The sequence below is a fragment of the Canis lupus genome, chromosome 13 (genome assembly GCF_003254725.2).
Source record: "Canis lupus dingo isolate Sandy chromosome 13, ASM325472v2, whole genome shotgun sequence".
In the NCBI taxonomy this organism is placed as follows: domain Eukaryota; kingdom Metazoa; phylum Chordata; class Mammalia; order Carnivora; family Canidae; genus Canis; species Canis lupus.
The window spans coordinates 45,943,769-46,420,501 of record NC_064255.1 but is presented as its reverse complement, the minus strand read 5'-3'; the positions used below and the strand labels follow the sequence as shown (position 1 = coordinate 46,420,501).

The 476,733-nt window shown below is 42.6% G+C and overlaps 2 protein-coding genes and 2 long non-coding RNA genes across 8 annotated transcripts; 1 reads left to right on the top strand and 3 right to left on the bottom strand.

Annotated features, from left to right (window-relative positions):
- The first annotated feature begins 9,232 nt into the window (after positions 1 to 9,232).
- On the top strand, positions 9,233 to 429,112 carry SCFD2 (sec1 family domain containing 2). Of its 5 annotated transcripts, XR_003131334.3 has the most exons (11): positions 9,233 to 10,168; positions 27,567 to 27,735; positions 76,965 to 77,092; positions 96,096 to 96,271; positions 196,209 to 196,458; positions 394,039 to 394,184; positions 406,317 to 406,451; positions 417,766 to 417,885; positions 418,175 to 418,276; positions 418,581 to 418,697; positions 427,693 to 427,835. XR_003131334.3 is itself a non-coding variant. In XM_025435788.3 (9 exons), the coding sequence occupies exons 1-9, from the start codon at positions 9,334 to 9,336 to the stop codon at positions 427,783 to 427,785; spliced, it is 2,052 nt and encodes a 683-aa protein (XP_025291573.3). In that variant the 5' UTR covers positions 9,233 to 9,333; the 3' UTR covers positions 427,786 to 429,112. The 5 variants fall into 5 exon arrangements, 2 of the variants coding, with proteins under 2 accessions (XP_025291573.3, XP_025291574.3); XR_004814632.2 differs by lacking the exons at positions 418,175 to 418,276; positions 418,581 to 418,697 and adding an exon at positions 428,946 to 429,112 and having other exon boundaries at positions 427,693 to 428,737; XR_003131333.3 differs by lacking the exon at positions 418,581 to 418,697 and having other exon boundaries at positions 427,693 to 427,833.
- On the bottom strand, positions 287,022 to 316,407 carry LOC112652285 (uncharacterized). Its single transcript, XR_003131337.3, has 2 exons — positions 316,147 to 316,407; positions 287,022 to 287,623 (listed from the first exon to the last, which is right to left on the bottom strand). It is a non-coding gene; the product is annotated as an uncharacterized LOC112652285 (long non-coding RNA).
- On the bottom strand, positions 330,997 to 341,993 carry LOC125752358 (uncharacterized). Its single transcript, XR_007401706.1, has 3 exons — positions 341,860 to 341,993; positions 338,877 to 339,021; positions 330,997 to 335,864 (listed from the first exon to the last, which is right to left on the bottom strand). It is a non-coding gene; the product is annotated as an uncharacterized LOC125752358 (long non-coding RNA).
- A 5,654-nt stretch (positions 429,113 to 434,766) lies between the features above and the next one.
- RASL11B (RAS like family 11 member B) lies at positions 434,767 to 439,130 on the bottom strand. Its single transcript, XM_025435754.3, has 4 exons — positions 438,918 to 439,130; positions 438,299 to 438,355; positions 437,081 to 437,157; positions 434,767 to 436,257 (listed from the first exon to the last, which is right to left on the bottom strand). The coding sequence occupies exons 1-4, from the start codon at positions 439,069 to 439,071 to the stop codon at positions 435,787 to 435,789; spliced, it is 759 nt and encodes a 252-aa protein (XP_025291539.1). The 5' UTR covers positions 439,072 to 439,130; the 3' UTR covers positions 434,767 to 435,786.
- Positions 439,131 to 476,733: the final 37,603 nt, after the last annotated feature.

Sequence of the window (476,733 nt, the reverse complement as noted above, 5' to 3'; positions counted from 1 at the left end):
TAATATTTTTTTTTAAAGCGAGACTTTGAAGTTAAGGTCGAAAACCCGCTCACCCACTACCCCTCCCCCCCGTTTGCTGTTTGCTGTGAATCCTCAAATAGTCTAAATTCACGTGTATATGGTGCTGTCTGGGGGGAGGAAGCTGAGGTTTGCGAGTCCTAAAGGGTACGATACTCTATCGTTCGGCGGATTGCTTTTCTTTTTTTTTTTTTTTCTTTAATAACAGTGTCTTGGAGATCCTTTCCATTTTAGTATATACCAGACTATATCTTTTTTTTTTAAGATTTTATTTATTTATTCATGAAAGAGAGAGAGGCAGAGACAGGCAGAGGGAGAAGCAGGCTCCAAGCAGGGAGCCTATCAGACTGTATCCATTTTTTTTGTTTTTTTTACTATATCCATTTTTAAGTGCTTCCCAATATTCCACAGCGTGGCTTTCGCCAAAGAAATATGGTTATTTCCCTAGTGATGTACATTTAGACGTACATCCACCCAGGGACCCCCAGTGAAGAGCCTTGGAAATGATTTCCTGCAGATGTGTTACAAGTATTTCTCCAAGATCCCATAAAGTCTGTGCGGTTTTGATTTTAGTAGATGATGCCACATTTTCAGGCTACTTTTGAACACCTCTTTCTGGGAGAAGAGGATAGATGGGTCAAAATCGGTGTTCGGGTTCTTTACCTACCTGGTTGCGTGACCTCAGGTGGTTAACGTCTCTGCTTCAGTTTTCTCACCTGTGAAACGGGAAAGCGGAGTCTGATGATGTGAGAAATCTCTTTTGGGCCCAACGTTCTTGGACAGGACACTGGCTTTTCAACAGAAAGAAATTCATTCTAGTTTACAAATCAGTCGATGGGTTTACAGGTTTGTTCACTACATATTGTTCTTTATTGAACAATTATTAACCATCTTTAAGAACTTGGAAAACCAAGGTATGAGTAAAGCATAGTCCTTGCCCCCTGAAGAGCCCTCGAATTATTGAGGACATCAGAAGGGTCTTAGCTAACTAGCCTACAAGGGAAAAAGATGTTAAAGATGTGCTTTAACAGAAACACAAAGGTGGGTGGCCCTGGTGGCCCAGCGGTTTAGCACCACCTCCCGCCCAGGGCATGATCCTGGAGACCTAGGATCGAGTTCCACGTCTGGTTCCCTGCATGGAGCCTGCTTCTCCCTCTGCCTGTGTCTCTGTGTCTCTCAAGAATAAATAAATAAAATATTAAAAAAAAATAGAAACACAGAGGAAACTTTTACATCCCAACAATGCCACACCATCTCCCATTATTTAAACAAATGCTATGGTTTTAATCTCCCCTTACTTTTGAAAACTCCATTGCTATTCTCCAGTTCTCTTATCTGTTTAGGATAATCCCTTGCATCGTTCTAAACTCCATTAAGGTGTAGCCAACAAAAAGTCTTTCCTGAATCTCACCTTGCCTCCTTCCATTTCTTTGTAGACCCTATTATGAAGGGCCTACCAAGTGCCAGAGGCTCTGTAGATTCAGCGGTGAGTAGAACAAAGTCCTTCTTGTGAAGCTTTCATTCTGATGAAGACAGACAATAACCATATTAATGTACAGCACGGAAGCTGTACAAGAGTAAGCAGGATAGGGGGACCTAGGGCGGAGTGATGAAGAGGGATTAGGGGCAGTTTTATTTCAAGAGGTCAAGGGAAGGGACACTTGGGTGGCTCAGCAGTTAAAGCTCCTGCCTTTGGCTCAGGGCGTGATCCTGGAGACCCAGGACTGAGTCCCGCATGGGACTCCCTGCATGGAGCCTGCTTTTTCCTCTGCCTGTGCCTGTGCCTCTCTCTCTCTCTCTGTGTGTGTGTGTGTGTGTCTCTCATGAATAAATAAATAAAATCTTTAAAAAAAGCGGGGGGGGGGGGAGGGGCAGCCTAGGTGGCTCAGCGATTTAGCGCCGCCTTCAGCCCAGGGCCTGATCCTGAAGACCTTGGGATCCAGTCCCACGTCGGGCTCCCTGCATGGAGCCTGCTTCTCCCTCTGCCTGTGTCTCTGCCTCTCTCTCTCTCTCTCTGTGTCTCTCATGAATAAATAAATAAAATCTTAAAAAAAAAAAGGGGTCAGGGAAAGAAAGTTATTCTAATAAGGTGACATAAGAGTAAAGAGCTGAATAGAAAAAAAGAAGTAAGCCCTTGTGGATTTCTGGGTAAAGCCCTATCAGAACAGGAAGTGCAAAGACCCTGAGGCAGAAGCATACCCTGTGCATTCAAGGAACCCATAATGAGCTGGAGTGGAGGGAGTGAGATAGAGGATATAGAAGAGATCAGAGTTATTGGAGGGTGGGTAGAGCAGGGCTAATCACACAATTTTAGACTCCGCTGCCTCTATGGCATGTGTCTATCACATCCTATAGTAATTATTTGACTACATATGTGTTTCCCTAGCACTCTTCCCTAGGTGGAGTTCTTCCTCAAAGCATCTCCTTACATGTCACTTATTGGTAATATGGTGCCTAACACTCAGTAGGTCTTGACCTCTCCCGACAGTAATGGAATGTAGAGTTTACGTTCTGCTTAGGAGTATCATGCAGCAATCACATAGTCCTGTCTCTTTGTTTTTCTATGAGTCTATAATGAAATTTGGTGGTTTCATGGAAGAACCAACTGCCTTCTGCCGAGAATCATCTTTCTCCTTTCAGCTGCTTAAAATAAGCTTCTCTTTCAAGACACTACTTACACTGAAGACTTGATGAATATTTGCTGAGGCATCAGAATTGCCTTTATGGTGGTGGGAGCATTGCAGCTAAGCTTTGAAAATAAAGATTGTCACAAGCAGGGAAGCCTATAAATCACTAATAACCACTCTGAAAAGGCCTCTTCCTTCCTTGCTTTTAAACTGAGTTCCTTGCCTGGATGAGCTTCCTTATTAAAGATGTCTTTATCTCCCTATTCACCATGGAAGAGTTTAAAGATAGGTAGTTCAAAGATATTGTGTAAACTTACGAACTTATCAAATTACAGTACTCCATATATTCTGATTATATTTATTTGTTTTCTGTTTTATGTGTGTGTGTATGTGTGTGTGGTTTGTTGGTTCTCAGCACACAACAACCACAACAAAACAACAAACATCAGTTTTAATGTATCCATTTCTGGAAGTACTAAATAGATGCCCAATAGATGGTGATTAAAATGATGGCAAGGGGTAAAGATCAAACAAAAGTGCCTTGCTCAATATCTAGTAGTGAGTACTCATAATTGTGTTTTGGATGAATGTGGCACTTAGATCCAACTGTTTTATTTACTGCCAACTTTAGTTATGTCACTTAAATTTCAGTGTTCTTCAGTTTCTTCATCAGTAAATTGATATATTAAAACAACATATTACCCTTGCTTCCTAGAAGGATAACAAAGCTAAAAATGAAGTTTCAATGTCAAAGCACTTGACGAGTTAGAGGCAAAATGGTGGCATGCTATGGTAAGCAAAATGGTTTAGGTTTGTCCTTGAATGACCTCAATAACTATATATATAGAGAGAGAGAGTTTCCTTCCTTTCTAGATATCTCAATGGGGAATTAAGCCCCAATTATCCATCTTCCTCTGCATTCTGACATATTTTAATATGAAATTTTATATTGCTAGTTGTTTCTGGAAAATTGTGTCATCTCCTTTTCACATCTGTACTGTTACATGAACTGCACATGCTTTAAAGGTTAAAACAAATTTATTTCTGTATTCACCAGATTAACTGGTATTCACCAGTTAAGTGCTTAGTAAATCCTTAAGCTAAATATTGATTGTGCACATGGAGGACTTAGAAATGAGGCAAAGGGAGATATGCTTGATTTTATGAGAAATAGGAAATAATTGCTAGTTATTTTGAGCAAAGAAGTACAAATTACATTGAAATAAGGTAAATATGATTATTGTAAGCATGCAATTTCAGCAGAAATCCATTTGACTCCACCATAATACCTAAAAGCAAGATTCCTGGATTCTCTTCTGTTTTCTGTCTACCCTGTCTTCTAAGGTCATTTTATCCAGTCCCATGACTTAAAAAAAAAAAATTTATGTATTCATTTAAGAGAGAGAGAATCCGTGAGCAGGGGGAGAGGGAGAGGGAAAAGGAGAGAATCTCAAGCAGACTCCCCACAGAGCATGGAGCCAGACACGGGCTCCTCATGGGGCTCGATCTAAGACCCTGAGATCACAACCTGAGCTGAAACCAAGAGTCAGATGCTTAATAGACTGTGCCACCCGGGTGCCCCTAGTCCCATGACTTTTAATACTATCTATGTGATATGTGTCATTGACAGCCAATGACTCCCAATTTTCCATTTGCAGTCTCAACTTTTCCTTAAGCTCTCTCCAATGCTTCACTCATACCTTCCTTAGATATTTAATAGATATGTGAAATTCATGCCTCAAACAGAACTTATGAACTGCCCTCCCAAACCTATTCTATCCCACTTCCATAATCCCTCTTAGGGTCGATAACCATTATCCAGCATTGTTCCAGCCAAAACTCAAAGAATGACCCTTGATACCTCTCTTTCCCCTATGAGTCCCTCTCACACCCTGGAAAGCCCATTAGCAAGATCCATTAGTTCTTCCTACAAAATATATCCCAAATCTGTCTAATTCCTTCCATCTCTACTGCCATACTGCATTTCAAGTAACACAAACCTTTCCGTGGCTTCCTGTTACACAGAGTAAAATCCAAATATCCTACCACATGACCTACAAGTCCCATCACGATCTGGGGTTGCATGTGGCCATATAGATCATGCATTGCACAACTTTAGAGGCCCCTCCACACCTCCTCATTCTTCAGTTACTTTTTGTCAACTCTTACAGTGTCATTCCCTCACGTTTTCTGTGCTTATCTCCGCCCCCCCCCCCCCATTTCTTCAGTCCTGCATCTCAACTCTGTATTTGCCTCTGGGCCCCCACCTTTGTTCAATTATATATATAGATGTGTGTGTGTCTAGTATTATCACTATTCTAGCAGAAGGATGTCTTTATTCATTCACTGAAACTGAAATTTAACTTCCCTCCAAGGACAGCACTTTTCCTGCTCTTTCCATACCAGATGCCTACCATTTCTTTTCACCCTATTGTACTGTAGAACCTGAAAATAATGTTGCCTTTTCCCTGGATTTTGGGGGTCACCACTGGACCATTACAGTTGAAGGATTTTCCATAAAAATCATCCTCTTTGCCAGCTCTTAGCAACCTCATTTACTACCTCTACCTTTCTCTTTTCACATCCCCTCATTCACAGATACAATGTTGGGGTCTGATTCACAGTCTTCCTTTTCTCTACCACTTGACAACATGATGAGTGACTTGCACATCCTGCTTGTCTCATATTTTTTGACCTCCTAGAATCTAATTATTTGGCAAACCCCATTTACTCTACTTCATCAGTCCACATTCAAGGCCATGCTCTGGATCTTATAGTATCACAAAACTATTCCTTCCTTGCACTTTAGGGGCCAACTTACTTTCTTTGACTTTAATTTCATATTATTCCCCACCTTTTTTTTTTTTTTTTTAGATTCAATACCATTTTTCCCTTTTCTGGCACTTGCCACTGCTGTACTCTGTTCTCTTTGAAACTTGTTTTCCCCATAAGCCTACTCACTGGTTTCAATTCTTCTGCAGACCCGGAAATGTTGCTCAGAGATCTATCCATCACTCTTATTGTCTTTCTTTCTTGTGCTCTCTTTAAGCAATCTCAATCACATGCATTTGCAGATGATTCCCAAATACCAGAGTTCTCTTCTGTAATCCATAATCATACATCCAACTGCTTACTAGATGTTTCCACCTGGATGTCCCACAGTACCTTCAAAATGATGAGTCCCCACACCAATTAAAACAGCTAACAGAAAACAACAAATGTTGGTGAGAATGTAGAGAAATTAGAACCCTTGTGCCCCATTGGTGGAAATCTAAAATGATACAGGACCTATGGAAAACAGAGGGTCCTCAAGAAAATTAAAAAATAGAATTACTAGATGATCTAGCAATTCCACTTCTGGGTACACGTAGAAAAGAACTGAAATCATGATCTCAAAGAATTATTTGTATAGCCATGTAACTAGCAGCACTATTCACAATAGCCAAAATGTGAAAGCAATCCAGAAGTCCACTGACAGATGAATGGATAAAGAAAATGTGGTATACACAATGATATATACCATGGAATATAATTCAGCCTTAAAAAAGGAAGAAAATTCTGACATATGTTAGATGAACCTTGACGATATTATGCTAAATGAAACAAGCTAGCCAGTGGGAAGGGGAAATGGTGAGTTGTTGTTAAATGGATATAAAGTTTCAGTTTCACAACATGAAAATTCTGGAGATTGGTTGTACAACACTATACAAATACTTAATTTTGCTGACCCGTCCACTTAAAGATGGCCAAGATGGTAAATTTTATGTGTTATGCTACAATTAAAAAAAGACAAAAACATGTCCCAAAACAGTATAGAGGTTCCTCAAAAAGTTGAAAATAGAGCTACCCTATGATCCAGCAATTGCACTACTGGGTATTTACCCCAAAGATGCAAATGTAGTGATCCAAAGGGGCACTTTCACCCCAATGTTTATAGCAGTAATGTCCATGATAGTCAACCTATGGAAAAAGCCCAAATGTCCATCGACAGATGAATGGATAAAGAAGATATGGTACAGATATACAACGGAATATTACTCAGCCATCAAAAAATGAAATCTTGCCATTTGCCACGACATGGATAGAACTGGAGGGCATTATGCTTAGTGAGATAAGTCAATCAAAGAAAGACAATTATCATATGATCTCATTTATATGCGGAATTTAAGAAACAAAACAGGATTTTAAGGGAAGAGAGGAAAAAATAAAACAAGATGAAATCAGGGAGACAAACCATAAGAGACTCTTCTTAATCATAGGAAACAAACTGAGGGTTGCTGGAGGGCAGGGGATGGGGGGATGGCGTAACTGGGTGATAGACATTACGGAGGGTCTGTGATGTAAGGATCACTGGATATTGCATAAGACTGATGAATCACTGACCTCTACCTCTGAAACCAATAACACATTATATGTTAATTTAATGGATTTAAATTTTTAAAAATGTCCTAACTGAACTCAGTACATTTATTCCCAATCCACTTTTCTTCCAGTTTTCTGAATCTCAAGGACAGCCACTTACCAGTCATCCAGGCAGAAAACTGGGTATGAATCAGAAATTCTCTCTCTGCCTCATTCTTTTTGTCAATCCAGTCATCAGGCTTTTGGGCTCCATCTACTTAACATCTCTTTATATACCCCAAGCTCTCCAGCCCCTCTGTGGGTATCCTTATCTGTTCTCACTCCGAGTTGTTGATGTGACTGCTTTCTAAATACTCTCCCTCTCCTAAATCTTACTCATTTAAGCCATTTTTCCATTTTAATATGTTTTCCCCTAAAACTCCTAATATGAACAAATTATATTCACTCCTAACAATACTTTAACTATACTCCATTGGCTGCTACTTTAGAATAAAAAGTTAGACTCACTCTGATCTGGTCCCTATTTTCTAGTTACTAGCTTGTCTCAGTTTGGGCCTCTCTTTTTGTACAATACACTCCAGCTATACTAAACTGTAGTTCCAGAGAACATGTTGTATGTCTCTACACCTTTGTCCATGCTGCACTCTCTGCTTGAGCTGCCAGGAATGCTCCTCCTCATCCTGTCCACCTGGTGAACACCTGGTTTTCTTTGAAGACTACTCAAAACTCATGTCTCATATGAAACTTCTTCTGACCACTTCCCTTTTTCCTTCACTCAGTTGCTTCTGTAACGTTGTATTACACTTGCTTTCTTTACATGTGTGGGTCCCTTATCTCAGATCCCTTTGAAGGCAAGACTGCGCCTTATTTCTATTTATATTCTTAATGCCAAACACCATGTCTGCAGTATTGTACGTGTTCATTAAAAGTCAGTTAAGTATATCATTTATTATATGGATATAAGTTGAAGATTTATTAAAAAAATAAATTGAAGGGATCCCTGGGTGGCTCAGCGGTTTAGCGCCGCCATCAGCCGGGGGTGTGATCCTGGAGTCGCAGGATCGAGTCCCATGTCGGGCTCCCTGCATGGAGCCTGCTTCTCCCTCTGCTTCTCTCTGCCTCTCTCTGCCTCTCTCTGTGTGTCTCTCATGAATAAATAAATAAAATCTTAAAAAAATAAATTGACCATTTATTGATCATTTAGTCAACAAACATTTATTGAATACTTGTGTATTTTCTAGTGTTGGAGTGACTAGGCCTCTAGTGCACAATCTTGTCGGAAAAAAGGTATGTTAAAACTTACCTCATGATATGGCAAGTACTTAGCAGAGGTGAAAATTCTTCCTGGATCAGGGAACTTATTAACCATTGTGTCCTTGGAGCCTAGGTCAGGGATTATACTTAATAAGTGCTTAATAAGTAGTGGTTGAATTGAATTCAACCTGTGAAACATTCTGGGCTCAACCTGTTGACTTAATTGTGCAGGTATATAATGTTCCAGGCAGGGAGTAGGTGTAGAGAAATTGAGAAATCATGAAAGATTTTGGTGCTATTATAAGGAATCTGGCTGTATCCTGTAGGCAACTGGGCCAGGAGAGGCTTTTAAGCAGGAAAATGGTAGGGCCCCGTTAGTTCATTAGGAAGAAAACTGAATTGGAGGGAGAAGAGACGCAAAACTGGGAAATGTTGGGGGGGGGGGGGCGGTAGGTCATTGCTATTGTCCAGTTGAGTGATGATGGTGGATTAAGCCAGTGATGGGCAAGGATGGATGGGCCCAAGGGGCTGGATTCCAGGATTTTTGATTCAGATCAAGATTTAGTGCCAGTAAGACGAGGGAAGGAGGATGGGGATGGAGAAAGTGAAAACGAGGCCATTAGGTTTTTCATGAGGCTCGAGCTCTATAACATACATAGGAGACCACAATCCAGAAACTACAAAACACCACACTTGTTTTTTTTTCATCCTCTCTGGTGTCTCTTAGTTTAGATGGGCAAAGCGACTTTTAGGGTGCAAGGAAAATGCCAAACTTCGCGTTAGCCTTTTTTTTTTTTTTCTGAGATTTCCCAAGACACGGGGAGGGCCAACCAGAGCCTGGAGGGACGGGAAAGGAAGGAGAGCAGCGGGCGGGCGGTTCACAGACCTCTCCCCACGACCCGGAGCCCCGCCCACCGCCTCTCTTCGCCGGCCAATCACGCTCCGCCGCGTCATCAGCGCGCGCCCACCCGGGCCGAGCCCGAGCCGCACCACGTGTACGGTGTTGACTGTCAAGGCGTCCAGGAGCCCGGTTCCCGGAAGCGGTGAGTCCCGACGCTGCGAACCCCGAACCATGAGCGCCCCGGGCGTGCTGTCGTTCACCCAGCAAGGCTGGGAGCAGGTGCTGGCCAAAGTGAAACGCGCGCTCGTCTACCTGGACGCCGCCTGCGCCGAGAGCCTGCACTGGGGCTGCGGAGCGTCGCGGCTGCTGGAGGCGGTGGGAGGCCCGGCGTGTCACCTGCGGGAGTTCGAGCCCGCGGCCGTGGGCGGGGGCGCCGAGCAGCCCAAGGCCGTGTTCGTGCTGAGCTGCCTGCTGAAGGGCCGGACCGTGGAGACCCTCCGGGAGATCATCGGCCGCAGTCGCTTCCAGTACTGCGTGGTGGTCACCGCCGTGAGCCACGCTGCCCACCTCACCGCTAATCACGTGCCGGCGGCTGCAGCGGCGGAGCTGGAGGGGCAGCCGGTGTTCGAGCAGCTGGAGGAGAAGCTGTGTGAGTGGATGGGCAACATGAACTACACGGCCGAGGTGCTGCACGTCCCGCTGTGGCTCGCCCCCGTGGCGCCCCACCTTGCCTTGACCCCGGCCTTTGCTTCCCTCTTCCCGCTACTGCCCCGGGATGTGCATCTCCTCAACAGGGCTCGTCCAGACAAGAGGAGGCTAGGAAGCCTGAGCGAGGTGGATGCCGCCGCCCTGCCCCCCGAGCTGCTTCTGCAGATCAGGTGCCTGGTGTCAGGCCTCAGTTCTCTGTGTGAACATTTGGGGGTGCGGGAGGAGTGTTTTGCTGTAGGTTCCCTCAGCCGGATCATCGCTGCAGATCTGGCTAGTTACGCCCCTGCCAAGAACAGGAGGAAGACCGCCGCGGGCAGGGCCTCAGTGGTCTTTGTGGACAGGACTCTGGATCTCACGGGTAAGTGGGGCTGCTGTAGGTCTTCCGAACCTCTCCCCAGGGTGCTGGCACTTTCACTGATTCAGCATTTATTCTGTCTTTTAAAATATTTTTTTATTTTTTATTTATTCATGATAGACGACAGAGAGAGAGAGAGAGAGAGAGAGAGAGAGGCAGAGACACAGGCAGAGGAAGAAGCAGGCTCTATGCAAGGAGCCCAACGCAGGACTCCATCCCGAGACTCCAGGATCACAGCCCAGGCCAAAGGCAGGCGCTAAACCGCTGAGCCACCCAGGGATCCCTTCAGCATTTATTCTATTGACCTCTTACTCTATGTCAGGCTGAGGATACAGAGATGAACTAGACGGACACAATCCAGGTCTCACAGAGTTTTCCATCTAGGGGGGAATACAGGCGAGCAAATCAGCAATTACAGTCAAATTGTTAAATGCATCTTTAACATGCACTGTTTTGTTTCACAACTACATCTAACCAAAGATACTGGGGGAAATTATGCTGACATTGAGGAGAACTGTACACCTGGGAACCTTTTAGAAATGTGCAGTCGCCAAGACTCACAGCAATCCTCCATAAGAATGCTCTGATTTGTTGGAGAGAGTTGTTGACAGGTGAACCAGTGGAAGGAAAACCGTGCAACAATACATGAAATTATCATAGGTAGTTTAGTTTTAGGTTTCTTTATTTTAATTTTATTTACTTATTCATGAGAGACAGAGAGAGAGAGAGGCAGAGACACAGGCAGAGGGAGAAGCAGGCTCCATGCAGGGAGCCGGACGTGGGACTCGATCCCGGGTCTCCAGGATCATGCCCTGGGCCGACGGCAGGTGCTAAACCACTGAGCCACCCGGGCTGCCCAGTTATAGGTTTCTTTAAGTGAGTGTTAATAAGTAAACTTGAAGTATTACCAGAAATTGAGATTAAATCCAATCGTAGAAAATATTTTCAAATGTTCATTGATTTATTCTTAGCTGTTACTCTATTGAGGATTGGATAGGTGATGTCAAATTTTAATAGCGATCAGTTATTTATGTGCATAGAAAACAAGGGTAACCTGAAAATAGGTGAACAGAAAACACTTTCTGATAGTGACATGTGCATATTTTCAAAGGTCACATTTATTGTTCCCTGATTAGGTAGATGCGTGTTGCTAGCAGTATGGTTTGGCCACACCCATATTCAGGGGTCATGGTCAGGAAACTGATCTTAGTAAATATTCTTCTTAGTAGGTCAGGAAAAAAGTGGAATGAAGTCACAAAAACCACAATAGCTGTATTTGAGTTTTTGACTTTATAAGACTAAGTTTTAGATCATAAAATAGAAACTAAGCTAAGTGGTAATACAGTGATGTAAGCTTAATGATGTGACCATAAAAATAGTCCGTCATTGTGATTTAAGTACAAGTAAAAATCATAACATCTCAGAACTCTTAGAGGACTAAAAAGCACCCGAGGAGTTTATGCTTGCTGAATTTTTGAGTGTGCGGCATATACTGTTTCTACTTCTTTCTTAGGCCCCAAATATGACATTGTTTCATAATTAATCAAGGTCACATAGTGTTGTGCCTCTCCTCCACCCCTATGATTTCGGCTGGGCAGACTTTAACGTCCCTGCCCTCCAGCATCATGGTAACAGCTCTTGTAAGTCTTAGGCATGCTTTCCTTGTATAGGACTCTTGAAAATATAAGCCATCAGAAAACTTTCATATCTTCCTATCACCAAATTACCCAGCCTTTGTACATCTGTACCCACATATTTTCCTTTCCTTCCTTTGTATTAAGAAGAGATGTACTGTCCCTGCTACTATCAAATGCCAACTTCTTCACTTTTGCAGACAAGGTCCTCTCCCTTTTCACTTGTCTCATAGATTTACTTTTGTCACATACCCTCCCTTGTTTCTAGATCTTCATTGGAAAAAATCTTTTTTACTGGATTTTCCTGGTCAGCATACAAACAGAATGTAACATCTCCTCTCTTAACACCTCATGCTCCTCCAACTTGTTCTATTTTTTCTTTTTTTTTTTTGCTCCATTTTACAACAAACTTGAAAGAGTCGTCCATACATGCTCTCTGTACAGCAATTTCTTCTTTCAGGATCACGAATGGCCTCCATGTTGCCACATCCAATGTTCAGTTATCAGGATTCATTTTACTCAATCTCAAAGCAGCATTTGATACAGCAGAGTAGAGGATGCAAAGAATTAAAAATAATAAAAAATATTAAAAGATGCACAAAAGATACACGGATAAATCCAGTTTCTTGTGTAACCCCATCAGAATGTAAATCTGACATGTCATTTGCTTGCTCACAGTCCTCCCACAGCCTTCCAACGTACCTACTGTCAAATCCAAATTCCTTACCATTGTTTTCAAGGCCATACATGACCTGCCTATGTGTACCTTTCCTACCTCATCTTCCACTAATCTCCCCTCACATGTTATTTTCCCACCACACTGGCCACCTCACCAAGTATGTCCCAGCCTCAGAGCCTTTGGTGTTCTGCAGCTCAGCTTGGAACGTTCTTCCTTCAGGTATCTACATGGCTTTCTTGTTCACTTCCTTTAAATCTGTGCTCAGATTTTTGCTTCTCAGACAAGCCTTCCGGGACCTCCTTTAGCTACTCTGTAACCCTCAATGGGAATCGTTTGTTCCTGGGGTCCAAGTAATTTATAAGTTGAAGTCTTTTTAATGGATACCTTTTGAATAATCACTCAAACTATATTCCAGATGAGCAGATTAATGATTCATTTGTGTCACAGTTGTTTCAACATAGTGCCATGTTAGTAATATTCAGGGCTGATTTGGTACATAGCTGTGTTGTAGAACCTACTTTTTAATCATTAAAATTCTTCTGTACTAATGAGTAAAAGGAAATTACTTATTGGGCCCACAAGCCACTGAATACTGTTGCTTAGTGGAGAAGAGGAGAGTGCTGGTGTGGACACAGCTGGTCCTCCAGAGTTGCTAAAGGTACTGAGGCAGCGAGGGAGGTTGTGATGATTGTAGAGATGTGGCATTTGTTCTCTCCTCCAAGGTGGTAGGGAGGTAGGTGTGTTGGTAGCCTTATTATTGTCTTGGGTGCTCTCTGTCTTTGGTCCAGACTCTGGTGACCAGGAACATACCTGATCAAAAACAAAAACAAAAACAAAAAAAACCTCACTGTTTTTTCTGATATGTCTTGAATGTAACAAGCATAAGGAGCTGTGAGTCATAACAATAAGTTTTTTTTTTTTTTTAAATTTTATTTATTTATGATAGTCACAGAGAGAGAGAGAGAGAGGCAGAGACACAGGCAGAGGGAGAAGCAGGCTCCATGCACCGGGAGCCCGACGTGGGATTCGATCCTGGGTCTCCAGGATCGTGCCCTGGGCCAAAGGCAGGCGCCAAACCGCTGCGCCACCCAGGGATCCCTCATAACAATAAGTTTGATGGAGAAATTGTTACAAGAGTTTGGTGTGGAGTCTTATGACAAACTGTGACTGGTATTGTTTAGCCAGTGATACTGCAGCATACAAAAGATTACACCAACAATTTCTAAAAATTAAAAGCTGATTTGAAAATTATTGGAAAGACTTGAATGGTTTGAATTTCAATTTAAATTACTTGACAGCAGTTTTAATATAGAGATCAAAGGGAAATACATTTTTTAGATTTTGATTTAGGTGTTCATTTCCATAAACATATATTAACTTTTACTATTAGTTGTTAAGTATTTTGGAAAACATCCTTGGTATTTACCACTAGAAGGTTTGTAGGCTTATATGTCTTCTAGATGTAAAATTAGCACTACCAAAAATAACCTCCAATAATTCGTAGATATCCAACATTCTTAACATCCTGCTTATAGTACAGACAAGTTTCTTTCTCATATTTTTGTCATTATCTTTGCTGAAAGTAACATTAATTTGTCTAATAAGTTGGTTTATTATTTTCAGTAAATATTTATTGAAAGCCTACTGTGTGCCAAGCATTGATACAGGTTTAGGGAAACAGTGATGAACAAGATAGGCTATTTCCTTGCTCTCCTGAAACAGTTGATAAGCTCTCAACACCTAAAAATATAGGAAGTTTGTTGTAATTATGTGAGAAGTAAATAGTCGCTGATGTCTGTTTGCAGTGATGTTGGTTTACGTGTCCCAACCACTCAGAAGCTTGTGTCTCTGCAGAGTGCATCAGGCATGTTTGCACAGGAGATTTAAGTACAACATTCTTTTTTTTTTTTTTTTTTTTTTTAGATTTTATTTATTTATTCATGAGAGACACAGGCAGAGAGAGAAGTAGGCTCCATGCAGGGAGCCCAATGGGGGACTTGATCCCGGGACTCCAGGATTACGTCCCGGGCCAAAGGCAGGCACTAAATCGTTGAGCCACCCAGGGATCCCCTAAGTACAACATTCTATGGACTGTTCTGGCTGCTGATTTGTTTCAGGGGAGAATTAAAAAGGTAGATGTGATTTATTAATCTTTCAAAGGTTTGAGTCTGGTTTCCTTTCCATTCTTTTTTGGCTCTTAGGATTGACTAGAATGCTTCAAGTTCAAAATCAAAAGATAGGGGGATGTCTGGGTGGGTCAATGATTGAGCGTCTGCCTTCAGCTCAGTGCGCGATCCTGGAGTCCTGGGATCGAGTTCTGAATTGGTCTCCCCATAGGGAGCCTGGTTCTCCCTCTGCCTATATCTCTGCCTCTCTCTGTGTCTCTCATGAATAAATATATAAAAATTTAAAAAAATTCAAAAGATAGAAGGTGGCAGTAACTCTGGGAATTTAATTTCCTCCCCTGGTTCCATTCTGAATTTTAGTTTCATGTAAACTTTTAAGTCAAATCCATTCAATTAAAGATTAACTTTCAGTGCAAAGGGTAATTCGTATTCCTGAGATTATGATACACTGATGCATTTATATTTGCTTTAAGGTATGTATATGATTTGTTAAAGTACTGAAATTCGAGACTATTAATAGCTAATATATGAGAGCATATTACTTTTCTTAGCCATCAACATATCTAAGCTTTTTTAATTTTCAAAATTGTTCTGTGAGGTAGTATGCTTATCCCCATTTTACAGATGAGGAAACAGAGAAATTGAGGAATTAAGTAACTTGTCCAAAATCATGCAGCTCGTAAATGGTAGTCAGGATTTGAATGTTGGCAGCTTACTCCAAAGCCTATGTTCATGACCCATCTCATATATGTTACTATAGAAAAATGTTTGAGAAGCCTTGTCCTGGACAGTATAGATGCTGCTGCTAGGTTGTCCAGAAGCTAGCAGCTTTAAAGACTAAACACACTTGTTGGGCCCTGGTGCTGCTCTAGTGTTCAGAAAAGTGACTTATTCTTCCCTCAATCTGATTTTCCACCCCCAAAAAATTATCAACTACTATCTTCATCTTAGTGTTCAGTGGATACTGTTTAAAATAAACGTAAGTGTGAGAAATGATTGAGAAGCCTTTCAAGGCTCTGATTAGATGGCTAGTGTTAGATCCAGGCTAGTATAGTTTCAAGTCCTGGCTTAATTACTTAAGGATCACGACCTGAGCCAAAGGCAGACGCTCATGCACTGAGCCACCCAAAGGTAGATGCCTTTGCATTGAGCCTTTTGAGGGTTTTCTCATTTGTGAACAGGGTTAGATAATGACCTTAAATTACTGTTGGAAGGATACAAAATCATTCATTCATTCATTGAATATATAACTAATACAGTGGGTAAGATTAAAGAGTGACAGGGTTTCCATTTTAGTTGGGGAAGGCCTTTCTGAGGATGTGACATTTTAGCAGAGATGGAAAGAAGAGAGGAAGCAGGCCATAAAGCTGTCTTGGTGTAGAACATACAGTCCGAGCGGCAGGTGCAAAGGATTTGAGGTGGGAATATGTTTGACAGGTTCGAGGAACAGTAGGAGGCCGGTGTGGGTCCCTTCAGCTTGCCTTGGGAGGAGATGAAGTTGCAGAGATAGGCAGAGGCCATGTACCGTAGGGCAAAGTAAGGACTATATAAAAGCCAAAGTATGATCAGAACCTTGGGGAGTTCTGAGCTGTGATGTTACATGATCAGACTTGTGTTACATGGAATCCTACATGGAAGGAGGCAGAGGATTGAGGTAGATCCTCAATGTATGGGAGCTGCAACTACTATCTAGGTTGGGTAACAAGCATGACTGGTTAGTTACGAAGTCTTAGCTCTGCCTCTTTCTAGTCATAAGTCCTTGAGCCACTGTCTAACATATAGGTCTCAGTCTCGTGATCTATAAAATAAAGATACCCAACAGGGTTGTTGAGAAGATAATATAAGTTAACACAGCTAGCTCCTAAAACAGTGCCTGGTATATAGTGGGCACCGGAAAATAAATGTTTCTTAATTTTATTAATCAATGGTATGCATTTGAAATTACTTAAGTTTTAGGGCAGCCCCTGTGGCTCAGCGGTTTAGGGCTGCCTTCCGGGCGTGATTCTGGGCGTGATCCTGGAGACCTGGGATCAAGTCCCACATCGGGCTCCCTGCATGGAGCCTGCTTCTCCCTCTGCCTGTGTCTCTGCCTCTTTCTCTCTCTGTCTGTCATGAATAAATAAATAAAATCTTAAAAAAAAAGAAATTACTTAAGTTTTATTACTTCAAATATGTTTTCTCTCTAAGATTAAGAGTGTACATACGAGAGTGATTTGCCGTACACATAACCCAGAAGAATCCTTTTACCTGACCTCTCACCTGCCACTAAAGGAAATGAGAGTTGGTTAGAATTGACCATTTGTCAGGAACTCTGTTCTGTCATACTTGAAAAAAAAATAAGAAGCAGCAGAATAAGTGAGATTCCTCCTAACTGGTCCTGCAAGATAGCTCCATGTTTTGGTTACCTGGGGAAGGTGTGAAGAATGATGCAGATGATACCTATAATCGATAAATGTTTCTTGAGCGACTTTCACATGCAGGTTCTGTGCTAGGTGATAGTGACATAAAGCTTCCCTACTCATGTCCTGGGGACGGGAAGCCTTGGCTCAGCTGAAGCTGATTAAAAATGTAGACTCTCAGGCCTCTTTGCAGACTTAAAATCAGAACCTGTACTTTAACAACATCTCTAGGTGATTTAAATGAATAATAAAGTTTGAGAAGCGCTGATGTAAAGAGCAATCAAGGCTCTTGTCCATGAGGAATGAAGCAGAGTTAAATGAAGCACGAAGTTCAGCAAATTAAAGTATGAATGATAAATGCCTTCATAGGGTTTAGGTACAAAATTCTCCTTTAAGGGGTGGCCGTTACTAGACCAGTGGTTCTCAACCCGGTTTCACATTTGCACCACTCCAGAAAGCCTGGTTCTTAAAAAATGGGTCTGGGCAGAGACTAGTATCAGCATTCTTTTAAAAGGTCCCCACATGTGCAAAAATGTAAAAAGGAGCATAGGTGGTTCTGGGAATTCCTTTTAGATCATTTTTTTATTAGGGTTTAAGGTGCATAAAGGTTGGGATGAAATAGGGATTGGCAAGGGATGAGGAAGGGTGATGGAGATAATGAGGAAGGAAGTTGGGGCCATGTTTCAAAAGCCTTAAATTTCATGCTCAGTGAGGAGTCATAATAAATTTTTAGGCAGGCAAACTGCATGCATACATTTCCTGTTGAATGAGTTCTCTGGTGGGCAATGTGGTGGATAGATTTATTGATTCCAAAGTGGGAACTGAGAGATGAGTCAGACTCCGATGGGATGGGTTTGTTGCTGTTGTTTTACTTGCTTCCCCCGCCCCAGTCCAGTTTATTAAAGCATAATTTACATATAGTAACATTTATCATTTTTAGCACAAAATTTTGTCAAACAACATATAGTTGTGAAACCAAAACCCATAATCAAGACATTGTGGAGATCAATCAGAAGGCTATTATAATATCTAGGTGGGAAATGATGTGAGTTTAAAACTTTTGGTGGGAATGCAAGCTGGAACAGCCACTCTGGAAAATGGTATGGAAGTTCTTTAAGAAGTTAAAAATAGAACTACCTTATGACCCAGTAATCACACTACTAGATATTTACCACAATGGTACAAATGTAGTGATCTGAAGGGGCACCTGCACCCCAGTGTTCATAGCAACAGTGTTCACAATAGCCAAACTGTGGAAAGAGCCCAGATGTCCATCGAGAGATGAATGGATAAAGAAAATGTGGTAGATATATACAATGGAATATTACTCAGCCATCAGAAAGGATGAATACTTCGCATTTACATGGACACGGGTGGAACTGGAGGATATTATACTGAGTGAAGAATGCTGATTGTATTTTGATAGGGATTGCATTAAATTTGTGGATTGCTTTGGGTAGTACAGGTATTTTACCAATAATTGTTCTTCCAATCCATAAACATGGAATGTTTTTCCATTTCTTTGTGTCTTCTTCAATTTCCTTTGCAAGTGTCCTGTAGTTTTCAGAGTATAGATCTTTTACCTCTTTGATTAGATTTACAACTAGATATCTTATGATTTTTGGTAGAATTGTAAATGGGATTGATTTCTTGACTTCTCTTTCTGCTGCTTCATTATTAGTGTATACGAATGCAACAGGCTTCTGTACATTGATTTTGTATCCCGCAGCTTCGCCGAATTAGCAAAATTAGCAATTTTTTTTGGTGAAGTCTTTTGGGTTTTCTACAGTGTATCATATCATCTGCAGATAGTGAAGTTTGACTTCTTTCTTGGTGATTTGGATGCATTTTATTTCTTTTCTTTTTTTTTTTTTTAAATCTATGATAGTCACACACACAGAGAGGCAAAGACACAGGCAGAGGGAGAAGCAGGCTCCATGCACCGGGAGCCCGACGTGGGATTCGATCCCAGGTCTCCAGGATCGCGCCCTGGGCCAAAGGCAGGCGCCAAACCGCTGCGCCAACCAGGGATCCCATGCATTTTATTTCTTTTTGTTATCTGATTGATGAAGCTAGGACTTCCAGTACTGTGTTAAGTACTAATGAGAGTGGACATCCCTGTCTTATTCCTGATTGTAGAGAAAAAGCTCTCGGTTTTTCCTCATTGAGGATAATATTAGTATGGGTCTTTTTTATATGGCCTTTATGATGTTGAGGTATGTGCCCTCTATCCCTACTTTGTTGAGGGATTTGAATGGATGCTGTATTTTGTCAAATGCTTTTTCTGTGTCTTTTGAGAGGATCATATGGTTCTTGTCCTTTCTTTTATTAACGTGGTGCATCACATTGATTGATTTGTAAATTTTGAGCCATTCCTGCAACCCAGGAATAAATCCCACTTGATTGTGGTGAATATAACTCTTTTAATGTATTGTTGGATTCCATTTGTTACTTTGTTGAGTATTTTTGCATCCATGTTCATCAAGGCTATTGGCTTGTAATTGTCTTGTTTAGTAGGGTCTTTGTCTGGTTTTGAAATCAGGGTAATGCTGGCCTCATAGAATGAGTTTGGAAGTTTTCTTTCCATTTCTATTTTTTGGAACTGTTTGAGAAGAATAGGTATTAACTTTTCTTTAAATGTCTGATAGAATTCCCCTGGGAAGCCATCTGGGCTGGACTTTTGTTTGTTGGGAAATTTTTGATTACTGATTCAATTTTTTTGCTGGTTATGGGTAATGTTCAAATTTTCTATTTCTTCCTGTTTCAGTTTTGGCAATTTGTAAGTTTCTAAGAATTTACCTATTTTTTTCAGATGCCCAGATTATTTGTTGGCATATACTTTTTCATAATATTCTCCAGTAATTGTTTGTATTTCTGTGGTGCTGGTTGTGATTTCTCCCCTTTCATTCATGACTTTGTTTAGGTCCTTTCTCTTTTATTTTTGATAAGTCTGGTGAAGGGTTAATAAGTTTTATTAATTCTTCCAAAGAATCAGCTCTTAGTTTCATTGAGCTGTTCTATTGTTTTTTGCTTGTTTCTATTTTCTTTCTTTCTTCTTTCTTTCTTTCTTTCTTTCTTTCTTTCTTTCTTTCTTTCTTCTTTCTTTCTTTCTTTTTTTCTTTTCTTTTTTCTTTCTTTCTTTCTTTCTTTCTTTTCTTTTTTTTTTTTTAAAGATTTTGTTTATTTATTCATGATACACACACACACACACACACACACAGAGAGAGAAATAGAGAGGCAGAGACAGGCAGAGGAAGAGGCAGGTTCCGTGCTGGGAGCCCGATGTGGGACTCAATCCTGGGACTGCAGGACCCTGCCCTGGGCCAAAGGCAGGCGCTAAACTGCTGAGCCACCCAGGGATCCCCTATATCATTTATTTCTGCTGTAATCTTTATTATTTCTCTTCTTATGGTGGCGTTTGCCTTTATTTGTTGTTCCTCTTTTAGCCCTTCTTGTGTAAGATTAGGCTGTGTATTTGAGACTTTTCTTGATTCTTGAGATAGGCCTGTATTACTATACACTTCCTTCTTAGGACTGCCTTTGCTGCATTCCAAAGGTTTTGGGCTGTCATGTTTTCATTTTCATTTGCTTATGTATTTTTTAAAAATTTCTTCTTTAATTTCCTGGTTAACCCATTCATTCTTCAGTAGGATATTCTTTAACTCCATCTATTTGTGGTCTTTCCAATTTTTTCTTTTTTTTTTTTTTGTGGTTGACATCAAGTTTCATAGTGTTGTGGTCTAAGAGTACATGTGGTATAATCTCAATCTTTTCGTACTTGTTGAAGCCTGATTTGTGACCCAGTATGTGATCTACTCTGCAGATTGTTCCATGTATACTCAAAAAGAATGTATGTTCTGGTGCTTTAGAATGAAATGTTCTGTGTATATCTGTTAGATCCATTTGGTTCAGTGTGTCATTCAAAGCCATTATTTCCTTGTTGATCTTCTGCTTAGATGATCTGTCTGTTGCTGTAAGTGAAGTGCTAAAGTCTCCTACTATTGTTGTATTATTACCAAATATATATTTATATATTTGAGGTATAGATTAGTTCTTGTTGGATAGACTCTTTAATTATGATATAGTGTCCTTTTTCATCTCTTGTAACAGTCTTTGGTTTAAAATCTGTTTTTTCTGGTATGACTATGGCTACTCTGTCTTTCTTTTGATGTATGTTAGCATGATAGATGATTCTCCATCTTCTAACTTTCAATTTACAGGTGTGTTTAGGTCTAAAATGAGCCTCTTGTAGGCAGCATATTGATGGGTCTTTTTTTCTTTTTAATCCATTCTGATACCCTCTGTCTTTAGATTAGAGCATTTAGTCCATTTACATTCAGAGTGATTATTAATAGATCTGAATTTAGTGCCATTGTGTTACCTGTAAAGTTGATGATTCTGGTGTTCTTTGTTCCTTTTTCTGGTCTTTGTTGCTTTTGTTTTTTCTTTCCCATTCAAAGAGTACCCTTTGATATTTTTTACAGGGCTAGTTTAGTGGTCATGAACGCCTTTTGTTTTTGTCTGGGAAACTCTTTATTTTTCCTTCTATTCTGAATGATAGCCTTGCTGGATAGAGTATCCTTGGTTGCACATTTTTCCCATTCAGCACATTGAATATATCATGTCACTGCCTTCTGGCCTGCCAAGTTCTGTGGAAAGAACTGCTGTTAACCTGATTCATATTCCCTTGTAGGTCAAGGACATTTTTCCCTTGCTGTTTTCAGGATTTTTCTTTGTGTATTTTGTAAGTTTTAATAAGATATATCTTGGTGTTGGCTGGCCTTTGTTGATTCTTATGGGAGTTCTCTTTTGCCTCTTGGATTTTGATGTCTGTTTCCTTCCCCAAATTAGGGAAGTTTTCAGCTATAATTTGCTCAAATTAACCTTCTACCCCCTTTCCTTTGCTTCTCCTTCTGGGACTTTTATGATATGAATGTTATTATGCTTTATGGAGTCACTGAGTTCCCTAAGTCTACATTCGTGAACCAATACTTTTTCTTTTCCCTCTTGTTTTCAGCTTCATTATATTTCATAATTTTATCTTCTATAATACTGATTTGTTCCTCTACTTCATACATCCATGTGTCATTATATCTAGTCAGTTTTGCATCTTGGTTATAGCATTTTTTGTTTCAGCCTGCCTAGTTTTTCATTTTTTAAAAATCTCTACAGTAAGGGATTCTCTAGTGTCTTTTATGTTTTTTTCAAGTCCAGCTAGCATCCTTGTGATTGTTGTTTTAAAATCTGTTTTTAATTATATCTGTTTTGGTTAGATCCCTGGCCATGACCTCTTATTGTTCTTTCTTTTGGGGTGAAGTCCTCCATCTTATCATTTTTTCTGGGTCAGTGTGAGTGTGTGTGTGTGTGTGTGTGTGTGTGTGTGTTAGGAAAGCCTGTTATAATTCCTGTTCCTGAGAGTAATGGCTATATTAAGAGGAGGTCCTTTACTGTCCAGGGCCTGGTGCTTCAGGAAATTTTTAAAAAAATTTTATTTATTTATTCATGAGACACACACAGAGAGGGAGAGAGAGGCAGAGACACAGGCAGAGGGAGAAGCAGGCTCCATGCAGGGAGCCCGACAAGGGACTCGATCCCGGGTCTCCAGGATCATGCCCTGGGCTGAAGGCAGGCGCCAAACTGCTGAGCCACCCAGGGATCCCCAGGAAGTGTTTCAAATGTATACTCTGCTGTTGTGTTTTGATTGCCTTTACCCTCAGGTCAGTCCTCTGAAGAGTTTCTCCTTGCCTGCAGTGGGGAGTGTTTGGACCTTGTCCTGTGTGTGGCATTTTAGCCAGGTGTGCTTTGATCTGTTTGTTAAAATAAGCCTGATCCTATTTCTACTAGAGCTCAAGCTCTAGCACCCTGTCATCAGTGGACTTGGTTTGTGCAGGGGGTTTGTGCTGGCCTTCTGGGGATGGGCATGCTCCGCTGGTTCTCAGGCTGACTTGCCCTAGGAAAGATGCACCTGCAGAGCGCAGGAGGTGGGGGCCTGGTGTCAGTGGCTCCAGCCTCCACTGGGCACACTGTGTTGCTCACTGAGGTAAGTCAGTGCTGATGGGGGTGGAGGAGATGCACAACTCTCTCATTCCCTGAGCAGGGAGTTCATGCCCACTGCTATTCAGGAAGCCCTCACAAAAGAGCAAATAATCTCCCCTCTTATGCCCTTGGCTTCTGTCAGTTACCTGACTTTATCCTGCCTGTGTCTGGGCTGTCTGTCTGCTAGGCAGCACTCCTGTGCTTTATTTCAGGCATGTTGCTGGATTTCCAAACTCCAAATTTTAGAGACCCACTGCTGTGTGGCCCTGGGCTGATCTTCTGATCTTCTTGCCATGCTGCGGGTAGTGCTGGTTTGTCCCAGGAAAAGCAGTCACATGATCACACAGGGGCTCAGAGTTTATGGTAAAGTGCAGCAAAAAGCCTGCACTAAGCTTTGCTGCCTTCAGGAGGTGTTTCTGATTCTATGCTACTAAATGGGGCAGGTGTTTGGCACCCGCCAGCTCTTTTGTCCCCTGAGAAGTCATGCTACCTCTCCCAAATGGCTCCAAGAAGGGGAACCTTCTCTTTCAGTGCGACCCAGGGGATCCTCAAAGCACATTGTCTGCTCCCAGGTGGCCTTTGCCCTCCTTCCCCATGGGAGCACCGTGATGCCCACCAGCCTCCACTTGGCAGTGGCTCCGACTGCTTAAACCTCAGACTTTGAGCTCCACTGCTTGTAAAAACTTGTGATAATCAGTTGCTCTAGTTTTCTCAGTCAGTGGTTTTGGGGAAGTATTTCTTCAGTGCAATCTCCTGCACAATGCTTTCTATTTCTCTCTCTTGCTCTTGCTCTCTCTTCACTTCATGATCAAGGATCCCTCCTCTCCATAGCACCCATGAGTCTTTTCTCTCCGGAATCACATCTCTGTAACTCGTATCTTCTACATTGTGACTTTTCTCCCTCCAGTCCTGCAGTTTGTTCTCTCAGCATTCTGATCAATTTCTTGGGTGTTTGAATGATTTGGGTCCCCTACTGCTCTGCCATCTTAACTCCTATCCTTTTTTTCTATCATCTATCTATCTAACTAACTAACTAACTAACTAACTAACTAACTAACTAACTATACATATAATTTTAGTTCCAGTATACTTACTATATGATATTGAGGGCTCCAAGATTCTTGCTGCTCATGTTATTCTATATGAGTAGGGGCAAGTGTAGATTTTACCTGCCTTATGATAATACTAGCATATACCTTCACATATAATCCACAAAGTAATGGAGGATTGGTGTTTTTCTCATGCTGTTAACTAAACAAGTTTAGCTCTTGAAGTAATTGACTTAGGATTTCAAATCTTGAGGTTCAAAGATATTTAGGTGTCATTTGGACCAACTCTGAGTTTTAGCTTGGTAAAATAGCACCACATTTAATGAATTTATGTCAGATCACATGATGAACTAGTGGAGGACAGGACCACTAGGACCCATGTCTCCAGTTTCTTTTTCCTATACCCCTCTTGGAAAAGATGACATTGGGAAATAAACCATTCTCTGGCCATACTAGACCACATTGCTGTTGGCCAAAATAACTGAGTTCTGGTTGACTCCCACTCTTGAGTCTTCAAATAATATTTTAAAATTTCTGTAATAAAGGAAAAATTAAGCTCTCTGAAAATTTGACTGTGATACAAATTTCAGCATTTTATTCATTTCATAAAATAATCTGAAGTTATGAAATTGAGAGACCCAGAATTCTTAGTCTATGTTTGAGTCATATAAATGGCACTAATTAATTTAAAAATGAATATTAAACCCTTTACCCTTTAAAAAAACCCTCTAAAGCCAGAGATAGGAGAAACTGTATTCAGAAGAGCAAGACACTTAGTTGAAAGCCCATACCTGCTTTATCTGTCATTATCAAACATGTTAACTATACATATCCTTTTGATTAAATCTAAGAAGTTGAATAATTGTGTTCATGAAAATTTAGCATTTTGTTAATTCTTTGATATAGTAATAGAAACAGTTCCTGATGGAATGTTAAATTATTTTTCCAGTTAGGTAAGTCTCATATACTCCTTCTAGAAGATATTGGGAGAAAATGAAGTTTTTGTAGAGTTTATATCAACCAAAATATCCTACTATCCAAAGATAACCCTTGTTAAAATGTTGGGATATTTGTGTGTGTGTGTGTGTGTGTGTGTGTGTGTGTGTGTAACATTTTTTATTCCTATTACAATAGGAATGTATGTTCATCATAGAGAGTTTAGAGGCTATAAATAATTAGAAGAAAATGGAAACCACAATTTGAGAACTGCTTCAATAAATATGCCATAATGAGAAAAAAATTATTTCTCTACCTTTGAATATTTAGGTTATTAGTACATAATATTTTAAGCATATGAATAATACTTTGGATATATAGAAATAGCTCTCAGGTTTTAAACCTGATAAGAAAAAATAAGTATGCTGTGTTTTGACTTCTAATATTTGGAGAGTTTCAGGATTGGAATAATCAACAATTTGCAGAGGGTTTAATGAACTTAAGAAGGACCCCTGAGTTTGACATAGGGGTAGGAATGAGAAGCAGCCAGACTATAGGGGCTGAAGAAGTTAGGGAAGAATGGTAGCACATATAGACCACTTATGTGTACCATGTGTCAACAAATAGCAGTCGAAAAATGAGAATAGCTTGGAGCAGGGTTCCGATTTTAGGTACCAAGTTCAAAGAAACATTATTTTGGTGATGAATGTATATTTATGAAAATTTTTAGTGAGTGATGAGAGAACTGATGGAGAAATAAATTCATGATGCTATGAGGTAATCCTAGTATCTCCATTCCAGGCTTAGTTTAAGTCACTTGGGGACTTCTGACCCGCATTTGGATCATAGGACACTTATAGTCACTAGGCTTTCATTCAGCAAGTATTTAAAGAGCTGCTCGTTAAGTCTGAGTGCCGAGAAGACAACCATAAACCTTAGACAGCAGAACTAAGATGTGGTTCCTTCCAGGCCTAATAAATCAATCTTCTACTGGTGGTATGAGAACTCTTTCCTCTTTACCATTAGAAGTCATCTTGGGTCTATCTTAAGTCACTTTCATGGGCCCTGATTTTGTTGTTGTTGTTAATAGTGTGGTTTTGGTGATTTCTGCCTTTTGAGTTTGAATTCTTGCTCTGTACTTACAAGTTATGTAATCCTGAGTAAGTTACTTAAACTGAATCTTCTACTCTGTAAATAATCATAATAATACCTATTTAGAGCTGTGAGAATTACGTGGATAATAAATGTACAGTATGAACCTTAATACATGGTTTCAATAAAATGTTGGTTATTGTGGTTGTGGTGACAAGGATTCCTTGGGTGCCTGATTTGGTGCTTTCTACTTAGTTCTGTCCAGTTAATGTGATATAGCAAAAATGAGAGATAGACATCAGGAAACAAAAGGTTGATTGATTTGGAGTGGATGGGATCAGAACAAGATGCACCAAGTCCCATCCATTGTTGGAAAGAGGTCTCCCAAGCGAGTGATGGTTTTTGGAAAGATAACATGGTTTCATGGAAAAAATATTACACTGTCACTAGTCTTGAATTTCAGTTCGAGGTCCCAAGTCATTTGTTATTAAAAGAGTTAATACATGTGAAGTACCTAGAACAGTGCCTGTTATGCAGAAAGTACTCCGTTAATGTTTCTGTTGTTACAAACTGTTATTCATTCATTCATTTGTTCGTTAGTTCATTCATTCATTCATTTATTTTTCCCATAATCTAACAAATATGTAGTGAGAGCCTACTAGCTGCCAAGCTGCCTACTAGATGTGCTGAGTACAGGGGGAATTAAATGAACAGTTGCTATTTTGAAGATAAGATTCTAGCAGAGGGGAGATCTGCTATTCTTGGTCAGGTCTCTAAGCCCTTCTGGGTCTTAACGTCTTCATCAGTAAAATAAAGTTTGGCTGTAAAATCTTACAATAGGATCATCTGATGACACTATTTTGCTGACTAAATATATGCTAATTACCTATTTATATATTAAAATTTATTGATACCTACCATGTATAGGTACTGTGCTAGGTGATAGGAATATAGTAGTAACCAGAGCAGACATTGCATATGCCTTCATGGAGCATTAAGTTCAATGCACAAGGTACAGACTGGTTGACTAGGTAATCGTGATCTTGATTAGTGTTAAAGAGAGAAAAATGTGGGGATCCCTGAGTGGCTCAGGGGGCTCAGCGGTTTAGCGCTGCCTTCAGCCCAGGGCATGATCCTGGAGATCCCGGATCGTTCCACGTCGGGCTCCCTGCATGGAGCCTGCTTCTCCCTCTGCCTGTGTCTCTGCTTCTCTCTCTCTCTGTGTGTCTCTCATGAGTAAATAAATAAAATATTTAAAATATTTAAAAATATTTAAAATAAACGAGGGAAAAATGCTCAGCTTGTGTTACAGATTTATGTAATAGAAGCAATATATATATATATATAAATATATATATATTACTTTTGATAGAAGGGCCATTATAAAACATTAATCTATATTTTTTCCCTCCTATTTTGTGAATTTAAATTTTCTTGTCTGCTTAAACAGGAGCAGCTGGGCATCATGGAGACAACTTGGTAGAGAAGATTATTTCAGTGCTTCCCCAGCTTCCAGGCCACACCAACGATGTGATGGTTAACATGGTGGAACTTACGGCACTCCAGAATGAGGAGAAAAATCAAAGTATGATTGCACCAGGCTGTCTTGCACAATCCAAGTAAGATATACAGCTTTTTTCTTTTTTCTCTCTCATCCTTCTCCCTCTTCCCTTTCCTTTTTCTCTGAGGCCAACTGTTTCTGTAAGGAAGGAAATGTTGAAGAGTTGGTGTGGTTGAGAAATTCACAGTGGATAACATTTAGAAAAGAAGCATCTTTCCCTGCTAACTTTGAAATAACTATATCCGTTAAACAACAATAAGCCAAAAAAGTATGGAGGTGTCATTTATAGAAGTGTCATTTTGATGTAACATAAGTTTGTTCTGAGAATTGGATAAGTGAGTCAATTTATATGTCTCCATCCCACACATGGTTTCACATGGAATCGAGTCCAGGCTTACTCAATTTCTTTTTCCCAGTGGGCTTTTTCACATGATTAAATAATTGCCCACAAAGCTATGAAACAGTGCCATGTTTCTGCATGTAAACAATATGCTCTGGGACATCAATGAGAGAAGTTTTTATTTCTGCGTGTATGTTTCACATGCTTAGAGAAGTCAGTAAAAGAAGATGATATACTTTATGTTTATACAGAGTTTCAACAATAGAACATTTCTCCAGAGACATGACAATAAGCTAATAATAGTTACCTCCTCTACTTTGTCCTTCATCAATAATTCTTTTTTTTTTAAGATTTTATTTATTCATGAGAGATACAGAGAGAGAGGGAGAGAGAGAGAGAGAGAGAGAGAGAGAGAGGCAGAGGCACAGACAGAGGGAGAAACAGGCCCCATGCAGGGAGCCCGATGTGGGACTTGATCCCAGGACTCTGGGATCACGCCGCGGGCTGAAGGCAGGCGCTAAACCGTTGAGCCACCCAGGGATCCCCCTTTCATCAATAATTCTTATGAGAAAAAAAAGTATTGGTGAAAAAGTATCTATTTCCCTTATCTCTGTTGTTAGTTTTTAAACAGAACAGGACTTTTTGTATTATAGTTTCAAATCTAACTGGTAACAGATATATTTGGAATTTCCTATCATATCTGGAATTGATTTTCAGCTCTTAAAGTTTTCAGCTCTTTTTTTTTTTTTTAAGGTAGTTTATACCATTTATTGAGTGCCCGGAGTGTATGGGCCAGCGTGGGATGAAAATGGGAAGTTCTGTACCCTGTCTTTTCTGTATACGTATGCACACAATAAAAACATAGGCCATGAGCTCACTTTAGTAGCACATATACTAAAACATAGACCTGTGGGCTTGCAGCTATACAAATTTGAAAGTTAATTGTGACTAGAAATATTTTTAGCTCTTCAGAGGGCCATTCAAAAGTTACTTATCAAGGATTTACCATGAGTCTTCTCTGGAGTAAGTGATATGAAGGACATAGGAAAATATCAAGTATCTTTTCTGCCTTCAGCAATGACTTTTGTTTGGGCAGTGCTTTGTACACACTGTTCAATGAAAAAACAACAGAAATGACATGAACTCAAGACTCAAGTGTCTGTTACAGATTATAAATCCTACAAAGTGTCAGATCAACAAGGTCTCTGTAGATCAATGTAGTCCTTGTGGAAGTGTTGATGCTTGACTTGATTATGTCTTGAAGAGAAAGAGAAGGCCTAACATGAACATAGGTATGGAAACAAGAATGGTCAGGGCCTGATATGATGGGGTGTGAGGAAGAAAGACAGCCTCGCTGAACCACCAGTGCTATCATCACATTTCTTAGAACTTAACCACATGCCAAGCGTACTTCCAGGTACTTTATATTTGGGAAGTCATTTAAATTTTCTGATAACCTAATGTGGCAGGTGTAGTGTTTCCCCCACTTACCAGTAAGGAAACTGAGCCAAAGAGACTTTAAGTAGCATGGTTAGCAGGAGGTAGAGCTAGGACTTGAGCCCAGAACGTTAGGCTGCAGAGCTACATTCTTGATTTCCTTGCTATATATGCAAAGGCCAGATAGGAGGTAGGCTCATGAGGAAATTTAAAGAGACAGAGACAAAAAAACGAAGTTGCTTGATGATTTAATTTTGAGAGTCCTATTCATTCAACATAGCAGTTACATTGACAACATCAATCAATTTTGGCCAATTTCAGCAAAAAGGAACTTATTAAAGGAATTGGATAGCTAACACAAGGGAAGAAATTTTTTCTCTTTCTCTCTCTTTTTTTTTTGAGTAAGCACTCTGAATCTGGAACATAGTTCCAGGGGTATAGAAATTAGGAATATCTTGATATGAGAAAGGCTGAATTTTGATGGTTTTCTGTCATGAGTCATTCTGTTTAAACTTCAGATTCCAAGGGAAAATGTGAGATTGGCCTCTCTTGGGCCTCATGCCCACCCTCTGCCCAATGGGGAGTGGGAGCAGTTCCTACTGATTGAGAATTGTGCCAAGATTGTATGGGATGGTGGAGATGTCTACTCCTTAAGGAAAACAGAAACATTTATCAAAAGAAGGGGGGGAAGGGCTGCTGGACAGGCAGATGCCCTTTAATAATAATAGGAGACACTTGTAGGACTTACCTTGTAACAGGCATTGTTTTGATCATTTTATACATGGTGGCTTATTTAATTTCACCTCTCTGTGAGGTGGGTTCTAGTACCATCCCCTTTTATAGAAGAGGAAAGCGATTGACATGCCTATTGTGCCACACACACACACAAGTGAACCCCAGCAGTCTGGCTCTAATGTCAGTGCTTACCATTACTCTGTGCTGCCTCCTCAGAAGCCTAAGATAATTACCAAAAAACCAAGTGAGCACCCCAGAGAAGTTTGCAAGAAGAGAGAAGAGTTGAATCCAGCATTAATGAGCAGGGACGAAGAAAATTCCAACAAGTGTAGAAAGACAAATGTAAAGAATCTCTTAGATCTACAAGTTATATTGCGATGATGACTAATTTATTTAACCTTAATTTTTCAGCACTCATTCTACCCTAAGCTTAGTCCAAGGCTTGAATCAAACCAACCTTAGAATCTCATTTCCCTTGCCATTGGTAACTTTAGAAATGAGAAGGTGACGAGAAAGTCTTTTTAGGGCTCCTTGATCAGGTTTCTTTGCTTCTGAAGAGACTCAAGAAAGAGACATGCTTTCCCCTCTTCCTCATCCTCCTCCCCAACGTGCAGGACTCTGATGTAGGTCTTGAAACTGCCGAGGCAATCTGCTTACAACCTGAAGTTGAAGCTGACACATGGAAGGTGGCATGGCCACAGGTGCCACAGAGGAGAGCAATGATGCGATACTGTGTCTAGGCCTCATATTATGTAGGAGAGAGCAGTTCCTTATTGTTTAAGCCAAATGAAGTCTCTGTTTTCTATTACTTGCAACCAAAGACATCCTAACTTATATATTTTCTGTACCTCATTATTTCATATATAAAACAAGGGCATTTGCCTAAATGACTTCTAAGGCTCTTGTTTTTTTTTTTTAATATTTATTTATTTATTCATGATAGAGCTAGAGAGAGAGAGGCAGAGACACAGGGAGAATGCCAGGAGCCCGACGCGGGACTCAATCCTGGGACTCCAGGATCGCGCCCTGGGCCAAAAGCAGGAGCTAAACCGCTGAGCCACCCAGGGATCCCCTCTTGGTTTTTAAAATAAAAATTCTTCCTGAGTCCTTGCTGTAACTCAGCTCTGCTTCTGAGTATCTACAACTAAATTCATTCATATATATATCACATATATATACGTGTATATATATATGTATATATACATATATTATACACACACACACACACACACCAGACTTTATTTTCATCGGGTGCCTTTTTCTTTCATTTAACTGTGAATGAGTATTGTCATGGAATATGAGCTTTGAGAGCCATCCAGGTGTGAGGGTGTGGTCATAAATGTCAAAGGCAGTGATGAGTTCTAGAAGGATCTGAATAAAGAAGAAAGCTCTCATGAGAACAAGTTTGGTGACACAGGACTAGGAATCAGATTGCAGAAGGTAAAGAGATAGGTGGTGAAAAAGTGACAAGCAAATAAAGGTTTCAAGCAATAAATAGAAAAATAGGAAGTTTCTTTATAATTGCTTATAATACTGAGAGAATTGTGCTAATCAATTTCTCTGGAAAAGAGGAATTGAAATAGATTACAGCTTTTGTAGTATAAACTATACTTCCATCAAGGTAATAACCACTACTACCTCCTACACCACTCCTAAACTCCTCAGGGAAAGGAGTGTAAGAATAAAAAAGTTAGTACTAAAATGAAAACAGATGGGTGCTTGGCACTAAACAATGTGCCTGCTGGGATAATCTTTAGAAAGCAAGTCTCTAACTATGATATAATCTTTGATAACCAAAATTTACTGCTAATAGAATTTTTACAAAAGACTGTTTATAATCCTAGCAATTAAAGTTACTGCCCATGCAAATGAGAAATTGATAACTTAAATGCATCATAACTTGGCTTTCCAGGCCTTGTCCATTGGAGGCTTCCTGCGCCACCCAGGGATCCCACAAAATTATTTTTTAATTCCAGGGCACATTTCTTTTCCACTATATCACGACTCTGATCCATGCTTATTTGAATGAATGTACAAATAAACCAGTACAAACCAGTAAATTCAGAAATAGTGGGTATCCTAGTTTATAAAAAGAAACATTTAAGACCAGTTTTCTTGTTAGTTTTTATTTTGGAGGTGGGGATGTCTGTTTCCTAGACCATACAGAAATAAATGAAGTAGATCTTATAGAAAAGAGACAAATGCCACAGTGGTTTCAACCTAAACAATGATGAACTGATTTGTTGTTAACTTTTACAATGTCAGGTAACCTGATAATGATGCATATCAAAGTCACTAACTAGACCCTTAAAGTAAAAAATTGTTTAATCACCCCTTAATAGTCACACATTTTTTTCCTATTTCCTTGGTTTCTAAATACCAATTAAATATTATTATTATTAGAGACAACATTTTCAGAGGGAATAAAGGGTGATTTTTCCTAGCGCAGAGCCAGAGGTACTAGTCTGATTTTAAATTTACCTATGGGTAGAATGACTGAACTTGGGTGTGAACATTATGTAGGGAATGTTTAATGTTGAGGTTGAGGTAGAGACCTTGCTACTGATACAGGCTATGGACATTTCCTCAGCCTGTACCAAAAAATAAATGATATTAAAAAAGAACAACAATAACAACTTTTTGGGATGCCTTGCTGGCTCAGTTGTAGAACATCCAACTCTTGATCTCAGTGTTGTAAATTCAAGCCCCACACTGGCCGTAGAGCTTACTTTAAAAACGCACAAACGGGGCACCTGGGTGACTCATGGTTGAGCATCTGCCTTTGGCTCAGGGCGTGATCCCAGGGTCCTGGGATCGAGTCCCGCATTGGGCCCCCCCATAGGGCGCCTGCTTCTCCCTCTGCCTGTGTCTCTGCCTCATGAATAAATAAATAAACGCTTGAAAAAAAAGCCACATTTATTAAAAACACACATACACACACAAACAAAAAAACCCAAGAAGCTGTTCAAGTAAACGTTACCAATTGAGTAGGAGGAAGGCCTGCCTCTTTTCAGCGTACCCCTTGCTATATTTAACTTTTTTTTGGAATTCTAAAGATCAGCTTGTCTCAGTTACAGGTTTTGAAAAAAGATTTAATGAATAATTTGTGGATGGTGGGGTGAAATAAAGTAGGGTTCATTTCTGAAAATGAAGGGATAAAGGGATCTTCTAAATAGTTAAATAATTTAATATGCCAGAGATGTTTAAGTTATTTTTTTGATAAAGAATTATGTTTAATAGTTATTTTTTTAGACTTATTTTTTAAAATGTATATTAAAAAAAGAAAGTTTGAAGGTAGAAATTCATTTTCTATAATTGCTTACATATTACAACTCTGTCATGGTATTTGTTAGTGAAGGAATAGTGCAGGCATCCCCAGAGTTTTTTTCATATTGAAAAATATAAAGGGGCCTGTGGTCTCTATGTTGTGAGAACACTGAACTCTGGGTCATTGTGGCTTTGGGATCCATAATTTAAATGGAAACTATGGCCCCTTTAGAAAATAAAAATTCTCTGAGGTCAGCTAAAACAGAGAAGGAGGAATGGGAAAGACTCATTACATTTGAATGACAAGTTGATGTTTACTGCCAATCAGTCAGCAAGTCCCAACATCTAACTCCTCATGAGTTAACCAACCACAGCCTCTATTGGGGTGCTTCTAGATCTTAGGTTATGCAGACTAGAGTATATTCAGTAGCATGGCAGGACTTTCCTATACTCTGGCTACAGCTTCTCCCCTCTAGTGCCTGCTGATATTCCTGCCTGAGGGCCCCTTTCCTTTCTTTTCTTTTACTTCTGCCTTCTAATAACCATGTCACCCTGGGATAGTGACTGGTGGTAGGGTGGGTGGAATCAACAGGGTAGGAGTAGTTGCCCTTCCTCTAGGAAGAAGAAAATAAGAAGAATGAGATGGCTTTAGCAATAAAGAGGCATTTTGGGGGTTCAAGGCAGGAGAGGTCTGATATCCAGGAAGTTCATTTGGGCGAAAATTCAGGAAGCTCATCATAGATTAAAAATATGGAAGCAAACCTTCCAAGCATGTAAATGTATGTTGCAATTTATTCACAATTATTTGTTAATTGACTACTGTGTGATAGGCACTCGGTGAAGACAAGATCTCTGACATCATGGAATTTTTTTCTAACATGGGAGACAAGTGGACAAACAAGTGGATGTATAGTGTCAGGAATAAACGCTATAAAGCAAATAAAGGAAGGTAAGGGAATCAAGAGTGACTAAGGATTTCGGGTGGTGAGGGGTATGGAGGAGATAGAAAAGGTCTTTCTAAGATGTCTTTTTTTTTTTGTTAAAAGATTTTATTTATTTATTTATATTTTTTGTGGAATAACTTTTCATTTTTTATTTTATGTATTTATTTTTGTATATTTTTTTATTGGAGTTCAATTTGCCAACATATAGCATTAACACCCAGTGCTCATGCCGTCAAGAGAGACTTTATTTATTCATGAGAGACACAGGGAAATTTAATGACAGAGACACAGGCGGAGGGAGAAGCACGTCCCATGCAGGGAGCCTGATGAGGTACTCGATCCCAGGACCCCGGGATCACGACCTGAGCTGAAGGCAGATGCTCAGCCCCTGAGCCACCCAGGTGTCCCTCTAAGATGCCTTTCAAACAGAGACTTCAGGGAAGTAAATTATAAGCCTTGTGGATATCGGAGTCTAGAACATTCTATCCTAAGGAAAGGACTAGTTCACAGATAACTTGTGGTGTTAATTTGCTTTCCCCTAATGGCCAATGATGTTGAACATCTTTTCCTGTACTTAGGTTCCATCTGCATATTCTCTTTTTTTTGACAAGTGACCAAGGTACTATATTTTCATCTCTATATTTCTGTAAAGCCTATCATATTACATATAATTAATTCACAGATATAGTTTTTTTCTTTCCAAGTTTTTATTTCAATTCCAGTTAATTAACATGCAGTATTTTAGTTTCAGGTGTAAAATTTAGTGATTCATCACTTAATATAAACCACCCAGAGGTCATCGCAGTGACTACCCTCCTTATGACCCATTACCTATTTAACCATCCCCCATTCTCCTCTACAGCAACCCTCAGTTTTTTCTCTATAATTAAAAGTCTGTTTTTTGGTTTGTCTCTTTTTTCACCCCTACATTCATTTGTTTTGTTTCTTATATTCCACATATGAGTAAAATCATATGGTGTTTTGTCTTTCTCTGAATGAATTATTTTGCTTAGCATAATACTCTATAGCTCTGTCCATATCATTACAAATGGTGAGAGTTCATTCTTTTTTGATGGCTGAGTAATATTCCACTGTGTGTGAAAATATATGTGTGTGTGTGTGTGTGTGTATATATATATATACACACCACATTTTCTTTATCCATTCATCAGTCAATGGACATTTGGGCTCCTACCACAATTTGGCTATTGTTGATAATGCTGCTGTGAACATCGGGGTGCATGTATCCCTTTGAATTAGTATTTCTGTGATAATATTTGCTGCTGGTTTTTTGTATATGGCCTTTATTATGTTGAGGTATGTTCCTTCTAATCTTACTTTTTTAAGGGCTTTTATCATGAGTGGATGTTGTACTTTTTGTCAAACGTGTTTTCTGTATCTATTGAAAGGATCATATGTTTCTTATCCTTTTATTAACGAGGTGCATCATATTGATTGATTTGTGAATATTGAACTAGCTTTGCAGCTTAGGAGTAAATCCCACCTGGTTGTGGTGAATGATTTTTTCAGTGTATTGTTGGATTCGATTTGTTAGTATTTTATTGAGAGTTTTTGCATCTATGTTCATCAGGGATATTGGCCTGTAATTCTTTTTTTTTTTTTTAAGATTTTATTTATTTATTCATGAGAGACAGAGAGAGAGAGAGAGGCAGAGACATAGGAAGAGGGAGAAGCAGGCCCCATGCAGGGAGCCCGATGTGGGACTTGATCCCGGGGCTCCAGGATCATGCCCTGGGCCGAAGGCGGTGCTAAACCACTGAGCCACCAGAGCTGCCCCGTAATTCTTTTTTTTTTTTTTTTTCTTTTAGTGGAGTCTTTGGTTTTGGAATCAGAGTAATGCTGGCCTCATAGAATGAGTCAAGAAGCTTTTATTTCTATTTTTTTTTTTTGGAGCAATTTGTGAAGAATAGGTATTAACTCTTCCTTTAAATGTACAGTAGAGGGCAGCCCGGGTGGCTCAGTGGTTTAGCATCGCCTTCAGCCCAGGGCGTGCGTGATCCTGTAGACTGGGATCGAGTCCTGCGTTGGGCTCCCTGTATGGAACCTGCTGTTCCCTCTGCCTGTGTCTCTGCCTCTCTCTCTCTCTCTCTCTCTCTCTCTCTGTCTCTCAGAATAAATAAATAAAATCTTAAAAAAAAATAAATGTACAGTAGAATTCACCTGTAGCCATCTGCCCTTGGACTTTATTTATTGGGAGATTTTTGATTACTGTTTCAATTTCTTTGTTGGTTATTAGTCTGTTCAAGTTTTCTATTTCTTCCTGTTTTAGTTTTGGTGGCTTATATGTTTTCAGGAATTTACCCATTTCTCCAGGTTGTCCAATTTGTTGGTATATAGCTTTTCATAATATTCACTTATAATTGTTTGTATTATTACGGTGTTGGTTGTTATTTCTGCTCCCTCATTTGTGACTTTATATGTTTGGGTCCTTCCTCTCTTCTTTCTGAAAAGTCTGGGGAAGAGTTTATCAATTTTATTAATCTTTTCAGAAAACCAGCTCCTGGTTTCATGCATCTGTTCTATTGTTTTTTTTAGGTTCTACTTTATTTATTTCTGCTCTAATATTTATTATTTCCCTTCTTCTCCTGTCTTTAAGCTTTGTTTCTCATTCTTTTTCTAGCTCTTCTAGGTGTAAGTTGAGGTTGTTTGAGATTTTTCTTGTTTCTTAAGGAGCCTGTATTGCTATGTACTTTCCTATTAGGACTGCAAAGGTTTTGGTCTGTTGTGTTTTCATTTTCATATGTTTCCATGTATTTTTTAATTTCTTCCTTGATTTCCTGGTTGACCCATTCATTCTTTGATAACATGTTGTTTAACCTCCATGTATTTGTGATCTTTCCAAATTTTTTCTTGTGGGTGACTTTAAGTTTCATAGCATTGTGATCAGAGTATGTGTGGTATGAGCTCAATCTTTTTGTACTTGTTGAGGCCTCTCCCAGTATGTGATCTGTTCTGGAGAATGTTCCATGTGTGCTTGAAAAGAATGTGTATTCTGGTGCTTTCAGATGAAATGTTATGAATATATCTGTTAAGTCCATTTGTGTCATTCAAAGCCATTATTTCCTTGTCGATTTTCTGCTTAGATTATCTGTCCTTTGCTGTAATTGGAGTGTTAAAGTCCCTCACTGTTATTGTATTATCAATGAGTTTCTTTATGTTTGTTAGTATTTTATGTATTTAGGTATTTCCATGTTGGGAGTATAGATAGTACAATTGTTAGATATTGTTGGATAGTCCCCTTTTTATGACATAGTACCTTTTTTCATCTCTTGTTACAGTGTTTAGTTTAAAATCTAGTTTGATGTAAATATTGCTACTCTGGCTTTCTTTTGACATCCATTTGCCTGATAAATGTTTCTGCATGCCCTCACTTTCAATACGCAGGTGTCTTTAGATCTAACGTGAGTCTCTTGCAGGCATCATTAGATGGGTCTTGTTTCTTTGTAACCATTCTGACACCTTATATCTTTTGATTGGAGTGTTTAGTCCATTTACATTTAGAGTAATTATTGATAGCTATGTATTTAGTGCTATTTTATTACCTGTTTTGTCATTGTCTCTGGAGATTTTCTCTGTTCCTTTCTAGTCTTTGTTGCTTTTGATCCTTCTTTCCCATTCAAAGAATACTCTTGAATATTTCCTGCAAGGCTGGATTAGTGGTGACAAACTCCTTTAGTTTTTGTTTGTCTGGGAAACTCTTGATCTCTCCTCCTATTCTGAATGACTCTATCCCACAACCTTGTGGGATAGGGTATTTTTGGCTGTACATTTTCCCCATTCAGCGTGCTGAATATATCATGCCACTCTCTTCTGGCTTGCCAAGTTTCTGTGGATAAATCTGTAGCTAGTCTTATGGCTCTTTCCTTGTAAGTTAGGGACTTCTTTTATCTTGTTGCTTTTAGGATTTTTTTTCTTTATTATTATATTTTGGGAATTTCATTACCATATGTTTTGATGTTGGCCTTCTTTTGTTGATTTTTTAAAAAGATTTTATTTATTTATTCATGAGAGACAGAGAGAGAAGCAGGGACACAGGCAGAGGGAGAAGCAGGCTCCAATGCAGGGAGCCTGACATGGGACTCAATCCCAGGTCTCCAGGATCACACCCTGGGCTGCAGGCAGCGCTAAACTGCTGTGCCACCAGGGCTGCCCCTTTTGTTGATTTTGATGGGGGTTCTCTATGTTTCTTGGATCTGCATGTCTGTTTTCTTCCCCAAATTAGGGAAGTTTTTAACTATATATTTCCTCAAATTTTCTACCCCCTTTTCTCTCTCTTCTTCTGCAACTCCTATGATAGGAATGTTATTACATTTGATGGAGTCATTGAGTTCCCTAAGTCTATCTTGTGTTCTGTAATTCTTTATTAGTTTCCTTAATTCTTTCTTCTATATTATTTGTTAAATAATGCATTACATCCAGTCTGTTTCATTTTTTTTGTTTTTTTGTTAAAGATTTTTATTTATTTATTCATGAGAGATACAGAGAAAGAAAGAGTCAGAGACACAGGCAGAGGGAGAAGCAGGCTCCATGCAGGGAGCCTGATGCGAGACTCCATCCGGGGACTCCAGGATCACGCCCCAGGCCAAAGGCAGGCGCTAAACCGCTGAGCCACCCAGGGATCCCCTCCAGTCTGTTTTGAATCTCAGTTATTGCATTTTTCATTTCTGACTGTTTTTTTTTAACTCTTATCTCTGCAGTAAGGGCCTCCCTGAAATCTTCCATTCTTTTCTCAAGTCCAGCTATGTGCTTCTGACTATTGCTTTAAATTCTCCAACAGACATATTCCTTATATCTGTTTTGATTAGATCTCTAGCTATAACCTTATCTTGTTCTTTCATTTTGGATAAATTCCTTTGCCTTGGCTTTTTGTCTAGTCTCTGCCTTTCTCTCTGTGTTAGCAAAGCTCCTGCTCCTAAGAGTAATGGCTTTATGAAGAAGAGATTTTCTTCCTATGAAGAGTGTCCAAGGCCTGGCACTTCGAGGAGTGTCTCTGGTGTGGGTTGCATGTGCTTTCCTGTTGAATTTTGGCTACTCTATCCTTCAGGCCAGTCATCTGCAGAGCTTCTCCGTGCCTGCAGTGGGCAGTGTTTGGACTTTGACCAGAGTGTGGCGAGTTTTAACTAGGTGTGCTCTGCTCTGCTTGTTAAATGGGACCCGATTCTACTCCCACTAGAACTGAAGCCTTCAGAACTCTCTGGTCAGAAGATGTGGTGTGGGCGGAGGTTTTTGCGGTCTCCTACAGAGACCCGCTGCACTGGTTCTGAGGCACACTTGAAAAGCAGTTCCAGCAGAGTATGGGGGTTGGGTGGGGTGGGACTTAGTGTAAGCAGGTTAGGCAGCCACTATTGGTACTGCTGTTTACTGAAGTTGGTTTATGCTGAGGGATGGGGGAGGGAAATGGTGCCAGCCGGTTCCTTTTTACCCTAGAGAGGGGTCTCTGTGCTTGCTTCTTTGGGAAGCACTCCCAGAGGAGCGAATAATCTCCCTTCTTTGTGTCCCAGGTGTTTTTCAGATTGTCATTTTCTGTCTTTCTCTAGGATGTTTGCCTGCCTTCTCTCCAGGAGCAGCTCAGTGCCATCTGGACTCTGTCCCAGCCAAGCCTGCTAACTTTTAAAATTCCAAACTTCAGGGACCTGATGTGGCAGGGAGCTGTGCCAGACTTCTGGTGGAGGGTCTCACTGCACTGGGACTGAGGCAGGTTTGACTGAGGACAGTCATGCCAGAGCGCAGGGATGGGGGACTTGGAGCAAGCAGGTTAGGCAGCCAGTGTTGGGGATGAGATGTCCTCAGCAGGTGTCTCTGTGCCTATGCTGAGGGTCAGGGAAGGGAAATGGTGCCCGCCAGCTCTTTTGTCCTTGAAGAGGCATCTCTGCGAACCCTACCTCCCACAGATATGTTTCAAGAATAGCAAACCGTCTTTCCCTGTGCACTTTAGGCAATCCTCAGGTGGTGCGGTCTGTCTCCAGATTGTTGGCAAGCCTTCTCTCCAGGAGTAGGGCAGTGCCCTCAGGCTCTATCCCCGCCAAGCCTGCAGACATCTAAACTCCAGTCTTTGAGTCCCGCTGGTGGCAAAAACTCATGAAAATCAGTCCCTTTAGTTTTCTCAGCTAAAGGCTTTATGGAAACGTTCTCCTGTGTACATCCTTGTGTGCTCCACTCTCCTGCCTTCCTCCACTACCAGGACTCCCTCCCCTCTGCTGCACCCACAGTCCATTTCTCCCCCAAACCACATCTCCACACTTCCTCCCTTCCTCATTGTAGCCTCTCCTCTCCCTCTAAATGAGCAGTTTGATTTGTCCTCAAGTCAATTTCTTGGGTATTCAGAATGATTTGGTAGTTATCTAGTTGTGAGCCAGGGGTAAGACTTGCCTTCTGACCTCCTACTATGCCTCCATCTTAGCTCCCCTCCCATCTGCATATCTTCTTAAATAAAATGTCTCTTCACGTCTTTTGCCCATATGTTGTTATTGGTGTTAAGTATATGTAAGCCTTTGTCAGGTAAGTAATCTGCAAATATTTTCTTCTAGTTTGTAGCTTGTCTTTTTATCCTCTTAATAGGTCATTTCATAAAGAGAAGTTTTAAAATTTTGATGTTCAGTTTATCAATTTTTCCTGTTACAAATTGTGCTGTTGGCATGAAGTTTAAGAACTCTCCTAACCTGGGCAGCCTGGGTGCCCAGGCTTATGTCTTATAGTTAAGTCTGATTACTTTTTTAGACATTCATTATTCAAGTATAATTAACATACAGTCTTATATTAGTTTCAGATGTACAGTATAATGATTTCAACAATTCTGTAAATTATTTGGTGCTCATTATGATAAGTGTATTAATACCTTTCAGTGATTTCACCCATTCCTCTATGTACCTCTCCTGTAGCTACCACCAGTTTGTTCTCTATATTTGAATCTATTTTTTGGTTTCTCTCTCTATTTTTCTTTTTTTTTCTTAATTTTTATTTATTTATGATAGTCACAGAGAGAGAGAGAGAGAGAGAGGCAGAGACACAGGCAGACAGAGAAGCAGGCTCCATGCACCGGGAGCCCAACGTGGGATTCGATCCCGGATCTCCAGGATCGCACCCTGGGCCAAAGGCAGGCGCTAAACCGCTGCGCCACCCAGGGATCCCTATTTTTCTTTTTTTTTTTTTTAATAATAAATTTATTTTTTATTGGTGTTCAATTTGCCAACATACAGAATAACACCCAGTGCTCATCCCGTCAAGTGCCCCCCTCAGTGGGACTAACTATTTTAGTCCCAATAGTTTATTTTTGCTTTTATTTCCCTTGCCAAAGGAGATCTATCTAGAAAAATGTTTCTGTGGCTGAAGTCAAAGAGATTACTGCCTATGTTTTCTTCCAGGAATTTTATTGTGTCAGGTCTCACATTTAGGTCTTTAGTCCATTTTAGTTTATTTTTGTATATGGTGTAAAAAAGTGGTCCAGTTTTGTTCTTTTGCATGTTGCTGTCCAGTTTTCCCAGCACCATTTGTTGAAGAGACTATCTTTTTCCCATTGTATATTCTTGCTTCATTTGTCATAGATTGACCACAAAAGGAAAACAACAACAATAACAACAACAACAACACTTGACCACAAGACTGTGGGTTTATTTCTGGGTTCTCTGTTCTGTTCTGTTGATGTATATGTCTGTTTTTATGCCAGTACCATACTGTTTTGATCATTACAGCTTTGTAGTATATATTGAAATTTGGGATTGTGACATGTCTAGTTTTGTTCATTTTCTCTTTCAAGATTGCTCTGGCTATTCAGGATCTTTTGTGGTTCCATACAAATTTTAGGATTATTTGTTCTAGCTGTGTGAAAAATGCTGTTGTTATTTTGATAGGGATTACATTATATCTGTAGATTGCTTTGGGTAATATGGACGTTTTAACAATATCGGTTCTTCCAAATCCTGAACATGAGTATCTTTCCATTTGTGTTTTTAATTTCTTTTATCAGTGGTTTTTCTTTAAATAGATTTATTTATTTAATAATAACAATACTATTATTAAGAAAGTTCTGTGCCCAGTGTGGGGCTTGAACTCGTGACCCTGTGACCAAGAGTTGCATTTTCTACTGACTGAGCCAGCCAGGTACCCTTCATTCGATGTTTATAGTTTTTGGAGTACAGGTGTTTTTCCTCCTTGGTTAAGCTTATTCCCAGGTATTTTATTTTGGTGCAATTGACAATGGGATTGTTTTCTTAATTTCTTTCTGATACTTTAGTATTAGTGTGTAGAGAGGCAACTGATTTCTGTGTATTAATTTTGTATCCATGACTTTACTGAATTTATTGGTTTTAGTAATTTTTTGGTGGAGTCTTTAGGGTTTTCTATAGAGAGTATCATATCATCTGCAAATAAGGACAGTTTTACTTCCTCTGTTCCAATTTAGGTGCCTTTTATTTCTTTTAATTGTCTGACTTTTGTGGCTAAAACTTTCAGTGCCATGTTCAGTAAAAGTGCTGAGAATAGACATCCTTGTCTTGTTCTAATCTTAGGGGAAAAGCTCTCTCAGTTTTTCACCTTAGAGTACATGTTTTAGCTGTTGGTTTTTCATATAGGGCCTTTTTTATGTTGAGCTATTTTTCCTCTAAGCCTACTTTTTAAAAAATAATAAATGAATGTTGTACATTGTCAGATACTTTTTCTGTATCTATGAAATGATCATATGGTTTTTATCTTTTCCCTTGTTAGTGTGATAGTGATTGATTTGTGAATGTTGAAGAACCACCTTTGCATCCCTAGTATCAATCCCATTTGATCATGGTGAATGTTTATTATAAACATATTGTTGGATTCAGTTTGCTAATATTTTGTTGGGGATTTTTGCATCTATGTTCATCAGAAATACTGGCTTGTAGTTCTCTTTTTTTGCAGTGTCTTTATCTGGTTTTGGAATCAGTTTAATGCTGGCCTTGTAGAATAGGTTTGAAGCTTTCCGTTATATTCCTTTTTGGGAGAATAGTTTGAAAAGAATAGGTATTATCTCTTCTTTAAATGTTTGATCAACTTTATCTGTAGAGCCATCTGGTCCTTGGCTTTTAGTTTTGGGAGTTTTTTGATTATTGATTCAACATCATTGCTAATAATTGTTCTGTTCAGATTTTCTATTTCTTCCTGATTCAGTTTGGGGAAGTTACATGTTTCTAGGAATTTATCCATTTCTTCTAGTTTGTCCAGTTTATTGATCATATGATTTTTCATAGTATTCTTTTTTAATCATTTGTGTTTATGTTGTGTCAGTTGTTTTTCCTCTTCTTTCTTTTTTTGAGTCCTTTTTTTTTTTTTCTCATGAATCTGGCTAATGATTTATGAAATTTGATGATTTTCTCAAAGATCCAGTTCCTGGTTTTAATGACCTATTCTATTGTGTTTTTTTAGTCTCTAATTCATTTATTTCTATTCTTCTGTTGGCTTTGAGCTTTGTTCTTTTTCAAACTTCTTTAGGAGTCTATTTTAGGCAGCAAATAGATGGGTCTTGCATTTTTATCCATTCATTCACCCTATATCTTTTGATCGTAGTTTTTAGTCCATTTAAATTAAAAGTAATTATTGATAAGTACATACTTATTGCCATTTTGCTTTATTTTGTTTTTAATTTTAAGTAGACTTCACAACCAACATGGAACTTGTATTCATGACCCTTAGAATAAGAGTCACATGCTCTATCGACTGAGCTAGCCAGGCACCCCCTTATTACCACTTTGATACCTGTTAGATGGTTATTTTTGTAGTTCTTCTATGTTCTTCTTTTGCTGTCTTCCTTTGTGGTTTGATGACTTTCTTTAGTGATATGTTTGGATTCTTTTCTCTTTATTTTGTGCTTTTCTATTTCTGGTTTTTGATTTGTGGTTACCATCAGATTTATACATAACATCTTATACATAATAGCAGTCTACATTAGGGTGATGTTTACTTAGGTTTGAACCCATTCTAAAAGCACTAAATTTTTATTCCCCCTGCCCCACGTCTCATGTGTAAGATATTATATTTTACATCCTTTTATTTTGTAAATCCCTTGACTGATTTTTATTGATATAATTGATTTTATTACATTTGTGCTTTAACCTCTGTATTGGCTTCATAAGTGATTAATCTACTACTTTTATTATGTTCATATGGACCTGTGAGATTTTTCCCTTTCTTAATTGTCTTATTCCTGATAATGGCCTTTCTTTCTACTCAAAGAATTCTGTTTAATGTTTTTTGTAAGATTGGTTTAATGGGAATGAATTCCTTTAGCTTTTGTTTGGGAAACTCCATCTATCCTTCCATTCTGAATGATAGCCTTGCTGGATAGACTATTCTTGCTTATAAGTTTTTTTTCTTTCAGCACTTGAGTATATCATGCCACTTTCTTCTGGCCTGCAAAGTTTCTATTAAAAAATCAGCCTAAAGTCTTAATGGAGTTTTCCTCATATGTAACTATTTTCTTTTCTCTTGCTGCTTTTAAAATTCTGTCTTTGAAAAAATAAGAAAAAATAAAATCCTCTCTTTGTCACTGTGCTTTCCATTTCATTATGTGTCTTGGTGTGGACTACTCTTTCCATTTTAATTATCTGTCTTGCTGAGTTGATTTTGTTGGGATCTTTCTATGCCTGATGGAATTGGTTGTCTGTCTGGTTTGGGAAATTTTCAGCTATTATTTCTCCAAGTCAGTGTTCTGCCCCCTTTTCTTTCTCTTCTTTTTCTGAGATCCTTATAATGGAAATGTTATTATGCTTGATAATGTCACCAGATTCCCTTCCCTATTTTCATTTTGTATTATTCTTTTTTTTTCTTTTTGTTTTTCTGCTTGGTTATTTTCCATTACTTTGTCTTCTAGCTTGCTTATCCATCCATGCCTCTGCTTCCTTTAGTGTACTATTTATTCTCTCTAGTGTATTTTTAGTTATTGAATTCCTCATTTCTGATTGGTTCTTTTTTATATCTTATATTGCCTATTGAAGGTCTCACTATGATCCTCCACTCTTTTCTCAAGTCTAGTAAGTATCTTTGTAACCATTTTTTGAATTCTCTATCAGGCATATTACTTATCTCATTTCATTTAGTTCTTTTCCTGTGATTTTGTCCAGTTCTTTCATTTGGGACATATTTCCCTATTTCCTAATTTTATCTATCTCTCTGTGTTTGTTCCTATGTGTTAGGAAAGTCAGCTACATCTCCTGATTTTGAAAGTAGTGGCCTTAAGAAGAGGTCCGTAGTTCCTGTAGTGCAGTGTCCCTATTCACCAGATTCTGGTACTTCAGAGATGTCTCATATGTGTGTTTGTGTGTTGTATGCACCATACTATTGTGGTTGAACCATGTTTACCTTCAGTCCAGTGAGCTCCAATGGCCCTCTTTGCAGGATTCGGTCTCTGTACCATTAAGGGGCCAGTTTGGGGTTGCCTTGAGCTAATGTTGGGTCAGATGGCTGCCCATTTTCCAGAACTGTAGTTATACCAAACCTCAGGGTTTTCTCCTTCATTGTCCCGTGGAAGGCTTTCATTGGTAGGCAGGGCTGGAAGTCAGATAAAATGTTTGCTTCCAGTCTGTCTCCTAGGGTTGTAGTGACCCCAAACTACATGGTATTCTCTTTGTGCTACACCCTGTGAGGTTTCTTTTGGTGGGCAAGGCCAGCAGTCAGATCAAATGTCTGTCCCCAATCCACTATTGGAGCTGCAGTTGAACTGGTATCCATGGTTCTCTTCCCCTCTTCCCAGGGCAAGAGACACTTTGGAGTGGTGCTGGCCACTGCTGGGGCTGCTTGTAGAATGAGACACTCCAGGTGCTGTTTTGGAGGGACTCCAGCAGAGTGGGTTGGGTTGGCTAGAGCAGATCCACAGGAGAATGCCAGGACAAGGTGTACAGTGTGCAAGCTAAGTGTGAATGTCTACACTGGTTCCTGCAGGTGTCCAGGTCTCTAGGCCCCGGGGGCAAGGGGGAAGAATGGCATCTGCCACCTCTTTTGTTCTTGGAGAAGTCTCCTAAAGATCCCTACCCCTCCTGCATACATTCTGAAATTAGTAGATAAATCTTCCCAAATACCCCAGGTGCTTTTCAAACTGCTGCTTCTATGCTGTATCTCTGTGAGGTTGTTGTTATGCTGTCTTTTTAAGGGTTAAGACTGTTTCCTGTAGCCTTGTGGCTCTCCCAAAGCCAAGCCTGGTGATTTTGAAAGTTCTCAGTGTTAAGCACCACTGATTATAAAAACTCATGAAGTTAAGCCCCTCTGATTTTCCAAATGTTATGGGGACTCATCCTCCAACTACAGGTCCCTGGGTACTGAGTGTTTGGTTTGGTGTCTGTTCCTCTCCTTCCTTTATGCTTGTCTTCTTCCTCCCATTTGTGGTTAGTCTGGCTCTCTAGTTGGGTTCCCAAATGGGACTCTGACTTTTTTTTTTTACCATTTTTTTGATGAGGCCTTCTATGTTTAACTGTAGAGAGTCTGTTCTGCCCGTCTTTGGTTTGTTTTCTGGGTTAGTTACACCGATGTGGCTGTTATCTAGGTATATTTTTGGGATGAAGTGAGCTCGGCAATTTCCTACACTGTCTTCCTCTTATCAAGTCTGTGATTGGTTTTGAGTTAATTTTTTTAAATAAGGTATAAGGCAGATTGAGGTTCTTTCTTTTGTTATATTTTGTTTTTGCTTGTTTTGGGCCTATACATGTCCAACTGTTGTAGTATCATTTATTTTCTCTCCATTGGATCACTTTTAGCACCTTTGACAAAAATCAGTCGAGCACATCTACTTGAACCTATTTCTGTCTTCCCTATTTTGTTCCATTGATACGTATGTCTATCCTTCTACCAAAACCATAGTCTTGATAAATATAGCTATACAATGAGTCTCAAAGTCAGGTAGACCGATTCCTCTCATTTTGACTTCTTTTTCAAACTTGTTTTTGCTATTTTAGTTCCTTTGCCTTTCTGTATAAAATTTAGAATAATTTTATCTATATTATAAAAAATATTGCTTGAATTTTGATAGAAATTTCATTAAGCTAATAACAATTTGGGGAGAATTGACATCTTTGCTACACTGAGTCATGTACCCATGAACTCAGTATGTCTCTCCATTTATTTAGATTGTCTTTGATTATTTTTCATCAATCTTTTATACTTTTCAGCATAAAAGTCTTCTATGTGTTGTTAGGTTTACATATTAATTATTTCTTTTCTTGACTAATTGTAACAATATTGTAATTTTAAATCTATGTCCATGTATTTTTGACATATGTAAAAATATAATGATTTTTGTGTGTGTATCTTAAATCCTTAAACTTTGCTGAATTTACTTTTTGGTTCTAGGCATTTTTCTGTTAGATTCCTTTGAATTTTCTGGGTAGATTATCATGTCATCTGCAAATAGGGATAATTTATTCCTTCATGATTCTTTTATTTTCTTTTGAGCCTTTTTGCCCTGGCTAGTACTTCCAGCATTATTTTGAATATAATGGTGAGAACATACATCCTAGCCTTGTTCCCAATCTTAGGGGGAAGATATTCAGTCTTTCACTATTAAGTAGAATGCTCTCTGTAGATTTTTGTTTTTGTTTTTAAAGATTTTATTGGGCAGCCTGGTGGCTCAGTGGTTAAGTGCTGCCTTCAGCCCAGGGCCTGATCCTGGAGACCCGGGATCGAGTCCCTCGTCGGGCTCCCTGCGTGGAGCCTGCTTCTCCCTCTGCCTGTGTCTCTGCCCCTCTCTCTCTGTGTCTCTCATGAATAAGTAAATGAAATCTTTATTTTTTTTAAAGATTTTTTATTATTTATTTATTGATAAGAGACAGAGAGAGAGAGAGAGAGAGGCAGAGATACAGGCAGAGGGAGAAGCAGGCTCCACGAAGGGAGCCTGATGTGGGACTCATTCCCAGGACTGCAGGATCATGCCCTAGCCCAAAGGCAGGCACTCAACCGCTGATCCACCCAGGCGTCAGATTCTGTAGTTAAGAATCTGTTTCGGGGATCCCTGGGTGGCGCAGCGGTTTGGCGCCTGCCTTTGGCCCAGGGCGCGATCCTGGAGACCTGGGATCGAATCCCACGTTGGGCTCCCAGTGCATGGAGCCTGCTTCTCCCTCTGCCTGTGTCTCTGCCTCTCTCTCTCTGTGACTATCATAAATAAATAAAAATTAAAAAAAAAAATCTGTTTCTTAGTTTGCTTCTCTCTCTTCTTTCCCCTGTTTGTTTTGTTTCTTAAATTCCACATATAAGTGAAATCATATAGCATGTCTTTCTTTGACTTATTTTGCTTAGCATAATACTTTCTAGTTCCATCCACGTTGTTGCAAATGGCAAGAATTCATTCTTTTTTATGGCTTAGTAATATTCCATTGTATACATATGCCATATCTTCTTTATTTGTTCATTGGTCGATGGGCCTTTGGGCTCTTTCCATAGTTTGGCTACTGTTGACAATGCTTTGGTAAATATCAGGGTGCATGTATCTCTTCAAATTAGTAGTTTTGTATCCTTTGGGTAAATACCTAGTAGTGCAATTGCTGGATCTTAGGGTAGTATTTTTTTTTTTTTTTTTAGGGTAGTTCTATTTTAACTTTTTGAGAACCTCCATATTGTTTTTCTGCTGATGGGTTTTCAAATATTAAGCTAGTCTCACATCCCTGGAATAAACTCTACTTGGTCATGGTGTATAATTCTTTTTACTTATTGTTGAATTCTGTTTGCTAGTATTTTATGTATAGTGATCTAAAATTGCTAATATTTTGTTAGAGATTTTTGTCTCTGTATTTATGAGGGATATTGGTCAACAGCCTTTTTTTTTATATTGTCTGATTTTTTTTTTCATTAAATTATTTGAGAAGTGTTCCTTCCTATTTTAGTTTCTAGAAGAAATTTGTGTAGAAATGGTATTAATTCTTAAATCTTTGGTAGAATTCTCTAATGGAACAATCTGGACTGGAAATTTTTATTCTAATGGTTTTAAATTACAAATTTAACTTCTTTAGTAGTTATAAGACTACTCACATTATCTATTGGGTGACTTGTTATAATGTTTTTTGAGGAGTTGGTCTATTTCATCTAAACTATCAAACACATATATATATATATATATATAATTTTATATAATTATATATATTTATTCCTAGTGTTCCCTTATTATCCTTTTGATGTATGTAGATTCTGTACTGATATCTTGTTTCATTTTTGGCATTAGTAATTTATGTGTTCTCTTTTCCTTTGTAATCTTGCTAGAAACTTGTCAATTTGTTGATATTTTTCAAGGAAACCGTTTTTTCAGTGATTTATCTATTGTGTTTAATTTTCAATTTCATTGATTTATGCTCTTCACTATTTTCTTTCTTCTGCTTGTTTTGAGTTTATTTTGCTCTTCTTTCACTAGGTTATTGAGGTGGAAGCTTAGATTGTTGGCTTGAGAATTTCTTTTCTAAGCAATACATATTTCTAAACCACTAAAGGTATGCATTTAGAGCTATAAAGTTTCAGTACTGGTTTAGTTGTGTTCCACAAATTTTGGTATGTTGTATTTTCATTTTTATTGTGTTCGCTCTATTTTATGATGTATCTTGAGACTTTCTTTTTGACTGTTAGATTATTTAGAAGTATGTATTTTTTTTAAATTTCCGAATCTTTGGAGATTTTCCTATTATATTTTTATTGTAGTTTTTTTTTTTTTCCATTGAGGGTTTCAATGACTTTAATTTATTGAGGTTTGCTTTATGGGTTTTTAAAATCAGTTTCATGACCACTTGAAAATAAAGTGTATAATGCTATTGTTGAGTGGTTTATAAATGTTGATTATTTCCTCTTGGTTGGTGATGTTGAATTCTTAGTTTTTTTTTTTTTTTTCTGATTTTCTTTAGTTTTTCTATCAATTGTTCAGAGATGGATGAAGAAATATATTTAACAACTGTAATTATAAATTTATCTGTTTTTCCTTTCAGTTCTATCAGTTTTTGCTTCTCAGATTTCTCAGCTCTGTTATTTGGTGCATGTACTTTAGTACTGCTCTGTCATTGTGCATTGACCCTTTCTTCATTATATGATGTACTTCTCTGTCTCAGGTAATTTTTGCTCTGAAGTATACTTTGTCTGATATTAATATAGCTACTACTCCTGCTTTCCTTTGATTAATGTTCGCATGATATATCATTTTACTTCTTTTTACTTTCAACTTGCAATATCATTCTATTTGAAGTTATTTTGTTATAGAAAGCATATGACTGAGTCATGTTTTTAAAACTACTCTTATGAACTTCCATCTTTAATTGGTATATTTAGACCACTTACGTTTAATTGCATTATTGATATGTCAGAGCTTGAGTTTACCGTTTTCATTTTCTGTTTGTTATCTCTGTTTTTTCATTTCTTTATTTCTTTTATTCAGTCTTCCTATCAGTTATTTGAATGTTTTTTCAGAATTCCATTTGATTTATCTACATTGGTTTTTATTTTTTGTATTTTTTTCCAGTGGTTTTACTAGTTACTGCATTTTATATATACATAGCTTATCACAATGCACTGGTGTCTCATTTTCTCTTTACTTTTCCATACTTATAATCATCTTAAACATTTCCTTTATATACATTTAGAACCACATCAGACAGTGTTATTTTATATCTATCATCAAATGTAGTTTAAAAAACTCAAGACAGGAAGGAATATTTACTATATTTACCTCTATTTTTGCTTATTGTGTTCATTCTTCTTTCTTGATGTTTCAAGATTTTTTTTCTTTTTAGAGAATTTCCTTTTGCCATTCTAGTAGAATACTGGGTTTGCTGGTGATAAAATCTCTTAGTTTTCATTCATCCAATAATATTTTTATTTCCTCTCATAGCTGAATGATATTTTCACTGGATACAGTGTTCTGGGTAGACAGTTCTTTTTTTTCAATACTTGAAAAAGGTGCGACTTTCTTCTGACCTCCATGGTTCCTAATGAGAAATCCACTGTTATTTGAATTGTTTTCCCTCTGTAGCTAAGGTATCATTTCCCTTATATTGCTTTCAAAATGTTTCCTTTGTCTTTAGAAGTTTAGTTACAGTGTATCCTGATGTGGGTTTCTTTGTGATTATCTTGTTTGGAGTTCAACTCATTTTATTTATCTATGCTTTATGTCTTTGTTATTTTAGGAATTTTTCAGCCATAGTTTCTTCCAATACCTTTTCAGCCCCGTCCACTTTCTTCTCTTCTCTTTTCAGTGATAAGTGTATGAGTTTTCTATTTGCGCTGTAGCAAATTAAATTTAGTGGTTTAACCAACACAAATTTATTTTCTAGTGTTCTGGAGGTCAGGTCTAGATTCAGTCTTACACAACCCTAAAATCAAGGTCTTGGCGGGCTGGTTTATTCTGGACACTACAGGGCAGTTTCTGTTTTTTGCCTCTTCCAGCTTCTAGTGGCTGCCTATAGCGACATCATTCTAATCTTAACTTCCATTCTCACATAGCCTTTTCATCTGACCCTCACTCCTCTTATGTCCTCGTATAATGATGGTTATGATTACATTGGGTCCACCTGGATGGATTTCTGGAGCAAAATTTATAAATTGTAGAATGCACAAATGGAATCATGTAGTATGCACTCTTTTGTGTCAAGCTTCATTCATTAAGTGTAATGATTTTAAGATTTGCCACATTATTTTATCCCTTTTTAATGCTGAGTAGTAATATTTCATTGCATGAGTATATCACAATGAGTTAGCTGTTTTCCTTTTGATAGAAACCTGATCTGTTTCCCTTTTTTTACTATTATGAATAAGATTACTGTGAGCATCATCAAACAAGTGTTTTGGAGGAAGATATAGTGTCATTTTTCCTTTCAGTGGATTTTCTGGGTTATTCTTTACTCAAGTAGAATTGCTATGTCTTAGGGTTGGAATATATTTAATTTAAAAAAACCTACTAGAAGGTTTTTTAAAACCTGAAATTCTACTATCCTGAGATTTTATTACTTGATATATCAATCAAAATAGCCTAGGTTATATTGTGATAATAAATGACTCCAAAAATCCCAGTGGCTTATCACAACAAAGTTCTATTTACCACTCATATTTCAGGTTTACTAAGCTCCATTCTAGGATCCAGGCTTAACATTGCCAGCTGTTGAGACAAAGAGAAAAGAGATGTACTGTCTCTTAACACTTAATCCTTAACATTCAATCCACTTACACGTGGATTTTTTTCAATAAATATCCACATAGTACTATAAATATATTTTCTTTCTTAGGATTTTCTCAGTAACTTTCTTTTCTCCAGTTTACCTTATTGTAAGAATAAGTATATAGTATGTATAACATACAAAATATGTGTTAATCTATTGTGTATGTTATCAGGCTTCTGGTGAACAGTGGATTATTAGCTTAGGGGTAGTCACAAGTTACACACAGATTTCCAACTGTACAGGTCAGTGGTGCTAAACTCCCACCTTGCTCAAGGGTCAGTGGTTATCTAGGGATGGAATTGCTAAGTCATTTATTAGTCTATGTTTAACTTTTTGAGGAATTCCCAAAGTGTATTTCACAGATTTTATATTCCTCCCAGCAGTGCATGAGGGTTCCAGTTTCTCTACACAGTAAGTACATGAAGAAGTGCTCACTATCACTAGTCATCAGGGAAATACAAATTTATAGCACAATGAGATCCCACTTTATGCCCCTAAGAAAATTAAATTTTTCTTAAAATTTAAAACTTAAAACTAAAATTAAAATGTTGAATCAGTCTGCTCAGACTGCTATAACAAAATACCACAGTCTGTTGGTTTAAACAACAGAAATTAATTTTTTCACAGTTTTGGAGGCTGGAACTCCAAGATCACCATGTCAGCAGGTCATGTTGATTCTGAGGCCTCTGTCCTTGGCTTACAGATAGCTGCCTTCTAACTGTGTCTCCACAAGGCCTTTTCTCTGTGTCTGCTGTCTCTTGGTAAATCCTAATCTTCTCTTGTTGTAAGATGAATCGTCTTATCAGATCAAGGCCTATCCTAAGGGACTCATTTTAACTTAATTACCTATGTAAAGGCTTTATCTCTAAATACAATCACATTGTGGGGTATTAGGGATTTGAACAGAAACATATGAATTTGGGGTGGAGACACAGCTCAGTCCATAACAACAGATAATACCAAACATTAGCAAGAATGTGGATCAACCAGAACTCATATGCGTTGTTGGATCCTAGAGTGGAAATGAGGCAAAGTTTAGTAAACCTGAAATATGAGTGGTCAATAGTCTTTGTTGTTGTGAGCCACTGAGATTTTTTTTGGAGTTGTTTATTACCACAATATAACCTAGCCTATCTTGATTGATATATCAGGTAATAAAATCCCAGGATGGTAGAATTTCAGGTGACTTTTACTTCCTTTAACTTTTATGTGTTTGAATTCTTTAAAAATACATAACATTTATATATTCAGAAAAAAACAATACAATTATTTTCATTGTGGGAAAAAATATTTAAAAGGTTGAAAAATAATTGGGGACAATATTTGTTGCCAGTAATCTTCCATAAATTACCTACAGTGTTAATATCAATAACAATGAACTCATTGAGAGTAGGAATTTTATTTTGTGGATTAAATGCATTATGCTCACCACTTCTAAGTTTTTAATTATGATGATCTCTATATATAATTCCAAATTGTTTTTTTTTCATAGTAATATCACTTTAGAATATTTAGTTTTATTTTTTACGTTTATTTATTTGTTTAAGTAATCTCTAATACCTAATACAGTACTTGAACTCACAATCCTGAGATCAAGAGTCATACACTCTTTCGACTGAGCTATCCAGGTACCCCTAGAATACTGTTCTTTATAACTCAATTTATTAAGTATTTTCCAAGGATATAGCTGGGTAAGAGCTTCTGTAACAGACATTTTGCCCGTTTTCATAACTGATTACTAAATTTTTCTCGTTGACAGAAACATTGACTCCTAAATTTAGATCTATTTTTTCCCCCATAATTTAGGTATTTTGCTCTTCTTCTATGGAAGAGTAAAGAATACTTCATGACAGTTTAGTGTTCGTTAGGGGTTAGCTACTTTACTTATCCTCTTAATATAATCACCCAAGCAATCCTTAAAGTGAGTATCATTATTTTTATGTTAGAAAGGAGAAAAACTGAGGTTCATGGAAGTCAGTTACCATGTTGAAGGTTATAGAACCAATAAGAATACTGTGTCTTTTGTGGACATTGCTGCTTTATAAACATTGGGGTGCAGGTGTCTCGGTTTTTCACTGCATCTGTATCTTTGGGGTAAATACCCAGTAGTGCAATTGCTGGGTCATAGAGTAGTTCTGTTTTTAACTCTTTAAGGAACCTCCACACAGTTTTCCAGAGTGGCCGTACCAGTTCACATTCCCACCAACAGTGCAAGAGGGTTCCCCTTTCTCCACATCCTCTCCAACATTTGTTTCCTGTCTTGTTAATTTCCCCCATTCTCATTGTGTGGGGTGGTATCTCATTGTGGTTCTTTTTTTTTTTTTTTTTTCATTGTGGTTTTGATTGTATTTCCCTGATGGCCAGTGATGCAGGGCATTTTCTCATGTGCTTGTTGGCCATGTCTATGTCTCCTTTGGTGAAATTTCTGTTCATGTCTTTTGCCCATTTCATGATTGGTTTGTTTATTTCTTGGGTGTTGAGTTTGATAAGTTCTTTATAGATCTTGAATACTAGCCCTTTATCTGATATGTCATTTGCAAATATCTTCTCCCATTCTGTAGGTTGTCTTTTAGTTCTGTTGACTGTTTCTTTTGCTGTGCAGAAGCTTTTGATCTTGATTAGGTCCCAGTAGTTTTGCTTTTGCTTTTTTTTTTTTTTTTTTTTTTTGCTTTTGTTTCCCTTGCCTTCATAGACTCTGTTGCATTGATCTATGTGTCTGTTTTTGAGCCAGTACCACACTGTCTTTTTTTTTTTTTTTAATTTTTTTTATTTATGATAGTCACACACAGAGAGAGAGAGAGAGAGAGAGAGGCAGAGACACAGGCAGAGAGAGAAGCAGGCTCCATGCACCGGGAGCCTGACGTGGGATTCGATCCCGGGTCTCCAGGATCGCGCCCTGGGCCAAAGGCAGGCGCCAAACCGCTGCGCCACCCAGGGATCCCTTTTTTTTTTTTTTTTTTTTTTTAAGATTTTATTTATTTATTCATGAGAGATGCAGAGAGAAAGAGAGAAGAGAGGCAGAGACACAGGCAGAGGAAGAAGCAGGCTCCATTCAGGGAGCCTGATGGTGGGACTCGATCCCAGGTCTCCAGGATCACACCCTGGGCTGAAGGTGGCGCTAAACCACTGAGCCATCGGGGCTGCCCAGTACCACACTGTCTTGATGATCACAGCTTTGTAGTACAACTCGAAATCCAGTATTGTGATGCCCCCGGCTCTGGTTTTCTTTTTCAATATTCCCCTGGCTATTTGGGGTCTTTTCTGATTCCACACAAATCTTAAGATTATTTGTTCCAACTCTCTGAAGAAAGTCCATGATATTTTGATAGGGATTGCATTAAATGTGTGAATTGCCCTGGGTAGCATTGACATTTTCACAATATTAATTCTTCCAATCCATGAGCATGGAATATTTTTCCATCTCTTTGTGTCTTCCTCAATTTCTTTCAGAAGTGTTCTATATAGTTTTTAGGGTATAGATCCTTTACCTCTTTGGTTAGGTTTATTCCTAGGTATCCAAACTGTGGAAGGAGCCTTGGTGTCCATCAAAAGATGAATGGATAAAGAAGATGTGGTCTATATATATAATGGAATATTACTCAACCATATGAAACAATGAATACCCACCATTTACTTCAATGTGAATAGAACTGGAGGGTATTATGCTCAGTGAAGTAAGTCAATCAGAGAAGGACAAACATATGGTCTCATTCATTTGGGGAATATAAAAGATAGTGAAAGGGATTAAAAGGGAAAGGAGAGAAAATGAGTGGGAAATATCAGTGAGGGTGACAGCACATGAGAGACTCCTAACTCTGTGAAACGAACAAGGGGTAGTGGAAGGGGAGGTGGGCAGGATGAGGGGGTGACTGGGTGACGGGCACTGAGGGGGGCACTTGGCTGGATGAGCACTGGATGTTATACTATATGTTGGCAAATTGAACTCCAATAAAAAAATATACAAAAAAAAAAAAAGAATACTCTGTCTTGAGCCCAGGTTTTCATTACAGAATTAATCTTTTGTTAATTTTTATTTTTTTACATTAAATCTATCTCCATATTTGTACTTTACTTACAGAAGGCTGACACTTTCAGAGTGGGATAATATTACTTTCTTTTACTTCCAGGATTATATATACTTTTTTTTCTGGAACTTTATCACTGAGTACTATTGTGTAACTGTTCCAATAATGGCATTCCTGATATTAGAATTAAATTTGAATAATTGCTTTATGACCATATTAATGGTGGGATGAAAAATGGGATTTTTCAGAATGTAGCCAAAATCTATTCACACCCAGCACTAGTCTGTAACTAAATTTCTCCGTTACTCTGAAGAGCACAATATAGTCTCTGAGGAATTTCCCAGAGTTTGGCTTTGCATTTATAATTTAGGATTTTCTTTGTTTTAAGGATTCCCATGCTTTAAAAAAATGTTAGGCTTCACATGGAAGAAGCCACAGGTCCTCAGAGCCTACATTTGATACAAAGATTACTGTGAGTGTTTTTAATTTAATTGTTTCAGCAGCTCCCAGCATAATTTTTAACTTAGGAGAAGAGCTGTGAGCATTTAGGTACTTGGCATTATTGAGTTTTCTCCTTGCATTTACTTAGAACAGTGTTTCTAAACTTTGTTAATTGGAGAGCTACTTGACATCATTCTTTGAATTGAATGACAGTTCTTAATTTTTTTCAAATAATTTCAAGCATCCAAAAAAGTTGCAAGAATAGTATAAGAAATATTTTTCCTCCTTGAATCATTTGAAAATAATTTGCCGGGATCCCTGGGTGGCGCAGCGGTTTGGCGCCTGCCTTTGGCCGGGGGCGTGATCCTGGAGACCCGGGATCGAATCCCACATCGGGCTCCTGGTGCATGGAGCCTGCTTCTCCCTCTGCCTGTATCTCTGCCTCTCTCTCTCTCTCTGTGACTATCATAAATAAATAAATAAAAATTAAAAAAAAAATAATTTGCCTATCTCCATCACTTCCACATACTTTAGCATGTAAATCTTTCAAAGAAATATTCTCCAATGTATCACATCATGAAATTAACACTGGTACATCACTAGTATCTGATACACAAGTTTTGCCACTTAATCTCAACATCCTTTATAAAAACAAAGGGATATTGGTTAGAATCACACATTGCATTTGTTTGCTATGTCTCTTTCGTCTCTTTTAATCTATAACAGTTCCTCCATCTTTCCTTGACATTCATGACCTTAAAACTTTTGAAGAGTACAGACCAGTTATCTTGTCGAATGCCCTTCAGTTCAGATTTGCCTCATGTGTCCTCATGATTCGATTCAGATTATACATTTTTGGCAAGAATATCAAACCAGTAATGCTCTGTTCTCTTCATTGCATCCTATCAGGTAGCACACAGTTTAACCTTGTCCACTCATGGTGATAACTTTGATCACTTGATTAAAGGAGACATTTTGAGATTATGTAAATATGCTTTTCCTCATCAAACTAACCCAGTGGCTTTAGCATCTATCAGTATTTCCTGGCTGAATTATTTCCAAGATGTCCGTTCCTTTTGGAGTATGTTCCAGACACCTATACTTGTAATCCCTTCATTTTGTTTTTCTTTTTTTTTTTTTAAAGGATTTTTTATTCATGAGAGATGCAGAGAGAGAGGCAGAGACAGAGGCAGAGGGAGAAGCAGGCTCCCCATGAGGAGCTCTATGTGGGCTTGATCCTGGACCCCAGGATCACGCTCTGAGCACTCAACTGCTGAGCCCCCCAGGTGTCCCTCATTTAGGGTTTTTATTCTGAATTCCTGTTTCCTTTTCTAACAGGGTAGTTTTGGCTGCCAAAATCTAGAAGAAAACCTGAAGATTCCTTTTTACTCTATTCCTTAAGCATGGAGCTTTGTGAAGTGGTTCCCAAATTTTTGGATTTCATGGAACAGAGAAATTAAACAACAACATAGAACTTTCTACTCTTTATTAGTCAAATGAGGTCCTTTAGTTTTGTCATACATCACACACACCAATTATTTATCTTAGAATATTGGAAATACTTTAAATCAAATAATTTAGCTTTATGAGAAGTTACCTCTTCCTTGTAAGTAAAAATAATGTGTTGCTATGCAAATGCAACTTCAAAATAAATCCTCTTTTGTACCCCTAAAGAGATGGCAGCCACTAAACTCCTCTTGGGAAAATAACTAGTATTATATGTCCTGCTCTCCTCAGAGTTGCATCCCTATTAACACTTTAATGCTGTTCTGTATTTCTAAGGTGTCAAGGGAGGTAGGAATTATATGTGAATTAAGATGGTAAATAATATAAGTAACATAAATTCACATTTTACCTGAACCACAATTTAAAGCAAAACCAGTGAAGAATAAAACATAAAAAAAGAATAAAACATGACTATGCTAATATTAACAAATCGAGTTTTCCCAATTTAGTATATTTGAAGCTTCACACCTATGTATGTATAGATAAAATGGTGTCACTCATGGTGAGTAGGGTAATAAATACCAGAATCACTGTATCATAATAGAATAAAAGGTTATGCTCATTTTGATATGACCCTTCTTCATGGAGTGGTGTGAGGGAAGGGATAAAGTGACCAGATGAGTTTGCTTCTAAGAGCATCTATAAAACTGTCACTAACTCTTTATCTTAGAGTTTCTTGCCACATGAAAGAATCCTTAACTTTCCTGTTCATAGTTTAAAATCCTCATAGTGAAGGGTACCTGAGTGGCTCAGTTGCTTAAGCATTGAACTCTTGATTTCTGCTTAGGTCGTGATCTCAGGGTTATGGGATCAAACTCTGTATGGGGTTCCATGCTCAATGCAGAGTCCACTTGAAGTTCTCTCTCTCTCTCTCTTTGCCACTCCCTGTGCTCACTCTCTCTCTCTCAAAGAAATAAATTTAAAAAATTAAAAAAATTACTAAAAAAAATAAAAATAAATAAAACGCTCATGTTGAGTTCCTCTGTTTATGCATTAGAAATCCATATGAAAAACAATTGTTTCTATGGATTATTGTTTGCTATGAAGAAATTTTGAATAAGTTTGTTTTGATTATGGTATTATCAGTAATGAGCTGATAGAGATACGAATAAAAAAAGTTTATCTGTACTGAGATGAATGAAGTGCAGTTACCCCCACTTATTTTATACAATGATTAAGCAATTTATATGTTATGTTCTGGTCCATTCCTTCCTCTGCCCTTCCATTATGGTTTTTATATATTTATTTATTTTTGACATTGGTGTTTAAATACTGTTTTCCAATTTTGTGGGATTTAAAATTTTTTTTAAATTTTAATCATCTGGTGCTCATCATGACAAGTGCACTCTTAGTCCCCATCATTTCTGGTCCATTTTTTTAAGAGGTTCCACATGCCTCTTGGAGTGCTGAATGAAGGACAAAATGATGAACTAGAGTATTCCTTGGAAAGAGATGAAACTTTGATTATATATCAGTTGGAGATTGTTCTTTTATTATTCTGAACACTAGAAAGCTTGTGTGCATTGTTTATCGTGGGATTAAACAACATTTTATCTTGGATTTTATTTAATTTCCTTAACACGTGGTTGTGATTTCTGTACTATTAAAAACATTCCAGGGATGCCTGGGTGGCTCAGCTTTTGAGCGTCTGCCTTCAGCCCAGGGCATGATCCTGGAGACCCAGGATCGAGTCCCACATCAGGCTCCCTGCATGGAGCCTACTTCTCCCTCTGCCTATGTCTCTGCCTGCCTCTCTCTCTGTGTCTCTCATAAATAAATAAATAAAATCTTAAAAAAAAAAAAAGACATTCCAATACATTTATTCTCTGGAACCAATCACACAGATAGATTTTCTATTAGCTGTGGATTGATACAGAAGGACTTGGATTTTTTAGGACATTTGTTGTTTTTGAATACCAAACCAAAAGTATATAAGTCACAATAAGATTATTATGTTAGTGAAAAATTTATAAGAGATAATACATTTATTCATGCTTTTAAAATGACAGATTTTTCCTCAGAACAATGAAAACTAAATTTGTATGGTGCTATATTCTTGTTGAGCAAATCATGAAAATCACTTTTCTGTAGTATAAGAGATATATGGTATCAATGAAACTTGAGGGGTAGATACCAGTGACTTGTTCCAAGTATGAGCTGCCTTAGGGTTTGTGTTTTTTCCACTTCATCCCTTAAATGTATTTCAAGGTGATATTTGGGTTAAACATTTTTAAAATCATCTTAGTTTTTTCAATAATGTGTTTGATAGTTTTGAGAAAATTCTTTAACAAATGTTACAGCAGATACAAAAGCTCACTAAAACAGTCTCCTCCTTTCAGCTGTTAAAGCAGGAGGGACTGTTTCTGTTGCTGTGAATTTTTTTTTTTTTTTTGGTGTCCTTGAGCAGCTTCTGTGCAGTTTTTATTTTCTAGTCATTATTTTGGCATAGCTGCTTTTCCAGCAAAACCTCGGGACCTTGAACAAGGTACTTAATGGCTCATAGTCACAGTTTTCTTCTCTGTAAAAGTTAAGCACACTGGGTGATTTCTAAGAAACCTTTGATTTGAATTCCTTTTACTTTATGATTTCCATGTGCTGTGTTCAGAAAATGAAGTCCAGAACAGGAATTACATGAGGACAGTGGCTTTATGTCTGTTTTGTTCACTGTTGGATCCTCTTTACCCAAGATTAGAGCTTGTGCCTAGTGGGAACTCATACTTCTTGATAAAATGAACGAAACCCAATATAAGAAACACTAGTAAGAAGAAATAGATGAATTATATTTCTTTTTTTTTTTGATGAATTATATTTTCATTAAATTAAATTTTATCTTCATACTCTGAAAGCATTGTAGTTTTAGAGTCTAGTTGGGGTTATTTTTGTAAGACTGGCACTATATTTATATATATCTTCTTATTCAGCAGTGTAAGTAAGAGTACATCTGATTCTAACCCTTCCCTGTTAAAATTCTTTAATGGCTCTCCATTGCCCTCTGGATAAAAACTGTCACTTTTAACTTGTTTTATTTTTTTATTTTTTTTTAATTTTTAATTTATTTATGATAGTCACACACAGAGAGAGAGAAAGAGAGAGAGAGAGACATAGGCAGAGGGAGAAGCAGGCTCCATGCAGCGGGAGCCCGACGTGGGATTCGATCCCGGGTCTCCAGGATCACGCCCTGGGCCAAAGGCAGGCGCGAAACCGCTGCGCCACCCAGGGATCCCTTAACTTGTTTTAGAAAGCCTTCTCAGATCTCCTCCCTGCTAACTTTTAGACTTCAACTTCTCTATCTTTTCCTGTTACTTCCTTCCCGACCTTCCTATATATGCTCACACTCTTGGCTTCAGCTACACTAGACTTCTTTCAAATCTTCAGACTGATGCTGACTCCCTTTGGTCATTCTACATAATGCTCTTTCTTTTGCCTCACCCCCATTTTTATCTTTGCTTCCATTGATAGTACTTTTATTTCCTATACCAGCTCATAATATATTATCTTAAAATTACTAGTTTAATATCTACTTCTCCAACCAGACTTTGGAAGCTTGCTAAGAGAAGGTCTGCACCTGACTTGTTCACCCTTGTACACTGTTGTAGTTCTAGTGCCTGGCACAGTTTATGGCCCATGGGGTGTTAGTGGTCTGAGTGCACTGCCATCCATGGGCCCAGGATGCTGTCATTCTGATAAAACTAGAATGCTGCTGTTCTTAATACCCTGTGCCCACTCCCAATTCATGAAAACAAATTCTCTTTAATAAATATAATTTGATTTAGTGACAAGTGTTATAAATAGAATAAAATATGGCAAGTGGGATCTAGAATAAGAAGTGCAGGGCAGCCCGGGTGGCCCAGCACTTGAGCGCCACCTTCAGCCCAGGGCCTGCCTGGAGACCAGGGATCGAGTCCCATGTCAGGCTCCCTGCATGGAGCCTGCTTCTTCCTCTGCCTGTGTCTCTGCCTTACTCTCTGTGTCTCTCATGAATGAATAAATAAAACCTTAAAAAAAGAAAGTGCCACATTCGTAGGGTACCTGGCTGGCTCAGTTGGTGGAGCAGGTGACTCTTGATCTCAGAGTTGTGAGTTTGAGCCCCATGTTGAGCGTGAAGATTATTTAAAAATAAAATCTTAAAAAAAAAAGTGCCACATTAGCTAGAGTGAACCCTTGAGTGGTATCTAGAACAGAACCAGCATTTGGTAGTTATGCAATAAATGTTTGTTGAATGAACGAGACCTTATTAGTAAACATCTGGAAGAAGAGGGTTGTAGGCAAAGGAATAGCAAATACAAAGGCCCTGAGTTAGGAATACACTTTGACCCTTCCCTGGGTCATTATTCAAAGATTTTAGTGTAATGGTTGTGGGAAGCATGGAAAGGTTTTGAGAAGGAGAATGATATGATCTGATAGTTTTAGGAAGTCACCCTAGTCCAGCCATCCTCAGTTCTTGCCTGAATTATGTAGTAGCCTCTCATCCAGAATTCAGGTCCATTCTCTACAGTGAGTGATCTTTTCTTTTCTTTTCTTTCTTTTTTTTTTTTTTTTTAGTGAGTGATCTTTTTAATGCAATGTGATCAGGTCAGTCTGTTGCTGAAGATTCATCAATTGTCCTTGGAAGAAAGTCTGCAATCCTAATGTAGGTTATCAGGCCTTGGGTAAGATTTGACATAAACTGAGGACAGTGGCATACAAAATCTTTATACTCCATTCATATGTCTCATTTCCTCAAAAAGGTCTCAAATTCTCTTTCAGGACTCCTGACCATATGTTGCTCCTGCCTGGACTGCTCTCACTCCATTCTTTAACTGGCCAACACCTATTCCTCTTTTGGGGTTCACTGTCACATCTTCAGCCACCCCTTGACTGCCACACTTCCGCACTCAGACCACGTTAGGTGTTGCAGTCTTCCAGAGCGCCCATTCTCTGCTTTGTCACCTCTGTGGGAGCATGCTCGGTTCCAGCTTCCCTGCTAGATTGCTAGCTCCATGAGGGCAGGGCCCACTTGCAGCTGTGGTTGGCCCACAGAGAGGGCTTCTATGTGGAAAGAAGGAATGGATGAAGGACTGCTTTCCAGTACCAAGGGTCTACCTCATATATTTTTCTGTGTTTGTTTTCTCTCCTATTGAGATGAAGGTTAACGGATAATTTTGTTAAATATGAGGTAATTGTTTAAAAAAGTAGTCAAGAGGAAAGATGACTGTTGAAAGCTCTGTGAGTAATTTAATGGACAAACCTACCTTCAGAGCTCATTAAATTCACCACTGATGGAAACCATTATTCCCTGCTGTGGAGAACTGTGACTCAGATTGCTCTATGTTTAAAATTAGTTGATAATCTTTGTTGTTGTTATAGCTGTTATCATTGTATTCCTGTTAGAATACTGTGACTGTTACTGCAAATCCTGTGAGTGAGCATAACTTCCCATGCACGCCATGAAGAAGCCAATTCTCTGAGTTTAGTCACAAGATAATGATGTACATTCATATTTCACCCTTAGTCTCCTAATTGCATGCCTTCCATTTGACTGAAGTAGCACCATGATTCAACATTCAGCCATCCCTTAAAAATTAATGCTGTCCTCTTTATATTTTATTTGGTGATGACTATTTCCTGTTAGGTTCTAGCAGACTGCATTTGACATTTTGTGCATGCCAAACCGAGGCAGCTTCTAAGATTTCATTTATAGTTGAGTAATTCTGGTGAATAAAGAGCCAAGAATTGACTGAAGAGAACATATCTTCATGTACAGAACATATCTTCGTGACACTTAGAAAAGCTAAATCTAGCAGGTTATTATTATGTGTATATTGCTGGCTTCTAGTCTTCTTCAAACATCACAATTTGGCATAATAGTTTAATTTTTAAGATACTACAAGATACAAGATAATCAGCTGATCATAAAAGAACGTACATTTTGCATATATTTGACATTTTATGTAGTTACTGACAATATTGGAACTAATTAAATTTCATAGTCATAGAATGGATTTTTTTTCATAGGACAAATATCCTGCCTTGTATTGTATATTTCAAGGAATCTATTGAAAAAAATTGTTTTCTAGTAGCTATGACGAAATGAAATTAATCTTATTGGGAAACTTGACTTTAAAAACAGAGAAAAGGGTAGAAATTGTTTAATAAATTCTGCAAGCTGTTGGGAATGTTATTTCATTAACATTTTATTACTATCACTGGATTTGAGAAAAAGAAAATAATTTTAATAAAATAAATAACAGCATAGAATATTTACCCATCTTTAACTGAGTGTCACAAAGTTAGATTGATACCTGTGGGGATGCTTGGGTGGCTTAGTCTGTTAAGTGGCTGATTCTGGATTTTGGCTCATTTCATGATCTCACAGTCCTGAGATGGAGCCCTACATGGGTCTCCATGCTCAGTGGGGAGTTTGCTTGAGGATTCTCTCTCTCCCTCTAACCCCTGCTCATACTCTCCTTCTCTCTCTCAAATCAATCAATCAGTCTTTTAAAAAATCTTAAAAAAAAAAAAGTTACCTGTGAACTTGGAGAACCAGGGCTTAAAAGAAACTATATATATTTCTAGTTAGAAATCCAAGGAAACTCAGACATTAGCATTCTAGTTCAAACCTTTTATTTTACAGAATGGTGTGGAATCATGCATGGTTAGTAAATGGATTTTGGAGTTCACAGGGACCTGGGTTCAAATCTCTACTTATTGGTTATGTGATTTGGGCAAGATATTTCATCTCTTTAAGAATCAGCTTTCTCTCTCACAGAGGAAGACATAGACATGGCCAACATGCACATAAGAAAATGCTCGGCATCACTTGCCATCAGGGAAATACAAATCAAAACCACAATGAGATACCACCTCGCCCCAGTGAGAATGGGGAACATTAACAAGGCAGGAAACCACAAATGTTGGAGAGGATGCGGAGAAAAGGGAACCCTCTTACACTGTTGGTGGGAATGTGAACTGGTGCAGCCACTCTGGAAAACTGTGTGGAGGTTCCTCAAAGAGTTAAAAATAGACCTGCCCTACGACCCAGCAATTGCACTGCTGGGGATTTACCCCAAAGATACAGATGCAGTGAAACGCCGGGACACCTGCACCCCGATGTTTATAGCAGCAATGGCCACGATAGCCAAACTGTGGAAGGAGCCTCGGTGTCCATTGAAAGATGAATGGATAAAGAAGATGTGGTTTATATATACAATGGGATATTACTCAGCCATTAGAAATGACAAATACCCACCATTTGCTTCAACATGGATGGAACTGGAGGGTATTATGCTGAGTGAAGTAAGTCAGTCGGAGAAGGACAAACATTGTATGTTCTCATTCATTTGGGGAATATAAATAATAGTGAAAGGGAATATAAGAGAAGGGAGAAGAAATGTGTGGGAAATATCAGAAAGGGAGACAGAACATAAAGACTCCTAACTCTGGGAAACGAACTAGGGGTGATGGAAGGGGAGGAGGGCGGGGGGTGGGAGAGAATGGGTGATGGGCACTGAGGGGGGCACTTGACGGGATGAGCACTGGGTGTTATTCTGTATGTTGGTAAATTGAACACCAATAAAAAATAAATTTATTATTAAAAAAATGAATCAGCTTTCTCATTGATGAAATGAGGCAATGGTACTTATCCTGGAGGGTTGTTATTCAATAAGTATTGCCTATGACATAGTAAGTTCTCAACAAATGAAAAAAAAAAGAACAATTAATTGAATTACCCAAGGTCACTGAAGCAGCCCATAGCTCTTTGAGGGTATCCCCAAGCTCTAAACCTTGCTTCCTTTCTTATTGACAATGAATGTTGGGCAAGTGGCTTCCTGTTGTCTCAGTCTTATTAGTGGTCAAATAGCTAGAGGCCATTTCTTCTTCTCTCTTTCCTAAGGAGAAAGTAAATGGTAAATAAGAGCTAGATTGTAAGTAATACCTCAGGACCATTTAGACTGTAGGTATTTGTCTATCTGTTTGTTTGTTTGTTTGTTTCTTTCTTTCTGAGAAAGAGCATGGACAGGGGGAAAGGTGGAGGGAGAAGCAGACTTCCCGCTGAGCTGGGAGCCCGATGGAGGCTCCATCCCAGGACCCTGGGGTCATGATGTGAGCCAAAGGCAGACACTTAACCATCTGAGCCACCCAGGTGCCCCAGTTTTTGCCTTTTCAGTTATATAAATGATATTTATGCAGAATAATTTAAAATTCAGCAAAGTGGGAAACATAGAGGGAAACATTTAAAGAAAACGGAATAAAAGTGGAAAATGACTGGCATTGTATAGCAAAGTGACTGTCAGTGGCTATGGGTGACCTACAAGGGAAGTAATGTAATATTTTTTTTTCATTTTCTTCATTTTTAAAATTTAAATTAAATTGATTAACATATAGTGTATTATTAGTATCAGAGGTAGAGGTCAGTGATTCATCAGTTGCATATAACACCCAGTGCCCTCCTAATGTCTGTCACCCAGTTATCCCCTCACCCTCTCCCCTCCAGCAACCCTCACTTTGTTTCCTATGGTTAAGAGTCTCTCATGGTTTGTCTCCCTCTCTGATTTCATCCTTTTTATTTTTCTCTTCCTTCCCCTATGATCCTCTGTTTTGTTACTTAAATTCCACATATGAGTGAAATCATATAATTATCTTTCTCTGATTTCACTTAGCATAATACTTTCTAGTTCCATCCACTTTGTGGCAAATGGTAAGATTTCATTTCTTTGATGGCTGAGTAGTATCCCATCGTATATATACCACATCTTCTTTATTCTTTCATCTCTAGATGAACACCTGGGCTCCTCCCATAGTTTGGCTCCTGTGGACGTTATTGCTATAAACATTGGAGTGCAGGTGCCCCTTTGGATCATTATGTTTGTATCTTTTGGATAAATCCCTATTGGTACAATGCTGGGCTATAGGGTAGCTCTATTTTCAACTTTTTGAGGAACCTCCATGCTGTTCTCCAGAGTGACTACACCAGCTTGCATTCCCACCAACAGTGTAAGAGGGTTCCTCTTTCTCCACATCCTCACCAACATCTGTGATTTCCTAACTGGTTAATTTTAGCCACTCTAACCAGTGTGAGGTGGTATCTCACTGTGGTTTTGATTTGTATTTTCCTGATATGGAGTGATGTTGAACATTTTTTTTCATATGTCTGTTGGCTGTTTGTGTGTCTTCTTTGGAGAAATGTCTGTTCATGTTTTTTACCCATTTCTTGTCTGGATTTTTTGGTTTTTGAGTGTTGAGTTTGATAAGTTCGTTATAGATCTTGGATACTAACCCTTTATCTGATAAGACATTTGCAAATATCTTCTCCCATTCTGTTGGTTGTCTTTGGTTTTGCCAGCTGTTTCCTTTGCTAGTGAAAAGGTTTTTATCCTAATAGTTCATTTTTGCCTTTGTTTTCCTTGCATTTGAAGACGTGTCTAGCAGGAAGTTGCTGCAGCTGAGGACAAAGAGTTTGCTGCCTTTAGGATTCTCCTCTAGGATTTTGATGGATTCTTGTCTCACATTTAGGTCTCTCATTCATATTGAGTCTATTTTTGTGTATAGTGTAAGAAAATAGCCCAGTTTCATTCTTCTAAATGTGGCCGTCCAATTTTCCCAACACCATTTGTTGAAGAGATGGTCTTTTTTTCCATTGGATATTCTTTCCTGCTTTGTCAAAGATGAGTTAACCATAGAGTTGAGGGTCCATTTCTGGATTCTCTATTCTGTTCCACTGATCTATGTGTTTTTGTGCCAGTACCTTACTGTGTTGATGATTACAGCTTTGTAGTACACCTGGAAGTCTGGAATTGTGATGGCTCCAGGTTTCATTTTCTTTTTCAAGATTGCTTTGGCTATTTGGGGTCTTTTCTGGTTCCATACAAATTTTAGGATTGTTTGTTCCAGCTCTGTGAAAAATGTTCATGGTATTTTGATAGGGATTGCATTGAATGTACAGATTCCTCTAGGTAACACAGACATTTTTTTTGTATATTTTTTCATTGGAGTTCAATTTACCAACATATAGTATAACACCCAGTGCTCATCCTGTCAAGTGCCCCCCTCAGTGCCTGTCACCCAGTCACCCCCATCCCCCACTTTCCACTACCCCTTATTCCACTAGTCCTTTTCCACTACCCCTTATTCATTTCCCAGAGTTAGGAGTCTCTCATGTTCTGTCTCCCTCACTGATAATTCCTACTCATTTTCTCTCCTTTTCCCTTTATTCCCTTTCACTATTTTTTATATTCCCTGAATGAATGAGACCATATAATGTTTGTCCTTCTCTGATTGACTTACTTCACTCAGCATAATACCTTCCAGTTCCATCCATGTTGAAGCAAATGGTGGGTATTTGTCGTTTCTAATGGCTGAGTAATATTCCACTGTATATGTAGACCACATCTTCTTTATCCATTCATCTTTCGATGGACACTGAGGCTCCTTCCACAGTTTGGCTATTGTGGACATTGCTGCTCTGAACAGTGGGGTGCAGGTGTCCTGCCGTTTCACTGCATCTGTATCTTTGGGGTAATCCTCAGCAGTGCAGTTGCTGGGTCCTAGGGTAGCTCTATTTTTAACTCTTTGAGGAATCTCCACATGGTTTTCCAGAGTGGCTGCATCAGTTCACATTCTCACCAACAGTGCAAGAGGGTTCCCCTTTCTCCACATCCTCTCCAACTTTTATTTCCTGTCTTGTTAATTTTCACCATTCTCATTGGTGTGAGGTGGTATCTCATTGTGGTTTTGATTTGTATTTCCCTGATGGCCAGTGAAGTGGAGCATTTTCTCATGTGCTTGTTGGCCATGTCCATGTCTCCTTTGGTGAAATTTCTGTTCATGTCTTTTGACCATTTCATGATTGGATTGTTTGTTTCTTTGCTGCTGAGTTTGATAAGTTCTTTATAGATCTTGGATACTAGCCCTTTATCTGATATGTCATTTGCAAATATCTTCTCCCATTCTGTAGGTTGTCTTTTAGTTCTGTTGACTGTTTCTTTTGCTGTGCAGAAGCTTTTGATCTTGATTAGGTCCCAATAGTTCATTTTGCTTTTGTTTCCCTTGCCTTCATAGATGTATCTTGCAAGAAGTTGTTGTGGCCAAGTTCAAAAAGGGTGTTGCCTGTGTTCTCCCCTAGGATTTTGATGGATTCTTGTCTTACATTTAGATCTTTAATCCATTATGAGTGTATCTTTGTATACGGTGTAAGAGAATGGACCAGTTTCATTCTTCTGCACATGGCTGATCAGTTTTCCCAGCACCATTTATGAAGAGACTGTCTTTTTTCCAGTGGATAGTGTTTCCTGCTTTGTCGAATATTAGTTGACCATAGAGCTGAGGGCCCATTTCTGGGTTCTCTATTCTTTTGCATTGATCTATGTGTCTGTTTTTGTGCCAGTACTACACTGTCTTGACAATCACAGCTTCGTAGTACAACTTGAAATCCGGCATTATGATGCCCCCGGCTCTGGTTTTCTTTTCCAATATTCCCCTGTCTATTTGGGGTCTTTTCTGATTCTACACAGATCTTAAGATGATTTGTTCCAACTGTCTGAAGAAAGTCCATGGTATTTTGATAGGGATTGGATTAAATGTGTGAATTGCCCTGTGTGACATTGACATTTTCACAATATTAATTCTTCCAATCCATGAGCATGGAATATTTTTCCATCTCTTTGCATCTTCCTCCTGTTCTTTCAGAGAGTAACACAGACATTTTAACAGTATTTGTTCTTCCAATCCATGAGCATGGAACATTTTTCCATTTTTTTGTGTCTTCCTCAATTTCTTTCATGAGTGTTCTCTAGCTTTCAGAGTATAGATCCTTTGCCTCTTTGGTTAGGTTTATTCTTAGGTATCTTATGGTTTTTGGTGCAATTGTATATGGGATTGATTCCTTGATTTTTCTTTCTTCTGTCTCATTGTTAGTGTATAGAAATGCAACTGACTTCTGTGCATTGAGTTTATGTCCTGCCACTTTGCTGAATTACTGTATGATTTCTAGCAATTTTGGGGTGGAGTCTTTTGTATTTTCCACATAGCATATCATGTCCTTTACAAAGAGTGAGAGTTTGACCTCTTCTTTGCCAATTCATATTCCTTTTTGCTGTTATGATTGCTACTACTAGACTACTAGTAGTATGTTGACAACAGTGATGAGAGTGGACATTCCTGTTGTGTTCTTGACCTTAGAGGAAAAGCTCTCAGTTTTTCCCCATTGAGAATGATATTTATTGTGGCCTTTTCATATATGGCTTTTAGGATATTGAGGTATGTTCCCTCTATCCCTACACTCTGAAGAGTTTTAATGAAGAAAGGATGCTATATTTTGTCAAATGCTTTTTCATCATCTATTGAGAGAATCATATGGTTCTTGTCCTTTCTTTTATTAATGTGTATTGCATTGATTGATTTGCAGATGTCTTTTGATTAGAGCATTTTGCACTTTTTCATTTGAGTAACTATTGAAAGATATAAACTTAGTGCCATTGTATTACCTATAAATTCACTCTTTCTGTATATTGTTTCCTTTCTTTTATGGTCTGTTACTTTCAGGATGTCTATTCACCTAAAGTTTCTCCTTTAATAGTTCTTGCAGGTCTAGTTTAGTGATCACAAATTATTTTGTTTTCTTTTTGTCCTGGAAGCTCTTTATCTCTCCTTCTTTCTGAATGATAGCTTTCCTGGATAAAGTATTCTTGGCTACATATTTTTCTCATTTAGCACCCTGAATATATCATATGAGTCCTTTCTTGGCCTGACAAGTCTTTTGGATAGGTATGTTGCCAGTCTTATGTTTCTACCTCTATAGGTTAAGGACCTCTTCTCCCTGAGCTGCTTTCAGGATTTTCTCTTTGTTTCTGAAATTTGTAAACTTAACTATTATATGTTGAAGTGGTGATCTATTTTTATTGACTTTGAGGGGGGTTCTCTGTGCCTCCTGTTGAATGCTTGTTTACTTCTCCAAATTGGTGATATTCTCAGCTATAATTTGCTCCAGTATACCTTCTACTCTACCCCCCCACCCCTGTTTCCTCTTCTTCTGGGATCCCAATTATTCTAATATTGTTTCACTTTATGATATCACTTATCTCTTGAATTCTCCCCTTGTGATCCTGTAGTGGTTTATCTCTCTTTTTCCTCAGCTTCTTTATTCTCCATCATTTTGTTTTCTCTATCATTAATTGTCTTTTCTGTCTCATTTATCCCTAGCAGTTCGCCTCCATTAAAAAAAAATTTATTTATTTATTCATTCATTCGTGAGAGACACAGAGAGGCAGAGACATAGGCATAGGTAGAAGCAGACTCCCTGTGGGGAGCCCGATGTGGAACTTGATCCCAGGACCCTGGGATCACAACCTGAGCCAAAGGCAGATATTCAACCACTGAGTCACCCAGGTACCCAAGAGCCTCCATTTTTTATTGCATCTCATTAATAGCCTTTTTTATTTCAACCTGATTAGGTTTTAAGTTATTTCTCCGGTAAGGGATTCTCTAGTGTTCCATGCTTTTTTTCAAGCCCAAGTAGTATATAATCATTATTCTGAACTCTAGTTCCGTCATCCTACATATATCCATTCTGATTAGGTCCTTGGCAGTCAGTACTGCTTCTTGTTCTCTTTTTTCAGGGGAATTTTTCTGTCTTGTCATTCTGTCGAGGGAAGAATAGATGAATGAGAGAACAAAATACTAAAACAACAACAAGGATTCTAGAGAATTATATACTAAACAAATCAGAAGAGATAAAATCATAAAATTTTAAAAAAGAAAAGAAGAATATCAGACAGGTGAACAGAATAGAGCAATACATTTGGTTCTGGGTGTATTTTGGTCTGTTAGAAGAAACTACATCCCAAAATTGTAAAAAAAAGAAAAACACATGTATGTGTATATATACATATATATATACATACACACACATTTATGTATACACATATATGTTTCAGATATGTGAAAAACATATGTATGTATATATGATATATACACATGTATGTATATATTTACACAATATATATACAAAAATTAAATACAATGAAAGGATAGAATGTAAGTGTAAAAACAAAAATTAAAAGACTTTAAGAGTTGATAAATTAGTTGAAGAGGAAAAAGAAAAAAATTAAAATTGAAAGACTAAATAATCATGAGAAAACAATCTTGAGTTCTATATACTATTTTCGCCTAGCCCTGGAGTGAGTTTTGCAGTTCTATGTGATCATTAGACTTAGTCTTAGCAGGATCCTCTAGGTGATCCTCTGGGGGAAGGGCCTGTTGTGTAGATTCTCAAGTATCTTTGCCCCAGGCGGAACTGTACCGTCCTTGCCAGGGGGCCAGGCTAACTAATCTGGTCTGGATTGTTCTACTGTGGCTTTTGTTCCCTGAAGGTTTTCTGTGGCTGATTCTGTTTGTATCATTATGAATTCGGCATTATGTATTGTTGACCTTTTCATATTACAAAATGAAGCTCCTGGGAGTGTTTATCCACACATGTATGCAAATATTTGGAAAAGAGTAATATAGTTCCAAAACAGACTTCCTTCAATGTCTTATGAGAAAATTTTGACCTTTGATTTTTTTTCTTACTGCTGCAGCTACTGCGATGTCTATGGAGTACTTAGTATGTGCCAGGCATTGTTATAGGTGCCCTAGACATACTAGCACAGTCAATTTTCGTAGTAATTTGCTGACTATGTATGATTATCATCCCTGACTTAACAGAGTAGGAAACAAGTACAGAGAGGTTAGGTAACTCTCCTGAGCTAATGAGTACAGAACCAGACCCTTTATAGTTTGGCTCCAGAATGCATGCTTCTACAGTACTGCCTACTACTAATCCATTACACTGGCCCTGTTGCGATAGCACTCTGTATATTGCTTATTCCCTCATCAGGAAAACAGAAAATTTGCACAGTTGGAAAGGATAAATAATTGAATTAAATACACTGTTAACGATTATAGTGTGTGGATTTAAGTTAACTTCTTCTGACTTACAAACTTTTACATCAGGAATTGATTTCATGTGAAGTTTCAATAGTGTCAAATGTCTGTTGGATCACTCTTATGAACCCCACTAGAGAAAGGCAGTGATGAACTCCCACACTCAACTCAGATGCTGATATAGGGGTAAGCGTGTAAACCACCACACAACAGTAACAGTGTGATTTGGAGAAGAAATGCGTGCAGGATACAGCAGACCTGCCAGTAAGTACAGTTGGATCTTCTTTAGAGCCAGTCATTCAGAGAGCCAGAATTAGTTCATGCATGTTAACTTGGTAAACTTAAAATGATTGTGGATGATGTGTGGGTCAGTTTGATGTGTTTAGGAAACTGTGTTGTTCAGGAAGAAACATTAGGAACTGTCACACATATCTAGACAATCAGAATTGTTTATAGTCACAAAATAATTTTCAAGGAAACATGCCCTGACTCTGCATCAGTGTTAGAGATCATGGAAACCTTATGTATTTCTTGTAAAATGTTTCAACAGAAAAGAGCCAAAGAGTACAAGCCCTGAGTGATGTTAGGGAATATAAGGAAATCAGGATTGTATGAGAAAAACTGCTCAGTGTAATTAAGTGAAAGTACCTGAATATATTACAATCCTTTGAACACATTGAATTTTGAGACAATATCATTCATAGCCATGAGTCACAGCCATCACAACAAACATATCTACTTACATTTATTGTGAATCAGGAAAGTGCTTTGTATGCATTATCACAGTTAACCCTTACAACAGCCCTGTGAGGTAATCACTGCTGTTCCCTCTGTCTCACCGATGGGAAAATGGAGGAAAGCAGAGTTAGTTACATGTGCAAGGTTATACAACTAGCAAGCATTATTCATTTACTTATTCAGTATTTGTTGGGTATACTTACCAGGGCCCTGGTACTATTCTAGGGAGTCAGGACTTAGCAATGAGTAAAACAAACTTTTGTAGAAGGACCTTACCTTCTGTGAGGGAGGTAGACAACAATAGATCAACATGGAAACCTATGATCAGTCAGATGGTATTAAAGATTATGTAGAACAGTGAAGCCCAGGAAAGAGCAGAAGGTAAGGTGCGGGAATGGGCTGTTGTTACTTCTTTATACAGGATAGCAAGGGGGACCTCTCTGATAAGGCAACGTTTCAGCAGGCACTGGAAGAGAGAGAGGGATACATGTAGAGGAAGAGCATTCCTGGCAAAGGAGGGGAAGAGCTGCCTGTGCTTGGAGTGTCTGAGGAAGATCAGAGAGGCTGTTCAGTTGCTATGGGTGAAGGGGAGAATGGTCAGAATTTGAACCCAGATTTCATCTGACCCCAAAGCCCACATTTTAACCACTACAGTAATCTAATGGGGCAACCACAGTATTACATAACCCACTGTGATTTTGGAGACACTCTGTATTAGCAAAATGCCTGCTGTCACAGAAAAGAGGAGGACAGTGAAGGTCTACTCTAGAAGTTGTGTGTAGAGTCAAGAATATGTGTGAAATCCCTGTGGTTTGGGGAGAAGTGCTTTGGAGAACAAAAGTAGGGCACAATTATGGACCATAAGTTTGGAAATCTGGAAGTATACCTCCCCTGCTCAGATTACTTCAGTGGTTCTCTATTGTCTTCAGAGTTTTGGGGAAATTATATAGCTTTCCCAAAGACCCATATGAAATTGATCTAGTTTTGAGTGATGATAAAGACCGTTTTCATTACTGCTAAGCTATGCTGCTCTTTTTAGAATGAGAAAGCCATTGTGTAGTCCTTGGTTTCCTGTCACCTACAGAATGATAAGCCTTGGCAGGGAGGGCAGGGCCCTATGTAGAGTCGCTCCTTCCTTCCCCTTTGCCCTTATTTCTATTGCCTGTCTTCTTGCATCCTGGCATGGAGCAAAACAATACTCTTTAGTTCCATGTGCATGGGACTTTGTACTGAAATGACATTCTTCCTATTATTTTGTGCACAAGATTTTATATCCTCCTTGAAGATATAAAGACTGAGTTACAATTTTCCTTCCTAGACTGAGTTACAATTTTTGCCTTGGCTGCTTTCAGAGCTTACACATCTCTGTACTTGCTCATCATTTCCAGTGGAAATCATTCTTTGAGTCCCTGCCTTCCTAGCCAGGATTAGAGCCCTTGGTCTGCACTATCAGAAAAATCCAAGGAAGCATGGATCTGCCTCTTATCACATTTTGGGGCAGTTATTTTTCTGCCTCTTCTTTTGGGCTCTGTCATTGAGAGCTTATGCATCATTTTTAGCTCTATGGCAACCAACTGAGAAGAACACTTGGCATATAGTTATCAGTTCATTTCATTTAAACCTAGAATATTAGATGCTGAGTTCTAATGATGACAGTTTTGTTCAGAGCAAAATAAGTAGAACATGTTGAGCAGTGATGTTAATTCACTCAGAAAAAAATAGATGGTAATAAAAATAGTACTACTTAATGAAAGATTATTTTGTGCCAGATATTAAATTCATTGCTGAAACACATTATTCCATTATTCTAAATGAAATTCAAACTTGAAAGGTATACCTTATTAGGTATAACTTTAAAGCTAAATTAATGTCGTATTAGAACTTTTAAAACTAAACTTAAAAAAATGCATTCATTTTCAAACTCTTGCAAACTGGATAGTAGGAGGTGTTAGTGGGGCTTTAAGTGGAGGGAAAATGTCCTTAGAAAGGGACAGTTGTCATCTTTGTTTTTTTATACTCAGTTTTTAAAGCGTTACCACAAATGTGTATACTTGGCTACATGCAGAGATCTTCCGGAAGGAACACTGTACTCATTTATAATTTGAACATGGCATGGTGGGTGAGACAGAGGGCTGTTGGAAAAGTGAGCCCAGATGAAACCTTGCATAATGCAGCGCTTCGTGCTGGATCAACGGTTAATTGTAAAGGCTTCAGAAGTGCCATCCTTACAACCTAAGGCCCAAAGTGGGCTGCTTAAGGCCATGGTTGCTTTGCCTAATTCCTGACTTTCATTCAGTAGAAAACCCATTCATTAGGAATTCTATTGAGTAGTTTTGGAACAGGAATGCTTATTGCTGTTTGCTTTGTGTTTCCCAGACAAGTATGCTCTCTCAAACTGATATGCTTATAATCACTGCTAAATCATTTTTAGACATGTTTTTAATTTTGGCTTACAAACCATTTATATGTTACTCTAGCAATGTTGAATTATAGTCTGAAATATTTTTAAATGCAAATCCTCAAAGCAATTTATCATACACTTTTCTCATACTTCTCATAGTACAATGTAGCTTTTCTTCCCCGTTTCTGGGGGGAGGGCTTGATTTTCTTATCTCCTTAATTTCTCAAAAATTTGCACTGATTAAAATGGATTAGATATTCTTTATTTAATCCTAAGACTTAAAGCCTATCAGTAGGAAAGGTTACATTAGTTCTTAGAAAGGATATTTAAGAAATTGTTTTGCTTTCAACTCTTTTCGTTATCCAGTAGAAATTTATTCTAAAGCTCTTTTGTGGTTTTATTGCAGTGACACAGCTGCCAAAGCTCTGTGGGAAGCCTTACTGAGCACCAAGCATAAAGAGGCAGTGATGGAAGTCCGGAGACATCTAGTGGAAGCAGCAAGCAGAGAAAACCTGCCAATCAAAATGAGTATGGGTAAGTATATCCTCTTCTAGGACAGACAGTGATCACAGGCTCTGGGGAACTTGACTTAAGCTTCTCTAAACTATGGGCCAGTCTGGCCAGTATGTCATCTCAGTGAAAGTATTGAAGACATTTATAAGCTGTTGAGAGAGTAGGCAAGGAGTATGGACACACAGCCCTCAGGGTTCAGCAGTGACCCTCCTTTCTTAGACTCAACTTTGGGAACTCCTTGCTTACAAAGAGTAACATATTTAGTTTTTTTATTTGATCTGGAGCTATCAAAATTCGGCTGGACCACCTCCTCTTCATTCTGTTCCATTACTACTCCGCCCCTTGCCCCCACCCACTTATTGTGGATATGAAGGGTCTTTCATTAGTTTGACTTGAGTGAACTACTGTGCTGACGAAACAGTTGAGTGGACAGACATGTTCTGACCTGGCCCTTCACTCTTAGCGTAGTCTGCTAATTGTCTACTCACACAAGTGCTGTCTCTTCTCCAACCAAGGTGTTACATACTACATCTTTCTCATTTCTCAGGCTTTTTTTTTTTCACATTCACTTTTGTCTTCAGTATTAGAAGAATCTGGCTGCAATAGAATTTGAGTTTTAAATGACTTTTTTCTTTTGGCTAAAAAAAATCAGAGGACTCGTGTTTTGATTTTAGAAAAGGAATCTGATGTTTTACTTATTTTTAAAATTAAATAATTTTCTTAACATGGAAATATTTAAATATGGACTTGAATCTGGTTAATAGGTAGAATTTAATTCTGAAACTTTCAGAAGTTTATTTCTTTAAAAATAAAAATTTTCTCTTACCATCTTATTGGATGGGAAAGTTTTTCTTTGCTGAGATTTGTAGCCCAAGTTCTTGATTATTTATAAGTATAAAAATCAAACTATCAAGTTGAAATAGAAGAATGAAATTTTAAAAGTAAAAGAATGGGTGAATATAGAAAGGGAAAAAGTTATAGGATCATGATAAAAAAATATCATGACTCTGAGTGTGTAAGGTGACTATATACAAGGGCTTTAAGGAGCATAATGATGATAGAAAAGTAAAAGTAACTAGCATTTATTGAGTCAGGTTCTCATCTCTTTTCATGTGTTAATCTCATTTAATCCTTAGGGTAATTCTGCAAAATAAGGACCATTAATATCCCATTTTTCAGAGAAGGAAACTGGTATTGAGAAAAATTAAGTAGCCATTTAGCTGATAAGGGGTAGGACTACAATTCACATTCAGACATTCTGATGTGAGAGAGTATACTTTATTTATAAAATCATTCTATTTCCATATAACCAATGCCAGAAATCCTATGTGTTGTTTTGGAGTAGAAAGAAAGTGCTTCTTTGAGACTATCCTGGAGTTTAACTATTCTCCCCACTCTCCTTCCCTACCCCCTTTCTCTCTCCCTTTTTCTGTCCTCAAGTCTAGATACACATTGGTAAGTGTGTTTACTGTATAGAGTTCCTTATCCATGATCATGTTGAAACAAGAACAGGTTCATATTGTGAATCAAGAAAAGTAGGATTGCACAAAGGTTTTGGTGATAAGGTTGATTTATATTGCATTTCAATGATGTAACCTTATGATGCTATCACAGAGCCTAAGTCATTTTTGATTGCTCAATATAGGACTCTTGAAAGATCAACATACTTTACTTTTCTAAAGGACTGTATCTTTTAAATAATATCAAAGCCAAAAATAAATTTTTAAATAAGACTGGCAACCCTATGAGGAATTCAAACTTAAAGTTTGAGTTTTCGTTGACCAAAGGGGAGGAAAAAGCCTCAGATGTAATGAGTTGCATTATTCCAAAACTCCAGACATGGGGGAGAAAAAAGTAGAAAAGATACAGACAGTTGTTAGCAAACTTTGATTGTAAGAAGAACTGAAAACATTGGCCCAAATCACACTTTATCCATGTGTCAACTATAATTTGGTAAAAGCTGAACAGTGCGGCTCCCCGTTTCTGTTTCATATCACTAGTCAGAATTTCTGGTGTGTCTCATTTTCATATACTAACAGATATATAACCATGAACAGTAAGAAAAAGATCTGGAGTTTAAACATAATAAAACATTGGTATTTGAAAATTCCTTATCATATAGCTTATCATAAAAAAAAATCATACTCTGGTGTCTTAGCTGGCTGGAATGCATTTTCTAGCACCATTTAAAACTATGAAATATGCTTTAAACTATGTACCATTCTCCCAATCCCTACTGTAATTCTTCTGAAGTATAAATTTTTCTGTGACAGAGGCTTCTAGAACTTTTGAGACATTAAACAAATTTTAATTCGAGATTGAGGATTCTCTTATACCTAAATTCACTGAGATGGACCTCTAATTGAAACCTCAGATTTTAAATATAAAATTTCTCAGTACAAGGTAAACTCATATTAAAACATTTGAATACCAATAGAAATTAACATTCTGTGAAAGGAAAAAAGTTTAATTACTAAAACAAAGAAAATTCATTTTATCATTTTACGTATAAACATATGCCATCTTTCCAAGAGCTTGTTATTAAATTCTCAGTTAGCTAAATATATGTGTTCCAGAAAAGTGATTTTTTAAACGTTGTAAACTGAATTGCATTTTCCCCACTGGCTTTCAAGATGAAAAATGTATCCTGAAAGTACAAAAGAACTAGACTCTGAGAAAGCCGTTTGTTTGGATTCAAAATGTCCATTTACAAAAGAAATAAGTACAAGATGCCTGTCTGAATTCCGACATTTTACACAGATTCTGTTTCTCTGGAGTACTTCTGTGGTTGGAGGGTCTTCACCAATTTGTCCTATTGCTCTCTGCAGAGTGGACAAACTGTCCAGTGTTTAATGGGTGGCAGGAAGATCATATTGGAGCTGAAGGAAAACAGATCCCAATGACCTCATTCTTTCTTTTGTAGGCCAGATTTCTTGAGAAAGTATTCTTTGCCTGATACCTCCGTTTCTTCATTATTTCCTTACTTATTAATCTAGTGCAGTCTGACTTCTGACACTTTTTTACTGAAAAGTCTCCCAGACCACTAAATACAAGTTTTTTTTTCTCAGTCGTCATCCTTCTTGACTTTTTTGCAGCATTCACCTCTAGACTCACCACTGCCTTGTGCATGTGTGTTCTGTGATTGTGATGGGGTGCAAAGCCAGCTATGTCTGGTTCTGTCACCAAAGAGCCAAACTTCCATTTCTCTATCCACAAAAATAGGGAAAATATCTATTTCCTGGAATATGGAAGGAGAAAGAAAGCCCTGAGCAGAGTGAAGGTCCTGATGAAGCAGACTGGGATTGGTATGCTATGGGCGTCGAAGCAGAAGTCTGGGAGAATGAATCTACATGGGAAACCAGGTTGTATGAAGGTAGTTTGACAAGAGGGAAGTCAAAGCAAGTGAACCGAGTTCAGTAATGTTCCCCTTTCTTTCTGGGAAATATGCTTACTCATTTTTTTCCAATTCACTTGTCCTTTTCTAGTCTTTATGATGAGTATCTCCTTTTTGATGATGTGTTCTTCCCTTATGCAGAATTCCAAATAGTTTTCCCATTTTCAGCTTAGGTACGATCACATTGTTACCTTGTCCCTTGTACCTTGGGGGAGTCTTGTTCACCCCCACCCCCAAATCACCTTGCTTGTACTTGGGATTTCCAAGCTTCTCTCATCACTTCTATAGAAAGATCTCTTGAGCTACATTTCCAGATGATAATCTGATCCATTACATGGAGATATGTCTTACTTTCTGAGTTCTGGGCACTGTAGTGTCTGCTTCATATATGTACTATTAAATGGGATGAGTTCTTTCAACCATTTGTGAAAAGACAAGCCTTTTCCACCTTGACCATTGCAATTGCCTCTAGTTTGGAGCTACAGAGTCCTAGTCGTTAATGTCCCTCCTAAAATGTAATGTCTAGAGCTGAAGAATGCTGTCTTGGTTGTCACCTCTTTTTTGGATTCTATGCTTCTAATGAAGCTCTAAATGAGATTAGTGATTTTTTGCTTCCCACCAGTGCCACATTTACTATCATCTCCTCTTTTACCACTTCATAATACTGGCTTAAAAAAAACAGCAATAAGTCAAAACACTCTACAGTTTTACTCAATATATACTTTTCAACATCATTGAGAATACTGTGTTTCCTTTACTGGTGCTTGAGTTCATCCAACTGGATGAACTGGGTAACAACTACATTTTTATTACATTTGTAACTTATGTCTTCATTTTGGAGGATTTTTTAAAATCTGGGATTAAGGGGAGCATGTGTGTATATACAACTGTGTGTGTGTGTGAGGGAATTGTCAAACTGCGAAAAGGATAGGTTAAAACCCAATAAAATCCACATATGTGTGATATATGGTAATTTTTCAAGGATGAGAAAATCTGGATGCCTGGATGGATAGGACACATACGCTGATTATGAACTCTCACACTTCCTTGTCTCCATATAGAAGCTGTTACCACAATTTGGAGCATGGGGAAGGGAATTTGATTTTACTCTAACAGAGTTTTGCATGGTTAATTTCATGCAATCCTTTCCATGATTTTATGAATTTGGTCATTTTTAAATTTCCATTTCACAGACAAGGAGAAATGAGACCCAAGAAAAGTGAAGTTTCTTTTCCAGGATGCCTGTGTCAGTTGTGAAGTTATTGTCTCTCAGATTTAACCTCACCCTTCCACTCTGTAAGGCTACGGCTGGGACTCTGCAGACAACATTTCTGCTCTCCTGCTGCCTCCATTGCTAGAGGGAGATGGCAAGGCTGGCAGGGAAGGAGCCTCCTGTGGACTTCCCTTCTGTTTGTGGGTCAGGGCAGCACTACTGCACCCCAGCAGCGGCAGGGCCGTCCTCTCTGCACCTCTCCCACCCAGGCAGAAGCAGCTTCATGGGCTTACCTCCTCAGGGAAGCCAGCCCAGCTGAGGAGTGCTTCATTCTCAGGCTCAGGCATCTTGAGTCACAGGTTCCTAGGTTGCTGAGGCTGGGACTTCTAGTAGTAAGTTTAATAACAGCGGTGAGAGTGGACATCCCTGTTGTGTTCCTGACCTTAGAGTAAAAGGTCTCAGTTTTTCTCCATTGAGGATGATATTCACTGTGGGTTTTTTCATGTATGGCTTTTATGATAATAAGGTATGTTCTTTCTATCCCTATACTGTGAAGAGTTTTAATGAAGAAAAGATGCTGTATTTTGTCAAATGCTTTTTCATTATCTATTGAGAGGATCATATGGTTCTTGTCCTTTCTTTTATTAATGTGGTGTATTGCATTGATTGATTTGCAGACGCTGAACCACCTTTGTAGCCCAGGAATAAATCCTACTTGGTTGTGGTGAATAATCCTTTTAATGTACTATTGGATATTATTAGCTTGTATCTTGGTGAGAATTTTTGCATCTCAATCTGGAGATGTCTTTGGGTCTAAAATGAGTCTCTTGCAGAGAGCATATCAATGGGTCTTGCTTTTTTATCCAGCCTGATAGAGTGAGTTTGGAAGTTTTCCTTTCAGTTTTGTTTTTTGGAACAGTTTGAGAAGAATAGGTATTCGTTCTTGAAATATTTGGTAGAATTCTACTGAGAGGCCATCCTTGATTATCTTTCTCTTTCTGATAATTATTTTATGCCTTCTGTTCCTTAGTTCTGGTTTCCTAGAAGACTGTAGGTATTTTTGCATCTCCTGTTGTGTCTTATACATAGACATTCAGTTAATGATTGCTACTGATCTTAAAGCCTACTTCTTTTTTTTTTTTTAAGATTTTTATTTATTTATTCATGGGAGATACAGAGAAGAGAGAGAGGCAGAGACACAGGTAGAGGGAGAAGCAGGCTCCACGCAGGGGGCCCAACACGGGACTTGATTTTGGGTCTCCAGGATCACACCTTGGGCTGAAGGCGGCGCTAAACCGCTAAGGCACCAGGACTGCCCTTAAAGCCTACTTCTATCTCCCCACCCCCAAACCCCTGGAATATTCATTCAGTCTCCTGGCTTTATCTTATCTAACACTTTCTCCATCATATCTCTTATCCCCTTCCATCCTCTCTAATAGACAGTATCTTATATTCCTGTCGGTACTGTTTTTGTTCATATTGGTGTTGCAGCAGTTACTAGCAGACCCTGAGTAGTTGGGGCCAAGAACTCTTGTCTATTCTTAGTATTCTCCACACATAACACCAGACCTTGAACTTACTCCATATCCAATAAATGTTCACGAAATCAATAAGTACATTTTAAAATTAATACTGTCAGTTGGTATTTGTTATATACTTGTTTAATGAATTGTTCTTTTCTTTCACTCTGTTTTGGAATCCAAGAGTGACATTGATTTAGAACTCTAGTTCTTTAACTTTTTGGTCTTAGAACCCCTTTCAGTTCTTAAAAATTATTGAGGACCCCACAAGCTTTTGTTTATGTGGTTTATATCTATTGACTCTCCAATAGGTAGATAATATTGCATTAGAAATTCAAGCAGGGACAGTTTTTAAAAAATATTTATTAATATAAAAATACAGCAAACAGTGCATGTGAAATGAGTAACATTTTTATGAAAAATAATGTTTCTAAAACAAAATAGCATAGAATAGCACTGTTTTACTTTTTTGTGCACCTCTAATGTCTGGTTTAATAGAAGGCAGCTGTGTTCTCATATTTGCTTCTTCCTTTAATCTGTTATGATATAGCATTTTGGATGAAGTATATAAAAATAAAATGGCCTTAGAAAGATACATAGTTAGAAAATGGAGGACTATTTTAATACCTTTCCAGAAAATTAAAGATATTCTTCTTTGGTATATACCAATTTTACAAGAGGCAATTTTTTACATTTAATTACATTGTGGAATATGAAACTATATCAGTGAATTTTCCATACTGTGTTACATTAAAACCCGTTGATCTCTCTTGGGCTTTAAATGGATCTTTTATACACACATTATTTTATGCCATGTGCATTAGTCACTTGGAAAGTATTGGTTCTCTAAATTTTACAGATCTTCCATATGTTGACACTTATTCTATAATATAAAAAAAGTATCTGTTGATATCCCAATTAAATCATTAGAAAATGTCTAATTATTTGGAATATAAAGATACAGGGACAGATAGAAGTTTTCCAAAAATCATAATTTTCACATAAAACTTGACTTTTGCTATTGACAATACAAACCATTATCCTTGAAGTGACAGGCCCACTTCATTCTTTTCTTTGGGAAAATGTATAAAGAACCAGATTTTTTCATTTGTCTTTACCAATAAAAATTGTATGCCATGAAAATAGGGGCTAGTTCAGTTCACAACTCAAGTAATTGCACCAGTGCTTTTCCTCAAGCCAATCACTATACTTCAATTTGTACCAGAAGTACTCTTTGTGTATTTCCCATTTCTTTACACAGGATATTGATGTTTTCTTAAGAGTTGAGATTTGATAAAATTAACATTTACTGTTTCATCATGACCATTCTGAAGTGAAACTGACTACTTGTGTAATTCAGCACCACTGCCTGTATTGGTGGGAAGGCCCTAGCACTTTTACCCACCATTGTTTTTGTACCATTGTCAACACTACACAGTAACAAAGTCAAGTAACATCTAGTACTATTGTGAAAATAACTTTGTCTTTTTTGACTACCTGATAATGTCTCAGGAACACAGAGGTCTGTGGAACATCTTCGAGAACCATCATTTGAAAGAATTCCACATTCCCTGGGATATAAGATTGGCACAATTTCCTAGAGATCAGTGGAATCATAGTTGGGTGTCAAAATAGGAGGGAAAAAAGCTCACTGAAAGTTTTTGCCTAGATGTTATCCAGATCTACAGGTAGTAGATAATAATTTTTATTCATTTAAAAGATATTTATTATCTGCACATACTATATTTTAAGTCCTTATAGGGGATAATAAATGTATGAAGTATTATTTTATCTTCACATGAATAAGTCATTTAATTTTTCTGAATCTGTTTTCTGTTTCTGCAAAATGAGGAGTTAGCAGATTATCTGCTAATATGATAATTAGATGAAATGACTTATATGAAACAGTGTCTGTAAAATTTCAAGGCATTCTGTAAAAGTAGGGTATAGTATAATGGAATTATTTATTGTCTCCTGGGCAGGTAAGACACATTATAAACCAATGATTGTGCAACTGCATGTGAAGAGTACTCTACCACATGTAGGGTTGGAATTATTCTGTTTGAAAGATTTGTTCCTGATCATCTCGGTTGGAAAATGTGTGGCTAGAGTAATGGTTTCCAGAAGTGAAAGTAGAGATTTGGGATTTAGTTACCTAGTGATTATGTTGAAACCTAAGTAGTGAATTTCTAAAGAAAATATAAGATTGATCAACTAGAGCTAGAAGGTAGAATGGTTGACAAGAAGGGCTGAGGGCAGAGCCATAAAGAATATCTCTATTTAAGGGTATGAAATTAGAGGATCTAGAGAAACAGAAAGAGTTTTTATTGAATTAATAATTAATAATGCCAGAAATCTCTAAGGTCAGTAAAGAGATCTTCACTCTTACACTTCATCACCTAAAACAGAACTTCAATTGCCTCTGTTTCTCTGTTTTCCTCATCTGCAAAATGGGAATCTGAATTTCTAACATCCCTTCTTCAGGCATTTACCTTCTGGCTCTATATTTTTAACTTAAATTGGTACATCTTTTTTCTCTTCTTTTTTTCCTCATCTGCCTCTTCCTCTTCTTACTCATTTTTGTGTTTCTTCAACATTAGAGATCTTCAACATGAGAATATGGGCTAAGAGTTTAAAAACTCAAGAGAAGAGAAAAAAAAAACTCAAGAGAATGATATGATGAGAAGCCCGTGGCTATAGGGTGGGAGTTTCTTTACCTGGAGGCTCCCCTAAAAGCAGAAATTCCTTTCCACGTCAGAGCAGACCCACCAAGGAAATGCTCCTTCCCTGGCAGGCTGGGATACAACCCTCTAGAAAACAAGAATAATATATCTGTTCCCTTCCACGTTCTCTCTTGAGTTTATAAATGTTGATGCAATATTTAACCTCAGGAAGGCTGCATTTCCAAGGAAAACCAAACCTTAAATGTTTCTGGTGGTTTTATATTTCAGTGTTTTGTATAATTTTCAGGGAGAACTATTTATTTTCTATTTGTGACCCTTGGTCTTTCAGCAGTTACACTTTAATGCATGCTATCCTGAAAACGTTTTACAATAAACTTCTGAATTTTGGAACCATTTGATTGAGTTGATTTGTATAATTAAAATGCACTTTTCGCATTAGTTTCTTAGCCTACCTTTGTAATGCTGTAGAGCTCAAAATTTGTGTAACGAGAAACATACACAATTTAAAGGATATCCCGGGACACCTTCAGTATATATGGTGTTATAAAAATATACATCAATTCCCAGCTGGACTTTATCCAGGTTTCACTATACAGATGGCTGTGTATACTGCCCTTCAGATCCCTACGGGAGAAGATTTATAACATCTCCCTTCTTCCTCCTTTAATAACTTGTTTCAGTGTCTAATAGTCATCGCGATGGTGAAGTTTTTTTCTCATTTCTGACTTAAATCTCTCTACCTGCCCGTTAACCATATTTCTTTGCCCTTTGACCTCAATAGAAGTGGGAAGCAGGCCATTATTATTATTACTCTTCTATTTCTTTAATAATCTGTTGAAAGACAATGCTTCATCCATTGTACAAATCTGTTTATTGTACCTGAGACAGGCATGATTTTATTTCAGAATCGAGACTATTTTAAAAATAATACTAGCACATGCTTCTAGAAAATTCAAATAAATCATAATGTATATGAAATAAAAAGCAAAAGTATATCCTCCCTTCCCACCATCTTGCTCTTCAACGTAATCTTTGTTCCTAAATTAGTATGTTGCTTTCCAGGCCTTTTTCTATGTAACTAGGTCAGGAAGTAAGTAAATAAATCTGTAAAAATATTATGAGAACAATAAAATAAAGATTCATGCTAATCATATGGTAATGTGGTTTCCATTGTGATTCTTTTCTCTCATTCTTATTAGTGTTTTGGTTCCCCAACATAAAATACCAGAAGGAAACTTAGTGATACAGTAGTGTTTCATTTTAAACACTACATGTACAGTTTTTAAATTATGTTAAATTGTAAAATTTAATCAAATTCAAAATGTGTGAAAATATTGATACAATCATGGAAAACTGACAGTATCGACTAAAGCTAAGTATACACCCACCCAGCAAACGTGGGCATATAATAGAAATGAGTGCTTATGGCCACCAAAAGACATGTAATAGAATGTTCGTAGCATCATTATTTGTAATGGCCCCGAACTGTAAAATCTAAGTGTCCTTCAAAGCAGAAGAGATAAAGAAACTGGTATAGTCATATAGAGCAATAAAGCACAGTTATAAAAAATGATTGAAATTCTGGATAATGGTTTTTTTTTTTAATTCTGGATAATGTTGAGCAAAAAGCTAGACCCAAAAGAATACATATGTATAACTTCATTTATATGAAGCTCAAAAGCATGTAAAAAATGGTCTATGGTAGTAGAGATAGAAGTAATGGTCTAGGGATCCCTGGGTGGCGCAGTGGTTTAGCGCCTGCCTTTGGCCCAGGGCGCGATCCTGGAGACCCGGGATTGAATCCCACGTCGGGCTCCCGGTGTATAGAGCCTGCTTCTCCCTCTGCCTGTGTCCCTGCCTCTCTCTCTCTCTCTCTCTCTCTCTGTGTGTCACTATCATAAATAAATAAAAATTAAAAAAAAAAAAGAAGTAATGGTCTAGCTCTGTGGGATTATTGACTGGATAAGTATATGCAGGAATCTTTGAGAGTATTGGACATATTCTATATGTTGATCTGGATGGTGGTTACATGCGTAGGTACGTATTTAAAAATTAATTGATCTATGTACTTAATATTTGTCTACTTTGCTTTATGTTATATTCCTCACTTTCCACCTCCATCGTACTGAGTCTGGAGTTGCTGGTACCTTCTGGGGAGGTGGCTCCCTCTGTTGTACTACCCTTTTATGTATTCTAGGCAAAGCTTTTTTGGGTGACTGAGGGTAGGAGGTTTATTTTTATTGTCTGTTTTGCTCCATCATTTAGTACTCTTCCTTTCCTCTTTTACCTTCCAGGCATTTATACTTTAGTTACATTTTTAAAAAATATGATAAAATGATAATAGTATTATATTTAAAAGTTAGAGTTCACTTAGAGTTATAATTACTTGAATATTCTCATTTCTGCTTTTCTCATTTATAACTATAACTAAGCACAGTTATGTCTCCCAGTGAAAAATTTCATTCAGGTTATATTCCAATATAAGTGGATTATAACAGTATATCTCTTTCATAACTGAGGAAATTTGGATTTGGGTTTTTTCTTAGGTGATGAAAATGTTCTCAAATTAGGGTACCTGGGTGGCTCAATGGTTGTGCATCTATCTGCCTTTGGCTCAGGTCATGATCCCGGGGGTCCTGGGATCAAGTTCTGCATAGAGCCTGCTTCTCCCTCTGCCTACCTTTCTGCCTCTCTCTGTGTTTCTCATGAATAAATAAAAAAACCTATTTTTTTTTTAAAGAAAATGTTCTCAAATTATATGGTGGTGATAATTACACAACTCTCTAAATATACCAAAAACCACTCAATTGTATACTTTAAGGGTGAACTTTATGGTATGTAACAAAACAAACTTCAGCCAAAGTTTAAACATAAATTGAGAAACTCCCTTAAAATGTAGAAAGAACAGGGCATTAAAAAGATGACAGAAAAGATAAAAGATATAGAGAACCAATCCAGACTATCCAAGAACTATATTAGGAGTTTCAGAAAGAAAGAGAAAAGGACGCCTAGCTGACTCAGTGGTTAAGCATCCACCTTTGGCTCAGGGCATGATCCTGGAGTCCCGGGATTGAGTCCCACATCAGGCTCCCTGCATGGAACCTGCTTCTCCCTCTGCCTGTGTCTCTGCCTCACTCTCTGTGTCTCTCATGAATAAATAAATAAAATCTTAAAAAAAAAAAGAAAGCAGAGAATAAGAAATTAGCAAAGAAAGCATGTGAGAATTTCCCCAAGGTGAAGAAAGATATAATCAAATTGAATAGGCTTATTGAGAAGAAAGTGGAACGAAAAAAAGACCTCTAAACTAAACATAATCACTGTGAATCCTTAGAGTACAAGAGAATAGGATTCTAAAGGCCCAAAGATGGAAAAAAAAAAAAAAAAGCTCACCTACAATGAAACAGGAATGAGACTGGCACACATTCTTTATCAGCAACCCAGAAAACCAGAAGATTATGAACAATGCATTTTTGGCCACCTAGAATACCAGACCCTAATCAACTATCATGAAACTCTGAGGGCAAGAAAATGCCTTTTCAGGGATACAAAAACTCTGCTTTCTTCAAAGTTGTTTTTCTAAGGAAGTTACTTGAGAATGTCCAGTAAAACAAGACAGTATACCAAGAAAGAAAAACCAGGGATTTAAGGAAACCGTTCCAACAGAAGAGAGTAATAAAAGGAGTTCCAAGCTGCTGGCTGTGCAGAAAGGCCTGGAAAACAATCTGCCCATGTTGGAATGGGAGAATGAAAGGTTTGACAGTATTCAGGGAGGGAAAAAACTCCCATAGATTCCAAAGATAGGATAGTGTGTTTGAGGTTAGTATACTGTAAAACTTTGGTTAAGGCAGATAATGCAAAGAAAGAAAGAGGAAAGAGAGAAAAAAAAAAAAAAAAAAAGGAAGAAAGAAGGAAGAGGGGAGGGAGGGAGTGAAGAAAGAGGGAGGGAAGAAGGAAGAAAATATACCACAAAGCATTCTAGGAACAAAGTGTATTATATGCATAAGGAAATGTAATCATGGCACATAATTTGACTCTGTCATTAATAGTTATATAGTTTATAATGATGTAAGCACTGTTGATTGATTTCAAACTTTCCTAGAGAAACCATAGAAAAAGCACATAAGACTAAATTATGGTTACAGAACAAAATGTAAATGCCAGTCATCCTGACAAGGTAAAAATAAAAGTACAGATGATTTGCAAGATGAAAGGGGAAAATAAGAAGTAAGGGGAAGTGTAAGGGGGGCTGTTACCCTCTTAGAACATAAAATGTATGATACCATCTGTATTTGACAGAACAAAAAAGAAAGTTTTAGTGTATAATGTAGGTTACAAAGATAACCAACAGATGGGGGCAAAATGTTTGAACTCTTATATCTGCTTATAGACTATCTCACAGTCTCTTTGTTGTGTGTTCCCATCCCTTCTTATTTTTTTCTATCATTCTGATGGTGTAAGGAGAGGCTGTAAACCTGTGTGCTCAGTCTACACTGTGAGCCTTTTGTATGTTATTCACAAAGCTCCTAAACCATCTTTCATGCACAAGATTCTGGCTCTCTTCCATCAACTATTGAATGAACATTAGAAATTTTCTCTAATGGTGCTGCCTACCAATCAAATGTTTAATTTTAGTAGAGTTGCCACCTTTTATATATTTTTATATATACACACACATATATATCTCATTGTTTTTGCTATAATGTATATACATTCCTGGAAAAATTGTTTTGCACACATACTAGAAATCAGGGTTCATGATAAAAAAAAATACTATGAGTAGAGAGGCCCATTCAAAAATCTTTGCAAATTAATAACCAGTAACTAACTGAAAAAACCAGTAAAAGTCTTGATAAAATACCAGCATAGTTAAAAAGGATATGCTAAATTTCTATAAATAAATGCTACAGTATATATAGGACTTTGTGAACAAAGGAGCTGAAGGAGTTCTCACTGGAGGGGGATATAAAGAGGAGCAGAGGCTTTTAGTTGCACCAAAGATTGGGGGAGAGTCAAACAGGAAGCACTTCCTAGACAGGGCACGTGTCTAGGCAGAGCCAAGAGGAAGAGCTGGACATGCGTGGGCCCTGCATGTGGTGAATGGGCCCTCTTGTGGCTTGCCGGGTCCAGCTGTGCTTGTTTACTTTGTGTTCAGGGGCTGTTATTAGGTGGCACAAAAGTTGAGACAATGAGAAAAAAAACAACAGATGAAGAGATGTCACTATTTTGTAATATTGAAATTATTTTGTTTGCCAACTCTGTATGTGCAAATTAACCAGAGTTTTAGCAGGACATGTTATATGTAAACATTTTAATGTACTGTACTTTTATTATATTAGGAAAAATGATTGAAAAGGATACAGGGGAAATGCTCATTTCTGGGAGGACTTAAAACACCTAAGTTTGTTCATTCAAATTTTATACACTGGGTCTTCATAAAAATGAAGAATAAAAAACATGCAATGTCAGTAGTATTATTTCTCATGCCAGGAAGTTTTTTAAAAATTTGGGAGCCAAATATGCTATTTTAGGCAAAGTTTCTGTTGGTGTTTGCTTTCTACTATTAAGGCGTTGTTTTATGATTAAATCAAACCCAGCACTGACTGAATATTCTTTATTTCAAACATTTCAACAAAGAATCATATATGTGTAGATTGGTGTAGATATTTTAAATATATTTTAACAAGCCACAAGACAGGTTGAGAAAGTTATAATTTATCAAGTGTATATAGTAAATGGAAAAATAGGCTCTATGATGCATTTGAATTCAGTTGAATTCAATATTGTAAGGATCACAAACATTAAAATGTTTAAATCCTTTTATTTTCCAAATCTATCCACTTTCCCTTAAGAGATAATTATATTTTAATAAGCGTTTAAAAATAGAGAATTGATGGTTGATAAAGTTTTGTTTTTCTCTTAACTAAATAAGAAGCCTATTTCTCTTTCTTAAAAACTCTTTAAAAATAGCTTTTCTTACTTGAAAACTATTTTTCATATTTCAAATTGTTACTTTTCAAAAAGTTGCTGTGTATTTATTATGCAGTCTTGATATCAAATAACCTTTGTTTTTTATGGCTTTAAAAAGTGTGTTTGTTGCAAGGCCTTCTGAACAGATATTTTGAAATCACCGTGTTAGTCTGCCTGACAAGCTGTTGTTGTTGTTGTTGTTTTGTGATGTGAGCTGTGAATACATGTCCTGCTGTTACTTTTTTAACACCTGCTCCTGGTTGCTTGCTGTTTTAGTTGATGTGAACTGGGCAGCTTCCTCAAGTCATTAGTCTCACTGCAGCGTTTTTGGTAGTCAGTTGGTTGATTTCCATTTGTTTCTGTAAGGTCGTGATTAAGTTTAAAATTAAAAGATACCTCACTACCTATTTTAAAGCATCTGTGTGCCTTACCCTTTTTTTTTTTTTTTTTTTTTTTTTTTACTGAATTCCAATTAGCATGTTATGGAATAAAAAGAAACTGTTATCAAGATGTACCTAATAATGTTAATAGCATTTGTGTGTAAGAAAAAGCTATTTAGAGGGGAACAGAATTGGTCAGCAAAGGCGAATAATTACTAAATTCACAATGTAGTGTTTTGTTGCATTTCCAATTACCAAATTCTGTATACTCATTTGTTCCTTTGAGTCACATGCCTTATGTGGGAAGGCAGCCTTACATAAAAATGATGATTGAGTCTGTGCTAGAAAACACTAACTGGGTAAAATGGTCAACTATATTTTTGAATCAAAACCTTTTATCTTTTAAGTGACCATATGGTTATTACAATAGAAATCTAAACAGACTTTCCGATGACTTTCTCTGATAATTTCTATTTCTTGTCTCTGTAAAAGACAGTTCTATTACAAATGAGTTTTATGTATTTTGAGCTTGTTTAATTCCTCCTCCTTAGTTAAGGAGATTGGGTTGGATAGTTCGGCAGTTTTGAATCTTACAGAACCTTTCACGCTTTAAAGACATTTTGTATTTTTCTTTAGCAGTAGTACCACGATTATGATTAAGTAATTATTTGTATAGTTATTTAATGAATACCTCTCTTGATAGAATAAGCTCTATGTATCCAGAAACCAAATTACCATCACCAGCGGTACAATGTATAATCAAATACATGGAGGTCATGGCAATCTTAGTTTGAACCCATATCATGTGAACATTCTTTTCACATATTTAATGTTAATATTTAATAGGTGTTAGAAAACATCATTGTGTAAACATGTTAATCATTTGCACAAAAGGCCTCCATCCCCTAAATGAGAATGATATGTAATATGCTGAATTAATTAGGACAGCATCGAGGAGATGCCTGTCTTCTATATTTGTTCACTGTGAGGACAAGGAGTTTTATCTGATTTGTTCATGGGTTTATTTCTAGCAGCAAGAACAGTGCCTGTCACGGAAATATATGTTGAATCAATGGATTAATAAAAGTAATGACACAATTTAAGAGTAAGAAAGTAAAAAAAAACCTGATAAAAAAATGCCCAAAAGATTCAAATAGAAGTCTATTTGACTTCACAAAAAACATACAGGATGGCACATAAAAAGATGACCAACATTATTCATCATTAGAAAAATACAAATTAAACCCCCAGTGAGATGTTGCTACACACATATTAGAATGACTAAAATAAAAATAACTAGCAGTAGCAAGTGCTGGTGAGGATGTGAGGTGTTAGAGCTCTCATTGGTTGGTGGTGGAATAGGCCACTCTGGAAATCAGTTAGTCAGTTTCTTACAAAGTTAAACATACAGGGACGCCTGGGTGGCTCAGTGGTTGAGTATCTGCCTTTGGCTCAGGGGGTGATCCGCGGTCCATGGATCAAGTCCCGCATTGGGCTCCCTGTGAGGGGCCTGCTTCCCCCTCTGCCTATGTCTCTTCCTCTTTCTCTGTGTCTTTCATGAATAAATAAATAGAATCGTAAAAAAAATACAAAAAAAAAAAAAGTTCATATACATTTAGCATATGACCCAGCAACCTCAGTCCTCAATATTTACCCAAGAAAAGTGAAACCATAAGTCCACACATATACACTCACACGAAAGCCTGAACATGGGTTATTTGTGAAGGGTTTATTCATAATTTCTAAAAATTGGAAATAGTCCAAGTGATCACTAACTGGTGAATGGATAAATAAATGGCTAAATAAACTATGACACATTCATACAATGGAATATTATGCAGCAAGAAAAGGGGACAAACCACTAACACAAGCAACAACATGGATGACTATCAAGTGCATTACGCCAAAGTGAAAGAAGCCAGACTCAAAAGGCTACTGTATAATACCATTTATATAACATTCTGGAAAAGCAAAACTATGGAACAGAGATCAGATACACATGGAGAAGAGCTCACCAGGGGCTGGGGTGGAAACAGAGAATTGACTACAAAGAGGGAGAACTCTTTGGAATGATGGAAATGTTCTCCATCTTGACTGTGATGGTGCTTACCCAACTCTATACATTTGTCACAATTCATAGAGCTGGACACCAGAAAAAGGGTGCATTTTACTGCATTTAAATTAGACCTTAATAAACCTGACTCAGAACCAGACAAAGAAGAAGTTGATGAGGCTTTTCTCTGTAAGTAGGTGAGTAGATCATTAGTCTGCTGCTTTGAGAATCAGGAATGAACTCAGACTTTCCCGCCAAAGAAATGCCTGAGACTTGCCCCACTACTTATCATCCCACTATTGTTATTCTTTTTGTTGCAGGCTTTTAAGTTTCTTGTGGCAAGGTCTTTCGATTTTGTTTATCAGGATCAAGGATCAAAAACCTTTTATTAAGTGATAGCTGCCATTTAGCATTGTGTAAGACCCCGAACCCCCAGTGCCTCATCAAGTGGGTCTAGTTGATGCAGCACATGCCCTGTTTGCCACCCCACAGATTTGCTGAGAGAATCAGAAGATGGCGTGCCTGCACTGTGTAAACTGTAAAGTACTAAAGAAATATATGTGATTTCATTGCCAAATATTAAACCTAGATATAATAAGCAAACTTGGATATCAGGCATTGGAGAGCAACCCACAAACATAGTATGGATAAGATGTGTAGGAAAGATGCACCTGACTTGCTTGCTTCTGTGCTGACCCACTGCTGCCTCCTTGTCCAATAGAGTGAATCTGGTGTTCAGGGGTTTTGTCCAAAGCACCCATGAATGGCAGGAATGCAATTCCACACATTGGACAATGTGAAGTGACTTAGTCAAAGGACCGCAATTGGCAAAAGTTGAACTTAGAGGCTCTGAAGGAGTGAATCTTCAACAGGTGTTTTGTATTATTTTGTTTTTCTGTGCTATGTCTAGTCTTTTATGAGATGGGGCTCCTCTTGCTTTAGTCCAGGTGACCATCGCTATAAATGTGCTGTATCACTCATACCCAACATTTTCTTCTGATGCCTCATCTTCCAGTGTTTTTGCCACTTCAGTTCTCCATAGATTTTTATTTCATGTAATAGCCAGCTTTTATCCTCATGAGTATTCTCATGAACCCACTGGTGTCAGTGATAAGGTTTTAGCTACAGTCGTAACAGATTTCTCTTCTTTCTATACATACACACACCATTAGAAATTTTGCCTTTTTGCTTCTTAGATCCCTATGTACTCTGTCTTGTAGAGGCACTTCAGGTTGAGCTCAACAAATACTTATTTGCGTGACTTCGTGTGTTTTTTTTAATTAAAAAAATTCTTATTTATTTTTAAAAGATTTATTCATTTATTTTTAGAGAGAGAACACGAATAGGAGGGGCAGAGGGAGAGAGAATCTCAAGCAGATTCCTTGCTGAGCATGGAGGCTTGATCTCTGGGTCATGAGATCAAGACCTGAGCTGAAACCAAGAGTTGAACACGTAACTGACTGCACCATTCAGGTGCCTCAGTTCTTTTTTTTTTTTTTTTTTTTAAGTTGACTCCGTGCCCAGCATGGAGCCCCAACATGGCTTGAGCTCACGACTTTGAGATCAAGATCTAAGCTGAGGTCAAGAGTTGGATGCTTAACCAGCTGAGCTACTCAGATGCCTCCTGTTTCTTTACTTGTAAAATGCAGGCAATAGTTTCAAATTTGCTATTGCTACCATGTTGCTGTAGGAATCACTATAGCTTAGGAAAGCTGCCAGAAGCTCCAAAGTTCTGTGCCAGTATGAGGCAGTAGTATTATTAATGGCATTCTTCTCATGATTTTAACACTGATAAATTATTATGTTTCTCCAGGAAGAGTCACCCCAGGGCAGCTCATGTCCTATATTCAGCTCTTTAAGAACAATCTCAAAGCTATAGTGAATCACTGTGGGCTTCTACAGCTTGGGCTGGCCACAGTTCAAACCCTGAAACACCCGCAGACTGCCAAGTGGGACAACTTCCTGGCTTTTGAAAGACTCCTTCTCCAGGTATGTTGCTATAGGAGTTTCTTGGGATATTAAGAATTAAAATTTTTGCTTCCGGAGGAAAATTTTTGATGTTTATTATAGTCTTAGTTATAAGTCATATTATTGGCATATACTCTGTATCATGTTCTCTAAGAGCCTCTAAATTATAATTATAGTAGAAATTTTCCATACCTATGTTTTGGTTGTTGTTGTTGTTGTTGTTTTTGACAGTGACATCTTTGGTTTTTCACTCGTACCAAGAACATATTTTGAGCATTTGACTAACCTCTTTTCAATTTTATGCCATCTGGAACTTTCTTGATCTTCCTGGCATCTTTATTCAGTCTTTGCAGAATATTACTACTATTTACATTTCTCCTGATACTAATCTCTAATCCTAAGTGCTCTCCACATAGACTCAATATAATTTACTCATTTTTAATATTTATTTTATACTCTTTCATTTAACAACTAAGACTAGAAATAAAATAGAAATATCTCTGATACTTATATAACCCTTCCTTGCTCTGATTCTCCTTTGTCCTTTCCCAGAGTAATCACAAGCTTGATTTCTTGTTTCTGTATTTTTATTAAATATTTAGCCATAAATAGAGTATTGTGCTCTGAGTTTTACTTTTTATGTAAGTAATATTGTACTATAGATAGTCCTCAACAACTTGTGTTTTCCTCTCAACATTCTATTTTTAAGATCATTCAAGGTGACACATATAGATCTAGTTCATTTATTTAAACTATACCATACCATACTATTTGATTGTATGAACATACAACACTTTATTTATCCAATTCATATGGATATATAGACTATTTCATATTCGTGTGTGTGTGTGTGTGTGTGTGTGTGTGTGTGTGTGTGTAGAGGGAGGGAGAGAGAAAGAGAGTGAGAAAGAGAGAGAAGAAAGAAGAAAGAATGTAGTAAATATCCCAGAACATGTGTTTTGGGTACATGTGAAAGTTTCTCTAAGACACATATCTTAGAAAGAATGTTAGGTTGTTGACATGCATATTGTTAAATTTACTAAATATCAACAAAATAATCATTGAAGAGGTTGACCTAGTTGACCCTTCTACTAGGCATATATGATATTTTGTTTCCCTTCATAGTGTCCAGTACTCAGTATTATCAAATTATAACATTTTTTAAGAGTGGGTCAGTGCTATTTCTTTATATAAGTTTGCAATTCTCTGACTACTGATGAGGTCGAGCATCTTTTATACTATTTATTGACTCTTCAGTTTTCCTCTTCTGTCAATTGCTTGTTCTTATAACTGTGCCCATTTTTATTCATTGGTAACAGAAAAGCTGTCTTATATCATGCAAATACTTCTCCGAGGCTGTGGTTTGTCTTTCAATTCCAGCATCTTGTACAAGAGTTTAGAGTTTTAATGTAGTCTAGCTAATTAATATTATCCTTTATGATTTGTGTTTATGTTTGATATTAAAATCTATTTCTACCCCTAATTTCCAAATATATTGTTCTGTATTTTTTTGCTAAAAATTAATTTTTGGCATTTGAAATTTTAATCCACATGGAATTTGTTTTTGTTTTTGATATTATTCAGAGCTTTCTTTTCTTCCGTATGGATAGTCTAGTCTGCCACATATTTATGAAATACTACATTGTATCGTAAATTACTTACCTAAGAGTTGTTTTCCTCTTTCTCGTGTTGTCCGAAGACCAGTCAATTTTGTTCCAATGTCTACTTTTTCCCCAAATGATTCGGGCAAATCCAGATTGTTCTCAGAATACATTGGCATTCTCATTTCCCTACCTAATGATTAGTTTAGCAGTTCAAGCCAAAGATAGGCAAAGGGTGTAGATATAGATATAAGTATATAATAAAGAAACAATCTCCTTTTTCTGCTTCTTGATGTATGCTTAGGATGTGAGCATTTTGTGCTAATGAAGGGAACTCACTGTGATCCTGAGGAAGACAGACAGAACCTGGATCTTTGATGACTTTGAACTTCAGCTCAAATACCTTGTTTTGTAAGAGAATAATTCTTATTGTTTGAACCACTTAAAAAACGTTGGTTTTCAGTTATTTGGAGCCAAGAGATCTTCATCCTTTTCCTAGTGATATGTAATATACTAAAATCCCATAGAAAAGTGGGTTGATTTCTGTTTCTGGTCTGTTCCAGTGGCCAGTTTATCCATCACAGAATTAATACTACAGTGTTTTAAAATCAGTATGTCCAGTTTTATACTTTTCCTTATAAGAGGGAATTATTAGATCTGTGGGTATTTTAAAGGCTTTAATACCATTGTTAGTTGAAATTATTTAAGAAACAGTTTTCTGACTGTCCTTTGCTGCCTTATAGGGTTACTCTTGACTTTGCCCAACAACTTTGCATTTGTATTTGTGCTTGTTTCTTCCTTTCTCCACTTTCTTGATACCACTTTCTTTTTGGGTGCATGACCACATACTAGGACGCTGTTCAATAGAGGCAGTGAAAAGAGGCATCGTCATCTTACTCTTGTCGTTAAAGAAAATGTTCTAAAATTTTAAAACCATTAAATATTATGTTTGCTGAGTTCTTTTTTTTTTTTAATCAGGCTAAGAAAGTTCCTTCCTAAACCACGTTTGCTGAGTTCTTATTTTGTTGTTGTTTTTATCATGTATAAGTGTTGAATTTCAGTTCTAAATACTATGAATTTTTTTAGATGACTATGTAGGGTTTTTTTCTCCCTTAATTGTTAATGTGGTGAATTGTATTTATAATTTTTTAATGTTAAGTAATTGTTAATTGCATTCCTGGATAAGTTCAACTTGGTCCTACACACACATACACACACATACTACTGGATTTAGTTTGCTAATATTTTACTTAGCTGTTTGCATTTATGCTCATAGATGAGATTAGCATATACTTTTTCCTTATTGTGCTGCCTTTGTATGGTTTTGAAACAAAGGTTTTGGCAGTTTTTAAAAATCAGGGCGAGTTTAATTTTTCCAGAGCTGTTTGCTCAATGGTGAAATAAAAATCTCTAAGGAATCATCTCAACATAGCTCTGTTGTTGCTAGATTTAGATTTTTATTTCCGATTTAATTATGTAAATATTTCTCGATCTATTTAATCTGTTTTTTCTTGAGATTATTTTGGTAGTTTCTATTAGCTTAAGTTGGCTACTCGTTTGTACTTTCAAGTTTATTGGCATACATTTATTCATAGAATTCTGAAGAATTTAAATCTCCTCTGAATCCATAGCCATATTCCATTTTTGAATGCCTAGTATTTTTATTGTGCTCACTTTGGCCTTCTTTTGGTCAAAGTGAGCACACTTTTGTGCTCTTTTGGTTTGAGCTCTTTTGGTTTCTTTTGGTTTGAGCGGCATAATGACTCGTTCTGAAGATCCAGTGGTCTGTCCCTGCACCGGTGAGCCTCTTCTATGCCCTTGCCTGTACTTCTCTATTAAAGGCCAGGAGTTCAGAGGAATACCACAGTTCTACTAGAATACCAGGGGTTACTCTGGCATTCTCCTTTCCATATCTGAAACTCCCCCTCTCTGACAGTGAAGAACCTGTCTCTCATCACCCTCAACATATTTCATGACGTGACAAATTCTCCCCGATATGTAACGTGTTCCATTAGAGCTGCTGCCTCTCTCACTGCTGCCTCACCTGGGCTCTGTCTTCCTGCTGCAGGCCATGGCCAAGTCCACGTGGATGTTCTCTTATGCTTCACACACCGGCGCCCTGCTGAAGCCCCCATGTGGATGCCCTTCTCACATCACTTGAGGTCCAACACCTTGCACTGTGCTGCCCCTATCTCACCCTCAGGCATGGGTGCCCTCCTCACTCCACAGTCTTCAGGACCCCCCAGCAGGCTCCACGGCTGCTCCCCTGGCACAGATGTCTCCTCATTGGGCAGACTCTGGCTCCCTGCCAGTATCCTGCCGTTGCCACTCCCCTGTTGAGATGTTTATACACCTGCTCAGGCTCTAACAGGGTCTTGGGATAGTACTCTCTTCCAACCTCCAATGAATGCTTTTCTCACCTCCTTTGGTTCTGACAACCCATAGAGGCCTGCTGCTTCATTTCCCCCCACATCCCATGACCCCCATCCCACCATGCCCTCCTCACGAGCCCCAGGGGCCTTGATAGACTTCTGTATGCTTCCTTCGACCTGCCACCCTTCCCCCGACCCCCTTGCTCAGGTTCTGCTACCCTGCACTGGGCCCTCATTGCCTCTGGCCTCCACATGGATGTCCTCTCTCTCCTCCTGGGGTTCCAACAGTGCTGGGTCCTGCCACTCAGTAGGTGAAGATGCTCTCCTCACCCGCCTTTGATGGCAACAGCCTACACTGTTGCTCCCCCCACCCCATGGGTACCCCTTTCGTTCCTTTCAGCTCTGATCACCTGCTCAAGGCCTCTTCTGCAATTCTTTCCTCCTCACTGCCCTGCCGCAGAGACAGCTCCCTCACCCTCTGCTGCCTGTAGTTCCAAAATCTGACAAAAGTGTTTCAAAACAAGGCAGAGCAGTTTTCTCTCAGGAATGATCATCTCTCAGCTCACTAGAGAAGCTCCTGAAGAAACTTGATGCATATAAAGTCCAAGCTATTTTATATTTATAATTAATTTTTAGAATCCTGTTCCATATTAGACTGCCTCAGATGTGACCATGGGACTTGATGTGGTTCCTTTAGCAAGTGGCAAGGAATAAAAACACTGGGAAAAAGACGTAAGCATTTATTTATTTATTTTTTATTTTTTATTTTTTTTAAGACGTAAGCATTTAAAATGCTAAGACCCTACTTTTATCCTAATTGCACATTACCCAGGCTAGTGCGGTGTTCTCAGTCATTTCTGGGTCCTTGCAAATTAGTGTTTTAGCATAGGCGAACCTGTAGGCCAGTCATCATAATTGCTCTTTGGTTATGGACATGCTTCCTTTATATAGTGTGTACACTTATCCATCAGGGTAACAAGGCCTGATGTAAAAGGGAGCATCCCTTTTACAGACTTTGGTTTGAAAGGAGACCATCTAAGTTTATTTTGAGGATGAGGGCAACTTCTAGCTTTTCCCAAAGAGCTTGAGAGCCACCTAGATGCAGATCTCAGCCGGCATTGAGAGTTGTTTATTTCTTTGAAGACTCATTTCCACCACTCTCTACCAGGCCTCTGTCACTGAGACCTCAATGTTGACTTTATAACTAACATTACAGACAATCTTGGTTAAGAAAAAGAAATTGGTCCTGGAGATCTGTAATTAAACACAGGTTAACTGCCTTTCCTCTGCACTACCGTCTCTCAGTTCAATGGTTTTGGCAATTTTATGACAAGTCAGCAACAGATCTGAGTACAATTCATGAGACTTACGTTTGGCTCAGGCTTCTGAAAATGACAGAAAGATAATGTTACGTGCTCGAAAGAGAAACCGTTTTGAGTGTTGTTGGGAAAAATCTAATATTTATTAGCAGTGAATATGCTTTTAAAAACCAAAGGAGATAAAATATCTTCTCAATTCCTTTTCCTCTCCCTTATCTCCAAAGTTCCAAAATCAGTCTGTGTTTAAGGCGTTTGGTACATATGGGCTCATTAAGAGATAATTATTTCTGTTTCAAGTTTAAAATGTAGAAAAGAGCAAAAGTTAACTTGAACATGGATACGTTTATGATTCTATTAAGGAATGTATTCATTTGTAAGAGTAGCTTTGCTTTTTTTTTTAAATACAAATATGGATTTACTTAATTTGGATGGTAGTCTATGGAGAATTCTCTTTTTATTATATACCACGCAAGTTTGATTTAGTCACCTCATCTAATTCGGTTTAAATTGCTTATCTCATAGTGTTTGCTGTTGTTAGGACAGAATAAAATTATGTATGTGTATCACTAAGTACAGTGCTTGGCATATAGTAAGTGCTCAATAAATAGCAGTTACTTTTTTATTCTTTCAGCTGAACCAGAAATATCACATTGCCAATTTATTTTATGCGAGTAATGCCTTTTAACATACTCTCACCTAGATTTTGTTTTTTTACTTAAAATTTGTTAAGGAAAAATGAGATTGTTACTTAGAAAAATGCTACCGACTCCTTGTATTTACTGTTTGATAATGTTTCACAGCATTTTTCTTTAAATGTAGACATAAATCCCATTGTTTCTACAATGCATATCTAATGTTTTTATAATTGTCACAAAGAAAAACTTTATTGACCATAATTTATCATGGCTATGAAGCAGTCGCAAACTGTGTGTAGAGAAGGGAGCTGGGTTTATACTTCCTAAAAAACAGACCATGTTTTCTATCTCCAGTTATTTCTTTAGGCAGAATTTATATTTCTAAATTAAAATATCCAACTTGGAAAGTGATTTTTAAATAAAATATAAAGGAGTTACAAAGCTATTCAAGATAAGCCACGTGCACGTTGCTTTAGTTTTAAATTCCACCTTCCTTTGCAATGAAAAGTAGGCATACTAGTTACTAGTTGTCAAAGCAGTTTTAATGGGTAGAATGAGTTCCTTTTGTGATATACTAAATTTCAAAATATCTCTTCTATAACAAATCAGATTTCCCTAAGCTAAATAAGTGTGTCTGCTTGTGCTATAATAAATTAAGGGTTTGCCTTCCCAGTCCTCTAGAGCTTCTGTGATGTTCCCGGCCCTTTGGCTTGGTTTGGAAATGTCATGCCTCATTTCAGTTCCATACCTGACCTCACTGACAACCTGGGAGGTCCTATTTTGTTATAATTTGTCACTTACAAAAGTACTGGTGACATCATTCGAGTGAAGAGTAAGGCAAGGGGATGCCTGGGTGGCTCAGCAGTTGAGCATCTGCCTTCAGCCCAGAGTGTGATCCTGGGGTCCTGGGATCGAGTCCCCTATCGGGGTCCCTGCATGGAGCCTGCTTCTCCCTCTGCCTATGTCTCTGCCTCTCTCTCGGTGTTTCTCATGAATAAATAAATAAAATCTTAAAAAAAGTGAGGTAAGTAGAAAAAGATGATCCCCAAAGTCAGACCTGAGTGTCATTTATAGATTAAGGAGATTTTTTTTAATAGGTTTTTCCTGAAAAGGAAAATTGTGGAGCATGTTTAAAAGGAAACCTCTTACTTCTTTTATACTCCACTTTCAACAGTTCTGACACCAAACATGTAGGGCTTTTCCTATACCAACCAGTTCTCCAACTCTAAATAGCAACTAAGTGGCCCGCATTTCAGTCATGACACTAACTACCTGGATCTAGTGCAAACCCCACAGGTTACAGGCTCAGTGCCACAGGACTGCCCCCAACTCCAGACACCAACTGCAAATCTGGGCCTCTCCTACTTCTCACCAACTTCTTCTGTATTGGGTCTCCCATGACCTCTTCCTTGGGTTTGGTAATTTGCTATAATGGCTCACAAAACTCAGAGATATATTTATTTAAGTTTACCAATTTATTATAAAGGATGTTACAAGGATAAAGATAAATATTCAGATTAAGAGGTACATCGGGTGAGGTCTGGAAAGGTCTTGAGTGCAGTGGCTTCTGTCCCCATGTGGTTGGGATGTGCTACCCTCCCAGCACATGCATGAGTTTACCAACCCCAAAGCTGTATACTTTAGGGATTTTTGTGGAGGCTTCATTACATGGGCAGGATTGATTGACTCAGACTATAGCCCCTCCCCTTCCTGGAGGATGGGGATAGGGTGAAGCTGAAAGTTTCAGGCTTCTATGCATGGCTTGGTCTTTTTAGTGACCAGTTCGCAGGAACTATCTAGGAATTCACCAAGAGTAACCTTGTTAGAATGAAAGATGCTCCTATCATCCAAGAAATTCCAAAGGATTTAGAAGTTCTGTGTACCAGGAACCAGAGTCTAAGACTAAATATTAGAACAAATGATGCTCTTAGCACCCCTATTGCTCAGGAAAATACAGGAGTTTTGTGTGCCAGGAACTGGGGGCAGAGACTAAATATATATTTCTTATTATGTCACGGTGTTTTTCACAGTATTACATCAAAATGACTCACAAAGGCAAGTAGTAGAGAGGAAGAAGTTCCCTCATTCCTGATTTCCACCAGGAGGGGGTTTTTGTAGGCATGTTCCTAGTCTGTCTCTGACCCTTTACACCCTCCTCTCTTGGGAAGAGAGGTGTTTTTTTCTGGTTGGCCAATTTGGGATGATGGGACAGGCTACATACACTCTGCCTTTTTTCCTCTCGAGAGGGGCTCTGCTTGTGGAGAGCACTTCAGCTCTTCCAGGGCGAGAATCTGCCTTCTTCTTTCTCTACTCTTCTTACTCTTTAAAGCATGCTGGAAGCAGGGAGCAGGTGCTGTGGCCTGCGTCTTCGTGGGAGGGCTTCCCTGGTCAGAGCTGGCTCGCAACCTGGAGGAATAGACTGCCTGGAGCTCCATAGGGACAAGTGGCCAACAGACCTGGTACTTTTACCACCCAGGCTGGCCTTTATCATTAATAAGAGTGATGTTTAGACTCATGCCTTTACTAAGGTCTGCTTTCTCAACGTGTTCAGAACCGTGGCTGGGAAGAGGGGTGCTTTTTTTTGGTGGCTCCCTTGGAGAGCCCTACAGTCATCAGCAGTAGTTTTGAATGAAATTTCTTAAATATTTTTGGAGAAGAGTTAAATGGAGATTTGTCAGTTACCTCTTTGGACATTTGTATTAAGCAGTTGTTACAAAGAGAGGTAGGAGGGAGACTATGACATAATGCAGAGGAAAACTTTCTTTTTTGATAATTAGGTTGAAAATAGCAAAGGTAGTTTTCCATTCTGAAAACAAAGGGAGCAGATTTGGGCAGAAGAGTGCTACCATTTTTCATTGATCTTAGGATGTTCATTTTTTTGCATTTTAATATTTCTGAAATTGAGACACATCCTGAAATCCATGGTATTTCTCTGTTTAATGGCAGTGTTCTGTTTCTTACTAGAGTATATAAAATAATGGTGTGTGTTGTAATCAGTGATATCTTAAAGTCAATCACACGGGGCTTCGAAGGTAGGAAGCAGATGAAAAATCCCATCCAGACCTTAGGTCTGACTTGGTGTCTTCCTGATTGTTGCATTGCCCATTGGGTTAAAATAGTGGCAGTTTGTCTTTGTTGGCTGTGTGATAAAAGGTTTGTCACTTGGGATATTCATTTCACTTTAGCACCTTTTTAAGTTGAGGAGGTGATTTTTTTTTTTCCCCCAGCAAGTTTGTGCCCAGTGAACTATGCTGTGAATACATCAGGACTATTTAAGGGACACTGAACTTTCCCCTAATATGCTTTAGGACTAGGGATGAATGCTTTGGGGATGACCTCTTAGGCTAGCACTATGAGGTCTTAGGTTAAGATTTTTCCAATTGGATTCTTGATAGCTCAGGAATGTGTTGACTTAGCTTGGGTCCCTATAGTGAAATACAATTTGTATAATATTTTAAATACTGGGCAGCCTGGGTGGCTCAGCGGTTTAGTGCCACCTTCAGCCCAGGGCCCAATCCTGGCGACCTGGGATCGAGTCCCACGTTGGGGTCCCTGCATGGAGCCTGCTTCTCCCTCTGCCTGTGTCTCTACCTCTCTCTCTCTGTGTCTCTCATGAATAAGTGAATAAAATCTTTTAAAAAAATATTAAAACAGTGCTTGTAAATAGTTAAAAATCATTAAATTTTATTTATAAATTATTTATAATAATTTATTTATATAAATATAAATATATTATTTAAAATAAACACATGATTAGTGTTTTAAAGCAATACTAATGTGCAAAATTTACTTATTTGCTTTTTTTAATATTTTGTATGTAACTCATTTTGATTAAAAACATGCGAGACTTTTATTTGCAGCTGCTGATTACTTGTTGTCGTTTTTTTTTTAAAGATTTTATTTATTTATTCATGAGAGACAGAGAGAGAGAGAGGCAGAGGGAGAAGCAGGCTCCATGCAGGGAGCCTGAGACGGGACTCGATACCGGGACTCCAGGATCATGTGCTGGGCTGAAGACAGGTGCTAAACCGCTGAGCCCCTCAGGGATCCCTGATTACTTGCTTTGAACTAAAATTTAGTTAGAACAACAGACCTGAAGTTAGTTACTTTGATTTAAGAAATAGAACCACCAAGAAACACTACTTAGAACACTGAGAAAAGGGACGCCTGGGTGGCTCAGGGTTGAGCGTGTGCCTTTGGCCCACGATGTGTGATCCCGAGTCTGGGGATCGAGTCTCTCATCCGGCTCCCCGCAGGGAGCCTGCTTCTACCTCTGCCTATGTCTCTGCCTCTTTGTGTGTCTCTCATGATTACATAAATAAAATCTTAAAAAAAAAAAAAAAAGAACAAGTGAAAAAAATAACAAGTACAAAGGTTGGTATAGTCTCCCAACACTTCTAACCATTTGCTTTGTTTGTCTTCCTTTCTCCGTCTATAGATTGCTGCAGGGCCTCCTTTCGGAGTGTTTCACATTATTCTTAGCTCTTAAGTATTAGCTTCAGGACTGAGTTAGAGATCTCCTCTTCCCAGGCACATCCACATGCGAACACATGCATGTGTACACACACACACACACACACACACACACACTCTTCCTCTTCTGTGCATAATAGGGCTTGAGAAAAGAAAACTAGAGCTGAAACAACTTTGATTCTGATAAATAGAGAACCTTGGAGCTTTAAAATATTAGAATTTTTTTTTTCCCCAGCTTTTGTCATGGCTGGTCCAGATCAAAACGTAAACGCCAAACTTAAATGCCATCTCCTCAGGGAAGCCAAGCCTTTCTTGAGTAGCTTTGTGCATCACTTTGTTTTAATTTTGCTTCTCCTTTGCTGACATTTTTTTGTTTGCACATTCATTGTCTTCCTCACTAGACCGTAAGAGAGGTGAGACTAGGGACTCTGTTGCCCTTGTTTGCAAGGATGTTCCAGAATGTACTCTCCTCATTTTCACGATTGCACTAGCAGGCTTAATTGCCGGCCTGTGGGAATTTGAGAAGTTATCAACATGGGGTTTACTTGCCACAGGTTAGTACCTGAGTATGAATAAATACTTAAGAGTTTTATTAGAATAAAAAAATAATGTCTTATATATGGACTCAGGACAGGGACTTCTTTATGTTAACACCTATTCTGACTTCTTAGGTAGCATGTGGCCACCCAACATAATAACTGTGTTTCCCAGTCACCTTTGCAGCTAGGTTCTGGCAAGTGAGACATAAGTAGAAGTGATGTGAGCCACTTTCAGGCTGAGCACAGAAAGGGCAGGTACACGGCTTTTAATCTTTTTTCCTACATGCTGAACATGTGGCCAGGATGGCAGGTGCAGGTGTCCCACCTCAGGTCAGGAGAAGAAGCTGTGTTGGAGATAATTGAACAAATGATAGAAGGACCCTGGTTAGTTTGCTGAAAATGCAGTCAACATCGTGCTGACCCTGGACCACCTACCTGGACTTTATGTAACTGAGAAAAACGTTCCTATCTTGCCACTATAATTTTGGGTCTTTGTGATAGTAGGTAAACTACATTTTGATACACATGGACATCTTTTGCTGACATTTTCACCAGCAGTTTGTTCTGTGAGCTTTGTAATTTTTATCATTTTATGATCTCATGAGAAAGTAGTCAAAATAATGAATTGTCACGATACCTGTACTCTTAAATATCACCAGATTCTGGAATATTTGGAAATAGCACATGAGATTCAGCTCATTTTCATGCAGCCATAAATTGTTAGAGTTTTAAAATTTTCCAAATTTACTGGCAGAGTCCCAAATGAAAGACATTTGGAATTAAAGAGATCTGAATAGATTCACATGTTGGTCTCAGGGGCCCGCATGATTAGACTCTTTTATTTTTATTTTTATTTTTTTTTATTTTTTTTTTTTAATTGGTGTTCAATTTACTAACATACAGAATAACACCCAGTGCCCGTCACCCATTCACTCCCACCCCCCGCCCTCCTCCCCTTCTACCACCCCTAGTTCGTTTCCCAGAGTTAGCAGTCTTTATGTTCTGTCTCCCTTTCTGATATTTCCCACACATTTCTTCTCCCTTCCCTTATTTTCCCTTTCACTATTATTTATATTCCCCAAATGAATGAGAACATATAATGTTTGTCCTTCTCCGACTGACTTACTTCACTCAGCATAATACCCTCCAGTTCCATCCACGTTGAAGCAAATGGTGGGTATTTGTCATTTCTAATAGCTGAGTAATATTCCATTGTATACATAAACCACATCTTCTTTATCCATTCATCTTTCGTTGGACACCGAGGCTCCTTCCACAGTTTGGCTATCGTGGCCATTGCTGCTAGAAACATCGGGGTGCAGGTGTCCCAGCGTTTCATTGCATTTGTATCTTTGGGGTAAATCCCCAACAGTGCAATTGCTGGGTCGTAGGGCAGGTCTATTTTTAACTCTTTGAGGAACCTCCACACAGTTTTCCACAGTGGCTGCACCAGTTCACATTCCCACCAACAGTGTAAGAGGGTTCCCTTTTCTCCACATCCTCTCCAACATTTGTTGTTTCCTGCCTTGTTAATTTTTCCCATTCTCACTGGTGTGAGGTGGTATCTCATTGTGGTTTTGATTTGTATTTCCCTGATGGCAAGTGATGCAGAGCATTTTCTCATGTGCATGTTGGCCATGTCTATGTCTTCTTCTGTGAGATTTCTGTTCATGTCTTTTGCCCATTTCATGATTGGATTGTTTGTTTCTTTGGTGTTGAGTTTAATAAGTTCTTTATAGATCTTGGAAACTAGCCCTTTATCTGATATGTCATTTGCAAATATCTTCTCCCATTCTGTAGGTTGTCTTTGAGTTTTGTTGACTGTATCCTTTGCTGTGCAAAAGCTTCTTATCTTGATGAAGTCCCAATAGTTCATTTTTGCTTTTGTTTCTTTTGCCTTCGTGGATGTATCTTGCAAGAAGTTACTATGGCCGAGTTCAAAAAGGGTGTTGCCTGTGTTCTTCTCTAGGATTTTGATGGAATCTTGTCTCACATTTAGATCTTTCATCCATTTTGAGTTTATCTTTGTGTATGGTGAAAGAGAGTGGTCTAGTTTCATTCTTCTGCATGTGGATGTCCAATTTTCCCAGCACCATTTATTGAAGAGACTGTCTTTCTTCCAATGGATAGTCTTTCCTCCTTTATCGAATATTAGTTGCCCATAAAGTTCAGGGTCCACTTCTGGATTCTCTATTCTGTTCCACTGATCTATGCGTCTGTTTTTGTGCCAGTACCACACTGTCTTGATGACCACAGCTTTGTAGTACAACCTGAAATCTGGCATTGTGATGCCCCCAGATATGGTTTTCTTTTTTAAAATTCCCCTGGCTATTCGGGGTCTTTTCTGATTCCACACAAATCTTAAAATAATTTGTTCTAACTCTCTGAAGAAAGTCCATGGTATTTTGATAGGGATTGCATTAAACGTGTATATTGCCCTGGGTAACATTGACATTTTCACAATATTAATTCTGCCAATCCATGAGCATGGAATATTTTTCCATCTCTTTGTGTCTTCCTCAATTTCTTTCAGAAGTGTTCTATAGTTTTGAGGGTATAGATCCTTTACATCTTTGGTGAGGTTTATTCCTAGGTATCTTATGCTTTTGGGTGCAATTGTAAATGGGATTGACTCCTTAATTTCTCTTTCTTCAGTCTCATTGTTAGTGTATAGAAATGCCACTGACTTCTGGGCATTGATTTTGTATTCTGCCACGCTACCGAATTGCTGTATGAGTTCTAGCAATCTTGGGGTGGAGACTTTTGGGTTTTCTATGTAGAGTATCATGTCATCGGCGAAGAGGGAGAGTTTGACTTCTTCTTTGCCAATTTGAATGCCTTTAATGTCTTTTTGTTGTCTGATTGCTGAGGCTAGGACTTCCAGTACTATGTTGAATAGCAGTGGTGAGAGTGGACATCCCTGTCTTGTTCCTGATCTTAGGGGAAAGGCTCCCAGTGCTTCCCCATTGAGAATGATATTTGCTGTGGGCTTTTCATAGATGGCTTTTAAGATGTCGAGGAATGTTCCCTCTATCCCTACACTCTGAAGAGTTTTGATCAGGAATGGATGCTGTATTTTGTCAAATGCTTTCTCTGCATCCAATGAGAGGATCATATGGTTCTTGGTTTTTCTCTTGCTGATATGATGAATCACATTGATTGTTTTACGGGTGTTGAACCAGCCTTGTGTCCCAGGGATAAATCCTACTTGGTCATGGTGAATAATTTTCTTAATGTACTGTTGGATCCTATTGGCCAGTATCTTGTTGAGAATTTTTGCATCCATGTTCATCAGGGATATTGGTCTGTAATTCTCCTTTTTGGCGGGGTCTTTGTCTGGCTTTGGAATTAAGGTGATGCTGGCTTCATAGAACGAATTTGGAAGTACTCCATCTCTTTCTATCTTTCCAAACAGCTTTAGGAGAATAGGTATGATTTCTTCTTTAAACGTTTGATAAAATTCTCCTGGGAAGCCATCTGGCCCTGGACTCTTGTGTCTTGGGAGGTTTTTGATGACTGCTTCAATTTCCTCCCTGGTTATTGGCCTGTTCAGGTTTTCTATTTCTTCCTGTTCCAGTTTTGGTAGTTTGTGGCTTTCCAGGAATGCGTCCATTTCTTCTAGTTTGCCTAATTTATTGGCGTATAGCTGTTCATAATATGTTTTTAAAATCGTTTGTATTTCCTTGGTGTTGGTAGTGATCTCTCCTTTCTCATTCATGATTTTATTAATTTGAGTCTTCTCTCTCTTCTTTTTAATAAGGCTGGCTAATGGTTTATCTATCTTATTAATTCTTTCAAAGAACCAACTCCTGGTTCTGTTGATCTGTTCCACAGTTCTTCTGGTCTCGATTTCGTTGAGTTCTGCTCGAATCTTTATTAGCTCCCTTCTTCTCTTGGGTGTAGGATCTATTTGCTGTTTTTTCTCTAGCTCCTTTATGTGTAAGGTTAGCTTTTGTATTTGAGTTCTTTCCAGTTTTTGAATGGATGCTTGTATTGCGATGTATTTCCCCCTTAGGACTGCTTTTGCTGCATCCCAAAGATTTTGAACGGTTGTATCTTCATTCTCATTAGTTTCCATGAATCTTTTTAATTCTTCCTTAATTTCCTGGTTGACCCTTTTATCTTTTAGCAGGATGGTCCTTAACCTCCATGTGTTTGAGGTCCTTCCAAACTTCTTGTTGTGATTTAGTTCTAATTTCAAGGCATTATGGTCCGAGAATATGCAGGGGACAATCCCAATCTTTTGGTATCGGTTCAGACCCGATTTGTGACCCAATATGTGGTCTATTCTGGAGAAAGTTCCATGTGCGCTTGAGAAGAATGTGTATTCAGTTGAGTTTGGATGTAAAGTTCTGTAGATATCTGTGAAATCCATCTGGTCCAGTGTATCATTTAAAGCTCTCGTTTCTTTGGAGATGTTTTGCTTAGAAGACCTATCAAGTATAGAAAGAGCTAGATTGAAGTCACCAAGTATAAGTGTATTATTATCTAAGTATTTCTTCACTTTGGTTAATAATTGATTTATATATTTGGCAGCTCCCACATTCGGAGCATATATATTGAGGATTGTTAAGTCCTCTTGTTGAATAGATCCTTTAAGTATGATATAGTGTCCCTCTTCATCTCTCACTACAGTCTTTGGGGTAAATTTTAGTTTATCTGATATAAGGATGGCTACCCCTGCTTTCTTTTGAGGACCATTCGAATGGTAAATGGTTCTCCAACCTTTTATTTTCAGGCTGTAGGTGTCCTTCTGTCTAAAATGAGTCTCTTGTAGACAGCAAATAGATGGGTCCTGCTTTTTTATCCAGTCTGAAACCCTGCGCCTTTTGATGGGGTCATTAAGCCCGTTCACATTCAGAGTTACTATTGAGAGATATGAGTTTAGTGTCATCATGATATCTATTCAGTCTTTGTTTTTGTGGACTGTTCCACTGAACTTCTTCTTAAAGGGGAATTTTAAGAGGCCCCCTTAAAATTTCTTGCAGAGCTGGTTTGGAGGTCACATATTCTTTTAGTTGCTGCCTGTCTTGGAAGCTCTTTATCTCTCCTTCCATTTGAATGAGAGCCTTGCTGGATAAAGTATTCTTGGTTGCATGTTCTTTTCATTTAGGACCCTGAATATATCCTGCCAGCCCTTTCTGGCCTGCCAGGTCTCTGTGGAGAGGTCTGCTGTTACCCTAATACTCCTCCCCATAAAAGTCAGGGATTTCTTGTCTCTTGCTGCTTTAAGGATCTTCTCCTTATCTTTGGAATTTGCAAGCTTCACAATTAAATGTCGAGGTGTTGAACGGTTTTTATTGATTTTAGGGGGGGATCTCTCTATTTCCTGGATCTGAATGCCTGTTTCCCTTCCCAGATTAGGAAAGTTTTCAGCTAGAATTTGTTCAAATACATATTCTGGCCCTCTGTCCCTTTCGGCGCCCTCGGGAACCCCAATTAAACGTAGGTTTTTCTTCCTCAGGCTGTCGTTTATTTCCCTTAATCTATCTTCATGGTCTTTTAATTGTTTGTCTCTTTTTTCCTCAGTTTCCCTCTTTGCTGTCAACTTGTCTTCTAGGTCACTCACTCGTTCTTCCACCTCGTTAACCCTCGTCGTTAGGACTTCTAGTTTGGATTGCATCTCATTCAATTGGTTTTTAATTTCTGCCTGATTAGCTCTAAATTCTGCAGTCATGAAGTCTCTTGAGTCCTTTATACTTTTTTCTAGAGCCACCAGTAGCTGTATAATAGTGCTTCTGAATTGGCTTTCTGACATTGAATTGTAATCCAGATTTTGTAACTCTGTGGGAGAGAGGACTGTTTCTGATTCTTTCTTTTGAGGTGAGGTTTTCCTTCTAGTCATTTTGCTCAGTGCAGAGTGGCCAAAAGCAAGTTGTATTGGGAAAAAGAGAAAAAGAGAGGAGAGAAAGAAGGAAAGAAAAGAGAAAGAGAAAAAAAAAGGGAAGAAAAAGAAAAAAAAAACGAAAAAAAAAAAAAAAAGAAGAAAAAGAGAAAGAAAAAGAAAGGAGAAAAAAAGGGGGTGGGGGAAGGAAACAAATCAAAAAGCAAAACAAAACAAAAACAAAAACAAAAACAAAAACAAAAACAAACAAACAAAAAAAGAACCACCGGGGAGTATCTTCTGATTCTGTGTTCTTTAAGTCCCTTGGCTTCTCCTGGAAGTTGTCCGTCTAGCTGGTGTTCTGGGGGAGGGGCCTGTTGTGCTGATTTTCAGGTGTTAGCAGTTGGGGGAGCTGCTGTGCCCCTGCCTGGTGCAGGGCTCAGTGGGGGTTATTTACCCCGTGAGGCCGCAGGAGGAACAGCCCCAGTGGCGGGGCAGCTCTGGAAACCTGGAGTCAGCTCCGGCAGGAACTCCGTCTGCAGGGCCTGGAGGCTCCGGGGCGGGGCCGCTGATCTGCTCAGCTGGGGCAGGAGCGTCCTTGCTGTCCTGGGCCCTCCCGGCCTCTGCCTGTCCCGGGGGAGGCCGGATCCTGGGCTGTGTCCCGGCGCCCTGTGCTCCGGAGCCTGCGCTGGTGGATTCGCGCTCCCGGGCCGCGCAGCCCCCTCCGCGGAGCCGCCGCCCGAGCCCCCCGAGCTGCTCCGGGTCCCGCCGGGTCCCCCGTGCGCGCTGCAGCCCTTAGGGAGCTCGGCGCACTCTCCTGGGCGCGCAGTTGCTGTTACTGTCCTGGGGAGCCCGAGGGCATCCCCGCCCTCCTGGGTCCTGCTCCAACTCCCCGCGAGCCCCTTTCCGCCCGGGAAGGTCGGTGCAGCTCCTGCGTCTCCGGGACGGGGCTCTCCTGTCCTGGGGACCCTCGCCCCGGCCTCAGCCCGGCTCCTCGCGGGGCCCCTCCCCCTTGGAGGCCTTTGTTCCTTTATTTCTTTTTCCCCGTCTTCCTACCTTGATAGATGCGCGAACTCTTCTCACTGTAGCATTCCAGCTGGTCTCTCTTTAAATCTCAGGCCGAATTCATAGATTTTCAGGATAATTTGAAGGTTTTTAGGTAGTTTGGTGGAGACAGGTGATTTGGAGACCCTACTCCTCCGCCATCTTGCTCCTCCCCCCGACTCTTTTATTAATTGACAAGACTTCTCTACCCCTCTTTTCCCCCACAATTCAGAACACCTGGCAAGACACTGTAACTAGAATAAACTTTCCTGGTTCTCAGAAATATAAATCATCTCTTCATCACTTTCAATCTTCTCCCAGGGAAGCCGCTGCCTTCTAGTTCTCTGCCAAGAGAGTTTTCACTTCTGAAAGGTGGAAAGAAAATCAGCCCAAAAGCCTTTTTTTTTTTTTTTTTTAATATTCTCTTCATTCCATGTAATAACAATCATTGAGCACATGTTGTCTGCTGGACACAACTGAAACATTCATGGTTTCTCGGATATGCATATGGTTTATTTTGTAATGTGGATTAGCTATCAGTACACTAGTATCATTTGTGCCATTTTCAGGGATGTGGGACCAGATGGGATTTTCTGAGGAGGTCTGAGAACCTGAGTACTGCACTTACAGTGCTGCCTCTGTGAAAAAATAAGTCCTAGATTCTCATCAACCATCTCATCTCATCAATTTATAAATAAACTTTTCGAATTCCTGATTCAGGTTTGAGCACCATATAGTAGAGATTGGACAAGTTATGAATTTGACTAGGGTCTTACTGCTAGGAAGTGTTGGAGTCCAGGTAAAACCTAGTTGTGTCCAATTGAAGCCTTGCCCTTCACTACTATGTATTGCTGGAGTATTTGTCCTGGGGCAAAACGTCAGAATAACTATTGGCCACCTCTGTCTCACATTCCACTCATTCTTGTTACCAGGCATTCTGATAAAAGTTTTCAAAACATCGTAGAGTCTGCATAGCCCGTTAATTAAACATTCAATTTATATGCATTTATTTGATAACATATATTTATTTGATAACTTCATCTGTGAGTACTGAGATGATTAAAATGCTTCATTGTCCACTAATTTATTTTTTCTTGATATATCTGTAAATTTGACAACCAGACTAGATTTTCATCTTGAGTTTTACTTCCCAGCAAACCTTTTACTGAAACCTTATGAGACTTGTGCACTTCTCCATAAGGATGCATCATCTGCATTTCCCTTTTCTCTTGCAGAATATTTTATTTTAATGTCGTTCTTCTCCTTTATCACATTAAAGTATTGTATTCTTGAATAATAAAAGAGAGAAATGGAAAACAGAAAAAAAAAAAAAAAAACCACCCATGAATCTCTTGTTTCTTTGCCCAGCGAGGGCACATTGCCAGGTTTTGGAGTTAGGTGAATTTGTGCCAACCATCTGATTAGAAAGCGAGAGCCGAATATATAGGCTAAGTAAACTATTGCTTTTAAACTGGGCTTGCCTTAGAAGCAGTGATATCATATGTTATTCCAGCTGGAAGCCAGAGTTAGTAATCAGGCAAAGTAAGCTTAAGGCTAACAATTTTGGTTCTTAGCATTTTGTGGGTCTACCAAAAAAGTTTCAAATATAGATTTATGCCAGTGGCCATAGGCACATCTGGGTGGGTCTTTGTTTTGTGAAAAACAAGAAGGGCTACAACCATTCTGGTTTGCTTGACCAAAAGGGAAATAATAATGATTTGTGCTTCCCTACACTGACGGAATCTTCTGTCCTGAGCCACTCCCTCTCTCTGTTTGTACTATGCTGTCTACTCCAATGGTTGCTGGCACTTTTTTCTTTTTCTTTTTTAAACATCTGGACTCCTAAGAATTGAAGGAAAGAACACAGCTTCATTGATTTTTTTTTTTTTTTTAATGTTAGCCTTAGAGAAACCAAGTCTTGTTTATGCTCATTCACAGGAAATCTTGGGTATAACTTAAGGGCAGGTCTTTTTCTGAAGGAAACCTATGCCAAGGTTGACTGAATTATCTAGAAGATCTTACTTACCCCTTTATTTCTGACTTAAGGATTCTGAGAGTGCCAGAGGTTAGCATGATGTTAGTGGGTACCAGAGACTAGATGATAGACTTGGGTCTGGGTACGGATTTCTCTCCTTCCTTCCTTCCTTCCTTCCTTCCTTCCTTCCTTCCTTCCTTCCTTCCTTCCTTCCTTCCTTCCTTCCTTCCTTCCTTCCTTCCCTCCTCCCTCCCTCCCTCCCTCCCTCCCTCCCTTCCTTCCTTCCTTCCTTCCTTCCTTCCTTCCTTCCTTCCTTCTTCCTTCCTTCTTCTTTCACTTGCTTGCTTCCCTCCTTTTCTTTCTTTCCTTCCTTCCTTCCTTCCTTCTCTCTCCCTCTCCTCTCTTTCTTTTTCTCTTTTCTTTTCTTTCTTTCTTTCTTTCTTTCTTTCTTTCTTTCTTTCTTTCTTTCTTTCTCTTTTCCTTCCTTCCTTCCTTCCTTCCTTCCTTCCTTCCTTCCTTCCTTCCTTCCTTTTCTTTCTTTCACTTGCTTTCTTCTCTCTTTTCTTTCTTTCTTTCTTTTTCTTTCTTTCTTTCTTTCTTTCTTTCTTTCTTTCTTTCTTTCTTTCTTTCTTCTTTCTTTCTTTCTCTTTCTTTCTTTCTTTCTTTCTTTCTTTCTTTCTTTCTTTCTTTCTTTCTTTCTTTCTTCTTTCCTTCTCTCTCCCTCCCTCCCTTTCTTTCTTTCTTTCTTTCTTTCTTTCTTTCTTTCTTTCTTTTCTTTCTTCCTTTCTTTCTTCTTTCCTCCTTCCTTTTCTTTCACTTGCTTTCTTCTCTCTTTTCTTTCTTTCTTTCCTTCCTTCCTTCTCTCTCCCTCTCCCTTTCCCCCCTCTTTCTTTCTCTCTTCTTTCTTTCTTTCCTTCCTTCTTTCTTTCCCTCTTTCTTTCCTTCCTTCCTCCTTCCTTCCTTCTTTCTTTTCTTTTCTTTTCTTTCTTTTCTTTTCTTTTCTTTCTTTTCTTTTCTTTTCTTTTCTTTTCTTTTCTTTTCTTTTTTTCTTTTCTTTTCTTTTCTTTTCTTTTCTTTTCTTTTCTTTTTTTCTTTTCTTTTCTTTCTTTCTTTTCTTTCTTTCTCTCTTTTCTTTTCTTTACCTCCCTCCCTTCCTTCCTTCCTTCCTTCCTTCCTTCCTTCCTTCCTTCTCTTCCTTCTCTTCCTTCTCTTCCTTCTCTTTCTTCTCTTTCTCTTTCTTTTCTTCTTCCAGAGGCTGCTAATCCTTAAAAGTAAGAGAAATATTTGTTCAGGATCTCAGGTTTTTTTCTAGGAAGGGATACTGTGAGGTTTAGGCCAACCCGAGCACCTTGACTGAGTATCTGTGCCTTGGTGTCCTCTGTTCCTCCCATTCTTTATTTCTGAATCGAGGGACTCAAAGCAGAGGGAGATAGTGGTAAATGGAAGCCAATCAGTCTATCCCTTTTCCTCCAGAATGTGTTGGCACTGGAAGTGATGAATTTTGAATGAGGAATGTCACATGACCCAAATATCCTCCAGTCACACACATTCTTTAGGGGGGAGCACTGTATGTGGTTCTCCTCAGCACTTTCTTTCCTCAGTGTTTTCCAGTAGGGGCAGCGCTAACTTATAACTTGCAGGATAGTGTTGCAGTTTCATTTTACAACTATTATGGAAATATTTCTCCTGGAATAATTTATGTCATTATGTGTCTGTGCAGGAAAAAAAAATCTGCAGCTGGCCAATTACATACTGGTTATACCCTATGTTTTTGATGGGGAATATTTTCTGACTGCATGCAGAAACACTCTTCTTATTTTTTTCCAATATCTTGATTTTGAACTCTTAAAAAAGAAACAGTGAGCAAAACAGAATTCTGAAGAAGTCTATTTCAGGGGAAAATATGTGTTAAAAATTGATAAATTACCACCCTGCCACATGGAGCTGTTTCTATTATTATCCACTCATGTGATTTTGATTTTTAAATCTTTATTGTGGTTTGACAAGAGTACAGAAGATTCCTTTTTGTACTCAGTCCATGTAGTGTTGGTATAGTCTTTTTTTTTTCAGTGAATTATTTTGTTTTGTTTAGTGTTGCTCTTTTGTTTGTTTGATATATTACTAAGTGTTTGAAGTTTGTTTTTCTTGCACCATTTTGGATGCACAGTTTTTAAATAGAAAAAAAATGAGGAGGGGCTTCTGGGTAGCTCAGTCAGTTGACTGTCTGCCTTCGGCTTAGGTCATGATCCTGGGGTCCCGAGATCGAGCCCCACATCAGGCTTCCTGCTTATTTGGGAGTTTGCTTCTCCGTCTGACCCTCCCCCTGCTCATGCCCTTTCTTTCTCTCAAATAAATAAATAATTTTTTTTTAAACTGAGGAGATAAAAATGGGAAAAATTTGGGTTTGATATTCCTAGTCATTAACTCTAAATGAAAAATAGAGAATTTTTCTTCTACTTTTTTACTTTGTATTCTTTAACTTTAGTTTTGGTAGAAGAACATTATAAAATATAAAAATATAAAACTTACAGATGTAGAGTATATTAAGGCATTTTAGTAGTAGAAGGAAGATACTTACTTACATGTCACTGTACTATAAATGTCCTATTGTTGTTCTTGTTGGTGTTGTATTCAGGTAACTTTTGTTTGATGGATTTGTTTTCTTTTGCTCCTATAGAGATTTTTAAAAAAATCATATTCTAAATCAGAAAAAAAGAGAGAAAGGTATATTAGCCGTAATCTCATAAAAAATATGACCATTTAGAGGAAAGTGCCCATTTAAATATACTAGCCAAGGTGTATGTCATCAGCATTTTTTACTGACCAGATAGTTCCTAGTGGCACCCACTGGATTTAAATTCTTTATGAATAATTAATATACTGATTAGGAAAGGAACTGATTCAGTGTATTCCTTCTGAGCATGACAAAAAGAATAAAGTTAAAAAAAGGAAAATACAGACCAAAGTTTATAAGCAAAGATATTTCATTTTTGTAGGAGTGCTAATAAACTAATCTCTAAATGGAGATTATTTCTTACGTAGCCACAACATAAAATCCATCCTGCCAGCCAACAAATATTTATTGAGCATCTACTGGACACCACACAACATTCTTTGGCACTGAGGCTGTATTAGTAAATGAGAAAAACAAGCTCTCTGCTCTTGCAGCATTGACTATATAGTGAGTAGAGAAGCAGTAAAGAGTCAAATAATAAGGACTGTGTGGTCAGCACAAATTTTGAGCGCTTGTTGAGTGTGAAACATCCTATGAAATGTTAAAAAGGGCTTTTCAATTGATAAAGGATATGTGTCTTAACACAGGAATGATTTCTTTTTAGTGTGCCATAGTCCCCCCCCCCCCCCCCCCCACATGCATCCATAATGACACATCAGTCACAGCATGGCTGTGCGTCCCTCTCCCTCTGCCACAGCCGCACCTGCGCAGGACAGCACCTTATAATTTATTTATCTATGCTTTCCTGTCACTTGGAATATACCTGATATATAAGAAACACACAGTGCATGTTGGTTCAGTGAATGTGCAGTTCCTTCTAGTTAGTGAGGTATTTTCCTCTGATTTATCTCAAAATAACCTACACCACACCCTTAGAAGAGAATAAAAAAAGCTAAGAGTTTAAGTGACTATTTATGGTCAGGAGGAATGTATATGTCTTTTATGCACCCCTGAGAGAGCCATGGGTCATAGGTAAACCTGCTTTAAGTACATGAATTTGACCTCAGGTTTCCCTTGTTCCAAAAGGTCATAGAGGACGGTGCAGCTGATCTTGTCTATAACTTGAGTTTCATCTTGTCAAATCTATGAATCTCACCAAAAAATTCGATTATCTTTCTTTTGCCAAACGATTCCCACTTTTATCTTTCACTTTGTGAAACCACTCTGAGGTTTGTACAAGATATTAGGACTGAAGTTAAAAGAGAGTTGCTCCTCACTGCCGTGTCATCCACCACCACTGAGCTCTTGAGAGTGCCAGGAGCCAGGCTCACCTGCTTTGTGTGCGTTGTCTTCTTCAAACCTTACAATTCTGGAAACTGTTTTCCAGATGAAACAGAAGCTTGGCCGAGTTAAGTATCTGCCTCAGGTTATATATGACTGGTGGAGCTTGGCTTCCATCCTGCCTCTGCCTGACCCGAGAGTCTGTGCACTCAGTAGTTATACACTGCATTAAAAGGTGCATTTGAAAAATAAGTTCAATAAAAGTCATCATCCAGCTACATATTTAGTAGAGGAGAAGTAGCTCTGCCTATTTATAAGCAAATCATCTGTACGTCAGTTTTTTTTTAAAGATATTATTTATTTGAGAGAGAATGAGCATGAGTGAGAGAGAGAGAGAGCATGAGCCAGGGTGGGTGTGGGGGAGAAGCAGGCTCCCCATTGAGCAGGAAGCTTGACCCAAGGCTTAGTCCCAGGACCTCAGGATCATGGCCTGAGCCAAAGGCAGACACTTACTTGACTGAGCCACCCAGGCACCCCCTGTATATCAGCTTATCAGGAAATATAAAGTCAGGGTCATGAATTTTTATTTTTTGCAAAGATTCTTTACTTTTGCTTTGTGAATAGATAACACACCTTTGAATGTTTTTCAGGGAGCAGGCTTCTCCGGGACATCTAATTTATTTTATTTGCCATTTTGCAGCCAGTGATGGATCTAGGAATAGAGGATTTAGGCTCCCCAGTGCCTTAATTCCAAAGGCTGAATGTTCTAGTGGAGTGAAGTTTGATGTAAACAACAAACAGGTTTTGGGTTCTTCCAAAGAGTTTGTATTGTTATTTGCATTTTCTTCAGAAATCTTAGCCATGTTTGTACATACTAACTGTAGATTCTCATTGTTGGGAAGTGCTTTCGCAGTCATCTTTGTAAGAATCCTCTCTATAGCAAATCTTCTCTGTAGACAACTTGTGTCGGTCTATTATGGACCTACATTTCTTTCTGAATACTGGGCACACAAATGAATTTTACTGTTTGTTTGGAGGGGAAACATAATCCAGACAGTGGACTATTTGCTTTTTTTTTTTTTAAACTTCTTTATTTAAAAATTTGTATTAAAAAAATGAAATAAAATAAATAAAATAAATAAAAATTTGTATTGGTGTTCCTCACATACGGTGTTCTTTGTTTGGATCGCTTTCTTTACCAAACTTTTGTATTTATTTTTGTTATCTTTCCATAGCTGAAATTACAGTTGCTGTTCTTTTTTTTACAAAATTATTGAGTGGTGATAGGAAGGATCTTTATTATTGAGGGACAGGGGATGTTTAACAAAGAGGCCAGAGTAGGTGCTCACAGATGTCATCCATACCAGCCATAATTTTAAAATTCCAGCAGCCAGACGCTCCATCATCTTCCTTAGGAAGATAAAATGGTAAAGAAACATGAGATCCAAGACATCCTTAGCAGCTAAGAGATCTCTGAAATGTACCTCTATCAGGGCTTCTGGTTTTTCATTAGAATGATTAGAGGTAAATAACCCAGAGCAAAATGTAATCACATAACAACTACACAGAGTGTTAAAAATTATTTAGTTAGTAACAGAGAGGTTTTTGCAGTTTGGTTGGTTTCTGGTGGTGGAGGTGATGGTTCTGATGAGATATTTAGCCATAGTGACCTTAATATACAAATCTATTTCTGACTATTTCATTGTCGTCTGTGTGTGCACATTGTTGTTTTCTTTGATTGGATCGCTTTCTTTATCCAGAATGCTCTCTTCATCCTGTTCAAATTAGCTGCTTTTCCTGGATGCTTCCCATCATCTTGCAGTGATCACCCTTTGTTTTTATTGCCTGATTTAGTTGTGTCTCCTCAGCTCTCTGAATGTGGGGATCGCAGAGGTCTTGTTAATTGCTGTTTTCCACCTGACACATAGTAGATATTAAATAAAAGTTTCCTCTCAACTTATAAGTTTAATGCAATGTCAATCAGAATTCTAAAATTCTAAAACAATCATTTTTAGATGAAGTTATTTTAAAATATAGCCAATAAAACCAAAAATACCCCAATAATGTTGGCTGAAAAACTTATCCAGTTAATCCACATTGTGATATTTATCAGAATGTGATATTTATCAGTATTATATATCACCATATATCAAATATATATCAGCACTGCTTATGAATATTTTCTAGGGTTTTTTTATGGTTTTCTTTTTTCTACTTACCCTTTTTTTTTTCTACTTACCCTTTTAATTCAGTAATAACCACTATCCTTCCTATCAAAAAAAGTTATTAAGGATGTATTACTGCTACAAAATAGTTCAGAGACAGATACTAGAGTATTTTAGTAATTTATTGAATTCAGTGTATTTAGTAAAATCAGAGATAAATGGGAAGTTATGACTGTATTAAAAGGGTAAATTAAAATCCAAAAGAAATCTACTGTAAAATATTGGTAAGCATATAATTTATCCTGAAATAGGGAAAACATTCCAGACATGAAAGCCATGGAATTAATCACAAAGGGGGAAAATCACGAGATAGAGTAGCAATAGGGCTTAGAAGTTAAAAGAAATTACTTTAGGATCAGATGGTCCTGGATCTCAGTTTTGTTGCCTGATGCTTACTGAGTGATCTTATGGGAACTTATTTACTCTTTAAGTCTTAGTTTCTTCATTTGTAAATTGGAGGGGATAATAGTCATAGCAAACTCATCAAGCCCTTATAAGACAAAAACTTATGTAAAATATCTGCCCTTTGCCAATCACATAGAAAACACAATAGCCATTATTATTACCTTTAAAATTGTTACATAGGATAATAATAAATCAAAACCCCTATAAAGGGCAAACAAAATAGAAGTATTGCCCTAAAGACAATGATTGGAATATATTCATATGGATAAGAAAAACATAACTGTTCAGTAGAAATGGTTAAAAAAATGTGGTCAGCTATTTTATAGATGAAATAACAGTGGATAATAAGCTATGATAAAATGTCCATTTTCCCTAGTAATAAGAAATGTAAACTCAAACTACATTGAGAAACAGTTTACCATGAGATGAGCACTGGATATTATACTGTATGTTGGCAAATTGAACTTAAATAAGATATTTTTTTAAAAAGAGAAGCAATTTACCACTTCCAGTTAGCAAAGATTGACAAATGATAATTTAGTGTTGGCCAAAGCTTAATGGCAATGGTGATCAAGAGATATTACTCTTGGGAGAATGAATTTTGTCGTGGCACTTTGGCAGTATATGATGAGACCCTTGAAGAGGTTTATACTTTTCCTGGTAATATTTTTAATGAGGTGAGGAAATGTTAATCCTGTAATGTTAGTAGAGAAAGTTTATTTATGTAGATATGAAAAGCAAAACTGCACTTAGAGTGTGAACCCAATTCTGTTAAAGAACAACAAGAAAAAAAGATGAAAAGTAAAGGCAAGTTAGGTACTTAGACAAAATCAGGGGGGAAAAAAGTAGGAAAGATATGAAAATGATTATCATCATTTTCTCTGAGTAGTGGGTTTTCCAGTTAATTATTGCTGCACAGAAAATCACCCCAAAGCTTAGTGCCTAGGTTGTAATTTTGTGAGGCAGGAATTCAAGGAGAACTCAGCTAGGCAGTTCTTCAGTTCCACATGGGAGATGGTGAGGTGACTTGATGTCATTTAGCTGGTAGAGGGGCTGATCTAAAGAACCCTGCATGGCATCCGCTGCGTGTCTGGGCCCAGTAGGGAGTAGTTGGAACTATGGGCTCCCTTATAGTGTCTACCCATGGCCTCTCCAGCGTGGCTGTCTCAGAGGTGGAGGCTCAAATGTCCCAGAGAAACTGGTAGAAGCTTCAAGACTTCTTATCCTTAGAAACTAGCCTCAGAAGCCTGGGAACATCACTTCTTCTGACCATCTGGGAATCAAGGGGGAAAATTAGACTCCACTTCTCAAGGGCAGGAGAAGCAAATAATTTGTAGCCACCTTTAGTCTACCTCAATGACTTGGGTGATTTTTAAAAAAATTTTTAGGTGTTTCTGCAAAGTCTATAATGCAAATGTATTATTCTTTGTACGTTTGTGAGAGCTCTTTATATATAAACTTTGAATTAGTTTGCATGAGGTACTTAACGTTGTGCCTGGCATAGATAGAGCCCCATATAAATGTCAACTGCCATCAGCATTAGCTTTACTCTTTTCTCATTAGAATAGAGATGTATTGGTGGGTTTATTTGTGGGGGCTCATTCACTTGATCTTAGCCAGAAGGCTGAGAAGCGATGCGGGGGGCTCATTCACAAAGGCATTAAAGAGGCACAGTTTTGCCCGGGTAAGCCAAACAAGATTTCATGAGCAGTTGGTAACGAAACTATGTTTTGAAGGGTGAAAGGGAATTCACCAACTAAGAAAGTGCAGGGAAGGCTCTCAAAGTAGTGGGAGCTGCATATTCAAAGACGGGGAGTTCTGATAATGCATGGCATGTTGCAGGATCTTTTAGTGTGACAGGGTTCAGATAGAGAAGCCACCTTTGTGGGAAAAGGGCTGAAGCCTGGGGAGCAAGGATTAAATTCGAATGATACTCCAGAAACAGAATATAGAAATCTTAGTGACTGATTACCTATAACAATTCCTTGAGAGTTGCAGCAAATAAAATTTATCTGTTCACTAAAGCACTCATGCTATCTGCTCCTGATTCAGTTTTCTTTTAATTTCAACATGAATTGTATGTGAAAAGGACAGAATTCAGACCAAGTAATAAAATACACATGGATAAATTTCCTTTCAAACCCAAAATATAAAGAGTTGGAGAAAATGACTGGCCTTGCTGTATTTCTAGGTTTAAAACAAAGTGATTTATATGTATCCTTTTTCAAAAAGTCAACAGGACCAAACATTTGTCCATCATCTCAGAATGGTTGCTCCTGCCTGTTGAGCTTATTAGCTCCATTCTTGTTGTCCCAGGGCTCTCACGTTCATGTGCCATATGGCCTCCACATCTGGTGACCAGTCTAGGCTCTTTTGGGGGGAAAAACAAAATTTCCTTTGAGGTACTACATAAATACATTTCTGTAGAATCTGCTACTGCCCACGTCTGCAAATATCTGGGTCCCAAATTAAATGCATAACGCTGAAATTATATTACTTTTCAAAGATAACAGTAATTAAATAAGACACAATACAAATTAGAGCTTTAAACGTTTTGGCACCAGTTCTTTTCTTCCAGCATATTACTTGCAATGATATCCCTTTGATGTTTTGACATATCTCTGAAATCACGATTAAATATGGTAACCAGAGCTAGTACTGACTTCTTGTACTGGGCAAGCCATTCGGAATCAATATTATAAGGGGGAAAAATGCTATTTGGAATAGCTCTTCTACTTTTAATGAATTTAATTTGTGTTGATGTTCTAAGTCTTTTATTTTTTTCCCCTCCAGAACTGTCATTAAAGTCATTATCTCAACAAGTTATTAAACCAAATAAAAAAACCTTTAAATAAAAAAGTAAGTTCAAGCTATTATTAGCAAATGTTTATCACTTAATATTTAAAAAATTTATTTTAGACAGATTTCCGTTGTCCTCTGGATAAAAAAAGACAATTAAGCTTTTTGGCAACCACTCATTTCTTCAATCAAAGCTACCAGAAGAATGTTGGAGCATAGACATGTGCAATACTGTGTTAGTGACACAATCAGGATTCTGTGTTTCAACACCAAGGTTTTTATTCTCTTCTTAACTCATTCAGTCATTGTTGCCTCTCTCACTGTTTGAGAACATGATTAAAATTTGTACCGTTTTTCCTGTGTTAAAGAAACAAAGCAAGAAAAAAAAAAAGGAAAGACATAATCCACATAAGATGGTAGTATAGGAACAGATTTTCAAAGTGTTAACTGATGTTGTGAAAAGCTGTTTTAGTAATAAGTCTAATGGGAAAACAATGTGGTCAGGAAACTCGGTGATACTGAAATTTAACTCTTTCAAAGTAATGTCAGGTACCAGGAACAAAGCAACACAATGAGCAGAATCAGTCCCATGTGTTGTTAAACATGGGGTTTTTTTTTGTTTTGTTCCTCTGCTGCCTCTTATAGCCTTATGTGGTGTTGCTGGTGTTCACGGCCTGGACACGTTGCCAGCTGCAGTGGAGCTGCTGGGTTTTCCCTCCTCAGCTCCTAATCACCATCTTCCAGCAATATTAATCCTGTTCTGCCTTCCTCCCATTATCTGTCTCGTGGCAATGCCATTTTAATCTTAACCTAATTTTTCTTTTCCAGCTCAATAGTCTTGATATGAAGTTCACATGACTAATAAGAAGTAAGGAAAGAGTGAGCAAACAATCAATGCAGTCATAGTCTAAAAACTATAATAAAAATCTGGACAAATCCATCAGGTGGCAAATCATGAGTCACCGCTGGAGACGGAGTTAGAGATGGAGAGGCATAAACATTCCAAACTGTGGTAGCATTGTCCAGAATAGACAGCTCCTGCAAGGTCTTTTTAATTCCTAAGATTTGGATTGGGTGGGGTTTTAATTTAATTTTACAATTTTTGTTACAAGGCAACCTCTTGCCAAAACTTAGAACGCATAGGGTAATTTAGTCTCCATTGACAAAGACTCCTTTCAGTCTTTAAAAGCCTGCACTTCTCAGCTGCTTCATCAATCAAATGGGGGTATTTTCTTCTCTTCTGTTCTTTGGGAGGTTCTGTGATGCTCAGCACTCCCTTACTCTCAAGCCTCCAAGGAGAATTGCTTCATCTTTATAAGCCACCCCCCTTTTTTCTTTTTCTTTTTCTTTTTTTTTTTAAGTTTTATTTATTTATTAACGAGAGATACAGAGAGAGAGAGAGGAAGATACACAGGCAGAGGGAGAAATAGGCTCCATGCAGGGAGCCTGACGTGGGCCTCGATCCCAGGTCTCCAGGATCCCGGCCTGGGCCGAAGGCAGGTGCCAAACTGCTGAGCCACCCAGGCATCCCGCCCCCCCTTTTTTCATTTGTGTAATGGGGGTGACTTTGCTGTGGTTCTGGGTGTTAGAAATAATGTATGCATTCCCCTATGTACAGCCTGCTAGGTTATGGGTATTGGAAAGACACATTTGCCATTGTAGTTACTACTGTTACTTTTGCCATTCTGCTGCTGTTACTCATACTACGGTTACTTTATTGTTTGCCAGTACTTTATCAGTACTAATACTTTCCTACGCTTAAAATAAGCCTCATGGTACAACTGACTCATTTCTACCGCTTTTGTCATTCAAAATTTTGTTCTGTTTTATTGAAAGGAAAGACAAGTTAAGCTTTTCAAATATCACTGCATGTAATTTTAATGAGGCTTTCAAAATTTTTTATTTCAGTAAAGTGTATTTATTTTCTTAGATTTGCCCTCCCCTAGACTCTCAACAGCAGAATCAATTAGAGCTGGATGGAGTCTTTGGGGCTCTTATTATATGTGAAGCCCTGAAGCCGACCTTTGAATCATCAAAGGTATTGAGTTATGGTTAGTAAGATGTTATTACTAACTGTTTGATTGTATCTAATGCTGTAAAATTGTACATGTGTGTACATTTATATGGCCACATTTAATATAAGAAATTCTTTGCATTTCTGATGAATGATTAGAATATATTAACACATAGATACACAGAAAGTACTTGGTTACTTATGTCAACAAATAACTAGTGGCAACTGTGCTTAGTAATACTGTGTTGCATATTTGAAAGTTGCTAAGGGAATAGAGTTTAAAAGTTTTCATCATAAAAACAGAAATTTCTATAACTGTGTATGATGACAGATGTTAACTAGACTTACTGTGGTGACCATTTTTTAATACATACAAGTATCAAGTCAATCAGTATGTTGTACACCTGAAACTAACACAATGTACGTCTATTGTACTTCAATAAAAAAACCCAAATAATTATTGAATACCTACTATGTGATTAATAGTCATGTTCCATGTGGTAGGGATAGAGCAAGGAATATTACAAACTCCCTTCCCTCATAGAATTTACATTCTAGTTAAGAAGACAGTAAAGAAACACATGAAGCATGTCTGGGTAATAGCATGGATGGTAGTGAGCTTAGAAACTGATCAAGTTGTCTAGAGCATCTGTTCCATTGATCAGTGCCTTTCCTGTAGTGGTTCCTAAATAATTTGAGTATCACTGTTGGTGATAAGTGCTATGACGAAAATGAAATCTGGGTCATGGGGATAATAAACGGGGGTAGGGGTGGGAGAGCTACTATGTACAGTGTGGTCAGGGTTAGACTTTTTTTTTTTTAAGATTTTATTTGAGAGAGAGAGAGAGAGAGAGCAGGAACGTGCACCTGGGGAGGGGCAGAGGGGGAGGCAGAGAATCTTCAAGCAGACCCTGTGTTGAGCGTGGAGCTGGAGGAAGGGTTACACCATCTCACAACCCAGAGATCATGACTTGAACCAAAACCAAGAGCTGGAGGTTTAAGGGACTGAGAGGGTTGGATATTTCTAAAGATGTGACATTTGAGTGGAGACTTGAGTGAAGAGAGAGAAAGAGAGAGAGAGAGCGTTCATCTCAGGAGAGCGTGTTCTAGGCAGAGGCAGCAGGAAGGGCCGAAACCCTGCGGCAGATTGGATGCCACTGCTGGGGTGTGAGGGTCAGGTAGTAGGGAGCTGCTGCGGTGGGGACGGCAGAGGGCAGAGTTGGAGGCCTTATAAGCCCTGGCAGTAACCAATATTATCATTTGTTATTTTGATCTTAATATGTTCTATAATAATGGTAAACATTGGAAAAAACACATGGTATTTTTATTTGGACGAATGAGAAAATTTTAAGTATGCATTGAAGCAGAATTCCACTGGTACTTTTAGATGTGGCATCATTGGTTACACCTCTTAATTCTTGAATTTTCTTTTTGCTTGAACTAGCATGCAATTTTTGCGTATGAGCTCTTCTTGAGAGTTGTGACAAAAGAGGTTTTTTTTACAGGCATAACCAAGAGTGGGTAGACTCAGGAGGAGGTCCTGCTCATTCTGGTTTTAATTTCAGCCCCTCTTTGTATGAAAAAGTCAGGTCCCTAAAGAGAAATGAATTAAGTCAGAGGCTTTAAACTTTTTTTTTTTTATTCTAATCCAGTGAAGATTTTGGAGTTTTTCTTTTGGCGCAGTGCATCTCTTAGAGGAATTCTTTCCCTATACATCTGCAGCAATAAGATATAAAAGGATAGTGATCTTAAGTCCTATAGTCATTTATGCTAGAGACTGTTCTATGTTAAGTCTTAAATGCATTTGGGTTGTCTTTCGGCATTAAACTTTGTAAAAAGGTAGTGCTTTTTGCACAAAGACAAATAAATAATTCTAGTGTAATCATCATTACTAGAAAGTATTTATGCATACCATATGTGTTTACGTACACTTCATTTCTCATTATTACAGAAGTGCTTCAGTATTTTAACAACTGGAATAGTCATACTGATACATACAAGCTGAGTATTTTCTTTGGCCCACTGTCTACCCGCACCCAGTTATGTCTAGAATTTTTTTGTTTATATCAACCCTATTTGCTAACAAGGTAGAAAAAATAGAATATGCTGGCTAAAAAAAATTGGTGATGTAGTCATTGCAAATGACTAAAGGTTCACTTGTGAAGCAGAATTTGAATGGTTGAATTGGTTTCCTTTTAAAAACTGACATCATTTCAAGAGAACCAATGATCCCTTGTAGCAGTTGTATAAAAATAACTACTCTAAACCCCCATGTGCAGTATGAACCATTCTCCTTGTACCTTAATGAATGTTAGTCATTTGTACATAATTCACCTTCTCTCCCTCACTCCAACACTTTCTCTTACTCTCTCTTTCTGTCTCTCCCTTCTTCATCTCCTGAATGCTTTATTATGCTGTTCTCTACTAACGTGCAAATAGTTTTATGGTTTCTTTTGATTTTTTAAAAAAATTATTTATTTATTTATGAGAGACAGAGAGAGAGAGAGGCAGAGACACAGGCAGAGGGAGAAGCAGGCTCCATGCAGGGAGCCCGACGTGGGACTCGATCCTGGGTCTCCAGGATCACGCCCTGGGCCAAAGGCAGGCGCCAAACCGCTGTGCCACCCGGGGATCCCTGCCCCTTTCTTTTGATTTGGATACTCTCTCTAGTCTGTCTGGGACTATGTTGTCGGTTTGGAAAGTGAGATGGACAAATAACTTGCTGACAAGGGAATTGCACTATGGCTGTGTCCACTTGGGTGTACAAACACAGCAACCTAAACATTCTTCCCACATTTTGTGTTGCCTGCAGGTCGGTCCTTTTTAAGCTATGATATGATATGATAAGCTTTACCGACTTTGGGGAAAGAAAGGAGTATTTGGTTTTGAGGGAAGGAGCATGTTTCCCAGTATTAAATTCTATTAAGTTCTGGAATCTTCTTCCCCACAGAAAGAACAGAGATGCCATGTTGATTGACACTTTAACATTCAGCCAGAGGAAATTTATCTTAGGAGTATACTACCCATCCAATATTATGGAACTGAAGGAGAGCAGGAAAACTGTAGGTGAAGTAGCAATAGAAAGTAGAAAATAGCCTCGTTAAGCCTAAAATTCAAACTCCTTAGTTGGCAGTTTTGATTTTTTAGCATGTAGTTTAAACCGATGGATCTCAAATTTTCTGGTCACAGGACTCCGTTAGGTTCTTAAACATTGTTATGGACCCCAAGAAACTTTTGTGTATATGAGCTATATCTGTTGATATTAACCATCTTAGAAATTAGACCTGTGAAGTTATAAAAATACTTGTTAAAAATAACAATAATAAGTTCATTGCATGTTGATATAAATAATACATTTTTTAATGAAAAAATTCAAAGCAGAAACAGTGAGAAGAGTGGCATTGTTTTATGTTTTGGAAATCTCTTTAAAATGTCTGGCTTAATAGAAGACAGCTGGGCTCTCCTATCTGCTTCTGCATTCAATCTGTTGTCATATCACACATTACATAGCTTCTGGAAAACTTCACTGTATGCTCCTGAGAGAATGAGTGAAAAAAGGCAAATGATGTCTCACTATTATCATGAAAATACTTTTGACCTTGTGGACCTCCTGAAACAGTTCCCCAGGGGGTCTCCTGACCACAGTTTGAAAACTGTTGGCCTAAATACATCTTTCCTGTCACACTCTTGTGTCAACCCCCCATGTAGCCTCTTAGTATCAATACTTTAGCCTATTCTTCTCCCCACCCCAACCCATTTGTTTTCCTGGCTGCCCAGAATCTAAAGCATTAAGTAGAGTCTACCTACTACAGATGAATATCATAGAAGTGCTCAACTCAAGGTATTAAAATAACAAAAGGGTCAATTGAAAATGAGTGAACTCACATCCTTGAAATTAAAGCTATAGTTGAAGTCTTACCCGTGAAACAGGCCCTGATGATGGTTGAGAAGGTTAATCGAAAAAGCAATTCAAAATAAAGTCATAAGAAAAGATACACACATCAACAATTTTTCACTTATATATAGTATATCCATTTATCCAACCTTTTGATGTAATGCCAGGTCTTTTCTTGAGTAAGAATTTGCTGATTGGGTATTTCCATCTTTTATTGCATAAACCACATTCAAAATACATCATCTCCCATTTCCAATTTTGTGTTTTTAAAAAATGGAGTCAGAACTTAAAGTCGTTTGCAAGATAATCTAAGGGCTTTAAGAACACCGGTCTGCCCCTTCTCTATAGTGTAGTTTCTTAAGGAAAGAGACTGTTTTGTCATCTTTTTCCTAATCTTAATACAGTGCCTGACAATAGTAGATATTCCCTGAATGGTTGTTAGTTGAGAACATAGTGAGGGCACACATACATGAATGAATGAAGTAGTAGAGAAATGTCAGTTCATGTCCTCTGCCCATTTTTTAATTGGATTATTTGGTTTTTGGGTGTTGAGTTTTATAAATTGTTTAAATATTTTGGATACTAGCCTTTTCTCAGACATGTCATTTGCAAATATCTTTTCCCATTCCATAGATTGCCTTTTCATTTTGTTGATTATTTCCTTGGCTGTACAGAAGCTTTTTATTCTGATCTAGTCCCAACAATTCATTTTTGCATTTGTTTCCCTTAGCACACTGTAATTTAAAACATTAGAAATGTTGAGAATTAAAATGGGTTTCTTCTTATTATTTTAATAGAAAATTTATCAAGACTAAATGTTGGAACATTGCTTGCCTTTCCTTGTCTTATAACCGACCATATGGAGCAAGCACCTTTTCTATATCTTGGCGAACTGTCATACTCACATTCTTTAAGGTTCTTCTAGCGTTTTATCCTTTGCACTTTGAATGTCGTGACCATGTGGGAGTTCCCACATCCCTTTCTCTCGAACACCTTCATCTCCTCATCACAACCACTTTCCTCATTTATGTGGATAAGTTCACCATCACTAAGATCCTCTGGCTGCACAAGTAGGATCTCTTTGAACGGCAGCAGTGTCAACATTCTCACAGATAGTTTTTCTATAATGACATTCTCACTCTGTTTGAATTTCACTCCTAGTGTTACCACTTTCTATTTCCTGTTTATTTATTTATTTATTGACTGACCAATTTCCACTTTCTGTTATTCATTTTTGTAAAATGTACCTTGAATTCATCACTGAGAGGTAAGGTTACTACATACTTTGTTGTCTATGTGTGAACTGAATGACAGATACATAGTGACCAGTCACCGACAAACTTTGTAAGAAGTGACGATTGGTCACTGACTGTGATGTGCATCTATTGTTTACATAGTAATTTGTGGACTGAGGATCTAACAGTGAAATTTGTACTTTATACAATTACTCACAGTTAATTTACCAAAGTAATTGAAATTTGAGCTGTGTTTTGGGGAACTGATGTTAATAGTGTTATTAAGGCCTAGACAAATATTGTTCACAGCTGCTGAGCCTTATAATATATTATGATTATGTTTACTTTTTGTGTTCTGGAGTTAAGAGGTAATTATTTTTTTATTTGTTAAGTTTGATATGTACCTAGGACTAATTTTTACACATCTTTCAATACTTTTTTCCCTCCCCCCTTCCCTCCCTCCCTCCCTTCCTTCCTTCATTCCTTCCTTCCTTCTTTCTCTCTTTCTTTCTTTTCCATAAGATTAATCATATTACAGAGTTTTAAGCAGTGTTTTTTTTTTTTAATTTTTATTTATTTATGATAGTCACAGAGAGAGAAAGAGAGAGAGGCAGAGACATAGGCAGAGGGAGAAGCAGGCTCCATGCACCGGGAGCCTGATGTGGGATTCGATCCCGGGTCTCCAGGATCGCGCCCTGGGCCAAAGGCAGGCGCCAAACCGCTGCGCCACCCAGGGATCCCTGTTTTTTTTTTTTTTAACCTTCATTTTCAGGGTGCCTGGGTGGTTTAGTTGGTTAAGCATCTGCCTTTAGCTCAGGTCATAATCTCAGGGTCCTGGGATTGAGCCTGCTTTTCTGTCTCCCTCTGCCTGCAACTTCCCCTGCTTGGGGTCTGTCTGTCTGTCTGTCTGTCTCTCTTAACTAACTAACTAACTAACTAACTAACTAACTAACTAACCTACCTTCATTTTCTTTCTCTCTTGGTATGCCCGGTTCTCATCCTAGGCATCATCATTCTTTACTTTCCTCATTTTAATTTCATTTGCTTTTTTTCCCCTAGAATGGAGTAACTTTTTCTTGGATCTCTTGTCTTTATCTCTCCTGGTTTATTTCTTTGATTTGGTGGAGCACATCCTCCAGTATTTTGTCAGATAAGAAAGATGGTTCAGTGGCAAAGGCATGGTGATGACAGCCTTCACCATACTTGTCTCCTGAGTCATACTTCTTCAATCTGGATGGCTTGTCGTGCATGTATAATGCACAGTTCTGATCCTAAGTTCTTTCTATACCATCACAAATTCCCTTTTCTTCTTCTCTGTTTTGAATCTCCTGTCTTTTCTGTATCACATGCCTTCTTCTCTTTATTTTTCCTCATTATAGAGTACATTTCCTGAGAAAGAGGACATAAGGTAGTGTCTCTTTAGACCTCGAATAACTGAAAATGCCTGTATGCTACCCTCCTATTATATTGATAATTTGACTAGACGTAGAATTCCAGCTTAGCAGTCATTTTTATTTTGAAATTTTGAAGGTATTGCTTATTGTTTTCTTGCTGTTGATGCTGCTTTTGAGATATCTGAGCCTGTTTTAATTCCTAATTCATTGTAACTCTTTTTTTCCCCTATGGAAATGTACATGATCTTACCTTCATTATCAGTATTCTAAAATTTCACAGTTATGTGATATACTGTGGATCTGTTTTTGCCTGGTAGCTCTACCTTGCCCATTGTTCAGCTCTGTGAAATTTTCTTGTTTCTTGTTTTTGTTTTTTGTTTGTTGATGTTTTGGTGATTCCATTTCTCCATCTTTTTCCATGTTTTCTTTCTGGAATTACTGTCATTTTGATGTTAACCCTCCTTAACTAGTCTTCTTCTTTTTTTTTAAGATTTTATTTATTTATTCATGAGAGGCACAGAGAGAGAGAGAGAGAGAGAGAGAGGCAGAGACACAGGCAGAGGGAGAAGCAGGCTCCATGCAGGGAGCCCAATGTGGGACTTGATCCCTGGTCTCCGGGATCACACTCTGGGCCAAAGGCGGGCGCTAAACCGCTGGGCCACCGCGGCTGCCCTTTAACTAGTCTTCTCATTTTAAAATATTTTACCCTTGTTTTCTATTTCTTGTGTTTGCTTTCTTTTTTGCTCTTGTAAGAGATATCCTCCACGTTATCTTCCAAGCTTTTTTGTGTGTGTTTTAAAATTTTTGCTGTCATATTTTTAATTTCAAGGGTTCTTTGTGAGTGTGTTTATATGTGTACATGTGTATATTCTGTATGCTATTATTTTTTAAAAATAGTATTTTGTTCTTTGGATACAATATATTATCCCTACATGGTTTTTTCCATGATGCTTTTTTTTAAAAAGTTTTTTTTTCTCCATGTTCTATGTTAGAAGCTTTCCTCAGATGTTGGATAATTCCTGGTTATAAGGATTAAGAGAAGATGTCTAAAATGCTGATTGGATATGCTGACCCTAAGGTGGGCTTATAGATTTGAAGTTTATTATAGGTAATAGATGAGTTGTTTGCTAGGGCACCATCAGAATCAGTATTAGGTCTTTTGTCTTGAGCTAGAGGTATTCCCCCAAAGAGCACCCTTCCAGTTTCTTGCATAAAATGGAAAGGGTCTGGATGAGAGCCGTGTAAAAGAAGGGGTGGTATCCACATCTACTTGGGCTGTTTTAAATGCCACATACTGGAAAGCTTATAAACAACAAGAATTTGTTTCTCATAATGTTGAAGCCTGGAAAGTCCAAGATCAGGATGCCAGGATGGTTATATTCTGGTGAAGGCTTTCTTCCTGGTTCATAGGCAGCACCTTCTGTGTGTGTCAGGACACAGTAGAAAGGCTTAGAGATCTTTCTGGAGCACTAATCCCATATGTGAAGGCTGAGCCTCATGACTTAAGCCTCTCCCAAGGGTCTCACCTCATAATATCATTATCATTGTAGGTTAAAATTTCAACACATGAGTTTTGGGGAACACAAAAATTCAGGCCATAGCCTGTGGATAGTGTTAGCATCTAGCTTTTGGTGTACATTTACTTAATTCCCAAATTTTTGCTGGTCAGTCCCTAGACTACAACTCTCTGTTTTACTCAGTCACAGAATAAACTTCTTACCTGCTACCAAGGTAAGGGAGGGGCAGTTGCTAAGTGATATGGATGGAGTATTGGAAAGGACTTAGGGATCTAACTACTTCTCAAATAATTTCAACCCACTTATTATAAATGTACCCCAGTTTCCTCCTAACTTCAGAGGAACATTTTGGTACCATATCTTGGGCCTTTTGTGGTTCCTGTGGTGTAAACAGAATTGTGTCTCTGCTTTTCCTCCAGTTAGGATTTGGTTTTCTTAGTTTCTCCTATGTCTCTCAACACGGAAGCTTTGACTTTCAAGCTTCCAAAACTTGTTGCTGTTATTTCATCTCCAGTTTTCTTTGTATTTATGGGTTTATTTATTAAAAAACAAAATAAACTTTTTTTTTCCTGTTTTCTGGGTAGTTTTAGTAGGGTTTGGGGAGGTAGAATATTTACACATATTTGTTTTATCTGCCATCTTAACTATAAATCCCTTTAATCTTTCTAGAAATGAAAATCCTACTTACAAATCTTCAATTACAATTCCCGATCTAACTAGAGTCAAATACAAACTAAACAGAATATTTGACCATGTTTTCTTTTTTTAAAATCTGTGTTTCTATTACTTATAAATGATAATATCAACTGTATTTTCCAACAAATACTCAAACTTTACTAAATTTTTTAATTTTTGATTTTGAGAATGTATTTATATGTCTCTGATGAAGATCATGGAAATGTGCACAGAGATGGATGACTGAAGTGAATTCACTGAGTATGTGTTTGTATGTATGTGATGACATTAAGTCTATCAGAAGCCACACACATCATAATATAGATTAAATTTATTCCCTTAACACAAAATATACTTTTATCTACATTTATTCCTCACAAGTAAATACATAGTCAGAATTTGATCTGAACACATTTTGCTAAAACCAGAGAATCTATTTCGTGGAGGAAAACTTTCAGTTTTTAGCAGAACGCTTATCCTATCTTTCCAAACTTTCTCATCCCAACTTTCTAAACAGGAAGCCTCAATCTTCTTTCCACATACAGATTATTGCTTTCACCTTAAGTAGAGAAAAAATTCTGTGATTAGTCACAGAGACAGTGCTTACATTTTCCTTTCAAATATTATTATATTAGGATGCTGTGGTAATTCTTTTCATTTGTAATCCGCTTTAAGAGTTCCAAGTTTTCAAGATTCATGTTCATAACACTTCTTATGTGGGGTGGTTCAAGATGGTGGTGTAGGAAGATCCTGAACTGACCTCCTCCCATGGATACACCAAGTCCACAGCTGCCTATGGAAGAGTTCCCTCCGAAAAAGACCTGAAAACTAGCTGAACAGCTGTACTACAACAAAGGATAAAAAGGCCACGTTGAGATGAATAATAGAGGCAGAGACATAGTCTTGCCAAAAGGCCCTGGTGTGACAACCCACAATTAGAAGGAATCGCACAAATATAGAGCTCTTTCCTGAGGAGTAAGGGGTTTATGCCCCACATCAGGCACCCCAGCCCTTGGGACTTGCACAGACTTGTCCTAGAGAGATGAGCCTGCAAAATGTCTGGCTTTGAAAAACCAACAGGGTTTATATCCAAGGGACCCAAAGGGCTATAGGGAACCTAGAAATTTTCTTCTTAAAGGATTTATACAATACTCACTTGCCCTGGGATCCACTGCAAAAGCAACAGTTTAGAAAGCACTTAGACCATGAAGGAGATTAATTGGCTTATCTTAGAGTGTCTGCTGGAGAGCCAGGGGCTACTTGGGACTTTCTCAGGGAATGGAGGCACTGGTAGGTGCCAGTTTCACATGGTCCTGCCACCTTGCTAGCACTGGTAGTTATATGCAGTGACAACACTCTCCAGCTTTCCTACTACACCTGGGAAGTGTGTCCCATCTCTGTACTGTGCTCCTTTGCTGAAAACATCTGGTGCACTCTCTTACTGCCTTGCTGAGTCAGAGGGCACATCCATCCCTGCGCTCTCCCCCAACCTTGCCAAAGCTGGTAGGTGTGTGTAGTCCATTCAGAAGATACTCTTTGATCTCCTGGCTCTAGTGGCCAAAGGGTCATGTGTTTCTGGACCCGCAGGCCTGAAACAATTGGAGGAAGAGTTCTTGGCAGGCCACTGCACAGACAGAAGATTGATACATACCCTCAATCTTTCAGTTAAAAAAAAAAAAAGCCTATTTAGTTGTCCTGGAGCTTCAATCTGAGGGGCAGGCATCAGGTTTGCCACACATCTAGAGGCTAGGGAGGTACTCTCAGGTAGCATAGAATGGGAATCCTGTCTTTGTGCTCTCCCTTGGCCTTGCTACTGCTCATTGGTACTTCTCCAAAAGGAGCTTATACACTTGTCTGAAGCTCTGATTTTTGTAACTGTCACCCAGGGAATACTTCCATATCATCAGATCTGGAGGCCAGTGGAGCTTAGGACTCTGGTCCTAGAGGAGTTAAACACTTTAAAGTGGTTGCCTAAAGATCTGACTTACAGTGAGTCTGAAACCAGGTGCTGACTGAGATCGGTCCCTTTGGAACACTGATAGGTCTTGGCACACCCTCAACAACTGGGACCTGTCAAGAATGAATCAAGCTGTTTAGACCATTACAAGGTTTAAAAGACAAATCTAGAGCTAGGGCAAAGTTGAATGATAAGCTTCATCTCCTACACAGATCTTCTCCTACAGGACTGGGAGAGGTAGCTGTTACATTTAATACATAAAGAGAGAGACAAAATGAGGAAGCAGACGAATATGTTCCAAATGGAAAACAAAAACAAAAACAAGATAAAACCTCAGAAAAAAACCCTTACTAAAATGGAGATAAGTATTTTATCTAGTGAAGAGTTCAAATTAAGGGTCATAAAGATGCTCACGAGACTCAGGAAAGACATGGATGAACACAGTGAAAACTTCAATGAAGAGAAAGAAAATATTAAAAAGTGCCAGACAGGAGCCACAGAGCTGAAGAATAAAATAATTGAAATGAAAAAATTATTAGAAGGGTTCAATAGCAGACACGATGAAGCAGAAGAAAGGATCAGTGATCTGGAACACATAGTGGTAGAACTCAACATATCCACAAAAAGAAAAAGAATTTAAAAAAGTTAAGATAGATTAAGGGACCTGTGAAAAAACATCAAGCAGAATATCATTTGCATGGATCACAGAAGGAGAAGAGAGAAAGGGATAGAAAAGTTATTTGAAGAAATAGTGTCTGAAAACTTACCTAACGTGAAGAAGGAAACAGACATCCAAATCCAGGAAAACTGGAGATGTCTAAATGAGACGAATTCAAAGAGATCCATACCAAGACACATTATAATTAAAATGTCAAATGTTAAATAAAAATAGAGATTTTTTTTGAGAGAGAGAGAGAGAGAGAGAAAGTGAGCCAGTAGACATGAGGCAGAGGGAGAGGGAGAGAGAGAGCACAGAGCTCAACATGGGGCTGTGATCTTATGACTCTGAGATTGAGATCATGACCTGAGTCAAAATCAAGAGTTGGACACTTAGCTGACTGTGCCACCCAGGCACCCCCAAGAAAAAGAGAGAATCTTAAAGCAGCAAGAGAAAAACAACCTGTTACATACAAGGGAACCCCCATAAGACTTTCATTTGAGATTTTCAGCAGAAAATTTGCAGGCCACAAGAGAGTAACATGACATATTAAAAATGCTAAGAGGAAAAACGTTCCAACCAAGAATACTCTACCAAACAAAATTATCATTCAGAATTGACAGAGAAAGAGTTTTCCAGACAAATGAAAGATAAAGGGGTTTATCACCATTAAGCCAGCCTTACAAGAAATGTTAAAGAGACTTCTTTAAGCTGAAAAGAAAGGCATTAACTAGTAATAAGAAAACACATGAAAGTAAAAATCTTCACTAGTAAAGGTACATATGCAGGAAAGATAGTGGATTAATTATTTATAAGGCTAGTATGATGATTAAAAGACAAAAGTGTAAAAAGAATTATAACTACAGGGCAGCCCGGGTGGTTCAGTGGTTTGGCGCTGCCTTTGGCCCAGGGCCTGATCCTGGGAACCCGGGATCGAGTCCCACATTGGGCTCCCTGCGTGAAGCCTGCTTCTCCCTCTGCCTGTGTCTCTGCCTCTCTCTCTCTCTCTCTCTGTGTGTGTGTGTCTCTCATGAATAAATAGATAAAATCTTAAAGAAAAAAAAAACCCTGTAACTAAAATAATTAGTTAAGGGATACACACAATATGGAAAATGACATCAAAAACATAAAATCTGGGAGGGGGGAATAAAAGTGTAGAGTTTTACAATGCATTCAAACTTAACTTGCTATCAATTAAAAAAATATATATATGCACAATAAACTATACAGAGACTGGAAAAAGATGTTCCATGCAAATGGAAACTAGAAGAAAACTGGAATAGCTATACTTATATCAGACAGTAATAGAATTTTTTTTTTAAAAAGCTGTAATAAAAGACAGAGGTGGATATTATATAATGATCAAAGGGTCAGTCCAAGAAGAAAGATATAAGATTTATAATTGTGCACCCAACATAGAAGCACCTAAATATATAAACAATATTAATCAACCTAAAGAGAGAAACTGACATTAATACAACAATAGTAGGAGACTTTAATTTCCTATTTACATCAAACAATAGATTACCCAGACAGAAAATCAATAAAGAAATAACCTTAATGGAAATATTAGACCTGATCGACTTAACAGGTATACAGAGTATCTCATTCAAAAACAAATAATACACATTCTTTTCAAGTGCACATGAACATTCTCCAGGACAGATCGTATGTTAGGGCATAAAACAAGTCTCAATAAATTTAAGAAGATTGAAATTATATCAAGGATCCTTACCAACCAAAATGGTGTGACACTAGAAATCAGAAGAAAAAAACTGGATAATCACAAATATCTGGAGATTAAATGATATGCTACTGAAAAACCAATGGGTCAACAAAGAATCAAAAGAGAAATTAAAAATACCTTGAGACAAATGAAAATGGAAATACAGCAAACCAAAATCTATGGGATATGGTAAAAGCAGTTAATTAAGAAAGAAGCTCTTAGTGATACAGGCCTACCTCAACAAACAGAAAACCCTCAAATAAAACAATCTGACTTATACCTAAAGGAACTAGGAGAAAAAAAAAAAAAAAAAAAAAAAAGAACAAACGAAGCCCAAAATTGGTAGAGGGAAGGAAATAATAAAGATCAGAGTGGAAATAAATTAGGTAGAGACTAATAGGACAATAAAAAAGATCAATGAAACTAAGGGCTTGTTCTTTGTAAAGATAAACAAATTTGACAAACTTTTACTAGACTCAATAAGAAAAAAAGAGAGGAGGTTCAAGTAAATAAAGTTAGAAGTGAAAGAGTTGGTTACAGCTCATACCACAGAAATACAAAGGATCTCAAGAGACCATGATTAACAATCATACACAAAAAATTGGACAACCTAGGAGTAATGGATAAGTTCCTAGAAACAAATCATCTTCCAAGACTAAATCATGAATAGAAAATCTGAATAGACTGATTACAAGTAAGGAGATTGAATCAGTGATCAAAAACCTCCCAACAGACTGCTTCACTGGTGAATTGTACAAAACCTTCAAAGAAGATTTAATATCTATTCTCAAACTCTCCCAAAAAAAATTGAAGAGAAAGTAAGTCTTCCAAATTCAATTTATGAAGCCAGCATATCCCTGCTACCAAAAGCAGACAAGGATGCCACCAAAGAAAGAAAATTGCAGGCCAATATCCCTGGTGAACATAGATGCAAAAATACTCAACAAAATATTAGCAAACCAATTCAGCGATACACGAAGAAGTGGGATTTATTTCAGTGATGCAAGGATGGCTCAACATTCACAAGTCAGTGTGATCCACCACATTAGCAAAATGAAAGATAAAAGTCATATCATCTCAATAGATGCAGAAAAAGTATTTGACAAAATTCGATATCCATCTATTTATTCTAAAGACTCCTAAGAAATTTGAGTATTGAGGGAATGGACCTCAAATAATGAAGCCCCTATATGATGAGCCCACAGCTAACATACTCAGTGGTGAAGAGCTGAATGCTTTTCATCTACGATTGGGAACAAGGCAAGGATGCCCACTCTCATCACTTTTATTCAACATCATATTGGAAGTTCTAGCAGGAGCAGTTAGGCAAGAAAAAGCATTCAGATTGGAAAGGAAGAAGTAAAGCTGGCCTTTTTTGCAGATGGAATGATGTCATATACAGAAAACCCTGAAGACTACACCAAAGAAATTGTTAGAACTAATAAATTAATTCAGTAGAGTTCCAGGATACAAAACCAGTATATGAAAATCAGTTGCGTTCCTGTACACTAAAAGCAAACTCTTTGAAAGAGAAATTAGGGAAACAATCCTATTTACAATTGCATCCCAAAGAATAAAATTTAGGAATTTTAGATCCCAGAATTCTAAATCTAGGACTAAATTTAACCAAGGAAGTGAAAGACGTATATATACTAAAAGCTATAAGACATTGATGAAAGAAATTGAAAAATACATAAATATGGAAAAATATTCTGTGCTTATGGATTAGAATAATTAATATTGTTAAAATGATCTATTACCCAAAGCAATAGACAGATCGAATGCAATCCCTAACAGAATTCCTGTGGCACTTGTCACAGAAATAGAACCACAAAAGACTGAATAGCCAAAGGAATCTTGAGAAAGAACAAAACTGGAGGCATTAAACTTCCTGATTTCAAACTATATTATAAAGCTACAGTAGTCAAGACAGTATGTTATTGGCATAAAAACAGACACATAATCAATAGGCTCAGAAATAAGCCCACACAAATATGGTCAATTAATTCACCACAAAGGAAGAAGAAAATGCAATGGGCAAAGGGCACTCTCTTTGATAAATGATGAGAAAAACGGGACAGCTACATGCAAAATAATGAAACTAGATCACTATCTTATACTATACACAAAAATTAACTCAAAATGAATTAAAAACTTGCAGATAAGACTCGAAACCATAAAACTCTTAGAAGAAAACAGGTAGTAAGCTGCTTGACATCATCAGTCTTGGGAATGATTTTTTTTTTTTTTTTTTTTGGATCTGACTCCACAAGTAAAGGTAAAACAAGCAAAAATAAATGGGTGAGGCTACATCAAAATAAAAAGCTTTTGTTTAGCAAAGGAAATCATCAAAACTTTTTGAATAGGAGAGGATATTTGCAAATATGCCTGATAAGGGGTTGATATCTAAAATACATAAAGAACTTAGACAACTCGACACCAAAAACACCAATCTGATTATAAAATGTACAGAGGACCGGATGAGGCATTTTTCCAAAGAAGACATACAGGGCCAACCAATGCATGAAAAGAAGCTCAACATCACTAATCATCAAAATGCACATCAAAACCACAATGAGATATCACCTCACACCTGTAGTATGGCTATTCTAGAAAAGACTAGAAGTAACAAATGTTGGCAAGATTGGAAATCCTTGTATATTATAGATGGGAATGGAAATTGGTGCATCCACTCTGGAAAACAGTATGGCAGTTCCTCAAAAATTAAAAATAGAATTACCATGTGATTCAGTAATTCTACTTCTGGGTATTTATTTGAAGAAAATGAAAACACTGTGTTCTACTCTAGCGTTATTCAGAATAGTGATATTGAAGCAACCTAAGTGTCCATCAATAGATAAAGAAATGTGGTGTATATACAATGGGATATTCAAGCATATTCAGCCATAAAAAAGAATGAAATCTTGCCATTTGTGACAACATGGATGGGTCCTGAGGGTATTACGGTGAGTGAAATAAGTCAAAGATAGGTAACATACTATTTCACTTTTATGTGGAGTCTAAGAAACAAAACAAATGAACAATCAATAAAAGATATAGATAATAGAGAATTCACCAGAAGAGAGGGGGTTGGTGAGCAGCTGGCAAAATGGGTGCAGTTAAGTCAAGAGATACAAACTTCCAATTATAAAAGAAATAAATCATGGGAATGTAATGTACAACTTGGGGACTGTTGTCAATGATTGAATGTTGACAAGAGTAAATCTTGTATTTGAATGTTGCTAAGAGTAAATCTTAAAAGTTCTTATTATAAGAAAAATTTTTTTGTAACTATATGTGTGTGTGTGTATAAATACATGTGTGTGTATATGAAAATACTTCCTGCATCCTACAGTGAGTGTTTTGTTGAGAGTGAGTGTGGAATTGGAGAGGTGGAAAGAGAAACAGGAAAAATTGCTAGGTAGGAATTAGATGAACCTCTAGTACAATGAATCTAGAGTTGACTCCTTTTTTTTATATCCTGATTTAAAGATTTTACATGCAGAATAATCACCCACTCATACAAAGAAATATTCCATGACTACAAGCTGTATTTCTGATTTCTTCTATAGAACAATCTCAGTTCTATATATGGAATTATGTCCCCCTAAAGTTTATATGTGAAGGCCCTCAAACCCCCAGTGTGATGGTATTTGGAGATAGGGCATTTGGGAGATAGTTATGTTCAGATGAGATCATGAGGGTGGGGCCCTCAGGATGGTATTTGCACACTTCAAAGAGAGTAAACAGAAGGCACACTCTCTTTCTGTCTGCCACATGAGAACAAAATGAGAAGGCAGCCACATGTAAGCCAGGAAGAGCATTCTCACCAAAACCCAACTATGCTGGCACTCTGGTCTTGGACTTGTAGCCTACAGAGCTGTGGGAAAATAATTTCTATTGTTTTAACCAATCTATGATATTTTATCCTGGCAGCCCAGGCTGATAATACACTTGGAAATTTCTGTCATTAGTTATAATGGGAGATAGCCTGGCTTCAACTCATCCCTACTTTGGATATATAGCTGGTGATGTCTTCTGATACCAGCCAACTCTCCAATTCTCCGCACACCAGCTGGTTGTTCAGTAATTCAGTTAATTCTGACACTCTCTACCTGGAGTTACCAGCAGATCCCCCAAGTTATCGGATCTCAGTCCTACAGACTGCCCCCACTTCAGATGCCAGTTGCAAGTTTCAGGCCAGCTATACTGACTGACTAGCTATGAATCAGAGTTCTCATGACCCCTTTTCAGGTTCAGGGATTTGCTAGAATGGCTTGTAGACCTTAATATCAGCGTGAAAAGCATTGTGTCCCGCTCTTGGTAATAAAGAGTTAGAGATTGGCATTGAAAGTGAAAGCAGAAAGCTTTATTAAGGACAGTAGACTCTCAAGGTGGGAGACTAGGCAGGCTTGGAGGTGGCAACTCCCCTGGGGCTACAGGGGTCCTTTCCTTTTATGTGAGCAGGGTCTCATGTCATGAACAGGATGGTTTCTAAGGGTGGCTACTTACAATCATTTGGGTGATTCCTCCCACAACTTGGGAGGAGTTTTTAATCCTACATAATTGGTCCCAGAACCGTCATGGTAGTTGTTGGATCCTCCACTGGGGGTGGGGGATGGGGGAGACTATAACCACAATGCAAATGCATTATAATAAGTCTAGGGGTACACTGAGGCAGAGGTGGAACTGGAGAGCTCATGCTCTTACAGCTATGGCTCTTGGTCTCTTAGCCCCAGGGTCTTGGAAGCCACAAAATCAGGATGTTGTACCCTCAGGCTTCTAATATGTAACTTATCAAAATCCTTGCCACTTTCTTAGATCTAGCTAACTGCCCACTCAAGGACTTAGGACTCTAATCTTTCAGGTCAAGGGACAAAGTTCCAGGCAGCCGGTGGTTCAGCGGTTTGGCGCCGCCTTCAGCCCAAGATGTGATCCTGGAGACCCGGGATCGAGTCCCACGTCGGGCTCCCTGCATGGGGCCTGCTTCTCCCTCTGCCTGTGTCTCTGCCTCTGTGTGTGTGTGTCTCTCATGAATAAATAAACAAAAATCTTAAAAAAAAATAAATAAGGGAGGATAAAGTTCCAGTTCCTCAGGTGTTCTTCCCACTGCTCAGATCTACATTCTACCTAATATTACAAAAACCTTTTTTTTCACATTTACCAATTTATTATAAAGGACACAATTCAGGAACAGCCAAGTGGAAGAGCCGAGTAGGAAAAACATGGGGGGTTTGGATGGAGGACACAGAGCTTCTATGTCCTCTCTTGTGTACCACCCTTCCAGCTAGTGGATTTGTTCACCAATCCAGATAGCCAGGAAATCATCAGATCTCGTTGTTGAAGAATTTTTATAGAGCTCAATCTCCAGCCCTCTCCTCTTCCTTTAGGACTGGGAGCGGGGCAGAAAGTTCCAGCCCACTTATCCCTTGGTCTTTCTGGTGACCAGCCCCATGCTGAGCCTATCTAAGGGCCCTACCCTAGGTCACCTCCTTAATATAAACTCACATGTGATCCTGCAAAGGAGCTTATTCTGAATAGCAAAAGACACTTTTGTCATTCGGAAAATTCCTAGGGTTGCAGGAGCTCTGTGCCAGGAACCTGGGACAGAGACCAAGCACAATTCTTTATTAGGCTTTGCATTCCAAAGGTCCTACCTTGTTGTGTGTGGGTCAGCTCTTCACTCATTCATCAGATCTGATCAGCAGGAAGGGAGGCAAAAAAGCAAGTAACCCACTTACGTGGTGTGTTGGGATGCTTTTTGACTATAGGTGACAGAGAGATGACTTAAATAATAAGGAGAATATGTTATGAGGAGAAAAATGCTGTGCCCTTCTCTGCCACAAACGGCAGCATTTTTTTTTTTTAAGATTTTATTTATTTATTCATGAGGGACACACAGAGAGAGAGGCAGAGACACAGGTAGAGGGAGAAGCAGGCTCCATGCAGGGAGCCCAACGTGGGACTCAATCCCGGGACCCTGGGGTCACGCCCTGGGTGGAAGGCAGGTGCTAAACCGCTGAGCCACCCAGGGATCCCCAAAGGGCAGTATTTAGAGGTAAAAGAATGCTTGCCAAAAAAAAAAAAAAAGAATGCCTCTGGAGGAGGAACTGAGTGGTTACATCAGCTTTGCTACAGAAGAACTTTGCCCCCTGTGTACTACTTACAACAACGTTGGCAGTGATATTTTCTTGGCTGGTGAGAAACTAATTAGAAGATGGGACCATTTTACATACTCTTGAAATGACACAGAGTTTCAACAGATGTTTCAGGGAAATGCATACCTGGTGCTCTTCCATTAGCCAATTACTTTGTTGCAACTGTCACAGGCTCTTTCTTTCCTTCAGCAATTATGAAGAATTATGTCCCAACTGGCAACTCAAATGTACATCATTTAGCTCAATTGGAGGGAAATTTGGTGGTAATTATAGGTCCAGTTTTTATGTTAAGTCCTGAAAGGAAACTATCACAACAGTTGAGAAGACTTTGATGAAAAGGCATAGGCCGACCACATTCTCCAAGAAGCTTACTACATAGAAGTCTTGTAGAATCATGTGTGCTTGTGTGTACACACACACAACCCTCGCAGCTCTCTCACACACTCCCCCCCCCCACTCTCTCTCACACACACACTTACTGACAATATGAAACCAAAAAAGCCCCAACTCCAAAACAGTTGGAACAGAAATGGAGAGGTAGAGAAAGACTAAGGAATAAACTATAACATAACTTGAAGTACTGAAATTTAGACTTTATAGCATTTAAATATTGATTGCATGAGTTCTTGCTGGCCTCTTATGATTTCTCAACAATATTTTGCTTTTTAGGGTCTCTTTTTTTGTTCATTTAAAATATTAGCTTATATTACATAAAGGAATAGCTTTATTTTTTTTTAATTTTTTATTTATTTATGATAGTCACAGAGAGAGAGAGAGAGAGAGAGAGGCAGAGACACAGGCAGAGGGAGAAGCAGGCTCCATGCACTGGGAGCCTGATGTGGGATTCGATCCTGGGTCTCCAGGATCACGCCCTGGGCCAAAGGCAGGCGCTAAACCGCTGCGCCACCCAGGGATCCAAGGAATAGCTTTAAAATGGAATTTTTCATTAGAATTACTAGATTGGAAAAAAATTTATTGTTGAAATCCATAGCACCTCACACTTAAAACAAGCAAACAAACAAAACTGAGTTGAAATTAAAAACAAAGATAAGTACTTACTAAGACTGTATGAGGCTCGATTCTTTTGAAGTCAAATAATTAGTTGTTTCGTTTAGTGACTTTAAGGTTTTCAGATTTTTTTTAATCACTCAAATTTACAGAATTTAGAGTCATACGGATTATCATTATGTATGGTAAAAAATAATCCCATTATGTATCTATAGGTTTTAGTCTTGGAATCTGGCAAAGAATTTGCTTTTTTCCCTCTGCAAACTCCCAAAGCATTGTAAGTCATTGGAAGCCAAGCATTCAGTACAAACAGTTTCATTTTCCATATTTCCTATCAGTCCAGCCAAGAGCCAACCTAGGCAAAATGGAAAGAAAAAGTTTATTTCTGGAAAATGCAAATACATTCTTATACTTGTAAATATTTTCTTACCCCATATTTTTTATATTAACATCAATTAGCTTGGGTCACATTGACTTGTGTTATAAACCAGCTCTGCATTTCATTTTAGACCAAGATGAAATATTCATTTTTTTACCATCTCCCAATGTGATATTATATTTACAATAAAGAACATCTGGATATTTGCAATTGGAGAAGTCTTCAGGCTTTTGAAATATGACATTCAATAAATAGTCCTCCCTTCACTGTTAGGTAGCAATCAGCACGTCTCAGAAATTTGGGTAGGTTTTTTTATGAAAAGCATTTGCTTTTTGTATTATATAAGGCATTTTAATATTATAGGTAAGGTGGTGCAAAGGCAAGTTGGATTTCAGGGGAAAAAAATCTAGAATTTTGTAATAAATTAGGAAATTATGCCAACACGGTTAAACCGTAGTGAAGAGTAAGAGTCTTTTTTCCTTCTCTGGTCAGGCCTGGAGTGTTCAAGTGTGAGCATGACGTTACAATACTGCCCCCTACTGTAAGATTTTATCCAGCCCTCTGAGTGAACAAGAGAAAAGTGATAGAAGACTGGGACAAGTCTTTCTTATTACATCTGGCATTTTAAAAGTGTGTTCTGACGAGTAGTTCAGGCCCCTTAAGTACAGGAATCTAGAATAATAGTACATTATATACTTTTGTTTCTCAGTTTGTTTTCTTTTGAATTAACGTCGTTGCCATTCTGTTCCTTTGAGTTAAACAGAGGAGACTTCCCTCCCCTGACATACTTTGAGATGATGGATCTTATTCGGGTTTTGTGAATGTGTTTTTGTTTTAATTAGCGCTGGTTTCAAGGAATTTTGCTGCTTTGAAAAAAAAAAAAAGCACACAGGGTATCTTTGAGGCTGGATAAAGAATGATGCTTTTGTCTATCTTCAGTGTAGCTTTGGTATTTTTAATAATAGGAACAAGGCTTGTGGTAAAGTATATCAACTCAACAAATCATATCTTGGAATTCATCCAGTCTTAAATCTAACTGTCTGTAAACAACTTTGTGTTCTTTTGTGTTGAGCAAAACTACAAATTCATGTGAACAAGACTTTGGCATAAATAAGATTCAGACTGCCTCTTTTTTTTTTTTTTTTTTTTGAGTTGAAATCTTTTCCCCTTTTTTATGGGCATTGCTTTAACAAAATGATTTTGATGACATTTCTTTTGCCGATGCATATTTTCTGACATTAAAAAACAAATCAAAAACCACTTATCATATGAATCATTGTGAAAGTCAGCAGTAATCCACTGTATAAAATCTCCCTGTAAGGACGCAGAGTTTGGGGGCTTAAACCTGAAGCACATTAAATTAGTTCCAGTCTCTCGCGAATGGGCTTGGCCTGGCTTGCTTAGGCAGGCAAAACGGAAATAGGCAGTTTATAACAAGGAGTCTGCTTTAAAAACCATGGGGTTCATTGGAGAAAGATTTATATCCCCCACTTATATAAACATCACAAATGTGGACTGCAAGTAGGAGGGAAACCTTTATCGAAATCTCTCGAAGAGCTTTTCCATTGTGAGTAAAATGGACAGCTTGCACTGTTGTTTGAAGCTACGCCAGCATTTCGACAATCATCTTTTTCACTGCTTTGCCTGATTAAAATGTAGCATTGTGAAGACTAACCAGACCACCTACTTTTAATTTATTTTCATGACGAGACCATGTTGGCATCAAAAGCAGAGCCAACAAACTCTGTGCCAAAGGAGAAAATTGTCATTTTGGGATTAAGGGGGAAAAAAAAAAAGACAACATAATTAACTAAAGTGTTGGGGTAAGGGGAATCTAGACCTCAGTTTATATCATCCCCTGATTTAAAATGATTTTTATATATAAACAGTATCCTAGATATCATGTTATCTTTAGGATTATAATGGAACACAGATGAGACTTGAAATATTTGTTCCAATAAAATGAGAAAGGCTGCAAGGAAAGATTACCATTTGAGATTAGAGTAGCTATTTATTTGATATTTCGCATATGGTGATTTTAGGTCTATGAGCTAAATTTCTGTTTTCCTCTCATCTGTTTTTACCTCATTTTTAATATTTTGGAAATTGCCATAAAAATGTACTTTCCTTTGCCCCAAATATGCCAAATGCTTACTAAGACTAAATTATCTTTTTTTTTTTTTTTTCCTTTCAACTTGTTAGCCGTAGCTACGATTTGATGGGTCCTAGTCACAATCCAGGTAGTACTGATCCAGTTTTTCATAGGATTTCTTTAGTCTGGCCGAAAGATAGCACATGCGTTTTTAGCATTCTTAGCTGGTTCCAAACATAAAGTTATTTCAAATGCATCTTAAAAATCAGGACTGACTGTAAGAGGTGACATGGTGGAAGCCTTTGAAGGACATAACAAAACCGGGACCTGCAGGAGTGTGGGGGTTAACATCTCAGGGAGCCCCGCCCGGGAAGGCCAGCATGGGCTGTTTGCTCACCAGGACTATTAGCTGTGACTGCAATTAAAGATAAAGGCAGATTTCTGAAAAGGAAGAACATTCGTTTTACTTCACCAGCTGTGCAGAAATGGAAGATGTGATTAGGTCCAACATGATATTAGCTCTCTGGCTAATAATAATAGCAATAATAATAATAATAGTGATGTTAGTGGTTCTGGTTTGTTAGGCTCTTATTATATGCTATGCACCATGCAAAATGCTTTCCCTACATCATTATTTTTCATCTTTGCAACAACTTGATTTCCTGTTGTTTTCGTTTGTTTGTGTTTTGCAACAGCTTGATTTCTTAAATGAGGAACCCAGGTTGCAGAAGCTTGGGTCATATGCTTGGGACACAAAACTGGCCATTGAAACCAGGCATTCTGATCTAGAGCCATGCTCTTAGCCTTTACCATGAATTTTTCTTGTTTTTAAGGATACTTGGGATTTCCATACTACATCTCTAAGTTGTAATCCTATTAATGCCAAACCTTGTCCAGTTTAGATCCGTGGACTTTTTATCAGCACCTAAATCTGTACCCATATAAGACTCAGATCAGTGACTCTGAGCTTGATAACAGACTCTTTTGTGTTGTGAACTGGGCTGGAGGCAGAAGGGATACAGGATAATTTGTGCCCAAGGCTGTCAGATAGTGATGAAAAGAACTCTGGTCAAGGGAGCCTAGTGCTCTGTATGAAAGGATTATGTTACGGGATGCTTCTTCCTAATCTTCCTAGCCCGTCCATGATTTGTCCTTCCAAACAATTTAATTATTTTAAGTCTGTAATATTTTCTAGTGATAGCTAGAATTCTACTGTGGAAGACCCTTCATGTCAAAGATAAACTGACCTGAAGTCAAAGGCAGTGTTCATAATCATTTACAACTACTACTTCCTTGGTTGCATAAAATTTGGTTGACAAATTTGACTTCTATCTCTCTGTTATATGAAGTGTATATATATATACATATATATATATATGTGTATATATATATGCTATACAACATATATATATATATGTTGTTAGAATGGATTTCTGTAATGAATAGCAGCCAGTCTTCAAAAGTCAGGCAGAAACACACCACTAACAATGACATTTAATCTTAGGTTCTAAAGAGGTTATAAGAGATAACAGTGAATTTCTTTTGTATTTTACATTATTGGAGTAAAACATTGACCTACAGAAAGGAACACCTAGAATTCGTAGCTGACAACAGAGTGGTAGTAGTGGTGAGAGGAAGAGGAGGAGGAAAATCCTACTCTTGTTAGGATGTTTACCTGAGAGGTAAGGATATGTGGTCCATAACTGATTAAAGGAGAAACAGAATGTAAGTATTATATTTATAGTGTTTAAAATGAAGAAGGGAAAATGTTTTTGTTTAGTCTCAAAAGTTCCCTTTTTTTTTTCTTTTACAGGATATTAGAGGGATAATATGACTCATCAGGAAGAGGGATGAATGTCATTCAAAGATTCTATACTCTTTGGGGTGGGGGGGAGCTGTTTTGGGGGGTATGAGAGATAGTTGCATCATATGGACATAGCATGATTTTACTATGGTCTTTATTTGAAAATTAAATATGATTAAAAGAAGTGTGTATGGATTTGAAGTTGACAAGAGTTCGGACTGGGGTAGTTCATACTAGCAACTTACCTAAGTAGGAACTACATTTCCCAGTAAAGAAACCACAGTTGTCGTATAAATGGTTGGCATCTATATGTGTGGGGCTGCATGTGAGGGTGTAGGTAGGGATACTAGTGAGCTAAATTCTAGTCTTATCATGGTAGGAAGTCAGTAGATAATGTCAAAAAACTGATTAATGAAAGAAGTGGTGTTATTATAACTTATTAAGTCACTTCATAACCATCCCCAGTTAAACTGAAACCAAAAATCAACCCAAAATGGTTTGCTCTGAGAAGTAAGAGCTGATTTGGGGGGTGGGGGGGAGGTGAGGCGGAAGACTGTTGCTTTCTGTTACAAACGCTTCTGTACTACTTGGACCATATTCGTGGTTTACTTCCGTAAGAATCAACATGTTTTTAAGACAATAGTGAGGGGGGCACCTGGGTGGCTCAATGGTTGAGCACCTGCCTTCGGCTCAGATCATGATCCCGGGTCCTGGGATGGAGTCCCATCTCGGGCTCCCTGCATGGAGCCTGCTTCTCCCTCTGCCTGTGTCTCTTGCCTCTCTCTGTGTCTCTCATGAATAAATAAATAAAATTTAAAAAAGAGAGAGAGACAATAGTGAGAGAAACAAAATAACATTCAACGTTCTACTTTAAAACAAGAGAGAAGAAAAATCTCTTGGGTCCAGTTGTACTTTCCTTTCACCCTGGAAGCAGGGATCTGAAGAATTCAGTAGAATACAGCATATAAGTAACTTTTCTTGGTTTTTGTTTAGTCTCAAAAGTTCCCTTTGTTGGTAAGGTGAAGGGTTTCAGAGAAGACATTTTTCAAAACTGTTTGGTTAATTAGGCCAGCTTTTTTGATGACTAAATAAACCTGACCAATGACCTGTGGACCGTTTGATTAATTTTTGATCCCAAATTACCGAGGTCCATAGATTTAAGTGATGGATGTAGTGCCATGATGCCTCAAGGACTTCTTAGATTATCTTTGCCTTTTCATTACGGTCACCGGAATGTACTTGTATTCTGTAGGTCTGTTTCTTTGTAACAGATAATCACAGTAACCTTGACTGTCTGGAATCTTAAAGCTGGTTAACCGCTCACGAAATCCTCCTGTGTTCTCTTTGGAGGTGGTTGGTAATCCCAGCTCTCTACATACTTTTTCATATCAGCATTTGTCTTAGTTTCCTTTGCAGACTATTTTTGCTCATTTCTTAACAGCGTCATTCCTAGACAGACTTTTTTTGTTTATCGTATATATTGTTCCTGAAAACCTTATTTGGCTGAACTCGTTTGACCTTAAACTTATCTTTAGTTCTCAGGAGATTTAGTGATTTCCCAGTTTAGCCCTCTGACAAGTTTGATGTTAGTTATGCTTATAGGTTTTTTTAAATGAGGAGATGGTTTTCAGGATGTGTGTGTGTGTGTGTGTGTGTGTGTGTATAAATATATATGTATTTCCCAAGTGTGTAGTTTTAGGCTTAATAATTTGTTAACTATTAACCTTGAATAGAAAGTCAAGCTTTCTCAGTGTACCATCCTAAAAGATTCCCAGAAGATACTGTTGTTTTCTAATATTTTAAAAATGTACCATCCTATCCAAAGATGAACATTTACTATATGGTGACACCTTTCTTCTGCAGAGCACTTTGACATCCTTATCCTGTTTAGTTATCACAGCAACCCTGTGATGTAGGCTTGGGGAGGACTCATCATGCCCATCTCATAGACTGGGGGAGGAGTTACTTGCAGGCAGTCCCACAGTTAGAAGCAGAACAAAAGTTTGGTGCTCTGAACTTGACTTCACGTAACATTGCAAAAGGATTTAAATCTAGTGCAAGAGCCAGGGGTTTAATGAAATAAGCAGCAGGATGCAGCAATCAGCGTTCCTGCTTAAAAGCTATCAGGAGTTGTATTGGACTCTGCAGAGCAGGACTTTCAAACTCACCAGGAGCCAGGCACGTAATATAAATGCAGTGTAAGAAGACACTGAGGGATTTCCAGGACAGTAGTGACACTGACAGTAGGTGCCCAGAGTGGGCGACAGCTCTTTAGACCTTCCTTTTTGTCAGCAATTTAGCCTCAGTGTTGCTTAAACTTATAGATTTTTTTTTTTTGGATAGACTTTATTTATTTATTCAAGAGAGAGAAAGAGAAAGCACAAGCAGGGGGAGAGGCAGAAGGAGAGGGAGAAGCAGGCTCCCCACTGAGCAGGGAGCTCGATGTAGTGCTCAATCTCAGGACCCCAGGATCATGACATGAGCTGAAGGCAGATGCTTAACCCACTGAGCCACCCAGGTGCCCCTAAACTTACAGATTTTTAAGAGAAGCTGGAAGTTTGAATTTTTTAAATGCAAAATTTCCCAATATTCAAACACTCTTTTTGCTAAACAAAATATTTCACTCTCAGGGCCTTTCATTTGGGACCTCTGACATAACTGTTACCATTCCTCTGTCTGGGCAAATAAGGGGAGCCAGTGCTGAGGCCACTCCAGGGGCTGAGCTCATCTTTCCTTGCACCGTGGTGATTTTGCTTGGTGAGGAGACCATGTGCTCTCGGGACAGAAGAGGTGTCAGGCTGTGGACCTAGGAACTTGTTGCATCCACGAATGCCCTTTCTAATTGGTATTTTCTGATTTTCCTATGGAAAAACCTTTTTGGAGTGACAAAGTGTGAGCCTGTTGTTTCCTAGATATTTATGTTAAGAGGCCATATAACAATGGTAATTTTTGATGTATCTAGGAAAAAATAATTCATGCGTTATTTTCAAACTGATTTTTCTGCTAGTAAATGCTAGTCAACTTTAAATTCATTATTATTTTAGATCTAAAGCAAAGTAAATGCAAACCTTATACTTTTTGGTTACAGTATGGTTTTTCTGTGATAACATAATTTTGTTCTTAAGTAATCTTATATGTCTATTTTTGTTATACTGGGGACCTCTTTACAGCAACTCTGGTTTTAAAAATATTTATAGTAATTCTCCAATCTCAACTTCTGGAAGAGTTCACAGACATAACCTGCTATGGTTTATTGGATTGGAAAATATTCATATTTAATTTAATTTGAATCAGAGAACTTAATAATCCAGTTGTGGTTATATTGGTTCATATGTCTTCACTCATTTATTTAGCACTGATTATTTATCTGGCATTGGGGGTTGAACAGAGAACAAAAAACACAGAAATCTCTGCTCTCCTGGAGTTTATCTTCTAGCACAGAGAGAGAGAGATGATAAAGAAAATAAAGAGCTTAAATACGTAGTGCATTCAAAGGCCAAGTGCTACGGGATAGGAAGTATTAGTGATGGAGAAGTTTATAACTGTAAATAGAATGTTCAAGAAGGCCTCACTGAGAAGATGACATTTGGGCAAGGAATGAAGATAGATATGGGGTAAGCCATGTAGATCATCTGCAGGCAGAGGCTATAGCAAAAGCAAAGGTCCTTAGGTGAGAGGTGCCAGCTGTTTTCAGAGAACAAGGAGGCCTGTCTGACTAGAGCAAAGCAAGCATGGGGAGTTGATGAGGTCAGACAGATCCTGTAGGACCTTATAGGCCATGATAAGGAGACACACACACACACACAAACACACGCACAACCATCTGTCTCCACTAAAATTTCAGAGCTGTTTCCCCTGTTGATTAAATGGAAAAGGCCAGTGATTAAGGGCTATTTTCCATTATTACAGTATTCTGTTCCTGCTGAACATTGGGTTAAAGAAAAGATGAAGAAGAAATAGGTCGGCTGTATTAGGAGCGATTCAGATTAATTAAGGGTTGGAATGTGACTCCAGAATCTCTAGTTTCCCCATATAGAATTAGACCCCTGCTGTGTATTTTCATATCATGTTGCTGATACCTTTATTATAGCATTCAGTTTATTGTTTATATTGAACATAAGTCCCTGAAGGATTAGTTAATTTACATATTCATTTCCAGCAAATACTTCTTGAGTGATGTTATGTGCCAGGCACTGGACGAGGCTTTGGGATAAGAAGTGGTGTGCACTTATGGAAAAGCCTACATTCTAGTGATGGATTCTAGCATAATGAAGATTACACAGATGTGCTTGGAGGTAGCGTAGGATAGCCTCCCCCAGTCTACTTTTTGGTGCGTCCGAAACCAATTTAGGTAGCATTAAGAATAAAATATTTGTGTCCCTACTGCCTCCATTCATATGCTGAAGACCTAAAGCTTTACCCCAATGTGATAGCACTTGGAGGTGGGCGTCTTGGAGGTGATTAAGCTTGGATGAGATCATGATGGTGATACCTTCCTCTGGGATTAGTACCCTTATGATAAGAGATCTCACACCATGTGAGGACACAGCAAGAAGCCAGAAAAGTCTGCAACCCAGGAAGAAAGCCCTTACTTTTTTTTTTTTTTTTTTTTTTAAATGTCAAAATGGTGTTTATTACTATCTAGATGGAAAACCCAGCAGTGTTTTCCTACCTGACCTGGGCTGGGTTTTCCCAGCCAGGTAATGAGAGGTCAGGAACCAGGCTGGGTGTCAGGCACTTGTCAGGCCCATATCGGGCACTGAGAGCTCTGAGGCTACCCTGGGCAGTGTGAGACTGGGTAAACCTGGGCCAGCAAGGAAGGGATCCTCTCTGTCTCAACTCAGACTGAAGCCAGGAACCAGGACCAGACCTTCTAAGCATCGTTCAGCAGCCCTCCACTGCCTTGGGTCTGACCCAGGGTGTAGAAAGAGACTGCTGATTAATGGGGAGACCCTCGGTCCTGCCCTCAGCCCCCTGACCATGCTAACACCCTGACCTTAGACTTCCAGCCTCCAGAACTGTAAGAAATAAATGTCTGCCATCGAGACCAGCCGGTCCGCAGTATTTTGTTAAAGCAGCCCCAGCTAAGATAGGTAGACAGCCATCCAACCTTTCACCATATTTATTGTCTCCTTTCTGGTTTCATGTGACAAAACTCTAAATTAAATGATGATGATCAGTTTCAGGCAGGGTTGGATCTAGCTCTTAAAAATAGTTTCTGTTTCTTGGTTCTTCTCCTTTCTTTATTAATGTTTAAGTAGATTCTTCCCAAGCGATAGCAACGATGTTTCTAGCAGCAATAGGCTTATATTCTCTCAGTACGGAACTAAAGAAGAAAAACTGTGCTTCCTTCCCAGGAACTTAAGGGAAATTTTCAGAGCTGATGATCTTTTGCTCCCAAAGGACCTGACTTGGGCCATGTGGCTGCTGAATATTCATTCTGTCTGGGGGGATGTATATATTGCATGACCATTCCTGGGTTACCTTTCAGTTCCTGAAATTAGCAAATGAGGTCAACTCCACCCATATAAGCCAAAATGTGAGCAGTCGTCCCTCAAAGGAAAACTGGGTTTTATTAACCAGAGAAGGGGAGTGGATGCTGGGCAGGAAAAAACAAGTGACTCTATCTGGAGGTAGACAATGGATGGAAATTTAAGCAGTTACTCGCTTAGTCCCATTTTTTTTGTTTTTAAAATAATTTTATATTAAATATTTGTTAGATGAAATGAAGAAACTTCAGTTGCACCTATTTTCTCTTGGTTTTGAAGAGTCACAAGACAATAGGCTGCTTTCAACCCTGTAATACTGTGACTGTATGGCTGTACTGTTAACTCTTGGGATCTTTGTTCAGTAATAGTTGTGAGAATTAATCAGTGTACAGTCTAGAAACACAGTGCTGGGCCTACTCCCTTTTTCCCGTGGCAGTCGGATGGATTTGTATTCAAACTGGCTTCATTATGAGGTTGGACCTTTCTTAGACTTATTATGAAGTTGGGAAGCCATTTAAACCCACACACAACACCATTGTTGAAGCATGAGGGCTTTCTCCTTTTGCCTATTACAACCTGATTGAACAGATTTTTTCTCCCTCAACTATGACCAAGCATTTGAATTATCAGCCAAGAGGTACCTTTAAATTTGTAGAAAGCAATGAGTTATAGCATAGATAAACACACACTGGAAGTGTTTCTAGAATTATAACCATGCAGATCACTAAATCTTCCATAATTAATGTTTGTTTTTGTTTTTTCTTTCTGCTGCTGAGTAAGCATGAGATTAAGGTTTTAGCTTTATCCAGTACTGCTTAGTTTTATTCTGTTTTTGTCTCTCCATTGCTATTCAACCATTAAGCATATGATCTTCCTTTAATTTGCTTTGGTATTTAATTGAACTCCACTGAGCTGCTTGAACTGCTTGCACACCCATAGAACCCGAGGGCTGGCGCTCATTCTCCTTTGCCTCTTCTGAGAGCATGATACCACCATTGAGGACATGTTCTAGTGTTGGGGTATCTGGAGCACTGGAGCAGGACTGCGTCCTTCTGTATAATTTTTTCTTTTGGAAGAAATAATTTTTATTATTTTATTAATCACAAAAATATGTTTATCATAAAAATTAGAATATGTTGCAGCGTCCCGAAACCACGTGTAAGTTAATTATTTAGAGAGAATCAGTGTTCGTGTTTTGTACGTTTCCTTTCAGATCCTTTTTACCCTATTATTGTTGCTTTTTGTTGAAAATGGAATCATGTAATAATGTTGTTCTGTCATTTGTATTTTTCACTCATGGCACTAAATGTATTCCATGAGATGACAGTATTCACAGCATTGTAAAGGTATTGTAATTTACTAACCATTCTGTTGTTGAATCGCTGGGTTATGTCATTTTTCACTCTCATGAATGAGGCTGCAGTATTTGTGTGTATCAATATGATCATTTCCTCGGTAGAAAAATAAAAATTTCCTAGGTCAAGAGGTTTGTGCATTTTAAGGTTTTTGATGCTTCCTGACAATACCCTCTAGAAATGTGACAATTTAAACTCTCCACAAAGCTCTGTGAGCATGCCCAGTGCTCCATACCATCATCAGTATTGGTAATTTAATGTGCAACTTTTAAATTTCATTTTAACAAGCACCTTCTAATCAATGAAGGCAGATGTTTTTTCACGTTTGCTCATTTCATTGTCTGTATTCATATTTTGGGAAATGTTCAACTCTACTTTCCAGTTTTCACCTGGGATTTTCACCTTCTTGTCAATTTGTAAAAAAGTTCATCATATATTTATGATATCCATCATATACAATCAAATTATTTTTCATTCCTTGTCTCATTTTTAAACACTTATAGAAGACATAGTATCAGTATCATAAGAACCTATAGTCATTATCTAATTCAGTCTACCCCCACAAATTGTATGAGTCAAATATTGTTATTATCACCCCCATTTTACAGTGAAGAAACTGACTCCATCAATGGCGACTTGGGTACTAGACCCATGCAGTCTGACTCAGAGCTGGCTCTCTTGACCATCTATCTAATTCCTCACTTGCTTGATTTTGCTCTTGGTGTCATGTTTAGAAATGCCTCTACCTCTCAAGATTATGTAAACATTCACCTGTATTTTCTTTCAGTATAATTATAGTTTAATGTTTACCTGTTATTTAATTTATCTGTTTTTATCCCATAATCTCTGGATCTCTTTTGTTCTCTCATCTGCAGACACAGAGAATAATTGCTTATTGCTTTCTTATTCAGGACTCTCTTTGTTTTTAAAGCTACCGCTAAATTCCCTTCTCCTTTCTTCTGCTGTTAATGCCAAGGTTAGTTCAACAAACATTTGCTGGGTGTGTATTTTATGCAAGAATCTCAGTTAAGGTAGGAATACAAGAGTGAATAAGACAAAACCTATCTCTCTAGAGCCTGTGATGTAACTGTAAGAAGGAGAAACATAACAAACTTTAAGGTAAACTATGATAAGTCTTATAAAAGAGAGATACACAAGAGAGTGAGAGGGGGAGAGGTAGAAAATAATTTGAATCGGTGAAGAAGGAAGAAGTAATTAAGGAAGGGCTTGGGAGGAAGGGAAATTTAAATCAGACTTTGAAAGATGGGAACGACTCAAACTATAACACAAGGCTGATCATAGAACCATCTCATAGTGCTGTTGTAAAGATCAAATGAGTTAGTACATGTAAAGTGTGGAACAGTGTCTGGCATGCAATTAAGGCTCTAGAGTCAATGTTGAGCATAATCATCATCGTTATGACTTGAGCAAAACCTTGGAAAATGCTGACCATAGAGTAAGTCCTACCTTCTAGACGTTTATTTATATATTAGAGTATGCGTCTTGATTTTTTTGTGTGTGTGTGTGTTGTATGTTTACTGGTTTGTATGCTTCATGATCTTCTACTGTGCTTTCACAAAAGCTCTTCATGTTGCATTTGGAGGACGGCAGGCTGCCTGTAAAGAAAAATAAGTTTAATTAACTTGGAGCCAGTTTTATTAACTTTTATATATCATGCTTTTATTTTGAAACTTGTTCATTTGTTACAAATTAACCTTAGACTTCTGTTTTATTTGGAGTCTGGTGGTCTCACTTACAGATTACAATCACAGATTTGAGTATCTTCAAACAGTTCTGAGCATGTGTGTGTGTGTGTGCACGTGTGCATGTGCATGCCTGTGTGCTTTTATTACTCTTAGTAATTAAAACAATAGCTTAAAATAATATACTGGAATAATTCAAATTTAAGTCAGACAGTGAGTGGTGTTTTTAAAAAACATGTTTGATACCTTTGCTTGGGTCATTTGGGTGGTTGAGGGACTCTCCTGATTGGAGGTAGGGCTTGCCAGCAAGCAGCAGTCACCATCAGAGGTTAGGAAGCAAGAAACTGGAAGCTCAGAATGGAATCACGGGAGCAGCACCGTAGAGTCTGAACCGTGGGACCAGGACTAAATCAAATAGATGATGACTGCTAAGCTTGTCTCTGTCTTACCTTGAGAACAGAAGCCAGTCCCTATGGCTTGAGGACAGGCAACAGGCAGTAGTTCAATGTAGATGGACCAAGGCCTAGTTGCAGTATCTTTAATATTTACGGAACACTTGAGTGGGACCCAGTGAAAAACCAGACCATCTCCCTTCCTCTTTCCTTTCTACCCATGCTCTCAGAACCATCACTCCCTTCCTCACTGGGACTATTTGCCATTGTACATGTGCAGATTTGGGGAGAAAAACTTGGAACTACCAGTAGCCCATAATGGTACTTTCATAGGAATGAGAAAAGGCTGTTCTTCCTCAAGACACTCTACTGCTTCTGCTGGGAAATTGTCAGAATTAGTATACAAATCCATGATGTTTATGATTTTAGCTGTGTCCCCTTAGGTGTAGAGTGTACAACCATGTAGTACTACCCTGAAGTAAAGCCTGTTAGGAAAAAAAGGAGGAATAATTATAAAGGCCATCTTGAAGATACTTTCATCTTTGTAATCTTTTCTCTTACCACATAACTTTACCTCCTTTGTCCTCTAGTAGAGAGGCAGTTGACATTCTGGATTGCACATTCTTTGTTGGGCACAAGTGCCTTGGGCGCTGAAGGTTATTTAGTGCCCCTGGTCCCCTTTCCCACTTCCTATACTATATGCCTGCTCCCCTGTTACTGTGTCAGCCCAAAACACCCACTCCTGTTTTCAGATGCCCCCTCGAGGGACAGTATCATTCAGGTTGAGAACCTCTCCTGTGGCCTCGCAGTACTAATCCTTCATTCTTCAGGATGCCATGTATAAAAGCTTACCCTTCATGTCACCACCTCCGTGAATATTTCCAGTTTTCTGTCTAGACAGAAATGATCCCTGACTCTGTGCTCCCACAGAGCACCTTATATTGACAACTATTAGGACAAGTACCGCACTACTTTGTGGTTGGATTTGAGGGTCTAGCTCTGTCCCCCTATTAGACTTTGACCTATAAGAGGTTGGGGATAATGTTGTCATCCTAATATCCAGAGTGTCTAGCACAGTCCTTGCATCTTCTTGGGAAGCTTTTCCTCTCCTTTCTCAGTAGAAAATTTTCTCCTTTCTCAACTAAAATTTTAAAAATCTCAAAAACTTATTTTTAATTTGTTAAAACATTTTGCTTAATTAAGTGCCTCCTGAAATCAACAAAATAAAGACATAATATATTATAATTCAAAGTATTTGGGAATTGCTTATGTAATATTTCTAAAATGTTTCCTAGTCATACTAGGAATCACAAATCTTCTGGGCTGTTGGTTTGCTAGTATAAAATATTATTCTAGGTCATGGTTGCCGTGGTTCTCTACCACTTAATGGAATAAGATAAGATGTTTTCTGATATGGTTTCTGCATAAGTGGCTTGTCTTAAACTTTATATTGCAAAGGATTCTCATTTCCATTTTATCACTGTGAGTTCCATCGAGTCAGCCCCTGTGTCCTGAAGTAAGTGAAGAATATTTTCCCCTCTTATTACTCTGTGGTGTGTGAGAGTCGAACTATGGGTAAGGTTCACTGACTCCAGTTTGGAGAAGGCATTTTTATATTTCATTTGATTTGTCTTAAATGCTTTTATTTCTGGCAGGACACAGGTCAAATTCATCACAATAAATCCCTCTATAAAAAGAATGCTTGCTTATCAGGAAAGTTAACTTCGTAAGGCCACTATAAAGATTGTTTCATGGATGGCGAGGATATACTCTAGTAAGAAAAATGTTCCCCAGCTCATGCAAGAACTCATGATAACAAAGGTTGTTCTTTCTACTTAGCACTATTGCCATTTGTCAAGAAACAAATAATAAGTACACAAGTGAGGCATTGATGACTTAGGTTCTCTGCTGCCAAAGTTTGCGTAGGGGTACCACACCAGCCATCTGGAAGAGCCTTGGGACACACAGGACAGACAGCAGCTCAGGTAGTTAAGATACACCTTAGGTTGCTATAGTAAATAGACTTGAAAATATAGTAGACACAAGCAAGATAGAAATTTCATTCATTCTCATATAAAAACTCCCATCAGTGTTCAAGGGCCAGTAAAGCAGCTTCTTGATGCTGGGGGCCCAGGCACCCTCAGTTTGGTTGTTTTGCTGCCCACACTTTCATTTTGTGGTCTCATATAGTTACTTCAACTCTTGCAATCATTTCCTTATTCCACAGATCAAAGCTAGGGACAGAGAGAAAGTGATGAGTACAACATGCTCCCTTTAAAATTGTGACCCACCTGTCACCACAGCTCAACATCCTGCTTGTCAGAGTTTAGTGGGTTGCATGGCCGTACCTAGTTGAAAGGGAGGTTGGGAAACATAGTCTTTTTTCTGGGTGACTATATACCAGGCTAAAGAGTTGGTCGTGTGGCCAAATGAAGTGAGGAAATTAAATATTGAGGCATAAGAAATAAGGTCTGCTAAAATGGTTCCTCCTATTAGTTATAGTACTGAAAGTCTGTGAAATGAAATACATTATTTTGATGAAACATTTCTTTGGAATAGAAAACTTTTCCTAGCACATTTTATAATCTTTGAAAGGCATTTGTTACATTGGGTAATGCTGATGGAATTGGCCACGTCATTGTCTTTGCTGAGATCAACTATTGTGCTTGCTCAGATTAACTGTTGTATGTGTCAGTGTTGTGTGAATAAAAAACCAGAAGCACACAGCCTGTGGTACTCTCACAAATGGAAGTACGTACGACTTCTAAATGGAAGCAAGTACTTTGTTCTTAAAGGCCTTGTCGTCTACCTACTAGGTAGCCTTCCTCATCCTAATAACCAAAATGTAAGGGAGACAGATTTCATGAGTCTCAAAATTTGGGCACATTCTCCTTGTAATTCCATTAAATGTTAGCTTTCGTGTCTTAAGATTTTATTTTGTTTTGTTTTTGCTCAATTTCCTTTGACTTCCAAAAAAGAAATTCTTAATTCCCTCTCCTCTCTCTTAGTTCACTCTGTCTCTCCTACAGATTTTGTGTGGTCATCCCTTTTCCTGGGAAGCCTTACTTGATCTCCCAACTCTGGATTGAGTACCCCAAATGGATTCTACTGTAGCACCAGGAATTTATTCTCTTCAGACCAACCCTCTACATTGTAATTGTCTGCTCCTATGTTGTTATCCACCAGTAGACTCTGAGCTATGCAAAGCTTGTTGTTCATTTAGCAATGTGTCTCTTCTATCCAGCACATAGTGTCTAGACACACATTTGTTAAATGAAGGTTAAGAAGGAATGGACAAAGAAAAGAAGGTGAAGGAAGGAAAAGCTAACAAAAAGAGAAGGGGAAATAGAAGAGGAGGAAGTACATTTGATTTCCTTTGTATTGACATGTTGGAAAACAGTTTCTATCTGATCCACTCACTTGGCAGCCTCCTCACAGAGCAGTCAGACCAGTGGTCTAGAAAGCTTTGTCCGTCAGATGCCCACTCACTTAGCATGGCGCTCATTCCTTTTCCCCTAATCAGATCCCTCCTCTAAGCTTATGGTGGGGAGCAGAGACAATATAGGGTGTGGTGGGAGAGAGAGCATTTCTGTGCTGGCTCCCTGGCCTGCTGGCCAAGGTAAGGGTTCCATTTCCTCCCCAGGGCATCTCATCCATTCACTCCTGGGGGGCTCCGGAAGGCTTAAAGAGTGAGTGATTCATGGAGTATCTCAACCATGTGGTATATACCAGTTCACCAATATAAGTTTCCTTTGGCTGTTATCCGTATCTTCAAGCATTTCTAATTTAAAAATCCACCTAGTGTTCTCAGACTTAATAAAATATGTGTATTTATGGTTTAAGTTGTAGACTTCTGGAAGATTTTGTGCATTTGTTTCTAATTTGTGTAATTTAAATCTAAGCCTTCAGTGATAGTTTTATTATCGTGCATTCCACTATTATCTTCCATATTGAGAACTCTTTCCCAGTTAATATGCCTGCTCTGTAAAATAAAGGGAAAAATATAATTTGAATAGATAAGAATAATTGAATGCGGGCTATTATCTGGAGGGTAGAGAAATGCACAGAATGAAATGGGTGGAAAACCATTGCTATGGTTATGAATTCACAGCCTTGGTGATGGATTCTTGGTGAATAATTAAGGAAACTGGGGCTTTGTACTGTGGGATGGTAAAGCTGGAACCAGGAGCCCAGAAAGCCTCTTGTGCGGTGCTTCCATTTTACAGATGAGGAGAGAGAGACCAAGTTACATATTCAGGGATCCCTGGGTGGCGCAGCAATTTGGCGCCTGCCTTTGGCCCAGGGCGCGGTCCTGGAGACCCGGGATCGAATCCCACGTCGGGCATGGAGCCTGCTTCTCCCTCTGCCTGTGTCTCTGCCTCTCTCTCTCTCTCTGTGTGACTATCATAAATAATAAATAAAAATTAAAAAAAAAGTTACATATTCAAAGTCACTGGAAGTGGCCGTTGCCTTTCTTGCTTGTTATTTAAAACTATCATGGCCTGTAATCATGTGGCCTGATGAAATATTCCATGGGGGGCAAGTTTAAAGATGCCAAACTCTTCTAAGTCATTGCTCTTTTTTTTATGTTAAATCTTTTTGGGGGAAGAAAAACTCTTTTTTGAAAAAACACACTAATAGCAAATGTGAATCTGATTCGTGGTAGGATTTCAGTCAACTTTGGAGTTAATTTCAATCAACAATGAATGCTAAAGAAAATGGAAAGATTTCATAAGAACATAGTTATCATATAACTCACTGAACTACTTGCAGATTAAATCAATTATTTAGCCTCACTCCATGCGCAAATGAAAATGTAAATTTAGCAAGATTTTGGGAGGTTATATTTGAATAATTTGGAAAATATTATAAATTTGTCTCAAGTGGATTTGCACATCCAATTTCTTAGTCCCTGAAGACAGGAAACTCAAAAATTCAAACCAAGCTAAAATATATCACATTGCATGGCTTTGTTGTAAGAAATAAAACTTATTTCTATACTAATAATATTTGCTTTTTACATAAGTGGGAAATATATTAACTCTAAAAGTGATTTCAAGTTTTTACTATTTGTCAGTTACCTTGTAAGTTCCTGAATTTCAGTTCAAATTTCCTTGCAGTTCTTTGGGGATAGCTAAATATATGCAGCCATTGACAGGGAAGAAAGTTTGATCTGCAGTCAGCAGAATATGAAACCCCAAAGTAAACTGAACTGGGAGTGGAATAAGGAGACTTTTTCTAGTCATTATGGTACAATGGTCTGTCGCAAACATATGAAACAGTCACCTCTGCTGCACAGCCTGGGCAGCATCATTTGCATGATGATAGGAATCTTTATTATACACAAAATCATTCCACACCAACTATGCTGAATAAAAAGCATTTCTTTTGACTGAGAGCAGGGGTGAGACGTGGGGGTGTAGGGACTCGCTGTTTCACATTCGCAGATGTTTTCCACTTTGTGGTGAATTTATTGTTGCATTTTCCCACCCCACGATTCTGACAAAACGAAGAAATAAGCCAAGTTCAGATTTCATTACTGTGAGTCCTGTTTCATTCTTCTCAATGACTAATCATTTAATTGGAGTAGAGATGGAAAATAGAGTTGATTTATTAAACCAGCATTTTCGAAACACATTAGGAGGTACTTGGCAAAATGATAGAAGCTAAGTGCACAAAGATGACTGGTACTCAGGACTTTAACAATATTTTTTGTTCTACTATATCCAGCTTTTACTGTTACTATTGACATCTGTAGTCACTGTAATATAATTCCTGTGAATGTGATCCATTTTTCTTTGGCTGCTTTTCAGGTGTGTGTGTGTCTGTGTGTGTGTGTGTGTGTTTGCATGTACCTGTGTGTATTTTCTACAATTTCATTACAATGTTATGATGTCTAATTTCGGGTTTCTTTTCATTTTCATACAACTAACCCACCAAACACCATAGCCTACACTAGCCTATCTATGTGCTCAGAACACTTTAATTAGCCTATAGTTGGGCAAAATCTTCTAACACAAAGCCCATTTTATAATAAAGTGTTGAATATCCATGTAATTTATTGACTATTGTACTGAAAGTAAGAAACAGAATGGTTGTGTGGGTACAGAATGGCCGTAGGCGTATTGATTGTTTATCCTTGTGATAGTGTCACCGATTGAGAGCTGCAATGCCCTGTCCTTGCCCAGCATCACAAGAAAGTATTTTACTTTACATTACTAGCCCAGGAAAATGATAAAAATTGAAAGTATAGTTTCTACTGAAGGGGCATGAATTTTACAGTTTTGTAAAGTCAAAAAAATGATTAATAAGTTGAACCATTGTAAGTTGGGGACTGTCTGTGTTGTCTCTTTTCTATTTTTTTTTTTCATTCTCAGACTCCAATTAAATATATCTTAGGCTTTCTCATTTAATCTTCTTTTCATATTTTTGTCTTTTCTTTCTTTGCCGTATTTTTGACGACACCTTCAGATTTATTTTTTATTTCGTCTTTTTATCTTTAGTATTTGAAGTGAGCATTTTAGTTTTTACTTTCAAGTACTGTGTTTTTCACTTTTAAAAACAGTTTTAGTCTGTTTTTATTTTTTGTAAGAGAGGAGGGAGGTGGGGAGGGGTAGAAGGAGAGGAAGAGAGAGAATCCCCAGCAGGCTGCATGGGATGGGGTTTGATCTCATAACCCTGAGATCATGACCTGAGCCAAAATCAAGGGTTGGATGCTTTAGTAACTGAGCCACCCAGGTGCCCCTTATCCTTTTATAAAAAAAAAAAAAAAAAAAATTATTTAGATAGTTTACTATTCCCACTTTAGTATTTTCATCTTTTGTTTCTTTGAACATTTTATATATTATCAGTTTATATTCCTTAATTGATAATTCCGCTCTTGAAGTCACTGGGATCTGTACCTGTTTAAATAACATGTCTGCTGATTCATCCATTGTTTGCTTTCTTGTGTGTTTTGTAGTTTTTGGTTGTGAGCTCATATCTGGTAAATTAATCTTTTGTTACTCTCCAGGTATAATAAAGGAGGAATATGTTCTTTCAGAGATAATTTGGCTAGGCTCTTCCACTAGAGCTAGGGGTTACTAGGGATACTGCCAATCTATGACTGGTTTAGCTCACTTCAATGTCCTGAATTAATATAAAAGTTGCAAGTTTAACTCTCCCACCTTGAAGGGTTCCCAAGGCCAAATATTCAGATTCCTACACAGAAGCCAATGGTGTTGCCAAGGCAACAGCAGCTTTCTCTTGGCTTGTTATCTAGAGTCTCGTTTCAGCTCACTGGTTGATTTGTGTTTTAGTGTTGTTGTCTGTACAGGTTTTGCATACTTTCTTATAAGCCAAGAATGAATTAAAGAGAAAGTCTTTCTGTCATTTATATGTGATTGTATTGCACATATGTATTATTGTAGCAAGAGGGCCTATCATAGTATTTAGCCTAGTGTTACTCCAAGACACTATAATACACTTCTAATTTTGGCCCACCAATAATCTGTATTGTTAAGAAAATAAAACATATGAGATAATTAATCCTGAGAAATTTGAATATTGAAGCACTTTTTTTTTTAAAGATTTCATTTATTCATGAGAGACACAGAGAGAGGCAGAGGCACAGGCAGAGGGAGAAGCAGGCTCCTCGAGGGGAGCTGGATGTGGGACTCAATCCCCGGACTCCGGGATCACACCCTGAGCCAAAGGCAGATGCCCAACCATTGAGCCACCCAAGTGTCCGTATTGAGGCACTTTCACGTGGGGGAGACTTGTAAGTTACAGATTAGTCCCATATGAAGAAAGAACTCTTCTCTCCTCTTGATTTGGGTGGACAGTATAGTCAATGAAAAATCTTACCTTTTGGCATTGTCTTTATGCTAGGTTAACAGGTATTTTTACATAATTTTTAAATAAAAGAAACACTCAAATCAAGTGTCAGTTCATTTACAAGATTACAGATAGGGACTAGCTCATAAAGTAGCATTTAGAAATGCCTGGGAGCAACTGGTCAGCTGGATATCTTGAAATGAGACTGTTTCAGGGGTGGAATTTCTTGACCTGTTGTTTATACTTTGATCATATCAGTGTTCCTGCTGAATGTTTGAATGATTTTCTGTAAGTTAGTTTTGCCTTTCTCATCATTCTTCAAGTTCTGCTGGATCAGTTACCATTAAATGGTAACGTACACATACATGAAACATGGACCTTGGACATGGAAGTCAAAGAGGAAAGTTGTGTGCATGAATAATTATAGTGCAGTGGGCTGTGGGCTAAGCTCTAATGTAGAAGAGGATACAAAGTATTATGGGCAGCTGTAGGAGGGACCATCTTTGATATTACAGCATTTTCTGTTTCTTAGAATATGATCTCTGGTCCTTCCAGCATCTACAAGCCAGATCTTGATTGCTGACTGCCCTTGTTGTGAATGGGCTCCACCTTGTTCCTTGTGTTCATATGCCACTATTTGCAGCAGGAGTGGGGAAAATATGTTGCTTCACCCCAGGTTGCCATAATTCTTTTTTATTTTATTTTTAGAAGTTTTGCCTTTTTTAAGTTAAACAATGACTTTATTTTGGTCTCAGTTTATTTTCTTATGACTTGAAAAATTTTTCTCTTTCCATTATGTCCTTTAGCTTTCATACCATTCTGTGTACCTTGACATAGAATAGGCCTGTTTCAGAAGCTTGAAGGGGAAAGGTATATCAGCCATTACCAATGCAAAATTAATAGTTTCTGTTCTTAAGTAGCTTAGTTTGCTTCACAGATTTTTTTCTTTTTGCTACTAAGGCAAAAAAAGTATTGGCGTGTTGACTTCTAATTGACTTCCTCATCCTGCTTTACTTGCTAATGAAAAGTGCATCTGATACACCAGGGTTCCTAGTGGTATTATTCACACTCACCAAAAGGTGGAAGCAACTGAAATGTCTATCAACAGATGAACATATTTTTAAATGTGGTATGTACTTGCCATGGAATATTACCCAACCTCAAAGAGGAAGGAAATTCTGACACATGCTACAGCATGGACTAAGACTCTATACTAAGTGAAGTAAGACACAAAAGGACACGCATTGGATTTCAGCTCTGTGAGGTATATAAAGTAGTCAAATTCATAAAGACAAAGTAGGGCTTGGGTCAGAGGAAGGGAGAGGTATTGTTTAAAGGGTATAGTTTCAGTTTGGAAAGATGGAAAAGTTCTGGTGATGGATAGTGGTGACGGTTGCCCAACAGTGTGCATGTATTTAATGTTTTCAGCTGTACAGTTAAAAATGTTAATTTTGTGTCGTGGATATTTTGTTACAATTTTTAAAAAGTACATCTGAGAAAAGTTGAGTTGGAGAAAATCATATTGTGTCAGGAGTCATTATTTCAGAGACTTCATTGATTCAGTCATTCATCTATTCAGCAAATATTGAGTTCCTACTATGTATGACATATGTTCTAGACACTAGGGACAGAGCAATGAATAAAACAGACAACGATCCTAACCTCACTGAGCATTTTAGTGAGGTGAGACAGACAGTAAACAAAGTAAATCGATTTTAAAAAATGTAGTGAACATGTAGTGAAAAGTTCTGTTGAGAAATATAAAACTGAGAAGGATAGGGTGAGTTGGGATTAGGTGAGAACTGTTAAATTTTGTTAGGTTAGTTCTCTCTGAGAAGTAAACACCTGAAATCAGTGTGGGGTCAGCTATATGGATATCTGAGGAAAATGTGTTCCAGGCAGAAAGAACAATGAGAATAGAGACCCTGAGATGGACTTAGAGGAATAACAATAGATTTCATTTGCTGAGCACTAGTTTCATATAGTTTACTATTAATCTTTTTTTTTTTTTTTTTTTTTTTTTTATTTTATGATAGTCACAGAGAGAGAGAAAGAGGCAGAGACACAGGCAGAGGGAGAAGCAGGCTCCATGCACCGGGAGCCCGACGTGGGACTCGATCCCGGGTCTCCAGGATCGCGCCCTGGGCCAAAGGCAGGCGCCAAACAGCTGCGCCACCCAGGGATCCCCACTATTAATCTTTAAAATAATTCTGCAAGTAGGTCTTATTTTCCAGATGTGGCTGTTGTAGTTTGTGTAAGTTAACACAGCTTCTACAAGTTCACTTAGTCAGCATGTGGCAAAGCAGGAATTTGCAACCATGTCTGTGTGACTAAATATCTCTGTCTTTCTGCTTTTCCATGTAGCCTTGGATGGCACAAAGGTAACAATATTAATTGAGTATCCCCAATGAATGAGTTGCTCAGCATTTAAAAGCATTCCTTAGAGTATCATGTGGGCTCTTTTAAATTATAGTTTGCGATAAGGATAATAAAAATCACACAAACAGACTTCCAGTTTCTGTATTCATAAGTAAGAAACTGGGAAATTGCCACTCTGTCCAAACAAGTAAGAAGCTGAACAGACTGAAAAAATCAGCTCTTCTTGGATCCACAAGAGAGGAGAGAACACAGGGCAAACTGTGTCCCCAAGATTGAAGAGACAGAAAGACAAATACAAGGGGGTCCCAGCTTTTTAGAACAGAGACTCATAGTGGAAATTGCCACAAGAACCAGTCCAGGTAGGGAAACTTGAACTGTAATTGATGAATTGCTGGAGGCTCAGTGCAAACAACTCTGAGAATTAAGAACTCCAGGGGGACCCAGGCGGGGGGGCGGGGCACAGTATTGCGAGATTCACCTCCAGGTGAACTTGACTACCTTCACACAGCAAATACAGGGGGAAAACCCCCTTAGGCTTCTGAGAGGGAAAACGAACTATTTTGAAATATGCCAGAGCACTCTCTTCTCAGCAAGGCCTAACCTCAGGGGAAACTAGTTAACCAGAGCCTAACCTGCTGGGGTACGATCAGAGCCTAACTGACCTGGAGAATGAAATACATAATTCCAGCCCACTGCCGCTATCCTGTCTCAACTAAAAGAGGAGAAAAAAATCCTGAGAAACACTTGTGAAATTTACAGTTCAGACTCACAGGCTCACTGAAATCCTGAGACCTAATCATTGGATTATAGAATGCTTCTCCAAACCCCACACTGCGCTACCACGTTATTAAAGATCGATTTATAGCAGTTCTTTGTATCTAGTACTTTGTATCAGGCTATCAAAAAAATTATAAGGCATGCCAAAACACAATTTGAAGAGGTAGAGCAAGCATCAGAACCAGACATGGCAGGGATGTTGGAATTTTCAGATCAGGAATTTAAAACAACTGGGACACCTGCATGGCTCAGTGGTTGAGCATCTGCCTTTGGCTTAGGTCATGACCCCAGGGTCCTGGGACTCGGGGTCTTGGGATCGAGTCCCAAATCAGGCTCCCTTTGGGGAGCCAGCTTCTCTCTCTGCCTATGTCTCTGCCTCTCTCTGTGTCTCTCATGAATAAATAAATAAAATCTTGAAAAAAGGAAAAGGAACTTAAGACAACTATGATTAATAAGCTAAGGACTCTAATGGATAAAGTAGATAGCATTATAAGAACAGATAGGCAGTGTAAGCAGAGAGATGGAAATTCTAAAATGCCAGAGATTAAAAAATACTGTAACAAAAACAAAGAATTCTTTTGATAGGATTACTAGTAGTCCGGACATGACTGAGGAAAGAATATCTGAGCTAGAGGCTATATCAAAAGAATTCTTGAAAACTGGAAAATGAAGAGAAAAAATTAACCCCCCCCCCAAAAAAAAAAAAACCAGAAGAGAATATCGAAGGATTGTGGTATAACTACAAAGGGTAAAATATGTGCAATTGGAATATCAGAGGGAGAAGCAAAAGAGAAAAGAACAGAAGAAATATTTGAAACAGTAATGACTGAGAATTTCCCCAAATTAATGTCTGCCACCAAGCCACAGATCCAGGAAGGTCAGAGATCACCAAGCAGGATAAATGCCAAAACAAAAACAAAAATCCTGGGCGTATCATTTTAAAATTATAGAAAATTGAAGATAAAGAAATAAAATCCTGAAAAAAGCCACAGGGGGAAATACAGCTTACCTGTAGGGGAATAAAGAGAAGAATTCTATCCAAGTTTTCCTCAGAAACCACACAAACAAGAAGTGAATGGAATGAAATATTTAAAGTGTTGAGAGAAAAAGGCCCATCAACTTAGAATTCTGTAAGCCTGTGAAATTTTCCTTCAAAAGTGAAAGAGAAGTAAAGATTTTTTCAGACAAACAAAAACGAAGGGAATTTGTTGTCTGTAGACTCCCTTGCAAGAAATAATAAAAGAAGTTGTTTAGAGAGAAGGAAAATAATATAGATCAGAAAGTCAGTTCTGTAAAGGAAAGTTTAAAGAAGAAATAAGTCAAGGTAAAATAAAAACTTACATTTTTTTCTTAATTGATGTAAGAAGCAACAGTTTACTCAAAATAATGGTAACACTATATTAAATTATGTATACTTATGCATAATTATGTTTAGGTATGCTTACATATAAGTGAGATGAATAATGGCAATGATATAAGTAATGGGAGGGAAAAAAGAGAAGAATTAGGTATTTTGTTATTATAAGGTACTCATACTACTCGTGAAGTGGTATAGTGCTACTTGAAAGTGGACTTGTATTAGTTGTAAATTTATATTGCAAACTCTAAGACAATCACTAAAAAAAGTTAAAAGAGAAGAATAACTGATATGCTAATAAGAGAAAAACTGAATCCTGTAAAATGTCCAATTTTAATTGTGCTTTGGAGCACAAATGGCAGATAAAATTGGAAGATGAAATATGAACAAAGAAGAAAGACAACAAATAGAAAACAGTAATGAATATAGTATTGCTTTGAGTGTTAATGATCTTAATGCATCAATTAAGAAAAATTGTCAGAGTGAATAAAAAAATATGACTCAACTATGTGTTTTTACAAAAAGCCAAATTTAAGGATAAAGACCATATAGATTAAAATAAGTGGGCAGAAAAAATATATCATTGCTAACACTAATCAAAAGAAAGTAGCAGTAGTTATATTAATTTCAGACAGCAGAATTCAGAGTAAGGGGCATTATCAGTCATAAAGGTGATTATATCATGATAGAGGGGTCAATTCTCTAAGAAAACAACAATTCTTTTTTTTTTGAAAACAACAATTCTTAATGTGTATGTGTTAACAGTAGAGTATTAAACTACTTAAGGCAAAACTGATAGAACTGGACGGAGAAATATATGAATCCACTATCATAGTTGGAGACTTCAACACCCTTCTCTCAGAAATGGACAGATCCAGCTGGCAGGAAGTCAGTAAGAATATAGTTGAACTCTGCAATACCATCAATCAACAGGATATAATTGACATCTGTAGACTACTTTATCCAACAATAGCAAAATACACATTTTTCTTAAGCTTATATGGAAAATTCACACATGTAAGTGTTAGACCACAATCTGGGCCATAAATATATCTTAATAAATTTAAAAGAATAGAAATCATATAATGTCTACTTTCAAACCACAGTGGAGTAAAGCTCAAATTCACTAACAGAAAGATAATTGGAAAATCCCCAAATACATAGAGAGTAAAGAACATATTTCTAAATAACTCATGGGTTATTTAGAAATAATATGGTTTTCTTTTAACATGGGGTAAAGAAGAAATCTCAAGATAAAGCACAACTTATTAAAACTTGTGAGATGCAGCAAAAGCAAGGCTTAGAAGGAATTTATGGCATTTTAGGCATATACTAGAAAAGAAGAAAGATCCAAGATTAATAATCTAATTTCCATTTTAGAAAACTAGAAAAAGAAGAGCAAATTAAATCTGAAGTAAGCAGAAGAAAAGAAGTAATAATGAGAGTAAAATCCAATGAAGTTAAAAATAAGAAAGCAATAGAGAAAAATCAATGAAACCAAAGCTGGTTCCTTGAAAAGATCAATAAAAATGATAAGGCTGTAGCCAGGCTAAGCAAAAACACATCGGACACAAATTACTGATATCAGAAATGAAAGGAGAGACATCACTACAGATTCCATGGAAATTAAAAGGATGATAAAGGAATACTATAAACAACTTTGTGCGTACAAATTTGATAACCTAGATTGAAATGGACCAATTCCTTGAAAGATACAATCTACCAAAATTCATAGAAGAAAAAAATAGATGATCTGAATAGGCCTATACCTGTTAAAGAAATTGAATCAATAATTAATAACTTTCAAAACAGAAAGCACCATGCCTAGATGGTTTGATGGCTGAATTCTACCAAACCCTGAAGAAAGAAATTTTACCAATTCTCTGAAACTTATTTCAGAGAATAGAAGCAGAAAGACTGCATTTTAACTCATTCTATGAGGCCAGTAATACCCTAATAACAAAACCAGACAAAGATATTACAAGAAAACTACAGAATAATATCTCTTGTGAACATAGATACAAAAATCCTCAGCAAAATATTATTAGAAAATATAACCCAAAAATGTATAAATTACACACCATGACCAAGTTGGATTTATCCTAGATAAGCAAGACTGATACAGCATTTGAAAATCAATTATTGTAATCCATCATATCAACAGATTTTCAATTATATGATCATATCAGTAAATACAGAAAAGCCGCTGATAAAATCGAATACATATTCATGAAAAAAAAAACTCTCAGTAAACTAAGAAAAGAGGGGAACTTTCTCAACTTGATAAAGACTATTGAACAAAAATCCTATGCTAACATCATACTTAATGGTGAGAAACTTGAGGCTTTCCCGCTAAGATCAGGTACAAGGCAAAAATGCCCCTTCTCACTATTCCTTTTTAACACTGTACCAAAAGTCCTTGCTAATGCAATAAGACAAGAAAAGAAAACTAAAGGCATACAAATTGAGAAGGAAGATATAAAACTGTCATTGTTTACAGATGACATGATTATCTATGTAGAAAATCAGAAATAATTGACAAAAACACTCCTGGAACTAATAAGCAATTATAGCAAGGTTGTAGAATGCAAAGTTAGTATACAAAAGTCAGTTAATTTCCTATATAGTAAAAGTGAACAAGTGGAGTTTGAAATTAAAAATACAATACTATTTGCATCACCACCCCCCAAAATGAAATACTTAGGTATAAATCTAATAAAATATATACAAGCTGATGAATTAAATTAAGAAAGAGCTAAATGAATGAAGAGATATTGTCCTTTTATAAGAAGACTGTTAAGATGTAAGTTTTTCCCAAATTGATCCATAGATTCAATGTAATCCTAATCAAAATCCCAGGAAGTTATTTTATGGATATCAACAAATGATTCTAAAATGTATATAGAAAGACAAAAGATCCAGATTAGCCAACACAATATTGAAGGCAAAGAATGAGGTTAGAAGACTGATGCTACCTGACTTCAAGTCTTACTATAAAGCTATAATAATTAAGATGTGTGGTTTTGGTGAAAAAATAGATCAATAGAACAGAATAGAGAGACCAGAAAAAAAAAAATCCATAAATATAGTCTGCTGATCTTTGACAAAGAAACAATGACAACACAGTAAAGGTATTCTTTTCAAATAGTGATATAACAACTGGACATTCTACCCACACATACACAAATCTGGATGTAGACTTTACACCCTTCACAAAAATTAACATGAAATAGATCATAGATGTAAATATAAACTGTAAAACTATAAAACTCCTGGAAGATGAAATAGGAGAAAACCTAGATGACGTTGGGATGGTGATGACATTTTAGATACATCATCAAAGAAATGATCCATGAAAGAAATAATTGATAAGCTATATGTAATTAAAATTAAGTAATTCTCTGTGAAAGACCGTATCAAAAGAATTAACAGACAAGTCACAGACTGTGAGAAAATATTTGCAAAAGACGCATCTGATAAAGGGTTTTTAAAAAAGATTTTATTTATTTATTTATTTGAGAGACTGAGAGAGCGAGAGAGCATGAGTGGGGTGGAAGGGCAGAGGAAGAAGCAGACTCCCCACTGAGCAGGGAGCCTGACCCAGGGTTCAATCCCAGGACTCTAAGACCACAACCTGAGCTGAAGGCAGATGCTTAACTGATTAAGCCACCCAGGTGCCCTTGATAAAGGATTATTATTCAAAACACATAAAATAAAAAACCTCTTAAAATTCAGTAGTATGAAAATGGGCCAAAGACACCTCACCAAATAAGATACCCAGATGGCATATAAGCATATAAGAAAATGCTCTACATTAAATATCATCAGGGAACTGAGAATTAAAATAGTTACTGCACACCTGTTAGAATGGCCCAAATCTGGAACGATAGCACCAAATGCTGGTGAGGATGTGGGGCAATAGGAACTCTTACGTATCGTTGGTGGTAATGAAAAATGGCATAGTCATTTTGAAAAAATGTTTAGCAGTCTCTTAGAAAACTAGCCCTATTCTTGCCATACCATTCAGAAATTATGTTCCTTGGTATTTACCCAAAGAAGTTGAAAATTAATGTCCACGCAAAAATCTGCACATGAATGTTCATTGTAGTTCTATTCACAGTTGCCAAAACTTGGAAGCAACCAAGATTTCCTTCAGTAGGTGAATAGATAAATAAACCGTGGTACATCCAGACAATGGAATATTATTCAGTGCTAAAAAGAGCTATCAAACCATGAAAAACCATGAGGAATCCTAAATGCATATTCCTATGTGAAAGAAGGCAGTCTGAAAAAACTGTGTACTATATGATTCCATTTATATGACATTGTGGACAAGACTAATTATGGAGACAATAAAAAGATCACTGGTTGCCAGAGTAGGGAGTTGGGGCAGAGATGAATAGGTGGAGAACAGTGATTTTTAAGACACTGAAAATACTCTGTATATCATAATGATGGATACATATCATTATAGTTTCATCCAAACCCATAGAATGTACAACACCGTAAGTGAACCCTAAAGTAAACTATGGGCTTTGGGTGATTCTTGGTAAAAGAAAGTGCCAGACTTATAAGTGATATTGATAATGGGGGAGGCTATTCATGTGTGGGGGCAGGGAGTATATGAGAAATCTCCGTCCAATTTTATTGCAAACCTAAAACTGCTCTTAAAAAATAGTCCTTAAAAAAATCACATAAACCTTCTAAAAAATTTTTTTTTATTTATTTTTTTAAGAGAGAGAGAGAGAGAGAGAAGGAAGTGGAGGGGGAGAGGAATAGAAAGAATCTTAAGTAGGCTGTATGCCCAGTATGGAGCCCAAGTTGGGGCTCCATCTCATGACCCTGAGGTTATGACCTGAGCTGATATCAAGAGTGGAACACTTAACCCCCTGAGCCACCGAGCCGCCCCAAAAGTACTTAATTTTTTATTGTTAAATAGGCTCATTAGGAAAGTCTCATTTGATTTGGGGATAAATTTATATACTAAAATCATAATTATGATCATTATTATTGTTTTGACTATTCGTCCTGAACCATGGTTGCAATCTCATGCTCATCAGATTCTAAATCCCTGACTCTACATTGGTGATTATATTGTGTCAGTTTCCTATGGCTGCTATAGCAAATTAGCACAAAGTTAGTGGCTTTAAACAATAAAAATTGATTATCCTACAGTTCTGGAGGTTGAAAATGTGTCTTGAAGAGCCAAAATGAAGGTGTTGGCAAGGCTATGTTCTTTCTGAAGGCTCTAGGAAAGAAAACATTTCCTTACCTTTTCCAGCTTTTATTTGTTTATTCATTCATTTTAGACAGAGGCAGAGGGAGAAGCAGGCTCCCTGCAAGGAGACTGACGTGGGACTCGATCCCAGAACCCCAGAATCGCGACCTGAGCCAAAGGCAGACGCTCAACCACTGAGCCACCCAGGTGCCCCTTTTCCAGCTTTTAAAGGCTGCCTACATTCCTTGGTTCATGGCCCCTTTCTCCATCTTGAAAGCACATTACTCCAACCTCTGCTCCTCTTGTCATATGTTTTCTCTAACTTTGACCCTTTTGCCTCCCTCTTGTAAGAACCTTTGTGACTACATTGGGCCAACATGAATAATCCAGGATAATCTCCCCATCTCAAATTTCTCTTGCCATGAGGAATGACATAGTCATAAATTCTGGAGATCAGGACCTGGACATCTCATTATTCTGTGGTCTGAATGGTCTTTTCTATTCTGGGCAATTTACTCCATCTCTAAACCTTAGTTTCCTTACCAGTAAAATAGAGATAATAATATTTCGCCATTAGGAATTAAAATGAGATGTGAAAATGCATTTATATCTAATTCAGTGAGGTTTTAAACTTGGAGTTTGGTGAAATTACTAAGCCTGGAGCAGAACTATCCAACAGAAATATAATGTGAGCTACAATGTAAGCCACATATATTATCTTACATTTGTTAATAGTTAAAAGATAAAAGGGAATGAGTGAAATACTGGTAGCAAAATATTTTATTTTACCAAATATATCTAAAATATCCAAGATATTATTATTTCAATAGGATGCAAGGGGAAATGGCAGGGGAGGTGGGCGGGGGGATGGGTGACTGGGTGACAGGCACTGAGGGGGCACTTGACGAAATGAGCACTGGGTGCTATACTATATTTTGGCAAATTGAATTCCAATAAAAAATATATATAATTAAAAAGAGGAAAAAATATTTTAAGAAGATGCAATAAAAATTATCAATGAGTTATTTTTTTTGCATTATGTCTTCAAAATATTGCCTTTGTTTTACATGTAGAACACAGCTCCATTTGGACTAGTCACATTTTAAGTATTAATCAGCGATATGGGGCTAACAGGTACCGTATTGGCCAGTGCAGGTCTAGTCTAATCACTGTCATTTCTTGGGGCAACAAGTACACTTGTTGGAAGGAAGTAGTAACTGGGTAACAGGCATTAAGGAGGGCACAAGATGGCACTTGTCCAATGCTAATTCTTCCACTCACAGTGCTCACAGACGGATCTGACTCTTGAAAGGAGTTTATTCATTTACCTAACAAGCTTATTTTTATTTACCTTTGCAGTAAGTAATTAAGCAAATTTTTTAGCTAGTGATAAAAGCTGTGAATATAACATCATGGCTTAAAGAGTAACTAGCACTAAAATGGGACAGAAAGATACCACTTCAGACAGCAAAGAAAGCTCTGAGAAGTGGACAGCTGAGCTGAAACCCAAATGATGTGACATCAGCTCAGTGAACTTCCATCATGGGAAGTCCTAAAAAAAGGAACATTTGGAGCACTGGGAATAACTGCAAGTGCACAGGCCCCCGACACAGAATGGCATGGGGTGATCAGTGTGGATGGAGAGAGCCGAAGGAAGGGAGGGGGACAGGTGGGAAGGATTCCTTGATAAAACCAGAGAGGGAGGCAGGTGGTCACATAGGGCTGTGCAGGTCAGTGGAGGGTATGTAGACGTCATTGTGCTCCATAGCTCACAGGGACTAAAACTCCATCAGCCTTAGAGTAATAATTAGATTCTTTTTCTCATCACACTGCTTAGTGATTGTTTTTCATGGATTACATAAGCACAGGCAGAGATTTCCCCTTTCTTCAGAACTTTTATCCCCCCAATTTTGCAAGTGTATATACCTGTAGTAACAACACATAAACGCTCAAACAGCTGAGTGATACCAAGACCCTTCTCCTTCCCTAACTGTTCTTTGTGACCTCTTGAATAATCTTTGCTCTGTTTTCCTAGGAAACAGAGTTTAAGGCAAAATTGACCTAATTCCTTTAAAAGGGAAGGAGGTGGAATCTGAGAGCAACAAGAGTGAGGGAAAGGGAAAATGAGTCAAGGAAGGAAGTAGTAACTGGGTGACAGGGATTAAGGAAGGAAGGAAGAAAAGCAAATACCAGGGGACACATTATGAGCTGGCCATGGCCTCTTACAAAACACAGGTGGTTGCTCAGTCATGGGAGAGAACTCTGGAACGACTTTATATAACACTAATGCTACCTGGAATCGTTCCTATGGGAGAAGGTGGGCTAAGAATTTATCTACCTTCTTAACAGTCTCCCTGCCTTTCATTGGCCTTAAAGTTTATTGTAAGAGGTGATACTACCCTCGCAGGTGATGTTCTCTGGGTCCTCTAGAAGAACATGAGAAAAGTCAAGAGTCTTCGTGAGACTAGTTGGTTGGACCTAGGCATGTTGCTGGTGTGGTTTCCACTGTGGTGGATATGATGGAGGCATGTCACCATTGTCCCCAGGGACGTTGGCAGCATGGGGATGAAGCAGCGCAGCAGTGGCCTAGACCTTCATTAAGCATGTGGCCAACTCTCAGGGGCAGCTGAATCTTTGGAAGTATATAAATACATCTGGTATGCCAGGCTTTCTTCTAAATAGAAGCATAGTTTTGGAGAGGAAGGTAATAAAGTAGTAATAAATATAATAGTAGAGCAAATATAGACTACTTTATAGATTATAAAGTGGCCATCTCATTTGTTCTGAGGTATGAGCTAAAAATCTGAGGTGAGGTATGTGGTATTATCCTCCTTTTTACCAAGAACTTGAGGCCCCAAAATGGTCAAATGCCTCACTACAGTTAAGGGGTACGGTGAGGCTTAAATTATACCCTGTCATCCTGTGCCTTTCAGGAAATGAGATGTTTACTTTCTGAACTATACTAGTGCATTTTCATCCAAGTACTAACCAGGCCCGACCCTGCTTAGCTTCCGAGATCAGACGAGATCGGGTGCGTTCAGGGTGGTATGGCCGTAGACACTAGTGCATTTTCAAAAGAGGGAGAAATTAGTATTATCTTTCAGTTAATTTCTGTAAAATGGGATCAGTGGAGCTCTAGAAAGACTTTCTAAGACAAATTTCTGCTCGACTACCACTGAACCCAGAATTTAACCATTATAGAGTCATTTCACTTCCTCTAAGATTCTGTTTTTTTCTTTTAAAATGAGGGATTCTCCTGGAAGAATTTAGCCATCCAGTGATTCATTTTGCATAGGAGGAGTGCCTCATTTTACTGATGGGCAGGAGGCCAATGAGTTCTGATACAGGTGGGGCCTCCCTGCCTCAGGGAGGGGCAAAGTCAGAGAAAGGAGAGACCACTAAAGTCAGATTCGCTGCCTTCATGATGGTACCTTTGGGTCCTCACTCTGACTTTAGGCCTTCTTTGGAATTTGTCCAAACTTCTCCTCCAAGCAGAGAGCATCGTAATTGCTTCTGAATAAGATGGTCCAGCCTGCTGAGATTTTTGCTGGGATGCTTTCGAGGAGAGGGGGCTCTGGGGCCTTGTCCCAGATCCACCGAGCTTGCAGGTTTCTGCAGGCAAGTCATGGGTGTAAGCAGCGCTGCTTTGTTACTGGGATTTCCCTGTCACTGGTCACTCTCATAAAGGAGCTTGAGGCCTTGGACGGCACAGCATCTTTTTTTTTTTTTTTCTTACTTCCCATCAACTGATATGAAATATTTGGAAATAGTATTTAAGATATCTGTTCTGGTTTTTACAGACAACCTTTAAACTGACCTCTTTTACTGCTGCCTTCGCCACCTTTCTCTCCCTCCTCCTCATTCAGTAGTCTTTGCTTTGCTCTGTGGAACCTGAAAGTCAAATTCTATCACAGGCTTGGAGGTGCAGTATCACATTCTCCATTAAGATAGCTAAAATTTATATTTTCATCTTCTCATATATCTCCTAGTTTGCCAAAATGTTACTCCTTTGCTGGAGTCAGCAAAATGACATCATTTCAGTTGTCTGCTAAGAGTTGCAAAATTGTTGCTTAGCCAAATTGAAAAGAAAGCAAGCAAGCAAGGAAGGAAGAAAAGGGGGGAGGGGAGGAGAGAAAAGATGAGTTCTCAGATAATATATACATCCTATAGACTATTTTGTTATTAGAGGCAGAATTTACTGAGAGCTCCAGCAAAGAATGGACACGTTGAGTTGGTGCTGATTGGAAGAGTGCGAATATTTTTATACAAGCTTCAGAAAGCCCAGCGTTGACCTGTTTTTATTATTTTTATTGGCTCCCTTGATGATAGACAAACTGGCCTAACCTGGGGCCAACAGAGCCAGCAGGAAATTTAGGTCACGGATAGTTGCATTTTAAAAACTCCAGTTTTTAGAGGCTTCTCAATCATTGTAATTGATTGATGATAACATGGCAAAGAGAGCTCTTAAATCATGAAAGGTGGCCCAGTAAAGACAAACGGCTGGAGATTTTGTTGGATGCACAGTTCCCAACTCCCTATGGTGTTCTGTTCTGCTTTTCTGAAGAAGTAGTTTGTCCCTCATTTCTGCAACTTATGGCCCAGCTGGCCTGTTTACAGAAAACAGCCTCTTAAACTTGGCAGTTCTGTTTGAAGCACAGTGTAACATCATTTCCCAGGAGATGGGGAAGAAAACAGTACAAAAAAAAAAAAAAAAAGTTTATATCCCTCCTAAAACACATGTGTGTTTTAAACTCAACAGCCATTGAAAGTTGTTCTTTTTGTCTTTCTCTGAAATCAAGGCCTTCGCCTTTCCTGCTAGCCCAAGTGAAGTCGTAACTGAATTAGATGATTTGATAACTCCTGTAAGCTTCTTACAGGTTCCTGCTCTTGCTTTGGATAAATGCTAATCTGTAATAAGAACTCCAAGTAGATAGCTCTGTTCTTCCCAGGATACAGGAAGTGTGGCCCGGTGTAATGGCATTTTTAAAAGGTTTTATTGAAGTAAAATGTCATACACAAAAGTACAGCTCAACGAATTTTTACTAACTGAAGACATCTGTGAAATCAGCGCCCAGATCAAGAAACAGACTATTACCAGCAACCGTGGAAGCCCCCGCTTTTGCTGCCTCCCAGTGACTCCCTCCTTCCCATGGACAGGGACTTCTAAAAACATAGATTAGTTTTCCCTGGTTTTTGTATTTTACATAAATGGAATCATTCAATATGGCCTTTTTCTCTGGCCTTTTTCATCCAACATTGTATTTGTGAGAGTCAACCATTTGTTGTCTTAGGAGAATGTGGATCACTCTTTATAGTTGTGATGTAGTATTATTCCGCTGTGTGACCATGCCATGACTTTTCTGTGATGGCATTTTTAGTGGGAGAGAACGTTTGTAGGAGCTATTTCACTGCCTCCGAGGACTTCATCATTTTTCAGTGCCGAGGGGTCATTCGCCCCACAGACACAGAATGCCAGCTAGCGGCAAGTGGCCCTTACAGGGATAAATTCGGGCAAACACATTCATACTTTGAAATTAGACTCTCTGGGCTACTTTACACTGCCTATTCTTTCTATGAAGCCTTTTCGGTACACTCTCTTAACTTTTTCATGCATCACTCGTGCCATCATTTTGCTCACTCCAGAATCCTTCGTTTCATGCTGGTCCCCTTTCTCACCATCCTGAGCTTAGACATCCCCCTTTCTGAAATACTTACATCTGTCCCCTTCTTATCCTCCAATCCCACCCTCTCCGTCATCTCCTTTGAATCACCTCCTTTTACTCTGAACTTCCTTCCAAAAACATTGGAGTAATTCTACATTCATCTCTTCTCTCACACGGTGTATTCAGTCCATCAGCAAATTGTGCTGGATTTAGCTTCACAGTATTTCTGGACTCCACCAATCCACACCACCTGCAATGTGCCAACTGCAGAGCAAGCCCCATAACTTAGGTTACTGATTGCCTCCTAACCGTCTCCCTGCTTCTGTCCTGGCCCCTCACACTCTGTTCTCTTCGCCACACCCTGCATGATAGCCTCTTACAACACCTTTCTGATTTATACCATTCCTTTGCTTCATCTGGAAAGGAAAGCAGCAGTTCTAACAGCGGGCCGCGTGGCTCTGAGTCATCTGTGTTCTTCTCTGCCCCATCTTACCACCTTCCCATTTCTCTTGTGAAAGGAACTGAGCCTGTCCATACTAAGGTCTACATCATTAATCTACCACTTTCTTTCTGTTGCTCCTCATCTGAAGCCCACACTGTAGCCCTGATCTACTGTCTTTAATTCAGCAGCCCCCGGAGACCACTCCTGCCATCTTTGGTGACTTCAGCATCTGATTCATTTTGTTGCGTATCTCTCCAGTGCATCCTGTCCTTTTCTTCACGTAGTTGCAGATACATGTGGAAAGCTAGGCTGTTTGTGCAGGATACCCTGGGTTAACAGCTACACAGAACCGGAGGTCTTGCCTGGTGGTCTGCCTGCCCTGGGTGCCCCCCAGCTGTCACAGGGCTTGGAGTGGGAGGTAAACATGGCATGGTGACACCCTAAATGAGAAATACTGCCTTAACATTTGTGGCCAAAACTACATATCCCTCTACCAGAGGAATTTAAACCTGGAATGAGGTTCTGGAGCCTGTCCTGTACCTTTTTGGGAGATTCTAAGGAGTTGCAAGTCAGTAAATCACCTGTGACTTATCTCATCTGCTGGGTTCCCTTGATGATTTGTTTTAGTCAGAATCCTGGTATCATACTCGGTCTCAAGGGTCTGGATTTGCTTTCCCCATAAATTCAGGATTCCCTGTGACCAGGAAACCCTGGAGGAGGAGATGCATAGTAGCCAGATACAGGTTCTGGAGAAAGACAGTCCTGAGTTGGATCCCAATTCAGCTGTTCACTAGCTGCTGTCCTTGACAAGCAACCTTTCTCATCCTCATTTTCTGCCTCTGAAATAATCATGCCTGTGTTACAGGGTAATCAGGAAGATTAAATGAGATAATCTATAATTACATCTTTGTAAGTGTTCATTTCTCTTATTCTGGGGTCAGCTGCTTCATTATAGAGGTAATGTTCAAAGGAGTGAATTAAGTGCTGGAGATAGCTTTTGGAATAAGACGTGATTCTTGCCACCAAGGATTATTCAGTACTAGAAGGGAGCTAGACATAAATAATTCAATTCAGTGTGATAGAGCCATGGTAGAGGGAAAAAGAGGCTTCTCCAGGATCACAGTAGGCACATTTTACACATCTAGGGAAGCTCTGAGGAGATGACGCTTGAGTTGAATCATGAAACCAGGTAGAGAAGAGGGAAGAGAACATTCTAGGCAGAGAGATAAGCACAGAGGCAAATGCTAGTAGTTCAGCAAAGCTGAAGAATCACCTGTAAGGAAAGTATTCATGATGGGCGAGGCTGAACAGATATGTGGGCTATGAAGGTAAAGACAAAACAGAATTGTGCATGTCATATTAAAGGCGTGATCTTGAAGGCAGTAGAAAGCATAACATAATTTTAAAGAGATTAAATTTTTGGTTTAAAATGAGATAAATCATGGCTAGAGATAATGGTAGTTACAATTTAGGGCATCGAGGAAGGAACAGAGAAGAGGAGACGGAGATAAAAAGTCATGAGGACTTGGTGGCTGATTCGATGTGGCAGGGACAAGAGAGAGCTTCAGTAGAGCGCAGGGTTCCATCTTGGTCAAATGGAAGAAGAGTGGCACCAGAAAACAGGATAGGGAATGCAGAAGAAAGAGCAGATTTGGCAGTAAAAACCTTCATTTCAAAAAAACCCTTCATTTCACTTTTACATATGTTGAGTTAAATTTGCAGATGAGGGGCACCTGGGTGGTGCAGTCACTTAACCATCTGTCTCTTGATTTTTCACTTGAGTTGTGATCTTGGAGTCATGAGATCGAGCCAAGTCAGGCTCCACAATCAGCGAGGAGTCTGCTTAAGACTCTCTGCTCTACCTCTGCCCCTCCCATTGGTGCACTGCCTCTTTAAAATAAACAAATAAATCTTTTTAAAAAATGTGTAGATGAGATATATAAGTGGAAAAGTCCAACAGACAGTTGACTTTATGGGTAGGGAACAGAGAAGAGAGATTTGGTTGGAGATACAAGTTTATGAGCTATATTAGTATCCAGATTAAGGTGAGAAACTGAAGGAATCTAGGATTACAGTGACTCCAACAGGATATTTCATTTCCTATACACACGGCTGTCTGGAAGTTGTTAGGTGATCCTGTCCAGATGCCACTCAAATGTGGTCCACGGACCAGCAGCCTTGGTATCACCTGAGAACTTCTAGGACGTACAGAATCTTCGGGCCCTATCCCAAACCTAGTGAATCAGCATCGGTGCTCAACAGGTAATCCACAGGCACATTACATTTTTAGAAGCTCTGATTTAAAGAAGCACACTGCTCTGCTTTCCTCCAAAGAACACAGTTGAAGCAATCCTGCCACTACTTTATCTGTGTTTTAGCCACAAGGAGGGGAAAAGAGAGTAGAAAATGATGAACTTTCTTTTTAAGTTGATGATTATTGGTATTTACCATATTAGAAATTAAAACTGAGAAAATTTTAATTTATTTCTAATTCCTTTAAAAGTAACAAACCCGTTACATGCTAACATTAATATTTTTATGAAAAATAACTATACTTCCAAAACAAAAAAGAGTAAGCAAGAATGGCATTGGTTTATATTTTTGCAAATCTCTTTAATGTCTCACTGAGCAGAAAACAGCTGGATCTTCATATTTGCCTCCTCACTCAGTACGCTGCCATATGTTGTTTTGGTTGAAGGTTATGAAGAAAATCCAGCCTCGTGCAGATACATAGTTGGAAAAGGGAGGGATATTTTGATACAAACAGTGATTTCTTAAGGGTAAATTGTAATGTGGAATCTGAAACCATACCACTGAGCTTTTTGTGCTCTTTTACATTAAAATCCACTGGTCTACCATGTATTTTGGATAGATATTCTGTCTATTCTTGATTTCTTACATCATATCTTGGTCATTTGCAATATTGGCTCACTGAGTTATATAGATCTTCCAAATGTTGACACAATTCATTATGCAATTGAAAATAATCACATTTTTAATGTCACCATTGATCTCATCAGAAAAATGTTTAAGTACAGAGAATCTGCCAGTGGCCGACATAAGTTTTCCAAAATTTGAATTTTTGTTTAAAAGCCAGAATTTTATCATTGGCAATAAATATGTCAGTTGTTTTTCTTGAAGGAACAAGATTACTTTGTTCATTTTTGAGAAAATGTTTGCCAAATATCTGAGTCTTAATAATAGCAATTTCTCTGTCATTCTTTCAAGTAACAATGGTTTTACATGACAGAAATAATTAGTTCAGTTCACAACCCAAATAATTGCATAGATGTTTTTCCTTGAGTTAACCATTGTGCTTTAGGATAGCGGAGAAATGCTTTATGCATAGTTCCTACTTTGTTACACAACATATTAAAGAGACATTCATTTAAGGCTTGAGGTTTTGTAAGATTAATAATTTTTACTGGTTCATCAATGGCATTCTTACGTGAATTAGGCTTTTAAGAAATTCCATCTGTGGATACATAGTATAATGGTAAAGAGTACAGTGACTGCTAGCATAGTTTGGAGCCATTCTCTTTGTTCTGTTAAGACACCAGCAATCTTACCTACCGTTATTTTTGCGCTATTAGTGAGAATGTCAACACAGTAATGTGAAAAAGGCAAAGAATGTTCTAGTAGCGTTAAAAAAAATAGTTTTGACATCCTGAAAAGACCACCGGGATCTTGGGTCTATAGACCACATCTTGAAAACCACTGTCTTAATGATTATTCGGAGCTTGATGAATATTAGCTTATATGAGATTGCATGGTTTGGGACTAATTCTAGAAAAAAATTGTTAAGTAGCAAATTTTAAATTTGGTGTGTCTCTCTGCTCTCCCTTTTTGCAATACCCCTGAAGGCACTCCCCAGCACTGTCCCTTTGGGACAGATGGAATGAGTGCCACCGAGGTACCTATTCATGCTTGCTCTGTTTGCTTAATTAGTCCTTTGGCAAGTATTGATGGGGCCTTGCCATGTACCAGGTTCTTTGTCTGGGCTCTGGGTCCTGATGCGGAGCTTGTCATGCCCTCCCTCACAAAACCACTTGTATTCATTTCCTATTGCTGTTGTAGTGAAGCAAAACAAACCTAGAAGCTTAAAACAGCATAAGTGTACCATCTTACACTCTGTAGGTCAGAAGTCCAACACCGGTCTCACTAGACAAAAATTGAGGTGTTGAAGGGGCACCTGGGCGGCTCAGTCAGTTAAGTGTCTGCTTTTGGCTCAGGCATGATCCTGGGGTCCTGGGATGGAGCCCCATGTTGGGGGTCCCTGCTCGGTGGGGAGCCTGCTTCTCCCTCTTCCTCTGCCCCTCCCACTGCTTGTGCGAGCACACGCTCTCTCTGTCTCTCTCTCTCTCTCTCTCAAATAAATAAATAAGCAAAATCATTTTAAAAAAATCGAGGTGTTGGCAGTGCTGCATTCCTTTTTGGAGGCTCTAGGGGAACATGTATCTCCTCCCATTTTCTGGTCTAGACACCCCTGCGTTCCTTGGCTTGTGGCCCCCTTCCTCCACCTTCACAGCTGGCAGCATTGCGCTTCTCTCTGACCATAGCCAGGACAGGGTCTCTACTTTAGGGATTCTTGTGAGTAGACTGGGCCCACCAGGTCATGCAGGATAATCTCCGTCGCAAGATCTGTAACCGCAATCACATTGGCAAAGTCTGCCGTATTTGCTTATAACATATTCATATTCTGGGTGTTAGAGTGTGGGCCTTTTTCAAGGGTCATTACTCTACCTACCAAACACTCTTAGTAAGTGTATGTTAAATAGTTGCTGAAGGAATGAAAAAAGGTTCTTATCCTATTGGTCATTTCCCAGAACTTTGCTCCTCCCTGAGATGATAGTCGATGGTGTAAGACTCAGTTGAATTACCATCTCTTCCAGGACTTGGTGTCCCTCTGGTGTGTTTCCACAAGGGACAAAAACATCTAAAGGATTTACTGCATCTCCCCTACTGTTTACTCGTACCCCTGCTCACCTGTAAGCTCCTGGAATCTTGTGTCTTGCCTTGTTCTTTGTATGCCTAGAGTGTAGCCCGGTGCCTGGCCCTTAGTATGTACCCAGTAAACATTTTTTGAAGAATTCAGGAGTGCATCAGTGAATTAGCCCCACATATACCAAGGTACGTTGGTGTATTTTTGCATTTTGCCTGAGGGCATATATAGAATTTCCCCCAAAGAAGCAGAGTGGCCTTAATCCTGGGAATTTAAAGGATGACGAGGAAGGCAAGTGAGGTTTTGGGGCCAAAGAGCCTTCGACACTCCCTCCCCTCGTTGGCAGCACTCCATAAGCCTGTGAGCGGAGACTGAGCTGAACCTTGGAGGAGCTGCAGAGATGGGTTCTCCAGCAGTACGGTAGAGTGGCTTCGAGTTTCACTGAGGGCCTGCAGGCGACCCCTCAGAGGAGCAGGTGAGGAACGAGCCCTGCCTTGCTAGGCAGCCACCAGGAAGATGGCCTGTTGGCCCCTCAGGCCTGCAGACGTAGCCAGCATAGAGCCCGACTCTGACTTCACCGAGGTGCTTTAATTCAGCCAAAAAAGAAAAAGGCTTTTCTAAAGACAACATGCATTTTACAGAGAGCCTTTTGTATGGAGTTACTGGGGACTCATTCAAAAATAACATGAGCTCCAGACTGCAGAATTTAAAAAAAAAAAAAAAAAGTTTCTGTCACTGTAGACACAGCTCTAGTTTTCCACCTCCTACTGGTTGGCCCGTTTATATCAAAATGAATGAGAAATTTAATCCCTGGTACTTTATAAAGAAGTCTTTTTTTTTTTTTTTTTTTGCTTTGGTTGTGGTTTGCTCTGTGTGTGCTTTTTTCATGGCAGTGTTTAATAATGTTTATATTGCCTTTAACCTTTGACTAACTTTGCAGTTAAGTTCCCAGATGTGGTGTCACATCCACCACTCGCAGGCTGCTCCTCCCTCCTTTGAGACTATGAGCTTCTTATTCCTAGAAGGTCTCTCGATCCCTACCACTCCTCTTAATCTCTCCTACCGGCTAAGCAGGGAGTCCAGGGGGTAGTAGGCAGTAGTGGTGGTAGGCATTTAATATTTATCGGAGGCTGTGCACCAGGCAGTGTGCTTTGTGATTTACTTCTGTTATTAGCTCTCGAGAGCAACCTTCTGTTGTCTGGCCTCAAATGTAAGGTAAAGTGTTTTCCCCAAAATCAACCCTCAGAACACAGGGAGTCCTTTTACATTTGGGTCCTTACAAAGACTGCCCCATTGTGGGGACTCCTGTCTTATAAACCACGAAGTAGTTTGAGTAATTGCCCCAATATGAAAATGAGTAGAGGGGTTACTTAATACACAGACATTTGTGGTATTTTGTCCATTTTACAGGTGACGAAACTGAGTCTTGGAGAAGTTAAGTTGCCCGAGTTCACACAACTTATTAAGGGCTACAGCCAGTTCCCAGGCAGATAATTTTACTCCTATAGCCTCATTATATATCCTCCCCAGATTCTTTCAACCTTAAAAAGGTTTCAATCTAGGTCGTTTCCTTCTTCTCATTGAGGTTTCATTCTAAGAGCAGAGAGTGTTGGAAAATGGAAATGCATCCAGTCTGGAGCCATGCTTTTGTGGAGAGTACTAGGGGGGTCTAGTTGGCTTTCTAAGCCAAGGTGTGTAGGATTCCCTCCTGTTCGTCCTTGCCAGACGATCCCCCTGCCTCCCTTTGCTGTTGCCGGGAAGTTCATTGCTTCCAGTTGGTCCCTTACCTTGGCTGATGGCTCCATTTGTGAGGAGTTCTGATGCTATCAGCTGGAACCGTCTTTCCTGGAATTTTCAGTCTGACAGAAGGAGATCCCAAAGTACCTGGATTTGTCTCTTCTTATCTTCCCTTCCCTCAACTTTGCTTCCTCTCTCCTCCCCTCCCCATCTTGCCAATAAATATTTTAGTCTAGATTATTTTTAGATGTATAGAAAAGTTGTCAGGATAGTACAGGGGGTTCTGTATATCTCTCACCTTATTGTTAAAATCTTACAATACTGTCATACATTTGTCAAAATGAAGAAGCCAATATTGGTTCACTATTAACTATAGACTCCAGACTTTATTCTGATTTCACTATTCCCCTCGCCTGCCCCTCATGCTCTTCCTCTGTCCCAGGATCCCATTACATTTTGTCATTAGTCACATCTGGTGTGTGCTACTTTTTTAGTCTTCCCTTATTTTTTATGACTTGACAGTTTCAAGGAGTACTAGTTAGGCATTTTGTAGAATGTTCTTTAATTAGGATATATCTGTTATTTTTGTTGTGGGAATATGGGATTGGGAGAAACATACCACAAAAGTGAAGTGCCATTCTCATCACATCGTATCAAGGATGCATGATATCATTTGACTTATCACTGGTGATGTTAATGTTGATCTTCTAAGATAAAATTCTCCTCCCTCCTTTTTCCATACACAGTTTTTTAGAAGCAAGTCATTATGTGCAGCTCACACTCAAGAAGTGGGGGCATTAAACTCTACCTCCGTTAGGGGACAACATTTATGTAAGTTATTTGGAATTCTTCTGAAAGGAACATTTATCTCTTCTCCTACATTTATTTATTTATTTATTCATTCAATCAATCACTTATTTATATCAGTATGGGGCGAAGCACATTTGTTTGTCTTGGGGTTATAATCCGTTACTATTTTATTTTCTTACACAAATTGTTTCAGTTTTGCCCACTGGAAGGCCTTCCAGTTGTTTCCTGTGTCCTGTTGACATTACTCATCCTTTTGTTTTTTAAGGACTTACTTTCCATCACAACAAGATCTTCCAATTTCTTCTTATATTTCCCCTGTCTCATTCCTAAAATTGGCCATTTCTCTGAGAACCCTGATTCCCTTTATTTGCAAATGATATTAGAAACCAAGATCTGACTACTGGGTGTGCTCATTGCTACCAGGGTGTCATTACTTCAAGATCCTCTCGGTGGCAGAACTAGGAAATAGATGTATGTATATCAGCCCATGTCATACAAATACCTATGATATTTCCATATCTACATTTGTTTCTGCAGTAAAACTTTTCTTTTCTGAGCATTTATATTTTTCTGTGTAGCCAACAATGAAATGTGATTCACTGCTACAGTCACCAATGGTAATGGCCATCTTCTGGTCAGATCATGTCATTTTAGAGACGAAGAGATCCTGAGGAATCCTATGAAGTTAAGGAGCTAGTTAGTGGTACAGACAAGTTTGGAATCTGGGCATTTGAAATGGAGTCTTTATTTCCACAACATCTCATGCCTATTTAAGACTTATAAGTATTCTTGGCTTTGTATTCAATTCAATAATTAGCTTTTGGGAATGCTTTAAGCAGATTAGAATGTAATTTTATAAATAAATTTATAAATTTTATAAATTAGAATTAATTTTATAAAATTACAAATTTTATAAATGTGCAGAGCCATTACCTAGCTGACAGAGGTCTGCTAGAGGGTCACTAATGAGGGAGTTTGTTCTCCAGGAAAAATATTAGATCAACAACTTGAAAATGATGCTTACATGGCCAGATGTTAGTGGATGAATCTTTTCAAATGATTATGATGATCATTCTATCATATTTTACTTTTTGTGACTATCTTTTAAAAAATCCTTTTGGGGGATCCCTGGGTGGCGCAGCGGTTTGGCTCCTGCCTTTGGCCCAGGGCATGATCCTAGAGACCTGGGATCGAATCCCACGTCGGGCTCCCGGAGCATGGAGCCTGCTTCTCCCTCTGCCTATGTCTCTGCCTCTCTCTCTCTCTCTGTGTGACTATCATAAATAGATAAAAAAATAAAAATAAAAATAAAAATAAAAAATCCTTTTGGTCTTGGAAGAGAATCAATCATAGGGCTCCTATAGGATACTTGATGTACATACCTGGTTTTTAGAAATGGGATATAAAGCAATGAAGGAATCTGCTTAATGTTATCCAAAATGTTGGTGATAGGGTAAAAAGGAAAAATGAGAGCTGCAGCCCCCATGGCCTCACTTCTAACAGGCCAACCACACAGCTCCTTTATTTTAAATTGCTCTTGGCAGCTTGTAAAGCAAAGAATACTTAAATGTTTTTCTCCAGAGACTCCTGAGGCGGTAGGACAGTCCTAGGATGACTTCAAACGTTTCAGCCATTTCCTTTGAGAAGTGGGTGTGTTTACACTTGGTAAATCGTGTCTTGTCACCATGTAACAGTAAAATCTTCCTGTTCTTTTCCATCTGTACCTATTCATTCCAGAGACTTATCATTTTGTTTTTGTTTGGTGCATTGTGAACATCCAAGACTTTTAGTGGACATAAATGGTAACAGCTGTTTTTCATGTACTAAATAATATAATTGTGAACCTTAACCTTGAGATGATATATCCAAATTTTTCCAGGTGTGGAAATGACTTGACTAGAAAAGTTCGTTTTGGGGTAGTCATCCCAATAAAGAATCACATCCAGCTGCTTGCCATCAACTTCATTCAAAGAGCATTTCTATAGGCCATTTTTTTTTTTAAATTTCAACACTCCCTTCTTAACTTCGCCTTTCCTCTTTAAAATAGTATATTTTCATACACATAAACATACCCACACCCTACAGTCTCATCTTCCTTGTTTCCTGCTTTATTCCTCTCCATAGCCCTTATCACCATCTACTATATTATATATTTTGCTTCTTTAGCTTTTTAATTATCTGCTTCACCCAACTAGAATGTAAGCTCTTTGAGAGCAAGGGATTTGTTTTGTTCACTGCTGTATCCCTAGACCCAGTGTAGTACCTAGATCATAGTAGGTCCTCAACGAACCCTTCTAAATGAATGACATGAAAGTTGCAGTTATGATCATTTGGCCCCTGATTTTAATATAAATACAAATAGTCGAGTTTTATTTTATAGGATTATTTTATCTTATAAGTGAAATTAAACGCATACTTATTTTTTATTTTTAAAGATTTTATTTATTCACTCATGAGAGACACACACAGAGAGAGAGAGAGAGAGAGAGAGAGAGAGAGGGAGGTGCAGAGACACAGGCAGAGGGAGAAGCAGGCTCCATGCAGGGAGCCTGACACGGGACTTGATCCCAGGACTCCAGAATCATGCCCTGGGCCGAAGGCAGGCACTTAACTGCTGAGCCACCCAGGGATCCCCTAAAATACATATTTAAAATGAGAATTTATTCACCAAAAATCTCAGAATTTGTATGAGACATGGTATAGTTACTTAGACGTTATGCAGTTACTCCAGAAATGCAATGCTCTTATCACATGCAAGGAATTTTGAAATTAGTGGAAGAACTAAAAGGAAACATTTTTTAAGTTTTTTTTTTTTTAAATATTTTATTTATTTATTCATGAGAGACACAGGCAGAGGGAGAAGCAGGCTCCATGCAGGGAGCCCAATGTGGGACTCAATCCCAGGACCCTGGGATCACCACCTGAGCCAAAGGCCGACGCTCAACCACTGAGCCACCCAGGAGCCCCCCTTTTTAAGTTTTAAAGTAAATTACTTTCAGTTTCACCCAAAGATATCTTGAGCCCTACGTGATATTGCCCAGTTTGATCCCTTAGTCTGTTCACCAGGTTTAGCAGAAAATGATTGTTCATTGTTATAACAACAAAAAAAAACTTATGATCCAGTAATCGCACTATTGGATATTTACCCAAACAATAAAAAAGCACTAATTTGAAAGGATATATGCACCCTTATATTTATTGCAGCATTATTTACAATAGCCAAATTATGGAAGCAGCCCAAGTGTTCCTCAAAAGATGAATGGATAAAGAAGTCATGTGTATATACAACAGAATATTACTCAGCCATAAAAAAGAATGAAATTTTACCATTTGCAATGACATGGATGGAGCTAGAGAGTATTTTTATGCTAAGCAAAGTAAGTCAGTCAGAGAAAGACAAATACCATATGATTCATTCAGATGTGGACTTTAAGAAACAAAACACAGGAAAAAAAAAAGAAGAAGAAAACCGAAAAACCAGACTCTAGCTATAGAGAACAAACTGATGTTTCCTGAGGGAATGTGGGTGAAATAGGTGGTGGAGATTAAGGAGTGCATTTTTCATGATAAGCACTGAGTAATGTATAAAATTGTTGAATTACTGCTTTGTACTCCTGAAACTAACACTGTTTGTTAACTGTATTGGAATTGAAATTTAAAAATTTTTTAAATAAATTAAAATTAAAACAAACTTGATTTTAAAATAAAATCTATTCTGATATTTGCCAAAATGGAGAATATGAAAAAGAATATACTGTGAAATTGGAGGGAATTCCTCCAAAAGAATGTCAGCATTTGTTTGGATATATAGATGCTGACATGTTTTTATGTCATATCACTTTAAATATGTCATTTTTAAATCATATTGCTTAAAAATGCATTTTTAAAATGTAAAACCTCTGGTATCTGAAGTACTTCACACTTATTAAACTAGTGGGCTCTTATTTGTTTCAGCAATATGTAAGAGAATGTAAAAGTGTCTACAGCTTCATTAGTTGTGTTATAAACTAGATCACACCAGTCAACCTACTGCCAAATTTCTTGCAGCATTCTCTCCAGGACAAGAAACAGACAAATAAAAAGCAGTCTAGTCGGTGAACATCACAAACTTGTTTGCAAGCTATCTTTGGACTGGTGCAGGACATTAATCATGTCTTTGTACAAGAATGATCTATTTTCCTATTACTACCTTTAATTTCAGAGCATTGGGGAGTCGACAATGTCTGTTGTGTTAAATCAGCTGCTGCCCATGATTAAGCCTTTGAACCAGAGGACCAAGGATGACTACAGCCCTGAAGAGCTGTTGATCCTCCTGATATATGTTTACTCTGTCAGTGGAGAGTTCACAGTGGACAAAGACCTGGGAGAAGCTGATGAAAAAGTGAAGGAAGCATTGGCTCGGGTCTTTTGTGAAGAATCTGAGTTGTCACCTTTGCTACAAAAAATCACAGGTGGGTGTTTAATAAAAAATACAGGATGTAAACATCACTGATACTGAAAAGGTTTAAAAGTAAAGGCATTTTAGGAAGAGGATGTAACCATCTTCTTTGGAGTTGTTTGGAATTTTATGAGGCCTGATGAATGCTAGCCAGCCTTTAGGATTAGAGGTTTTCATTGTAGGTTTTTTTTCCCCCAGTTGTAGTGAAATTGCCTTCTAGTTGCTTGTCGAAGATCCTATTTTTAGAGCCTTGTTATAATAGCAAAAGTCTCATAGGGTGTAATATCTTTAAGAACAAATAAAATGTACAACCTATTCAAAGGGCTTTTGTTGACATATTTTCTTTGAGATTGTCATTCAAACTTAAAACACACACACACACACACACACACACAAAGCTGTTCCCTAAGATTAATGTTATGCTATGTCATAAGATTGAAAATTGCAATTTCCAAGAATACTCTCATATTTTCTACTTCTTGTATTTCATTTTGAATCTGAATTAAGTGTGGTATCCCAAATAATATCCAAACATGCCAGTAAAGTAGGCGGTACTGATTTGGGAAAAGCATCTAGTTAAATATCATAAAATCTAACCATTTTTACTTTTAGTAAGAACTGTGGTGTAACTCACAGAGACATTCATTTGTGTTTTTCTTATTGAACTCCTTATTGTTTATATTTTGGGCAAAATTTATTTCCGTTAATATGGATTGAGCCCAGATCTGTTTAAGAATGAGAAATGTAGAGCTTACATGCAAAATTTAAATACTCTGAAAACATTACCTAGCTCCGATTCATTCGTGAATGCATGTGTGTGTGTGTAGGTGTGTGTAGACCTCAGCATTCAGGAAGGCTCCACTGAGGCACGTTCCATATTTTCCAGCGTCTCCTCCTGTTGCCTGCTGTGCCTCCCTGAAGGGAGTGTCTGGATCACTGAGACAGAGGCTGCGTGGCTGGCCACCTAGGTGCCCCATGCCTGTGTGCTGGCCTTCGTGCCCACAGTGACCTTTCCTATGTTTGCTTATGGAAAATGAAACCCTGATGAGATGGAAACCGAATGAAGTTTCCACAAAAATGAAGCATTTCCTTGCTTCATCTAGAACCTATTTGCCAACTAAAAACCTGCTGAAGGAAAACTTGTGGAATTTGCTTCCATTTCATTAGGTTACAGCACTATATGCGATTGCGTGTGTTTGTTCGGCTATAAGTGGATATAGACTTCAAAAGGTTTAATATAGTTTATGCAGTGCTTCGAACAGTAATTTGATTCAAAGTAGATTCGAATGCTGGGAGAATTTAATTAGAATTATTCTTAAAATGCATAATTTCAGAAACAGACAACAAAGATGATTTGTTTTAGCCGAGGTTCTTTGGATGGCTTTTCTGTAACGCTTTGATGTTACTGTATTATTTCGGGAATTGAAGTCATGCTGGAAGAGTCTTCATTTAATACTAGCTCAAGGTGTTTATTGACCTAGCATTTCACTCTTTATTACTTTCTCTGTTTGCAGTTGCTTAGGATATTGCATTCTCTTGCTTTTAGATGTGATTTCACATTTAAAAACACTTCCGTACACTCATGTTTATATCAGGAAAATTAGTAAGTTTAGCAAACAAAGCTTAAAAAAATGAGAATTTGTGGAAAGCTTAGTGTATTTAAAAACTTGAGAGGCATCTTATTATTATTTTATAATATAAAGTATACATTCCTACCAAGATTAACTTTGGATGTATAGTTTAAACAGGGTGGACACGATGCGCTACTTAAATTTGACGTAAGTGAACCTACCAGTGGAATACATGTGCCTTGATCCACCTCCATGGACACCAAAAGAACTTTATTTCTGAAGATAGACTATTATTTGGCCATAGACATACCCCTGTTAAGTACGTTGGAAAGTCAAATGTCTCGATAAGTAGGATTTATGTTTCCAGTGAGCTGCTGACGCAACTGTTTACATCTCAGGACAGAGAGCACTAGGATGGTGTTGGGGTAGCAGTGACTCGATCTTGTAGAACAAGGGGGGATAGTCCATCATATCCTGGAAGACTTGAATCACCTTCCCAGTGCCTGGCCCATTGTGAAACTAGGTTAGCCTGGCTTTACCATGAACTTGTGCACAGTGTTGGGTTGATGTGATTCCAGTTTCTGGTCATGGCTCACCTACCTGTTCCTGAGTGGCGGAATTTGTTTCATGCCTTATACACACCTTGGGGTGGATGAAATTTGGTTTAAAAGTATTATTGAAAACAAGCAGTTAATCAGTAGAATTCCACTCATTATACTTTTACTAATCTAAATGTTCATAGAACCAAGGAGATAATACTTTTTCTGTACTGAATATTCAAGCATGTGATCATCACCCAAAAGTAAAAAAGGATCAGAATTTGAACCCAGGCGTTCTGGTCCTGGAGCCCAGATGTTTAAAACCTACCATCAGCTCACTTCCATAACGATTGCATTTAATATATTTTATGACTTAACACGTGCTTACACTTACTGTTTGTTGTATGCTGTGCATGCTCAGCCATTCCGTCATGTTTGTATTTTACAAACAGTAAATAATATTAATACTTGGGTAATATTGTAGATATCACCTGTTCTTTTTACTCTGTCTATAGTAGCTACTTATGTTTCCTCATACTTTCCTGTTTTTGTGCATGTATTCTCTTTGTTTCTGCATTGCTATTAAGAAATTAAAATATTGGGATCCCTGGGTGGCGCAGCTGTTTAGCGCCTGCCTTTGGCTCAGGGCGCGATCCTGGAGACCCGGGATCAAATCCGACGTCAGGCTCCCGGTGCATGGAGCCTGCTTCTCCCTCTGCCTATGTCTCTGCCTCTCTCTCTCTCTCTCTCTCTCTCTGTGTGTGTGTGTGACTATCGTAAATAAATAAAATTTAAAAAAAAGAAATTAAAATATTATTTCTAGTCACTGTAATCTATTGGTTGTCTGACTTTCCAAAATAGGTGTAGCAAAATTCTTTTTAAAATTATTTTTATTTCAATAATATCTCTTGACAATAATTGCCCTGTGTTTAAAATTCTTACTTCCTTTTTATTTGTTGAATATATAATTTACTTTTGGCGATTTCTTTCATTTCTCCCTATTCTTCCCTTTTATGGAAAGGACAGTGAACAATTGTAATTGGCAAAACAAACTAGAACTTAAGCATGGTCAACAGCAGCATACTATTTTCCTTTTGATAGCTAATTTTATGGAGAACGGTGGGCAAAAAAACCTCTCTTTTCTACTCATACAAAATGACAAGTGCTGGTTCTCTGGGTGTCAGGGATAGGAGTTGTAAAAAGAGAATTGGTATGACCTGAAAATGTCATTGACTGTGCTTTCTCAGTCTTGCTAAGTTCAAAGAGAGTATCGGTTTCCATATACGTTAGTGTTTGCATAGCAGTCACAAGAGAAAACCAAGGAAAGCCATTTGAACTTTCTTCAGAGAATGAAAAAAATTCTAATTTTAAAAATTTGTGTAAACTTGGAATCTCATGATACAAGGGGGTGTATATCAGATAAAGCATAAAGCTTAGAAGTAGAAATTCTTGATGCAAAAGTCCTGGCTCTGTCATTTCCTAGCAGAGTTTGTCAGTCTTCATATCATCCACCTTTAAACGTTGATAGTAAACATAAGTGCCATATTGATGACCACTCAATGACTTTACTGAAAATAAGATGATATTATCTGTGTGAGCTAAGTTCCAATCCATACACACTGTAAATCTTCTTCTATGGCTGTTGTTCTTTTGATAGCATCTAGCTGTCATGTTGGGCAGCGCTTCCCAGCTTTATTCACATCGTTACACCCATAGACAATGAGTACATTTGCATAGTATACTCAGGTAACTGGACAGAACTTTCTGGTCAGAAGCAACCAGCCCTGGGGCTTTGCCCACTCCAAGCGCTACCTACCTAACCTGTAAACTGAAGTGAAACAGCTTGGCACACATGTAACCTATTAGGAGCAAATCAGAACTCGAGGGTGTGTTGGTCAGAAGGTTCTGGAACCAGAAAACAAGGAGAACAAAACTTGCATGTAGTTTTGACACCCAAAACTATTTTGGAAAAATTTATTTTTGGTAAACAGCTTTTATATTACTCATTGATTTATGTCTCTGGATTTTTATGTCTTTAAAGAAAGGTCAGTAGGGACTAGATCTGTTGAGTTTAGTGTAAAGCTAGGGAATGAGTGATTCAAAGTATCTAAAAAAAATCTGTACTTCAAGATAGAGGCATGCTAATACCATGGAAACTATATTTATATTTATTACACTCTTATTCTTCTTCCTGTTGATAATTTGGGATTATCACTTATTGTATCATTGTATAAGGGTTACACCTGGATATAGGTAGTGGGAAATTAACCAAATTAATTTAACAAACAGGGATTTATTTTTTTCTCAGCCGGAAGTTCAGAGACAGGCAGCAAAACTCATGCTCTTTCCAATGTCTTCCTTCCTTCCTTCCTTCCTTCCTTCCTTCCTTCCTTCCTTCCTTCCTTCCTTCCTTCCTTCCTTCCTTCCTTCCTTCCTTATGGTTTTGTCACCATGGTCATGAGGTGGGTACCCCTCCTTGACTTATTATGTCCATGCTTCACACAATAAAGAAAGAAAGTTGAAAGTAAAAGGCATATACTAACAGAGTCTGCCCTTTTTTGTATTAGGAAAACAATAACATTTCTCCTGTCCTACTTTAATTGTTAGCTAGAAGTGAGTTTCATGACCACCTCTGGCTCCTAGAGAATTTAAATATTTTTAACTGGGCATATATTTATCATGAACAAAGTCAAGGTTCTGTTAGAAGACAGAAGATGAGAATGAATAGTAGGTAAAAAAACAAGAACCAAAAAACAAACTTGTATTAAACTTGCTATAATTATCATTTTAGGCTTCCCTGACAGGGAGAGTTCTAAGGCAAGATAGTATACTGTGAGGTGGAGTGATGCTCAAGGTACTTTAATTTTACAGTTATAATATTGAAGTTTCTTTTATAGGATATGCTGAAATAATGTGCTATTATGTGCTAGTATCACTGGACTTACATCACAAATATTTTCAATCGATCAATATTTATTGGAGATGTCTCCACACTTGCTGTTACTCTAGGGTCTTGAGGCATAGAACCCCTAGGGACAATGGTGGTGGAATGTAAAAGCTCTAAGCACAGGATTAGGAATTGTGTATCTGGGTTTTAGTTCTGACTCTGGATCTTAGTAGTTGTGTGATCTTGAGTAAGTCATTTAACTTCGCTGATTCACAGTTTCCTCATAAGTCAAGTAGGGATAGTAATGATAGTACCAAACTCATGAGATAAAATCTTCAGTGTGCTTGGTGCAGACCCTGGTGCATATGCTGTCAGTGTTTGTTCTCTACATCATTATCATTATTTTTATCATCATTGGTATTTTGTTGCCATGAAGCATTGGAAAAATAATAGTTAATAACATCATTATTATAGTATCTGATATTTCTGAATAATATGACAGTGTTTAAAGCACTTTCATACCCAGTATCTCCTTTGATCTGAAACAGATATGTGAGTCTGAGCCCATAGCTTACATGTCTAAAAAATATGCCCCAAACTCAAATGAAATATATATATATATATATAGTGCTGTGTTCTGAGATCATTTTTTTTAAAGATTTTATTTATTTATTTATGAGAGACACAGAAAGGCAGAGGGAGAAACAGGCTCCATGTGAGGAGCCCAAGGTGGGACTCGATTCCAGGACGGCGGGATCATGCCCTGAGCCTAAGGCAGACACTCAACTGCTGAGCCACCCAGGCACACCTGTTTGAGATAATTTATTCACATAACTTACTGCTAATGTTTCAAACATGGTTTGGGACAGAGCGTCTAACATGGTATCTAAATTTGGAAACAGTAGAGTTGTAGTTGTCACACTATGTTACCATTTTTTCCATGGTGATTCCTTTCCTAATAAACCTTTTGTCTTTAGGCAAAACCCCGGTACACTTTTGGTAGGTCCCATAGTTTCCAAGATTTTTATAAGTGTAAGGGCTCATAAGGCATACGTTATTATGTTTTATGGTTAGAAAGGCTATCAACAGTTATCCAGTCTATTCACTTTGCACATGAGAAAATCAAGGTCCTGAAATGCTGATTGACTTGCCTCAAATCACCAACCAACAGCCAGTTCGTGGATAGGACTGGAGTCTGTGTTTCCTAATTAACAGGCCAGAATTCTTTTTACCTGGCTAGTGATTCCCAACTTTTTGGCTCATGCATCCCTAGGAAAATACAGGATTTAGAGCAAAAGGTTCACAGCTCCACGTGTGCTTTATGCATCATCTATAAACTATTACTCTTCACATATAAATATGCAAGTTTCTATAGATACCATTATGATTTATAAATTGTAAATTCATTTAAAGATATTGTTGAAGTTATAAAATATTTTTCCTAGTATCTTTCAATTAAGAAATATCAAAAGCATGATTATATAGCATCCTCAGACTTTAAGTACGTTTGGAACCATGTGTTACAATAGGAGTCTCAAACTCAAGTGTTTATGGGGTCCAGCACGTAATATAAGTAAAGTGGTTCAGTTACAGAAAAACAACGTTGAAAATGTGATGACAATTAGCAAAGGATATTCAGTCTTAGTAGAGAGGGTGATAGGGCATGGGAGGGATGATGTCAAGCTGGGGATCCTCTGACTGTTGCCAGGAGATCACGAATCTGACACTCCAATCTCTCAAGAAACCAGGAATATTATTTTTTAATACAGTATGAAGAGCAGGTTTTGTGGGAGAAATGTTACATAAGTTCTCCTGTGAAGATGGTATTTTTCTTGCTAACTGTATGGTTGTGCTTCCTTTACCACATAATTCACAGGACTTTTGCATAAAATAGTGGCAGGATGCCTGTTCCTCTAACTGGAATAATCAGAAGTTCACATTGATTTGGGTAAAATTCATAAATTATCTTCATGGCAGACCATGATTTTTTTTTGGGGGGGTGACCATGATTTTTTACATTCTCTTCAACTTTGTTAGTGTTTCACTTCAAGGGATCTTGTTTCCTAAGGTTTGTTTTTGTTTTTTTTTGTTTTTGTTTTGTTTTTTTTTCTCTATCCCTTCTTATGTTCCAAGGCCCTTTTTAGGATCAATCACATAAGACAAATGAGGAAAGGCAGGTCCAGTTTGGAAAGCATTGTTCTTAAGGACACTAGGAGGATAAACATAGTCTAGTGAGCTCTTGACTAGTTCCCTTGCATCCCCTACAGGAAAACGTAATAGAGGAGAGTCTCTTCATCCATTTTGAATGAGGAGGCAGTTGAGAATTTGTTTTTCAGTGGGTTGTGGTAGGTACCTCATGGTACTGTCAGGTCCACTTTCCAAATGGAAAGCATTTTTGGGCCCTTATCCATAGAGAAACAAAGCCACATTCTACAACCAACAGTAAAAATCTAGTTGCAATGATTTATGTCAGCTTTCCTCTTTTGAAAAGCTCAGGTAAACACAGACCATATAAAATTATTATTGCCATTTGTGTCTGCCACTTTATTATAAAAACTTTCATCTCTGTTACCACAAGGCATAGATGCTTTATTATGTTAGTAGAGATATGTCTTTCAAACAAAGCATTTTTCATGGTTGGCCAAGTACTTTTCCCAGCCTTGTAGAAAGTTGGTCTTCTTAGTAAAATATGAAGTACTTCCAAACAGAAAATTGTAAAAGATGAGGATCCAATAAGAAATTCTTCTCTTATGCTTCCTTTACTGTATTACCCTGCATTCTTTCCTCATCTCACAGGTTTGCCTCAGTAATTAATCAAATTTCAGACTGTGCAGATCTGCAGATTATTGTTCCTGAGGGCACTATTCCAATTGAAAAACAGTTTTCAAAATTTTAAAACTCTTTCCCTGGAGAAGTTGTTCCTTAGACCTTAAGTATCCCTCCTAGTTTGGCAATGACAAGGCTGTTGCTGTGGTAACTGGAAGAGTGATCCTAAAAGCTTGTTACCAACCTTCATGTTACCCACACTTGAATGAAAACTTTAGCTCATTGCAATAGGTGACAGTGTACAAAACCATGATTACAGAATCCACCCACTCAGCTGGAGGAGTTCAGGAAGTACGATAAAATTTATTTTAGAAAGGATCCTACCTCATTTCTTGCTTCTAATTTATGGATTTTCAGTTATTGTGGCATTCCAATATTGGACTTTTTATTAAGGAGTACACCTTCAATTCTAGTGTTACAGATTTTTTTTTTCTTTTCTTTTTTTTTCTTTCCTTCTTTTTTTTTTTTTTTTTTTTTTTTTTTGGCTTCAGGGCTGCCAGAACAAAACAAAACAAAAAACAACTTTAAGACTGTTGTTTTCCATTATGGTTTGCAACACAGTTTGGTATAATAAGGTCTATTTTTCCTCTTGATTTCTAAGATTTCTGCTGGAAACTCTGATGAAGAACATATGTCTGCCCTAAATCTCTCCCATGAGAAATGTTGGAACTGTTACATTTAGTTTTACTGTCCAACATATTAAAATAGTTAACCACACCACATATTACAAAACAGCTATATCAAGTGAAGTTTAAAATATTTATTTCATATTTAAAATATATCACAGGCTGTGTAGAAAGATATTTAGATCTGCCTATTAAGGTAGCTAGCTAGTTAAGTAGTTTTGCTAGCATATTAAGGGTTCACTACAAATTACTTTCTCAAGTACTTAATTTTTCCATGTCACATGATAAAAATAATCATTCTTAAATAAGACACTAGAACAGATATTCTTGCGTTGGTATTTATATATGCACAACTGTGTAAGATATACTGTGCATATCACTAATTTTTGTGTCTGCACATGATGTCAATATTAATTGTTAATATGACAGATATAGATTAATTATTGCTGATTCTTATTAATTGCACATTACATGTGGTATAAATTTCTCAATCATGAAAAGAAAAAGTAGAGTGCATGGAATACAAGAATAGTTTTCTTGAACATATAGCTATGGATGAAATAGGAGAGATGGGGTGATGTAGGTGAAGAGAGTACAACTGTGGGGGGGGTGCTAATTTTTACTCCTAAATATGCCCATATCATAAAGCTAGTATGAAGGTTAAAAGACAAAAATAGTAAAAATAAGTACGATCATAGTGATTAATTAATGGATAGTCAAGATAAAAATGTTAAATATGACATTAAAAACATGAAATGGAGAGGGAGGAAAGTAAAAATGTTGAGTTTTAGAATAGGATCAAACTTAAGTTGTTATCAACTTAAGTAGACTGTTATATGTAAGTCTCATGGTAACCACAAAGCAAATCCTATAGTAAATACATAGAAGATGAAGAGAAAGGAATATAAACATACCTTTGAAGAAATTCACTAAACAACAAAGGAAGATACCAAGAGAAGATGACAGGAACAAAAAGGAGCTACAAAAATAGTCAACAAACAATGAACAAAAAAATGGCAATAAGTAATACCTATGAATTAGTACTTTAAGTGCAAATGAACTAAATTCTCCAGTTAAAAGACATAGAGTAGCTGAATGGATTAAAAAAAAAAAAAAAGACCCATCTGTAGGCTGCCTATAAGAGACTCATTTTAGATGTAAGGACATGCACAGACTGGAAATGAAAGCAATGGAAAAAGATATTCCATGCAAATGGTAGTGAAAGACAGCTGGAATAACTCTATTTATATCAAACCAAATAGACTTTAGAACAAACTTTAAAGACACAAAGATGGACTTAGATAATGATAAATAGGTCAGTCCAACAAGAGGATATAACATTTGTAAATATTTATGTACCTGACATAGATGCTCCTAAATAAACAAAGCAAATATTAACAGATCTAAATAGGGAGAAGTAAACATCAAAACATTAGTAGGGAATTTTAATACTCTACTTACATTAATAGATTATCCAGACAGAATATCAATAATATCAGCATTAAGTAACACTTTAGAACAGATGGACTTAACTGAAATATACAGAGCATTCCATCCAAAAGCAACAGAATACACATTATTCTCAAGTGCATATGGAACACTTTTCAAGGTAGATCACATGTTAAGCCACAAAACAAGTATTAATAAATTTAAGAGGATCAAAATCATATCAAGGATCTTTTCTAATCACAATGGCATGAAACAAGGTATGAAATCAATGACAGAGTACTAAAAAAATTGCAAATATGTAGAGATTAAATAACATGCTACTGAATAACTAGTGAGTCAATGAGGAAATCAAGGGAGAAATTAAAACAAAAACCCATAGGAGAAATTAAAAAAAAAAGAGAGAGACAAATGAAAATAATATATCAAAATTTGGGGGATACAGCAAAAACAGTTCTAAGGGGGAAGTTCATTGTGAAATAATTATGAAATAAGAAAAGCCTCAAACAACCTAATTTCACACCTTAAGGAGCTAGAAAAAGAAGAACAGGGACCCTTGGGTGCCTCAGTGGTTGAGCATCTGCCTGTGGCTCAGGTAATGATCCCAGAGTCCTGGGATCAAGTCCTTACACCTATGCCTCTGTGTCTCTCATGAATAAGTAAATAAAATCTTAAAAAAAAAAAAAAAAGAAGAAGAAGAATGAAGTCCAAAATTAGTTGAACAAGAGAAATTACAAAGAATAGAGTAAAAACAGATTAAAAAGACATTAGAGAAGAGCTGGTTCTTTGAAAAGCCTTTGACAAGCCTTTAGCTGGACTCACCAAGAAAAAAAAAAAAAAAGAACTCAAATAAAATCAGAAATGAGGGACACCTGGGTGTCTCAGCGGTTGAGCACTTGCCTTTGGCTCAGGGCATGATCCTAGAGTCCCGAGATCAAGTCCCACATCAGGCTCCCTGCATGGGACCTGCTTCTCCCTCTGCCTATATCTCTGTCTCTCTCTGTCTTTCATGAATAAATAAATAAAATCTTTAAAAAAAATCAGAAATGATAAAGGAGATGTTACAACCAATACTATAAAATACAAAGGAATGTAAAAGATGGCTATGAACAACTATATGCCAGAATTTGGAGAACCTAGAAGAAATGTATAAATTCCTAGAAACATACAGTTTACCAAGACTGAATCATGGTAAAGTAGAAAATTGGGACAGACCAATTATTAGTAAGGAGATTGAATCAAGGAGTAAGGAGTAAGGAGTCAAAAATCTCCCCCGAAACGAAAGTCCAGGAGCAAACAGCTTCACTGTTGATTTCTACCAAGCATTTGGAATTAATGCCAATCCTTCTCAAACTCTTCCAAAAAAACAGAAGAGGAGGGAACTCTTCAAAACTAATTTTTCAAGGCACCCTGATACCAAAAGCAGACAAGGCCACTATAAGAAAAGAAAATTAAAGGCCAATATCCCCAATAAACTTAGATATAAAAATTCTCAACAGAATGTTAGCAAACTGAATTCACAATACATTAAAAGGATTGTATACCATTCTCAAGTGGATTTATTCCAGGAATGCAAGCGTGGTTCAACATCTTCACATAGTCAAGATGATATACCACATTAACAAAAATGAAGGATAAAAATCATATCCTAGATGGAGAAAAAGTATTTGACAAAATTCAACTCCCATTTATGATAAAAATTCTCAATGAAGTGGGTGGAGAGGGAATGTATCTCAACTTAATGAAGGCCATATATGACAAGTCTACAACTAACATTATACTCAGTAGTGAAAAGCTTAAAGGTTTCCTCTAAGATCAAGAAGACAAGGATACCTACTTTCACCACTTTCATTAAACATAATATTGGAAGTCCTAGCCAGAACAAATAGGCGCACACACACGCATGTACACACATACACACACACAAGAAAGAAGGAAAAGAAAAGAAAAAGGCATCCAAATTGGAAAGGAAGAAGTAAAGCTGTCACAGATAACATATTATATATGGAAAATCCTAAAAGACTCCATCAAAAAATGTTAGAACTAATCAATAAAGTTTCAGGATACCAAATCAACACACAAAAATTTGTTATGTTTCTATAACAAACTATCAGAGAATGTAAGAAAACATTCCCATTTACAATTGCATCAAAAATAAAATATAGGAATAAATTCAAGGAGATGAAAGACATATATTGTAAACTATAAGACATTAATGAAAGATTGAAGAAGACACAAATACATGGAAAGATGCTGTGCTTATTGCTTGGGAGAATCAATATTGTTAATATTGTCCATACTACCACAATCTATAAATTCAGTGCAATCTCTAATAGAACGCCAAAGCCATTTTTCAAAGAAATAGAATAAATAATCCTAAAATATGCACAGAAACACAATAAAACCAGAATAGCCAAAGCAATCTAGAGAAAGAACAAAGCTAGAGGTATCATGCTTTCTTATATCAAACTATATTACAAGCTTTAGTAATTAAAACAGTATTGTATTGACATAAAAACAGACACATGGGTCACTGGAAGAGAATAAAGAGCCCAGAAATATACCTATGCATATATGGTCAATTAATTTACAACAGAGGAGCCAAGAACATACACTGGGTAAAGAATATATACTGGGTAAAGGACACTTTAATAAATGGTGTTGGGAAAACTGGACAGCCACATGCAAAAGAATGAAACTTGACCACTATTATATGCCATACAGAAAAATTAACTAAAAATAGATTTAAAAATTTGAATGTTAGACCTGAAACCATAAAAATCCTAGAAGAAAACCTAGGCAGAAACTTCTTGACATAGATCTTAGTGATGATTTTTTAAATCTGACACCAAATGCAACAAAAGCAAAAATAAATAAATCAATAAATAAGTAGGACTACATCATACTGAAAAGCTTCTGCCCAGCAAAAAAAATTATCAACAAAATGAAAAGATGACTTATTGAATGGGAGAAAATATTTCAAGTCATGTATATGACAAGGGGCTAATATCCAAGATATATCAGGAAATCCTACAACTCAATAGGAAAAAAAATCAGGTTAAAAAATGAGCAGACGAGTTATCCATTGACAGATGAATAGGATGAGGGAGATCAAAAGGTAAAAAAAAAAAAAAAAAAAAAAAGAAAAATAAAGAGAAGAAGAAAAGAGCATAGTAGGGAGGGGACCTAATTTTTACTCCTAAATATGCCCATAGGTATGTAACCTGAAAGTAAGTCACTTATTTGCTTTGAACTCAGGATCCTCCTCATAAAATGAGAGCCTTATTAGGTGAATCTAAGTTCTCTTCTTTCTCTACCATTCTATGGTTCTAACTTTATATGCTTTTTATTTTTATCTGAATCCGAATGCTCTCTTCCCTTTTTCTTTTTTCTTTTTTTTTTTCTTCCCTTTTTCTAAATCAGGTTCTCCTCAATACCATTTTCTCTTTTTCGGTTTACCACTCTCATCTCAGGAGGGGGGCACTGGAGTCACTGACTCAACTTCAGCCCCTATGGGAGCTGGCTACTCCCTGCAGCCCATCTCTGTTGTCTTTAAGATGCTGTTTACATCTCTCCAAAGATGCTCCCTTACCCCAGGCACATATTGGCCATGGCCTTCTCTGTATGTCTAGCCACCCAATCATTATGCCATCTGATTTCAGGCTAACATTCTTGAACTTGATTTTATATTTTAATACCTTTACTTTAAGGTTTTTTCTCCACTATTTTAATCAGACTTTCTCACCGGAGAAAATTTGGAAATGAACGGTATAGAGGCCACATATAAATTTCATGTTATTGGGTACTGATGAAAAACAGATTTTGCCATTTGCATTTACTCTTTTGTGAATTGCCTGTTCATGACCTTTCCCTTTTTTCCTACTGTATCATTCATTTTATTCTTAATGATTTAAGAATAACATTTGTTTTATTAAGGTTATTAACACTTCGTCATATATTTTACTAATATGTTTTGCTAGTTAGTATTTGCCTTTCATATTGGCTCAGCTGGGAATTCCAGAGAGTTAGGGCAAGGGCTCCAACGGTGTGATCAGAACTCTTTGCATTTTCTAAGCTATTCTTCCTTGAAAGTACTGGCCTCATTCTTTCAAATTACAACTCCTCTGTGGACCTCTCATCCCTCCCAGCCATTCCTGGCTTATGTCATTCCAGAATAGCAACCCAGGGGGGAAAAAAAGAGGACTTCTCTGATCAATCACAGGAAGCAAAGCTGACTGACTTTCCACTACTGTTGTCAGGGGAGTGGGGTTTCCTCTAGCCATGCTGAGTCATGTGGGTAACTGTGTGAGGAGGCACGAGGGAGGGAGGCAGGGACAGGGATTTGGAGAAATGGACAGCGGACTGTGATTGACCATCTATCACTGCCTCTTAGAATGGGGGTTGGAGTGATTCCACAAAGGAGGGGTTGCTGACATACAGTCCTGACGTACTGACATGCACATCTTGAGAACATTCACTAATAAATCAGTTTTACATCTTTATCATTAGAAAAATAACAACTATCTTGTCTTCCATCACTTGAGTTTGATATCTTAGCTTTAAGTGGACCAGTATGTCATGGACACCTGAATAATGGCTTTGAGAGTAAGAATTTGTATACCTAAAAATAACTGTCCAGAATTCTCACTAGTGTCTTCGAAAATAATATCAGAGCTACTGTCAAGTAAATCTTAGAACTGAAGCTGCTTTCACCCTGTGATTGCCCCTCAACACTCAAGTAGCAGTAATTGTGTCTGTCATGCATCACTGTGTAATTATTTGTAATTCTCGAATATAAGCTTTTGAAGGGTAGGGATTGTCATTCAGATGAATTGCATAGCTCCATTCATGTTATATGTTCTTAAAATATCTATAATTGGATTTATTTCTGGTTATGGAAATCATCTGTTCATAAAACACTTGAAAGAGCTTTTGCACCTTAACAAACACAGAATAAAATAAAAAATTACCCATAAACCCAGAGCAAACTACTGTTAGTATTTTGATGTGTATTTGATGATCTACTACTAAGTAGAAATTCAGGTTTCACATATGCTTCACAGGTAAAGGTATCAGGTAGGATTTGGTCTTAAATCTTTTAGACAGTTTTTCTATTAAGGTCATAGTGCCTAGAATAAGGAAGGTGCAGGTATATTGTCAACATAAGGTTTTTAAAACTAACATTGGAAAGGAAGTTGTTGAGAATTGGAGTGCTGAATCCTTGTCCCAGTCCTAGGAAACAGTGTTCCTCAAAAGTAAAATTACCTTTAACCACAGTATAAAGGAAGATCCTGTAAGCCCAAAAGGAGATTCTTGAGGACCCTGGGTAAAAATAAAAACATTTAGGTACAAGCAGTTCAGCCTAAAATTGCAGCAGAAGAAAATTAAAAAGGGGCACGACCAGCTGTAGGCTTTGACTTATATCAGTTTATTATGTGAGAATAAAAGATTAATATTTAAAAAACCAGAAGGAGAACATATGTGTACAGCCATGGTGATAGTGATTTGTATTTTGAAATTTAGTTTTAAATGTAACCAGGAATGTAATTCCCAGAGAAGCCTGACTTTTTCTGCCTTCATGTGTTGCCTGTTTATTCTGTCTTTAGCACCTGGACTGAATTGGTCCCAAAAGGAATGGTAATTTTCACTGAAGTGTTTATAAAATGAAACCCCCTTCTCCTTTTTTTTCCTTTCATTTTAAACACAAGACATATGCCTGCACCTCTTCGTCAGGCTCTTGACTTGTTGCCAACCCGACAGAGAGCCATCTGGAACAGGAAACTGATACGACTCAGCGTTCATTAACAATTTACGTTTTCTAACATGCAAATCGTTTGGGGTTTTAATTTTAGAAGCTGTGGTTTGGTCCAAACTATACTCTAATATCGTCGGACTCTTTATTTCCTTATTTGTGTTGTGGTGGTGAAGAAAAACAGTTAAATCTGGTTTGCTCTTTTCAGACCATATTGTAGGATTTGGGGTTTCTTCGCTATACAAATCACCAACTTGTGAAGAATTCAATCTTTGGCCAGGAAAGGTTTCTTTAGAGTTAAGATGTGGTTGGATACTTCCTAACTGGGAATTCAGACCCTTTCGGCCAAAGTATAGAAACAATGCATGAAGTAAACAATAACACGTTAGTTTAGTTCACAGTAGTTTGCACGTGTCTTTGATGCACAAGAAGTGAAGCATAAGCGTATGTTTTCATCTGTTAAAAAAGCTTAGAGTGCTTTCTTAGAATGCTTAGAATTTTGTTCCCAGAAACAGATTTCAAGGGCAGGAATTGATTCTGTCATCGTATCTTTGTTATTAAACTTTAACCTTCTGCTTACCATCCCCCTGCTTCCTTCCTCCCTCCTAATCTCACACTTATATAAGAGAAATCCGAAAACTAGTCACCTTGGGAGTTTGCACACTCTATTTCTGATTATTTCACGTTGTTCTCCTTGAGAATGCCGAAGCCCAGACAGAAATGACATCATCTGAGATGAGTACAGCCTTTTATTTTAGAAATGGATATTTAATGGCTTTTGACTTCAGAGAGATTATAGCATTTCAGAGCAGCAGCCCCTCCAGATATTAGAATGCGAGTGCTGAAGCTGTTCCGTATCCGGGCAGATAACTACAGGGTTTACAATAGAACAGAAGCCACCGGGTGTATTTGTGTGAACTTTTTGGTAGGATATGTGTGAATTAACATCAAAATATCAAACCCTGTTACTTCCTTAGTGATAATAATCTTTGCAGTTCTTTCTTGAGCCAGTTTATGCCTACATTTATTTTAAATTCAGATTCAGCATGAAAAATCAGTGAAAAAAAATCTGGGAGTGTGTGAGTGTGTGTGTGTGTGTGTGTGTGTGTGTGTGTGTTTGATTGGGCTTTTTTTTTTTTTTAAGGACATGGCTCATATTCGTGATTTGGCAGTGAAAAAAGTCAGTATTTTGCTTAAAATAATAGAATAGCAAAAAAATGGACATGATCGGCCTGAAAAATATCTGGGTCATTACTCTCCAGGGTAGGGAGGAGCTAGAAATGGTTACCAAATAGTGTGTTACACCCACGATGTTCTCTGTGTCTGGACCAAAGTGTGACACACCCTCTGCACTGGCCTCTCTAGAGCAGGACAATGTCATTTTTCTGTGATCACCGTCTCACTCTGGAGGCTGTTTTATTCTCTCGTGCCCTTTGTTCCAGCCACAGGCTTTACAGTTCCTTAAATACATTACAGTCCCTCTTAGACTTAAGGTCCTTGCAAGAGCGGCTCTCCACAACTGACTCCCCACCCCAAACCCAGTTAGCCCCTTTGGAGCTCGGTTCGGACTGTGGGGCCTGGGGTCGGCCTCCTGTGACTCTCCGAACTAGCCCAGCGCTCCTCACCTCTGTCCTGTGTCGAAAGCGAACTGTTGGTCATATATTTGTGCAATATTTTGATTAGTGCCTGCCTTCCCTCCCACACGATAACCTGCATCAGTTTTGCTCACCATTGTGTCTCAAGCACTGACTGTGCCTTGGCGCACGTGGAAGCCTCTTGAATGAATCAGGGAATTAGAAAGATGCCCTGACTCACCTGCAGCATCTCACCTGACACGGCATGGCAAACAGGTTGCAGCTTTACCGGAGGAACTCCGCTTTAGAGAACGGAAAGGTTGGCTGAATTGAAGAGTGGAACATTAAAAGAAGCCAAGATACAGAAATGAGAGTACTGATGTCCCGTTGTTTGAAATACAGTGAAGAAAATACTTCACGCAGTCAAAACAAGTGATATCAGCCATTAGTAAGGAGCTGTTGTTTGGTGTTTTAATATTTTTATGCTACCAGCTTTTAAAATGCAGAGGGTTTTGGTTAAATTGTTGCTTTCCCCATTTCTCCATATATATATATATATATATTTTTTTTTTTTTTTTTTACCTTGATTGCTCAACTCTTCTTCTTTTTCACCCTCTCATCTTGTTTTCCTGTGCAGCTTCTGAGCAAACCGTTCAGCTACACCTGGGATCCAAAATGTTCGTAGCCTTAACTTTTAAACCTCTGGGTCTCTGACAGCTCTCCAACCTGAACATAACAAAGATGAACGTCTGTGGCAGTTCTTGGCCTGTGCAAGGAACCATGGGGAGCAGAAAAGCTTTTTCTCCAAATGGTGAACCCCGCTTTCTCTTCCACGCAGCTCATACTCTGTAGTTAGGTGAGCAAATTACTTGTCCTGCATCATGAGGCAGCTCCAAAGGACCCATTATATGAAGGAAAGGAAATTCCATATGCACCATCATTTGAGAACCAGTAGGATGTAATCTAACCCAATCTGGCTTCTTAAATGGACAGTTCTTCCGTCTTCACTCCCTGCTCTCTTCTTTCCTTTCTTCTTTTGCCCAATTATGATGCAGGAGGGACTGTGCATCTTAGGTGGTGCTGAGTGTAGGAGGGGATGGGGTAGACAAAGTGTATGTTGTCATGGAGATCATTTTAATTGATGAGTGTCTCTCTTCTATCCACAAATATCCCTTAGTTTTGGCTTAATCTCTCCAGTTTTCTCTCAGACCCCCTCAACATGATTCCCTTCCCATTATCCTCAATAGTAGGAATACCTGTTGAGAGTTCCCAGTTGTAGTCTCTCTTAGCTAACATTTCTTAGCACCTCTCTCCTCATCTAGCTTCTGTTGGCCCTCCTGGCTGCTCTCCCAAACCCTCCCAACATGGGTGAAAACCAGAGATATTTTCTACAACTTCTTTTTGTACAGCATCTGCAACCCACCCCCGCCAGTTATCAGGCCCTAAACCACAGGAGTCAGTCATGAAATCAGCATTCCGAAATCAATATAATATACCTAATTATAGTAGGTATTCACTTATAAGGAAAAGACTTAGAGCGTATAATGTTTAATATAAAGTGGAGGAGGGAGTTTGCCCCCAGCTCCATGTATCTGTTTATCTCCTTACGTGTAGCCTGGGACCCCGTCATCAGGTGTGTATACCCATCAATAGAACCATGAACATGCATCCTGGCTTCTGAGTTTAGCTTCTCAACAGCAGGAGCCAACTAGCCTGAGTACCACCTTTGGCTATTTTCATGCATACAGTACAATATGTGATAACCTTCTGTCGCCTAGAATGAATTTGCAATATGCTATTGAGGGAGAATGAGAAAGATTTTAGATGCAGGTAGACAATGTTTAAGAACCCTTCTATTTTCTCTTCTCAGAATTTAAGCAATTTTATTTCCATCTCTACAATATTTTCCAACTGGGCTATATGTTAATACCATTTCCTGTACCTAAAATACATCCCCATGCCCCCCATTCTTTCCTGATATTTTCCACCTATTCTCTTTTTCTAAGATTTTATTTATTTATTTGAGACAGAGAGTACAAGAGAGAGCATGAGCAGGGAGGGGGCTGGCAAAGGGAGAGGGAGTAGCAGGCTCCCCGCTGAGCCGGAGTCCAGATGCAGGGTGCCATCCCAGAGTCCTGGGATAAGGACCTGAGCCGAAGGCACACATTTAACCAGCTGAATCACCCAGGTGCCCCTCCCATCTATCCTTTAAGGTGCTGCACATCATCACCTTTCACCTTTCTTATTCCTCCCCTAATCATCCCAACCCACAGTGGCCCTTGTCCATCAGTACTGGTTAGTGATGATCCTGGGATGCTTCGATTTTTATTGCCTCATATGGTTGACAGTTGTACATGTGTGTTCTTCCTACGTGGTGATTTTTGGACAAGTTCCTTCATCTCTCTTTACCTTCACTGCTCCATCTTTCAAATGGAGATATAATAACACCTATCCCATGAGATTGCCTTCGATAGCTCTTAGCTGTAGATAGCTGTTGTTGTTTGTTAGCTCTTCAATACGTTACCTCCTTGAGGGCAGCAACCAGATATTAGTCACCCTTGCATTCTAGCTCCCATTTTAAGATGGCGGTGCTGAATGAAGAAAGGGATAAATACTGGGTTTTGACATTGTCATGATGCTCTCCACTTTCTCTGAGCCTACACTTGTTTCAAACTGAATGGGGACTCTATTGCCAGCTCACCCTTTGGGATCTAGAACTGACTCTGAGGTGGTATGGGTGGTGACAGAAGTATTTCATAAGGGTTCCCATTTTTGTAGAGGTCTTTCTACTTTATAAAAAACTGTTTGCTGTATTGCAGAAAAGTTTCCCTTCTATTACTGATAAGCCAAATACTATACACAGTATATCATCATCTTGGCAGTAAATCTAAATATTCTTCCCCAAAGCCACTTTGTCTAGCAATTGACTCTCATGCTTTTTTCTCACACATACATATTTGGAACTGGATTTTTTTTTAACTTCCTAAGGAAAAAAAACCATTTAACTGATGCATAATTAAGATGAATTTACTTTTGAGGCACCTGAGTGGCTCAGTCAGTTAAGCATCTGCCTTCAGCTCAGGTCAGGATCCTGGGGTCCTGGGATTGAGCCCCATGTTGGGAATCTCTGCTGTAGGGAGCCTGCTTCTCCCCCTCCTTCTTCCTGCCTCTCCCCTTGCTTGTTCCCTCTCTTCCCCTCTCTCTAATAAATAATCTAAAAAATGATAATAAATTTGCTTTTATAAAACAAAGATGAACTACTTCTTTACACTTCTTTTCTCTGAAAAGAAACCCTTATGGTTGAGTTAAAATCACCTGACCCATCAGACACCAATGGCTTTGCCTACATGAGAGAAAGAGGACTGATAGAATTTGTCTCTCCTTCTCAAATGCTTGGCCCCATGTTCCTAGCACACTAACCAGCACTAATAGGAATCGATTTTTATTTTAAACCAAAAATGTCTAGATATTGCCCGAAACTATGTTGTGGGGTGATCTAGTTAACTGGGCTCACGGTCTAAACAATACAGTAAGATGTTGGGCCCTCTAAGAAGATAGAGCCCTACCCTAGCAATATTCTATTCCAATAGGCTTATCATTGGGCCCCACAGGCTTTGGTCTCCTGCTTTCCAGGATGGGAATTCTTAGAATGTTACCACAGATGTGCCTGTGAAGATCTATTTGAATTCTTCTCTAGAGTGGTTTCTAAGCACTATTCTGCAAACCAGTTGTGTTAGAACACCTAAGAGTATCGTTCAACATGTAGCTTTGCAGGTCCTACACCAGACCTAAGTCAGAAAGTTGCGGGGTCAGCTCTGGGGATCTGTATGGAACTAGAACAGGGTGTTCTATCTGGAACCCCTTCCATCAGGCATGGGGAGGGCTTTTTCCTTGAGATGTCATCCCGGTCAAGATATCTAAGACTTCGGCCTCTTCTCTGGAGCACTTAAACATGGTCCTAGGTCATCCAGCAGGGTGGGAGTTGCTGCTTGGAGTGGGTCGGTTGCCGTCGTCTTGGATATAAGCAAGCATCACTTCTTACAGGCACTCAGCTGGTGGTGTCTGTCAGTGCCCATCACACAGCTATTGAGTGAAAGAGCTAGAATTCAAACTAGGCCCCCTCTGGAGTCAGGGCCAGAGATCTTCAAGTCTGCACTGTGCTGCCTACCAGTTCCAGATTAGGCTGCTCCAGTCACTCCTTCCCACCTATTTATTCTGTTTATTTCTGATTGTTTACTGTGACATAGCTGTTCCATTTGATGGCTGAAGTTCTTGCCATGCCAGAGTTTTTGCTGGGAGTCTTCCTTCCTGTTTATGGTGAGTGAGCTGGGGCTTGTCAGCATGTCAAGGTTCAGAAGTCACAGTCCAGGATTCTTTTTCCTGCAGATTTTTTTATTTGGCACCAAAGTAAATGAGTCTTGGAAAGTTATTCCTTGCATGATCCCATTAGGTCAGAACCTGGTTTAAATGTATCATAAGACGTGATGATGGCAGCTAATATATTAAAAGCAACAATGCATTTTGGAAAAGAAGATAAGAAAAATGAGACCAATCTTGGTAGCTACTCATATTAGTGTTCTTGATTAATGTCTGCTTTTAAAAGAATCAAATTGCTAATGCATCTCTAATCACTGTACCAGTCATAGCCAGTTAGTTGTGTTTATGTAATACTACCCACTGCACAGGCAGGGCTGGCTGGAAGGTCACTTCCTTCCATGAAGGGAGTCAAGATTACATGCCTTGCTCCTTCTCTCTGTACCTCGTACTTGCCAGGCCACCATTCTGGTTGTGATCAGGTCTCAGCAGAGCACTCACTCAGCTCTGCCAGTTAAGTCACAGTTGATTGTTTTGTGGACTTGGAAGGGACCCCAAGCAGTTGCCCATGACAGCATTCTTCCCAGGCAGGCCGCTTCTTTCCTGCTACACCTTGGAAAGCAAACTGGATTGCAAATTCATAACCAGCAAGCCTTAGCTGTTCTGTGGCACCGTTTTGTTTGGCTTATGCAGTGTTTATGAAAACTTTCAAAGGAAAGCCAACTTAGAACCCTAGAGAGACTTCACATTGCTGGAGATAAATATGTATATTTTTTAGTCTCTCTTGGAAATGATATTTTAGTTTCTCTTTGAAAAAAAATTTAAAGAATGGCAGGAATTGGCCAGAACTGAGTCATGGCTGGCCCTTAGAAGGAGCCTGTGTTCTCCAGAATCCATCCCTTGCTTTGTTCTCTTGTATTACCTGCAGGCCCCCAGATGCAGGGCAGTTTGTGGCCTCTGCCCCCGCCTTACCATCACTGCCTTGTCTTTTCTCCATGTCCCGGTTAGGAGAATGAAAGAACAGCAGTTCTGATCCGTTTGCAGATGGTTAGCTTATCATTGTGTCACTCTTTTGTGAACAGAAGCTCAAGATGCACACATTTTTGAGTGTCCTTCGGGGCCTAGAAACACATCAAGCACAGACTGTGGCACATAGTAGCCCTTTAGTAGACATCTGTTGAATGATTGAATCTGCAACTACAAGTCACAGGTGCTTGGGGACTCAGGGTCATTTGTTTGGCTGGAAGAAGAGACATCATGGGGCAGCTTGGGATATTAATGGCACTCTTAAAGTACAAGCAAAGCTTGGATGACAGCTAGCAATTTTTCAGTTTCCATGAAATACGGGACTTTATTTTTATTTTGTGATGGAATACCTTGGCCACTTTATACTTAAGCCCTTGTGGGGACATTAAACTTTAGTGACCTTATAAAATTGCAATAAATTTTCTTTCTTCTCATCCAAGCAAAAAAGTCCTCTTGGGCTCAGTTGGGTCTGACAGTCTCCCTAACCTGATACTGTCTCTTCCTCCCAGCATGGGCTATGAAACAGGGACTGCATTCCACATCTCTCTTGTCTCTATGCTCCAGAGACTTTGGGAGTTAACTGTGAATTTTGTTTCGTTAATAACACGTAGGCTCTGCCCTAACAGGCCAAATACACGTTCTCAGTGCCACTGTAACAGTACTTTAGGATGAGGATCCCAAAAGATTGCCTGGGCTGGAATCCTAATTCTGCTGCCTATTCATTGTGCAGCCCTGCAAGATATGTGTCATTTCTGTGTCTTAATTTTCTCGCCTGCAAAATGGGTATCCTGGAAGCGCCTACATCATAGCATTGTTAGAAGAGTCCCTGGCTCATCATGAGTGCTCAGTTAAACAAGAGCTGCTGTGTTGGTGGTGGTAGGGACAGCGGCCATAACATCTGTCTTAAATTATAAGAATGTAGCCTCTAAGAACTTTTGTATGATTTACTTTTTGTCTTAAATGCATTTAATACTTCAAGAATTACAAAGTCCTTTTGTCACCAGACTGTAAAAGTATCAGATGCTTTCCCATCCCTCAGTGGATGATCAAGTTTGATTTAATAAGACGAGAACCTTTCAGCTACGCACAGGGCATCCACGGCTTTCCTGGTCATGCAAGGCAGATCAGGCCTGTGTGAGGAAAGATAATTATCTTTCTATCGTAATTACTATTCTATAGGACCCACCACTGTCTCAGCCCGGATTACTGGAGGGAAACAAGACTCTGCTTTCTCGAGGAGCTCCTGGTCATAAGGGCTGCCTTTGGAATGTGCTGTGATGTCCCTGCTGATTTGCCACAGAGATGTGGGTTTCATCTATGTTGTTGGAATGCCTCAGTTTATCTGCTTCCTACAGGAGATTACAGCACTCTTGGGGGTCCAGAAAGTTCTGGAATGAAAGCATCCTTCAGGGGTAAGAGATGCCTCTCACAAACACCGGTGGTCCTCAGAAGGTTAAGAGTGTATGTTAACCTTAAGGAACTGTCTTTTTCTTAGCCATCAAACCACAAGACTTGTAAATGGGCTTTATTTATTTATCTCTCCCTCTAGTCTGCCCCCTTACTTACTTTGGGCAAAAACTCAGTGTCAGGAGGCAATGTTGTAAAGTAAGTGTCCATGTTGGGCCTTTTTTATCCAGTTACTTAAAGATTCCTTTCAGGTCTACACGAGGAGGAAATGAATTCTATCAGTTACAGTTGGTTCCCAAAACGGCTTTTGAACCCCAGGTGCTATGGATGCCACTTTAAAAAAAAAAAAGAGGGAACAAAGTGAATGCCTTGCAGATTATGAGAGGAAATAAATGTAGTGTGGTGATTACAAGAGAGAGGAGGGAGGTGTGGAAGGGAGTCTTTGAGAGTCAGAATTGAGAATGTTTTTGCCAATTAGGCCCGTGACCTTGGCTAGTTCTTATCTGTCAGTCTCTTCCTCTGTGGAGCTGGGAATCACGAGTACCGCCCCCATACAGTGTGGGGAGCACTCAGTGAATAGGTTGTTACCATTATCATCATTACTATTATCATGACTTGCTCTAGACAACCTCAAAGAAAATTCCACTTATTCAAATTAGGAGAACTTATGTTGTCAAAACATTTCTCAACACTATTTTTTTCCTGACAGAAATATTTGAATTAACTCTCTCTTGGTGATCTTATCTCATTTCAAATTGCGTTAATCACCAAGCAAACTCCTGGTAGACCTTGAGCTGCTTGGGCCAGTCATCTCATCAGCCATCACTTGTTTGCGGAGTGCCTACTGTACGCCAGGTAGGAGTTGGTTCTGGGGCTATGGCGGTGAACAAGAGAAAGCCCATGCCCTAAAAGAGCTTGTGTTTCAGCAGCAACGTTGCTTCTTACTCATATTTGCGTCCTACTCATGCTGCCTAGTACCTGGCATACAGTAATTAGTAAATGCAGGGTTGATTGGTGAATTGGGTGTGACTTACCGAAAAGGAAGTCCAGTGTGCTCTTTCCAGAAATGTATCTTTTAAGAAAAAAAAAATCCAAGATTTTTCCATGGAAGAGCCACCTTGTCTTTATGTTATTCCATTTATTAAAAATCTCCATCAGTATAGTTAGATGGAAAAATTGATCTAGCTGATTACTATCCTCTTGCTGTTTGAAGAAGCTCTTCACCGTGATCCTATTTATGTAAAATTACCTGAGGTGTTTGTGTGTGTAAGGAAACGCATAAAGGAGGTTTAACAGGAATATAGACCACAGTGGCAGACTTGCCCTTGAATGCTCCAGACTTTGCAAAGCTTGACAAGAATGCTTTCTCGAACATACACAAAACTCCTGGTCGGCCTGCACACCGGCAGCCTCCCCTTCTACACCTACAGATAAAGAAAAAGACAGTAGGCAGTAGGGTGGGAAGAAGGCAGCAGGGGCAGGCCTCTCCGGTGCTTGGCCTTGTATAGAATGCTTTCTGCTTTCTTAAAATCACCTCTTAGCTCTGAGGTAGGTGCTCTCCCCCTCTGCCTGGTACAGATGAGGAACCCGAGGCTTATAGGCTGAAGCATTTCCAAGGACACCCATGGGGGATGCAGAGGCAGGATTTGAGCCCAGGCTCGCCTACCCCAAGGTGCTGTCTATGATAAGGCCACACCCCTTCTCTACCTGTTTGATATTCTTGGCTAAGTCTCCTGAAGTCAAGACTGTCTTCCTCAAAGCTGCTCTGGGGCAGGTGACAGGTCACAGGATGTAGTAAGTTGGGGTGTGCTTTTGTGTTCAACTTTCCTTAGGCCGGTGGGACACATGGATGGACTCAAGAAGAACCATCATGGCCTCATGGTTTTGGTGCCAGGATGGGTTTTAGTTACACAGCGTGCCACTCTCCTGTAGAAAATAAAAACTCTTCTCTCCTTGGTCTGCTTTTCAGCCTGTCAAGGTAAGATGCAGAAATTTTGTCTGGGTGCAATAAGAATTAATGAGTTTTCAACTTTTATTACACACAGAATCTGAGCTATCTCTGAAAAGGTGGTGGCACCTAGAGGCTCTGTGGTTTCTCAAAAACCTGTTGGTATTTCAGGGATAGGTTAACATCCTTCTACCTTCTACCATTATCCCTCAGAACCAAAATTACTATCTGACTGTTGTTTTTTGAGAAGTAGGTGGCTCAGGATACTTTAATTTGTCAGTTATAGAAGAAAACCCAACTGAATTAAGCAAAAAAGGGGGGTTTATTGTTTCACTATAAACTAACAGTTCAAGGCCATTCTCCTTCAGGCATAGCTAGATCCAGAAACTTCAACTGTGTCATTGGGACTCCATCTTTCCCTGCCTGTCAGTGTTTTTCACAAGCCTGGCAACTCCAAGCTTCTATCCTGAATAATTGTTAGTTGTTCACTATATATTTCTAGCTTTCCTTCATCTGGGTACATAGTAAAATTACACTTTTCTGTCCCCTGAAGTTAGATGTGACCGTGCGATTTGCTTTCACCAATAAAATGTGAACATAGGAAGCATGCGTAACTTCTGGGTAGAAGCTTTTAGAACCATTGCATTATTCACTGTGTCCCTTTCTCCTTAACCATGGTGAATACCAAAGCATGTGTCAAGATGGGGCCTCCCCACTTAGGTCCCTACGTGACTTAAGTGAGCAAGGCTCCTCTGGTAATCCATGGTGGATGTGTGGGTGAGGGAGAACTTTTGTTACATTAAGTCACTGAGGTTTTCCCATCTTCCTGTGACATAATCTAGCCTACCCTGAGCAATATATGTCCTCCTTGTCTATACTCATATACAAGGAAGGAACAAAAAGTATTTCTATCCTAGTTTCTTGAATAAGAGTCTTAGTTACTTGCTCTGAATAACTTTAGTTAGATGATGTACCCATCTCTGAATCAATTCTGTGACCTAGGAGTGCAGTGCCCTGAGTGGCCAGGCCAAGGTCCAATCTTTACCCTTAAGCTATAGAGACAGTCAGCCTACTCAGTGCTCGGGAACAGAGTGAAGGAGGTAGAGGTATCAGAAAATGGCAGATGATGATCTCAGGGTCCTGGGATCAAGCCCGAGATTGGGCTCCCTGCTCAGTGGGGAGTCTGCTTCTCCTTCTGTACACCCCCACCACCCACTTATACTCTCTCTCTCTCTCTCTCAAATAAATAGAATCTTTTACAAAAGTATATTTTTTAAAAGAGAATGGAAGATGAATGCTGGGTAGATTAAAATTAAATATGTCCTCTATGAGAAGTAATAAAAAAATTTCTGCAGCATTTTCTTTTTCATTCTGGAGAAGGCATCCCATTGTCTGATCTTTGGAAGGCTAGTGTCTCACGAGCCTGCTGAAGAGAGTTTTGCAATTTTCTTTATTTCCATACTATAAATAGATGATATATCAAGAAAATATGTAAATTAGCAAGCCTGAAGTGGAAGAACCTGTCAGCCTCATATCTAGATGTTGTAATAAAATAAAAGATTTAAATATTAATGCAATTGCCATTCCTTCCCATAAGTTCCTCCCATGGTATCACCTAACTCCAGTATTTATCCAGCTCTACTGCAAACACTACCGAAGAGGGCATGGGTCTTGGGCTCTCTCATTCTTTCTTTGGTTTCTTACAATTACTGATCTCTGTACTTCAATTGACACTCATTCATCCTGGCCTCTGGAAGTCAAGATGAAAGCAAATCTTATACCACTTCCAAGTATTTGGAAGCTCCTAGCATGGACCTGGTGTAGAATAAAGAACAGGTTCTTACTGTAGATTTCTTAAAACTTTAAAGATACCCTGTCCCAACCTTTTCTTTTTTGAGCTGCTCTTATGTGTTTTCAGTTTTTCTTTGAATGACATACTTCTAAGTCTCCTAACTACACTGTTTTCTTCTTCTTGTGTTCCAGTTTGTCATGCATCTGTTTTCCTTTCATTCTTTAATCTGTAATCTCTTTTAATTTGGTATGTTTGGACCATTTAGATTTATTGTAGGTCTTGCAATGTTTAGAGATAGTCTACCTCTTTATTATTTGTCTTCTGTTTCTCCCTTGTGTTTTTCATTCTGTTGTTTTCCCTTGCCTTCCTTTTAGGTAGTTTGAACATTTTTTAATAATCTATTTGTATAGTGTTTATAGAGGTTGCTCTAGGAATTGTAATATGTGTACTTAACTAATTACTGCTATCAATACTTTTACTACAAATGGAATGTAGAAATACTATTCATATATCTAAATATTTTTATGTTTTAGTTCTCATGTGTATTACATCTGTGTACATTAAAAACTTCATCAGATGTTATAATTTTTTATTTCAGTCACCAAATGTGTTTTAAAGAGCTCAATAAGAAAAGAATAATCTATTATATCTGCCAAGATATTTACCCTCTCCATTGTTCTTCCTTTATTTCCAATGTTCCAAGTTTCCTTCTGATTATCATTTCTTTCTGATACCAAGTTTCCTTCTGTCTGAAAACTTCCTGTAGCTGTTAAAAATAGGTCTGGCAGAAAGGAATTCTCTTAATTTTCTTTCATCTAATAATATTTATTTCACCTTCAATCCTGAAGAATATTTTCACTGAATATGGCACTTAAAAAATATTGGCACTTAAAAAATATTTTTTCATTTCTTTCTGGCCTCCGTAGTTTCTGATGAGAAATCTACAGTCATTCTAATTGAATTTCTGGGTTTGAGACTGTGTTGAGTTCAAGCTGGAGGAGAGAATATTTACCACAGTTTGATAGGATTTCAAAGTCTAGCTTCTCACATTTTGGTTTCATGAATTCTGTGGGGGGGTTTATAGTTGCATGTAGTGGGAAAGAAATAATAGAGTGTGTTTACCTCATCTAACCCAGAGCCTCTCTGTGCAGCTCTTTTGGGGAAGATTGGATATGTAGTTCAATAGGAGCTGCTAAACCCCTTTTTATATTAATAAATTATGTGTGGTTTGTAGGCATATATGCATGTATTTAACAAACACATATTACTTATTATGTACCCAAGCACTTATTACTTATTATGTACAATATTACTTATTATGTAATATAGTTCTAGCTATATTATAAGTTAATTTAATCCTTATGACAGTCCCTATGAGGTATTGTGTCATACTTTACAGACAAGGAAATTGAGGAGCACAAAGTTTAAGTTAGTTGTCCAAGGTCACATAGCCAGTAGTTGGGGGAGCCAGGATTCAGATCCCCAGGGACTTTGAAAGTTCAAATCTTAACCGTTACACTAAGCTGTCTCTAATTAAATTGTTGTAATTATATAATAAAATAATAAATAGAAACAAGAGGAAAAAAGATGAAATAATCTATCATTATTGAGCATTTTGTGTATCTTTGTTCTATACTAATGATTTTATACACATTATCTCTTGAATTTGTTCATGATTCTGATTTTTATTGAGAATTGTGTTAGATACTATGCTAGTGCTTAGGCCTCAAAAGTGAACAAGAAAACAGTCCCTGCCCTAGTGAAGATTATATTTTAGCAGGAGGAGGGTCATTAAACAAATGACTCCCACTCATATAATTATGTGATTACAGTTGTGAAAAGTGAGATTGTTAGTGGGGAGAGTATTCTAGTGGGATTTCTAACAAATCTACCAGTAAGGATAAGATAGATTATTATGAAAAAACAGACAGCCTCAAACTTTTAGTGGCAGAAAATAATGAAGATTTATTTCTTGCTTGTACTACGTGTCCATCAGGAGTGGGCTGAAGGCTCTGTTCTACATCATTATTTTTGTCTGCCTCAATCCAAGGCACAGTGAGACAACATCCACCCATAATCACATGGCCATTTTTATTAGAAGAAGAAAAAAAAAAGCATAGTAAACAGGGCTGGCTATTGAACTTTTTACCAAGAAATAACCCAATAGTTTCTGCTCATATTTCCTTGGCCAGACTTAGTCAAGGGTATGGGTGACTCTTAACTTACAGGTGCTAGGAAAAGTGCAGCCCTACCATGTACCTGGAAGAAGGAAATCCACAAATATTTGGGGAGCAGCACTAAGCTCTGCCTGGCTGGTCTTGAGGTCAGGGGAGGTTTCCTTAGGAAATGAGGTTTGGGTTGAATTCGGAGGCAAGGGATCCCTGGGTGGCTCAGTGGTTTAGCGCCTGCCTTCGGCCCGGGGCATAATCCTGGAGTCCCGGATCGAGTCCCACATCCAGCTCCCTGCATGGAGCCTGCTTCTCCCTCTCCCTGTGTCTCTGCCTCTCTCTCTCTGTGTCTCTCATGAGTAGATAAAATCTTAAAAACAAACAAACAAACAAAAACACAAAAACCTGAGGCAAAAGGCAAAGGGATTGGGATTGGGAGGTTAGATGGAAAAGCAAATGTGACCCAAGTGATGGAAGACAGTAGGATTACATAGGCCTTGAAAGCTAGTTTAAGGCCTTGGGTTTTTATCCTGAGAACCATGGGGAAGTCAATGTTTAATGTAAAGATAATAATGATATTTGCATTTTAGATGGGATCCCATGACTAGCGTGGAGAATGTATGGAATGGGAGGAGGTGAAAAATAAGGATAGGCCAGTGGAGAAGCTGCTGTCCTATGGGCTAGAGAAGATGGTAACTTGGTTTATGCAGTAACAATTGACAGAAGTGGGTGGATTGGAGAAACAGGGCTTGTCGACTGAGGGGATAATCCTCTACCATCTCCTGAGGAATCTACTATAATCTTCATTTTCTCCTGGAGGAAATTAAAGCTTGGAGAAATAGCAAAACTTTGCTAGTGAGTGGCAAACCAAGAATTCAAACCTGTCCTGATTCCAAAACTTGTACTCTTAACCACCATGTCATACTACTTCAGTGGAATACATTGACAACATTTTATGTCCCTGTCTTGGAGTAAGGATGGGAGAGCTTCCAGTGCAAATTTTCAGGTCGCCCACTTGGCCAATGGAGCTTGCAGACCCTTTGAGAGCAGATGCTAGGACTTTTATTGTTCTCTGCTCACCTTATAGATTTGGGATTCTGAGCCCTACTGTCTGCACAGTAAATCCCAGCTGGGTTTATATCTTTGTGTTGTTAAAGTCAAAGTTAAGAATCTTATGTAAATGCGTTCTTTTAAATTAATGTATGTATTAAGGCTAGAAGTGTGATGTTCTGAAGTTGGTTGAGATGCCTTAGAGATTTTATGTGTCTTAGTTCTTCCTTTCCCTGTCCCTCCTTCTTCCATTCTATGCTCCCTTTTTCTTTCTTTCATCCATTCATACGGTCATCAGTCATTTTTTGAGTGACGTTTATTGCAGGTAACACAGCAAAGTGATTCATAATGTGGATCCTAAAGTCCTTCCATGAAAACCCTTTCCTTATCTTCCACTGACATCAGAATTCTAGGCCTAGATCCAGATCCACCAGTCCATGAAACCTTTTAGCCTCTGTCAACCAGTTGTAAAGGACTTTCACTTATAGTTATTTTAAGTTATTTAAGTGCAATTTATCTTAGACTAACTCCCTAGTGCTCAATTTCCCAAATGTACTCATCATGGTGCTAAGTACATAGCTACTTCCTAATGCCCTCAAGAATAGAAGAATGAATTTTATCTTAATCTTTATATGGCATTGACTTTTAAACATGATAAACTGTGAAACACAAGTGGTCTTGAAATATAATCAGTAACAGAATTTCATATAACATAAACCAAATTAACATACTTAAATATGAAAAAATTTAAATGGTAAAATCATCATTGCCTAGTATCCTTTTTCTGTTCCAAGATCTCATCCAGGATACCATGTTACATTTAGTCATCACGTCTCCTTAGGTTTTTCTTGGATATGACAGTTTTTTAGACTTTCAATATTTTTGGTGACCTTGACAGTCTTAAATACTGCTAAGATATTTTGTGGGATGTATCTCAACTGGGATTTTTCTGATGATTACACTAGCATTATATGTTTTGAGGAGGAAGACCACAAAGATAAAGTGCCATTATCATCACATGGTATCAAGGATGCATACTATCAACATGATGTTGACCAGGTGGCTGAGATAGTATTTGTCAGGTTTCTCAACAGCAGTTACTCCTTTTCAACCCTTTACATACTGACCTTGTCAGACAGAAGTCCTATATGCAAGAGTGAGGAGTTATATTCCACCTCCTTGAGGGCAAAGTATCTACATAAATTATTTTAAATTCCCCTATACAAGACATTTTCTTTTATCCTTCATTTGTTAATTTATTCAATTATTTATTTATATTGATATATACTAATGAAACAGTTTATATGTGAAGCTATAATCCAATACTACTTTATTTTTTGTTGCTCAGATTGTTCTAGTTTGACCTTTGGGAGCTCTTTCAATTGGTTCCTTTGATAAATCCTTATGAGATTTGTCTTATTTTTCAGCTTTTCCTTACTTTCTAACGCTGCAAGATTATCCAGACTCATCTTTATATTTCATGCCTTATAGTCCTAGATGCAGCTATTTCTTCAGAGAGCCCTGGTTCTTTTCACTGGAATAATTTTAGAAATCGAGAACTTTGAATAATATTAGATAAGCTCATTGTTACTGGGATGCCATTAGTCTTCTAGACTCTTTTGGCTGATTGAATAACCAAATGTGTGTATGTATACAAATCTGTGTAATACATATATTAGTGTACACTGATGTTTCCAGCTCTAATCCATTTATCACATGGATCATTCTGTTTTCACTCCCTTTTTTATCTGTATACTTCCACACCAACAGTTAGAAACCTGGCTCCCGGAATCCATTTATTTAATTTCAGTTTACACACCTCGCCCTCCAGCCAGCAAACTACATAAATGAAGTTGTAACATTTTCAGGGTAGCATCTCTAGAGCCATCCTTCTTCGGTTGTGATGTTAGTTTTGATCATCATGTCAAGGTATTGTCTCACTTCTTCCTGTAATATAATTACTATATTATCCTTTGCAAATAATAAGCCATTTATGGTCATTTACTTTGAGACTGTACAAATATCGTACTCCACATCAACTTTCACCTGCTGATTCTTGCTCAAACCAATGTTACAATGATGGTTGTAAAGGATGATTTTCAAGGCTACTACTCATCAGTTGACATCTATTAGAAAGAAAAGCTCTCTTCTCCCATAACTGTCTATGTATAATGTTTAGTTATTATCAGTATGGACTTATGGATTCCTACTTAATTAAATGCATTGTAATTCACTGATTTTGGTGCTCAATTGACTCAGATATAGCAAGTGTTAGCCTCATCAAGCTGACTTCCATGTGCATTTGACATGCCCCATTATTTGTGGACAGTTTCCCTTCTGGCACAACAGTTGTGCCAAGCTTGTCTTATACCTTTCTTACTTCATCCCTGGAATCTGCCGTTTTTCAGAATTCCCTGGTTCCTTTCAGTGGGGAGTGCTATATAAAAACCAAGATCTAGTCACTAGATATACTCATTGTTACTGGATATCACTGCATACACACACACATACAGTGTACATGTATATGTGTGTATGTGTGTGTATATATATATATATTTATATGATATTTTATTTCACTTTTTCACAGTAAGAGCCGTGGCTCTCAGCAGTGTCTCCATATGTATTCCATTTGCTTAATCCTACAGTACACAAACAAAAAGAAAAAGTAGTTTCACAATTGCTGTAGTCATACCACTATAAAAAAGACACCTACTAAAAATAGTTCAGGATTTACTTACAGTTCTTTTTTTTCCCCTAGACCAAGGGTATTTATCAAAGCATTGTGCTCTCAAGTTACTTGGATCAGTTCTTCCCTAGCCTCTCCCCACCCCCATATGGTTCTGTTATTCAGTTGGGATCACTTATTTATTTCTGTTTGTGTTCAACTTTAGGGTTATTTCCTATGCTTATTAATTTAATTGTGTTTTTAAATATATGCAACATTAACATTCTTCCAAATTTAAAACCATACAAAAAGTTGTTTTCAGAAATGTCACTTACTCCTCCATCCCTTCCATCACTTGATCCTCATGCTTCATTTACCCTTTTCTAGGCAAACAATTTCATTGGTTTCTGATTTATTCTTCTGTGTTTCCTCTTGCAAAAGTAAGTTGGGAAATGTATGGTTTCTTATATCTCCCTTTTTCTTACTCAAAGGCAGCATATATATGTACTCTTTTGCATTGTGCTTTATTTACTTAACAATATAGCCTTGAAACTGTTACATACCAGTTCGTAGAGAGCTTTCTTGTTCTTTGTTACATTTGCCTAGTATTTCATTGTGTGCATGCACCATACTTTATCCAACCATATCCTGTCTTTGGAAATTTAGGTAGTTTCTAATATTTTGTGCTTACATCTAATAATGCAGTAGATAACCCTGTGTATATGTGTTTGAGATATATAATCAGGGTAAATTCCTAGTTGTGTCACCGTAGTCCTGGTATTGCTGGCATGGTGATAGATGCATCCAGCTCTATTAGATATTGCCAAGTTCCCCTCCTTAGGGGTAGTACGCTATTGCTTTCCCACCAGCCATGTTGCAGGAGGCCTGTGTGTCTTCAGCCTCACAACAGACTCTATTGTCAAGCTTTTGAGTTTTGCTAATCTGATGAATGAGAAATCGTATTTCAATGTTAATTTAGTACACATTTCTCTTTTAAGTGAAGTTGAACGTCTAATTCTACTTCATTGTCATTTATATGTTACATGGGAATTTTTAATTCCTATCTTTTACATATATTTCTCTATAGTATTTATGGATTCTTTTTCAACAATTTATTTAAAGTTCTTTATAAATTAGGGACATTAGTTTTTTATGGGATATTTGCCCATGTTTTATAATTTGTTCCCATTTGATTTTGCATATAGTGTTCTTGCCATGCATTTTTTTAAAGATGGTCAGATATATCAATCCTTTTATTGAGCATTTGGATTTTTGATTCAGAGTTACAAAGTCTTTTTAACTTTCAGGTTATGGAAGAATTATAGAGGACTTTACTGATTTAAAATTGTTTAAGGAGGCATCTGAAGACTCAGTGGTTGAATGTCTGCCTTTGGCTCAGGTTGTGAATCGGGGTCCTGGGACCAAGTCCCACATCAGGCTCCCTGAAAGGAGCCTGCTTCTCCCTCTGCTTATGTCTCTGCCTCATTTCTCTGTGTCTCTAATGAGTAAATCAATAAAATCTTAAATAAATAAAATTTTTTAATTTTATTTTTTAAATACCTGGTCAGTTTGGAGTTTTTGTGCTTATGATTAGCATGAAGAATGGATCAAAATTTATCATTTCTCAAGTGACTTTCCAGTTGTTCTACACCATATATTAAAAAGTCCACCTTTGCCTCCACATATTGAGAAGCACCCACATCCTATACTAATTTCCTTCTGTGGTCAGGTATCTTTCTGGACTTGTTCTTCTGTTTCATTGGCCTGTCTATTCATGTTCCACAACCACACCATTTTAGTTATAAAGACTTTGTAGTAGGTTTTAATATTTTGTTTGGCTATTCCTCTCTCATAGCACTTCCTTTTACATTGTTTTCCTTAGATAATCTTCCGTTGTTATTTTTTTTTCACATAAACTTTATTATTTAGTAAGGTCAATTTGTTTATTTTCAGGAAGAAAAAGGTTTATTGTAAGTATTTTGCGATTTCACAAAATTTAGAAATTGACTTAGCTCAGGCATCTTTAATGATACTGAGCTATTCTAATCAAGAACTGGGCATTTGTTTTTCCATTTGTTCAAACCTACAATTGTGTTTTACAGGAGCATTTTAGAACAGTGTTTTTCATACAAGCTTTAAACTTTTTAAGTTTATTTGTAAGTATTTTATCTTTTTCATTGTTATTATAAATGGGATTTTCTCTACCATCATACCTTTTAACTTCAACCAGTGTTTTTAAAAATTCTGTTTGAAAGTGCTGCTTAACACATTTTTTTTTTTTTCATTTTAAACAACTATCTCAGCACAGCCAGACTGTGTGCTATGGACCAAAGATAATTATTCCATGAGTAACTTCCTCTATGTCAGCAAAAAAGTTTAAACCTTTACACATGTACTGTGGACTAGAACCCGCTGGAACCGTCACCATCCAGAATTGAGAAGTTGTTATCAAAAGGAGCATATCATTCTGGGAGCTCTGTGAGTTGCACTTTGGATTAGTACAGCAGGAATGTTGTAACCATGGTAAAAGAAACAAAGAGAGAGAGAAAAAGAAAAAGGAAAAACAAGCAGGACCAGAGATCAACACCAGATCTTACTGAAACATCAGCATTCTGGATGTGCAGCTCTTCTCCTGGGTTTCCTTACAACAAACATAGAGGTGACTAGCGCGGCCCGTAAGTCCCTCATCCTGAATTTCTGCAAGCCAGTCCTTTTTATAATGCATGAAGGGTGATGTGTGTTAAGTATTTTACCTTGTAGAACATGTTGGCTGCATCTTGTTTGTCCATGGGAGCTGCAGTGCTTCAGTGTGAACTTGGCGCCTGACATTTTTCAGGCTCCACTGAGGCATTTGAAGTTGTGCCAGAAGTGGAGCTCTGTCTTCCCTACACTAATTCTCACAGCTGTGTGTTTTCATGATTCATACTACAACAGTTTGGGGACGGGGAAGGATGGTGGTGATTATTTATGCTGGAGTTCTGAACATTTGCATAGTCATGAGATTTTAATGGAAACTTACAAGCCATTTTTTATGAATTACTTCCAGCTCTGATATACTTTATACTCACTGGGAAACATAGATACTAGAAAATACTAAAAAAAAGAAAGCAACTTTTCAGGACCCAGAGTAATGCTGAAATAAAAGCAGGAGTTCAACTTCTGTAATCCCTTGATACTTATGGAGTTTGGGCTGAGGCCATATGTGATTCCACAGGGAACCTTGTACATTTGTTCACCTACACTATTCATGTCTCGTCCATGTCTTATTCTCACAGGATACTTTGTCAGAATGCCTGGTAAAGCATCCTTTTAATAGCAATGTGTAATGTAGTCCTAATGACCTTTCAACACCTAATTTAATGAAGCCAATTAAATTTTGGTATCTAGCAGGGATAAATAATGGCTATTATGACTAATGAAATAATCAGATTAAGAAACCATTTTCTCTTTTCACATATACACACATGCATGTGCATACATTTATTTTTATGTATCATTTATTTAGTCTCTCCTTCTTAATAGTGTGATGGAATTCCTCATCCTTAACCTCAGGGCCACGATCAGAAGTGCTTATCATTTTAGAATATAATAAATAATAATAATAGATAGTATTTATTGTACACATCTGTGCCAGGCACTATTGCAAACAGTGGATTGATTCTTCATAGGAGCCCTATTAAGGTACTGCTTTTATTATCCTGCATTGAACAAACGGGGAAACTGAGGCCAACTTACCTAGGTAGTAAGTGTTGGTAATTCTTCCTGAGCTCTCTAGGCACCATAGAAGTAAACACTTAGCAGAAGTGAAGGCTAAGAGTTCTGGGCATCAATCAGCAAAGAAGCCAAAATCCACGCAGTTTCTTACAAGACTCTTCACGGTCTGTCCTCTGTTTTCTAGACCTTCTCAACCTTTCAGCAGTACCTCTTGCCCCTCTGCCCTCCTTAATTCAGCTACACTGATTCAAATACACCAAGCACGTACCTGCCCAGGGCCTGACTCTTCCATCTTCTTGTCCTCAGATTCTCATTCGGCTCTCTCTGATTTCCTCCAGAGCAGCCTTTCTGACCATCTTACAAAAATTAGTAATAGCCCTCTCCCCAAATCAGCCCTCTGCTTTATTTTTTCCACTGCACTTACTGACATGGTATAGTTTTACTTCCACCATCTCTATCTCATACCAACCATTCATGTGTTTTCCACTTTTATACTTTTACCATTTCCAGAATGTTGTATATAAATGGAATCATACAGTAAGTGACCTTTTGAGATTGACTTTTGTGCTCAAAGGGCCTTGAGATCGAAGTTGTGATGTGTATCGATAGTTCATTGCGTTTTGTTGCTGAGAGTATTCTGTGGCAGATGTGTCTCACTTATGGATGGATGGATGGGTTGTTTCCAGTTTGGGGCTATTATAAGTAAAGCTGTTATGAACATTCATGTACAGGTTTTTCTGCACATTTTCATTTCCCTAGGCTCTATGCCTTCAAGCATAATTGCTGGGTTGTATGGTAAGTGTGTATTTAATTTTAATTTATTTATTGTGTGTGTGTGTGTATTTAGTTTTAAAATGAATTGTCAAAAAATAAAAATAAAAAAAAATAAAATGAATTGTCAAACTATTTTCCAGAGCAGCTATACCACTTTACATTTCTGCTAGCAATGTAAGGTCATTTCCTTTTTATGGTGTAGAAAATACATGGAAACTTATCATGTATTGTATTGTTATGTGTTTTATCAGACAAATCGTAGAGTAAATCCAACAAAACCTGGGACTGTGCCATTCTGTCTCTGTATACAGGCCTGTAGCACAAAGCCTGGCATATTGCACTCTGCAAATATTTGTTGAACGGAATGAAGCACAAATGTGGGCTGCAATTTACACAATACATCACATGGCAATTTCTAATTTAGCTTTTGATTCCCTAGGATTATCGCGCATTATAACATTCTGTTGTGATTTTGAGATCTCCTTTTCTGCCACACATATTAGAAGCCTGAAGTGAAGTTGACTTTGACTCAAGGATTTATATTTCTTTAATTTTGAATCATTACATCTGTTGAGACTTGATATCCCAGTAGAATATAAACTAAAACAATGCTTTTAAGAGAAAAGCTATAAATTATGAGAATTGGGGGGAAAAACATGACTTGCTGTGTCTTAGTAGTGAAGATGCAACATTGTTAAAACGGATTACGAAGTCACAGACCCCATAGTCATGTACTGCCATGTATCTTTTTCTCCCAGGAGTCCGCTGTCCACTGTGCTCTATCACAGTCTGCTGTGCTCTATCACACATCACCTAAGCAGTGTTTATGACAGCTGTGGCCACGAGCCCCTGGAAGGACTTTCAGTGTTCTAAATTTGAACCGTTGAAGGTTGAAAAACCCACAAATGACATTAGGTGGGACAATAAGTCATAATTAGCTTTCATTTAGCAATCTGATTTCTGTAGATCTTCCTGGAGGGTTGTACTAGTATGAGGTATTTTCCAGAATCTGAATTACAGAAAGACCATCAGAAATAACAAACAGTTGAATGGTTTCTCAGGTTTTTTTATACCCCCATCCTCTCATTAATAATCACTTTATGACTTCTACACCTCCCTAGCACAGAGCTTGCCAGGTTTCTTCTTTTTACCTCTTCTCCTCTTTTCCCTAGGCACTGAAGGTCAATTCTTTATCCCTCATGAGAATGGCACTTTTCTTTCTTAGAAAAACTCAGCATTACTCTCCCTTATGTGAGCATCTCTTTATATGTCCTCATTCCCTCCTTTCTCCTTTCAAGAGCCATCAGAGACACAGAGTTCCCTTTTTGAAGTCCATGGATTGAGACTTTACAAATATTGAGGTTTTCTCTCTCATCTATAAGTGACTGTAATGCTAAAATATAGGGTACGATGATATAACGCTCATTTGCATAATTGTCTTCCTGAATTAAACAATGCATAGCAACTAGAAGATTGTGGTCTTAGAGTCACATGGTGAACCTGTGATGGAGGGAAGATCAGAGGCTCAGTGCTTTTAAGTCCCTGGTTCCTGGTTCTCTGCAAGTCTCTCAAGCTAAACGTCTATTATCTCATCTGTAGGTGAGACCATTGGATTGGTGTGAAGATCCAAAGAAATAATACACACGAGCTCTGAATACAATGCTCGGCACAATTTCTGTGCCTCATAAGTATTAGCTTTTAATTATAAACTCTATCATGAAGGTGGGGATTTGTTCTGTTTTGTGTATAGCTCTTATCCCCAGCACCTCACACAGTACCCGTGGTCAGTTCTCCAGAAATAGGTGCTGAATGAGTGAAGGCATGGGCCTTAAAGACCTCACTCTAGAATTCCACTTCCACCATCAGTATTCTTCTCTACTCTCTAATTGCATGCTGTAGGTATTTTCATTCAAGCTCATTTCTTATCTGGACCATACCATCCTTTCCTATATTTTCTCTTAGCATTCTTAGCCAGCCCTGAGGTTCTAGCACTAGAGAGTGAAGAAGACGGTCTCTGCCCTCAAGGAAATACTGCCTTATTGAAGAAGCACAACTAAACAGACAAATTGCTTTCTGAAAAGTGTCCCCTCCTGTTTTCCTTCCTTTCTTCACTCTATCTCTTTTGGCACTTTTTAGTGAGTTTAATATGTGCATTTTCTAAACATTGTTGTCATGTGTGATTTGAATCCAACAGAAAATCTGTTTATGAGGAGATGTTTGTTTTGAGTTTCTTATATTTTGTTTTGTTGCCAAAATAGTTTTCACTTGTTATCCTCTTTGGACTGGCTTCCAGTAGAATATGAGATACAAAGCAACAGATGGCTGCGAAGAGGGTTTCACAATGTCCCCTAGGCCTAATGAAATCCCACTTGCCACCCAGGCATTGCAGTTTCTGACAAACCTTCAAAGTTTCTCCAACTTGTTTTCCATTACAAAACTATACAGTACTTGGAAGTCGCTATAGCATATTTTGTTATTACCCTAGTGAAGTTCTGGCTATTGCAGCTCTCTGTAGGAGAAGCAAATATATCATACATATTGGCACAGATGTCTTTAAAATTAATTTTAACGATTGAGAACATTTTGAAATGTCACAGGGGAAATATGTTTGTATAACTGCACATCTTCAGAAATGATGCCAAGCAAAGATGTGCGAATTAATAAAATTACCATTTAGTCTAGGGACAGATTCCAAAACATTTAAAAATACAGAAATTCTACAAGCAGATAGGCCATCTAGATAGAGATCATCCTAACTTCTATCCATTGTCAAAGAAATTGCTCAGATTTATTTTGATGTCTTGTCATGCAATTTTGCCCTAACTTATATAGAAAAACATTTTTTTATTTCCATGTCTCATGACAAAATGAATTTGGTGTCTTCTGACTATGCAGTCTTTGTCTACTTCATAGATACTGCCTCTTTTGTAACTATAGGATTGAATAGAAATATAAATTAAACTGGAAACCTGGTCATTGACACATCTCTTTACCTGAATAAATAAATCAGCACAATCGGACTTAGCCAAACTTAAAACCTTGTTTACTTCAAATCAAGAAAGACAGTCCACAGAATTGGAGAAAATGCTTGCAAATCATATATCTGATAATAGTATAGAATTCAGGATGTATAAAGAACTCTTACAATTCAATAATAAAAAAAGACAACCCAATCAAAAAATGAGCAAAAGTTTTAAATTAACCTTTCTACAAAGAAGATAACTAACCAATAAGCATATGAAAAGATGCTCAACTTCATTAGCCATTAAGGAAATGTAAATCAAAACCATCCTGAGACACCAGAATGACTATTAAAAAAGATACAATAACAAATATTAATGAGAAGGTGGAGAATTTGGAACCTTTATACATTGCTGGGGGGAATGTAAAATGTACAGCCACTTTGGAAAAATTAAACATAAAGTTATCATATGACCCAACAATTCGACCCCTGTACCCAGGGGATTTGAGGACATATGTTCACACAATTTGCATGTGACTTTTATTAGTAATAGCACTCAAAATTGCCCCCAAAGGAAAAACAACCCAAATGCTCATCACCTGATGATTGGTTTGGTTTAACAAAATGTGATGCATCCATATAATGAAATATTATTCAGTCCTAAAAATAGATGAAGTACTGACACACGCTACAACCAGGATAAATCCTGGAAACATTATGTTAAAAGAAAGAAAACAAACACAAAAGGCCACGTATTGTGTGATTCCATTTATAGGGAATATTTGGAATAGGCAAATCTATAGAGATAGAAAGTAGATTAGTGGTTGCCAGGGGCTTGTGGAATGGGGAGAAGGGAGGAGGGAAAGGAATAGGGAGTGACTGCTAAAGAGTCTGGATTTCTTTACGGAGTGACGAAAATGTTTTGGAATTAGACTGTGGTGACAGTTGCATAACCTTGTGAATGTACTAAAATCTCCTGGATTGCATGCTTTAAAATAGTGGATTTTGTGGCATGTGAGCTATGTCCCAACTTTTAAAAATTAGCTAAGAAAACCTGTTAAAAGATCACTTACTCAATGAAAAATCATCTTGATATGAAAATAACAGTCATCCAAAATTGTGATTTTCTCTTTGAGGTCTTATTTAAAAATTGTTTATGACAACAAATATCCCTCGCAGGATATTAAGGATAGATTTTACAGAAATCAACTAGACTTTGTTAACCCACACACTAAGACAGTTGCCTGAAATTCTGCTTTAAGTGCGGTCAAGGGTAGATTTCAGCAGCGTTTACAGAGCACTAGGAGGTAGATTGTAGTTGCAGTACTAATTGAAATAAGATAGTGGATAAGCCCTGAAGCTGGAACTATCACATACTTATTGTATTTCATCTATTCTAGGGTGTACATTTTTTTTTCAGATGTTAACATCTTTGGGATGTATCTTACAATTGATGGTGTCTTGGATTTGATGAAAGATGGCAGTTTTGTATTGTGTCTGTTTGCTTTTAATGCCTCTCTAGAGTGGTTAGCCATACAAGATTAACTTTGCTGTTCCCTAAAGGCCTATTTATATTAAAATATCATTGCCAGAGCACCCCCAGCGGTATGTTTATTTTGAGGCTTTGAAACCCAGTTGTTGACATATCTCCTAATTGCATAAAAAATAGTTCTCAGAGGTTAAATGAAAGCTTCCCACACCCCCTCCCTATCTTTTTGTATTATGAGTACTAAGAATGATTTCCCTTCTTCATTTCTTTATAAACTAGAAGGAGGTTGGCCTCTCAAGTTGTCCTCCCTTCTTATTTCCTTCTGTTACGTTGGGCCATTTAAGGAAGTGAAAACTTAAATTAAGCAGACATTTAAAAAATCCCATTTCTACATATAATATTTGGATTTAAAATCTCGAGAGTAAAGTCTTCAAAGTCTGTGCCATTGACGGTACCGTAATATTTTTTTGAAAATTGCCGTAACATATTCTAATCATACCATACCATCGTACAATAGAAGATAGTTCTACTTTTGTCCCAGTATCTCCTCTAAGGCTTTTGGGTCCAGAAGGTTTTGGATTCCTGAGTGGGGATTCAGAGGATATTGTTAATCCATAGTTTATGAAATGTTTGTTTTACCCCTAAACACAAAGAACCTGGTAATTACAAATGGTGATACTTCTTAAAAATATAAACATGAGATGAAAACTCTCAAAGTGTACTTAGCCTAAGAGGCAGTTGTCAGAGGGAGTGGAGAGAGAGGGAATATTCTCATTTTTTAGAACATTTGGTTCTATGTGATAGTATCCTTTTACAAAGGCAAACTTTGCTGGTGTTGCCTTTAAGCAGATATCATCCTAACCATCTGTTTATACGTGTTACACCACAGGAATACCTAAGTATTCCCATAGTGAAGAAAGGAATGTCTTCATGTAGATATTAAAATGTATATTTATGCATATATATCTTCATGCGTGCTTTCTATATAGCATAGATATGTATCAATGTGTGCCTCATAGCCATCAAATATCCTCTGGGGTCTTAGCTCAATGGTGATTTGTAACACAGAGAGTGACTTTCTCATGCTCTGGGTTGAGGATTTGAAATTGGATAGTTTAAGTCCAAGTTATAAAGCACAATGTGAGGGGAGGAGAAGCATTTATAAGAGCCTAATAATTGCTTTGCCAGGAACCATATTATAGTAATTACTGGGCACTTTGAACACTCTTTCGGTTTGGGTTCTTGTTAAAAAAAATCTTTTAGGTGTTTGGATGAGCAAGGTACATCTCTCCTCTCCCACTTTCCTACCAAGACTGTTCAAATCTCTCCTGGTGAAAGGGGAGTAGCTTTTAGAGGGAAAAGACAACCACAGAGGTCAATAAACTTAGTTCTAAATCTGCCTAGCTCCCTGCCTGGGCATTAGAGCCAGTCATGGCACACATGGCCTAATTGCAGGATATCTTATGAAAAACTCATTTCAGACCTAAGATAAGGCAGTGTTCTTGCCTAATTTATACCACATTCTGTATTCCATCTTTACTTAGCAAGTACAAAGAAAAGGTTGTAGCTATTTGACAGATTGTTTTATTACACTAGGCAATACAGCATTGTGGAGAAGACCATGGGTAGTGGAACCAGATCATATGGGTTCATTTTCTGATTCTGTTATTTACTACCTATGTGACTGACTTTGGGCAAGTTATTTAACCTCTCTGTACCTTAGGATTCTTTTTTTTTTTTTTTTTAAATTTTATTTATTTATTTATGATAGTCACACAGTGAGAGAGAGAGGGGCAGAGACACAGGCAGAGAGAGAAGCAGGCTCCACGCACCGGGAGCCCGATGTGGGATTCGATCCCGGGTCTCCAGGATCGCGCCCTGGGCCAAAGGCAGGCACCAAACCGCTGCGCCACCCAGGGATCCCTGTACCTTAGGATTCTTATCTGTAACATACAACTAGCAATAGCATAAGCCATATAGCAGTGTCATCATAATGAAGTGAGTTTATATGTGAAACCCCTTAGAACTTCCATTACCAGCACACAGAGTAAATTGCTTCCTGATTTCTAAAGAAAATAGGACTTCTAATTTAGATCTTATTGTTTAGAGAAGCACACAATGTGCAGCATAAAAATGGAAGCCTTGGGAATATTTCCTCGCCCAAATTTTTAAAAATGACTTGTAAAATAATAAATTGTTTCAGTTTCAAAATGGAACCTTTAAAATCAGGCTCTGCCAAAAAAAAGTTTATTAATTAACTAATTATGACTGCTCTCTTTGCATTTCTAGAACCAAAATAGATTTCTGACCAGTAAAAAAAAAAAAAAAAAAAAAAAAAAAAGATTTCTGACCAGTGAATGCTTTGGTAATTTGAATTATTTGCGATTAAATGAAGGATAAATAAAACTAAAAGCAGATTAGTATAGTAGAAAGAATAGGAGTTTGGGAGATATAAAGACCTGGTTGTAAGATTCCACTTCACCACTTATTACTTTGTGACCCCAAACACACACTTAACTTCTCTGAGCCTCAGTTTCCAGGTTGTAAAATGACACTAAGAAGTCATTTGGTCTATCATAGTACAAGGCAAAAGATGGTGCTCAGAAAAAGTCTCCTATAATTTAACCAATAACTGGTTCCTATTAACCATACAAAAGATTTTGAAAAATCAGCAGTCTTATGATATAGTTCCAGTGGGGATGATTTTTTTTAATTATTGAAGTAGAGTTGATATACAATATTATATTAGTTTCAAGTGTACAATATAGTCATTTGACAATTATTCACCTCAATAAGTGTAGTCACCATCTGTCACCATACTAAGTTTGTACAATATTATTGACTATATTCCCTATGGTGTACTTTTAATCCCTGTGACTTATTTATTTTATAATTGGAAGTTTGTACTTCTTAATTCCCTTTGCCTGTTTTACCCTTATCCCCACTCCCTCCCCTCTGACAACCACCAGTTTGTTCTCTGTATTTATGACTCCATTCCTGTTTTTGTTTTGTTTTTCAGATTCCACATATAAGTAAAAACATATGGTGTTTGTCTTTTTCTGTCTGACTTATTGCACTTAGCATAATACCCTCTAGGTCCATTCATGGTGTCACAAATGGCAAGATTCCTTTCTTTTTTATGGCTGAATAATATTTCATGGTGTGTGTGCTTGTACGTGTGTATATGTACACTACATCTTTAAAAAAAAAGATTTTATTTATTTGTTCATGAGAGACACAGAGAACTGCAGAGATAGAGGCAGAGGGAGAAGCAGGCTCCATGCAAGGAGCCTGATGTGGGACTCGATCCCGGACCCCGGGATCATGCCCTGAGCTGAAGGCAGATGCTCAACTACTAAGCCACCCAGGCGTCCTGTACACTACACCTTCTTTATCCATTCATTTATTGATGGACACTTAGGTTGCTTCCATATCTTGACTATTGTAAATAATACTGAAAAGAGCATAAGAGTGCATGTATTTTTTCAAATTTTTTGTTTTTGCTTTCTTCAGGTAAATACCCCTCAGTAGATATTTACCCAGTATTCCAGTGGTAATGATCTTGATTTTACAATGCTCCTAAACATGCTGGCACTTAACAATGATCATGGTACATCTGTCTGACCCTGATGTACACAAGCTCTCATGTAGAATTTTGGCCTGAAAAGAGAGTCAAAGCATATTACAAAGAAAATCGGTATATATTTTAGATGTAGACTAATAATGACTGCTAATTATATGAACTATGTGAGTTCTATAATTATTCTAGGCCTCATTCTTGATATGAAATGATTGGCCTAGATTTTGAGAAATAAATGTCCATGAGTTCAAGAAAGATAGAATAAGCTTTAATACCATAGAGATGACTGAGCATTTATCAAACTAGGATATAAATATTACTAGAGTTTGCCATGATTTTTTCAGCAAACTTGGGGGTATGAGGAAAGGAGGAGTGAAAATTGCATCTTAAAGCTGAATCTAAACTGTGAAACAGTCAAGCACTTAAAGGAATCCTATGAATAAGGTTTTAAAAGCACTGATCTAACATTAAAATAACTACATGTAGAAAAACTTCTATTTCTGTTATTTTTTATTATCATATCATGATCTCTTAAAATTAAATGTGATCACACTTAGTTAGGGTGATTACCTATGTACATACCACCCAATATTAGATTTCCTCAGAAGAACAAAGGAATATTCTTTCTTACAGGAAGAAAATCTGGCATAAGATCCATGATAATTCCATTGGATGCTAGAACAATATACATCTTATAGCTGAATTGTATTCTTAGACCTTTCTTGGCAAAGTTTGAGCAATATATGAAATCTCTTCTGGTGCATTTAAATTAAGGTAATTACCAAGCCTTTGTCTCCAGATTTGACTCTGCTGCTGAAGGAAGAAACAATTTGTTCTCAAAAAAAAAAAAAAAAAAAAGCAGATAGGGAAAATAAGCCCCATTGGGTAACCCCAAGTGTGCCAGCAGCAGGCTCTGGGGCTGCATAGAGAAGCATTGCTGAGGAGCCCTTGTTTGTCACCATTAGAAGGTTCATCAAATTTGATGGAGAATTATATTTAGATACTTGGAGTTGGCAGGTCCTTTTTCCTCACAGCTTTTAAAATTACTTCTTTTGCCACCGATTGGTCCATCCACCTCATTTTCCTCCTAATATTTCACTAGCACCTCTGCCTCTGACAGTTATGAGGACCCAACGCCAGCCAGATATCAGCAGGCTTGCTCAGCCCGACAGGGGCTCTGGAAGGAATCTGACCAGAGCAGGACGCAGAGGCTCTGCATGAATAATGCTGTGTTCTTGTCAGTGGCTCGGCCCTGGGAGGATGCTAACATGTTTCCATAGCAGATGGGTCAGCTCTTGCCTGCCATTCTGTCTTTTGAACTTCCTGTTCAAGGGTATGGTTTTCATCAACCTTGATGCTGTAGAGAACACCTACTTTATAAGATTGGATTTTTTTTTTTTTTTTAGCTAAAAGAAAATAACTGAATGTTTTTGAGTATAAAAAGGTTTCTTTAGAAAAGATTAAAAGGGGGTGGAGTAACCAGCCCAGATGTCCAAGTGAAAAGTTGTAACTGTGATAGAAGATTTTTTTTTTTTTTTTTTGGGTAATGCCTGAAAATTAAGACTGAGGAGAACAACCTTTTCCAGGCTCAGATTTCATTAAATGCCATTAAAAAATTAAACCTTTTGCTATAAAACTACTCTGCCTTATTTTTTTTGTAAACAATCCTTGCACGTATATGTCATTTTGCCCCACTCATGTCTACAAATCTTTTGGCAGGAAAAATAATGTCTTCACCTTTTCTTTTCAGCATCTTGATCTCATTTTCAGAGGGACTATCCAAATGTGGTGTTCATAGGGTGAGCAGAATTTGGAATGCTTGGTATGCTAGCCTCATTCAGATGGTATTTACGGCTACAGGCTAAACATGGCCCAGGTAAATTATAGAGACCGATCAACCTTATTAGACTCATAAAATGAGCTTTATCCAAGCAGTGGAAAGTAAAGAAATTTCAAAACTTTGTACATTTCCAGAGTGAAAAATAACATATTTCTGTAATTTCCATGTAGTAGAAACCCAAGTGTGTCCTACTTTTAAGGAACTCTAATATGTAAACATAGAAACAGTAAAAACATGCAAAGTAGGTGGTGATTTTATACCCTTCTACATTTACGTTCAGATTAGTATTACCTGACAATGAGAATACATGGCAAACCGTTAAAGAGTCACTAGAGACAGTTCTGGGTATAAGTGTTTAAGGAATGGCCGTATGACACAGTAAGAATGTATCACACAATCAGAAAGAAATGTCCGATGTTAGAGTGGTTTTTGACAGCAGAAGTCTCTCTCTGAGATATTAGGAACAAGTAAATCTGAGGGAAAATATAACCCTATTAATTAAAATATGGTTCTCATGTAATTTCTGAGGCAAAGATAAAAATCTCTCTCTCTACAGTGGTGCTCTGATGACCACCAGAAAATCCATCCTGATTTGCTGTACCAGACTGGCCTAAAAGGGACCGCATGGTACAGATCTGACATGAAACCATTGAGAAAGGCAACGGAAGTCCCCTCAGGGGTGAATTTTTGTTGCTCTTGTGTTAGAATATTGAGCAGAAGGGATGAGAAGCCTAAGTCCTGACCAGGTGTTCATTGAGCATGTCCTATGCTATAGATACCACACTAGGAGTACTTGGAGACAAAACAGTCATGATGGAGAGTAGTGGTAGTAGAATTACTGCTAATCAGAGAGGAAGTAAGAGCTGGCAGCAAGAAGCAAAAACCCAACCAACTAGATCACGTGAAAAGGGGATTGATTATAAGGAAAGATGGGAAAGATGGAATCCAATTGCGGAAGTACAGCCAAGCTCAAGATGATCCAAAGCATCTTTGAGCGTGCAGTCTCCTCCAAACAGCCTTGCTCCGACAGCCTCTTGTCTTGCTTCTCTGCACACCATCTTCCTGTCCTCTTCCTCACAGACCCTTATCTTGCGCTCACTCTAGGTTTCTGCTTCTCTCTAAGCTTGGTCAACACAGAGCTTTGATGTGCCCTGTAGAACTGTCTGACTGTGATCTACACACTCTTTTTTCTTTTTTTAAAGATTTTTATTTATTTATTCATGAAAGACACAGAGAGAGAGAGAGAGAGAGGCAGAGACACAGGGAGAAGCAGGTTCTGTGCAGGGAGCCCGACGTGGGACTCGATCCCCGGGCTCCAGGATCATGCCTCTGGGCTGAAGGCAGGCGCTAAACCCCTGAGCCACCCATGGATCCCTTGATCTACACAGTCTTATGCTTCACTTCCCCACAGCTAACTAACTCAATTTTTGCATCCCAATTTCAAATTCCCAAGAAAGAGAATCTTCCTGAGCCCGGCCTATCAGTTTGTTGGCCTTGGATCCACCTTAATACAAAAAAGTCACTGTATTTTGAGTTGTTTTTCTGAGCCAGGTCTTGGGTTCAACACTCCATAGGTCTGTCCTATCTTATGTAATCTTAACCATTCCATCTGCAACCTCCTGTTTAGTCCTACAAAAATATGTACCTCCCGTGGTTCTTGAAATAAAATGAGATGATGTATGACTGTACAGTACAGCTCACAGAAGGTGGCCTTCATTAATAAGGGCTTCCTTAACATTAACTAAGTGGTAAAAATGAATGAGGTCTCGCTGAATGGAAGCTCTGGGGATCGGGGTTTCTATGTGGTTTTTGCCCCAACTAAGTCGCTAACCTTCATTGGTTTGTACCAGATAAAATATAAGAAATTGTTAATTTTTTTAAGTATCCTAATGGTATTGTGATTGTGTTTTTATTTATTTATTTATTTATTTATTTATTTATTTATTTATTTATTTATGATTGTGTTTTTAAAAGTCCTTTTAAGGAAAGGTTTTGAAATATTTGCAGATAAAATCAACCCCCCCCCAAATTATTTTGAAGTAAATTCCAGATAGCATATGATTTTATCCATATATATATATATACAATAGAACATTAGGCAGCCATAAAAAAAGGAATGAAATCTTGCCATTTGCAATGACGTGCAACACAAAGAGCTAGAGGGTATTATGCTACGTGAAATAAGTCAGTCAGAGAAAGACAAATGCTGAATGATTTCACACATATGTGGAATTTAAGAAACAAAACAACTGATCATATGGAAAAGAGAGAGGGGGGTGGCAAACCAAGAAACAGACTCTTAAGTATAGAAAACAAACTGGTTAGCAGAGGGGTGGTTGGGGGCAGAGATGGGTTAAATTAGTGATGGGGATTAAGAACTGTGGTTGTTGTGACAAGCACCGGGTGGTATATGGAAGTGTGGAGTCAATAATTGCATACCTGAAACTAATATTACACTGTATGTTAACTAACTGGGATTTATTTCTTTTAAGATTTTATTTATTCATGAGAGACACACAGAGAGGCAGAGACACAGGCAGAGGGAGAAGCAGGCTCCCTGTGGAGAGCCTGATGTGGGACTCGATCCTAGGACCCCAGGATCATGACCTGCCCCGAAGACAGATGCTCAACCGCTGAGCCACGCAGGCATCCCAACTAACTGGAATTTAAATAAAAACTTTTTTTAAAAGTCAAAAAAAAAAAGTTTTAATTCAACAAGACCTCATTCATTCATACCACTCTGAATATTTAGCTCATATAACTTTGAGGGGTTTTTTTGTTTTAAGATTTTATTTATTTATTCATGAGAGAGACACAGAGAGAGGCAGAGACACAGGGAGAGGGAGAAGCAGGCTTCATGCAGGGAGCCCGATGCAGGACTCGATCCCAGGACCCCGGGATCACGCCCTGAGCTGAAGGCAGATGCTCAAGTGCTGAGCCACCCAGGCGTCCCTGTCTTTGAGTTTTATACAACTGATATTTTTAAAATTATACATGTAATGTGAGATAATTAGAAATAATAGTCCCCTCCACCATCCCCTTCCCCAAATTCCCACTCTTCCTACAGTACTCAGGTTATCTTTCCATACCTTTTTTCTTGTGGTCATATGAGCATTTATGTACAACATAGGCTTTGATGTGTTTTTGTTTGTTTTCTTTTGTTTTACAAAATTTGGGCTACTTACTTATCACATAGTTACCTAACATATCAAGGATATCTCCCAATAAATAGGCATGGATCTAACTTGTTCTTAAAAATAGCTGCAAGATATTCCATTGTCTATGTATGAATGGGGATATAAGTTTGATTTCTCTAAGACTGGCTTAAGCTATCATAGAAACTTCTCTTCCAAGTAACAGTTCAGAAGAGCAGTCAGGGTTGGACAGCAGCTGTGGCATGTTAGGGACCCAGGCATTTCTGGGTGTTATCTTCATCCTCACGCTTCAGGATGGCCCACCAGCACATCCCCTTCTAACCAGTCAGAAGGGTGACTGGAGCAGGGGAAGGCATGACCCATCCCTTTAATGGATGCAGCCAGAAATTACAGTCATTGCCTTTATTCTCCTGTGTCACAGAATTTAGTCATGTGGTCACAGCCTTCTCTTACTGACAGATATACAAATTATTTTGACTTTTTTTTTGCCATTAATTAATTTTTAATTAATTAAAAACGAATTAATTAAAATTAATTAATTAATTAATTAATTAATTAATTTTAATTAACGTTAATTCGTTAATTAAAAAATTAAAAATTTTTAATTTTTGCCAGTCAATACTATATTAACGTGCTTGTACATATATGCTACATACTTGCACTGTTATTTCAATAGGATAGGTCCCCAAGGGGATCCCTGGGTGGCGCAGCGGTTTGGCGCCTGCCTTTGGCCCAGGGCGCAATCCTGGAGACCCGGGATCGAATCCCACATCGGGCTCCCTGCATGGAGCCTGCTTCTCCCTCTGCCTGTGTCTCTGCGCCTCTCTCTCTCTCTCTCTGTGACTATCATAAATAAATAAAAATTAAAAAAAGAAAAAAAAAAAAAAAAAGATAGGTCCCCAAAAGTGAAGTTGCTATAATCTGCATTTTTATACAATGAAATAAAACCCTTAAAGAAAATTTGTAGTTGGATTCATATTTTAGTTGATAAAGATCTCTAACTCTTGATGGCATTGTCTCATTCTGAGCAATCCTGTTTTGACAATGTCACCAGATTTGTTCAGCCATGTTTTGACAATTATTTGAACATTTTATTATTTCATTATTTATAAATATTAATGAGCAATGAAAAAAATGAGAGTTTTGCTGTCAGTGAGATTGCTGCTAGAATTTAATAGAATATGAAATCCTTGAGAACTGGGGATTTTGTCTTTTTGTTCTCTGCTTTATTCCTGGCACCTAAAAGAGTATGACATATAATAGGTTCTCAGTACATATTTGTTGAATGAATGAAAACAATCAATGAATGGATTTTCACTGAGGCGAATTGGAAATGATTACAAGCCCTAAAAATAGTAAATTTTAGGCTCAATTAAATATTACCTTTAATTGATCACTTGATTTTTCATTTGTTAAAGAAAAGAAGATCTACAAAATGCTAGAAAGATGCCACTGAAGAAATGGTGGTTTGAGAGCTCTAAATTCTGGATTCATAGTGTCACTCTAGTGTTTTAATGCTGAAAGAAATTCCAGAATCATGTTATGTTGATAGGGATATGGTCCACTACAGAATCTTCTACAAAGGAAGGAAGGTAGTTCAACTTTTTCATGACAAAATTTTAGAGAAAGAGTATTTGACCTAGCATCACAAAATTCCCATCAGCAAGTCCCAAGGCTCAATATTAAAATTGTTCTCTTCTTTAGTTTGTGGCTGTTTTGTCCTTAAGACTGTTTATCTACATAAGGTCAGGCACCATGCCTATTTGGCTTCCTGTGGTATCTTTGGCTCCTAGCCCAGTGCCTGGCATATAGTGGATGCCTAATAAATGTCAAATGAGTGCAGCAATGAACACCTAGGAATTTAACTTACAATATTATATTTAATGTTTTTACTGATATCCTTTTGGTGGCAAATAACAGAAACCCAACTCAGACCAACTACATGAAGAAGATGGTCTTATTAGGAGGAGACTCAGTCCAATCAAAGACTACAGCAGCCAGGGCAGCCTGGATATCCCAGGGACTAAAATTGGTGTTTGGATTGCTGGCTGGACTCTCTGTTTCTCTCTCACTCTCCATCTCTTTCTCATTCTTTGGTCTTGGTCTCTTCTTACATGAGGTTTTTTTTTAAATATCTGAGTCCCTGGACTTAAATCCTAGCAACTTACCTACCAGAGAAGAAATTTTGTCCTACTAGCTCCACTTTTAACATTGTTTTGGGTGAGGCACCTGGGTGGCACAGTCGATTAAGCATCTGAGTTGATTTCCACTCAGGTCATGATCACAAGGTTGTGAGATCAAACCCCAAGTCAGGTTCTGCACTCAGTGGGAAGTCTGCTGGAGATTCTCTCTTTCTCCCTCTCCCTCTGTCCTTCCCCCTCCCTGTCCCTGCTTGTACACTCATGCTCACTCTCTGTATCTCTCCCTCTAAAATAAATAAATAAATCTTTTTAAAAATTTTAAAAATAAAGTTCTTACGGTAGCTAGCACTTGGATTGGTCTGCCTTGGGTTTTATACTATTGAGGAAAACATCTATCACCAGGAGAAAGGCCAGCAGCAGTGTTAGGGAAGAATTGCATTTTAAACAAAGATTTTCTTTTTTTGTTTGTTTGTTTGTTTTTTGGCTTTTTGTATTTTAAATAATTGCATGCTAATTGTATTACTATCTGGTGCTAAAAAGACGTAGAAACAATTTTAATAAAGAACTTATAGGGCAGCCCAGTTGCTCAGTGGTTTAGCGCCACCTTCAGCCCAGGGCATGATCCTGGAGACCCAAGATCAAGTCCCATGTCAGGCTCCCTGCATGGAGCCCTCTGTCTGTGTCTCTGCCTTTCTCTTTATCTCATGAATAAATAAATAAAATCTTTTTTTTAAAGAAAGAACTTTATAATGTCTAAAATATTGTTTAGTTATATGAGAAGAGAATCACCCTTTTAGAACATAACTTTTAAGATATATATATATATATATATATATATATATATATATATATATTTAACTTCCTTCTGTGTTTTTAAGAATGACCTTTTTACAAAATAGGGGATGCTTATACTTCTAATATAGTCATTGGAACAGTGATAAGGGCATGGGGTTTGGAAATAGTCTCCTTGGTTATAGTTTTTACTCCATTTAACTTTGAGCAAGAAACAGCCTGAGCCTGTTTTGTGTCTGTTTGTTCTTACTTTTAAATCAGTTTTGTGGGTTTTTGTTGTTTGTTTTTAAGTCTATACACCAATGGGATTAAAAACAGTATTTACTTCACAGGATGATTGTGGAGATCAAGAAAGATAATGGATGTGGAAAAAAGTTGTTAGTTACAGGGTAAAAACGTGAAGTGATTATCATTGTGTCATCCATGATTTTTTACTATTTATTGGCAAAAATCTTTTATGTGAATGTTTTTTTTTTTTTTGGATTCTTATAGTGAATTTAATCTTCACCAGGCGAATAGATTTGCATATACAACTAGGAATTATCAATAGTAGCTCCCTTTTAAGATAATCTGAATCAAATCACTAACATTTTCTCCATTTATTTAGGTGAGCATTGAATAATGTATAGAATTGCTGAATCTTGAAATGTTGTACAACTGAAAGTTAATTACACTTCAATAAAAAAATTAAGACTAAGCCTCCTATATCACTCTAAATAAATGGAGAAAATATTAGTGGGGAGATATATATATTTCTTAATCCCAATCCATAGAACCCTCACACCCCTAAAATTACACGCAAACTTGTATGTGTTTATACATATATCAGTTAATACTAGTTTCAGCGGTAACAGAACACCAAGTAATTGTGGCTTAATGAGATACAAGTTTCTTTCTTTCTCAAACATACAAAAACTCCAGAAATAAGCCATCCTGGACAAGTATAGCAGTTCCATAATCATTAGTGGCCCAGGATCCTTTCCTCTTGATTAGCCTCTGGTTTTACTTTGCTTTATTAAGTCCTTTCTCATAGTCTAAAATGACAGTTAAACATTTAAGCCAGCAATAAAGAAAGAGGAAGGCCACGATCCCTACCTTTAGGAATACTTCCTAGTTGAGCATGATGCTTATGCTTATATTGCATTGACCAGAACTTAGTCACATGACCACATTAGAAATGTCATCTTTATTCTGGAGGGTCCATTAATAAGCAAGAAAGGAGACTAATGAGAACTCCTGTATGTCTGTGGCAGTACGGACATACAAGTATAGGGAGAGAATCTATAGCTTTCATCAGTATCCAAGAGATCTGTTACAGTGTACAAACACTAAAAAAGAAAGCACTATTCCAAAGGGAATCAGCCACCTATAGATAAGGGTCAACTTATAGAGAAGGCTATCTTCTAGATCATCTCCTATCTGTGCTGTGAGCAGAAAAGTACAAAATAATCAGTCAATCAATAAGCATAGCTTTGGTGCTGTTGCCTACACAGTATAGATACTGTTTCGTAATGATGGTTTAGTATTTTAATTCACCCTCTTAAGTCAATCACTTTATATATCATAAAGTGACTTCTTTTTCATAAATTCTGCTTGTAATTTATTACTTAAGAGGTTTTTAAACAACTTAAAATTTTATCTACACTCTTCTCCTTTCATCATTTCAGATACTAATCAAGATTCCTTTTGAGAATTAATTGACTTTTGTTTTTCATAATTAATTTCATTTCAAATTAGTAAAGCTTTTCTTGGTTTAATTGAATTTTTACTTTTAATGCTTGTGCTTTGTACAAATCACTTCATCTTTTTATTTTTACCTCATTTTGAGTAGCACAAGTTGAGCAACACATAAAATGTTAAAAATTCTGATTTAATTCATTTCAAAAGTAAACAACTGATAAAACCAACTCTAAGAAAATAAACAGTTTTTAGACATTTTAATAGTTTTATTTTTGTTTTTATTGTGCATAGTCTTTGCTTGCGCAGTCATTTATAGCTATAAATGATTGGGTTATTTATTTTAATTAGTGTCTACTAAGAAGTTTCTCTCTTTAGAAACAAGTCAGATGTCAACATTAAACACATGACCAAAAAACATCTTACTAACTCAATCGTCAAAGTGAAAATATATCAGGATTCTTTAAAGGTTTAAAAGTAGTTGATTATACAGCTATAAAAACATCAGTCTTGATCGACACAGGAAGATGTACATTTACATTGCTAAAGTGGAGTGGATTACAAAGCAAGTATGTCTAATATGTTTTTAAAAATATTTAAGTGTCAAGGAGAAAACTACCTCTTACAATATATACCAGCTATCCAACCACTTCACAGCATATATCTTTGAATGATGGGATTAAAGGTGATTTTTACTTTCTAGAGTATTCCTTTCCATATTGTATGGATTTTTATAATATGTTGCAATATTTTTATTTCTGGGAGGAAAAAAAAAACTAGGAAGCTTTTCCAATTTTGGACAAAAGTTAGTTATAATAAAATGAGTAAACTAGTTAGCATTTTTTTCACCACAGAGCTCTATCTTTAAATGTAAAATAGGCACTTAGAAGGTAAAATTATATACCCATGACTTACTACCACAAATGTGAAGCATAGCATTTGGGACATTTCCCAGGAAATTTCATATGTTGCTACTTCTGTCCAAGAAGCTTCTTTGCATTGCCTGCGGTGGCTGATAGCTGCACTGAATTGCAATGAGATATGAAAATCTAGTCACTCAATGTGAATTAGAAATTCAGTCTCCTCGATATCCTTCCCTTCAGAGTCACTGACTCAATGTTAATGAGGATGTGTGTGTACTACTTATCTCAAGGTGTGAGATTAGCAGATGACTGCTGGGCACATGAGTAAAGCTTTTGTGCACTGTGAAAGCAAGAATAAGCCAGCTATTTTAACCCAAGCCCAGGCATTCCCTTCTCTGGATTCCCTGGCGGATCCTTCAGCTGAATCTGAGCCTTAAAAATAAAGCCACTTTCTATGCTTCTCTGTGCATACAGAGAATCTTGCCAAAGCCTTCTATGAGGTATCTGTGAATTTACCCCGGGAGAACACCACACAGTGTCCTTGGCTTCCTGTTCTAAATGATCCACTCCAATGACACACTGTAATACTACTCAAGGTGGGGAGAATGAGCTGCCAAAACCTATTTATCACTTTGCTGGCCTTGAACCGTGCACATCCGTCCAAAGCTATACAAGGGTCATAGGAAGAGCTTTTCTTCTCTCCCGCCTTGCCAACACTAGTATCTTGTATAGAGATTAAAATAACTCATCTAGTGTTTCACTGCATTGGTTTTCCCACCCTACAAAGTGCCATTCTTTAAAAATGTATAAGAGTGAATTTGGGGAAATAGATGCTGGCAATTTCACAAATAAATGTTGAATGTTCAAAACTAGGAGGCATTGGTTAAATAGATGATGGTTATTCATAAAATGGAATATTATGCTACCACTAAAAATAATGTTGAAGAATATTTTCTAAATTTTTAAAAAGATTTTATTTGTTTATTAGAGAGAGAGAGAGAATATGGGGGGAAGGGCAGAGAGAAAGGGAGAAGCCAACTCCCCGCTGAGCAGGAAGGCTGATGCAGGGCTGGATCCCAGAGCCCCAATCATGACGTGAGCCAAAGGCAGATACGTAACCGGCTGAGCCACCCAGGGACCCCAGTATTGAAGAACATTTAATAAAAATGCCAATATGGCCAGGTTATTCCATTCTATGAATGTGTTTAAATAATCATGTGTTTAACTAAAATACCATGGAAAATATTATTCCAGTTTTCTAAAAATATATACACAGGAAAAAGTATAGGAGGATATAGACCAATATATTTTTTTTAGTTACTGTTGAGTGAAAGGATTATGTTTGAACTTTTCATTTCTCTTCTTTCCTTCCTTCCTTTCTTCTTCCCTCCTTCTGTCTTTCATCAGTATTTAAATTTTCTACTGTTGAAATAAATGAAAAAGCTGTTTAAAATACATTAATTAGTGTTGATCCTTATCTAAAATAGAAAGCTTGCCAATTAACATGAAACAATGGGGACAGGTTTTAGAGCATTTTATCTCTGGCATTTAACTTTATATTTTAAAAAAGACACTTTTGAAACTGGAGGGGAGTTAGGGGTGATACAGGAGCTCTGCTTTTCTTTTCTTTTTTTTTTTATTTTCCTCTAAACCTAAAACTTATCTAAAAATAAGAAGTATTCATTAACACTCAAAAATCCCCTTTATACTTGCACTGCTTAGCCATCTTTTATTTTCTCACCTTCACAGGTTATGTTGTTTAGCACAGGTTACATTAATACTTGAGTTTTAACAAGCCATAGGGCAGTGTTTTAGAGCAAGGTGGTCCTGGCCGGAGTCTGGGAAGCACTGGTAGGACGTGATACTGTGGATTTCTCCCTCTGACTGATTCCTCTTGGCCTCTTGAACCTCAGACTCTATCAGCCTCCTGTCTATCCTTGTCATAGACCAAAGCAGACTCTTTACCCCCTGGTTTAGCGAATGAGGTGGTGATGACTCCTGTCCTTGGCCTTATCATTGGTGGCTTTACTGAGAAATCAGTCCAGTGTACACATGGATTCTAAAAGGTGCCATTACAGGTCTTTTTTTTTATTATGATCCAGCCTCCAGAAAACCTTTTTTGAAATGTAAGCATGAATACTGACCATGTTTGACCAAAAAGCAAGATGTGAGGTCCAGGATGAATAAAGCAATGTTTGAGATGAGTATAGGAGCAAGAAAGCCAAGATACGTAGGACTGAGATCTCATCCCAATCCTGTATATCTTCCTTGATGTTCCCTGTGCTTGGCTTGAAGTAGAATCCTGGTCATGATTTTTACCTAACCAACCGATAGTAACGATTTCACCAACTAATTGTAATTACTTCATCCTCTTCCCTTTCATCATTTCGTATGAGATGTCTACTCTGTGCCCAGCTCTGTGCTAGGTTCTGGGGCTAACATGGTGAGAACAAACATCTATAACCCCTTTTCCTTACGAGGCTTACAGTCTAAAGGGAGAGAACTGGTCAAATAACCACACATAAAAATGTAAAGCTGCAGCTGTGACAAGTGATATGAAAGAGAGGTGTGTTTATTGGGGTAGGGATGCGGTGAATCTAGGAAGCCAGGCAAGGCAGCCCCAGGAAGGAACACTTCAGCTGAGATCTGAAGGGTGAGTTGAACGAGCACAAGGCAGAGAGAGTGAAGGGTTTTCCAGAGAGAACGAACAGCATGTGCTCTACCTAATATTGTTGTTTGGTAGGGGTCTACTAGAGCCCTGAAAAACCTTCAATTTTTAATGTTCTGACTCCTGAACACCCCAAGGGACTCATTCAGGTGCAAGTGAATGTTCTTCTAAACCTATGATATTCATTGTTTCTGTTTTGCTTCAGCTCTAACATTTGTTTTTACAGCTGTACTTTCTGGTCCAGAATTTGAACACATATCATAAAACGGTCCCAAGGAAAGAGTACACATACTGATTGTTCAGATTCTGATTGCTAAATGGCTGCTGTCACCCAGCAGTTATTTCGTCACCTTGATAATTATAAAATAAGCATCAAAGGTCAGGCTCTCAAATTTAGGCTGTCTTCATAACGTGATTCTCATACACTTTTTAATTTTGCTTAACGTCGCAGCTTTAATTTTGGGTCCAAGCTAAATTAGATTGAGCTTTGCCTGCAAGTTGTTTTCTTTGTAATTTTTTGATAAAGAGTTTTGTCAAGCACTGTTTTCAATGCTTGAATTTAGAGAACTTCAAAGACAATTAGTCCTGGTCAGAGCACTCATCTGTGATTATTTTCATGGTGAAATGGTAGTATTAAATCTCCCTGATGTTAAGAGAATGATTTTTACTTCAAAGCACGGTTCCAGAATATTCTGTATGGTCTTGCCACAAGTTCACATTCTTTAAGGTTTTATTCTTCGAAGAGCTGTTCAAGGAATACAGTAGCAAGAAAATGGATGAAAAACAGATGGGGTTCTTGTTCCAGGGCTTGATTGGTCACTTTCTTTCTTTAAACCTTCAGCCAGTAACGTCATTCATTTCTTCCTTGTACAGAATGGTACTGTGCCCATGTTAAAACTGTTGAAAAATGACAAAACATACGGCATCGTGGTGGAGTGGCAGCAGGAAGCGTTATGTGTGTTTAAGTTTTTGAGTTAGAAAGACTCCAAACTCTGTCTTGATAAGATATGGTAACAGAAGCCAAATGGAGAGAGAGAGAAAATTATTATCAAATCATCTTTTAAGACAAAAAGAAATTGAAATAGAATGGTAATGTTTTTGAAAAATGTTGACCTAAAAGATAGTATGACATAGTTTGAAGTATGATATTATGAACATAAATGCAGAATAACAGTTAGTGTCTTTAAATATGACTAAGTGTAGCTGGAGAAAAATAATAAACTCTGTTAGATGACCCAGAGTATTATTGATGGGTTGTTAGGACAGTTTCTCAGCAGGATTGCAAAGATTTTCCGTGCTTTCTCCACATATGACATCTGACTTATTATTTGTACTGTAAAGTGTTCTTACAGTAGAAGGATTCATTTTCTTTCCAGACTTCCCTTTTGTATTTAGACCCAAGTTTGTCTCTGTTATCCTTTTCCCCAGGTTACTTCCCTGATCTATATCCTTGAATTAATTTATATACGGTATAAATAATCCCAGCTTATTAGAGCCATATTGAATTTACTGTGCTGACTGGCATTCGCAACCTATGACCACTGCTGGTTACGAGCCTGTCATTTGCATAATAATTATTCTACTGAGATGATCCGAAGCTGGAAGTTTCCCTGCCACTCTCAAGGCATCTGCTGCCAGGACTAGACTTCTCTTCTCTCCCTTTCTCTGTTTTTCTTTTCGGCTGTTTTTGCCTTCTGTAACTAATGGGACAACTAATTGGTTATTTTCTTCAAAAAAGAAACATGCTTACATAAGTAGGCTTCTAGAAGCACTCATCCTAGTGGAAAACTGTAGATGACTCCTCCCAAGAATATATTAATAATATTCTAAATTATAAATCATAGTTTATTGAGTGCTTTTTATGTGCCAGGCACTAATTAAGCTCACTACTTTATATGATTATCTAATTGAAACCCGTGGGTAGGCCTCTTTTATGTCAACTTCTCAAATGAGGAAATTGAAGCTCAAGTAAGGAAAGAAACTTGCCCAACATCTCATAAACAGGCAATGGTGAAGCTAGAATTCAAACCGCATGGGGCATATTTTAACATGGTGGTTGTTTCTTTTTCCACATAAATAAAGTCACACTTCATTGTATTAAAGTATCTTCTGAATGTGAGCTTATTCGATAATAGAGTCTTCACCCCCACCCATTATGCCCCCACTGTCTCATGCCTGCTTTCAAAGACGTTAGTGATCTAGAACTTTCTCCCGAATTGTCTTCAGAACCCCCTGAGGTTGGTATAATAATGTAGCTTGAAGATGAGGCATAAATGGGCTCTATGATGTCTTTAGGACATCTGCCCAAGTAATGAATCTCTCCCTCCATTTATAATTTCTGCAAGTTTCATTCCATTACCAGGGTATTGTTTGACATTTCTTTAATAACAGCTTTCCCATTGCATTCAAGTGTTTGATCAAGAAATGGATGTTTTGGGAGCTATTGCCAAAAGAAGGTAAACTTGGGATGACTTTGATATTTTATATAAAGAACAAATGTCTTAAGGAAAGAGGGAAAAGGGAGTATGTGATTGCAGTTTGCCTCAAAATTAGCAGCAAATGGTAGAAGATCCAGGATAGACTGCTGATGCCTTGAGCTTAAGCTAGAATAAAATTTTGATAAGCAGAGAATTTGCCACAGGCGCCCTTGTCCAAGAACTACTTATATTCATCTGGGGTGGTCATAGAGGTTAATTTAATCAAGTAATCTAATTTTAGTGATTAAGGAAGTCATTTGGGATGAAGAGACCTTGAATAAATTCTGAGCACCTTCATCAAATAGCAGTGAATCTTATTCAAGTTATGTAGGGGTCTTCCCTTGAGAGATAAGCAGGAATGTCCTAGAATCAGACAGATTTGGTTTGAATCCTAACTTCCCTGTTTATCAGGTTTGAGACTTTGGGCAAATAATTTCACCTCTCTGAACTTTACTTTTTTTAATCTGTTAAAGGATAAGGATCTTTAAGTGGATTTATGAACATGAGACCAGTCACCTCTCCTTTGTTTTCTTTTTGTCTCTTTATAAAATGGGAACTATTTTAAATGTTTGATAGCTTTTCTCTAAGAAATTATGCCTCTCTTACTAGCTCTGCAGAATTGTTACACTGGGGGAATAAGTTGCACACAGAATAATTGCTCTGGGTTTTTGTTACATTAGGGCTTCGAATATAAAGTTTGATTATGCAGTTTTATACTTTTAAAGTTGAAAGTCATAAAGTCAGTATTTATAAATTATGAATAAAGTCCAACAAAAACATTATTCCAAATACTACTTCCAATTGTCTAGAAGATGAAATCTGTCTTATTAAGTAGCATGTATTAAGCTCCTATTATGACTTGCAGGACTTTGTCTTATGGCTTTTAAGTATGAACATATATTTCTATGAACAAAGCTTCCATTTTGTCATCTCAATGTGAAAATAATTCAGAATGTTACTAGATGAATGATTCTTTTTGGTAGGCCAAGCTCATTCACATTTGTATTTGTGCTTTCATATCACCACGCATTTGTTACTTTATGTGTGTTCCATGTAACGATTAGCAGTCTTGTTACTCAAGAGACTAAATTCCTGGAATGTACTCAAAAAGTAGGTTTCCTTGTGTCTAATCACACATATGATATTACATCTCCTCTCCCTTGGAGCGAAAATACTTTCTTTTACTGTGTGTCACAGTTGAATCATATTTTATCCTGCTATTACATCTATATCATGGTAGGAGAAAAGTCAATGTGTTTGAATCAATTTTAAAAAATGTAGGTAGGGGGCCGCCAGGCTGGCTCAGTCGGTTGAGTGTCTGCCTTTAACTCAGGTCATGACCCCAGGGTCCTGGGATTAAGCCCCAAGGGGCTCCTGCACAGCAAGGAGTCTGCTTCTCCCTCTGCCCCTCCGCCCCCCATGCTCCCTCTCGCTCTCTCTCAAATAAATAAATAAAATCGAGCTCTTGATTTTGGATATCAATCAGAATACCATCCATCCCACTCCTCAATTCCCCAACTGACTAGAAATAATATTTTTGCTACTAGATATGTGTGTTAACATGCAAAACAATACCTATCATTCTTTGTTTGGTTCTCTGATAACTAGGATTTGAGTTTGAACAGAAATGAAGACGAAAATTTCCAAATCAGCTCCCGTGTACTTGGAACTAAGTAGACTGATGGAAACCCAAGATAATTCTTCCATGGGCAACAACTACTACTACTGCTACTAGTATAGTACTAGGAGTACTAATATTACTACTGCTGTCATTTCATGTATCATATTTTATAATTATAATTATACATATTTTTAAGTCGCCTAATAGCATAGCTCCCTTGACTAAAAGGCTTATGCCACATCTGGATGTAATGACATCAGGCCAGCTGGCTCCGTCACCCCTCTGTCCACCCAAACTGTGGGTTTGGCAAAAGTGACTGATCGTTTCTCTCGTACCATTGTCTACTAGTGTCGCGTTTCCTTTCCAAGGGCTGAGGAAGGACTGAGCAAAGCAATCAGATTTGCATAATGGAAATAGGGGGACATATTGCCTTTATGAGAATTTCTTGTGACACACCTCCCCAGGGAAAAAGTCCTTAAAAACTACCATCTGATCTCCCAGCCCTAGAGCACTTCGCACATAGGGTTCATTTTCCAAATGAATAAATAACACAACTGCAGTAAGCAGAAGCCTGCCCTAGAGGAGCCGCAACGAAAGGCAACAGAAGGCAGAACCGTGGACTCTCATCCACAACCCATCGTACTCTTAAAAGCCTTGCTGATGTGTATCTCCCATCTCCTCGTTTGTACCGAAAATGCCTTCTATTCTGCAAAGTAGAAGAAGGTCTCCTGAGACAGGAGTGGACTGGTATGTGCTAGTTAGTAGTGGTTTAGAGCAGGGGCTCTGGAGGCAGACGACCTGGGTCCGAATCCCAGCTGTCCCACTTACCAGAAGTCCAGCCTTGGACAGGCCTTCTGTGTAGCGTTGTTAGGACTTGCTGAGAGAACAAGCGGAAAACACTTAGCAACGGGCCTGGCAGGGAGTAAGGGCTCAGTAAATATTAGCCATCAGTATTGGCAGCAGAGTGTAGGAGTTCGCCTTTGTGTTTTCCCCACCGGTGGATGTTTGGAATTCAAGAAAGGCCCAACGTTATATAAGCTTTCAGCATATTGAAAATAGAGAAATGTCAACACAGACCTATAAAATTATAGCATGATTTAAGGATTGACATTTCTATTGTATTCTATTTATTTATTTTTTTAAAGATTCATTTATTTTTATTTATGATAGACACAGAGAGAGAGAGAGAGAAAGAGGCAGAGACACAGGAGAAGGGAGAAACAGGCTCCATGCTGGGAGCCCAACGTGGGACTCGATCCCAGGACTCCAGGATCACGCCCTGGGCCAAAGGCAGGCACCAAACCACCGAGCCACCCAGGGATCCCCTATTATATTCTATTTAAAAAGCACTTGGGTAATGCTTTTAACTGAAAATATGATGCAATGTATTTTTGCCACTCACAATATAATTCCAGGATAAATTCCGAATTCATAGTTGACTTCTAGGCACTATGGCCCAGTAAGGCAGCAGTTCTTGAACTTTATGGTCTTTTGGGACCTCTTTATATTCTTATAAATACTTCAGAAACCCCAAAAAGCTTTGTTTATGTAAGTTTTATCTGTGTGAAATTAAACCAGACAATAATAAACCCATTACCGGTTAACACATAACATATCTTTACAAAAAATAACTACACTTTCAATAACAATTTATATATATATATGCATATATATATAATGAGTAGCATTATTTTAAATTTTTGCAAATTTCTTTTGATGTCTTGCTCAATAAAAGGCAAGTGGATTCTCCTATCTCCTTTTGTGTTTAGTCTGTTGCATTATCATGTCGGGTAGCTACTGTGTATTCATTAGACAATGAAAATGAAAAAGACAAATAATGTATCATGCCACATACCCACATTTTGAGGCCCTTCGTAGGTCAGAGGCTCTACCGAGTGGCCCTCTGAGTAGCCCTGTGACAGCTTTGGATAATACAGCACACAGTAATTTTTTCACAGAGGAAGTGAAATTACCTGGGCTTCTACTTTCTTACTCTCTGATCTAACTCTGACTTTTTTTTTTTTTTAATTTAAAATATTTGTTCTTCAGTAATTCACTGAGCAGGGCATTTTGTCTTGGCTTCTGAGTATTATGGAAAAATATTAGGGGCTCATTTTTTAAAAGATCTTATTTATTTATTATTTACTTATTTATTTAAGAGAGAGAAAGAGCACATGAGAGGGGCAGAGAGTGAGGGAGAAGCAGACTCCCCACTGAGGAGGAAGCCCAACGTGGGGCTTGATCCCAGGACCCTGCAATCATGACCTGAGCCAATAGCAGACGCCTAACCAACTAGGCCACCCAGGCACCCCGGGGGCTCATCTGAAATAATTATTTTTCTGGACCTCAGTGTCGCCATTTGTAAACAAATGAGAAAATTGGACCAATTGAGCCCAAGAATCCTTTTGGTGTGATGTTGTTTTTCTCAATTAAAGTGAACAGATTATCATTAAAATGGAAGAAAGAGCTTGCTTGATGTGTCTAGTTCCTATAGATCTAAGGATCTTTTACTGCATGCAGTTTCAGCTTGCCCAATCGCAAGGAGCAATAAATTTGTTCCGAGATTTTCTGAAGGGATCGCACTCGGCCTTCTGCCCTTTCAGGGAGTCTTGAACTGAATTACATTGCACTGAATTAGTGACTGAAACTCAGCTGTATGGAAGAAGCGGCTTGCAAGATTACCCCTTCCTGGCCCGTCTGGAAAAAGAATAGATTTTACCAAAAGGCATTTGCAAACTGGAGACGCGTAAGCTGAGCTCTGCTTGTTTATGAATTAGTGTGTCAACAATCAGTCAGGCTCTGACGTCTGACACAACCAGGACCCACACAGACCCACCTGCCACCTGGCACTCACGGGACCTCTGAGATTCCCATCGCCGAGCCTCTGTTTCCTCGTCTCTAGAATGCCTACCTCATGGGGTTGCCGTGAAGATTGGACGAGACAAGATACTGTCATGCTAGGCCCACAGTGGTTCCAAATGGTGACTCTGTTCTTCACTGGGTCCCTTCGTCTGTGGGATGGCGCTGATGACACCTCCCTTTCACAGTTGTGGGAGGATTTAACCAGTACAAGGCCTAGCATATAGGAAGAGTTCAATCAATAATAATAATATATAATTTACTATTACATACTATCATATAAATTGCATAATAGTTGTCTATTTCTAGAAATAGAGTCATGTAAAATTTCTATAATTTATGTAACATACAATAGTTCATTATATTTTATTACTCTTACGCAAGTATTCCGAAACATCTGCTATACTATTGTGTACTGTACAAAAGACGTTGTATTCTTCAGTTTGTGTGTCTGTTCAGTTATTTTGGCAGGCAGATCCCCATCCTGGTGGTAGGTGAGACCCCAGATGTGGGCTAAGAGAAGAGGGAGCTATCATATGGGTCCCAGGGTGGTCTCGCGACTCTCAAAGCTGGGTAGTCTCCTCCCAGTGTCTGTTGCTACTCAGCTGCATTTCCCTGCAGGGAGTTGAGGCTGGACAGGGATTGATCGTTTGGTTGCCTTGAGTAAAAGGAATATTTGTATTCTTTCTGTGGGCCCCTCCCGCCTTCCTGTCTGCCGCTATCTACTAGGCGCTGTCTGCTCCCCACTCTTCCTCCATTCTCCTCCCACTCACCTCCAAAAGTAGCCCGAGGCTTCATTTTGCTCCATCTGCCTACCAGCTGAATGTTGAGCAAGATAACCTAGAAATTCCCTATGGTGGCAAAGGTTTTGCAGTTGTCACCGTGTGAACAGTTTATTTAACAGTAGGTGAATGATGTCAGGGGCATTGGGACTTTAGACATTTTGCCAAAGCAGTATATCCTCTCACTCTGTTCTGGAAATGCTAAAACAAATGAACAACAACAACAACAAAAAACCCCACCAATTCAATTGATTGAACAAAATCTTTCTCGAGATTGCTTAGGGAATTCTGCTTTTATCCAATAAACTCTATGGTTTCTGTGGTGACCATCTCAAGACTGGTGTCCTTCATTCTAGGAAATGTTCTTATAGTGTTTCTTTGATACTTGGCACATTTTTTGTACCTCTTTCTGTTCACATCCTGAACCCAGAATAATTCTCTAAAGGTTTTTTTCTATCCAATTTTCCACTTCATTTCCCTTTTTTTCTAGGTGTAAGATTACTTCAGCTTTATCTTTCAACACTTTTTTTGGTCTTTCAAATTATTTCTGTTATCATTTTGAACTCACGAGAGCTCTTTCTTATTCTCTGAGTGTTTTAAGGCATCCTGTTCCTATTACATGGATGCAATTCTCTTTTCTCAAGGTATCCCTTATCATTTTGGTAATCCCCTACATTATTTGTATATCCTCTGAATTTCTTGATTCTGTTTTTTTGATCCATGTCTTTATGCTGGAGGCTTATCTTAGATGTCTGGCAACTGTATTCATCTTGATTTATTTATTTTTATTGTTTTAAAGATTATTTATTTACTTATTCATGAGAGACACAGAGAGAGGCAGAGACAAAGGCAGAGGGAGAAGCAGGCTCCTCGCAGGGACCCCAATGTGGGATTCGATCCCAGGACCCCAGATCACACCCTGAGCCAAAGGCAAATGCTTAACCATTGAGCCACCCAGGTGTCCCGACCTTATTCATCTTTAAGAGTGAGGCACTAAGTGGTTCTGTGCATGGGTAGGACTGCTTTTCGGTAGGACTGCTTTTCCTACCTGGTGGGCCTCACTAAGCAAACAAGCCCCTGCACCTAAATAGAAGTATCTGTGGGCCTTTTCTCTCAGGTTGGTCCATTTCTCCAGAAAGGGCTCGTCCAACCCAAGGCTTCTTAGGTCTGTAGGCTAAGACCTACTTTTTTGTATTTATATAATTTTTTACCAATAGCAATCAAGGTATGTTGAATCATACTATTGCTGTTGCGGGTGTCTTGAGGGACTATTTATACTCACCACTAATTTGAAATACAGCAGCTTGGGACCTAACACTAGATCTTACTATTTTATATGGCAATAAAAAACTACATCTATCACAATTTTTGTCCATTTTGGGAATTGTATTTCAATATAATGAGTTTTCTTAGCAATCTTATGCATTTTATTTCATACATTCAAAAGCATCATGCTGCACATGATTCCATAAGCTTCGCCAGACTGCCGGACATGCCTGTGGCACACAGGCACACACAAAATGGTCCAGAATTCTCTTGCAGTCAAAAAAAAAAAAAAAAGAAAAGAAAGAAAAAAGAAAAAAGAGTTTCCTTTCAGTTGCCTTTCTGAAGCTTTAAGGCTTACTGCCAACATTCCCAGAACTGCTCAGGGAAAGAGGGGTGAGCTAAGAATCACCTTTAAGTGAGAGCCCCCACCTTTGCTATTTTTGGTGTCCCAGGCATGGGGAGGCCCTCTATTTCATTTTAGCCAAGATTAACCTCCTTCTCCTTGGAAGCAAGGGAGAAATCAGTCACCTAGCTGAGGTTGATCTGGGGAAGATATCTGATAGTCTGACTTTCAAACACTAACCTCCACTCTCCACCTGCAGCAGCTCCTGGTACCCCAATTCCAGAGTGTTTCTGAGGTGTCGTGGCTGAATGGCAGGTTACTCAAGGGTTTTCTCATCATGTCCTTTTTTTTTTTTTTTTAAGATTTTTCTATTTATTCATGAGAGACATGGAGAGGCAGAGACACAGGCAGAGGGAGAAGCAGGCTCCCCAAGGGGAGCCTGATGTGGGACTCGATCCCAGGACCCTGGGACCACGACCTGAGCCAAAGACAGACACCAACCACTGAGCCAACCAGTTGCCCCACCCTGTGCTTTTTGACCTTGCATCAGGTTCATCCCCTGTCCTATTTTCTTGTCCTTGTGGGTTAGTGCCTTCTTTCCTGCTTTCCTGTCAGTTTTGGAAGCTGATATAAGCTTGTATATTCAATCTTCCACATTTAACTGAAAGTTCTCAACAGTTGTTTCTTAAGCAATTGATAGAATGCAAACTCAGAGATTCAAGCCAAAAGTTCATTAAAGGCAGCCTGTGAGGGGCAATCTTGCATTCTTTTTTGACAATAGTTTTGAACTTTGGCTACAAATCAGGATCACCCGAAGAGTTTTAAAACTATTGATGTCTAAGCCCACCTTCAGAGCTTCTGATGCTGGCCTGAGGCGTGGCCTGAGAATAACAATTTTTAAAACTCTCCAGGTGACTGTAAGATACAGCCAGTCCACTGTTAATACAGTCTGTGGTCTGGAAATCCTGCATATATTTTAAAAAGCCACTTTCCCTCGGACATTAGGTGTATTTGAACTGAAGACACAGCTATCTATGTGGTTGTCTGACTTGAATATTATTAAAAACATACATTATTTTTGTTTTACTAAATATACAGGCACTTCATGTCTTTTCCTAAAATAAGTGAATCTCTTCTCCCTTCCAAAATTATGTGAAAACATACCAATAAATATTACTTATAAACAAAATAGGACTCTCTTATTTAAATAATCTATTTAATAGTACAGAACACTAAAACTACCATCTCTGTCCTAGCATTGTTATTTAAAGTAGACTTAATATTAGTCATATGTGTAATTAGACTTGTAATTAACTATAAAATCCAACTGCCTGCTGAATGGTCGGATGTCATCTGATAGTGTTCGTGACACTGCAGTTAAGCACTGAGGGTAGGGGAGAGATGTCCTTTGCTTAAATTCTGGAGATGGCCTGTAAGGAGTGCTGCGTGAGTCCCTGCCCACCCAGCTGCTCTGAATTAGTGCTGATGACTTTCTGGCTGCACACCCAATACGAGGTGTATATGACTTTATTTTTCTGCTCTACCACATTGGAAAACTACAAGAAGCCTAGTATCCTTGCTCTCAGCCTTGAATGGCACATGCCTCGTCCCTGCTCTTAGGAGCTTTCATTCTGCTCGGATTCCTCTTCCCCTTCCCTCACTGTGTTCCAATGTATGCAAGGATCTAGAACCAAAGGAGACAGAGGGATGTATAGGAATGTAAATTATTAGTGGCTAATGATAGTTCTTTATGAGAGCAATTGAACAACGAGAAACACACCGTATATTACGGGAGATCCTGTCTCTAGGAGGGAGTCCTGATAGTTCATGCTACTTGTCAGGGTTCAAATTCCCTTTCATATGTGGTTGTGTGATTTAATTGAATAATATTTAGAGAAATATTAAATATCAGCCCCTCCGTTGCGGATAAAACAGAATCAGCACTTTTCTATAAAATCTGCTCTTTTTCCTTTACTGAAGTCCAAAGCTGTCACTTCTTTGAAGGCCAAGAAATACATTTCACATTAACATTTAAGAGATGTTGATGGGGCCCAATCTAAACTGTGGCTGAAGCTGAATGCTCAGGATTTGCCATAAGAATGGACATCCCCTGGGTCCTCACCTGAGGTCATTAAATTGATTTAGTCTAGGCCCACTGGTTGTATTTTAATGCAGCTTAGCTGTAAAAATACAAGGCCCCTTTGTGTAATACAGGCAGTGCATTGTTATTTTTCTAAGCCTGTCAATGTAAAAAATGTGTCTGTTTGCCTTTCCTTATGACCTGAATTTTTTTTTTTTTTTTTTTTTTTTTTTAGCTATATTGCAGAGTAGCAGGACACCCTGGAAATGTTGGTTTTGGAAGGTACCGTGAAGAATAACATAAAAAAATTCTGGCAACATAATTTGGTAAAGGTGCCAGAGGTACACATGTTCATTTGGGGGTACTGTATTACCCTTTCTTTTTCGCTAAGTACCAGGACTAGGAGTGAACCACATTAAGAGTCTCTAAGAGGCTGGTGGTTCTTCTGATGGTGGTCTGCTGTGGCTGGAGAAGTCATTTTCATGGTAGCAGCCAAGCAAAGGGGCACATGCTCCGATACCCAGAACCCCAGGAAGCCACACTAAATACATACGGAGCCCAACACTTACCCAAAATAAAGCAGATGGCATTGGACTTGCCAGGGCGTTTGGCATAGTTTGTTGTGGATCGTTGCAGGACTCATGTGTCTGTCATAAGATTCTCTCAAGTCCTGGTGTTTTTCTTTTTGTTTTGTTTTTTTCTTTTTGGCATAGAGACATCGGTAGCCATTTCTTTAGATATGTCTTCCTGTGGGTTCTTCTAGGGTGGTTCTGTTTTATTCTTGTAGGTATTGGGATGAATACCTTACAGGAAATCGCCACCCAGCTTCATATGTGGTTTTGTAGCAGGCTTATTTTTGGGCTACTTTCCATACCCCTGGGACTCCCAGGCATTCTTTCCCAAGGGTCAGCTTCCAGCTTCGGACATTTCAGTGCTACAAGTGAACACAGGAGAGGGGCCATGGCACTTTTCTGTCAATCACCCTGCTGTGGTGTGGCCTCTGAGATGCTTTCTTCAGAGGGTCATTGATCCCAGTCCCATTGCCACAGGCTCTGGACTTTTGCAGGCGTCAGTTAGAATCAAACCCTAGCCACAATCCTGCTGTGTGGCCACCAGCAAGCTACTTAACGTCTTGGAATGTCAGCTTCCTAATATGTAAGATGGAGATTAATAGCAGATCTTTAAGGGGTTGCTTCAAAGATTAAATCAGACACTGAATGCAAAGTGCCTAGTAGATAGTAAGTGTTCAATAAATGTTAGCTACTGTAATTAGGTGTGATTACTGCTATGACTCTGAATATCCTGACCTTAACCCATGCCCTATACCTACAAACACAAACCCCTAAATTGTCATTATTGCCACCCCCTCCCCTTAATCTGTTAAATTTAACTATTTATTTATTTATTTATTTATTTATTATTTGATTTTTATTTTATTTTTTTCATGAGAGACACAGAGACAGAGAGGCAGAGGGAGAAGCAGGCTCCATGCAGGGAGCCTGACGTGGGACTCAATTCCACGTCTCTGGGATCACGACCTGAGCCAAAGGCAAACACTTAATGGCTGAGTGACCCAAGCATCCCAAGTTTAACTTTTTAATGATGGACTTAAAAGGCTTCATTTTTGATGACCACGTTGATCCTTGTGATTCATTATTCTGCCCATCTCTGGCTTCTTTTTTACTCAAGCTTTTAGTTTTCTTGAAACAGCATTGGTTAAGATGTCCTCTTGTTCTTTGCCACCGATTTTTATGGATCACCGTATATTTTTCAATTCAAGTTCAACAAATGTCCATCAGGGATCTTCTGCTTGATAGGTACTCCGCCAGGAGGTAGGAATGCAGAAGTGATGAATACTTGATTCTTGCCCTCGAGGAACCTTAAATGTAGTGGGTCAGCAGCCCTGTAAAAAGTCAACTAAGATACAACAGGCTAACTTGTCGGAAATTATAGGAGAGATGAAAAATACACAAGGGCCCAAGGAGAAGATGCTCCTGACTCAGGCCCAGAAGAGCCAGGGGGGTCTTCACCAAGGATGGTAGACGGCCAGGTAGAGAGCTGGCGGCTTCCTGTCCAGGCAGGGGGACGGCAGCTGCCGAGGCCTGGCAGTGAGCAGTAGAATGGTACATTTAGAGAGTTGCAGGAGAACCCCTGGGATCGAGACCAGGGCATATGGTAGTGGGGGAGCCTAGATCGCAGAGAGCTTTGTCTCTCCTTCCGAGGGATGCAGACTCGGGCCTGTCCACTGTGGGAGAGCCCGTGTGGGGTTTTCAGCAGTGAACTCCCTGTTTTCTTTTTCAGTCGGGTACCACTTGCATATAGTAGAGTGCAGGAACCGGAAGTCTGGGCCTAATGACTTTTGCATGTGTGCGCACCTGCGTGTGTATACAGCATTTCCAGCAGCAGCCTCGTCCGTCTTTCCCTCGGTCCCCCGAGAGGTAACCACCCTCCTGACCCCTCCCACCATCCATTAGTTTTGCTGGTGTTGAGCTTTATATAACTGGATTCACACAGTTTGTGCTCTCTTGTGTCTGGCTTCTCTTATTTAGCATTGCATCTGGGAGAGCCATCCATGCTCTTGCATAAAGCAGTTGCCTGTTCTTTCCGAATGGTGGCGCGTCGTCTGGCAGCGCCTCTGCAGTCACTCGCGATTGCTGATTTTTTTTTTTTTCAGTTGTCCTCAAACTACCTGAAACTGGACCAAGAATAAACTCCTTCCCCACTTTCTTTTCTGCCCCTTTTAATAAAATGGTCATTTACAAAAGTCTCAGTGACCATTTGGCCTTTAAGTTGGGAGCTGTCCCACTACCACCCCTGGAGGACCAAGCATCTGTCAGTAGCTGGTGCCCTTAAGACCGTGAACATCTCAAATGGCCATTGGTTGTTCTAGTTCATGATGTAAGGTCTTTATTTTCTTTTTACTCTTTATTGCCTCCCATGGTCATGGTCATGGAAGGTCTCTACTTCATCGATTAACAACTGATTATTGAGCACTATGTGCCAGACACTAGGATACCTGACCAGAAGTTTGTAATGAGCGGTTGGTTAAGATTCTGCCTTGATCTGGAGGATTGGAAAGTGCTTTCCTAACGAAATAACACTTGATCTGAGAAGGATGAGCAGGAGTTAGCTGGGAGAAGGGAGGGGAGCAGCATATGCAAAGGCCCTAAGGTGGGAAGACCCCCTCAAAGTCCCAGAATCTAAAAATAAGCTGGTGTATCTGGAATGAAGAAGAAAAGGGAAAGGGTAACAGAGTGGGAGTGGGAGACCTAGACAATGACCCAATCATGGAAGAGATTGTGATCCCTTAAGGATCTTGGATTTTATTATAAAGGCGATGTAGGTGCACCTGGGTGGTTCAGTCCGTTAAGTGTCTGCCTTTGGCTCAGCTCATGATCCCAGGGTCCTGGGGTCGAGCCCTGTGTCGGGCTCCCTGCTCAGCGGGGAGTCTCCTCCCTCTGCCTGCCACATCCTTGCTTGTTCTCTCTCTCTCTTTCTCTCTGTCAAATAAATAATTTAACTCTTTTTTAAAAAACAAAAGCAATGTAAAGCCTTTGAAAGGTTTTAAGAAGGGGAGTGATGTGATCTCTGTCTTTGCGTTTTTTAAGACATTAGAATCCCTTGGGCACTTTTATACAGAAAGGGGCACCCACTGCCAGATATCTACCTGACGTATAGGCTCAGGCCCTATGGGAAAATTAGCTGCAATGGGGGGACCAGTCACTGTTTTTTGATGGTCTCATCTCACTTCTAACATGTCTAGGTCTTTATGTTTTTTTTCTTCCTTGCAACCAAGACTTCTGGAACTGCCTTCCTTTGACCTGAATATGAATATGAAGTGCTCAGTAGCACTCATTTTAAAATCCTTACTTTCCAGGCAGCCCAAGTGGCTCAGTGGTTGAGCGTCTGCTTTCAGCCCAGGACGTGATCCTGGAGACCCGGGATCGAGTCCCGCAACGGGCTCCCTGCGTGGAGTCTGCTTCTCCCTCTGCTTGTGTCTCTGCCTCTCTCTCTCTCTGTGTCTCTCATGAATAAATAAAATAAGATAAAATAAAATGAAATAAAATAAAATAAAATAATAAAATCCTTACTTTCCTTTTCATTGAAATCTTCTTTCAAAGATGGTACCTCAGGATTTTAAGTTTAGAATGGAGAACACTCGATACATCAATAGTGTACTTCAGTATCATTAGCTTTATTCTGTGTCCAGACTGAGAAACCATTTAGTGACATAAGCAATCGTATTCAACAGACTAATTAACCGTAGCCACTGTAATTAAAAAAGAAAAAACATCGCAGCCCAGTGGCTCAGCAGTTCAGCATCTGCCTTTGGCCCAGGGTGTGATCCTGGAGTCCCGGGATCGAATCCCACGTCGGGCTCCCTGCGTGGAGCCTGCTTCTCCCTCTGCCTGTGTCTCTGCCTCTCTCTCCGTCTCTGTGTCTCTCATGAATAAATAAATAAAATATTTAAAAAAAATAAAAATAAACAATGTTAAAACCCAACTCAAAGTGGCATAATCTCCGTCAGGCCGGGCCCGTAGAGTTGTGATAACCGTCACCCAAGAAGTCGCCCCGAGCCCGGGCTCCCTCCCCAGGTGCCCCTACAGTCCCGGAGTCCTTAGCTCCCAGCCACACGGTTGGGTGGCCCAGGAGTGACCCGAGGCTGCGCGCCCGCCGCCAGGGCCCCGGGACCCAGCGGGAAGGGGGGAGGCCGACAGGTGGCCTTCCGGGCGCCGCAGTGAAGACCAGCGGTGGACACACCCAGCCGGCCCGCTGCCCTGACGTGAAGGAGCCAGAACCAGTGGCTTCCTGGCGGCGCGATTCTTCGTCCTGTCGGTCGCTGAGCGCCGGGAGCTGCCGCGGCTCTGGGGACACGCGGGCCAGGGGCGCCGGCGGGCCCTGCTCCGTGGGCCTAGCGGGGGGCCAAGAGACAGACGTGACACGTTGGCACCAATGGACATTGGCTCGTGACGTTGCACGGAGGCCGTGAGGGAGGCAGCGACGTTCCGAGGAGCAGGAACTGGGGGCCCCGGGCCGGCGACAGGAGTCGGGGGCCGCTCCCAGGGCCCGAGCGGTGGCACCTGGCAGGTGGGGTGCAGGCGGGCTCCGCACTGTTGCTGGAGCCCCCTGGCCGGGTGGCGCCCCCATCGCCCCGCAGGACCCGCACGTTCCCCGCGGTCCCCTGGTTTGTCAACCACATGTGTCCCGACACCGCACCGGCCCGGCCACTCGCCGTGTGGCCCGCGTTGTCGCGAGCAGCTGTCCCCACCCCATCCTGGGCCTCGGAAGCACCCAGAGTTGTTTTCAAGACTTAAAGAAAAAATTTTTTTTCTTCTGGTTTCTAAAGTGAACATTAGAAACCAATATTAAAGGGGGAAAAGTCCCTTAACTCCACGATAGGACAGTTTTGCTTCCGTGGATCGCAGAAGAGGGCTTGTGGGCCTGTGTGCATGGACCAGACTGTCTACTGTTGGGTTGTTTTTGTTTTCTTTTCTCTTGTTTTTGCCTCAGTACAGTGTCTTCTGGTCTACAACAGAAGTAAATAAATACTTGCTGGCTGCATCAAAGAACGTGAGTGAATAAATGCTAATTGAAGACATTTCTAGACGTGCTGAAAGGCTACAAGGAGAAACATTAGAATGACCTAAAATAAACTCAGCAACAACGGCAAACGAACCCATAATCCCTCCACTGAAATGCACAGATTTTGCGTGTGCATTTTTATGCAGTTCTAATGGACCATTTTGTATCCTGTTTTTCTAAAGGAACATTTTAATGGCCTTTCTCCTAAAATATTTTGTATAATTGTCTGACATGAGGTAGAATTGATACCATTATCAGAAATTTGACAAAGATAAACTCAGACTCCGATTAGATGGCGGGGTACAAGGGCACAGCCAGGCAAAGTCCCCTGATTCCAAAAGACGCATTCCTTCCACTCGCCGTGCCCTGCTGCCTCTCTGTTTACTCTTATATGTCATCCTGTCACTTGGGAACAAAATGAGGGGGGAGGTGGCTAATGACAGTGACACGCAGTGGTTTAGAGAACCAGGAAGCCAGACCGCCTGGATTTCAATCCCAGTTCCTCTGCGTGAACTTGCACAAGGTACTTAACAGCCTCTGGACACCTACCACTTCGGGCTGTCCTAAGGATTAAATAAATTAATACAGCATGAAAAGTGCATGGCACATGTGTGGCAAGTGATATGCACGACGTGAGTGCTTGTGGTCATTGCTGTTGTTACTCTTGCTACTGGTAATCTACATCCAGGTCACTGTTCATTCCTCTACCACCATGAAGATTATGGATGGGGGGGCGCCGGGGTGGCTCATGGCTCAGTTGGTTGAGCATCTGCCTTCAGCTGAGGTCATGATCCAGAGGTCCTGGGTTCGAGCCCTGCCTCTGGCTCCGTGCTCAGTGCAGAGTCTGCTTCTCCCTCTCCCACTGCCCTTGCTGTTGCTCGTACAATCTCTTGTACAATCTCTCTCTCTCTCTCTCTCTCTCTCTGTAATAAATATATAAATCTTTAAAGAGAAAAAAAGGATTCTACGTGTGCCAGACAGAGCTCCATGGCTTAAGATTTCTAATGGCAATTCTGGGCAGATGTTCTTGAAAGTGTGTGTTTTTGCCCTCACTGGTAAATTCCAGACTCCCAAAGGTTGAGATCTGTCCCTCTCCACATGGAAATAAACATGTGAAGTCTCCTGAGCTAAATAAACTGAACTGGGATAAAAGCAGGTACTCTACTCCTTTGGGCTCATTCTTTGGGAAATGTATTATTATGATTATTTTAAAATAAGCTCTGTGCCCAACGTGGGGCTTGAACTCACAACCCCAAGATCAGGAGTTGCATGCTCTACTGACTGAGCCAGTCCAGTGCCCCTGGGACATGTACTCTGACTTTCTCTCAGCTGTTCATCTGGTTCACTCTGCAAGCTAAAAGTGGTCCCCAAGATTGTTATGATGATTTCCTTTTTTTTTTTTTTTTTTCAGGTCAAGACAATACCACAAAGGTTAAAGTAAGCCACTAAGTTTTAATTAGGCTATTTAGTTAGAATAATTTCAAGCCACCTTGCCCCCAAAGCCCTGGGTCCTGTCCACTGGCTGCATGCCTGGCCCACATTCAGTGATCACCAGCCAGTGGGTACACTTCCTTGAATGTGGCCACTCAGAGCAGGAGGCCTGTCGGGGCTGGACAAGCTAGAGGTCACATTTTCAGAATTAGACACCTGTAAAATAGGATCAGTTTAAATCCAGGAGGTGACCCATTATGAGATGCCCATTTCAGAAAAAATTTCAACCTCATGTCTCCAAGGAAACAAAATAGCAGAATGTTCCATGAGGCCCTTGGGAAGAAATAAAAATCCCTCATGGCTTTCTTTGGTTATCAACAACCTAAGTAGAACCCCAGATCTAAAGATGGGGGAAGGCTTTAGTCTTGGTCGATTTCAGAATTGTGAGAAAGTGTAAATATCAGTTCCCTCATATGAGTGTGTACATGCATGTGTGGGTGTGCACGCACGCGCATGTGAACAAATGAGGGGATGTGGTGGGGAGCAGATGGTTAAAGAGTCGGAAGGAAACATAACCTATAAGAAAAATGCTTGAAGAGAATTATGTTCTTACTCTTTTGGGAATGACGGGGAGGAGGTGTGATGATACGTTCATATTGTGTGGGTCTTACTTTGCAGAAAGCACTGAACAGTAAGCTCCATGGGAGCAGGAAATTTGGCTTTTAAAAAAAATTCACTATCTTCAAGTCCTAGAATAATTCTCAAAATACAGTAGGCATTCAACAAATATTTGCTGAATATGAAATATGAAAAGAAAGAAAAATTTGGGGAATAGTTACCATATACATCTTTGCAGGTGCACATTACATTGCTGAAGTAGGAGTGTCAGGGGGTACCATTTAAACCAGAACTTTCTAGTTCCTTTTAATACGCTATTTTCTAAGGGTGCCTGGGTGGCTCAGTCGGTGAAATGTCTGGCTCTTGTTTCCCACTACTGTCCACTGAATTCACATGGCAGATGTGCTAGTTGAATTTTCTATTGCAGTAGTTTTGCTTAGTTTCAGTAGCGTAGTTTCATATGAGGTGGCCTCTAAGTTAATACAGCTCACTCCAGACCCCAGGCAGGTTTCCTTCTGTGGGGAATGGAATGGAGGTAGAAGTTGGTGTGGGGAGGTGGGTGAGACAATGTATGTGCTGGCAAAACCAAACCAAACCAAAAAGTGACCATAAGACATAGTCTTGCCTCCTAATGGACTCACCATGTAGGCCAGGATCGGAACTATAAAGCATTTTATGTGGTAGCTGCTCACTCTAACCCTGGCTGTGCCAGATCTCTGAAGGAGCATTGTAAATCTCAAAAGGAAGAAAGGGAAATGTAATCTAAGACCTACAAAATCTACAATTTGGCAGAGAGGGTATTTTGAACAACTCTTCTACTGAGGCTGGATGATAGGCCCCACGAGCACCATGGTGAAGGCTAAGCAGAAGCTACTTGGGGAAGAGCCCTGTGTGCCCTGCCAAGCAGAAGAGACTTCAGTGGGGAGCCAGAGAAGCTGATGATGAATGGGATCACATTTGGGTCTGGAACAAATTACTGTTCAGGGGGGTGAAACTGGAAACAAGGCCCCTGGCAGGAGGATACTGGCCTAGTGATAAATGAGCCATTGTTATGAGATGGAGAAAAGGTGACAGCTTCCAAAGGTGCTGAAGGGGAAGGTCAACAGGCTCTGCTGTGAGTGGTTAATTTAAAAAAAAAAAAAAAAAAGGTTTTTGGATTAGACAACTTGGTATCAAGATTCCCAAGTAGGTGTTAAGAAGGAAAGGGTAGGGCAGCCCGGGTGGCTCAGCGGTTTAGCGCCGCCTTCGGCCCAGGGCGTGATCCTGGAGACCCGGGATCAAGTCCCACATCAGGCTCCCTGTGTGGAGCCTGCTTCTCCCTCTGCCTGTGTCTCTGCCTCTCTCTCTCTCTCTCTCTGTGTCTCTCATGAATAAATAAATAAAATATTTAAAAAAAAAAAAGAAAGAAAGGGTAGGTAAAGTAACCCAGCGTGGGAAGGACATAGTGTTAAATGGCTTTGGAATGACTATAGAACATTTGTCTAATAGGAGTAATGGTATCTCCAAACTGGTCTCCGTGCTCCCACCTGTGCTCCTTTGTAATCTTTCCTTATCACAGCAGCCAAAATTGTCCTTTAAAAACATAATTCAGACCATGTCATTCTTCTACACAAAAAATCCTGTAACAGCTTCTCACTTTACTCAGTGAAAGCCAGTCTCCCTGTAGCCTACAGGCCCCACCTGCCACGTTGCCATGACTTCACCTTCTGTTCTTACCTTGCTCACTTCACTTTAGCTACATTGACCTCTGTATCGCCCCTCAAAAAGACCAGGAAAACTCCTGCCTCAGGGTCTTTGCTCTGGATGTTGCGCTGGATGATGTTGAAGCTAAAAACAGGAACTGGGACCTTAGTAGGTGAGAGAATGGCTCTTTGCCTACTTGTTTCAGATCTTTGCTGGAATATCTCCCACCCTATTTAAAATTACATGTGCCTTTCTCCTGGCACTCACTCTACCAAGATTTTCATATTTAAATTTCTACCTTAAATAGGTTTCTGGGGGGATCCCTGGGTGGCTCAGAGGTTTAGCACCTGCCTTTGGCCCAGGGCGTGATCCTGGAGTCCCGGGATTGAGTCCCACATTGGGCTTCCTCCATGGATCCTGCTTCTCCCTCTGCCTATGTCTCTGCCTCTCTCTCTCTCTCTCAATCTCTCTCTCTCTCTCTCTCTCTCTCTCTCTCTCTCTCTGTGTGTGTGTGTGTCTCATGAATAAATAAATAAGATCTTTAAAAAAATAGGCTTCTGAAAGACAAAACCATATTTAGAATTATATTCATTCATTATTCATTCAATGAAATATTTATTAAGGCCCCACTAAGTGCTAGGCATTGTTGTAAGCACTGGAGATGCAGCAGTGACCAAAACACAAATATCCATGCCCTGGTGGAGATACACCCTAACCTAGGGAAACAGACAATGAACAAGTAAATGTAATGCATCATATTATTGCATGGTGTTTCTATGTCAGTTGCTCAACAAACCTGATATAGGAGCAGGAGGATAGGAGAAAGGACTAACTCGAGTTCAGATTTAGTAGAAGGTAGTGACAGAGACGGGATGCTTGCAAGAAGAGTTAAAATACTGGATAATGAGGCTTGGGCTGAAGTAGGAAGAAAGCAAAGTCCCAGAAATTACAAAAAAAAATTTTTTTTTAAAAGAAAGACATGAGGAAATATTTTCATTTACTTCTAAAGACTCAAAAATATCCTTCCAGTTCTTACTTATTAATTTTTTTCAGTTCAGAAAATATCTCTTGAGCACATACCATATGCCAGACACTGTCATAGTCTCTGGAGAAACAGTGCTAGGCACATTATGGTATTACAGAGTTGGAAAGGACCTTAGAAATAAGTTAGTCTGAAAATCACTATACTTTATAAATCACAAAACCAAACTCCAGAAATGTGAAGTGGCTTGACAAGTATCACAAAACCAGTCAGCGGCGAAGCTGGAATTCAAACCTGGATCTTCAGACTCAAAATCAGTGCTCAATCTCCAACATCATGCTGTTCTCATTTCTTGGGATCAAGCCTTTTAAAGACATAAGCTTGTTATTTTATCATGAAAATGGGGAAATGGTATTTTTTTAAACACGTACTTTTCAGCTTACTTTTCAGGAACCTCCATAAAAAATAGTGCACAAGTATTCTGGAAATGAGAGACCTAGTTATTGAATATATTAGTTAAGAATTGTGGTTGTAAGTAATAGAAAGCTACTTGAGCTAGCCTACAAAGCACAAAGGAGAAACCAGGAAGACTTTGTTATAGGTTGCTATAGTGACTGGTGTAGCTTGGATTGTGTATCCTGCTCCCTGCACCCACAGTAAGCCCAGGACCAAGCTATATGGTAAAAACAAAGCTTGGCAAGGGATTATGGGGTAGGGGCAGAGAAGGCATTCTCAGAAGAAAGGAGGTCCCTGCGAAGTGTATAGAACTTCAAAAGATGTCTCTGTGGATTGGATCCCCAAGAAGTAGGTGCTGAGACTGAGTTAGAAGGGCAAGAGCTTTATGGGGTAGGAGGTAGCAGCTTTAAAAGATAAAGAGAGGAGGGAGCAGGAAAGAGCAGGAAAAGTCTCTGACTAGTATGGAGATCTGAAAACTGAAAGGAAAGAAGGAGAAGCAGGTGCAGGGAGGGAGAGCCTCATACCATGATGCAGGTCTGACAAAAGTGACGCCCACGCAAGGGGCAGTTTTAGAGCAAAGATTGCCTGTCAGAGGAGATTTCTAGAAGGAAATGGCCAGGCCCTAGATGATCACACCTGCACCATCCTCAGTCATGGGCTGGTACTGCCTGAGAGGAATGTGCTTGGCCGTCACTCAGACCAACGAGGTTGCCAGTGAGCTAACAGCTGAAGGCTGCCCATTAACTGCACTCCTTGCAGCTCAAAGGCAAGTTCTTTCTTGAAGGGAGATCACTTGATGGGATGAGCACTGGGTGTTATGCTATATGTTGGCAAATCGAACTCCAATAAAAAAATATACAAAAAAAAAAAGGGGGGGGGGGAGATCACAGTGAACTCCGGGAGGGCAGCCACAATGTCTAACATGAACTGTTTTACTCACAAAATGCAGGAAGCGCATAATCAGCATATCAATGTCAAAAAATAAGAGATTCCATACTTCAAAAATATATTGGGGAAAATTTACATTTTTATTTTATTTATTTATTAAATTTTTTTGGTGCAAAAAGCTGTTTTTATTAAAGCACATGGATAGGACCCATGGGCAGAAATCCTATTCCATAAAGTATTTATTTACAAGGGGTATGTCTTAAAAGAGGAATTTTTAAATTTAAATAATATGGAAGTACACAAATGTTCTCTCAGTTACCGCTACAGAAATCTCGCATGTCATCCTAACAAAGTTTTTTCTCTGCCATGTATGTTTATATATTTTATATATACAAAAGCGAACAATATTAAAAGTAATATTTTTTACAGATTGCTTTCTTTATTCAACAAGATCATATCTCTCGTGCCCTCTAGCATCTTTCCTCTGCCCTTACCCCTGCGTTGTTACAATTATCTAGACATTTTCTTCCAGATAATTATTATTTTTTCCACTTCATATTTCTTCGGCATAGTTCACCTTTACTTACAAATGCATGAAATTTCACACAATATGGTCAGCAATTATTTAGAGTTTAAGCACGACTGGTTTCTTTCCTTAACACTATTTCTTAGACGCCAAGTCGCTCTAATTCATTTATATTTGTTAGTTGACAGCCACCTAAGATCTCCAGCCTAATCAGATGCTTTAATTTTCTGCCATCTGTTTTTAGCCTCTTTTTGGCTTGAAGCCATCACTTCTACTTCCCTCGTCAGTGGTGTGGGCTTCATCTGATTTCCCCACAGTGCTTTTCTTGGTTCCATCTGATCTGCTCTTGGCCTCAGCAATCTGAAGCACAGCTTTACTGAGATGTTTTCCGAGCTTCCTTCCCTCTCAGCCCTTTTTCTTTAGCCGGAAGTCAGCTGATTAAGTTCTGATAAAGTTGGGTTTTTTTGTTGATAGCTAAACCCACTGCCATGGTCGGAAATGGTGAGGTGGTATTTCTTTTCAGAAGTAGCGACTGTGGTCCCTTTATGAAATCCAGGTGCTTTCTGGTTTCTCTGGTCCCAAAAAGACAGAAGAAGTGCTCGTACCTCAAGCTGTGAAGATCCAGCCCAATCTTGCTCCAAGACAAACCAGAAATAGCATTTGGGTAGCAATCGTGAGGTCCTAAGAAGACGCTGCAGGAAGCTGCTCTAAGAAAGATAGTCAGTTCAGAGTGGTTCTGAGGTTCCATTGCGTTCCTATGTTTGGAAATCTAATATCTGCAGAAACGGATGAAATTTGGATAAAATGATAACCAGCTGGAAAAAAATTGGTTAGGAAAAATTAAGAGGAAACTACTTTGAGTGTGGTTCCCCCCCCTCCCCCCAACTAAAGAATATTTTATCTTACACTAGAACTTTTCCATATATGTTTTCCTGGACACATTATTTTATTTATTTATTGTGATATTTAGGTCCTCCCTTAAAGTTCCAATCTCTAGGAAATTCAGTACATGCTGCTTTTTTTTTCCTGTTGGAATGAGAAAGGCAAAGTGTTCAGCCAAGCTGAAAAGTTTCTTTGTTTTAATTGGATATCAGTACGTAGGAAGATTAATAACAGACTTACTATGTCAACAAGATGTTTCTGGTTCCTTTTAACTATATATGTTCCAGTTGAATGTCTGTTGTTTGGAGGCCAACAAAATTCTCATGAAAATTCTCCAGTGTTTTCCTTAAAATGTGACATTTCTTGAAAAGCATGAGTAAGGTGGATGTATTTTAGGGAGACATTTCACCCCTTACTGATAAATACAGTCTGAGCAGTGTCCACTCTGCATGTTTAATGATGGATACCGCTTTCCTTTGGGATGAGAGCCATGTGGTAGCCAGCCTGCAAGGTGGTGCCCAGTGGTTCCCACTTCCTGGTGTCCACACCCTGGGTAGCCCTCTCCTATACTGAAACAGGCAGACCTTTTCAGTGACTAATGGGATATTGTAGAAATGACAGCATGTGATTTCCGAGGCTAGGTCATAAAAAATATTATGACTTCCACCTTGCTCTCCCTCGGGGAAGTGGAAGGCAGCCATCACATCATGAGGACAGTCAGTCTTCAGTGACTGTCTTCAGTCTTCAGTGAGGTCCAGGTGGAAGAGAATAGAAACCTCCTGCCACACTCAGCACCAGTTTGCCAGCCCCGTGAACATGCTGTTTGGAAGCAGACCTCGTAGGGCCGGAACTCCCCAGCTAAGCCACTCCTGAATTCTTGACTCACAGAAACTGTGAGATAAAATATTTGTTATTATTTAAGCCTCTAAATTTGGAGGTGATTTATTACTCAGAAACAGGTAACTAATACAGACGGTGTCAAAATCCTGACATGAGGAGTTGAGACGTGGAAGTGTGGCCACATGTTTTGAATCCACGTTTTAGCCTCACACGTTATTGTGAGTCCCATTATTCATATTCATTATTCATTCATTGAAAAAATGACAGGGTTCATCCATTCTTTAAGGATTTTCTGCAGCTCCTGGGAAATCTTAATCTATTATACCTGTGAAATGTAAAAATCAATGAAATAGCATGAATTTCACAGATAGGGTGCCTGCTTCTTTGGAGCTTCAAGGCAGTGGTTTTCCTTTTGTTCTCTTATGGGAAATACTGGACATGTTACTGAATTTTATTATTTTATGGAACCTTTCATATTATCTAGCCTAGTGATTTTCTAGTCTAGCACTTTTAGAAGTGGAATCCTTTTTATTCCACCCAAATTTGCATGGAGCCCTAATACCTGAAATAGAATAGATTAGTGTTTTCATTAGTTAAATATAGTTTATAACTTGAAACATGAAAATATTACAAAAAACAATTAAAATTCATTAGTTTAATATAAGCTTAATACAATGCTTGAAATGAATTAAAGCATTTTGGTGAATACAAAAAATTTGAAGTTCTGGATTGTAGATGACAGCTGCGGTCTTCTCTTGGCATTGGCAGACAATTTACTTCTCTCCCTTGTGCTAGTTCTATTAAAAAGCTAAGTTACACTGTGATAACAAGTGAATCCTGAAATTGTTGTGGCTTCCTGCAACAGCAGCTTATTTCTCCCTCACATTAAACCCTGACGTGGTCAGGCACCTTGCCCCTAATTAGGGACTTAGGAGCCCTTCTGAGGCTCTGCCGACTTCTACTCGAAGCAGGCAAATAAGGTAGAAGGCGTGGGGAGCAAGGGAGACGGAATGTCAGGATGGAACACATGCCCTTAACCATATTAGCTGAGCAATTACACAAATAACCTTCACTAATTTTGTTCAGATTAGTCAGGTGGCCAAGCTACCCCTAGGAAGGCTAGGCAACGTAAAAGAGCATGTAGATACTGTTGAAAAGCAACAATTCCTGCTAACGTTGCAAAATATTGTCAGAACACTGATAGACGTCGGCAGGCTTGCCTTATAATACCTGAATACTCTTCAGCCGAGCATTAGGACTAACTCTGTTATCTGTGTGGCACATAGTGGTTCTCCGGGGAACTCCAGTGGACATGTAGTACAGGTAAGCATGCATCTTGGTTTTTTTGGACTTCATTTTTTAATGACATAAATCAGATACTTATGGACTCCTTGGAAACTGAGGCCTAAAAATGAGACTCACAGAACCAAGACAAGGATTAGGTTTCTCAGTCAGTCTTGTGCTTTTTTTTCCTCCGCTCCATCACTATCAGCTGTCAAACACACACATTCAATGGCATCCTAAAATTAGTCATACATCTTGGTAAAAGCCAAGTTTGTTTTGATTCATACAAATACGGAAATCATATTGACTAGGCCTTATGTAATGTGTCTTAGCCTAAATTCTACAGAGATTACAGAGTCAAATGCTTGCGGGGACCAGACAGGTAGAAATGTGCTAAGGAGACCTGAATCATGCCACAGGGACTGGGCACTCCTGCTCAGCACTAGCTGATTGTGGCCATTTGGGAGTCAGAGCCACATTCTCAGATTTTGGCGGTGGGGGAGGAGGGGTGTCTCGTTTTGTTTTTTGGGGGTTTTTGTTGTTGTTTAGGAGAAGCCTTATACTACCTATGTAGAAATAAATGTCTTTAATATCGGGTTGTTGAAACCAGAGCAGTGACTTTATGCACTTCTAGATTTGGGTTGGGGAACTAACTGATGGCAGTTCTACTGCCGTGGCATATTAGACAACCAGAGAAAACCCTGTAACAGTCCAACCAAGACCAGCTTGATAAACCATGTCAAGGATATCAATTACCAAAGGACCTAGAAGCCATCAGAAGTGCTACACGGCTCTGCTGAGAAAAGCCTGTCTATAACTTCATTAGACCTAGGAGACCAGGCATTGGCTCTATGTATATTTGAGAGATATTTTATCTTTTTGACATAGTCTTTTTGTCCCTCAGCTTATCTCAGCAGAATGGAGTGTTCTGTGCTCCATGCTATTACATTGAAAGAGGACAAATATAGAAAGAAAGAAACTCTCGAGGGCAGCGCAAAACAGAAATGAGGAGCTGGGTAAGGTCAGGGAAATAGACTATGCTATGGAATACTTGACAATAAAACTCAAGTATTTTAGCATCACCAGTTCCAAATAATTTTATTGCCATTGAAACAGTGAAGCATGATTCTGAAGCAACTATTTGTGCATTTCTCAAGAGCTACGTAGAACCAACCCTTAACCACATGTACGAAGTGGCTCTTCCATTTTCAGAGCCAGAGACGGTGTCTCATTCTCTTTATCCTTCTCATCTTCACCCAATACTTACTGTTGCAAAATGAAATTCTTACACTACCCAAAGTGCTGGCCCGAGATGCACAAGTTATTCACTTAGTTGTTTACACCAGGCGTCTCCTCTCCTGACCTAAATGCCGTTTTACTGTGCACATGTGTTGTAAATAGGTAAATGTAATGTGATGTTGATATATTCTGCATAGAATTCTATGCATTAGAGTAACTTAACTCCATAGAAACTCTTGAAGTTGGGATCCCTGGGTGGCGCAGCGGTTTGGCGCCTGCCTTTGGCCCAGGGCGTGATCCTGGAGACCCGGGATCGAATCCCACGTCGGGCTCCCGGTGCATGGAGCCTGCTTCTCCCTCTGCCTATGTCTCTGCCTCTCTCTCTCTCTGTGTGTGTGTGTGTGACTATCATAAATAAATAAAGAAAAAAAATATTAAAAAAAAAGAAACTCTTGAAGTTTATCAAGTTAGGTGCAATGATTGTAAATCCCTATTAACTGTAAAACATAGCTGGGGATCCACTAGGCTCACCAACACTTTTTTCCCCATCATCATCCGTGAGAATGTCAGGCATCAGTAAACCATTAGAGACAACATAAGATGCAGCGATGCTGAGGGTTCTAGAAACAAGCCTCTACTATAGGGGATCCCACAGATGGTTGCACAAGCCCTTTTAATTAGCATATTATTGACCCAATAATAGCTTTTTCTGAGAGATGTGTTTTATATTCCAGCCCACCAGCTGGCACGGATATGCTGCTTAAGGATCACATAATAAAAGTCTTTATGAAAATGCGCGCACAGCATATGTCTAGTAGCAGATTTATAGATGAAATAGTCCCTGTGGTTCTCTCTCTTTTCACCAAAGAAGGGAAATGAATAAATATGCCAAACCTGAGCAAATATTTAGGTTCAGCAAGGGTTTTATCTCATTCACTCATTCTCATATCAACAAGTTTAACCTTAAATCTTAACCTCTGTTTTTCAAAATTAGTTATCTTCACTTTTGGTAAAGATCCTTTACAAAATCCATCAGTAAGATGAGCCATTAGAAAAGCACAGTGCGTGTTGGCAACGTTGGAAGTTCCATAAGGAACTTGCTACTAAGAGGTAATGTGCAATAAGTGTACGTTGGAAGAACTTAATGTAGCTGTGGTTTGCAGAACGGGCAGGAAACTCAAAGAACAGAGAGATTTATCATTGCACAATTTAGAGCATTTTACACTTGATCTTAGCCAAAAGGCCAAGACGCAATACAATTGAGAGCATTCTAAAGAAATTTTCAGCCAAACTAGTCAGAAAGCAAAGTATCTATACTAAACACAGCTATATGCTTTCTGTTTTTCATACTAACAAGCTTCCATAATGAAACATTTGAATCTCAAATTATTTCATCTTTATTACATTGTAGGAAATTAAATTTTGGTTTGAATGAGCCCCATAATATGAAATTGAGGTGTGGTTAGAGAATTGTGTGGATTGTTTATAAATAAAGATCCTTCAGATGATTTACTTAACTCTGTGTGTTCATTCAGTACTTCATTAATTCTAGAAAATTGGTGTTAGAGTAAACTCATCTCTTACATAGTATCCTTTATGAGTCACACTCTCTGGTAGGTACATGAGCTAAGGATAGAAAGATCTAGCAATTCATTTAATAATAGTAACTCAGCAAAGAGTGCTATTTTTTTTAATATTATTTATTTATTTTAGAGAGAGAGCACACCTGAGCGAACCTGGAGAGGCAGGAGAAGAGGGAAAGAGAGGATCTCAAGAAGACTCCCTGCTGAGCACGGAGTCTGATGTGGGGCTCAATCCCATGACTCATGAGACCACAACCAACCCCAGCCAAAACCACAAGTCAGATGCTCAACCAACTGAACTACCCCAGGTACCCCAACAAAGAGTGCCAGTGACAGAAATAGGAAGCCAGGGAAGAATCCAGTTCAAAAAGGAATATGCATGCAGGATTTCAGGCCATGCTCACCCATTGCATCCCTGTTATATGTCCACAGCACTGTGCTAGATGCTGGTGTAGGCGGTTTGTTAGTAGGGTGAGGTCATTGTCCTCTCACAGTGGAAGCCACACCAAGAAGATAAGCAAACATGAACATGTAATTAGCAACTCAAGACAGAATGAGATTAAGCATCAAGTGATTCCAAGAAAAATCTGGACAAGGTTCTGAGCAGAAGAGATAGAAGAAGGCAACATAGAGACAGAGAAAGAGAGGTGGCTCTAGGATCAGAGAGTCAAGAGAGAATCTTGTTTTCACCATTCTGTGACAGCAGCATGGTGTTAAGTCAATATCCCTGGGCTCCAGTTCCCTTGTCTAGAAAGTAAAGATCAAAATGCCTTTGGTACACATTGTGCTGATGATGAAATGACATAATATATGGGAAGTGCATGACTGGTGCAAGAGGCACCAATTACATGACAGCTATCCCTATGATTATTGTGACCCAGCAGAGGCAAGAGTGGGGCAGTCAGTCCTCATGCAAAAGATCGGCTTTACCTCAAGGATAGTGGAGGATTTGCCTAGGACCTACCATTTAAAGACAGGAATAATTAAAAAAAAAAAAAAGAAGAAGAAGAAGAAGAAGGAGTCAGTGAGAAGGCTAATCTATTAGAAATTTGTCTTAAAAATGGGCCGGAGTCAGAGTCAGATTACAGAGGGCCTTGAATACCCTCTTCCTTGAATAGGAAGAGAAATTCAGACTACGTTTTATGGGCAGTCGGGAGTCACTTGGAAAATATTGACCAAGGAAGTTGCTGGATGAGATTGATGTTTTAAGGCTCTTATTTTGATAGATCTGATCATTGGATATGCAACCTGGATTGGAAGTGAGAGAGTCAAGAGTTAAGGGTGAGCAGAGAGGGAGAATGAACGTTTATTGAACACCTATGGTATATATTTTAGACCATGGTCCGAAAACCAGTCTCTGATTCCAAATGGATTCTCCACTAAGGAAGAATCAATTTCTCTTCCTCTTTAATGAAATGGAAAGTGAAAGCACAGACGAGCTTTTCCGAATTCTTAGGGGAGTTGGTTAGAGCAACCCAACTACCGTCTATAGTGGAATGAGAGAAAACCATGGTGCTTGTGGAAGGAAACAGCAAGATGCAAATTGTTTGAAGGAATATTTTTGTATTAAAATATTAAATTAAATATTATTAAATATTTAAAATATTTAATACTATTTTAATACTATTTTATATTTAGCATTAAAATAGTATAATTTTTTTCCCCTTATAACAAGGGTGTCTTCTATGTTCTCTTCCCCTATCCTTTTATACTTAGAGTCAAAATCCTAACAGCGAAGTTTTGGGGGCTTCAGATGAAAGGCATGATTTCTCCATTCAAATCCGTATTCATTAAAACCAAACTGTTAAAATGGAAGCTATATAATACAAGCTCTTCTGTGAACATTTGGACATCTGTAAGGAAATACATAGAAGCCCATTTATCAATCTGAAAAGTATCCAAAAACAAAAAATCCAATCACCTTTATTTGAGAGTGATCCAAGAAAAGGTGACTCCATTTTGGCAGACTCCCTGGTCGATGGAATTGTCTTCAGACTCATGAAGAGATTTGCCAGCCCTGTGGGAGAGCAGGGTTGGGGGTTGGGGGGGGGCAACCACAACTATATCTATAGAGTTCTCTTAGTGGATTCCAGGGAGTCCCAATACATAGCTTGGTAAATCAGAAAGCCGGGATTTTCTAGACTTGTATTCATTTTTCTGTTCAGAAGCATCTCTTCCACATGCTGTTCTTATTAAGGAATGTTCTGGGAACTGTGTGACTCTTGAAGAGTCAATTTGTGCTTCCAATTAACGTTTTCAAAAAATATTACACTTAAAGCCTAACATTGGCCAACAGTCTTAAAAATTTTGTAGGACCGCCATTTTATTTTCCTGAATGCAATCGTAATAAAAACTTCCATATTCTGGCTTGCATTGAAGTGGTACGTTCCAAGAAAATATCCAAGATCCCAGGGTTTAGTTGAACTGTGACATTGTGTTCATTGTTGGATTGTTCTCATGTTTATCATAGATTTTTCTTGTCTTGTTTGGCTGGGGTGAGTTCTCTGGCCTGTAACAGATAGATGTGGTTTTAAAGTGATTAGACATTTTTCTGTGAAAAGACAACTTTATATCTGAGAGAACATTAAGTGTTTAAAAGTCCTAAGGTTTGGAGATGTAAAAAGCTTTGATTTTACCTGCACTAGTGCTTGTAAGATATGTCTTGTATTGGTTTGCGTTTTTCATTTAGTTATATAAAATATTCTTTTAAACCTAGCAAACAGCTGCTGATTGGGAATACAAATGCCGGCTCAAAGGGAAATTGCCAATCTCACCTTCAAATATGACTCTAACCTCAGAATAGAACTTCCATTTCAAATATTGCTAAAAACCTATTTTTAAGTGCCTGGAGGAAAACTCACTTAAATTCTGTGCTTTTATAGGAAAATACATGCATATCTTCAGCTCAAGATATCAGATTTTATAACTTTATAACTTTGCATTCTGAATAAAAATCTATTTGTCTAAAAAGTCCATACATCATTATAATATGGCAAGTATAGAATATGAAAGCCCTTTATCATCCAACCTCTCAAAATGTCTTTCTGAGACTATCTTGGAGAGTATTTCTCCATATTTTCTTTCTAGAGAGTTACTAATAAACACACGCATATATTCATTAAAATGGATTGGATTCACCCTCTGCTTACACTTCTACAACTTGTTTTTCTCTCTTACACATTTTCTTGCTATTATGTACAAACCTACTTTATTCTTTTTTAACAAATATTTCATTCCGTGGGGGAAGTGGCCCATAATTTATTTGAACAATCCTCTGTTGATGGACATTTATATGAGATATTGTTCAATTTACTTTTTAATTTACATACAGGAAAATTCACTGTATGTGAAAGTAGAGTAAAGTTCTATGAGTTTAGACAAATGAGTGCAGTCATGTAACTACCATGGCAATGGAGATGCAGAGTTCATCACTCTAACACTTTTACTATACTGTTCCTTTGTAGTCGACTCTTCCCCCACCACCAGCCCTTGGCAATCCCTATGCTATTTTCTGTTCCTATACTCTTAATCTTTCTAGAATAGCATAAAAATGGAATCATGCAGGATGTAGCCTTTTGGATACGGCTTCTTGCACTTAGCATAATGTGTCTTTATCCATCAGTGTTCCTATGTGTACCTGTAGTTCATTTATTTTTATTGTTCAATAGTCTTCCATTGTATGGAGGTGCCAGTTCCTGTGTCTGTTCACCAGCTCAAGGACATTTGGATTCTTTCCGGTTTTTAAAATTATGAATAAAACCACTATAAATATTCATGTTTAGGTTTTTGTGTTAATGTAAGCTTTAATTTCATTTGAGTACATGCCCAAAAGTGGGATTACTGGGTCACATGATAAGTATAGGTTTAACTTTCTAAGAAACTGCTAGATTGTTTCCAAAGTGCCTGTAACCATTTTTGGTTCCCACCAGCAATGTGTGAGCATTCTAGTTATGTATACTCTCGCCAGTACTTGATATTGTCAGCTTTTTTTGTTTTTTGAACCATTCTGATAGTATGTCATGGTGTCTCATTGTGGTTTAAATTTGCATTTCCCTAGTGACTCATAATATTGGGTGTCTTTTGTATACTTATTTGCCATTCATGTATCTTCTTAGGTAATGTGTCTATTCAAATCTTTTCCCATTTTCTCCTTGGATTGTTTTCTTATTGCGTTTTAAGCATCCTTTGTATTTTCTGGATACAAGTTCTTTATCAGATGTTGTTATACAAATATTTCTCCCAGATCATATTTGTCTTTGCAGACTGTGTCTTTTTGCAGATCAGAAGCTTTACATTTTGATGATGTCCAATTTATCTTTTTAAAAATGGATTATGATTTTGTTATCATCTAAAGCTTTGCCTAACCTAAAACCTCAACAATTTTCTCCTACATTTTCTTCCAAAAGTTTTATAGTTTTATTTCATACTCTCAGATCTTTGATCCATGTAGAGTTAGTTTTCATATAAAATGGAAGATATTGGGACGCTGGGTAGCTCAGTGGTTGAGCATCTGCCTGTGGCATTAAGTTGTAGTCCTAAGGTCCTGAGATTGAGTCTCACATTGGGCTTCCTGTGGGGAGCCTGCTTCTCCCTCTGCTTGTGTCTCTGCCTCTCTCTGTGCGCCTCATGAATAAATAAAAATCTTTTTTAAAAAAGAGGGAGATATTGAGGTTCATCTTTCTACTTATGAATGTCCAATTGTTTTAGCACCATTCTTTGGAGATTTATCTTTGTCCATTGAACTGCCTTGCACATTTACCAAAATCAGATGATCATATATATGTGGTTATATTTTAGACACTTTATTCAAAGTAATGAACTTTAAAGGTCTGCCATATTGCCGCTAAATCCATCCCGAGAAATGAAGCTACCAAATCCCATTTAGACTATGCATTTCTTTATAACTTAATGAAGTCCAAGAGAACACATTTCATAGTTAAACTCAGGTCATTAAACACTTGCATTGTTTAAGGCAGAGTTGGGCATGGGGGAGAACAAAGTTAATAAGAAATAATGTGTGCACCCTTTGGTTTAAATATTCTTAGTAGGAAAAAAAAAAAAAAAAAAAAAAAAAAAAAAAAAAAAATAAATATTCTTAGTAGGATTTTTCCCAAAATGAAGTTTAATGTTAAACTTTTCCAGATTCTTCCTAATAAGGAAAGTGTGAAATTCCAAAATAATTCCCTCTTACACTCAAACACACACGTGCACACACACATACACACCACACATCAGAAGGAAAAGTTTATAGCTTGAAAACATTTGATATTGGCATAAACTCAAAAATATATAACCTTTTACTACTAAAAGTTTGTCTTCTTATAACAGGACAGAGTATTAGAAATTGCCTTTTTTTTTTTTTTTTTCTGGTTTTGACCAACAGGATCCTAAAGCAAGGTACCTAACATGCCACAGGCCTTTATCAATGAAATGTTCAGAAAACAACCCCCTTCCATCTGTCTCTCCTGTTTAGATTACTAGCTTACTATATGCTGGCCTACCTAACCCTCAAAAGCCCTGAGGACTTTTCATCAAGCAAGTGAAACAACACTGTGGTAGAGAAATTTAAAAAAAAAAAAAAAAACTACTTTAGCAAACTTGAAAAGAGCCAGGCAGTCATTCCCTCTATATACTTAACCCATTGAATGCTTGACCAGGGGAAGCTCAGAACCCTGGGGAAGATCTTTCTTTTCTTCCTCTTTCCCTTCCTCTATCCTTCCCTCCCTTTTTTTCTTCCATCCATACTGAATAGGTGGCATTGAGCCATGTCAGGAAGGAATATAACAGTTACTTCCTGATAATTTAGTTGGACAAAGAACACATATCTGCAGAACACAGAAGTAATGAGTACAATTCACAAAGAATTCTACAAAACCCGAGTTTTACCACGATGCACTGATACTTCTTTTTTTTTTTTACCAATAAAATAAAAATAGTGGCAGCCTTTGTCTAATTAGCCCCTGCCAAAAAAAGTCCATCTCAGAAAAAATAATGGAATCTGAATTAGCACAAAAATGTACTTAGTTTTCATTAAATATCTGTATATTAATTACTCCTACTCTTCTACGAATTTCCAGATTTCCAGGTAAAGAATTTAAAGAACCACCAAAGTGATGAATGCAAAGAGTACTTGGAATAGACCCTGGGGGCTGAGAGGGATCTCTCTAATCACCTTGTCCAAGCCTGTCAGCAAACCAACACTGGGCAGCCTCACCCATTTTTACCAAGGTCACCACCAGGTCACTGCAGAACTGGACCAGTTCTTTCCTGGGAAGAACTGCACAAAGAGGACCTCAGACAGTCTGGAAGGAGAGTGTGGGCCTGAGGAATGATGGTGCAGGCCCCCAGAAGGAGCAGACGAAGGCAGCCAGCAAGGGTGGAGGAGCTGGCTGGGCTGGCAGTGTGTTTGCAGACCTCTGAGTTTGGAGCACTCCAGGCAGACAAGTCCATGGCTCTGGATGGGGCTGGCTCAGTTAGAGACAGGCCCACTCACTGCTGCTCTAGTCAGTAGGAACCCAAGAGCATCTATTCCGTTGGCGTATATTGATTCGGTCGGGGTATTAGAGTGACAGTTCATAATACACTGCTGTTTCCAAAGAGTAAAGCGTGCACAGCTCATTTGGTCAGAAGTTATAACTTCACACTTTTACTAGTAGGGAAAATCTGGAAGAGTTTAGTAACCATTTTCAACTTTGGAATTTGTCATTCTCCAGTCCTTGCTTTTTCCTCTTTTTCTTTTTTAATGGTTTAAGTTAGAAAGTTTGCGTTTCATTAAGCTTCTATTGCCATGGACCACACCCTATTCCAGTGACCTTGAAGAAACTTTTGTCACTGCTCTGGTTGCCTGGAAGTTCTGGAGTAGTTCAGACAATCAGAAGGATCTGGTTCCCAGAATGACTGTCTAAAAGAGGTTAGGAAAGAGCAATACGACAGTAAGCCAGTGTGGATTTGTAGGATTCTCAATACAACTTCATCCTGGTATCCACAACCAGCAGGAGATTAGTTAAGCCCCAGAGAAGCCCATCTCCAAGCATGCACTGTGTATCCCCATTTCCCTTTTGGGGCTGCAAAACTGGGCTTGTGGTTTGACCATGGTGTCCTAGAAGGACTGGTCAGGACACTCAGGGATGGCATTTTCAGCTCCTCTGAAGCCATCTGTTTATCCAGCAAGTATCTATTGAATATCTACTGTGTGCCAGGCATTGTATGAGACGCTGGAAACGCAGTGTTAGTTCCTACCCTAGTGGAGCTTAGTCACACCTTGAATTAGCAGTGGGCTTTGGGCAAGTTTTTCTCTTCTGTAGATAAAGGACCTGGACCGCATGTTCTCAAAGGTTCCTTTACAAGTAGGAAATTCTATTCCTAGAAGCAGAGCATCCCCAGTATCTCTTAAGGAGAACAGAAGCACAGCTTCAACAGTAGGGAACAAAAACTCCTAGTGTAACAACTTAACACAAAGAATTGGAGGCGGGGAGGTAGTATATTTTTTTCCTGGGATGAGAGCTTACTTTTTGGGAAAAATTTGATGGAGTTTTTCTGAGAAGAGGAAAGAAGAAAATGAAAAACCTTAGTAGTTTATATCATCCTTGTTAATTCAAGTAGGTGTTGAGAACAATTCAGTCTAAGTAAAAAGATTCTTGAAACTTAAAATATATGGAATGAATATTGTCCTTGTGCCAAAAAATATTGCATTTGTTCAAAGCAAATTCATTATATACTTGTATTTAACGAAGAGGAGATTTTGACAAACTGCTCTTTAAAAATTAGATCCATGAACTCAAGAATCATACTCCAATTAATGAATTCCGAGTCTCCTGTAGGGCAACTCAGCAGGCCACGTGGGCTATCAGAAGGAATGAGAAACAAGGTCCTTGCCTTCAAAGAGCTCACAGTGTGTAGTTTCTTCTACATGGACTAAGTACCTTTTATAAATTCCTTTTTGTTTTGTACTCGAGTCTTTAGCATTTATAATGGAAATATGATGACCTTGGCCATATCAAGGGGGCTGGGAGGTGCGATAGCACCATACAACATGCTGTGAAGGCTTTGGAAGTACAGACTTGTGCTTTGACCAAAACCCTGGAGATTGGAAGGACCTCTCTTCCTCCTGGAGGCGTGATCTCTAAATTGTACTTCCTAGGCATTTTCTATCAGCAGCACAGAGAGTATTCCATTTTCTTTGATGCATTTCTGGGTTTGGAACTATCAGTGCTGTTTGGCATCAATTAAACTGAAAAATGTTTTTTCGTGGACTAGCAAAAATGTTTGCTTTAGTGTTGATTTTCTCATTTTGTTATAAAATAGATATCCCCATCTGTGTTTCATCCAGGACAACTTGGAAATAAAGATATTTTTAAGTGTATAAATGTGATTTGAGAATTTGAAGAACTTAGTGTGGTGTTTATATGAGCAAGTGTAGATTTCTATTTCAGAGGTGGCCACCCAGAAGGCCACCTTCCCTTCTATTCCTGCCCCCCTTCTCCTTTTCATTCCATTCCTCTGATTCCTAACTATCATAATAGAAGCTTTCAGCAAACCAAACGCAGCAGGGCTATGGAGGTGCTCAAAGGATGGCTCAATCATACGTGCCCTGTTTGGCCATGAATACATGAGGACAGTATAACCAGGGGACCCAGTATACCAGATACAGAGTCTAAGTAGATATATTCTGAGAAGGGGGAAAAAACGCACAATTTTAGAAGCCGTATTAATGCCTCTGGGTTACAAGGACTGCCTTTTTCAGACTGCTTGAGCTTGGGATAATCTGACCCACTATGTGATTGTGGGAGTGGGGACAGAACAGGGACCAAGGGATACTGGACCCCTTCTGCAGTAACATAATTCCACAGGTCAGTGAAGAACCTTATTCAGAGCAGCTGCAGGAAAAGGAGACAGCTGTAGGCATCAAAAATAACCTTTTAGAGCAGCCCGGATGGCTCAGCGGTTTAGCGCCACCTTCAGCCCAGGGCGTGATCCTGGGCACCCAGGATCGAGTCCCGCGTCAGGCTCTCTGCGTGGAGCCTGCTTCTCCCTCTGCCTGTGTCTCTGCCTCTCTCTCTCTCTCTCTCTTTTTCTGTCTCTCATGAATAAATAAATATTTAAAAAATAACCTTTTAATAAAAATGCTATCAATGATTACTGGGGAGAAATAGAATATTTTATTTTTATAATAGAATTTGTAAAATTTTGGCAGAAGGTAATTGTTCCAATTTGGCATTAGATAGCCAGTCTTCAAAACAGGCCAAACTAAGAGTTTACAAAGGACTGATAGTGTCCTAGCCTACCATTTATTCATTCAAACTTTTACTCACCAAATACCTATTAATTGGCTACTCTGTCATTTTTCCTCAAACTTACTCCCCTTACATAGGGGAGGAAGTTTTTTTGTTTTCTTTTTCTTACATAGAGTCCTCCAAGTCAATCATGCCTTTTTTTTTTTTTTTTAATACAAGGCTTTAAATCCCATTACCCCATTGCCTGGAATATGCCAGGTAAAAAGTCTGGTTTTCAGTGTTAGCCTGTTTGAGTTGAACGAGAAAAGAATTGAGCCAGCCATCACCACTCTAGTGAACTCTTCTGACGCCAAAATGTAGCCCAGAATCCTTCATATTGGGGAGATTAACGAATCTTCAAGTCTTCATGTTTCCTGGGGAAGGCTAGGACTGGCCATTATGGTTTTAGAAACTCAGCCACAAGTATTTAACGAAAGCAGACGGCTTGAAAATAGGAGGTTTCCATTGGCTGTTTCCACATGCCCAGGAACAGAGTCGCTGCTGACTGTGGAGTTTACGTTCCAAGTCAGCCTCAGCTTCACTGGGAGGACCCCGTCTCTGGAACTCTAACTTGTCGCCAGCAGGGCTTCCCCTACCACCTGCAACCTCCCACCTCACTGTTGGGGATGCAGTTTTCCCTAGAGTGATTACCTTCACATGGTAAGGGTGTGCCACAGCCAGTGATGACGAGCACACCCACTACAGGTTCACACTCAACAGGTTCCACTCCAGATGGGCACTGGGAGTTGCATTTATTAACACTAGGCCGAAAGAGATCCAAAGTGTTTTCCAGAGAAACGTGGTAATGCCAGGGCAAAAAGACGAATAGAAAATAAAATGAAGCAGAATGTAAGATAATCATTGATGTAATCATAAAATATTTTTTTAAAAAGCCACGGGATCTTATATAGTTGATATTGGTCTAGATTTGGCACAGAGCTTCCTAGCAGTCAAAGAAAAGAGAGAACTCAGATTAGTCAGAATTTGGAAGGGGGGACTGATGTCACAGCCTTCTGCCCACCTGGACGCTACCTTCTCAGTAAGAGCTATGTCTGCTGAATTCCTGGAATGGCCTGTAGCCACACCATCATTTTCAGGGCCAGGTCCACAGGGGTCTGTGATTCCTTTTCCCAAAGTAGGCTTTGGAAAGCCGGTGTCGCGATGTTCCCAATGTACCGTTGAGTCAGGAGTTCCTTGAATTGGAGACACAGCTGCAGATTTCAACTTCTCATCTCAGCAGTACTCCTCTTTTGGGGAGAAAATTCTGGTCAGAAGGAAAGAATGGAAAGTAGGGAAGGGAACTAGTTGTTTAAAATTAGATGTAGTATCACAGGAAAGGGTTTTCCCTCCCTGATGGCTAATTCTACATTTAGATCCATGCACCCCTGAGTCTAAATATTTACTGGGCTCTATGCACAAAGGTCTCAAGAAGAAACAACTACCCACATGTACCATAAATCACTTGCCTGTGATGTACTGAAGAAATGCAATGTGTCTTTCTTTACCCTTCTGGGTATTAAGCACCGCTCAATCTATAGATTTACAGGCCTCATTTTTTCACTTATATAATAAGTAATTCTTGCCCTGCAACTTTGTGCCAGGCACTGGGGATAAAGCAGTGAGTAAAAATGGCAAAATCTCCACACACATACAGTTTATAATTATTTTGCTGTTGTTACTTAATGTTAAGAAGAAAAACTTTACTCTTGCATTTTTTTTGCAGCTGAGTCTCATAAGTATTATCTCTCTTCTGTTTTGATCTCTAAATTACCCTGTGAGGTAGTTTGGCAGGAATTAATCCCCCCCTTTAGAGATCAGGAAAAAGCTGAAACTTGCCAAAGTCACACAGAACTGGGGTTCCAAACCAGGTCTCTCAGCTCTAATGCCTAACCTTTCTCAAGTACACCATTCTCCCAATTAGATATTTTCCCTTTGCCTTCTGACCTCTCATTTGCTAGCTCTTTGTGGCACTCTAGAAACGGGCATGCACATTTCTCAGAAAACCAAGCAGATCGGAAGAAATAATCAGAATACAGGCTTCCTAGATTTGCTGGCTGATTTAATGTCCACTTCTAATAGCCTCAGAGGCCCCGTTCGGGTCGGCTCGGGCATGTTTTCAGGGCTGCCTTATGGAGAGAGAAGACAGAAAGATACTGTGTTCTTACTCCTTGTCACTATCAATTTCAAAAATTCAGGCCCCAGGAAGAGAAAATAGCATTCTTCAACGTTTGTGCCTTTTTATATGCATCGCCCAAGAGTTAACTTGCATTTGACATCATTTTGCTGTCCGCCCTCCTTTCCCAACCTCCCAGAGATAATATGTTTCCTACCCCCTCAAAACTTAACAAGAAATGATAGAAGTGCTTCCGACAGAACCACAAATCACTTGCTGACATCCCTAGTGGCGTTAACCATCATGCTCTATGATACATGGACCTGTAGCCCCTCCTCATTTTTCACATTGGGACGCTGGCATCCAGTCATTGGATTCGAATTGGCCCAGTAATGTTTTCCATCTGCTGGCTTGGCACCAGTCGTCACAGAGTGTCACCTGGGTTCTATCTTACGGTCTCCAGGGCCAAGGCTAGAAGCACTGCAGAAGAACAACTACCTTATTCATCTGTCAGCACTGTTTATTCTGTGTGAACAAAACAAGATTTTGCTGAAGTATATATAAAAGAAATTTACTGGAAAAGTCTCGTCAAAAGGGCCTAAAATGCGTTTCCCCACCATCTCGCTTCCTTTCCTCTCCCCCCACATCTTCAGACTCTGACAGACCTCCAGTGTCATCTTCTCCGAGGAGCGGTTCCTAACACCCTCACCACCCCCCACACATGCCCCTGGAGAACTTATTTCATCCTGCATTGTATCGCCATTATTTATTTGTATTTCTCTCTCTCACTAGACTGTAAACACTTCAAAGGAGAACAAGCACTGTGTCTTTGAAAGTTCATACCATACAGTGTGTTTCCATTCAGGGAGTGATTTGCAAGTTTAGAAAAAAAAGTAGTCATCTCTGTTAATTTTTGTTTTAAGATTTTATTTATTCATGAGACACACAGAGAGAGAAAGAGGCAGAGGCAGAGGGAGAAGGAGGCTCCCTGCGGGGAGTCTGATGCAGGACTTGATCCTGGAACCCCAGGATCATGACCTGAGCCAAAGGCAGACGCTCAACCACCGAACCACCCAGGTGCCCCCCTCTCTGTTAGTTTTAAACTGAATCTACAGAAATAAAATGATAAATAAATAAATAAATAAATAAATAAATAAATAAATAAATAAGATTGAAGTTGCCATTATAAAAAATCAACTAGGTAAAACCTTTTCCCTTTTATAAAAAGTTCAGTGTTGTGGTTTTTACTTTTTTTTGAAGATTTTATTTATTTGAGAGAAAGAGAGAGAGATAGAGACCATGAGTAGGGGAGAAGGAGCCGAGGAAGAGAGAGAAGCAGACTCCCCGCTGAGCAGGGAGCCTGACACGGGGCTCCACCCCAGGACCCTGGCATCATGAGCTGAGCCGAAGGCAGATGCTTAACCCACTGAGCCAGCCAGTTGCCCCAGATTGCCTTTTAAAGACAATTTTTAAAAAAACAACTGAAAGTTTTTGTTGTTGAAAATCGACAGGGTATTTGAAAGTGTTCGATATAATTTAAAATTGACCTTACACGCTTGACAAATGCATCATTCATCAATGATGGCCAGGTAAGTTGATGCTTGTGGCTCTAAGATGGGTTTCTGCTTTAATTGGAAATTTCACATTATTTGTGTTCCATCATCCGAGTGATAGAGATGTTAGCCATGGTAGCCTAAAGGACACCTGGGTGGCTCAGCAGTTGAGCATCTGCCTTCAGCTCAGGGTGTGACCCCGGGGTCTCGGGATCGAGTCCCACATCGGGCTCCCCGCAGGGAGCCTGCTTCTCCCTCTGCCTGTGTCTCTGCTTCTCTCTCTGTGTCTCTCATGAATAAATAAATAAAATCTTTAAAAAAAAAAAAAAAAGAAATTACTCCTAAAAGAATGGAAGGCTTTTTTAATGGATCATGTTAATGCTGGCTTCGAGTTTACAGAAAGATGATGAGGGGCTGCAAGAGCAATTCTAGAGGGAGGAATGTCTGGGACAGAATTTCGACTCGAACATAAGCCAGACCATCTACCCTGGTCTAAGACCCTCTACACCAACTTTTCATCAAAGGGCAGAGACAAGTATTCATGCTTGGCTCTCAGCTGAATAGTAATCTAGACATGCAAGTTGCATCTTCTTCAATGCCTGCTTGCGCTGGCCACGTCTGGGAGGCCTGCAGGGGCTAGGCCTGGCACACACCACTGCCCAGGAAGGTGAAGGATGGCTGCCCCCTCGGAGATCTGAATTGGTCTCTGTAAAAACATAGGCCCTGGCATCGGGTAGTGAGAAAGGACTGGGCCATCCCAACGCCAGAGCGACTTGGACGCGAATCACTGAAGAGTTGGTAACAGACTGACTGGGTGGGGAGGTAGGAAGGCGAGAACAGTACTGGCAGTTGCCTAAGTTTCCTGAGCATCTTCAGGCTCCCTAAAAACTATTTGTAAAAACTGGCTGGACGGGCTCTGGATAGTCCGTGTATTACTCAGTTCCACAGCTTTGACCCGTTAACTCACAGATGCAGAGCGTAAGCTGGCCTTGGCCTTCCCCAACCCTTCTAGACCATACATGTGAGTGTTCAGTGGGACCATACTCTGATTTGAAAGAGAGTATCATCTAATTAATGTGCACTAACATTAGCAGCTACAGCACCGTTAACAAATACATTCAACAGCTTCTCCGGTGAAGAAAAGCCGTGAGACGACAGGCTCATTCAGTGTGTGGGCACCGGGAAAGCGATTATCTATTCAGAAATACTTGTAACAGAAGAGGATCAACCAAGACAAGCTGGTCGCTAATGGTTTTGGCGTGGGAGGCAAAACTGCCTTGCAATTCTTGGCTCTGAGGTGGGGTCAGGAAGGTCAGTAGCCCAGCGTTGACCTTTGTGTTTGGAATCTTTCATATTGACTCACCAGACTCTTGTAATTTGGTCAGCCAAATGGCAGAGATGTAGACGGCGGTCTCTGTGCCTGAACTTTAAACCTCCCGAGTGGCTCGTCCTTTAGGATGATAATTAGCCTTGCTTGGGATCCAAAGCAGAGTAGCCACCTAAGACCTCCCATATTAATCTAAATTAAATCAGTGAGTGACCACCAGAGACCCCGCTAGGGAGATGGGGGTGGGCAGCTGAGGAGCAGAGCTTCGTACCTTTGTATTTGGTTTGTTTGGAAGCCCATTTGGAGGTGATTTTCTACAAAAGTGATGTATCTGCGAGAATGAGAATCAGCAACGCAGATATGCTCACGAGCTTCTCAAGCACCAGGGCCCTCCCGTCCCTTTAAGCTCAAGTGGGATTTTGGTTCCTTATTTCTTCGCCTGATGATGTCACTTGACAGTCAGTCCTGTGATATTTTTCAAAACTCAGAAATATCTGTTTATGGTAGCAAACTATGAAGCCAAATTTTTCCAATCAACTTCAAGCCCATCACCAGAGATAATCCCTGTAAATATTTCGGTGAAGTTTCTTCCGATTCATAGGCATGTGTACATATAAATAGACACCTACCTAGATAAATAAAACTTAAATACAAATTAACCTTGCTATCGGGAGTACTTATTTTCAAGTTATTTTAAAAGATTCCTCTCCAATAGTCGTGTTATGTTTTAAGAGCTACTGTTATTTATTGAAGCACTTCCTATTTTGGGACATGTCAGTTGTTTCCAGATTTTGAACATCCTTGGGCATAAATCTTTGTCCTTATCTTTGATTACTTCCTTAGGATAAAGTCAGAGAAATGGAACTACTAGGTCAAAGGGCACAATTCTTTTTAAGGCCCCTGATGAACACGAGTCACATTGCACCCCAGGAAATTTGCGACGGTTTATTCGTCTCATCTGGGTCTGAGAGAGCCTGTCTGCCTGAAACCGTGTCTGCACTGAGCAGTGTTCTCCACGCATCGAGTGAGGGTTGGAACATTCCACTGGGCCGTGCTATCTGTAGCTTGAGAGGCTGTGCTGCTTAAGAACTGGCCAGTGTGGGTACCTACTGCGACAGGCCATCACTGCAGGCCTCGCTGTGGCTGCCGTTGGGCTGGAGCCTAATAACGGACGCAGTCGGAGCCGTATCCAGCAGGGGCACATGCATTGCAGAGTTCTAATGAGCAAAGTCAGGCTGGTGTGAGTTTTGTTATATTTGTGTGTTCTCAGCATCCTGTGGGAGGGCTGCGTCTGGTCCCGGAGCCACTAGGCTGGGGCTCTTCCCCAGAAGTGACCATCTAGCAATCAAGGAGGCCGTAAGCCTGAAAACGGCACGTCACAGCCCAGTGGAGTTTTCCTGCTGACAAAGAACTGATTGACTGAATATAAATCACTCTGACTTGAGTGATTCTATCCACTCAGGATGAATTGGGGAGAAAGCACCAGAAGGAAATTAGCCTCTGAAGTGTGAGAACATTGGATTACTGCCGTCAGGAGCGATGCTTGTCAGGAGCATTGCCTCTTTGCCTTATTTTGCGTCTCATGTTCTGTGGAGCACTGTTGGGGTGCCCGTAAGGATTAGAGCAACCTTTCTGTAGGTGTACACATTCTGCTTATTTCCTTTTCCGTTTTAGTGATCTGTGAACAACAGATTGGTAACCGTTCATTTTAGTTTTTAACGCTTGGTTTATTCTGTGACAATATCAAAATTTCACCCGATTTTTTTTCTTTTTTTTTTTTTTCAAGATTTTATTTATTTATTCATGAGAAACAGAGAGAGAGATAGAGAGGCAGAGACACAGGTAGAGGGAGAACAGGCTCCGTGCAGGGAGCCAGACGTGGGACTCGATCCCGGGTCTCCAGAATCAGGCCCTGGGTGGAAGGCAGATGCTCAACCACTGAGCCCCTCATGCGTCCCTCTTTTTCTTTTTTTTTCTTAAATGCTTAACAGTGTCACATAAATCAATTAAGTCATTCAATAAATGTGACTGTCTTGCCCTCTTACTCTCCCTGGGATTTGAACAGTGAATAAATCCAGCAAATCCCTGCCATCATAGAGCTTACGTTCTGGTGTGGGAAGACAATAAACAAATACAGAGCATGTCACATGCTGATGATAGCTTTGGAGAAAAAACAGGGCAGGGAAGGGGGCCCAGGAGGGCACTGAGTAGGATCCCATTATATATGGGATGGTCAAGAGAGGCCTCCCGCAAAGGAGACATTTGAGCAGACCTAAAGAGAGCAAGGCAGGGAGGCCCTCTGATATTCTGGGGAATGCCATTCCAAGTAGGGGAACTTGCAAATGCAAAGGCCCTGAAGCAGCAGCTTGCTTGGTCTGTTCCAGACACACAGCCAGAAGGTTGGAATGAGCAAGTGGGGGGCAGGAGGACAGATGGCAGGGTGTAGAGCAAGTAGGACATAGTCAGCCTTCATGGAGACTTTGGCTTTGGGTCTGCATGAGCCAGAGGGTTCTGAGAAGAGAAGTGACATGATCTGACTTCAGTTTCTGTTGGCAACAGAGGTGGTTTATTCACGGAAGCAGGAGGAAAGCCAGAGTTCTGCGGGCACAGGTGCAGAGCTTGCAAGGTGGGAGGTGGGAACCTGTGAAAGGCCTCACTGATGGCTTCTGCTTCTTGCTGAAGCAGGAAGTCGGGCCACCGGGCAGTGGCAGGGTTGAGGGAGGAAGCCCTTGGAGGATTGAAGGAAGGAGGAGAGGGTTTGAGGTTACGGTTGGGGAGGGTGGAAGACCAAATGGAGAAAAGTCGGAGGAATAAGAATTGACATGGCCGTGAGCACCATTATTATTAGTAACTTGAGTAAAGGATCGGTTGTATAAAACTTTTTTTGAAATTGTTTTTGAATCTTCCTTCAGCCAGCTGCCCCTCCACCCTTCCATCTGTAGCTTAGGCTGATTGTTTCTGCCCATCTTGGTACATTACTCCTCTGAGAGCCTGGTTAGAAGAACCAACATCCCGAATGGAAAGAGCTAGAAAAGGTCCCAGAAATCATAGAATCTGACCACCTTCACTTTCCAGAGAAAAGAGTGAGAGAAAGCCACCCGCCCCATCCAGGGCACAGAACTCAGGCATTGTGGAGCTGACCTCAGACCCTGTCTCATGATTCCCAACCCAGGGCTTTTTAGAGGACAGCACTAGACCTCTATTTTTTTTTTTCCAAAAATTCATTTTAAAAGAACTTAATCTTACCAGTGTTGGGTATTTTCTAGTCTGGATTCTGATGGACTGTAACCGGTTTAAGTTTAAAAGATAAAGGAAAGTTAGGGCAAATCATTTATAAACATTGGGTTGAGGTCTGTGAAACCCATGCAGCACTTACTACTTCATCTTCCATATTAAATACAGACCTAAAACAGAGAGCATCGTCATCATGGTCATCATTGGGGATTTGGGCGAGTTACTTCGCTATATTATACAGCATGTTTTTATTGAGCGAGTTTTTATTCATCCTCTTTCTCCGTGTTTTTTTAGATGTGATTGAAATGTTTTCCACATTTATTTCCAGTGGGTGAAGTGTGGTCCATGTGGTACCATTGCATAACCACCGCTACCCCTGGATAATCGCCCTTCTTATTTTTAGGAAGCAGAAAATAGCCTATTGTGTTATAATTAGTCAATGGTGCCCACCCAAACACGAGTATTATGCAAGAACTTTTGCTTCTTTTCTCTTTTAGGGAGTGGGGGTGGAAGCGGGAGGGAGGATAAGATTTTGATCATTTTTTAATGTCCTGACATATCATCTTGGGAAAGATTTCGTGGTTTTTCAGGTTCCCCAGGATACTGAAAAAAAAAAGAAAAAATCCACCCAAACCCAATTTAAAACTAAATGTTTCAAAAAATAACAAGTATATGTTTTCATTCAGCGATCTTCTAATTAGAACCTCTTACTCATTTCTAACGCAGTTCGTTTATTTTGTCTAGTTCAAAGAAAATTGAGAATACCCACTCATGGCTAAAGACCTCAGGAGTTTTAGCTAGACAAAAATTTTATACAGTGAAGCACTAGAGTTTTGAAAATCTACATAAAGATTTGAATTCATGTTGTAACAGTAGACAGTTTGTCCAATATTTGTGAACCTGCTTGACCCCCAAGAAATGAAAATGTTAGGGGCATCTGGGTGGCTCATTCGGTTTAGTGTCTGCCTTTGGCTCAGGTCACGATCTCGGGGTCCTGAGATCCAGCCCCATGTCCATCCATCGTGCTCGCTGCTCAGTGGGGAGTCTGCTTATCCCTCTCCCTCTACCCACCCCCCCACTTGTGCGTGTGCTCTCTCTCTCTCTCAAATAAATAATAAATAAAATCTTAAAAATAAAAAAAGAAATGAAAATACTAGCTCAGGACAGATGGGATTGTCCTGCTTTCTGCTCCTGTGTGATCCAGGATGGTAACCAAAAAGCTAGGTTTGCAGCCTTAAATTTATTTCCATGACAACTGACTGTAATATCACAAATATTGGATTATCGAGTGGTTCAGGATGAAGGTTAATAAGGAAGATTCCTGTTTGAACAGGATCATCCAAAACCAGCACCAAAGGGAATATCATCCGAGCTGCTTCCAGCCTTGCGTCCTTTTCAAAAATGTTCTCATTATCCTGAGAGCTTGCTTTTGATTTTTTGAGGGTTTTTGTTGTCATTAACTGTTTAATGTTTTAATTTGGCTAATTATGTATTTATCCCCCTCCTCCCCTGAAGGTGATGGGGCAGGGGGAAAATGATTATTTTTAGTAACAGAAGCCCCCCCCCCCCTTAAGAAGTAGTCTCCTCCTTCATTTAATTCTTCCCGCATAAATAAGATTTATTTTGGCCCTGCAGTCAAAAACATCTGTACTCCGTGCTGGACAAACATCTGCTTTCCTACAAGGGCTGCTGGCCCTCCCGACGTTCCCTGAGCCCACGTTGCTCTCTGAAAGCCCCTCCTGGGGAAGAGAAAGAAATCAGGGTGGGAAGGGAAAGCCCCCTTATTCTTTAGCCCAGAGCGTCTCCGTGTGGCCTCCACAAGTTACTGCAGCAGGAAGATGAAAGAATCCAAACTGTTTACCACGTTGCTCTTCATTTCCCCCACCTCCCCCAAACTTAATGCCTTTTTAAAGGCAAATGTATTTTAATGAGCGTGTTGTTTGATGAAGTAGTCGGACTACAGAGCCTCTGAGAACAGCTCTACCGTCTTGGAAGACAGGCCGGTGTTAGTGAGCATTCTGACTTGAGTTATTTTTCTAATAGTGATGGAAACCATGTGCTGATCAGTTTTCAAAGTCTTATCTGAACCGCCTGATGATGGACAACGTGCTTTGAGAGATTTAGCTTCTCCTGGGAAGCCTGCCCTGACTCTCATGCAGCTTCCTCCAAAGATTGGGTTAGTTGCAATTCTTTTTAGACTTGCTTCTCTGTATCCCTTACTAGGTTAGAGATTCCCTCAAGTCGGAGTTGTTAGGGATTCCCAGGGTGTAGGACAGTGCCTGGCACATAGTAGGTCCTCAGTAAACACTCAGTGAATGATGGGTGTTTAAGGACCAACTGTTGTGGATCAGAGTCATAAAATCCATGATCTTGGTCTGTGTCCTGACCATCTGAGTATATGGTTAGTCTTTATTACTGTGTTTTTCTGTACTTAGTCTTAGAAAATTGCCTTAAATACAGTGAGTTTTTCTTAATGAAAAACTAAGGTAGCAACTAGTAGACCCTATAATAATGCTGGACATTTTGACATAGTTCCTGTTCTCCTTCCCGAATTGCTGGCTTTAGGTTTGTTTTGCTAAATCATTAGCTTGTAATGTCTACTTTTTATTCAAAACATCTGCCACCCAGTATGGCACTACACCAGTAAAATTTTCTAGTGGATACTATAAGCTTAGAGCAACAAACAGTGCCATGTACCCTAATAGCAGGGAGTGCTGAGTTATGCTAGTTTGCAGAGAACAGGGACCCCTAACCATTTTTTTGATTGTCCACTTGCCATTTGCAATGAAACATGCTATGCAAGAAACACTTTTTTTGGGGGGGGGTACCCTTAACTATTTTTTGAGAATTGAGCTAGGTCCCACCCCACACATGTATCATTCACAAGCATTTGCTGATTTCTTCCTCTGTGTTTGGCATTGTGCTAGGATTACAGAAGCACGTAGGATCAAGCCTGGGCTCCCTAAACCTCAAGGGAAGGCGGGGGAGCCCTATGAGGTGCTTGATAAATGCTGGGTAGATTGAATTCAGGGCCTTTTTAAGGTAAATGGAAACACCTTTGTGTTTTGCAAAGCTGCACAGAGAATAGTCTCTTGGGTTACAGGGAAAATAGCCAGGCAAATAATGTCACAGACCACACTTAAAAACATTTAACTTGGGCAAGGCAAGGAAGGAACACTTGGACTTTAGGTGTGGCTGGTAAAAATCAGAGACTGTAACTATAGTCCCTTTCTTCCCTCCCCATCAGTGTGGACCACTGACATTGACTCCCCCAAAACACTGAGACTTGCTTTTTCAGGCTCTTATAAAAGTTGTTCCTTCTGCCTAGAAGAGTCGCTGCCAGTCCGTCTCCAGAGCAACTCTCCCCTTCATCCTGGAGGAGCCCCCCTTCTCTCACAGTGCTCGGTGCTCCTGCATCGGAGCACCCAGCACACATTCACCCGTTTCCCTGTCTGCCTCCGCTGTACGACCCGGAGCCACGTGTGCAAGAGTTTGTGCCTTGCTTAGCTCCCACCACTCGTTTGTCACAAGGCTTAATAAAGATGTCCTGATCAAAATAGTTGATGGATGAATTCCCAGTGGCTCTCCCGTATTGGATCTCTCTGTATGTGGCTTTAGAAGACCAGGTATTTTTTTAGTCGACTCTTTTCATTTTATGCTGGAGGAAGAGACAGCCCTTCTCACATGGATGAGGGGACTATAAAATCCCTCACTGCACAGAATCCAAGCAATAATATCCTTTCCTTCAGTGGTAAACAGGGGAAGTTGCTTAAAGTATTGGAAAGTATGTTTTTCTAAATAAAAAGGATTTACTCTTGAGCCTCTTTCCTCATCCATAAACAAGGGGTTGGGCCTAATGATCTCAGAGGACCTTCCAGCAAAAGTTGTTCTAGGAAGCCACACCGTAAATACTATAAAAACCATCTCATTCTGCCAAAATTCCACATAATGTTTATTAAGATTTTGTGGAGTCCTCATGAGTAGTTTAGAAGAGACTAGCCCTCCAGTAGCTCCCATCTAGTATACAAGACCTAAGCGATTTTTGTGGACTAAATGAATGAGGGGGGAAAAATGCAATAAGTGAGATGTATACTCACTCTTGATGAGATTTTCAGGAAGGAAAGGGAAACCCGTCTGCCAGGGCACAAGTGGACATTTATTGTGAAAACATGTCATTTAAACAGTTCCATTATTAATTTACTTGGGAAATAGCCCATGAATCTACCATGGAAGACCCTTATACTAAGGGAATTCGGCTCTGCACATAGCGTAGCTGTATTCACTGGCCAGTACTTGATAAATGTCGCGAACCAATGACTTGATGGAGTGTCCTTTTTTGAAATTTAGTAACATGGAGTCCAAGGAAGGTGCTGGAAGGTGTGAAGGACCAACGGTCTCTTCTAAACAGGTTCCTTTCCTCGTGTCTCTTAGAAGGCTTTTTTTTTTTTTTTCTGGGGGCTTCTAAGAGTTTCCAAACGCGGAACTGCAAATGTGCTTGTTGTCAGCGAGGCCGCCATTTGGAATTGGTGCAGCAGCTCTGTCTGCAGATCCTTCTCCACGAAACGGCCTAAGTGTGGTGCAGTTCAGTCTAACCAGGGCCCCTTCCTGTCATAAATAAGATTACTTTCATTTCACTTGTGGAGTGTGCTATTCCTCAGAGTAATGAATTTCCTCTGTGCCTTTGAGCACATAAACATGGTTTTCATTAGCTTTCTCTCTTTAAAAAGGGGGGGGGGGGAGGCGAAGGATAGGGAGGTGGAAGGAGGAGAGAGAATCTGAGCAAAATTAATCGACGTCAATTAACTCCATAAATGCAGACGGTTATTTTGCTGACTGGCTGGAACCGTGCTTGTGAGCAGTACCAGCAAGGCGCTGGCTGGTTGGTCCCTTGTGAAAAGCTCTGAAAATGAAGTCAGCACATATTTTGTCCTCCGTGAACAAAGAAACAGAGAGAATATTCTTTTTTGAATCTTGTTTTAAGACTTGTATCAAAAAGGTGATCAGGCCTGGCCTCCAGGCCAGACAAATAGCCCTGGGTTCCTCTAGATTCACGGAGCACATCACAGAGCACAACTTCCGGGGCCAGGATGGGAGAGCTGTCTCTGCTTCTGTCTCCCCTGCCCTTGCTGTGTGTGTGTCTGTGTGTGTGTGTGTGTGTGTGTGTGTGCGCGCGCATGCACACGCGCAATTTTAGACTAATAAGATATCCCAGCCTTTCCCAATTTCAGATTTACCCCCTTGAGATTTATAAGTCATACAGTCCATAGCACTAAATATGCACTTGTTCATTTTTATGGCTTGGAACCTCTGGTCCAGGGGGGACTCATTACAACCCGGCTGAACTTCTCTCCTTGCTGAAGGTACGTACTTGAGCCCGAAAGCTGTTTAGGATCCACTGACCCTCTGACTTCGGCCAGGATTTTTTTTTTTTTTTTTACTGTTGTTTTGGGAAATTTGGGGACAGAGAGTTGAGGCATGGGGTGTACTCAAATCATCCAGGAGTTAAGTCGTTAAAGGGGAAAAAAAAAATCTAAAACTGGCTTTTTAAAATTACTTGTTCTTGATGGAAAATCCATAGGTTTATCTTTTCGGAATCTTTTCTGTCTCTCCAAATCAATGTCTATTTCAGCCCCCAGTTCATAGTCTGTTGTGTGCTTATTTATCTCTCCAGAGAGGGAGAGATAAAAGTGACCCGAAAGCATCAAGGAACTTCAGGTTGTCACTGAGAATTCACTGCAGACAAAGTGAGATAAAGAGCTGGATGCAGGGGTGCCTGGGTGGCTCAGTGGTTGAGCATCTGCCTTTGGCTCAGGTCATGATCCCAGGGTCCTGGGATCGAGTCTTGCATTGGGCTCCCCGCAGGGAGCCTGCTTCTCCCTCTGCCTGTATCTCTGCCTCTCTCTCTGTCTCTCGTGAATAAATAAGTAAAATCTTAAAAAAAAAAAAAAAAAAAAAAGCTTGATGCATTTCACAGTGAGGCGTTTTCCAGTTCAGCGTTGACCTCCTGCATAGGTGTCCTTGTAACACTTGAGAGGTACAGCTGGTTTCCATTTGAAATGGAAAGGATGGAGTCCTTGAAGGAGCCAGTGGCTCTCCTAGGTGGAGGCTGCTTCGCTGAAATGTGTACAACACACGACAAGTTTCCATTTCACTTAACTGTAGTGCAGGAAAGTGTTTCTGGCTTGTTTTTGTTATGAACAGAGAAGAGCATCGCATATTAAAAGTTCCCGTAGTTGTTTAATATTTGCTCAGTAGTGCGCGAGTCCCTAATCAGTCCTTCTCTCCCGTAAATCATGTCAGCTCTGTCACTGTTTTCATTGGAAGCATGAATTGTAACGTTGAAAATCTCCCAGGACGGTAAACCTCTGCAGCTGTGGAAGGCTGGAGCTATTTACTGGTATTATTAAAGGAACCTGAGTGACTTCTTGGGGAGGGGGGGGATAAGATGGAGTGAAATTCATAAGGTGCACAGAGATTTAGAAGGAAGGTTCTATTATGAGCACAGCTCCACAACAATATCCCCGTAGAAATAGATACAGAAGGGTTACAACTGTTCCATGAATTGGCAAACACAATATTTTGCTATCGTTGTGCCTTTTTTAGAGGGAAAAATAGAATCCAAATGTTAAGCATAAAATTTGACATATGTGCTGCTTTAGGACAGTGTTTGAACTGAATGCGTCTCTATTCTATTCTATAGACACAAATGTCGCCTTCAGTTCCTAACGGCATCTTGAAGGGTTTGCCACTGATAATTTTACGGCCTTAATTCTCCTTGGAAATTTAAAATTTTCATAATCTAAAGATGTGACTGACTAGATCTCCTCCTGCTGTGTGGGGATCTGAGGAATGTCTGTAGAGTACAAAGGATTTGTTGAAAGGGGTGGATTTCAAGGAATGAGGAAGAGAAGAAAGGACACTGAAAACTTTTGCTTGGCTGCTGAGACCAATACTGTGCCTAAGACATTCCTTTTCCAGAATATTTCTTTGTTCATTTATTCATTCCTCTATTCAGTCATTCATTCCTCTTATAAAGTGTTTATTGAGCATCTACTCTGAGCCCTAGAACTATGCCGGGTACTGGGAAGTCTAACTCAAAGGCAGCTTGCCCACAAGGACAGGGCTTTCTGCCAAGAATGTTCTGTCCTCATTGCTGAAGTCTGAGAAGCAGCTGGATTCCCCAATTCAGCCTTGACATTCAGCAGAACTCAAGTGTGTCTGCATCTAAAGGCACAAGCCTGGGTTTTTTGGGTTTTTTTTCCTAATTCAAGTATAATTAACATACAGTGTTGTGTTCGTTTCAGGTGTAAAATAGAATGATTCCACGGTTCTTTACTCCGTTAAAAGCACAAACCTGTTTGCTTGGCTGCCTTTCGATTGCCGGCATCTTTGCTATTGTGTGAAAGCCATCATTTATGTTAAAGGCTATCCTCCAACTGGACATAAATCTTTGTCATATCTAGAAGAAGCAGTGCAAGGACCTAAGAAACAGTTTATGAAAAATACTTTTTATAGAAAATATTTGTAAGTCATTTAAAGGAAGGCATTGTAATTTGGCATAATTCCAAAGTTAGCTGTCGGGGATAAACATGAAGAAGATCCTGCAAAGCTATAGACATGTAGTAAATGTGTTTTCTTTGGGACCAGGCAGAATAACAATTAGGGAAGAAACTTCTGAAATATCAACTCAGCAAAGCAAATGCAAGGTTTTTTGGGGAATCAGCAATCCTGTGGGAGACTGGACACTGGGAGATACAAGATAGGGTAGATGATCTCTAGCCTGACCTAGGGCAGGAAATGAAACGTAAGCCCTTGACTTAGATGATGTGCTTCAACCTATCACCACAGCCCTGCAAAGTCCAATGGCCACTGAGCCCCTGTAGGCCAGAGGGCCAACGGAATATTGGGTGTTTGGCAAAGTTACAGGAAACCAGGCTGAAAGCCTGTACAGAGCCATCGTGTGTTCCTCCCTGGAATGTGTATGATGTCCCTGGTCTTGTCCCTCAAGAAGGACAGTTTAGAATTGGGCAAGGTTCAGAGGAATGCACTTAACATGGTAAAGGGGAGCAAGAGGTGATGGCCAGAGAGGACGCCTGCTGTATTAGGAAAAGACAAAATGGATGAGACTTTTTTTTTTTTTTTTTTTTGTCTGGATGAGACTTTTTCGTCTAAGTGGAGGTTCGATGAGTTTTGGCTATAAAAGAAGGTTACACGTAAGGTCAACTCTGAATCTCAGTATTGCTACAACCAGGGAGCCAGTCAGTCGGGCGGGGAGCCTTGAGCATGACATTTCCCTTCTTTCCACCCCAGTCTCCTTTTTAAGCCCCATTCCAGAGCGTGTTCAGCAGCACACCTGTCCCTCCAGATGCTTGCTGAAGGAAAGGTATTCTTTGGCCAGGTAAGTCTGAACGTCTCCGCATACCATATCTTCCTCCAGTAGATTTGCTCTTTGCATTTGATATCAGAAGCCCCAGGGTATCCCTAAGGAAAGCCTGTTTACCTTTTGTAGATCTCAACCAGCATTTCCCCAAACTCGTTTGACCGTGGAATCCTTTGTTCATTGAGCACCTACAGGGACTTTTGAAAATGTTTTTGGGAAAACTGAATTCCAAAATCCTGGAGGTCCCTGGAAGGAAGTTAGTCCCAGCCACAGGAAGTGCTGCCTGGCAGGTGGAACTTGTTGCTTCTAGAGCTCCTACAGGAAGAAAGTCATGGTTTGCAAGGAATAGGGGTTTATGGCTGTTTACCGACGACAGTGGATTTATCAAAGGTGATTGGGAGGCGAGGCCACCAGGGAAAGGCACTGTAGTCCACATGTGCTCTTTGGAGCTGCTACTGAGACTCAGGTCTCCACGTCAGGGCTTAGATTGTTCCATCAGGACATAATGTGCACCACCAAATGGAAAAGGATGTAGAGAGCAGCTCATTTAGGTTTTGGCTGAATCAAGCAGATAGTTCTGCGTGTTTTGTTTTGTTTTTAAGATTTTATTTATTTATTCATGAGAAACAGAGAGAGAGAGACAGAGACAGAGACACAGGTAGAGGGAGAAGCAGGCTCCACACAGGGAGCCGGACGCGGGACTCAATCCCGGGACCCCTGGGATCATGACCTGAGCCAAAGGCAGATGCTCCACCGCTGAGCCACTCAGGCGTTCCCCCGCCACACACTTTTTTTTAATTATAGACAATTGGGAAACACTCCTCTTGGGCTCCTTGGCCACTCTCCATTATTTAAACTTCGAGGTCATGTCCATTATGTGCTTTCTATAGGTTGTCTCCAAAAACCTGGCTAAGCGTTCAAGTCTAACAGTTTTGTAGACTTGTGTGCATGTTTCTTTCCCTCTCTAGAAACCTCTCGCTGTTTCGCCTAGTGTTTTATACGCACCCCTCCCCATCCCCTGGGCCTCCTCTCTCTCACTCCCCGCCTCACCAAGCAGGTGTGTGCAGCCCCAGTGTCCTTCCAACACCGTAAAATGTTTTCCTGTTCTTTGTTGGACTTTAGGGACAGCAAATGAGTATAATAGGTAGAAAAACGAAGGCCTGAGCAGCTTTCTTACTCTCTAACCATGTCAGCCTCCGTTCCTTCTGCTAGCTGTTCTCCTCACTCTTCACTCTGCTTTGTGTAGGGCTGGGGGAGGAGGGAGGGTCACCCCCGTATCACCCGGATCCGTGGGCTCCATTGCCTCTGGCTTCTGGTTGGCACCAGCTAATGGGGAAGCATCAGCAGGAGATTTTAGGAGGCAAATGAGGCTGGGTGCTCATCGCCTCTCCTCCCGTCAGGCCAGCCTCCCACAGCGCTCCTCTCTCATGTTCTGGACACTGCTTGCTTCCTTCCCTCACCTCTCAGGTCTGGGCATGGCCTCTGTGGTCACTAGCCCTGGAGTCTTCTACGTCTCCTTGCTCATGTCCTTAAGCCCTGCCCACATCTTTGTATGGAGCCCTTTCCTTGAACTCTCCTCACATTGCCCAGCTTGAACGTGTCCCCTGTTTCCTGCGGAGTCCCTGACTGAAACACCCACCTTTCTGTGTCCTTCTCTGTCTCTGCCCGTGACACTGTCCAGAGGAGCCCAGCTTAGGTTCGCCTCCAAGAAGCCTCTCCATCCCACATGGGCCCCCTCTTGGGATGTCCTAGTTCTTACACTCTGCCCTATTTCTAAGCCCCTAAAAATGCTCTCTCCTACGTCGACTTGAGTGCACTGCGGCTGAGGCTCGCCATGCTTAGACCTGATCTCTCATGGGTGTGCAAGAAGGCTGGCTGCTCTTGGCCACTTATAAAACTTTTATAGAGTGCTTCCAGACACTGTCAAGCAGGTTATAGAGTGAGGAGTTGGGTGCTATTTTTATGTCCATTTTATAAATACTGATGCTCACCCAGAAAAGTTTGCTAGTGGGCCCAGGACACACCCATAGTGAATAATGGAGCTAGGATTTGAACCTAGGTGGTCTAGCTCAGAATCCAGGCTCTTAACACTCCACTAGGCTACCTCTCACAGTGTTAACTTTTAAAAAAATGATCATTTTTTAAAAGAATGATCAGTTATCTAAAATTCAGATTTTGGGGTGCTTGGCTGGCTCAGTTGGTAAAAAGTGTGACTCTTGATCTCAGTGTTATGAGGTTGAGCCCCATGCTGGGTGTGGAGCCTACTTAAAATAAATAATGATAATAACTAAAATAAAATTCAGATTTCACTTTAAAAATCTACATTTCTAGTGTCTCTTGAAAAAATGAACTATCTGGCTGTTAGGACCCATAGGCCATTGCAACAGTGGGCCAGAAGTAAGTAGGAGCTGACCTGTTTGGGTGCGACCTGTTTGGGTGTTGACTCACACCCAGCCTGGTCCTGCATTCATGTTCCTTCTCAATGACCACATGAGAGTAATTTTTGTGTGTGGGCTTTTGGAAACCACTTGCATGCCCTTCTTAATCATTATCCCACATGAACCCGTTTCTCTAGGTAGATAAGTTTGAGGAGGGCAGCATTTATATTTCAAGCTTCTCATATCCCCTAGCACAGAGTAGGTTATAACTTGATAAAAACCTGTGAATTTGGAAAAGACAACTTGTTTAAGTTCTCTAAGTTAGCTAAGCAAAGTAAGTCAACAAGGACATGGCAGGCATCCTTGCCCTTGGACTGGGTTTAATCCCTTAGAGCAGTCTCCCTATAAAGCCTAACAAGTCAAGTCTATCATATTCCTACAGTATAGCTGCTGATGGCAATATTGCTAGCACTGCTGACTAAAGAATATGGACCTCACGTCCAGGCCCAGTGGCGTGAAGTTTGGGGGAGAGAAAGCAGCCACTACTTGAGAGAGTTGTCAGGGAGGGGAGAGCAAGAAGGGAAAGGGAGGTTTCAAAGAAATTGAGAATATAGAGGAACTTAGTGCTAATCGACCTGAGTTCCAGAAGGCACAGAGATTTGGAAGCTGGTCAGAGGGAAATGGAGACCAAAGAGGGAGGTGCGTGCAGAGCTCTCGAGAGCAGGAGTGATGGGGAATGACAGGGAGTTTGGGTGACAGATGTGACAAGGAGTGCAGGACATGTTGGGCTTAGTCCTGATGATCTCCCAGGCAGATGTTGGGGTGAGATTGTGCATATTGAAGGAGAGACCGGGGTGGGGGGGGTGGGATTTTGTCAGCAGCACACAGAGCTTCAGGCCCGTCTTTATTTCTCTTTCCTCCCGGAGTGCGTAGTGGAGTGTGTGACACACAGAAATGCTTATTCAGAGGCGGGTGTCACTCTGGAGTACACGGCAGAAGGCCTTGTGCAGAATGATGACTTTGCCATTTGTGAGTGCACACAAAATCTGGAAGATTTCGGTGAAATTTGGATGTTACTATAAAACACGGCTAAAAAGCTTACTTTGGTCATGTTAAGAGCACGTAGTCTTATCTTTTTCAGTGTGATTCTCTCTGGGTCTCTTTGATTGCAAGTTTTATTATTACATCTTGTTATAGTTTGACCTGCCCTTGTGGGACCAACGGACTTCAAGAAATAGATGCCAATTTAGGGAAATGAATCATCTTTCCAAAAACGGGGGCTGGTGTGTTTATAACGGCGTTATCCACATACCTGCCAATAAAGGAACCCACAGAGCCTATCGTGCTTGCAGCTGTCTCTTCAGTTTAATGTACAAGGAGAGGAGGGTCTCACAAACCCTTCCTCATTAGTAAGAAAAACTGTAGGCGGTTGGGGGCCAAGAGTTGGCCAAGACTTGGGGCTCTTGGTCCTTGCTGAGTGGGGTCAGATGCCTGACCGCGGCCAGGCAAGCCAGGGACTTTCCCATCAGCAGAGGCCAACTGTGGGGGGGGGAGGGAGGTCACACTTCTTCCCTCCCCTTGGGATTTCATGGAAAAGTACCGAATTTGAAGATCTCTTCAACATCTCTTGCATTGGCCTCTATGGATTTGGGGAGTGCAGGCATGATGAAAATTAAGAGAAATCCCCATCTCTCAAGAACAGGGACCTTTTGGGGTGGTGGAGGATAGGGGTGTGGGGGGGTCAGGGAAAGATAAACCCTGAAAATACCCCCACCAGTGAGCAGTGTCTCTGACTCTCCACCCTTCTCACTTCCAGGGGTGTTCCAGGGTGTCAGGAGGAGGACTCACTTTGAAGAGTTTCTAGGATGCCCCCTAAAGTTTAAGCAAATATTGAACCTTCTCACCACCCTGCCCTCATTTTGGCCTTTCTTTGTCCAACCACACTTGGCATATGACCAGTACTCTCAAATGCCAGCTGAAGCACTTACTTGTTAGTTGTGTGACCTTAGGCACATTATATACCCTCTCTGTGCCCTAATTCCTACATCTGTCAAGAGGAATCATACTAGTACCCATCTCGTAGGGCTTAAGTGAGTGAGCACCTGGCATTTAATAAGAGCTATGCTAAGTGTTAGTTATGGGACTTATTTAAATGACAATGACAGTGGGGGTGGGGGGTCTCGCCAGCCACCCGGTCCCCTGGAAGAAAGATCTAACCAGGTTTGCCCTAATGCTTCTCTGTAAGTGGACATTGGTGATTGGAGTCGCCCCAACCTGGCCTCCGCACAGCGCCTGTTTTACATCTCCCTCCACACTCTCCAATCTTCTGGTTCTCGGGGAGCTGAGATCCCCATGGGTCGGACAGCTCCAGACCAGAGCGAGTCTGAATCCGACCCCAGAGGTCTCCATCGCTGACCGCATATCGTGTGTACGTTGTTATTCGGTTTCCTTTTGTGGCTAAGGACTGGACACCTAAGTACTGCTTCTTTTTATAGAAGGATCTGACTAGCACATTTGCTGATTAAAAGGGAGGCCTCACAGAACATTCATTTTGAAGAGCATAGTAATACTTAAGAACCAGGACTATTTCAGGCATTTACTGCAAACTGTTTATTTCCTAAAATAAGGAGGGCATGCTTTCTGTTTACTTCCTCCTAATGAGAATTCCTCAGGAGTTTGAAAGCTGTTATTGTGCCCCCTCTCCCTTCCCCCCTATATCAGCCCTCCCCGGCCAAGAAGCAGCTGACCACTGTCATCCTTCAAGTTGGCATTTACCTTTGAAAGGAATTCTCCTCCTCTCTCCCGTTAGGACTGGAGCAAGCTACCTTGGTTGACCAAATGTATATCAAAACCTTTCCTGTAGTTCAAATCCCGTCACTGATTCCTCTCTCCTCTGGGAGGTAATCCTTGCCCCCATCCGATTATGTAAAATCTTTCCTCCTGTCCGCTGTTTCTACGCTGGCTCAGGCCTTTATTGTTGGGCATATTGCTTTAACGTTGAGTGACTATTTGACAGCACCTATGCCAGGCTAAAGATCTAACCACAAACAGGATTCTAGAACCCTGCTATCTAACAGAACTTCTGGTGGTGCTGGAAATGTTCTGTATGTGTGCAACCCACTGTGGTAGCCACTGGACGCGTGTGGCTGTTGTGCACTTGATGCATGATGAGCTCAAGTGAGAAACTCCACGTGTAATCTTGTTCATTTAAATTTACATTTAAACAGTTACACGTGACTAGGGACAGCATGGCTCTAGGTCATAAGCCTCCTGAGAACAGAGGTCTTTCTCTTCCATTTATTGCCATGCTCCCAGCACCAAGAACAATGCCTGGCATGTGGTATGAAGAGAAGAGGAAAGGGAGTTGGGGTATGGGAGGGAGCGGGGGGGGGCAAGTTCTCCATCCTTGTAGAGCTCAAGATATAGCAAGAACCTACCTATTTGTTTACAGATCTTGGAGTCCGGAAGGCAGGGATTGACTTTTCTGTGCCCATACCCTGAGACCTACAGTCTAGAACCATATCAAGGCCATAGGAGGTGCTCAAGAAATGCAAGTTCAATTGAACCAGGTCCTGAAAAAATGCAAGATTGGTAATGGTGGTAATATTAATAATAGTAGCGGTTATTGTTATTAGCAGAACGGAAAGTTACACTGTCTCTTGCTCTGACAGGCAGTGGCGGTGCTGTCTGGTTCTCCAGACCTTCCAAGCCAGCAGGAGAATCTGACTTTTCTGACATGTCCTCACCTTTGGCTCCCTGCCTGACTTGGTCGTCCAGCTACATACCAATTAAACCAAATAATACTCGCCTCACTACCCTCAAGCTCCTCCTCTATCTTCCCCCATAACCATGGATTCCTTACTAATGCCCTCCCTTGGTGCCTGTCCCTGCTCTGGTGCTTCCTCTGTCATACCGTACCCTCTGGCCTTCCTCTGCCTCGCCTTCCCTTCTTGGCAGCCAGACTCGCTGGCAGATTATTCTGTGGTCACACTAACTGCAACACCACTTAATAGCATATAACGGGAAGAACAGTAACTTCAGAGTTAGCCTCTGAGATTCAAATATTAGCAGGGCACCTGGGTGGCTCAGTGGTTGAGCGTCTGCCTTCTGCTCAAGTCATGATCCCGGGGCCCTGGGATCGAGTCCCGCATCAGGTTCCCTGCAGGGAGCCTGCTTCTGCCTCTGCCTGTGTCTCTGCCTCTCTCTCTGCGTGTCTCTCATGAATAAATAAATGAAATCTTTTTTTAAAAAATGAAAAAAGAAACATCAGCTTTACAGCTTACTGCTTTATGTGAACTTGGGCTAGTTACAAAACACTTAGATCATCAGTTTCCTCATCTATAAAGTGGCAGAATAATGCCGTTCTCATAAATGTACTAAGCTTGAGACATGGTATGTAAAGCTCGTAGCACAATGCTTGGTGCTCAGCAACTGTCAGCTCTCTTCCCTCTGTGAATATACCTACATCCACCTATTCCTAAACACATCAATACAGGTGAATTTAAAGCCAATTGGGGTATTCATGTTTTAATTGCACGTCACCCTTTTGCATTCTCCTACATACCTTTTCCACTATTGAAAGATTAAATGACCAAAATAACAATCTAACTCATTTACTCTTCATCTATAAAACTGGTTTAATTATTATAATAAAGGTAAGCCTGGTCTTGGTGCAGTATTGTAGAAACCCCATTTACAAGTAAGTAAAAGGCAAATTCTCATCTCTTCTCTCCACTGCAAACCAAGCAAACCACGAAATCAAGCCAAACAGAGAAAGAGGACTAAAACAGTGGAAAACCACTCAGTAGAAGGCAGGAAAGTAGTGAATTAGGGTTAATTTCCATTCCACTGTGCATGTCTTGACTGTCTTGGGAGAAGGGGCCACAATTTACTCACAAATGATCACCGTAGAGCAGCCCCTTGAAGGAGACACCTACGGCTCTCCGTGGGCTCCCTTCCTCCGAAACAAGCATGAACTCCCTGCAGCAAACGTAGCCCTCAAGGAGGAAGCCAAACCATCCCACACAATTGCAATTAGCTTTGATTACTGTATTGCAAGATTATGTTTGAGGAGCATCAAAAATGCTAGTTGTTTTTGTTTTACAGTGAAAGCAGCCAGTGTCATGGCATTTAGTGCGACACCTGAGAATTAATGACTGCAATGCCAGAAGAATTCTAGATCCTTTCAGATCAGCGCTGGATAGGCTCAACTCTGGTCTTAGTTTTGCCATCACTTAGCTGTGTGACCTAGAGTAGGTTCTTGAGGCTGCAGTTTCCTTATCTGCCAACTGAGGAGGCGGGAGGAGGGTAGCTGTTCTATTGTATGATCTCACCTATGACACGTGTGCGATATGGTACGTGGCTACTCGGCATGTGCAGGGACAGTATAGATCACTGAGGATGCTCTGAAGCATCTTTATAACTGATCCAGAGTAGGTTATTAGACCACTTCAGCCTTTGGACTGAAATGCAGCTTAGGGATTCCAGTCCATTTACAGGCGTAGGAAATAAAGAGATGTAGAGTCTTCTTCATCTTGGGATGGAGAAGTATTTTTATGTTTCCCCTTTTTTCTTGTAGAACTTTAATGCCATTGCTAAGTTTACCCATGCAGTCAATACATGCACAATTCCCTCTGTGGCCTAAGCAAGGTGCTGAGCAGTGTAGAGTTGAAGAAGACCACAGGCCTGTCCACAGGGGCTCAAAGGCCAGAACAAGAGATCAACACAGTGCCCTGGAGCTCAGGACCGCCCACCTCTGCCCTTGGAGTGGGCAGTGGTCTCCTGGGGGGGCGGGGGTGGGGGCCTTGATGACTGGGTACGATTTTCCAGGTGGATGGAGCATGGAGGTGTTGGAGGACATGGCACGTTCGGAGCACTACATGTTGCTAAGTGGCAGCGTGGTCTTCACATGCGTGTGTGTGAGAGAGAGAGAATGAGTCAGGAGGTGTGACAGTCACAAAAGGCCTCATATGTCAAAGCAAAGGCTTTATTCTAGAATCAGTATAGAGCTGCTGAACGCTTAAATTAGAGGAGCAGCCTGATTGGATTCTCGGGGCCACATTAAAAGTAGAACTTTCCTTTTTGGAATCTGTCCACTTGGACTTTTAGTGCCCGCAGCACTAAAGAGAAGAGAAACCTGACCTCTTAAAGAGAAGCATGACCTCTCTGGGGATGGGACCTCGAATTCTTCTCTGTCACCTTGTGTGTGATTTTATTAAATCTTAGGGATCATTGCCCCAATGTTAAAAGCATCTCTCCAATATAAGAAAATCAATGAGGATAGGATTCATTGTGCATATTTTATCTATTTTAGCACTTGTGTCGAGTGATTCCCCGGCGAGAGTACTGTGCGAGGGTAATGGTCCTACGATGACTCGCTGCCCTTCCCCTGGAGAGACCAGGCCTTCTCTCTGCTGGCATGAGTCCACCAACGCTGCTTCTAGGACGCAGCGGCCAGGACTGGGTTGGCCTGGAAGACAGACCAGACTTCTGGGTGTCCTAAGGCTCGGTTCTGTATCCCGGCAACCTCAGGACTCAGGCTTCGTCTTTCAGTCCCCCTTACCCTCTGTGCACAATCCAGCTGGGCCTCTAACCTGGATGCGGTGGGACAGGGCACACTCAGATGCCTCAGGGACCACACCAAAGGGAGGGGACCGCGTCCCATCTGAAGGGGTGACCGCTGCTCGGCTCCAGCCGATTGTCGCCAAGCCTCAATTGCAAGATCTGAGTTCTTGAAAGAAGATGGAAAATCCCAATTTGTCTGTGAAATCTTTTGATTTTTTTTTCAAATATTGGAGACAAGATCTGTTTGTGACCCCTGGGGGAACTCAAGTATTTATCGCCTGACTGCCCGGTAGGCCTTCCAGGTACGCAGCTCTTCTGGCCTTTCCCATCCTGTGCTCTCCTCACACTGGGATCCCAGGGGACACCCCCTGAGAGCACTTGCATTCAGAGCTCCCACCTCCCCCAGCATTCCCAGCATTCACGGAGGCCCTGCGAGATCCCGAGCACTGTGCTGGGGCCTTGATGCTGAAGGGAAGGGCCAAGATGTGAACAGTGCAGTCCCCGGAGAGCTCCTGCTTACGCGGAACACACAGGTAAACAGACTGTGTCCCCGCTGATCTAAGTTGGGTATGGAGTGTCCCAGGAGCTCAGAGACTGTCACTGCCCGGACAGCCCAGCAAGGACCAGAGAGGACAGTGAGGAATTCATCCTTGATAGCTTTTGGGACTGTCCACAGTGACCTGACTGTCACGCTGATCCATCATCAGCAGACGGCTCTCCGATGACTTCAGAAAGGCATAGTTAACCCAAGAATTACAGAAGCGGACATGAAGTATAAAGCCCAAGGTCAAAAGGACAAGAATATGACACAGAGACTCTTCCTATCTTAGGTGGCAATAAACTGAGAGGCCTCATTTGTATTTCTGATGCCTTATGTAAAATAAATTTTTCTTTTGTTCTATGCGTGAGGGGCTTGGAGGCAAAAGCTACTGCAGTATTACTTTAAGGCTCCCCTTGATTACCCAAATGCCAGGCTCGTAACATTTCTACTGGAGGCTTTGGCTTAGGCTTCACAGCGTGAAAGCCAGATATGACAGGTGAGGGGAATCCAGCCTAACACCTGGGGTTGGGTGGAGGGTAGGGTTTGTGGGGGGCACAAACGAAACAGTACAAACAAACCAGCTATTCTCAGCTGGATCAGCTCACAAGGTGTGATTTACACTGCAGAGAGCAAAGGAGGCTTCGTAATTTTCCTGGCATCCAGGTGTGCCAGACTTTAAAAAATCAAATCCCTTTCTTCTCTCTGTTGGTTTGCATGCCCTGTGAAATGTCAGTTGCCCTCTAAAGAGAAAGCGTGGTACGTTGTTTCCCACACAGCCCTGGCACTTGGGGCTTCCCCAAGACGGAGTCAAAATCGGTGACTGGTTGTCTAGGTGGCACACCATTAATTAACAGTGTACTTACTTAGCACGAGATCTGTGGGAACAGTTGGTACAAACTCTGGTTAAGAGCTTTCCGGTGGGTTGGGCTGTATTCAAAATAAGACCTGGGGTCCATGGAAAGCTTCCTGGAAGAAGCAACATGAAAACTGAACTCGATGGGTAAGTAGGAGTTAGCCAGATGCAGAGGAGAAAGAAAAGAATGTTCGGGGTAGGGGAAATAGCGTAGCATAGGCCCTCTGGAGGGGACAAAGTTCCAAGCTGGCCAAGGCTTGAATGCAGGTTGGAGACTAGTGAGAAGTGAAGCTGGGGGTGGTGGTGGGGGGATAAGCCAGGGCCAGATGGTGAAGGGCTTCCAGAAGGCACCCGGTGTTTAACCTGAGGCCTCCCACCTTCCCTTTGAATAGGAATAGAGCACAAGTGCTACAGCACATGGCGGAGGGGGCGGGGGGCAGTAGGAGAAATGACCTCTTCCACATTAAAGTATGATGTCCCCCGCTTTCAGGGTCCAGGGGAAAAATGTTCTGTGACTGTTGGGCATGCGTCTATATATGAAGTCAGCTATGTTGAATGTGGAATATAAGCCTTAGTTCTATTTGTTTTTACAAATAATTCATCAAGGTAGAAACCAAGGCAAAGAAAAATTATTGCCCCATCTTGTGAATAGACCTCCCTCAATTCCTTCATATTGGTGTTAACCTCCCCCGACCCTGCCGTTTTATTAACACTCTGCCCTCGTCTCCTGGGCAGGAGGAATGGAGTGGAGTTATCCTGCAACTTGATGACTATTATTAAATCGAATAAAAGCGAGTTAATTCATAATCCATTGCTTTTAAAACTGTGGTAATTCTTACTAGTAATGGACTGGATTTTCCTTTGTTCTTTGAAATAAGGGATTCAAAACCGAGTAAACAGTTTTCAGGCACAGGTGATTGAGATGCTAATTCTATGTGGTCCTTGTCAACTCAGCGGATCCCTATGGATTTGATTTGCCAACATTCTCTTGTCCACATGGAAAGGTCACCTGATGTTCTTGAAAGTAATAATCGTTCAATTCTTTAGAAATCAATTCCTGATTATTATCCCTTTAATTGTTTTTTTAAGATTTTATTTATTTATTCATGAGACAGAGAAAGAGAGAGAGAGAGAGAGGCAGAGACACAGGCAGAGGGAGAAGCAGGCTCCATGCAGGGAGCCCGACGCAGGACCTGATCCCAGGTCTCCAGGATCACACCCTGGGCTGCAGGCCGTGCTAAACCGCTGCGCCACCGGGGCTGCCCTCCTTTAATTGTTCATTCAAGTTTCCATTCAAATTAAATTTCAGAGGGAAACTGTAGGAAGCATAAGCATGGTTGGGTTTACAGAAGAGGATAAGGCACTTTTTGCCCAAGAGGAGGATTTGCCCTGTAGACATCTTTTGCTCCAGCCCTATGACTCAGGGACGGTTGGAATGGGTTATGATGCCCAGAATGCATTCAGGCGGAACAATATTATTAACACTCCATGTCATTATCATCATCATCATCATCATTAACTATTATTGAAAGACATTTGAAATAGTATTTTAAAGCATTAGGTTAAGTAGTCTAATAATCAAGTACTATTTTAAAACATGTAGATTTTCAATTATTGCAGAATCAGAAGTACATGCACGGCACATTTGTGATTTTGTCATTCATGGCAGTGATGACCAAGCATCTGTTGTCTTTTTGTGGGATCCAGCCAGAAAGGGATTCTTGACTATGGAGAAGAGTGGCTCCCATCTATGGTTATTTCCTTGGCTGAGGACGGAGAGGTAGGCTCTAGGAAGGCAGAGCTAACTCTTTTGGAATTAATATTCCCTTTGATGTTTGTGAACATGGGACTATGCATTTGAGAATGAACAAAGGGGATTTAACCTCTTATGGGAGCCTCCAGAAGGCCAGTGTGACATCAGCCTGATGACTACAACTTTCTCATGATGTAAAGTGCTCAGAGGGACACCCTGCAGATAAATTAATTCTTTCTTGAAATACAAGCAGCCTTGCTGCCATTTTCCCATTGTTTGGTAACATTTTATAATGCTTTATCTTTAAAGTAATAATACTTTCTATCTCCTGTAAGGCTGGGGGTCGTGTCTGTCTGACTCCGCCCTGCAGCCCCACACAGAGGAGGCCCTGACTCAATATCTGATGAATGATTGTTAAGACTTCGCCACTTCCAAAAAAATAAAAAATAAAAAATAAAAAGACTTTGCCACTTCCATGTTAAGTGCTTTCTGATGATCCCAGCCTTCGCTAATACCCAAAACTTTCTTTGTAAACTATTCCCAGTTTCACCACTAACAGTGTGACCTGGTCAAATAATCTCTCTGGATCCTAAATCAATTTATCTCTAAAATGAAGAAATTGAGTTTCATCAACTCAAAAGTCTCTTGGATTCATACTAATATTTTACCGAGTGTTTAAAAGGATCACATCATCTAATAAGGAAAAATATAGAAAAAAATAACATTATTTATTGCTACTTTTTTTTTTTTTTTAGATTTTTATGTATTTTAGAGAGAGAGTAAAATCTGCACAAGTCAGGGGAGGGACAGAGGGAGCAAGGGAGAGAATCTCAAACAGACTCCATGCTGAATACAGAGCCCAGCATGGGGCTCAATCCCATGACCCCGAGATCATGACCTGAGCCGAAGTCAGGAGTCAGACATTCAACCGACTGAGCCACCCAGGGGTCCCATTTATTGCTACTCTTGATTAACAGTGAGACCAAGATATCATCTTGACTTTTAGTTAAGTCTCTCTTAAAAAGAGAATTTACCAGCATCCCAGATCTCAGAATCCAAGAGAGGCCAGGGATCCAGGCCTAGAAGATCCCAAAGGCAAAGGCAAACTATTTCTCCTCCTGAAATAGTTGGACTTTGGCTGCAATTTCTTATCTGACCATCTACACTGGTGACCCCGTTACACATACAGGAACCTCTGGGTCTCTTTCTGCTTACGGCCTATTTCCCAGGAAGGTGAAGGGGTGTCTTTTCCCCAGGCCTCAAACCCTGGGCTTGGCCCTTTGTACCTTTTACCATTCCCAAGGCCGAGAGGAAAACAAGAAAAAGTGATGTCAGAGAGTGTCTCCCTGAAGGCTGTAGGGCGCTTGTCTGCATGGTCCACTCCAGACCTCCTCCTCCTGGTTCTACTCCAGAGAAGGCCCCACAGAAGCAGAAGGCTTGTCCCTCCACACCTGCTCCCAGGAAAGACCAGAGCACACATGACAAAAGGCTTTTTGTCTTTTTATTTTTTGCCATGGGACGTTCCTACCACCGGGCCCACCCGTGTTTTCCCAAAGCTCTTTTATCCCTTGATCCCACTCCAGAGGGTCCCTGTCTTGAGGGTTGGGTGGGAGGAGGGGAGCCTGGAGCTCTCTTCAAAAGCTCATGTGGAGCCAACAATAACAACCTGCTATAGACAGGCAAGGGCACAAGGGAGAGATTCCAGAGCGGGCTCAGAGGGATACAGGCCTTAATGTCTCCAGTGCCGCAGCCGAGAGAGGTCCTTGGTTTGGGAAAAGAAGGTCATGGTCCCCTGAGCCAGACCTAGTTAGTACTTGGCCTGAAGTCATTATGCATGCCCCTGTAGGAAGATAAAAGTCAAACATTTGAAATGTCCCTAATGGCACTGCTATTCCGATGTTTTAGACACACACACACACACACACACACGCAACCCTACGCTCTCTTTGAAAAGAGATTTGACTGTGCTTCCAGTGAGTAGCTTTTCCAGTAGAAGCCCTGGAATGCAGCCTTATCTTCCCCTTCTCTTGGGCTGATCCTTCGTCCTGGCTGCTGACCTTTCTCCTTCCTCAACACGAGGCAGTCGCTTGATTGGGAAGAGTAACAGATGCAGACAAGCCTAATTTGTTCTTGGCAAGAACCACAATCTGCATTTCTGTGGGGTCAGGAGTATCATAAATAATTCATAGGGTTCTGGTTTTCTGAGATGTGATGGGCCAAATTAGCCAGAATTTCATTGTGTTCCCCCCAAACCCCATCCACCCCTGTAGCCGCTTCTGCCCTAAGCCAGCATCTCCCCCTCTTATTCCTTAGAAGGGGAAGGGAGGAGAGCTCTCTCCAGATGAACATAAAACACATTGAGTTGGTATGTGAAGATGCTGTGATGCAGAAACTGGGACATCTTGAAAGGCAAAACATAAAACAGCATTTTTAAAAGGGAAAATCGCTCCAATGTGTTTCCAGTATGGGCCCATAGGCCCCGGGCAGGAGGCTGCAGGCCCTCTCGGGGGAGTCCGCTCCAGCTGGATGGCTTTTCTCATCTCTCTTGTCCTCTTGTCGTCTGCGCAGCAGGGCCCCGAGATCTTTTTGCTCCAGCTCCGGAGACAGTGGGTCCTAAGGCTCAAAGAGGCTGGGAATGTCAGCGTGACCCTCTGAATGCCTGTGGCACCCTCTGTCTCTTTTGCATTTTAAAAATTCAAGTAATAAGCCCAGCCTGACTCAGAGTTGTCAACCCCGTCATCCGGAGTGACCTGTCCTTTGGGACTTAATTCCCTTTTAACCAGAGATTGAGGAAGAAAGTGACTCAAAAGGCAGACCTTGGTCTTCTGAGTAATGTCATTGAGGCACAGAGCGGTGGCTAAATGGACCAGAGTGACGCTTGGGCTCCATCTGGGGTGGACAGAGACCCCAGCTCAGAGCATCCGCTGGCATCAGCAGGGCGTCCCGGCTCACTGCCCACTGTCCTGGCCCCCCAATCCCTGGAGAGGAGGAGTGGGGGACCCCATTGGCTGGCTGTGTGTGGGAGCCAGGCCAGCAGTGGAATGCACCGGGAATCCCACTTATGTCTACCCTTTCTACCTCAGGCTTCACGTTTGTCCCTTCTCCCTCCCCTCTGGCCCTGTCTCTGCCCCTTCCCTTTGAGATGGAGTCAGGGGAGGTGTCCATCCCTCAAAGTACACAGTACTTAGCAGCTTTCAACAAGGTTTGTTGGGAAAGGCTGAAGGAGATGAAAGGTTTGGGGATTATCGATGACCTGCTATTTCTCTTCCCATTTTACTGAGACGGGGCGTGATGCTCATCAATTAAGTGCTTCTCCAACAGCAGTGACTCAATCTTGCTTCTTGCTTTTAAGAAGCATCTAGAAGGGAGACACAGTAAACACAATAATCACTCCATGGCGTCCATTTGCTTCCTCTCTTACAGTAGGTATCATTCAGGGGTGAGTTAACTTCTTCTCCAGCAACAGGCGTTGGTAAGATCATTGATGCGGGAGAGATTTGTAAAATTGTTTTTTTTTTTAAATGTTGATGACAGTGATGAATACGCTTTCTGATATTACGCAGATACCCTCATTCTTTACTAGTGTAATGAGGTGGATTCCTTTGCATCGTCAACAGTGAGAGCAGAAAGGATGTCAGTGTACATGGCTCTGTAGAGTCTCAGGGGCAGACAGGACTTCCCTGGGCGGCGGCCTGTGTGTGTGGAGAGTAGGGTGGAGGAAGGGAGAGAGCTGTGCAGACAGAGGGCAGGCCCCACCACCCGACGTTCCCGGGGCGCGCGTGGCTGATCCGTGCTTACCCGGCCTCTGGGGTGAGGCCCCTGGGTCAGATGGACCACATCATCTCTAAGTTCCTCACTGAACACTGTGCCTCCCAGCCCATCCTCCACCTTTGACAGATGAGGACACCGTGGCCAGAGCATTTAATCACCCCATCCAAGGTCAGTTCTAGCAGAGCCAGAAGTAGAACCCAGTTCTCTGGCTCTGAGTCCCCTGGGCTTCCCACTTCCCCACTACCATTTCAGGGTGGCCAGGGACAGTGTAAGATGCTAGTGAAGTGCTGGCACTTTGCAGAACAGTAAATTAGCAAGGCAATGTGAAGGAAAAGTAGGGATCCTCTGACCTTGGTCACACAGTCCATCCAAAATGTGTCCAGAACAGCCCGGCTTTCTGGTATACCCAGTGGTAACCCACAGCCCGGCGGATATTTGTCATTTCTCTCCCAGCCATTCAGGGGAGCCACCTACTAGCCTGAGGGTGCCCCCTGACCCAGGAGTGGCCTCCACGGCTGCCCCTTCCAAACCCAGTTGTCTAGAGTGGGGCCAGCCCCAGGACGGAGATGGGTGGGGGGCCGGGCAAGGCACATGGGTACCCCCAGCTCCTTCACCATGGCGCTCCCAGCAGACCCACAGTTTGGGGCACTAGTCATCTTTTTGATAACCCCAGTTCTCTCCTACACTTCCTTCTGTCCTCAGCTCTTTTGCTAAGGGTACAGCTCTTTTTCTGTCAGGTACGAAGCAGTCTATGAATAATTTTACCGTCAAGAAATATACTGTACCTGTCTTCATTAAAATGGCATAGCATTTTACTTTCACCAAACAACCACGTGTCCCAGCCCCTTGTCCCTGTCCTTGTTCCCTCAACATTCTTAAAGCAGTCATTTTGAGGAGAGAAACAGCATATGTAAGAAAATTACATGGAGCCTATGAACACACTTAAGGCCGAAACATAGAGCCGCGTTCAGACAGGCATCCTGGTGAAAGAGCCACTGAAAGGATTTTGATGATTTAGTTGCAGCATGTAAATAAAAGATCTGATTAAAGAAAAAAAAAGTATATAAGAAAAATACACACGTTTTAAGGTTGCTTGGGCAAATGTATCCACTGGACAGACCTGTCCATGTTTAAAGTTTGTACCCTACCTCTTTCCAAAAGGATTTAAGATAGCTTCGGGTCACATATCAGCAGATAGAACGATCTGAACTCAACATTTTAATGCCAGTGTGATTTCCTGCCTGCCCAAGGCTCCCATTTCCACAGTCACACTACCACCCCAGGTTCTGGAACCAGAGAGAATTAAAAGTGCTTCCCTCGCAGGGCAGTGGGGCGGATCAATGCCAAGTCCCCTTGAGGCTGGTGCTGTTCAGAGGTGAGGTGGTGGTAAGCAGGCTCTTCATCTGTCTCCAGTGACGTACTCCTTTTGCGCAGCCTTAGCCAAAGTTCTATCTCAGTGCCAGTGTTGTTTGCGTAAGCTGAGTTCTAAGTTCGCCGAAGTTGGTGGTGGGGCTCTCCCTTCAACCCCAATCCCCGAGGGCATCTCCTTGAGCCCCAGTCTCTCTTCCTAAGGTAGAAAGGCAAGAACATGAATTTTCAAAACCACAGATCTGGGAATGAATGAATCTGGAGTCTGCCTTTTGCTGCTTAAAGCCTCATTTTCCTGACTTTGAAATGGGAAGGGTCACCTACAACACACAGGACCTGACACAAGTATTAATGCACAGTTGCCATTGTTATTAACTTATGTCTCCCCGTGCACACTGGACATCGACCGTCAACCTCCTGAGCCCCCAGTATTGCCAGTAAACAAGCTCCCCTGCAGGCCAAATCTACTCAGGCCATCAGGAGGCCCTCCAGTACCCCTCACTGAACCTCCCTCCTTCCTCCAGCCCAGGTTCTCTCCCCAGTCAGTATGATGTCCTGATGCTGCACACCTGCCTTGCCTTGCTTCCTGCAGCCGCACCTGCCCCATGGCCAAGTGGGTGTGTCCAGACTCTCCCGCACTGTCCCCCACCACCTCAGCCCTGTTCTGGTGGAAGTGAAGGAGGGAGCATAGAGGGGATGCCTAAGAGTTAGAACGGTGGGCTTTTTCGTCAAGATCACCTATATCTCCTCTGTTGGAAAAACCAAGCTTTTAGGTGCTTCATGACTTGTACCCTTTATTTTTTCATTCATTCAAAAACTAGTAGCTGCAAGGGTGAGCACGGTGGACACAGAGCCTGCCCTCAATTTGTTTACAGTTTAGTAAGGGAATAGTCTACGGGTGATAGGTTATACGTTTGTCAAATTTACATGGCAAGTTGCTTAACTCATCTGAGCCTCATTTTCTTCCTCTGAAAAATAGTATCATGAGAGTCTCCACCTATGGTTTGACAAGTAGCCTCAGCTCACCCCTCTGCTGGACCCCACCAGGCGGTACACAGACTGCACACCTGCACGAAGAGCCCTGAATTAAACAATTCACTTTTCACAGCTAAAACCAGGCAGGCACCTTGCAGGTGCACGAGAGTGGGTTGGTATTAATTGTGACAGGAAAACAAGGCTAACAAAACGCACGGGGCATCCAGGGATCCCTGTCATTCAGCGCCTCGTGTCATCCTTAGACGTAAGAAGTCTGCTTCCTTACTGACTGTTGGTGGTTCTTCAGGGGCTGCTGAACCAGGTAAGATGTTTCGGTGTGGACTCCTGCTTCAGCACTCCTCTAAGGGGATAATAAATGAGCCTGGTAAATTTTCCTGCCGCCGTTAACTACTGCCTGTGAGCTGTGTCAAGAGATTATCTGAGCGTGTTGGGATAAATGATAGATTACTTGGAGGCTATTTATAAATGCAGCAATAATGAGGAAACGTGGAAGAGGCACGAAGGATGAGGGAGGGAGGGATGGGAGGTGATGCCAGAATGTTAACAGTGAGGGCAGAGGAGGAAAACACAAAGGGAGGCCAACAGCTGGGCTGGAAGCACTCAGAGAGGGCAGGAAGGGGGCACAGGGAGTCAGGTGAGAGGAGCACAGAGGGAAGGAGAGGTCATTGTCCACCAACAGAAAAGGCTGAAGTTCAGATCAGCGAAATGCCTCAGGCAAGTTGGGAAGAAGGTGGGATAAAAGAAATGGAAAAAGAAACTCAGGATGAATATAATTCAATGCAGAAATGGAAAACATAGATTAGATTATGTCTATTTTATGTAAACAAAGGAGCAAATGTTTTGCCTGATAGGAAATTACTGAGCTCCTCTGAAGTCACTACTGTGAATATTCCACTGTGGCTTTATCCCCTCCCCACATTTTTAAATTTTTTTGCATTATATTCGAAAGGGATACGCTGGGGAAACCTACAGAGTGTCTTTATTGTAAGTTGAAACTCCTAAATTATAGTATTTCAAATACAGAAATAATATGACATGATATGATAATATTACAGAGGAAATTATAGTATGGATGAAGGCAAAACGGAAGTCGTACTGTGTTACTAAGACTATTTCCATCACCTGTGCTCGGTGTGCTTGATCAATAATGGCATGTCTGTCTCGTATCATAATCCCTTACGATAAATAGATGGATGTAGTGTGGTTTTTATTTCACCAAAAAAGATTAAAGGACTAACCAAATAATCCATAAGTCATTTGCAGAACTAGATCCCTGGTCTACTCTTACAATGAACATTCTTACTGCCCATTCTGCTCATTTTTTGGAAGCAAATGGACCGAGGGATTAGACAGGCTCAGGTGAGAGTCCAGGCTCTCTGATGTGTTAACCTTATAAACTGGCCTCTCCGAGGTTCCCTTTCCTCCTTCTGCAAAATGGGGATACTGTTAGTTTTTCCCCCGGATTATGGTAACTATTGAGATAAAATATATAAAGCATTTGGAACAAGTAGATGGTCACCAAATTTTAGCCATTATCTTCATGCAACAGAAGATAGTTGAAAAGGTGGCATTGCATTAGCAAAAAAGTAGGGGGAAGAGGGCGGCAAGATTAAATCAAGGAAAAGAAAGAAAATAATTACTTGGAAAAGCATGCTGGTGTCAGTGTATTATATGGTGAAGGGAAATGTATTCCTTTATTGTCCCTGGGTCAGTGTGCTGAAATGGAAAGAAGCATAGAAGTGGAGTAAAGTCAGCCACAGACTTCATGAACTGCTATTAAAAAAAAAAGGCTTGGCATCCCTCAGAAGATATTTTAATATGTACTTGAAGATTAAGGTAGTAAGATAAGTAGAAACCAAACTATAAAAACAAGTCTTACACAGATAGAAGCCTGGTGGGTTTTTTTTAAGATTTTATTTCTTTATTCATGAGAGACACAGAGAGAGGCAGAGACACAGGCAGAGGGAGAAGCAGGCTCCATGCAGGGAACCCAATGTGGGACTCGATCCCAGGACCCCAGGATCACAACCTGACCCAAAGGCAGATGCTCAACCTTGGAGCCCCCCGGGTACCCCGAAGCCTGTTTTTTTTTGTTTTGTTTTGTTTTGTTTTTGTTTTATTTATTTTTGTTTTTGTTTTTGTTTTTGTTTTTGTTTTTGTTTTAAACCTGTGAATTAGCAGCAGCCATACCCTCCTGTACTTGATGGGCTGAATTTAAATCCCTTCTAGAGCCCCAGGACACACAGGCCTTCTACATTATGTTTGGAACTAGTGTGTTGGATAAACATGGCTCACCGAGCCCAATCATAAAGCAATCCATTTTGTTTCTCACTGTTACTTTATTCGGTAGAGGCCTAGTTCTTCCTCTATCTCTGAGTGAATATTTGGGCAAGGTCACAACTTTTCTGGTCACCCTTAGGAAACACAGCCCTTAGTTAGTAATTGGTTGGCTAACCCCATGGAATAGTCATGCCTTCCAGCTGGACTCCCAGGCATTTTCTGTCTGCTGCAGCTGAAGAAGGGACTGTGACAGGCTGCCTCTGTCTTCCCTCCTGTGAGATTCCATCCTCCTCCTCCTCCTCCTCCTCCTCCTCCTCCTCCTCCTCCTCCTCCCAGAGCTGATAAATCACACTTTCCACCCCTGCAAGGGTAGAGTTCAGAGCGACAGGAGAAGAGCAAGGGGGACACTGGTCATGGTAGAGGTCTCAACCTGCTTGTTCTCTTATATGCACTTGGGTGGGGTCTTTGGGGACACCCCCATCACTGGCGACTCTCGTCTGCAGGTTTTTCTGTGTGCGGAAATGCCATTCTAGCTATCCCGGGGGAGGGGGGGGCGGTTTGATGAGAGGAAATTGCACTGTGGTGGTTATTTTTTACTTTGATAAGAATGAGTAGTTGTGTACCATCACCTCCTCAGTTGACAGCGTAAAAACCATGAAGGTTAGTTAACTCAAGTAAATGAAAAAAAAAAAAAATGAAGGTTAAGTAAATGTGAGCAGAAATGCTCCTGCTTAGAGTTTGTTCAGTGACGAACTTCTTGCTTGTTCCAGTTCACAAGAGGCTCTGATGTTACTGGCAGGTTGCCAATCCCCAGTGTGATAGGTCCGCTCTTCTCAGATGGGATAGCTCACCTCCCCATGAGTTCCCTTAAAAGAGAAATCCTATAGAGCAGCACAGGGAACATGGTCAATGGTATTGTAATAGTGTTGTGTGATGACAGATGGAGCTACTCCTGAGGGGAGGGCGGCCTCACCGTGAATCACTCACACACCTGCAACCAGCGCCACATTGTGTGTCGACTTTGCTTCAATAAAAAAAATAAAAATAAAAACAAAGGGAAATCCTGTAAAAACGAAGGCACAGAAACGTGTGCTCTGGGGAACCTCAAGAAAAAGGAGAGTAAGATCTAGAAAAAGGGCTGTGTTGAAGAGGAGAACCTTTTTGAAGAAAGGGAAGGCCATTGAAAATGAGTTAGCTCCTCTGTGTTTTTGGAAAACAAGTTCTAGTGAAGGGAGAAAGGGAGTGGTGCCCTCATTCATTTCAAAATCATTTCAGACTTTTATGAGTTTGCAACTGAGTTATGAAGCATGATGTAGCAAGCTCTAGGTTCTCACCAAGTTCTGGGTTGAGCCATATGAAATTGCGATTTTATAGATTTTTTTTTAAAAAAGATGCTCAAATGTTGACAATTCAATCTGGTTCAGATTTTTCTTAACCTCTCATCTCTAATACTGAATTCCACCTCATAGTTGTCTCGAAATTATAAATTTAGATGAGATACTTCTGTAACCTCACGACCAGATCCTAAGCTTCTTGAGGTGGGGAACGGTGACCGACTTACTTTTGCATTCCCTGCAGTACCCAGCGCACAGGGGTTGCTGAGAGAATGCTCATGAACTCATATCACAAACTCAGAGCCATGCTTGAACTTGAACCACCAAATTATTAGCCACCAAATGGCAAAATTAGATTTTGATCATCGGTCTTTCCCTTGATACACAAAGTGGAAGGGAGAAGAAGTTTTAAAACCTTATGTGTGATCAACAATCTCAAGAAAGCTTCATGATTCCCCTCTAAACTGCCCAGGGAAAGAAGGACAGGAAAAGGGGGTTGTGTCCTCCAGGATGTGAAGAGGGTCAGCTCTGCTGGGAAGAGATGGGGCTCGCCCTCCAGCCTCAGATACCCAACCAATCCAAAGAGGCGGCCTGGACGAGCCTGTGCTCCTCCCCTGATGTCAGGCAGGGACAAGAACAGAAGCAGGAACGTCGTCGAGAGGAATCATACACCACTTCTGCCCACACAGTGTCTAAGGAGAAATTATTTCTTGGCAGGGGTTTCAGCATTTTTAAAAATCCCAGTCCCGGCCCGCTCGCTGGTGTTTTTCTGATCTGATTGGAAATTCCCAAGTGTGTTTAGAGCTTTGTTCTAGAATGGGTGAACATTGCTAGAATTGCAGAGTGTCATCTGTTGCATATCTGGAGAAACTTTTTAAAACCTAACTTGACATTAACCTGCTAACTGTGACCCCTAGAATTTCAATCAGATATTTACGTCTTCTAAAATCAGAAAGTCTTCTTAAAAAAAAAAAAAAAAATCAAAAGTCACCTGATGTTTGTGTTCCTAAATTGGTGTTCCAGTGCAAAACTATTTGCATCTGGCATTTTGGAATCTTCTAAAAGAAGTTTTTCAGACACCTCTAGGGGTGTGATTTCTTAATAGAATAAAACCACCATGGTTTCATAAAATGCTTCTATAAGGCATTAGATGCAGCTCCAAAATACCCTCAAATTTATCAACACCAAAATCCCTAAAGTCACAAAGACCGTATTAGCATTTCATTACAAATGCATTTGGGGTCCTCAGTAACTTGAAAGGCTCCTATTTTAGCATTTAGGATGAAACATAAGGCTAATTAATAAAATATGGAGCTAAGTATCATGCCAAATGAAATAAATATTTATTGGAAATAACTAAAACAACTTTGCTGCAGTAGAGAGGTCCTAAAACTGTGCTCGAAGGAATGCAGAATATGTTGCTATGTTTTCACAAACACATGCTGAATATTATGTCCAGCTCTCCAGGGCTGGGTAGGAGCAGGGCAAGGATTACCCCTAATGCCAGGGAGCAGTCACACAGTCAAACAGTATTAAATAAGCATATTATGATCAATACCCTTAAACCCCCAAGAGAAATTTTAAAGCTTCAACTGTCTGAGGTTTAGCTCTGTGGCTCCCAATTAACTGAGCGAGTTGTGTTTTTAAATACCCATGTCCTGCTGAAAATTCCCCATAGCTTTTTTTTTTTTTTTTTAAAGCTGTAAAATGTGTCTCTGGCGACAAAATTCACCTTTAATAAGTTTCAGAAGGTTTTGATAGTTCATTCACACTTTAGCCTACAAACGACGTAGGCAAGTAAGCAAAATCGTTTTCCCCATCCTCTGCATGGTTGGGAAGAGTACAAAATCCAGCTGTGTTTCATTAAAGCGGTTTTGGAAAGTCCGAGACAGCGCATGAGGAAAAGAGGACTCGAAAGTCCGTACTTGGAACCTGAGGCTACACATTGCACTTGGTTCTCTGTGCCTCTCTCCCTCTACACCAGATGCTGGGCCATTTTAAGCCTCTGCTGACCTAAGGGTTTGCCACTGATGATTCAACAGCAAGAGCTACTTAGGCCTGTTCAGCATTCACAGTTCATAAGCAATTGCCCATTCATCTGTCATATGATGGTCACTTTTAGTTCATGTGTGCCCCAGAGGACCCTGATTTCAGAGCAGCTTCAACCTTTGTAAGCTCTTTTATGAGGCCAGTCCCATTGGAAAGCATTAGATCCCAGTGACAATCACCTTGTGGCTCTTTTGTTTCCCTGATAAAGAACCCAAAGCGGCCTGGATCCTCATAGCAGTGTTTGTAGGGCACCCTTGACAATAGTGGCTTTGTGGCACAGTGCTGAGGTCATCATTTTCTAAAGCAGCACAGAAAGGTGCTCGGAGGCACAAGCCAACACTCAAATTCCTCAACTGGCCATGTCGGTGGTTTTAACTTTACACACGCTCCTTCCTTTTTGTTTCAAGATGAATATATCCAACGAGGCCCCGGCCCCTCCCAAAGTGAGAGTTTTGCAGAAAGTGCCTTTGAAGTCACTCGCCAACTGGGGTCATATTTACAAGGTACTTCACTGGCTTCCTGTTTGGGAAGCTGGCAGAGGCAGCAATGAGCAGGCCTAAGACATGCTTTCAAAGGGGCCGTGATCCCCTCCTTCATCCACCCAAGGTGCTCCAGCCGCTTGGCAAAGAAGCGTTAAGCTAATTACCCTAGCTGGGCAGTCACAGAGCTAGGTGGCATCAGGTTTGGGGAGAGCCTTTCTCTTAGGAAAGCAGATGTCCCACCAAAAGAGCTTAAATTCTCCAGGACAGATGAGATCAGATGAGGTGTCAGTCTTAAGGAATGCTTTTTTTAGCAGCAGACTCGCATACGAGGTTCGCTCCTGAAGCAAACAGGAGTGGATGTTGTTTTTCCCATGTTCTGAGCAATGGAGCCAAGCCGGAGAAAAGGAGCCGGTGTGTGACTCTGGCTCCTCCTGCGTGTTTCCAGCAGAGGTCACCACTTTCACAATGTAAGATGGGTTTCCGAGTCTGAAGCCGGTTAGTTCTATAAATTACAATCAACAAGTTATTGAAAGGAGCCCTTGGTTTCTGGAACTGAGAACAAACCCTCTACAAGCTACTTTATCCTTGTAGAGAAAGAAAAAATAGAAATTATTTAGAAAATGTAGGTCATTCGAGCAGTTTAACATAGATCTTGGTATTTGAGATAAGTCCCTACTAACCTAAACACGTCTCTCTTGAACATTTGTGTGCACAGGCGTGCAACTGTGGTCTTAAAATTACTTTGGCTGCTTTAAAATGTGGGTCTTCTCCCGTTTAGGATATTTAATATGAAAGAAGGGTCATAAATATTACTTATTACAAAGCTCTGCTGCACTGTGATTTCGGTTGTATCTACCTTTGAAACCAATTTTACAGCCATTGAAAATGATGATCGCAGATAACTAACCATTTGAATTTAGTTTTATAGGATCCGATGCCCTTAAGTGGCTAGGCAGTTATCGTGGCCTCTTGTTTCTTGTGAACTTATGTAGACACTTGTCTGGCAAGCATCCAGAACTTACAGTTAAGGCATCAAAACAATACCTCGTGTAGGTTGAACCGTAACATTCTCACAAGCCTTTATAATAAAGCAAGGGATCAAGGAGTTCACGCTGGAACTCAATAAAAATACTTTAAGAGAGAATAGGGAATAATGATCATAATAGTGCCCAATGGAAATCCTTGAAAATGGATTGTCTAAAATATGTTTGTCGCCCCCCCGTGGATCATTATTTTGACTATTTCTGTCATATAAATCTCCCTAAAATAAAGCGTAGATAGAGAGTAAAGGTTGCTACTTCTGCCCCAGTGGATTGCTTTGCGCGCAGTTCGCTGGCGGCTGGACCATTTTGAACAGTAGAGAGCAGTAGAGGAGTATCAGAGCACAGAGCTGGCCAAAAATCAAGATACTGGGGAACAAAATAAAGGCATGTTCTCTTAAAAGGATGTGCAGTTTCTACTGACAGAGTTTGAACTCTGTCATGTATGTTGTACATGTATCCATTTCAGAGAATGGATAAGGAACATCCGAACAATAAGCCATCACACAGGAATGCCAGGAATACTGATAAGCTATTCCTTGTAAAGGTAAAGCTCTTTCCTTTGGAAGAGTGGAAAAATTCAGTAACAAATTCTGTACAAGCTTCAGATCATCGTCAATAGCCATAACCGAAAGCGGGTCTCAGACTCGTCATATAGGGGAAGAACCAAAATCATATCGTATCTATGAATGCCAGTTTATACCGAACATTCACGACACTTGCATCAATTTGCTAGTAAGTGTGTCTGTCACCCACGACCTAGTCAAGGAGCCTGTGCACAAAGGACACCATAATTTACAATATAAATCTCTTTTCTCCTTGGCCTTAGTAACCCCACTGGTGTGGTGAAAATGCCTGTGATAAAAACAGCGGTATCACTGCCACCACGCCTACCCTGTGCCAGACACCATGCGGTTCACATCTATTACACTGTTTCCATTTCAATAACCTTTCTCTTTTCTAAAATTTCTTTTATTTACTCATGAGAGGCACAGAAGGAGAAGCAGAGACACAGGCAGAGGGAGAAGCAGGGTACCTGCGGGAAGCCCAATGTGGGACTCGAACCCAGGATCCCGGGATCATGACCTGAGCCGAAGGCAGATGCTCAACCACGAGTCACCCAGGTGCCCCCAATGTTTCCATTTCAAACCTGACTTGAGTTCATGTCCAAAACCCAATTCTTAGTGCCTTGTCCTTATTCCTGTCCATCTCTTAAATGGTATCCTCATCCACCCAAGTAGTCACCCTTGATCCTTCCTTCTTCCTTATCTCCCATGACAAGTTCTCTGGATTCTGATCCTAAAATATACTTCGCTCCCATTCCCTTCTTTCCAATTCCACGGTCACACCCTCACAGGGTGACAGGCATCTCACACCTTCACCACAGCTAAAGCCTGGTCTTTCTCCTTCCAGCAGAAGTTTGGTCTTTATATTAGAAAAGATGGATCAGATCCTAGCACTTCCCTGCATGAAACCCTTTGGCTGGTGCCCATTGAACTTGGAATGCAATCCAAACCCCTCATGATGGCCCACCATGCCGTGACCAACCCCGCCTCCCCCGCCAACACCCTCACACCACACCCACTCCAAGTCCTCTGACTTAGGACCTTCCCACATGATGTCTCTAGCCTGAAGGCTGTGTGATCTGGGGAAGTCACCTAACCTTCTGGGCCTTGGTTTTCTCCACCATAAAAGAGGAGCTTGGTCTTTTTCCAACAGTGACCTTCCTGTTTCCTTTGAGAAGACAAGTTCTCTTGAATTTATCTTTTAATAAATTCTACCAAGCACTGATCCTGAAATAATATGAGAAGTTAGCCACATGCCCACTGGAAAATATTTTCCAAGTATAGTACAGAATATAAAATGCTTTGAAACTGAGATGTATCTGTTAACCAGCAATGTTTTCAATTAATAGAGGGATGTTTATACCATATGAGAAGCCTTACAGCTTAAATTACAGCAGGAGAGGAGACTTAATCCTTAGAAAGTAAATTCACTGCTGTCTCACTAGGTTCTGTCTGAGTACCCCAGCTGCATGGGGGTACAGATCGAAACTGGCACTCTGGCCATCCTTTTTAAAAGTGCATTTTTGAGGTTTTCAAGGCTTATACTATTCTCATCAGCAGGACAGTATTGTCAGGTTTCCAATTTCCTATTGTCGGGCACCCAAACCAGAATTCTGGGCCAAATTTCCTATAAACAGAGCCACCCCCACGCCAAGTCAATCCAGTTCTGCAAGCTTTGTTGAGTCTCTGTTAGAGGCCAGGCACCTGCCAGCTCCAGGCTGCAACAAGGAGATCCGGGGCTTAGCCCTCAGAAGCATCCTGGAGCAGCAGGCTGACCCAGACGCAAACAGATCGCGTCGGGGGGCTGGTGAAATAGTAGAGGAGAGGCTGGGGTCTCTCGGGCAACAGAGCAATCTTCTCAGTGTGGAGGGAAAAGGCGAAGTGTGATGGGCCGATATGCAGCCTTACCTGAAATGACTCCTGCCATCCTTTGTCGCTGGGACGTGGGACATCTCTTCACCCCTGCTGGGCACCACTGTGTAGAGAAGAGGAGCCTGAAGACTGGGGGGACCCTGGGCAAATTCCTCGACACCTCTGAACTGTGCTTCACCACCTGTAAGACGGGGATGATTGGGTTGTTGCGAGAACAGACCAAGTGAAGAAATGTGGAGGGCTGGGTTAGCACCGTGCCTCGCCCGCGGTGCGCACCTGCCGTCATGAGCGTCTCCAACAGCATCATCGTGACCCATTCTTAAGGCTGGGTTCAGGAGCGGGATGGGACCGCCCAACCATATGTGCATGTGGAAGGTGTCTAACGGGGCCGAACGGCCGGATTGCCAGCTCTGGGGGACGCCGTTGACTTTGCAGCCAGGATAAATGTGTCCCTCAGACTGGGCCATGCAGCAGCTCAAGGGAAAGCAAGATGGGAAGTAATCCGGAGACAGGAAAACTGGAGTGGGGGGGAGTGGGGAGAGCAGGTGGTAGGAGGTTTGTAGTGGCAGTGACTGAGCAGGTGGGGACGGTAAGGACGTGCGGGCCCACCTGAGCAACTGTGGGTTGCTGGCTGCAGCGGGTGTGCTGAGGGCAGAGGTGCGCTGTGGGATTCAACTCAGATTAGCGTCTGCTTCTTTTCTTTTCTTTTTAAGATTTTACTTATTTATTCATGAGAGACACAGAGAGGGAGGCAGAGACCCAGGCAGAGGGAGAAGCAGGCTCCATGCAGGAACCCAATGTGGGACTCGATCCTGGGTCTCCAGGATCAGGCCCTGGGCTGAAGGCAGGTGCTAAACTGCTGAGCCACCCGGACTGCCCAGGAGGGAACTTTCATTTTATTATTTTTTAAAGATTTTACTTATTTATTCATGAGAGACACAGAGAGAGAGGCAGAGACCCAGGCAGAGGGAGAAGCAGGCTCCCTGCAGGGAGCCCGATGCAGGACTGGATCCCAGGACCCCGGGGTCACGCCCTGGGCCAAAGGCAGATGCTCAGCCACTCAGCCACCCAGGCGCCCTAGCATCTGTTTCTGAATCTGTGTCTCCAACTTCTCTCCAAAGGCAAAGTACACATGATTTTAGATGAGAGCAATTTTGTCCTACCAAGCGTGTCTCTTCCTCTTAGGAGTCTACATAACTGGGATTGACTCCATAACCTAACCCAGCGAGCTGCAGGGCCAGGACTAGTGGCGGGATCTTGTTTGGGTTTGCTGTTGCAGCAGTCTTCTGCAAGACTGACCCAGCTAATACTGCATTCATAATTTCCGTCACCGAAGGCACCATTTCAGTGTCGTCCCCTAGGAGTTGTAGGAGAGTTCTTCATTTTGCTACTGAACGTTTAAATGTGCCTCTTCATGGGAGCATGAGGAGCATGGGGTTTTAATGACACAGAAGAAGGAAAATCTGTGTATCCTTTTGTAAAGGTAACCTCGGAACCACCTGCAATGAGAGAGGCAGAGAAGAGCAGTGGTTGTGTCACCGCCTGGTCCCGGGCAAGCCTGGGTGCAGGGTCTAATCTCCACACCTGGAGGCTGGGGGAAGGCTTGGTGGCTGGAGGCCTGCAGGGAGCTTTCCTTTGCCCCTGTCGGGTCCCAGAATGTCTCTTCTAGTTCACCTATTAACTCCATTCAAAGAAAACCAGAATTAGTTTAATACCTCGCATTTAGCCAAACCACATTTCTGGAGGGGATTTCATTTTTGCCCCTGCCTTCCCCAAGGGCGATACCTCCTCAGATGTGCCACATTTGAAGTGTGGCTTCTTCACTCCAAGGGGGGCCAGAACCAGAGCGCTGTCGACGCCTTGATCATATCCCAGGTCCCCTCCGTAGAGCACACATTTGAGCTGAGACTTCATGTCACACGGTTTACCCTTTACCCGCTGCTCCTTCCTTTTTGTTTTTTTTAAAGCAAAATACTCCCTTCCATTTTTCAAAACAATTGCTCATAATGAACATCCTCTACTTAGGGGAAAAAAAAAAAAAACTAAAAACAAACGTTAAAGAAATAAACCATCATACAATTTGATAATTTTATAATAAAAATAATTAATAATAATAATAACAGTAATAGCTACTGTTTGTTGAATCCTAACCGTAGATAAGTTCACCCATACTCTGAAGAGGGTGTTTGTTGGAAATGCCTAAAAAATAAGAAATCACCCTGAATCTGGCTTTGAAATCCAACCCCATTCAATCTCATACATGACTCCAGGCTTCTGACCAACCCCACATCAAAAAACCCTTGCAGGGGCTTTCTCTCGTCTGCAGTAAGCAGTTCTCTTTCTCCTTCTCAGGCCGTCAGAACTTACCTGAGGGAGAGCCCCGGCCTCAGCGAGCCTTACTTACAAGCCTGAATCCTGGGCAAGGCTGTGTCCATCTAATTCATCCCTATCAAACTCCTTATTATATGTTCAGCCTCCCAGCTGCTGTTAGAGAAACTAGCCAGTCACTCCGTCTTTATTCCTGAGCAGAGGGTCTGCTTCAGATCTCGCCATCTTTAGCTGAGTGGAATAATCTAGAAGCAAACCTGATGCCTGGTTTTCTCGTCCTCCCTGGCCAGATGCCTGCATCTCTCCTCTGGCCTGTGGTCGGGCCCCCTGAGCCCACGTAGACCCAAAGGCAGCCCCTGCTGCTCTAGTTCTCCTCCGATGATGCCTGATTGGCAATCCTCCCGCAAAGTTCTCACCTCCTCAGCCCTGTGAAGAGGGAGAGGGTGTGAATGCCTCTCCACCTTAAGGGTGGAATATGATAGACCCTTAACATTCTTAGGAACTCGTCCTAAGCCTTTAGCCCATGCTCAGGTTCATAAATGATGCTATAATAGCACATAATTTCTCCCACAGAGTGCAGTCAAGTGTAAGTGGCCTCTCCAAAACCATGATGATGCCATAAATATTATGCAAAGATACTTGAATTTCTTCTAAGAATTGTCAGATGTACACAACTCACGCTTCTCCCCACCTCCAGCAGCAGTACACGGAGTCAGCTCCTGTGGGGCAGTTGGTGCAAGGAAGAGTTGCCACAGCAAGGGAGGTCCAGTGCCTACGGGCAGATCGAGAACAGCAGGAGGATAATAAAAACTGGCACAGTGCTCCCTGTGGGTGAGGCTCTGTGCTGAAAGCTTTACATAAATGACTCCTAATCCTCCAGCAACTTGCAAGGTAGATGCTATGATTTCCCCCATTTCTCAGAGGAGAACACTAAAGCACAGAGACACTGAATAACTCACCCAAGACTCCCCCAGCTAGCGAGGAGTGTGACGAGGATACCGATCCGGGCCGCCTGTCCCCAGCATCAATGCCACCACCTCAAGTCTGGAATCTCTCTCAACATGAGCAAATAATAAAGTTGGGATGCGCCGCAGTTCCAGAGCAGTTGGCTGGGCTCTCTGTGAGTGGAACACCCATACCTGCCACCAGTGTGTGGCATTCGAATCCATGCTTGAGGCCAGTGGCAGATTGTCACCCGTCTTAGGTGTCTGGGTCCCCGGGAATGTGAACCCCTTCAGTGCTGGGGACATGTTGGCCTTCCAAAGTCACTGGGCCCACTTCCTCTCCAGTTCATCAAGCTGTGTATTTCTAGTTTGTGGCAGCCCCCTTCCCCTCCACCAGACTTTTCCACCTTTCAGGAGGAGGCTAAGCCCTGGGAGAAAGCTCTGGGTCTGGAGACAGTATTTCTGATGTAAGAGAAGGCTGAGGGGAAGGAAGCAACTATTTCCTATGACTTAAAAGGAGCAAATAGTTTTCTACCTGCCTCTGGAAAACCAGGGAAATGCCTCCCCCTAACACCTTCCGAGCATCGAAGCTGCTAGTAGGAGTTGCTTGATTTAAATACAGCAGCACCGGGGGATCCCTGGGTGGCTCAGCGGTTTGGCGCCTGCCTTTGGCCTAGGGCGCGATCCTGGAGTCCCGGGATCAAGTCCCAGGTCAGGCTCCCGGCATGGAGCCTGCTTCTCCCTCCTCCTTTGTCTCTGCCTCTCTCTCTCTCTATGTCTACCATAAATAAATAAATAAATCTTTAAAAAAAATTTAAATACAGCAGCACCCTTCAGCTAAGTAGCTGAACTTTATTCCCACTGCTTTCTTTCACAAAGTCTTCTGCTATAAATTCAAATTTGTATGAGAATAGAATCTTAGAAACAGCCAACCATTTCCTTCGTGTTCCCTGGGCTTTCTATCCTTTTTATAAGAAAAAGCAACCACCACCACCCTGAATTAAAGAAAAGAGTCCCTTTTAGCAAAATGAGCAATTATTTCCATTTTTCGCCTGTTGTCTTCCACCCCGGGAGCAGATTATTAACATGTTTCCCTAATGTCCTTGCAGCTCATAGTAGTAGAATAACTCCAGCAACACAGTCCTGGAAACCGAGAGGCTTAAACACAGCTCGGAGTCACACCTCGCTCGCTCTGCATCTCTAACTCCTGTCCGCAGAGGGCTCTGCTTGTGGCAATCACTCAGGCCTCCGTGGGAAGGATCCAGACCCACACTTCCACCATCACGGGGACAGGGGGAGGAGAAACAGCAGATCATGGACAGGCCCTAGAAATTTGCTCTGAAAGTAACACCCAACCCCTTAGCTCCTTCCCACCAGCCGAAGAAGTCCTGTAGCCAGCGCAGCTGCAGGGAAGATGGGGTATACGTGTGCTCTCGGGAGGACAAGGAATGGGACGCGACAGAGCAGCCCTTGTCAACTCCATGACTGTATTATTATTATATTCTACATGGAACTGTTCTTTACCAAACTGCTTTTCGGCTGTTAATGGTTTCAGCCGAAGCCATGAATTTATATATGATTTTAGAACAGGTATTTGGATGTGTTCTGTGGCACCATCTCCAGGTAACACATGGCTGCCCCTATATGAGATCCCTTGTACGTGTGCACACACATCCCCCCACACACACACACACAGGCACCCAGACACACAGCAGGCTGCCGATCCCCACGCCGGCGGCTTCCTCCCCACCACTTCCCAGTTGTGTTTTGCAGCAAGAGGAGTATAAATCAGAGGTCCCGTCATACCCACTTTGCCGTAGCTGGGTTCTTGGCCGCCTCTGCACAGCCTTCCTCTTTTGTGGTAAGGAATGCATGCCAGCCAGCTGCACAAATACTGAGCACCACGCGCACGCACACACTCACATGCATACACGTGTGATCACCTGTTTGCCCTGAGGCCACAGATTGGAAGATCAGACACAAAGCTTAGCTCAGCAATACGACCAAACGGGCTTGCATGTTCTGATTTGTTCCCATTTGAACTCAGATTGTGGTCATAAGTACCTTATAGACCCTGCCCTGTCCTAAGATTGCCTTTTGGGCCTAGCATTTAAAAGGTCCAGCAGCAGCTCTCTCAGCTCTCTCTGCACAGCTGAATGACGGAGAGCTGTGCCCTTGGCCCTAGCACAGTGCCTGGCACCCAGAAGTCACATCCAAGTGAGAAGAGAGATGATTTTAGGCGTGAAGAGAGGGCACATGGAAGCTTGTGCTGCCCCTGTGAAAGTGGTGTCATTCCCCAGTCATAAAATGTCGTCTATAAATCCGGGTCATAGGACCATGGTGGCTTCTGAGTGGAATTACTGTGTATTGCCGGTCTTTCAGATTATAAAGTAAAATGTTAGTGGGATGCTAGAGCCACCTGTCCTGTAGTGGAGTACATACATTTAATTAAAAAATTAGTGACTGAGGGGCACTTGGGTGGCTCAGCGGTTCAGCGGCTGCCTTCAGCCCAGGGTGTGATCCCAGAGTCCTGGAATCAAGTCCCACATTGGGCTCCCTGCATGGAGCCTGCTTCTCCCTCTGTGTCTCTGCCTCTCTCTGTGTCTCTCATGAATAAATAAAATATTTAAGAAAAAAAAAAAAAGAACTGGAAGCAACTCAACAGCCATGTGGGTCAGATAGAGAAGGGGATGGGACAGGATGGCACAGAGCATGAGCCGAGGTGGCCCACAGGGCTAGTGGACAGAGGGCCGCTACATTACATAGGTATGTTATACACATGTAATATTATACATATTATATAATAGGTGTATATTTCTTAGAATAAGAGCTGAAGCCTCTCATAAGTGCTTTAAAATGTTAGTTCTCGCAGGGGTTCTTGTGCCCCAGATGCTAAATCGTATTTAGGACAAAGGCTCAAAAATAGAGGCAAGCTGGTGTTCCTTGAAGAAGAGGGCCAACTCTACACTAGAGAATCAGGAGATAGATAGGTGAGAGCAGAAAGTTGTAGAATGTGGGACGCCTGGGTGGCTCAGTGGTTGAGTGTCTGCCTTCAGCTCAGGGTGTGATCCCAGGGTCCCAGGATCAAGTCCCATATTGCACTCCCTGAGCGGAGCCTGCTTCTCCCTCTGCCTGTGTCTCTGCCCTCTGTGTGTCTCTCATGAATAAATAAATAAGATCTTTTGTTAAAGAAAGATGTAGAAAGTGCAGGAACATCCTTTTTTGAAGTTTGTTGAAGATGGAGATGATGGGTGACGTAGACAAGCCTTAAAGACGTTATGCTAAGTGAAATGAACCGGTCACAGAAGTACAAATACCGGATGACCGCACTTTCGTGACGTATCTAGCGTAGTCAAATTCATAGAGACAGAAAGAATGGTAATTGTCGAGGGGGCTAGTGAATGGAGAGCTATTGTTTAATGGGCACAGGGTTTCGGTTTTGCAAGATGAAGAGGGTTCTGGAGATGGCTGGTGGTGATGGTTGCTCAACAATATGAATGTACTTACTCCCACTGAACTATGCACTTTAAAAATGATTAAGATGGTAAATTATAGGTTATATGTATTTTACCACAATTGTTTAAAATCTAAAAAAGTCTATATAAAATATGGACGTGAGTAATGATAATGTATCAATTTTTGTTAATTAATAGCAGCAACCATACCATACTGATGTGAGATGTCAGTGCTAGGGGCAACTGGATTCAGGAGTAGATGAGAAATCTCTGTTCTATCTTCATGATTTTTTTGGTAAATCTAAAACTGTTCTATAAAATCAAGCTTGTTTTAAACAAAATAGCTCCGAAAGATGGGAAGAGCCAGATAAAGAGCTGCTTTGGCTCAAGTAAGAGATAACTGAGATTACTGGAATGATCACTAGGAGTCTAAAAACAGATTGTAAGTGCGGTTTTGAAGGTGATGTGGTAAGGAGGAAAAATACCTAAGATGGGAAGATTTCTTGCAGTGTCCTCTAAAGAGATGACCATGATAATGACTGGGAAGGGATTCAGGTCACCAAATGGACTTGTGCTCACCCCAATCCCACCTTGCACATATGCAGGAAAAAGCCATATAAGCACACATCTAATCAGTTGAGCATGTTTCAGATTCCAAATAAGAAAGGTCACTGAACCTGTGTTCTTGGACATTTCCTTCAAGCAGAACAACAAGTGGACAATTAGGAATGCACAGAATGGTATGGAGCAGGGCATGAGGCACCGGCCCCAGGGTCCAGGTGGCCACGTGGGTCTACATAAACTTATGTAAGCATGTCAGGACTGAACTGTCAAGGGTTGATAGTATGAATTAGATGTCATTTTAAAAATAAGATTCGCTGTTTTAAATTCTTGTCTCTAAAAGTTCCTAAAAAGTCTTTATGAATCCAATCCAAATTCAACACACTTTTAGCACCCATGAAGGTCTGTATTTGGCGTGTCTACCCATGTTGTCTCAATTCTCATAACTCGTAGTATTATTACCATAGACTATTTCGGGGAAAATCTAGAATCAAATCATCTGAATAGTAAGTGATAAAGGAAGGACTCAAACCAAGATCTCCTCACCATAGCTATGAAAGAGTGAATCGTGAGTTTCTAAGCTCCTTCTGTAACACTGTCAAACCACATGGAACCGAATTGTGTGGTGGTGAGGTGCTGGCCTCGAGGCCTGATCCAGCCAGATATCCTGGCTGCAGAAGGAGGTGCTAGAGGCGCCACAATGTCAGCAGCATTGGCATCATCTTGAATAACTGGGCAGGTTCCGATGCTGACCAGCCAACATGGGAGGAGGGTGAGGAAGCTCTAGAGGGTCCCAGAATGCGTGTCACAGTGTGGGCAGAACGATGGGGAGATGATGGGGGCCTCGTGCAACGGGGACAGAATGAAGGGACCATGCGCTCAGCAGTGGGAGGAAAATGAGCACCGGGGCAGGGCTGCCAGAAGGACCCAGAGCCTGGGGCTGAGCCAGATCAGGAATAATGTCTATGCTGTGGATGAAGACATCTTTAGAAGTCAGTACTACGCTATGAAAACCTCAACATTAGGCCTCTCGTGTTTTGGACCTTTCATAGCCCGTGCCACCTACTGGGATGCTTTTCTTTTCTTTTAAAAATTTTGTTTATTCATGAGAGAGAGAAATGGGGGGGTGGCAGAGAGAGAAGCAGGCTCCATGCAGGGGACCCGACAGGGGATTCGATCCTGGGACTCCAGAATCACGCCCTGGGCCGAAGGCAGGCGCTTAAACCGCTGAGCCACCCAGGCTGCCCATGGGATGCTTTTCATGTGGCCCCCAGGAAAGGGGAGACATGCAGCAGGAGGCAAAATAGTGCGGGAGGGTTAGCACGGAACCTAGTCTTCTCCAGCCTGGCCTCCACCACTCATGGTGGTCACGGCACATAGGAGGGTTCACTAAGTGCTTTTTGAATGGCTGTGACATGGAATAAATGTCATTGACACTTGTGTGTGTGTGTGTGTGTGTGTGTGTGTGTGTATCTGTGCAACTTTGGTTACTATGTGAGATTTTTTTTTAAATGCATCTATTTACCACCATATGTTCTCCCTTTGAAGTCGAGAACCATGTAATTAATGTCATCCTTGTAAGTATTAACAGCTTCTGTGAGGCTTTTTCCATTGTGGGATGGAGTCTAAAGTGATACAGTTTTTTAAATTACAGACTAAGTTCACATGGTGTTATTTTACTTAAAATGCTTATCTCAGACCATCTTCTTTCATGCTGGCCCATCGTTAGAAGCACTGAAGTAAAGGCTGGACGACCAACTACAGTGGCCCACCCCCCATCCCCCTTATCTGCAGTTTCACCTTCCGTGGTTCCAGTTACCCACAGGGAACTGTGGTCCAGAACCAGGTGATCCTCCTTCTGATGTATCGTCAGAAGGTCAGTAATAGCCTAACGCCATATCACGATGCCTACATTATTCACCTCGCTTCATCTCATCACATAGGCATTTTATCACCTCCCATCATCCTAAGAGGACGGATGAGTACAGTGCAAAAAGATTTTGAAAGAGAGAGAGAGAGAGACCACATTCACACGGCTCTTTTACAGTGTGTTGTTATATTGTTCTATTATTAGTTTTTGTTGTCATCTCTTACTGTGCCTAATATATAAACGAAGCTTCATCATAGGTATATATATATATATAGGAAAAAAACATAGTACATAAAGGGTTTGATACTGTTTGTGGTTTCGGGCATTGACTGGGGGTCTTGGAACAGATCCACTGTGGGTAAGGGTTATGACTGTATATTGGATGGGATCTGGGGTTAAAAGATTCAGGGGCTCCTTCTGACTCTGAGCCCTTTCTTCTATGGCCCCCCAAATCTTCCAAGGTCAACATTCTGTTTGCAATATGCAGTACTTTGAGGACCATGTCTTCTCCTTGCAAAACCAGTATTGTGTAGCCGGAACCATTCATTGGATGACATGAAAACTCAGGCCACTCCATTGGAACTCTTATAGGATGTTCCTGGGAACATGGGTGGAGATAAGCAAGGTGCTTCAGTGACCACCGGAAAAGACTTTGGCTTTAGGAAAGCGTAAGACTCCTCTTAGTGTAGTAAAATGTCTTTCTTTAATCTTTCTTTAATATTTTGAAAATGTTGGGCCTTCTTGGCTAAAGCAATTAATAGTCACTCCTAATGACCTAACACTGATCAAATCCAATCTGATGGTACATACATCTTCATCCTTCTACTAACTTCTTGTGCCTTTGACCAGTCCTGAACTTAAATAACAAAAGGCAGAAAAATTCCTGACCTAGTTTTTGAATCTTAACATGATGCATAGATAAAAATAATTTCTCTGCACTAATTAACTGAGAAGTCTTGGAACCCAACAGCTTGGAAGCTTTCCATTTCTAAATTTGGTGCCCAGAACATTGCTAAGTGGTTTGCTGTAGGGAAAGATGTGTTAGTTTTAATTAACCCATCGTGGAGCTTTTCAATGGAAATAATTCAATAAAATCTTCGTGTTATTCTTTCTCCCAATTAATCACAAGAGAATAATGTAATTTGAGAAAAACAAATGTATGACTAATTTTTCACTCCCATGTCTAATTTTTCTTAGGCAGTTTTGATTTCCATGTGTTAGATTAACCATTGGGATCATGGTATGGCACGGGACTTTGAAGTTTGTAGTTACGGCTTCTTCTCTTGTCCAAGTTATGAAATCAGAAAGCAGCATTTTCTCCTGACCACCACCTGTGCTCTCATCAGTAGCATATCTTGTGGAGGGCGGAGCTAAGCCTGGGAGAGAACCAAGACAGCTGCTCATTGGGTTTACAGAAGAGACACCGGTCTTGGAGAAGCTCCTTTCTCCTCTTCTTAAGACAACCAAAGAGATAGTCATGGCCAGAAGAGAGAGGATTTGAGTTCAGTCGATGGAGAGACTTTTGAACCCAATGGAGTCTGTAACTGAACCTTAAATGTTTGTATCTGAAGTAGTTCAACTTAGGATAAGGAACATTGCAGGGAGGAGACGGGATCACAAAAACAAAATGTCAAGTCAAGATCATGGGTGCTTTCAGAAAGAGAGAGCGCCTTTTAGAACCTGGCTCCAAGAAATGAGGAGGAGAAAGCAGTGCAAGGACCTTATAGCAAATTCTTAGTGCAAAAGAATTAAGTGTATATAAACATTTTTAAAGCATGGGAGTGAGCAACCCCAAATATTCCTGCTGCACTTCTGACCTTATGTTTGGCATCAGAAGAAAACAACAATAGCAAAAATAATGATGACGGAGAGAAATATTTTCTTTTTTCAATCCAGAAAACAGATGAGCTCATATGCTCTCAGCAATCTCACTTGGAATATTTTTTTTCTTGATTAGTGACCAGGGCATTTCTGATAATGAGTGGCAAACTGAGAAAAACACATTTGTTCTATTTAATGCAGGGTAACTAAAATGCTTCGGCAGCCAATGGAATACTTTCAGATATTTAAAGTTGGTCAAACTCGTGTTTGTTTAGTAGCCTCTTGATTTAAACAAACCCTCTGTGTCTGTGTGTGTGCGTGCGTGTGTGTGGTACTGCAGAAGGAGGAAGAAGGACATCAATGAACTTGTGTATAAACAAATCACTTGTGTGATTTTGAGGCCTGAGCCTGGCTTTTTATTCTGTCTCCTTTTGGGATTTCACCCAAGATCGAGACTTCAGCAGCTGTGGCATCCGTGGAGATAATTCATTTGGAAAAGTGAGGTTCACCATGACCATGATAGTAAAGTAGTGGATAGTCTGTTCTGAGTAAAAGGAATCAGGCTTCATTTCAGAGACAGCCCCATTGCATCCTCAGGGAAGCCAGCCTGGGGAGGGGCAAGTCTCCTACCACTGATTACAGGAGAGGGAAGAGGCGGCAAGAATATTCAACTTTTGACTCCATCCTTACTGTTTCACGGTCACGCTGGTTCCGCTAAACCGTTTTCATCAGTCTTAACACAGCCGTCATTTTAACATGTTGCTTAAAAAAAGAGGAAAGAGGCAAGAGAATGGCCACTTTTTGAGTGTGGCCAAAGAAGATGACTTCCGCCGTGCTCCTCGCCAGCCCAGTGTGTTCTTCTACACTGTGTCACCTACTGCAATGTGGATCGAATCTGTGGGGAAGTCAGCTCACTTAAAGGGATCATTTAATGTTAAAGCCACCTGGCAACGAAGTTGATGGTCTTAAACAGTTTGTAAGGTGCCAGATGTAAAAAGCGTTCCAGGCGAATGGCCATCTGTCAGAATTTGTGCACAGGAGATCTGTGCTTTGGGTCAGAGCTTATGCTGGGGACCCTCCGAGGTCACTAGGAGCTGTGAGTGCTCACTAGCACATCTGCCCTTGCAGCCCTGACCTCCCTCCTGGAATCTGCAGAATTGTCCATGACTTTGGAGGCTACCTTATCCAACCCCACACAGAGAGGTTGAGGGCCACGGCCCCCCTTGATGAGCTCTAGTCCCTCTCCTTTGAATGCTGCCCCCTTAGGTCTCAGGAGGAGAATTCATTCTCCCTTTCAAGCCAGCCCCACCCCTACTTTCCATCAGTGGAACCACCATCCTCCCAACTCAGAGGCACAGACACTCAATTGGCCTTCTCTTTCCCTTGCCACCCGCAGCTTGTCACCAAAGCGACTAATTTGAAGAAACCAGGGAACCCGTCTTGTTCTGCTGCCCATGTCATGCATGATCCATCACCGAAACGTTCCCTCTTTCCTCAGCCTTCCCTTTCTCAGAGGTCATCAGTGGCTTGCCTTGCCCATAGGACATAAAGTTCTTATGCCTTAGCTTTCTGTTCATGCCTCCCTTGCCATCTCCCACCAAGTCAGCCTGCAATTCACCCTTCCAGCTGGTCTTTGACCAGCATCAACCAGTGAGGCTGGTTTTCCCACTCTTCCACGCACACCCTTACATACTTCTACCTCCAAGTTACTAATGACAGCAAATTGACCATAATTGCTTTAAAAAACAAAACCAAGGGCAGCCCCAGTGGTGCAGCGGTTTAGTGCCGCCTGCAGCCCGAGGTGTGATCCTGGAGGCCTGGGATCGAGTCCCACATCCGGCTCCTTGCATGGAGCCTGCTTCTTCCTCTGCCTGTGTCTCTCTCTCTGTGTCATTCATGAATAAATAAATGAAATCTTTAAAAAAACAAAAAACAAAAACAAAAAAAAAACAAAATCAGCTTACCTTAAGAGTCCAGAGATAGAGCTGGTTTCCTCAATCTGCATCCTCAGGAGTCTGTTTCTACCTTGATTCCTCTTTCCTCAGTGTTGGTTTCACCCAGAAGTCACTCCCTCCATGTAGTAGCAAAATGACCTCCAGTGTCTCCAGGATATATCTTCTCAGCAAACAAAGGGAAACTCTCCTTTCCCCATAGTTCCTGCAGAAGTCCCCAAATCGGGTCCTATTGGGCTGGTCTGGATCATGTACCCATTCTGAACCGAGGCTCATGGGGACCAGGTGCATGGGGTTGCTTTGATTAGCAAGTTCACATTCAGCCCCACCTGAATCACAAGAGGTAAGGTAAATTTAAAGAAAATCAGGGTACTATTATCCCAAAATGTAGGAATGGAGACCCAAAATGCCCAGTCTCCTCGGCTTCTCCTCCACAGTCCAGCCCAGGTGCCACTGCTACCAGGAGGCTACTTTGTAACCGGCCTACACACCATGACTCCTGAACTCCTACCATACTTGCTCTTGGGAGCCATCGAAGTCTCTTAAAAGGTGCTAAGGTCCCGGAAGGCTGAGACCACATCTTATGCATCTTTATCGTGGTTTTCTTCGTTGTACTTAGGACTGTGCTTTGCACAATTGACACATAATAGATTTTTGTTGTGCTGGTGACTTTGGCTAGTGTGTGTGTGTGTGTGTGTGTGTGTGTGTGTGTGTGTAAGTGGGCTGAGGTGCATGGGAAAAGCATATGTGCATCTCCATGGAAACGTCTCAGCAGGCAGCCCCTGGGCCTGGCAGCCACATGGTCAATGCAGGGTTTTGGCCATCTTGGAAGCCAGGGTTGAGGCCTCTGCTGAGGAGATTTGCTGCATCATTACAGGAAGATGATGAAATGACAAGGTGGGCTGAATGCAGGCAGGCTGTGTTGTCACTCTGACCTCAGTTTCAGCCGGAAAGGACAAAAATAAATAGACCAAGAGGCAAATTAGAGGAAAGCATGAGGACAAAGGGATGAGAGAGACATTTAAGGGAATTAAGGACATAAATTAGGAGAAAAAGTCAAGATCATGGCCAGAGGTGACAAAACCTCCTTGTTCTCAGTGAACATAAGGCCTATTTGTTCTTACGCTCTTTGCTTACAGCCTGATTTTACCTGTTTTCTTCTGTGTATGATCCCAGTGTGTGTGTGTGTGTGTGTGTGTGTGTGTGTGTGTGTTCCAAGTTAGCAATGTCTCTCTTGGTCTCCGTCTCCTTCTCTCTTCCTCCCCTCTCTCTCATTACTGTCCGTGTTCTCTGAGCCAGTGACCCTTTCCTCAGTAACTAGTTCCATATGCTTATTGACTTGCATTTGCACAATAACTTAATTAACTAAGGTCATGTCATCTTGTCCTTGCATTCCTTCTAAATGGGAAGAATTTGTCTGGTACGGTTTAAACATTTTAGAGAATGGAAAACGTGCCCGTGTCCTATAGGAAACAAGATCTTGAGTTGTGTAGAGCTGATATCTAAAGAAGATGTTCAGGATATTTGGGGGTTAACTTTGGGTCCAGGGAAAGAGAAAAGCCTGCATTCTTGAAGGCTCTCTAGCAGAGGGAAAGCATGGGCCATTGTACCAGAGCTGGCCAGAGATTTCAGAATCCTATACCTCGGGGCTCTCAGACTTCCATATGCTTAAGAATCACCTGGGGTTCTTGTTAAAAGATAGATTCCTGGGCCTCGCGCCCAGGAATTCTGACTTCGTAGATCTGGGGTGGAGCCGGGGGTCTGCATGTGAGCAAGCACCCCAGGTGATTGTCCCGCGTGGTCCATACACCGCACTTCGGAAAACACCAGCCCAGCCTGGTCTCCTGCTTTTAGGCGTGAACAGACTTCGGCCATAGGTCGTGAGGTGACCTGCTGGGTCTCACACTGCTGTCACAGACCTGTCCCCTGTCAGTGTCAGTTCCTTACTCAGGAAAGCAAGGGGAGGAGGAGTGTCTATTTCTGAAGGCTGCTGGGAGGGTTACGTACGATCATATACGCACGGCACTTCCTATGATGCCTGATACATAGTAAGTTCAGGTCAGTGCTGAAGTGTCACGATCAGCCCATTGTGACTATTTATGCTAAATTATTGCCCTGCTGGAACTGCATCTACCAGTAGAGCTTGCCAAAAGGTGCAAGGGCCACTTGGGATGGACCCCCGAGGCATCCCTGGGGCCCAAGAGAGGCTCTCCAGAGCTACGTAGGGAACTACTTCCTCAGCTCTAGCCACGTTTCACCCCACAGTTCTGGCCTTGGGGTGACTGACCCGGGACTCGACTGTCTCCAACTCAAGGCTGCGCATCTGGGAGCTTTTCCTTTGTGCTGTGGTGGCTGTGAGGGAGCTGGTGTGTCGCAGGCCCAGGAGTTTGGATCAGATGGTGGGGCGCACAAAAGTCAGTTGTCGGGGTGGGGGTGAAACACCAATGAGAGGTCAGTAATGAGAACTTCCCAAGCACGTAAAAAACTGTACCGCGTCATAGAATGTTAGTCCTGAAAGGAGCCTCGGCAAACACCTTGCCCAGCACCCTGCCCTCCTCAATTAGTAAGTGAGAAAAGTACCCGGGTTCGAGACAGAGCTGGAGAATAAGGGCCCAGTTCATTCCCTTCCCGACCAGAAATAAACAAACACGTAGTACCTGCCTTACAATATTAACAAAAGGGCCTCACAGCCCCAGCACAGTTTAATACGTAAGCCTGAGTTCATAACCCTGCCGTCAAGGCCAGGACGAAGTGTCTACGCATGGGCGTGTTTTCTAATTGCGCCCAGAGTGTCATGGCTTTTCTTCCCCACCTTGGGAAGCAAAAACAGCCCTCTTTAGTCTGAAGGATCAATTCTGAGGCAATAGGAGAAAATGGGCCCCTTTCTCCCCTTTGTGTCTGACTTTATTCCTCTTGTACAAAGGACTTGTGTTTCCAGGAGTGCCTGGAGATGGCAATTGGGATCCTAACAATCACGTTTACTGTTCGGCTGCACAAGGGGGCCATCTGTCAGGTTTAATGGTGTGCTCTTAAAAACAGCAACGACCAGCCAGCTAATAAAAAGCAGCCCGGCCGAGTCCCGCCTGGGCCGGTTCCCTGCCAGGGATGCTAACCAGTGGGATGCGAACGCCTACCTCTCCCGGGCCTGGGGGTCCGTCTCCTCCTGGCATGCCTGGCCCAGCACCCAGCACCCAGCACCCAGCACCCAGCACCGCGCCTGGAAGCCTGTCTGTGGACGCGACCGAACAGGGCTCGAGTCCAAGAAGTCAGGCCCAGGACAGTTCTCCGCTGTGACCTCCGCCTCCAGCCTCCTCTGCCGGGGGCCCCGGGGTGCATCTGCAGCGTGAGGCCAGGGAGGAGGTGCGATCGGCCGGCCGTGGCCAGTGGAGCCACTCGGGACGCGGGCCTCGGCCCCTGGGACCAGGCGGCGGGGCCCTGCGAGAGCCCAAAACCGCCCGGTCGGGGAGAACCGCGGCCCAGCTGGGGCTGTTGTTTTTTAAACCCAGGCCCCATCCTGCTGCCATCCTGCTGATTCTTTGCGGGCCCCTCTCGGCGTGGCAGATGGTGGCGGTGCTGCAGATGTTGCAGCTCGCACACCTGTGCGATGTTTCTGCGGGGCCCGGCGTGATTTAGGTCGGTGGGGTCGCACACCCAGGCCGTGGCTCTGCGCCACACGGGTGGAGTGCTGAGCCCGGCCGGGGTCCCTTACATTTTGCAGCCCTCCAGGCCCTATGATTGCGGTGACACCCCACTCCTCTGGAAGCATGTCACTTGCCCTTGCACCCCAGACTGTCTTCTGGAACAGTGGGGGATCTCTACCCTCCCCCCACTTCCCCTGTAGGACCTCAGTCTCCCAGGCTGTGTGAGCCCCCAGAACATCAAAGGTCGGAGTTATGAACTGTTTCATTCTGACCTCTGCACCAACTGTTTTTTGTTGTTGTTTTTTTTAATACCCCTTTTAAGTAAACCCTACCCACGACACAGGGCTCAAACTCAGGAGCCTGAGATCAAGGGTCGTGTGCTCTACTGACTGAGCCAGGCGCCCCTTCTCCAAGCCAATTTTGCTGGGACTTCTGCAGCCCCATCCCCTCTGATGCTTCCCCCTTGGCCACCCCTCGGACTGTGTGCCCTGGAGCCACTCCCTGCAGTAGTGCCGAGGCCTGAGGTGGATGTGGGTGATGGCCCCGCTCTGGCCCTCCTTTTGAGAATCCTTCATGAAGAACTGCTCTTCCTCTTCCTATATTTGTGTTTAGTGGGGCCCAGTCGATCACACGGATTTACCTCTTTGGCCACGGAAGCAAGCCAGGTGGCTGTGTTGTCCGGGAGTTTACTAACTGAAATGGAAGGACGAGCGTACCTTCCTAGCCATGAAGCTGGGCAGAAGTGCTCATGACAGCTGCTCCTGTTTCCTAGGTGATGCCAGTCTGCAGGAGAGTGAAGCTCATCATCAGAGAGAAGAGACAAGAGACAGGAAGGGCATGGGGGCTCCAGGTCCTGGTTTCACTGTCCCGGGACCCAGCTGGCCGCCTTCCTTGGGCTTGGTTACCTGAGCCAGTAAACTCCCGTCTCTGCCGTACGAGATTTATGTTGGATTTCTGTCACTTGCGACCAAGAGTCCTGATTACTGTAGTCCCCTTGATCCCTCTTATAACATCACTCCACCCTCCTCTGGCTCCTCAGCAGCATTATTACTCCCAACCTACAAGGGAAGGAGGTTTTCCTTCCAGGTGTGACAGGTGTTTCTGAAGTGCGTTGGGGAGACAGCCACTGTTTCCAGGGATGACAGTTCTTCGAGCTCCTAAAGGTGGTCTTGGGCTTCTTTCAGGCTCAGAGCTCTGGCTGTGGAGAAGTATGTTTTAAGGCCCCTTATATGATGTCTCAGAGACCCCAAGGCCAGGAAGGAGATGGGGAGCCTCTATAACCTTCACTTCACCAACAAATCTACAGTCCCCATAGCATAGCTGCCCATAGCGGCGGGTATCAGCCTCTTGTGCGACCCCGGGTTGATCTACTCATTTATCTTACATCCTTGGGAAGTCTTCCCACAGCTAACGAGCTGCTTTTCCTTAAATACTGCTGCACCCCATTTGAGGCAATATAGGGATTATTTTTCTCACCCAAATCATTATGGTTGACCACTGCCTTGGTCCCAAAGTACCATCATGGAAAAAGCATACGGTTTCCTACTTGTGTGTGTGCAAGTATGTTACGTGTTCTATTCCAAGTCTTGAGGTTTGTTATGCTGCCACAGTCTTTTCATGAATATCCTACAATGGCAAAGACTGGTCTTCAAATGGTATTTAGGGTAAGGCTACAAGCAGCGACTCTGGAGTCCAAAGGCCGCCATAGACTCCCAGCTCTGCCACCTACGAGTGGCCCCATAAGCAAGTCACTGAACCCTTCTGTGCCTCAGTTCCCACATATGACAAATGACGATAATAATAGCACCTGTTGTCCAGGACCATTGTGAAGAGTAAATGTTCTAAAAGACTTAAAGGGCTTGGGGCATCTGGGTGGCTCAGTGGTTGAGCATCTGCCTTCGGCTCGGGACATGATCCCGGGTCCTGGGATCGAGTCTTTCATCGGGCTCCCTGCAGGGAGCCTGCTTCTCCTTCTGCCTGTGTCTCTGCCTCTCTCTGTGTGTCTCTCATGAATAAATAAATAAAATCTTTAAAAAAAAAGACTTAAAGGGCTTTGCATAGATTCTGTAACGTTAGAAGTCATTTAAAAATAGTAACAATAATAGTAATAGTTGGGGGTACCTGGGTGGCTCAGTCGGTTAAGCGTCTGCCTTCAGCTCAGGTCATGACCTCAAGGTCCTGGGAATGAGCTCCGTATTGGGTTCCCTGCTTCTCCCTCTCCCTCTGCCATTCCCCCACGTATGCTCTCTGGCACTCTCTCTCTCTCTTTCTTTTTTTCTCTCTCTCTCTTTATCAAATAAATAAGTAAATAAATCATCTTTTAAAAATAATAGTAACAGTTGTTTCACACAGAGCCTGTGAGAACTGGCTTCTTAAATGATGGCCCTATATTTTGTTTCTGGGAATGAACTTGGCAAAATTGGCAGAAGGAAGACCAGTGTGGGGTGTAGGAAGAGAAAGATGCTGTCGTGATCTCTTGCTTGTGTTGAAACCCACCACCCAGAGCCCTCCTGTCCAGTACAAGCGCAAAGGGAAAGTTCTTGAATGCCAGCTGCCAACTGTGGAAAGCCTGGCCATGTGTCTGCTCCCTGCTTCGTCCCCAACAGGGCTGCCTTTGTGGGAGAGAGGGGCTGGGAGGTGAGCCTCGAGGGTGGGAGGAAAGTAGCCGACAGATGGAGCAAGGAAGTCTCAAGAAGAGGGTACGGCGTGGGAGAAGGCTTGACGTCAGGAGTAGGAGGGGTGGGTGAAGAGGGTGGGCTGAGATTCTCTTTTGTGGATCAAAAGGAGCTGGGAAGAAGAGGCAGCAGATGAAAGAGGAGTGTGTGACCACGCAGATAGGAGCTGGCTCCTCAGGGGAGGAGAGAGCCCCTTCCGTGTCTCTTTTATGGCCCTAAAAAAAAAAAAAAAAAAAAAAACCCTCCTCTTCCCACTTCTTAGTCAGATATGCACATCTGCAAACCCACCGGCCCCTTGAGCTAATGTTTATGCTTAAAGGACATGATGAAATCCTGGACTTAATTTATGCCTTTCTTTGATATTGATGCAGCTGTGTAAGCCACAGTTATTTTATTTACATTTCTTCAGACTCTCCCTTTATGATTTTTGCAGGACTGCCTGTTCCCTTTTTTTCTTTCTTTTTTGCTGCTTTTCTGAGCCTTCGATCCATTTGCCCGTATGTATTAGGTTGAAATGTCCAAAACTGCTCATTTTCCCCCATATCTGACCTACAGAACAGCAGTTTCATATGGTTCAACTGAATTTTTTCAAGTGTAGGTTCCAACTGCAAGTTTCCAGAGCAGCGGGACATAGCCACGGGCACTGAGTCCCTTCACCCAAGTATAGCCTGACGTGACCCAGAGCTGGTTAACTGCCAAGATCAAAGAAGGGACGTGAGACCAGCTCACAGTAGAGAGTGACTTTCCATGGCAGGCGCTGCTCAAAGAGCTCCCATCAACCCCAGGGCATGGGTACCTGGAGCATCCTGGGTACCTGAGCATCCCCACCTGGCATCACGAGGCAGGGGCAGAGAAGTAAGAGAGCTTGCCCATGTTACACAGCCGGTAGGTGGCGGAACTGGGATTCGAACCCAGATGGCCTGGCTGGGAGTCCCTGGTCCTAACCACTATGCTCCAGAACAACTGACCAGTCAGTAAGCAACAGTGCTCATCTGGCTCGTCTACCGTTAGGATTCATCAAATTTTCCTGCCCTTTTCAGTTTTTGGAGATCCTGGTATTATTGTTGGCTCGAGTGAAGTCCTTTTTCTGCATACACTGTAATATAAATCCATTAGTAATTACCCACTTGCGGATTTTGTCTTTATTTGGGATTTTATCCCCACCCTCCCACACCCCGTTTCCCTGTCTTCGCATACGCGGCCCCTGAGACTTCACAGAGCCTTTCCATATTCATCTTCTCATTCACCCCCCGACATCCCCATCTCCCAGATGGGGAAACCCATGCCCTGATGGTGGAGAGGACCTCTCCGGGTCACACACGTGACTCCCATCTGTAGACAAGCCCTGGCCTTGAGTCCATGCGAGGCTCTCCCCAGGACTCAGTTGATCCTGTTGAAGGCATGCGAGACCCACACCCACCCCATCCACTGCTTAGGACTGTGTGAGTGTGATGAGGTGAGCTCCCCTCCCTGAGCTTCTGTTTGTTTAATTTTAGAAAGATCGGAGGTATTTATACCTGGCAGGATTGGAGTCCAACACAACCATGAATTTCTTTTTGTAGTAGACATACTAGAGTTTTCTTTCCTTCCTTTGTGCCCGCATCTGGCTGCCCCGATACTGAAGTCACAGTCTCTAAACAGACACCAGGCCTATAGGGTATAAAACAAACCCACCTACATGCACATTCTCTCCTACTCTATTGCTGTAAACTATTATTATGAAGTGACTGCTTCTAGAGCTTTTCATTTCCCAGAGGGGACAATTGTCATAGTAAGTCCCTCAGGGTTCGTCGTGAAGGGTGAAGGAGCTGGCGGGTGGAGCTCCCGGTCTGGTGTTTTCCGAGCACTCGGCTGACGTTGCTGGTGGAGCTGTTGCTGTGCCTGGTGGTGGTGGTACCCGGCCAGCAGGCCCAGAGTGTCAGCCCAGCCGGCGGGGGTACGTTGCCAGTCCTGGGGGACCCTGTAAAGTCGTGAACACTTTTCTTCTCTTCTACAGCTACCACACAGAGACTTTTACTAGACTCCAAGATGCCAGTTGTCATTTTATCATTGGTTCCCTGCTATTGGATGGCTTTCCCGGGGAATGGTTAGGTCGCATGAAGATTTCGATTCTTACCTGGGAGAAAGCCGGGGAGAGCGTGAGGAACATTGTAGGGAATGAAAGGATTATCATTTTTCTAATAGACCTGTGTCCGACATGTGTCTCCTTACCACCACCAGGTTGCAAAGCTGTAAACCTTCCTGCTCCACACTCAATCATGAGTCACAGTTCAGGAAAGGAGCCTACCTTCGGCTGTCCGCCCGGCAGCTCCCTAATGCCTGGTCCGCCTGGACGGTGCCCATATGTGGTTACTCCTTACTTCAAATGCTATTTTAAAATTAACTGTTGCAGTAATAATGGAAATATTTTAAGGTCTACGTCTAGTATTGGGGAGGGGGAGAAGATAAACATCATTCCAGAGTAAAATTAAACTGGCCTAGTGTTGCTGTTTGCTTGGTTTCTCTCGCAGGGCTGTTACCCTGCCAAGGCGCCAAGTCTGAAGCTAGGCATTCCCTGGGAGTAGACTCCAGGGGGCTGCGGGCAGGAGAGCAGCCACCTTTAGATGGCCACCCCGTCCAGAGATCCCTGACTGTGGTGTGTCACCCACCTGGGCCCCACACGGGACCACCTGGGGTAGGGGAGGTGTGAGAGGGTGGGGTAGGGAGCAGCTTTGGGCCTTCGCTCAGGGAGACAGAGAGAAGGTAGGGGTGCGGCTCCCCTGGGTTCCTCCTATCTTCTGCTCCCAGTTCAGGCTTCTTTATACCAACCTGGCACCTGAACCCATGTCCGGGTACTTTCTCTTTGTGCACACATCATGCTACTGCCTGTCACTGCACCATCCTTTTCCGGATTTTGTTCTTAAAATACTGGTCAGCTGGGAGCAGAGCATTTTGTTCTCCGAACAGCATCAGAATGCATTTTAATAACCCACCTCCCCCTTCTCATCCATCATCATGATCACCAAGTCAGGATATTGTGTTTTGTTGTTGTAGGAACGAAATAACCGCAAAGATCAGGGAGGTGGTTCAGTTAGGAACGGCCTTCTTGCTCATGCCACGTGTTCACCGGGGCTGGGTGAGGTCTCTGTTCCACACATCTTCTCAAAGACCCATGCTGTTGGAGGCTCAGACATCTTGAAGCTACGCCCCCTGGAGTAAGAGGCCTCTGCAGACGTGATGGTGACGGAGGAGAAGAGCCGAGCTGGGGAGTCACATAAGTTCTTGGAGTAGCCCTTCTTCTGGTGTAGTGACCAAAACCAGGCACATGGCCCTTCCTAATGGCAAGGGGGCTGGAAAATGAGAGGGATGGCGTGGCTATTCCATATGCAGATGATGCCACAATCCATCCCCCCACATTTTCCATACAACTGACTAGATTAGAGCTTTCTGGTCACAATTTAGTTTTTCTACAGGTACTGGTTGGACAGATAGGGAGTTATCATTTTCAGAGACATCCCAGTCTCAGATTAGCAAGCTCTCCTTGGTGCTCCTACACCACTTAGGATGCGCTTCCGTTACAGCCCTCACCACAGTGCCTTAGATTTAGTTGTCAGTGTCTCCATTTCTGTCTCTCCCTTTCCCACCCACTCCCAGCTACATGACCAAATCTTGACAGCACAAAAGAGGTATTTGGGTTGTTGTTGTTGTGTTTTTTTTTTTTAAAGCATTGCTAGTATTCAGCAGAATATCTGGCTATCTGGTGGGTCAGGGAAAGAGGGAGGAAGAGAAGGAAGGAAGGAAGGAAGGAAGGAAGGAAGGAAGGAAGGAAGGAAGGAAGGAAGGAAAGAAAGGAAAGGAAAGGAAAGGAAAGGAAAGGAAGGGAAGGGAAGGGAAGGGAAGGGAAGGGAAGGGAAGGGAAGGAAAGGAGGGAGGGAGGGAGGGAGGGAGGAAGAAGGAGGGGGAGAAGGAAGGAGGGAGAGAGGGAGGGAGGAAATGAAGTCACCTCCTAGAATGGGTGAGTCGTAAACTAGACTCATCTCTTAAAGGCTGATTTTTACCAATGTAGTGGGCACCAATCTCAGGATAAATGTTTAGGTATATAACAAATGCAACTTCAATCTTCTTTCTCTAACTTTTAATCCATGCATCGTGCTCCCTTTCTCCTAGTGGTAGAAACTTCCTGCCTGGCGGTTCCATCCAGTCTTACCCACAGCCATGTCTAAGTTCCAGGGACCAAGGCTGTGAGGACCTGGTGCCTGCTCTGTGGGTGCTGCTGCCCCTGAAGGCATCCCGGCCACATCTTTCATCCCACTGCCCCTCCACCGTCAGTCCACAAGGCCATGGCAGCTGGCCCTTTGGAAGCTTTCCGCTGTCCTTGAGCAGCAACCCAAGGAACGCAAAGTCTGTTGGAGGCTTCATCTATAGCCATGTCACTCTGAGCCACATGCTGTGCTGGGCCACAGAACGCTCTGTGACCTCATCTGACACATGACACAGCCATTTCTGTTCTGGATCTTTTGCTTTCTTGGGTTCCATTCAAGAGGTGAAACGCGGATGCCCTTTGTTCTATAAACCTGCAAATGTGTCCAAGGGTTCTCTCACTCTTTCCCGGGATATCCCTGACCCATGGACCTTTCTGTGGTCTCGGGGGCTAGAAGCCTACCTCTGCTTGTTTCAATCCCCTGAGTATTCTCAGTCCTAACTTTGAAAACTCAACACCCAGCTGACTGAGAGGAGATGAGTTACGGGTCAAGTGAACTATGATTGTATGCATATATATGAAATACATGAATACTTTAAAATATTATTTTGCCATGCTAATGTCACGCTCAGGGTAACTCACTTGTCTTGTCCCCATGTGGTCTAGAGGCATCTTCAATCTCGTTCCATACCCTGTCCACTGGCGTCTGTTGGGTACACAGATGTGTTGGTTGAGGCCATCAGCTCACCATTTTGACCCAGAGCGGACTCACAGTCAGCTTTACATAGTGCATCTGAGATGCATGCTGCAGTGCCAAGCGTGACCTGCTCAGCGAGAGACTGTCTCCCCAGAAGCTAGACTTCCCTCTGCTCTCCCGGACTCTGCACCAAGACATCTTTGCCCATTCTTACATTTTGGCGCAGACCTGGCCTACTTAGGCCCTAAACCAAAGGACGAAAGAGTGGTACTTTCATTGTTTCGGTGGAACATTGATGGTTTGCCCACGTATCTCTGCATCTTCTAAGAAGTAGGAAATGTGAGGACGTCAGAGTGGTCACAGCAGACTGCAGTTCCGACAGTGGATCAGGGGAAATATATTTCTCTGTGTTCCTCAGTAATCTTTTAGGAAAAACTCCATCTGCCTGGAACCCCGAGGGAAGACAGCCCATCATGAGAAGAGTCTGAGAACACCTGTTGGTTAAGTCAAAAAACGAAAGTAATGGGTCCCAGACATCAAAAGGGAAAGTGGCTGATTTGGGCAACAGCTGACGATGCAGGTGGTGGTTAGAGACGGAGACAGTGCACCCATAAAGAGCAACCCTGCGTCCTCCCAGGTTCCTTGGCTCTCACAGAGTTTCATAATGTACATATTGGAAAAGATCCCACTTGTTAAAGTATAAAGACATAAATGTAGGTGTTAAATACAAACATGTGTGTGTAGAGCAAACTAGTGTTCTGAGGGTATTTCCGTGTCTCGTAAGAACTATCATGAGAACGTGGAGCCCCAAGGAGGTCATATGGCTTTGCCTCGGGTCCCATAGGGAGTTGTTGGCTCAGGAACATGTAGCAAAATCAAAATCCTTTGGCTGCTTGTCCTGCGTTTCTCCTCCAGAAGCCTTTATGCTCAGAATTGCAACTAAGCCTGATGATGCAAGAGGATCTTTTTAAGCCGCATCTTAAAATACTTGTTTTTAATAAATTGGTATTAAAAATGCCTTGTAGAGAGAAGGAAATAGAAAACAGGATGTGGGTGAAAGAGAATATACATTACAACTCTGGAAATAGGCACGTAGAAAGAATCAGCCCGCCCATTGTTTGAAATCTAGCCTGTCCACCCCCGGGAAGGTTACACACTGGCAGGAAACAGAAAGGAGCTACCATTTTCTCCTGCTGGTTGCTTGTGCAGGTGGTGGCGTCCTGACGTCCTCCCCATAAGTAGGAGTTGAAAGGCTGATGCTATTTCCATGCGGGCACCATTGGTGACAATGAGACCTGGCCCGTGATGACCCCCCAGCAGTGGGGCATTAGTGCTGACCCCCTTTGTGGGCCTCGGTCCCCTTGAAGCTGCACCCACTAGCTCACGGGCATCAGCAAGGTCAGGTCAAGGTCACTGTAGTTACCTGTCTGCAGAAGAGGAAGCAGATGCAGAGTTGAAGAACCTGGGCGAAGGTCCACAGTGAGTCGAGGTACATGCCTCAGAGCCCCTCAATTCCTCAGTGGCTTCTGTCTTTTAGGGATGACGATGCCACATGAGAGTGCCAGGGAGGCAGGAGCCCTCGCTGCCCTTGGGGCACTGATGTCCTCTGCTCTGTCTGTCGTGCGGTCGTGTGTACAGCACTGCATAGCCTCTGTGCTGCCCTGGTGGGCCTGGCCAGGACCAGGCTTTTATGTCGCTCCTTCTTTCCCCAATTACTCGGCAAGTTGCATCCAGGTGCATGTTGTTCATGGTTCATGCAGTTGTCTTCCATGATGTGTCCTGTCTGGATTCTTGGCCTATTTTTCCACTTGGTGGTCTGCTTTTTGCCGATTGCTTTTCTTATTGATTTCTTCATTCGTCTCGGTAATCCTTTGTGGATCTTATAGGTTGCAGGTATCTTACACTAGCAGAAGGCTCATCTTTTCACCTTGTTTATAGTGTCTTTCTATTTTTCTAAAAAGGTAAAAATTTTTTTTTTCACATTTAGGTCTTTAATACCTTGGGATTTTTTTTCCCATACAGTTAATGCAAGGGATGAAATTTGATATTGATTACATCCAATCACCACTTTGGTGAAGGAACCACTTGTTCCTTCCCCACAAGATTTCAGCATCATCTTGGCTGTGTATCAAGTGTCCATAGCTGCATGGGACCCTTAGCAGCTCCCTGTTCTGTTTCACTCCTCGATCTCTCCTTGCGCCAGGACCACACTGCCTAAATCACTACGTATGTGTAATGAGCCTTATTAGTCTTCACATTTGTCTTGGTTCTCTTAACCCTTTGCTCTCCCATAGTAGCTTTAGAATCAAATTATTCAATTTCACATACACACAAACTCACTTTTATGATTCCCATTGAAAGTGTACTAAATTAATAGATTAATTTGGAGAGAAGTGATATTTTTACAGTCTTAATCCCTAATGGAACTTGAGTTTGATCTGCTGTTGGTACATGAAGGCCAGAGCTCGTTCTGAAGAATGAGATGATGCCTGGCTTCCGTCTGGCAGTTTCCCTGTGAATGGAGAGCCCTTTCCAAATGGCCCTCCTTGACTGTACTTTGGGTACATAACAACAGATATTTTTCTCCATGGTGAGCTCAGGTGGGAAATGATTATTCTAGTGCAATTTGTCAAGACTTTTTCTAGCTGAGTGATCAAATATATGTAATTAGGGAGAGGAGAACACATGAGAACGGTGCAAGGGTCCATGTGATAGCTGGACCCCCATGGTGGTTTGCAGGAGAGCGCTCACATACATCAGGGCCCAGTGAACAGGCCTCATAGGCTGGAAACTCTGCCAGCAAGACAGGGATTCAGAATAGAACGCTCAGAAATAAGAACAGTGTCCTCAAGCCTGCTGCGTTTCACATGTCCCGGCCAATTTCTTTCCAAAGATTATTACCCCTTTTCCTCTGATGAGTACTGTCCTGTTCCTCTCAGCCTTCCTGCCATAAATACCTAAGAGAGAAAGAGAAGCCATCTCTGAGTTCTGATGAGGAGTAGCACCGATCCTTTATCCTGTAGGCTCTCATACTGTTACATGGGGATTTTTTAAAAGATGAGAGACTATTTCATTTTATCTTAGGATTTTCCAAGAAAATCAGAGAAGTGTCTATATTATATTAAACTACAGAAACACATGGACTATTATTTCTAATGGAGGGAGGGGATAAAAACTGATTGCTCATGATTTGCATCCTAGTCACTGTCACAGTAAATCATTTGTAGTTCCAGATATCATGAGAATTGTAGTAATACTTTTTCTTTGTTCAAGAAGGAATAACAGATTTGAGGTTTGGACAGCCAATGTTTTTTTAGAGGTAAAGGGAGGCAGATATTCTCAGCCTTTTTATTTTATTTTATTTTTTAAATTTTTTATTGGAGTTCAATTTGCCAACATATAGCATATCACCCAGTGCTCATCCCTTCAAGTGCCCCCCTCAGTGCCCGTCACCCATTTCAGCCTTTTTAGAGTTGGAATACTATAGCCTTTGTTAATTTGAGACATGGCATTCCCTATCCTTCCTAAAGGACTCAATAGAATATATTTATTTTTAAAGATTTTAGAGAGAGAAAGCATGGTGGGGGCAGTGGGAGAGACAGAAAGAATCCCAAACAGCCTCCCCACTGAGCGTAGAGCCTGATGTGGGGCTCGACCCCAGGACCCTCAGATCATGACCTGAGCCGAAATCAAGTGTCAGATGCTTAACTGACGGAGCCACCCAGGTACCCCAGAATATATTTATTTTTTAAATGGATAATTTTTTTAATATTTTGCTCTGAGATTGTGAGGATTTTTTTGGGATCCTTCTGGGATAAGCCTGTGGTATCCCCAGGTGACCATGACTGCTTTGAAAGATGCATTTTATACCAAGATGGAAAACATACCCCACTGACCCTCAGAACCCACGGTGGCACTGAAAGTACAGATCCTCAAGGCCCACTCCAAGAGATTCTGTATGCATCTGTGACTATTTTCTATGCTTTTGAAACAGGCCTCTTATTCTCTCAACTTCTTTCAAGTAACATATTCCATTTTTCCACCGTACTTAATCTTTCCAAGTCACAGGCTTTTATTTTTTCCTTAAACTATAAGATCCGGAAGATGATTTAAAAAGATGCAGCATCTGCTTTTAAAATCCAGTTAATTCAACGATCAGGGAAGAATAAGACAAATCTTTGATGCATAAATCCCAAAGTCATTCTTCTTTCTTGAAAAGAAAGAAAAGAATATTACAATTCTCATGGGTCTTTCTGTAAGTGGAAGTTTGGAGGGGAAAAAAATGGGGAGAGAGAGAGAAGAGTTAAATTTAAAGTTAGTAAAGGAATCACTCCATATGAAACTTGTGTAGTTATATATTTCTTGAAAAGTATGTCCAGGAATATCTGGCTACTGAGGCCTGTAGGAAGGCCGTGTTCTAGTGGGAGCTGTGACTTTCTGTTGATAAAGAATTCTCTCTCCTTGGGTTTTGTTTATTGGAGATGGTGTTTTGGGATTGGACGTTTTTGCCCTTGACTTTAGCAGAAGCACAACTCATTTTCTCATGGATAAACACTAAGAACTGATGAGAAAAGAAACATTTATGAAAAGCTCAGCATTACATCCTCGTATGTATTTCCATAATAAGGATCTGGGATGATGTTGCCTGACTAAGTTCCAGATGAATGTGTTGCAGGGTGGGAAGAGGATTTAAGTAAGAAAATCTTAAGGGGGGCCTCAGGCTATAGAAATCGAGAGGCAACCAGATTTTTCTGGGCGAGGCCTTTAGTTCTCCTAAAGAAAGATAAGCTAAATGTATAATTAAATAAAATTCATAGCACTGTAATATATGCATCAATCTCACTGAATGAAAGTTTAACAGCACAGATAAAAGTACAAGTTCCTCTTAATGACCCTTTGTTCTAATTCCACTCATCTTCCATCAGAAACCCTTGTCATCAGTTGGGATATAACCTTCTACGCTCTTTTCTAAGAAGTATTCACATACAAATATATGTACAAAGGTATACCTAGAAGTATATCGGCTTTACGATATTATGGTACACATAAACTGTTCTGCGACTCTCTTTTTCCACTTAATATGTCTTAGAGTTCTTTCCAGGCCTCCACCTATAGATCTGCCTCATTCTATTTTTAATGGCTGCATAACCTTCTGTGCCAACAATTTAATCACAGCCCACAGATGTACATATCAAGTAATTGTTTCTAATTATTCTCAATTATAGTCTCATGTATAACGACCACCCTTCCACATGCCTCTTTGAACCTAAATAAGATGATTTCTAAAAAAAAAAAAAGATGATTTCTCAGGTAGATTCCCTAAAAAGTAAAGTCAGTGGGTCAAAGAGCCTGCACATCTATAATTTTAGTAGGTGCCTCTTTTTCATCCTCCAAAATAACTTTACTAATCTGCATTTCCCCCAACTCTGACCGTTACCATCAGCGCCTGAGATTATTAAGCTCTAAAATGTTTGGGATCCGTGGTGAAGGGGGAAAAAAATTATCTTGTATTTTGACTTAATGAGATTTTGTATTTAATGCTTTGTAAGTGTTGTCATATTAGTAAATATACATGCACACACAGATGAACTCCTTGCCCATATGCTCATGTTCAGCTTCACTGTAAATATGCCTTGTTATAGCCGGAAGTCAGTACTGCCTCCAGAGCCCAATTTGAAGACAGAAGAGTTCTCTACAATGGAAACCAGCTTTGCACTAGATGCCTGCAACAAGGGGTGATTATCCCACGATGAGAGGGGTGGAAACAATGGCTTCTAGAAAATATCCTTCCTGCTGATGTAAATTGATGCCTGGAAATGTCTTTAGGAAAACAAACCCCTTTTGCACTGACCCTTTGGAAAACAAAGGAGTTGGTTTATGATGGGAGAACACTGGATGGTGTCCACGGTCCCTTTCAGCTCTGAAGTTCTATGATTCTTCTCTGAGATTAGCCAGTTGCTAGGAGTAAGTGGATCCTTGAGGGAATGGGATTCAGGAGGGAGTTGGCGGTCAGCAGCATCTGCAGGTCAGGTGGACGCAAGGTTTGATGACCTTTGGGTCGCTCGAGGACACCGACTAATTGCAGGGAGAGGCATCAACAGGAGACCATCTTTCCGGGTCCACCAGTTGACCTGGAGGTTTTCTCGCCTGCCTGTAGCTCTACTCAGAAGGATGCATCTGGTCAAGCACTAGGTGACAGCACCCAGCTGATCAACGAAAATGTATCTTGAAAGAGCCGAAATAGCTCTTCTATGATGTCAGTTAAGACACATGGGAAGTGAGGCCGGCAAATTATGTCACTGAGAGCAAAATTTAGGTGAGAAATATGTCATTAGGACAACAGATAGTGGCGATCAGACTTTCCTGTACAGAACAGTCATAGCATCTATTTCTTTACGCTGTCACAGGATTCTCTGGCACGACTCTGAAAGATAAGAAGGACTCAGGGTGATGTTATTCTTTTTGCTTTATGGTCTCTTCCTTCAGAGTTTAATCCTGTTTGTCAAGGTTCTACTCTTAAATTCCAGATCTGCGGGGCATGAGAGGGAGCATGACATTTTGAAGAAGTGGTTTTTATAAAACAGTATCACTCTCAGGGCCCTCCCCACTGGCCTTCTGGGTGTTGGATTCTGTAACAGTGTTGCAGCATAGAAATCTTTTTTAAAAATGCAATAAATAGTAACACACCATGTGTATGAGTAAAGAGATAAAAGAATTCTCAGTCTCGGTCTCAACTGACAAAATAAGTCTTATGCTTAATCGCATTAATTCAGACACAACTGAAAGAGACAGAATGTGTTTAAAATGGCAAGTGTTCCCTGTCACTCAATAATGTGCTTTCAGAAGATTTTTTAGTGCGCATTATCTCTGCCAGTTTCTCAGGTTTATCTGCTGAATAACTGTCTGCATCACTGACACTTTGACATCCTGGAGCTTTTATGGTTTAAGCGCTCATTTCATTACATTGTTTAGTAAATAAAATGTTCTCAGTGGGCTAAAAATAAAGGTGTGCCATGTGTCTGAATTCACCCCTCCCTTGTGGTTCTATTTGAGGCACACTGAAGGGTTGGAAAGCTCAAGGAAGCTGAGACAGGCCACACAGAGCCATTGCATTGTGAGCCCAGCTGCCTCTTCACCCCAGCCCTGTTCCACTAGGTTGGGGTTAGTGAGTAAACCCAATGCTTCTCTTTGACAGGGAGATATATTATATATATATATATATATATATATATATATATATATATATATATTTTTTTTTTTTTTTTTTTTTTTTTAAGAAAACTGAGTGGCTAGCATGGTTTCTTTTGTTTCAGATGTTTAGAATTCAGCACATTCCATCAGGCGTACTCCACATTGCTGCCAGAGAAGCTGGGCCGCATGCTTGTCTTCTGGTGTTAGGTGCACCATCTTAAATCATTAAGCTATGCCCACACCTTTGTTTTGTTTATTATTATTTTTATTTATTTATTTATTTATTTATTTATTTATTTATTTATTTATTCATTCATTCATTCATTCATTCATTCATTTATTTTTACTATTTTAGAAGATTTTCTTGAGTAGCAGCAGGGTACTCTCACATTCAAATAATGCCAACTTCCCTCCTACTCAGTGCTTTGCTTCTTTGGCTTTTCGTTCTCATGATAGACTTACACGGGTCGTAGCTTCAGCTGTCCCTAAGCAGTGTTTTAGAAGCATATCTCATTCTGACAAGGACTGTTCTCCTATCAAAATGCTCAGGAGAGCTGCAGTATTTCCCAGGCCAAACGACTGGCCCACTTGGTTTGAGTCGTATTTAAAACAGAGCGAGGGATCCCTGGGTGGCTCAGTGGTTTGGCGCCTGCCTTCAGCCCAGGACGTGATCCTGGAGACCCAGGATTGAGTCCCATGTCAGGCTCCTTGCATGGGGCCTGCTTCTCCCTCTGCCTGTGTCTCTGCCTCTCTCTCTCTCTCTCTCTCTCTCTGTCTCTCATGAATAAACAAATAAAATCTTTAAAAATAAATAAATTAAAATAAAACAAGTGAAATGCTTTCTCCCTGGACCTCAGGCCCCTCCCGTCTGCACTACTCACCTTGCGGTACTGCCTCGAGTACTCGCTGAGTACTTCCTGATGATGTGACCAATAGCTTAGGTGCCTTTCACTGAGCATCAGGCACTATTTCAAGACCTTCAGTATTTTAACTCATTTATTCCCCTCACTGACCCTCTGAAGGAGGCACTGTGATTGCCCACGTTTGGCTGCGGGAGCCCGGAGAAGCTAGGTAATGCATCGTGGCCCACACTGCTAGTGCTTAGCAAAACCACACCGGCCTCCTTGGCTCCGGAGCCCCTGCTCCCAGTGGCCACATGATCCCACCTCTCCTAGTTCAGCACGTCTAGCCCAGATGGTCACATCTCTCCACGTCAGCTCCCAGCAACTCTCAGATAGTGTCAGCACCGGAATCAGGACTCCCAACTTCCTTCAAACTAGCATGCGCTTTCTTTCCAACTTCTCCGTCAGGCTCCACGGGCCTGTCTCTCTCCTGCCCCTTAGGGACATGGCTCAGAAGCCAGTGTTTTTTGCAAATCTTCTGCAGCATCTGCTTTTTGCTTTCCTTTTTCCTTGGCTACCAATTTTCCTCCATCTGGAATCAGTATTTTAACCCTTCACCTCCATTTTCTGTGCACGCTAGCCCTTCCACACGGACACACTAGAAAACATTTCCTGTCACATACTATGTCATCAGACTCCCACCCACCCCTGCTGAAGAACCAGCAGTAGTAGCTTCTCTTAATCTGTAGCATGAACACAGCCTCCTAGCATTCACCATCCAGCTTGTTCTCATGGCATGACTTTCTGAATTTCCCTCATTCCCCTCTAGGGCAGGTGTTCAGGTTAAGCCAGGCAGTCGGTCTTGAATGCAGCCATTTATTCAACAGGCATGTGGTGTGTGCCTTCTGCGTGCCAGATAAGTAAACCGACGCGAGTGCCTGACTTCCAGAAACTCCATGTCCATGATGGAAATAGTTGGGTTCAACACAATGGGATGACATTCCAATATAGCATTTCTGGGAGCTTTGAGCTACCGTGGGAGAGTGTCTAAGCTCCTGGGAAAGAAGCCTGAGAAGTGGAACATTTAGTTTCCCAGCCTCTACTATATGGAAAAGCCCACCAAAGGAAGCTGGAAGAGATGTCAGAAAAGCAACCTACCCTATGTGCCCTGCACGGCTTTGTTTTATTCCTAGCACCTACTCTACTCTAACATGTGTTATGAGTCTATTTGTTTATTGTCTATCTCCTTAACTAGAATGTAAGAGGACTTAACTAGAATGTAAGAACACTCCATAAAGCAAGAGTGTTGTGTTTATTCATAGATGCATCTAGAAACTGTACCAGTACATAGTAAGTTCTTGATAAATATGTGTTTGATTTTGGTCACCAGGCAAGTGGCTTTCTGGAACTGTGCTAAGAAGGGGTGTGAGGCTACTTCTTACTTCTATAGGGGGAAAAAAAGCCAGCCAGAATTTAGCAATGTCATTTATGGGCTTGGAGATCACAACCTGAGCCGAAGGCAGACGCTTAACTGAGCCACTCAGGCACCTCCCAATAACTGGATTTTTAAGTTACCCAAAGACAGAGACCATACCATTAACTTCAACAGGAGGATTTCCTCCTCTCCCTAGGTCCCACGGGCCTGGGTTGTGGCCTAGCAGTCTCCATCCTGACACATGTCCACCCAGGAGGACCATTTGTGTTTTAATTTCTAAATGGGAGAGAGCGCCTTCTGCAGCTCAGAATTCAGACCTGCATTGCTGAGATGGTCAGAAGGAGCCTGAGCCGTTCTGAGGCCCATTGTCAAGTACGTCAGACCCATTGGTGCTCAGTGGCCTCAGTTTCCTCAAAGGCCTTTTAGCCTCCACCTCTTCTGTTCATTCTCTGTCAGGTGACCAGTCAACATTGACTGGGTGACTTGCCTGTTGGGCTCGGTCTGATGAATATGACCAGGCGTCATAGATGAGCAGGCAAGACCAGAGAGAAAATTGCCCTCGGTCCTCCTGGGTTGGGCCGCCAGCCGCCCCTGGGAATGTTGTTGCCTGTTTGGGTCTGAATTCCTGAGCCAGCTGGGTGGAGGGCTGTGGTCACCAACGAGGCAGAGCTGCCCCTCTTGGCTTTCAAGGCTGCTTTGATGTCATCAGCCAGTGACCGCGTGCTGCCATAGTTGTACGTGCCAGGGTGAGGCATATGGCATATTCTTACCAAATGTGTGCAGATCTGAGCGGTACTAGAATTACGTTAATGACACTTCTTCCTTTGGCCATTAGTACTCATATGCTTTCCCTTCTCTGCTGTTTGCCTCCCCCAGTTTTCTTTCAAGTGTACCCCCCCGAACCCCACCCACCGTTACCCTAGCTAAATGGCTCTTGTTACACAGATTGAATATGATCCGTAGCCTACACTACACTGTCAACTCCTCAAGGGCAGAGGCCATATGATCCTGCACCAGTGCCTGGCACGTAGGAAGTACACATGCTGTGCATGTTTGGTGAATGACTGAATGCCTTTCCCACCTAGTGTTCCTGTGCTTGGCTTTTACTTTTTTTAATTGAAATATAATTAACATACAGAGTTTCGGGTATACGATATAATGCTCCAGCAGTTCTGTACATTACTCCGTGCTCATCAGGATAAGTGTACTCTTGGGGCCCCTGGGTGGCTCAGTTGGCTGAGGGTCTGTCTGGTTCTTGATTTCAGCTCAGGTCGAGGTCGTGATCTCAGGGGTGTGAGCTCAATTCCCACATGCCAGGCTCCATACTGGGTGTGGAGCCTGCTTTAGATTCTCTTTCTCCCTTTCCCTCTGCCCCTCCCCACCACTCTAAAAAAAAAAAAAAAAAAGAAAAGTGTACTCTTAATCCCTCTTATCTGTTTCACCCATTCCCCCACCCATCTCCCCTCTAGCAACCACCAGTTTGTTCTCTATATTTAAGAGTCTGGGTTTTTTGTTTGTCTTTTTTTTCTTTGTTCATTTGTTTCTTAAATTCCACATATGAGTGAAGTCATACAGTATTTGTCTTTTCTTGATTAAATTATTTCATCTAGCATTATGCTCTCTAGGTCTATCCATGTTGCAAATGGCAAAGTTTCGTTTTTTTTTATGGCTGAGTAATATTCCAGTGTGTGTGTGTGTGTGTGTGTGTGTGTGTGTGTATCTTCTTTACGTGTTTGTCTATGGATGGACGCCTGAGCTGCATCCATATCTTGGTGATTGGTAATAGTGCTATAGTAAATATAGGGGCATATATATCTTTTTATGCTAGCACTTTGTCTTTTTGGGTAAATACTGAATAGCGAAATTACTGTATCATATGGTAATTCTATTTTTAATTTTTTGAGGAACTCCCATACGGTTTCCCACAGTGGCTGCACTAATTTGCATTCCCACCAACAGTGCACAAGGATTCCTTTTTTCCACAACCTCTCCAACCCTTGTTATTTCTTGTATGTATGTGTGTGTGTGTGTGTGTGGTTAGCCATACTTAAAGTGATAGAGTTGTGTACACTTTTTATAGACAGCATAACATAATCAATCACAAGATTCAGACAGACTTGGCTTTGAAACTCACCTCTGTCACTTTCTAGCCATATAACCTTGGCTAAGTCCCTTCCCTCTCTGACCCTCAGCTTCCATGTCTGTAAAATGAAGATAATACCGACTTCTCTCCATTGCCAAGAGGATTGTTGTGCAACCTGTAGATATCTAAGCTCTAGTAATGGTCGGGGTTTGATTTCATTTCCCTTCCAGCTGGCTATATAGATTCTTTCTTCATTTTCCTCTTTTTCACCCCAAATTTGGAGGGCTGGTATTTGAATTGGTTAGGTTGAGCTTAAAAACAACCCCAGAAATCTCCGTGGCTTCAAACAACAATGGGTAGTTTCTTCTCTGGGCTTTGTGTCCACTTGTGTCTGTGGGGTCTCTGCCCAACAGCCAGGGACCTCCTCTCGACACCGCGGTCCCTGATCACTGAGGAAGGTCCGAGTGAAGATGGTCCCATCTCACTTAGGAAAGCGTATCATCCCCTCACACTCCAGGTTCTCCAGAGGAGAGCCGGTATGCTGTTGAACACCGATGGCTACCCCAAAAAAATATCTAAGGGGACCTGACTTTAAAGGACAAGGAAATCTTAAGTTACCTTGACCTAGTTTGAGAGTGAGGACTTTTGAGCAAATGAGTAAAATCAATAAGATTGTAATAGCAACTGGAAGGCCTTCTTGAGAAAACAAACTACTTTAAGGATATTTCATGAGGAGGAGGGCCACTGAGTTGCAGTCCAGTCTTAAATATTCATCACAGCAGGCAGGGAGCTCTCTGCTTGTTAGTAGATTGCTAATGAGGCCTGGTGTCTGTATGCACTTGCAGGTAATAAAAGCACATTTCTTTCCAGATAACCTGGAAGCTAAGCTTGTCATCATTTAAACTGACCTTTTTCCTAGTTATCTACTTAACTTTGGGCTATTTTATTGTGTTTATACCATACTTTTTATCATTATCTCTCTGTTGTTTATTGGTTGCTTGCTATGGTAAAAAGGCAACATTAAAGAGTCCAGGCTCCAGGTCCGAATTGTATGGGTTCAAACTATGGTTCTGCCATTGGCTGTGTGAGGCAGAGGCTGGCAAGTTATTCAACTCTCTGTACCTCGTTCTTCTCATCTGGGAAATGGGGACGATGATAGCACATACCTCATAGCATAGTTCTGAAGATTAAATCAATTAATACAGATAGTACCTAGAATAGTACTTGGTACCATAGTAAGTGCTCGATAGGTGTTAACTATTATCATCATTTTTAGGCGCAGTAGAAAAGTGCACAGGAAGCTTGATGCAGCCAGAAATTTCTGTTTTGTTTGCTGTTGTATCCGTGCTTCGAACAGTTACATATAAGGACTCAGTAAATATTTACTGAGTGAATCAATGAATGGGCTCCACCCTCATGAAATTTAAAAGCCAGCCTAATCCTTGATTCCTTTCTTGGACTACAAGAGAACTTCCTTCCCTCTCTCTCTCTCTCTTTTTTAAAAGACTTTATTTATTTGAGAGATAGAGAAAGAGCACAAGCAGGGAAAGTAGCAGGCAGAGGGTAGAGAAAGAAGCTGACTCCCAGCTGAGCGGAGCCTGATGCAGGGCTCGATCCCAGGACCCTGGGATCATGACCTGAGCCAAAGGCAGATGCTCAACTGATTGAGCCACCCAGGTGCCCTGAGAACTCCCTTCTCTTAAAATTCTCTTGACCAAACGTGAACTTTCTGTCGGAACCAGGCCCTGACCTCCCTGACTGATGGTTTGAATTTCCCCTTCGCCTGCTGACTCACTCCAACACATGGTGGCAGTGAAGCCAGTCTTGAGTTTTGCTGACTCCTTTTCATGCACTGTTCATTAGTGACCCTGGCATTAAATATTGAGCCCCTCAGAGCAGAGGCTGGTGATGATGAAGTCGTGCTGAGGGACCGGCTTCCTCCTATGGCAGTTTGGAGGGTTGTGATGTTCCTTAATGTAGCTCTTTGCCCCACTGACCTTCACGTGTCCTTGCTATCATGTTTGGGCATGTGTGCTCTCCCCCCAGCCAGCAGCCCTTCCAGATGACCTGCTACTCCCAGGTCCACTCATCGGCACTAGAGAGGTGTCCAGGCTTATTAGTATGTACCTTCCTTTCCAATCTTCATCGGTGTGCACCCTCTCCCCTCCCCCCTTCTGCCGTGGACTCTGGAGAAGGCCACACATGGTCTGGCTCTGCCTGCCTCTCTGACCTTTCCTTTGTCTGACTTCCTCTGCTCTCTATTTCCTCTACTCCTCTCCAGCCACTCCATCCTCTTGCTCTCCTGGAGCCCACAAAGCACACTTCTGCCTTTGGCACTGGCTGCTTCTATGCCTAGAGAGCTCTTGCCCAGGTCCCTGCAGTGCCGGCCCGCTCACTTCAGAAGGGTTCTGCTGAAATGCTTCCTCCTCCAAGAAGCCCTTCTTGATCATGTCTAAAACAGCTCCTACCTCCATTTTCTTTCTGAGCACTTAGCTCTAATGACATGTTAGGATTTGTTTACCTGCATGTTTACTTCTATATCATTTGTCTCCGCCATTGAAATGGAGGCTGTATGAGAACAGACACTGAACCTTGAGTACCTAGCAAGTAGTTAGCACTCACTAAGTATTTATTGACTGGAAGGAAGGAGGAGAGGAAAAGGAAGACAAGGGAAGGGAAATAGAAGGGAAGGGAAGGGAAGAGAGGGCAGGGAAGAGACAGGAAGGGGAAAGGAAGAGGCAGGGAAGAGGCAGGAAAAGGAAGGGAAGGGAGAAGGAAAGGAAGGGGAAGGGAAGACAAAGGGAAGGGAAGGAAAGACAAAGGGAAGGGAAATCTCTTCCTGGGATCAAAGAGAAAGAAAGGGAAGGGGAGGGAAAGGAAGGAAAGAGGAAGGGGAAGAGAAAGGGAAGAGGAAGGGAAGGGAAGGGAGGAGGAAGGGAAGAGAAGAGGAAGGGAGGAAAGGAGGGAAAAGAAGGAAATAAATGTATGTGTATTTATAAACGTTAATAAGATGCTTTAGGAGAGACTAAAAGTAAGTCTAGTAGAGATGGGGAGATCAGAAAAGCCTTCCTGGAGGAGAAGACACTGTTTAGAGCTGAGACCAGATAGAGGGTAGAGACCAGAGAATGTGCAAGGCACCAACCGCGAGGCCTGCCGGGCCACGAGAAGGCCGCAGTGGCTAGAACCCGGCAGACAAGCGAGCTGGGGGGGCTTGGCCCGATCCAGTTCTCTAACAGGGTGACAGCCCTACTGAGGCGAGTGCGGAGCAAAGCAGGTTTGAATAAAGGCGTATTCTGGGGGCCGGGCGGTCATGAAGACTTGGGGAAGGAGGCCCGTACGGCAAGGAAGGCATGTGCCTCCCTGGACTTCTGAAACCACGACCCCTTTGTGTGGGTTCCTCACTGAACAGGCCTTCCTGAAGCCATCGCAGCTTCCACTCTGTCACCTGAACAGTGAACGTGACAACACCTACTCTGGTTGTCGTTGGCACAGTCCCCGGCACCTAGGAGCCACCTCGTTACCATTGGGGCCCCTGAATTTCCCTCATGTGGTGCTCGGTACAGGTGCTGTGGTGGGGAGCAGAAGGAAGAGAGGACCTTGCCTCTGAGGAGCGCAGGAACGTCTTCAGAAAGGACGTGTGCTTCTGACACACACACACACACACACACACACTCCAAGAAGAATGTCCACCACACGGCCACCAGTGCCACCAGTCTAGCGCAGTGTATCCCAGGGCGCACACGCTCCACCCGCGGTCTGCAAGAGGAATTCAGAGGGATGCCGATGAGCATTTGTCTTCATAGTTATGTTTTCTTTCCGATGCTTGTTAAAATAAGCAAACACTCACACTTCAGATCAGCTTACATAGAACGGATAGATAAATAAGTTGATTTAAAGTTAACTCACGAGTGGGGCGCCTGGGTAGTTCAGTAAGTTAAGCTCCTGACTCTGGGTTTCAGCCCAGGTCATGATCTCCGGGTCCTGGGATCGAGCCCTGTGTCGGGCTCCACGCTCAGCAGGGAGTCTGCTTGAGGAATCTCTCTCCCTCTCCCTCGGCCCCTCCCCTGCTCACATGCTCTGTCCAAAATAGATGAATAAATCTTTTTAAAATAAGAAAATAAAGTTATACCACAAGAAAAGACAGTGAATAACAGAACAAGCAGCACCTAGAAATGTATGAGTGTGTACATATATGTGTACATGTGTATATATGTGTGTGTACATGTGTCTGTGCATGTGTGTATACGTGTGTGTATAAATATATGTGCACTTGTGCATATATGTGTGTATGTACATACATGTGTAGAGATGCATGTGTATGTACATGTGTGTATTGTGTACATGTGTATATATGTGTGTGCATGTGTATATGTATGTACAGGTGTATGTGTGCATGCGTATATATGCCTGTGTGTACATAAATGTGCTCATGTGTGTGCATGTGTATATACATGTGTGCATAAATGTGTTCGTGTGTGTGTATATATGTGTGTACAGGTGTATGTATGCATGCATGTGCAGATATGTGTGCATGTGTATGTGTGTGCGTGTGTGTACATGTGTGTGCATGTATATATACTTGTGTGTATGTATATATTCATGTGCATATATGTGTATGCATGTGTGATTATATATCATTTAATATACTTGTGTGTGTATATATACACATACGTGTATATATTTGTGTGTATACATGTGTGCATGTGTGTATATGTATGTACAGGTGTATGTGTGTGCGTATATATGCATGTGTGTACATAAATGTGCACGTGTGTATGTGTGCATACATATGTATGTGCGTGTGTGTATATGTGTGTACAGGTGTATGTATGCATGCATGTGCAGATATGTGTGCATGTGTATGTGTGTGCGTGTGTACATGTGTGTATGTATATATATACTTGTGTGTACGTATATATTCATGTGCATATATGTGTATATCTGTATGTGTATGTACGTGTGATTATATATCATATACTTGTGTGTATATATACACGTATGTGTATATATATTTGTGTGTATACATGTGTTCATGTTTGTATATGTATATAGACATATCTAGGTATATGACAGTATTGTGTGTGTGTGTGTGTATTTAATTAATTAGTTATTTATTTATTTTAGAGAGAGCGCACAAGCGGGAGGGGCAAAAGGAGAGGGAGAGAGAATCTCGAGCAGACTCTGCGGTGAGCATGGAGCCCAACACGAGGCTCAGTCTCACAACCCTGAGGTCACGACTTGAGCTGAAACCAAGAGCAGGACGCTTCGCTGAGTCACCACCCAGGGCCCCAGTGGTGGCACACATACTACATAGCACATGTGCTGTACCTCCCGTTCAGGAGCCTCCCCGGACCGCCTAGCAATCTAGTGTGGTCGAGAAGTACCAGATATCAATAGATCGATATTACTCAGTATCAGTAAGTAACGGATCAAACACAGCAGTTTTTATCCTCATATTGACGGACGTTTCGTTTCAGTCTCACTTCTATAAGCAGTATAGCTGTGACCAGCCCTGGAACTTGTATCCGTGGTCATTTCCTCAGCCCTTTCTTAGCACAAGTCCGCAAAGTGACCCGAGATGATGCGTGTGAGCTCTGGAGCACCCCGGGAGAGCCCCGGGAGAGCTCCGGGGGGCTGTGACTGTGGCAGGCCTCGCAGAAGGCCCTGGGGCTGGGCTTTCAGGGAGCTGCTGCTTCTCCCTGAGATCAGGCCCTCAGGCTTTTCACAACCAGCAGCCCAGACTGCCAGCGCTCGCCCCGGGAAACGCAGTACCCTGAAGCCACAGCCAAAACTCTCCCTAGAGTTTCAGTTTGGTTTTGTAGGTTTTGTTGTTCTCATCAAGAGAACCACACATTGTGCTTCTAGCCACATGTTGCACGTACTGACCACCTCCTGGGTACCCGGCTCCACAGGAGGCGCCAAACCCGTTGAGTTCTGAGAACCGGCTCGTTTTATGAGCTCACAATGAAACCTTTGTGGCAATGGGCCTGGTCCTGTGCTGTCCACACGGTTTGGTTTGGTTTTATGACCTGGGGAGAGGCGAGAATTGGTGTAGAAATGAAGGCAGCTGTGAGGTGGTGCACGAGAGAGAATTCAAATGTCACCAGCCTGGACCTCTGGGTCGACTGCTCTTGGTGCCCCCAGCGGAAGGCCACAAGAAACCCCAACCATTTGTGAGTTTTTGTTTCTAAACTAGCTCCCCACTCCCCTGCCGTTGCAAGGCCAGGGAGGTTGCGACCGTCTGCTGTGAAGTGTCTGTTCTGCCTTGAGATCGCAGAGCTGGCCAGAGCTCACCAGCTCTCCCATGCCTCCCCATCCCCATCAGGGGGGAGGGGCACCTGCTGGGAGCCCAGGCCCCCCCACCATACTCACCCTGCATGACACATGGTGGCCATCGAGTCACTGTGAAAACAGCTGTGAGCCCAAGAATGTCCCTGGGAAGCCGGTGAAAGCCTGGAAACCCTAAGACTTTGTGATCACTCATTTGCGTTGCCCTGCAGACGTACCCTCCACCTGAGCTCTCTCCATCGGAGGCCGGAGGGGGTGGCTGAGAGACACCACAGGAGCGAGGCTGGATTGGGCTCGGGACAGGTCCAAGCACACAGAAGGCTGCACACAGGGGCCCACTCCACCACGCGGGAAGCCTGGCCCCATCCCCAGGGCCAGCCAGGCAGGGGAAGCAGCCGCCTTCTCTCCTGCTCCCTCAGTGTGCCCTGAACACTGAGGTTGGGGGGCCGGGCATCTGCCCATCAGCTCCTCTGAGTTCTCTGCATGTGTTCCTGGGGTCCACCCTCAAGGTTTTCCTTTGCCTCCCAGAGAGATGAGGGAAATACGGTCTTCTCCCCTTCTCCCCATGACCCGGACCCACTGGCAGCCCTCTCTGGACTTTGTCCCATCTCTGAATCAGGCATGGCGAACCCACACGCTAATCCACACCGCCTCCAAAAGAAAGCACAGAGAAGTGATAGATCAGAGGCCTCATTTAGTGGGAGCTTAAATTTCAGGCGTGGGGATGCTGGCTCGGTTCAATGGAGATTTACAACAGCAGGTGCAAGGGAAGCTGAGACTGAGGCAGAGAGGGATTTTGTGTGTTGGGGGAGGGCAGAGGAGGGGGGCTCATTTGATCTGTCTGCTACTGGAAGGAAAATAAACTCCATTTGCTCTGCTATTCTTTTAAGAAACAAAAGGGATGAAAGAAACCTTAGGCCAATAAGCTTCCCTTTTATTCTTCCCTTTTTCTCAAATAGATCAGAAAATGATCCCATATTATTAACCACCTAGCCTTCTCCCAAAATATGAATTAAAAGAACACGACTGTTCCTCCGTGCTTAACAAATCTCATGATAACAAGCCCAGCAAGGCTGGAGCTCAAGAAACATAATGGAAAAGAAAAGTCTTAGGTTTGAAAAAAAAAAAAAAAAAGGGGGCAAAAAAACTCCTCGGATGACAATGAGAACAAGAAGCAAGGAAGGTCAGGCGGTAATTTGAAAAGCTTTTAAATGTGCCATGATTTCAACTTTTTTATTTCATCCTTTCTTACAAATGGACAATTAGCCCTAGCGCAGGTTGGTGTAATGCGCAGGCAAGCCAGACCCTGAGTGATTTATTCATCGTAACCTGGGTAAGAGCATTTCCCAGGGACCCATCACAGCCAGAAACGACACCGCATTATTCCCGCACCCTCGATTTTATTAGCCTTCCTAAAATAAAATACAGCCTTATCTCCTAAGGATCCTTCATGGGCAGTGGACCTTTGGTGCTGCTTTTAAAACCAGCGACAAGACTGGACCTAGGCTAAGATGCGGAAAGGAGCAGAAGGAGTGCCTTCAGCCTGGTCTCTCGCAGCTTCCTTCTTGGCCTCCACCTCCAGGGAGCCTTCCGGGTGCAGCTGTAGCTGCATCAGATAGAGCAGCCCTGTCCCCACGACACACACACTTCTCTGCACTAAAGAACAGGGGGAGGGATCCCTGGGTGGCGCAGTGGTTTGGCGCCTGCCTTTGGCCCAAGGCGCGATCCTGAAGACCCGGGATCGAATCCCACGTCAGGCTCCCGGTGCATGGAGCCTGCTTCTCCCTCTGCCTGTGTCTCTGCCTCTCTCTCTCTCTCTCTCTCTCTGTGACTATCATAAATAAATAAAAAAAATTTTTTAAAAATTTTAAAAAAAAAAAGAACAGGGGGAGACAGAGTGTGTGGGGATGGTACGGAGCTGGCTGCAGGTGTCCACCTCAGGCACGCTTCCTGGAGGACACATGAGATCTAGCGGGTCTCGGAGAGACCATCCATGGAAGGAGCATCGGGGCTTCTCTTTCCCTTTCTTTCCAAATGTCACATGGGCCTGTTGGTTCTGAAACCGTGCACTTCCCCGCTAACATAAAGTTATGGCTGCCTTCCCAATGCAAAGAAAGCTAAACTGAGCAGGTCAGATTTTTCCCATCATAGGTTTATGTCTTCGTGTTTTCTTACCTTTGGGGTTGCTTCAGCTTCGTGGCACCCAAAAAGAACAAAAAGAACAAACAAGAACCCAACAAGCAAATACCAACATAAAAACTGCCAACTGTGCTTTACCCCATGCGTAATGCTTGGACGACGCCCTTGGTGTGCGCATAATATAGGCTCGTTTTCCTCCTGGTTCAGAAGATGAGATCAGCGGTAGTCCTTTGTCACAAGTCTCCCGTGAGGTGCCACGTGGCTCCCAGGTGCTCTGACACCTGCCAGCTTTTGAAAACGACCAGATGCAGGTGATCCCTTGTCCCTTGTCTGGGAGTCCAGCGAGCCGTTTTGAGCTATTCCAAACCACCAGACGTGTCAACATTCGAAAGGGGTCATATAGTAGAAATGGCAAATTTATAATTCAGTAGAAACAGATGCAACAGAGTAAAAACTATGAGCCTGTTGGGAAAACACTCAGAGTGAGACATGCTGCTTTGAGAACATGTCTGAGATCACCGTCCGCAGCCTGCGTGCTGCCCGCCTTGGGAATGGGAAGGTTTGTGAACGCGAACTCTGGTGTGAGTGGCTCTGTGGGCACTTCCCGCGCTTGTAGCAGGTCGCATTCTTGGAAAAGTCTAAATGATACGAGAGAGATCTGATTTTCCTGTTGGTGATAAGCCTGGTCGTAGATTATATAACCCATCCAAACATCCAATCCTGCCTTTTCCAAGAAATCACCTCAAACAGGGTATGTGCTTGAGGGTCTCTTTGTTCAAGGTGATTTGGCTCGATTTAATAGGATAACATATGACCAGCAGGTGCAATTGTATTATTTAATATGATGCAGGATCGCAACAGTTTTTACAAAGTCCTTCGTGCCTCCCTTACGTAACCACAAAATCTTAAGATCAAGAAACTATGATTATAGTTAGGGCAGTCAGAAAAGCTTGCCTCAGAGAGATCTTTCAGAGGCATCTTGGAGTGTTTTGAAAGAGTAGGGGCTCTTTCCTCGTTCCAGCGATGAACCAGGGTTGTCTGATTCACCGCCTCCTTGGCACGTCCTGAAGCAGCACAGACGTTCAGCATCAAGGGCTGCTTGTCCCACGGCCTGCATCCTGCATTCTGGGCCTGGCTGCCAACTTGACCTTGCAGCCTGCCATTAAAAATGCAAGTTCCAAAGCATATTCCTGACGGGTTTTCTTCCTTCAGGTTTCCCTGCCACCCTTTTTTTTTTTTTTCCACGGAAGAGCCTCAGAGCTCAGGCTAGAATTCTGGGCAGTCACATCATCTCGTGACTATACAAGTCTTTCCCAGCCCACGACACATCCCAGACCTGCCTGATGATCAAAGATTGCAGCTGTCACTTCTTACTTTTGTCAACGGTTTTAAAAACCCGAATTTGCCGGAAGGCTTAAAAAGTGGCGTGACTGGTTTTTGTTTTGGTATATTTTTTAAGATGATAGCTGATACATTTAAAAGGTTGTCTGATATATGGTATATAGCATAATTATATAATAACACCCATGACCCCACCACCCTATCTTAGGGGGCTGCTTACGCACCTACTCCCACCACCACCCCGCCCTGCAGAGGTCACCACGTCTCTCTGAAGTCTGTATTCCTCATTCTTCTTCTTTCTAAAAGTTTGCTCTCATACGCAGGTCTCTCTAAACCATGCAGAGTTTCGTTTTGCTTGTTAAACATTCAGAATTTATGTGGTCAATTGAGGTTGCTCTTCTGAAGTAGCCTTTTTGGGAGCTGATCCACTTACGAATGTAGGCTGCAATTGCTCAAAACCATCGGGGAGCTCTTTGTTTGAAATTTCCTGCGGAGATAGTTTATTAGCTCCTCAAGAATCCGCGCTGTTGCTTTATAACACGCTTGGTCTGATTCAACTCTTCTTTCCTATCGCCTCCCTATTTCCCCCATTCATTTATTTAAGAAATATTTAGTGGGTGCTCCTGTGAACCAGGCACCGTGCTAGATAGAAACCCGTGGTAAACCAAGGAGCGCCCCTGCTCCCTCCCGAGCTTATGCCAGCCCCTCCTCCTTTCCTCCTTTGCCATGTGAGCCATCACTTAGGCCACAGGCCAGGAGATTTCAGGCCCTTGAACAGGATTCAGTGAACAAAGAGGCCATGGGATCCGTGTGGACTGGGAGCCCCAGAAGAAGCTTATAGAAGGACTTCAGGACATGGTCAGCCCCCATGTGCCCCGTCCTGGGCCCTCCGTGGCCTCACCTGTTTATTTCTGACTCCACATTTCTCTGTTAGGCCAGCCTCACCAACACACCTTTCATATTTACACCATCGGCTCCACACCTGCCGAGGTGGCTGGCCTTTGCCGTGTGGTATAGATGCAGGACTTTACAATGAAAGAGGAAAAGAAAGAAAAGAAGGAAAGAAAGAAAAGAAGAAAGAAAGAAAGAAAGAAAGAAAGAAAGAAAGAAAGAAAGAAAGAAAGAAAGAGGAAGGAAGGAAGGAAGGAAGGAAGGAAGGAAGGAAGGAAGGAAGGAAGGAAGGAAGGAAGGAAGGAAGGAATCAGCCCTGTAAGTGCTCGAGCTGACAACCCAGATTATGATTTTTTTTATAGTAAAAGAACTTAAAAGTCACATGAGGTCATCAAATGGGAGATTGATCAGTACAGTTGATACAATTGCCTGTATATAAGCATGGAACCTCAGAAATACGCTTATATATACACCTTTTTCATTTGTATATGGTATAAACATGATGACTACAAATAACATGTGTATAACTCATGTATTCTCAACCAGCTTCCACGTGACCCGTTCACCAGAATAACTGACATTCTGCGATCCCTCCGTAAAATACAATGACTGATGCCAAAACTCTGACCCCTCGTGGCTCCAGGGCCATCTCCATGTGTCGGGCACATCTGTTCTTCCCAGCTGCGTGGTGTGATTCCCAAGAGTCAAAAGCCTGCTTATGCCAGTCGTGCTTCTTATTAAGTTGCAAACTTTAATTAAATGTTCCCGCATTCGGGATGAGATACGAACTTGACAAGAAAATCGTTTCAGTAAAAACCGAACTGAAGACTTTATGAAAGACTCAGTCAAGATGAGTCACTGTAAAATCCCTTTTGGACTAGGTGTGAACAAGGTGACTGTAAAAGACTGAAGGAGAGAGTTAAATTCTAGAAGCACCCTGCTCTCAGATCATGCTACAGATGTCTCTGACTTCTTGTTCTACTTGAAATGGACTCGAGTTAGAAATTGTACATGATACCTGGTGGGTTTTTTAAAGGCAGAACTGTGTTCAACAGATAATACTCAAAGAGAGGATCTTAGCCTTTCCTCAAAGAATAGTGAATAAATGGACATTTGTGATTTAATTTTATAAATTTTTTTTAAAGATTGTATTTATTTATTCATGAGAGACACAGAGAGAGAGAGGCAGAGACACAGGCAGAGGGAGAAGCAGGCTCCATACAGGGAGCCCGACGTGGGACTCGATCCTAGGTCTCCAGGATCAGGCCCTGGGCCGAAGGCGGTGCTAAACCACTGAGCTACCCGGGCTGCCCTTGTGATTTAATTTTAAACAAAATTGATCCCCTGTTTGAAGGACTCACAATCAGGACAGCTGGGTGGCTCAGTGGTTGAGCATCTGCCTTTGGCTCAGGACGTGATATGGGGTCCTGGGATCGAGTTCTGCACGGGACTTCCCTCAGGGAGCCTGCTTCTCCCTCTGCCTGTGTCTCTGCCTCTCTCTGTATATTTCTCATGGATAAATAAATACAATCTTTAAAAAAGAAAAAAAAAAGAAATGAAGGACTCACAATCACCTATCCATCCCAACCACCTTCGAAAATTGACTTTTCTTATACTTGTACCTTTATGCTTATGAGGACTGCCCTACACGAGAGTGGTTTTATGCAGTAACCCAACCTCCCTAAAAGATCCCAGTCGCGATGGCACTTGCTATGGTTTCCTCGGCTGTTTATATTGTTTGGTTTTGTTCTCATTTGCCAAACATTTAGTGAGAGCCAGGAGAAAAGACCCTATTTTTGAAATGATGGTTTGAAGAGGGAGATAAAGGCAATGTCAGGCTGCTGGATGGATGGGGGAGGTCATGACCTCCCAGGGCTCTGTCCTTTCTGGCCAGTCACACTCGCAGCTGACCTTTTCTCTCACTGCCCCAGGAGCCCACGGAGCTGGGCCCCCTGAAGCGGCCTGATGTTCGCCAACTCGGGGCCCGCGGGAGGGTAACTATCAAGCTAGCCTTCGATAACTTGGGTCCAGATGAGAAAAGGGCCTTTCGACGAGGTTCACGTATTTTTTGACCCTAGCTCTTTCCCGATCAGATGCAAGGGACCTTTTGGCCTGGGAGGACAGTCATCCTGCTAAAGGGGAAAACATGTCAAATCCCATTATGGCCATGCCTTACCCGCCCCCACGTACCCAGCCACGCAAGTGACGAAGTGACCTGCCTCTGCTTGCGTGTGTGCGCAGGCATGCATGGGCACGTATGTGCGTGTGTGCGCTCGTGTGTGCATGTGCGCTCACGTGTGTGTTTTGGAAGGCCTCGGATGAGGGCTGCTTCAGCTCCAGGCCAGACAAAGACCTTGCACACAGCAGCCTCCTGGTCAGGAGACGCTGTATTTTCCTTAGTACCCGACGTATGGAAAGGGGGCTTATTTGAAAAGGTTCCCCGAGCGCCAGAAGGCTTCAAGCCTGCTCCCCGAGAGAGCAAACAGGAGAGAACCAGGCCGACTGGAGTGAGGGGCACAGCTTCATTTCAGCCCTCCCAGGGGGACGTCAGCTATGCAGCCTCACTTCATTTTCGCTTTGTTGTCGCGGGAAATGTGGGTTCCTGCAGCGAACAGAGCCATGGAAACCACTTCGCTCTCTCTCTTTCTCTCTTTTTCTGCTGCAGTTAAGGAACCTCAGTAAGTGGAGACGGGGGAGAGGGGACCAGCCGGAGAGGGAGGGGAGCCATGGGCACAGGAGCCCTATTTTATTGCTCCGAGGAGTAACCGGACCCCTGCCCAGGAGAGCCCCAAGCCCTCCAGAGAAAGAAATTGCAGGGGAATGAGTCATCCCCTCTTTTAGAAGAACACAGGGGTGCCCTGGGGGACCTGGGGCCTCCCTTATCAAGACGTAGGCAACTGAACTACACACACCGTGCTTGGCTAAAGGCTAGGATCAGCTTCTGGTTTATTATCTATTTAACTAAGTGGATTAAATGAGAATTGACTGGAACTGTACACTTAAGAGTTCCCTTACAAAACACTGTTATCTCCCAAGCTGGCTTAATGGAAGGGCTGTCGGGGTTATTAGAAGTAACTGAATACAGCGCCTTGCGGAGCGAAGATCCAGAGGAGGGGATACGGCCTGCCTGGGGGACCTCACACCTCGTGCGCCTGCAAAAGTCGGGCCCGGGGCATGACTGCCAAGCACCACGTCAGCAGCCACCCCGAGGGACGGGCACAGGTCTAACCGGGAAGAAAGGCATTTGCTCCTCGCTCCGTTTTAAAAGCGTTTCTTCGGTATCAAGGCTGAATGAAGAGTGTCATTGATCTTTTCTGTCTGTGGTCGCAGCGCATGGGAACGACAGCAGAGCGGAGTGGTGACCGGGACCGTCCCTGGAGTCAGACTGCAAGGGTTTGACTCTTAGCTTTGCTGCTCGTCAGTGGAGTGACCACCGTGTCGCTTACCTGCTCTGTGGCTCAGTTTCCCCATCCGCAAAGTGGGAGCGCCCCTAGTGCCTACCTCGTTGTGTCTCTCTGGAGGTTCAGTAAGCTGACAGGTGCAAACTTCTTAGCGAAGCACCAGGCACAGGTGAGGACGCAGGGAGCCTCCAGCGATTGTAGCTACGACTAATGTCACGGAAAAAAAGTCACCCTGTGTCGCAGCCTTTGTGCCCACATCACCGTTAGCTACTGATGGCAGCGTGAATCTGGGATGAGCCACGTTCACAGAGGAGATTCTGGATGGGGGAGGCAGTGGACACGGAGGAGCTCGGGTTGTGGTCAGCGGGACATGGTGAACGCTGACTTTGCCAGGGATGGCCGTGTGATCTGGCCTAAAGTCATTTATCTTCTCTGATGCGCGTTTCTAAAGTGCGTGTGTGTGTGTGTGTATGTGTGTGTGTGTGTGTTAAACTCCCATTATAGGTTTTGGGGAAGTGAGTGTAAATCCCGCTTTTGGTGAAGATTGATATAAGTACAGATAATGCTCTGAGACTGGCCTGGAGTCCCAGAAACATGTACGTTGCGGAACATAATTCAAAAGAGTTCATGCTTTGGACAGAAGTTGCTCATGTGCAGTTTGGATGAACAATGAAAATAATTGACTATTTTTCAGGAAAGTTTTATTTTATTTGTGAATTTAGGACTTTGTGTTTTCCTTCCTGATGGTGTGATAGCCTTATTCTTCAGTTGGGTTCCTTTGAGCTTAATTTACCAGTGATCTGTAAACAGTGTTTCTGTCAATCTGCTCCACAGTTGAGCTGACTCTTTGCAATTATACATTAATTTAATGCATAATCCACAATTTCCATGAGTTTGTCTATAATTTTCAGTAATCTATAATCCAGTAGATGATTCTATTCCACTCGGTTCATGGATGAACCTCATATTACTTTCCAAAAAACTTGAAACAGACCATATGAAGAATCAGGTGAATCTTTCTGTTTGATAGAAAATAATTTACTTTAAATTTAAAAAGTTAGCCCGGGGGTACCTGGGTGGCTCAGTCAAACAGCTGCCTCTCGATTTCAGCTCAAGTCATGATCTTAGGGTCTTGAGATGGAGCCCCACCTCTGGCTCCACACTCAGCAGGGAGTCTGCTTGAGATTGTCTCTCTTCCTCTCCCTTTGTCCCTCATGCTCTCTCTCTCTCTCTCTCTTTCTCTCAAATAACTAAGTAAATCTTTAAGAAAAAAAAAAAAAGATTATCTCGCCCTCTCCATCTGCCCCAGCCCCTCCTCCGTTGCTTGTGTACCCACTCTATTTCTCTCTCTCTCAAAAAAAAAAAAAAAAAAAAGATTAAGCCTATTAGCTGAATTGTGTTTTAGAAGAATTGAAACATTGTGCATGGTATTGGAACTAGTGATGCCTTCTTCTTGGTTTTATGCCTTTTTTTTTTTTTTACCTCAAAGACTAGTACAGAATGTCCACCACTTAGATATAATTGATAGGATTTCCCATGTTTTGAATGGCTCAACTAAGAGTTTAAGGAAAGAGGCTACATGAATGAGTGAGAAGCCATAACCTTCCAGGGTTTCTTCTTATTGGTTATTGACTAAAGCACACGCTGGTACATCTATCTCAGCTAGGGCTGCCATGCCGAGGGTAAGCATGGTGCGATATCCATACCTACTAGGTACCTGTGGCTCTTAACTCTTCTTGGTCATGAGCCCCTGTAACAGTCGGGAGGAAGTTATGGACATGCTCCTCAGAAAACAACACACTTGCTCCTTTCCATAAAGCTTGACATAGAATTCTGGGGAATTCACATGAGCTCCTGACTTCGCTCTATCCCTCTCCTCCCCTCACCACAGTTCACTGAACATGGAAGCTTTCTCTCACTATGCTTGACCACACTGATTTTTTTTCTAAAAAATTTTATTTATTTATTTATTTATTTATTTATTTATTTATTTATGAGACAGAGCACAAGCAAGGAAGGGAAAGAGGGAGAAGCAGACTCCCCGCTAAGGAGGGAGCCTGACTTGGAGCCTCATCCCAGGACCCTGAGATCATAACCTGAGCAGAAGGCAGCCACTTAACTGACTAAGCCGCCCAGGTGCCCCTAACTTATTTTTTTTAATGACATGAGTCGGACATTTTCTGGAAACCAAGAATTAAATACTGGTCAGAGCATTTTTAGGAACAATAAGATATAGACATATTGGTCTTGGTCCCCAGGTCCTGGCACGCAGCTATTAGAACCCTTGGAATCTCCAGAGTGATAAGAGTGTCTTGTATGCTGATGGGATGACTGGTGGTTGGGGTCCCCTAACAGCCTCAGGATGGAGGGCTGATTGCCAGAAAAACAAGGGCATGTTTAGAGAGTTGGAGTTTTCAGCCCTACCCCCCAACCTCCAGCGAAGGGAGAGGAGCTGGAAGTTGGGTGAAGCACCAATGGCCAGTGATTTAATCAATGATGCCATGTAATGAAACCTCCATACAAACCCTTAACCGACAGGCTTGGAAGAGCTTCTGGGTTAGTGAACACATGAAGGTGCTGGAAAGGTAGAGTACCTCAAGGGGGCAGGGAAGCTCTGTGCTCCTTCCGCCTTATGTTGCACTATGCATTCCTCCCTTTGACTGTTCCTGAGTCTTCTTATCCCTTGTAATGAACCGGTAATAGCACTTTCCTGAGTTCCGTGAGCTGTCCTAGCAAATTGCTGAACCTGAGGAAGGGGTCACAGGAACCCTCCATTGGTAGCCGGTCTGTCAGGAGTGGCCATCTGGCACTTGCATCTGACGTGTGGAGTGGGAACAGCCTTGAGGACCCGAGTCCCTCAACTGCAAGGTCTCCACTAACACTTTATTTAGTGTCAGATTTGAACTGAATCTTTGGACCTCAGTGGGTGCCTGGAGAATCAGAGAATCGGCAGGTGTGGGGAAAAGATCTGCACATTCCATGTCAAAAGTGTTGTTGGTAAAGACGGTTCAGAATTTGCTCTCCCTTTGAGAGTTATTATATACAGTGTGCCAGGGACTCACATGCCACCTGGCTGTGTCTGCTGTGGCCGGGTTCCTGTAGGTGATCTTTAAAGTAGGTATACTTTAGATACATTCCACCGTACATTAAGCTTGTTTGGATCTACCTCTATTCCCTAAAAACAACTTCTCCCTATCAGAATCAACAAGCGTCTCCACATCTCACACCCACTAGGATCAATCAAGAAGATAATGACAAGCATTGTTGAGGATGCAGAAAAAATTGCAACCCTCTTCCACTGCTGGTAGGAGTGTCAAATGGTGCGGTCACTTCGGACAACAGCCTGGCGATTCCTCAAAGGGTCAAACACAGAGTTGCCAACTCTCTGGCAACAGTACTACTCCCAGATATATAGTCAAGAGAAATGAAAAATGTAGGTCTACACAAAACCTTATATAGATAGAAAACCAGCAGCGTTATTCGTGATAGCCAAAACGTGAAAATACCCAAATGCCCATCAACTGATGAACGCCTGTATAAAATGTGGTGTAGCCATATGGCGAATATTAGTCAGCAATAAAAAGAAATGAAGTAGTGATGTATACTGCAACCTGGATGCACCTTGAAGCCAGTGTACTAAGTAAAAGAAGCCAGTCCCCAAAAGATCATATATTCTGTGGGTCCATTTATATGAAATGTCCAAAAATGCTAAATCCATAGACACAGAACACAGATCAGTGGTGTCAGGGCCTGGGAACAGGGTAGTAAAGGGGCGTGATGGTTCCAAGAATGGACTTTCCTCTCTTGTATTGTGCTGATGGTGGTCGTACAACTATGTGAATACACTAAGAGCTACTGGATTGTACACTTTCATTTGTATGGTACATGAACCCCCCCCCCCAAAAAAAAAAAAACAGGCTCTGGATCCAGGCTGTTTGTATTTAAGTGCCTCTGGAAGGGGCACCTGGGTGGCTCAGGGGTTGAGCATCTGTCTTTGGCTCAGGTCGTGATCCCAGGGTCCCAAATCGAGTCCCACATTGGGCTCCCCGCAGGGAGCCTGCTTCTCCCTCTGCCTGTGTCTCTGCCTCTCTCTGTGTGGCTCTCATGGATAAATAAATAAAATCTAAATAAATACATAGATGTAGATAAATGCCTCTGGAAGTTCTGGTGTCCTGTGACAGGGATTTGGGTGCAGGTACTGTATTTGGAAAGCTATTAGAGGAAGCATGGTCAAGAAGTAGGAAAGTGAGCTGGGGAAGAAAGGAAGGAAAACCAATAAAGTTGCATTAATTAGTGAGATACCATTGGGGACAAGTAGGTCTCCATCCTTCTGGGACTGAGCAAAGGCTTTGGAGATGGCAATTCAGAATTGTCCCCCCAGGGAATGAGAAGCTGGGTTGTTCCTACGAATGCCAACCTCCTAGGACTTCCAGCCTGCCCCCACACAAAGGCAAAGCATGCTTCCACAACCAGAGGAAGCCCACAGACAAGAAGAGAGATAGAGACAGAGACAGAAACACAGAGACAAACAGAGAGACATGCAGAGTCAGAGTACGCAAGAACTGTTCCCCAGACCTACGGGTGGTGCGTCCAGGGTGACGAGGGGATGTGGGCAGAGCATTGACAGCACATGCTCACAGGGGTGTTACTTAACCACTCTGAACCTTGGTTCCTGCGTCCTTAAAGTGGGGGAAATAATAGCTCCTATCTCGTAAGGGTGCCGTGAGCATTAATGAGTTAATGTATCAGAGTATTAGAGACAGCCAAAAAAAAAAAAAAACCAACTCATCTTGGATCTTGATTTTTTAAACTTCTGACTTCTCCATGATCATTTCTCTCCTGAATGGGCTTCTAACAAGATAGAGAATAAATCTGGCTATTATAAGTGTCAAAGAAAAATAGAATCGTTGCCGAGAATAGTCTTCTTATTAGGCCCTCTTTGTGTGTTATCAGCTCTGAAGGGCTGCCTTTTGAAATACACCATATGCTTTGTTGGCACATTAGGCAGATGCCCATCCCAGCAAGATCTGTTCCTGGAACAGCTCTATAACCTCCCAGTCTTGCTCTTCTATTTTATGGAAACTGCTGGTGGGATTCAAGCAAGAGAGGTTCATCACAGCACTGTCTGGGACTTTCCTTTTTGTCTCTCCCTATTTTCCCACAGCTCTGTTCTGAGGATAGTCAGACCCTAGCGAGCTTTCTTTCTGTGACGCTTCTACAGTGTGGGGCCTGAAGCCAGTGGCTGCCATCCCAGGCAATTCTGAGTTCTACTTCTGTCAAAGGCATTTACCTGTAGTACGTTTCCTTGCTCATAGATGATTAAGACGGCCCTGCTGGGGAACAGCCAGGGTAAAATAGGGTTAAAAAAAAAATCCAACTGTGTTACACGAAGCTCCAGCTGTCATGATTAAAACTTATTTTAAAGATTTGTTCACCCAAGAAAATATCTCTGGATTGTTTCAGGCTGTGACTCTTCAATTAAGCTGACATTTCACAAATCCAAAATTGCTGTGGATGAGCTCTTTGCCTCGCTTCGGGATATCGCTGGAGCTCGGAATCTCATGAAACAGTTTAAGTCTGTGTATGTTCCTGGAAACCATACCCACCAGGCAAGTACATATGTTTTAAAGTAACCATCTAATCTGTGTTGTAGTTTTAGGATTCAGAGACTGCAAAAAAAAAAGGTTTCCATTATGGCCTCTCTACAATGAGGGATTTGTTCTAGATGAACTCCAAGCCTCCTTCCAGTTGAGAGATCTGAGTTCGCCTGAGTCTGAAAGCCTCTTGATTCATTTGCACCACAGGCTTGATGCAGGGAGATGAGCACTGGACTGGGGGCCAGCCACTGCTCTGTAGCTGTCACATACTTATTCTACAATCTTAGGCAAGTCCTTTTGGGCCCTAGTTACTGTGGGTGCTGGTGAGGATCTGGCCTGTGATACCCAGGCTTCTAGATCTAAGCAGTCCCAAAACATTCTGAACAACTTGAACAAAATTACCGATAATACTGTGGCAAGAAAAAAAGAAGTATGTGACAGCAAAACCTTTCTTATTTGACATCCACCCCCACCCCCACACCCTCATACTTGCTAAGGGCAGTGGGGGAACTTTAGAAGAGTGTTTTGAACAGTGATTGGGAAGATAGTATGAGAATCCAAGATTAAAAGCTCAGTGATGGGGGAAGGGCCACAAAGACCCAAAGGGAAGCTTAAGGAATGAAGAAGAGCTGGAGTCATTGAAGCTGGGCCGTCCCTATTGGACAAGGATGGAGACAGAACTAAGGTTCCTGGTGGCCAAAGATGAGCGCTGAAGAAAAAACAGATGTTTCTGATGGGAAAGCTCATTAGTGGAGTGTGTGCAAGCATCTTCCCCTTCGTCTCCCCATGAAATCTAAGTAAAATCCACTCTATTTGCTACAACTGTTTGGGGAGCTGAGTGTGCTGTTAGTGGGGACTCTGCCGTAGTGAGGGGTTCAGCTGCAGGAAGGATGCTGGTGCTTTAAGCTGGGCATGTAGACAGGAGCTAAGGCTATCTGCTACAGCTAGCAAAATCCAGACTCTTCCTCTCATATAGTCTTACAGTAGCCGATACTTGAAGAGCGCTCCCATATTCAGCTTGTCCTTTGATCCTCACAAGAAGTAAGCCAGGGAAGCATTATTACCAAGATTCAGGAAGGCCAGGTGACATGCCACAGACACGCAGGTGGCCAGGGCCAGATGCAGGGTTTGGGCTCCCAATACGAAACCTCCTCCCCGCCGTATCATGGATTTCATGGAGGCTCTAGAAATACTGGTTGATGGTCCTGATGGGCATCTGAAATCACCCACCAACATATGAAAGACCTTGGAAACTGGCTCTCAACTTAGTAACATAAATTCCCATCCTTTGCTCAATGACCTGAGAACACCACCACCACAAAATACAGACAAAATCACTCAGATCATTCATCGTATGTAGTTTGGTCACTGAAAAAGTCTCCAGTCTTAAGTACAGCGGTATGGACTAGGTCTAGGAGACACAGAACTGATGGTTTATGATGAGATTTAGACCAAGGAATGTCAAGAAGGAAGTGGCTGCTATAGTTGATAAAGTGCAAATAAACCACTAAGGTAATAAGCTTTTTTCAGTTTTGTGACCATTGTGACTAGTTTAGCCAGATTCACATAAACATGCATTAGCTATAAATCTCGGGCATGATAAGGACGATGATAAATTTCCTAGACTTTATCTCCCTGCTGCCAACACTGTCATTTTCTGGACCCCAGAACCCTGTTCTGCGGTTATAGCCTTGGGAACCCTGTTCTGCGGTTACTCCCTTACAGTGAGTCAATGCCATCAACCCATTCACTGAAAATCCTAAATGTCAGTGAGTGGGAGATAGGGGCGAGCTGGGGAGTATGTGTGTATCTTAAGGGGATTTAGTAAATGATGATACAGACACATGCTTTGAAATGCTGTGAGACCATTAAAATGAATGAGATGACTTCAAATGTGCTTAGCAGGACTGTATGTGAATCCTTGGCTCAGGCTCCGCTTCTTGGAGAACTCAAACCAAAACAGAGGTTTATGATCTGTTCAATGAAGAAAAAAAAACATGTAGATCATTCAAGTATTTCTCTATCCTCATTTAAAAAATAAAATAAAAACTATATGGTTATGTACATTTAGTAAGTCTTTAAAAATTAAGGAAAACTGTATAATGGTTACCCTGTGGGGGATGGGAAGGGTTGGAAAGACGAGGAGGAACTCTGACCTCCTGCTTTGTATTTATGTGGATAGAGAATGAGTTTTTGATGATATCATGGGTGATTTTTACCTGTCTGGATTTTTTGATAATTTTTGAATTTAAAGTTTTTCAACCATAGACGTAAGCCCAGCGAGGACAGGAATTTTGATCTGGTCTGTTCACTGCCATATCCTCAGGGTCTAGAGTGGTATTTCCCATATAATGAATGCTTAAGGAATATTTGTTGGGGCATCTTGAATGCAGTACATATATTTTCATCATATATTGGAGGATTTGGGGGGATGCAAAGTATGTATAATGAGAAAGAAATAAATGTTGACATTAGAGTCAGAGTCCAGCTGTGTCTAGTTTTGAGGATGGGCCTTGACTGGGCAACTCTCTAGGTATTCTCCCAACTTGGTCCTCAGCCCTAAGCCTCCAGGAAAAATAAAATTAAAATTAAAAAAATAATAATAAAATAAAATAAAAATTTAAAAAGTGTGCTTTCTATCTAGCTCCATGCTATTTCTACAATGTCTAGTTGAGATGTTCTGGGCTCCCTGGGATACCAAGGAAAGCACTAGCCCTGGTCTAGCTGCAGATTCCTATTCCAGCTCTGACCAGTGCTGTGAATTCCCAGGGCCCCTACCTGCCCCACTCCCCCTTCTAGCACCCCTCTCCTCTCTCACAGCCACTCCCACTACCCCTGCTAGCACCTGAGGCACCTCTTCTTCTACCTCCGTCCCTTCGCCCTAAAATTTAGGAAAGTATGTCAGCCACAGTCACAGGCCAGAGAGCAGATCACTCTCAGCATTTCAAGGAGAACATGATTTCATATAAGAAATTAACTACATATAAAATCTCTGGAAGAGCTGGAGGAGTGGGATCTAGACTGCATGTCCAGAAATGACCCCAGAAGGGCACTACAGACCTGGCTCTCCAAGGGAACTGGTCCCACTGCTGGCTGCAGCCAGGAGAGTGGGCATGATGGGGATCACAAGGCTGCCACTGAAGCTTTCAACTTGCAGAACATTCCACCAAAGCTGGACACAGCACCCATGTTTGTCACCATGGTGTATCTGTAGGGCCTAGCTCCGTGCTTGCCACCTAGCAGGTGGGTAGGTTGGTGGATGGATGGATGGATGGATGGATGGATGGATGGATGGGTGGATGGACTGAAGGATTCTGGACTAGGAGTCTTATCCACAATGGCATTTCTTATGCTCTTAATTCTTAGTGAGACAGAGGTTAGCATGGAGGTTCACAGCCCAGCAGAGCAGCATTGAGTTCATAGGTCCATAGGCCCACCAACTCTGTGCCCTGAAGCAGGTTACTTCACCCCTCTGTGCCTAGTTCCTCGACTGAACCAAGGAGCTAATAATAGTAGTAGCGCCCTCATAAAGATGCTCAAATGATTGAATAAATGTGAAACTCTTAGGACAGGAGCTGGCGAAGACAGCACTGGGTAAGCATTAGCTGTAACAGTCGCAGTGACGACAAAATAGGCCTCTTTTTCGTCCTCTCTTGTAGCATTTCACCTTCTCCTTTGCTGGGAGATGGGCCACATCGAAGGGGAATCATTCTCAAGCTGACTGTACTGTTAGCTGCTGGGTACAGTAAGGGTTTCCAGCTGACGCCCGATGGTTTGGAAAGGTTGTGTTTGTTCCTAGACTCTAGTGAGTGGAAACCTAAGCCCCTGGTTTGGCCTGTGCAGCAAGTCTTCTTATGCTTTTGTTTCTTACTGCGAATGTTCCAGTATAACGGGAGGCTTCACCTCCTCCCCGAACGCCGCGGCGTTTGATGTGCAGCTTTCCCCGAGCCGCAGCATCAGGAGGATATTAGGCCGACGTCTCAGGGCGAAGAGCTTATGTGCCCTTTCAGACAAAATGCTGTCTGACTCTTGCATGACTTGCTTTGGCAGAAGTCTCAAAGCGCTGTGCCGTGCTGTGCTGGAGAGGACTGGCCACAGATGCGTACTGTCTCTTGTGCCTCTGGCAGGCTGAGCAAGAGCATTTAGAACCAGCGGTGCCCAGGGAGGCCCGACTCCTCTGGTGCCTGGTGAAATGTGGCTCTCCGAAGGGTCTGTAGGCCCAGGCCCTTCGTCAAAAATCCCCAGCCCTGGCTGTTCCTTCCAAGTGCTAAGCTCTCTTCTTTTTCCTCCTCCTGATTCTATCTTCCTAACTCCAGACCTGCTAGTGCCCCTTTTTTAAAAGAAGCCAACTCAAGATGGGACTACAGTGGGCGCCAGGACACTTGGCTCTTTCCTGTAGTCCACTTCTAAATGCCTAGGCAAATTCCTGCCAATTAGTTCAAGGCTTTGGACTTTGGGATTTTTTTTTTGTTTTTTGTTTTTTGTTTTTGTTTTTGTTTTTGTTTTGTTGTTGTTGTTGTTGTTTTATATTGAAGGCAAAGGGACTACACTCAAATTTTTACCAAGGAATCTGCTGGCTTGAAGGAAGGATGGATAGATGGATGGATAGATGGGTGAACAGAGAGGCAAATGAACCACTTTTTAATCTGCAGCTCAAACCATTTCCTTTAAGAAGATGAAAGGGGGAAAAAATCAGGGCTAGTATAGCAAAAAATAAAAATAAATAAGCCACGGAACAGTCAAAGCCATCAGCAGTTTTGAGCAGATGTTTTTTTCTGTACAGTCATGGATTGAGACAAAATGAATGCTCTCTCTACAAGTCTGGTTTTCCTGAGGACTTGGTTACTTAGAGTCAGTCTTGCAGAAAAGGGAGTAGCCTTTTCAGTAATCGGGCCGAGAGGGTCCGTGGCTGCCCAACACCAACCAACAAAGCCAAGGGCAGCGGCGCTGACTGATGAGATGTGGTTGTGGCAACAATTGAGATTTTCTTGGAAACTGATTATCCTGGGCCATCATGAAGGTGCGCCAAATTCAGGAAGATGTTGGAGTTAGACTAGTTTCTAGAAACTGTCGCTGACTTGCGTAGAATGTCAGAAACTGCTGCTGTACTCGATACCTCTGTTCAAGAGCTAGAATCAGGTCAATAAAAGAATCTTTTAGGCCTCCACCACAAAAAGAGTAACCAGAGACATAGACACAAATATTCTGTTCTTCATAGTTTGATTAAATATGGTTATTTTTAAAAGCCTAGTTTGTTCTGGAAGGGATACTGGCCATTTAAAGGAAAAAGAGAGTTTCTGGTAAAAGATCAATCTCTTTTTGAACTTTTTCACATATAATACCAACCAGGGACCTCGTTAGGCTCTACCAAACCTTCAGGCTATCCTCATGAGACTGTCGTAAAGGGCCACATTATGATTTTCATGGTCCTACTCATTTTGCCTTTATAGACCCCTTCCTCCATTAAAAAAAATTAAAAATTATATTGTACAATTGCATTGGTACAGACAATATTATATATCAAAACATTATCTTTGACTTAAAAGTCCATTTTTTTTTCCTTCTGATCTTAAACTAATACATTTCCGCAGGCCCCTAAGAGTCTTGTGGGCTCTAGGCACTGTGCCTTCTGTGCCTAATGGATTAGTTGGCTGTGTGGTCAAAGCCCCCACTTGGCACCAGTCTGCCTGGGACAGGAACAGAGCTAGCCACGAGCAAGCAGCAGGCATTTTCTTTCTAGTCCTCGAGACCGCTCATGGAGTAGTCCATGCAGTTACCCTGGAGTTCCTTGACTTAGGTCCCAAGCTCAGAAGTGAGAGAACTAGACTCATTCGTGGGGGAGGGTTGGGGGTGGGAGTCTCCTGGCTTAAAAACTTCATATCCTATAGGAGCCAGTTTTTCTAGAACAATTCCACGGACGTAGCTTCCAGCGTTCCTCCAAGGGACATGCCCAGCTATGCAAGAGTCATTAAAGCCCAAAGCTCTGGCTTTCTGTCCAATATTTAAAGCTCTCTCCAGTCTAATGCAATTTACTTAAGCAGGGGTCATTTTTATCATAAGCCATCTTGCCTGGCTACAGTTTGACATTCTTCTCTTATCAGGTTTCCAGGGAAACAGAGCTGGAAAGTTAACCAAAGGTCAAATTCTTACGCAGAAGAAGGGAAAAGGGTCTAATAATCCTTTGCCTATAACATGCAACTTGCCACTTAAGGAAATAATCATATTAATGTTTCAATGCAGACTCTACGGTGTGGCTGTGGCAGAGACAATCCATATGTTCCCCAGACTCCCATTTTCCTTGTCCTCCTGGGCACAGTTAGACCACAATTTCCAGATGCCTTTTTGGGCAAGTGTAGGTTTGTGACTAACTCTGGCCAATGAACAATGGGTAGAAGTGGTACAGATCGCTTTCAGGCTGAGCCCATAAAATCTCTCTGGAAATCCTCCACGCTCTCCCCCTTTCATCATCTGCGGATGAGGTGCAAAAGCTTCCGTGTGGGATTCGAGTGCCCTAGATGGTGGAGCCACCGGATAGAAGGAGCCTGGGTACTGTATGGGGGTGCGGGCCAGAGACACCCCCCCTCCCATGGTCAACACACACCGGATGTGATGTAAGCGAGGAATAAATGACCAACAAGAAAAGGAAAGAACAAATTTGCTTGTGTTTTTAATTCCTCACCTCCCTACCCCCCAAAGGTGAACTGACAGAGAACATTTGATTAGGAAAATTAAATTACTCGCCCAACTCTCTTAATGTTGGAGTAAACCACAAGCTGATCCCCCCTCCATCCCTCCCTAACACATAAGGAAAACGTTACGCAGAGCACTAGGGGGGGACATGGGCCTCCCCGATCACCACCTTCTGCGTGATCCTTTGCTGAGAAGTGGGTGGCTTTTGGCTAAATGGGAAATTCCAGGACAGTCGGAGGGTTTCCAGCTAAGAAGCCATTGCTGAAGCAGTGCATTCCAATCAGATTTCAGGGACATGATTCAGGACACAAAGCGATCCAACCAAAGTGGCTGAGAGGAAGGAGCCAAGGGTTCTCATCATTAAAAACCCTAATTGGAAAAACTAAGAAATGTGTTTGCTAAGAAGTCGTGAGGCCAGTACTACTTTTATGCCTGAGAAAGCCTTTCCCAATCTGTGCTCTTGAAATGGACGATTATTTCGTTCTGCTGTGCTTTGTTGTTTTAGTAAAGAATTAGAGGTCTTCTTCTGTATATTGAAGTGGGAAAAACCTGTCGATGTCTCTTTAATAAAATATAAGGTTTAGTGTACTTTTGATTATAAGTAAAAATAGAAAATAACAGAAAAAAGTTCAGACTGGCTTTAACGAGAAAGATAATTTATTGGATGCTATGACTTCAAAGTCAAGAGAAGGGACGGCGTCCAGTGGTGAGGAGCCAGTGCCGGGGTGATGTGGTGGGAACAAGCCGGGAAGAGCATGTTCCCCATTGGGCTTCCTGCCTCCACTATATCCCTCTAGTGGCCCCTGTCAGCAGAGTCTACAAGGTCTGGTTGGCAAAGCATGTATGGTTTGCTGAGTCCCGGCCAGCATCGCAGAACTAAGTACAGGAGACAGGGTTTGGAGTTGAGACACGATAGCTTCATCACTATCACATCTCTATAGAAAATGATTTTTTCAAAATTGCTGTCCAGTGAAAAGATAATCAGACAGAGTGCAGCCAAGCAATCTAAGAAATGAGTATCACGGAGCTGGGTCAGGCAATTAATTAATGAAAGCATTGATGTTATTGTTCTGGATTATGTGATGTGTTTGTGATCTGTTGTTTTCCGTGTCGAAGTTGTAATTTCTTTTCCCGCTCTAAATAAATGTTACCTACCTACTTGAAAATAAAATAAAATAGAAAGGGAGACAGAACATGAAGACTCCTAACTCTGGGAAATGAACTAGGGGTGGTGGAAGGGGAGGAGGGCGGGCGGTGGGGGTGACTGGGTGACGGGCACTGAGGGGGCACTTGACGGGATGAGCACTGGGTGTTATTCTGTATGTTGGCAAATTGAACACCAATAAAAAATAAATTTATTATTAAAATAAATAAATAAATAAATAAAATAAAACAAAGTTCAAGGTATTTCCAAGTTGTTTGAGCTGGATCTTATCTTAGAGGTCTAGCTCTCTGTTTTACAAATAAAATTGTAGAAAACCTCAAAAAAATAAAATAAAAAAGATTTACAACCTTCTCCAGTGGCACAATGATGATAAAATCCCAAGAATGAAGGGATTAAGGGACTGGCCCTTCCAAATCTCTGATCACCCCCAAGGGGAACCCCAGCTTGGTGGGTATTTTGTGCTGGGTGCTTCGTTGCCCAGAGCTTAGCAGAAAGTGGAGCAGGGCAGGGGGCAAGATCCCCAGTCCCTCCACACTTCCTGCTTTCCCCTGCCCGCACCGCCCTGGGGAGGACAGTCCCACCACCCCCAGCCTACTGCTCCTTGCACAGGGCAGGTACTAAGTCTAGTATTTTAGCCAGATTATAGACTTTTCCTGTGTCTGAGCTCCTACCATCACCACGCTTCTCCCTTGCAGGAAGTACATCCTACAGCCAGCAACAAACCTTGTTGTGTTTTTTGTAGGTTGGGGGACATACTCTCTGTCCTCTCTCAATCACAACAGCCTCAGTGTAATTCTGTGGGGTTCTGCTCCACATTACTCTATATAACCGCATATAGGTTAATAAAATAAATAAGTGTAAGCTCCTGGAAGGAAGGCCTGGCCATTTATTTATTTCTTTTTAATTTATTTTTATTTTTATTTATTTTAAGTGGGCCCCATGGGTAGCCAGCGTGCAGCCCATCACAGGGCATGAACTCATGACCCTGAGATCAAGACCTGAGCTGAGATCGAGAGTTAGATGCTCTAGCCACCCAGGCACCCCAAATTTCCTTATCTTCCCTTTGCACTTTGTATCAGTTAGAATTTCGTTCAGTTGCCACGTGTAACAAAGATCTGAAAAATAATGGCTTACACTTAGGAGGGTTTGTGCTGGCATGTGAAGTAGGTGGCTTTATAGTCCGTCTGTGTTGTGGTTCTGCAGCCCCACCAGCCATCGCCAGCCTGCCTTGCATCCAGTGCTCTGCTCCAGCCTCGCTAAGGAATGACCCTGTTTCCCATGGTGGCTGCTGGCACCTTGGGCCCCACTTCCATGTTCTAAGCAGTGGAACAGAGAAAGAAAAAGAGTAAACTCTTCCCTTTTGAAAAAGGAGATTTTTCAAGCTCTTTTGCTTATATCTCATTGTCCAGAACCTAGTTATGTGGCTGTACCCAGCTGCAAGGAAAGCTGGAGAGTGCAGACTTGTAGCCAGCGGGTAATGTGCCTCCCTAAAAAAAATAGATTCTATTACTAAGCAAGAAGTCGATGGATATTTGACAACAATGCTGGTAAGGTAGCAGACTATTGGCCAAAGGACTTCTCTTTGGGGAGCAGTTTAAAGGGATTAAAGTTTAAATTGAGGGTAAATGTCCAGAAAGGCTGAAATGATAGAGGGGCTCTCAAGACCGCTTACTCGGAGAAGATGATGTGCAAAAGTCAGAGGCCATTCCGCGACCTCGGTTTTCTTTAATGCCAAAAATATTTATTGGATTATTTTAGGATTCCAGAAGTACACCTGTGAACTGTAGAAAATTTGGAAAAAAAAAAAATAATGCCCCCGAGTCCCAGAACCTAGAGGTAGCCCTAATTAATGTTCTGCTGTGCTTTATTTTCAGTCTCATCCATGCATAAAAATTTAATTTTTAACAATTGTTTAAAAAAAAAAAAAAGATCATTCTTGCTGTTTGCAGTGGTGTTTTAACTGTTTTAGGCAAAGCGATATATTGAAGTCTTCCTCCCGCCGTGGTCCCTTGTCCTGCCCTCCAGTCCACGATCACTGCTCACGGCCGTCTCTGTAAACACATCACAATTTCTCTTTGGTACAGTCCAGCAGATACAGACCTCCAAATCCCCGGTGACACATGTTACACGAATGCCAGCCCAGCACACACACTGTTCCTCACCTTGCTTTTTCCGCCCACACTTTATTCCGCACCCTGCTTTTTGCCAGTTCCTGTGGTGGGATCCCAGTTATTAAACTGCTCCTACCGATGGGCCCTTGAGTTGTTTCCAGTCTTCTGCTATGACAAACACTAAAGGGCCTTTTATAGGTCTCATCTGCATAGGTTAACATATTTACAGGACAGATTCCTAGAGGTGGAATTGCCAGGCCAAATGCACTTGTCATTGTGATAGGCCTGCCACATTGCTCGCCACGCTGATTGCAACAATTTGCACTCCCACCAGCAATATATGTGAGGGTCTGTTTCCCCCACGGACTCGTCAAAAGTGCATGCTTTCAAACCTCTCCATTTTTGCCTATATGATAAATTTTAAAAATCTATCTTAGTATAGCTTTAGCATGGGGAAGGTTGAGTCATAGTATTTGCCTTTTTTTTTTTTTTTAAATTTCTGTCTTTTGAAGATTTACCTGGGAGATCTCTGGGGATGCAGTAGTCGGTTGGTCTAATAAACAAGAGGGCTGCACCTCTCAGCTGAACAGTTGCTGTTTCTCCCTGCATCTTATCCCTCATAAAGGCACATTCTAGCTAAACAATTTTTGGGGGGAGGGTGTTGAGGGTTATTTTGTCTTGTTTTTTTTTAAGATTTTATTTGAGAGAAAGGTAGAGAGCACAAGCAGGGGGAGGGACAGAGGGAGAGGAAGAAGCAGACTCCCGTCCCAAGCAGGGAGCCTGATGCAGGGCTGGATCCCAGGGCCCCGGGATCAGGACCTGAGCCGAAGGCAGATGCTTAACTGACTAAGCCACCCACTAAGCCACCAACGCACCCTTAATTGTGTTTTTCTACAGTTTTATTTTTAAGCAATCTCTAGGTGCCACATGGGGCCCGAACCTACAACCCCAAGATCAAGAGTCACCTATTCTTCCGACCAAGCCAGCCAGGCACCCTCTAAATAATTGTTTGTTATTTTGATGGTTTATATCCTGCTTTATTTCTAAAATATTTTAAATAAGCAAGTTGGAATAAAGGGGAAATAAGAGTTAAAAAAAAAAAATGACTGTAAGGAAAGCCAGATGAAGTCAGTTCACCCCATAGCCTCAACACTAGCTAGAGGCAGGTCACAGATTCAGCCAATGCAAAGAGGCAAAGAGTTGAAAACGTCTGGGCAGGACTCTTGGGACCTGGCTTTTGTGAGGCTGTGATAATCCTCAGAGGGTGTGGAGAGGAGACGTCCCTCCTTCTTTCAGCATTCGGGTTCCAAACTCGGGTGCCCCATGGGACCAGAGAGCAGAGACAGCAACGGGACTGGGAGGAGGGGTGAGTCAGCTGATGGGGAGGGAGGAAGAGCTTGGTAGGAAGGAGAACAAGGCACGAGGAGTGGGGACCATGCGCAGGAAGTACACTGGTCAGGAACAGCTGCCTCCAAATATTATCTAAACATGCATAGATGTAGCACCATTTATCAAACCGTAGGAGCTGTACCGAATCCACATCAGCTTAATTCTACTGAAATTCTTATGGTACCATGTGGCCTGCTTTTTCTAAGCCCTGACCTTGGTCAGATTCCTGTTTGGCATCTTGGCTTTGTTTTCTGGCCAAGTCATACTTGGAGTTGAGCTCTATAGAGGAAGAAGGGATTGCTTTGGGCTTGGATCGTGACAATACATCCTACGAAAACATTCCAGTTCCTAGCAGAGGGGAGCATAATTCTAAGAATGTTGAGGAAAACTGGAGACCATCTTCATGTCTGTGTCAAAAGACGATACTTTGCTTTCCAGTTTTCTTCATCTATAAAATCGTCATCTTAAACCCAGATTTTAAAAAGTGGTCCCACCAAAAAAAAAAAAAAAAAAGTAGTCCCACTAGGATTATAGCCCCGGTAAGAGACATTTGCTTACAGAAGGGGGTAAAAACAAAAAAATAGCGTTAGGGCATTAGGGTGAGATTTACTCAAAAAAAAAAAAAAAACCAATGTTGTTATAGTTGGCTTTTCATACACACAGAATCATAGCCACTGCTCAGTGTCAAAATAAACTTGTTTGGCTTCATTGGGTGCAGATAAAGCTATCGTCTCTCCAGACAAAGCAAACAAACCCTTTTACTCACAGCACAATATTTTGTCTTTCCAGGCATCCTATAAGCCATTGTTGAAGCAGGTTGTGGAAGAAATATTTAATCCTGAGAGGCCAGATCCAGTGGATATTGAACACATGTCTTCAGGCCTCACTGATCTCCTTAAAACTGGATTTAGCATGTTTATGAAGGTAAAGTAACCATGAAGAGGTAATCCTGATTGTAATGCTCTCTTTGCTGGGCATGAAAATGCTGGCACCCCGTTCACCTTGGTGAGGATCCTATAAGATAACATCGGTGTTTTGGGTCGTCTGAAATCAGGTGCAATCTATATTTAACTTTGGTTCTAAGCAGCCTGACCTTCCAGACTTATATGACTTCCTTTGACCTAAGCATCATGGTCTTTTTTTTTTTTCAATCAATATATTAGGACATAAGCAAGCCCCCTGGGATAGCACTACTGCAAACTCTTCTCCAGACCCACATTCTGGCTTCATCCACATACTATTCACAGGTCTTTTTTTTTTTTTTTTAAACTTTTATTTATTTATGATAGTGACACAGAGAGAGAGAGAGAGAGGCAGAGACACAGGCAGAGGGAGAAGCAGGCTCCATGCACCGGAAGCCCAACGTGGGATTCGATCCTGGATCCCCAGGATCGCACCCTGGGCCAAAGGGAGGCGCCAAACCGCTGCGCCACCCAGGGATCCCACTATTCACAGGTCTTAATGATGGTCTGTTGCTCTTCATTCTAGAACTTCTGTAGAATAATGAATAACTCTGCTTAGTCATATGACTAACATCACCCCCAGGTCCCTTTGGAAATGACTTTTGTTTTAGCCCGGCGGGCTCCCAGGTGACATGTGCTAGACTTTCCCCTGGCTGCTATCAAGGGTAGGTCAAAATGATGGAACAGCCTTTGCCTTGGGGATGAAAGGACGAAAAGTACACAAATGAGATCTATTTTTAACTCACTATAAAGTTTCTAAATTTAAAGGGATCTAAACAAGATTATGGACTGGCCTCCCAGTCTATGCCAGGATTTCAGTTGTAATAACTCTTGGAAATAACAGAATGTTTTGCCTACTTCAAAGCGTCTTTGAAATCATGAATTAATCTACATAGAAGATCTGGCCTTTCAGAGTTCGGTAAATGCATATGCCAGGAAAACTGGTCCCCTGGAAAAGCCAGAGGACAGAAGGCAGACAATCAAACTCGAGACAAAGCAGTAAACCGGCTTGGGTGGGGGGGAGGGGGGCGGGTCTCCTTCCTGCTGTCTCTGGTTAGCAAGTCAAGTGGCTGCTGGATGTTCCCCTTCCTTTTTTTTTTTTTTTTTTTTTTTTTTGGTAAATAATGTATTACAGATCAGCTTCTTAAAAGCGTGTGGGGGCTCCTGTGTTGAATGGAAGCCTGAGGTGTCTGGGAGCCCTTCATGGTGGCTACATTGTATAGAAACTTCCAGGCTAGACATGGTCTCCAAAGCCTTCTCCACTTGAACACCCTCTTCCTTCCTTCCCAGGCTTGGGCTTCGCCCTAGGGTGCGACTATAATAACAAGTGTGGACTTTCAGGCCCTGGCCAGCGAGGCCTGGGGTAGCCCAACAGGCCACACGTGCTTCCCCGCTCAGGCTGCTGCCTTCACCGTCAGCCAGGGGCCCGGTGAAGGCTCAGGCCTGCACTCCACTCACTGCACACGCTCCCAGGTGCAGAGAGGCACAGTCCAGGCAAGGTGAGGCCTCCGACCCGCTCCTGTCCAACCGTGTGCCACAGACACTGCTGTTTCCTAGCAAAAAAGGATCCAATGACCAAATATGTCCAGGAAACACTGGATGAAGCAACCAATGAAATTGCTTCCTTCCAAGGGGACAGTCCCCTTAACAGGCCGATGGACTTTGCAGGTGTCCAGCCAATGTGGAGCCTCCCCTGTCGGAACCCACCAGCCTGCGTTTTCCGGTACTGTTTTGTGAATCGTGACATGTCACATTTTTAAATTAATCCTTTTACACTCTGCAGAGTGTTTTCTGCAGCTCTTTCCCTGATCAGAAGCTTCGCTTCGCTGTCCTTAGGAGGGTTTTGCCCAGGATGGTGTTTGGAGCCATCCTGGGCTGCTGTGTGTCTCTGCCTTCATATCCCTGGAGTTAGAGCTTGTGAAGTAATGCCCTGGCCCCTTGAGGCAGATCTCCAAAGGAGGTTTCCAAGTAATGCATTTCAGGAAAAGGGGGGAATTTGTGTCTTCCCGGCAGCTGTCAGAATCCATCCCTCAGCCCCCAGCTGCCAGGCATCTTCTCTCAATTGCCAGAGGATGTCATCTGCCTGCAGGGGGTGGGAAGTGTCTCCGTGGGCTGGCCACAGAGCCCTCCCCACCCCAGCACCCCAGCGGAGAGTCGTTTCGGTCTCTAGCTACCTGGGCTTCCGTGGCTGGCTCTTCCTACCACACCATAGAACTTGTAAAGGAGCATTACCTCTGGCTCATGTGTTCAGGGCTTGAACAAAATAAATGGATAAATGTAAAGAGGAACAGTCAGTCGGGCTTCGAGGGATAACTGCGAGTTCCCAAGGAGCGATGTCTTTGAGCTGGAGGGAAGCCACCAGGAGAGCGTGTCTTCTATTCTTCTTTAAGGCCCATGGAGAGAAGAGGATGCAAGACACGTATCCGAGATTCTCTGCACCAAACCAAAGCTCTGTGAGAGGGAAGTCGAGGCCACTGGATTTTGCCTTTAGTAAGTGGGAACGTCACTTGCATCCTACTACTGCTTGTTATCATCTCGTTCCCACGTTGCGCTAATGGGCTTTCCTCTATAAAGACTGTCCAGAGAAGCCTTCCTTCCCCACCTGTTCTGGTTATCTCTTGCTGCGTAACAAGCCATCCCAAAACACTGACCTGACATACCGTCGATCACTGATTTTGTTTATGACTCTGCACTCTGTGCAGATCACGACAGGAAAGGATTCGCTTTCAAGGTGGCGCACTGACCATCAGCCAGCCGGTGGCCCAGCCTGGCCTGTGAGCTAAGGGACACAGTTCCTCTCCATCGGCCTGAGCTTCCTCCCAGCACGGCGGCTGCATTCAGGGGCGAGCGTCCTAGGAGGAGCCAGATGGAAGCCTCAGAGGTCATGCAGCATGCTCTCCACGGTGCTCTGTTGAAGCAGTCACATACCCACTCGGGTTTGAAGAGAGACGACTTGCTCTCTTCCTCTTGGAAAGGGAGCAAGTGCAGGAGGAGCAGAAATGTTTGTCGTGGCCACTCTTGGGAAACACAGTCTGCGCTCACTCGGCCTGAACCACGTACCTGGCTGTGCAGCCTGACAGGGCGGTGTGTGGCTAATTCTAAGAGTTTTCCCCCCAGTCTAGGGGACAGAAAATTCACTCATGCTCCTGACCTGGTTTCAAAACAAACCTCCCAGAAAGCCTTCAGTAATGAGAGACCTGCCTGTCTGCCATAATTTTTTTTTTTTTTTTTTTTTTTAGCAATATAATCTCAAAACCAACCAACCAAACAAAAACAAAACAAAGCCTTCCTGCGTGATGAGACACTGCAGGACTTTGCTCTGGCAGGCTCAGTGTGCCAGGCCCTGGAAGGTGGAGCAGACAGGCTGGGGAGAAAAGTGAGTGAGGCCACAAGACGGTTCCGGGACAGTGTTTCCATCAGCTACATGCACTCCTCACGTGGAGGATAGACTTGTGTTTAGCCACAAGCAACTGTGGGCTTCAAAGGGCAGTGCCCTTCTCGGGGGTTGGGGGTGGCTCTTGAACTGGAGAGAAACAGCTTTGGAAGAACCTGACATTCTTCAAAGAACCAAGCATTTCTCCAAGAGGCTTCTTTCTGCACAGAGCACCTTGATCTCCTTACAGGAAAGCGTGATAGTGATCTCATAAATAAATCGAAACATACCTTACCCCTTCTCGCTTCAACGTTAATTTAATTTAGAACTAGCATGTCTAATGGGCAGCACTTTTAAAATGCATCTCTGGAATGTGTGGTTTGGGTTTCGGTCTCCTGAAAATAATATATTTTATATCTACTCCATGTGTTTGGCCCCCTGCTTGTTTTGACTAAAGGACATGATTTGTCAAGATGTTTTCTCTGCTGGAATTGGCGTGAGGAGGGTGGGTTTTATCTAATGAAATTGCGTGAGGCCCTTTCACCTCCTTTTATACGTATTTTTTAAGAAGGTTTTGGTTTGTTCCTGTCCATTTCCTATGTGGCCATGCTTAATTGGGGAAAAATAAAAGATTTGTGCAAAAGACTCAAAGAAGACCAGGCTCTTGCCTCTGGACCCTTCTCTGAATTGATACGAGAGCTCCCTCACCTTGGGTGCATGAGGGGAGATGAAGCCGCTGCTCGGCAGGCCCTGAGAAGCTGGTAGTGAGAGGGGAACAGAATCGAAACTCTTTCAGTTTGCGGTAAAGGTGCCAACCAAGTGCACGACGTTATGATCTATTGTGGACCATTTATGGTGAAGACCAAGGAGGGTCTCGGGGACCTCGGGACAGCAGTATGGCGGGCAGCAAGGATTGGGACTGAGAGCTGGGAAGCCATCAGGAAACCCAGCAGTTCTTTGGGACTTGCTCTGGCCTGCACAAGATGCGCACAACAGCGGCCAGCGTAGAGCAGGTGCTCTGTAAGCGGCAGTTGAATGAGTGGCTGGGTAGTGATGCCACAGCCTTCGGTTCTTTGCCCGAACCTCATCTATCTTAGGTCAAGTCTTGACTCCCATGGAAGTGTCTCGAATTGGCCCAACCTAGGTCAGCGGCCCTGCCCCGAGCCAGTCAACTGTGGCTGAGGGGCAGGATCACATGCCCCCACATCACCGTTGGGAGCCCACCCCACAACCGTGAGTGTAAAGGAGGCCATTCACGTGCAGGTTGGACAGACAGACACAGGCATGCCTACAGCCAGGGGTGAAGGAAGCCATGGCGATGAAGGCAAAAACAACGAGCCTCAGGCAATATTTGCTGTCAGGTCCTTGGACTGTAGTAAGAGTGAGACGTGCCTGCGGATCATCTAATCCAGCTCTTCATCGTTTACGTAAGAAAACAAGCCAGAGAGGTGACTGGTTGGCCCAGGTCCCTTATACGTAATGGCATTTCTGACGAGAAGAAAGCATGTCAGCATTTGGTGTCTCTTGAGTAAATCAGCGCACGTCCTGGGATTCCTGTTTGCGACACTCTTGGAAAACACAATCTGCGCTCGGCCTGACTATGCCTTTGGCCGTCCAGGCCGACGGGGCAGGGCAGCGATGCCACAGCCACTGTTTCTATTTTCTTCTCCCTATAACTGTGCTTCATCCCGTGAGGTAAGGCTTGATGCGTGTCTAACCCCAGCTGAATACTACCCGTAAGGTCTAGTGAGGTGGATTGTCACGGCAGGATTCATTAAGCAAAGAAACTTGGTTCGGCAGCCTACGGACCTTGTCTGCCTGCGCGGGGCCGCTGAGGGCCTCTTCTGTGCGCTTGCCACGGTGGTGGGCAGGGAAGACCCAGAGACCAACGAGGTGCCCCACCTGCCACGGCTGAGCTCACCTTGTGTGGCACGCAGCTAGCTAGGGAGACGGACAGGAACACGGAGGACCGTGGGCAGGAGCCAGAAGCCGTGTGCCAGGCCAGACGGAAGGGCACGGAGGAGGGGGAGCCAGGCCGTGAGCCGGAGAGAGCTCCCAGGAGAGCGCAGTGCCGGCGGGGCAGCAGGACTTAGCAACGGGGGACCCAGGCCTGGTCCCCCGAAGGAGTTACAGGTAGTTCCCAAAGGCTGGGGCCGAGGACAAACGTAGGGAATGGAAGCATAGGAGGACAAAGAGAGAAGCAAAAGCCAGATGAGGCCGGGCTGGACGTGGAAACCTTGACCAAAACGCCGAGGTGCCCTTGAATGGTTGTTAGGAATGTATAACCGGTTTGTATGTTAGGGAGGTGGCCCTGAGAGTGGCGCGTGGGGGGGCAGCGTGGCCAGAGCGGCACCAGGCCGGTGCGGTGAGGAGATCCAGAGCTCAAGCAGGGCCCAGACGCAGTGCTGGCAGGTCCCACAGGACCGGCGGTTGCTTGGATGTGGACACCAATGAGAGGACACCGTCTGGGGTCATTCGCCTGGCGTGGGGTGACTGGGTGACCGGCGTCAACATTCTCTCGGACTGAGAAGCAGGAATGGAGAGTGAGATCACTGACTGGAGAGCTTAGCTCTGCAGCTCGGCACGGCCTGGGGGCCAGCGGCGCCATCTGGGGCAGTGGCACAAGGGAGCCGAGGGCCACGGGCAGCGGCTGGGCCACCGTCTGGAGCTCAGGAGCAGAGCAGGGCCCAGAGCCCGAGCCGTCGGGGACCCGGCGTGGGGCAGGTCAAGCAAGCCGAGCCCTCCCAGGAGAGTCCAGGGACACAGGAGAGATGCTGAGGAGGCTCTGACGCCGGAGGGGGATGTTTCCAGAAAGAGGAAGCCCTGCACCGCAGCCGATGGGGCAGGGAGGTGGAGCGGAACACAGAGCGGCGCGGGCGATTCCGTGAGGGGTCCCCCAGGGGCCTGCTAACTGCCCGGAGCTGCTAGAGAAAGAGGAGCCCGGCCAGAGGAGATGACAGCCGGCTGCGGTGGACGGGCCTGGATGTCGGGCTGGGCCCTCCAGGTAACCGACTGGGGGACTTGGGACCAGAGGCCCCTCGGCGCGCCCCGTCCCCATCTGCGGACCGAGCTGAGAGCGTCGCCTACTTGCAGAGTCGCCCTGATGCTCCCTCCTCGGGTCATGCCCGCCCCAGCCCCTGCTGCCTGTCCCCCGCGCGCTCCCTTACCTGTGTGCTCGGGGACTTTGTCATTCTCCGTGACCGTGACCGAGAGAAGCGCCACCCCAGCAGGGGGTGTCGTCCGTCCGCTGCGGCGTCCCCGACACCACTGAGGCCCAGAGCCGGCCGCCCTCAGCCGCTGCTCACTTACGTATCGTGGACGGATGAATGACTGAGTAAGAAGCGCCACGCTGGACACGCGCTGTTTGGTGGCAGTGGCCGTGCTCCTAGTTTCTTTCGGGAGAAAAGCCGTCGCGGGGCCACCTTCAGAGTCGGTACAGCTGTTCCCAGGGCCGAGGGCGCATTGAGGCCTGAGCTCCTGTTGCGCTGTCTCCGTTCTCCAGGGCTGGAGGATGGGGGCCCGGCCCTGCCTGTGCTGGGGACACAGCGCAGGAGTCACACGTGCAGCGGGATTCCCGGGACTCCTGGACGGGGCCAGAGGACACCGTGTCCGTCCGAACCAGTCAGGACATCAGGGAGCCTCGGGGCGCCCACGGCTGCACAGAAGGTTCCCACAGCCTGAGCTTCAGAGGCTGGGCTGGGCGGCGGGGGGAGAGAAGCCGCCCTCTCTGACCGGAACCCGCACCTGACATCCCAGCCAGCGAAGCCCCAGAAGGTGGAAGAGCGGGGAGTCTGACTCGCTTCATTCATCTGGGCACCTGTGATGGCACGAACAGCGCTCACCTCCTTCATCCCCAAGGTGCCTCACACTGTGAACTCGCAGACCCCCAGGTTGCAGCCGGGGGGTGGGGGCAACTACAGGGAACGTGTTACTCTGCTGGAAGAGACGTTAAGGGATTCCGCCTCCCAAGGGCCTGCCCACTTGACATGTTCTAGAAGGAAAGTCCGGTATCAAAACATAAATCTGAACAGAAACCAAAAGAGCAAATGGCAGTGTGCATGAGGGGGACCCTTTTATTTGTGCCAACCCCAACATGCCCCCAGCTCCTTGGCCCCAGGGGCCTGCTCCTTGTTGTTACTGCTCTTTGCCTCCTCTTCATCTCTCAGGACATCCTCCCAGGATCCTCGCAGTGCGCTTCAGAGCCCAGGCTCTTCCAGGAAGCACGTGTCTTTGGGAACAGACTGTACCACTTGAAGTTCTGAAGGCAGCTGTGTTTCGGTTCCAGGATTGAGGGAGAAAGTGATCTGCAGGGCTGGGAGGAACCTCGGGTTAGCGACTCAGCCAGTATAAATCACACTGGAAGCAAAGAAAGACTTTCTCAAAGATCCCTAAGGAAAGGAAGCGCATCTCCAGTTGGCCCGTGGGTCTTACTCATTTGTCCATCCATTTATTTTTATTCACACAACATTTGGACGAAGTTTACTGTAAGCAGGGTCTGTGCTCAATGCCCGAAATACCAGAATCCCAAGATAAATACGATCTGTGCTTCCCTTTCAGTAGCCCAGAGTCTAGAAGAGGAGACAGGCAGGTGTATCCGGGCAGCAGAGCAGTTTGACAAGGGCCACGGCGGAGGTGTGGTCGGCTGCGGGTCCCGAGATGGTGAGAGACACCTCTTCAGAGGAGAAGGGGGGCTTTAACTGTTGAATAACTGCAGGACCAGGGCACGGACAGAGGCCAGAGCACACTGGTGTGGTCCCAACCGGGGCCTGTGGGTCACGGATCTTTCCCACTAACATGGAGCTTCTCCAGGGTTCAGAGAGAGGGGAAAAGAGCAAAGTACAACGTCGAGTATCGGAAGTCCGGGTGGTAGTTACCCTTGGTGAGAGGTCGTGACCAGGGTGGGGCATGAGGGGCTCCAGGGTGCCAGCTTCCTGTTTCTTGATGGCTTCGTTTACTTTGTGAAAGTAAACCAAACAGAACACTGTGATAAATGCATTTTCAGTGCAAATGTTCAATAACATTCAAACACCCCACGTACCCTGCAGTCGGGCATGGCTCAAATTCTCAGGAATGGCTCCAGCTAACAGCGGGCGTAGAAGGTGGAGATAGAGACATGAAGCAAAGTCACGCTGAGACAGCCCTGGATGCCGAGGTAAGGAGTTCCAGCTTCGTTCCCAAAGACTCACGGAGGGAGCAAGCACGCAAAGGAGCTGAGGAGTGTTTCAGAGCGTGGCCTCCGGAGCTTGGCCCCTCGTGTCACAACTGAGTTATGGTGTGAAAACTTGAAACTCGCCACCTGCAAAATGCAGCCATGGTTGTGTTTGCCTCCAGAAGCTATTTTGAGGATTGAATAAGATAATGCGCAGGAATATTTAGGAGAGTGCTCACCGTAGGTGACAAGAAACGTTTGCATTTTAGAAAACCTCAACGAGGACAACGGATGGGGGACGGCCAGACCAGCACAGGGAGATAACCCAGGAGGCTGTGCCAGTCATCTGGGGAAGACAGAATGAGAGCCTGGCCGGAATAGGGACAGTGGGAGATCTCAAGGAGAGGTCCACAAATTTGGGGGAAGGGGGGTTACAATGAACAGGCTTGACCTGGGAAATGAAAGGGAGCAAAGTCCAAGGTGACTGTCAGGCGTCTGGCTCAGGGCTCTGTGAGGATGGTGATGCCGTTAGAAAGTCAACATGAGGGGCGCCTGGGTGGCTCAGGGGTTGAGCATCTGCCTGTGGCTCAGGTTGTGATCCCGGGGTCCCGGGATCGAGTCCCACATTGGGCTCCCTGCATGGAGCCTGCATCTCTCTCTGCCTGTGTCTCTGCCTCTTTCTGTGTCTCTCATGAATAAATAAATAAAATCTAGGAAGGAGGGAAGGAAGGAAGGAAGGAAGGAAGGAAGGAAGGAAGGAAGGAAGGAAGGAAGGAAGGAAGGAAGAAAGAAGAAATTCAACATGGGGAATAGTCGTGGCAAGATCATGCATCCAATTTGGAACCTGTTGAGTGTAGGGGTCCTGGGGACAGCCAGGTGGGCATGTCCATAGGAACTCAGTAGAGGTGTTGGAGCTAAAGACATAGATTTGGGAAGGATAGAAAAGATTGTTGAAGGCGAGTGAGTAGGTGAGATCCTTCGGGGATGATGTATTGAGTGAGAAGGGCCGGGGGCCAAAGATAGAGCCCCTAAGGAGCATGGACTTTTAAGGGACAGACCAAGGAAAGGAACCTGTGAAGAAATGTGAGAAGAAACAATGAGAAAGGTAGAGGGAACAACCCGCGGAGAGTGCTGCTGGAGTAGCCAGGCAGGTGTCGCCAACTGTGACAGATGCCATGGAAATAACCCGTTAAATGAAGACAAAGCAGTGTTCACTGACCCTACACAGGATGGCCGTGGTGACTTCGGTGACAGCTAGTCCGGGGGCATAGTGGGACGCAAGCAGGATTGTCCCGGGTGTGTGTCCCGTGACTTGGAAGAAAGCAGCCAACAGATGCAATCCCGGGGAAGGGGAGCTAGAGGGCAAGGAGCTGGAGGGGAATGAGGAGTCAGTCTTTTCCTAAAGATCACAGTTTCCAGGATTCACCACGACCTGTTTTGGAGAAGGTTAGATCTGGGTCTCGATCCCCCCCCCACACACACACACACACCATCTCTCTTTCCTTCTCTCCCTCTCTCCCTTCCTCCTTCCTTTTTTTCCATTCTGAGTTCCTTCTCCAGAAGCCAAAGAGTAACTTCTATAATGGGAAACACCGAATCTATTACCTTTCTAAGTATTTTAAAAATAAGATGTTGAAAATTGGGTATGCTGGGGCAAGGAAGCCAGAGGAACCCAGCTGAGCAGGGAGTTGGAGCAGGGCCAGGAGAAAGGGCTTGCCCTGGGCCCACTGCCCCCCCCCCCCGGGGTCCGTCTGTGTGGGAAGATGGTTTGGGTGTGAGTGTGACTGAGCGGACACAATCCCCGCCTTTGGGGACCCTGCCTCGGCGGCGTCACAGCCTGTTGGGCCCACCGCGTAGGGGAGCTGGCACCGCGCTCCCTGCCGTGATGCCCTGCGAGCTGTGTCCTGGCTGCGCCCCAGCCCGGTCCACCCCGCGGGCTTCCACCTGCCCCGAGAACTTGGGTTCTCGCCCACGCTGCCAGACCCGCGCCAGCTTCAGGTAGGGCTCGGAGCACACGGTCTTCAGAACCTCCCTCTGTGGCCTTCGGTTAGTCCCTGAGTGTTGGTCATTTTGCCACTTCCTGAGGGGTTCTGTGAGTCATTCTCCCGTTAGCATATAGGACATCACAGGGCCTCGGGGTGATGCTCCACGACGTCAGGTGGGCCATCCCACGCGGTGAGGCGCTCAGCTAAGGTTGGCTCGCGAGAGGGCGAGGGCGCGACATCTGCCCTGGACATGGGCTCCCCGGGCAGGTGCTCGGCTCGTGCGTGTCTTTACCCCTCCACCGCCAGCTCCCTCGGGCTCTGGCCGTCCATCCATCCCACAGACATTTACTGGGCACCTCCTGGGTGCCAGAAACTGCACGAGGTCAGCCGAGAGTTCGGCAGTGAGCCAGATCCCGGGTTCTGGAAGCGGAGACGGCCAAGGGGACAACGAACGGACGACCAAGTCCGATAACCACAGGCTGTGGCAAGCTCCCGGAAGGACGAGCTCCATAACGAATAAGGGGCCTGCTTGTGCTCCGACCTGAAGGCGGCCAGGGAGGGAATAAGCAGTTGCCCCTCGACCTCAGCGTTTCTTTCCATAAAACCATCCAAGGGGTATCATGAGGTGACGGGGTACGGGTTGTTCACGCCGGCTGCAGTAGGGGGTGGCAGCCCTGGGGGCCCCGGAGGGACGGGGACAGGACGCCCGGCCGCACGGCGCTCTCTGCCCCGACCCAGCCGCTGGAGCCCACCCCGCTTTGTTCTGCAGGTGAGCCGGCCTCATCCCAGCGACCACCCTCTGCTGATCCTCTTCGTGGTGGGCGGAGTCACTGTCTCCGAAGCCAAGATGCTCAAAGACCTCGTGCCGTCCCTGAAGCCGGGAACCCAGGTACCGGGACTGCTGGGGGCGCAGAAGCAGGAGGGTGGCCGCTGAGGGCCCTTCCTGCAGCTTCCCAGCGCCTCTCCCCATCTCCACCTACCTTCCTGCTCCCACCCCCTCCGTCTGCCCCAGGGCCAGTGTCCCCTGATGGGGAGGCCCGGGGAGAGCTGTCCCTTACGGTCCTCGCCCGCCTCTGGGCTTCCAGCTGCTGCCATCCCTAGTCCCGATTCCTGAAGGGCACGTATTCTCTAGTGGCCGGTCAGCTCTTGATCACTCAAGAGTTGCTACTGCTTTCCAGGCTCCAGATACCTGAGGGCGACTCCCAGGGACCACGTCCCCACCGTGGCACCTGGAGGGCTGGAGGAATTGGGGGAGGCACGTCATCAAGGCAGTGACACACGTAGGTAGCCTCTCTCTGTCACCTCCTGCCGGGTCCCACTCATCCCCCTCGTAAGTGGCCCGGGGTCAGGAACACAGACCCCTCGCTGGTACAGCTCTGCCGTTGAGCAGCTGGCGGATGTGGGCGAGCACAGGCTTCGGTTTTCCCACGGAGGAGCCGGGCTAGGGTGGCTGCGAGCCTTAGACGAGGGAAGGGGAGAGAAGGCACTCCCAGGTCGGTGGCGGCTGCACAGCTCTCGCTCTCCATAAAGGGGGGCCACCCTTCGCATCAGCTGCTCCTGGGTGTAACCGAGCACGCTCTGCAGGAGGAGATTCGGCTGCTGGCACGATGCTTGGGGAGCCCGGGGAGGCACCCTGGGCGCAGAGCCCCTGCCCTGCCTCCGGAAGTTCCATCTGTCTGGGGAAGCGGAGCCTGTCACGCGGTAAGACGTCAAGTCCTCGCTTGCGCAGGCTCCCCAAAGCAGACCATGGGACAGGGACATGAGAGCGGGTGGCTTACGTGGGGGATGACCCCAGGAGGGAGTCTGAAAAGACAAGACACTGGAGAAAGGAAAGCCAGGGAAGCCCAGGCTCCGTGCCCTGGGGGCCCCGAGGAACCTGGACGACACACCCCAGAACCGTCCTGCTGGAAGACGGGGGTGTCCGGAGCATCTTCCCATCGAGCCTCGCCTCCTGCTCCCCACCTGAGACTTGCCTTTGGGGGCCGGTCTCCAGCTCTGTGCCGCCTCTGCAGGCAGCTGCGTGGGCCTCCGGGGTTTGGAGAGAGCAAAAGACATGCAGGGGCCGTGCTCTGGATGGCACGAGGGCTCACACAGGGGACTGTCCATCAGAGCCGCACGGCATCCGGAGGGGGTTCTGGGCCGGGGGGCCGGGGCTTGGGCTCCCACCTGCACCCATGACAGTGCCTGTCCCCCTGGCCAGCCCAGGGAGCCTCCGTGAAGGCCCTGCCCGCCTCTGCACTTGGTGGCCCACCCCCGGCCTGCCCCATCTCCTCAAGTGGACGTGGATTCCGTAACCAAAACCGGGGCGCCCCGGGCCTGAGCACGTGGCGGGAGCTCTGCAGGCCTGGCCTGCAGGCTTGACGGGGTACAGAGCTGGCCCGGCGGGTGGAGGGGCCGCACCGCCGTGAGGCACAGAAGACCTGGGCCCGGGGCCTCCAGACACCTGGCCTCAGAAGGGACCTGAGGACCTCGGCAGCTGCCGTACGTTCTTGAACGGGGGGTGACAGTCGCTGGCTGTGACCATTCCTGCCCTCACTACCACCCGTCGAGGTCATAGCTGGCGGAATTTCGGACAAACTGGCAAATCCTGCCCCATGTAACATCCTTTCGGCAGCACCAAGGATCTGTCTAGCGAGCCTTTCTGAGCAAGACTTTTTAGTTTTGTTTTTTTTTTTAATCAGAAAGCACACTTCTCACTGCCCCTAACAGGGTGAACCAAATCCTTAGCGCCGCATCCTAACAGCCTGACGGACACCCTAACCCTCACTCTAAAAGTATAAAAGGCGGATGTTGTTCAAAGCGGCATGACCTGAGGTTGACAACCCGGCCCCGGAACCTGCAGCGGCTTTGCCACAACCTGACCCCGTGCTCAGGCTTCTGCAGAGGGAGCCCCTCCAAGAGTTTGGGGCTCAAGGCACCGCCGGGATTGCCGTGTGTCCGTTGTGCAGAAAGTTCCACCGAAGAGCTAGCGGGGCCCCAGGAAGACGCCCCGCTCCTCCCAAGGCAGCAGCAGGAGAAGAGCGGAGGGGTTCTCTATTGTAGAGCCCTTCGTCCCCTAGCTGCTGAGAGGCGGTGGGTACCGGGTGTTGGCTGGAGGGACACCTGCGGAGGCCGCTCCCCCTTACTCCGACCTCAGCAGACTCGCAGCTGCCCTGGGTCTGCGGCCACCTCTGTGCAAATCTGGGACCGGGGCCGCTGCCGGCTTTTGCAGGTGCAGTGGAGATCAGGCCCTGCTGCCCCGGCTGGCCGCGGTGGCCCTCATACTGGGGCCGTGACCCGCTCCGACGCTCAGGTCAGTTGGGGAACACGGGCCAACTAACCGAAAAGCACCGGTTCTCCTGGATCGGCGTTGCCAACAGACCTTCAACCAAGAAGCCAACGCCGACGTGACTGCCGACAGGAACAGCGGTAGTGGACGGATCCGACTCCGTATCCTGTTGGACCAGCCAGCCTGCACTCCAACGTCTCCAGGGGCGAGGACTTGCCCCCCTCCCGGCCCCCCGCAGCCCTCCTGAGTCTCGGAGGGCCTCACTGCTACGACTCGCTCCCCTGGATGAGCCCGTGTCTGCCCCCTCGGAGCCCCGCTCCTCAGTGCCGCTTCCCCGCAGGACTGACAGGCGAACCAGCCCCGTCCCCCTTCCACGGGTTCGCCCCTGGGTCTGCTCTTCTGCACACCGAGGCCTCTCAGTCCCCCGACGTGCCTCTGAGTGTGCCCTGGCAGGCCCTGGGGGGCCCTCCTCAGCCCCCGCCCGCCTCGGGCCCACCGCAGCCCACGCGGCGCAGCACACCGTCCGAGGGATGGACTCTGGGCTCGGTTTTCACTGCTCCAGAAGCGTCGGCATCGACTGAGTCTCCAGCCTTTTCTCTCCCAGTTCCTCGGTCCTGCCAGTATGACTCACCCATCCTGGGGGCTCTTGCTCGCTGGCCCTACTGCGTGCCCTCCCCTCGGCCGGAGAGGAACGTGCAGTTCTGGCTCTGGAAGGACTGCAGGGCCCAGCAGGTCCCCAGGATGGGAGAGGGACCTCGGGCCCAGGAGCTGCCCGGGCCCTCGCAGGAGTCCACCGCCTGCCGGGGGGCCTCTTCCTACTACTATTCTGCTTGCTTGCTCCCCTCCAGCCTCAGGACTTTGAGTTTCTTTTTTTTTTTTTTTTTTTTTTTTACTATTTTGTTCCCAAGCATTTGAAGTAGGGTCAGGCTTGCTGGGTGTCATGATTGCGGGTTGATTGCTGAGTACTGAACACTAGCAACTTTCCTGGTATTACTGTCGCAGAAGGTCAAAGGGGCTCTTCCGGGGAATTCGCCAACCTGTTGATCGGCTCCTGAGAGCCTGGACAAACTAAAACCAGCCTGACTCTTGTATCCGTTCCTATTAATCCCCGTCTTCTCCAGATGCACATCTTCTATCTCCGTGTGCCTGGGTGCTATGGGGACCCCAGTACGGGAGCCTACGGTCACAGCTACCAAATCGGGTTAGTGGGCTATCCGGTGACATTCGTTGAATGTCTGCTGAGTGCCCAGCACCACTCTTGTGCCAGGGGTAGAGCAGCGAGCGAGCCAGCCCCATGCTTGCTCTCATGGGACTTACATTCTCATCGTGAGTGACCAACATGGAACACGAGAAACTCCAGCCAGAGACAAGTGTCCCAAGAACACAGGCGGGGTTATGGTGGGAAGAAGTGGAGGGGGATGCTCCTTCCCACGGCACAGGCTCCCCGTGGAGGAGAAGGCTTTGAGAAGCTTTCAGGGACCAAGGAAAATCATAGAACCCATTTGAGGCACAGGAGAAATGATTTCTCTCCCGCGAAGCATGACACATGGGATCCAGAGACCACGTCTGCACCTGCTCGTCTTCCAGGACGGTTGTCACACTCTAAAACGGGCGTGTGTCCTCCGCTCTCCATCCTCGGTTGTTGGTCCGCGTGCCGATGGGAAAAAGCCGGCAGCTGGAGAAGGCCCTCCTCCGTCCTGACTACAGAAAAAGGGGATCGAAGAGGCGGCTCCCGCCACCCCACCCCACACCCCCCCCACCGTGAGGCGGGAAGCTGTGTAGGCTTCCCCTCGCTCCGGAGCGCGTGCCTGGCACCGGCCTCCGTCTCACTTGCTGCCTGCTGTGGGGCCCGGGCCCAGGCGGCCCTGCAGGCTAGGCTCCGTGCCTGGATGGTGGCCACGAGGCCCCAAGGGAGGGACCGTCCCAGAAAACACAGGGGAGGACCAGCTCGGGAAACAGAGGAAGGCCGTGTGGGCACATCGGCCCCGCCATCCACTGCTTTTCATAGGCGGGCACATGCTGCCCACCCACACTTTCTAGCAGTTCTGCGTTTCTGGAGCTGCCTGTTTACTCAGCGTGTAATAGAAAAAAAGGTCAACTGAGAAGCATGTTCATACACAGTTTCGCATAACTTTAGGGGTTCAGGATGCCGAAATCCTGACCCTAAAACCCGGCTCCGGGTTCTTCTCAGATTGATTGAAAGGCCCAAGGAGAGGAGTCCAGTGACTTCCTGTCCTTTCTTTTTCCAGTCTAGATTTATTTTATTCTCACTCTCTCTCTCTCTCTCTTTTTGAGATTTATTTCTTTATTTGGGAGGTGGAGAGGGCCCGAGGGAGAGGGTGAGAATCTCAGGCAGACTCCACACGGAGCAGAGAGCCTGACCCGGGGCTCGATCACATGACCCTGACCCTGACGACCTGAGCTGGAATCAAGAGTCAGCCGCTTAACTGCCCGAGCCTCCCCGGCACCCCTAGATTCATTTTATTCTGAAGTTTCTTACTCTGAGGAAAACATCAGTGGGGTTTTAAATGGATCTTTTTTGCCCGAGTTAGCCTGGAGCCCTTATAACCTGCCCTTGAAACTCTGGAGAAAGTACAGATGGGGGTATTGGATGGCAGGCAGTCCACGAGTTCACCGTACTCTCGTCCACGCCGCCCTTCACTCCTGTGAATCAACAATTCTGAGATCATTTGCAGCGTGAGGTTTTGTTCTCACGTCCCCTCCACAAGGAACTTGTTAAACAACCCTCAGAAGGCACACAGGTGAGGAAGTGACCTGCGATGTCCCGCGTCTGGTTCTTTGGGCTACTCAGTCCGCCAAGCTCAGAGGCGGTGTGTTAGCAGGTCAGACAGTTCACAGGGGGTTCCCAGAAGGCCTGGTCGTTAATCTGCTCTCCCACCGGCTTAATGACACAAACCTTCCGCGTCTAACACGCACGTATGAGTGGGTGTGCGCACGCATGTGGCACCTGTGCAAGCAGGGGTAGGCCGGGCCTTGAATATGCGCTGGAGCGCAGGGCCGGCTCGGAGCCCCCAGGCCACCTCGGGCTTGTTCAGCGGCTCTGGAGGCCCTGGGGGGCCCTGGGGTCCCCGCTCCCAGCCCCCAGCCCAGACATGGAAGTCTTCATCCATACCCTCGGCCGTCTGGACAGAAACCAGTTCTCTGAAGGAATATTGCCAACAACCAAACATTCGATGGCTGCTTATAAAATCCTAATTGTCTAACAGGCCAGTCTCAGACCCTCTTAAATTCCTTCCCATCTTTGGCCATCTTCTGGTCCCCCGCTTGGCTAATTTTTTTAGAATTCTTAGAACTGTTTTTCATCCACTAATGCAGACATGCCTCGGTTGAATGGGCTGAAAACCTCTAAAAACGTTCAGATGGGTCTGAAGACCAACAGACACCGAGAATACGCCAAAGCTCGCGGCCCCTCGACGGCAACAGGCTAATGGGGCGATGGCCACGCAGCCCTGCCCGCGTCCCAGCAGGAAACTCACACAAATAGTTGAGCTGATTAGAGACCATTTTCCCAGAGCTGTTGGCGCTCTGCTACGAGAGCCTCCCGGTGCGAAAACCTTCCCACCGACCGTTGCTAAACCCACTGCCTCCTTCCTCGTCTGACCGTTCACCCACTTGATCACTAAGTCACTGTCTCCGGGGCCCGCTGTGTGTCAGGCACTGTGCGAAGACACAGCAGGAGGACGCGGGGAAGGCAACAGGGGACGCGGTGTGATACCAACAGCCGTGGGAACACTCTCTGTCTTGAGGAGGGGTGGTCCTGGAAGCTTCCTGCAGGTGGTGATGCCGGAGCAGACTGTTGAAGGACCGAGAGGGCCTCAGGCAAAGAGCAGGGGAACTCACGTTCCGGGGCAAGAAGCACCCCCAAAGTCCCAGCTGCGCAGCTGCCAGTAGTTTAGGGCGGCAGAATGTGCACCTGCTGGCGGGGGGGTGGGGCCTGGGGCGCTGAGCAGCCATCGGATTCCCAGGTCCTGGAATGCTCTGGGGGGTGTTGGGTTTATCAAAGGGCGGGGAGGAGGCGGTCAGGGTTTTAGGCCCATGAGAAACACAGGTTTAGGTTTACACTTGGGGAGGACGGTGACTCGACTTCCCCCGCGGTGGCCCCGGGGCTGCTGTGAGCTGGAGAGAGGGAATGTCGCAGAGGGTGAAAGTGGTCAGGATGTGACGCTAATGAGCACAGCAACACAAGTACTGTTCTCAGCCCCACGAGGGCCTGTCAGCTGCGCCGATCCCGTGCGCCCTTCCTAAGGGTCACGTCGGGTGGCATCCTTACTCCCACTTCACAGACGAGGCCATCGAGCCCAGGGGGAGGAAGATGAGGCCCAGGTCAGACACCCCTAAGTCTGTGCTCTCACCCAGTACCACCCAGCAGGAGGCCTTGGTCTCCACCTCCCCCTCCTCAGAGACCCCCTGGCTCCCTTCACACGCTGCCCTGGTTTTCCATCTGTTTCTTTTTTTTTTTTTTTTAAGATTTTATTTATTCATAGAGACACAGAGAGAGAGAGAGAGGCAGAGACACAGGCAGAGGGAGAAGCAGGCTCCATGCAGGGAGCCCGATGTGGGACTCGATCCTGGGTCTCCAGGATTGCGCCCTGGGCCAAAGGCAGGCGCTAAACCACTGAGCCACCCAGGGATCCCTCCATCTGTTTCTTTTCGGCCCTCCACCGGGCTCGTCCCAGGCCCCTCTGCTCCAGCCTGCGTGCTAAATACCTGCCTGTTTAGACGGGAGGGGCCTGGTCTTTGGTTCCAGCTCAGGGGAGGTCACAGCTCAGGGGAAGCCCAGCACACGGTCCGAGGGATGGACTCTGGGCTCCAGAAGCGTTGGCATCTGAGTCTCCAGCCTTTTCTCTCCCAGTTCCTCGGTCCTGCCAGCATGACTCACCCATCCTGAGGGCTCTTGCTCGCTGGCCCTACTGCGTGCCCTCCCCTCGGCCGGAGAGGAACGTGCAGTTCTGGCTCTGGAAGGACCGCAGGGGCCTGCAGTGCTGGGGGGCACAGGCAGGTCCCGAGGGCAGGAGGGGGGCCCTCTGCAGCCTCACAGGAGTCCACCGCTAGAGAGTACAGAAGAGACTTTGGTTCCTGTGCACACATTTAAAAAAAATACCCGAATAAGGGTGTCCTACTTGGTGGTGGAGGAGTCCTAGCTGTACACAAAGCCCACCCAGAACTATATTCAGAATCCTGTGTGTGTGCACAGACACGTATTTTTCTAGAGCGTTCTTAGCTTTTGCAACATGCAAAAGGAGACCTGTGACCCAATCACAAAGCCACAATAAAACAGCAGCTCACAATTGCCGAGCGCCTCCTGTGCTCTGCGCACTGGACTTTACGTAATCCTCGCTGCAGCCGGGGGCTGCTGCTTTCCTTCTGGGATGCGCACAGGAAAGCTCCCAGGGAAGTGACTTCCTCTGGGGCACGTGGCCGGTCTGCAGTGGAGCCGGGCTCTCCGGGGCTCTGATGCGGGTGCCCGCCTGGGCGCCACCCGGGCGGCTTGGCGTGGGGAGATCCCGAGGAGTCAGTGAAGACCCTCCCGAGAGTCCGTGTCCGAATGGTGTCTACGCCGTGCGCGCAGATAAGGGGATGCTAACGTGCATTTGCTGCCCTCAAGCTCTCATCACCTGGCTTTAAGGATGACTGTGGGCCCGGACTTTAGTATTTCTTTTTCCGCCAAAACTACAGCTTGGCTGACATTAACTGTATACTGTTTAAGAAGATTCTCTCTAGAGAAAAAGTAAAAATAGCTGCATGCAAGGGCTACCTTTTGTTTTAAGCAGAAAACGTTTTCATAATCCTCGCTTCTTGAACAAAGGGAAGAAAACGATAAAATGTTTTCTTCTCTCCTTCCTCCCTTGACTTCGGCCCCACCTGCCTTTCCTCCATGTGGGAGTGTGGACTCTTGTTTTTGACCGATGGGAGCTGGGAGCTGGCCACGTCATCGGCTTGGGTACACCTGGAAGGTCTGGGGGTGGGGGTGCAGAAGGAGGAGGTGCGCGAGCATGCGCATTCCCGGGCCGTATGGCCAGGTGAAGCCCGGTCCCCTCTGCTCAGGAGCTGGGCTGAGGAATTCCAGGTCTAGAACCTCCTCCCCCATTCCCAGCGGCAGCTCCCCAGCTGGCCATCTCTGCAAACCTCACCAGACCCAGCCCAGCCCCGCTGAACAAGTTGCTCGGGTGCTACAGAGAGAAAACTGCCTGAGAGGCAAGGTCCAGACCAAAGGACGCAGCAGGGCAGAGAGGCCCCAAGGTCCCCGTGGGCTAGGGGAGCAAACCAACCTTGCCCAGACCCCTTGACGTGACAGGAGTGACCACGTGGGCAACTGGATGCTGGGGTCAGCCTGTCTGGTCGGAATCCTAGCCCAGCTATCTCCTGTGTGTCCTTGGGCAAGTGGGTTGAGCCTTTCTGTACTTTATCTCCCTTAACTACAAAATAGGAGTAACGTGTGTACGCATGGCACAAGGTTGTGATGAAGATTACGTGGCTACCAAGAGAGACCAGCCTCAGAGCCTGGCGCATCCTAAGAACCAATAAATATTAGCCAATACCATCATTAGCCCACCATCGTTATAGGTCGAATCGTGTCCTCCTCCCAAAAGATGCTGAAGTCTGAACCCCTACAGCCTGCAAATGTGACCTTATTGGACATAGGTCTTGGCAGGTGATCGTGTTAAGATGAGATCATTAGGGTGAGCTCTCATCCGGTATGACTGTGACCTTATTAAAAAAAAGGGGGGGTGAGGGGGGAATTTGGACAGAAAGACACACATAGATGGAAGACAGTGCGAAGGCACAAGGAAGCTGAGAGGAAAGCATGGAACTGATTCTCCCTCACAACCCTTGGGAGGCACCGACCCCACCAACACCCTCGTCTTGGACTTGCGGCATTCAGAACCATGAGACAATAAATTACTGTTATTCAAAATGTCCAGTTCTGGGGACTAGGAAGTTAACAGAGTCATCATCATTTTCACCCACAACGCCGTCCGCCTCTTGGGTGTCCTTCTCATGCTCCCTGAAGGAGCGGAGGCTCCCTGGAGAAGAGAGAAACCTCTCTCTCTCTTCTCTCCCCCCCGCCCCCCTTGGTCACATCACTGGATCCCAAAGCTACAGTATGATCGGATTCGGTTCAGCCGCCGGGTGGTGGCTGGGCGAGGCCATCCTGGGTGCCAGCGGCTTAAAGGTTCAGGAACCCTGCTGTCCCACGGGCCATCCTTCCCAGCCTGGGCACCCGTCCTCCTACCCAGGACACTAGCCTCCAGTGGCCTTCGAGCTGCCCCCCCGGCTTTCCCCCCACAGTGCCCCACTCCACGCCTTCCCCCATAGAAACACATTGCCTTTTCTTTCCCGACGTCCGATAACCTGGGGTCGGCTTCCCTAATGGTCTGCGGTGTGTTTGTCCCCTCCCGCTGGTAGGTCATCGTGCTGTCCACGCGACTCCTGAAGCCGCTTAACATTCCTGAGCTGTTATTTGCCACCGACCGGCTGCATCCAGACCTTGGCTTCTGAGCGATGCTGCTGCTGCTGCGATGACACCTGCCCGCGGTGGAAACACCTGTATTGCCGCCTGCCGCCCTTCACGACCCGCCTCCGAAACCAACGTCCTCTGCCCATTGTGGGGAGGACGGAATTCTCCCTGAAGGGTCTTGACCACACGTAGCGAAGGACTGCGCTCGGATTGCCAGCGATTCTTTAAAAAAAAAAAAAAAAAAATCATCTTCCTAAAGGTATCAAACTTTCGGCCTGCTTCACTCAACCTAATTCTCATTTCTCCTTCGCCCTGTTGACCTTCCCGATTCCAAGGGCAAGGTTGTCAGCGCTACGTAAACACCTGTTGGCAAGCGCTGGCGGATTACGAGCCGTTTGGTCTGCAGTCGCTCAAGAAATGAGACCTGCTTTGGACTTCCGGGTGCGAGGGAAGTGTGGCTTTCCCTAAGATCATGTAACTGGGGGGAACATTGCAGATGGGATCTGGGACCTCGCTGAGAGGCCGGAGGGGCGGGTGGCAGCCGGGGCCTGCCCTGTCCACCCGTCCGGCCACTGTCCCCCGTGCTCGCACGCAGGCCCACCAGCCCACTTGGAACAGTGGTGGGGGAGGTGGATTGGGCGGCTGTCCCTGCCTAGCAAAGGGCTTCCTCCCCGCCCAAGGGAAGGCCCCCTAAAGGTGTCTGGTCCAGGGAGTCCAGACGGGGACCCCGACCCCCGGGACCTCCAGGAGTCCGCGTTTCTACTGAAATAGAAAGCTCGCTTTTTCTGTTGGTCTGACTTTTCCTTCCGGTTATGACAGAAAACCCTCGACCCCACGAGTGAAGCTAGTTAAGAACCCCGGCAAACATTAACTGCTTGGAACCCAGCTATGCATTTGTGTAGGTGTAGGGTTCGCGGAAATTTCTAGCGCCTCCGAAAGATGTTTGTAATGAAGAGAGGAAGTGGAAAAACCACTCTAGAGTGGATTAAACAGGTAGGGACGCGAAATGTCAATCAAAACACTCACACGTGTCTCAGATTTTAGTTCCCTCTAAAATAATGTCATTTTATGAAAAAGACTGTGAAGTTGGAAAGCATTCGGAGACACGATCACAGCAGGTCTTATATACACCAGTGTTCTTTTTCTTTCCTTTTTCCTTTTTTTTTTTTTTTTCTTTTTTTGGTCCGAGTATGCTTTCCAGCTAACTCCAGTGGTGCTGATCCTGGAGAGCCCCCACGCCTCTTTCATTCCTCTTTATCTAGAAGCTTGAATCTGAGGAAGGAAGAAAATGGCAATAGCCCGAAAGAAATGGTAATTACAGCAGAGATCGCTCTTTTCTAAAATTAAAAATAATAATAATAATAATAACCTGTTATGTGTGTCAGTATGTGTTCATTCATTTCCAGGTACTGAGTGACACGTTCCAGGCACTGGGCTGGGTTCCGGCCACGCTGGTGAGGGACCCAGACGCGACGCCCCTGACTCTGGGGCTCTCGCCGACTGAGCAGCTGGGGCTCCTGGTGCCCTGGCCCTGTGAGAAGTTTTACACCGTATGTCTGTGTGCAAAGGTCACTCTCGGGGCACCTGGGGGGCTCAGCGGTTGAGCGTCTGCCTTTGGCTCAGGGTGCGATCCTGGGGTCCTGGGATCGAGTCCCGCATCGGGCTCCCCGCAGGGAGCCTGCTTCTCCCTCTGCCTGTGTCTCTGCCTCTCTCATGATTAAATAATAAAATATTTTTAAAAAAAGAAAAGGAAAACAAACTCTCTGGAAATTTAAAAACCAAACTGCTAACAAGTAGTGACCTCTGGGAAGGGGTACAGGTGGGAGGGCTCAGAAAAGGGGGAGCCTCGTTCTCTGTAGACTTCTGTGTTGTTTGAGTTTTCTTCGCAGCGAACACGTACTGGTGTATCACTTGTGTGGCTTTAGTGCAGCCCTACAAGTTCTTCTTTTAAAAAAAGGATACTCACAAGCTTCTAATCTGGACTCACACAAGCAGGACGCCCCTGATTGTTAAGTGTGGTCGTCCAGCAGGTACTGTGCCCCCCCAAGGGGGCCAGGGGGTGCGAGGGGGAAGATGTCACAGGTTTGCCTTAGAACCATCCTCTTGCATCTCTGTGGTGGCCGGTTGGCCTAAGGGAGCTAGACAGGCAATCAGTTAGCGGAAGGCTTTGGACAAACGAGAAGGCTCACGGTGACCGGAGTGTGTTTGGAAGAAGGTAGGGCCCATGGGACAGAGCACGGCTCCTTGAATTAGGAGCAGAAGCATGGGATCCCCGGGGGGCCCAGCAGTTCAGCGCCTGCCTTCGGCCCAGGGCGTGACCCTGGAGTCCTGGGACCGAGTCCCACGTCGGGCTCCCTGCATGGAGCCTGCTTCTGCCTCTGCCTGTGTCTCTGCCTCTCTCTTTCTCTGTCTCTTCTGAATAAATAAAATCTTTAAAAAAAAATAAAAGCAGAAGCATAATGGAAACTTGGTATAAATTCTACCAAGGGCCTTCGTCAGATAAGGAAAAAGAAGACACTGAGGCAGAGGCATGCGGGCCCCTGGCCTGAGCCCCCTAGGACCTCTCTGGTGCTCACTACCCAGGAGCCCGAGAGGATGAGCGGGAAGGGATGGCGCCCTGGACCGCCTGCCAGGCTGTGTCCGGGGCCCCCAAGGGCGGTGGGGGGCCCCTCACACCTCCACGCCTCCACCTGGGAGACATGGACACGACTGCGGGGGACCTAGCCCAGGGGAGGGAGGCCGTCCCTCACGCAGCGGCTGGCGCGTGACACCAGGACCGTGGGTCTTGAGTAGCCGGGACGCCGAGCAAGTCCCCTCTCGAGGCGATGAAGTCCCACCCGGAGCACGACGCCAAGCGAAGGGAAAATTCAGAGGACAGGCGTGCCCGGACCCGCGTGGAGACAGGAAAGGGAGGAGGAGGGACCTTGTCGGTGCCGAGCTCCACCCCGCGGTCCCCTCTGCCCTCGGCTGGCCCGGCAGTTGGACGGGACCCGGGCCTGCCTCATGGGGCTGCTGTCGGAATGACCCGGCACGTCGTGGGAGGCTGGCGTGGCCCCTGCCTGCGCACCAGGCCCGTGTCCCTCGGGGAAGCTTCCCCACCGGCAGCGCCAGCCACCCAGCAGCCGGCGCGGGTTCGGAGCCCGACGGCCGTCTCCACCACAGGCTCACGAGCCCACGAACACGAACCCGCTCGGGAGGGACTGCTTGGCCAAGCTGAGTGGCTAGAGCCGCTTCCCCGTCTCTGGGGCCTGGCTCGGGCGGTTGGCCCTGAACCCCGGCTGCCCCGCCCGTGGGACCACCGACAGGTGTAAGTGCTCTGCCTGTCGCCCTCCTGCTGGAGTCTGCTTCCCGGAGACACAGCGGGCACAGCGCTCGGGCTGCGTCAGCCCAGGGTCCCCCGAGGGGCTCTGTTTCCACCGGCCCCCCGCGGCGCAGCCTCACCCCAGTAACAGAGCTCCATCGAGCTCCCCTCCAGACCACTACTACTTATTTTACCCTGGTTACCAGAAACGGTCTCAACAACAAACAATCCAGTGTCCTGAGTGCCGTCGGCCATCCCTGCTTCGGGGACGTTGGAAACCCCATCTCTCTTTTAAGGCAGCTTTGAAAGACAAAACCAGATGATGGAGGGTATTTGAGAAGGGAGGTGGGGTGGCCACCAAGGAGCTGGGATCTTGCCCCTCTCGGTTATAACCCGGATCCCCTTCCCTCCACACCAAATTAGTAAAAGGAGGATAGTGAGAACTTTCTGGAAGCCTCTCTCTCTGGACTCCAAAAGGCACAGAAAACAGCCGGTTCTCCCCGGTGGTGGGCCCGGTGCCCGGGGGGGGGGGGGGGGGGGGGGGGAGCCGCAGGGCCGCCGACCCCTCCCCTGCACAGGCAGGCCCAGGCCTCGCCCAGCGCCCGGCTGCCCAGGATTTGCCCACGGCCCGTCCGGAAAACACGTCTGTTCTCCCACCTTGGGGTGCCCGGCCAGGGTCCCCCGTGCTCCAGGGCCCGGGCGCAGGGTGAACAGGCCGCCTCCCCGGGGGGAGGTGCTTGCACCTGCACCCCGCACAGCAGCCCAGTGATGCGGCAGCAGCGGGGAACCGGGGAAGCCAGACAGCAGGGCAGCCCCGGATCCGGGTGCGCCTCCCCCTCCCCCCGCCCCCAGCCCTGCCTCCGCCTCTGTTACTCAGTGGCGGGACTGGAGGCCAGAGGCTGATGACAATAGCAGATGTGGCTGCGCAGCCAGGCGGGAGGGGCCGCAACCCACGCTGCCCGGGGGATGGAGGAAAGCCAGTGTGGGGTTAGATGCAGGGGTACTGGGGTGCAGGGGGCGGGGAGGGCCAGGGTGCAGGGAGGGCCAGGGTGCAGGGAGGAGGGGTGGGGTGCAGGGGGGAGGGGTGGGGGCCAGGGTGCAGGGGGTGGGGTGCAGGGGGGCTGGGGTGCATGGGGGTAGGGGTGGGGCCAGGGTGCAGGGGTCAGGGTGTAGGGGGGCTGGGGTGCATGGGGGGAGGGCCTGGGTGCAGGGGGGTGGGGTTCAGGGGGCAGAGTGCGGGGGTACCAGGGTGCAGGGGAGCAGGGGGCAGGGAGGGCCAGGGTGCAGGGGGCTGGGATGCAGGGTGCATGGAGGGCCGAGGTACAGGGGTGGAGGGGTGGGGGCTGGGGGTAGTGGATGGGGTGCAGGGGGACCAGGGTGCAGGGGGCCAGGTTACGGGGGGCAGGGTGTGGGGGTGCCAGGGTGTGGGGACCAGGGCACAGAGCAGGGACCAGGGCACGGGGGCCGGGGTGCAGGGGAGCAGGGCACAGGGGATCAGGGCCCTGAGGCCCAGCATCTGTGAGACACAAAAGGAAAAAGCACCCAGGGGAGTTTGCTTGGAGGAGGGGGGCCGGGAAGCTGGGCGAGCTGCCCAGGGACGAGGCTGTGGCTTCAGACGGGCCTGAGCTTTGGGGCGGGAGGTCCTGACTGGGCCTCTGAGTTACTGGATCAGCTCCCTAATTCTTCAGAGCCTCCCTCCTCCCTGTCTGCAGAAAGGACTCAAAACCCCTAAAAATGAGGTGGGTGTGGAGAACGTAATTATTTCAAACACCCCACAGGGCGGGACACAGGTTTCAACCAACAGAAACAGTCCTTGTTCCTACCTGTGAGGCCCTCAGCGGTGCTGTGGGTCCGGGCCTCAGTCTTCTCATCTTTAAAATGGGAGCAGTAGTACTCCCTTCCGCCTGGGATTCTTGGGAAGACTGAAGGAGATCATGGGAAATCGACCCATCATAAATGCTCAGTAAACTCCAACCGTATCAATTCTCCACCACCCTCGCACCCCTCCCTTCCTTCCCCTGCTGGCAAAGGGGGCGCCCCCACGGCGACAGGAGAGGGCTGTCTCCCCGAGCCACAGGGTTGCAGTGCAGAAATCCTAAAACAAACACTCAGGGATTAAGAAATGCTAATAATAAAAAAGATGAGCAAAGGTAATGAAACATGAAGCTAAATTCACGAGAAGAAAATCTGGTATATTCCAGAACTGTAAATATTTAAGTTTAGCCTGAGACACTGGACAGAACTGGGGCCTGGGGCGGGGCGGGGGGGGGGGGGGGTGAGGGGGAGGTTCCAGCAGGGTCTGTCTGTCTGTCTCACACACACTTTAGCCCCCTGGGTGGACGAGAGCCCCGGGACCCTGACCCACCCAGACCTCGGAGGTGACGTAGAGCAAGTGCGGCGCAAGGGGGAAGAGGAGGCCACCCTGAGGCCCGCAGGCTCGGAGAGCCTGCAATGGAGGGGAGACGGAAGCAGTGGGGGCTCAGCCCTGCTCAGCCCCCCTCTGAGGTGACGCCCCGGGGAGACTCCGCGTCCTCTTTGATTCCAGAACACGGGCAGACGTCCACTGCCAAGGCCTCAAAGGTAACCTCTTCTCCCCGGACAGTGGGGATACAACTACACAGGATGAATGAAACTGAAATCGAGCAGAACGTAGTTGGAGACACTTGTTAGTGCCGCTGTGCCCACGCTTTCCCTCCCTGTCCCAACACGCACACGCACACGCACACGCACACCTTCCTCAGACGCTGGGTTCGGCATAAGCATCGAAAACTGTCCTCCAACTAAGGAAGGCTGGGGCATCACCAGAAGCCCTGTCAAGAACAGGCAGGATGTTTATGGGGGGAAACAGATTTGGGAGCCCGCACCCCACGGCGGGGGGCCGTCGACAGCCGGGCCTTGGGGCCGCTTCCTTGGTCCAGGCCCACCCCTGAGCCTGCAGTGCCCTGGGTAGGGGACGTTGAAGAAATAACACTAGTCACAAGATGTTGATTCCTGTCCCTTGTGTGACCTTGAGGACAGCACTCAAACCTCAGAGCCTGTTTCCCTCACCTGTAAACGGCAGGATCTGCTCCCCGACCCGCTCGCGGGGCTCTCCGAGGACTAGGCGAGGTCAAGGACGTGAAAGCCCTACTCAGAGGTGTCGTTCTTTGCCCACGAAGGTGGTGGCTCACGCAGCCTTGCCTGGTCTCCCAGGCCTAGACGGAAGCAGGTGCTCCCGACAGGGCCCCGGCTCCACGGCTCCCAGCGTCTACAGTGAGAAGAAAGCGCGTGTTTAGAGAGCAGCGGACCCGAGCAGGCCTGCCAAGTAAACCACGTGTAGGAGAGAAGCAGTGAGCTCGTCCAGAAGCATTCGCAAGGCTCAGCTGAGGGATGTCTTAATAGCAGAAAACAGAGGGACAGACGTCTGTCTTGGCTTTACCTGGAGGATCCTGCAGGGAAGAGAGAGGAGATACACTATTCTGGAGTATAAAGCAGCAAATGACAACTTAGAGCAGGGGGGAGGCCTTTGACAAGTGAATTAGCTGGTTCGTAAGCCTGTCTCCTCACCTGTACAAAGGGGGATAAGACAACGCATCCCATTGGTGTGCTCCGAGACCTAGGAGGGGACCCTAGGAGGCCCAGTGCCTGACACCAGGCGCCCAGTCAGTACGAGACGCCAAGGAACACTTAGTCTGGAGGGCAGGAGGTCGGCATTTCAATAAAGACCAAGTCAGAGGCCCGCTCTTTTAAAATGATATTTTATTGTACATAAAATAAATTAATTACAGTTTAAGCCAAAGCATGAGTGGCTTTTTAAAGTGCATCTGTGTCGGGGATTTGGCGGTGGCCCCTTATCTGTTCGCTCGCTGTTAAGACAGTGTGTTCATATTCAAGCCACGACTCGGCCAGGCCTAGGGGACAACCCAACGTCATTGCCGTGAGCCATTTACACAAATCACACCAAAGTCTATGAACGCATTTTTTTTTTCTGTACCTGATGCAACAGTTAAAAAAAAAAAAAAAATTATACAGTCTCACGATTACTCAAAAGTCCGGGGCTGAAGAGTTGAGTTCTCAACCATTTAACACATGTTCAACTAAGCATCTTCATCCTGTGTCGGGAGGAAGCCGCGCCTTCCTGCAGGCCCTCTAAGCTTCCAGATGTCCGTCTGTATCCACACATGTGGCCCATACACCCCACCCTTTATTGGGGGTGGGGGTGGCATCTGCCTCCTTGCTCTTTAAAGAAGAAATCTGGGTATCGTCTGGGGTAGGCAGGCATTCCGCTGGGACTAGCGTGTCACAGGCCAGTCGGACTCTAGGAGAAAAAGCAGTGCCTCCTCTTGGTGGGATGGAGGGCGGGGTGGGGAGAAAAGGGAAAAGAAAGAAAGAGGAGAGAGGAAAGGCCACGAGCGCTTCATCTGTTCTTCCATTCCCCCTGCCGACCACGCCAATCTAGTTGCTGAAACTGTGACTGTCATTTACTGTCATTTACAAGGTGAGGACCAGAGTCCAGAGCGATGCAGCCGCCCTCCCCGCTCCAAAGGAAGCATAGTTCGCATCTTCGGGGCGGCTCCTCTCTCGGATCGCTGGCTCTCCTGCGGCAGTTCCACCAGGCCCTCCTGGCCCCTCTGCTCTGGCCCTTTCTGGAACCGTGAATGCCTGCCAGCCTGCACCGTTCCCGTTCCCGTGGGAGAAGCTCAGGCCTTCTTCCTGGGAAGCCCAAACCCCGCCCCCACCCCACCCCCGGAGCGTCCCTGCTTCAGACGGAGGTGACAGTCCTCACTTTGGCCGAGAGGGCTTGCTTGAACCTCCTCTTGAGGTCCTGCATGTTGGGGGACTTGGGCCTGGGGATGAGGGAGGTTCTCCGCTTCTCGGGTGTGCTGCTGGGCTGCTGTTTGTGACTCACTTCCTTGCACAAGACGTGGAAAGCGCTGTAGACGTCGTTGTAATTTTCGCTGACGGACACCTCGTAGAACGAGCAGCCCAGCACGCTGGCCAGCTGCAGTCCGAGCTGGGGGTCAACCTGCTTGACGTGCAGCAGGTCAGCTTTGTTGGCCACGACCACCACGGGCAGCCGGGTGCCCAGGTGCAGCTGCTGGACGTGCTGGTGGAGCTGGCCGATGAGTTCGTAGCTCTTGTAGTCGGTGATGGAGAACACGATCACCACGGCATCGGCCCAGCGGATGCACCTATTCAGCTGCTCGCCGCAGCTCAGGCCGTTCTCGTGGACCTGCAAGGCAGGGGGGAGGGCGAGGTGAGCGCCGGGGGGGCCGAGAAGAGCCCGGGCTCGGCTGGACCGCCGGTTCAAAAGGGACCCTCGACGGTAACCGCCGGCTCGCAGGCCATAAACAAGTCCTATCCCCGCACACTTCAGCCTTCCTGACAGTATGTTGACCCAGCTGCACAGAGCTGGAATAAATAACAGTGCAGCTCACCACACTCAAGTGGAAAATTGACCTGCAGAGAACTCCACGCAGAGAGACTTTGTAGTTGCACAAAATGGGAAATTAACTGGCTAGACAGTAAGTCTGGGGAAGTAAAGATAGGAGCTGGAAGCATTTAAACCTGGATAACCGCCCAGTTCAAGAGGGAAACACACACACACACACGCGCGTGCGCGCGCACACACACACGCACCAGCAGGGCTCTTTTGTCTATAGAGTAACTTTCCACAGTACAAAAATGATCCCGCGTCTTTAAAGACTAAACGTTCGATTTTTAATGCCAAATACACGAATGTAAAAAACTGATCTTTTTGACCATAGCGAGGAAACTGTGCCAATTCCATGTGTGTTTGGTTTGGTCTTTCCTGCCGGATAGAACCCTCCTAAGAGAAGACTTCTGCCCCTCAGCCAAACCTCCCACATGAAGCCAGGCCAAGACCAACCAACAGCCAAATACAACTGAAGTGACAAGCAACATGTAAAAGCCTAGTTCTGACTCCCCCAAATCTCTCTCCTCTTTAGCACAAGGCATTATTCTGAGAACAACTGAACAATTCCAGAGCCAAGGGGGCTCCCTTTGACTTAATCACAAATCTCAGGGCTTCTTACCTGAATACCTGGCGTGTCTTGAACCTGAATAGCCAGGGTTTCACCTTCTATTTGCACTTGTCTGGTATAGAGATTACCTAGAAAGGGGAAAAAAAAAAAAAAAGGAAAAAGAGAGAGATTATGGTTTTCCTTCCCGTACAACTTTTAAAACATGGTGGGATTTCTTTTTTTTAAAAAATACCCAACCTAAACTGATACACACAAGTAAGCCATAGTTTATTGTATATAATCAGCTTATTTCAGCCGGGTTTTTTTTGTTTTTGTTTTTGTTTTCAACAACAGCAATTTTAACCTCAGATTAGGGGATTTATTTAAATCAAGGCAAGGTCTGCAAGTTTGTGGAAAGTGATTTATCTACTTTTAAAGGGATCTTCCATACTTAGAGTATCTCCTTGAAGGAAATGTTCTTGTTCGGCAAGAACAATGCATGGCCATTTGTTTTAGTTTAGTACTTCATTACTCTCTGATGTCAATTTAGGCAAATGTCATTAGTCAATGCACAGCCAACGTTATCAGTTGGAATAAAAATGTGACATAGTGGTAGCCAGATCTACATCAAAGCAGAAGGCTGTCATGCCTTATCTTGGGATGGTTTATACAGCACATTTCAAATAATCCCCTTAGATACTAAATATGGTCTAAGGATTTAAGCAATTTGCTAACAGAGCATAGGTAGAAAGCCCTTAAGCCTCCCCGGTGGCCATCTTTTATCACAGAGATTGAAATAACGTCCTCTCATGTATTTGGGAGCTCCCCTCCTCAAATTCTACCCATGTGGTTATTTTTTTTTTCTTTGTTCAGAAAAGAGAACTTTAGGTTTACAACTGCTCTCCTTCAGCCTTTGCTTTAAAAGGTCACCTCTGAAAGGCAGCCAACGGAGAGGGAGCGGGAGAGGGAGAGGGGTGGGGGAGGAGCTGCCCATCTTTTTGTTTTGTTTTGTTTTTATGACTTTTGCAGGAGTGTTTTGAAGGGAGAGGCTCCTGAGTACAAAGGGTGCTTCCAACTGGGGTCCCTATAGTTAAAACATACCAAGGAGAATACTTTCGGGCACTTGATAAAATGATGAATGGGCCTGGAATGGAAGGAGGCCAGATGGCAGTCATGGGAGGGGGCAGGCCCAAGTGGCAGTGGCAGGATGCTGATGCTCGGGCTGTCACTGCGGAGGAAGCTCCCTGGGAGACACTGGAAAAGGGCAGGAGCCGGCGCCCGCCTCCTCACCTGCGTTTCTCTCGTAGTCCCCGATGAACCGTTTGGTGAGGAACCGGACCACCAGAGCTGCAGGCCAGGAAGGAGGAGGAAGGAGAGTTAACTGCGGCCTAAGGCGTCACACTGGCGTGCACCCCCCGCCCCCCACCCCCAGCCTGGGAAACCTCGCCGGCCGCGAAGGGGGCCGGGAGCCGGGGCGCCACCGAGTGCCTCCATCCTTCCTCCATGCACGGCGGGGAGCGGGGCGGGGAGCGGGGAGCGGGGAGCGGGGAGCGGGCCCGGGCCGGTGAGCTGCGGCTCTGTCCAGCTGGGAGGCGCCCCGGCCCCCGCCTCTGGGCCCGGCGGGGCCGCACCTAGCTTCCAGCAGACAGATGTGCTCCCTAACCTTCCAGACCCCGCGGAGGGGGAGGGGGAGGGGGAGGGGGGAGGGGGGGAGCAGGGCTCGTCCGGCCCCTGGTGCTGCAGGCCCCGCCGGCGGCCTCAAGGAGCCCCGAGCTCTGCTCCCGGCCTGGATCCCAGGTGCCCCACCTGTCGGGGCGCGGGCGGCGCAGGCTCGGGTCCCCGCGGCAGGACCCCCCCGGCCGCGTCCTGGCCCGCGGTGGGCGGCTCCCGCCGCAGCGCGGACACTCACCGGTCTTGCCCACGCCGCTGGCCCCCACCACCGCGATCTTGACCAGGCGGCGGCCCGCGGCGCCCGCGCAGCAGTCGGCGGCGGCGGCGGCGGCGGCGGCGCTGCCCGGGGCGGGGTACTCGGCGATGGTGCACATGTTCTGAATGAGGCGCATCGCCGCTCCAGCCGGGGCTGCCCCGCGCGGGACGGGACCTGCGGGCGGCCGGGCGGGGCGGGGCGCGGCGCGGGGGCGGCCGAGGGCTCCGCGGCGGAGAGGCAGCGGGCGCGGGGCGGGGGCGCGGGGCGCGGGGCGCGGGGCGCGGGGCGCGGGGCGCGGGGCGCGGGGCGCAGGCGGGGGCTCGGGCCGGGACTGCCGCCGGGACGCGCGCGCGCTGTTTTCTCCCGGGCTGGCCCCGCCCCCTGCGTCCCGCAGCCAATCCCGGGGCGCCCCGCGGGAGGCTCCGCCCCCGGCGCCGCTCCGCGCTCGCCGCGCCCCCGGGGGTGCCCGCAGCCAGCGCGGGGGGCGGGGCCTCGAGGGGCGGGGCCCGGGCCGCGGGGGCGGGGCGAGCCGGAAGCGCCGCCAGGGGTCCCGCTGCGCGGACACGCGGCCGATGCTGTGGCCGCGGGGCTGGGGGCGCCTCGGGTTGCGGGGCGCGGCGGCGGCGGCCCCCGGGGTCGGGCCCGTGCCTGAGTCCCCGTCCCTGGCGCCTGGGGGCGCGGGCGCTCGGGGTCGGGAGCCCCCTCCTGCAGCCGGGCTTCGTGCCCACGACTTGAGCCCGGGTCGTGCGCTCCCTGCGGGGCGTGTTGGCACCGACCCGAGTGTAGACTGGGCTGGGCTGGCCATCGGCTGCAAAGACCCCCGCTCCCCGGAGGTGTGGCCATTAATTTGGGGGCGAAGGAATGCCCCCCAGCCCCGGGTATTCCCGACACTGTCCTCCGACCGCAGTGCGCGGCTGCAGAGCAGACCCCCGCCGCCCGGCTCACGGACTCGCGGAAGGCCGGTGGGTGGCTGCGCACGCGGAGCAAGTCCCCGGGTAATTATAGAACTAGCCTTCTAGCGCCTCACACGCAGTCGCACCTCCCCGAGAGCTGCGGGATGGAAGGAAAACGGTTACCCCGGCTGTGGCCGCCTCCGGATGGCGGCCGCACTGGGAGTCAGAAACCCCAAAGGGTGCACAGCGCGCAGGGTCCGGTTCCCAGGAAGGGCAAGACGTAGTTAAGCGACGTGGTGTCACGGAAGACGTGGGCTTGCACTCATAAGGTCCCAAGCTCCGGCCCCTCAGGTTCTCTGTAGGGAAAGGCTTCGGGGGCAGGCCCCATCCCAGCACATTCTGTAGCTGGAACCGACTGCAGGCCCCACGCCCCCATCCCAGCCACTCTGCTCCCCAACCTTCCAACCCTGCGGGCGCCAGGTGTTCCAGAGGCTTCCGTCCTGGTGGCATATGGCCAGCAACACTGTGGCTTTCTGTCCACACCCACATTAAGGGTTGAAATATAAAAATAGGAAAAATAAACCAGTTCCCTTCATCTACATCTGTCAGGCATCTAGTTTGAGTTTGACTCCCTCTGACACCCTGGACTTAACCGATCAGGTGTCTGACAGTATTTATGAGGCCCACCCAGTTCGACTCTGAGATGAACCAACCCTCTTGCCTATCAGTTTAGGTGTTTGCAGGAATTGAAGGGGGGAAATAGAAGGGTAATTTCAAAGTGCCTTGGTAGCAAGTCTAGGAGGTTCAGAAACATAACTAGCAAGGCACACAAACTTGGCAGCAAACATAATAAAAGGTTGACTTCTAGGAAGATCATAAGAATGAAATAAATTGAGCCCTTTGAGTCGGGAGGCAAAAAAAAGAGCATTTCCAATCTGCACTGTGTGTTTCTGCGTGGTTTAAATCAAACTTGAATTTTGTTGTTCTATAAAATCAAACTTAGCAAGACTATAATTACAGGTAATCATGTATTTTTTAACCCTTCTCCCACCCTAAAAGCCTGTAATTCCATGATGCTTACATAGTAAAATAATTATGGAGTCTAGAGTTTTTAACTGCTTTTTACACACACACACACACACACACACACAAGACAAAAGTTGTCAGGGGAATTTTGCTTTGAATCATTTTTGCTTCTGGAGCTTGATTTTCACAACCATGAGCCTGTACCAAGACTATGATTTTTCTGTCTGAAAAATCACACACACACACAAAGGCTGAATTTGGTATTCTTATTTTAGGTCTAAATGATCTGGCTGTGCTTTAAAGAACACAGAAAAGAGAGACACAAGAGAAAGTAGGAAAAAGAAAACGGAGCTCTTCAAATTCAAAACACCTAGCAGATAACCAACCTCCACCCCACCTGGCTTTGGAAGATAACATGGAGAGTGACCCCTTCTTGGAGATTCACAGAGTGAATAAAAAGGAAGGGGAAGGGCCAGGAGAATTGATATATACTAAAAGCTTGTTTTATTCCAGGCTGCAGACCAGGGATTCAGCCTTCAGGAATCTCATTTTACCCGCACAGCAGTCCGGTGAGGTCAATATTATCATTACTTCCACTTGCAGCCATGTATTGCTGCTTAGCGAATCACCACAGACCGAGGTGGCTCCCGGTTCTGTGGGTCGACTGTGCTCTTCTGGGTGGTTCTCTCCTGGGGGCCTCACATGTTGTAGCTGGACGGCAGCTTCCGCGGGAGTCATCTGAAGGCTCTTCCGGGCTGGATGTCCAGATGGCTTTTTCATCCACGTGTCTGCATGGAACGTCTGGGAGAGCTGCCACTCACCAGCATCTCTCTCGCTATCCGACTTTTCTCTCTGGTCAGCACAGCACGGTGGGCAGCTTCCCTGAGAGTGGGTATCCTAAGACAGGAAGCAGAAGCTGCCAACCCTTTAAGGCCTGTGCGTGGAAATGGGCATGGCATCACTTCTGCTATATTCCATTGGCCAAGCAATCATGGAGCCAAACCAGATTAACAGCCAAGGCTCGGGGAGATCCCTCACCCCACCCCATCCGTGATGGGAATACGTGGAAAGAATTTGTGGCCATCTACAATGCACCACATGTCCACTTTGTAAATGAGAAAATAAAGTCATGGATTAAAAATGCTTCCAAGGTCACAGATCCTATAAGGGACAGGGCCAAAATCTGAGTTTTGAGGAATGTAGAAACCTGCTAGGATATGCACAATGAGATGGTCTCCTGTGATGCCATGCCGCAAAGTGGCTCGAACTGCTCTCTCTCCCTGTTTTTGTTTTGTTTTGTTTTGTTTTGTTTTGTTTTGTTTTTTGCTGAGCTAGAAGAGGTGAGGATGAGGGTGGAGAACCTGAGAGACTTAGGGAGGAAAAACAAATATATTTTCCCAGGTCCTAACTTGGCCTTAGCCCCTGGTGTTTCTATCACCTCTTTTGATCTTTAGAGCTAATCTTTGATCTGAGAACTTCCGGAGACCATCCAGCTTCTGCAAGCCCTTAGGATAGCATTATATAAATTCAGTATTGAAGGTCTGGGCCAGGGGCATCATCACAGACACTAAGCGAGGTCCTGGGTCTTCACTGGCAAACAGGACAGACACAGTCTTCAACATTACATTTAGCATGAGAGACAGAAATGAATGAGCAATTTCAATACAGCATGAGAAAATGCTTTGATAGGGAAAATTCGGGAGCCATGGGATTAGTGATAGATCAGAAAACCTGGATTGTGGGAGTCAAGGAAGAATGCGGAAAAATCCGAGTGGTTGGAAATGTTGCGTATGGCGTACAGATGTGCGTGTTTGTACACATGCACGTGTTCCCCCTGCATGAGCAAGTATGAAGCGGGGGCCTCAGAAGTGGGGAGGGTGGACTGGGGTGTGTCAGTTTTCAGAGGAAATGGCATTTGCCAGTAGACAGTCAGGGCTCAGTAAATATTTATAAACTGGGAATGAAAGAATGAGTGAATACAAGCAAAGGCCTTGGCTTGAGAGAATCTCGATGGGTGGAGGGAAGAGTCCTGGTGATGTCTAAGGAGGGACACACTGATTGATAAAATAAGCCCTAGAAGTTGGACAGCCCTTCCTCCTTCCATGGAACCATGCCCCAGGAGAGTCAAATGAGCTTCTCCCCCTGCCCATGGCACCGAATTTGCTTGCAAATCAGGTCTCCATGAGCATCCAGACTTTTTTTTTTTAGACTTTTGTCAACTCTGAGTGTTTAGATATAATAAGCAGATGCCTCTTTAGCTACTCTGTACAGAAAAAAATATTTAATGTAGGAAGTTACCTATGTTTGCTGTTGTCAGAAGGCCTCAAGTTGTAGACAATAGGCCACACCTGCAGAAATGCCTCCCAGAGGCGCAGAACGGGCCCATCCAGGGATCGGTTACCTCTTCCACTCTGCTGTCCCTCGGAGCCCACAAAGCTGGAGACAGACATGGTGGGAAAGCCCAGCATCTCCACGGTGGAGCCTGACAGCCGAAAGCAACCAAGCCACAGAAGGATGGAGTCCTCCCTGTTTCTGCCTTGCACACCTTATCTGAGTGCATCTAGGTAACGAGATTAGTTTGCATCCATCACCCTAGCTGCAAGGGAGTCTGGGAAACGTGCTTAGCTTTCTAGTCTCGGCAGAAAGGATACATATGAAGCTGTGAGCCCAACATTTCCTCCCAACTTCAGCAGCCCAAAGAACATGTAGGCCCAGAAGAGGAGCGATCTGGCCCCACCAGACATTTGATTTTCCATTATCGAGGGGTATAATGAAGTTTTCAATTAATTGCTTTGAAACCACTGTTTAAAATCACTATTTTCCTTGCTTCTCTGTAATGTGTCGACACCCGTCTCTGCTTTTTAGAACTGTTTTCCTCTAGTCTGGCACAGGGAAATGTCTATTAATTTCACTTGCACAGAATCCATCTCCTTTCTTTAGTTAAGATCACCCCAATATTCCCTTGGATACATCCCCTCCCCTGCTCTCATGTTGCTCAGGTAACAGTAGTCGGGGGATCCCAGTCCCTAATTCCAGGAGTGGATACCAATAAGCCCCCGGGGTTCACTCAGGGCCTGGGTCAGTAAAATTCCTCCCTGAGAGCTTTGCTGGCAAAAAGGATGCTTCATTTGCCACAGAGCTTAATTGGCTGGTAGAGAGTAAGCCTGGAGTTCAGGTGGCCATCGCCCAGCACCTTGTGGGAGAGTCTGCTTCAGAAGGACCCTAACCCAGAAGAAAGAAAACTAAGAAGCAGAGAGGGCCAGGGCCCTGATGGCATCTTTTCAGCCCTGTATCAAGAGCAATGCCCGAAAATCCATACGTGCCCCTTGAAATTCCCAGTCACATGAGTCAACATGGTCACTTTTGTGATTAAGCTGGTTTGAGTTGGCTGTCACTTGTACCGAGCATGCCCACACACCTCCTGTTTGTGTGGAGCCCTGGTCTCTGCCAAGGCACCGCCCCGAGATTGACCCCTAGCATCAGCAACATGCCTCATCCAGAACTCTGAAGCCCAGCCATTCCCCTGGCATGGAAAGTCGTGGCTATCAAGCTGTCCCTTCCTTTTCATTTCATCTTTGTGGCCACCCTGTCACTGCTGTCCTGCAGGCTATAGAAACAAACCACGACTGAAAAGAATGTTAGTACATCCAGACCACGAAACAGTCAGCCCTAGAAAGAAATGAGCTATCACGACACAAAAAGACACAGAGGACCTTAAATGCCCATTGCTAAGTGAAGGAAGCCGATCTGAAAAGGCTACGTGCTGTATATTCCGATCTATGATGTTGTGCAAAAGGCGAAACTATGGAGACAGGAAGCGATCAATGGTTGTCAGAGGAGGGGAGAGATGGAGGGATGAACAGGTGAAGCTCAGGGGATTTCTCCGGCACTGAAGCTACTCTGCGTGATACTCTAACAGTGGATACATGGCCCTATACATTTATCCAATCCCATGGAGCATACGACACCAAAGGTGAACCCTAATGTCGACTCTGGGCTCTGGGTGATAGTGATGTGTCCCTATAGGTTCATCGACTGAGACAGATGTAGCACTCTGGTGGGGGATGTGGATAGCGGGAAGGCCTTGCACAGGTGGGGCAGGAGCTATCTATGGGAAACCTGCACCTTCTGCTCAATTTTGCTGTGAATCTCTACATATGTAAAATAGGGCATCTCGTCCAGCTCCCTTTTACAATATCCCTGCTGAGAGATTGTCCAGCCTACCCGAGACTACTTCCCATGACGGGGGCTCCGCCCACCCCACCCCCCCACCCCCGCCAGCCCCAGCAGCACATTTATGCTGATTTGGTATCTCTTCTCCTATAGCTTCCTAGCAGGAAGACAGAGGTTGACTCACTCCAGGAGCTCTCCAAACACCTGGTCTCCTGCTCCTTTGTCATTCAGAGTTTGCAGAGTTTGCAAAGGACTAAAGGACCCGTAAGGGAACAGGAGAGGTGGCAGGCTGCCTGTGAAAGGGAATTGTAAAGGAACAGCAAACACAGGAGGCGTGTCTCCTGCACCCGTGTTGAGGATGAACGTTTTTAACATGCGACTTTAAAATTTTTAAAGAACTGGATTAAGGGGGAGGAAATTAATTTTAAACTGCTTGTTTTCTAAGAGATCTCTGAGTATGAAAATAGGAATAAATACAACTATGAGCATCGCGTAAGGTTTTCATCCAATGGCCCTGTGCTATGTGTGTTAGATGTCGCCACCACATAGAGCTATGCCTGATACACAGCGGGTGTCCAGTGGCTTTGTTTTTTTTTTTAATTGTCAACTCTCCTGGTTGAAGCTATAGGGAAAGAATCAGTAGGTTTAAAAGGCAAAGTAAGAGGGAAGGCACGTTGGAACTCCATTAAATAAAAAGGATACACACAGACACACACACCTCTTGCCATTACAAAGATCACCGATTGACTAGGACACTTTAACTTTGAAACAAGTAAGATCTTTAAGTTCCTAGAATGGGCTTTCCCTCCCCCTCCTACATACTTTGGTTGGTTTCTATGGTAGCAAATGGCCCATATTTCCCCCTTTCCACACTCAGGGAAAAAGAGGCACTAGTGTTCTACAATTATGTTCCCTTGCTACTCTATCAGATTTTATCTTTCTTATTCTGGAAGATTTCCTCCACCCTCTTTCTTTTTTTTCAATGCAATATCCAAACTGAAGGTTAAAAAAAAAAAAGTGAGAAAGAAATAATTCTTTCATTCTGGGCAAAATCTGCTATTATCTTCTCCTCTCAGTGATGCAAGTCCTCACAACCCAAGTCATTTTTCTGGGAATAGAGACGATGAATCTGATCAGCCATTTGATGACCATAACTCAGAATATATTCAAGTTTTGAACATTCCTTGGAACAGCTGGTGAACTTCCACTGTGCTTTCGCTGAGGGGAGGAGAGCTCCCAGGGCCTGGTTGCCCAAAGAACAGGGGACAACAGAAAGGGACTGACATTACTGCATTATGGATAGAGCCATTGTCAGGGAGTTTCCTTGGTTAAATGAAAAGTCTAAAAACATCGCCACCTGATAGTGCTAATGATCTTGTAGGTGATTTCCTTCTTCTTTTCTCCAGTGGGAAGACTCCTACAAGCACGCCCATCTGTCCCTTTCCTTCCTTACTCGCTGTCTGTGCAGAAGACAAAGGAACAGAGAGAAATAAGTATCGGCCTTGGTTCCCCAGGAATGTGTGCTCCTGGGATACATGACAAGGTACGGTGATCGGGAAATATGCCTGAGCAGAAAGGTTCGGAAAGATTCAGACAATTGAGCCAATTGTTCGGCAGAACCTTGGGTTTCAAATTCTTTTTTTTTTTTTTTTTGGGGGGGGTGTTTCAAATTCTTAAGTAGATTGGACACACCTAATATTTGCCCTCTAACTTCCACCGAGGGGTGCCTTAAAGGTCACCAAAGGACGCTCGTAGGCGTCCTTATTTGTCCATGCACAGAGGGCAAAGCCTCTTCCCGCAGCCCCAGCTCCTTAGCATAATATACAACATTAAAAGGAAAACAAAGTTCTTCCTAACTGTCCACCTGCGCTATGAGGAAAGAACAAGCTTCACTTCCCTCCATTCCTCAAATCCCCCGGACAGTGGAGTGAAGGGGAATTAAGGCAAAGCCACCGATTCTCATCGCTTTATCTAGCGTTCAAGATTACAGTAACCCTCAAATTCTTTCTAAGCTCTGATTAGCACCACTGTGTCAGGCCCTTCAGAGGCGTCGAAGGCATCACAGGCCTTGGTGTGAATTATAGAAGTGGGGGTACGGAAGTTAGCAGAGGTATGCGAGTTGCTAGGTTCGTGGAAATACACAGGGTGATGGGATCATTTTCTTAAAGGAATATGAAGTCCAGCCACCACCTGAAAGCATTATTACCATTCTAACCGTCGTCCGTGGAAGTTGAGGATTTTTCCTCGAGACATCGGCGTTGTTCCTGAAGTTTCCTTTCGATTAAAAAAGAAGAAAATGGATAGCAGATGAGAAGCATTTGATGGGAGGGCTTTGAGGAAATGACTCATGTACTCGCTTGATTTGACAAGGTTTCTATATAAAGAAACAACTCTGGCCCAAAATAGAAGTTGCACCACAGCCCAGTGTAGCTTGTAGAGGAATTGCACATCCCAAGCACGAGGAACATGAAGGTTGGTATGCAGGGGCATCTCTGCTGGGGAGGTTATGTGAGGCCCATTAATGATTCATTCGGAATGTAAAGCTATGCAATCCAGGACCTTCAGTTTTTCAAGATAGGAAAACCCCAGTGAAGTTTGAGATATTTTATAAGTGGCTCGAAAAGCAAACAACAACAAAAACGTATCTTTTTTTTTTTTGCATAGAACGTGTACCCCTGTGTTAACTGGAAAGTATATTTAGCTCGATGGTCAATGGATCCTAACAGATGTTGTGACATATGATATGCCAGCTGTCCAACGACATTAGGCCCACGAACATGCCTGTGACTTACAGAGCTTCGATAGCTTCGGTATGAGAAGGAAGCCAAGAGCTGTTTCTCCAGCCTGGACTGTGCTTTAATCAGTTATGGGGGAAGTAGTGGATTTAGAACTCAATCCAGTCCTCTCCCAAATTCGTCCTTACCTGGGCCTAGATGAGGAGGGGTTGGCTGGAGAGACGTAAGCCCTTCTTGTGTTCATTTGCCGAAACACGCAGGACAGCCACGAGCCAGGGCTTCTGCTCGCCGTCCGCAGGCCGGAGAAGGAATGCCTCCGTTCCCGGGGGGCTATGGCCCGGCCTTGTCAACCAGCCCCTCCGTGGGGCTCAGGGCAGCGTGCCCAGGCTCTCGGCCTGCGGCGACAGTGGCTCGGGCACCTGCCAGGCCCAGGATCGCAGCGCAGGTGCAGGACCACATCCACCGGCTGCCCGGCACCGCCACGGGCTCAAGCAGCTTCTCAACAAACTGGCCAAGGGTTGAGGCCCTCAGCAGCTCCTCCCCCGCCGTGGAGATGCAGCCCCTCCTGGGCCTCGTCCCCCTCCTGAGCTCCCCTCCAGCCCAGCACCATTGGATGAGTGAGTCAAGCTCATTATATTCTTCACCGTTGGACATGCCACCTCATCTGTCCCTTTACTGTCCTCCTCTCCGCACTAGAGTGTAAGGCCCGTGGGGGGAGAGATTTTTGTTTCCTTCCCTGCTCCATCTCCAGAACCTAGAGAAGTCTTAGTACAGGGCACATAAAGCATTTGCTAGGTGTTTGTGAAAAAAATGAATGAATGAATGAATGAATGAATGAATGCATTTCATATGCTTTGAGTTAGGCAGCGGGGGTGAGAGCCCAAGGAACCTGGAAGCATGCGAGGGGAGGACTGGGGGCATCAGGACCAGAGCGTCGGGGCTGAGAACACAGAAGTGACACAGGATCTTGGGCTGCTCCTGGCACTGGCTCACCCCTGCCTCCCTCCTTCCACTGATGCCAGTCGACGGACCTGGAGGATGGGTTTGAGGCCCCGGGTGATTTCCAGGTAAGGGTGGACACATGTGGCTGGCTCAGGTATCAGGGGAGCAGAATTAGGTGAGCGGCCCAGGATGGGGTTAGTACTAGGAAGTTCCAGGGCAGGAGCGGGGAAGGCTTGGGGAGAACCAACCAGGCAGGTAACTTCTACTGAAAATGCTTTGGAGAACCTAAGCGCTAACTGAAATGATGGAACAGGAATATGCAGGGTGCTCGGGGCACCCACATTCCCTTTGGGGAAGTAGGGGAGAGAGGGAGTGGTGTCTCAGAGCGCGGAGGGGCTGACCTCCTCCAGGATTTTGGTGAATGGCTGATTCTGGAATCTAAGTGGGGAGTGGATCAAGGGTGTGGGTGAGGAGCCCGCCTGGAGGGAGAGCACTGGGAAAGCACCCCCCTCCCCCCGAGCTTCCTTTCCGCCAGCCCCTGTGCTACACACCAAGCCCCCCGTGGCCGCACCCCAGAGGCTAAGGCTGTCTGGGAAATGCTCACAAGGGCGAATGCTCTGGGTTTTTTCTACCCCCGTCTTCTCTGCATCTAGCAAGTACCCGGCATATACTAGCTCTCAAGTTCTCAAGAAATAGTTGTTTGAATAAAATAAGTGAACAGAGCAGATCCCACGTAAGAACTGGCAGACGGGGTTTTCTGGGGGTCACTGTCTCCCGTGGGTCTTTTCCTGGCCCTTGGGGGACTTGCATGCCTTTCCAACTACAATGATAATTAAGACTGATTAAGCACACACCATGTCTTAATCAGTCAGAGGCACTGATCCAAGTGCGCCGCACACACTGACTCATTTACTCATTACCACAAACCTACGAGACGAGGCCAGTACTGTTGTCATCCCTACTCACAGATGTGGAACCAGATCCGGGAAAGGTAGGCAGTTCGCTCCAGATGACACAGGTGAGAAAAGGGAAGGGCAGCATTTGAACCCAGACGGTCTGGCCCCAGAGCCCCGCAGCTCACAGCCGCTGCCCACTTCTCAATAGGCCCTTCTGTCCTAACTACCGTGGCCAAAGTCACCGCTATCCTCAGTCTTTATCTCACTTTTTCATCTCCTACGCGACTTGCAGGTGGAGGAGGTTTGTACTTGGAATGGAATGCGTGAAATGCAAGGATGAGGAGGGCAGCGTGCAGGGGGAGGCTGCGGCCCCCAGCTGTGCGGGGAGGGGGCGGACGGGCGGTGTAGGGACCGCAGTTGTTGGTGGGGTTTTTTTGTTGTTTTTTTTTTTAGTAATGCATTTTTTATTGGAGTTCAATTTGCCAACGTATAGCATAACACCCAGTGCTCATCCCATCAAGTGCCCCCCTCAGTGCCCATCACCCAGTCACCCCCACCCCCCGCCCACCTCCCCTTCCCCCACCCCTAGTTCGTTTCCCAGAGTTAGGAGTCTCTCATGTTCTGTCTCCCTTTCTGATATTTCCCACTCATTTTCACTCCTTTCCCCTTTATTCCCTTTCACTATTATTTATATTCCCCCAATGAATGAGACCATATGTTTGTCCTTCTCCGAATGACTTATTTCACTCAGCATAATACCCTCCAGGTCCATCCACATCGACCGCAGTGACCGCAGTTGTTAAAAGCGACTTTGTATATAACCTGTCAGGCCAAGAGCATGTCCCCCCACCCCAGAGCCGTGTGGCTCACAGCTACAGGACCATGATTTGGCCAGGATGTCACCCATGTGGATTTGGAGTATAGAGTATAGGAAATTGGGTACCGGTTACCTAGGAAAGCAATGCCAAAACCAACACTGTCAGCTTATTCCACGGAGGGAGGGGAAACGAGGGTGACTTCTTGAATTTCACTTAAGCGTTGGATTCAATCACCTCTTCATTTTGCCCGGAAGTCTCAAGGCCTGAAAAAGAAATCACTGAGAATTGAGTCTGCAGAATAGAGTTCAATTGAACTCCACCCATAAGCAAGCCATAAGCAAGGTATTCCGCAAAGGGCTTTAAAAAAAAAAAAAAGGAAACGTGGCCTTGGTCTGTGCCTCCGTGTTTTGCTTTTCCACCTTCTGTCTTTCGATTACATAACACCAGCTCCATTCAGAGCCGGGATAATGCTTCACAATAGGCCTCGCACTGTGACTAGGAGCACATTTCCCAAACGCTGGTGGCTGTTGACAAATGCCACAGCTCAGCTTGAGCATTTAATCATCCACAAAACCTTCGACTGCTTCCTATGCTCTGCCCATGTGACCATTCTGTGTCGGGAGACAGGTTCCAGCAGGAGTTTGGAGGAGAGGATTCTATTTCTGTCTTGGACAGAGAGTTCATTCTGCTTCCCTGGCAAACGTACTTACCTCCAAGTGTCCTTATCAACATGATCAACGTGCTGCTGAAAAGTGGAGAAAGTTGGTGCTTTTGCAAATATTAATAATAATAATAATAATAATTAATAGGATACTCCAGAGATGCTAGGTATTTATGAGGGAGGGTTACTGACGGTTATTTGTTTAATCGCCATGTGCGAGGGAGGCCGGGTGAAGGTCGCTGAAATAACTTGATGTGATCCCTGCCTCCAAGGGATGCATGGTCTAGGTAGGAAGGCAAGATCTACAAAGGAAAGAACTTCTGGAATATGATGATGCCTTAAAATCACACCAGATGGTACTTAAGGAGAAAGAGGAAAATCAATAGGGCCGGGGTGGCCGTAGGAGGCTCCTTGGAGGAGCTGGAATTGGGATAGACCTCGACGGAGAAGGGGGGGATGGCTGAGGGAGTGCATTGGAAGGAGGCATCGATGTGGCCTCATGGTGAGGACGCCCCTGACAGAATGAGTTGTGTTAGGATGGAGTGGGACCTCAGGTGGATGAGTAAGATCTCACCAGCTTACGGGAGGATCTGGAAGCTGGAAAGCAGGGCATTGAAATTTGAGTCTTGGGACTCGGGACTTGGGAGACTCAAGTGGGGCTCCCCAAGCTTCCAGCATGCACAAGGGGTCTCGCAGTAGCCAGCTCCCTGCTCCGAGGCCCAGAGGCGAGAGGGGTGCGCTCCAGAGCCTGCTAAAACCAAAGGGTTTGAGGGACCAAAAGAAAGCAGAGAAGAAACCTTGTGACAAGGGCTAATGCCAGAAATGGACACGATTCAGTGATTGACTCGATTCGTGGTCCATTCCTGACATTTGTTTTGCCGGGAGAAACAAAGACACTAGCACTACTGACGGTGGTGCCTTGATGTTCCTGGGGCAGGAGTTCTTGCAGGATCAAGCAGGAGTACAAGAAAGATGGGGGGGCGGGGGGAGGGGGAGAGTGGCCACAGGTCTGGAGGAGGAGGATGATGAGAACCCTAAAGAAGTGGCTGCTTGAGCAGAACTGGTCCAGAAGCTACAGTAAGCAGTGAAATCACTCGCGTGGCAAGCGGTTAGATGGGAAGAGACTTAATCCAGAGGCTGGTAACATTGACTCACTACTGACTTACAAATAGGATGTAAAAGCAAACTGGCAAAAATGTAGAGTCCTGGGTATCCAGACAGGGAAGCCAACACGAGCAGCCAGGATTTCTTTCTTTCCGTTCGTTCATTCACTCATCCTTCTATTCAGTGACAAAACAAAATAAGTGCATTTGCTGAGTTGCCCGATTCTGGGGGCCCCACTCACACCGTTTTCCACGTAAGTGGCACCGCGGGGCACTCTGTGGGGAGGAGCCGTGGACGGCACCGGGGTGGCCGGGTTGCACGCCTACTATGTGTCCGGCACTGCCGCAGAGGCCCACCAACAGGGGTTAGGGGTGAGTCCAGGAATAGGAGCAAGGCAACCAGCCAAGGTCAGGGATCGGAGAGCACAGGGAGGACCAAGGAGCAAGACAGGGATGCCCGAGGCCCCGGGCAAACCCTGCCAGACCCCAGGACTCGGGCAGCTCCTGTTTGTGCCCACCCGGGAGAGATGTGACGACAGCCGAAGGCAGAGACGTGCCTGAGAAAGAGGTGGAAATTGAGGAGTATCTGTAGACAGATGCTGGATTTATAAATGTATAAAGCCGCCAACGGGGTCGCCTTCCTTCCATGACGAAAGGTGGCAAGTGTACACACGGGACGGGCCCCCCGCAGACAGAGCGGACACCTGACGTGGCTCGACCCTCCAGCCTGTGCTGTGCAACGCACACATGGCTTTAAAACTCCCTCTGGAAGGCTGGTGGTGGAGAATGATTTGAGACCTGTGATGACACCTTTCTAGTGACCTCGTGAAACAGTCACTTGGCTGAGAAAGGTGAAGTCAGTAAGAAAAAATTGCGGCCTGCCTTGCCCTGATTTCTGCAAAATTGCAACCCTGCTTTCTCACTGGCGGCCTGATTGACCGAACATGAGCTAAGCGTCTCCTGCAGTGAGCCCAGGGATGCTTTCAGGAGGTCGACACTAACGTCACGTTGACGGCTAACATAGGAGTGACCAGGCCGTAATGTCACGGCAGACGTTTGCTTGCTTAGAACGATGAATAGAGATGTCCACAGAAAGCCCGAGTCAGCAAAGCAATAGAAAGCCTGAGTGTTTTCCACAGAAAGCCTCTGCTCGCAGCTGTCTCGTACTCGAATTGAAATCCCTCGATCCTTGGGTCATTGTTGGAGATGGGGTCAGTCACGGTGCCAACCTTTGATGCGGAGGGACAATCCGTGATGCCGGCAGCTAGGAGAGCAGGACTGGTCTCAGCCAGGGAGCCGACGAACAACAAAGCTGGTGGGAGCGTTTTTCATTTTATCCAGGGAAGATAGGAAGAAAAAAATAATAATAAATCTCTCTTTTCAAATTAGGATACTTCCTGCAGAAAAAAAATTCACACTGGTTAAAGGATCAAAATGGAATTTCTGGGCGTGGGTAACTGGAAAATCCAAAGGTAGATTTGGTGGTTTCAAGCATGGCTGGGTTTACAGACTCCAACAACATCCATGGGCCCGCTTCTCCTCCCTTGCCTGTCTTCCTTGGCAGCCAGGCTCTGGCCAAGTGTTTGTCCCTGGAAGCTCCAGCCTCACACCAGGCACATAGCTGGCAGCTCTCAGCCGGACGAGAAGACCTCTTTCCCAATAACTCCAGCAAAACTTCCAGAATTGGGTCTCTTTGGCCTGCCTCAGGTTACATGCCCTACCCCAAGTCAATCGTCTTGGCCAAGAGGATGGAAAATGCTGTTTGACCAGGTCTAGATCATGTGCCAGCCCTGGAGCATTGCGGGTTGGGGGGGATGGGTGTGTGTGGGGGGGTCAGCCCCACTGAACTGCTTGCACCGGGTGTGAGAACACTCCTGGTCATACGCAGTAGGACGGATTCCCAGGCAGGTAAAAGAGCAGCTCTCCGACTTACACCCGCTTCCATGCATAAGTGACTCATGTCCTTTGGGGTCTTGACTCATGGGGGGCCTGGCTCACGGTGTGGAAATAGAACAGAGCCAGCCCAGGCCAGAATGGGCTCCCCCGGAGCCCTTGGGGAGCTTCTGCTGCTCTTGCTTGCTTTCACTGTGTATCTCCGAAACACAGACAAATGGAAGTCGGTGGTGTTTCCAATGGCTGGTCCACAGGCCCTGGACGATCAAAACTGCACGGGCTGGAGAGGGGGTGGAGACGTCTGCATGGCCCCATCTAAGCTTCACCTCTACCACCTGCCCCCCACCAAGCGATCACAGCTTAGCCTAGGGAATTACCGTAGACTCCCCGCCCCAAAGAATGTGAACACTTGAAATTCTGAGGAAGTACTTGATGGATTAGTAGACATAACAACAATAGCTGGATTGACTGAGCCCCTACAATGTGTCAGCCAACACAGACGTGATTTAGATTACTTGCATTTTACAGTTAGAAAAATGAGGGGTGCTGGGGTGACTCAGACGGTTAAGCATCTGCCTTCAGCTCAGGTCATGATCCCCGAGTCCTGGGATGGAGCCCAGCACCAGGCTTCCTGCTCAGCAGAAAGTCTGCTTCTCCCCCTCCCTCTGCCTCTCCACCCCGCTTGTGCACTCTCTCATGCCCATGCTCTCTCTCTCTCAAATAAATAAATCTTTAAAAAAGAAAAAAAATGAATTAGCCACAGTCACCCTGCTGATAACCAGTAGAGCTAGGATTTGAACCCAGGTTTTTTTTTACCCTAAAGCCTACATTCCCTCCACCATGCTCAACGGTCTCTATGGCAGATGCTGTAAGTTGCCCCTAGACACCACCTTCTCCCCGCACCATCCTTTCCTCCCAAACAACAAGATCCTGTTTTGTTCTGAGTATAAATGTGCCCAGCCTGATTCATCTATGCCAACCATAACTATCTCATTTCCCTCTGCTAGATGTTTACTTTCCCAGGCTCCCTTGCCACAAAGAGTGGCCAATGAGAGTTTCTGAGGGAGCTTTCTGGAATCGCCTTCTCGCTACATAAAAGAAATATAGTTTTGCTTCCCACCTGCTTCCGCCCCCATTCTTTTCTGCTTGAGACAATGATGTGATGACAAAATGCTTGGAGCTGTGGCAACCTTCTTGTGATCAGAAGGCAGCAAGCACAAGCATAAAAAGTCAACTCAGTGGCAATGCAAGGGCTGCCCCTGCGTTGTTAGCTTTGGGTCGATGAAAAAAAGAACGAAAGCATCTCGCTCCAAGACTTTCTGTAAGTAAACAGTAATAAATGTCCTTTCATTTTGAGTGATTGCTGCCAAGTACAATCCAAACTGGTGCAGCCTCGAGTGTTCATTTGAATCTGAAGGGTGAGGGAATAAGCAAACACCACAGAGGTGAATTGGGATGACAGAGGTGTGAGGGTAAAGAGACAAGAATTCTGGTCGTACGACTGCACGGTCGCGTTGGTCACTCCACCTCTCTACGCTTTATTTTTCCCTTCTGTAGAATAGAGTTGCTGGATGAGAACGTAACTAAGGTGTCCCCGTGATGCTAATGTTCCCTGATCCGGAGACCACTGAACCAGGGCTGTGGGAGGGCCCGGGAGAACAGAAGGAGAACTATTTAGAGGTATTTCCAGAAGCCTTGGCCTAAAGAGGCACAGTGTAAAATATGGCTTACAGAGCCAAGTGCTGCTTGGCTGAGTCCGCAATCCTGTTTCAACCAGGAGTGATATTGAAAATTTTCATCAACCTTACAGCACAAAACCCGAGCCATCAGAGGTGACCTGTCAGAAGGGACCCTGGCTGCCACACGGTGCACATAGGGTGGCTGTCAGCCCTGACGGGAGTGCAGCCTCCCTGTCACTTCTCCTGCCCTCCACTCTCACCAAGGCTTGTTTTGAAGCATGGAGTAAAATCTCTTGCCCCCACTTCCAGCTCCCGCCACTGCCTGGGGCCCCCAGGGCCCACCTGGTCATGAGGTTTGACAGAAGAAAGACCTCCACAACCATAAGAGGCAGAGTTTCTGCCTCTAGAATCCTGGTCCTTTCCTGATAAAAAAAAATTTTTTTGAAGATTGATTATTTTTCACTCCTCCGCCATCACCATATCCCATTTCCTCCCCAGCTGCCATTCAAACCACTGTAACTACTGAAATGAGCATCAGGTGACGTATGGTGGTGTTGAATCCCTGTAGTTACACCTGAAACTAATCTTACACTGTATGTTAACTGTACTGGAATTTAAATAAAAGCTTTAAAAAAAATAAAGAAGATAATAAAAACAATAACAAAGCCCACCATCACCATTGAAGTTTTTGCCTGTGGATAAAGTGAATTCCAGCAAAACCAAGTCTCAGACACCACTAAAGAGTCCACCCTGGGCTGGACAGAGCATTGGCCCTCCCTCAGACAATGCTCCCCTCACTTCGCAGCTGTGGTGCTGCCGTGGCCGTTCCCCACGTGGGCCTTCTGAATAGTCATTGGATTCACAAAATTATGGTCACTGAAGATGAACTAAGCTGTGCATCTCTCTCATGACTTTAATTACTTTGATCCTTTCATACTGCTCAAAGTAAACTCATGAGAGGGGTTCTTCGAGAGTGCCTTCCTTAACCAAAGACTTTTGGTGTAGATCAATGGGCCGTCGAGAGTCTTCCTTTGAGACAGGCCTCTTTGGCTCCCCCATAGGGGTTCTTGCCCATCCACCTTTGTGCATGCGTGGCTGCTTGTACTTCTTCCACAGTGGCATTGTGACAAATTCCATGACCCTGAGGTGCTTGGCGTTTGCCTCTTCTAAAACCTCACAGTTGATGAACGTTCCCCATTGTTCACAATGGGGCTCCTCAGGCCCCACTCATCATCTCCTACTTCAGGTCTCCAGTGAGGATGCTCTGCAGCCCTGTGACTTTATCATGACAGCCGTTAGAGTAGACACCACCATGACCCTTCTTTGGGATGTTTCCATGACAGAAAGGATCTCAAAGAGACAGATCTTAAAACTGGCTTATTTTATGAACTAAATCAATGGACTGGTGAAACATCCTTTCTTTTCTTTTCTTTTTTTTTCTTTTCTTTTCTTTTTTTTAAGATTTTATTTATTTATTTGACAGAGGGAGAGCGCAAGCACACGACAAGCAGAGGGTGCTGAGCAGGGAGTCTAATGCAGGGCTCGATCCCAGGACCCTGGAATCATGACCTGAACTGAAGGCAGATGGTTGACCGCCTGAGCCACCCGGGCCCCCCGTGAGACCTCCTTTCATTCTTTAATGACAACCACACACTATTACGTCTCCTAGGAAACTCAGATCTGAGATGCAGGGTTAACTGGAGGCATACTCCTTTTCCTGAGTATTCTGGGGTAACTATTTCACACCTTCATTGCTAAGCCCTTGCTCTCTTACCATGGCTTTAATCAGTTCACTGTTTCAATGCATCTTTGTCTTTTTTTTATAAACCAATCTAAATTCCCAACATCACTAAGCAGCTGAAGGAATAAGAGGAAATATCCATAAATCCTGAGAAAAGAAACAAAACTCAACCCACCCACTCGTGTTTAGAGCATAGGGACGGAGAGATTGATAGTAGTCGGAGGGTCGATAAGGTGGAGCTGAGGTTGGGGGCGTCAGAAGGCCTGGAACAGCTGCACCCCTCCTCTTTCACCAAGGATGACAGTGTCCGTGAGGGTCTCACACGCTGATGATGGAGGGAACCCGTAGGAGAACAACACACAATGCAGGAAAACACGAGTCACAGGGAATAAGCCTGGGCCCGTGGCTGACGCTGTTGACTGTCATCCAGCAGCTAGTCCCGACCCCCTCCCCTTGCTGCCTCTGCCCCCCTGAAGGAGAAACAGCTCACCCCTCATTTCTCAGTCTCCTTTGCAGCAAGGAGGCGGTGACACAGACTCGGGCTGACCTGGAGGTAGTCGTCCAGAACACACGGTGAAAGTAGCCCGCGTGCTTTTCTCCAGCCATGCTCACCGGCCTGCACACGCACGTGGACTAGGATTTAAGCAGGTTTCAAGTCTTGCACGGAAAATATAGTGATAAAGGGACAATGAAAAGGGCTGAGGGGCTTTATAAGGAGGTGACTACACATGGATACTAAGCTAGAGATGGAGGGAATTAGGAAAAGGAGGGATGTGGGGCAGGAAACTGCTTTTAGACTTAATGGAGTCTTCTAGCCCCCAGAGGCCGAAGAAGAGTTGGAGACGAGCTACTGAGGAAGGGAGCAGGAAAAGGGAAACGTGGTCGGAGTGGGGCTTGAAATGGAGATGAATGACCATCAGGGGTTGGTCACAACAAGATTGTGATAAAATGCCGTGTCCAGTGTCATAAATGCAGGCAAAAGACACAACGCTCTCGTCCTCCCTTGATTCTCTCTAAGGCCCGAAGCCCCAAGGGCTCTCTCCTTCCACTTCCCACTGAACCGATCCGTTTAAGACAATCATCCGAAGCTTTTCCCCACATAGCAGAGCCTTCAAGCCTTTCTTCTTCCCTCCCCGTCTCTGGTAGCGACCTCGCAGCCGGGGCCTGGCTGGGGAGGAGCCCCAGCACCAGGAAGAGGGCAGGAAGGGCCCTGGGTGAGGAGGAGCTGGGGGTCAGGGGGAGGCAGGAGTGGCCCTGGCAGAAAGGGAGGCCTGGCGCCAGAACCAGGGGACGGCTCAGGGGCTACAAGTGGTTGCAAGATGAGGTGGAGCCAGGCCTCCTGGGCTGGGGGTGTCCTTCAAGGACGCTCCGCACTGCGGCTCAGGCTGGGTTAAGATTGCTGAAAGCGGAGGAGCGGGGCAGGGCTGTGTCCAGCTGTAGAGGCTGGGCAGCGGGCACCGGGGCCATAAGAAGGATTCCAGGGCTGGAAGGCACTTTACGGAACAGCGGTGGCTGCTAGATGTGGCTACACGGAGCAGGAGTCTGGAGGTGCACCGCTCGGGTGGTCTACACTGGGCGGTCACAGTCACCCCACAGCCTCAGGGTCCCGGGTCCGTTTGCTGCCCCACCACCTTCCCCGTGGCTCCTCTTCCACTGATGTTATTTGGGGCGAGTTGCTTTATCTTTCTGAGGCTCAGTTTCTCCATCTGAAGAACAGGGCTCCTGACAATAGCTACTTCACGAGGCTGCGCGCGGACCAACTGAGGTAACCTGTAGAACGTGCTTTGTGCCAGTACCGACTTGATGACCCTTGGCTGGTGTTTTGTTCTGGACAAAAGCCGGGTGGGGTATACAGTTGGAGCTCAATATATGCAAAGCTCTGTGCGTATTTGTGGACTCGATTGTCATTTATCGTTGTTCCTATGGTGGACCCCACCCAGGGCTCAGGGGCTCCATGGGACCCACTCCGTCTACACAGCGCCCAGGAAGGGCCCGGTTCGCTGGACCCGTCTTTGCTCCCAGCTGACCGTAGCCTGAATGCAAGGGACGTGGGGAGCCTATTGTTGGGGGTGGGGGACAGGGCCACATCTGGCCAGTGGGCCTGAGGACAGCCACCCCAGGCGGGCCAGGCGCTGCCAGTGGCCTGGGGTCACCGCCAACCTGCCCGCTGGGAGCGCGGCAGCCCGGAGACCTGCCCGGGCCTGGGAGGCCGAGGGGCACAGAGGACCCTGTGCACCCGGCCCCCCTGCACCCTGGGCCCCTTCCGACGGCCTGCCCTGCCCTTCTCCGCGGGCCACAGAGGGACCGCCTTGCGAGCGAGGAAGCCAGCGCGCACCGCTAATAGGAAAACCATAGGAAACCTTGGCGGGTCCCCACTGCGGCCTAATGGGCTTTTCCAAACGGGCCCCGAGCCCACAGACATTGGCCCTTTGTGAGGTCGGCCCGGGCTCCCTCGCTCCTGTTCCAAGATGAGAATGAAAAAGGAAAGAGAAACAAGAAAGGCTGCCAAGCTCTCTCTCATCTCGGTGCTTCGAAGGCCTTAGCCACCGAGTGACACTGTGTGTGGGGCGCGGGGGACCGGCCGGGCTCCCCTGAGGACAGTGGTCCTCCTTCCCCTCACCTGGTCCTTATGCTGCAGCCCTACCCTCATTTCAGACTGAGGTCGGTGAGGTCTGCGCAGGGCAGGCAAGCGAGGCCGCAGAGCTGGGCCTCCCATCACTCAGCGCTGCGCCCAGACCGCCTCTCGGCTCCTGCAAACTAATTGACCGACATTCAAAATTTTGCCTCTAGGCTTAGCTTTCAGAAAAAGATGTTTCCCATTCCAGAGAGAAATGGAGACATAATTTTTTCTTTCCGTCTTATTAATCCTTGGACAATACTGTAACGCGCCAATCGTTATTTATACCTGAAGTTCCTGCTGCACTGCAAAGCCCAGATGGGCTGGAAGGGAGACTCTTAGAGCTATCGTTATGTAGTGCTAAAATTAAATGTTCCTTCAGAGCAACGGGGAGGAAAAAATACAATTAAATCAGAAAGTGGGATCAACGGCTGTGTAAGCTTCATGGTTTTTGTTCTGCGGATTCCCAAAGACCAGAAACACAGGCTTGGTGTGCAAATACATAGGCAGACGATCATCCGTCTGTGATCTGCGGTTATTTATCCGTCCAAATATATCTTCTTGGGATGGTGCCTTGAAAATAACTCAAAACTATTTTAAAACTTGACCAACTGTAGAAGACTGACAAGCCCCAGGAGTCCTGAATTTCTTTCTCATGGATTTCTCAGGGTTGGGGGCGGGGGGAGTTGCCTCCTGGAGAGGGAGCCTGCTGCCCAGAAGCTGCCCGGCTCACTTCTGGAGTTACCCCGAGCTCGGATCATTTTGGGGGACACGGGGATCTGCGTCAGCTTCTGCATGAAAAGATTCACAGGGGCCACCTGCGTGGCTCAGTCCGTTGAGTGGCCGACTCTTGATTTCAGCTCGGGGTCACTGTCTCGGGGGGAAGGGGGTCGTGGGATCGGACTGTGTGCTCAGTGTGGGGGGACTCTGCTTGACGATTCTCTCCCTCGGCCCCTCCCCGCTGCTCGTGCTCTCTCTAAAATAAATAAATACATCTTAAAAAAAAAAAAAAGATTCATGAAGGTCTCTCGTGCTTATGTGGGGACGGGGAAGGAAAAACAGCAGCAGGGGCGAATGCAGTCAAAATACTGGTGGTAGACCGACCCCAACGCCCCCCAGCAGGAGCCCCATTAAAGGAGTCCCTGCATCAGACAAAGGAGCGCTATTCTGCTGCTCAGAAGGAGCTGGATCTACAAGGATTAATGAAGAATGATCTTTTCATTGTGTTTCAATTTGCAACACATCTTTCTAGTGTGTATATATATTTTTTTTTGAGAGAGAGAGAGAGAGAACAGAGGGAGGGGCGGAGGGAAAGAGAGAGAGAGAGAGAGAGAGAGAATCTCAAACAGACTCCCCACTAAGTGCTGAGCCCGCCCACCTCAGGATTCAATCTCCTGACCCTGAGATCATGACCTCAGCTGAGCTCAAGAGTCAGACCCAAAACCAAGAAAAAAAAAAAAAAAAAAAAGTCGGACCCTTAACCAACTGAGCCACCCAGGCGCCCCTCTATTGTATATGTTTCTTAAGTACAGACCAATAGGTAATATCTACTCTCCTTGTAAGTAAAGTTGTATCTGTAGCCTTCTCTCTCTCCGTTTGTGTGTATCTACATCAGTATCTATACACACGCGTGTGCTTTGACCATCCTCACTGAGAGCTGATAAGCTGGTAATGGTTGTTTCTAGAGAGGGGAACTAGAGACCTGCGAATTAGAGGTCCAAACAATGTACAGTCACTATATGTACCCATTTATAATATTTGAATTGTAAAGCTTTTTTTTTAAGATTTTATTTATTTATTCATGAGAGACACACAGAGAGAGGCAGAGACACAGGCAGAGGGAGAAGCAGGCTCCATGCAGGGAGCCTGATGTGGGACTCGATCCCGGGACTCCGGGATCACACCCTGAGCCAAAGGCAGACGCCCAACTGCTGAGCCACCCAGGCGTCCCAGTTGTAAAGCTTTTTAAGGAGCTTTCCCCAACGCCAGCATAGACCTGGCATATATCACATACCAGGTACTATTCTAAGCACTTCACATGCATGAACTCACTTGATCTTCACTCTGCCCTAAGAGATAGGAGCCATTATGCTGAGCATTTCACAGATGAGAAAATAGGTACAGAGAGATTCAGAATCTCTCTGTACCTGCACTAGAGGTGGTAAGGGGCATCTGATCCCAAGTAGGGAGGCTCCAAATACCCCATGTCCCATAATCACCAATGCACCACTATTAGAAAATCAAAAGACACTACTTTTTAAAATGTCAGCAGGAGGGGGGTGGCTCAGGGGTTGAGTGTCTGCCTTCGGCTCAGGGCGTGATCCTGGGGTCCTGGGATCGAGTCTCGCATCAGGGGGGCTCCCTGCATGGAGCCTGCTTCTCCCTCTGCCTGTGTCTCTGCCTCTCTGTGTGTGTCTCTCATAAAAAAAAAAAAAAAAAAAGTCAGCAAGAGCTGTTGCAGCCAGTTCTGCCCTTGCAGATGATGCCAGTCCCAGTCCATGATCACCAGGTCCGGTCCCCAGCAACAGGTACGGGGAAGGGCAGGTGGGCCCTGGAAGGGGTTGGGGGCGGTAAGGCCTAGTGAACCTGGTGCCCAGGCTCCCTGGCTCCTCAGAGAAGCAGCGGGGGGATTCAACCTCCAACAGCCCTTGATCCTGATTATTCTTTTGCTAATTTAAAAATAAATACGTGAGATTTTGCTTTAAGCCCCCACTGTGCCCGCACCCCAAGAGAAGGACGTGAACAGAGAGCCTCCCGTGGTCTCACACGGATGGATGGAAATCGAGACCCAGCCCCGTTTCCCCCACTGCATTACATACAGAAGCACATTGTGCTGCGGAAACGGGCCCGGGCCCCGGCGAGAATGGCCCCCTCTCCAAAGTCACCGCAGCCCTGAGTCAGGTCGGGCTGGCGGGCCATCTGGCCGCAAACCCCACAGTACCCTACTTATACTCAAAGCAGGACTAATTGCCTTGTTAACAGAGCTCCCCTCCAGAGAATGAAATTTAAGCGGACGAATATCAGAGCATGATTTCAAGAGAAGGGAGCTGATCCAGAGCCTGAGAGTATTTCCAGCAACCGAGTCTCAGAAGGCCCAGAGAGCAAATAAAGAACATTTTTAATGGGACTGTCAGGAGGATACGACTTGTCAAGGCAGATTTGCAAACAGGAAAGGGGGCAGGGACCATGCTCGTCTAGACATCTGATTAGTGGGAAATTGTAGGATTATGAGGAGTGTGGATTTTTCTGGCTGCTATTTCTGAGGAGGTCAGGCCTTCTGCGCAAAAGGCTGGATGAGAGAAACATTTGTCTGTGGGAGAAAATGCTGACGGGTCCTCATCCTCCCTTGGGCTCCAGCAGCCGGTTCAGGACAAAGAGAATGCATGAGTAGATTTAAACCTGCTGCTGCTTGGGGCAGGACAGCTCGTCTGGGGCGGTGGAGCAGGGGGGCTGGGGTGTCTGGGGCGGGCTCTGAGACCAAGCCGGTCACCCCTGGAAATTTCACCCTCTTCCTCCCCTTCATCGGCAGCCCCAGCCTGCCTCCTGATCATGCTGCCAGCCAATCCCCTGTTCTTACACCCTGTGCTTTCTGAGGCTGGGGCAACAGCCCACCTATTGTCCCCCAGCAGCCCAGGACACCACAGGCACCACAGCCCTTCTGGGCTGGGGGGTATGGGTCATGGGGTGGGCAGACAGATCGTTCTTGCTGGGGTGGCGATGAAGCCGGGTGAACTCGGGGTGTGTCGGTTGAGCATCTGGCTCTTCGTTTCGGCTCAGGTCATGATCTCAGGGTCATGAGATTGAGCCCCAGGTCGGGCTCCATGCTCATCACAAAGTCTGCTTGAGATTCTTTCCCTCTCCCTCTGCCCCTCCAGCGTTCTCTCTCCATCTCTCTGTCTCTCAAGTAAATAAATAAATCCTTAAAAAAAAAAAAAAAAAAAAAAGAACAAAAAGGAATAGACTCAAATCAGGAAACTTGGAGCTCTAAGACAGGTTCTGGGATCCGGGACCCCAGACAGGACACAGCCAGGCTAGGTGTGTGAAAGCATCAGAGCCCAGCTCCATGCCAGAAGCAGGCACATGCAGGAGTACGGGTTGAAAAATAAAATGAGTAATTAGATGTGTCCAAGTTCAACTAGAAAAAGGGAAACAACTCTGGCTTGAAAACAGGGAATTGGGGGCACCTGGGTGGTTCAGTGGTTGAGCATCTGCCTTCGGCCCAGGGTGTGATCCCAGGGTTCCGGGATCGAGTCCCGCGTCGGGCTCCCTGCATGGAGCCTGCTTCTCCCTCTGCCTGTGTCTCTGCCTCTCTCTGTGTGTCTCTCCTGAACAAGTAAATAAAATATTTTTAAAAATTAAAGAAAATTAAAAAGGAAGAAAGAAAGAAGAAAGAAAGAAAGAAAGAAAGAAAGAAAGAAAGAAAGAAAGAAAGAAAGAAAGAAAAAAGAAAGAAAGAAAGAAAGAAAGAAAGAAAGAAAGAAAGAAAGAAAGAAAGAAAGAGAGAGAGAGAAAACAGGGTATTTTCTACAACCAACGGGGAGGTGCTTGTAGGGATGATGGAAGAGCTGAGAAGCCGAACAGGGGGTGGTGAGAGGTCCGAAAATCGGCAACAGCGGGACGTTGCTACACCTGAAGCCTGGGGAGACATAGGGAGGACGTGGCACAAGCAGAGCCCGGGTGGGGAGGCCTAATCCAGGCAGACCTGTCTCCTCGGAACTGGGGCCGCGGAGGAGCCGGGGGAAGACGATGCCCGGGCAGGGAGGGAAAGGGAACAGAAATGTCTTGGATTTTCTCCCCTTGCCCAGCCTTCCACCTCCTCGACAGCCAGCCGGGATCAGCCCCTCGCCATATAGAGGACAGGGGAAAGGCAGGCTGGGGCAGAGGAGTAAGGTCAGATATTCCGTAGAACATTCCTCCTCGCACCCTGTGCTCTTCCCTCCGCAATAGTCAGAATTAAACCACAGAATGAAATATTTGGGTAATTACTAGTTTACTGTCTCTTTCTCCGGCCCCCACCACACCTGCAGCCCCACAAACTCTCAGCTCCATGAGGGCGGGGGGTGGGGGGTAGAGTTGGCCGTATTCATTGTCGAATCCCGCACGGTAAGCGATTCGTAGTTGATTCTTGAAAGTATCTGTTAAAAATAACTGAATGAATGACTCGATGGGTGCTGCCCATCTTGTGCTCAGCGTAGAGCCCGACCTGGAGCTCAGCCCCGTGACCCTGAGATCGTGACCCAAGCTGAAATCAAGAGTCAGACGCTCAGCCAACTGAGCCACCCAAGCTCCCCTACAGTCCTGTGTTTTGAAGGCCTGTCACCATCTGGGCACAGACAGAATTTCCAGGCGATGGTTTAAACCACTTAGTCACAGGAAGAAATAATGAAGGAGGGATGAGACATTGTGTAGAGAGTGGGGCGCCTGGGTGGCTCAGTTGGTTAAGCATCTGCCGTCAGCTCAGGTCATGATCTCAGGGTACCGGGATCGAGCCCCTGAGTCCAGCTCCCTGCTCAGAGGGGAGTCTGCTCCTCCCTCTCCCTCTGTTCCTCCCCCCTCCCCGCCCCCCGCTCCTGCTCTCTTGCTCTCACTCACTCTATCAAATACATAATATCTTGGGGAAAAAAAATGTATATAGAGAGATTCAAAGAGAGAAAAGACAGCATGGGGGGTAGCTCACACATTCTCAGGAAAGAGGAGGTACGGCAGCGGAGAGGGGAGCGGATGAGAGAACCAGACCCCACGCTGCAGTGGGTGCCAGGAGCCTAGCTGTCCGAAGGCAATGACAAGTGAATAAAGACAACGCCCATTAGGGCCACGGTACAGTAGACACTTGACGGGGTGGATGTTTAGGCTCGAAAGTGACCAGCAAGTGAGTAACTATCACAAGCCACCACCACACCAACTAACATCCGTCTGTTGCTTATGTCGTGCCAAGTATCGAGCTCAGCATTAATTCTCTGTAAGGTCCATGCAAGTCTCTTCCCATTTGACTTGGAAGAAACTAATAGATTATCTGGGGAGAGTGTGTGTGTGTGTGTGTGTGTGTGTGTGGTGGTGGTGGTGGTGGTGCTGTGTTGGGTTGTGGTTTTCCAGCATCCATTCCCTCTTCCTACCCATGCTCTGGAGGAATGAGGAATATAGTATGAGGAATATAGTAACTGGTTTCCAAGGTGGCCCCAGGGAGCCTCACCTTCGGACACTCACATGTTTGGAGCCCTTACGCACGTCGGGTAAGGCTGTCCTCTTCTGAGTGCTTGATATGTATTAACGTACCTAACCCTCCCCGTAGTCCTGTTGAGTAGGTCCTACTATGCCCTGTTATCATGCACATTTTAACAGAGGAACTAGAGGTATTGAACGGGTTAGCTGCTGGCCCAGGATTGCAGAAGTAGCCAGTGGTGGAACTAGGATTTGAATCCAGTGTTTGCACTCCAGAGTGTGTACTTAACTGAGGCAAAAGGAAATTTCTCAGAAGATACTGGATGCTCGCAGAATTGACAGAAAGCCAGGAAACCCGGCCTCGGTGGCTTCGTGACCCTTGGAAGGGAGTCACAGTCCTCGCTGGGATCCACGGGCACCCCTACGATTTGCTCCCCCCCCCCCCCCATGCCATGCAGACCTCACCTCCTGCTCCCATGGCCCCACGCTGCTCGGCTCCAGCCTCCCTGCTCCTCCTCAGGCCCTGGGCCCGCTACCCCCACCCCCACCCCCCAGAGCCCTTGCATCGACTCTTCCTGAATCCCTCCCCAGGACACCCCTTCCTGCCTTGGCCACACCACCAGTTCCCTCACTTCCTCTGGGTACTTCTCAGTGAGCTTTCCCTGTCCCCCTGCCCCCGTATCTCAAATTGTACCTGCCCCCACACTTCATCTCCCCAGTGACTAAAAGATGGGGACACAAAAGGCTATTTCCCCGGCCTCCAGGTGAGGACAGCTCTGCAGTGTTGCATGGATACTTCAGAGTCCTATGGATCAGATCTAAGACCACATTCTCACTTGACTTTTTCTCATTCACTGTTTCCTTCATTCCCTTCATTTGAGAGCTCCCCCTTAAAGAAAAAAATAAAAATAAAATAAAATAAAATAAATAAAAGCTCCTGTCTGCACCGAATCCCCGTCTCAGTCTCTGCTTCTGGAAACTTCAACTTAAGAGTTTTTGGTTGCTTTTTCCTTCACCTAACGCGCTACATGTGTGACCTTGCCCATCTGTCTCACTGAAATAGTGCAGAGGGCGGTCACTATGTCTGCCTTGTTCTCTGTACTCTTACATCTTCAGTAGCCACAACTGCGCCTGGTATTTAGCGGTAGTTGGTGCTCAGTAAATATGGGTTGAAAGAATGAGTGAGTCCTCGTACCCCCATGTGCAAGTCTGAGACTTGCACAAATCTTGAGCTTGTTGATCATGGCGGGGCCCTAGACTCCTGACGGTCGCCCACAAGCCTGGCCCACTTTCTCATCTATTTCCTCCAGCCTCGTAAAGATGGCTTCTGAGCCCAATGGTCTACTCTTCCCCATCCAGGTGATTTCCCAGGAATCCCGACCACTGCTTGTGTGTCCCAAGTCATTTCTGGCTCCTCTTGGGACCACCTGCCTCCCACAGTCCACCTCCTGTCTCGGTCAAAGGATAAACAAGAGAAATCTAGCCATCTGCATCCAGGTGCGATTTGAAAACCAGAGGGATGAGGAAAGGTAAGAGGTAGAAGGCATCCAGGGAGGCTGTTCCTCCTTGCCGGGCATGAGCCATCAGAATGTGTGCTAGAGATGGAAACGGCCAAGGGCAAGGGAGAGAGCTTCCTTTTCTTTCTGGGCTGTAAGAAAATAAAAATAAATAAAATAAAATAAAATAAAATAAAATAAAATAATAAAATAAAATAAAATAAAATAATAAAATAAAATAAAATAAAATAAAATAAAATAAAATAAAATAAAATAAAATAAAATTTGAGTTAGGCCGTTGCCTAACTCATCCTGCAGGGTACTTTGGTCACGACGTCACAGGCAGCACTGCTGTCGGCCGGGAGCGACTGCAGGGCTGAAGCTACGGAATCAGAGGGCCCAGGTGGGGCCCAGATCTGGGAGGCTCTGCACTCCTGACCAGTCCGTGACCTAGTTACCTCCCTGGGCTTGGTTTCTACTCCGTGTACGCTCTCTGGTTCCAGTAACAGCAGATGCTCAGTACTGCTGCTCATGAGGGCATCCCTGGCTCGGGGCTGCCCGGGGCGAGTGAGGAGGGGCTGCAACTTCACAGCCCAGGTGGCACCTGTGCATCAAGGGCGAGTCTCCAGGGAAGCAGCACATCCGGGAACCATTGGCAGCTGATGTTCCCAGCAGCATGGGGTGGGTGCACGGCCTAGAAGAATCTGAGTGAGGCAACAGTGGTATCTACCTCGGAGGGAGGGGGCAGACAAAATGTGGGGGGAGGTACAATTCGAGATGGGGGGCAGGGAAAGCTCACTGAGAAAGTACCCAGAGGAAGTGAAGGAACTAGTGGTGTGGCCAAGGCAGGAAGGGGTGTCCTGGGGAGGGATTCAGGAAGAGTCAATACAAGTGCTTTGGGGGGGGGGGTGGTAGCAGGCCCAGGGCCTGAAGGAGAAGCAGGGAGGCTGGAGCAGAGCAGCGTGGGGCCATGGGAGCGGGAGGTGAGGTCTGCATGGCATGGGCGGGAGGGAGCAAATCATAGGGGTGCCCGTGGATCCCAGCGAGGACTGTGACTCCCTTCCGAGGGTCACGAAGCCACTGGAAGTTTCTGAGCAGGGCAGGGACATAATCCCACTTATATCTTAACAATTCATTCTGGCTAAGGTGTCGAGCGTAGACAGGAGAGGCCAGCATGGAAGCTGGGAGGCCCATTAGGCGGTCACGCTACAATCTACGTGAGAGGACAGTGATGTTGGTCGGGATTCCTGGGAAATCACCTGGATGGGGAAGAGTAGACCATTGGGCTCAGAAGCCATCTTTACAAGGCTGGAGGAAATAGATGAGAAAGTAGGCCAGGCTTGTGGGTGGCCGTCAGGGTGGTGAGAGCAGCCGAATTCCGGAAATAGTTTCAGAGCTGAACCAATAGGATTTTCTGGAAGTCTGAATGTCAGCTATGAGGATAAGGAAGCCAAGGGTGTAAAAAAAAATAAAAATAAAAATAAATGAAATAAATAATAATAAAATAAAAAAAGGAAGCCAAGGGTGGCTCCAAGGTCCTGGCCTGAAAAGCCGAAAGGCCATCTCCGTTAACCGAGACAGGGGAGCTGTGGGTGCCTTTGCGAGGGGATGATTGGAAGTTCTGCTTGGACACGTTGCCTTTGTGGTGTCCACGGCACATCCAAGTCGAGATGCTGAGCGAATGACAATCGGACACAGACGTGAGAGTCAGAAGCAAAAAGACGGCTCCAAAGCAAGGAGCTCACACAGGGGGAGTGAACAGAGATAAGAGGGAAAGGGCATCTGCGAGCGTTTGTTGAAGGAAACACGGCAGAGCTGCCCCCCCCCCCGCCCCCACCAGGCAGAGGAGTGTCTCGCTCTTGGCCTCGGCCACGTCCGCCTGTAGGTTCCCAGAGCACTCCCCCGTGGGTGTCACGAGGCGTGTCACCGATCCTCCGACGCCCCCACCCTCGGGGCATCAGAACACGCTTCAGAATCATAAATACAGAGATACTCAGATTTAAACGATTCTGATATCCAAATCCGACATGTTCAGGAAGGGTGACGTCGAAGGGCGACAGCTGAGGATAGGTTCGGTAGAGGGGTCACCGCAGACCTGCCACGGGCAAGCTGCACGCCCGGCCCGCTCGAGCAGCCAAACAGGATCCTGTCTGCAAACGGCACGGCGCCAGCGTCTATCGGTGCACCTGTTGCTTCGAGTGTCACCCGTCCCCAGGTGTAGAGACCCGCAGGTCATCCGCGTGCACCACCCCGGGGAACGTCACTTACCAAGCTGCCCTCGAGGCCCCCCCCACCGTCCGGGGAAGACGATGAGGACAGAGCGAGGGGGGGGTGGGGGGTCGGGGGGAGCAGGGCCCTCTCTGCGTCTGTCGCCCTGCCCGTCCCCAGCACCACATGGACCCCGGCCTGGCCCCGAAGCCTCTCTCTTCTGCTCACCTGCAGGTGGAAGCACGCTCGCCGGAGGGAGGCACGAAAGAAAAGACGTGCCTTTTCCAAAACTGCTCTCATCTGGAAACTTCTCCTGGAGCAGCCGTGCTGTGGTGGGAAGGACGCTGCCCTGAGGGTCCCCCCCTGCCCTGCAGCCACCTGGGTTCTGTGATCTTGAGCAGGTCAGTTCACTTCTCAAAGCCCTGGGCCCCTGCCCTCCGGGGCTCCCACTGTACCCCAGTCCAGGGCCTGGGCCTCGGGGAATCCCGCTGGGGCCCGTCTGGATGACCCCAGGGCTGCAGGGGTGCCCGTGTGCCAGATACGAAGGCGCCGTTGGGGGCAGGTGCGTGGGCACGGGAGGGCCGGGGAGCTGGGAAGTGGCACGCCTGTCACCTCTTGCTCTGCCTCCCTTTCCCGTGGGGAGAAGGGCATCTTCTGCAGCTCCCCGTCCCCTTGCACCCTGGCTCCCCGGAACGTGCCCCCGACGCCCTAGCCCGGGTGGGTCGTGCCTAGCATTCCGCGAGGACAATTGCAGCTCATCAGTGTATTGCGGGAAACAGTTTCCACGAGAAACAAAAAGGCCCAGCCTCCTGAGGGGCTCTGGTTACCACACTTTGGGGTCCCACTCGGGGTTGGACTGCCCCTGCCTGTAACTGCCTCGGCCCTCCAGGCTCCCCAGCATGCAGGGCGGTGCCCAGCGGGATGGGGCTGTGCCAACACGGGAAGAGGAAGCCGAGGAAGGAGGAAGAAGGAGAGTTCTGGGCTGGGGGCCAGGAGCCTACCCAACTGAGGCACACGCAACCCGGGCAAGCTCATCATTTGGCCCCTGACTCCGTGGCAAAGGGTATCCGGCTGCTGGGCTCAGAGACCTGACCGCGAGACCTTTTGCTCCTCTCCCACGTGGCAGTCTAGGGGGCTTTGATAGGGACCCCACAAACTCATTAGGGACCCAAGCTTGCAGCTTTCTGCTCCACTGTCCCAGCACATTGCTCTTATCCTTCCGGCTTGCCTCCTGAACCAACGGGGCTGCTGGGAGCTCCAGCCATCGCACTCACATTCCAGGCAACAGGAAGGAGGAACCACGGGAGGGGAAAGAGTGTGCACACCCTCCGCTTTTTACAGAGCCGTCCCAGGGCTCCCATACAGCAGCTCTGCTTACATCCCAAAGGCCGGAGCCCAGCCACACAGCCGCTCCCGCTGCAGAGGAAGCTGCTCCACGGGAAGACATGAAGAGTGGTGTGCAGGAAAGGGGAGACCGAGGACTGTTGGTCGGAGCCTCCAGTTCACTGTCCTGAGCAATTCTTCTCTGGGCCCAAACTTGCACACCCGCCCAGCAAAAAAAAAAAAAAAAAAAAAAAAAAAAAAAAAAAAAAAAAAAACAAAAAACACATCGCAGGACGCCCAGGGGGCTCAGCGGTTGAGCATCTGCCCTCGGCCCAGGGCCTGATCCTGGAATCCCCAGATCGAGTCCCACGTCGGGCTCCCTGCATGGAGCCTGCTTCTCCCTCTGCTTCTCTCTCTGCCTACGTCTCTGCCTCTCTCTGTGTGTCTCATGAATAAATAAATAAAATCTTTTTTAAAAAAATCACACATCGTGAAGCATCATATTTACTTGGTCTTCAAATAGGCCCTAGGGAATGTCCAAAGATTGCTTCCAACTGTGTCATACTGTGCTCTCCTCTGGAGGAATTCTGGTAAACTGAGCTTGCTCCACGTCGCTGCATTTCCAAGGATGCGTTAGCTTCACAGCAATGTTTAAACTCTTCAAAAACCCGGTGGTCGGACACGTGACCTGGCAGGTGCCTCCAGAAGTCTGGCCCTGACTAGAAGACGTAGGTCCTAGTCTTAGCAATGACACTGTCTGCATGGACCCTTGGTTCATTCACCAAATACTTGCTGAACATCTAACCTAGACTTTGTGCCTCGGCCTTGTGGACGCCAAGAACCAGCACGTGCAATGTCACTGCCCTCACGGTGCTCACAGTCTACTGGGGTTTCTAGAAAATTCACAGGTACCCCTAGTGTATGGTGAGGACGTGCTGAGGGGCCACATGTGAGGCTTCTGGGTGGTTCACTGACAGCATCCTGGATCCTACCTGGGCCTGTGCCAGAGAAGATCTCCAGGTTGAGAGCCAAAGGTCAAGCAGAGGTATTTCAGAGCGTGAATAATAAAGAAGTCACAAGATCAGAGGATGAAAGAGGCTTCTAGCCAGAACGCAGAGAATGAATTGGAGAGGGGCCAGACTAGAGGCAGGGAGACCAGTGAGGAGGCTGTAGCTTCATCCAGGAGAGCGGAAGAGAGGCAGCGACAGTTGGATGGAGAGAAGGCGAGGCGCGCAGGAGCCAGTCTGGAGGTGGCGTCGAGAAAACTTGGTGACTGGTCGATGGGGAGGATCAGCTGGGGACAGGAGGCGGGATTCAAACACGATGGCAGGTTTCTGGCCTCAGGAACTCCGGATGGGGAGGTGTCGTGGACCCGCAGACCACAGGGGCCCAGGCCAGGACCTGTGGCCACAGCCTGCTCCAGGGAAGGCCTCTTGCTCAGTGAGGAGTCCGGCCTGCGCAGCCCGGCGCCCCCCCTCCCCAGGAGCAGCTGCCGCTGCCCCTTCCAGGATGACCAGGGCCCGAGGCCCTCACGACCCTGGGAGAAGGTCAGAGCCGCTCAGGTGGAGAAACGTGGGGACAGTGCTCGGCTGCGCCTTGTGGTGGCGGAGCCAGGTCTCTGTCCTGACATTCTCTGCACCATCAGCTGGCTTCCCGGACCCGGCCAGGCACCTGGCACCTCGTGGGGCTGAGCATGAGGGAGTCTGTCGGGGGGCTTGGGGGGGGCAGGCCCCAGCCTGATTCACCAAATTCTTGTAATCAATTTAGTTACACAACAAAACTCAGATCAGAGTGAGGATTAGCAGAGGAAGTTGAGGGGGGGGTGCTTTGAACTTCACCGATGAAAGCCCCCTGCCCCAGTGGCCCAAAGAAATCCCGAGGTATTAACTGCACATTGCCACCTCCGGGCCCCAGGATGAGGCCCCAGGCAGGCCGCGGGGGACAGGACGCTGGCATCCCCGAAGGCCCCCTCCCTCCACCCTGTGGCATTCCCCGGGGAGCCCTCCTGGAGGGGGGCTGGGGGGCTAGATCGGTCCTCAGCCTGCTGCTCCTGGAATTGCAAGCATTCGTGAGCCCACCCCCTCCCGGGCCTGCCTTCCCCAAGATTCCTGAGCGCAGCCCAAGTGGGGGGCGAGCAGAGGGAGAGAAGGGGGGAGGCGGGAGGCAGCCCGGCTCTCGCAGGTTATTGTTCCCAGATGGAGACTGTCAAACCCTGTCAGCCTCAGATCCACGCCAAGAGCGCCACATCCGCATTCCTGGAATGTGTCACCACCAGCTTCACCTTCCGCGGCCCCAGATTCCATAACATGTCAAGGTCCTTCGGTCTCACCAGAGCTGAAATTCACCTAGTCCCAGGCTCGGTGCGGAGCGCACAGGCCTGGGGCCGCCTGGGAGCCCATTTCCTGGGCCTACGTCCCCCTGAGCCGTCTGAGCCCAAGGGGTCTCACCTGCTAGTGCTGGTTTCATGATGAGTTTGGGGACGGTGCTTTCTGGGCTTGGGGATGACCGGTCACCCAGGCTGTCCCCGGGGGTTGGTGGGCTGCGGTACTTGGGGGAAGGAGCATGGCCATCTGGTTGGTTGCTCTGTAGTTTGGGGCCTGGCTGCTGGCACCCCAGAGGGCCTGCCAGGGGCTGCAAGAGGGACCCTGCACCCTTCATTCCCCATTCAACGCCCCGTCTGCCACGATAGGAAGCCCAGTACGCCTACCCCGGGCCTGGCGTCGCCTCTGAGTTGCGATGCCCCTTCCACGCTGGCAGGCCTTTTCTGCCCTGAGTATATTCTCTGACCAGAAGCAAATGCAGCTCTTATTCCAATTGCATGGACTCTGCAGGCCGCAAGTGTTCCTGGGGGGACAGGTGAGGGCACCCGGGGTGCTAGGTGACCTGCTCAGGATCACACAGCCATTGGTGATAAAACTGGATCTGTGATCCTCAACTTCTGACTCTCTATCCATTATGGGTTCAGTGGCATCCCCAAAAAGATAAGCTGAAGTCCTAACCCCAGGCACCTATGAACATGACCTTATTTGGAAATAGAATCTTCGCTGACGTAATCAAGTCGAGATGAGGACCCTAAAGCAATACGACTGGTTTCCTATAAGCGGAGGGAAGCGTGGACCAGGCCACACCCACAGAGGAGGGATGGCCTCAGTGTGGAGAGGAGACGGAGAACGGAAGTAAGCAGTCACAGGCCAGGGGACACCTGTGCGAGGCCATCCCAGGCTGGAAGGCTCAGGGTAGGGTCCTCCTCGGAGGCCTCAGAGATAGGATAGCCCTGCCAGCGCCCTGATTTCACACTTTCAAACTCCGGGATGATGAGAGCGTGCATTTCTGTTGTTTTAAGTCATCCAGTTTATAGTACGCAGACACAGTAGCCCCAGGAAAGCAACACACCACCCAATAGCATTTCTGATATGAGAACTGGGTGAAATTCTGGATAAAAATGTAGTTCCTTGGGAGCTGATGAGAGACGGCTCAATTATGGGTTTAGGACTTCAGAATCCCTAGCAGGTCATGTGTAGCGCGTGCAAGTCATCTTTGGGGAGGACCCCAGACTCTTGCCTCCTCTTATCCTGAGACATGCCCTCCATCAGGGCCCAGTGATGTGGGCTCCTTATCAATTTTTAAACTTTATGGGTTGGTGTAAAATCAGAGGGACTTTCCTTCTAAATCCTTCTCTCCGCTGCCCAAGGTATAACACTGATCATTCGCAATTAAGTGGCCTACCCGTCTGAGGAATTTCAAGGCACTTACCAAACTCTGACCCATGGGGCGTGGCCTCTGGGGTTAGGAATTTCTGGTTTACATCTGCCCTCTGACCTCACCCTGTCCCAGTGACTCCATTAAACAGAGTCATTTAGTTCGGTGGATTCAGTAAAGATAAGAGCTAGTGTAGAAAATAACTGTGGCTCAGGCTTAGGGCTAACCGTGGGTTGTGGGTTTGGGCAAATGGATACTTTGCAATTAACCTTAATGCTTATCCTAATTCTCAAGAGATGGAGATTATGAGCTGGCAATTTTCTGAGAATCTGCCAGCCAACTCCTTGAGTCTGTGATGATACTGCTCACAAGGCATCAGCTGGTGGTTTGCATCCAAGGATGCCTGTGTTCATGCCCTAAAATCCAACAAAACCGATCCAAGAGAACCCTTAAGCCCGCTGCCTTCTGTTAACCTCAGACATTGGCCGAGGTTGGTTGCCCAAACCCAAATCTCCTGGTTGCATAACTCTGGGAGTGACTGTCCTAATAAACATGTTCCATCTTCTTGCCTCACCGCTCTTCACTGAAGCTTCTTGTTTACTATGGAATTGCTAGGAATCTAAACACGTCAAGGGACGGTTCTCCTGCCCCTCAAGGCGTGAGTCGAACTAAGTGGAACCATACCTTTGCTTTCTTCCCAAACCGACGGGTGGAACCAATTTAAAACCTCATGATCACGCAATGCATGTGCAGAAACTCCCTGTGTGTTTTAATGTGTCTCTCAAAAAGGACATAATGTTCTTGTCTGAGTTTTATCTACCAAAGACAAGCACCACAGTCCGAGGGCAATGGGCCTAAACAATTGGCCACTGCTTAAATCAATTATGGTCCCCCTATGCAGCCACAGAAAGTCATGCTTTGGAAGCAAATGTAATGACGTGGGGAAATGTTTATGGTCTTCTAGTAAGTGGGAAAAAAAAGCTGCATGCAAACCAGAATGTGCAGTATGAAAACAATTATGTAAAAAATTATGTATATATCCGTAGAAAATCTGAAAGGCTATCCTCCAAAATATAAGCACTGATGACATACCCAGGGCCGTGACAGTGCAAATGGCCTGGTTCTGCAAGGCACAAGGGCATCCACTTCAGAGAACAAGCAGTGGCTGATGTCTTGGCACAGGGCTGTGCCCGCTGGGAAGGCCCACCTTTTTCTAATCAGGCACGGCACCAGATAGATTGGCATCAGCTCCAGGAACCATGGGTGAGCCTAAATTCTCTTCTGTGTGCTTTTTCACATTTTGCAAAAGTTCTTTCATGAGTATGTGCTACTTTTGTGCCAAGTTAAAAAAAAAAAAAACGATATATAATACAACCAGTTTTTAAAAGGTAGGCGGTGGGAATATGAACACTGACTGAATACTTGACGCCCTTAAGGAATTATTTTAAGTATGCTAATAATATTGTTGTTATACTTTTAAAAGACCCGTTAGCTTTCAGAGATGCAAGCTGAAATATATGTAGATGAGATGATCTGATGTCTGGATTTACTTCAAAATAATATGGGAAGAAGTTGAGAGTGGGTAGGAGGAAAGCAAAAAAAAAAAAGGCCATGAATTATTCATAGCTAAGGCTGAGTGCTAGGTACATGGGGGTGTGTTCTACTATTCCTTTTTTTTTTTTTTTTTTTTTTTTGTATGTGCTTGAAGTTGTCGTAATACAAAGTTAAAATAAAAA

What these genes read in the sequence shown, in the direction of transcription:
- RASL11B (XM_025435754.3), bottom strand. Translation starts at nt 439,071, where the DNA reads ATGCGCCTCATTCAGAACATGTGCACCATCGCCGAGTACCCCGCCCCG. An exon ending in CAGCGGCGTGGGCAAGACCG is followed by an intron (nt 438,356 to 438,917) that starts GTGAGTGTCCGC and finishes CCTGGCCTGCAG; the next exon opens with CTCTGGTGGTCCGGTTCCTC. An exon ending in AAGACACGCCAGGTATTCAG is followed by an intron (nt 436,258 to 437,080) that starts GTAAGAAGCCCT and finishes CCTGCCTTGCAG; the next exon opens with GTCCACGAGAACGGCCTGAG.
- SCFD2 (XM_025435788.3), top strand. Translation starts at nt 9,334, where the DNA reads ATGAGCGCCCCGGGCGTGCTGTCGTTCACCCAGCAAGGCTGGGAGCAG. An exon ending in TTGAAAGACTCCTTCTCCAG is followed by an intron (nt 96,272 to 196,208) that starts GTATGTTGCTAT and finishes CTTTAATTTCAG; the next exon opens with AGCATTGGGGAGTCGACAAT. An exon ending in GATTTAGCATGTTTATGAAG is followed by an intron (nt 406,452 to 417,765) that starts GTAAAGTAACCA and finishes TTTGTTCTGCAG; the next exon opens with GTGAGCCGGCCTCATCCCAG.